The sequence below is a fragment of the Scyliorhinus torazame genome, chromosome 3 (genome assembly GCF_047496885.1).
Source record: "Scyliorhinus torazame isolate Kashiwa2021f chromosome 3, sScyTor2.1, whole genome shotgun sequence".
In the NCBI taxonomy this organism is placed as follows: Eukaryota; Metazoa; Chordata; class Chondrichthyes; order Carcharhiniformes; family Scyliorhinidae; genus Scyliorhinus; species Scyliorhinus torazame.
The window spans coordinates 109,521,103-110,008,689 of record NC_092709.1 but is presented as its reverse complement, the minus strand read 5'-3'; the positions used below and the strand labels follow the sequence as shown (position 1 = coordinate 110,008,689).

At 46.1% G+C, this 487,587-nt stretch overlaps 1 protein-coding gene across 6 annotated transcripts; it reads right to left on the bottom strand.

Annotated features, from left to right (window-relative positions):
* Positions 1-11,778: 11,778 nt before the first annotated feature.
* Positions 11,779-461,353, bottom strand: slc10a7 (solute carrier family 10 member 7). 6 transcript variants are annotated; one of them, XM_072496105.1, is made up of 13 exons: positions 460,921-461,038; positions 445,171-445,215; positions 444,707-444,789; positions 435,808-435,944; positions 432,639-432,714; positions 320,841-320,879; positions 179,938-179,973; positions 142,277-142,360; positions 106,117-106,282; positions 103,828-103,879; positions 101,981-102,054; positions 27,571-27,716; positions 11,779-13,891 (listed from the first exon to the last, which is right to left on the bottom strand). In XM_072496105.1, exons 4-13 carry the CDS (start codon positions 435,924-435,926, stop codon positions 13,853-13,855), a joined length of 831 nt encoding a protein of 276 aa, XP_072352206.1. In that variant the 5' UTR covers positions 435,927-435,944; positions 444,707-444,789; positions 445,171-445,215; positions 460,921-461,038; the 3' UTR covers positions 11,779-13,852. The 6 variants fall into 6 exon arrangements, with proteins under 6 accessions (XP_072352206.1, XP_072352204.1, XP_072352205.1 ...); XM_072496103.1 differs by lacking the exon at positions 445,171-445,215 and having other exon boundaries at positions 460,921-461,342; XM_072496104.1 differs by lacking the exons at positions 444,707-444,789; positions 445,171-445,215 and having other exon boundaries at positions 460,921-461,345.
* Positions 461,354-487,587: the final 26,234 nt, after the last annotated feature.

The following is a 487,587-nucleotide window of genomic DNA, read 5'->3' as shown; positions in this document are numbered from 1 at the left end:
AGGTGGGACAGGGAGGATGTGAGTGACTATGGGGCTGTCTGGGGAGGTGGGACAAGGAGGATGTGAGTGGTTATGGGGCTGTATGGGGAGGTGGGACAGGGAGGATGTGAGTGGCTATGGGGCTGTATGGGGAGGTGGGACAGGGAGGATGTGAGTGACTATGGGGCTGTCTGGGGAGGTGGGACAAGGAGGATGTGAGTGGCTATGGGGCTGTATGGGGTGGTGGGACAGGGAGGATGTGAGTGGCTATGGGGCTGTATGGAGAGGTGGGAGAGGGAGGATGTGAGTGACTGTGGGGCTGTATGGGGAGGTGGGACAGGGAGGATGTGAGTGGCTATGGGGCTGTATGGGGAGGTGGGACAGGGAGGATGTGAGTGACTATGGGGCTGTCTGGGGAGGTGGGACAGCGAGGATGTGAGTGACTATGGGGCTGTATGGGGAGGTGGGACAGGGAGGATGCGAGTGGCTATGGGGCTGTATGGGGAGGTGGGACAGGGAGGATGTGAGTGGCGATGGGGCTGTATGGGGAGGTGGGACAGGGAGGATGTGAGTGGCTATGGGGCTGTCTGGGGAGGTGGGACAGGGAGGATGTGAGTGGCTATGGGGCTGTCTGGGGAGGAGGGACAGGGAGGATGTGAGTGGCTATGGTGTTGTATGGGGAGGTGGGACAGGGAGGATGTGAGTGGCTATGGGGCTGTCTGGGGAGGTGGGACAGGGAGGATGAGAGTGGCTATGGTGTTGTATGGGGAGGTGGGACAGGGAGGATGTGAGTGGCTATGGGGCTGTCTGGGGAGGTGGGACAGGGAGGATGTGAGTGGCTATGGGGCTGTCTGGGGAGGTGGGACAGGGAGGATGTGAGTGGCTATGGGGCTGTATGGGGAGGTGGGACAGGGAGGATGTGAGTGACTATGGGGCTGTCTGGGGAGATGGACCAGGGAGGATGTGAGTGGCTATGGGGCTGTATGGGGTGGTGGGACAGGGAGGATGTGAGTGGCTATGGGGCGGCATGGAGAGGTGGGACAGGGAGGATGTGAGTGGCTATGGGGCTGTATGTGGTGGTGGGACAGGGAGGATGTGAGTGGCTATGGGGCTGTATGGGGAGGTGGGACAGGGAGGATGCGAGTGGCTATGGGGCTGTATGGGGAGGTGGGACAGGGAGGATGTGAGTGGCTATGGGGCTGTATGGGGAGGTGGGACAGGGAGGATGTGAGTGGCTATGGGGCTGTCTGGGGAGGTGGGACAGGGAGGATGAGAGTGGCTATGGTGTTGTATGGGGAGGTGGGACAGGGAAGATGTGAGTGGCTATGGGGTGGCATGGGGAGGTGGGATAGGGAGGATGTGAGTGGCTATGGGGCTGTATGGAGAGGTGGGACAGGGAGGATGTGAGTGGCTCTGGGGCTGTATGGGGTGGTGGGACAGGGAGGATGTGAGTGGCTATGGGGCTGTATGGGGAGGTGGGACAGGGAGGATGTGAGTGGCTATGGGGCTGTCTGGGGAGGTGGGACAGGGAGGATGTGAGTGTCTATGGGGCGGTATGGGGAGGTGGGACAGGGAGGATGTGAGTGGCTATGGGGTGGTGGGACAGGGAGGCTGTGAGTGGCTATGGGGCTGTATGGGGAGGTGGGACAGGGAGGATGTGAGTGACTATGGGGCTGTATGGGGAGGTGCGACAGGGAGGATGTGAATGGCTATGGGGCTGTATGGGGAGGTGGGACAGGGAGGATGTGAGTGACTATGGGGCTGTCTGGGGAGGTGGGACAGGGAGGATGTGAGTGGCTATGGGGCTGTATGGGGTGGTGGGACAGGGAGGATGTGAGTGGCTATGGGGCTGTATGGGGAGTTGGGACAGGGAGGATGTGAGTGGCTATGGGGCGGCATGGAGAGGTGGGACAGGGAGGATGTGAGTGGCTATGGGGCTGTATGGGGAGGTGGGACAGGGAGGATGTGAGTGGCTATGGGGCTGTCTGGGAGTTGGGACAGGGAGGATGTGAGTGGCTATGGGGCTGTATAGGGAGGTGGGATACGGAAGATGTGAGTGGCTATGGGGCTGTATGGGGAGTTGGGACAGGGAGGATGTGAGTGGCTATGGGGCTGTATGGGGAGGTGGGACAGGGAGGATGTGAGTGGCTATGGGATGTATGGGGTGGTGGGACAGGGAGGATGTGAGTGGCTATGGGGCTGTATGGGGAGGTGGGACAGGGAGGATGTGAGTGGCTATGGGGCGGCATGGAGAGGTGGGACAGGGAGGATGTGAGTGGCTGTCGGGCTGTATGGGGAGGTGGGACAGGGAGGATGTGAGTGGCTATCGGGCGACATGGAGAGGTGGGACAGGGAGGATGTGAGTGGCTATGGGGCTGTATGGAGAGGTGGTACAGGGAGGATGTGAGTGGCGATGGGGCTGTATGGGGAGGTGGGACAGGGAGAATGTGAGTGACTATGGGGCTGTCTGGGGAGGTGTGACAAGGAGGATGTGAGTGGCTATGGGGCTGTATGGGGAGGTGGGACAGGGAGGATGTGAGTGGCTATGGGGCGGAATGGGGAGGTGGGACAGCGAGGATGTGAGTGGCTATGGGGCTGTATGGGGAGGTGGGACAGGGAGGATGCGAGTGGCTATGGGGCTGTATGGGGAGGTGGGACAGGGAGGATGTGAGTGGCTATGGGGCTGTATGGGGAGGTGGGACAGGGAGGATGTGAGTGGCTATGGGCTGTATGGGGAGTTGGGACAGGGAGGATGTGAGTGGCTATGGGACTGTATGGGGTGGTGGGACAGGGAGGATGTGAGTGACTGTGGAGCTGTATGGAGAGGTGGGACAGGGAGGATGTGAGTGTCTATGGGGTGGTGGGACAGGGAGGATGTGAGTGGCTATGGGGCTGTATGGGGAGGTGGGACAGGGCGGATGTGAGTGACTATGTCGCTGTATGGGGTGGTGGGATAGGGAGGACGTGAGTGGCTATGGGGCTGTATGGGGTGGTGGGACAGGGAGGATGTGAGTGGCTATGGGGCTGTATGGGGAGGTGGGACAGGGAGGATGTGAGTGGCTATGGGGCTGTATGGGGAGGTGGGATAGGGAGGACGTGAGTGGCTATGGGGCTGTATGGGGAGGTGGGACAGGGAGGATGTGAGTGGCTATGGGGCTGTATGGGGAGGTGGGACAGGGAGGATGTGAGTGACTATGGGGCTGTCTGGGGAGGTGGGACAGGGAGGATGTGAGTGGCTATGGGGCTGTATGGAGAGGTGGGACAGGGAGGATGTGAGTGGCTATGGGGCAGCATGGAGAGGTGGGACAGGGAGGATGTGAGTGGCTATGGGCTGTATGGGGTGGTGGGACAGGGAGGATGTGAGTGACTGTGGGGCTGTATGGGGAGGTGGGACAGGGAGGATGTGAGTGGCTATGGGGCTCTATGGGGAGGTGGGACAGGGAGGATGTGAGCAGCTATGGGGGCTGTATGGGGTGGTGGGACAGGGAGGATGTGACTGGCTATGGGCCTGTATGGGGAGGTGGGACAGGGAGGATGTGAGTGGCCATGGGGTGGTGGGACAGGGAGGATGTGAGTGGCTATGGGGCTCTATGGGGAGGTGGGACAGGGAGGATGTGAGTGGCTATGTGGCTCTATGGGGAGGTGGGACAGGGAGGATGTGAGTGGCTATGGGGCTGTATGGGGAGGTGGGACAGGGAGGATGTGAGTGGCTATGGGGCTGTATGGGGAGGTGGGGCAGGGAGGATGTGAGTGGCTATGGGGCTCTATGGGGAGGTGGGACAGGGAGGATGTGAGTGGCTATGGGGCTGTATGGGGAGGTGGGGCAGGGAGGATGTGAGTGACTATGGGGCTGTCTGGGGAGGTGGGACAGGGAGGATGCGAGTGTCTATGGGGCTGTATGGGGAGGTGGGACAGGGAGGTTGTGAGTGACTATGGGGCTGTCTGGGGAGGTGGGACAGGGAGGATGTGAATGGCTATGGGGCTGTATGGGGAGGTGGGACAGGGAGGATGCGAGTGTCTATGGGGCTGTATGGGGAGGTGGGACAGGGAGGTTGTGAGTGACTATGGGGCTGTCTGCGGAGGTGGGACAGGGAGGATGTGAATGACTATGGGGCTGAATGGGGTGGTGTGACAGAGAGGATGTGAGTGACTGTGGGGCTGTATGGGGAGGTGGGACAGGGAGGATGTGAGTGGCTATGGGGCTGTATGGGGAGTTGGGACAGGGAGGATGCGAGTGGCTATGGGGCTGTATGGGGAGTTGGGACAGGGAGGATGTGAGTGGCTATGGGACTGTATGGGGAGTTGGGACAGGGAGGATGTGAGTGGCTATGGGGCTGTCTGGGAGTTGGGACAGGGAGGATGTGAGTGACTGTGGGGCTGTATGGAGAGGTGGGAGAGGGAGGATGTGAGTGGCTATGGGGCTGTATGGGGAGGTGGGACAGGGAGGATGTGAGTGACTATGGGGCTGTCTGGGGAGGTGGGACAGGGAGGATGTGAGTGGCTATGGGGCTGTATGGGGAGGAGGGACAGGGAGGATGTGAGTGGCTATGGGGCTGTCTGGGGAGGTGGGACAGGGAGGATGTGAGTGGCTATGGGGCTGTATGGGGAGGTGGGACAGGGAGGATGCGAGTGGCTATGGGGCTGTATGGGGAGGTGGGACAGGGAGGATGTGAGTGACTATGGGGCTGTCTGGGGAGGTGGGACAGGGAGGATGTGAGTGACTATGGGGCTGTGTGGGGTGGTGGGACAGGGAGGATGTGAGTGACTGTGGGGCTGTATGGGGAGTTGGGACAGGGAGGATGTGAGTGACTGTGGGGCTGTATGGGGAGGTGGGCAGGGAGGATGTGAGTGGCTATGGGGCGGTATGGAGAGGTGGGACAGGGAGGATGTGAGTGGCTATGGGGCTGTATGGGGTGGTGGGACAGGAAGGATGTGACTATGGGGCTGTATTGGGATGTGGGACAGGGAGGATGTGAGCAGCAAGGGGGGGACGTGCAGACTCCACACACACAGTGACCCAAGCCGGGAATCGAACCTGGGACCCTGGAGCTGTGAAGCAACTGTGCTAACCACTATGCTACCATGCTGCCCTTTGACGGCAGAAGATCTCTCGCCGCTGCTGGACCCCACCAAGAAGCTTGCTGAGGGCTCCGTCGGTGAAGAGTGGTGCAGTCATTGTGCTAAGAATCAAACAAACAACCAATTCAAGATTATAAGTCGTGTTCAGTGTTAGAAGTTACATACATTCACACATTGCAAACAGAAAGAGCATGTGCATGATTTGAGTCTTGTTAAACTAAACAAAATATTGGAGGAGAGCCATTTCCTGGTCATTCTCCATGGCAACCTCTCTACCAACCAGAGTCCACGTTACCAAGGGATCAGTACACTCTTCTTGTGCAGTATAAAGTATTGTTCCCTTTGAGATTTTGTATTCTTGCAATTCTGTCCTGATGAGTGTAAGATAAAAAGCTTCAATGGCATGTCTCTTTTTTCAGCAACACTCATGTTCTGCCCGACAAAGTGACTATTACAAGTTTACACTGTGAAGATGTCATATGGACTCAAAATGTTAACTCTGTTTCCCTCACTCCACAATTGCTGTCAGACCTGCTGAGTTTTGCAGCAAGTTTACTGTTTGTTCAAAAACCTTTGAGCTTCACGAGGGCACTAAAATGTTTGTATCAATCTGAAGTCAGGGTCTGTAAAAGTCCCTGAAAGAATAATCTCCCATAACTTCTGATTTAGGCTGTCTGCACTATAAATCAAGTGTACTCTATACAGTGTCAAAACAGTAGATGTGTGACTTTATGCAGTAGATGTATAATTTCTTTATTGTGTCAAACCTGACATGCAAAATGCTCAGAATTCATTGGATTCTTTAGAGACATCATAAATCTACCTGACCTTAACTTAAAATGTCGGACAGACTTTCAACATTTACATTTTGAACTTTTTGTAGACATAATTGCCCAAGTAATTCATTTAGGCACGTGTAATGTTCCATTCAGGCAGAAGCCAGCAATGTAAATAGGTGGCTGTGAGGTTTGGATCCTGAATTGCAGCTTCTGTCAGTATAGAATGGTGTCAGAGCTGACATAAAAAAACCAAATTCTTAACCATGCTTCTCTAACATAGCATTTTGTTTATAAATTTATCTGACAAATAACACACTATTCCTATTTATTCCTCTCAAGCTCCTGACTCTAGTGCATTGGTGAGATTTCATTGTATTCTGATTTCAGTCCATTATATTGTAAGAGTCCTTCTTGTTTATTTCCTTTGTTCCTATTTCTTTTATGTTATTTTATTATTTTGGTCCGTAGACCGATAATCGGGATATGCGGTTAAACAGATGACTCAAAGTTAAACAGCCTGCTTGTCAGGACACTGTGTTCCCAGGTTTTGTGTTTGCAAAGGAGGAGCCAGTTTCTTGGGCCCTGAGTGGACGTTAGGAACCAGATTTGGAGGGAGTTGGATCGATTAGTTAACTGCAACTGGTGGGTTGGCCAAGGACAGTATTCTTCCTGACAACGGTAAGTGATTGGTTCTTGTGCGATGCTTTCTGAAAGAACTGGGCAGAGGTGCTTAGATCTTGGAAGTGAAAGGGACGCTCTCTCTCCAGCTTACTGAAGTGAAAAAACTCTTGTATTGTTCTGAAAGAAGTGGTGCACGCACATCCTTTGCTTTGAACCTGGAATGATGTGGAGTCTGCAGAGCAGGTAGACAACCTTGCCAGAGAAACCCATCTCAAGCCTAGAAGGAAGACGAATCAAACAAAAAGCTGAACTTCAGAAAGACATTAACTAGAAATCATCCCAGTTCATCAAAGATCTTTATCCTTGTATTTTTGGGGGCGATTTAGCATGGCCAGTCCACCTAACCTGCTCATCTTTGGACTGTGGGAGGAAACACTTTTTCTTAATGTTTTCTTTCCCTTTCCACCATCCTTTCCCCTCTGTTGTCTGTGTAGAGAGTGGGGGTAATTAGGAAAGGGGGGATTGGGAAAGGGGTCTTGGGTAACTACATTTTCTTGCCACTTTAATTATAATACTGTACATAATAAAAAAAATATTTGTGTTTAAGTTACAAACCTGATGACTGCACTTTATTGGGTTCAACAAAGAACCTCGGGTATTTTATATAAAATTTAATTTCAGCTGCGTTGCGACTCTGGGTCAAGTGAGGCTGGAATTGACCACACACTAGCTCAGGGTGTCATGACAATATTCTCAGACCAATTTAATCTGTGCAATAATAATTTAGAAAACAAATAAATGAAAATTATGGACCCTGGTAATTTTCCTGCTCAAGGTAGCGCTGGGAATTTAATGAAAAACTCATTCTCGGATGCCAAGTAGCTGCCATAAAGATTTGTGATCCATTTGCAATGTTATTTTGTGAACTAAATGCTTTTTGACTTGTGTTTCACATTATTTGTTCTTGTATCACAAGTGACTTTGGATGCCAAGTCAATGAAGAATAAACATCGAGATAAAATACGTAACCTGTGTGCAAGAGCAAAACAGAAATAAATGAAAATCCCATAAAAACAACCTTGCAGCTTATCAAATATAATGACCCAGATTTTACGGTTAGCAATGAAGCTGTTTATTCCAATTACTCACAAACATTGTAGATTTTTGCACTATTAGAGTGCCAAAATAAACAGGATTTTGGCCATGTCTGAACAGGGCAAGTGATAAGATTGAGAATTCTTACTGAGACACCCAGGGTACAATTCTCTGGCCTCGTTACACTCTCGCTCGAGCTAAACGAGGCCGGTGAATAGCGGGAGAGGCCGAAAAAGAAAACCGCACCAGTCGCCAAACAGTTTGCGATGCAACCGGCTCGCTCCTGTAGGTGAAATTGGGATCTTGCCCTATTGCTTTTCACAGTAACTTCATTGAAACCTACTTGTGACAAGAAGCGATTATTATTATTATTGTGGCGAGAAATCAATTATCACCACTTATTCCATATTTCCATACAATTAACTAGAGCCACCCATAATCTAACGGCCTCCCGTCATTCAGCAGCCTCCGCAGCAAGTGGTTACGCGTGCACTGATTAGTACTCCTTTTGAAAAACATGACCTGGCGGAAGGGCCTCTGTGGGGAGCCAAGGAGGTGAGTGGCCATCTTTGCTCATGGGGGGGGGGGGCTGGGGCAGAGGGGGCAACTGGGGGGGGCAACAGTGCATGGCACCACCATGCCAACATCTGAATCGTCTGTATCCATTCTGGGGGCAACCCTTGTCACTGCCCGTCTGCCCCACCGACCACCCATAAACCCCACTGACTAACAAAGCCTCTGGCCGTGCAGCTGAAGTCTATTGGTAATAGGGAATTGGCAATCATGCTTATGTGAGCACTCCACACAACCCACATGGATCTCCATGGGTGGGCGGGCCATGTAGCATGTGGGAGTCATTGCCCAGCATCCCAATCATACCTTAATGCCTGGACACTGTGCCTGAACACTGCCAACATCCGAACACCCAGGGGATGGGACACCGCTCCGGGGACAAGTCCACGGTTGGTAGGTGGGTGAGTGCTATAGGAAGGGGACCAGAGCCCGGTCCAGGTGACGTTATTAGCGGGTGTCCGGGGTATAGGGTGTGGGGTCTGGTGAGGGGGACCCGCTGCGGCTGGGAGTGAAGAGGGAAGGGTATTACGTGTGGTGGGGAAGGGGGGAATCAATGGGGGATTGGAGGGTCCTGGGGTGGGAGCCACCGCTGTTTGTCAGTCTAACACCCTCTCCCGATGCCTTACAGATATTGAACGCTATGGCAGGGATATTAGATGCAGAACTTGCCCTAGTGGTGCTGCTGCTAGGCCGGGTGGCCAGAGGCCGGAGACGGCAGCAGCAGCAGCGTCTGCAAATGCTCAAGGCGACGGCCCATGTGCCAGATCCTGCCCCACACCCTGGGGACCTGGCCGTCCAACAAGCCAGGAAGGGAGCCAAAGGGGGAGGCCTGCGACAGCTCAAGATTTACAGGCGTCGCTGGTCATTTTGAACAAATGACAGACAGCGTGTGCCGCAGGAGGCTTCGCCTCAACAGGGAGATGGTGTGTCACCGGTGCCACGTCTTCGCGGGCTTGGCATCATAGGGCTGAGGAGGACTCTCCCGCTCTCTGTGCCCATTCAGTTGATTGCAGCCTGAACTTTTATGCCATGGGTCACAAAAGCCCTGCATCTCGTGGCGGAGACTACATCATCTTTGACATGAACCAAGCCAGGGCAGTAGGTTTCCCCACCATCGCCTGGATACCCCAGGCCCAGGGTGTAGTGGATGCCACACATATTGCCCTGCGCTCACCGGGCCATCTGGGAGTGCCCTACTTTAACAGAAAGGGGTTCCACTCCCTGAGCATACAGCTTGTGTGTGACCACCACATGAAGATCATGCATGTGTGTGCACGATTCTTGGGGAGTGACAACTACAGTTACATCCTGGGGCAGTCGGTCATCCCCGGCCTCTTCAAGGGCGACCCCAGGGTGGCCGGTACCTCTTGGGGGATAAGTTTTATCCGCTGAGGGCCTGGCTAATGACGCCGGTTCGGAGATCGGAGACCAAAGCGGAAACCTGGTACAACGAGGCCTATGTGGCCACCCTGACTGTCATTGAGTGGTCCATCGGACTCAAGATGCAGTTCTGATGCCTCGACCACTCCAGTGCACTGCCTGGAGGGTCGCCCACTTTGTTGTGGTCTGCTGTGCCCTCTACAACCTCGCACAGAAGCGGGGTGACGAGCTGGAGGTTGGTTCCCTCCCCTGCCTCCCAAGAGACCCCTCGAAGTGAGCTTGGAGGATGCCATGATCAATGCGTCACAGCTGTCATCCCACCCTCCACTAGCGCAGAGACACGCACCTCGGTGGGAAACGTTAGTGGACAGGCTTCTGGGGGGTAGATGGGGTTGAGGGGGGTGGGGGGTGAGTGGGTGGTGGGGAGACTGGGACAGTACCATCGGGAGAACGGGGAACTGTATTACACATTAAATAGTCTTGAGCACAATCAGTATGTCACTTTCTTCCGCAATGCGGACAGACCTCCGAACCCGTGGCTCATCTGTCCAGGCATCTCTCCGTCCCCGGGTACACCACGTGCAAGTTAGCGAGCACTCAGCAGACAAGCAGGGGTCAGACTATGGCTAAGATTGAGGGGCACTGGCGCTCAGCTCTCTGTGGGGTATCACCCTGCCCTCGACACTGACCTGCTGATGGTGCCGAAACAGTCCCAGCACCCTGGAGTGATGTGACACATACCATGGGAGGGTGGGAAATGGGAGTGCGGGGAGACAGACCAGGCCACGTCCTGTGTGAATCGGGCGAGTATGAGGGCCTCCCTGGCCCAATGGGCTTGCCGGTCCCTTGCCGCTGCTGCCTGTCCTGCAGCCTCCACTAGTCTTCCGGTTTTTCTGTGGGATTGTCCTCCAGTCCCCGCTGGTCCAGCGCTGCCTCATCATCCTAGTCCCTTGTCCTCCTCCTCCTCAGAGGTGGCCACACTGTTGGAGCCTGGTCTGGGATCATAATAGTGTGTCAACATGTAAATCCTTCCAAACAGGCCAATGGCTGGCAGTAAGAGTAGGCGAGACTCCTGGTTAGCGACACTTGATGTGGCGTGTCACCTCTCAAGCTAGTAGCCCCTAGCAAGAGACAAGTGACCTGTTCCGGGAATTACTAGCTATAGAAACAGATAAAAGTCTGCCTTAGTGCATCACCAGGTGCAGGAAGAGAATTGAAATGGAAGAGATGAATGTTACATATATTACCAAACTAAAACAGAATAAAGTTTTGTAGGTTTTGGACAGCCAATGCCATTTCTATTAATTAGCCATGTTATACGTGCAACCATGAAGATACCTGTTGCATATTTCCAGCATTAGTTGTTTTTATTTCAGATTTCAGTATTTTGCTTTTATATTCAATCAACTATACTTCTTGTGATAAATACTTTTAAGCAATTCATAATGAAAGCTTTGTAAAACATTTCAATATGGTATGATGTTTTAGTAGGTGAGAGGCCTGACCTGAGATGGAAATTAGAGGTTAATTCATTCACCATAAACTTGAAATTACTTAACAGTAAATGCAAAAATGCATAAATTTTACTGAAAACATTAAATTATGGTTAAATATTCTCAGCCCTGTGTTGGCAGGAGTGGAAGTGGGGTGCCCCAGGAAAATAGGGGGCTGGGGGAGGGGAAGCAGTGTCAGGATGGTTCTCTGATGTATATCTGCTGCTGGGGAAGTTCCCAAGGGAAGATGCCTTGGAAGTGGATCACCTGCCTGTTTTATGGGGGCGGGCAGTCATTTAAAATTAAGAGGCGATTTTGCACCTGCACTGCCATGTGAGAAGGCCACGAGTTCTACTGAGGTGGCTTCTTTGCAACAGTTTGGTGGCCCATCAGGGCTGGAGGCTCCACACTGCAAAGAGGGAGCCATGAGGAAAGACAGCCCCAACAATCCAATTGGAAGAGCTCCCCCATTAATCCAAAGGGCCTTCTGCTTCTTAAATGTTCATCCCTTCAAGGCACCTCCATCATACCGGATTGGTCAATTAGCTGCCTCGGCAGCTGGTGAGGCTTTCAAAACTGCTGGCTCTGTGACTGCACCGACGGTGTTATGAACCCGTCTGCCAAGCTTAATAGTCTGGGAAAATAACTCACTGGTTTGGCTCTCGGCAACGGCAGGCTTGGGAACCCACATTCGGTTCATTTTTTGGGGTTCCGAAGCATGCTGAAAAATTCAATAAATGCAACAGTTAATCTCATCAAAAAGAAAAACAAAGTAGGAATATGTACACCATTAATGTTTATTGATGAATCTTGCAAAAATAAATACTGCAACTGTACATCAATACACTTGCAAAATGAACACAATATAAATTGGTCCCAGCAAAAATGTAATGTACTAGACATTTGTTCAGGTTAAAATACATTAATGATGGCCCACAACCAATAACGTTCAAAATCTTGCATAACCCTGAAAAGACTCAGATACTATTAACTAGGTTCTATCTTGTTCAGAAGCAATGGAAAAGCAAAATGTTAGAGATATGAAAGCAGCTCAGTAAAGAACAATGAATATCAACTGACAACCAGTGACTTAAACATGAGCAAATTTGGTTTACACGACTGTAATACTACATAGTATGTTACTAATGGTCCCCTTATTTAAAGGATTATACTCCAAAATTTACAGTGAAATTGTAAAAAGAAATGTATACTGAATTTAATAAATGAACACAATACTGTCCAAACAAATTACGACTGAATCAATTATGGGTACAATGTAGTTATCTAACTGAAGGGTCTATTTTAATCACACATTGTGACTTTGGAGTCAAATGGGTTTAGATATAGAGTTCTGAGACTGAAGTGCTCTATTTCTGCATGTGTATACATACATGCACCAATATATACATATATATATATATTAAAATATAAAAATAAATTTTATTAGCCTTTACCAGTTCCGCAGATGACACACTATGTCAAAATAAATGCTTGTAATATAAAATTATTCAGGTCCTCATAGGATACTAGCTGGGTAACATAAAACGGAATAGAATTTTGGGTGCTTCCCAACAGTTGATAACAAAGGAATTGATATTCAGCAGTCTGCAGCTACGAATTACTGTAACTCATCCATACACAATTTTGATTCATTGAATTTGTGACTCATATATGTCATTATTGAATATAGAATTACAGTAATACATTCAAAGAACAGCTTCCAGCAATAGTTTGCAGTAGGTTACATCATTGAATGAAATATTTAATGTTTCCCACATTCAATAACTGTTCAACAATTATGTGTATTCGGAATTTAAACCTGCCTGATCTGAATAAGACAGTTTGACTGACTAAAAAGTACTGATGCAATCTGATCGGAGGCATTCTATCAGTTGTCTTGCCTATCCTCAATATGGCAAGAAACTATTTAAAAATAGCCACTATTCCTCAATTCGATTAATGTCATGCATTATGGTTTTAATGGGAGCAGACACTAACGGAGTTAATTTCTGCCCTTTACCCACCACAACAGCACTTAGACATACTATGGGAAATCCTCATGGGACAAAAGGCAAAAGCTTTGTGAATTTAACACAAAATGAGGGCAGCTAATGTTATAACATTATATGTAAAGCCTGGCCCCGGGGGGGGGGGGGGGGGGGGGGGGGGGGGGGAGAGAGAGAGAGAGAGAGAGAGAGAGAGAGAGAGAGAGAGAGAGAGAGAGTGGCATTTGTTCCTCTTTTAAAAAAAACAATAGATCAAGGGCAACACGGTGGCGCAGTGGGTTAGCCCTGTTGCCTCACGGCGCCGAGGTCCCAGGTTCGATCCCGGCTCTGGGTCACTGTCCGTGTGGAGTTTGCACATTCTCCCCGTGACTGCGTGTGTTTCACCCCCACAACCCAAAAAGATGTGCAGGGTAGGTGGATTGGCCACGCTAAATTGCCCCTTAATTGGAAAAAAAGAATTGGGTACTCTAAATTTATTTAAAAAAAACAATAGATCAGAAATGTGAAAGAAATCCCTTTCATATAGCTGAATTGTATTTGGATGGACTATCTGTTAGTTTAATAAGTATTTTTTGGTGCTAAAAGAAAAACCATTCATACACCTTGACTAATTTGCTGCAGTCTTCTACTCTTATTCAACTAATAGTTCTTATTCGAGGAGAAAAAACAAACTAAAAATGTCAGTTGTACTCTTAAGGCACTTAATCATGAACATCCTAAAATAAAGCAGATACATCTGCACAATCTTAAACATAAATCAGTACTCGAACAGTTTGTTGAGGTTCTACAATTACTTTTCATTGTATGGCATACATACATTCATACAAAATAAAAGATTCCATTGATGTTATACAGGTATCTTTGTCTGTTTTGTGAGCTTCAGAGCCTGTGAAAGAAAAACATACTATTTTTTAAATTTTGAACTGAAGAGCATATCAGCATTGTTTCTATTTTCTAAACCGACAGTCAGCCACAGTGGTAATTTTTTCTTTTAAAAACTCTTCTTGGAAATACCAGAAATTGCTTTCATCATACAGTTAACAACTTGCCTTGAACTTATCATTCCAAGTTGCTTTACAACAAGGCTATGGAACATAGACATAGAACATACAGTGCAGAAGGCGACCATTCGGCCCATCGAGTCTGCACCAACCCACTTAATCCCTCACTGCTACCCTATCCCCGTAACCCAGTAACCCCTCCTAACGTTTTTGGTCACTAAGGGCAATTTACCATGGCCAATCCACCTAATCTGCATGTCTGGACTGTGGGAGGAAACCGGAGCATCCTGAGGAAACCCACGCAGACACGGGGAGAACGTGCAGACAGTGAACCTGGGACCCTGGTGCTGTGAAGCCACAGTGCTATCCACTTGTGCTACCGTGCTGCCCGAATAAGATGGTGAGCAATTAGGTGGTGAGCAAACATAATTAGATGGTGAGCAATTTAAGGAGTTATTCGATCAGTTTAGCTCAGTTGGCTGGACAGCTGGTTTGTGATGCAGAACAAGGCCAACAGCGCAGGTTCCATTCCCGTACTGGCTGAGGTTATTCATGAAGGCTCAGCCTTCTCAACCTTGCCCCAGATGTGGTGATCTTCAGGTTAAATGCCCACCAGTCTGCTCTCCCCCTCAAAAGGGGAAAGCAGCCTATGATCATCTGGGACTATGGCCCCTTTACTTTACTTACTTTATTAGACTAGTTGACCAAAGGTTTGGTCAGCGAAGTGAGTTTCATGGAGGGAAGAGAGAGAGAGAGGCAGAGATATTTGGGTTAAGGAATATCAGAGATTAGGCTCTAGGGAGCTGAAGGCATGGCTTCCAATGGTAGCGAGATGACATTTTGGAATGTTCAAGAAGCTAGAATTTGGTGACATGTAAAGATCTAGGTTGTCGGCCTGGATGCTATTGGAGGATAGGGATGGGGTGAGGCAATGGAGAGATTTGAAAACATGGATGAGAATTTTAAAATCAATGTCTTCCTTGAGTAGGAGTCAGTGCAGACCAGTGAGCACAGGGGAGATAAGAGAATGGGACTTAGTTTGAGTTAGGACACTGGCAGCAGAGCTTTGAATGCCCTCCAAGTTTATAGAAGGTAAACATGTGATACTGACCAGAACTGCATTGGAATAATCAAATCTAGACGCGACAAAGGTATGGGTGAGGGTTTCAGCAACAGATTAGCTGAGGCAAAGATGGAGTCAGGTGATGTTACAGACGTGGTAATTAGTGGTCTTGGTGATAGTACAGATATGCTGTCGGAAGCTCATTTCAGGCTCAAACGTAACACAAAATTGTAGAACAGCTAAGTTTAGCCTCAGACAGTTGTCAGGGAGAGGATTGAACCACACAAGGAAATGAAATTTGGGATGAGGACCAAAGGCAATGATTTTTCACTTCCTTATATGCAACAAAAGTAACAATACGAAAGTCATAGGTTTTTTAACTTGTTACCTTACTTTGTTTTATCTTCTAAAAATGTTTGGGGATGTGGTTCACTGGTGAGATGAAAGTTTAAGACAGCTATAAGGGTCTCAGTTGAAATTATTTTAAATGATGTCAACCTGGTTCCAACTGAGCAAAAACTGCCTAAACTTCAGGACATGCTGATAGTAAATTGATTCTGCTGCAGAAGATGACATCAAGGTGGCTAATTTGGAAAATAGAACATCTTTCATCAGTGTGACATGAAGTGCCCTTTGGCGTTTGAGGACTGTCATGTTGATTGCATTCTGGTCTCCCTGTATGAAGGTTGTTAGTTCTTCACCCCACTCCAGAACTTGATTTCGTAATCTAGGTTGATACTTCAGTGATGTACTGAGGGGGAGTTCTGTTGTTGGAAATACTATCAATCAGATATCACTGAGAGGTCTTACCTGCCTGCTGAGGCATGTAAAATATTCCAATCACTTAAAGAAGAATAGGGAGGTCTGCTGGTGCCTTGGCCCATGTTTTTCTGAACTGGGTATTTACCAAATTTGCAGTGTTAAAAATAGCCACTGAAGCACTACAGGGTTTTCAGATGAGATAGCGAGGTGAATTAAAGGAAGTCTCAATATTGGTTGAAGGAACAATCACAGTTTTAAGAAGAGAAAATATGCTTAGAAGGATTGTTAAATGAGGCCAAATGGATTGAAGTGAAGAACAAAAATAGGGCAATTAAATGGCTGGGAGCGTACTATAGATCCCCAAACAGTCAAAAGTAAATAGAAGATCAAATGTTTCCGAGAAGTGCTGAAACAATAGGCAATGATAGTGAGGGATTTCAACTACCATAATATTACCCAGGACGAAATCAGTATGTAAGGTGAAGGGGGTGCAAGGTTCTTAAAATGCATTCCACAAAATATTTCAGGACAAACTCCCAAATTTAGAGCCCCAGATGTCAAGAAGCATACAGGGTAGGATGTGGCAGAAGAGATGCAAGGTTCTTAATGAATACTCTCTGTCTTCACAAAAGAGGGCGACAGTGCAGTCATTGTAAAGAAAGAGCATTATATATTGGATGGATTAAAGATTGGGGGCGGGATTCTACGACCCTGCGCCGGGTCAGAGAATCCCCGGGGAGAGGCGCGAATCCCACCCCGCCGGCTGCCCTATTCTCCGGCGCGTTTTTCGGGGGCCGCCGGGATTCCCGCCACGCCGGTCGGGGGCCGTTGACAACGCATCCGGCGATTCTCCGGGTCCCGGTGGGTCAGGTGGCCGTCAAGTTTTGCCCAGTCTCGCCGGTGTGAATTACTCACCTCACACATGGCGGGACCTGGCAGGTAAGTGTGCGGGGGCGGTCCTGGGGGGGGATCCGACCCCACGGTGGCCTGACCTGCGATCGGGGCCTACCGATTTTGCGAGCGGGCTAGTTGTGGGGGTCTTCTTTCCTCCGCGCTGGGCCCCTGTAAGGCACTGCCATATTGCCCGGGGGCCGGCGCGGAGAAGGGAAAATCTTGCACATGCGCAGAAATACGCTGGCCGTTCTGCGCATGCGCGGAAATACACCGGCCGGTCCGCGCAGGCGCAAGATCACACCGGCCGTTCTGCGCATGCTCGAACTCGGGCCGGCCCTTTGGCGGCAGCTGGAGCTGTGGGAACCACTCCTAACCCCCGAGAAAGGTGAGAATTCCTCACCTTCGGAGGCTGTTGACAACGGGGTGTTGGCGCCGGTCTTCCCGCCGGCATGGGGACATAGCCCCATTATTGCAGAATCCCGCCCAGTGAGAGAGGAACTGTTAAGGAGTTTACCATCTTTGAAAGTAGATAAATCATTAGGCCCGGATGAAATGCATCCCAGGTATTAAGAGAAGCAAGGGAGAAAATAGTGGAAGCTCTGAGCATCACTTTCCAATGCTTTCTGATTAAAGCCATGGTGCCAAAGGATTGGATGATTGCCAATGTCTATCATTGTTTGAAAAGAAAGGGATAAACCATAATTAAAGGCTAGGCAGCTTAAACCCTGAAGTGGATGAATAATTGAAATAAATTCTGAGGTACAGTACTGAATGGCATTTAGAAATGCATGAATTAATCAAGGACAGTCAACACGGATCTGTTAAGGAAGGGTCATGTCTGACTAACTTGATTGAACTTTCTGAGGAAGTAACAAGTAGGATGGATGTTGGTTTGTTGTTTGATGTATACATGGATTCTAACCGCAAGCGGAGTGGGACACAGCCGGTAGATGCCAGGAAAGGCCTCTCCAAGCTTTCAGACAGCTGTTACGCCTCACGAGATCTAACCAGATCTAGCGAGTTATCGCAACTGTCGGCAGGACCCAGTCTCGCTCGGCTAATTGGGTTTAAGAACCCACTTAACTGGGCCGATGCTGGATCTAACTGGCTCCCGGAATCTATCAGCCTCTCCAGCGAGACCCCAGCCGGGCGCTGTTAGTACTGGTCCACACAAACGTTTCAGGCGGAATGGGACTCGAGGGCTCTCCCAGGCCATCGGAGGTCCCTAGGTGGTCAGGGAAGGGCAAGGTGGCACCCCGGTTCTCCCCTAGAACCTGGGTACCGCTAGGCTGACACCTAGGCACTACCACCCTGGAACTGCCAAGAGGCCCGGGTGACACTGCCAAGATGACAGGAGCACTGCCAAGATGCAAGGGCCCAGGATGGCATTGACATGGATCAAGGCCTGAGGGGAGCCATGCCCATGAAAGACGGAGCCTCGGGTGGTGAAGGGTGTGGGTCCTGGAAGGGGGGTGCCCGAAAGGGGGCTGGGAAGGAATGGAAAAGGGGACGCTCAGCCACCCCATTAGCAGGGTGTAGCCACTTTAAGGGGGGGGTGTAATGCCCACATGTGTGGGGAGTGACATTGTCCATGGGTGGTGGGTGTGGACGATCCTCAAGCTCACTTAGAAATCTGGACACTGTTTCAAATGGTGGCCTGATCTCAGAGGAGCTGGTCTGGCCAGCAAGGTCAGCTCCCCAGTGATGAAAAAAATTTGAAGTGTGGGCTAGCCCGGAGAGAAACTCCCCAGGGTCCGAAAAAGTGACTAAGTGTGGTTAGATAGAGGTGGGGAACCCGCCAACAGAGCCAGGAGAAACTCCCAGCCAAACCCACCAGAAATGACACTTAGAAATCTTTCCATTAGATCGTGCCCGTTGTTTCTAGTGGGGATCCGGATGGTTCAGCACTAGTTCTTTTGCTTTTCATACTATGTTTCTCTAATTTAGACATAAATGTTATAAGCATGACTAAGAAGCTTGCAGATGGTACAAAAATTGACCATTTAGTTGAGGATGAGGCAGAAAGCTGTGGATGGCAGGAACAAATCAATGGACTGGTCAGATGGTCAGAAAAGTGGCAAATGGAATTCAATCCCGCGATGACTGAAGTATTGATTTTGGGAGGTCAAAAAAGGCAAGGGAGTACACAACAAATGTCAGGCTAGTGAGAAGTGTAGAGGAACAGAGACCATGGAGTGCATGCCTGCAGATCCCTGAAAGAGGGCAGGGAGATAAGGTGGCTTGGAGGGTATGTGAGATATGTCCCTAAATTCTCTATCTCCATCATTGCACGCCAATCATGAAGTGTGATAATTTATATAGATCTTTGACTCAGCTAGTCCCAAGAAATGACGATGATGCACACATGATTACAGTGAAACCAATATAAGGTGCAATATTCACATGTGTCAAACTGAACCATATCATCTTTGTGCTCTCAAAGTCTAAAGCTTTCTCTTAAGGCCACTAAACCTTGGTGCAGCCTGACATCAGCAGTTGAAGTGGAGACAGTCTGTTCAGTACGCTGCCCTGTTGCTTTTGATGATTGTGATGATGACAACATCTCTGGAGGTCCAAGGCCTTGGAGCTATATATAGAAGATAGGAGCAGGAGGAGGCCTTTTGAGCCTGCTCTGCCATTTATCACGATCGTGGCTGATAAGCCCATAAGACACAGGAGCAGAATTAGGCCACTCAGCCAATCGAGTCTGCTCCGCCATTCAATCATGGTTGATATTTTTCTCATCCCAATTCTCCTGTCTTCTCCCATAACCCCTGATCCCCTTATTAATCAAGAATCTATCTATCTCTGTCTTAAAGACACTCAGTGATTTGGCCTCCACAGCCTTCTGCGTCAGAGTTCCACAGATTCACCACCCTCTGGCTGAAGAAATTCCTCCTTATCTCTGTTTTAAAGGATCATCCCTTTAGTCTGAGATGGTGTCCTCTGGAAACATCCTCTCCACGTCTACTCTATCCAGGCCTCGCAGTATCCTGTAAGTTTCAATAAGATCCCCCCTCATCCTTCTAAACTCCAACGAGTACATACCCAGAGTCCTCAACCGTTCCTTATACGACATGCTGATCATCCAACTCAATGGCCTAATCCTGCTTTCTCCTCATAACCTTTGAACCCATTTGCCCCAAGTGCTATATCTAGCCGCCTCTTGAATATATTCAATGTTTTACACCAACAACTTCCTGTGTTAATGAATTCCATAGGCTCACCACTCTTTGGTGAAGAAATGTCTCCTCATTTCTGTCCGAAATGGTTTACCCTGAATCCTCAGAATGTGGCTCCTAGTTCTGGACTCACCCACCATCAGGAACATCTTCCCTGCAGCCCCCCCCCCCCCCCCCCCAAATCCTTTCATGTGCCTCCATCATTCTGCCTCCAAGTGGACACCCCCGCTGGGACAATTACCTGCCCCCAAACTTTTCATTGAGAACTGTCGACGGGACATTGGCTGTCTTAATTTTTCTGCCCCCCCTCACCCATTCCAACCTCTCTCCTTCCGAACTTTCTGCTCTGCACTCCGTCAGGTCTAACCCCGACATTGTCATCAAACCTGCCGACAAAGGGGACGCTGTTGTTGTCTGGCGTACTGACCTTTACCTCACAGAGGCTGGGCGCCAACTCTCAGATACTTCCTCTTACCTCCCCCTGGACCATGACCAGACCACTGGACATCAAGCCATTATCTCCAACACCATTAGCAACATCATTTCCTCTGGATGCCTTCCCCCTACGGCTTCCAACCTCATAGTCTCGCAACCCCGGACAGCCCGCTTTTACCTACTTCCCAAAATCCACAAAAAGGACTGTCCCGGCAGGACTATTATGTCAGCATGCTCCTGTCCCACCAAACATATTTCCTCTCCTCTTGACTCCATTCTCACTCCTCTGGTCCATTCCCTCCCCACCTACATCCGGGATTCCTCTGATGCCCTGCGTCATATTGACAGCTTCCAGTTCACGGGCACTAACCACCTCCTATTCACCATGGATGTGCAATCCCTCTACACCTCCATCCCACACCAGGATGGCCTGAGAGCTCTTTGCATCTTTCTCGAAAAGAGGCCCGGATAATTCCCATCCACCACCACTCTGCTCCGCCTGGCTGAACTCGTTTTATCTCTCAACAACTTCTCCTTTAACTCATCTCACTTTCTCTAAATCAAAGGTGTAGCAATGGGTACCCGCATGGGTCCTAGCTACGCTTGTCTTTTTATGCGGTTTGTGGAACATTCCTTGTTCCAGGCTTACCAGTGTCCCCTCCCACAACTCCTTTACCGATACATTGATGACTATTTTGGTGCCGCTTCATGCTCCTGTCCGGACCTGGAAAAATTCATCAACTTCGCTTTCAGTTTCCACCCCTTCATCTCACCTGGTCCATCTCAGACACTTCCCTTCCCTTCCTTGATCTTTCTGTCTCCATTTCCGGCAATAGACTATCTACTAATATCCACTACAAGCCCACTGAATCCCACAGCTATCTGGATTACAGCTCTTCGCCCCCCACACCCTGTAAGGACTCCATCCCTTTCTCTCAGCTCCTTCGCCTCCGTCGCCTTTGTTCCGATGATGCCACTTTCCAAAATGGTGCTTTGAAAATGTGTTCCTTCTTCCTCAACCATGATTTCCCACCTACAGTTGTTGACAGGGCCCTCAACAGTGTGCGGTCCATCTCCCGCGCCACGTCCCCTCCCTCCCAGAACATGGATAGAGTCCCCCTCATTCTCACATTTCACCCCACCAGCCTCCATATGCAATGCATAATCCTCCGCCATTTTCGCCAACTCCAACGTGATGCCACCACCAAACACATCGTCCCTTCACTCCCTCTGTCAGCATTCCGCAGAGACCGTTCCCTCAGAGATAATCTAGGCCACTCCTCCACCATATCCAACACCTCTCCCATCACCCATGGGATCTTCTCATGCAATCGCAGAAGATGTAACACCTGCCTCTTTACCTCTTCCATGCTTAACATCCCAGGCCCAAAACACACATTCCAGGTTAAGCAGCGTTTCACTTCCAATTTGGTCTATTGCATTCGCTGCTCCAAATGTGGCCTCCTCTTTATCGGAGAGACCAAACACAGATTGGGTGATCGTTTTGCTCAGCATCTTCGGTCTGTGCGCATTCAGGACCTTGACCTTCCCATTGCTTGCCATTTTAACACAAGACCCTGCTCCCATGCCCACATGTCTGTCCTTGGCCTGCTGCAATGTTCCAGTGAAGCTCAACACAAACTGGAGGAACAACATCTCATCTTCCGGTTAGGCACGACACAGTCTTCCGATCTCAACATCGAATTCAACAATTTCAGCTGATTAGCTCTACCCCACCTCGACCCATTTGTTTTCATCCCATTTCATTTTACTGTTTTTTACCACTTCTTTCTCTCTTGTCTTTCGTTATATATATTCAACACCCCCCATCTTATCCACCTTTCGTTACCCTTTCTCCCCTTTGCTTCCCCCTTCCCCTCCCCCCACATCTACATCTGTTACAGTTTACCCTCTGATGTTAGTTTCTCTGCAGTTTGGCCTTTCACACCTTTTGTTCTCTCTGGGGCTGCCATTAGCACTCTTTTCCCTTGCTCTCTGTGGCTATTAGTACCCGGTTTCCCTGGGTTTCTGTGGCTATGACTCATCTTTCATTCTCACGCCACAGTATAAATATTTCCCACTTTCTCTGTCTTTAGCTTTGACAAAGGGTCATCTGGACTCAAAATGTTAGCTCTTTTCTCTCCCTTCAGATGCTGCCGGGCCTGCTGCGATTTTCCAGCATTTTCTTTTTGGTTTCCCTGCAACTACCCTGTCTAGTCCTGTTAGAATTTTATAAGTCTCTTATGATATCACCCCTCATTCTTCTGAACTCAAGCGAGACCGATCCAAATCTTGTCAATCTCTCCTCAAATGACAGTCCCACCAGCCCTGGAATCAGTCTGGTAAGCCTTCGCTGCACTTCCTCAAGAGCAAAAACATTCTTCCTCAGAAAAGGAGACCAAAACTGCACACAATATTCTAGGTGTGGCCTCACCAAGGCCCTGTATAATGCAACAACACATCCCTGCTCCTGTACTCGAAACCTCTCGCAATGAAAGCCAACAGATCATTAGCCTTCTTTACTGCCTGCTGCACCTGCAAGCTTACCTTCAGCGACTGGTGCACAAGGACACCTAGGTCCCGTTGCACACTCCTCTCTCCCAATTTACAACTATTCAGGTTTCCTGTTTTTGCTTCCAAAGTGAATAACCTCACACTTATCCAAATTATACTGCATCTGCCATTATTTGCCCACTCGCCCAACCTATTCAGATCATGCTGCAGGATCTCTGCATCCTCGTCACAGTTCACCCTCCCACCCAACTTGGTATCATATCACAGTTCACCCTCCCACCCAACTTGATATCATCTGCAAACATTTGAGATGTTACATTTTGTTCCCTCATCCAAATCATTAATATATATTGTGATCCCTGTGGCACCCCACTAGTTACTGCCTGCCAATTTGAAAAGGACCCATTAATTCCTACTCTGTTTCTTCTCTGCCAACCAGTTTTCCATCCACCTCAATACACTTCCCCCAATCTCATGCACTTTAATCTTGCACAATAATCTCTTATGCGGGACTTTGTCAAAAGCCATCTGAAAGTCCAAATACACCACATCGACTGGCTCCCCCTTGTCAACTGTACTAGTTACATTTTCAAAGAATTACAACAGATTTGCCAAGTATGATTTCCCCTTCATAAATCCATGCTGACTCTGACTGATCCTGCCACTGCTTTCTAAATATTCTGCTCTTCAGTCCTTTATAATGTATTCAAAATTTTCCCCACTACCGATATTAGGCTTACTAGTCTATAATTGCCTGTTTTCGCTCTATCTCCCTTTTTGAATATTGGAGTGACATTAGCTACCTCCAATCTGCAGGGACTGTTCCAGAGTCTACGACTACCAATGTCAAAGAGATCTAGGTGTACAGGTCCACAGGTCAACTGAAAGGGGCAACACAGGTGAGAAGGTAGTCAAGAAGGTATACTGCATGCTTGCCTTCATTGGCCGGGGCATTGAGTATAAATTTGGCAAGTCATGTTGCAGCTGTATAGAACCTTAGTTAGGCCACACTTGGAATATAGTGTTCAATTCTGGTTGCCACACTACCAGAAGGATGTGGAGGCTTTAGAGAGGGTGCAGAAGAGATTTACCAGGATGTTGCCTGGTATGGAGGGCATTAGCTATGAGGAGAGGTTGAATAAACTCAGTTTGTTCTCACTGGAACAATGGAGGTTGAGGGGCGACCTGATAGAGTTTTACAAAATTATGATGGGCATAGACAGAGTGGACAGTCAGAGGCTTTTCCCCAGGATAGAGGGGTCAATTACTAGGGGGCATAGACTTAAGGTGCAAGGGGCAAGGTTTAGAGGAGGTGTACGAGGCAAGTTTTTTTACACAGAGAGTAGTGGGTGCCTGGAACTCGCTGCCGGAGGAGGTGGTGGAAGCCGGGACAATAGTGACGTTTAAGGGGCATCTTGACAAAAACATGAATAGGATGGGAATAGAGGGATCCGGATCCCGGAAGTGCAGAAGATTTTAGTTTAGACGGGCAGCATGGTCGGCACAGGCATCCACTATTTCCAGAGCCACCTCCTTCAGCACTCTGGGATGCAGATTATCAGGCCCTGGGGATTTATCTGCCTTCAATCCCATCAATTTTCCCAGCACCATTTCTCCACTAATATTGATCTCCCTCAGTCCTTTCTTCTCACTAAACCTTTCATTCACCAACATTTCTGGTATCTGATTTGTGTCCTCTTTTGTGAAGACAGAACCAAAGTATGTATTGAATTGCTCAGCCATTTCTTTGTCCCTTATTATACATTCCCCTGTTTCTGTCTGTAGGGGCCTACATTTGTCTTTACCAATCTCTTTCTCTTCACATATCTATAGAAACTCTTAGTGTCAGTCTTTATGTTCCCTGCAAGCTTACTTTCGTACTGTACTTTGCCCTTCTTAATCAATTCCTTCGTCCTTCTTTGCTGAATTCTAAACTGCCTCCAATCCTCAGACCTATTATTTTTCTTGCCCAATCTGTATGCTTCTTTCCTGGATTGGATACTATTTCTAATTTCCTTTGTAAGCCATGGATTGGCCCTCTTACCCATTTTGCTTCTGTGCCAGACAGGACTGAACAGTTGTTGCAGTTCGCCATACGTTCTTTGAATGTTTGCCATTGTCTGTCCACTGTCATCCCTTTAAGTAACTCTCCTCAATCTATCAAGGCCAACTCGCACCTCATATCTTCATAGTTTCCTTTATTAAGATTCAGCAACCTAGTCTCCGAATCAACTACTTCATTTACCATCATGTTATGAGGGCTCATCCCCAAGGTGTCTCGCACAGCCAGATTGGCAACGATTCCCTTCTCATTACACAGTACCCAGTCTTAGATGGCCTGTTCTCTGGTTGGTTCCTCCATATATTGGTCAAGAAAACCATCCCATATGCACTCCAGAAATTCCTCCTCTACGGCAGTGTCGCTAATTTGATTTGCCCAATCTACGTGCAGATTCAAATCACCCATGATCCCCGATATTCCCTTATTATATGCATCTCTAATTTTGTGTTTAGTGCCATTCCCAACATCACCACTACAGTTTGAGGGTCTATATATGACACCCACTAATGTTTTTTGTCCCTTGGTATTTCTCAACTTTACCCATACAGATTCCACATTGTCAGAGCTAATATTCTTTCTCACTGTTGTGTTAATTTCCTCTTTAACCAGCAGTGCCACGCCACCACCTTTTCATTTATGCCTGTCCTTCCTAAATACTGAATATCCTGGGACATTCAGTTCCCATCACTGGTCACCCTGCAGCCATATCTCCGTAATCCTAATTATATTGTACCCATTTACATCTATCTGTGCGATTAGTTAATCCACTTCATTGCAAATTCTCCGTGCATTAAGGCACAGAGCCTTTAAGTTTGTCTTTTTCACATTGTTTGACTTGCTCCCAATAATTTTCTCTTCTGCCCTGTCTGAATTTTGCCTCCGCCCATCACTTTTCTTATCCCCTTTTCTACCTTTTGTTTTTGTCCTTGCTCCCTCTTTCTCTGACTCCTTACCTAGGTTTCCCTCCCCATGGCATATTAGTTTAAACCCTCCCTAACAGCGCTAGCAAACAACCCTCTGGGGCATTGGTTCCAGTCCTGTCCTGTCCAGTCTGCTAGCAGTTTCTTGCACTGGTTCAGGGGCATTCTCCTGGGCCTTGCCTACTGGAGGCAATGGGGCCAATGGCAGAGGAGAGGCCACTCACCCATGTCGCGTTCTGGGAGGAATTTCCTGGGGTGCCAGGCACATACTCCTGTTCACTTTCTGTGGGTGATAGCACCTCACTGAGAAGGGGCACCTGGAAAGAGGTCCAGGTGTCTCGTCCCACTCTCGCCTCGGCATTACTGGATGGGGCCCATGCTAGAATGATGGCAGACAGGTCAGAGCACATATGGGTCTTTTGTTGGATTTAGTTTTCCACAGCGGTCACCAACCATAAAGGAAGCCACGAATTTACATGCCCGAGACATGGCAGAACTCATGGCTTGCAATGTACTTTTTCTCACAGGGGAAGCTGTGTATGACTAATAGTATCTCCACTACACATTGCCGTAAATTTTGCTGCATGCCAAGCAGGCTTATTGTGGCCACATCTAGAGGCTTATCATCAGCGTGGGGCTCTGCAGGGACCTGGTCCTCAGCAGTCCACTGAATGTCAGGGGGTCCGGCTGTCACATCCTCAATCAGCTGCTGGGACGTGTGTGCCATGTGCTCACCAGGTTGTGCTCCCGATTCTAAACATGACCCCTCCATGAACAGAGACAATGGATTGCAGCAAGATATGGGACAAAGTTTTGAGAGTGGGTAGGAGTGTTGTGGTCACTATGTTCAGCCTCCCTGATTGTCCAGAAGGCTCTTTTAACTGCTGTACTGGTAGCTGATGGCAGGATCCGACAATCAATAGCCCTGTCATACAATGGTATGAATCTCTCATGCACGCTTTTGGCATTTAACTTTTAATTTGAATCGCATGGGAGCTAGCTCCTGGCATGAAAGTAGAAGTGGCATCCACTTCTGTTTCCACTGTTAGAAATGGTACGTCACCGATTAAATACCCCTGCAGTCTCCAATATTGCAATCTTTTTGGGCTTTTGCTATTTTGTTGGCTATGGTCAATGTGCCTCTGAATCTTTCATGCTTGTTGCTTCTTACTCTAAATACATCAGGTTCCAGGCTGTTGTGCTAAATTTTTTTATTTAAAAAAAAATTTAGAGTACCCAATTCATTTTTTCCAATTAAGGGGCAATTTAGTGTCGCCAATTCACGTAGCTTGCACATCTTTGGGTTGTGGGGGCGAATCCCACGCAAACACGGGGAGAATGTACAAACTCCACACAGACAGTGACCCAGAGCCGGGATCGAACCTGGGACCTCGGCGCTGTGAAGCCGCGGTGCTAACCCACTGCGCCACCGTGCTGCCCTCTGTTGTGCTAAAATTAAGAAACATCTCATCATTCTCCAATCAGAACATGAAATCTGTGAAACTTTGAAGGAAACAGAAAGATTTCAAAAATTAACTAAAACTGTAATCAGAGTTGGGGTATGTTACACAAATTAAAATAGAAAGGCATTCAAGCCATCTAAAGTGCAATAAAGTAAAGCAAATCAAAAGGTAAATGTTTACAGTAGTTTTCCTCAAAAACTAATTTCTGACAATTTTGCCATAATGGTTCTAATTGTTCCAGACTACTAAATTGGCTTGACAGGCCTTACCTTTTGACGAGTGATCATCCAGTTTTTCACTGTTCCAACCAATAGGCCACCTAGCAGAATCTGGGTGGGATGGTAGATGAGCAATGGAACAGAGATGAGGGATAAATGTTCATACCCTGAAAACACTATCTTCAACAATGGGATTCCTGTTAATAGGAAATAAACACAAAGAAAGTTAGCTAACAAATGTAACTTTTTTGAAATACTTTGAGAATTTTGGGTTCTTCATCCAAGTGATCCAGTTTAATATTGACTACATGAATATGTGGGGGGGGGGGGGGGGGGGGGAAGAGGAGGCAATTTTCATTCTCCTACTTGAGAGAAAAACAATGGCAATGCAAACAAAACAGCAGCACAATGCCGACCATGCTTTTCCACTGATGTCCATCTGTGTCCACCTAAGTGCAGCCTTGAAGTTGGTGGCCCTGGTGCTGGCCGGAAAGAGGCAGCAGCCTCACTAGTCCGTGCAAAATGAGGCTGTATGATGACAAGAAGATTTTGATGTAACATTAAAGTACCAGTCGGTCAGGGTGTGTTGCACAAGCTCTAACAATTGGTACTTGGCCTTGAGCAGTGTACATAATGGTCCCCAACCCGTGGCCCAACTCACCCCTCCCACTCACTTCGGAATCCCAGCGAAGGTAAGTCTGTCGAGAGTAGCAATCCGACGGAGTTTGCCACTGAGGAAGTTATGGACCAACGTGATAATCACAAAACCATGCAAGTGCCATGTTTCAATCAGTCAGTGAAAATTGCAGAGTTTTGGAAGACTATGGTGATCAGATTTCAACAGTAATGAATACATTTTAACATGCTAGAACTCTGATACTGTGACACTTCTTTTGACAGAGCCTGAATGAGCTTTCATGATGACATATGGCCAAGTAAGATAGTGCACTATCTGTGCATTTATAAGGCCACTGAGCTGCCACTCAGCAAATATTTATAAAAGATTAATCAAATGTTTCAGAACTACAATACACTGTCTGTAAACCAGGTGGAAGGTATGTACTTTAAATGGATTTTTCATTGCTTAATGTAATTTCTAGCAAGAACACTTTTACCATCAGACAAGTACGGAGTGTGGACTGATATAGAGCACTTTCTCAGCACATTACTATCCAATGCAAGCACTTGGGAAATCACTAATGCACAACATGTAATATTTCTATGTCATGCATGGTTCACTCGTCTTAAAGTCACTGAACAATGCAGGATATTCCATAAGGAACACTTCCAAAGGACATCCGCTGGCAATTTTCTGCCTGAAAGTAATATTCTGTGGAAAGACAAAGTAAACACACAGTGGTAGTTTATTTTTCCATTCATCTCTGTTAAAATTTTATCTCCATTACTATACAACTGAAAACCTGCCAAATTATACTATCCCTTTTTACTGTAAATGATGCAGCAATAATTACTATAATCTTACTTTGGCGTAAAACATCTCAAATGTGGAAAAGTGATTTTAAAATGACTATTGCACTGCAGAGTCTACTGAAAATAGACCATAGAACTAGGAAGGTCATTTTAAATAACTTACTGTACCCAGCACACAAACTAATAATTTAACTCCGTTCAAAGTATGAATACAAAACTGGATTTTTAAAAAATGGCCTGAATTTTGTGAATGTTATGATGGTGAACCTGTCAACGTCTGACTTCAATACTCTGTTAAATCGACAGAATCTTCTGCACATATGCGCAGAACACCAGAAGTCGCTGTCAGTGGTTCACTGCCCTCCGCAGAGAGCGCTGCTATTACACATTGTTGAATAAGATGTGACTGTTGTTTTAACAGCATATTAAGTCAGAATGACGTTTGAATCGCCTCTCTAGCCCTGAAAACCTAATGTCATATTTATGGAATGTTAAATTCCTTCATTATGATAGAAAAAATTCCATAGATTGTTACGATGGAGCCTTTTTTAAATTTGTGATATTTCAGCTTCAACCTTACTCACACGTGCAAGTCCCAAGCCTTATTTCATTCTCTGTAAAATGATTAAAAAGTGAAGGATAGTTAGTGCTTTTTACTTCCTAGCTTGCTGTCTGACAAATTATTTGATGTGATTTGCTGCTTTTCCTGCTGGATAACGTTACTCATGCTAGATGCTAAATTACACTATGGTATGGAGCCAGATTGAAATTACCACCAGGAAAGGTGAAATCCAGATCACAGTAATCACCAGATTTATGTGGGCAGCATTCTTTCAGGTCAGCAGTGAGTGTATCTACTTTTTCTGCTGGGTGCAAAAATGTAACTGTTGTAAGAAAAGCACAGCTTTGGAATTCTTTTAATTCCCATGGAATGCAAAATTGTAATGTAAACAGAGGTTCTGATAAATTGCTAATGGAGTACAACTTGTTGACAAACAATAACCACATAATTAGTCCATGAGTCATATGATCTAATCAAAAATTAACTAGTGAAAGATGGGATAAGATGGAAATAATAGGAATTAAAAAATGCTTTATCAAATAAGGCGAAGAAACATGTAATTTATGCCGTTTGGAAAGGTGTAGCGTATGTTCATCCCCAAGATAGAGATGGATTAAAAAAAAAAATATATATATTTTATTAAAGTTTTTCGATCAAAAAGAATTTTCCATTTTTACAACTTTGTAACAAAATGTACATTGACCGTTATTTAAATAATATATTAACTAACAGCAAGTGCCGAAAACAAAGAAACAAGAAAAAAAAAGAAATAGCAACACTGAAAAAATAAATATAACCAACTAGCATGTAACAAAACAAAAATCCCCCAAAACCCGAATGCACCCCCCCCCCCGCCCCCCTGGGTTGCTGCTGCTGTCTTTCCTGTTTTCCCTTATCGCTCTGCGAGATAGTTGAGGAACGGTTGCCACCGCCTGGTGAACCCCTGAGCCGAACCTCTTAGTGCATACTTTATTCGCTCCAATTTTATAAACCCTGCCATGTCGTTTATCCAGGCCTCCACGCCCGGGGGTTTAGCTTCTTTCCACACAAGTAGAATCCTTCGCCGGGCTACTAGGGACGCAAAGGCCAAAACATCGGCCTCTCTCGCCTCCTGCACTCCCGGCTCTTCTGCAACCCCAAATATAGCCAACCCCCAGCTTGGTTCGACCCGGACCCCCGCCACCTTTGAAATCACTCTTGCCACACCCACCCAGAACCCATGCAATACCGGACATGGCCAAAACATGTGGGTGTGGTTCGCCGGGCTTCCCGCGCACCTCCCGCACCTATCCTCCACTCCAAAAAATGTACTCAGCCGTGCTCCCATCATATGCGCCCTGTGTTGAACCTTGAATTGGATCAGGCTGAGCCTGGCACACGAGGACGAGGAATTTACCCTACTTAGGGCATCTGCCCACAGCCCCTCCTCAATCTCTTCCCCCAGCTCCTCCTCCCATTTACCCTTCAGCTCCTCTACCATCGTCTCCCCCTCGTCTCTCATTTCCCTGTATATATCGGACACTTTACCAACACCAACCCATGGCCCCGAAATCACTCTGTCCTGGATCCCTTGCGCCGGGAGCTGCAGAAATTCCCTCACCTGTTGCCTCGCAAATGCCCTCACTTGTATATATCGGAATGCATTCCCAGGTGGCAACTCGTATTTTCCTACCAGTGTTCCCAGACTCGCGAACGTCCCGTCCAAGAACAAGTCCTTCAGCTTCACAATTCCTGCTCGCTGCCAAGATTGAAACACCCCATCTATCCTTCCCGGGACGAATCTGTGATTGTTCCTTATCGGGGACCACACCGAGGCACCCGTCACTCCCCTATGTCGTCTCCACTGCCCCCAAATCTTCAAAGTCGCCACCACCACTGGGTTTGTGATGTATTTTTTCGGGGGAGAACGGTAACGGCGCCGTCGCCAGTGCTTTTAAACTAGTTCCCCTACAGGACGCCATCTCTAGCCTTTTCCACGCCGCTCCTTCTTCTTCCCTCATCCACTTACACATCATAGACACGTTGGCGGCCCAATAATAATCACTCAGACTCGGCAGTGCCAGTCTCCCTCTATCCCTACTGCGCTGCAGGAACCCCCTCTTTACCCTTGGGGTCTTTCCAGCCCACACAAAGCTGATAATACTCCTATCCACCTTCTTGAAAAAGGCCTTTGTAATCAGTATGGGGAGGCACTGAAACACGAAAAGAAACCTCGGGAGGACCACCATTTTAACCGCCTGCACCCTACCTGTCAATGACAGGGGCACCATGTCCCACCTCTTAAAGTCCTCCTCCATCTGCTCTACCAGTCGTGTCAAGTTAAGTTTATGCAAGGTTCCCCAGTTCCTGGCCACCTGGATCCCTAGGTATCGGACGTCCCTTGCTACTCTCCTCAGCGGCAGATCGTCTATTCCCCTGCCCTGTTCTCCGGGGTGCATCACAAATAGTTCACTCTTTCCCATATTCAATTTGTATCCCGAGAACTCTCCAAACTCCCTGAGTGTCTGCATTATCTCGGGCATCCCCTCCACTGGGTCCGCCACATATAGCAGCAAATCATCCGCATATAATGACACCCGATGTTCCTCGCCTCCTCTAAGCACCCCTCTCCACTTCTTAGAGCCCCTCAGCGCTATGGCCAATGGCTCAATTGCCAACGCGAACAGTAACGGGGACAGGGGGCACCCCTGTCTTGTGCCCCTATGTAATCGGAAATAGTCGGATCGTTGCCTGTTTGTAACCACGCTTGCCACCGGGGCCCCGTACAGGAGCTGAACCCATCTGATGAACCCCTCTCCAAATCCAAATCTCTTCAGTACCTCCCACAGGTGATCCCACTCCACTCTATCGAATGCCTTCTCTGCATCCATCGCCACCACTATCTCCGCCTCCCCCTCCGGTGAGGGCATCATCATCACCCCCAGCAACCTTCGTATATTGGCATTCAATTGCCTCCCTTTAACAAACCCTGTCTGGTCGCCATGTACCACCCCAGGGACACAGTCCTCTATCCTTGTCGCCATCACTTAGGCCAGTAACTTGGCATTTACATTTAGGAGGGAGATGGGCCTGTATGACCCGCACTGCAGCGGGTCTTTGTCTCGTTTCAGGATCAACGATATCGTCGCCTCCGACATCGTCGGGGGTAGTGTCCCCCTTTCCTTAGCTTCATTGAAGGTTCTCATCAGAAGTGGGGCCAGTAGGTCCACATATTTCCTGTAAAATTCCACCGGGAACCCATCTGGTCCCGGGGCCTTTCCTGCCTGCATGTTCCTGATTCCTTTTACCACCTCCTCCACCTCAATCTGCGCTCCCAGTCCTGTCACCTCCTGCTCCTCAACCCTCGGGAACTCCAACAGGTCCAGGAAATGTATCATTCCCTCTTTCCCCTCCGGGGGTTGGGACTTATACAGCCTCTCATAAAATGACTAAAACACCCCGTTCACCCTCTCCGCCCTCTGTTCCATCCTTCCCTCCCCGTCCCTGACTCCTCCGATCTCTCTCGCCGCCGCCCCCCTCTTCCTAAGTTGTTGGGCCAGCAGTCGGCTCGTCTTTTCCCCATATTTGTATTGTATTCCCTGTGCCTTCCTCCACTGCGTCTCCGCCTTACCCGTGGTCAGCAGGTCAAAGTCCGTGTGTAGTCTCCGTCTTTCCCTGTATAGCCCTTCATCCGGGGCCCCCGCATATTGCCTATCCACCCTCAGAATCGCCCCAATCAGTCTCTCCCTTTCTTTACCGTCTTGTTTCCCCTTGTGGGCCCTATGGAAATCAGCTCCCCCCTAACCACCGCCTCCCATACTACTCCCACCTGGACCTCTCCATCATCATTGACCTCTAGGTATCTTTCAATACATCCCCTCACCCTTCCACATACCCCCTCAATCGCCAACAGTCCCATGTCTAATCTCCAAAGTGGGCGCTGCTCCTTCTCCTCTCCTAGATCTAGATCTACCCAATGTGGGGCGTGATCTGAAACGGCTATAGCCGAATATTCCGTTCCTGCCACTTTCGGGATCAGCGCCCTTCCCAGGACAAAAAAGACTATCCGGGAGTACACTTTATGGACGTGGGAGAAGAAGGAAAACTCTTTACTCCTCGGTCTAGCAAATCTCCAGGGATCTACTCCTCCCATCTGCTCCATAAACCCCTTAAGCATCTTGGCCGCTGCCGGCCTCCTCCCGGTCCTAGATCTGGACCGGTCCAGCCCTGGGTCCAGCACCGTGTTGAAGTCCCCCCCATTACCAAATTTCCCATCTCTAGGTCCGGGATGCGCCCCAACATACGCTTCATAAAACCCGCGTCATCCCAGTTCGGGGCATATACGTTCACCAGCACCACCGCTTCACCTTGCAATCTGCCACTCACCATCATGTACCTGCCCCCACTGTCCACCACTATGGTCTTAGCCTCAAACGATACCCGTTTCCCCACCAGTATTGCCACCCCTCTATTTTTCGCATCTAAGCCTGAGTGGAATACCTGTCCCACCCATCCTTTCCTTAATCTGACCTGATCAGCCAATTTCAGGTGCGTCTCCTGAAGCATAACCACATCCGCCTTCAGTCTCATACCCTTGATGCGCAAATACCCTTGCCCTCTTAATCGGCCCATTCAACCCTCTCACGTTCCACGTGATCAACCGGGTTGGGGGGCTCTTTACCCCCCCCCATCGTCGACTAGCCATCCCCTTTTTTAAACCAACTCCTCACCCGGGTCCCACGCTCCCGTTTGTCTCCCAGACGGCGCCCTCCCGTCCCGACCATCCCATCCCGTATCAGCTCCCCCTTCCCCTCAGCAGCTAGGGGAATTAACCCAGTTAATATGGCACCCCCCCCCCCCCCCCCCCCGGCTAGATTCCCTTCTAGCTTGATTGCTCCCCCATATTGCTCCCGGGAGTCAGCAAACTCTGGCTGACCTCGGCTTCCCCCGTTTACCCTTGGCCTCCCTGCGTGTGAGGTCCCCTTCCTTCCTGCGCCCACTTTTCCCACCACAGTTTCCATAGCGCGGGAACAAAGCCCGCGCTTCCCTCTTGGCCCCGCCCCTAATGGCGCAGCTCCCTCTCCCCTTCCCCACTGGCGCCCACATTTCTTCGTATCCCCCCCCTTTGGGGGGGGGGGAAATTCTCCCGTCTAACATTTTTACAGACAAGCCCTCCCCCTCTCCCCCCTTTACAATTCCTTCCCACCACCTCGCTACTTCTTTCCAAACATCCATTCCTCAAATCTAGTCTAACTTCTCTTCTTGAATAAATGTCCACGCCTCCTCTGCAGTCTCGAAGTAGTGGTGTTTGCCCTGGTGTGTAACCCATAGTCTCGCCGGCTGCAGCATTCCAAATTTCACTTTCTTCCTGTGGAGCACCGCCTTGGCCCGATTGAAACTCGCCCTCCGCACTCCAATCTTGGTACACGCGGATCACCGCGTTCTCCCATCTGCTACTCCGTGTCTTCTTAGCCCATCTCAGGACCATCTCCCTGTCCTTGTAGCGGTGGAATCTCACCACTATTGATCACGGTATTTCCCCTGCCTTTGGTCTTCTCACGAGGACCCGGTATGCTCCCTCCACTTCCAGGGGGCCCATCGGGGCCTCAGCTCCGATTAAAGTATGGAGCATCGTACTCACATACGCCCCAACATCCGCTCCCTCTGTCCCTTCGGGAAGACCCAAAATCCTTAAATTCTTCCTCCTCGAGCTATTTTCCAGGGCTTCCAGCCTTTCTGTGCACCTCTTATGTAGTGCCTCGTGCGTCTCCGTCTTCACCACCAAGCCCTGTATCTCGTCTTCATTCTCGGCAGCCTTTGCCTTCACTCCATCGCCTGAGTCTTTTGCGTCTCCTTCAATCCCTCAATCGTCAGCAACATCGGCGCCAGCACCTCCTTCTTGAGCTCCTCCACACATCGCCGGAGGAACTCCTGCTGTTCCGGGCCCCATATCATCTGGGCTCCCTCAGACGCCATCTTGCTTCTCCCTTCTCTGCCGCTGCTCCAGAGGATCCTCCGCAATCTGGCCACTACTATCGCTTCTTTCCATCCACACCCAGGGGGACTCCTTCCTTTGTCGCCTCACACTGGGTTTAGCAGTGAAAAATTTCCGTTGGGGCTCCCGATAAGAGCCAAAAGTCTGTTAAAACGGGAGGAGCCGAAACGTGCGACTTAGCTGGTCATCACCGCAACCGGAAGTCATGGATTTTTATTTACTGCTCCACTCGTGCATGTTACTATAGCATAAAAGGTTAATAGTCTGTTCTCAATGAGTGGCATAGAGGGAGGTGGCTTGTCTTATCTTTGCAGAATCAGTCCTCTGCAGATTCAGTTCCTGGGACTGCAGGTAATCAATGCATTAGCTTTTATAATGTATTTTTAAAGACGTTAGGGGTGGTCCTAATTCTTCTGGTCAAATAATATGCAATGTTAGCATTACTTTTGGGTTACAATACAATTCTTCTCCATGAATCACCACCTTGACATGGTGGATACCCCTGTGCATCTCTTGATTGGATAATCTTAAAAGCAATGCCATTGGGAGGTACTTGCTCCTGGTTGAGCTGCTTCTGGTGGCAAGGTTGGGGGCAGATGCCAGATAAAGTGCAGTCCAAAGAGTCTTCAATGGGAGAACAGGCAAAGGAATAGTTCATAGCTCACGAGCTGCAAAGTGGCTATAATGGCAAGGTGGATAAGGTCAGCGTGGTTTGACATGTCATCAAAATCTGACCAACAACCCATCAATATCGGGCAATAATGCCACCCCAAGGCTCCCACATTAAATTAAGTCAGGTGCAGGCTTCTACCACAGTGCAATGCCAAGTCATGTGGTGTTGGAGGATTGGTGATGTGGACACAGCTATAAATCTGGGTGTTCTTAGCCAAGAATCTGTGAGACAGATGCATGAAGGTTGCTGGATGGCTGAGTTAGGATGGAGGTGTTATTGATCAGTAGTACCTGTGACTGAGCAGTCCTCTTCAAGATACCTCCTGCTCACCTCAAATGGGGACTGGTCTGGAAAAGGTGACCTAAAAATATGCTGTCCACCTTCTCCTGGCTGGGGAATTGCGCCCAGCAGGATCACCAACTTTGTAACCAAAGAAAGAGAACTCTAAATTTTGCAACTTGGATGTTAAAACACATGGATAATTTCAAAAGTGATTTTCCGTAAAGAAGAACTGCAATCATATCGCCGTTAGCTAAATTGACATTGCCCCCTTCAGCGAGCCCTGCTTCCTGGGGAGAGGCATTTGAAGGCACAAACATGTGGATACATCTTTTACTGGAAAAGAAAGGCTGACAGTGATCTTCATGTCCTCGGTGTTGCTTTTGCCAGCTGGAATGGATCTTGGATACACTCCTCATATGAATAAGTGAAAGACTCATGGTGCTGCACCTACAGCTTAGCCATAACCAATATGCCACTATCACCAGCACATGACCCAAATCTACATTTTGATGCAGATGTTAAGGAAAAGTTCTATTCTCAACTTCCACTCCCAACCCGAAAGAAGAAAAAAGTTATCCTTCCTAGGGGCTTTAATGGCAGGATTGGCTGTGACTCTGAAGTCTCCACTCATTGGGAGTGGGGCCATTTGAATAAATGAGGTGGGAAAAGCCAATACAAATGGTGTTTTCCATATATTGTAAAATACTTCTCTCAGATGTTGTTCATCTTTGGCATTCTCGTCCATTCTCTTAGTATTTGGGGCGGCATGGTGGTACAGTGGTTAGCACTGCTGCCTTACAGCACCAGGGACCGGAATTCAATTCCAACCTTGGGTGACTGTGTGGAGTTCGCACATTCTCCCTGTGTCTGTGGGGGTTTCTTCCAGGTGCTCTGATTTCTTCCCACAGTCCAAAGGTGTGCTCTTTCAGAGGGTTGGTGGGGTCTTGATGGGCTGAATGGCCTCCATCTGCACTGTAAGGATCCTATGATTCTATATACCCAAACAGCAGTTGAGGCTCAGCTACTGATGATATTCAAGGTTGAGTTAGACAGATTCATCACCAATCTAGAAAGTCTCCAAATATGCAGTTCCCTGAAAGCCTCAGCCTCCCCACAATAAACCTCAGCCTCTTCACTTTCTGGCTCCTTTAGCTCATTCAGCCACCAGGCTGAAGTCCTGATGCCAATGGTAAAAAACATGATAGATTAGTCAACCTGTTGGGGCTGAGAGACTGTTAGTAGTTTCGGTAGGTGCATCCCATTCCCAGTAAAACAGGGAAGACATCAGCCCAATGTTTTCTTTTAAATTTTAGAGTACCAAATTAATTTCTGTCCAATTAAGGGATAATTCAGCGTGGCCAATCCTGCACATCTTTGGATTGTGGGGGCAAAACCCATGCAAACACGGGGAGAATGTGAAAACTCCACGCGGACAGTGACCCAGAGCCGGGATCAAACCTGGTACCTTGGCGCCATGAGACAACAGTGCTAACCACTGTGCCACCGTGCTGCCCTACATCAGCCCAATGTTGATAATGAGTCAGAAGTAGTCATGGAGACTGAAGCTCACACACATGGATCAGCATGGCGCCACGAGACTGAAGACAAAGGATTTGGCATTCATCTTTGTAATCGGTAGGCACCCATAACATTAATGATCAATTGATCTGAATTAATCAGACTATTTTAAATTAATTTGCCCTTAATATGGACAATTTAAGTAGTCTTAACTAGGTACTTATACAAGCATTAAAGGTCCACACATCACGTACAACTGTAACACAGGTAATGTCCATAATTCCTCCACAGCCAGGTCAAACATGGGCAAAGAAAACCTCTTACTGATTACTTTGATGCAGATGTTAAGGAAAAGTTCTATTCTCAACTTCCACTCCCATCCCGAAAGAAGAAAAAGTTATCCTTCCTCGGGACTTTAATGGCAGGATTGGCTGTGACTCTGAACAAAGATTGGGAGGTTCTGAAATATAAACAGGAACCTTGGCAGCACCGTCATCTTCACTGGCTATTTTTCCAACAATAGGCTAAGGTATTTTAATATTTTAAGGTATAAAAAAGGGTCCTGAGAAGCCATTCTGAGAGGCAGAGAAGAGGAGAGATGGGAGAGAGTGATGTTTATGGAGAGGCTCTGAGAGCTGATTTTGATGTTGTCACTTCACGACTTGATCTGAGAAGGGTAATGAGAGGTTTGTTCCATATAAATACTGTGGCTACAAGAACAGGTCAGAGGCTGCAGAGGATTCTGCAGAGAGTAACTCACCTCCTGACTTGCCAAGACCGGTCCACCATGTACAAGGCACAAGTCAGGAGTGTGATGGAATACTCTCCACTTGCCTGGATGTGTGCAGCTCCAACAATGCAGAAAAGGTTCAACACCATCCAGGACAAAGCAGCCCACCTGATTGGCACTCCATGCACCACCGATGAACTGGCAGAAGCGTGTACTGTCATAATATACACCAGTATATCATGGTGCAGATACACACACACTGATGGACACACAGCAAGACCAATCAACACACACAACACCGCAGCCAATCACCAGTTAGAGCACACTCACTATAAAGACAGGGGGCATCAGAGTTCCCGCTCATTTGGGATGCAGCCTCCTACAAGAACAGAGCTTACAGCACAGATCCTCATCATGTGCTGAGTGCATAGACTGGTTCGGACAGGCATAGGTCTTTACTTTAATCTAACATCGTGTTAACCCACAGTGAAAGTGTGTTCAACAGTTTCTAACTTAATAAAATAGTGTTGCACTATTTTAAGTGTTGGTGACCTGTATGTGTTCCACGGATCCAGAGCACCCAACACATCATGATAACAGGAGTTGAGGGATATTAGAACTTCTTAGACCTACCTGCAAATGATCTGCCTTCCATCAGCATACAGTCATCCTGCAAAATGGACAGCGTCCGCCCGCTTCCGCGGCTCTGCATCACCAGTAACCTGGGGGCCAACTGGAAGATATTCAAACAACGCTTCCAGCTCTACCTGGAAGCCAGAGACCGGGAAGATGCCTCGGACACCAAGAAGATTGGTCTCTTCCTATCCACGGCCGGGGAACATGCCATCCACATTTTCAATTCTCTCACCTTTGCTGATGATGAAGATAAATCAAAATTCAAGACGGTCCTCCTCAGGTTTGACACTCACTGCAACATAGAGGTGAATGAAAGTTTTGAGCGCTATGTATTCCAAATGCGTTTGCAGGGTAAGGATGAACCTTTCCAGTACTTTCTCACCCACCTCCGCATCCTTGCGCAGTCCTGTAATTACGGGCCCACCTCCGACTCCATGATACGCGACCAGATCGTTTTCGGTGTTCAGTCGGATCCCCTACGCTAGCAGCTCCTCAAGGTAAAGCAGCTCACCCTAGCGACCGCCATCGAACATGCCACGGTATTCCCTCATCCAAGCGGCTGAAACGGCGCGGCATGGTCCCCAAGAGGCAGAACTGGTCCAAGCAATCGAGTAACTCCAGGGCCTCAGCCTGGATGAGGGCGGCCATTTCACGCGCTTTTCGCGGACTCCCAGCGCTTGTGCGCACCGAACGAGGGGACAGCGACGTCGACGAACGTACTGACGCTACAACGTGCGGCAACTGTGGCTCCGCCCACTGAAAGCAGCAATGCCCTGCCAAATCCTGACAATGCCTGAGATGTGGCAAACTTGGCCACTATGCTGCTTGTGCAGATCAGCTCGGCCTGCCAATTCGTATTGCTCTGGCCAGCCTCACAGGAATGGCCGGGCCATTCAACCCACGGTCACTGAGTCCGATGCGGACCGAGTCCGATGCGGACCTACTACCCGATATTGACACCGAGGACTTGAGGGCACCTTTTCGAATCGGTATCGATACAAAACACAGGGTATCCCCGGAGCAAAGAATCCAGTCTCTATCGGTATACAGCATCGATCCAGACGGGTGGTGTGCCACCCTTACGGTCAACCGGTCCCATAATACGATTCCGCCTGGACACTGATGCCTCCGCCAATCTCATTGCGCGGTCTGACCTCCAAAGCCTTCGTGTCAAACCAGCCATCCTCCCATCAGCCTCCCATCGTGTCAGCTCGAAGTGATGCACAAGTCACGCAAAGCCATCTTTCCCTTTGAAATCGTGGGCTCCTCGAAAGCCTCCCTGCTTGGCGCGCAGGCATGCAAGCTGTTGAACCTAGTTCAGAGAGTTCACTCTCTCTCTCCTGCTGACGCTTCTGCCTTTCAGGACACCGACTTCAGGGCGCAGATCGATCCCATTATCAACCAGTACCACAAAGTCTTTGAGGGCATGAGCACGCTCCCGTACATCTAAAGATTTTATTAAAACCGAATGCCACGCCTGTGGTGCACACACCTCGCAGGGTCCCAGCACCCCTTAAGGACCGCCTCAAGCAGAAGCTGCAGGACCTCCAGAACCAAGGAGTGATTTCCAAAGTCACGGAACCGACTGACTGGGTCAGTTCCATGGTATGTGTAAAAAAGCCTTCCGGCGAATTGAGAATTTGCATTGATCCCAAGGATCTAAATCGCAATATCATGAGGGAGCATTATCCAATTCCCAAGCGCGAAGAGCGCACATGTGAGATGGCTCGCGCCAAGCTCTTCACCAAACTCGACGCCTCAAAAGGATTCTGGCAAATCCAGCTCGATAAATCCAGCAGGAAACTTTGCACATTTAACACCCCCTTTGGCAGATATTGTTACAACAGGATGCCGTTCGGGATCATATCTGCATCAGAAGTGTTCCATAGGATTATGGAACAAATGATGGAAAGCATTGAAGGAGTTCGCGTCTATGTCGATGACATAATCATTTGGTCCCTCACCTCACAGGAGCATGTTAGTTGCCTCCAGCGCGTATTCAGACGTATACATGAGCATGGCCTCCGCCTCAACAGGTCCAAATGCTCTTTTGGTCAGACGGAACTCAAGTTCCTCGGGGACCACATCTCCCAATTGGGTGTGCAGCCGGATGCGGACAAGGTAGCTGCCATCACAGCGATGAAAACACCAGAGGACAAGAAGGCGGTCCTCCGATTTCTGGGCATGGTCAAATTTTTAGGGAAATCTATCCCTAACCTCGCCTCTCATACCACAGCTCTCAGGAACCTGGTCAGGAAGACGATAGACTTCCAATGGCTCCCTGGCCACGAGCACGAATGGATAGAATTCAAAGCAAAACTGACCACGGCCCCGGTCTTAGCTTTCTTTGATCCAGCAAAGGAGACCAAAATTTCGACCGATGCCAGTCAATCCGGCATTGGGGCAGTGCTCCTTCAACGTGATGAGGCCTCATTATGGGCCCCTGTTGCATATGCGATGACCCCCACGGAGCAGTGCTACGTGCAGATAGAAAAGGAGTGAGTGGGCTTCTGACCGGTGTGGTCAAGTTTCACGATTATGTCTACGGACTTCCTCAATTCACTGTCGAGACTGACCATCGCCCACTGGTCAATATAATACATAAAGACTTGAACGATATGACGCCTCGCCTCCAGCGTATTCTTCTCAAGCTCCAGCGATACGACTTCCAGTTGGTATACACCCCAGGCAAAGACCTCATCATTGCTGACGCTCTTTCCAGGGCAGTCAACACTCCATGTGACCCAGCGGGATTTGTCTGCCAGGTTGACGCCCATGTGGCATTCGCGGCCCCCAATCTACCTGCCACGGATGAACGCCTCGTCCAAATTCGCCGCGAGACGGCGGCTGACCCCTTGCTACAGCATGTCATGCGCCACCTAACGGACGGGTGGCTCAAGGGCCAATGCCCTCAGTTCTATAATATCAGAGATGATCTGCCGGTAGTAGACGGGGTTCTTCTAAAACTGGACCTCATTGTCATCCCGCATAGCATGCGCCAACTTGTCCCGGAACAACTACACGAGGGCCACCTTGGCGTGGAAAAGTGCCGCCGACGGGCCCGAGAGGCAGTGTACTGGCCCGGCATTAATGAGGACATAGCCAACACAGTCCTCAACTGCCCCACTTGTCAGCGCTTCCACCCAGCCCAACCACGTGAGATCCTGCAGCCCCATGAGTTGGTCACGTCACCATGGACCAAGGTGGGCATCGACCTGTTCCACGTGCTGGGTAGAGACTATGTCCTGATCGTGGACTACTTTTCGAATTACCCGGTGATACGGTTGCCCGACATCACCCCGTCTGCCGTCATTCGTGCATGTAAAGAAACATTTGTTCGACACGGCATCCCGCTCACGGTTATGTCGGACAATGGCCCCTGCTTTGCCAGCCAGGAATCCAACTTTGCCAGGCAGTACAATTTTGCCCATGTGACATCCAGTCCCCTGTACCCCCAATTCAACGGCAAAGCGGAGAAGGTATGAGAGGCAAAGTACATATAGTCAAACGGTTCCTATACAAGGCTGCCGATGCTGGGTCCGATTTCCACCTTGCCTTGCTGGCCTATCGCTCTGCCCCGCTGTCCACTGGCCTGTCGCCACCCCAGTTACTCATAGGTCGTACCCTGAGGACGACGGTGCCGTCCATTCATGTTCCAGACCTCGACCACGTTCCGGTCCTTCGCCGGATGCAGCTGTCTCGTGCACAGCACAAGGCAGCTCATGACTCCCGTGCAGCTGATCTCCCTGTTGTGGCTCCAGATGACAATGTCCACGTCCATCTTCTGGATGGGGGCTGGTCTGCAACCGCTGTTGTCCTTCGGCAGGTGGCCCCCCGCTCGTTCCTGTTTTGTCTACCGGATGGCTCTATTCTGCGCAGCAATCGACGCGCCCTTCGTCTTGTTCCACGCTCACCACGTGATCCTCCACTGTCGCCTCGCCCTCCTGCTGACCCTGCCACGGACTATGCAGAGCTCTCTGTTACTCTGCCTCCCCCCGACTCTGACGCAGTCCAGCTCGCTCCTGAACCGGTGGCTCTCAACCCACCCTTGAGGCGGTCGACCAGAATTCGTCGCCCACATCAGAGACTTAATTTATGAACTTTGCGGACTTACAGGCTCTCTGAATTGTTTTGTTGCTTTGTTTGATCGTTTCCCTGGTTTGTATATAGTGTTGACCTCGTTATTCTTGTTGCACACTGCTTCTCTGCACCAGGCACCTTCCCATGTAAACAGCTTTGGTCTCATGTACGTATTCCTGTAAATATGCCTTTGCACCCCACACGTAGTTAGGAACATTCTCACCATACATTATTTATTGCCACACACATACATTCTTTTATAAAAGGGGGATGTCATAATATACACCAGTATATCATGGTGCAGATACACACACACTGATGGACACACAGCAAGACCAATCAACACACACACCATAACCAATCACCAGTTACAGCACACTCACTATAAAAACGGGCATTCAGAGCTCCCGCTCATTCGGGATGCAGCCTCCTACAAGGACAGAGCTGACAGCACATATCCTCACCATGTGCTGAGTGCATAGACTTGTTCGGACAGGCATAGATCTTTACTTTAATCTCCTTTGACAGCACCATCCAAACCCATGACTTCTACCACAACAAAGGCAGAAGATGCATGGGAACACCACCAGCATGTTCCACTGTAAGTTAATCAGCAGCCTGACTTGGAACTATATCGCCATTCCTTTATTGTCGCCAAGTGAAAATCCTGGAACTCCTTCCCTAACAGCACCATGTGTATACATACACCACATGGATTGCAGCGGTTCAAGAAGGCAGCTCGCCACTAACTTCTCAAGGGCAATTAGTGATGGGAAATAAAATGATGGCCGAATCAGTGACGCCCACATCCCGTGAAAAGATAAATCACTAAAAGATAGTGGACAGATACTAAAAGTAATGGAAAAGATTAACGGATTTAAGTCTTTATCTCAAGGAGACTAGATAACAATGGGGTCAAAGTTACACTACAGTTAAATAAGCTTCTGGTTAGATTGCATCTGGAGTACTGCAATCAGTCCTAGGTACTACACCACAGGAAGGATATGCTGGTCTTGGAGTGGGTAGAGTACAGATTCACCAAATTTCTGCTGAGGCTAGAACTGTGAATTGGAAGCACAGGTTGCACTGGCTGAACTTATATTATCTTTTAATAATAATCTTTATTGTCCCAAGTAGGCTTACATTAACAATGCAATGAAGTTACCGTGAGTATAAAAAGATAAGTGGTGACTTAATTGACATGCTTAAGATGATTAAAGGACTTGATAGGGTAGATGGAGTGAAACTCCCTTGATGGGGAAGTCCAGAACAAGGGACACAATCATAAAAGGAAGGATCTGAGCTGTGGCATAGTGAACGTTCTGAATCCAATTCCCAGTGCTATTGAATGTCAGGAGAAATCATGCAGAATATACCCTCACAAAATTAAATAAGCCAGGTGGATAGGAATTTGTGGAAGGACTAGATTTGATGGGTCAAATGACTCCTTATTGCATCATGCTTTGTTATGTTCTGGCAACTTAATTTTGTACAAAAAACATAGCCATTTAGAACATAGAACAGTACATCACAGTACAGGCCCTTCAGTCCACGATGTTGTGCCGACCATTTATCCTAATCTAAGATCAACCTAACCTATAACTCTTCAATTTACTGCTGTCCATGTGCCTGTCTAAGAGTCGCTTAAATGTCCCTAATGACTCTAACTCCACCACCTCTGCTGGCAGTGCATTCCACACACCCATCACTCTCTGTGTAAAGAACCTACCTCTGATATCTTCCCTATACCTTCCTCCAGTCACCTTAAAATTATGTTCCCCGTGACAGCCATTTCCACCCTGGGGAAAATTCTCTGGCTATCCACTCTATCCATGCCTCTCATCACCTTGTACACCTCTATCAAGTCACCTCTCCGCCCTCTTCGCTCCAATGAGAAAAGCCCTTGCTCCCTCAACCTTTCTTCATAAGACATACCCTCCAGTCCAGGCAGCATCCTGGTAAATCTCCTCTGAACCCTCTCCAAAACATCCACATCCTTCCTATAATGAGGAATGTATAATTTACATGAATTAACTGACTTCAAGTTTACATTGTAAATATTACGCTCAGAATACTGGTTAAATATGGGATGTCAGTATTGGGCAGGGAGGGGGGGGCTCCCTAGGTACAACATTTCTAGTTTGGTGGGGAGAGTGAAAGCTGATCTGGCAAGGTGGGATGGTCTCCCTCTGTCACTGGTGGGTCAGGTACAGGCGGTTAAAGTGAATGTACTGCCGCGATTCCTGTTTATTTTTCAATGCCTGCCGATTTTCCCGCCAAAGACATTTTTTAAAGAGATTGAAGGGGTGATTACCTCGTTCATATGGGGAGGGAAGGCGGCTAGAATGAAAAGGGTGCTACTACAGAGAGGAAGGCAGGCAGGGGGTTTGGGTCTTCCGAACCTGATGTATTATTACTGGGCGGCGAATGTGGAGAAGGTACTTAGCTGGGTCAGAGGGGTTGACTCCCAATGGGTCAGAATAGAGGATAGTTTTGGTAGGGGGTCGGGATTGAAGGCGCTAGCGACAGCGCCGCTCCCGATGGCCCCGGGGAGATACTCAGAGAGTCCGGTAGTAATAGCTTTGTTGAGAATTTGGAGGCAGTTTCGACAGCACTTCAGGTTGGGGGCAGGGTCAAGGGAAATGCCAATTCGGGGGAACCATAGAATTGAGCCAGGGAAGTGGGATGGAAGTTTTCGGAGATGGGAGGAGAAAGGAATTAGGACATTAAAAGATTTGTTTCTTGGGGGTCATTTTGCGGGATTGAAGGAGCTGGAAGCTAAGTGTCGGCTTCCACATTGCTGGAGGAGGTGCTGACGACAGGGGGACTGGAGAAGGGGGTAGTATCGGCGATTTATGGGGCTATTTTGGAGGAGGAGAATGCGCCGCTAGAAGGGATTAGGCAAAGTGGGAGGAAGAGTTGGGAGAGGGTATGGAGAAGGGGTTCTGGTGTGAGGTGCTCCGGACGGTGAACGCCTCCACCACATGTGCGAGGTTGAGGCTGATAAAGCTGAAGGTGGTGTATAAAGCACACCTTACAATGGCGAGGATGAGCCGGCTCTTTGAGGGGGTAGAAGATGTATGTGAACGTTGCGGGGGGAGCGCAAACCACGTTCATATGTTTTGGTCCTGTCCAGAGCTGGAGGATTACTGGAAGGAGGTGTTTAGGGTAACTTCTAAAGTGGTGCACGTGAAACTGGACCCGGGCCCTCGGGAGACCATATTCGGGGTGTCGGACCAGCCGGGGTTGGAAACGGGCGCGGAGGCAGATGTTGTAGCCTTCGCCTCGCTGATCGCCCGAAGGTGGATCGTGTTAGGGTGGAGATCAACCTCTCCACCCTGTGCCCTGGCGTGGCGGGGGGACCTGTTCGAATTCTTGACACTTGAAAAGGTCAAATTTGAACTGAGGGGAAGGATGGAGGGGTTCTACAATTCATGGGCGTTAGTCATTATGCACTTTCGAGAATTGGATCACATCGAAACTGAAGTTCTAAATTGTCCCCACATGTTGGTGGCTGGGAGGGTTGGGGGGGGAGGGGGACTGTACGTGTTAATGGTGACTATGGGTGATTCCTCTTTGTCATTTGTTTATGTTAACATGCGGGCTAATGCTTGGGGGTTTGGTGGGAGAATGGGATCGGTGTTATTGATATGGGGATTGACATTACCTTCGGGACTGATTATTGTTGGGTGTAAATTTGGGAGAAAATGTGAAAAAGGAGAATAAAAAAATATTTTAAATAAATATGGGATGTCAGTTACAAGGTCTTCCTCCCTTAGAAAATAAATGATTGTTTTCCATTGCATGTTACCTATTGACCTGATCAATGAGCAAGGTCACAAATAATTCAAAGGTATGAGAATATAAGTGAAATTCTGTAACTTACAATTTATCATACTGCTTCAGTAAAACGTTGATTTTACTTCAAAATTACATTTTAATAAGACTTCGACAATGATGTTACATTTTTCTCAAACTGTAGCAGCAATCTATTAATATCAATTTTTAAAATTCTAATGGACCAGTCAATGGTCACATCGCAAACCACAATGTATAATGAACTCTATGGTCCATTGATGTACTAATCCATAACTGGTAAGAAATGACTACTATTACCTATCCATAAATATCTCTTAATATACCAATAACTGCATCGAGATCTGTAATTTATTTTGGTCGGCTTTATTGCATTTTCTAAAGGAACGTCCATCCTTTTAAATGGTTTGATGCGAAGACAGATCGGATATTGCAAAATCAATCCCATATTAAGAAATGATTGTGATGTGATTGAAGAAGTGACAGTGAGATATCATTAACCCCACGAGAGCCTGTCTGTGTCTAATCTAATTTTTTTCATAATAATTGTTCTAATAATTTTGAGATAATTTAATAAAAATGACATTTTCATTCTTCCATGTCTGTTGCAGGTTGTGTATGCAATATGCAAATCTGATCATCAACTTTCTCTCTGGGGACCAATTCTGTAACAGCAACAGTGTAATGGTGTAAACCACTCGTCTTTTTTTTTTGGGGGGGGTGGTTAATAGGGGAGAGTATGGATTTGAAGATGCAATTTGAATTGATTTGAAACCCCGCACTGACAAGCAGGGCATCTTATAACCCCCCCCCCCCCAAACGGGAATTACGTGTACCTCCCTCCCCCCCACACCACGGTGGATTGACACCCTCCTCTTCCGCCCCCCCACAAGATCTCACCCCCCCCCCTCCCCCGTGCAGTGGACACTGTGGTGGGTCAAGGGGGTAAGTGCGTAACAGGTCTTCACCACATCAAAAGCTGCTAAGGGCTTTGATTTCCTCTTTTTCACAGCGGGAAACACTTAGCTCCCTTTGATGTGGCGAGGGTTTGCCAATCATAGCAAGAGTGTTTATAAACACTGTGGTTAGCATCAATGCAAAGTAATGGAGATGCATTCAAGTATGAAGGGAAAGATCAATAAACAATCCACCAAGCGACTGTCTCTGGAGTAACAAAACTGTCAATCACTGGCTAATGCAATGTTTTGCTGTGTGAAATTGAATGGAAGATCTACATTTCAAAGGTTGTCAAGGTATTTCAAGCCCTTGGAAGTGTTTTTGGTTTTCGAGGAAGCTTCTGACACTTGTGACAGCTGCTGCTTTGAACACTTCTGTCTGCAGCAGCAGATGTTAGGAAAGGGTAAGTGAAAATGCAGTGATTTTTCAACCTATTGCTTCTCAGCTTTCAAGGAGAGGTCTCTGATGGGGGGGCAGGGGGGTCTTTGAGGGGGTGCTGTGGAGTTCTAGTGGGGTATTCTGATGGGGGTGTCTCTGTGGGGGGAGCGGAACCCTCCGACGGACTTGGGGGGGTCCTACATTACACACTTATCCCCTTAACCCACCGCGGGGTCCACTGTGTCAGGGGCACATTTGAAAATACTGCACGAGTCCACACCCACATGAATCCTGGTGAGAGGCCTGGTGATCACGGAGCCCTGGAGAATCGAGTGGAAATGGCCCATTTGCATCCTCCCGCTGGCATAGGCGTGTAGCTTGCTGCCGCCATTGGTGGGAGATGGAACATCAGAACGGGATCAGCACCCGATTCTACTCCGATGCTGGATTCTCTGCCTGATCAGGAACCCTGCTCTGGCGGCGGAGAATCCATACCCATGTCTCCAGTGATTCAAACTTTGGGAAGCATTGCTCCAAAATCATATATTTAAAATTTTTTTTTAAGAGTACCCAATTCATTTTTACAATTAAGGGGCAATTTAACGTGGCCAATCCACCTACCCTGCACATCTTTGGGCTGTGGGGGCGAAACCCACGCAAACACGGGGAGAATGTGAAAACTCCACACGGACAGTGACCCAGAGCCGTGATCGAACTGGGATCTCGGCGACGTGAGGCAGCAATGCTAACCACTGCGCCACCGTGCTGCCCCAACAAAATCGCATATTACTCCCAAGCCATGTATCAAATCGCATCACATTTACTTATACCGAATGTCATCTGCCACAGCGCCACCTTATCCTTAGCCCTTTGAAGTTTCAATTTCCCTTCTAAAGAATGCACTACCTAATTTAGTATCACTTGCTCATGCTAAATCACTGGTTTTGCATAGTGAATGTAAGTGGCTCGAACTGAATCACATGGAACACACACTACCACTTCCCTGAACGTCTACTCCTTTCCTCTTTCAAAACAACTTTTAACCAATTTTCTATCCTTCTGATAACATCCTCCTTCACCTTTGTTGTCTCCTTTTAAAAACAAAATACTAGATTGTCGACATTCTAGTCTTGCAGCTTCATTCACACTCAAAACAGCATTAAAATTTATATTCCAGGATTTTATCAATTTCTTCTCTCATCTGTCCCAAAACCATTGGATGTATCATCTTGGATACTGGGGTACTCTGTCTTCTTTTAGCCTAACTAGGGGCTTTTCACAGTAACTTCATACTTGTGAAAATAAAAGATTATTATTAATGAATTTGTCTAGAATTTTCCTTTTAACATTCATATCACTTGGCTCACTCTTGAAACTTTACCAGTTATCACCTTTCATTTCTGTAGGGCCGAATGAAAATACTTACTCAATGCTTTGTCATATTTTGATTATCATCTACACATTGACAATTCACTTATTGAACAAAGGAAAATGATGGCCAAAATCGTTGAACAAATTTCAGTGATTTGCTTGATCAATTTTGTGGTAGAGCATCTTCATAATTAGTTCTGATTAAATCTTGGAAGTAATAAATTGAAAGGTGTTCAGCAAAAAAATGATTAAAAGTACAAAAGGCAGCCAGATTTAGAACTTGGCACAAACAATAGACAATGATTCAGGCTCTGAAAACATGAATGGAGGTAAACGAAGTTAAGCAAGAAGGTTAGAAAGTAAATTGAATCAACTATTTTTCAGGTTAAATATTTTAGGATCAACATCAGGGGCAAAATGTAACATTTCCCTGCTGCTGGGTTTACATGTGAGAGGGGGCTTAAAATTCCTCGGATGGCCTTAATTTCAGGCCGTGGGGTTCATGGGCAGAAGGAAGCTTGGAAAGTGCCTCGGGTGACAAGGTGTTGGTATGGGTCTCCATCAAGTTTCCTTTCAACATCGGATGTCCCCCCCCCCCCCCCAAAGGCATGGCTCCCGCAGGTGCCCCCATCCCCCTGGCTCCTCCACCAACATTCCCATGAGCCCTCTGCTCATTCCCCTGGCCTCACCTTGCCTCACTCCCTGCCCTGAAACCCACACTTACTGGTGCTGGATTCATGGGACTTTGACTTTTGGGGACTGCTTGTAGTCCCAATCCTGTGCACTGCGGCTTCTGACACAGCTGGCATAGAGAGCTGGCAGCCAATCAGATTAGCCTGCAGCTTTCTGAGGCAGGATTTCCTCCCGACTGATGGGCGGAAATCTCATCTTCAGCTAATTAACCTCCTTAAATAGTTGTGGGGTCAGAAGCTCCACCATCCTAAAAATAGCGGCCTCGGAAACAACATTTTACTCTGTCGTGCGGAATGCAAATGAGGAAATATTGAAGCTAAGTGATATCAACCTTTTCTACTACTAGATGTCTATTATGCTGTGCAAATAAACGCAGTAACAAAAGGTATTAACATATCAGCACTGGATCAATGTTTTGTTGATTTTTTAAAAACTTATTCAAATTTATATTCTTTGCTTCTTGAACATGCATGAATGTGAATAATAAAGATTTAAGCACAGCAGGAAGCCAGTCTATGCCATTGCTAGCTGGACACTAAAGTTACTTAATGTATTTCAATTTCTCCAGTCTTTTCTTACACCTTTTTTTCTTATTTTCCAGTGGTTTATCTAACTATGACAATCGCAATTTTTCTGAGGTAATATATTCCATACGCAATTCACTTCTTTTCACCACTTTTCTAATTCATTTTATCCTTCCAATACAATACCCTAAGTTTATATCCTGTTATTATAATAATCTTTATTAGTGTCACAAGTAGGCTTTAACACTGCAATGAAGTTACTGTGAAAATCTCCTAGTCGCCACACTCCGGCGCCTGTTTGGGTACACTGCGAGAGAATTGAGAATGTCCAATTCACCTAACAAGCCCGTCTTTCAGAGCCTGTGGGAGGAAACCGGAGCGCCCGGAGGAAACTCACGCAGACACAGGGAGAACATGCAGACTCCAGACAGACAGTGCCCCAAGCCGGAAATCGAACCTGGGACCCTGGCGCTGTGAAGCAACAGTGTTAGCCACTGTGCTACCCTTAACCAATTCAATAAGCAGTTTATGTAATTTTTTCACTATTTACCCTTTCAGACTTCATAATTTTGACTATTTCTGTTGGTCTGTTTTATAATTTTATTTACCTCTGTAAAGACAGCATTTACTTGTCCCCTTAAAACTTACCATTCAATTATTTCCATCTTCCAGCTATCACAGTCCTTCACCTTTATTCTTTCTTTCCCTTCCTCTCCACTTTTACTTCCTTTGTTCTTGCTTAAAATCTGTTACATCTCTAACTTTGCCAGTTCATTAAAAAAAAAATCTTTCACAGAATGTGGTACTGTTGTTTATTGCCCATCTCTAACTGCCCTCGAGATTGTGGTAGTGAGCTGCCTTCTTGAACGCTGCAGACCACGTGATGTACGTAGGGGCGCAGTACTGTTAGGGAGAGAGTTCCAGGATTTTGATCCAGCAATAATGAAGAAACAATGATATAGTTCCAAGTTAAAATGGTGTGTGACCTGGAGAGGAAAAAGCAGGTGGCTGTGTTTCCATGCATCTGCTGCTCTTGTCCTTCTAGGTGTACAAAACTGTGAGGGCCCTCAATAGAGTGGATGGGGAGGGCCTATTTATTTTAGCACAGAGCTCAGTAACTAGGCAGCATAGATTGAAATTTATGGTATAAAGAATAGAAGGTAGATGAGGAAACATTTTTCAGCCAGTGGGTTGTGAAGGCCTGGAACTCAATGCGTGGAAAGATAGTAGAGGCAGAAATCTTCAACTCATTTAAAAGGTGTCTGGATACGCGCCTCTAGCGCTGTAATCTTTAGGGCTACGGACCAAGTTCTGGAAAGGGGCATTAAACCGAGTGGCTTGTTTATCATCTGGTGCAGATATGATGGGCCAAGTAGCATTTTTCTGTGCTGTAACCTTCTATCATTCTAACGCTAGAAATGCATGAGGAACGATTAACAAGGGTTATCATTATACAATGAATTGTATCCAAGCCACCCACATCCAACTCTGATAATACTTCTAATTTTACTGTTTCATGGTAGTGACTGTTATGTGTCCAGACCAGAACCTCAATTTTGGTTAAGATCCCGGATTAGAACCTATTTGCATTTGGTAAAATTGTGAGGAAATGTGACTGTACCAAAGGAGTGATAACACTGACCTGTAGACCGCTTTTATATTAAAACAAACTTTAATTTGAACACAGAATTAAACACATTAGCAACAAAGAAATAGCTTTACACTTATCAGTTACAACATCTTGGGCGAGATTCCCCGACCCCCCGCCGAGTCGGAGAATCGCCGGGGGCTGGCATGAATCCCACCCCCGCCGTTTGCCGAATTCTCCGGCACCGGATATTCGGCGGGGGCGGGAATCGCGCCGCGCCGGTTGCCGCCCCCCCCCCCCGCGATTCTCCGGCCTGGATGGGCCGAGGTCCCGCTGCTAGGATGCTTGTCCTGCCGGCGTGGATTAAACCACCTCTCTTATCGACGGGACAAGGCGGCGCGGGCGGGCTCCGGGGTCCTGGGGGGAGGGGGGGGGGGGGCGCGGGGCGATCTGGCCCCGGGGGGTGCCCCCACGGTGGCCTGGCCCGCGATCGGGGCCCACCGATCCGTGGGCGGGCCTGTGCCATGGGGGCACTCGTTTCCTTCCGCCTTCGCCACGGTCTCCACCATGGCGGAGGCGGAAGAGACTCTCTCCACTGCGCATGCGCGGGGTGCCGTGAGCGGCTGCTAACGCTCCCGCGCATGCGCCGCCCGGCAATGTCATTTCCACGCCAGCTGGCGGGGCACTTCCGCCAGCTGGCGGGGCCGAAATCAGTCCGGCGTGGGCCTAGCCCCTCAACGTTAGGGCTTGGCCCCCCAAGATGCGAAGGATTCCGCACCTTTGGGGCGGCGTGATGCCCGACTGATTTGCGCCGATTTTGGCGCCGGTCGGCGGACATCACGCCGATACCGGAGAATTTCGCCCTTTATCTTGTTTCCTGAAACTTTGCTTCTATATTTCAACTAAGCAACCCATATATTTCAAAAAATACTTATGTATAAAGTTGGCAACCAGGTTTTACTTGCTTATCTTGGTGCAGAGTCCTTGGAGAGAGAAGTTTATTTTTGGGACCAAGCTGAAAACCTGTTCTGCTTAGAACCCTGGAAGCAACTCCTTTGTCCAGACAGACCTGGCCTCTACCATTAGGCAGATCACCTACACTCAAAGAACACAGCATTCCTTTGTCTCTTATTAGAAGATGTGCCTTAATTTGTTTAGCTGGGCTCAAACTGTTACAACATTACATTACCTGTCTGCAAACAGGTAAAATGGCTTTTAATATCTATTAGCAAAACACTTCCCCTGCAAAAATCACTGATTATTTCACTTTTAATCACAGCTCTAGCAGATATACTGTGTGCAAGCATTTCTCATCCGATATTTTTAAAAAACATTGCTCCAAAAATACAAACTATAAAATATGACAATTCTCTTATATTTATCAGAGCCAAAGCGGTGTCTTACTTCCTTTTGGATGATGAGATAACCCGAGTCCTCATTTCCACCTCATTTTTCCACTGCTCAGATGGTGCAGATTCAAAAAAAAAAACAAAAAAAACTGGTGGATAATCAAAGCTTGAGAATTTGCATTGGGCCTCAGCTATTTTGTACTAGAGGCTGCCAGGAGCAGTACCTTTGTCAGAAGAGAAAGTCAAAGATCCCTTATTTAAACTTCCACAGCTCAATGTTAATCCTCTACTGTCATTTTAACTTAGTGTTCATCCCCCCTGGCAAGAAGCTGGAGCCAGTTTATCATTAACATAGTATATTCACAAAACACAGTCAAAAATAACTGCAGATTACTTTCCCCTCCCAGACAGCTTCCCCCACAGGTGAAAACTGGTTCTTATATATGTGCTCTAACCTTACTCCAATTAGAATCAGTTGCTCTTAATCACAAATGGATCATGCAATTGATATACCATCAATCAAGACGGAGAACGCAGAGTGAATTAACTATGGCTTTATTTGACTTACAACAGAACTGGCAGTGTGCCCCAGAATGAGGCAGTGTGAAAGGTCCGCAGCCTATGTATCCAGGCCCTAGGGGGAGGAGCCATGGGCAGAGCCAAAACCGTACAACATGTAATATAGTGGCAATACTGTACAACACGTAATACTGTGGCAGCACAATACAACACAGTGGCTTCACCACATTCACCCCCTGTTTAAAAAAAAAAGAAGTCCGGCGAAGGGTGAAGTGAACAAGTTGCGTCTGAGATTGAGCCTGACGGGGGCTTTGATTGTCCGCCGTGACTGCCTCAGTTCCGGCAGTCGTGTGGGCATCGTAGTCGGCGGAAGCGTTGAAGCCGGCGTGTCCGGGAGCAAGACAGCTTCTGTGTTCCCAGACGGGGGAAGGGGGTATAGGGTCGGGTCGAGTAGTAGTAGAGAGGGGAGGAATAGGGTCGGGAGCGCCGGTGACAGTCGCTGGGGAACCTGTGGGTGCCAAATCTCAAAGGGAGACTGTGTCCTCCCGCCCGTCATGGTGAGCCACGTAGGCGTACTGGGGATTTGCATGGAGAAGAAGAACCCCCTCGACCAGAGGATCCAACTTATGAGTCCTCACATGCCGTCGGAGGAGGACGGGCCCCGGAAGCGTCAGCCAGGTCGGGAGCGAGACCCCCGAGGTGGACCTTCTGGGGAAGGCAAACATCCTCTCGTGGGGGGTCACATTAGTAGTGGTGCAGAGAAGCGACTGGATGGATTGGAGCGCCTCGGGAAGGACCGCCTGCCAGCGGGAGACTGGGAGGCCTCTGACTGTAGGGCAAGAAGGACGGCCTTCCAGGCCGTAGCGTTCTCCCTCTCCACCTGTCCGTTCCCCCGGGGATTGTAGCTGGTAGTCCTGCTTGAGGCGATGCCCTTGCTAAGCAGGAACTGACGCAGCTCATCACTCATGAAGGAGGAACCCCGATCGCTATGGATGTAAGTGGGGAAACCGAACAAGGTGAAGACACTGCTCAGGGCCTTGATGACTGTGGCAGAGGTCATGTCAGGGCATGGGATGGCGAAAGGGAAGCGTGAGTACTCGTCAAGGATGTTGAGGAAGTACACGTTACGGTTAGTGGAGGGGAGGGGCCCTTTGAAATCCATGCTGAGGTGTTCAAAGGGGCATGAGGCCCTTACCAGGCGTGCTCTGTCTGGCCGATAGAAGTGCGGTTTGCACTCTGCACAGACCTGGCAGTCCCTGGTCATGTTTTTGACCTCCTCGATGGAGCAAGGCAGGTTGCGGGCCTTGATATAATGGAAAAGCCGGGTGACCCCCGGGTGACAGAGGCCATTGTGGAGGGCCCGCAGTCGGTCTACTTGTGCGCTGGCACAAGTACCGCGGGAAAGGGCATCTGGGGGTTCATTAAGCTTCCCAGGACGATACTGGATATCATAGCTGATGTGGAGAGTTCGATCCTCCACCTCAGTATCTTATCGTTTTTGATTTTTCCCCATTGTTCGTTGTCAAACATAAAGGCTACCGACCGTTGGTCGGTGATGAGGGTGAACCTCCTACCAGCTAGGTAGTGCCTCCAATGCCGCACAGCTTCCACGATGGCTTGTGCTTCCTTCTCGACAGAGGAGTGTTGAATCTCGGAAGCATTGAGGGTTGTAGAGAAGAAGGTTACTGGCCTGCCTGCCTGGTTGAGGGTAGCAGCCAGGACGACGTCTGACGCATCGCTCTCGACCTGGAAGGGGATGGACTCATCCACCGCGTGCATGGCGGCCTTAGTGATATCGGCCTTGATGCGGCCGAAGGCCGAGCAGGCCTCAGCCGTCAGGGGAAATATAGTGGTTTTAATAAGTGGGCGGGCTTTGTCTGCATAGCTGGGGACCCACTGGGCATAGTAGGAGAAAAGCCCTAGGCATCGTTTGAGGATCTTGAGGCTGTGGGGCAGGGGAAGTTCTGTGAGGGGGCGCATGTGGTCGGGGTCGGGCCTTAGGACTCAGTTTTCCACGACATAGCCGAGGATGGCTAGCGGAAAACGCACTTCTCCTTGTTGTAGATCAGGTTAAGGAGCTGGGCAGTGTGGGGGAATTTCTTGAGGTTAGCGTCGTGGTCCTGCTGATTATGGCTGCAGATGGTGACATTATCTAAGTACGGGTATGTAGCCCTCAGCCCGTACTGGTCCACCATTCGGTCCATCATTCGCTGGAAGACCGAGACTCCATTGGTGACGCTGAAGGGAACCTGGAGAAAGTGGTAGAGGCGGCCAGCTGCCTCAAAGGCAGTGTACTGGCGGTCCTCCGGGCGAAGAGCGAGGGAGGGGTGACCCTAAGGGTCGAGAGGCTACAGACGGTGAGAGGGGGCAGGTCTCATCGAACTTCAGGGTGATACTCTGGAGGTTGCACTGGAAGTCGAGGCCCAGAAGAATTGCCGCGCAGAGGTGTGGGAGGACAAAGAGCTTAAAATTTTTGAAAGATACGTCCTGAACCGTGAGGGTCATGGCACAGTACCCACGGATTTGCACGGTATGCAACCCAGAGGCCAGGCAGATTTTCTGGGCTGCGGGTAAAACGGGAAGGCAGTAACAACGTACCGTGTCCGGGTGTATGAAGCTGTCTGTGCTCCCGGAGTCAAAAAGGCAGGCCGTCTTGTGGCTGTTGACCCGGACCACCATCGTAGATTTAGCGAGGCTGCGAGTGGTCTAGGGTGATGGAGGAGGCCACCAGACAGCGGGCTGGCTTCGGACGGGGCGGTGGGCTTCGAACAGCAGGCGGGCCGGTCAAGAGTAGCGCAGGCCATCTGACGGGCGGGCAAGCCGGAGTTCCGGGAGGGGGCGGTGGACTTCAAAAATGGCGTCGTAGTTGCAGCGGTGGACTTAAAAAATGGCGAAGATGTGGCGGTGGACTTCAAAAATGGCGTCAGAGATGGCGGCCCCCGCGGGTCGCATGTGGAAGTTTGCGTCAAAGATGGCGGTGCCCGCGGGTTGCACGTGGCGGGTGGCGTCGAAGATGGCGGCCCCCGCGTCCCCAAGAGTGCCGCGTGGTCGGAGGCATAGGCACCCATGTCGCGGAAGGCCACCTCCAGCAATTCAGCAAGCTGCACCGCTTCCCGGAGGTCGAGTGTCTCCCTCCCTAGCACGTGCTGGCGAACGCAATGAGAGTCAATGCCGGCAACATAAGCGTCCCGGGTCAGGAGTTCGGTGTGCTTAGCAGCCGACACCGCCTCGCAGTTGCAGGCCCCGCCGATCACACTCAAAATGCGCAAAATTCTGCTAGCGACCTCCAGGGCGCTGACGCCGTGGGGCAAGGAGGTACCTGGCGAACAGTCCGTTAACCCGCCTCACATACCGTCCTTTCAAGAGAGTAATGGCTTCATCAAACGAGGTCACGTCCCGGAAGATGAGAAAAATTTGCGGGCTCACCCGGGAGATGAGGACTCGCAGCTTGTGTTCCTCGGAGATGGCGATGGTGGCAGAATTGAAGAAGGATTCTAGACAGCGAAGCCAGTGTGCGAAGAATGTATCGGCGTTGGCTGATTGGGGGCTGATTGGGCGGTTTGAGACCCGGATCCATGTTAAACAGCTCTTTGATTTAATGTAAGTCAATTAAATTGATATGCCATCAATCAAGACAGAGAACGCAGAGTGAATTAACTATGGCTTTAATTGACTTACAACAGAACTCGCAGTGTGCCCCAGAATGAGGCAGTGTGGAAGGTCAGCAGTGTATATACCCAGCTGTGTATATACCCAGGCCCTAGGAGGAGGAGCCACGGGCAGAGCCAAAACCGTACATTAATATAGTGGCAATACTGTACAACACGTAATACTGTGGCAGCACAAAACAACACAGTGGTTTCACCACAGCAATCAATTGTCACTGGGCACAATTCTCAGGCCTCATTGCACTCTCACTCGAGTGAAACAAGGCCGGTGAATAGCGGGAGAGGCCAAAAACAAGAACCGGCTAGCACCCGGAGACGAAATCGGGATCTTGCCATAGTGTGGCTAGAAACCAATTATCACCACTTAAGTGCTATTTCCACCCAATTAACGGCACTGATTAATACTCCTTTTGAAAAACGTGAACCTGGCGGAAGGGCTTCTGCGGGGAGCCGAGGAGGTGAGCAGCCATCTTTGCTCACATGCAAAGAGCCCGGGACCCCATGAATTTTCACAGGCAAGAAAACCTACTGTTGATTATCACCTCCCTTCCCCAATGTAGATTTTGTCCTCAAACCCTGGAGTGGGATTTGAACCCGGAACCTTGTGATTCAGAGATACATGTATTATCAACTAATAATAATAATTGCTTATTGTCACAAGTGGGCTTCAATTAAGTTACTGTGAAAAGCCCCTAGTCGCCACATACCGGCGCCTGTTCGGGGAGACCGTTACGGGAATTGAAGCTGCGCTGCTGGCCTTGTTCTGCATTACAAGCCAGCTGTTTAGCTCACTGTGCTAAATCAGCCCTTACCTGAGCCACAACATATGCTTTCCCCAAATGTATATGTGCGAACACAGTGGGTGCGATTAACTAGTATGGCAGGGGGGTACTAGACCTGGTATTGGGGAATGAGCCCGGCCAGGTGGTAGAAGTTTCAGTAGGGGAGCATTTCGGGAACAGTGACCACAATTCAGTAAGTTTTAAAGTGCTGGTGGACAAGGATAAGAGTGGTCCTAGGGTGAATGTGCTAAATTGGGGGAAGGTTAATTATAACAATATTAGGCGGGAACTGAAGAACCTAGATTGGGGGCGGATGTTTGAGGGCAAATCAACATCTGACATGTGGGAGGCTTTTAAGTGTCAGTTGAAAGGAAGTCAGGACCGGCATGTTCCTGCGAGGAAGAAGGATAAATACGGCAATTTTCGGGAACCTTGGATAACGAGAGATATTGTAGGCCTCGTCAAAAAGAAAAAGGAGGCATTTGTCAGGGCTAAAAGGCTGGGAACTAATGAAGCCTGTGTGGAATATAAGGAAAGTAGGAAGGAACTTAAGCAAGGAGTCAGGAGGGCTAGAAGGGGTCACGAAAAGTCATTGGCAAATAGGGTTAAGGAAAATCCCAAGGCTTTTTACACGTACATAAAAAGCAAGAGGGTAGCCAGGGAAAGGGTTGGCCCACTGAAGGCTAGGCAAGGGAATCTATGTGTGGAGCCAGAGAAAATGGGTGAGGTACTAAATGAATACTTTGCATCAGTATTCACCAAAGAGAAGGAATTGGTAGATGTTGAGTCTGGAGAAGGGTGTGTAGATAGCCTGGGTCACATTGAGATCCAAAAAGACGAGGTGTTGGGCGTCTTAAAAAATATTAAGGTAGATAAGTCCCCAGGGCCTGATGGGATCTACCCCAAAATACTGAAGGAGGCAGGAGAGAAAATTGCTGAGGCCTTGACAGAAATCTTTGGATCCTCACTGTCTTCAGGGGATGTCCCGGAGGACTGGAGAATAGCTAATGTTGTTCCTCGGTTTAAGAAGGGTAGCAAGGATAATCCAGGGAACTACAGGCCGGTGAGCCTTACTTCAGTGGTAGGGAAATTACTGGAGAGAATTCTTCGAGACAGGATCTACTCCCATTTGGAAGCAAATGGATGTATTAGTGAGAGGCAGCATAGTTTTGTGAAGGGGAGGTCGTGTCTCACTAACTTGATAGAGTTTTTCGAGGAGGTCACAAAGATGATTGATGCAGGTAGGGCAGTGGATGTTGTCTATATGGACTTCAGTAAGGCCTTTGACAAGGTCCCTCATGGTAGACTAGTACAAAAGGTGAAGTTACACGGGATCAGGGGTGAGCTGGCAAGGTGGATACAGAACTGGCTAGGTCATAGAAGGCAAAGAGTAGCAATGGAAGGATGCTTTTCTAATTGGAGGGCTGTGACCAGTGGTGTTCCGCAGGGATCAGTGCTGGGACTTTTGCTTTTTGTAGTATATATAAATGATTTGGAGGAAAATGTAACTGGTCTGATTAGTAAGTTTGCAGACGACACAAAGATTAGTGGAATTGCGGATAGCGATGAGGACTGTCAGAGGATACAGCAGGATTTAGATTGTTTGGAGACTTGGGCGGAGAGATGGCAGATGGAGTTTAATCCGGACAAATGTGAGGTAATGCATTTTGGAAGGTCTAATGCAGGCAGGGAATATACAGTGAATGGTAGAACCCTCAAGAGTATTGAAAGTCAGAGATATCTAGGAGTACAGGTCCACAGGCCACTGAAAGGGGCAACACAGGCGGAGAAGGTAGTCAAGAAGGCATACGGCATGCTTGCCTTCATTGGCCGGGGCATTGAGTATAAGAATTGGCAAGTCATGTTGCAGCTGTATAGAACCTTAGTTAGGCCACACTTGGAGTATAGTGTTCAATTCTGGTCGCCACACTACCAGAAGGATGTGGAGGCTTTAGAGAGGGTGCAGAAGAGATTTACCAGAATGTTGCCTGGTATGGAGGGCATTAGCTATGAGGTGCCGTTGAATAAACTCGGTTTGTTCTCACTGGAACGACGGAGATTGAGGGGCGACTTGATAGAGGTCTACAAAATTATGAGGGGCCTAGACAGAGTGGCTAGTCAGAGGCTTTTCCCCAGGGTAGAGGGGTCAATTACTAGGGGGCATAGATTTAAGGTGAGAGGGGCAAGGTTTAGAGTAGATGTTCGAGGCAAGTTTTTTTACACAGAGGGTAGTGGGTGCCTGGAACTCGCTACCGGAGGAGGTGGTGGAAGCAGGGACGATAGTGACATTTAAGGGGCATCTTGACAAATACAGGAATATGATGGGAATAGAGGGATACGGACCCAGGAAGTGTAGAAGATTGTAGTTTAGTCGGGCAGCATGGTCGGCACGGGCTTGGAGGGCCAAAGGGCCTGTTCCTGTGCTGTACATTTCTTTGTTCTTTGATTCTACGGAAAGATTTGTGTTGGGCAATCACTAGTAAGCTATAAAAATTGATAATAATGATAATCTTTATTAGTGTCCCAAGTAGGCTCACTGCAATTAAATTACTGTGAAAATTCCCCAGACACCACACTACTGTTCTGGTACACTGAGGGAGAATTCAGAATGTCCAATTCACCTAACAAGCACGTCATTTGTAACTTGAGGGAGGAAACCGGAGCACCCGGAGGAAACCCACACAGACACGGGAGAACGTGCAGACTCCACACAGACAGTGACCCAAGCCGGGAATCGAAACAGGGTCCCTGCCGTTGTGAAGCAACAGTGCTAACCACTGTGCTATCCACTGAATTGGTTTTAATATATTTATTTGAAGAAACACAGCAAGAGACTAGTCTAAAACTGGCCCTTATTCAATACTTGGTACATGTTGAGTCACTGGCACTCTCCCTCATTTCTTCTTTCTGATCTGAATTTGGTGGCTTGTGTTGTTGACAATTCCACAATTAGACAGACCTCCAGTTGGTATCTTGTTCAAGTGGTTCGAGTGCACCTCAACAGTACATGTTGAATGTTGGAGCAATGAAGTCACATTTTAAGTGTAGGGTGAGGAAATTAAGTTTCAAATGAGTAAATGGCAAATTTTGGACTGGAACCAAAATTCTTCTAAGTACTTCAGAAATGTTTATTTGCTGTAACTGGAAGATTGGGTAGAACTTTTGGATGAATGAATTAAGATGGGATTGAATAGTCCACTGCATCTGTATTTACCATGTGATCTTGTTAAGACTATTTTAAGTAGCACCACAGCAGAATCCACTTGACATCTATGTTCTTAATCTAGGCACCCTGCTACAAAACATTCACTGCATTTATCTACTGTTCCACTGGTGTCCAACTACATACATTTTCAAATTAAATGGGAGCAGATGTAAAATTTGGTGAAAGTCTGCTAACAAACTTAAACTAATGGAGGAACAAGTTGGTGTTTGTGGAAAGATCTAGACTTCCAATACAGCTGTTGTTACATCCATTTTTAAATGGAACCAGCACTGGTTAGGGGCTGGTTTAGCACAGTGGGCTGAACAACTGGCTTGTAATGCAGAACAAGACCAGCAGCGCAGGTTCAATTCCTGTACCGGCCTCCCCGAACAGGCACCGGAATGTGGTGTATTCGTAACTTCATTGAAGCCTACTTGTGACAATAAGTGATTATTATTATTATTACATGAGTTACCTTCTTAAGTTTGGTTAAATTGCCACTACAGATTTCTGACACAAAAATGCAAAAACTGATGCCGAACACAGCCATTTCTAAGAGGTGTCCAATGTCCTCTAAAACTAAATTGTAAAATAATATGAACTTAAATAATTTGTAAACTACTGAACTAATAAACAGGACGATTTGATGCATCTATTTTAAAAAACAGCAGGTGCCTGACAAGACAAAGTTCTTTATGAAGAACAGTCTTTCTGGTGGTGAAGAAGATAGTCAATATAAACATAAAACATGCTGGCTTAATATATTAATATACAAGGTGCAATGAAGGGAATTTATTCTCTCATCTTCACAAGAATTGGCAAGAGAAGACAACATTTTTGCCAAAATTATATTGGTAGTTAAATAAGACTGATTGTGCCTGCCAAATGCTTTTCTCTTCAAAAGGACGAGCCTTGCTATGTAAAATAGGCTTTTTTGTTGCATGGAATAGTAACAGGATTCCAAATCTTTTATTTTGTGGCAGTTTAATTTTGTTTATTTCCCCACCACTGTATTTTAATCCTAAAGCAAATCAGTTACCTTTGAAATATACTCAATGCAATAATGGTATTGGTATTAGTGTTGTTTGGGACCAGATAGTTATTTGTAATGCTATTTAGTAAACCAGAACCAGTAACTTCTAATACTGTCGATCACTAAATCTTATTGCCACCCAAAAGATAATTATTACACAGAAATATTCATGAATTAAACAAAAGTAACAGACAAAATAATCATCCAATCAAACCATATAACCTGAAATGAACTGTAAAATGGTTGATTATCACTAAGGCATAAAATGGGAGGTAACGGTGCTCGTTTGTTCAGATAGTTTTAGTAGTCAGTCCTTTTTCTTCAGATATTAACATCTAACATTTATAATAAAACATGGCATTTTCTGACAATTTTTTTTATTGTACATTAAATCTTTTTAAAGTAATTCAAGTTAATGTTTCTATTTCATTGAAGACCGAACTAAATGGGAACTCAATCATTGGCAAAACACAACTATTTTTAAACACAGCAGAATCTTTATTTGATTTTAGCAGAATTCAAGTGCTTGGGACATTTAATGTCCCCAGAAACATCACTGACCTCTATCTACACAACTGCCCTCTACAAAGTAATTTCATATTGTGAATGGATATTTATGAGGTTGGAGCTGAAAAACCCAGCACTACTATATTAACTGAGCTACAATGAACACTCCATATTCCCATTAGGACACCCTCCTGTTGTTTAACAAACTCTTGGGAGCTTAAACATGTAGGATTTCCAACTGAACAATGTCAAGCCATAGCTCAACGTCAGGTTCAATGCGACACTCCATGATTAAGGGTCAAATTGTCACCTCATCCGCAATCAATCAGTGAAAATGCAATCTGGCAAATAATCTAATGAAAGCAATGAATCAAACTGAGTTTCACTAAAAAAATTATCATTAAGTGATTTTATGCTTTATACAGTTGTTATTGACTTTAACTTGCATAGGAACTACATAGAGCATATTTTGGAAGAATATTTTACATTTAAACTGAACTTTATTGCTTACTCTGTTAAATGTTTTGTGTTAAAAATACATTCTGTACACTTTTCTAAAAAGAAAAACATTTGGATACTTTCAATGGTCAAATGAATACTGAGAAATATAAACTATCCTTCATGTTTATCAGTAATGAATTATAAATTACTTTTGCATACACTTGCAGTGATTACATCACAATCATTTCTCTCCCAATTATTTCATCAATAATAAATGTGGAATTTAAAAATAAAAGTTCTCAGAATATCCTTACAACAGATTTTGCTTGAATTTTCTTCTCCTCAATTTCTTGCCTAAGGCAGTGTTCTTCAAACTTTTTTTCCGGGGACCCATTTTTACCAACCGGCCGACCTTCGGAACCCACACCGGCCGACCTTCGCGACCCACCATTTTCTCTTACCTGGTTTGCTGCTGACAAAAATGGAGGAAATGGTTTTGGGTCCCTTTGGCCCTCGTACACGCTCCTCCAATGGAACCTGTTGGATGAAGGTGAAGCCTTCCGGTGTCGGAAAGTATGGAGTCTCCATCTGTCCAAAGTTCTGCATTTATGTCCGGTAAAATTTTAGCAAATAAACCCCCCCCCCGAACTTGTAAAAAACTAATAAAAAAAAAATGAATGAAAAAAAATTAAATGAACAAAATGAATAAAAACCTCCCAAACTTTTAAAATAAAAAGCTGCGACCGTTAAAAAAAAAGCGGTCGCACTGCGCATGGGCGCCCAATCATCGGCGCACAATCGCATAGTTTGGCGCCGATGATCTGGCACGCATACGCAGTGTGGCCGCGTTTTCTTTTACATGTTCGCGGCCATTTTGAAGGCCGCTTGCAGCCGCCGTTTTTAACAGCCGGCTGCTGCGGCTGTTGCGCGCAGATTTGCGCAATCGGGAGTGCCGCAACGGACGGCTTCACGACCCTCCCGACACCCGCCCGCAACCCACCCGCGGGTCGCGCCCCCGAGTTTGACAATGACTGGTCAAAAGGATCGATCTTTCCCTCTCTTAATTGGTTATTCCACTAATCACATTTCAAAAACTGTTGCTTCCTGAGGCACAGGGGCCGTAGAACCATAGAACTCCTACAGCGCAGAATTGGGCCATTCGGCTCATCGAGTTTGCACCAGCTCTCTGAAAGAGCACTCTACTTATGTCCACTCCCCCACCCTACCTCCGTAACTTCATTACTGCAGCTAACCTGCACATCTCTGGACACTAAGGGGCCATTTATCATGGACAATCCACCTAACTTGCACATCTTTGGACTGTGGGAGGAAACTGGAGCACCTGGAGGAAACCCACGCAGACACGGGGAAAATGTGTAAACTCCACAGAGACAGTCACCCAAGGCTGGAATTGAACCCGGGATCCCTGTGCTGTGAGGCAGCAGTGCTAACCACTGTGCCACCATGCTGCCCCATATCGTGTCATCTAAACCCCTTTTTACTTGAAAAACAGAAGTCCCAGGAAAAGTCACGAAAAATAATTATTTTGCTCGTTTTGAATTTGAAACCTTGAATGATGCACAGTAAATTGAATCATGGCAATGACAGTGATTTCTGGGACAGCAACTCCTTGCCCTATAACTATTCCAGGGCAGCTGTAGAATTGACATCTCTAAACAAGGTGACATATTATCTACCTATGCTTGAGCCATAAGAAGCAGGCATAGCTAATCTGGCCAGTTACCGTCTTACTGGCCTCCTCGCACAAAATCAAAAAAGTGATGGAACAAGTGTCAACAATGCTAATAAATGACACCTACTCACCAATTACTGATCCGTTCAGTTTCCACCAGAACCACTCAGTTCCACTTATTACAGCCAGATATGGACAGAAAGATGCGAAGCAAAGGAAAATGGCTGCCATCACCATCAAGGCGGCATTTGGTCAAGTACTGTTTGGCACCAAAATTGGCAGTCGAAGGAAAGCTTTCCAGCAGCTGGAGTCAATCGGACACACAAAAGAATGGCTGTAGTTGTCAGACTCTAATCATCACACTTTGGGACATAGTTGCTGAAATTCCTAAGAGCAATATTCCTGGCCCACTTATCTCCACCAGTTTCATCAATGTCCATCATCTTGCAATAATGCCAGGAATGAGGCTGTTTATTGATGGTTCCAGTGTTAAGTTTACTGTATCTACTATCTGGAGATGCACTGTACCAATTCAGCAAGGAACATTAATACAAAAGCAAAATATTACAAAGTCAACATGAAAGTAATGATGTCCAAATTACTTGTGTTTTTCTTTCAATATAAACAATGTGATAACTTCTGCACTTGGGCAAGTCCACAACTCAGCTCTTCTCTCTCAAATTTCGAGTCCTCCTCACTTTTTCTCCCTTCATCTCCTTTCCTATCTTTTTCCATCCCTTCTTTCCTTGTCTCAGTCACACAGTCAAGCCTTTTTCAAGTTACACAAGCATCAACGTTGGGGAAATGTTAGGCAGGCATCCTATGGTCAAAAAGATTGGATAAAAAATCTTGTCTGACACAGTCAAGCTAAATCAAAATGTGCTCCATTTCCAAATCAAAATGAGGTAGCTTCACTTTGGTTTCTTTTAAAAGCACATAAGGAAACTTTAGGGGCGAGAAAATAAGTTTTGGCTTCTTGTGTTCAAACTTGTCCAGTCGGTCAAATCAATTTTCCCATGCTTTGATACACTTGACTCCATTACCATACCTGACAAATTTTCTGAACCATTATCAGGTTTGGCACTGGGATCTGTTTTCAATTTACTTTGATAGGGTTTTAATGCATAGGGTACAAAATTGGGATTAGTAGCACCCATTGTTTGGGCAATTTGGGTGCTGGTTTGAGGACCAAAATTACATTCAATGCCCATGGGCACAATTCAGCTTGAATTGTGTCAGACACTACCTTGGTAAAGGAGCTCTTTACCAACATCTGAAGTAGCCCTCGTTTATTTGCACCTTCTTCTTTTTCCCGTTGCAATTTTGGTTTATCTTGAGGTAGTCAGTGCCAGTGCTGAATTATAGAATCCCTCTAGAAAAAAAAACACGAAGCACAATGGGCTGGGTTTCCCAGACACTATTTAGGACCACATGGAGTTGTCTGGGAGAAAAAATTGAAGACCTGGAACTTCTGCCCCCATTTCCATCTATAGTATTTTCAATTGTGCATGAAAATAGGGAATGTGGGACGCGGGGGTGGTGGGGTCATGAACCCTACACGCTTGCTACTTAGAAGTTGTTGGGACCATTCTGGAAGCAGGCATTTCAGAACTTCTTCAATTTCCATGGAGATGGCTGTGTTTTGGAAGCCTTTCTAAATCATACCTGCAGAGTGGAGGTGTGAACCATAGATTGGAGACAGGAAGAGTATATTACACTTCATTATAAAATGCTGTAACTTGAGTTATATTTATGTGTATTATAGTGAGTGATGATAGTGATATGATTGGAAAATAAGTGACCATTAAATAACATGGTTGTCAGGTTGTTATTTTTTACAACTGGCAAGCAGTCAAATGAAAGGACAGGATTGCAAAAGTGGAAACGTTTACAGATGCAAACAAACAGATCATCCACTGGATAAAGTGCTATTCTGCAGTGCACAATATAGAAAGTGCAGCCTTGAGTAAGGTAAATAGCTAATTGTTTAAATTTTTACTATGGTTTTTAATCAATTCTTTACAGAACATCTCAGTCATCTTTTGGCTGTTTGAAAGCTTAGACAGATGTCTGAGTTTTTTGCTGTCTTAAAAGGCACTAATGGATTCTGTATTGTAGAGTTTGTTTATTCAGCTGTCCTGGGGTTATGAGTTTGTTTACTTTGACAGATTTATGAGCTTTTCACAGACTTCCAAATGTTAATATAGTTAAGAGTTCTGCTTATAAAGTGAATAATGAAATTGTAGTTTGGATGATGTGAGGGGGCGAAAGGAGTATGACGAGGGTTGAGGGATGAAAGGATAAAGCAAAGTGTAGAAGTGAGGGAGCTGAAAGTGGGGTCTGCACAACTGGAACGAGGTTTCTGTGAATGAAGGTGGACCTTTTAACCTGGCTGTTTTGATATCTGGCCCGCGATACAGAGTCTTTGTCTCGGTAGGCCTTATTCCAGATCCGGATAGAGTGGATGTGAAGAGGATGTTTCCACTTGTAGGAAAAACTAGAACCAGAGGACACAATCTCAGACTAAAGGGACGATCTTTTAAAACAGAGATGAGGAGGAATTTCTTCAGCCAGACGGTGGTGAATCTGTGGAACTCTTTGCCGCAGAAGGCTGTGGCGATCAAATCACTGAGTGTCTTTAAGACAGAGATAGATAGTTTCTTGATTAATAAAGGGGATCAGGGGTTATGGGGAGAAGGCAGGAGAATGGGGATGAGAAAAATATCAGCCATGATTGAATGGCGGAGCAGACTCGATGGCCCGAGTGGCCTAATTCTGCTCCTATGTCTTATGGTTTTATATCCCTGCGTCCCCGAATGAAAATCCCACCGCTGTCATTGACTAGATGGAGGTAGGATCGTGACATCGGGAAAATTCCCAACTCCTGCCTCCATGATGCAAATCCAGTCCTATAGAAATTAAAGATAGTTACTTACTTTAATCACCATTACTGCCAGTCCTGAGGTCTCCAACCTCATTTGTTACTCTAACTTCCAGGCCCCAACCCTCTCTCTCCACAAAGATCCCCCAAATAGCCCTTATTTCTGAGTATCAATCACCTTTTCCACCCAGCAACACCCAGACAGCATAGGAAAAACACAGTGTCAGGTCCCGCAAGTACACTGATGAACCCAGCTACATCTCATTGCCACCACTTTCGATCCAACTGCAGTCTCTATGTTGTCAGACTGGCTTCCAGTATTGGATGAGCAGAAATTTCCCCCAATTAAAAATAGGAGTAAGGAAACCAATCTCTTCAGAACTTGGTTCTCTAGTCGCTAACTTCAGCTTTCTACTTGGTAAATGTCTCAGGCTGAGCCAGACATCCTGCAACCTTGGTTTCAAATCTCAATCCAAGGTGAACCTCCAACCGCATATTCATGCCATCATCAAGACCGTCCATTCTCACTTCTGAAGCTCACCTGGCTACAGCCATGCTTTAGCTCACCTGATGCTGGAACCATCATCCATGCCAAAATCACAGAATGGTTAGAGCACAGAAGGAGCGCATTCAGCCTGTTGTGTTGTGCCAGCTCTTTGTAACAGCAACTCAGCTATTCCCATTCCCTGCCTTTTCCCCTGCAATTTTCTGCCTTGAGACTTGACTATTCCAATGCTTTGCTGGCCAGCCTCCTACATCCCATCCTCATAATCTTGAGGTCATTCAAAACTCTGTTGTCCGTTTCCTAACTCACACCAATTCCAAGTTCGATACCCTCTGTGCTCGCTAACATTGGCTCCTGGTTAAACAGTATCTTGAATTTAAATTTTCAACCTTGTTTTCAAATCATTTCATAGCCTTGCCACTCCCTAGCTCTGTAATCTGTTGCAACCCTACAAGCTTCCAATATGACTGATTCTCAACTCCACTCTGAATTGACCAGCAAGTCAGTCAGTTATATCGACCTGCTACGAATGAGCCCAAAAAGAACAAAACTATCGTGCATTGACCTGGTATTGAACAGAACAAACACACACCCAGCCCAGTTAACCCTCCAAAGACCTCCTAACATCTGGCAACTTGTGCCAGAATTAGGAGAGCATTCCCTCAATCAAGCAACAGCCTAACATTATCAAACTCACAGAATTTTATCTTTCATCCAACATCCTGGACTCCTCCATCACCATAGATATATCGGTCTCACTGGCAGGACAGACCCATCAGAGGTGGCAGCACAGTTGGGATTGAATGGCCCTGGGAGTCCTGAACATTCTGGACTCAAGGCATCAGGTCAAACAAGGAAAAGAAACCTCCTTCTGGTTACCACCAACCACTCCGCACAACCCATTCAGCTGATGAATCAGACCTCCTCCACGTTGAATACCATTTGGAATAACCACTGAGCTCATCAAAGGCACAGACTGTACTATAGATGGGGAACATCAATCTATTACCAAGAATGGCTTGATAGCACAACTACTGACGAGCTGGAAGTATCCTGACCGTTAGAGCTGAAATCCTGGCCTCCACCAAGTGACAGGAAACCAACATGAGGGAAAAACCTACTAATCCTGTCCTCACTAACCTACCTGTCAAAGATGCCTCAGTTCATAACAGTATTGGTAAGAGTACTTATCATACAATTCTTGTGAAGAAAAAATCCTGTCTTCACACCGAGAACACATGCCACCTGTACTACATTAAATAGAATCGGGTCAGAACAGATCAAGCAGCTGAAAGCTGGTTATCCAGGCGGTGATGTGGCCACCAGCAGCAAACTTATAGTCTACCACAACCTCATGGCCTGACATATTGATGCTCTACCTTTACCATCAAGTCAGGGGACCAACACTGACACAATAAGGAGCTTTGAGAAGCAAAGCTCTATAATCCGGCTATATACACTTGTGAATGGTGAACACTATCTAATGGAAGGAGCAGGACTCATGAACATCCCAACCCTCGAGTATGACGGGGTCCAGCACATGAATGCAAGATTAAAGATGGAAATGTTTACATTCTTCTTTAGCCAGAGGTGCCGATTGGATGATCCATCTCGGCCTCCTCCCGAGGTCCCCACACTGGTACCCTCTAAGCTGCATGGGCCTGAAAGTTCCCATGCAGGCCACACATTAAAATAAATCAACCGTGTAGTCAAAAAAAAATACCAGAAACGTTTCTCCCCACAATCACAGACACCAGTCTTCAGCCAATTAATGATCAATTAGATGATAGAGAATTTCAGTAAATATCTAGATACAGCAAAAGTTATGAACCCTGACAATATTCCGGCTATAGCATGCTGAAAATCTGTGATGTTCTGAAGACCTGTGCTCTAAATCTAGCCATGCCTCTGGTCAAGCTGTTCCAGTGCAGATACAATGCTGGCATATAGCGAACAGAGAGAGTGGAAAATTTTCCTGGTATATCCTGCACATGTAATTCAGGACACATCCAATTTGATCAATTATCACCCATCAGATTGCTTTCAATCATCAGGAAAGCAATGGAAGGTGCAGTCGACAGTTCTATCAAGCACCACGCCCTCAGAAACAATCTGTTTTCTGTTACTCAGTGTGGTTCTTCCAGGGCCATTTGGTTCTGGACAGGCTTGGTCCAAGCGTGGATAAATTAGCTGAATTTCAACAGCAAGGTGAGGGTGACTGCCCTTGACATCAAGGCAGCATTTGACCGCATGTGGCATCAAGCAGCCTTAGTAAAATTGGAGTCAATGTGAATCAGGGCTCAACTCTCCACTGGCTAGTCACGCTTAGCACAAAGGAAAATAAAGATGTGGATAACTGGATGCTCAGTTCCTGGATATCGTTGCAGGAGTTCTTCAGGGTAGAGTCCTAGGCCCAACCATCCTCAACTGCTTCATTAATGACCTCTCCATTATAAGGTCAGAAGTGGAGATGTTTGCTGATGATAATTCACAATTCCTCAGATAATGAGGCACTCTGTATCTGCATATAGCAAGACCCGAACAACATTCAAGCTTGGTATATGATCCCCTAATTCTTCAGGACTTCCATCTCACTACCCAGTTTTCCCCCAGCAGTGTTCCTGAAGACTGCAATCTTCCCCCCAATCCCTCCCCAAAGTATTTCCATGGTCTGATATCTTTTTACCGGACACTCAAAAGTACTCCTGAGATCCACAATCTTTTTACCCATGCTCCCACTAGTATTCCAGAAGACTGCAATCATTCTTTTTTAAATTTTTTAAATTTTTAATCAGGTTTTTATCGAAACAAAATTTTTACATAACGATTAACAACATTTAACAAAACAAGGTGAACATTAACATGATAAAAAAAGGAAAAGTAAATGCAGTAAGTAAACATTCTCCCCCCCCCCCCCCGCCGGATTGCTGCTGCTGACATTTTAATGCTCTCCTAGAAAGTCGAGGAATGGCTGCCACCTCAGAGAGAACCCCATCATGGACCCTCTCAAGGCAAACTTTATTTTCTCAAGACTGAGAAACCCAGCCATGTCACCAACCCAGGTCTCCACACTCGGGGGTTTCGAGTCGCTCCACATTAAAAGGATCCATCTCCGGGCTACCAGGGAGGCAAAGGTCAAAACCTCGGCCTCTTTCGCTTCCTGAACTCCCGGATCGTCTGACACACCAAAGATCGCTATCTCTGGACTCTGCACCACCTGCGTTTTAGGATCTGGACATTGCCTTAGTGAATCCCTGCCAGAATCCTTTGAGAGCTGGACATGCCCAGAACATATGGACATGGTTCGCTGGGCTTCCCGCACATCTATCCTCAACCCCAAAGAACTTGCTCATTCTCGCTGCCGTCATGTGTGCCCGATGGACCACCTTAAACTGAATTAAGCTAAGCCTGGCACATGATGAGGAGGAATTAATCCTGCTTAGGGCATCAGCCCACAGGCCCACATCCAACTCCCCGCCTAGCTCCTCCCCCCACTTGCCCTTAAGTTCCACCACTGGGGCTTCCTCCACCTCCTGTAGTTCTTGGTAGATGTCCGACACCTTCCCCTCCCCTACCCGGGTGCCAGAGACCACCCTATCCTGTATCCTACGTGGGGGTAGCAACGGAAATGCCACCACCTGTTTTTTTTAGAAAGGCGCGTACCTGAAGGCATTTCCAGGGGGCAGGTTAAATTTCTCCTCCAGCGCCTTCAAGCTGGGAAAAGTCCCGTCTATGAACAGGTCCCCCATCCTTTTAATACCTGCCCTATGCCAGCTTTGAAACTCTCCGTCTATCTTGCCTGGAACAAATCTGTGATTGTTGCGTATCGGGATCCACACTGAGGCTCCTTCCACCTTCCTGTGCCTTCTCCACTGACCCCAGATCCTTAGTGCCGCCACCACCACCGGACTTGAGGAGCAGCGCGCCGGCGAGAATGGCAGAGGTGCCGTTATGAGTGCCCCTAAGCTGGTGCCTTTGCATGACGCAGCCTCTAACCACTCCCACATCGACCCCGCCCCCAATACCCATTTCCTAATCATGGCTATATTAGCCGCCCAGTAGTAGCTGCAAATATTCGCAGCGCCCCCCCCCCCCCCCCCCCCCCCGACTGCGCTCCAGAAACAGTCTCTTTACTCACAGGGTCTTATTTGCCCATACAAATCCCGAAATGATCTTGTTCATCCTCTTAAAAAAGGTCTTAGGGATGAAGATGGGAAGGCACTGGAAGACGAACAGAAATCTGGGAAGGGCCGTCATCTTAACGGTCTGCGCCCTCCCCGCTAGAGAAAGCGGGAGCATGTCCCACCTTTTAAAGTCCCCCTCCATCTGCTCTACCAGCCGGGATAAGTTAAGCTTATGCAGGGCATCCCAGTTTCGAGCCACCTGTATGCCTAGGTACCGAAAGCTCTTCTCTACCATCTTAAGCGAAAGCTCTCCCCGTCTCTTCTCCTGCCCTTTAGCTTGGATCACGAACATCTCGCTTTTCCCATTGTTTAATTTGTACCCAGAAAAGTTACCGGAGTCCCTCAGAATCTGCATGACCTTCCCCATCCCCTCTAGTGGGTCCGAAATATACAAGAGCAGATCATCCGCGTAGAACAAGACCCGATGCTCCTCCCGTCCCCCAACCAACCCCTGCCAGTTCTTTGAGGCCCTTAGCGCTATGGCCAACAGCTCTATTGCAAGGGCAAATAGTAACGGGGAGAGGGGGCACCTCTGCCTCGTCCCTCGTTGAAGCCAAAAATACTCCGACCTCACCCGGTTCGTGTATACACTTGTTACGGGGGCCTGATAAAGTAGTTTGACCCACCCTATGAATCCCTCACCGAATCCAAACCTTCTTAGTGTTTCCCACAGGTACTCCCATTCCACCCGGTCAAAGGCTTTCTCTGCATCCATCGCAGCCACTACTTCTGCCTCCCCTCCTTCTGAGGGCATCATAATAATGTTTAGGAGCCTCCGTACATTGGTGTTCAGTTGCCTGCTCTTAACGAAGCGTGTCTGATCCTCCCCTATCGCCCCTGGGACACAGTCCTCTATTCTAGTGGCCAAAATCTTGGCCAGCAATTTGGCATCTACGTACAAAAGCGATATCGGCCTGTAGGACCCACATTGTAGCGGCTCTTTCTCCCGTTTGAGAATGAGTGAGATCGAGGCCTGTTACATTGTTGGGGGGAGGGTTCCTCTCTCTTTAGCCTCATTAAACGTCCTTAGCAGGAGTGGACTCAACAGTTCCGAAGATTTCTTGTAGAATTCTACAGGATAGCCAACCGGCCCCGGGGCCTTGCTCGACTGCATGCTCTCTAGGCCCTTAACAATCTCCTCCAATTCAATCGGGGCCCCCAGTCCCTCCACCAGATCCTCTTCCACCTTTGGAAACCTCAATTGGTCCATGAATTGCTTCACCCTTCCCCTCCCGCCGGGGGTTCTGACTCGTACAGTTTACAATAAAACTCCCTCAAGACTTTGTTCACCCCCTCTGGGTCCAAGACCGTGTTACCTTCCTTATCCCTAACTCCCCAAATTTCCCTGGTCGCCTCTCTCCTACGAAGTTGGTGCGCCAGCATTCTACTCGCTCTCTCTCCATATTCATAGACTGCCCCTTTTACCTTCCTCAGCTGTGCGACCGCTTTCCCTGTGGCCAGCAGATCAAACTCCGCCTGCAGTCTCCGGCGCTCTTTCAGTTGCCCCGTCTCGGGGGTCTCCGTGTAACTCCTGTCTACTCTGAGTATCTCCTCTACTAGCCTCTCTCTCTCCGCTCTTTCTTTCTTCTCCCTATGGGATCTGATAGAAATTAACCCCCCTCTGATAACTGCCTTCAGAGCCTCCCAAACCGTAGTCGCTGTTACCTCTCCCGTATGGTTTGTTTCCAAGTAGTTTTGATGTTCCTATTTATCCGCCTGCAAACCTCGTCATCCGCTAGCAGTCCCACACCTAGCCTCCAGAGTGGGCGCTGCCCTCTCTCTTCCCCGAGTTGCAAGTCCACCCAGTGCGGAGCATGGTCAGAGACTGCAATGGCCGAGTACTCCGTCCCCTCCGCCCTTGGGATTAATGCTCACAACAAAAAAATCTATACGAAAATAAACTTGGGAGAAAAAAGAGAACTCCTTCGCCCTCGGCCGAGAGAATCTCCATGGGTCTACGGCCCCCACCTGTTCCATGAAACCCCTCAGTTCCTTAGCCGCTGCCGGTCGCTTTCCTGACCTGGACTTTGACCGGTCCAATACAGGGTCAATGACTGTGTTAAAGTCACCCCCCATGATAAAATTATGTGACTCTAAGTCCGGGACTTTACCCAACATGTGTCTCATGAATTCCACATCATCTCACTAACGTTAGTGAGCGTTAGTAGATGTTCACTAACACCACCCGGGTCCCCTGCAGCTTCCCATTCACCATTATGTACCTGCCCCCTTTATCAGCCACAATACTCCCTGCCTCGAATGCCACCCATTTACTGACCAGAATTGCTACCCCTCTGGTCTTTGAATCCAGCCCCGAATGGAACACCTGGCCCACCCACCCCTTTCTCAATCTTGTTTGATCTGCGAGTTTTAAATGAGTCTCCTGTAGCATGGCTACGTCTGCCTTTAACCCCTTTAGGTGCAAGAACACGCGAGCCCTCTTGACCGGCCCATTCAGACCCCTTACTTCCACGTGATCAGCCTGGACGGGGGGGATTAACCCCCCCCCCCCCGGCCGACTAGCCATCCCCCTTTTCGGCCAGCACACGAGTCCGCCCCCCCCGCTTACTCGAGCCCTCCCACTGGAGACCCCCCCCCCCAACTCTCCATCTGTTCCCCAAAGTTGGTTCCTCTTCTGTCAGCAAAGCAGCATCCCCCCCCTCCCCCCACCATCCCAATCTCCCAATTTTGTGGGAGCGTGAGAGACTCACGTTTGGTATGTTGCCTCCCAGGTGCAAGGGTACGTGATGTCTCGGATCGTGTTTTCCGGGTCCTTAAGGGGGAGGGGGAGCAGCCCCAAGTCGTGATCCACATTGGCACTAACGACATAGGTAGGAAAGGGGACAAGGATGTCAGGCAGGCTTTCAGGGGGCTATGATGGAAGCTCAGAACTAGAACAAACAGAGTTGTTATCTCTGGGTTGTTGCCCGTGCCACGTGATAGTGAGATGAGGAATAGGGAGAGCAATTAAACACGTGGCTACAGGGATGGTGCAGGCGGGAGGGATTCAGATTTCTGGATAACTGGGGCTCTTTCTGGGGAAGGTGGGACCTCTACAGACAGGATGGTCTACATCTGAACCTGAGGGGCACAAATATCCTGGGGGGGAGATTTGTTAGTGCTCTTTGGGGGGGTTTAAACTAATGCAGCAGGGGTATGGGAACCTGGATTGTAGTTTTAGGGTACGGGAGAATGAGAGTATAGAGGTCAGGAGCACAGATTTGACGTCGCAGGAGGGGGCCAGTGTTCAGGTGGGTGGTTTGAAGTGTGTCTACTTCAATGCCAGGAGTATACGAAATAAGGTTGGGGAACTGGCAGCATGGGTTGGTACCTAGGACTTTGATATTGTGGCCATTTCGGAGACATGGATAGAGCAGGGACAGGAATGGATGTTGCAGGTTCCGGGGTTTAGGTGTTTTAGTAAGCTCAGAGAAGGAGGCAAAAGAGGGGGAGGTGTGGCGCTGCTAGTCAAGAGCAGTATTACGGTGGCGGAGCGGATGCTGGATGGGGACTCATCTTCCGAGGTAGTATGGGCTGAGGTTAGAAACAGGAAAGGAGAGGTCACCCTATTGGGAGTTTTCTATAGGCCTCCAAATAGTTCTAGGGATGTAGAGGAAAGGATGGCGAGGATGATCCTGGATAAGAGCGAAAGTAACAGGGTAGTTATTATGGGAGACTTTAACTTTTCAAATATTGACTGGAAAAGATATAGTTCGAGTACAATAGATGGGTCGTTTTTTGTACAGTGTGTGCAGGAGGGTTTCCTGATACAATATGTTGGCAGGCCAACAAGAGGCGAGGCCATTTTGGATTTGGTTTTGGGTAATGAACCAGGCCAGGTGTTGGATTTGGAGGTAGGAGAGCACTTTGGGGACAGTGACCACAATTCGGTGACGTTTACGTTAATGATGGAAAGGGATAAGTATACACCGCAGGGCAAGAGTTATAGCTGGGGGAAGGGCAATTATGATGCCATTCGACGTGACTTGGGGGGGATAGGTTGGAGAAGTAGGCTGCAAGTGTTGGGCACACTGGATAAGTGGAGCTTGTTCAAGGATCAGCTACTGCGTGTTCTTGATAAGTATGTACTGGTCAGGCAGGGAGGAAGGCATAGAGCGAGGGAACCGTGGTTTACCAAAGAAGTGGAATATTTTGTTAAGAGGAAGAAGGAGGCCTATGTGAAGATGAGGTGTGAAGTTTCAGTTGGGGCGATGGATAGTTACAAGGTAGCGAGGAAGGATCTAAAGAGAGAGCTAAGACAAACAAGGAGGGGACATGAGAAGTATTTGGCAGGTAGGATCAAGGAAAACCCAAAAGCTTTCTATAGGTATGTCAGGAATAAGCGAATGACTAGGGTAAGAGTAGGACCAGTCAAGGACAGGGATGGGAAGTTGTGTGTGGAGTCTGAAGAGATAGGCGAGATACTAAATGAATATTTTTCGTCAGTATTCACTCAGGAAAAAGATAATGTTGTGGAGGAGAATGCTGAGACCCAGGCTATTAGAATAGATGGCATTGAGGTACGTAGGGAAGAGGTGTTGGCAATTCTGGACAGGCTGAAAATAGATAAGTCCCCGGGGCCTGATGGGATTTATCCTAAGATTCTCTGGGAGGCCAGGGAAGAGATTGCTGGACCTTTGGCTTTGATTTTTATGTCATCATTGGCTACAGGAATAGTGCCAGAGGACTGGAGGATAGCAAATGTGGTCCCTTTGTTCAAAAAGGGGAGCAGAGACAACCCCGGCAACTATAGACCGGTAAGCCTCACGTCTGTAGTGGGTAAAGTCTTGGAGGGGATTATAAGAGACAAGATTTATAATCATCTAGATAGGAATAATATGATCAGGGATAGTCAGCATGGCTTTGTGAAGGGTAGGTCATGCCTCACAAACCTTATTGAGTTCTTTGAGAAGGTGACTGAACAGGTAGACGAGGGTAGAGCAGTTGATGTGGTGTATATGGATTTCAGTAAAGCGTTTGATAAGGTTCCCCACAGTAGGCTATTGCAGAAAATACGGAGGCTGGGGATTGAGGGTGATTTAGAGATGTGGATCAGAAATTGGCTAGCTGAAAGAAGACAGAGGGTGGTGGTTGATGGGAAATGTTCAGAATGGAGTTCAGTTACAAGTGGCGTACCACAAGGATCTGTTCTGGGGCCGTTGCTGTTTGTCATTTATATCAATGATCTAGAGGAAGGCGCAGAAGGGTGGGTGAGTAAATTTGCAGACGACACTAAAGTCGGTGGTGTTGTCGACAGTGTGGAAGGATGTAGCAGGTTACAGAGGGACATAGATAAGCTGCAGAGCTGGGCTGAGAGGTGGCAAATGGAGTTTAATGTAGAGAAGTGTGAGGTGATTCACTTTGGAAGGAATAACAGGAATGCGGAATATTTGGCTAATGGTAAAGTTCTTGGAAGTGTGGATGAGCAGAGGGATCTAGGTGTCCATGTACATAGATCCCTGAAAGTTGCCACCCAGGTTGATAGGGTTGTGAAGAAGGCCTATGGAGTGTTGGCCTTTATTGGTAGAGGGATTGAGTTCCGGAGTCAGGAGGTCATGTTGCAGCTGTACAAAACTCTGGTACGGCCGCATTTGGAGTATTGCGTACAGTTCTGGTCACCGCATTATAGGAAGGACGTGGAGGCTTTGGAGTGGGTGCAGAGGAGATTTACCAGGATGTTGCCTGGTATGGAGGGAAAATCTTATGAGGAAAGGCTGATGGACTTGAGGTTGTTTTCGTTGGAGAGAAGAAGGTTAAGAGGAGACTTAATAGAGGCATACAAAATGATCAGGGGGTTAGATAGGGTGGACAGTGAGAGCCTTCTCCCGCGGATGGAAATGGCTGGCACGAGGGGACATAGCTTTAAACTGAGGGGTAATAGATATAGGACAGAGGTCAGAGGTAGGTTCTTTACGCAAAGAGTGGTGAGGCCGTGGAATGCCCTACCTGCAACAGTAGTGAACTCGCCAACATTGAGGGCATTTAAAAGTTTATTGGATAAGCATATGGATGATAATGGCATTGTGTAGGTTAGATGACTTTTGTTTCGGTGCAACATCGTGGGCCGAAGGGCCTGTACTGCGCTGTATCGTTCTATGTTCTATGTTCAAGTACCAGCTTAACACTAATTCTCTCCCATTACGCTTCCGTAAGTCAGCTGACCCATGCTGACCTCGGACGCTCCCGCTTCTGAATCTGATCATCCTGTTGTCTCGTTATTCGGGCCCCTCTTTTCCCATGGAAAGCCGAATTTAACTGCCTTCACAGCCCCCAAAGAATCCCCCCCGCCCCCCCCCTCCAGTGAAACAAGAAACAAATCCCGGGCGTTAACCCGGCCCCATAAAAGAAACGGCTCCAGATGCCTGAAGAGCAGCCCTAAAGTATAGGGCCCCTCTTCCCCCTCTGTGGCTGAGCTCCGCAAAAGCAGAGAGCATGGCCAGAGAAACAGGGAACAAAAAGGGAAACAACATAACATAGCTCCCTCCAGCCACCTCCCCAGCCCCCTCAAGCATTTAACATTACTCCCAATCTTATGTTAGGACAACATCATGTTACACATCCCCACCAGAGCGTTTCATCAAAGTGTAGCTGTCCTTTAGCTCGAGTCCAGCTTTTTCTGTTTAATAAATGTCCACGCCTCGTCCGGTGTATTGAAGTAGTAATGCCGGTCTTGATACGTGACCCAAAGCCTCGCCGGATGCAGCAGCCTGAACTTCACCCCTTTGTTGTGGAGGGCCGTCTTAGCACGGTTGAATCCAGCGCGCCTCTTGGCCAGTTCTGCTCCCAGGTCCTGGTCTATGCGAATTACACTGTTCTCCCATTTGCTGCTCTGCTCCTTTTTGGCCCACCGCTAGACACGTTCCTTGTCTGAGAAGCAGTGAAATCATACCACCATAGCCCTCGGCGGTTCGTTAGTCTTGGGCTTCCTTGCAAGGACTCTGTGCGCCCCGTCCAGTTCCAGAGGCCGAGGGAATGCCCCCGTCCCCATCAGAGTCCCCAGCATCGTGGTCACAAATGCACTTGCGTCCGACCCTCAGGGAGGCCCAAAATTCGCAGGTTTTGTCTCCTGGACCTGTTTTCAAGGTCTTCCAATCTCTCCTGCCATCTCTTATGCAAGGCATCATGCGCCTCCACCCTGATGACCAGACCAATTATCTCATCCTCGTTATCAGAGACCTTTTTCTCGATCTCCTTAATCGGCTTTTCCTGCATCTTCTGGGTCTCAACCATCTTCTCCATTGAGGCCTTTATCGGGGCCAGCATCTCCGTTTTTAACTCTGCATAGCAGCTTCTGAGGAAGTCCTGCTGTTCTTGCGACCACTGGGCCCATGCTGCCTGATCCAAGCCGGCCGCCATTTTGTGCTCCCGCACCCGTTCCACCCGCTTCTCCACAATCTCTCGCTTCGCAGCCCTACCTCTGGTCCCCGCCATACACCGATGCGGGGAACTTTTCCAGCGTTGCTTGCCCTGTCAAGTTTCACCGAGAGAGAGACGCTAAAGCTCCTAAAAAGGATCCGTAAGTCCGTTCGCGGCGGGAGCTGCCGTATTCATGACCTACTCTCACATGGCCGCCACCGGAAGTCCACTGCAATCATTCTACCCAACACCCAATAGTATTTCCGAGGACTGCAATCATTCTACCCAATTCCCCAACAGTATTCCCGTGAACTGCAATCATTCTACCCAATCCCCCAACAGAACCCTGCAATTCACCACAAATACTTAACTGCAAATTGGAGCACTATGTGTGGGCTTCTACTGCAGTGCAATACGATGAGGCTTCAGGTCCAAAATCCAGGACTACTCCGACCTCCACACAAGAGATAGGCTTTTACCATTATGCAGGAAAGGCAACCAAACGTTGGTGGAAATGGATTTCTAGGCCATTGACTCTCTGATTGACCAATATTCTGCATTCAGCTTATCTAGGACATGTAATATTATTTGTTTCTCAATGGAATCACACCCTATAAACTTTATATTCTGAAGAAAAGATCAAGCTTTCCTCATTCTTCAATCATTTGGCATTATTCTTGCTGCTCTTTACAGAAACTCCATTGCATGAAACTATAAAGGTTTACAGCACAGAAGAATGCTATTCAACCCATCTTGTCAGTGCTGACTCTTTACTAGAGCAAGTCAAAACTAATCCCGCTGTTGTGCTTTCTTCTCATATCCTCCCTCGTTTCAACTATTTATTCAATATTCTCCGAACAGATACAATAGCCTGTTTTAACTGCATCCTGTCGCACAGGATTCATTCCGCAACATCTTCCAGCATGAAGAAATGTCTCCTAGCATCTCTCCTCATAGAATCCCTACAGTGCAGAAGGAGGTCATTCAGCCCATCGAGTCTGCACCGACTCTCCGAAAGATAACCATACCTAGGCCCAGTCCCTGCCCAATCCCCATAACCCTGTAACCCCTGTTATGACACCCTGGGCGAGTGCACGGTCAATTCCAGCCCCACAGGCCCTGGAGTCCCAATACAAGTGAATTAATCAATCATTTGTATACAGTTTCTGAGATCTTTGGCCCTTGACTGCCCCAATGAAATACAGGCACCAGATTTGTAAGCGAAACACAACAACTGTTTATAACAAAAATAGAGATGAGACATGCAATTCCTATAATAGAATAATGGCCAGCTAATCTAACACTGCACCTTTTACCGTCCCATCCTCTACTCAAACACACACAAAGGGGGGGGTACAAACACTAGGAATTAAAATATGAAATGGAACATGAGTGTCCTTGCTTCGGATGTTGAAGTCGTTGCAGCAGTAGGCTGTCCTTCCAGCACGCGGAATGATTGAAACCAGCGGTTGGATTGCTAATGAGGATCTTCTGACAGTAACATTCAGTCAGAACTCCCAGGCTGTAGGATTCCCTCTGGGGAGTCACTTTAACATTTATTAACCTGGGGCTTCACTCAAAAGAACAACCTCAGGCCTGTGCAATTCTTATTTGTGTTCAACTCCGCCAGAATGTCTAACAGCCTTTCTGACATAATAGCAGAATTCCCCACACGAGATTTCAAAAAGGGCTTTTGAACAACTGACCCTGACTGCAGCTGGTGCTGGACTGGATTTTCTTTGCAGCTCTAACTGGCTTTACAGCAAAAAAGGTATTTTCTCTGGATCTTCAGAAAGAATCCATTAAGTGAGAGAGAAATCAGAACTGTAACCCTCCGACTTCTGTGCAAAACAAAACTAAAAGCTAAAATACAATCCCACAGAGGAAGGAGCATTCTAGAACAGTCAGCGCCAATCAGCATAGAATATCAGCTAAGACCCACAAATTGTAAAACAGCTCATTGGCTGCCAGCCAAGTCCATCAAGATGTGTCATCACTGATGTCAGGCCAAAAAGCACATCCTGCTGGAGTGCCCTGATTTTTTAAATTAAAGGTGAAGTCCATCTTAAAGGCATAGGCAAATTTTTGGCCATGTACAAAAATGGAAATAGCAGGTTAACAGAAATTAAAAGGATAAAACAAGGGACAGACAGGGATTAACTGGCGGATCTGTACACCCCAAGGCCAATTTACCTACCTTGCACATCTTTGCATTGTGGGAGGAAACCAAAGCAAACCCATGCATAAAGGGGGAGAATGTGCAAACTCCACACAGACAATCACCCGGGGTCAGAGTGAAACCCAGCTCCCTGGCGCTGTGAGATAGCAGTGCTGCACTGTGACAATTTCATATCAGTAAACCTGCATCATTGATTCTTCAACTGAGGAAATATTTTTGCTCGCTACACAATTTTAAAATTCTCCACTAAATGTCTTCTTAGTCTACTTTGCTCCAGTGGATATAGTCACATTATCTGAAGCACCTTGTCATAACAATAGTTCCTAAAGTAGGACAGCATTCTAATAAGAATAATAATCGCTTATTGTCGCAAGTAGGCTTCAATGAAGTTACTGTGAAAAGCCCCTATTTGCCACATTCCAGCACCTGTTGGGGAAGCCGGTACGGGAATTGAACCCGCGCTGCTGGCATTGTTCTACATTGCAAGCCAGCTATATAGCCCACTGTGCTAAACCAGCCATTCTCCTGAAACATTGCTGTGCACTCTCTCAAGTTGTTCTGTTATTTTTATAATGGGGGACCCAAAGAAGAACTGCTGTCCTTCTCAAACATTTTGGTTCTTCTCTCTGTTGATACCTTAAGTGGTATGTTACTGCTATTTCTTCAGGTAGCAAGATGCATGCTGAGAAAGAGGCATGTGATATTTGTACCAAACTGTCTTTAACCAATATGTGGACCCTAGTGGACTCCTGGATGCAAAGTAACTTATTGTATTCCACCTAGGACAAGGGTAGCAGATGCATGGGAACCACCTCATGCTGGTTCCCCTCCAAGCTACATACCTTGGAACTATATCACCCTTCTTTCACTGGCGCTGGGCACAAATCCTGGAACTCCCTTCCTAACAGCACTGTGAGTGTACCTACACCTCATGTACTGCAGCGGTTCAGCAAGGTGATTCACCACCACCTTCTCAAGAGTAACTAGGCGTGAGCAATAAATGGTGGCCTTGTGAGTGATGCTCATATCCCATTAAATTATTTTTAAAAGTGCAAGCTGCTTCTTTATCAAACAGTGTATTGGATCAGTTTTTTATTCATCTTGCATGGCTGTCAGGCAACCTTCTTTGCAAACACAACAGTGAATCAGAGACGCATGCCACAAAAATATGTTTTTCAACTGCATATTCTTAATTTCTACCTGGTCACTGCCATCCCATTAAACAATATCATCCATTCCAAAGCAATATTTGTTGGCAGATGAATGTCAATTATTCATATTGAAATCAAGCAATAAAGCCCAAAGATGTACAATAAATACTACAAATATTGAGTAAAGGCTGAATGAGCAGGCTGCCTCTCGGTTTGCTTCCTGGCAGATTGAGGTGGGCAGTGGACCAAAACAGCAGCTGGATGTCAGCGTGCTGCTGAACCAAAAGCCTCAAAAGAGGGCAGAGTGAACTGGCTGCAAGAAAAGGCTGAGGGAACTGGTAGCCCCATTGTACCTCAAGCAAGTGGTCGCCAGGAGCTGCTCTTGCAATGGCAAGCCTCTGCTCGCAAATGTGCTCTGCTTACACCATTAAATGGTCAGATTGCATCTTATTTTCATGCTGCAGCAACCTCCCACTATGCAGTCGCCTCCTCTGAGAAGGTTAGGACACAGCATGATGCTCAGGCGGTGCTATCAATAATTGCACTGTTTTTGGAAACTTTCTACTAACTTCCATTAACAAGTTTATTTGGCTTCCTACCGCTGCTGGTTGTGTTGGCATCACCTAACAGAAGCCCCTTCCGGGAAAACCAAGAGGAGGCACGAACACCTTGGGGAACTTGCAAAATGCATTTTTCTCTGGCTTTGCTGGCTCCCCTGCCTCCAAGGGCCTGGTATAATTATCTGCTGAATGTCTGAAAGATGTGACAATCAATGTTCAATCTGTTGTTAGGATTATATGTTGCAGATCCAGCAAGACAGAGATCAAGTTATTAGCATATAAAGTTACATACAATTATAATGGTGAACTGGATTATACCATTGCAATACCCCCATGAGACCCACGGGGACGCCCCGATTGATCGTCCCATGGGGCTCGTGGAATATGACCTCACCTGTTGAGGGGCAGAGGTCTAACAGCGGGGCTCGTTAAAACCCACTGATGAAAGCCGGCCAGGAAGGAAACCGGCATCTTCAGATGGTCTCAGCTTTGATTGGATGTACTCCCCGCCACTTTGCAGGTATGCTTTGGCTTTATTGAATCCGCGGTAAGCAGAACGCATAGACGATAGTAGAAATTAACGAACAAGGTTTATTACAATAAAATTCCAACCTCCTCCCTTCCCCTAAGGGTATCCTTCCCCGACCTGCCCACAGGCCGGGGATTTTATACAAGCTAGGGCATTCCCCAGGAAGTCTCGCTCCCTTAAAAGGAAGTTGATATTCCGGGGAGGTCATGGGAAACCGTATCGTCCTGATTCTCCATGCCCGAAGTCTGAACCAAAAGCCTCAAAAGAGGGCAGAGTGAATTGGCTGCAAGAAAAGGTCCACGTTCATTGGTAAGTGCACCAGGCCGGTGGACGGCGTTCAGGCACAGACCCTGTGGCATCAGGAGGTGTATATTGGACTGGGGAATGGAGTTTGCCTGATGAGCACCTGGGCGGCGGCGGCATTGCTGGTGCGGCCATGAGAACCGGCACGGGTGTCTCCGGCGGTGGCAGAAAGCCCATCTCGGTTTCCGAGTTGGAGTTAGGCGGTTCTTCGTCCGGCATCTCGCGTCCTCAAAAATGACCTCTGGATCCTCGACAACTGCCAGGGGCAGCTGCGGCAACAGGGGCAACGGTGAAGACAGCAGAGCTGGGACATCCAAATCAATGGCCTATACAGTTGGAGTATGCGGCACGCGGCTTCAGAAGTGGTCCACATGGCAATTAGACTCGCAGCCCTGCGTCCATATTTGGTAGGAAACCGGACCCATTCTCGCCAACTTGACAGCTGGGATCCAAGTGACCTGTCACCGAACTTCTGGATGCTTACCGCTTCACCCGGGGTGAACACGCACTGTGGCCTTTGGCGACCTGCGTCTGCCTCGTTTCAGTCCTGAGCGTGGTGGAGTTTCCTGCCAATATCTGGAAAGACAAGACACAAGGGGTGCGGAGACGGCGACCCATCATCATCTCAGCTGTCGCGTTACCTGTCGTAGCAGAATAATAACCTGGCTAAGTGGGTCTCCGAGGAACCCGATGTCTGCTTTTTCATTCCAAGTTTAAAAGTTTGCACGTCCACTTGGCCAACCCATTCAAAGCCGGGTGGTATCAGGTGGTCCTCACGTGATGGATCATGTTGGCAGGCACAAATGCTGCAAATTCCGAGCTCATAAATGCCGCATCATTGTCTGATGCTAGCACCTCGGGTATGCCGTGCGTGCTGAAAATGTGCCGGAGTTTCTCTATGGCGGCCGGGCCGTTGTCGCCTGTACCTTGAGGACTTCCATCCACCTGGAGTGGGCGTCGAAGAGGACAAGGAACATTGCGCCCTGAAAGTGGTTCGCAAAGTATATATGGAGGCTAGACCACGGACGACCTGGCCATGCCCACAGATGGAGCAGGGCTGTAAGAGGCAACGTCTGGTGTGCCAGACACTGGACGCAGCGCTGGGCCACCCGCTCGATGCCTGCGTTGATGGCAGACCAAAAAACGTAGCTGCGAGCTAACATTTTCATCTTGGCGACACCAAGGTGTCCATTGTGGAGGTCCATCAGGAGCAGGCCATGTCCACGTTCGGAGACTACCACGCGGGTCCCCTAAAGGAGCGCGTCGTCTTCTATGCAAAGCTTCTGCATCTTTGTGGTCTAGGCCTTCAGGGCCTGCGGTATAGCTGAGCCTCATACTGCACCATGTGACGAACGCGGGACAGTTGAGGGTCAGTCTGGGTCCACCTGCGGATGTAGGACATTGTGTCCGATAACGAGTCCATAACATGGAGGGCGGCAATAATCTCTTTGGCTGCCACTGGTGTAGGTGGCCTAGTTTGCGGCAGCAGACGGCTTAACGCATCGGAGTGGGGAAATGCCGTTGGGCCACCTGGTACAGGATTGCCTGTACCTTTTCTTCCATCGGGTAAAAGCCATGGTGGTCTATGTAGTGGCTGAGGTGCGTTACTTTGGCGGCGTTGAAAACACATTTCTCCTGCCAGAGGTGGACGTCGACTTCCTCAAAATGCCTCAGAATCTTGGCCAGGTTTTGTAGATGCTCCTGGTTGGACGAGCAGGACGTCGTCTAGGTAGACCGCCAATGTGAGATGGGCATCACAGGATGTTCTCCATTACGTGTTGGAATAATGCGCACATGGAGGAAACCCCATGGTGTTCAATAGGGTGTGCTTTAAGGCCAGACTGAATGCGGTCGAACGAACGGTGATAGACTACTGACACTGCCGTCCCAGTGTCGGGTTCCATGCAGATTGGGTGTCCATTAATTTGCAGGGAGATCAAATGGGCGCAATTCTTGTTAGTGCTGTTGACGTCTTCCACATAGTAAGCCTTGTCACGTGGGGGTGATCGCGCCTAGCGGGTCGACGGGCAGGTAGATCCTCGCGGGCCTCCAGTTCCCCTGGTCTCTTTGGCCTATTGCAGCCCCTGCTGGCTGGTTGCCGTATTTCTGTTCCTCATGGGGGAGTACAACCGGTGGCATTTCCAGCCGTCATTATGGCGGCCCGTGTTTCTCCGGTTGGTGTCATACTGTTGGGGGATGGCTTCCTCAGTTCTAGCCGAGTGTGACTGGCGATTGGCACTTGCTTTGTTGTCACAGATTGAGCACCGCCAGTCCCTGGAATTGCTGGACCTCTTGTTTGGCGCTTTCCCTGGAGATGGCTATCTCCACCGCGCATTGCAGGTCAAGCTAGGAGTTTTCTGTTGCGTGGCCGCATCGTGGAGTCCACATAGCCAGAGTGTTTCATTCAATGTCGCTTTGCATTCGCAAGTCACAGACAGTTTTTGGAGGCGGGCCAGGAAGTCACTCACCGACTTGGCCTGGGCCTGAGCAGCCATGTGGAACCGGAAACGGCGCACGATGAGCGGTGGTTTTGGGTCGAAATGATGGGACCCGGTATCTGGGAGGTCCAAGTGAGTTAGGCTCTTTATCTCACTGTAGTTGGGCCCTCCGCAAGCCATTAGCAATACCACAGTTTGTCTCTCATCGCTGGTAATCGCACTCGTTCGAAGAAAATATTTCATGCGTTCCATGTATTGCCCCAATTGTCTGTACCTGCATTAAAAGGTTCCAGCTTTCCTACATGCGGAATTTCGGCAATTAGTAGTGGGGCCTCCAGAAGCCTAGATGAGGTGGACTGGGCACGCAGAAACCAGTGTCGATGGCAGTTCCATTAAATCCTCGTCACCAGCGTTGAATCCGCGGTAAGCAGAACGCACAGATGATAGGAGAAATAAACAAACAAGGTTTATTACAATACAATTCCTAAACTCCTCCACTCCCCTAAGGGTCTCCTTCCCCAACCTGCACCCAAGCTGGGGTTTTTATATAAGCTGGGGCAATACTTGTTAAGGGGAAGCCTCACGTCCTTAAAGGGGAAGTTCATATTCTGGAGAGGTCATGGGAAACTGTATAGTCCTGATCCCGAGATCTCCATTGGGGTTATAACAGGCTTGTTGAATAAATCTTTCTGTTTGAATATTTCTCGGGACTCCTGCGATTGTAATACTGGTGATGAGTAAAAACGGAACTACAGGCGGTGATTCTGGACATCCAGACCCATGACCGAATCTTGCTACAGAGGGGCAAGGTCAGAACAGATTTGGAAATGCTGCTTTTTGGGGGGCTTGATGCTTTTGACGTAAGCGTAGAAGACTGGGCCCAGTATGCTGAGCGAATACGTAACTTTTTTCGGACGAGCACCGTTATAGGGGAGGACCGCCAGAAGGTGATACTCCTGACCTCCTGTGGAGCCCCTTTAGTGTCATCAAACACCTGACCTACCCTGCAGTAAAGGATTCCAAAACATTTGACGAACTAGTGGCACACGCGGCGGATCATTATGACCGCAAACCATCAATCATTGTCCAAGTGTAAGGATCCTCCTGTTAAACCTGGTCTGCCCCTTGTTTTTTCCTTTTAATTTCTATTATTCTGCTACTTCAATTTTTGTACCTAAACAGTTAATAGACCTATGCCTTTAAGATGAACTTCACCTTTAATTTAAAACCAAACCTCCAGCAGGATGCTCTTTTGGTCTGCCATCAACAATGACACATCTTGGACTTGGCTGTCGGCCAATGGACTGTTTCCGATTGCCGGGCCTTTTCAATGGATCGTATTGATTGGTCAGGTTTTTCTCTGGAATATTCCTTCCTCTGTGAAGCTGTGTTTCCAGTTTTATTTTTGCTTTGAATTCAGAGCTGAAGGAGGTGCTTTGAGTTTCTCTCTCCCAGAAAGAGTAAAACTCTCTCAAACACCTCGGCTGGAGCTCTCTCCAGGTAAACGATCCAGCCAGCTTTTCCTCGATCCGGTCTGCAAGTGTTTAATTTCCGAATGCAGAGCTGGAAGGAACTCTTTGGGTTTCTCTCCCTGAAATACTAACAGACCTCTCGAAAATCGTGTGGAAGCTCCTTCTCTGATACTCTGTTCTCCTCAGTAAAGCTAGGGGACATCCTGGTGAGTCTGGAAACCAGTTAAGTTTGAACCACAGGAGGAAAGCTGGGGAGAAAGTGAGACCGAGAGTTTTAAGAATCAAACTGGCCTGAGGCTGTTCTTTTGAGTGAAGGCCCAGGCTAGTAAAAGTTAAAGTGACTCCCCCAGAAGAAACCCTACAGCCTGGAGGGTTCTGACTGAATGCCTCTGCCAGAAGATTCTTGTTAGCAATCCAACCGGAGGTTTAAATCCCACCGCATCCTGGGTGGACAGTCTATTGCTACAACGGCTTCAACATCGTTCAACATATTAATCGTCTTCTTAATTTTACCCCTCCCCCTACCTCTGTGTGCATCTGTCTTGTGTGTGTTTGGGTAGAGGGTGGGATGGTAAAAGTTGGTGAGTAGTTGATTAGCTGGCTGTTATTGTATTATAATTATTGCACGTCTTATCTCTATTTTTGTTATAAATAAACATTCATGTTTCATGTACAAATCTGGTGTCTGCAGATCTTTGGAGCAGTCAAGGGCCAAAGATCTCAGAAACTGTACACAAATTATTGGTTAATTCAGTTGCGTTGGGACTCCAGGGCCTGTGAGGATGGAACTGACGGTGCACTCGCCCAGGAGGTCATAGCAGGGGTTACAGGGATCTTTCGGAGGGTCAGTGCAGACTCGATTGGCTGAATGGCCTCCTTCTACACTGTAGGGATTCTATGAGGACAGATGCTGGGAGACATATCCTCATGCTGGAAGAAGTTGGGGAATGAATCCTTGCTGGAAAATGTTGGGGAATGAATCCTTTGCAACCGGGTGTAGTTAAGACAAGCTATTTTTCAGAGAATATTCAATAAATAGTTAAAACGAGAAAGGATATGAGAACAGCTTGATAAGTATTGGCTTGCTCTAGTAAAGAGCCAGCACAGACAAGATGAGTTGAATACCTTCTTCCTGTGCTGTTAATTCACTTGTGTTGGGACTCCGGGGCTGGATTCAACTGCGCACTAGCCCAGGGTGTTATAACAAAGGTACAGGTTCACAATTACTGGCATGCCTATGCAAGCTGGCTGAGCACTGTGATTATGGGGCATCCCTTCTGGAAATGCTGAGGAACCACCTTGTGTGCGGAATCAAGAACATGGTGACCCATAAGTTGCTGTCGGAACCATCTTTGGACATGAAAAGGGCCATAGAGGTATTTCTCTTGTGTGAAAATGCGGAGACGGAAGTCCAGGAGCTCCAGAGTTCGCTAGTGATGGGAGGTGAATAGCGTTGGACGCACCCCCATTCAGATGAACAATGCTGCCTAAGATTAGAGCCTCTTGGACCCAGCCACCGCCCGAGCAATGTCGGGGCCAAACCCGTTGGACGTCGGCCTCTACAGCCCGGTGGGATGTCTCCCCTGAACCACAGGAGGACTCACAACGGGGCTGCAGCGGTTGTCAGAGGAACCGTGGGGGCCAGGAACGCCACATTTGCCAACAAGCGTGCTGCCTTGGTCGGGGGATATGCCCACTAGAGACAGGGATTTACACCTGGCGCAGCCCGATAAGGAGCGCATCACTAAACTGCATCACCGCACCAAGAATAGCCCCCATCAAAGTCACCGTCCAGGTTAATGGCCACCCGCTTGAAATGGAAATTGACACTGGGGCTGCTGTCTTGGTCACAGGATGGCAGACGTACCAGGAAGTCTAGACAGGAATCCAATGCCTGGACCTGAGGGACACTGAGGAGCATTCGGCAGTGTACATGGGAGAATCGTTGGCGATCATGGGTACGACGATGACTCCAATGGCCTGTGGGCAGCAGTCTGTCCCTTTGCCACTGATAATGGTACGAGGGCCCGGACCCAGTCTGTTGGTCCGCGAATTGCTGAAGCGGCTCCATCTGGACTGGCAGCAGATTTTTACGATGGACTGTACTAAGTCCTAGGGAAATACCAGGAGGTTTTCCAGGATGGCCTGGGAAAAATAAAGGGTACTGTGGCCAAAGTCCATGTAGACCCAGATAACCAACCTAGGGATTTTAGGGCTCGCCCAGTACCCAATGCCTTGTTGACAATGAGCTTAACTGGCTGGAAAGCCTGGGAATCATTTGTCCCGTACAGTTCGCGGAGTGGGCCGTAGTCCTGGTGCTGAAGACAGATAAAACCGTCCGCCTGTGTGGCGATTTCAGGTTAGTGGTGAACAAGGCCTCTCGGTTGGACGGTACCCGATGCCATTCATGGAGGATCTCTATGTGAAATAGGCTGGAGGGCACTCCTTCTCAAAACTAGACATGAGTCACGCATATCTCCAGTTGGAGCCAGACACGGCATCCAGAAGGTTTGGAGCCTTTACGAATATATCAGACTTTCATTTGATCTGTCCGATTTTTCAGAGGGGTTCCAAGGGTGGCAGTTTACTTGGATGATGTCCTGATCACTGGAGCCATCAAAAAGGAGCTCCTGAACATCATAGAGGAATTCTTCCTCTGGTTCCCCAAGGAAGGTGTATGCCTAAAAAGGGGCAAGTGTGTTTTTCACACAAAAAGAGGTCACATACCTAGGGAACCTGGTCGAAAAGGATGGCTTGCACGCGATGGAGGAGAAGGTATGGGCCATCAAACAGGCCCCCAGGCCTGAGAATGCAACCGAACTATGGTCGTTCCTCTGACTCGTAAATTATTACGGCAAATTCTTCCTGAACTTGGCAACCATCCTAGCACCGCTCCATGCACTCCTTAAAAAACACAGAACTGGGCATGTAGGGCACCGCAAGAAGAGTCTTTTGCCAAGGTGAAACAAAAACTGTCAATCTGAAGGCTGCTGATGCACTACGAGCCTTCCAGGCCACATGTGATGCCTCTCCAGGTGGTATTGGGTTGATGTTGTCCCACCAGATGGATGAATGGACAGAGAGACCAACAGCCTATACATCAAGGACTTTGGTCGAATAGGGCATAGATACACTCAGATCAAGGAGGAAGGGCTGGCTGTCATCTTCCCGGTCAAGAAGTTCCACCAATATGAAATTCCGCCGACAGAGTTGGTTCAGATACAGCATTGGACGCTACTATTGGCAGCGTATGAGTATGTGAATGAGTATCGCCCGAGCGCCTAAATTGCACAAGCGGATGCTTTGAGCCGACTGCCACTTCACATCATGGACGAGATTCTCTGACCCTCCGCCGGGTCGCAGAATCGCCAGGGGCTGTCGTGAATCCCGCCCCCGCCGGTTGCTGAATTCTCCACCACCGTAGATTTGGCGGGGGCGGGAATCGCACCGCGCTGGTTGGCGGCCCCCCCCCCCCGCGATTCTTCGGCCTGGATGGGCCGAAGTCCCGCCGCTAAAATGCCTGTCCCGCCGGCGTAGATTAAACCACCTACCTTACCGGCGGGACAAGGCGGCGCGGGCGGGCTCCGGGGTCCTGGGGGGGGGGGGGGGGGGCGCGGCGCGATCTGGCCCCGGGGAGTGCCCCCACGGTGGCCTGGCCCGCGATGGGGGCCCACCGATCCACGGGCGGGCCTGTGCCGTGGGGGCACTCTTTCCCTTCCGCCTTCGCCACGGTCTCCACCATGGCGGAGGCGAAAGAGACTCCCTCCACTGCGCATGCGCGGGAATGCCGTCAGCGGCCACTGACGCTCCCGCGCATGCGCCGCCCGGAGATGTCATTTCCGCGCCAGCTGGCAGGGCACCAAAGGCCTTTCCCGCCAGCTGGCGGGGCGGAAATTCATCCGGCGCGTGCCTAGCCCCTTAAGGTTGGGGCTCGGCCCCCAAAGATGCGGAGCATTCCGCACCTTTGGGGCGGCGCGATGCCCGACTGATTTGTGCAGTTTTGGGCGCCAGTCGGTGGACATTGCGCCGTTTCCGGAGAATTTCGCCCCATATGTTGAACGGGATAAAACATATTCGGACCACCCCACACTAACCCTCTTCAAATGGCTTGGCAGGGCGGGCAGTACAGAGGTTTAAGAAGGGCATGAAGAAGCAGACCATGGTATCCATGGAGACAAAGTTGGCACGGTTCCTATTCAGCTATTGTACCACGCCACACATAACGACTGGCGTGGTGCTGGCAGAACTACTGATGGGTCGAAGGCCGAGGGCCAGGTTTACCCTGATATTCCCTGTTATTGGGCAGAAAATGGAGATGAGACAAATCTCCAGAAACAATACCATAGCAGGACAGAGACATTCGACCAGGGGACACAGTATTTGTCCGGAACTTCAGAGATAGTCCTTGGTGGATACTAGGGACCATAGTGGAAAGGACTGGATCGGTGAAAACCAAGGAACGATGGACCAGCTTAAATGCAGGGAGCCCATACGAGGACCGGCCCCTCTGGATGAGTCAGCCCTCCATCCCTCCTGCCCATCCCCCAAGAGTCAAGGGGGGAAAACCCCCCTAAGGCCAGGGTACAGATGTGCAAGGTGGAAGACTCAGGGTTAGACATGGAGATACAAGCATCCATAGTCTCGGGCGACAGTTTGACCAGAGAATGATCGCCGACGGCAGCCCCAGATGATCAGCGCGGAAGTGACGCTCCCAACGCGTTACATGTTATGCATTACAATGCATCCAAAGATGTGCAGGTGAGGTGGATTGGCCATGGTCAATTGCCCTTTAGTGTCCAAAAGGTTAGGTGGGGTTACAGGGGGCATGACCCTAGGTGGAGTGGCCTTTCAGAGGGCCTGTGCAGACTTGATGGGCCAATTGGCCTCCTTCTACACTGTAGGGATTCTATTCTATATGCCCCCGACCCAGCCCCGCAACCGCTTGAAGCACAACGGCGGGCGAAGCGAAGGAGGCCTCTTCCACCCTCTACGACAGAGGGGCTTCCTGACTTCAGAGGGATGGATGTAATAACTCCCATGAGATCCACGGGGACAACCCGATTGATCTCCCCCGGGGTCCATGGAATACGAACTCCCCCGCTGAGGGGCGGAGGTGGGGCTCGTTAAAATCCACTGATAAAAGCCGGCCAGGAAGGGAACCGGCATCTTCGAATGGTCCTGGTTGGGACTATATGTATTTTCCGCTGTTTTGCTTTAGATGGTTGAATCAACCTTTCTGTTTGAAACCTTTCAGGGCTCCTGTGACTGTAATAACCAGTTAATTTTTTCTATTTATAAAACTTGCACTTCATGTTTTCCTCTTTAAATCATTACACAGAATCATAGAAAACTTAACACAGGTGGCCATTTAGCCTGTGCCCAACTTCAACTCTGGTGGCATTTACTCTAGTGCAATTACTCTGTCGTTTTCTCATACTCTGTAAAATGAAAGTTTTCTTCTTAATTTAAACATTGATCATTTTGTATCACTGCTAAATTGATGCTCTTTTTAACCTTTCACAACTTTAATCATTATGGAATAGATTTTGTTAGAGCGAGGCACCTCACATGGTGGTTCATTAGATTAGACTTAGAACTGCATACTTAAGTGTTAAAATGGTTTTTCCACAAGGTGATTGGAAGCACAATCTGATAATGACTCAGTTGGAGCAAGAGTGAAGCTCCTTGATCCATGAGATTAAAGGACTGAAAAATAAAAGGATGGACTGAGAAAGAGGATGAATTGCCTCAGACACACAGAAGTGATGGCCCTTTACACCCGATCATATCTATGACTGGTTCTGCAAAACAATAATTGGCCAAATGATTGAGTAAATTGCTACAACCAATTCCGAGCGAGTTCTCCACATATATAGTGAAGGATTCCTTCAGCTTTGTGAGGACTATACTGTCATGATATTTAGATCAGCATATCATGGTGCAATCACACACACACTGATGTACATGCAGTAGGACCAACCAACACACACACATCGCAGCCAATCACCAGTGAGAGCACACGCACTATAAAAACAGGGGACACTACAGTTCCCGCTCATTCCAGCAGCAGCCAGCTCACAGCACCGAGCTCAGAGCCTGCCACTCAGACATTCACCATGTGCTGAGTGCCTCACCCAGATAGTGATAGGACTGGGTCCACAGATTAGCTGGTAGCATTGTGGATAGCACAATTGCTTCACAGCTCCAGGGTCCCAGGTTCGATTCCGGCTTGGGTCACTGTCTGTGCGGAGTCTGCACATCCTCCCCGTGTGTGCGTGGGTTTCCTCCGGGTGCTCCGGTTTCCTCCCACAGTCCAAAGATGTGCAGGTTAGGTGGATTGGCCATGATAAATTGCCCTTAGTGTCCAAAATTGCCCTTATTGTTGGGTGGGGTTACTGGGTTATGGGGATAGGGTGGAGGTGTTGACCTTGGGTAGGGTGCTCTTTCCAAGAGCTGGTGCAGACTCGATGGGCTGAATGGCCTCCTTCTGCACTGTAAATTCTATGATAATCTATGATACCCAAGATAGCAGTGTGCTGTTACAGTTCAGTAGTTAATAAAATTGAGTTACACCATCTCCAGCCGTGTTGGATCGTTTGTACATCAGAACACCCAACACGACATATACCAAACCTACGTATCGATAGCAAAGCCATTCCTTGTGCTCATTTGACATTGTGAACCTATTTACTAATATGCCACTTAAGGAAGCCGTAGAAATTTGCACCATGGCACTATATCATGGCACCATAGGTGCCCTAATACTGTCTGAATCTGTATTCATTAATCGTATGAACTTAGCAACTTGTTCAGGTGAGTTCAGCTTTAACAACACCATTTGTGGCTAATAGATGCCATGGGATCCCCATAGCACAGCTCCCACTAACGTGTTTATCGTTTTCCATGAGAAACATGTCTTCGATGGAATGACCCCAACTTCCTACCCCTTGTATGTTTCTGATATGGAGAGGATACTTTTGCTATATTTGAATCTGCAGCTCCATGTAAGAATTTCCTGACGCACCTTAATGGGCTCCATCTGTGCTTAAATTCACCTTTGAAAAGGAGCAGTCCAAGAGCTCCCTTCATTGATATACAAGTTTTTAAAAAAAAATGTTTTATTCTCCTTTTTCACATTTTCTCCCAAATTTACACCCACCAACAACAAACAATAATCAGCAACAAATATGTCTATCCCCATATCAATAACAACGATCCCATCCTCCCACCAAACCCCAAACATTAGCCCGCATGTTCACATAAACAAATGACAAAAAGGAATCAGGAATCACCCATAGTCACCATCAACACACACTGCCTCTTCCCCCCAACTCTCCCTCCCCCCCCCCCCAACTAATGTTCGATGTTATTCAGTTCTTGAAAATGCATGATGAATAATGCCCATGAATTGTAGGACCCCTCCACCCTTCCCCTCGGTTCAAACTTAACCTTCTCGAGAGTCAAGAATTCCAACAAGTTCCCCTGCCAGAGGCTGCCCTCCATCCCATCAGGATCCGCCTTCGGGCGATCAACGAGGCGAAGGCTACAACATCTGCCTCCACACCCGTTTCCAACCCTGGCTGGTCAGACACCCCAAATATGGCCACCCGGGGGCCCGGGTCCAGTTTCACATGCACCACTTTAGAAATTACCCTAAAAACCTCCTTCCAGTAATCCTCTAGCTTTGGACGGGACCAAAACATATGAACGTGATTAGCGCCCCCCCCCCCCCCCCCCCCCCCCCCCCCCCCGCAACGTTCACACACATCTTCTACTCCTTCAAAGAATCGGCTCATCCTTGCCCTCATGAGGTGTGCTCTGTATACCACCTTCAGCTTTCATCAGCCCCAACCTCGCACACGAGGTGGAGGCATTCACTCTCCGGAGAACCTCACACCAGAAACCCATCTCCATATCCTCTCCCAACTCTTCCTCACACTTTGCTTTGATCCCTTCCCGTGGTGCCTTCTCCTCTTCCAAAATATCTCGGTAAACCGCTGACACTACCCCCTTCTCCAGTCCCCCTGTCGTCAGTACGTCCTCCAGCAATGTGGAGGCCGACTCCACCGGGAAGCTCTGTATCTCCTTTCTGGCAAAATCTCAAACCTGCATGTATCTAAACATTTCCCCCTGCTCCAGCCCATACTTCGCTTCTAGCTCCTTCAGCCCTGCAAACTGATCCCCAAGAAACAAATGTGGCTGACTCTTAACTGTGCCCTAAAATGGCCTAGGAAGCCAGTCAGTTCAAGGACAATTAGGGATGGGCAAAAATGCTGGCCTTATCAGTGACATACACACATATACCATGAAAGAATTGTTGGGTTATTCACCCTGGGGTAACATGGACTGCAACAAGATGCAGATGAACGGTAAAGCATACACCAAACGCAGGCGTTGGTTCAATGAGATATATTGAACTTCTGTAACAATGCACACAGCTGGCTGTGGGTTGACACTCTACTATTCTAAGTGTACTAACTCTAACTTACAAGACCAGGCTAGCTCTGATCCACGTGTAGATGGTGCTGACTGATATATACACCCTGACTGTCACTACAGTTGTCACCAGTGAAAAGAGACGGAGTGCTGATGCCTCATGTGTTTTATAGTTGGAAGCCCCCCTCTGGTGTTTTGTCTGGTGATTGGTTGTGTTCTTTCCTGTATGTTGATTGGCTAACCTGGGTGTCTGTCACTGCCGGTTTTTACCTCATGATGTGCATGGGTGCATATTATGCCATCCCCCCTTTTTAATAAAAACATTTTTGTGTGCTTAGAGCATATACGACATATTTACAGATATAACTATTTACAGCAAATGGCGAGTGAAGGCATATGTACATGTAAGGTGTCTAGCGTGCAGATACAGAACAATATGTACAAAGGAAATATTTAGAAGTCCAATCTCTGGGGCTGGCGTCGGATCCTTGTCGACCGCCTGAGAGGTGGCAGTGGGGATGACAGCGCCTTGACAGGCGGGATTGCAGCCAGATTGGTGGCCTCGTGGAGCGAGGTGTCCGGAAAAGGCATAACGGCAGCTGGGAACGTGAGATCCAGTGGTGGGCAGGCAAGTTTGAATGGTGCCCTTCTGTTGTGCCTGACAATGGATCCATCAGCCATGCGAACCACAAACTACCTGGGAGCAGCCTGTCGAACAACAACAGCTGGAGCTGACCAGCCTCCACCAGGCAACTTGATGCGAACAGCATCTTCCAGAGAGAGCACAGGCAAATCAGTAGCATGAGCATCGTATGTCAGCTTTTGCCGGTTTCGGAGTTGCTGCACCTTTTGCAGCATTGGGAGGTGATCCAGGTCAGGTAAATGAATGGCCGGAACAGTCGTCCTCTGGATCCATGGTGTTACCAGGTTCCGAATCCAGCAGCTCTTGCTGCACACTTCGAACTCGTTGGCCTTGGAACTGGGATCGCTGGCCCACGATCAGAGGTGCAGACCTGCACAAGGCTGCATAATGGCCAGGCTTCCCACAATTTAAACATCGCCTGCCTCTTGCAGGGCATTGCCACTTTAAGTGGGTGGTGCCGTAGTTCGGGCGCATCATGACGTTGACGTCATAACGCTCCGTGCGTCGTCGCACAGGCAGTCAGCCGCCGCTCGCACCTGCGCAGTGTGGTCTTCGGCTGCTTCGTTCTCCCGTCCGTGGTGCCCATGCGTGGGACCCTGGGAAAAGCGTGAGAAATGGCCGCCTTCATCGACGCTAAGGCGCCGCATTCGTGCGATGGCCTCGTGGGAGGCAGTTGGTCCTGTTCTGCCGATTTAAGGCGGGAGTAGCGACTTTTCGCCTGTTCATGCACTTCACAAGTCTCGATGGCTATTGGCAAGGTCATGTTTTTTATTTTTAGGAGCTGCTCCCACAGGGCATCGGAGTGGACCTCAAACACGATCTGATCCCAGATTAGGGAATCAGCAGTGTCACCGTAGTTGCAGGATTGCGCTAATATGCGGAGATGGGTTAGAAAGGATTGGAAAGGCTCATCCTTACCCTGAAGGCATTGCTGGAAGACATAGCGCTCAAAGCTCTTGTTCGTTTCGACTTCACAGTGACTGTCGAATTTGGCTAACATGGTCTGGAACTTGTTCTTGTCCTCGCCGTCGGCAAAAGTGAGTGAATTGAAGATTTGTATGGCCTGCTCCCCCACAGTCGATAGCAGCAGCGCGATTTTTCTGGCATCGGACGCATCCTCGTGGCCTGAGGCCTCAATGTATAGACTGAATTTCTGCTTGAAGACCCGCCAGTTGGCGCCGGGATTTCCGGAGATCCAGAGCTGTAAAGGGGCCTGGATCTTCTCCATGCTGCTGGAAGGCACTTTTTGGTCGTCACGGAATTATTCAAGGTAAATTACTTAGATGTCACCCTGGGGTAACACGGACTGCAACAGGATGCAGATGAACGGTAAAGCATACACCAAACGTAGGCGTTAGTTCAATAAGATTTATTGAACTTCTGTAACAATGCACACAGCTGGCTGTGGGTTGACACTCTACTATTCTAAGTGTACTAACTCTAACTTACTAGACCTGGCTAGCTCTGATCCACGTGTAGATGGTGCTGACTGATATATACACCCTGACTGTCACTACAGTTGTCACCAGTGGGAAGTTGGAAGCCCCCCCTCTGGTGTTCTGTCTTATGATTGGTTGTGTTCTTTCCTGTATGTTGACTGGCTAACCTGGGTGTCTGTCACTGCCTGTTTTTACCTCATGATGTGCATGGGTGCTTATTATGACAAGAATAAAGGGAGAAAATAAAATCTACAATTGGACAGCACTTACTGAGCAATCCCAGTGCGCTAAAATTGCACTAACACTAATTTAGGATTATCAGTTTTCCTCACAATGTGGCTCATTAATGCATTCTAGAAACTACATGTATTCATACACAGGGCCTTGTTCTCTGCAAACAAAAGAAGCATGACCTGACATTGCCCCTTTATCAATCAAACAAAAGCTTCGGAGACAATTGTTCCCTGGTGCATTCTGCATGGCAACACGTCGACTAGAGTCGACTTGCCTTTTTGAATTGAAACTAAAGTTTGGAGAATAACTGTTCTCTGTATATTCTCCGTGGCAACACTAACCAGACACATGCCAACCAATCAGCACTCTTTTACTCAAGCAGTATAAATAGTTGTTCCCTTTTAAATTTAATATTCTTATCTGTCCTGATAGCTTCGATGGCATGTCTCTTTTTTCAACAATATTCATAACTATTTACTTTTGGATAACAAACTTTGATTTACTGTCAATAATAATTATCACATTAGTAAAAAAGTACGTACACTTAATAATTAGACTTAATTTTCTGTGTTGTGCAAATATACAATTAATGCTCCAATGCAGTAACTTCACGAAAAACACTAGTTTAAGCACCCCATGCTATTCTAACAGCGCAAATGGTTGAGTGGCACAAATATGCCAGCAGCCAGTGGCAATTTGCAATTCACAACTATATATCGCTGGCCAATTTGCACATTAATAATGGTGTGCATCATTCAGATGCCGTCATTGTTTGCAGTGAATTCTGGCCCTATACATGAAAAATAAAATGTATAATTAAGCGAAGCAGTGCAAAATAAAAAATATCCTTGCTTGTTGACATTCTACTGATTTTGTAATGACTTGATAAGTTATATCCCAAATGACTCATTCAAAATATTTGTAGTATTTTCACAAGAGGAAAAAGTAAAGTATTTAGTACACTGGGTGTTAAACTTAAGAAATTAACTTTTATTGTCATCTACAACAGTCGCTAGCCATTGTTTCCCCTTCCTGTCAAGGACAAGAGAAAAGCATAATCTGAGCAGGCAAGGGAGGACCGGAGGAAAGACCTAGTATGTCAGGTCTCCACGCCTTGTTATGGCTATCTAAAATTCTGCCAGAAATGCAGGCATCATTGAAAGACATTGACTTAGTGGTATTATGCTGTCTAAATTGTACTGCTGCCGCTGCAATTGCCCCAATGCAATGCATACCTTTATAAAGTTGATGTACACCAGAACCCCATCCTTGGTGGATATTAAAGCCTTGGAATTAAAAAGGCTGATTTTGCAATGGTCAAGTACTTTTCTTTTTCACATTATCAGTCTATATAGATATACCAAAAATGGTGCGGTTGTCTATTGGCATTGTGCAACACCTGTGACTCTGGGGTTAGACAGGAGTCAAGCATACATTTTCATGGAGATGATTTTCCAGGTCCAAAAGGCCTCCATAGAATTACCTCAGCTATCGTTTTTGGCAGACCAGTTTTAGGAACTGAAATATTCAGTGTGAAACATTAGTCCTTGATATCATCCCACCAATATCAATCAATAATTATGTTGATATTGAAAATGTTAACAAATTTTAAAGTCACCACTTTATTTGCGCTATTCTAGCAGGTTTAACAATAATCGCGTTGTCTGATCTGGTCATTATAAACAAATTGTTGAAATTCTGAAACTGAAAACATCATTTAACAATAGATTATATTACTTACCAAGAGTCAGTGATTTATGTGTTGAACAGAACATAATGGCAACTGTGTCTGCGGCTGTGAAACCTGATTTTTTTCTGAAAGAAAAAGAGCAGTTGAATATACGTTCATTTCTTTGTCACTGGCGGGTCGGATACAGGCGGTTAAAGTGAACGTGTTGCCGCGATTTCTGTTTATTTTTCAATGCCTGCCGATTTTCCTGCCAAAGGCTTTTTTTTTGTTCATATGGGGAGGGAAGGTGGCCAGAGTTAGAAAGGTGCTGCTACAAAGGGGAAGGCAGGCAGGGGGTTTGGGTCTTCCGAACCTGCTTTATTACTACTGGGTGGCAAATGTGGAGAAGGTGCGGAGCTGGGTCAGAGGGGTTGATTCCAGTGAGTCAGAATAGAGGAGAGTTTGTGCAGGGGGTCGGGATTGAAAGCACTAGCAACAGCGCCGCTCCCGATGGCCCCGGGGAAATACTCAGGGAGTCCGGTAATAATAGCTTCATTGAGAATAGTGAGGCAGTTTCGCCAACACTTCGGGTTGGGGCAGGGTCAAGAAAAATGCCGATTTGGGGCAACCACAGATTTGAGCCAGGGAAGTGGGATGGAAATTTTCGGAAATGGGAGAAGGGGATTAAGACACTAAAAGATTTGTTTCTTAGGGATCGGTTTGCAGGGCTGAAGGAGCTGGAAGCGAAGTATGGGCTGGAGAAGGGGGAAATGTTTAGATACATGCAGGTTTGAAATTTTGCCAGAAAGGAGATACAGAGCTTCCCGGTGGAGCCAGCCTCCACATTGCTGGAGGAGGTGCTGACGACAAGGGGACTGGAGAAGAGGGTAGTGTAAGCGGTTTATGGAGCTAATTTGGAAGAGGAGAAGGCACCACGGGAAGGGATCAAAACAAAGTGGGAGGAAGAGTTGGGAGAGGATTTGGAGGAGGACTTCTGGTGTGAGGTGCTCCGAAGAGTGAATGCCTCCACCTCGTGCGCGAGGTTGGGGCTGATACAGCTGAAGGGGTATACAGAGCACACCTCATGAGGGCGAGGATGAGCCGATTCTTTGAAGGAGTAGAAGATGTGTGTGAACGTTGCGGGGGGGGGGGGGGGGGGGGGGGGGGGCGCTAATCACGTACATTGTTTTGGTCCTGTCCAAAGCTAGAGGATTACCGGAAGGAGGTTTTTAGGGTAATTTCTAAAGTGGTGCACGTGAAACTGGACCCGGACCCCCGGGAGGCCATATTCGGGGTGTCGGACCAGCCAGGGTTGGAAACGGGTGCAGAGGCAGATGTTGTAGCCTTCGCCTCGTTGATCGTCCGAAGGCGGATCCTGATAGGTTGGAGAGCAACCTCTCCACCCTGTGCCCTGGCGTGGCGGGGGGACCTGTTGGAATTCTTGACTCTTGAGAAGGTTAAGTTTGAACTGAGGGGAAGGATGGAGGGGTTTTACAATTCATGGGCATTATTCATTATGCACTTTCAAGAACTGGATAACATTGAACATTAGTTGGGCGGGTGGTTGGGGGCTGTGTGTGTTAATGGCGACTATGGGTGATCCCTAATTCCTTTTTGTCATTTGTTTGCGTGAACATGCAGGCTAATGTTTGGGGTTTGGTGGGAGGATGGGATCGTTGTTATTGATATGGGGATAGACATATTTGTTACTGATTATTGTTTATTGTTGGTGGGTGTAAATTTGGGAGAAAATGTGAAAAAGGAGAATAAAAAATATTTTTTTAAAAAGAACATACATTTATTTAAACAAATTCTTTTTGGTTATTTTTTAATGTAAATATTGTAATACCCGTATTATATTTTAGAATGCCGATACAGTAAAATATATAAGACTATTCATACAAAATGTAATTACCTACCTTGTAGAAATGATAAAAGTTAAAAACATGAAACTCAGCTGAAGGAAAAGTACTAAAAGAAAAAGAAAAATAATATTTAGCAAGCAACAATAATAAACATATTTTTAAAGTGCATGCAGTTTGCAATGCATTTGGGACAGACCCTGAATAACTATGAAGATACATTTATCTTATATGATGTTTAAATATAATATTTCCTGCATCGTAAGTTAATTGTCAAATTTTTCAAACGTCAAATATAAAGTTTGAAGAAGCACAATGACATTAAAATTTAAAGTTATCCATTGCTACTTGCAATTTTATTACTGCAATTGTGAGTACTATGTCTGAATATTGAACAGCAATATAATATTCTACTCTATATTTTTTCAATGTCTAGAATATTCAAATGTGACTTAGCAAAATACAATGTTGAGTGGATATTTAACCAGTCACATGAAGTAGTTCAAACAAAAAAAACATATTTGGCAATCAACAGGACCCCAGCTACTTGGACCCTCAGTTATTCTTCTTAAACTGCAATTTGAGTTATAGTTATAGTTAGATAAACACATAAAATTATTAACCCTGTATGATATTATATGCATGAAATAATGTGCATGAAAAATTGGATTTGTAATAGTGGAATTAATTTTTAGACTGGAAGCAACGTGGCTTCTGTCACTGTAGTTCACAATTTAAATTGATTTAATAAGAAACATAAATCCTGTGTTAAAAAACAAAATTTTAAATGACAATCATTGGAAAAGAAAGGAACTATTTGAAAAAGAGAGAAGAAACATTTCCTGTTAAATAAAGCTGACTGTTTTCAGGTTGAATCCTCTGACTGTTAGCCGATATCAAAAGGGAGCGTTACAAATGGCCTCAGTGTATCTGGACTGGGGCAGGGAAAACGATCAGCCACTTGCTCCTGACTATCCAGTAACTCGAGCTGGTAACTGCAGATTATATAGAGAGCATCAGCCTCGATTATTGGTGTCCTGTATCCCAATGGCTGGAATACTTTGATGTTTTATTGTAAACTTGAACACAAAGAACGTGGACAACACTTTGGGTCACCAGTATGAGTTAATATAAATAATATGAAGTAATGTCAATCCGTCAACTAGGTTAGCATGAACATATGCCACTTAGTGAGGGAGGGAAGGGTTGTTGACATCCAAGAAACTATCTCAACATGAATGACCGCTGTCCTAGGAGAGGGAAGAACTTAAAAATCTATCAAAACAAAATAAATCATGCAAAAAAGTGTATTTTCTCTTCCGCTGTTAAAGATTGTTCTAGTTTACTTGTTTCCGGTGAGCCCATCTGTTAAGGCTTTCTGAACATTCGAAAGAAACTTATAATTCATGATTCGTAACTTAGGACATAGAACTGTACAGTATAGTACAGGCCCTTTAGCCAGCGATGTTGTGCCGACCACTTATCCTAATCTAAGATCAACCTAACCTACACCCCCTCAATTTACTGCTGTCCATGTGCCTGTCCAAGAGTCGCTTAAATGTCCCTAATGACTCTGACTCCACCACCTCTGCCGGCAGTGCATTCCACACACCCACCATTCTCTGTGTAAAGAACCTACCTCTGACATCTCCCCATACCTTCCTCTAATCACCTTAAAATTATGTTCCCCGTGACAGCCATTTCTGCCCTGGGGAAAAGTCTCTGGCTATCGACCCTACCCATGCCTCTCATCATCTTGTACACCTCTATCAAGTCACCTCTCTGCCTTCTTCTCTCCAGTGAGAAAAGTCCTAGCTCCCTCAACCTTTCTTCATAAGACATGCCCTCCAGTCCAGGCAGCATCCTGGTAAATCTCCTCTGCACCCGCTCCAAAGCATCCACATCCTTCCTATGATGAGGCAATCAGAACTGGACACAATATTCCAAGTGTGGTCTAACTAGGGTTTTATAAATCTGCAGCAAAACCTTGCGGCTCTTAAATTCAATCCCCGTTAATAGTAGTAGCCTTCTTAACAACCCTATCAACCTGGGTGGCAACTTTGAGTGATCTATGTATGTGGACTCCACGATCCCGCTAAGGAAAATAAAGTTAATTCCTTTCACATTTCATCTGCAGTTTTCAGAGGCATGGCTCGCAGTTTTGCTGTAAGAAAGTAATAAAAGAAAAAGAGTATTGAAGATTTTGCACTGATTAACCACTAGAAAAGTCACAGATTTCATATAACCTACTACGGGATCTAATCCTGGAATAGCTGTCAGTGATGTGCTTGACAGTAACAAAGATACCTTATCATAAAGTGTGAGTAAATCTTATTCATTACTTACTTATAAGAACAATTATTATCAGACTAAAGGTATCTAGGTCAATCTTCGGATTGGAGAAAGTATCACAAAATGTTGAATATATGATCATAAGAAGCACACAACTGCTGATAACTCCAAATGGGGGCTTCTTCCTTTCAAGCCAATCCTTGATGTATCTTCGTAAAATCTGTAGGGAAAAAGAAAATCATCAGTTTATCTTGTGGAAGGTTATGCAAGTCAAGTTGGGCATCACAAAATAAATATGACAGCACAGTGGCATTTTATGGGAATGGAATAATTCAGTTGGTGTCCCCAGTGGATTTCAAAGCTTTCCAGCTGCATAGCTATTCTTCTGGGGAATTTAACATTTTTAGTGGAACTTCCGTTGGGGAGCTCAAATGAGAGCACATTTTCAACTAGATTCAAATTTATCCTTAATCATGGCAAATGCTCTTTGCTAGCTGTCACTGAGATATGTCCATTAAGCTTCCCTCAAATTTGCATTCTCTATTAACATAAATGAATACATGCGATTACTGAGTATTCTTCTCAATCAACAAACAATTTTAAGCTTATCTTGGGAACTTGAAATATCTGACATCTTATGGAATTTCATAAATGTGGATAATAGAAAGTGATCCTTAGAACATTTTAATATTTAAATAACTAGCATTGTACCACAAGTTTCTAATTAAATTATAACTCATGCTTCAAAATCTAAAGTACATGTGTTGTGGGAGTTTAAATAATTTAATCTCTGAATATCCAATCGAACTATAAATGTAAACATAAATGGCACTCAAAACTTTTTAGAATATCAGCATGATCACTGATAAGCTAACCAAAATGAAGTAATACAGATTATCAACACAGTCAAAAATGTTGATAAACATTATTCCCTAAATGTTTGAACTAATAAGGGTTTTAGGTATCTTTTGGACTTTAACAAATGCTAACAATTTACCAAGATACAGTATGCAAAATTGGCTCCAAAGTAATATTACTATGTGGCATTGAAACTGAGATCAAAGTCATTTATTCTGGGAATAAATGTCATTCATGTCAGAAACATTCAAGGTTTGTGATGAAAATCTTTCAACAATTAAACAAGAATTCTTTTGTGGTGAGTACAAATATTGTTTCAGATTGCATGCAGATTTTATGCAACTGCATTACAGTGTACATAGATTTAAGGTCAATACACAGTACGAAGAATACAAAAATAACATCAACAATATTGGTCCAAAACTTCCAGTTGGATTTGGAGTCCCTGATTCCAACTCTGATCAGGTTGAAACCTGCATAGGCTGAAAAGGCTTTGACTTCCGATGGAGGAATCTGAAGAACTCTGTCAGCGCCAGAATCCCCACAAGAAATGAAGCAAATAAGCGCAGAAACCGTGTTCCCTTTATATGGCACTAACTACTGTATTGTGGTACATTTTTATGGCTACAGGTTTCTCAGTGTGTTAGTGAATGAGTGTGTGAGTGAACTGAGTGGACGGCATGGTGACACAGTGGTTAGCACTGCTACCTCATAGTGCCAGGGACTTGGGTTCCATTTTGGCCTTGGGTGACTGTGTGGAGTTTGCACCTTCTCCTAAAGTCTGCATGGGTTTCCTCCCACGTCCAAAGGTGTGCAGGATAGGTGGATTGACCATGATCAATGCATGGGGTAAGGGGGATAGGGCAGAGGAGTGGGACTAGTTAGAGCGCTCTTTTGGAGAGTCAGTGCAGACTCGATGGACTGACTGACCTCCTTCTGCACTGTAGGGATTCTCTGGATGAAGGAATGATTGAGTGAATGGGTAGGATGCAGCATTTTAGACTGGTAGGTAGGTAGCTGGGAAAGGTGGTAGCTCGGTGGCTGGTAGCTGGGTAGAGGGGGTATGTGCGGTACTCAGGCCAGGTCGGGAGGGACTGTCAGGTCGAGTGTCGTCAGGTCGGATCAGGTGGTGGGGGCCAGAAGGGTCGGGTGATCAGGGTTGGTCAGATGGGGATGTGGACCTCGCTGGCTACATCAACATTTATTGTCCATCCCTAGTTGTCCTTGAGAAGGTGGTGGTGAGATGACTTCTTAAACCGCTGCAGTCACTGAAGTGTAGGTACACCCATAATGCTGTTCGGGAAGTAGTTCCAGGATTTTGACCCAGTGACAGTGAAGGTGATATATTTCCAAGTCAGGATGGTGAGTGACTTGGAGGGGTGCGTATGGTGGCGGTGTTCCCTTGCATCTGCTGCCCTTGTCCTACCAGACGGTACTGTCGTGGGATTGGAAGGTGCTGCCTAAGGACTCTTGGTGAATTCCTGTAGTGCATCTTGTAGATGGTACACACTGCTGCTAATGTGAATTGGTGTTGGAGGGAGTGAATGCTTGTGGCAGGGGTACCAATCAAGCAGGCTGGTTTGTCCTGGATGGTATTGAATTTCTTGAGTGTTGTTGGAGCAGCACTCATCCAGGCAAGTGGAGAATATTCCAACAGAATCCTGACTTGTGCCTTGTAGATGTGGACAGGCGTTGGGGAGTCAGATGAGTTACTCGCTGCAGGATTCCTAGCCTCTAACCGTTTCTGGTCATTGGCCACCCCAGGATGCTGATAATAATAATAATCTTTATTATGATAGTGGGGGATTCAGCGATGGTAATGCCACTAAGTGTCAAGGGGCGATGGTTTGGCTCTGTCTCGTTGAAGATAGTCATTGCCCGGCACTTGTGTGGCTTGAATGTTACTTGCACTTGTCAGCCCAAGCCTGGATCTTGTCCAGATCTTGTTGCATTTGGTCATGAACTGCTTCAGTATCTGAGTCATCGAGCAGTCATCAGCAAAAACATCCCCATCTCTGATCATGTGATGGAAGGAAAGTAATTAATGAAGCAGCTGAAGATGGTTGGATCTCATATACTATCCTGAGGAACTCCTGCAATGATGTCCTGGAACTGAGATGATTAACCTGCATCTTCTTTGTGGCAGATAGGACTCCAACCAGCAGTGGACTTTCCCCGATTGTCAATGACCCCAGTTTTGCGAGGACTTCTTAATACTATACTTGGTCAAATGCTGCCATGGGGTCAAGGGCAGTCATTCTCACCTCACCTCTGGAATTCAGCTCTTTTTTTCCATGTTTGAACCAAGACTGTAATGAGGTCAGGAGCTGAGGGACCCAGGCAGAATCCAAACTGAGCGTCAGTGAGTAGGCTGTTGCGAAGCAATTTCGGCTTGATAGTATTGTTGATGACCCGTTTCATCACTTTACTGATGATCGAGAGTAGACTGATGGGGAAGTTATTGGCTGGGTTGAATTTGTCCTGTTTCTTGTGTACAGGACACACCTAGGCAACTTTCACATTGCCGGGTGGATGCCAGTGTTGTAGCTGCACTGGAACAGCTCGGCTAGTGGCGCGGCAAGTTCTGGAGTACAAGTCTTGTACTATTACCAGAATATTATCCAGCTCCATAGCCTCCGCAGTATCCAGTGCCTTCAGCCATTTCCTGATATCATGTGGAGTGAATCGAGTTGATTGATGACTAACATCTGTGATGCTGAGGACCTCTGGAGGAGGCCAAGGTGGATCATCCACTTGGCACTTCTGGCTTCAGATTGTTGCGAGTGCTTCAGCCTGATCTTTTGCCCTGATGTTCTGGGCTCCTCCATCGATGAGGATGGGAATATTTGTGTAGCCTCCTCCTGCAGTGACTTGTTTAACTGTCCACCACCATTCACGACTGGATATGGCAGGACTGCAGAGGTTAGACCTGATCTGTTGGTTGTGAAATTATTTGGCTCTGCACTTTCCCACTGAGACAGAAAGCACACATCCAGAGTGAGACACATTGAAGATTACAAGGTGTGAATCCCAGCCAATTCAGCCTATTTAACAAGGGGATTTGAAGCTCACTCCCAGTGAGACAGAGAGGACACCAGAGTGAGACACATCAAAGAGTGAGTTTGGGAGCCGGGAATTTGAAGCTAGGTGGAAATTCGAGACTGGGTGGGAAGAGGTGCTTTTTATCCCTTGATTTGTAACACTCAAATTTCCCGAGTGGCCTTGCCCTGTTGCAAGTGACTACAAGAGAGAGATGATTGGTGAGTAGCAGGTAAGGTTTGAAAGTCCATCAGATTGGGAGTGGAGCTGAGCAGGAGAAATCCGGAGTGCAGACTGGGAAGGTAAGTGGTATTTGCGTCTGTATTTGTGTGTGTGTGTGTGGGGGGGGGGGGGGGGGGGGGGAGGGGGGGGGGGGCGCTGAGAACTGATGTCAGTAAAATTGTGACCTGATTGGCTGATAGGGGAATCTGTGTTGAAAAAAATTTTTTAATTTAAAAAACAAATTAATTAACTCGGTAGAGGAGTAACTAAACCCGAGGGCGGGGATTAGTATTTAATTTAACAATAGACATTTAACGCCAAGGACCATATAACTAATTGTAACTTAATCTAATAACAATTTAATAAGTATTTCTAATAAGTATTTCTTTCAAATTAATTAACTAGTGCTTAAATGTCACTCACTGTGAGATGTGGGAGATTTGTGACACTTCCAGCATTGCAGTCGACTACATCTGCAGGAAGTGTAACCAATGGCAGCTCCTCACAGACTGTGTGGTTTGGTTGGAACAGCAGTTAGAAGCACTTAGGAGCAGGCAGGTGGCAGAAAGTGTCATAGATAGCAGTGATAGAGACCTAGTCACATCCAAGATGCAGGCAGACAGATGGGTTACCGCTACAAAGGACTGATAGTCAGTGCAGGATTCCCCTGTGGTTGTCCCGCTCGCTAACAAGTATACCGCTTCAGATACTGTTTTTTGGGGGGGGGATGACAGCCTATCAGGGGAAAACAACAGCAGCCAGAACAGAGGCACCACAACTGTCTCTGTTGCTCAGCAGGGCAGTTATAATTAAACGGGGACTCTATAGTAAGGGGCACAGATAGGCACTTCTGTGGATGTGAAAGAGACTCCAGGATTCCATGTTGCCTCCCTGGTGCCAGGGTCAAGGATGCCTCAGAATGGAAACAGGACATCTTGAAGGAGGAACAGCCAGAGGCCATCGTGCACATAGGTACTAATTACATAGGCAGGAAGAGCGATGAGGTCCTTTGGGAGGAGTTCAGCGAGTTAGGAAGTAAGCTAAAAAGCAGGACCTCCAAGGTTATAATCTCAGGATTAACATAAGAACTAGGAGCAGGAGTAGGCCATCTGGCCCCTCGAGCCTGCTCCACCATTCAATGAAATCATGGCTGCTCTTTTGTGGACTCAGCTCCACTTTCTGGCCCGAACACCATAACCCTTAATCCCTTTATTCTTCAAAAAACTATCTATCGTTATCTTAAAAACATTTAATGAAGGAGCCTCGACTGCTTCACTGGGCAAGGAATTCCATAGATTCACAACCCTTTGGGTGAAGAAGTTCCTCCTAAACTCAGTCCTAAATCTACTTCCCCTTATTTTGAGGCTATGCTCCCTAGTTCTGCTTTCACCCGCCAGTGGAAACAACCTGTCCGCATCTATCCTATCTATTCCCTTCATAATTTTATATGTTTCTATAAGATCCCCCCTCATCCTTCTAAATTCCAACGAGTACAGTCCCAGTCTACTCAACCTCTCCTCGTAATCCAACCTCTTCAGTTCTGGGATTAACCTAGTGAATCTCCTCTGCACACCCTCCAGTGCCAGTACGTCCTTTCTCAAGTAAGGGGAACAGAACTGAACACAATACTCCAGGTGTGGCCTCACTAACACCTTATGCAATTGCAGCATAACCTCCCTACTCTTAAACTCCATCCCTCTAGCAATGAAGGACAACATTCCATTTGCCTTCTTAATCACCTGTTGTACCTGCAAACCAACTTTTTGCGACTCATGCACTTGCACACCCAAGTCTCTCTGCACAGCAGCATGTTTTAATATTTTATCATTTAAATAATAATCCCTTTTGCTGTTATTCCTACCAAAATGGATAACCTCACATTTGTCAACATTGTATTCCATCTGTCAGACCCTAGCCCATTCACTTAGCCTATCCAAATCCCTCTGCAGACATCCAGTATCCTCTGCACTTTTTGCTTTACCACTCATCTTAGTGTTGTCTGCAGACTTGGACACATTGCCCTTGGTCCCCAACTCCAAATCATCGATGTAAATTGTGAACAATTGTGGGCCCAACACTGATCCCTGAGGGACACCACTAGCTACTGATTGCCAACCAGAGAAACACCCATTAATCCCCACTCTTTGCTTTCTATTAATTAACCAATCCTCTATCCATGCTACTACTTTACCCTCAATGCCATGCATCTTTATCTTATGCAGCAACCTTTTGTGTGGCACCTTGTCAAAGGCTTTCTGGAAATCCAGATATACCACATCCATTGGCTCCCCGTTATCTACCGCACTAGTAATGTCCTCAAAAAATTCCACTAAATTAGTTAAGCACGACCTGCCCTTTATGAACCCATGCTGCGTCTGCCCAATGGGACAATTTCCATCCAGATGCCTCGCTATTTCTTCCTTGATGATAGATTCCAGCATGTTCCCTACTACCGAAGTTAAGCTCACTGGCCTATAATTACCCGCTTTCTGCCTACCTCCTTTTTTCAACAGCGGTGTCACGTTTGCTAATTTCCAATCCGCCGGGACCACCCCAGAGTCTAGTGAATTTTGGTAAATTATCAATAGTGCATTTGCAATTTCCCTCGCCATCTCTTTTAGCACTCTGGGATGCATTCCATCAGGTCCAGGAGACTTGTCTACCTTTAGCCCCATTAGCTTGCCCATCACTACCTCCTTAGTGATAACAATCCTCTCAAGGTCCTCACCTGTCAAAGCCTCATTTCCATCAGTCACTGGCATGTTATTTGAGTCTTCCACTGTGAAGACCGACCCAAAAAACCTGTTCAGTTCCTCAGCCATTTCCTCATCCCCCATTATTAAATCTCCCTTCTCATCCTCTAAAGGACCAATATTTACCTTAGCCACTCTTTTTTGTTTAATATATTTGTAGAAACTTTTACTATCTGTTTTTATATTCTGAGCAAGTTTACTCTCATAATCTAGCTTACTCTTCTTCATAGCTTTTTTAGTAGCTTTCTGTTGCCCCCTAAAGATTTCCCAGTCCTCTAGTCTCCCACTAATCTTTGCTATTTTGTATGCTTTTTCCTTCAATTTGATACTCTCCCTTATTTCCTTAGATATCCACGGTCGATTTTCCCTCCTTCTACCATCCTTCCTTTTAGTTGGTATAAACCTTTGCTGAGCACTGTGAAAAATCACTTGGAAGGTTCTCCACTGTTCCTCAACTGTTTCACTATAAAGTCTTTGCTCCCAGTCTACCTTAGCTAGTTCTTCTCTCATCCCATTGTAATCTCCTTTGTTGCTCCCAGTCTACCTTAGCTAGTTCTTCTCTCATCCCATTGTAATCTCCTTTATTTAAGCACAAAACACTTGTGTTTGATTTTACCTTCTCACCCTCCATCTGTGTTTTAAATTCCACCATATTGTGATCGCTCCTTCCGAGAGGATCCCTAACTATGAGATCCTGAATCAATCCTGTCTCATTACACAGGACCAGATCTAGGACCGCTTGTTCCCTCATAGGTTCTATTACATACTGTTCTAAGAAACTATCGCGGATACATTCTATAAACTCCCCCTCAAGGCTGCCTTGATCGACCTGGTTAAACCAATCGACATGTAGATTAAAATCCCCCATGATAACTTCTGTACCATTTCTACATGCATCAGTTATTTCATAGAATTTACAGTGCAGAAGGAGTTTTTTGCCGTGTTTATTGCCTGCCCCACCATAATGTTACTATTTGGTGGCCTATAGATTACTCCTATCAGTGACTTTTTCGCCTTACTATTCCTGATTTCCACTCAAATGGATTCAACCTTATCCTCCATAGCACCGATGTCATCCCTTAGTATTGCCCGGATGTCATCCTTAATTAACAGAGCTACACCACCTCCCTTACCATCCACTCTGTCCTTCTGAATAGTTTTGATCATAGAATTTATAGTGCAGAAGGAGGCCATGCGGCCCATCGAGTCTGCACTGGCCCTTGGAAAGAGCACCCTACCCAAGGTCCACACCTCTACCCTATCCCCATAACCCAGTAACCCCACCCAACACTAAGGGCAATTTTGGACACTAAGGGCAATTTATCATGGCCAATCCGCCTAACCCGCACATCTTTGGACTGTGGGAGGAAACCGGAGCACCCGGAGGAAACCCACGCACACACGGGGAGGATATGCAGACTCCGCACAGACAGTGACCCAAGTCAGGAATCGAACCTGGGACCCTGGAGCAGTGAAGCAATTGTGCTATCCACAATGCTACCGTGCTACCCAGTTTGATACCCTTGGATATTTAACTCCCATTCGTGACCATCCTTTAACCTTCTTTCAGTAATGGCCACTAAATCATAGTCATTCACGATGATTTGCGCCATCAACTCATTTACCTTATACCGAATACTACAGGCATTCAGGTAAAGTACACTTATGTTGTTTTTTTTACCTCTGTTCTGAATCTTAACACCTCGATCAGTAACCTCTCCTAAATTATATTTCCTCTTAACTTTTCTCCTAATTTTCCTTGTCGTTGTCCCCATACCTTCATGAAACAACCTGCCGCGTCGCTTATATTAACGTTTTTACTTCCAGTTTTATTCCTTTTAGTATTCCTGGTCCTATTCACTGAGCTCCCCTCAGTCACTGTACCTTGTACTGTTGCCCTTTTTGATTTTTGACTATGGCTTCTCTGCCTTACACTTTCCCCCTTACTGCCTTTTGTTTCTGCCCTTGTTTTACTACCTTCCAACTTCCTGCATCGGTTCCCATCCCCCTGCCACATTAGTTTAAACTCTCCCCAACAGCTCGAGCAAACACCCCCCCTCAGACATCGGTTCCAGTCCTGCCCAGGTGCAGACCGTCCGGAATTTGAATCCCTCCCTCTTGCACCATCTCTCGAGCCACGCATTCATCCTATCTATCCTGACATTCCTACTCTGACTAGCTCGTGGCACTGGTAGCAATCCTGAGATAACAACCTTTGAGGTCCTACTTTTAAGTTTAACTCCTAACTCCCTGAATTCAGCTTGTAGAACCTCGTCCTGTTTTTTTTACCTATATCGTTGGTGCCAATGTGCACCCCCGACAGCTGGCTGTTCACCCTCCCCCCCAGAATGTACTGCAGCCGCTCAGAGACATCCTTGACCCATGCACCATGGAGGCAACATACCATCCGGGAGTCTCGATTGCGTCCGCAGAACCACCTGTCTATTCCCCTCACGATGGGAGTCCCCTATCACTATAGCCCTGCCATTCTTCTTCCTGCCCAGCTGCGCAGCAGAGCCAGCCACGGTGCCATGAACCTGGCTGCTGCTGCCTTCCCCTGGTGAGCCATCTCACTCAACAGTATCCAAAGTGGTATAGCTGTTTTGCAGGGAGATGACCGCAGGGGACACCTGCACGGCCTTCCTACACTTGCTCTGTCTTTTGGTCACCCATTTTCTATCTCCCTCAGTACCTTTCACCTGCGGTGTGACCAACTCGCTAAACGTGCTATCCACAACGTCCTCAGCATCGCGGACGCTCCAAAGTGAGTCCATTCGCAGCTCCAGAGCCGTCAAGCGGTCTAACAGGAGCTGCAACTGGACACACTTCTGGCATGTGAAGGAGCCAGGGACAGTGAATGTGTCCCTGAGCTCCCACATCGCACACGAGGAGCATGACACGGGTCTGAGATCTCCTGCCGTGTCTTAAACCTTTGGTTAACTTCAACAACTACAATTCCCCCCCCCCAAAAAAAAACAACGAAGAAAAAATAAATAAATATACCAATGAAAAGAAAAGAAGACAGAAACACTACTTACCAGTCACTTACCAGGGAGAAAAAGCACTTCCTCCCCACCCAGCTTCGAATTCCCACCTCGATTCAAATTCCCAAACTCACTCTTTGCTGTCTCACTCTGGCTGTGTCGTCTCTGGCTCACTGGGAGTGAGTTTACAAGTTGCTCTTTTTAAATTGGCCTGAGTTGATTCCCCTCCCCCACCTGCTTTTAAATCAAGGTAGTTTTAAAGTGACTGACACTTAACTGCCAACCAGTTATGTGAGTGGGTGGGGCAGCCCTTGTTAACCTATACTGCACAACTCTAGATTAATTTAAATTAATTTAAACTCCTGAAATTTTAAAGGAGCTGACTTACTTATTTGATTTGATTCAATTCCCACCTAGATTCAAATTCCCAAACTCACTCTTTGCTGTCTCACTCTGGCTGTGTCTTTCCTGGCTCACTGGGAGAACTCACTGGGAGTGAGTTTACAAGTTGCTCTTTTTAAATTGGCCTGAGTTGACTCCCCTCCCCCACCTGCTTTTAGATCAAGGTAGATTTAAAGTGACTGACACTTAACTGCCAACCAGTTGTGAGTGGGTGGGGCAGCCCTTGTTAATCTACACTGCACAATACTAGATTAATTTAAATTAATTTAAACTCCTGAAATTTAAAAGGAGCTGACTGACTGATTTGATTCAATTCCCACCTAGATTCAAATTCCCAAACTCACTCTTTGCTGTCTCACTCTGGCTGTGTCTTCTCTGGCTCACTGGGAGTGAGTTTACAAGTTGCTCTTTTTAAATTGGCCGGAGTTGACTCCCCTCCCCCACCTGCTTTTAGATCAAGGTAGATTGAAAGTGACTGACAGCCAGTTATGTGAGTGGGTGGGGCAGCCCTTGTTAACCTACACTGCACAATTCTAGATTAATTTAAATTACACCCTGTGCCATGTGCCAGTGAGACTAGAAATAGGCGGATAGAGCAGCTAAATATGTGGCTGAACTGGTGGTGTGGGAGGGAGGATTTCAGATTTCTGGACCATTGGGATCTCTTCCTCGGCAGGCAGGACTTTTACAAGAAGGACATGTTGCATCTAAACTGGAGGGGCCCCAATATCCTGGCTGAGAGGTTTGCTGGAGTCACTCGGGAGGATTTAAACGAGCATGGCAAGGGAGTGGGAACCAGAGTGCTAGCTTAGAAGGTGGAATAACTGAAGGATAAATAGAGAACAGAAGTAAGAGAACAACATCACCATGTCTGCTCAAAGAGTGGTCTGAAGTGTATTTGTTTCAACGTCTGAAGTATAGCAGGTAAGGCAGATGAACCTAGAGCATTGATTAGCACTTGGAACTATGATGAAATGAAAAATGAAATGAAAATCGCTTGTCACAAGTAGGCTTCAAATGAAGTTACTGTGAAAAGCCCCTAGTCGCCACATTCTGGCGCTTGTTCGGGGAGGCTGGTACGGGAATTGAACCATGCTGCTGGCCTGCCTTGGTCTGCTTTACAAGCCAGCTATCTAGCCCTGCGCTAAACCAGTCCCTTGTGGCTATCACAGAAACGTGGTTAAAGGAAGGGCAGGATTGGCAGCTGAACTTTGGAGGATATAGATGCTCCAGGAGAGATAGAAGGGGATGTAAAAAAAGGGCGGGGTTGCATTACTGGTTAAGGAGAATATTATAGCCGTACTGTGGGAGGATTCCTCGGAGGGCTCACACAATGAGGCAATCTGGGTAGAGGTCAGGCCAGGAAGGGGACAATAACAATGTTGGGGATTTATTTCCAGACATCCAACCGCTAGCAAGAGATAGAGGAGCAGATAGGTAGAGGGATTTTGGATAGGTGCAAGAGTAAAAGAGTTGTTGTTAGGGGATTTTATGACATCTCATTTTTTGGTAAGCCTGGTGTTGAACCAGGGTTGATTCCCCTGGTTCAGTGGAAATGGTAGAGTGGGGGATATTGAGGTTACAGATTGTTCTTGAGTACAATTCTATCACTTCTGATGGCCCACAGCACCTCATGGATGCTCAATCTTGAATTGCCAGATCTGTATGCAGTCTATCCCATTTAGCATGGTGATAGTGTCACATAACACGATGGAGGGTATCCTCAATACAAAGATGGGACTTTGTATCCACAAGGACTGTGTAGCGATCACTCCTACCGAGGCTATCATGGACAGATGCATCGGCGGTAGGCAGGTTGGTGAGGATGAGGTTTATGGTGGTTTGAGACATATATTAGAGCTTCCAGCAGTGAATAAAGGTATATATTGATAAAAGACAAAGGCACTTAAGTAACAGGCACAGAACACAATAAAACAGGTCTTAACAATTTGACTCTCTAGTCCACAATGCCTGGGTTCCTGCACTCAGGGCCCTGTGCAAACTCATGTTTGGCCAGAGTTTACACGTTCCCGTACAATTGACCCTGAGCTGGTCACGTGGTCTGTGGTGCCTGTCCCTTTAAAGGGGCTGTATTATCACATCTCACCCCTTAATCCCTTACTACAACTACCTTACAAACTACATACAGATGTTACAAATGTTAACAGAGACACCAGGGGAAAGAGAGTCCATCAAAAAGTCAATCGGTTAGGAGACCTCCGGGTCCTTTAGGACCTCCGTAGCCCTGCCAGAGGATCGCACATGATCGCGTGGTCAACAGTTGGTGCCGCCTCAGGAGGTACCACTTAAACAACAGGTGAGCTGGCCTCACCGGCCTCGACAGGTGCAGCTGGTTGAACGGAAACGCGAGTCCCTGGTTCCCCATGGTGTAGCCATCTCAGATGGCTACCTGCAAAGGACCATGGGAATTATGGCCAACCCAGGGCTCAGGCGCACTCAGAGCCTGTGTGTGCCTACGCCTAAAACCAAGTATAGCATTATGATCAGAAGATAAGTTCAAGACCAACGACTGCTACCAGACGAATGAGTACAGCAGAAACAAAGCCACTTCTTCTACCCAGCCATGCAAGATCCGAACAAAGGCCTTGTTCATTTGCAAAGAGCCGGATGCCCTGAAGTTAAGTATAGGCTATTGTAGTTGTTAGGTGTATTTTAACTTATTGTGCTTTATGCTGCATGTCGAAGTAATCCTTGTGTATAAATAAACTATCTTTGAACTTGAACTGACTAACTGGTTGTTTGGTCTTTGATCGATATCCGGTAAAGCCTTGTGGTGGTATCATTTGATACCTGGCGACTCTGAAAAGCAATATCATTAATAACTGCCATATCTAGTTAATTTGGCAACATTATTGGCGACTCCGGTGCCGATTGGCAACATTATTGGGGACGCTGGTGGGATAGTATTCCACTCATTAAAAAGAGCAACACTATTGGCGACTCCACCAGGACTCGACCTAGAAGTGATTTTGCCACTCCGAGAGAACCCACAAAACTTTGCATTAGAAATCCAATTGAGGAAAAGTGAAAGAAACCACAAGTGTAAGGCCCGTAATGATCAAATCACCAAGATTCGGAAGTGTGTATTAACCTGCATGCGTACTAACAGGGATATAAGGTAAACTTGTTAGATTTTGTGTAAAACTATCGGGAGTATTGTGAACCGGAAAATAGCCCAGGCCATACCCGCTGTTTGAATCACTGCCTTATTCCCCCTGTCCCAAACTGACGGTAGGAAAAGAGAAGTTAAAAGCAGAGCGAAAGAGAACTTAGAGGTAGGAAAACAGAGAACTTAATGGTAGGAAAACAGAGATAATAGTAGCAATGGCCACAAAAGTGATGGAACGGCTAATGAACCCGCAGGAACCCGAGGTCGCAGCGACCAACAGAGCAGAGCAGTGCCCATATGGGAAGAGGAATTGAGGAAGTATTTGAAGGGGAAAGGTCCGAGTTTTATTCAAATGATGAGTCCGGTCCAGGAAGCATAGGACAAACCTGGTGGGACAACCTAACCGAGGTACATAAGAAGAATGCAGCGAAAGTTCGTTAGCCAATGGCAATCGTGTCCTGTTTGGCACAGTTGCGAGGCACAGAGGAGGTCGTGAGGACGCTCCGCAGACAGCTAGCTGAGAAAGAGGAGAAGAATGAGAGAAACTATAGTGAATGTGAAAAGATTAATGAGCAACTCCGGGAACAGTTGGCAGCTAAAGATAAAGAGATGTCTGATGTCAAACGGGCATGTCAATCTTGTTTAGTTCACCTTAGCAGCTTTCAGACCCAGTACGATAAAGCCTACCAAGATCCACAGCACGCAATTTTGGTACGAGAAGAGACAGAACAGGAGGTAGCACAGTTAACAAGACAATACGCAGATTTAAAAGCAGCTTTACGAGCGCTCCATAGCTCCACTACAGAACAAAGACAGAGCACAGTAGATCACACGAAATGTAGACGACAAATAGGGAAGTTGCAGTCACTGCTGACAGTGCAAAACGGATTCAGAGGTATGTTTGGACAAGATTTAGATGAGGAGAATGGCCCCAATTGGCAAGCACTAAATGAAACCGCCCAACGGTATGTGGAGAATACCGAAAATCATAATAGAGCCCCCTCAGATCCTGAAAAGGAAAGCACCCGCACCACCGACTGCACAGGCAGCACACACCCCCATGAATCCAGTCACCACACAGCTCAAGTCATTGGATCGGGATGAGCCTGATTTTGTTTACACCACCCCACTAACCATCACCCAATTGAGAGATGCCTGCGTCAAAATTGAACCATTCAAACCCACCGCAGACCCACATAATTTCTTTGAGAGTACGACAGCAAACGGTTATGTACGGTCTAGACGAAAGGGAGGAAGTTAAGCTTATAGTCATGAGCCTTGACCCGTCCGTTAGCTCAGCTTTACCAGAACCCCAGAATGTAGGAGGAGGAAGCCTACAAGAAATGAAAATGGCCATTTTAGATGTGATTGGGTACACCCAGAAGGTTTGAACTGTTGTAGGCAAAAGAAGGGAGAGCATCCGACTGCATTTGCAGGTCGTCTTTCGATCCATTTTAAGGCAGTATTTGGGAATTTGAACCGCGCACACTTAGATAACGACGACACAACTAAATGGGCCCGCACTTTAGTCTGCCACGCCACAGAAGGTCAAAAAGCCGGTGTAAATTACGACCCCGCAGACGCCACACATAATGAAGTTTGGGTTTTAAAGCGACTCTCCAGAGCTTGGGAACAATCCCTACATAGGAAGGCAGATCAGGAAAAGACAGAGGTGAATATGCACACAGTCGGGACTAATCAGGACCCAGCATGGGTAAATGAGGGCAGACATGAAGGACAGCACCCAGAGCACAGGCGCCACGAGGTTGCTATAATTGTGGACACATGGGACAGTATGCCCGCGAATGCAGACAAAACCCCCCGAACAAACAACGGCACCAGCAATCGAACGCCCCACCTAGGAACAATGTTAGGCCCATACATAGCATTAGCACCCGAACAGATAATGCAGTAATCACCACCACAGACTGACGGTATTCGGACTCCCCAACTTGGGTCTGCGACACACTCTGGGACAAATCAGGCAGACCAGTTGTCACAGGCACAGTCCGGGGACATCCAGTAGAGTTCCTTTGGGACACAGGAGAGTCCCGCACCACTTTAAACTCCTCCCCAATGTTTCAGCGCGACAAATGGCCCACCACAGACACCATCACCCTTATTGGATTTACAGGACATGTACAGCAGGGATACAGTACAGCCCCCGTAGATATTCAGATAGGAACCATAAACACCAGGCAGCCGTTGTTTTAGTCAACTTGCCCCAAACAGCCGAGCACATTCTAGGAATCGACTTTATGAGCTCCCATAACCGTTCCTTTGACCCCGTGAATAGGTGTGTATGGAAAATGGCCAAAACAGCAAGAGCCCCCGCCAAGAGCTCACAGTAGGGGACTACAAACATAGGATTTGCTCAGTAGGAGACTATTGGTTTGATCCGCAAACAATTAGTACAGACCAGACAATTAGAGAGGTCCTCAGAAAACATAAAGCAGCCTCCGCCCAACACAAACAACGCTTTAAAAATTTATGTAGACAATTCCTCCACCATAGAAAATGGAAAGAGAATAACTGGTTGTGGAATTTATGTGGAAGACGCACAGGGGCGCGCATTAGCGGAAATATCTTTAAAATTGCCCAGCCACCTAGGATCACAAGCAGCCAAATTAGCAGCTATAGCATATGTAGTGCAGCACCCAGATTCCTTTCCGACCCCAGTGGACATACATTCAGACAGTTTATATGTCTGCAATAGTTTGACAGAATTCCTGCCCCTGTGGGAATCTCGAGGATTCGTATCCGCTGATGGTAAACCCCTACCCTCGGCCCCATTGTTGAAGCATATCCTTAAGACAGCAAAAGACCGCACATATGGCATAATCAAAGTGAGAAGCCAGCATCGTTCCTCCCCACCCTGTAACGTAAAGGCAGACGCCTTAGCCAAGTCAGGGTCTCGCCACGGACACGTTTGGCAACCCCCCGAAAGTGAACCGATACACGCAGTCCAGGTTTCACAGACCAATATCGAAGATTTAGCCCAGGCCCAAAAGGCAGACGACACTCTTAAGCAAGTTTTAGACGGTAACATCCCAGCCCCCTACGACAAATTCAAGGACTCACTGACGGTACAGGGCGGTATAGTTTTGAAAAATGGAATTTATGTGGTCCCCACCCAGGACAGAAACCAGATAATTTACCAGTTTCATGACGGACACTGACATCACTGAAAGGTACTCCAAGAAAGGACAATTGAGACACACCCGACCTGTTAATGGCCCATGGACAAATTTACAGCTCGACTACATTGGTCCCCTCCCCCCCTGCAGAAATGGTTTTAAATATGTATTAGTAGTAATCAACACCTTTACAAAATGGGTAGAGGCATTTCCCTCCCGGACAAACACAGCGAAAGCCACAGCTAAAATTTTGACCCAACAGATATTTACACGCTGGGATCTTCCCCGAGGCATTGAGTCAGACAAAGATTCCCATTTTACTGGCAGAGTCATGCAAAATGTCCTAACGATTTTTGGAATCAGGCAAAAATTTCACATGGCATATCACCCCCAATCCAGCGGCATTGTTGAATGAATGAATCACACCTTGAAAGCGACCATTAGAAAAATGGTGCAATAGCATAATACCACATGGGACACAGTCCTCCGATTCACCGTTATGTTTATTAGGGACACAGTATCCAGTTCCACAGGTTTCACCCCCAACACTCTCATGACCGGACGACCCATGAAAGGAACTGAATATTTATTAGGTCTCGATTTGGCAAGCCCCACAGTCACCGCCCTCACCCATGAAAAAGCAGTCCAACAAGTCACGGAAAATATTAAAGCAACACAGCTCGCTGCAGCTGTCCGACTAGGAGCTAGGAAAAAGCAGAGAAAGGCCTGCTTTGATAAAACATTCCACCTCGTAGAGTATACAGTCGGTCAGCAAGTGATGGTTTCCCTGTACAATCCCAGTTTGTTCCTCTCCCCTAAATTGGCAGAACCCTACTCTATTTCGGACAAACTCTCCCCCAGCCATGACAGCACGTCCACAGACCCGACCTTGTCTCCGCCCACAAGTACAACTTTCCACCTTGAGCTTGATTCAGGCGATAGTGCCAGCCTTCCCGAATTGACCACGATCATTGACCGCTGGTACAACCTCCCCGGCCCCAGTCACTCCAGCTCTTGGAACTACGACCAGGACATGTTTGGCCCCCAATATCCCCTTCCACAGCCAGAGCCAGAGCCACCGCCACCGCCAGACAACAGTAATTTGCCCTTTTCTGCCACCGCCCCTCACGCCAAGCGAACCCCTCTTTGGCACCACAACAACTTTTGTAGCCTGGTAAGACATGATTCGGATCCCACGACGGCCCACGCGGCCACGGCACAAAAACGGCAGACACAAGTCTGGCAACCAGGAGATGGTGACGATTCAGAGTCTGACTCCCATTACAGTAACCCTTTTACAACGCTTTTCGATACAGAACCCTGAGGTGGCCGCGTAAGAATTACGGTGTCCTATTTACTGATGAAGACTGCCCGCCTTTTCTTTCCTCCTTTCTTTCTTATTGCTACATGGTTTGAATTAATGTCGGCCTGACACCCAATTTCTTGATAGTCATAGCTACTCTTCCGATGCCATTTACTGACCAATGGCCGTTAAAGGAACAATTGTTGGATCTCACATGTGTTACAAATTCTTTCTGCTCGTTTCGGTCACCCAGGTCGTGGAGTAACGGCAATGATCCCCGCCCTGCCTGAGGACCCCAATGCATCAGGTCAGCTAAGCTCGGGTAGTGGAGCAACGGCACTGATCGCCGCCCTACCCGGGAATCCCACCCATTCTTGCTCTGCCGCGGCCCACACGCACCTCACGTTCCCGACACTTTGGGTACTCTGGAATGATTCTTTACACTTTTCACTGTCTTTGGCAGGTCTTAGCTTTCCCTTCTCTGCTCTTATTGTTTAAAGAATGCCCTTTGCCACAGTCTGTACACTTATCCCTTTACCTTCCGCGACCCTCTGGTCGTTCCCCACCTGCTATTTACATGTTTGACACGCTTGGTTGCCACATATATGCTGCTATACGCGAATTACCTCTGGAACAAAGAAACTTTATAAAACCGGCCGCCCTAAAATTCGGCTGGTTAAGATAAGCCTCAACCTCCGATGGTTGTGATTTAAGAAAGACTGGGTGAAGAAATTGTCTGCCCACTCCAAGCATCGACCACAAGCTGCGAGATTCTCTGCACTTAAAAATAATTTTTTTTTCCCGGTTGCCTTGTCTCTAAAAAAGGTTATTCAAAAAAAAAAATGAGGGAGTCACACATGGTGACGATTCTAATGGGTAATTGAAGTTAAGGAGAGAAAGACAAACAAAACGAGATGTTAACCAATGATAATAACAGATATTATGCTTGCACCCCCAGGAATATACAAAGAACGAAGAATAGAAGACAAGATGAAGAGAGGACTGATGACCTACATTGTGATCATCGCTGGACTCCTATAACTGCGCGTGTTACAAGCCTCTGTACCCCACACCACACCCGCCCCAAACATGACCACACAACATGATACCCCTAGCCCGCACACCACATGGAGATAAACACTGATACCCCCACTTGGTGCGAAAACATTGTTAAATGGCATTCCCTTTCATATACAGTAAAGGACCTTCTGGTGATAGCAATAATCTGCAGTGTCATCCAGACAGTTAGACTCCGCAAATGGTGAAAAAGAGCCTCCCGCTCCCCGAAAAAATACAATCCCAGCCCCCTTCTTCGGAATTCACCCAACCCAACTAACAATGTAACCACCGATAAAAATAAAGATTGTACACGTCTGTAACGTTGATTAGTTAAGTAGAAATGTGATGCTGCCGTTGGTTTAAAAATTTTGTATTGTGCATAAGTTCTTTTTTATATTTGCCAGCAGCATGAGCGTAGCTTAAATAGTGATAGTTAGATATTCCGTTGTGCGAATAAGATAAATGTGTAATAGTTGAATATTTTACAGTGACCCCTGAGAGATTATGAATGTATGATGTGTTAATAAAACTTAGGTAAATGCTCCAAAACATAGGACAGAGTAGTGTAGAACCTGTCCTTGACCAAGGGTAACCGGCACACCAAGGACGGATGAGGGATCAACAGTGTGATCCACCACGTTTCACGTTCAGGATCAAGAGGATGGGATGTAGCCATCTCAGATGGCCACCTGCAAAGGACCATGGGAATTATGGCCAACCCAGGACTCAGACACACTCAGAGCTTGTGTGCGTATTTGCAACCCAGATAGCTAGGCGCGATCAAATCTCCCGCTTGTTTGCATTCAAATGGCCCATTTCCCCAGAACAAAAGGACTGTACTCAGGTAAACGATACAGATGCAGACTAATTGATGCCACTCCCTTTGCTAAGAAAGCCCAAACAGCCAAAGTCAATGACCGCTCAGGACACGCCCAGCCATCAAGGCACTCGCCCCTTTATTGGCCAAAATCGAAGGCAGTGATCGAAGCCTGTCGAATTATTGGGTCCAAAGCTAAGGACCGCCCCAAAGAGCGTGAAATCCCAGAGGGATAAAAAGAGACACAGCCATGTGTTCGGTCTCTCTTGGCTCCGGCCTACGCCTAAAACCAAGTGTAGCATTACGACCAGAAGACAAGTTCAAGATCAACGATCGCTACCAGACTAATGAGTACAGCAGAAACAAAGCCACTTCTTCTACCCAGCCACACAAGATCCGAATAAAGGCCTTGTTCATCTGCAAAGAGCCGGTTGCCCCGAAGTTAAGTATAGGTTATTGTAGTTGTTAGGTGTAGTTTAACTTGTAGTGTTTTATGTTGCATGTCGAAGTAATCCTTGTGTATAAATAAACTATCTTTGAACTTGGAACTGACTAACTGGGGGTTTGGTCTTTGATCGATATCCGGTAAAGCCTTGTGGTGGTATCATTTGATACCTGGTGACTCTGAAAAGCAATATTATCATTAATAACTGCCATATCTAGTTAATTTGGCAACATTATTGGCGACTCCGGTGCCAATTGGCAACATTATTGGTGACGCTGGTGGATAGTATTCCACTCATTAAAAAGAGCAACAATGGCTGGACAGAGTTACAGGAATATTCACGATGCATGATGGACTTGTCGACTCCAAGTCGAACGTCACCAACCCTCATCTCCTCAAGTTGTCAATGTGCTTCCTAATGGTTTTCCCATTCACATTGACCACATAAGACATCAACCCTGACTGGGCCACAAGCCGTCCTTCTAACCAAGGAGAACTTGAGGCAAAATTATGGACCGAAACAAGGTCTTGCACTCGGAACAATCTGTCATCTCCTGCTCTGACCATTGACTATTCTGGGAGGCCTGATGTGCCTCCATCCTCCCCGCCAAATTTGGAAACACAAGATCCAATCAAGTTCTCAACCGACGGCTAATGAGTGGCTCAGCTGGTATCGCCCCCCCCGTGGTTGAATGAGCAGTTCAGTCGTACAACAGAAAATGAACCAAGCTCTGACAAAGTTGTTTATCAGTTTGCTTTTTCATGGCATTCTTGAACGTTTGGACAGCCCTCTCAACGGGACCATCCGACGCTAGGTGGTAGAAGGCTGTCCTCATGGGTCAAATGCCACTGCCTCGCACAAAAACCTGGAAATCATCGCCGCTGAAGGAGATGCCGTTGTCTGAAAAAATTAACTTGGAAGACCGATGAAAGGCAAATTCTTTGCGCAAGGCATCTACTTTGGCCTTCGACGTAGTGATCTCCATCATTTGAATTGATAACAACTTAAGAGTGGGCATCCACCAGCCCCAAGAACATTTTACACATGAACATGGACACTGGTTCACTGGCGACCAGGCTATTCCAAAGAGTGAAGGGTGGAAGAATATGGCAAAGATTGCTGTATTTGGCAAGAGTGGCACTGTTGTACTAGTTCTTCAATAGCTTTTTCTATGCCTGACCACCGGACGTAACTCCGCGCCAACATCTTCACCTTTGTCTGCCCTGGTGGACGTTATGTCGCTCTGGAAGAAGGGACCCCCTGACCTGAGACGGGACGACCACCCATGATCCCCACAGAATCACACCACCTTCACATGTCAACTCGTCCTGACGGCTGAGGTAGTGCCTCGGCTGTTCAGATTTCTCATAATGCCAACTAAACTGTATAATTCGTTTAACCTTTGAAAGAATAAGATCACTTTGGGTCTAGTTGTGGACCTGCCCCGCAGACACTGGCAGAGTGTCTAAGAAGTTTAAAGCTAGAATGATCTACTCGGGTACAGGTTGCGTCGGAATGCTCTTAGGTAGGGGCAGGCGACTTAATGCATAAGCATTAGCAATTGGCATCCCAGGCCGGTACTGAAAAGCATTGTTTTAGGTCACCAACAACAAGGCCCAATGCTGCACTCTCATTTAGGTACTGCAGAGTTCTGTAATTTCTCTCCAATTAAATATCATACTGCTTTTCTATTCTTCCTAGCTAAGTGGACAATTTCATATTGTCCCATATTCTACTCCATCTGTCAAATTCTTGCCCACTCACTTTACTGATCGATATTTTTTCGCAGATTCCTTAATTCCTCTTCACAATTTACTTTCCTACATATCTGAGTATCATCAGTATATTTAGCAACCATACATTCATTCCCTTCATCCAAGTCATTGATATATATTGTAAATAGCTGATTCCTGTGCCACTCCACTGGTCACATCTTGTCAACTGGTAAATTACCCATTTATGTATACTCCCAGTTTCCTACAAGCTAACTAATCCTTTATCCATGCTAATATGTTACCCCCACACCATGAGCTCTTATTTTGCGTAGCATCCTTTGATATGGCACCATGCTGAATGCCTGCTGGAAATCTAAGGACATCACATCCACAGGTTCCCTGTATCCATGTTGCTTGTTACTTTCTCAAAGAACTCCAATAAATTAGTCAAACATAAGTTCACAAATTCATGCTGACTTGGCCGGATTGCATTGATATTTTCTAAGTGCCCTTCCATATTCTCCATAATGTACTTAATGATCTGTTGAGCTGCTCGCAGAAAAATACTTTTCACTGTACCTCGGTACACGTGACAATAAACCAATCCAATTCAATCCAATAATAGATTCCAAAGTTAAAGGTAAAGAACAAAGAAGTACAGCACAGGATTAGGCCCTTCGGCCCTCCAAGCCTGCGCCGACCATGCTGCCGGTCTAACCTAAATCTTTCTACACTTCTGGGGTCAGTATCCATCTACTCCCATCCTATTCGTGTATTTGGCAAGACGTCCCTTGCCACCTCCTCCAGAAGCGTGTACCAGGCACCCACTACCCTCTCTGTAAAAAAACTTCCCATAAAGTCGCCATAGTCCCAGATGACCATAGGCTGCTTTCACCTTGAGGGGGAGAGCTGACTGGGGGTGATTTAACTTGAGGATCACCACACCTCAGGCGAGGGGCAAGGTTGAGAAGGCTTCATGAATAACCTCAGCCGGTACAGGAATTGAACCCGTACTGCTGGCCTTGCTCTGCATCACGAACCAGCTGTCCAGCAAGTGAGCTAAACTGGCCCACATGATAGATTCTAGCATTTTCCCAATGACAGATGTTGAATTAACTGGCTTGAGCCTTTCTGCTTTCTTGTAGGGAATTTTGGATCTACTATTTCAGCAGCCACTTCTTTTAAGTCCCTATGATGAAGTCCATCAGGACTTGGGGATTTTCTGCCTACAGTTCTAATAATCTTTTCAGTATCCGTTCCCTGGTAATTGCAATTGTCTTTAGTTTCTTCCTCCTTTTCACCTCCTGATTCACAATTATTGCTGGGTTGTTACTTCTATCCAATACAATGAAGACAGACACAAAATATGTTCAATTCATCCGCCATATCCCTCTTTTCCATTATTAATTGCCTCTAGAGGAACAATACTTGCTTCACTTACTCTTTTCCTTATAAAATACCTGTGGAAACTCTTACTATTGTAAGAATCCTTCTTGTTTATTTCCTTTGTCCTCACTTCTTTTATGTTATTTTATTATTTTGATCCATGGACCCATAATCGGAATGTACCTTTAAGCAGAAGATTCAAGGTTGAAGCAGCCTGCTTGTCAGGGCACTGTACTCCCAGGGTTTATTTTTGCAGAGGAGAAGCCAGATCCCTCGGCACCGAGTAAATCTTGCAAACCAGGTTTGGAGGAAGTTGGATCAATTGATTGGCTGGCAACCAGTGGGTTGGCAAGGGACAGTGTTCTGCCTGGCAACGGTCAGTGATTGATTCCTGCGTGATGCAGAAGTGTTTAGATCTTGGAAATGAAAGGAACACACTCTGTCTCTCCTGCTTACAGAAGTGAAAAAACTGCTTTATTGTTCTGAAAGCAGTGAGTGCCTGGCGCATCCTTTGCTGTAAACTTGGAATGATGCGAAGTCTGCAGAGAAGATAGACAACCTTGCCAGAGAACACCATCTCAAGCCTAGAAGGAAGAAACATCAAAACCAAAGCTGAACTTTGGAGAGACACTAACTGGAAATTGTCCCAGTGCATTGTTGCTGATTTTCTCCTTGGTTCAATTGCTCTGTTTTATTACCTTTGCTCTCGAGTCGCCAGGTATCTTTATGATACCGCCACGAGGTTCAAGTACGAGTAATGATCAATAACCCAATACACCGATTAGTAAGATTTAAATCAAAGCACATTTATTATACACAGTAATCGCTACTCATGCACAAATTCTACGTCTAAGCTACTTCTACAACTAACAGGCCTACACTTGACTTCGGACTTGCCCACCAGGTCAGGGGAACAAATGGCCTTTCGTTCGGGTTCGGAGTCTGCGGGATTCGAAGTTGGTACGGATTGGTAGCTAGGAGCGTCTATCTCGTAGCGAGTGTTGAATTAAGACTTACATCAGTCGACGATCACTGTACCGGTCACGGTCAATGTTGGTTCGTGTTGCTGGGTGACCCGGGCAGGAAGAAGAGAGCGATCTGAACTTGGGGCTCAACTCTTATAGTCCCCAGTGGCTTCCCGCCTTTCGGGGCGGACCCTGTACCTGGTCCCAAGTGATTGGACTTTGTTCCAATCGCTTGGTTCGATTTTCTCCAATACTGGAGCGGTTCCCTGATTGATGGGCGGTCTTGAGGTGCCCGTTCACCTCCTTTGTGTTGGCTCCTACTGGCGCCGCGGAGTCTGGCTTTGCTTTGTGTGTCCAAAATGTTACTTATTGTTCCCGGGGATTTCTCATCAGTATGCAGATGGCTGTTACTTTGTTATGCTGATGGTCACTGGTATCGATGTTGTCTGGCCTTTGCTGAGGTAAATACACAGCAAACCTGCAGCTGCTGGTTTCTGTCTTGTTGGCTGACTTTCCCATCAGCCTTTGCCGTTCGCCATTTTAAATCGGGAGTTGGCCAATTTAGGTGGCTACAGCATCAAAGATCTTTATCTTTTTATTTTATTCATATTTTCTTTACCTTTCTACTACCCATTCCCCTCTGTGTTGTTTGTCTGTGTGTATGTATATAGAGAACTGGGGTAGTTAGTAAGTGTGGGGTTGTGAAAGGGATAGTCAGTTAAAAATGTTCTGTTTGTTTGATTATAATACTGTATATAATAAAAGGTTACTTGTGTTAAAGTTACAAACCTGGTGACTGCAGTTTATTGGGCTCAGCCGAGGCCCTCGGGTATTTAAGATAAAATCTAATTTTACCTATGGTGCAACTTTGGGTCAAGTGGGGCTGGAATTGACCGTGCACTAGCCCAAGGTGTTGCAACATTATCTGTTTTTACATTTCTAGCTAGCTTTCATTGTACTCTAATTTCTCATCATTATTGATATTTTAGTCATTCTTTGCTTTTCTTTATTGTCTGTCCAACCTTCTGATCTTCCGCTCAGCTTTGCGGAATTATATGTTTCTTCTTTGTTACCATAATTTCACTTCCTTTGTCAGCCACCGATGGTGTGTTCTTCCCTTGGAGTCTTTCTTTCTCACTGGAATGTATTTAATCTGAATATTCTGAATATCCCTTCAATGTCTGCCACTGTATCTCTACTGACCTATCACTTAATCAAATTTCTGAGTTCACTTTAGCCAGCTCTCTTTTCACGCCCTCATTGTTGTCCTTACTTAAATTTTAAAAACTAAACGTAGCTCCACTCTCCCTCAAACTGAATGTGAAATCCAATCATATTATGATCAATGCTACCTAGAGGTGCCTTCACTATGAGGTCATTTAATCCTGTCTCATTGCACATCTAGTATACAAATAATCTTTATTGTCACAAGTAGGGACTGCAATGAAGTTACTGTGAAAAGCCCCTAGTCGCCACATTCCGGCACCTGCTCGGGTACACAAAAGGAGAATTCAGAATGTCCAAATTACCTAATAGCACGTCTTTCGGGACTTGTGGGAGGAAACTGGAGCACCCGGAGGAAACCCACGCAGACACGGGGAGAACGTGCAGACTCCGCACAGGCAGTGACCCAAGCTGGGAATCGAACCTGGGACCCTGGCGCTGTGAAGCCATAGTGCTAACCACTATGCTACCATGCTGCCCCTGGTAAAGTCTGCTCTCTGGTTGGCCATAGACCATGCTGCTCGAAATAACTGTCCCTAAAATACACCATGAACTCATAATACAGCCTACCTTTGCCAATATGATACGTCCACTTGCACCATTTTCTCAAGTCTCATTATTTCTTCCTGTATACCCCATCCTACGTTTGATTACTGTTAGGGGGCTTATAAACCATCCCCACAAGTAACTGCTTAGCTATACTATTTCTCATCTCTGCCCTAACTGGTTTTCCATCTGTATCTTCAGAACTAAGTTCATCTCTCTCTATTGTACCAATGTCATCCTTAATTAACAGAGCTACCCCTTCACCTATTCCTAGTTTCCTCCCCTTTCTAAATGTCATATACTGTTGAATATTTATGTCTTTGTCATGTCTCTGTAATTGCTGTCATATCATACATACTTATTTTATTTTTATTTTAAAAGCTCTTTTTTTTTAAAGTTACCAACCCTTAAACTGGCAAATAACAGGAAGTGACTAATTAGATTCCTCAAGAAAGTTTGCTTTTCTTTACTCCATCTTCTCAACTAAAAATATACTGATAAAAGTAACAATTATATACAGAAGGAACAGATACAATAATAAAATTCCAAATTAAATTTGCAGCGTTTGTTTAGAAGCAGTTGTAAATTCTTAGAGTGCGTTTTCTCAGAAACTTACTCTTTTGTCAGAACCTGAAGCTCAAATATGTGGCTGGAGTTTGTTTTTTGTCATTTCACCCTGCAAATGTTTTTGGCCTATCAATTTTTGGTCTTCATAAGGGCCATGTTCTAAAAACAGGTATTTTGACTTCCAGTACCTGGACTGTTTCTGATATTATTGTTAGCCTGTCAGACTATTAGTTACAATGTTCAATAATTCCATTCCCAAGTCTCTCCATCTTTTTGAATACATTCTTAAAACACTTCTACTTCTACCATCACAGATGGGATGTTGCCATCTCCCCTTATTTTTCTTCACTCTCATAATGTATGCTAGGACATTTTCTAGAGCTGTGTTATTCCAGGTGATTTATCAAAGAAAGAAATAGATAAATAAATGAGTATTAATGAGTCATTGGAAAAGAGCATAAGTTCAGATTTTGCCGTAGTGAAGAATCTAATGAAATCAGTTAGACTTGCCCTTGTATCTCTTTAGGTTTACAATTTTTTGCATAGCAGCTTGCTGAATGTCCAAGCTGATAATATTGCAGCAAGTGAAACAAAGCTTCAGGGACTTGAGTGAACAGGACTTGCAATGAGACTGAAGGATTGAAAAATAAACAGTACAGGGACTGAGAGGAGAATTAGAATAAGAGAATTTAATTAGGCAGACAAGATAAATAAAGCAGGGAAAGAAAGTTTGGATTAAGAGATAAAAAAATTAAAAAGACAAAAATAAAGTTACATTTCTTTAAATGATATATTTTTAAAGTACGGAACAATTAAAACAAGGAGGAATGAGACCTCACACTTGTAACAGTAAATTTCCAATGCTGGAGAGGTTGGTTGGTAGTAAATATCTCTTATCACATCATTAAAATGGCACTTCTGGACCTTTTGTGGTGAGTTTGGTTTGAAACTACCATGCAAATGCAGAGACTTCATGCCAATCGCTGCATATTTTTCAACTTTTCACAATATACATTAATGATCTGGAAGAAGGAACTGAAGGCACTGTTGCTAAGTTTGCAGATGATACAAAGATCTGCAGAGGGACAGGTAGTATATATATTTTTAAAAAAATATTTTTTATTAAGGTTTTTTAACAACACAATTGTTTCCCCTTACAAACAGTAACCCCCCCCCCCCCCCCCCGTAACAAAATAACGCAAAATCTCCCTGAGCAAGATATATACATGGCAAGATGGTATATTTACATAGCTTTATACACTGGCTCTTGGCCGCACGTACCGTCTCTCCCCACCCTCCATGCCATCTCCCGCTCGTCCATCCCCTCAAACAATCTCTCATTCCTTCCCCCCCCCCCCAGGGTTGCTGCTGCTGCTGACCGACCTTCTTCTAACGCTCCGCGAGATATTCTAGGAACGGTTGCCACCGCCTGCAAAACCCCTGTGCAGACCCTCTCAAAGCAAACTTAATTCTCTCCAATTTTATGAACCCCGCCATGTCGTTAATCCAGGCCTCCAGGCTAGGGGGCTTCGCCTCCTTCCACAATAGCAAGACCCTTCGCCGGGCTACTAGGGACGCAGAGGCCAGAGTTCCGGCCTCTTTCGCCTCCTGCACTCCCGGCTCATCCACTACTCCAAATATTGCTAGTCCCCAGCTTGGCTTGACCCAGGCTTTCACCACCTGGGATATTACTCCCGCCACACATCTCCAGAACCCCTCCAGTGCCGGGCATGACCAAAACATATGGACATGGTTCGCCGGGCTCCTAAAACATCCTCTACCCCAAAGAACCGACTCAGCCTCGCCCTCGTCAAATGCGCTCTGTGAACCACCTTAAATTGTATCAGACTGAGCCTAGCACACGAGGAGGAGGTATTAACCCTACCCAGGGCATCAGCCCATTGCCCTTCCTCAATCTCCTCCCCCAGCTCCTCCTTTCAATTCTTCTACTAGTGCTTCCCCCTCTTCTTTCATCTCTTGGTATATTTCCGACACCTTGCCCTCCCCAACCCATACCCCCGAGATCACCCTATCTTGAACTTCTTGTGCCGGGAGCAATGGAACTTCCCTCACCTGTCGCCTCACAAAAGCCCTGACCTGCAATTATCTAAATGCATTTCCCGGGGGTAGCTCAAATTTCTCCTCCAGTGCCCCTAGGCTCGCAAATGTCCTGTCAATGAACAGGTCCCCCATTCTTCTTATCCCCGCCCGATGCCAGCCTTGGAACCCCTGATCGGGGACCACACCGATGCTCCCATTGCACCCCTGTGCCTTCTCCACTGGCCCCAGATCCTTAGTGTTGCCACCACCACTGGGCTTGTGGTGTATTTTGTCGGCGGGAGCGGCAGCGGTGCCGTTACCAACGCCCCCAGGCTCGTTCCTTTACAGGACGCCATCTCCATCCTCTTCCATGCCGCCCCCTCTCCCTCCATGACCCACTTGCGGATCATCGCCACGTTTGCTGCCCAGTAGTAACTCCCTAGGTTTGGCAAAGCCAACCCTCCTCGGTCCCTGTTGCGTTCCAAGAACCCTCTCCTAACCCTCGGGGTCTTATTTGCCCACACATACCCCATAATACTCCTAGCTACTCTCTTGAAAAAACCCTTGGTGATCACGATGGGGAGGCACTGAAAACACGAACAAAAACCTCGGAAGGACCACCATTTTGACCGACTGCACCCTACCCGCCAACAAGAGCGGGAGCATGTCCCATCTTTTAAAATACTCCTCCATTTGCTCCACCACCCTCGTCAAATTCAGTTTATGTAGGGCCCCCCAACTTCCGGCTATCTGGATCCCCAGATACCGAAAACTCCTCTCCGCCCTCCTCAGCGGTAGGTCCCCTATCCCTCTTTCTTGGCCTCCTGCCTGTAATACAAAAAGCTCATTCTTTTCTACATTAAGCTTGTAGCCCGAGAACTCTCCAAACTCCTTCAGAGTCTGCATGACTTCCACCATCCCCTCCATTGGGTCCGCCACGTATAGCAGCAGGTCATCCGCATATAGCGATACCCGATGCTCCTCTCCTCCGCGGACTATCCCCCTCCTTTTCTTAGACACCCTAAGTGATATGGCCAAGGGTTTGATCGCCAATCCAAACAACAGGGGGGACAGGGGGCACCCCTGCCTCATCCCTCGGTACAACCGAAAGTACTCTGACCTCCGCCGGTTCGTCACTACACTCGCCACCGGGGCGCTGTAAAGGAGCTTAACCCATCTAATAAACCCTCCCCCGAACCCAAACCTGCGCAATACCTCCCAGAGGTACTCCCACTCTACTCGGTCAAAGACTTTTTCTGCGTCCATAGCTGCCACTATCTCCGCCACTCACTCCTCCGATGTCATCATTATCACGTTTAAGAGCCACCGCACATTGGTATTTAACTGCCTGCCTTTTACGAATCCCGTTTGGTCCTCGTGAATCACCCCCGGGACACAGTCCTCAATCCTAGTGGCCAGTCCCTTCGCCAATAGCTTAGCATCCACATTGAGGAGCGAAATCGGCCTGTATGATCCACATTGCAGTGGATCCTTGTCTCGCTTTAGAATCAAGGAGATTGTCGCCTCCGACATTGTCTGGGGCAGGGTTCCCTCCGCTCTTGCCTCGTTGAAGGTCCTCACTAGTAGCGGGGCCAGCAGGTCCACATATTTTCTATAGAACTCCACCGGGAACCCGTCTGGCCCCGGGGCCTTCCCCGCCTGCATGCTCCCCAAACTCTTACTCAACTCCTCCAACCCAATTGGTGCCCCCAAACCAACCGCCTCCTGCTCCTCCACCCTCGGGAACCCCAGCTGGTCCAGGAATCGCCTCATCCCCCCTTGCCCCCCTGGGGGCTGGGATCTGTACAGCTCTTCATAGAAGGCCTTGAATACCTTGTTTATTTTCGTTGCACTTCGAACCGTGGCTCCCCTTCCATCTTTGATTCCCCCTATTTCCCTCGCTGCCGCCCTCTTATGGAGCTGGTGCGCCAGCATCTGACTAGCCTTTTCCCCGTACTCGTAGGTCGCCCCTTGTGCCTTCCTCCATTGTGCCTCCGCCTTGCCAGTGGTCAGCAGGTCAAACTCCGTCTGGAGCCGTTGCCTTTCCCCAAGTAATCTTTCCTCCGGGGCCTCTGCGTATCTCCTGTCCACTCGCAAGATCTCCCCCACTAACCTCTCCCTTTCCATTCCCTCTGTCTTCTCCCTATGAGCCCTGATGGAGATCAGCTCTTCTCTGATCACCGCCTTCAACGCCTCCCATACCACCCCCACTCGCACCTCCCCGTTGTCGTTGGCCTCCAAGTACCTTTCAATACACATCCTCACCTTCCCACACACCAACTCATCAGCCAGCAGTCCCACATCCAGCCGCCACAGCGGGCGTTGGTCCCTCTCCTCTCCCAGCTCCAGTTCCACCCAGTGGGGGGCATGGTCCGAAATGGCTATGGCCGAATACTCCGTCCCCTCCACTCTCAGGATGAACGCCCTGCCCAGAACAAAGAAATCTATCCGGGAGTAAGCCTTATGCACGTGGGAGAAAAAAGAAAATTCCCTGGCCTGCGGTCTTGCAAACCTCCATGGGTCCACTCCCCCATCTGATCCATAAAACCCCTGAGCACCTTGGCCGCCGCCGGCCTCCTTCCCGTCCTTGATCTGGAGCGGTCCAGTGCTGGGTCCAGCACCGTATTGAAGTCCCCTCCCATTATCAGTCCTCTTACCTCCAGGTCCGGAATGCGCCCCAACATGCGCTTCATAAATCCAGCATCATCCCAGTTCGGGGCATATACATTTACCAATACCACCCACGTCCCTTGAAACCTACCACTCACCATCACATATCTCCCTCCATTATCCACTACGATAGTCTTGGCCTCAAATGACACATGCTTTCCCACCAGAATTGCCACCCCTCTATTTTTCGCATCCAATCCCGAGTGAAATACCTGTCCTACCCATCCCTTTCTTAACCTGACCTGGTCCGCCACCTTCAGGTGTGTCTCTTGGAGCATTGCCACGCCTGCCTTCAGTCCCTTCAAGTGCGCGAACACTCGAGCCCGCTTCACCGGCCCATTCAGGCCCCTCACGTTCCACGTTATCAGCCGAATTGGAGGGACACTCCCCCCCCCCCCCCCCCTTTCTGGGCCAGTCCCTTGTCCGTGTCTCCCTCACTCTCCAATTCCCCAGCCGGGGGACCCCCGTCCCAGCCACCTCTTCTGTGTTCCGTTCTCTTTCGGCCAGTGCAGCAGCAACCCTCCCCGCCCCCCTCCCCCTCCTCTCTCCCCCCCCCCCCGCCAGATCCCCATCTAGCTTTTTTGCTCCCCCCATATCCCTCCCGTAAGTCAGCTGACACCTGCTGACCCCGGCTTCCCCCGCCATCCCTTTGACCCCCCCCATGTGGGAATCTCCCAATCAATGTACATTCCTTTGTTCCCCTTCCCGCCTTTCTTGCCGTGGTTGACCCCCTATGTACAATAACCATCATACTTCAACCCTCAAACACCCCCCTCCCACACAAACCCTCAATTAGAGTCCAATTTTTCAGCTAGTATAAAGGTCCACGCCTCTTCGGGTGTTTCGAAGTAGTGGTGTTGGCCATTATGTGTTACCCACAGTCGCGCTGGCTGCAACATTCCAAATTTCACTTCTTTCCGATGCAGCACCGCTTTGGCCCGGTTGAAACCCGCTCTCCGCTTAGCGACCTCCGCGCTCCAGTCCGGTATATTCTGATCTCCGCATTGTCCCACTTGCTGCTCCGTTCCTTCTTGGCCCATTTCAGGACCCTCTCTCTGTCCGTAAACTGGTGAAATCTCACCACCATCGCCCTTGGTGGCTCTTTTGCCTTGGGCTTCCTCGCTAGCACTCGGTGTGCCTCATCCAGCTCCAGCAATCCCGGGGGTGCCTCCACACCCATCAGCGTCCCGATCATTGTGCCCGCATATGCCGCGGCATCGGCCCCCTCCACTCCTTCTGGGAGACCCAGGATCCTCAAGTTGTTTCTCCTTGATCTGTTCTCCAGGTCTTCGAGTCTTCCTGCCCACGTCTTGTGCAGCGCCTCGTGCCGCTCCACTCTCTCCGCCAGGCCCACGAGCTCGTCGTCGTTCTCACTCACTTTTTCCTGGATCTTCACCCCTTGGGCTTTCTGGGTTGCTCCAAGTCTTTCAATCATTGCCAGCATAGGCGCCACTATCTCCTTACGCAGCTCCTCGAAGCAGCACTTGATGAACTCTTTCATCTCCTCTTTGTCCGTGGGCGCCGCCATTTTGCTTTTTTCTTCTTCCTTCTCCCGCTGCTCCAGGGCCGCTTTTTTCGTCGTTTCGCTGCGGGTCCGATCCATGCAGGTTAGTAGGGGACCTTTCTCCTTCCTTCCCCACGGGTTGGTTTTTAAAAAAGTGCCGTTGGGGCTCCGTTAGCGGGCCCAAAAGTCCGTCTTCGCGGGAGCTTCCGCATCGCCGCAACCCGGAAGTCCCTGGGACAGGTAATATTGAGGGAGCAAGGGGGTTGCAGAAGGATTTGGACAAGCTAGGAGAGTGGGCAGTGAAATACAATGTGGAAAAGTGTGAGGTTATGCACTTTGGAAGGAGGAATTTAGGCATAGACTGTTTTCTAAATGGGGAAATGCTCAGGAATCAGAAGCACAAAGGGACTTGGGAGTCCTTGTTCATGATTCTCGTAAGGTTAACGTGTAGGTTCAGTCGGCAGTTAAGAAGGAAAATGCAACGTTAGCGTTCATCATCATCATTCATGTCAAGAGAACTAGAATACAAGGGCAGGGATGTACTTCTGAGGCTGTATAAGACTATGGTCAGACCCTATTTGGAGTATGGTGAGCAGTTTTGGGCTGCGTATCTAAAGAAGGATGTGCTGGCCTTGGAAAGGGTAGAGGAGGTTCACAAGAATGATCCCTGGAATGAAGAGCTTTTCGTATGAGGAACGGTTGAGGACTCTGGGTCTGTACTCGATGGAGTTTAGAAGGATGAGGGGGGATCTTATTGAAACTTACAGGATACTGCGAGGCATGGGTAGAGTGGATGTGGAGAGACTGTTTCCACTTGTAGGAAAAACTAGAACCAGAGGACATCATCTCAGGCTAAAGGGTCAATCCTTTAAAACAGAGATGAGGAGGAATTTCTTCACCCAGAGGGTGGTGAATCTGTGGAATTCTTTGTCGCAGAAGGCTGTGGAGGCCAAATCACTGAGTGTCTTTAAGACAGAGTTAGATAGGTTCTTGATTAATAAGGGGATCAGGGGTTATGGGGAGAAGGCAGGAGAATGAGGATGAGAAAATATCAGCCATGATTGAATGGCGGAGCAGACTCGATGGGCCGAGTGGCCTAATTCTGCTCTTATGTCTTATATTGGTGTTGAGTCAGAGTGCCAGGTACGGCTTTTGCAACTCAGACAGCAACTTTTGTGTATTTGCTTTTAACCTTTGCCTGAAGTTGCAATTATGTATATTGAGCAGTTGAACATATACAATTATGTCGCAGGTCAGGCAACACCTGTGGAGAAAGTTGCACTACTATTTGTGCTTCATCAATGTCCTTCCTTCCAACATAAGGTCAGAAGTAGGGATGTTCACTGTTGATTGCGCAATGTTCAGCACCATTCACAACTCCTCAGATACTGAAGCAGTCTGTGCCAAAATGCAAAAAGACCTAGACAATATTCAGGCTTGGGCTGATAAGGGGAAGTAACATTGGCACCACACAAGTGTGAAGCATTTCTCCTTGACATTCAATGGCACTACCATCGCTGAATTCTCCGTTCTCAGCATTCTGAGGGCTAACATTAACTAGGAACTGAATTGGAGCAGCAATATAAATACTGTGGTTACAAGAACAGGTCAGAGGCTGGGAATTCTGCAGAAAGTAACCCTCTTGACTTCCCAAAAGCGTGTTCACCATCTACAAGGCTGAATTCAGGAGGATAATGGAATACTCTTCACTTGTCTTGGAGAGACTGCGCCAACAACACTCAAGAAGCTGGACAAAGTAGCTGCATGATTATAACCACCGATCACCTTCACGGCATGGTGGCACAGTGGTTAGCACTGCTGCCTCACAGCCCCAGTGACCCGGGTTCAATTCCGACCTTCGGTGACTGTGTGGAGTTTTCAAGTTTTCTTCACGTCTGCGTTGGTTTCCTTTGACAGTCCAAAGATGTGCAGGTTAGATATGTTGGAAAATGCTAAATTGCCCGTTAGTGTCCAAAGGTGTGTAGGTTACAGGTTAGCAAGAATGGGCTTAGATAGAGTGCTCCTTCAGAGGGTTAGTGGAGAATTGATGGGCCAAAAGGTATCCTTCTGCACTGTAGGGATTCTATGATTCAACATCCACTCCTTTCACCATCGATGCCGAGAAGCAGCAGTGTGCACCATCTACAAGATGTACTATAGAAACTTACCAAGGCTCCTTCCACAGAACCTCCAAACCAACGATCTCTACCATCTAGAAGGACAAGGGCAGCAGACACATGGGAACACCACCATCTGCAAGATCCCTGCCAAACCACACACCATCCTGACTTGGAACCATATCACCATTCCCTCACTGTTGCTGGGTTAAAATCCTGGAACTTCTTCCCTAACAGTACTCCGGATATAGCTGTACCACATGGACTTCAGCAATTCAAGAAGGCAGCTCACCATCATCTTCTAATGGGCAATTAGAAATGGGCAATAAAAACGCTGGCTTAGCCAGCAATGCCCACATTCCGCAAAAGAACACATCCACCATTAATCTCAACAATAATTTGAGTGCAAAATCTAGCCCAAAATTGCTTTGTCAGTGTTAAATGCTTTGGGACATTAGCAGTATAATGCATAGAATGTTACATGGTATAAAACTTTTATTATGAAACATTCTCTAAAGGATTGAAGATAGGAAATTCGCTGATTTTCAATTAATAAAATAAGTGATTTAGGTGGTAAAATATCACTTCAGTAGAACAGGAGAATATTTTCTATTTTTAATCTTTAGTTTACAGTCTCTGAATTACATTTTGAGTGGCATACCTTACGATAAGAATTGACAGTAAGGCAAATTGTATATCCGAGAACTTGTCCTTCTCGAGGACAATTAGCAATGAGTAATAAATGCTGGCCTTGCTAGCACCACTCACATCCCATGAAAGAATAAAAAAACACATTGACTCATAGAAGTGTTTTTCATAAGCAAATAAGCCACCATAATGACATTTTAAACTGCCAGTGTAGCAATATTTTCTTATTTAAATCACAACCAAAACAACCAAAGTGAAACCAACACCAAGTTATGACGTTATGTTAACAACATATTAAATATATTTTGTGATGTTGCATCATGTTTCAGCTGTTATACTTTAAACTACATTTATTAAAATAGTTGCCTTAATATTTAAAATTATATACTTTGTCAATTCAAAATGTAACCATGTATATAAAAAAGGTTACCATGACTTAAAGCTCAACTTTCTGCTGTTACATCGTGTGCTGGATTTCCTTGTGCTGAAATTGGTTTACACTATGACTTATTGATGCTCTCTGAACAACGTTTATGCAAAAATGAAGTTTCTTCTCTAATCTGGGGTTTGATTTTTGCTTGATCTGCTTACACGTCATATCAGATTCAGAAAAACTACTGCTATCACTATCAGAGAAACTGTCACACAATGAAACTGATTAAAAAAAAGTAATTTTGCTTACCTGTCCTACAATGAGTGGAACTACTACAGTCATGAACAGCTGAGAGAAAATTGAAGTAAATGGCACTGAAGAGGAAGACCCGAGCTGCAAAAACCCAAATCAGAAAAAGTGAAAAAACTACGACACTAATAACTAATTAAAACATTTTCTACCTTCAATATTCATATCTACACATACCATGTTCAACAAAAAAGCAAAATGATTTCACAACCACTAATTTTTTGATAGAAATTATTTGATAGTCATCATGCAATAAGAATTAAATTTACACGCTTATAGAATAGATTCACTTAAAAGTTATGCAATAAACAGGAGCATTAATAAAAACAACCTGACAGTGTTTATAAGATTGCAGCAATCATTCCAGCATCACAATTAAGTACATCATCCAAATAGCAATTTTCTGATTACTGCCAGACTCCGCCAATTAACATTAAATTGATTATACACTTTGGTTATTTTTCAGAATAAGACATTTTATATAGGCTGTAAACTATATCCTGCAAAGTCTGCAGGTAATAAGTTCCATTGTGTTATCACTCATTTATCACTCAGTACATTGACAGTTACGGTGATTTTTTCTTTAAAACAGTCCTCTGATTTTTTGATTTTCTCCTTTATATAGAATGGAGTTTTAATCAATTATAGTACAAGACTGCACACATTTCGGTTAGATGAAAAAAGTAGATCATCATCAGGTATCCTCTAAAGTCCTTAGTGAAAAATATAACAGATGTATACTTGATGAATTTTTAACTATTATTATTTTTAACAAGGACCTTACTCTAATTTCAGTTCAGGAACATTGTAACTTCATAGTTACATTTAGAGTTGCATTTCTGATGCGGCTCATTTAATTTGCAACTAACAGACAATTATATAGTTACTATTTTTTTTAATGCCTAGAGTTTACTTCCAAACTTGAATTAATTCTCACCAGAAAAATTGGTGACAATCTGAACTTTAAGAAAATGAATGTATAAATTACGATTAGAGTTTTTAAATACCATTGAATCCACAAATTTACAAAACTGAAATGAGCAAGAGAAACCAAACAAGATGAGACCAGCTGACATTTACCATTGCACAGTAACTACTGATTCCTTTAATCAGCCTAAAGATTTGGAGCATTTAACAATAGTGGGATTCTCTTGAAGAAAATCTGTTCTAAACATCATTACGATCTATTGTTTTTTAGGTTTCACTCATCGTAAATTGTTTTTCTAACGACAGGATGGGTAGGGTGTTGTTTTTTCGGGTGAATGCCCCTCTGTAATTGGCCTGAAGTGTGAATTGCCATTCAGAAAGACTGACAGACATACCAACCTGTTGATTCAAATTAAAACATGCAAACATTTTTAAGCATGCCACACGTAAAATTATATAATAATATTGTGCAGATTGAAATAGTTTCACAGATTTAAAACAAATGACCAAACCTATGTTCACTTTACCTTTAATCATAAAAAAAGTAAAATTACTTTAAAAAGAATAAACAATAATAATGCGCCTGTCAAAAGAAAGAGAGAAAAAAACCCTGTTAAAAGCAAGTCTACATCCCTTTAATACACTTGTTAAAATAGTTGCTATGTTGTTTTCTATCTAAATCTATTGTTTAATTGCCTGCTCTCAACGGGCTTCCCACGCTGCCTGAGTCATAAGGGGATGGGGCTGCACTCTTTCTGTACCATGCTGGAGCCTGCCGAAGGGAAAGGAAGGTTCCTCGTAACGCTCCGGAGCGCAGGTAAGTGCACACATTTCTATTTCTAAATCAGCAGCCCGTGGTTTCCCGCCGCAAATAGGAAGGTGCGGTCCATTGTGTTCCAAAACAGAACTTCCTGGCATTGATTGCCACATTTTATTGAATCTGGCATTTGATATATTATTGTTAAATTCACAAAAAATATCATACACAATTATGTAGCATCTATAGAGATAGAACCAATTAACACTTCAAGGGTGCTGCCTGAACTACTGAGGATTTCAAGCATTTTCTGTTTCTTTTTCATACTTCCAGAATCTGCAGTGGTTTGCCTTAGAAAACAACTACATATACGGTTTTTCCATTAAATGGGACTGTAAACTAACAAACTGGCAGCCCATCCATAGATTGCAAATCCATTGTTAAATACGCAACATTTTTGAGGAACTCGCAGGATTCATGTACAAATGAATTTAAGATCATGATAATTTTTGATTCACTATACTGGCTGTTGTGATATGCTTTTTTGTGTAGCATAAGCTGCTTCCTTGATGTATGCTTTGACAAAGGAAGGTCCAGAATTTGTAATGAGTTCAATATGTTTATTGAACTATTAACAGTTCTTAAATGAGTTTGACTCTCCTGCTAATCTAACTGTAGTAACTCAATCTAACTAAACCAGTCTACTCTAAGCCACGTGCTGGGTGTGATGCTTCTGATCAACCCTGATGTACTCTCTAGTTGTGGGTCTGTGGAAAGAGATAGAGCATGTGTGCCCTGTCCTTTTATATGGGTTGTGTAATGCCCCCTTGTGGTAATGCCACCTCTGGGTGTCCTGATTACCCATTGGTTGTGACCTGTTGTAATGACCCATTGGCTGTATGTCTGTGTGTCATGACATATCTGGTGCTCCCTCTAGTGTTTACTTAGTCGTAGTGTATTTACATTAACCCCATGCGTATATACAGTGATGCATATCACCACATCCCCCTTTTTGCGTGTTACAGATTTTCTGTACTTGATTAAAGAGAATTGAACAAAATAGGTAGATAAGTGATGACATGTACAAGTTATGATGACAGTGATGATTATACAATACCAAATAATATTTATGAGTCCAAAGTTCATGAATTTATACGGTCGAGTGGCTTTCTTGTTTTGTTATTGAAGTGTCGATGTTGATGTTGTCATTTCCTTGTGAGCGCCGTCAGTGTCCCTGTTCTTAAGGAACCAAGAAGTCATCAGGAGGTGTTCAAGTGGTCAAATCACTTTGTTGTCTGATTTGGACTTTTTTTTTAATGCTTGTGGTTGCGATGCAGTATGTCATCTGTGTTGTCTGACCTGGGCTGTTTCTTGTGTTTGCGATATTGATGCAGTATGTCATCTGCCTTGAAAGCTGGTTTGCTTGTTCGTACTGGAGCAAACTCATCTGCCTTGAAAGCTGGTTTGCTTGTTTGTAGTGGAGCAAACTTGAATTGGTGTGATTCGTTGTCATGCCATGGTATGTCTGTACTCTTGCCAGTGTTAGGAGCTGTGCTGTCACAGTGTCCTGCATTTGCAGAGTTGTACCATGTCGTACCAGTCGTTTTTCCATTGTCGTTATTATTGTTGTTATTGACGTGCTTGTTGTTGATGTTGTTGCCTCTGGTACGCTTCTTGTTGTTGTCTTTGTTGGTTTTGTTGTTGTGTTTGTTGCGCTCAATGACCATCCCGAATGGAGAATTTGAGTCCTTCACAAAGTTACTTGTGTCAGTGTCCTTTGTGGCATCTGCTGTTTCATTGAGCATTTTGTCTTTGATTCCTCAGTGCTCCCCGTCTGGAGTCATGTCCAGTTCACTTGAATCATCTTTGGCTTGTTGATGCGCCCCGTCTGGAGTCCATTCTGGTTCACCTGAATCATCTTTGGTTTCTTGATGGTCCTCTGTTGGAGTCATTTCAGGTTCACTTGAATCATCTTTGGTTTCTTGATGCTCCTCGTCTGGAGTCAAAATGTTCAAGATTTAATTGTCTTGTGAAGAGGCTCGAGTGGATGAGGTTTCAATTGACATGGTCGCACTAGTAGTCTCACTTTGATTGTCGAGTGCCTCTGTACATACGAGCTGAGATCGGTCAGTCTTGCTGTGATGTTGCACATCTTGTATGGGAATTGTGATGCCTTTGTTACTTGTCTCACATACAGTGGGTAGACCTTCAGTGTCTTCTTGTTGGTTAGATGAGCTGGGTAGACTGTCAGAGTCTTCTGGTAGCTCAAGTAATCTGGGTAGACTGTCCTAGTCTTTCACGTGAGTATGGCAGACCTGCATCAGCTGCTGCTGGTTGCTCAGATAAGGTGGATAGACCTTCATGGTCTTGTTCATGCATGGACTGCGCTTTGGAGTCTTGAGTTGCTCCCATTGTGGAGTCTGTCAACGAGCTCGCTGTGGAGGCTTGTATCGCTCTCTCTGTGGAGTCTGGATTGTTCCCTGTGTGGAGTCGTGCAGTGGTCTCGCTATGGAGTCGATCTGTGCGCTCTCAACGGAGTTGTGTAGTGGTCTCGCTGTGGAGTCTTTCATTGCTTTGTGTGTGGAGTCGGGGACTCTTCGTGGTGCGTGGACCACTTTTCGTTTGGAGTCGGGGACTCTTCGTAGTGCGTGGACCACTCTTCGTGGTGTGTGGACCACTGGTGTGGCGTCAGGCCGCTCTCTGTCTCTTGGCATCAGGCCGCAGCAGAATCCTGTACTCATGGGTCGGGATGTCGTCTATGCTGGGCTGAGGATCCTCAAATCTGAAGAACTCATCCATGATTGAGTAGGATGCTTCAACGTACAAATCATCTCGTTGCGGTTCGGATTTGTTACAGTGCTCGCTACGTCCAATGATGAAATCATCTTCTGAGTCGTAGTCTTCAAGGACCAAATCATCTCTTTGGGCGGTGCTAACTGCTTGTTGCAGGGTTCTGCCGAGGCTATTTTCATCTACTGGTCGAAGTTCAGGCATTGTGCTGTCTTTCGTGGCAAAAGAATTGTGTTTTCTGGCTTTAAAACTCTTCTTCACAATTGTCAGACATTTCCCCTTTAAGTGGGCGTGGTCCGGGGCCTCTGACATCATGACGTCCGTGACATCATGCGTAGGACTCAATTGCGCATGCGCACGCCGATTTTCCTTTACTGTCTTCGGAAATGCATATGCGGGCTTCTCGCACATGCGCAAACGGACTTTCCTTTACTGTGCGTTCTTTTCGCAACTGCGCATGCGCGGCTTCTCACGCATGCGCAAAACACTGTTTTGCTGGTTCGCGTCTTCTGGGGAACTGCGCAAGTGCGGACTGGGCCGGCTGGATTCGCACAAGATGGCTGCCAATCAAAAATGCCGTTTGCTTCTGTTGCATCCCTACCTCTGCCTTGTGGGGAATATAGGCGCCAGTTTTACCGATTTCTGTTGTGTTTACCTCGAAGTAGCTTTCAAACCTGTCCAGGTCTGTCTGGAAGTCTTTTTTGTGCTGCCCTTTGGAGTATTTGAAGGAGTTGCAGATCTCTGTTGCATGCTCACCCGCAGTGGTGAGTAGAAGAGTTATCTTTTTAGCATCGGCCACGCCATTTAGGCCGGCTGCTTCCAGGTAAAGCTGAAATCTCTGCTTGAATGCACGGCAGTTGGCATGATCATCTTGCCTGGGTGCTGTTGCTGGTTGTCACGGATCTTGCTGAGCTAAATAGATTGAACAGGCACTACTGGTACCATGTTGTGTTATGCTTCTTCGTGTAGCATAAGCTGCTTCTTTGATGTATGCTTTGACAAAGGAAGGTCCAGACTTTGTAATGAGTTCAATATGATTATTGAACTATAAACACAGTTCTTAAATGAGTTCCACTCTCCTGCTAATCTAACTGTAGTAACTCAGTCTAACTAAACCAGTCTGCTCTAAGCCACGTGCTGGGTGTGATGCTTCTGATCAACCCTGATGTACTCTCTAGTTGTGGGTCTGTGGAAAGAGATAGAGCATGTGTGCCCTGTCCTTTTATATGGGTTGTGTAATGCCCCCTTGTGGTAATGCCACCTCTGGGTGTCCTGATTACCCATTGGTTGTGTCCTGTTGTAATGACCCATTGGCTGTATGTCTGTGTGGCATGACATCTCTGGTGCTCCCTCTAGTGTTTACTTAGTCGTAATGTATTTACATTAACCCCTTGCGTATATATGGTGATGCATATAACCACACTGGCATGTTGTGATCTTTGGCTTAAGTTTGTACTTCCTAAAATTGACAATATAAATGAAATCTGTTCTCTAGCATTTTATCGATAATTATATACAATGGAAGTTAGAGACATATTAGTGCATAATGTATAATTTTTGTGCATTTGTTTTCTCAGCATCAGTATTTTAAAAGTAATTTAGCAATATTTTTATCATTCGAAATAGAATTTTAACAGCATTCACCTATCAGGAGAGACAGGTCAGAGTCTAAAATTGCTACGATTTAATTTCATTAATTTATGAAAACGTTGCTATTTTACATTATTCCATGACCAGTATTGGTGCAGAGGCAAAGCTCTGAATACAGAAAGAAAGTGCATTGCTTAAATTTGATAGAAATATAGGGGGTGATTTAATTACTTTTTTAAAAACAGAATCATTGCTGTTGTGTCAAGAGAAGCAGCAGCGCTTCCTCGACTTCAGTGTCACGATCACAAACAAATTCACACCAGCCCAATAGTGTTATTTCAGGACTCGCCTTTGGGCCATTCCTAGCAAGGCAAGCAGTCCAATATTTATTTTATTATCATGGGTGCGCTGCCTGTGCACATGCAACAGGTTCTGGCAGAAAGCTGATGTAGAATGAGACAGGAGGTCCAATTTCAGGGAAGCCTGAGTTTCAAACCTCATCTATTGAGTGAATCAACCTTTCAAGGTATAATGGTAAACCTCATGGGCGTGATCTAATGCAAGAAGCACGAGGTGCGGTAGCAAGCGAGAATTTCATAATAATATAATAATAATCTTTATTGTCACAAGTAGGCTTACAACGCAATTAAGTTAATTTGAAAAGCCCCTAGTCGCCACACTCTGGCGCCTGTTCGAGTACACAGAGGGAGAATTTAGAATGCTCAAATTACCTAACAGCATGTCTTTCGGGACTAGTGGGAGGAAACCGGAGCACCTGGAGGAAACACACGCAGTCACAGAACGTGCAGATTCCGCACAGACAGTGACCCAGCCGGGAATCGAACCTGGGACACTGGGGCACCTGCTAACCACTGTGCTACCGTGCAGGGTGCTTCCTGACGGCCGTCCCGACGACACAGCGACCGGTATCTAATGTCAATTAGGGCTGATTACGATACCACATGGGCTTCACGTCAGAAATGTCTGCCCCCCCCAGCTGATTGGCCTGGACCCCCAGGCAGCTTCCCGCTAATGAGGAGGAGCAGCTCTTAAACCGCTCACTATCAGCAAACGCCAGGCAGCACGCAGCCATGCCACAGCGCTGACCAGCCTCATGATTCGGAGATGTGGACCAGGCCCGAGTGTTGGATGCAGTGGAATAGAGACGGGGCACCCTGTTTTCCCCAGAGGGTCAGCCAATGCCACCTGTGAGGAAGTGGCAGTCAGCGTGAGGAGTGTTACAAGGAGGACCGCCACCCAGTGCTGTTAAAAAGCTCAATTTCCCCCACCGGGCTGGACATGCGAGTTGGCACCGCTCCCCACCTCCCCCAACTAACCTACAGGGAGACAACGGCAATCAACCGCTCTTCTGAGACCTCCCCTCCTAACAATGGTGGGTCTCAGGGTAAGAAGGCAGAACAGGGAGGCGAAGCATGTGCCACCGGCAAGGGCCCCAGAGGACGCCCACGAGTGGCATTGAAGGCCTCACGCAGGTTGCCCCCACCTCTAATGTGCATCATGGTGACATACCTAAGTGTAGCGGCAGAACGTGGAGGATTAAGCAGTTTGAGGATCACTGAGAGGGCACGGGGGGGCGCCATCATAGGTAGTTAGGGACAGTTAAGGTCACGATTGTTCACCAATAAAACATATTACACCAGAGTATGTGAAGGTTCTTCCATGTTATTCCACACTGCTGGCTAGCCTGCATTCTTCCCCCCCCCCCCCCCGCCCCCCTGTTGCCCTCCGCCCTCTCCATGGCCCCAGCCCCTAGGGCATGGTGGTCCTAGATCTGAGGTCTCCCCTCTGGAGCAGGTGATGGATGTGAGCGCCCTGACAGCAGTCAGACAGGAGTCAGACTAAGGCATAGATTGAGGAGCACCAGAGCTCATCACACCGGGTTATCATCACACTCCGACGTTGTATATTGACCCGCTGACACAGTCCCATCATGCTGGAGTGATGTTACACACACCCTTGGAGGGTGAGAATGGTTGGGGGGTGGGGAGGGAGTGAGATGACGGATGAAGCCATGTCCTATGAGAAACAGGCGAGGATGAAGGCCTCCCTGGTCCTCCATGCCGGATCCCCGCCACCACCGCTGGTATTCCCCAGCTTGTCCGCCATCCCCACCTGGTCCGAGAGCTCCTCCCTGTCTTCCTCCACAGATGAGGCTGCATGTTCCTCCTATTCCACCTCCAGCACGTCAGGGTGTAGCAGATCACCACAAAGCGGACGACCCCCTGGGAGGTGTACTGCAGAGCACCACCAGTGGTTGAGGCGTCAGAACTGCATTTTCAGCAGTCCGATGCACTGCTCAGTGACATTCCGGGTGGCCAAATGGGACTCGCTATATCGGGTCTCAGCAAAGGTCTCCGGCATCTGTACTGAAGTCATTAGCCAGGACCTCAGCAGGTACTCTTTATCCCCAAGAACCAACCTTCATCCTGGGGTGTCCCTCGAAGACACTGGGGATTTCCGACTTCCTCAGGATGTAGTCGTCGTGCACACATGTGCATGATCTTGAGTAGGTGGTCAATCAGAAGTTCAGGAAGTAGAACCCCTTCCTGTTAATGAAGGGAGTACCCGAACTGCCGAGTGCACGCAAGGCGACATGTGTGCTATATATTACCGCCTGGACATGGGGCATCCTGACGATGGTGGAGAATCCTGCTGCTCGGGCATCTTCCTGGCTTGGTCCAGGTCAAAGTTTATTTTGTCGATTGCCCGGGCAAACAGGGCACCTGTCACTTGATGGCCACCAGGAGTGGGTATCCTCCTCCTCCACGTGGCGCCAAGTCCACGAGGACATGGTCTAGGTGCCACACCGTCTCCTTGTTGAGACGGCACTTCCTGCCCAACATTTCCTCAAAGGACCAGAGACGCCTGTACACCTTGGACCGTCGTTGGCTCCCCCTCTGGGTCCCTCCCTGGCCTGATGAGCGGCTGGGTCTTCAGGGTGTGTGGCGGGCTCTTGTTAATGAGCTGCTACCTGGAGCCTCCGTCAACGCTGTTGCTGAAACTGCCTTCTCCGGTGTCTGGCCCCCCCGGCCTGCCACCAGCACCACAAGGGCAGATGCTGCAGAGTCCACAATCTCATCCATGTGATATCCATAAGGAATCAGAGAGGGTGAGACACCGATAATCTGTTAGGGCTTCCACCACGGGACCCTTGTCCCCCAACTCTCCCCACCCCTTCATTCCCTGCCATCTCTAAGGGTGCCATTCAACGAGCCGGTTGTGCTGGGGGGACCTGACCTGCACATGCATCCCCAGCCACAGCAGGGGCCCCCAGGCACCGTACCCCAGACTCCAGACACTCGTCAGGAACATTACTGCAACCCCGCTCAGGTTCCCTTCCCGATCCACACACCCACCCTCTGGTCACAGGGATATCCCCAGTGCTGTAGCGCAGCTCTTGGGTATTTGATTGTTGGCTGCTGCCTCTGTGATGTTGATGCCTCCAGTGTTCAGACAATGTGTCCAGGCCTCACAGTCTGACTGAGGTGCTAGGCAGTAGCACTCGCCTGCGATATGGCACATCTATCCGCGGGCGCTGTGAAGTGCTCATGTAACTAACATTGCCAATTCGCTATTATCAATATCCTTCAGCTGTGCAGCCGGAGGCCGCCACGGTCAGTGGGAGTTAAAGTGCCCTGCACCATATTAACATGGACAGGGCTCTGTCCTGGGGGTGTTCGATGGAATGTTGCCCCTGTTATGGGTGAACACAATCCAGGGGGGGGGTGATATGTTGGACCTGTGGGTGCTGAGCCCCTCACCCCCCCCCCCCCCCCCAGCCCAGGGGCGACCCCCACCAATGGCAGCCAACCCCTCCCTTGACCAGGCCCATACCCCACTGGGAGCTCCTCTCACCTCGAGCACGGAGGCAGCAGCCCCGGAGTTGATTCCCTGGTTTCGAAGATGGCTACTCACCTCCTCCGATCCCAACAGCAGCCGTTGCGCTAGCTTTTAAGTACGTGTGCTAGGGCACCCCCGTGACTGCCGCGGGGAGCCAGTTAGGTCACGGGAGGCCGTTCGATAGGGATTTGGCTTTGTTAATGATATGGAGATTGGCCTTAATTGGTGATTATTGGTTTCTCGCTACACCATGGAGAGTGGGCAAGTTAGATCGGAAACCAATCGGCCCCTGGCACGGATCCCGATTTTGGCGTCTCCCGTGATCTAACCAGCTCGCAAGGATCCTCACTGGGCGCAATGCGGCCGTTAGATCACGCCCCATGTGTTTTCTGTGCATGCAACAGCATAAATATAGTAGAAGCAAATTAGATCTATAACTTTGATTATTTTCCCCCAATGTTAAATGTTATTAAAAGATCCTATATTACAAGTCATAAACATATCAACAATGTACCCACCCAGAATACTTTCTATGGCTTCCCATGCAACTATATTCCGATTTCGTTTCAATTTAAAATGAATTGTAAAAAATATTAAGAAATCTAAAATTCTTAACAAGGATTGACAAGTATTACGTTTTTTTTATTTTACATGTACGGACTAAGCTTTGAAGAGTATTTGCTACTCTATTCCTGTTGCTGCTATTTTGATTTTTAACTTTTGGAAAAATCCTTGAAATGATTATGATGTTCTGTACCAACTTTATGTACATTTCCGAGAAAGATAAATTTCCATGTTCACCATTCTGTCATGTTTTCAGGTTTCTATCTTTTTAAGCACATAGAGCTCCTATGAGTGAAAACATGGGACCAGATTCTGTGGAGGAGGTCGAAAGGTCGAGTCAGGAAACCTCCCAACCCAGTAGGCTCATTTCATTTAAGAGGGTATCATCTTTTAGTTCTGGGAAAACGGGAGAAAATTGAGGCCATTACCTCTGAAGGCGGCCTGTGATGGCAATGGAGAGGGGCAGATGGATAGACCAGGGAGATAGAATGTCCATCTTTGATTACTGGGATGTCAGCTCAGCTTCAAATGATGAATGCTAGGCCACAAAACCCTCAATCCCCCACCTACTTCCTTCACATCCCCCATGTCCCTTCATATCCCTCAAGCACCCTCATAGCCCATGGCCCTTTTATCCCCCGTGCCACTTCTCTGCATGTATCCTTCATCGCCACCCTCCTAGTGTCCACTGGAGGCAAACCTCAGGATTTCTTTGAAATTGACAAAAAAACTCCTCACAATTTAATCTCATTCAAATATACTATACTGAAAAAACTCTCCTTCAAAAAAAGAACATTCCAAAAAAATTGAATCCCCTCAAGTGGTTAATCTGTTATAAAAACAAACATCTATTTCATTAACCACCTCAAAGACAGCTCATGTTTTAATAACTTCTTAAAATGTCAATCAAAATATCTATATGACTCCCTTCAGAGTGGTTCTGGGCCTTTTGAATCATAGCCAAGCATTCATAAGGTCTCAGCAGTGACAACAAATCATTACAGCTCATAGAAAATGCAGCCCATTGAAATTGCAAAAGTAGATGGTTAAGATTTTAGGCTACACCAGATGGCCGGTCAATCGAAACAGTTCTGGAACTGGTATTTTTTTTCTGACAGCTGATTTTTTTTTATTTTAAAAAGACTCTGGGCATTTAAATCACTTCAGAATATTATACTTGAGGTCTGAATCACTGCAGTAAAACACATCTCACTTGAAACTAAAATAATTTAAAAAAAATATTTCAAGGCTTGTCAATGGAAGAACTTCAGGAAGAGGTGACTGAGTTTATTTAGTTCTCTACTTGGGGCTGGAATTACTGTTGGTTCATGTCTCCTCTGAGAAACCGTGAACCACATATCCTTACTGAAGGAGCCCAATTCCATTAAAATTGATGGGGGGTTTAAACTACTCATCCAGGCAATGGAGTCAGCAAGGATGGGAGTGCTGTGTTCAGGTGGACTACTCCCACCCTTATCCTGTGCCGATGAAAATGACCAGAAATAGGATGGAGATAAGGACGTGGAATTGGCTCCTGTCGGCCATTTTATAAAGGGGTTCGGTGTCACCTCAGCTTGGTGCAAATCTGGGCCGATGAGAGTGTCCACATGTGACTAGAGGGATAGAATACCAAAGGATGAACAATTTCAGGTGACTATGCAAAATTTATGCCATATTTTCCTGTCCACTTCAACAGATATGAACTGCCAGTCATCTATCTTTGGGCTAAAACCTGTAATCACATTTATTCAAATGTATTTTGACAAAGAAGAAGGTACAAAAAGATACAGATACAATGAATATTTAGGAAGGAAGAAAAATACAATCAGTCCACATGAATGTATCCTTTTCACTGGTGGAAACAATTTCTCCCTATCTGCTATATTAAATAATACATGATTTTGGACATCTCAATTCCAACACCCCTTAACTTTCTTTGCTCTAAGGAAAACAATGCACTTTTCTTCTACACTTTAAATGGCTTATAAAAGATATTTTCAAATGTGTCCTGAATTATGGTTAATTAACGCTATAGACATATACCCACTCGTAACTTGATTGAGACTGGCCAATCTTATTTCAAGTGTGAGCCTTAGAATCCAAAACCCTCTAGAAGTTTGTATGTTATTGAATATATTTTTCTTCTTTTTAAAGCATGGTTACAGCACGGAAGGGGAGGCATACAAATTACATGATTAGGAATTTAACACTCACTATTTCTGTACTTTAGATCAGAGGAGAGCAATGGCAATTTCTTGCATTAACATTGTTAAAACTGAGTCACTTATTCTGATAATAGAGGCCAATTGCAGGCTGCTGATTTTTCAGAAGGCTGCACAAATTTCTTCAGAACTACTTAAGTGTGAGAGATTTCCTATGAATTAATAATTACATGACATTGCAAACAAATATTATAATTTTTTAAGGACTCATGCACTCGTCTGCAGAGAATAGTATGATCCCCCTAGCTATCCGTCCCCTACTGCTACCTTCGTTTTTATTGTCCCAACTTGAAGGTCCCCTGCATTATGGGTCTGTAATCAGTTTGCTTTCTGCAGACTTTGCTCTTGCCCACACAGGTGCAAGAATCTTGAATCTGTTGAACAATTCCTCCGTGCTACCTTCTGGATATCCATATCTGCCTCACACGTAGTCACAGCCTCCTATCCCTGACAACTGATCGAATCTGAAGTACTTAACCTAAGAGGTATGACTGCCTCCTGAAACAAAGAATCCAGGTAACTTGTTCTTCCCTGATGCATTGCAACATCTAAAGCTCGGATGCCAGCTTATCAACTGTGAGCTGAAGTTCTTGAACTACAGACACTTAATGCAGATGTGGTTGCTGTGGGTCTCACGGGTATGCAACAGCACCCACATGAGACAGTGCAACAAATTACCTGCCCTGCCATTTCTATTATATTTTGATTAACTAGTTAGGGCTATATAGCAATGCCTTACATGACTGATGAGGAACCAGATAAATAAACACCAATGTTACCAGCAGGACAACCTGCCTTCTCCTTAGCCAAGTGCCATTCCTTAGGACAGATGGGGCAGACACAGATCTAACCTGAAGATGATGAGGCCCCCAATAAGGGTCGACAGGATCAGCTCTCTTCACATGCTGGGACTAGTGCTTCAGGAGGTTCAGGCTCTCACGACAATCTGATATCTGTAGCCTCCTGAAACAAATCCTCCTTTCCAGTGGAGCAAGTTGGCAGACATTGCCAGTGACTGTTAATGTGCCTGTCACTGTAGGTTCACAAACCCCAACCACACCACCACTCCTACCACCACACTATCCGCTCTCTACCACCCCCCCCCCCCCCCCCCGCCCCACCCACCCCCACCCCATCACGGTTTCTGCTTCTCCCTGAATGTGTGCTCTCTTCCTCTTCCTCTGCATGAAGAGAAAGGAAAGTGTTAGACAAAGGACTGGATATTCCACTCCTAGATGCTTCAGGTGGGATAGAGGGGGATGTAAAAGGGGTGGAGGAGTTGCGCGACTGGTTAGGGAGAATATCACAGCTGTACTGCGGGAGGACACCTCAGAGGGCAGCGAAGCTATATGGACAGAGATCAGGAATAAGAAGGGTGCAGTCACAATGTTGGGGGTTTACTACAGGCCTCCAAACAGTCAGGGGAAGATAGAGGAACAGATACATAGACAGATTTTGGAAAGGAGTAAAAGCAACAGGTTTGTTGTGATGGGAGACTTTAACTTCCCCAATATTGACTGGGACTCACTTAGTGCTAGGAGCGTGGACAGGGCAGAACTTGTAAGGAGCACCCAGGCGGGCTTCTTAAAACAATATGTAGATAGTCCAACTAGGGAAGAGGCTGTACTGGACCTGGTATTGGGGAATGAGCCCGGCCAAGTGGTAGAAGATTCAGTAGGGGAGCATTTCGGGAACAGTGACCACAATTCATTGATTTGATTTATTATTGTCACATGTACTAGTATACAGTGAAAAGTGTTGTGGCTTGCATGCTATACAGACAACGCATACCGTACATGGGGAAGGAAGGAGAGACTACAGAATGTAATGTTACAGTCATAACTGGGATGTAGAGAAAAGATCAACTTAATACGAGGTAGGTCCATTTAAAAGTCTGATGGCAGCAGGAAAGAAGCTCATCCTGAGTCGTTTGGTACGTAACCTCAAACTTTTGAATCTTTTTCCTGACGAAAGAAGGTGGAAGAGAGTATGTCCGAGGTGTGTGGGGGTCCTTAATTATGCTGGTTGCCTTTCCGAGGCAGCAGAAATTATAGATAGAGTCAATGGATGGGAGGCTGGTTTGCATGATGGACATGGCTACATTCACGACCTTTTGGAGTTTCCTGCAGTCTTGGGCGGAGCAGGAACCATACCAAGCTGTGGTACAACCAGAAAGAATGCTTTCAATGGTGCATCTGAAAAAGTTGGAGAGTCGTAGCTGACATGCCAAATTTCCTTAGTCTTCTGAGAAAGTAGAGTCGTTGGTGGGCTTTCTTAACTATAGTGTCAGCATGGGGGGACCAGGACAGGTTGTTGGTAATCTGGACACCTAAAAACTTGAAACTCTCGACCCTTTCTACTTCATTCACATTGATGTAGACAGGAGCGTTCTCCTCTACGCTTCCTGAAGTCAATGACAATCTCCTTTGTTTTGCTGATATTGAGGGAGAAATTATTGTCGTCGCACCAGTTCACCAGATTCTCTATCTCATTCCTGTACTCTGTCTCGTCATTGTTTGAAATCCGACCCACTATGGTGGTGTCATCAGCAAATTTGAGAATCGAGTTGGAGGGGAATTAGCCACACAGTCATAGGTGTATAAGGAGTATAGTAGGGGGCTGAGGACACAGCCTTGTGGGCACCGGTGTTGAGGATGATTGTGGAGGAAGTGTTGTTGCCTATCCTTACTGATTGTGGTCTGTGGGTGAGGAAGTTCAGGATCCAGTCACAGAGGGAGAAGCCGAGGCCCAGGCCACGGAGTTTGGAGATGAGTTTCGTCGGAATAATAGTGTTGAAGGTTGAGCTGTAGTCAATAAATAGGAGTCTGACAAAGGTGTCTTTGTTATCTAGGTCTTCCAGTGTTGAGTGCAGGGTCAGGGAGATGGCGTCTGCTGTGGATCTGTTGCAGCGGTACGCGAACTGTAGTGGATCAAGGCAATCCGGGAGGCTGGAGTTGATTCGTGCCATGACTAACCTTTCGAAGCACTTCATAATGATGGATGTCAGAGCCACTGGACGATAGTCATTAAGGCACGCTGCTTAGCTTTTCTCTGGTATTGGGATGGTGGTTGTCTTCTTGAAGCAGATAGGGACCTCAGATTGTTGTAAAGAGAGGTTGAAGATGTCTGCGAATACCCCTGCCAGCTGATCTGCGCAAGACCCGAGTGCTCGTCCGGGTAGGTACCTCATCCGGGCCAGTGGCTTTCCATGGGTTGACCTCTGAGAAGGCTGCTCTGACATCTGCAATGGTGACCTTGGATACAAGTTCATCCAAGGCTTCCAGGGTCGAGGGCGCGCTCTCGCTGACCTCTTGCTCAAAGCGGACAGAGAATGCGTTGAGCTCATCAGGGAGGAGGCAATTTTACATGCCTTCATCTTGTAGCCCGTTATGTCTTGCAGACCTTGCCATAGTCGGCGGGGGTCCGTGTGGCTAGCCTGGGACTTGAGCTTGGTCCGGTTTGGTCTTTTGGCATCTTTGATGGATTTCCTTAGATCATATTTGGCTTTCTTGTATAGGTCAGGGTCGTCTGACTTAAACGCCTCAGACCTAGACTTCAGCACGCAGTGGATATCCCTGTTCATCCAGGGTTTCCGTTTGGGGAACACACGGATTTGCTTCTTTGGTACACGGTCTTCTACACACTGACTAATGAAGTCAGTTACTGTAGTGGTGTACTCGTTCAGGCTGGTTGCAGAGTTTTTAAACACTGACCAGTCCACTGAATCTAAGCAGTCCCATAGGAGATCATCCGATTCAGACCAACATTGCACGACTTTCTTTGACGGATTCTCCCGCTTCAGTTTTTGCTTATAAGCCGGGAGCACAGTCTTGTGGTCAGATTTGCCAAAGTGTGGGCGGGCGATAGAGTGGTAGGCATGTTTGATATTTGTGTAGCAGTGGTCCAGGATGTTTGGGCCTCTGGTGGAACAGGTGACGTGTTGGTGGTAACTTGGTAGTACGCTCTTGAGCTTGGCCTGATTGAAGTCCCCGGCCACGATGAACAAGGCCTCAGGATGTTTCATTTCAAGGCTATTTGTGGTGGTGCATATTTCGTCCAGCATGATTTTCACGTCCGCATGGGGTGGGATGTAAACTGCCGTCAGGATAACGGAGCTGAACTCCCGTGGAAGGTAGTAGGCGTCATTTTAGCGTCAGATATTCTAGGTCTGGGGAACAGAAACTCGCCAGTGTTGCGACCTCTAGGCACCAGGAGGTGTTGATTAGGAGGCAGACCCCACCTCCCCTAGCCTTACCTGAGACCGCTGTATGGTCCATTCGGTGGATTGAGAACCCCTCTGGTTGAAGGGCAGAGTCCGGTGAAGCAGGAGTGAGCCATGTCTCCGTGAAACAGAGCACACAGCAGTCCCTTAGTTCTCTTTGAAAAGTGAGTCTGGCTTTAAGTTCGTCTAGGTTGTTTTCTAGAGATTGGACATTAGCTAGAAGCAAGCGAGGCAGAGGGGCTTTGGGGCCAAGTTGTTTCACTCTCACCTGCAGGCCTGCACGGTTTCCACGCTTCCTGGAGTGACTGCTTCTTTTCAAGCCTGGGAGACGGTGAGAGTATGCGGGGTTAAGGGTACAGTTGTGTCCAATGAGGTTATTCACTCTGGTCGGTGTGTGGATGGAGGATTTGTTGCCTTGCTTGCAATTCAGTAAGTTTTAAAGTGCTGGTGGACAAGGATAAGAGTGGTCCTAGGGTGAATGTGCTAAATTGAGGGAAGGCTAATTATAACAATATTAGGCGGGAACTGAAGAACCTAGATTGGGGGCGGATGATTGAGGGTAAATCAACATCCGACATGTGGGAGGCTTTCAAATGTCAGTTGAAAGGAATTCAGGACCGGCATGTTCCTGTGAGGAAGAAAGATAAATATGGCAAATTTCAGGAACCTTGGATAACGAGAGATATTGTAGGCATCGTCAAAAGAAAAAGGAGGTATTTGTCAGGGCTAGAAGGCTGGGAACAGACGAAGCCTGTGTGGAATATAAGGAAAGTAGGAAGGAACTTAATCAAGGAGTCAGGAGCACGAAACGTCATTGGCAAATAGGGTTAAGGAAAATCCCAAGGCTTTTTACACGTACATAAAAAGCAAGAGGGTAGCCAGGGAAAGGTTTGGCCCACTGTAGGACAGGGGAGGGAATCTATGTGTGGAGCCAGAGGAAATGGGCGAGGTACTAAATGAATACTTTGCATCAGTATTCACCAAAGAGAAGGAATTGGTGGATGTTGAGTCTGGAGAAGGGTGTGTAGATAGCCTGGGTGACATTGAGATCCAAAAAGACGAGGTGTTGGGTGTCTTGAAAAATATTAAGGTAGATAAGTCCCCAGGGCCTGATGGGATCTACCCCAGAATACTGAAGGAGGCAAGAGAGGAAATTGCTGAGGCAATGACAGAAATCTTTGGATCCTCACTGTCTTCAGGTGATGTCCTGGAGGACTGGAGAAGAGCCAATGTTGTTCCTTTGTTTAAGAAGGGTAGCATGGATAACCCAGGGAACTACAGGCCGGTGAGCTTTACGTCAGTGGTTGGGAAATTACTGGAGAGAATTCTTCGAGACAGGATCTACTCCCATTTGGAAGCAAGTGGACCTATTAGCGAGAGGCAGCACAGTTTTGTGAAGGGGAGGTCGTGTCTCACTAACTTGATGGGAGTTTTTCGAGGAGGCCACAAAGATAATTGATGCAGGTAGGGCAGTGGATGTTGTCTATATGGACTTCAGTAAGGCCATTTACAAGGTCCCTCCTGGCAGACTGGACCAAAAGGTGAAGTCACGCGGGGTCAGAGGTGAGCTGGCAAGATGGATACAGAACTGGCTAGGTCATAGAAGGCAGAGAGTAGCAATGGAAGGGTGCTTTTCTGATTGGAAGGCTGTTACTAGTGGTGTTCTGCAGGGTTCAGTGCTGCGACCTTTGCTGTTCATAGTATATATAAATGATTTGGAGGAAAATGTAACTGGTCTGATTAGTAAGTTTGCAGATGACACAAAGGTTGGTGGAATTGCAGATAGCGATGAGGACTGTCAGACGATACAGCAGGATTTCGATCGTTTGGAGACTTGGGCGGAGAGATGGCAGATGGAGTTTAATCCGGACAAATGTGAGGTAATGCATTTTGGAAGGTCTAATGCAGGTAGGGAATATACAGTGAATGGTAGAACCCTCAAGAGTATTGAAAGTCTAAGAGATCTAGGTGTATAGGTCCACAAGTCACCGAAAGGGGCAACACAGGTGGAGAAGTAGTCAAGAAGGCATACGGCATGCTTGCCTTCATTGGCCGAGGCACTGGGTATAAAAATTGGCAAGTCATTTTGCAGCTGTATAGAACCTTAGTTAGGCCACACTTGGAGTAGTGTGTTCAATTCTGGTCACCGTGCTACCAGAAAAATGTGGAGGCTTTAGAGAGGATGCAGAAGAGATTTACCAGGATGTTGCCTGGTATGGAGGGCATTAGCTATGAGGAGCGGTTGAATAAACGTGGTTTGTTCTCACTGGAACAAAGGAGTTTGAGGGGCGACCTGATAGAGGTCTACAAAATTATGAGGGGCATAGACAGGATGGATAGTCAAGACTTTTTCCCAGAGTGAAGGGGTCAATTATTAGGGGGCATGGGTTTACAGGAGATGTATGAGGCACGTTTTTTTACACAGAGGGTAGTGAGTGCCTGGAACTCGCTGCCGGAGGAGGTGGTGGAAACAGGGGCGATAGTGACGTTTAAGGGGCATGTTGACAAATACACAAATAGGATGGGAATAGAGGGATACGGACTCCGGAAGTGTAGAACATTTAAGTTTAGACGGGCAGCATGGTCGGCGCAGGCTTGGAGGGCTGAAGGGCCTGTTCCTGTGCTGTACTTTTCTTTGTTCTTTGTTCACATCGGGTGAGTTCGGCAGAAAATAGCGTGAGAACTGCGAAATCTCGTTTTACCTCGGCATAAACGTGTGATGTGATTGTCCCCTTCCCCATCGGTGATGGGGTGCATTTTCTGACATTCAATGTCAGGAACACTATTGTAATAAAGTAACGTATGCTTATCAGGCCCTTACACCAGAATCATTCCATCAGAAAATCCATCCACGGCTGTGTTGTGGTAAAACAGTGTGGGCAGCATTATCGAAGACCCCTCCCACCTGGGCTATTCACTCTTCCAACTTCTTCCATCGGGCAGGATACAAAAGTCTGAGAACACGCACTAACAGGTTCAAAAATAGCTTCTTCCCCACTGTTACCAGGCTCCTGAATCAGTCCCTTACTGACTGATCTGATCTCTCCATGCATCTTCTCTACTGAGTAGTACTGCACTCCATCTGCTCACCCGTTGCCTGTGCCGATGTATTTACATTGTGTATTTATGTATGTCCTGCGTTTTCTTTTTTGCATGTATGGAATCATCTGGCTGGACTGGGGGAGGGGGTCATGTCTCCAATGTCCTACACAGTTATAGCAAGACGTCCCTATTTTTATACTCCAACCCCCTTGCAATAAAGCCCAACATTCCAATCGCTTTCCTAATTACCTGCTGTACCTGCATGCTACTTTTTGTGAATCATATACATGGATATTCAGATCCCTCTGTGTCATGATATTTAGATCAGCATATCATGGTGCAATCACACACACACTGATGGACATGCAGTAGGACCAACCAACACACACACATCGCAGCCAATCACCAGTGAGAGCACACGCACTATAAAAACAGGGGACACTACAGTTCCCGCTCATTCCAGCAGCAGCCAGTTCAGAGCACCGAGCTCAGAGCCTGCCACTCAGACATTCACCATGTGCTGAGTGCCTCACCCAGATAGTGATAGGACAGGGTCCACAGATTAGCTGGTAATGCACGTACCCAAGTTAGCAGTGTGCTGTTACAGTTGAGTAGTTAATAAAATTGAGTTACACTATCTCCAGCCGTGTTGGATCGTTTGTACATCAGAACACCCAAAACGACATGATACCAGAAGTGGATGCAAACCAGCGCCTGAGAGACCTACCTGCAACGTATCAGCAATCCGCCGTCCTGCACCATGGAGAACATCAACCCGCCGCCGCCGCTCCGAATCGCTGGCAATCTCGGGGTCAATTGGAAACTGTTCAAGCAGCGCTTCCAGCTCTTCCTCGAGGCCAGACAGGGTGAATGCATCGGACACCAGGAAGATTGCCCTTCTTCTCTCCACGGCGGGGCAACATGCCATCCACATCTTTAACTCCCTTACATTTGCGGACGGCGAGGACAAAACCAAGTACAAGATGGTGCTCCTGAGGTTCAACGAACACTTCAGCGTTGAAGTAAACAAAAGCTTCGAAAGGTACCTGTTCCAGCAGCGCCTGCAGGGTAAGGACAAACTTTTCCAGTCTTATTTAACACACCTCCGCATCCTCGCGTAGTCCTGCAGCTATGGGACCACCTCTGACTCCATGATACGCGACCAGATAGTTTTCGGAGTCATGTCGGACACCCTGCACCAGCAGCTCCTTCGGGTCAAGCAACTCACCCTGGCGACTGCTGTCGAGACCTGCGTCCTGCATGAGAATGCCACCAGCTGGTACTCACACATTCAGGCGGCCGAAACGGCGCATCTCGGGCCCCACGAGGCGGAGCGGGTCCAGACGATTGAGTACCTCCCGGGCCGCGGCCTGGAGGAGGCCGGCCATTTTGCGCGCTTTCCGAGGCCTCCCACGCTTGTACGCGCCAAAAGAGGGGACGCTGACGCAGAGGAACGCGATGCGCAGGCACGCACGACGCAAGACCGCACCGTGCATGCGCGGTGGTGCAACAAACGCATTGACGTCACGATGTGCGGCAACTGTGGCTCCGCCCATTTAAAGCGGCAATGTCCTGCCAAAGCACGACAATGCCTACGCTGTGGCAGGTTGGGCCACTATGCTGCCTGCTGTCGAGCAGCTCAGCCCGCCAACTCGTACCCGTTTAACCAGCCTCGCAGAAACGTTCGGGCAATTCAACCCACGTTCACCGAGTCCGATCCCAACATCACACAGACCATTGACACTTAGGACAGGGAGCCCTTCCGCGTTGCTGTCATCAACAAGAACAAGCTGTCCCCGAGTCGAAAGCACCAGCCGCTGTCAGTGCACAGCATTGATCCGGACGACGAGTGGAGTGCCACCCTGACGGTCAACCGATCCCTGATCAGATTCCGCCTGGACACTGGTGTCTCCGCCAATCTCCTCGCATGGTCAGCATTCCAGACCCTGAAGGTTAAACCACCTATTCTGCCATCCAACTGTCAACTCGTTGACTATAATGGTAACGTCATCCCCGCCACCGGGTCGTGCCAGCTCGAAGTGACACACAACTCGCGTAAAGCCATACTACCATTCGAAATCGTGGGCTCCTCAAAGGACTCTGCTAGGCGCACAGACGGCAAAATCCTCCACCTCGTTCGACGTGTACACTCTCTCTCTCTCCAGAAGGCACGTCCGATTTCCCAGATGCAGACTTTAGGGCGCAGCTCAACTCAATCCTCACGCACAACCAGGATGTCTGAGGGCATGGGCACACTGCCCTACACGTACAAAATCCGGCTGAAACAGGATGCCACCCCGGTAGTTTACGCACCTCGCAGGGTCCCAGCACCCCTCAAGGACCGCCTCAAGCAGCAGCTGCAGGACCTTCAGGACCAAGGAGTGCTTTCCCGGGTAACAGAGCCGACTGCATGGGTCAGCTCCATGGTGTGCGTCAAGAAGCCTTCTGGCGAGCTCCGGATCTCTATAGACCCGAAAGACTTAAATCGCAACATAATGAGGGAACACTACCCCATACCCAAACGTGAGGAGATCACGTGCGAGATGGCTCGGGCAAAAATATTCACCAAGCTTGATGCCTCAAAGGGCTTCTGGCAGATTCAATTGGATCAGTCCAGCAGGAAGCTGTGCACTTTCAACACTCCATTTGGCAGATACTGCTACAATAGGATGCCATTTGGCATCATATCGGCCTCTCAAGTGTTCCATCGCATCATGGAACAGATGATGGAGCGCATCGAAGGGGTGCGCGTCTATGTAGACGATATCATTATTTGGTCCACCACACCGCAGGAGCACATCAGTCGCCTCCAGCGCATCTTTAAACGGATATGGGACCAGGGCCTGCATCTTAACCGAGCCAAATGCTCTTCTGGACAAACCAAGCTGAAGTTCCTGGGGACCACATCTCCCGGTTGGGGGTGCGGCCGGAGGCTGACAAGGTGGCAGCCATCACGGCCATGCAGACGCCCACAGACAAGAAGGCGGTGCTACGCTTTCTCGGAATGGTCAACTTCCTGGGGAAGTTCATCCCTAACCTTGCTTCCCACACTACAGCTCTCCGGCACCTTGTCAGGAAGACAACTGAATTCCAGTGGCTTCCCACCCACCAGCGTGAATGGGAGGAGCTCATGGTCAAGCTCACCACCGCCCCAGTACTGGCGTTTTTCGATCCTGCAAGGGAGACAAAAGTCTCGACTGACGCCAGCCAGTCTGGCATTGGGGCAGTCCTCCTGCAACGGGATGACGCCTCATCATGGGCCCCAGTCGCCTATGCGTCACGGGCCATGACCCCCACAGAGCAGCGCTATGCCCAGATTGAAAAGGAGTGCCTAGGCCTGTTGACTGGCGTTGACAAGTTCCACGTCTATGTGTATGGCCTGCCCCAGTTCACTGTGCAGACTGACCATTGCCCGCTGTTTGGCATCATTCAAAAGGACCTCAATGATATGACCCCTCGCCTCCAGCGCATTCTGCTCAAACTCCGGAGGTACAACTTTCAACTTGTCTACACCCCGGGTAAGGACCTCATCATAGCAGACGCTCTGTCCAGGGCAGTCAACACGCCGTCCGACCCTGAGGGGTTCGTTTACCGAGTCGACGCACATGTAGCCTTCACTTCTGCCAATCTGCCGGCCACTGATGCACGTCTGGCCCACATTCGACGTGAGTCTGCGGCCGACCCCCTTCTGCAATGTGTGATGCGCCACATGACGGACATGGCTCAAGGGACAATGCCCACAGTTTTACAACGTTCGGGACGACTTGGCAGTCGTTGATGGTGTCCTCCTGAAGCTGGACCGCATCGTGATCCCACACAGCATGCACCGGCTTGTCTTAGAACAACTGCACGAAGGCCATCTCGGCGTTGAGAAGTGTCGGGGGACGGCCCGAGAGGCTGTGTATAAGTGAGGACATTGCTAACACTGTGCTCAATTGCCCCACCTGTCAGCGGTTTCAGCCGGCACAACCCCGTAAGACCCTTCAGCCCCATGAGTTGGTCACATCCCCCTGGTCGAAGGTGGGCGTGGACCTGTTCCATGCGCTCGGCAGGGACTACATCATCATCATTGACTACTTTTCCAGCTATCCAGAGGTCAGACGCCTGCACGACACCACGTCATCGGCTGTCATCCGGGCCTGCAAAAGAGACCTTTGATCGCCACGGCATTCCGCTCACCGTGATGTCAGGCAATGGTCTTCCTTCGCCAGCTCATACAACGTCACACACGTGACGTCCAGTCCTCTGCATCCTCAGTCGAATGGCAAAACAGAAAAGGGCGTCCACATCGTTTAAAGGCTCCTCTGCAAGGATGCTGATGCAGGATCTGACTTCTGCCTCGCCTTGCTGGCCTATCGCTCGGCCCCATTGTCCACGGGCCTATCGCCGGCCCGGCTGCTTATGGGTCGCACCCTCAGGACCACTGTGCCATCCATTTACGTCCCAGACCTCGACCATGCTCCGGTACTTTGGCGGATGCAGCAACAGCGTGAGCAACAAAAGGCGACACATGATGCTCGGGCGACTGATCTTCCTGCCCTGGCGCCTGGAGATAATGACTGCATACACCTTCCGGAGGGCGGCTGGTCGTCAACCGCTGAGGTTCTCCGACAGATAGCTCCCCCCTCGTTCCTGGTTTGTCTGCCTGATGGCTCTATTCGCCGCCGCAATCGGCGTGCCCTTCGTCTGCTTCCGCGCTCGCTACGTGATCCTGCACCGGTGCCACGCCCTCCTGTTGTCCCTGCAATGGACTTTAGTGACCTTCCGGTCACCCTGCATCCTCCTCACTCGACCGTGGCCTGGCCCGTTCCTCAGCCGGTGGATCCTGACCCACCCTTGAGGCGGTCAACCCAAATTCGTCACCCACCTGAGAGACTTAATTTATGAACCTTTTCATATTGGACTCACTGACTTGTTCTGACATATTGTTTCAGACTTTTTGCCATACTGTTTAAGATTTTGTTATTGTTTGTTAATAACATTGATTTCGTTCTTGGTGTAACATAGTTAGTTTCTGCACCTGGCACCTTCCTGTGTATATAGTACAGCCACATGAACATATTGTTGTAAATAGTGCACACACATGATTAGATGCACTCACTACACTTCTTTATTTATTATCATGAAGGCACATATTCTTTGCGAAAAGGGGGGATGTCATGATATTTAGATCAGCATATCATGGTGCAATCACACACACACTGATGGACATGCAGTAGGACCAACCAACAAACACACATCGCAGCCAATCACCAGTGAGAGCACACGCACTATAAAAACAGGGGACACTACAGTTCCCGCTCATTCCAGCAGCAGCCAGCTCAGAGCACCGAGCTCAGACCCTGCCACTCAGACATTCACCATGTGCTGAGTGCCTCACCCAGATAGTGATAGGACAGGGTCCACAGATTTGCTGGTAATGCACGTACCCAAGTTAACAGTGTACTGTTACAGTTGAGTAGTTAATAAAATTGAGTTACACCATCTCCAGCCGTGTTGGATTGTTTGTACATCAGAACACCGAACACGACACTCTGTACTGCAGCAATCTAGTCTCTTTTCATTTACATAGTATTCGGCTTTCAATTCTTCCTGCCAAAGAGGACAACCTCGCATTTATCCCACATTTATCCCATCTGCCAATTGCTTTCCTATTCATTTAACCTATCTACATCGTTTTACAGGCTAAGATAAAAGCAAAATTGTTCAAAAGTAGTCGATTGGACTCGAAACATTAGCTCTTTTCTCTCCCTACAGATGCTGCCAGACCTGCTGAGATTTTCCAGCATTTCCTCTTTTGAAATCACCCCTGGGGCGGGGGTGCGCTGCCAGCGGGAAAAGAGAATCCCAATAGCCAGAGAATTCCGGCCATAGTCTCCCTGCTAACTCCCACGACATTATCACTACATCACTAACTAACTTGTACAAGAGACTTGCACCCTTTGTTGTTCATTAATTCTGCCATACTACTTCCATTGCCAGGTCTACTATGGTATTTGTGTCTTTTATTAATATTGCAATTCTGGTTTATTTGCAATTTTCTTGTCTTTCCTAAACATCCCATAGCCAGGATTATTTTTCTCCAAATTATGCTCAGGTCATGCCATGTGCATTCGAGGAGAGAACTCTTATCTGGGTCAGTGTCCCTTCATGCCCCCAACCGATGGGCGGTGGGGTAGCATAGTGATTAGCACTGTTGCTTCACAGCACCAGGGTCCCAGGTTCAATTCCTGGCTTGGGTCACTGTCTGTGCGTAGTCTGCACATTTTCCCTGTGACTGCGCGGGTTTCCTCCGGGTGCTCCGGATTCCTCCCACAAGTCCCGAAAGATGTGCTTGTTAGTTGAATTGGACATTCTGAATTCTCTATCAGTGTACCTGAACAGGGACTGGAGTACGGTGGCTAGGGGATTTTCACAGTAACTGCATTGCAGTGTTAATGTAAGCCGACTTGTGACAATAAAGGTTATTATTATATGGCTGGTCATTATCTCACAATTTTTTATTATTCTCTTCCAGCCCCTACCCAGTAAGAAGTCTTACAACACCAGGTTAAAGTCCAACAGGTTTATTTGGAATCACTAGCTTTCGGAGCGTAGCTCCTTCATCAGGACCTGGTGTGATTTGGACTTTAACCTGGTGTGAAAGACTTCTTACTGTGTCAACCCCAGTCCAACGCCGGCATCTCCACATCATAGACCCTGCCCAGTTTAAATCTTTCCATAGAATCTTTAAAAAACTGGTGCCATACAACCTCTCCTTCCGGAGATTTGTGAGGATTGAAGTTAAGTCACTCCAATGGCATGTAAGAACAGGCTTCAGAAGAGCAAGACACAAATAAGGAAGCTAGCAGCAGCAGAGGAGAATATTATAAATGAATGTATTAAAATAAAAGCAGTCAATACACAAAACTAAATTATGAAGCATAAAATAAACTTAATTGAGGAGATAATTGGTGGCCAAGGTGACACAAACAAATCAGCTCGACAGCTGCATGCAATTGCACAATTAGCATTATGATTTTACAAAGTTACAGCAAGTTATGTTATGATGATGGTGGATAAGAAGGGGGGGGGGTGAGAGTCCCCAGTTAGGATAGTCACCTGGAACGTGAGGGGGTTGGGAGGTCCAGTCAAGAGGTCAAGGGTGTGTGCACATCTTAAAAGCTTGAAGGCCAATGTAGGGGAAGGCTCTGCTGGTTGAGGTTAAGGGGTTGGAGTACTCGGCAATTGCAATATCAGATCATGCTCCGCATTGGGTGGAAATGGTACTGGAGAAGAGAGTAATACAGATGGCGGGGTGCAAATTAGATGTGGGACTGTTGGGGGACCGAGGGTTTTCTGACAAAATTGAAAAAGTAATCGAGGAATATGTAGGTTTTAACTGCACGGGGGGGGGGTGCGGGGGGAGGGAAAGGAAACAGAGATGGTTGTGGCAATGGACGCGGAGAAAGCGTTTGACCGGTTAGAATGGGGTTATTTGATTGCAGTTCTGGAGCGGTTTGGAATTGGACCACAGTTTGTGGACTGGGTAAAGCTATTGTATAAGGAGCCGAGGGCGAGTGTCCGCACAAATAACGTCAGCTCGGGATATTTTTCTCTCCACCATGAGACTAGGTAGGGATGTCCTATGTCCCCCCTGCTGTTTGCACTTGCGATTGAGCCGTTGGCCATCGCGTTAAGATGTTCAGGAGTATGGAAAGGGATAGTGTGGGAGCCGGCCTCCACATTGCTGGTGGAGGTGTTGACGACAGGGGGAATGGAGAAGGGGGTAGTGTCAGCAGTTTACGGGACTATTTTGGAAGAGGAAAAGGCACCGCTGGAATGGATCAAAGCAAAGTGGGAGGAAGAGTTGGGAGAGGGTGTGGAGGAGGGGTTCTGGTGTGAGGTGCTCCGGAAAGTGAACGCCTCCGCCCCATGCGTGAGGTTGGAGCTGATACAGCTGAAGGTGGTACATAGAACACACCTCTCAAGGGCGACGATGAGTCGGCTCTTTGAGGGGGTAGAAGATGTGTGTGAACATTGCCGGGGGGGCAGACCGCATTCCTATGTTTTGGTCCTGTCCAAAGCTGGAGGATTACTGGAGGGTGGGTTTTAGGGTAATCTCCAAGGTGGTGCACATGAAACGTGACCCGGACCCTCAGGAGGCTATATGGCTATATTCGGGGTACCGGATCAGCCGGGGTTGGGAGCGGGTGCGGGGGCAGAGGTTGATCGTCTGAAGGCAGATCCTGTTGGGGTGGAGATCAACCTCTCCATTATGTACCCTGGCACGGAGGGGGGACCTGCTGGAATTCTTAATTCTTGAGAAGGTTAAGTTTGAACTGATGGGAACGATGGAGGGGTTCTATAATTCATGAGCGTTATTCATTATGCACTTTCAAGAATTAGATTACATCGAACATTAGGAGGGAGGGGTTGGGAGGGGGACTGTATATGTTAATGGTGACTATGGGCGATTCTGGATTCCTTTTTGTTTTTTGTTTATGTTAACATGTGGGCTGTTGGTGGGAGGATGGGATCGTTGTTGTTTATAAGGGGATTGACATTGTATTCGTTACTGCATATTGTTTGTTGCTGGGTGTGAATTTGGAAGAAAATGTGAAAAAGGAGAATAAATATATTTATAATATATATAAATATAAGTTATATGTGGATACTGGGATTTACAGTGGAAAAGAGTCAAGATAATGGCAAGAATTTTATGGTGCCCTTGGGACCGGTGAACTGCCTGTCCTCTGACTGATGGGCCATGAACCCAGGTAATTAAATGCTTGATGACCACAAAATCCTGGCATCTTGGCCCGGCAGTGGCAGACTCCCCTTGACTTTTCAGCCAGTAGTGCCACCACCTCCACGTGAAGTCCCAGTAAGTGTGACAAGATTGTAACAAGAACTATAGCACAGACAGGTCACTCCAGGTAGACATTATTTTAAAAAATACCTATGGATATGCATTTAAGGTTTAAAAAAAAAACCTGCTTGCTCCCAAACCTTTCATTATGCGGTCAATATAGAATATAGAACCTTGATGAATATAGCCAATAAATCATAGAATGTACAGTGCAGAAATGACACTACTGTGGTGACAAATTGAAAATCTTAAGTTCACCATTGCCAGTTTTGACCTGGAGTAATTAATTTTCAAATTGACGCTACAGCTGATGACAGTTACACAAATTTCTGAGTAACTTTGAAAAACAAAATAAATGTTCATGTTCATTAATCCATTTTTGGAAGAGTAAAAATTCTCAGATCAGCAGTAAACATTTGCAAATAATTCACGAGCACTTTTTCCAAACTTTATGTCACTTGTAATTTTATTGGTAGTTTTAAGAGAAGAGAGAATATAGCTCCACATGGCATTATTTCTACATATTGTTTCCACTATGAATGATGTTACGATCCCAGCTGATGTTATTACTGGACAATTCAGATCCCAGGATGGAACTTGGCTTGATAGATTCTAACTTTTACTTTTTGTTTAGATATGTGATGAACAGTCACAGGACTGCCGATTAACTTTTAACAAAATAATAAAACATTTATTAAACCAGATTAACTATAATTTGCTACCTCTTCACTCCAACTATACCTTTACAGACACAGATTTGTAAGGATAACAAAATTTAAAAATCTATCTTGTACTATAATGATCACAATAAGTACACGATCCATGCAAAATGCAGCCAGACACCCCACACTCTGAAACCAAGTGACCAATGCCATTCAGCACACCTTCTGCAGATTTCTCATCAATTTTCCCAAGATGCTTATCACAATGAGTCAACTAGACTCTCTAGAACTTGGACTTTCACACAAGATTTTCAAACTCCGTTATCGAAGAACACACCTTGGAAACCTCCTCCACACAATGCTTTCTCTTAAATCCATTCTCCATGGATCCACCTCCAGAGTTTTCAACCTCTCCGTTCGGTATTCCTGTCCTGGATCGTCACGTGCATTCAAGCTTTGCCTTTCACAGGTACCCAGCCATGTCAACAGAACACCACTGCTTCACAGGCCTGCAATATGCAGTCACCAACATTCTGATTACATTGGATGTCTGGCTTCTCGCAAGCTGACTTTAGATCTGGTCCCTGCAGCTGCCTCTTTAATTTGGAGCTCTTCCTCTGCTCTTTACTTTAATTTTCCTGAACAGGACCTTGTTCAGATTCCTGTTCTTCGTTTGTTTAACTTAACTTTCTTCCTGGGACATTCTTCTGTCCCTACTCTTGGATTCTGGCATTTTCTTTTGGGAAATCTGCTCTCTGTAGTTCCGTGTCCTATGTCCAGCTCCTCTTGGCACTAGCTTACAAGTAAATCAAAAGCTTCCTGCTGTCTCAGTGTGTCCTCTGGTTGCTAAGCAAGTCTAGATTTTCTTTAAATCCTGGGCTGGATTCTCCATTCCGTTGGCCACATTTCTCGGCAGCACGCTGTTCGCTGGCGGTGGGATTCTGCACTCCTGCCGCTTGTCAATAGGATTTCCCATTGAAGTCACCCCATGCCATCGGGAAACCTGTGGGAACAGAGAATCCCAACGGCTGAAGAATTCAGACCCCTATTAGCTTTAACGTTATAAAACTCTCATTAAAATGCAGGTAACTGAACCAACCTGAAGTTATTAACCCTTTCTTAACATAAAAACACACAATACAAAATTAAGCTTATTTAAAGCTATACCTTATTTCTAATACCCACAAAAATAAATATAAATTATTTAATAATAATAATATAATAATAATCACTTATTGTCACAAGTAGGCTTCAATGACGTTACTGTGAAAAGCCCACAATGACGTTACTGTGAAAAGCCTAGTCGCCACATTCCGGCGCCTGTTCGGGGAGGCCGGTACGGGAATTGAACCCGCGCTGCTGGCAGTGTTCTACATTACAAGCCAGTTGTGTAGCCCACTGTGCTAAACCAGCCCCTAGACTACCTTTGTTTCCTGACAAGAGATGCCACAAGCAATTGTCCTGCATTAATCATTGAAAATTTGAATATTAGATCCATAAATCCCACAAAGAAAAGAAAGAGTTGAAACATAACAATTTTAGTCGCATTTGGTCATTCTTGATTGTGCTGGATTTAGGCTCCTTTCAGGATCTGATTCTGCACAGCTCTATTTTCCTGCTTTTTTCTTTATCTAAATTCATTTTCCTGCTAAACAATTTTCCTGTTGGGAGCAAAGGAACGGGAGTAGGATATTTAGCCCTCTCAAGCTTCTTCCAGTATTAAATGAGATGATGTCTGTTCTGCACCTAACTCGATATTCAGGCCTTTTCCCCAAATCCCTTCATTCATTTCGATAACAAAAGTCAGATCTAAAATTTACAATTGCCATCTGCAGGAGAGGATTCCAAATTTCTACCACCCTTTATGTGTATAAGTGTTTCCTAATTTCACCCCTGTAAAGTATGCTTCTATTTCTAGACTATGCTCCCTTGTGCAGTTTTGGTCTCCTTTTCTGAGGAAGGATGTTCTTGTTCTCGAGGAAGTGCAGCAAAGGTTTACCAGACTGATTCCAGGGATGGCGGGACTGTCATATGAGGAGAGATTGACTAGGTTGGGATTGTTCGCGCTGGAGTTCAGAAGAATGAGGGGGGAATCTCATAGAAACGTATAAAATTGTAACAGGACTAGACAGGGTAGATGCAGGGAAGATGTTTCCAATGATGGGTGTGTCCAGAACCAGGGGTCACAGTCTGAGGATTCAGGGTAAACCATTTCGGACAGAGATGAGGAGACATTTCTTCACCCAACGAGTGGTGAGCCTGCGGAATTCAGTACCACAGGAAGTAGTTGATGCTAAAACATTGAATATATTCAAGAGGCGGCTAGATATAGCACTTGAGGAGAATGGGATAAAAGGCAATGGGGAGAAAGCAGGATTAAGCTATTGAGTTGGATGATCAGCCATGATCGTGATGAATGGCGGAGCAGGCTCGAAGGGCCAAAAGACCTCCTCCTGAAATAGTTTCACCCGATCTACAACAAACATATATATAATGTAGCAACTTTAATGTAATAAAATACCTCAAGATGCCTCATAGAAGCGTTATAAAGCAAAATTAGAAACTGAGCCTCATAAGGCAATACTAGAGCTGTGGGTCAAAAAGTATGGTCAAATGTGGCGCAGTGGTTAGCACTGGGACTGCGGCGCTGAGCACCCAGGTTCGAATCCCGGCCGTGGGTCACTGTCCATATGAAGTTTGCACATTCTCCCCATGTCTGCATGGATTTCACCCCCGCAACCCAAAGATGTGCAGGTTAGGTGGATTGGTCACGCTACATTGCCCCTTAATTGGAGAAAAAATAATTGTGTATTCTAAATTTATAAAAAAGGAAAGTATGGTTAAAGAGGCAGGTTTAAGCAGCATCTTAAAGGAAGAAAGGGAGATAGAATCAGAGAGATTTGGAGAGGGAATTCCAGAGATTAAGGACTAGGCAACTGAAGGCATGGCTACCAATAGTGGAATAATTTAAAATTGGGGATGCTCAAAAGTTCAGAATTAAATGAGTGAAAACTTGTCTGAGGGTTTTGGGGCTGAAAGAGAAGACAGAGATTGGAAGGAACGAGGCCACTGAAGGATTAGAAAATAAGGATGTAATTTTTTTTAAATCGAGGCATTGCTTGATTGGGAGCCAATATCGGTCAGTGAGCACAGGGTTGATGGATGAACAGGACTTAGTATGAATATGTTGCTAAATTATCAGACTGCTTATTAGATATCTAGTAAGGATGGCACGGTGGCACAGTGATTATCACTGCTCACTGCGCCAGGGAGCCGGGTTCAAGTCCGGTCTTGGATGACTTGGATAAACTTGAGGCCATCCAAAACTCTTGCCCATTTCTTAATTCATAGCAAGTCTGATTGCCCTATCTCTTCTGTGCTCGCAATTAAGTGGGCCTGGATATCATGCCTCCCACCATGATGGGCTGTGTAAAATCTAGCCCCCTATCTCTGTATTTTCCTGTAGCCTCACAACCCTCGGAGATTCTGTGCTCATCTAACCTAGAGTACTCCTATTTTTAATTGCTTCAACATTGGTAGCCATGCCCTCAGTTACCTAGGCCTCAAGCTTTGGGTTAACAGCCCTGTACCTCTCTGCCTCTCTAGCTCCATTTCCCCCTTTTGAAACCGTTCTTAAAACTTACCTATTTGACCAAGAAAATAGGAGCAGGAGGAGGCCATTCACGCCTTCAAGCCTGCTCTACCATTCAAACGATCATCTACATCTATGCCTTTTCCCCCACTATCCCCATATCTTTTGAGGTCAAAAGTATCCAAAAATCCATTAATTTCTGTCTTGAACATGCTCAGTGACTAAGTTTCCACAGCCCTCTGGGGTAGAGAATTCCAAAGATTCACCACCTTCTGAGTGAAGAAATTCCTCCTCAGCTCAGTCTTAAATGGCCTGCCCATTATTCTGAGACTTAACCCGGTTCTAGACTCACCAGTCAGGGAAAACATCCTATCATTCGTCAAAACTCTGAAGAATATAGGTCTGTTTTCCCTCAATCTCCCATCTTCAGAGAATCCTGCCATTCCAGGGGTTAGACTGGTGAACCTTCATTGCACTCCCTCTATGCATGTACATCCTTCCTTAGATAAGGAGACTAAAACCGTACACAATACTCCAGGTGCAGTCTCGCGAAGGCACTAGAAAAGTGTTTCTCAAACTTTTTTCCTTTTGCTTTTAGCAACCGGCCGACCTTTGGGACCCACGGCAGCCGACCTTCAGGACTCACGCTGGCCGAACATCGCAACCCATGCCGGCTGACCTTCGCGATCCCAGCCGACCTTCACGGTCCACCACTTTCACTTACCTTTAATGTGACAGGAGAGCCTTCTTGTTTCTCACAATCTCACTGCAATCTGGTTCACAGGACGAGAGGGCAATGCGCATATCAGGTGCAGAGTTCAACCGGTTCCTTTGTGCCGTCTTCATCTTTGTGAGGCGGAAATTCCAACCTTGCACACGTAGGTCATTTCGAAGGGCAATTGCAACAAAATGCTAGTTTTACTCAGCACTTACCAGCACTCAGGGGGCTGGTTTAGCACAGTGGGCGAAATAGCTGGCTTGTAATGCAGAACAAGGCAGCAGCGCGGGTTCAATTCCCGTACCGGCCCTCTGAACAGGCGCTGGAATATGGCGACTAGGGGCTTTTCATAGTAACTTCATTGAAGCCTACTTGTGACAATAAGCAATTATTATTATTATTACTGGATACTCCTCCGAGATGCTACTCCGGAATGTAACAAAGTAACTGTTTTGTTTCTCCATCATTTCCCAATTCTCCATTAGAAATTCTCCTATGTTTGTAATGGACCCACGTTTGTCCTGGCTAATCTTTATAAGGTTATTGGTCATCCTTTATTGGATTACAACTTGCTCCCAATCCTTGGGCTTACCACTTTTGTCGCAGTCAGTTCCCTTGACCTAATGAAATCTTATTTTGTTAGCCACTGCTGATTCACCTTTTCTGTTTGGTTTCTGTGTCTCAGTGGAATGTATATCTGTTGTCAACTGACCTAATATCTGCTTATGTGGCTTTATGTCATCATTTGTTTTATAATGCTCCAATTAAGTACTTTGGGACATTTTATTAGGTTAAAGATGTTGAATATAAGTTCATAGAATCATAGAATTTACAGTGCAGAAGGAGGCCATTTGGCCCATCGAGTCTGCACTGGCCCTTGGTAAGAGCACCCTACTTAATCCCACGCCTCCACCCTATTCCCGTAACCTAGTAACCTTTTGGACACTAAGGGGCAATTTAGCATGGCCAATCCACCTAACCTGCACATCTTTGGAATGTGGGAGGCAACCGGAGCACCTGGAGGAAATCCACACAGACAAGGGGAGAACATGCAAACTCGAGAGTCACACGAGGCCGGAATTGAACCCGGGTACCTGGAGCTGTGAGGCGGCAGTGCTCACCACTGTGCCACCCATTGCCATTGTGCACAAGTTGTTGTTTTTATGGACATGAGAGATTTGGATGGCCTCTAGTTTATGGAGGGTAGAATGTGGGAGGCCAGCCAGGAGTACACTGGAATAGTCAAGCATAGAGATAACAAAGGCAAGAATGAGGGTTTCAACAATAGATCACTTGACGCAGGTTGCAAATTTGGAAGATGTTACGAAAGTGGAAATAGCCCATCTTAGTGATCATGCGAATTTGTGGTCAGAAGCTCATCTCAGGGTCAAATATGATTTGCAGGTAATGAACAGAATGGTTATGGTCAGAGCTTAGGTAATGTGCTCACCTATTTCCTAAGATGAAAACATCTGTTCCTGGGAATTTATCCTTCCTTAGTGCCATTATTTTCTTTATTACAGTGCCTTTGGATACATGAATTTGGGTGAACATCTAATCCTGATTCAATATTAGTTTCTTTAGGGTGTCTGGCATGGCATCTCTTCCTCTACTGTAAAAACTGAAGCAAATAATTTTTCAGCATTTCCGCCAATTCCTTATTTTTATTGATCATATTACTGTTATCAATTGTCACAGTATTTCTCACCACCTTTGTTTTCCTAATGCAATTGTATAATTGTTGCAAATTTGATGTCTCTTGCAATTTCTTGCTCCCTTTATTGATCATATTACTGTTATCAATTGTCTAGGTGCCCACAGTATTTCTCACCACCTTTGTTTTCCTAATGCAATTGTGTAATTGTTGCAAATTTGATGTCTCTTGCAATTTCTTGCTCCCTTTATGAGCTCTTACTATCTTTTTTCACTTTGTTTTTACACTATTTTATATTATTCAATTAATTATTAGATACCGACTGTAATTGATTTGGTATTCACCACTTGTGGTCACATGTCAATTACACTTTACATTCACCATATTTTGTCATAATCGCCCTCATCATGTAACGTGTCTTTGATATATCGGCTAATGGAAATCCTTCTTCATGGGCAGTCTCTTGGATGTCCAGTTCAATGGGTTCTGAGATAGCTGATAAGTCCTATGTGTGATCAGCACACTTGCAGGCAGGGGGTGCTTTGAAGGATTGGGTAGATGGATTGCTTGGAGGTTTGTGCATTCCCTCTTATGCCTTGACTTCACCTCTGCACCTTCCTAACTAAGTTTCTCAGCATGTTTGGTACCTTGCCAAATGAGCCTTCTCTGCTTTGGCAGATCAAAGCTAGGGTCTCCCATGAGTATGTCTGACCTCTTCAGGGATGCTTTGAGGAACATCCCCAAAGCGCGCTCGCTGTCCTCCTGGGAGTCTCCTGCCATGACCGGGTTCCAAGTAGAGCAATTGCTTAGGGAGTCTGATATTTGGCACATTAATGGAAATATTAATCTGGTGTCAGGCATGTGAATGAAAATAACCTAACATTTATCATTTCAATTATTTTTTATTAATTCCAAAAACGTCACTGAATTCTTCCTCATTTGTCTTGGTTTGAGAGATTACAAATCTAGTAGCTCTCAACTATTCCTCAGAATTTACAGCCCTCAAATCCTGTTAAATCTGCATTACATTTTCTCCAGTGGTATTATATTAAATTAAAGTCGCCATAGTCCCAGAATGTCATAAGCTGCTTTCCCCTTTGAGGGGAAGAGCTGACATGTAGTGATGTAACCTCAGGCGAGAGGCAAGCTAGAGAAGGTGGGGCCTTCATGAATAACCTCAGCCAATACAGGAACTGAACCTGTGCAGTTGGTCTTGGTCTGCATCACAAACCAGCTGTCCAGCCAACTAGTTAAACTGGCCCCCGGAGTTATTTTAGTCCCACAGCGAGTGGTCCAAAATTTCATACAGTAGGGCAGCACGGTGGCGCAGTGGTTAGCACTGGGACTATGGCGTTGAGAGGAACTTGGAGCAGGAGGGAGAAGATCCAGTTGTTGTGGTTCACATGGGAACCAATGACAGACAGAATCAGGAATGATGTTCCACTAGGAAAATTGAAAGAATGGGGTCCAAGTTAAAACAGAAAGCATCAAAGATAATAATCCCTGGATTGTTACCGCTGGCAAGGGCATCTAAAATGTGGGGGCACAGCCTCATCATAAGAGGCCTATCATTTAGGACTGAGATGAGGAGAAATGACTTCACTCAAAGGATTGTGAATCTTTGGAATTTTCTACTTCAGAGGGTCATGCATGTTCCATCATTGAATACATTCAAGGTCCAGATAGACAAAGTTTCGTTCTCATAGGGAGTCAAGGGATATGGAAGATGGGCAGCAAAGTGGAGTTGAAACCCAGGAAGTTACATAAGTCAAGGACTGTTAAGTAACATCTAGTGTGTGCAGAAATCAGATCGTATTATATAACCAGCATAGTGTACTGTTTAACATTTTGCAGTTTAGAAATGGTGTTTACCATAAATTTAACTAAAGGCATGTTATACATTTTATGACGACATTTTCAATTACTTTTGTTCAAAATGTCATGAATTGAATGACATATAAACCATGGGTTTTAAGGACACTGAAATATAATAACAGCAAGAACAATGAACAAGTTTCGTTCAAGGTTAAACACTTTCATGAACTGATAGTATTTTGTACTTAAATTCAAGGAAACATTAATTTAAAATTAGCTTGTACTTAAATACAAGGAAACATTAATTTAAAATTAGCTTGTAGAGTTTTATAATTAAGCATACAGTTCAGAATCACATATCTATATATATATATAGAAAATAGTATGTACTCACAAACAGCAGAAGTAATAGCGGTGTGATAACAATTCCCTGAAAGAAAAAGTGTATTGATAATTGCTCTTCAAGGGAAACCAATTAATATAAAACAAAAATAAATGAAAAAAATTAGTAATATTCCCTCTGAAATAAACATTTCTGCAACTCTCAAACCAGCAGATAATTATCAAGTTCCCTTTTATAGGTTCCAATTGCCACCAAATCATTTGCAAATCCAAAAGTGTGTTTTGCTAGTACCAGTGTGTCCATAGCTTGCTGTACCAGTGACAACAAGAAACATTTTGTGGAGCACAGGCCAAAGAAAGCTGAAATGGTAGGTTCCGAAGCGAGCCTGACAACTATCAATATGGCAATGAAGGCCCCAATATAAACATAAGCATCTTGAATGAACAAACTCTCTGCTTTAACAATGTTGTGGGCCAGGAAACAGAGAAAAGCAAGAATAGGAAATACAGATGCTGTGAGAGGTTAGTAGTGGCAAGAGAACCAATTAAGGGTGACTGGAAAGGGAAAGAGATAATCTGGTGGGGTGGGGTAGGATGGGAAGTGGCTGGTGGTCGGTAGAGCTGAGGAGACATGGAAACAGCTGGGCTTGAGATGGGGGATGCAACAGGCAAGGTTAAAGTGAATGGGTATTGCAGATCAGGGCTGGAGAAAACGGCTGGGCCTTGGGAAAATACTCCTGCATCTCCTGGCCCACCTGGAGTGCTGGAACAGCTGCTTTTATGTGGTAATAGAATGATTTGAGGCTGGCAGTAGTTTATTCATCCCACCTCTATTTCAATCATAGATAGAATTTATAGTGCAGAAGGAGGCCATTCAGCCCATCGAGTCTACCAGCTCTTGGAAAGAGCACCGTACTTAAGCTCACACCTCCACTCTTTCCCTGTAACCCCACCTAACCTAAGGGCAATTTAGCATGGCCAATCCACCTAACCTGAACATCTTTGGACTATGGGAGGAAACCCATGTAGACACGGGGAGAGTGTGCAGACTCCACACAGACTGTGATCCAAGCCGGGAATTGACCATGGAGCTGTGATGCAACTGTGCTAACCACTGGGCTACTGTGTCGCCCACAATTAATGACAAATATTAAGGTTTTTTTCAGTCAAACGGCACCTTGTTCACCCCACTGTCCCCCAATCCCTGGAAAACCCAATCATTGCCAGTTAATTTAAAATCATTCTGCTAATTGCACTGTTAGTCTACTAATGCATGTGAGTTGGATTCAGAAGGCCCAAATTTCACATTTCCCTCACACATCACCACCCCTCCTGTACTCTCTCATGCTCATCGGATGCAGTTCACATCAAGGCCATAGTTGTTATCAGGGCTCATTGGGCCAATGTTACAAAATCGTGTACGGGTCGAATTCACAGTGGGCAATTATTACACAAAAAAACTATAAAGAGAACAATTTCACTGTCAAAGTTGCAGTCACACCATTTGACTTCCTTTGTTATTCATAATTTTGCATAACAGAGCAATTGGATTTCACAGTGATATTTTCATACAAAATGACAAAGTAGACTCCGTAAAGATGTCAAATGTTCGGTGTTGTCAGACGTACGTCATACTGCCAAACAGTAAATTCCCTTTCCAGTGAACCAAAAGCATTATTTTACTGAGAAGAATAACATCAAAAAAGATAATATGCTTGCAAATTCAGCTTTTTAGATTAACCTAACAATTTGCAACTTTAAAACCGAGTACAGAACAGAATACTTTTAAGAAATGGGATTGTTCAGAATTTGCTGAAATAACAACAGCATGAAAATGAGCTAGAAAGTTACGCAGACTCAAAATGTTAACTCTGTTTGTCTCTCCATAGATGCAGCCAGATCTGCTGGGATTTTTCAGCATTTTCTGCTTTTTCCTCTGACTTGAATATTGGGACTCCTTCCTATATCTTTTATCTTTTTCTTATTTACACCCAGATTTTTAAGTACCCTATGTTTTATGTAACCAGGCATGTAACTTGAACTTTATCTGAGTCCATTCATGTGCACATTTCGAGTGCTGCTCCAGACCTAAGCCCGTTACTTTATTTCCATTTTTGCTCTTTTTAGCTTCTTTTCTCTTTATTTATGCTAAAACTCTCTCTTTTGTTGTCATGCCTCATTTCACTTCTTCTTTCTCTGCCCTTCGCTACACTAACCCTTCAGTATTCCTCTACTTCCCTACATTGCTGCTGCTGTCCTTGGCTTGATTCAAATAAGCGTTACATGTTCCGCTTAGTTTCCTCTACAGTACCTCATTCTTCTGATGGGCTCATTGAGTACTCTGTGCTGGCTCATTTTGAGCATCAACTCCAACTGCCCCATCACACGCTCTCATTGTCCTTTCAACCCACGCTTTATGCATCTCCCTCTAGAATATCCATTCACTTGTGAACAAAGTCCTTACCATCCATGAAGTTGCTGTGGCTGTTGGCATCGACATCATGGAGTTAACAGAAACCTGGCTGAAGGGTGATAACACCTTGTTCCTTAATGAAATCTCCCAACCTAGCTACACCTTTCAATAAATGTGCCCCAAAGACTGTTGGGGGTGACGGTGTGTGGCCAGATCACACATGCATTACGATCCCAGACCAGACCCCAACAGATACTGGATAGAAACCCCAATATTATATTTGAATTTTGTAAGACTGTGAGGAAAGGATACCTCACTCAAGTGCGATTTCATGAAAAAATATGGACCTCGTATATTAAAACAAACTTTATTTCTAACAGTATTAAAATATCTTTAACATCACACCAGAAAATAGCTCACAATTACCATTTAAATAATGTTAATCAATACAGTGAATACAGTAATCCGTAACTGCTATCTTTATTCCCACTTAAACAACAAGAGACCATCTCAGCTTTCAATTCCCTGTTAAATAGTTAGCCCTCAGGGCACACGGCGGCAACGTGGTTAGCACTGTTGCCTCACAGCTCCAGGGTCCCAGGTTCAATTCCGGCCTCGGGTAACCGTCTGCGTGGAGTTTACACTTTCTCCCCATGTCTGAGTGGGCTTCCTCCAGGTGCGGTTTCCTCCCACAATCCAGAGATGTGCGGGTTAGGTGGATTGGCCATGCTAAATTGCCCCTTAGTGTCCATAAAGTTGGGTCGGGTTACTGAGTTACGATGATAGGGTGGAAGCCTGGGATAAGTGGGGCGCTCTTTCCAAGGGCTGGTGCATGCTCGATGGACCGAATGGCATCCTTCTGCACTGTAAATTCTATGATCAAATTGCCCATTAGTATCCAGGAATGACTAGATTAGATAGGGTTATGAGGAAAGCGTGGGGGAGTGAACTTATGGGGATGGGGCGGTCTTTCAGAGGGTTGGTACAGACTCCAAGGGCTGAATGGCCTCCTTCTGCACTGTAGAGATTCTATGAATACCTGCTTTACAGAAAAGCAAATTACTGTGCATGCTGGAATCTGAAACAAAAACAGAAAATACTGGACAATCTCAGCAGGTCTGACAACATCTCTGGAGAGAGAAGGGAACTAACGTTTCGAGCCTGCGTGGCTCTTTGATGTTCTTAAAGAAAAGCCGTGAATCCTGTCAGAACCATGCAGAAACTTTGGCTGTATTTCTTCAGAAGCTGCTCCAGCTTCTTTCCGCTCACCTTCTAAACACACTCTTCTGAACTGCTTGGAAAAAAACCTGCTAATTTAGCTACAGACATTTCTTTTAACTGAACTGAGATGTTCGACTTCTGCTCACATCTCCAACTAACTCAACTATCACAGCTTTTGTGCTTTGGCTCCTCCCAATAATTACATCATCTTACCAAACTGAAATCCAATGAACTCCACAAGGACTCCCCTTAATCCAAACATCATTCAATTAGCCCAAGCCTTTTACAATGTTTTAATTTCACCACCAGCTCCAAATGTTAGTTACCTTTCAAACTAGGATTTATTTTAAAAACATGACTGCAGCAGTCATGTACTAACTCAGGCTTTTAACCCTTACTGCACCAAATACATACAATACAATATATCTGAAATTCCTACATTCATCAGACTTGGCCTGGCCCCATACTCCTCTAGAACTTTCTTCTTTCAGCATCTCGTCTTGTTCCATCCCTCTCATCGCTATTTCAAAATTGTTCTCCACCATCCTACCAAGTACAGTAAGAATTTTCTCACTGAGCTATCTTCACTGCTTTCCTCCCTCAAAGGACTCCAATGATTTATATCCTCACTGATTTCAACATAATCTGAACACATAAATGCTCCCTTTCCTCTGAGTTCACTGCTCTTTCATCCTCCCTAAATACCTTCCCAACCCATATTCACGGCCGCCTCCTTGGACTTGCAATTTCACTTGGCTAATCACATCATATTAATTAACATATCTGATCAGTTTCATGTTATCACTCACCGTCCAATCCTCCTTACTTAACCACACTCTCAAATCAGCCTTTGATGCTCTAGTTCCCAGTAAAACCATTACTTGCTCGCTCAGGAAGTAAATCGGCTCAATTAAGTCTCAGGGACAAAGGTTTAAAAGGATACAGTGGACAGCTAGTTTAGCCATCCATTGTCAGATCAGGTTGGACCATATAAAACACTATTGGATACTTCTCTTGTCTGCTGAAACTGTTTACCATCCCAGGATCATTGTAGAATGCAAAGGTAACCCCAGCTTCATTTCTTTACTGCAATTATCTTCTTAACTTCCTCCATCCGTCTCCTCTACCCTCACTTCCAACAGTAAGTGTGAAGAGCTCATGGACTTTTTTGTTAATAAAATTGTGACTATCTGACCAGCTGCTTCTGTCACCGTACTCCATTCCGTTAGCCCACTCAATCAAACTTCCTGGCTCCTTACTCCCTTCCATTGTCCACTCGACCAAACTTCCTGTAACGTTCCCCTTGCCTTAGCTTGAACTTGCCATCTTTCTCCCGTATCTATCCTATCCTCCCTCATGCTCTCTCCATGACAGCCACCTCCTGCTCCATTGGCCTTTTTTCCATTAAACTAATGACCACCCAACCTCTCCTCCTGGCCCCCATGTTAGCTGATATTGTCAATGGTTCTCTCTCTTCAGGTGTTGTCTCTCTCTCCTTTAGATTCGCCTACATTACCTCTCACCTAAAAAGGATTCCTTGACCCTATCAACCTTGCAAACTATCATCCCACCTCCAAACTCTCTTTTCTCTCCTAATTCTTTGAATGTCTTGTTTATTCCCAAATCCATTCCCATCTTTCCTGGAACTCCATGTTTGAATCCCTCCAAACAGTTTTCCTCCTGCATCACAATACCAAAACAGCATTTATCAAAATCACAAATGACATCCTACGTGACTCTGACAAAGGTTAACTTTCCCTCCTAGTCCATCTTGACCTGTTGACATAGTTGACCACGCCATCCTGCTCTCACACTTTTTCACCATCACACAGCTGGGGGTGGACAACTCTCACCTAGTTCCATTCTAATCAGAGCCACAGTACCACTAACAATTACTTCTCTTCTTGCTCCTGCACCATTTCCTTTGGCATCCCCCAGGGATCTAACCCTGGCCCATCTTATTTTTCATCTTCATGCTGTCCCTCATCGCGCTATCCAAAAGTACAATGTTAACTTTCATATATGTTGATGACACCCAGCTCTAGCACATGACCTTGCTAAATTATTGCATTGCTAATTCGACATGCAGTACTAAATGTTCAGAAATGTCCTTCAATCAAAATTGACTGAAGTCATTGTTTATGGTCCCTGTTCCAAAATCCTTACCCTTGTTCCTGATTCCATCCTTCACCTTGGCAACAGTCCGAGATTAACCAGTCTGTTCACAACTTTGGAGCCACATTTGACATCAGGTTAAGCTTCCAATCTCATACTCGTGCCATCACTAACACTGTAACTTCACCCGACTTTGGTTTGGTCTTAGTTAATATGCTGCTGAAAACCTCATTTATGCCTTTGTTACCTTTAGTCTTGACTATTCCAATGCATTCTTAGCTGGTCTCACACGTTCTACTCTCTGTGAACTTGAGGCCTTCCAAAACTCTGTTGCTCGAGTCTTAACTTGCACGGTCCTATTCCACTATCCCCTATGTGTTCGCTGACCTACATTGGCTACTGTAAAGCAGTGTTTCGATTTTTTAAATGTCCTCCTTGTTTTCAAATCTCACCATGGCCTTGACCCTCCTATCTCTATAGTCTCCTCCAGCCCCACAATCCTCCAAGATATCCGTGCTCCTCTAATTCTGGTCCTTTGAGCATCTCTAATTTTAATTGCTGGCTAGTGGCCTAATCCCTAAACTCTGGAATATCTTCCCTACTCTCCATCTTGCTTTCTTCCTTTAAGACAATCCTTTGACTGAGCTTTTGGTCATCTGACCTAATATTTCTTTCTGTGGCAGGTATCATATTTTGTTTTAATATGCTCATGTGAAATGTTTTCAGAAATGTTATGTTCAAGACACTATATAAATTGTTAACACAGAGATGACCATCGTCTCACGAGACAGAAGGCTGTCAAGATTATTTAATTGCATATTATTGCTTAATCGCTAATAATTAATCAAAGCAGGCATGATTACTGATTACCTCAAGATTTAATTTTAATTAACTGATTAAAACACTGAGATAGGCTTTAAATTCTATTGGCACAAATATATACCCAACTGAAAGGACAAACTGCACATGCATGGCAATTATCCACATGCACAAAATGTCCAAGACACCTTCAAGTCAGCGTGCGGAGATAGGATTTTACAAATGCCAAATTTTCTTACTTCCTTGGAAGGGAATGCCATCCATGAGAGCTGTTGGACAATCTGGTTGGCAGACAGTTCTTCACCCCGGCCAGGCACAGTACTGCTGTGGCCAGAAGCAGTACTGCAGTACTCCGTCTGGGACTAAGTTCCGAGGTCTTTAAAAAGGTGGGTCCCGGGGGCGGGAAGGGGGTGATCATGGCATCAAGGGCATCCCAGAGCTAATATTTGGGGGAAGGGGGCACACACCCCTTCCTGTCTGCGATGGGGAAAAGTTTAAATGTCACATTCCAATCCTACCCGCACCCGCCAGCCTAAATATTAAGACTGGGGGGGGGGATGTGGGATAATAATACTAACTTTTTATTGTCACAAGTATGAAGTTACTGTGAAAATCCCCTAGTCGCCACATTCTGGCGCTTGTTCGGGTAAGCTGGTACAGGAATTGAACCAGCGCTGCTGACATTATTCTGCATCACAAACAAGCTGTCTAGCCCACTGAGCTAAACCAGCCCTCAAGATACTTCACTAGGCATTAAGGGCCTTAATAGATGAATGGGCGGGTTTCCTGCCCAGGACCCTGCCCACCCAGGCGTGAAATTTCATCTGGGCTTGGGTAAAGAGGTTCAACGGGTGGGAGGTCCCGTCCATTCAATTTTATCCTCCCCCCACCCCGCCCCTCAACTAAGAACCTGTATGGGAGCGTAAAATTCTCCCATGCAGTGCTCAATCTATTACCATAATTATGTAGCTTCCATGAAAACCAATGGCAATCATTATTTTCTTGTAGTTAAGTCTGTCTCCACCAGTTGGGGCAGAGTTAAAATTGGTCCTTCATTGTTCAGCAAATTGTGGGTTTAAACCTGCATCTATGCTCTTGGAATAGGGAACACATAGCTTAAACAGCTGTGAATATTGTGGTGATATGCCTGTAAGCAATATTCTAGATGGCTGGTGGCGTGACCCCCAACTAGCAAGTGGTGGAACAGACCCACCATGCGGTCATGTGACAAGGCTCAGATATAAGTGCGGGCACATCCGGTGATCAAGAGATGGTTATAAGACATACAAGAGGACAGTCGTGCCTAGCGGTAGTTCCAGATGAGTACAAATAAACTCCATGATAACTTGCTCTGGAACAGATCCTGGTTTGGACGAGTCACAAGTCGTTTGGTAGATTCCTTGCCAGACATTGAAGACCAAACACAACAAATATGAATTTACTATCTTTGGGATGGTGAAAAATAAAAATGTAGGACACAAAGAATTTAGAAGGTTTCATATTTTAAAAAAGTTGGCTTCTCAATGAACAGTATAATTGACTGGTGGTTCAGAAAAATGAACATTCATGTGTAATACATAGAACATAGAAAATACAGCACAGAACAGGCCCTTCGGCCCACGATGTTGTGCCGAACCTTTGTCCTAGATTAATCATAGATTATCATTGAATTTACAGTGCAGAAGGAGGCCATTCGGCCCTTTGAGTCTGCACCGGCTCTTGGAAAGAGCACCCTACCCAAACTCAACACCTCCACCCAACACCAAGGGCAATTTGGACATTAAGGGCAATTTATCATTGGCCAATTCACCTAACCCGCACATCTTTGGACTGTGGGAGGAAACCGGAGCACCCGGAGGAAACCCACGCAGACACGGGGAGGACGTGCAGACTCCGCACAGAGAGTGACCCAAGCCGGAATCGAACCTGGGACCCTGGAGCTGTGAAGCAATTGTGCTATCCACAATGCTACCGTGCTGCCCTTGAGAACAAATAAATCTACACTATATCATTTTACCGTAATCCATGTACCTATCCAATAGCTGCTTGAAGGTCCCTAATGTTTCTGACTCAACTACTTCCACAGGCAGTGCATTCCATGCCCCCACTACTCTCTGGGTAAAGAACCTACCTCTGATATCCCTCCTATATCTTCCACCTTTCACCTTAAATTTATGTCCCCATGTAATGGTTTGTTCCACCCGGGGAAAAAGTCTCTGACTGTCTACTCTATCTATTCCCCTGATCATCTTATAAACCTCTATCAAGTCGCCCCTCATCCTTCTCCGTTCTAATGAGAAAAGGCCGAGCACCCTCAACCTTTCCTCGTAAGACCTACTCTCCATTCCAGGCAATATCCTGGTAAATCTTCTTTGCACCTTTTCCAAAGCTTCCACATCCTTCCTAAAATGAGGCGACCAGAACTGTACACAGTACTCCAAATGTGGCCTTACCAAAGTTTTGGACAGCTGCATCATCACCTCACCGCTCTTAAATTCAATCCCTCTGTTAATGAACGCGAGCACACCATAGGCCTTCTTCACAGCTCTATCCACTTGAGTGGCAACTTTCAAAGATGTATGAACATAGACCCCAAGATCTCTCTGCTCCTCCACATTGCCAAGAACTCTACCGTTAACCCTGTATTCCGCATTCATATTTGTCCTTCCAAAATGGACAACCTCACACTTTTCAGGGTTAAACTCCATCTGCCACTTCTCAGCCCAGCTCTGCATCCTATCTATGTCTCTTTGCAGCCGACAACAGCCCTCCGTACTATCCACAACTCCACCAATCTTCGTATCGTCTGCAAATTTACTGACCCACCCTTCAACTCCCTCATCCAAGTCATTAATGAAAATCACAAACAGCAGAGGACCCAGAACTGATCCCTGCGGTACGCCACTGGTAACTGGGATCCAGGCTGAATATTTGCCATCCACCACCACTCTCTGACTTCTATCGGTTAGCCAGTTCGTTATCCAACTGGCCAAATTTCCCACTATCCCATGCCTCCTTACTTTCTGCAGAAGCCTACCATGGGGAACCTTATCAAATGCCCTACTAAAATCCATGTACACTACATCCACTGCTTTACCTTCATCCACATGCTTGGTCACCTCCTCAAAGAATTCAATAAGATTTGTAAGGCAGGACCTACCCCTCACAAATCCGTGCTGACTATCCCTAATCAAGCAGTGTCTTTCCAGATGCTCAGAAATCCTATCCTTCAGTACCCTTTCCATTACTTTGCCTACCACCGAAGTAAGACTAACTGGCCTGTAATTCCCAGGGTTATCCCATGTCCCTTTTTTGAACAGGGGCACGACATTCGCCACTCTCCAATCCCCTGGTACCACCCCTGTTGACAGTGAGGACGAAAAGATCATTGCCAACGGCTCTGCAATTTCATCTCTTGCTTCCCATAGAATCCTTGGATATATCCCGTCAGGCCCGGGGGACTTGTCTATCCTCAAGTTTTTCAAAATGCCCAACACATCTTCCTTCCTAACAAGTATTTCCTCGAGCTTACCAGTCTGTTTCACACTGTCCTCTCCAACAATATCGCCCCTCTCATTTGTAAATACAGAAGAAAAGTACTCGTTCAAGACTTCTCCTATCTCTTCAGACTCAATACACAATCTCCCGCTACTGTCCTTGATCGGACCTACCCTCGCTCTAGTCATTCTCATATTTCTCACATATGTGTAAAAGGCCTTGGGGTTTTCCTTGATCCTACCCGCCAAAGATTGTTCATGCCCTCTCTTAGCTCTCCTAATCCCTTTCTTCAGTTCCCTCCTGGCTATCTTGTATCCCTCCGATGCCCTGTCTGAACCTTGTTTCCTCAGCCTTACAGAAGTCACCTTTTTCCTCTTAACAAGACATTCAACCTCTCTTGTCAACCATGGTTCCCTCACTCAACCATCTCTTCCCTGCCTGACAGGGACATACATATCAAGGACACGTAGCACCTGTTCCTTGAATAAGTTCCACATTTCACTTGTGTCCTTCCCTGCCAGCCTATGTTCCCAACTTATGCACTTCAATTCTTGTCTGACAACATCGTATTTACCCTTCCCCCAATTGTAAACCTTGCCCTGTTGCACGTACCTATCCCTCTCCTTTACTAAAGTGAAAGTCACAGAATTGTGGTCACTATCTCCAAAATGCTCCCCCACTAACAAATCTATCACTTGCCCTGGCTCATTACCCAGTACTAAATCCAATATTGCCCCTCCTCTGGTCGGACAATCTACATAGTGTGTTAGAAAAGCTTCCTGGACACACTGCACAAACACCACCCCATCCAAACTATTTGATCTAAAGAGTTTCCACTCAATATTTGGGAAGTTAAAGTCGCCCATGACTACTACCCTATGACTTCTGCACCTTTCCAAAATCTGTTTCCCAATCTGTTCCTCCACATCTCTGCTACTATTGGGGGGGCCTATAGAAAACTCCTAACAAGGTGACTGCTCCTTTCCTATTTCTGACTTCAACCCATACTACCTCAGTAGGCTGATACGCCTCGAACTGCCTTTCTGCAGCTGCTATACTATTTCTAATTAATAATGCCACCCCCCCCCCCACCTCTTTTACCACCCTCCCTCATCTTATTGAAACATCTATAACCAGGGACCTCCAACAACCATTTCTGCCCCTCTTCTATCCAAGTTTCCGTGATGGCCACCACATCGTAGTCCCAAGTACCGATCCATGCCTTAAGTTCACCCACCTTATTCCTGATGCTTCTTGCGTTGAAGTATACACACTTCAACCCATCTCCGTGCCTGCAAGTACTCTCCTTTGTCAGTGTTCCCTTCCCCACTGCTTCATTACACGCTTTGGCATCCTGAATATCGGCTACCTTAGTTGCTGGACTACAAATCCGGTTCCCATTCCCCTGCCAAATTAGTTTAAACCCTCCCGAAGAGTACTAGAAAACCTCCCTCCCAGGATATTGGTGCCCCTCTGGTTCAGATGCAACCCGTCCTGCTTGTACAGGTCCCACCTTCCCCAGAATGCGCTCCAATTATCCAAATACCTGAAGCCCTCCCTCCTACACCATTCCTGCAGCCACGTGTTCAACTGCACTCTCTCCCTATTCCTAGCCTCGCTATCACGTGGCACCGGCAACAAACCAGAGATGACAACTCTGTCTGTCCTGGCTTTTAACTTCCAGCCTAACTCCCTAAACTTGTTTATTACCTCCACACCCCTTTTCCTACCTATGTCGTTGGTACCAATGTGCACCACGACTTCTGGCTGCTCCCCCTCCCCCTTAAGGATCCTGAAGACGCGATCCGAGACATCCCTGGCCCTGGCACCCGGGAGGCAACATACCTTCCAGGAGTCTCGCTCGCGACCACAGAATCTCCTATCTATTCCCCTAACCATTGAATCTCCTACAACTATTGCTTTTCTATTCTCCCCCCTTCCCTTCTGAGCCCCAGAGCCAGACTCAGTGCCAGAGACCTGGCCGCGAGGGCCTTCCCCCGGTAGGTCATCCCCCCCAACAGCATCCAAAACGGTATACTTGTTTTGAAGGGGAACGGCCACGAGGGATCCCTGCACTTTCTGCCTGTTTGTTTTTTTCCCCCTGACTGTAACCCAGCTATTCTTGTCCTGTACCTTGGGTGTGGTTACCTCCTTGTAACTCTTCTCAATCACCCCCTCTGCCTCCCGGATGATCCGAAGTTCATCCAGCTTCAGCTCCAGTTCCCTAACACGGTCTTTGAGGAGCTGAAGTTGGGTGCACTTCCCGCAGGTATAGTCAGTGGGGACACCGGTGGTATCCCTCACCACCCACATCCTACAGGAGGAGCATGTAACTGGCCTAGCCTCCATCCCCTCTTACCTGACAGAATAGAGCTGCCCTGTGGACTAACTAGATCTCCGCCCTCCGATCCTGCTCCCAGTCAGCTACACTTTCTGTAAACTCCTGGCTCTCTTCGCACTCTTTGCGGAAATGTCGGAAACAAAATGAAAGGAGCACCTTACTCCCTCCTCACCTAACTCCCTCGGTCACCAAACTCTCACTATCGCACTCAAATGCACCAAATTCAGCACTCCCTCGGTCACCAAACTCTCACTATCGCACTCAAATGCACCAAATTCAGCACTCCCTCGGTCACCAAACTCTCACTATCGCACTCAAATGCACCAAATTCAGCACTCCCTCGGTCACCAAACTCTCACTATCGCACTCAAATGCACCAAATTCAGCACCCCCTCGGTCACCAAACTCTCACTATCGCACTCAAATGCACCAAATTCAGCACTCCCTCGGTCACCAAACTCTCACTATCGCACTCAAATGCACCAAATTCAGCACTCCCTCGGTCACCAAACTCTCACTATCGCACTCAAATGCACCAAATTCAGCACTCCCTCGGTCACCAAACTCTCACTATCGCACTCAAATGCACCAAATTCAGCACTCAGTGCAAACAAAGTCTGCACTGTAGGGGATCACTTTTATACTGTGAATCTAGCCTCTGAAAACTGGCCTAATCCAATTAACTAATTAACAAGCTCCAGCTGCAAGTGCCTACAAGTAGAAGCCTGTTTAAAGCTTATTGAAAATTCACCTTCTTCTAAACCAAACAGCAACTTTTAAGTTAATTAACTAAATAAAAGAAAGACTAAACTTTAGATAAAAATGAAGCCTTATACTCCCTCGGTCACCAAACTCTCACTATCGCACTCAAATGCACCAAATTCAGCACTCAGTGCAAACAAATATGTCAGAGCCAGGAATTTTCAGTCATTGGAAAAGGAGGTACTTGCTATTGACTGCATGAAGTGGTACGACCTTACTTTGGTGGTAGATTCAGGAGGATCTTGTTCTCCAGGCTGCAGCAGGAGTTCAGTCGATGCAGAGGCATACTGGCAAGGTGTATTGCCGGTGGAGTTACACCCCCTTTGACATCATGAACTGAAAACATGCCTCTTGTGCTCAGCTTAATGACGGGTCATGCTTCTCGACTCTTTGGAATTTCTTATTTGATGGCGGCAATAATAGCGGTGTATAAATTTTAATTCAAGGTTGCCTCTGACTTTCCCTGTTTCCCCTCCACCCTGACTCTTCTGTCCCACTGATGTCAGAAACAGCATTTGATGGGGGTGGGGAGGGAAGGACGAGCAGGGGTAGCATGCACAGCAACAGCTTCCCTGTCACTGCGTCTCAAACAGCAGCTTTCTTTTTTCTATGAGATAGTGTGAGAAGAAGTGTTAAAACTGGCACTCGACATTTTAATGTGCTCTGTTTGCCTGTTGCTCCCCATGGTAACCAGATCACTGAGTGAAGGTGTCTATCTGGAATCCTCGGTTTACTGCGACATAAATGTACATTTGAAAACCTAGCTGATGTGTAAAGGTTTAAAAACATATTTTATTCAATATTTTATAATTAAAAAGCACAATCTAAACTACAAACACAGCTCTGAAAATTGTTTAAACATGGTACAATTGTTGTGCTAACAACAAGGACTCAGAGATACAGTAATATAGGAAAATAGAAAAACACACAACAAAGGCTGCATCCAACACCCCCCCCCCCTGTATTTCTCCCTTTACCACAAATAAACCCTACCTTCCTCCCAACAGCTGATGGTAATTAACTCTTTGAAGTATGAGACAACTGGCTGCCGCCACGAGGTCGAATTTACCCTATTGAGACCCTCATTTCACACCCCCTCATCTAGAAATGGTCCAAACACCTCCTTCCATTTCACCCTCACCCGATCAAGTGAGGTCATAGATTTTTGAGATCTCACCGCCCTCCCCCCACCCCAAATCTCACCAATCATACAATTTCCTCAAACAGGGAAGGCTGCGGCGCCATAGGGAATGTAGGACAAGTCTTGTGAACTAAGTTGTGTAATTGAAAATATCAGAATAGTTATGTCCCTGATAGTTGGAATATCGGCAGGAACCCCCCCCCACCTCAACTGGCAAACTGTCCCTCTATAAACAGGTCTCTAAAGCATTCTACCCCCTTCCCTTCCCATGCCTTAAAAGTCGAATCCAAACCCAATGGCGCAAACAAATGGTTACCACTTATTAAGTCAAGAATGACTTGGCACTCAGCTTGTAATGTTGGCTGAGCAGCCTCCACATCTTCAAAGTGGAGTTCACCACTAGGTTTGAGGTATATAGGGTGGCATGGAGGCGCAATGGTTAGGACTGCTGCCTCACGGCGCCGAGGTCCCAGGTTCGATGCCAGCCCTGGGTCACTGTCCGAGTGGAGTTTGCACATTCTCCTCGTGTACCCCCATAACCCAAAAGATGTGTTGGGTCGGTGAATTGGCCCTCAATTGGAAAAGAAAATTTGTTACTCTAACTTTTTTTGAAAAAGAATAAAAGGGTTTGAAGTATATTTCGCTGTAGAGAATGGGAGTGGTGCCATTACCAGAGCCCAGAGGCTCGACACTTTCCATGAAACTTCCCCCATATGGTGGGAACCACCCCAGCACCTTCTCCACATTGGCCAAATACATGAGGAAATTGGGTAGTGCTTGAACCCCCAACTGTCGACCCCTCTGGAGGTACACCCTGTGTATTCTTGGCACCCGCCCCGCCCATATGAAGGAATTCACTAACTTGTTCACCCTAACAAAGAACGATTTAGCAAGAAAATTGGACGGTATTGAAACAAAAATGGTAACTCGGCAGAATATTAATCTTGATTGTTTGAACTCTGCCTGCCAGGGATAATGGGAGGCTACCCCATCTCATCAAATTAAGTCTCGCCCGATCCAACAAACTTATAAAGTTTCACTTATGAAGCCTATGCCACTTGGATAACCAGATACTGGAAGATACCACTGGCTCGGCGGTAGGGTAATACACCCAGATTGACTCCCCTCCCTGGGGGATTAACCCAGGTTTAACTTATAGCCCAAAGAAGGAGCCAGAGCTCCTCAGCAATTTCATTATCTCGTCTATAGAGGAAACCAGATCTGTGACTAGGAGCAGATCATCAGCATAAAGCCACACTCAACGTTCCCATCCCCCCCCAACCCCCCCCAGTTAAACCCCCACCATCCCCCAGAAGCCCTTGGTACTATCGCCAGAGGCTCTATCACCAGACTGAAAAGGAGCGGTGACAATGGGCGGCACGGTAGCATAGTGGTTAGCACTGTTGCTTCACAGCACCAGGGTCCCAGGTTCAATTCCCAGTTTGGGTCACTGTCTATGCGGAGTCTGCGCGTTCTCTCCATGTTTACGTGAGTTTCCTCCAGGTGCTCCAGTTTCCTCCCGCAAGTCCCTTGTTAGGTGAACTGGATATTCTGAATTCTCCCTCAGTGCACCCGAACAGGCGCCTGAGTGTGGTAACTAGAGGATTTTCACAGTAACTTCATTGCAGTGTTAATGTAAGCCTACTTGTGACAATAATAAAGATTATTATTACTCCTGCTCAGAGAGAAGTATCCCGAGCTTGTCACATTAGTGCGAATACTAACCATGGGGTTCTTGTACAGCAGCCGCATCCATGAAATAAATTTCTGCCTGAACCCAAACCTCCCAAGTACCACTTCCAATCCGTTGCATGCTTTCTCTGCATCCATAGATATAATCACCTCCGGCTCCAGGGCCGAAGAAGGCGAGAGGACAAAGGTCAGAACCCGACGTATTTTAGATGACTGCTGCCTTCCCTTCATAAATCCTGTCTCATCTTCTGCCACTATATCCGTGCCACATGGGCCTAACAGCAAAGCCAGCACCTTGGCATCCATATTTAGCAGCAAAATGGTCCTATAAGTACCACACTCCGTGGGGTCCTTATCTTTCTTTAAAATATGGGAGATGAAGACCTGTGAAAGCCTATCTGGCAAGGAACCTCGGCTGAAGTGTCATTGAACATAACTACCATTAATAGCCCTAACTGGTCTGAAGAGATTTTGTAAAACTCAACAGGATACCCATTGGGGCCTGGAGCCTTGTTCGTCCTCATCAACAAAATCGCCCTCAGCACCTCATCCGAGCCTAGGGAGCCTTGAGCTCCATCCTGCTCTCCCCCTCTACATTCAGGAAGGACAACCTGTCTAGAAATTCTGCCATATCTGACACCCCCTCCGGTGGCTCTGATCTACACAGATCCCTTTAGAAAGACTCAAATTCCACATTGGCTTCCCTCGGTGCTGTCACTAAGTTATCCCTCGAGTTCCTGATCTGCATAATCTCCTGAACGGCCACTTGCCGCCTCAGGTGGTGCCCCAACAGACAACCTGTCTTCTCCCAGTGTTCATATACTATGTCCCTCGCACGTCGCAGTTGTTTCACCACCTTTCCAGTGGATACAGAGTCAAATTGCACCTGGAGCCGCTTCCGGGATAGGAGCCACGGTCTGTTTCCAGGATCTCTGTTACCAAATGTTGCCGTTCTTCCCTTACTGAATCAAAGAATAATACAGTGCAGAAGTGTCCGTTCGGCTCATCGAGTCAGCACCGATTCATGAAAAACACCTGACCTGCTTACCTAATCCTATTTGCCAGCGCTTGGCCCATAATCATGAATGTTCTGACATCCCGTACCAGCCTCCCCGAACAGGCGGTGGAATGTGGCGACTAGGCGCTTTTCACAGGAACTTCATTTGAAGCCTACTTGTGACAATAAGCGATTTTCATTTCATTTCTCATCTAGGTACTTTTTCGAGAATGTGAGGCAACCCGCCGTCTACTACCCTCCCAGGCTGTGCATTCCAGACCATCATCACCCTCTGGGTAAAAATATTTTTTCTCAAATCGCCCCTAAACCTCCTGTCTCTCGCCTTAAAGTTGTGTCCCCTCGTAATAAGCCTTCAATTTATTTATCTAAAGGGGAACAGCTTATCCCTATCCACACCCCTCATAATCTTGTACACCTCAATCAGATCTCCCCTCAGTCTTCTCTGCTCCAGCGAAAACTACCCAAGCCTATCTAACCTCTCTTCATAACTTAAATGTTCCATTTCAGGGAACATCCTGGTGAATCGCCTCTGCACCCCCTCCAGCGTAATCACATCCTTCTCTAATGTGGCGACCAGAATTGCACCCAGTGCTCCAGCTGTTGCCTCACCAAAGGTCTATACAACTCCGACGTGACTTCCTTGCTTTTATAATCTATGCCTCAATTGATAAAAGCAAGTGTCCCATATGCCTTTTTCACCACCCTATTAACCTGTCCATCTGGCTTTAGAGATCTATGGACAAATACACCAAGGTCCCTTTGCTCCTCGGAACCTCCCAGTATCAGGCCATTCATTCCAAACTTCCTGATCACATTACTCCTTCCAAAGTGTATCACCTCACACTTTACAGGGTTAAATTCCATCTGCCACTTTTCTGCCAATTTGATCATCCATTTTAATATATGCTTAAGTTTCAATTTAGTTTTAAAATCTCTTTATCCATGACTAAACTTTGATGCAATTTGTTTTTGCTACATAGAGAGGAATATTGTTTACTCCATTCATATCACATTTCAAAATCTATTGTCCTGTTTGCTAGCTCCTCTACATGGTTGATTTGGGTGTGATTTTGTTTTATCTCATTGAGGTCTTCTGCAATCCAACTTTGCATTATTTTATTCTATTTTCACATTGAACTTAAATTGTGGTCATTATTTTCCAATTGTTCTCCATCCTCACATCATATTTATCCTACTTTATTTCCCCAAATTAAATCCTTCATTGTCAGGATTAGATTTAGGAAACATTCTTGAATACATTCAAAAAACCTTGCCTCACTACCTTCCACCCCATTCTCCATCAAGCTGAATCAGACCATATGAAGTCTTGATGTCGGATCAACTCAAAGAGTTTAAATTTCAAACCCACATCCAATCCATCATCTCCACGTTTACAAAATTGATGATTTCCACGTCTTGCTGAAACTTTTATTGATGTATTTGTTACCTCTGAATTTGTTTCATTCAACATTCTCCATGCCAGTGTCCCATCCTTTTCCTTTCATAAACTCCAACCTGTTCAAAACTTGGATGTCTGCATTCTGCCTGCACATTTATCACTGCCACAATCGCTGGTGTATAATGACTGCATTGTAATGCGTTGAACTTGAAATCCTCATCTTCAAATGTGCAGTCATGTTTACGAACTCAACCACCATGACTCAACATTAGTTTCTCTTTATTTTTCCTTTTACTTTGGAAGTATTCTTCATTGACAAGGTTCAAACGGCTGTTGTTAAATCTTTGCTCAACATCTCTTCCTACTGGTACATGCATATCTTACTAATATTATCTTTTATGTTGCTCATAATGACAAAAGAACATCTACCTTAATCGCCCATGACTTAAGAGTGACAATGTTAGATTGGAAAAAGGGATACTAGAGATACAAAAGAAAAGTGCAATAGAAGCAGTAAGACTTTGAAGTAGTTTTATAACTTTTCCTTTATCAAACCAAAATCAACATAAATTAAATATGAATTAACAGCCAAATTGTGGTCAATATAAACTATATATTACACTTTCTGTAGCAGCATATGCAACAAAGATAGGTCTCATGGATTTATTAGGCAGTTCACTTAGCATACTATCATCAATTCCAGCCACAAAGTGCTTCAAAGATCTGAATTTTCTCTAGTAAAATTGCGGCTCCTTTTCTTCGAGGACTTTGGCTCAGCAGTCAGCAGCAATCAACCAACGGAAATTCCAGGGACAGCGCCTTCACTAACAGACACTCATTTGCAAAACTTCCTCAGCTCTACTCATGAAATAACTAAAGCAGCAGCAGTGATTTTATTCTTCATCTCCACTCTGAAATCTAGCCTCCTTCTTCATCTTTTCGAACTGTGCTACAATGCTTTCTCCAGCCCTAAAGTTGGCCATACTAGCCTTGCTTCATACCACCTAGTGTCACATGGGCCTGTTAGTTTTTCTTATTCGCAGCATCTAATGTCATCACACTAACACTTGACGGTGTAACCAGCTCATGATTCTGAGGGAAGGGAGGGCTCCACTGAAGGATTCTAGAAATTCTACATATGGACGGCTGTGGGGGAGGGGCGGGGAGAATCTCTCAAATAACTTGAGAATCAGTGGGTGGAAATTCCTTTCAATTGTGGTTCCTGCTGCATCTGTTTTATGGTTCTGTTCCCATACAAGTTTATAGCACAGAATGACAAACACTGGCTGGGATTCTCTGAAATCGCGGCTAAGTGTTGATGCCGGCGTAAATACTGGAGTGTTTAACGCTGGCGTCAACGGGCCTCCTGGCCCAGCAATTCTGGGCCACAGGGGGCCGGCACGGCGCCAGAGTGCTGCATGCAGCACTGGCGTCGATACGCGGCCCTGCACTGCCAGCCGCGGGTCTGCACGTGCGCATGGCGGCCGCTTCCGCATCGGGCCCACGCAACATGGCGGAGCCACAGAGCCGGCCGGCGAGAAATAAGGTAGGCCCCCCCCCACCGATCGGTGGCCCCCCATCGCGGGCCTGGCCGTCGTGGAGGCGCTCCCTCGGAGTCTGATCCCCCCGCCCCCCCACTAGGACAGCCACTGCGGCTGCGGGTCCGAGCTCCCGCTGGGTGAACCCATGTTAGAACCACGCCGGCTGCAACTCGGCCGGTCGACCGCGGAGAATCGGCGCAGGGCCTCTTTCAACAGCCCCTGACCGGCGCTGTGCCGATCGCGTGCAAGCGACAGGCAACGATTCGCCGGTCGCTGGCCGTCGGACCGGCATCGCGGGCTATCCCGGCGTGAACTCCGATTCTCCGAGCCACTGAGAATCCCGGCCACTGTGTCTGTGTTAGATCTTTGCTACAGCAATCCAAAACTAAAATCACCTTCCCTGCTCTCCCCCTCCCCCCCACATAGAATCCTGTATCTTTCACTGCTTCAAATTTTTATCTACTTTTCTCTTAAAGGTTACAGCAATTTCAGCCTCAACTACTCACAGTGACAAGGCATTCCATGCTGCAATATTAGTATAAGCACATTTACCCAAACATCTCTCTTCACCCATCAATTATATACTGCAAGAAGTCTTAAACACCAGGTTAAAGTCCAACAGGTTTGTTTCAAATCACTAGCTTTCGGAGCACAGCTCCTTCATCAGATGAATGAAAAGGTGGATTCCAGAAACATATATATATATAGACAAAGTCAAAGATGCAAGGCGATACTTTGAATCTGAGTCTTTGGAGATATATAAGTCTTTACAGGTCCAGACTCAGCAACTGGAGAGAGGGATAATCACAGTTTAAAGAAGTGTGAATTGTCTCAAGCCAGGACAGTTGATAGGATTTTGCAAGCCCAGGCCAGATGGTGGGGGATGAATGTAATGCGACATGATTCCAAGGTCCCGGTTGAGGCCGTACTCATGTGTGCGGAACTTGGCTACAAGTTTCTGCTCAGCGATTCTGCATTGTTACGCATCCTGAAGGCCGCCTTGGAGAACGCTTACCTGGAGATCAGAGGCTGAATGCCCTTGACTGCTGAAGTGTTCCCCGACTGGAAGGGAACCTTCCTGCCTGGTGATTGTTGCGTGATGTCTGTTCATCCGTTGTCGCAGTGTCTGCTTAGTCTCCCCAATGTACCACGCTTCGGGACATCCTTTCCTGTAGCGTATGAGGTAGACAACATTGGCCGAGTCGCACGAGTATGTACCACGTACCTGGTGGGTGGTGTTCTCTCGTGTAATGGTGGTACCCATGTCGATGTTCTGAAGGCAGGGTAGTTTGCTGCAAACAATGGTCTGTTTGAGGTTGCGCATTTGTTTGAAGGCAAGTAGTGGGGGTGTGGGGATGACCTTGGCAAGATTTTAGTCTTCATCAATGACATGTTGAAGGCTGCGAAGAAGATGTTGTAGTTTCTCCGCTCTGGGAAAGTACTGGACAACGAAGGGTACTCTGTCGGTTGTGTCCCGTGTTTGTCTTCTGAGAAGGTCGGTGCAGTTTATTGCTGCGGTGCGTTGGAATTGTTGATCAATGAGTCGAGCGCCATATCCCGTTCATACGAGGGCATCTTTCAGTGTCTGTTATGCTCCTTCTCATCTGAGCAGATCCTGAGTATACGGAGGGCTTGTCCATAAGGCATGGCTTCTAATGTGTTTAGGGTGGAAGCTGGAGAAGTGGAGCATCATGAGGTTATCCGTGGGCTTGCAATAAAGTGAAGTGCTGAGGTGACCGTACTTGATGGAAATGAGTGTGTCCAAGAATGCAACCGATTCTGGAGAGTAGTCCATGGTGAGTCTGATGGTGGGATAGAACTTATTGATTTCATCGTGTAGTCATTTCAGGTTAAATCACCACCAGTCAGCTTATGGTCATCTGGGACTATGGCGATTTTACTTACTTTACTGTCCATATACAAATTTTGAATTTAGCAGCACTGTGTAGGCAAATAATAAAGAGAATAAGACTCAAAAAATTCTTGCAGTTTGATAATAATGTTAGATGCTCAGGAACAGCCATAGTTGTATTGTACAAAACTAATATCACTCTACACTTAATTCACAAATATGTAAGTAATTATTGTATTCACACTGTACATCAGTTCAGCATCATTTTAAACTAGTTACAATTAGAAACTTATGAAAATATATTTGGCTATTCTCAGTATAATGACCCAAACAGCAGACTGTGTCCCAAAATTCAGATCCTACTGATAAAACGGAAACCTTCTCGAATGTTGCACAATCAGTGGTCACTTTCTGCCACAAATGTTAACATTTGTAACATACTCACTCTAGTGGCAAAAACTTGGTACTTCAACAACAAAATAAACTGGTGCAGTATGCCTACACATTTGGTAAGCACTTAATTTGAATGTTCAAACATAACAATGGAGTAAGAACTGTGATGGGGATGGTAGCTGAAGGATGCAGAGTTATGCCACAGGATAGGGATGTATTGGTAATTTGGGGACAGAAATGTCCTTTTTGATAGGGACTCCAATGTCGGAATCAAATGCGGGACCCAATGTCGCACTGTGGGATGGTGGGAAGGCTTGTAAAGCTGGAAGCTCAATAGGAGGTGCTCCAGTACTGAGGAGCTATAGTCTGCTGCTGCAGGCAAGGGGGAGCGAGAGGGCCCCTCCTGGAGGTGTCCCCTCAGCATTTTTAACACATTTGAAATTTAAAAAGGCCACCGCTGCCACCCCTTCATTGTGGAGAGGAATCCTCTCCACAGCTGGGATCAGGTAGGTATAACAGATGTGGGAAGCTCTCAAGGTGATCATTGAGCACTGGTTCCCCCGGTCTGAATGATAAATTCCAACTGGTGTCTTATCAATGGCTTTAATTGGTCTTTTGAGTGACTTAACAAGCTACCTGCCATTTCCTGTGAGTAGCCATTCCTCATCCTGTCTCCAGGAAAATGGCTGGGAGTTGGAAGGTTGGCTGGGATCAGCATGCTGGCCAACGCTGGGAAATGTCACATCCGCCTACCTCCTGGTCTGAGTTTCGACAACCCATCCTTCACCCCATTGCTAATTGGAGATCATATACAAAGACCCCGGGGGTCGATGACAGCTCTGTCTGGGTCAGGGACTGAACTCCTTCCAGTAGCATTTGAAGGATCTCTGCCTGGGACTGAACCTGTTCTGGAATGTTTTGTGCTCAACTGGAAGACAAGCCCGTAAAGAAGGCTGGTTTCGTAACAGATATCATGGGAAAGAGAAATGACGTACTCTGTGGAGATAAAGCTCCACAGCATGTGTGGAAATCTGGACCACTAGTTTTCCATGTGAAACTGTTCCCTTCCTTGCCATCCACACAACCCACCCTTTTCAAGAATGGGGCTTAAGTTTCCACTGCAATATTGACTTACTTCATACACCATGGGTGTGATTTAACCACTGTGGTGCACCCAGCGTTAATCTGTGTGCGCCGATTAAATAGCAGGAAAGGCCAAAATCGAGATCCGCACTGGACACAAATCAGTTTGCTATCTAACTGGCCCACTCCTGATGGTGAGTTCCAGATCACGCCGAAATATAGCAAGCATATCATTGACCCCAATTTGCATCAATTTCTGTTTCATTAGCAAGACTGAAGTTGAATGTAACGGCCTCCCAGGTATTAACGGGCTCCCCAGCAAGAAATCACACGAGCGTCATTTAGTACACCCTTTTCAAAAACGTGAAACTGGCGCAATGGCTGCTGAAGGGAACTGAGGAGGTGAGTAGCCATTTTCCGGCATGCAGCTCAAGGGCACGGGGGGGGGACAACTTGAAGCATCTTGGGTCGGGGGTGCATTTGAGGGATGTTTCGTCCTTAGTCCGTCATGCCACCTTTAAATATTGTGGATATCCATATCAGGGGCAAATACAGCTGCTGCCTGTCTGTCCTACCAAACACTTCCTGGACAGAGCCCTATTCTTGGATATATGCTGATGGTCACTTTAACTCCCTTAGATTATGAGCAGCCTCTAGCTTCACAAGTGAAGGCTGGTGCAAATAGGAATTGGCCCTGTTAGTTGTGAGAGCACTTCAAAGGATGAATGTGTAGATCAGGGGGAGGGCACCTGAGCATGGTCTCACTATTGTTCCCAGTAGAGGTCTGGTGTCTGGGGCTAGGGGTCTCTGCTGTGGCCACGGGTGAGTGTGCAGAGAGAGGTTTTCCAGCACAATCGGCTGGATGGATAGCAGTCAGAGAAGGCAGGACACGCAAGGGTGAGAAGGCTTGGAGGATTAGGGAGTCCCGGGGTGGAAGCCCCAACTGATTGTCAGTCTCTCTCCTTTCCCATTTCCTTACAGATACCAAAATGGATGGTGATATTGATCCCACAGAGGAAGCCCTTATGGTGCTCGTGGCAGCCCAGGCGTCGGAGAAGGCATTAGCATTGACACAAGCTGGAGGTGGCACCCCATGTGCAGGGGGCCGTCGCACACCCTGAAGACCCAGCCATTCATCAGACGAAGAGGAAACCCAGAGGGGAAGCCAGCAATGGCCCAAGATGTACAGGTGTCAATGGTCGTTCGAGGAGATGACGGCCATTACGTACCACAGGAGACTCCGACTCAACAAAGAGACAGTATAGCACAGTGCCATATCCTTGCGGACTTGGCACTTCGTGGAGGAGGACGCGCTCCCAGTGGCCATGAAGGTCACCGCAACCTTGAGTTTTTATGCAACCGGTTCATTCCAGGGCTTAAGTGGGGACTTGTAAGACATATCACAACCTACAACCCACAAGTGCATTTGTGAGGTCACAGATACCAGGTATGCCCAGGCAGCTGACTATATCAACTTTGAACTGAACCATGTCCACCAAGATGCCCAAGCTGCGTCAGGATGCCCCAAGTCCAGAGGGTAATTGATGGTACGCATTCCACCTTGCACACAGTGGGGCATCAGGAAGTGCCGGAGGGGTTCCACTTCCTGAATGTTCAACTCGTGTGCGACCAATGCCTCCAGATCATGCACTTGCATGCACGACAGCTACATAATGGGACACTCCAAGATCCCCGGAGTCTTCGAGGACGATTCCAAGATGACGGGTTGGCTTTTGGGAGCTAAGTGGTATCCGCTGAGGTCCTTGCTGATGACGCCAGCACAGAGACCGAGATGGAGACCTGATATAATGAGGCTCATGTTGCCACTTGTGCTGTCACTGAGTGGTGCAGCGGACAGCTCAAAATGTGGTTCCGATGCCTGGGTTGCTCTGGTGATTGTTATGGGCGAGGCGTTTTCAGAACCCCAAAATATATCATGGAGTTCAACCAACCTCTCCCTTTAATGGATTTGTTGCTTTACCTAGGTGTGGTATTTCAATTATGGACACGTGGGTTTTTAAACACAAAACTCTGTTTATTCCATTAACTCAACTTAATATTTTAAATAAACATTGGATCTCTTAACACCCCTTACTTCAAAGCTAACTCAGAAAATATTGCAACAGTAAATAATTCCTTAAAATGTTCCTTCAAATTTCCAAGAGACTTAACACCTTTAAACAAAATCACATCAGGTTAAAGGCTTCACTATTATAAGTTTAAATCACCCAAATGATCCAGAGATAGTCTTTCATGGGAGAGATCCAGCTCACTGCAAAACAGTCACACACACAGCTCTTTTCAAAACTTGCAGCTCTCTGGAAACACACAGAGACACCCAAACTGCTTTTTAAACTGAAACTAAAAACCTGCAAAAGTAAACTGCAAAATGGCTGACCTGACCTCAGTCCCACCCACTCTCTGACATCACATTTTTCTTAAAGATACATTGCTTAAATATCCATGTCTTAAAAGTACTCTCACATGACACCTCCCCCGAGGAAAAAAAAATAAACCATCAACTTCAAGATGGTTTTATTTTTCACTTTTGCACCATCCACTAAGAATGTACACAGTAAATATACCTTTTCGTTTTTAAAAAAAACAACACATGCAAACAGGTATAATAATATAGTCCATTTTTCTTTGTTCTTCTTCCTCCAAGCGAAATCCTTCTCGATTGACAGTCTCTTTGAACAAAGTCTCTGCATGATCCATCCATTCCTCTACTCCTCGACATTTCTCTTTAGAATCAGATACTTTAGTTCAATCTGACCACAGAGCCCCTTGCAATTCTCCAATACAGGAACATTGGTTACCACAGCTTTTAGGCAGTCAAATGTCTGTTGAAAGTCCGCTGTCCATTGAAATTTTTTACGTTTCTTCAGCAATTCCATCAGTGGAGTAATCATGCCACAAAACCTTTGCACAGTTCGATCAAATCCATTCATGCTAAGAAATCGCATTATTTCCCTTCGTTTTGAGGGTATCGGAAACTCCGTGTTAGGGAACTGGAGCTGAAGCTGGATGAACTTCGGATCATCCGGGAGGCAGAGGGGGTGATAGAGAAGAGTTACAGGGAGGTAAACACACCAAGGTACAGGACAAGAATAGCTGGGTTACAGTCAGGGGGAGAAAAAAAACAGGCAGACAGTGCAGGGATCCCTCGTGGCCGTTCCCCTTCAAAACAAGTATACCATTTTGGATGCTGTTGGGGGGGATGACCTACCGGGGGAAGGCCTTAGCGGCCAGGTCTCTGGCACGGAGTCTGGCTCTGGGGCTCAGAAGGGAAGGGGGGAGAATAGAAAAGCAATAGTTGGAGGAGATTCAATGGTTAGGGGAATAGATAGGAGATTCTGTGGTCGCGAGCGAGACTCCCGGAAGATATGTTGCCTCCCGGGTGCCAGGGATGTCTCGGATCGTGTCTTCAGGATCCTTAAGGGGGAGGGGGAGCAGCCAGAAATCGTGGTGCACATTGGTACCAACGACGTAGGTAGGAAAAGGGGTGTGGAGGTAATAAATGAGTTTTGGGGAGTTAGGCTGGAAGTTAAAAGCCAGGACAGACAGAGTTGTCATCTCTGGTTTGTTGCCGGTGCCACGTGATAGCGAGGCTAGGAATAGGGAGAGAGTGCAGCTGAGCACGTGGCTGCAGGAATGGTGTAGGAGGGAGGGCTTCAGGTATTTGGATAATTGGAGCGCATTCTGGGGAAGGTGGGACCTGTACAAGCAGGACGGGTTGCATCTGAACCAGAGGGGCACCAATATCCTGGGAGGGAGGTTTTCTAGTACTCTTCGGGAGGGTTTAAACTAATTTGGCAGGGGAATGGGAACCGGATTTGTAGTCCAGCAACTAAGGTAGCCGATATTCAGGACGCCAAAGCGTGTAATGAGGCAGTGGGGAAGGGAACACTGACAAAGGAGAGTACTTGCAGGCACGGAGATGGGTTGAAGTGTGTATACTTCAATGCAAGAAGCATCAGGAATAAGGTGGGTGAACTTAAGGCATGGATCGGTATTGGGGACTACAATGTGGTGGCCATCACGGAAACTTGGATAGAAGAGGGGCAGAAATGGTTGTTGGAGGTCCCTGGTTATAGATGTTTCAATAAGATTAGGGAGGGTGGTAAAAGAGGTGGGGGGGTGGCATTGTTAATTAGAGATAGTATAACAGCTGCAGAAAGGCAGTTTGAGGGGTATCAGCCTACTGAGGTAGTATGGGTTGAAGTCAGAAATAGGAAAGGAGCAGTCACCTTGTTCGGAGTTTTCTATAGGCCCCCCAATAGTAGCAGAGATGTGGAGGAACAGATTGGGAAACAGATCTTGGAAAGGTGCAGAAGTCACAGGGTAGTAGTCATGGGTGACTTTAACTTCCCAAACATTTGAGTGGAAACTCTTTAGATCAGATAGTTTGGATGGGGTGGTGTTTGTCTAACACAGCTTTTCTAACACAGTATGTAGATTGTCCGACCAGAGGAGGGACAATATTGGATTTAGTATTTGGTAATGAACCACGGCAAGTGATAGATTTGTTAGTAGGGGAGCATTTTGGAGATAGTGGCCACAATTCTGTGACTTTCACTTTAGTAATGGAGAGGGATAGGTGCGTGCAACAGGGCAAAGTTTACAATTGGGGGAAGGGTAAATACGATGTTGTCAGACAAGAATTGACGTGCATAGGTTGGGAACATAGGCTGTCAGGGAAGGACACAAGTGAAATGTGGAACTTGTTCAAGGAACAGGTACTACGTGTCCTTGATATGTATGTCCCTGTCAGGCAGGGAAGAGATGGTCAAGTGAGGGAACCATGGTTGACAAGAGAGGTTGAATGTCTTGTTAAGAGGAAAAAGGAGACTTATGTAAGGCTGAGGAAACAAGGTTCAGACAGGGCGTTGGAGGGATACAAGATAGCCAGGAGGGAACTGAAGAAAGGGATTAGGAGAGCTAAGAGAGGGCATGAATAATCTTTGGCGGGTAGGATCAAGGAAAACTCCAAGGCCTTTTCCACATATGTGAGAAATATGAGAATGACTAGAGCGAGGGTAGGTCCGATCAAGGACAGTAGCGGGAGATTGTGTATGGAGTCTGAAGAGATAGGAGAGGTCTTGAACGAGAACTTTTCTTCTGTATTTACAAATGAGAGGGGCCATATTGTTGGAGAGGACAGTGTGAAACAGACTGGTAAGCTCGAGGAAATACCTGTTAGGAAGGAAGATGTGTTGGGCATTTTGAAAAACTTGAGGTTCGAGAAGTCCCCCGGGCCTGACGGGATATATCCAAGGATTCTATGGGAAGCAAGAGATGAAATTGCAGAGCCGTTGGCAATGGTCTTTTCGTCCTCACTGTCAACAGGGGTGGTACAAGGGGATTGGAGAGTGGCGAATGTCGTGCCCCTGTTCAAAAAAGGGAATAGGGATAACCATGGGAATTACAGGCCAGTTAGTCTTACTTCGGTGGTAGGCAAAGTAATGGAAAGGGTACTGAAGGATAGGATTTCTGAGCATCTGGAAAGACACTGCTTGATTAGGGATAGTCAGCACGGATTTGTGAGGGGTAGGTCTGCCTTACAAATCTTTTTGAATTCTTTGAGGAGGTGACCAAGCATGTGGATGAAGGTAAAGCAGTGGATGTAGTGTACATGGATTTTAGTAAGACATTTGATAAGGTTGATATCATAAGATACGAAGATTGGTGGAGTTGTGGATAGTGAGGAGGGCTGTTGTCGGCTGCAAAGAGACATAGATAGAATGCAGAGCTGGGCTGAGAAGTGGCAGATGGAGTTTAACCCTGAAAAGTGTGAGGTTGTCCATTTTGGAAGGACAAATATGAATGCGGAATACAGGGTTAACGGTAGAGTTCTTGGCAATGTGGAGGAGCAGAGAGATCTTGGGGTCTATGTTCATACATCTTTGAAAGTTGCAACTCAAGTGGATGGAGCTGTGAAGAAGGCCTATGGTGTGCTAGCGTTCATTAATAGAGGGATTGAATTTAAGAGCCGTGAGGTGATGATGCAGCTGTACAAAACTTTGGTAAGGCCACATTTGGAGTACTGTGTACAGTTCTGGTCGCCTCATTTTAGGAAGCTTTGGAAAAGGTGCAAAGAAGATTTACCAGGATGTTGCCTGGAATGGAGAGTAGGTCTTAGGAGGAAAGGGTGCGGGTGCTAGGCCTTTTCTCATTAGAACGGAGAAGGATGAGGGGCGACTTGATAGAGGTTTATAAGATGATCAGGGGAATAGATAGAGTAGACAGTCAGAGACTTTTTCCCCGGGTGGAACAAGCCATTACAAGGGGACATAAATTTAAGGTGAATGGTGGAAGATATAGGGGGGATGTCAGAGGTAGGTTCTTTACCCAGAGAGTAGTGGGGGCATGGAATGCACTGCCTGTGGAAGTAGTTGAGTCGGAAACATTAGGGACCTTCAAGCAGCTATTGGATAGGTACATGGATTACGCTAAAATGATATAGTGTAGATTTATTTGTTCTTAAGGGCAGCACGGTAGCATTGTGGATAGCACAATTGCTTCACAGCTCCAGGGTCCCAGGTTCGATTCCGGCTTGGGTCACTGTCTGTGCGGAGTCTGCACATCCTCCCCGGGTCTGCGTGGGTTTCCTCCGGGTGCTCCGGTTTCCTCCCACAGTCCAAAAATGTGCAGGATAGGTGGATTGGCCATGATAAATTGCCCTTAATGTCCAAAATTGCCCTTAGTGTTGGGTGGAAGTGTTGACTTTGGGTAGGGTGCTCTTTCCAAGAGCCGGTGCAGACTCAATGGGCCGAATGGCCTTCTTCTGCACTGTAAATTCAATGATAATCTATGATTAATCTAGGACAAAGGTTCGGCACAACATCGTGGGCCGAAGGGCCTGTTCTGTGCTGTATTTTTCTATGTTGTTCCATAAAAGTGATTCGGGCTTCTCCAAATTCACTTTCGGCTAGGTTCATCACCAAACCCGCCACCTGAAGTCGATCGAAGAACTCCATACGATGTTTTAAATGTTTTTTCCATGTCTGAAAGTTGGAAATGAAAGCAGATTGTCCCACTTTCTCCATGCAATCCTTCAATGGTGGGACAGATAAGAGTTTGTTCTTGTAACTGCATTCGCCTGCAACGACTGCATTAGTTAACCATTGAAATGTGGCTGGGGCGTTTTTCATGCCAAATGACAAAACTTTGAATTGGTATGTACCATCTGGAGTCACAGAAGCTGAAATCGCCTTCGCCCTTTCGGATAAAGGTACCTGCCAGTAACCTTTAATAAATCCAATTTGGAAATAAAAGCGGATTGTCACACTTTCTCAATGCAATCCTCCAAACGTGGGATAGGATAAGAGTCCGTTCTTGTAACTGCATTCAACTTTCTATAGTCCACACACAACCATTGGGTAGCGTCTGGTTTAGGTACCATCACTATGGGTGAGCTCCATTGGCTGCAACCCACTTCAATTATGCCATTTTTAAGCATGCACTCAATCTCTTTGTTAACCTGTGCCAATTTTAAAGGACTAAGTCGATATGGATGTTGTTTGATAGGAACAGCATTTCCCACATCTATATCATGTATAACCATTTTAGTACTTCCCAATTTATCTCTACAAACTTGCTCATGTTATATCAGTAACTCTTTCAGGTCAGTTTGTTTTTCCTCTGGAAGATAACTCAACAATTTATCTCAATTTTTAAGAACATCCTCATTTTCCAATTTAATTTGAGGTATGTCAAATTCACAGTCATCTGGATTTGGTTCGTCACTTTGAGTTAGAATCATTAAAACCTCCTTTTTCTTTCCTTCCCTTTCAAAGTACCTTTTAAGCATATTCACATGACACACTCGGTGAGTCTTCCTTCTATCTCGTGTTTTAACCACATAATTCACCTCACTTAATTTCCTTTCAATCTGACACGGTCCACAAAACCTAGATTTTAAAGGCTCCCCTACCACTGGTAACAACACTAAAACTTTATCTCCACTGGCAAAACTACGAACTTTGGATTTCTAGTCCGCTACCCGTTTCATCACATTTTGTGCAACTTTCAAATGTTGTCTAGCCAATTCACCTGCTCGATTTAATCGTTCCCTAAAATTTGACACTTAATCCAATAGTGTAATTTCCGATTTCTCACCCACCAATTTTTCCTTAATCAATTTAAGTGGTCCTCTAACGCTCCCTGTGATTCTGGATGGTACGCAGTTGATTTAAATTGTTTTATTCCTAAGCTATCCATAACTTCTTTGAATAACTTTGAAATAATATTTGTTCCTTGATCCGATTGAATTTCTGTGGGTAGTGCATATCTAGTAAAAAATTTAAGTAACTCCTCCACAATCCTTTTAGCTGTAATATTACGTACTGGAATGGCCTCTGGAAACCTAGTAGACACATCCATTACAGTCAAAAGTTATTGATTCCCACTTTTTGTTTTAGGAAGCGGTCCTACACAATCGATTAGGACCCTTGTAAAAGGTTCCTCAAATGCTGGAATGGGTATTAAGGGCGCTGGTTTTATCACTGCTTGAGGTTTCCCTATCACTTGACATGTGTGACATGATTGACAAAATTTAACTACATCTTTATGTAGTCCAGGCCAATAAAAATGTTTCTGGATTTTAGCTTGAGTTTTCCTTATTCCCAAATGACCTCCCACTGGTACCTCATGTGCAACTCGCAACACCTCCTTTCTATACCCTACCGGCAATACTACTTGATGAACTTCTGCCCACTTTTCATCCGCCTGCATATGTACAGGTCGCCATTTTCTCATCAAGACATCATTTTTACGGTAATAACACTCTGGTATACTCTCAGATTCCTCTTCCATATATGCTTTCTGATATATCCGTTTTATTTCTACATCTTTCTGTTATAACTCCGCCAATTTTCCTGAACCACAAATATCCGCCTCATCCTCCACCTGTTCTTGTTCTTTTTCAACCATCTGATCAAAAATTGTTTCCGATAATTGCACTTCAACTTCATCTTCACTCTTTGATTTCTCCTCATCCTAACCTGTGACTTTGCGACCTTGTTACTGCACAATCCGGAAAAATCCCAGGATATTCGTCCTTCAACACTTCAGTTATCTGATTTTCCACTGGCTTATCAACCACAGTAGGCATCACTCCCACCTGCGATCCAGCTATATCATTCCCCAAGATAAATTGTATTCCTGGACAAGATAGTTTATCTATTACTCCTACTACCACTTCACCACTCTTCACTGGAGTTTCCAACCTTACCTTATATAATGTAACGCTACTCCTCCCTCCTTGAATTCCACATATCACCACCTTTTCTGGCAACATTCTTCCCAAACTGCATAATTCCTCATCTCTTACCATTAAAGATTGACTAGCGCCTGTATCTCTTAAAATTGTGACTTCTTTACCTGCTCCTCCTGATACACATGAGTAAACTTTACCCACACAAGTAAATTCTTTAAACCTTCTTAACAATTACTTCTTGAACAGGCTGTACAATCGTTTGCACCTCCTTCGCTTCCCTTGGGCTTTCCTTTACCACTCTAACAAACCCCACTATCTTATCCTGTTTTACCACATGAGCCTTCCCAGTGCTTTTCTTCAACCACCAACACTGTGACTTTACATGGCCTAGTTTATTACAGTGAAAACATCTGAAACTTTTCATTTTTTTCCCACCCTCCTGGATTTCTTTTTTAATCTGAGGTACACTCTCTTTATTGTCTCCCATCAGATCACCTTTACCTTTACCACGAGTATGTCTCATGTCCCCAGTGTCTATCCCTCACTGGCTGAAACTGATATCGGAAACCAATCTTTGATTTATGAACTAATTCATAATCATCTGCCATTTCCGCTGCTAATCTCGCAGTTTTAACCCTCTGCTCTTCCACATGAGTTCTCACTACATCAGGAATTGAATTTTTAAACTCCTCCAAAAGTATAGTTTCTTGGAGAGCTTCGTACGTTTGGTCTATTTTCAAAGCCCTTATCCACCTATCAAAATTACTCGGTTTGAGCCTTTCAAACTCCATGTATGTTTGACCAAATTCTTTCCTTAAATTTCTAAACCTAGTCTGTAAGCTTCAGGCACTAGCTCATATGCACTTAAGATGGATTTCTTCATCTCCTCATACTTTCCAGATACCTCCTCCGGTAGTGATGCAAACACTTCACTAGCTCTACCTATCAGCTTTGTTTGAATCAGTAACACCCACATGTCCTGTGGCCATTTCATTTGTTTAGCTACCTTCTCAAATGAAATGAAAAAGGCTTCCACTTCCTTCTCGTGAAACCTTGGCAATGCTTGGACATATTTAAATAGATCTTCACCACGTCTTCGACTATGACGCTCTGTCTCATTATCCTCATCCAGTTGTACGTTTCCCTTTACGTTTGCCAATTTTAACTGATTGTCATGTTTCATGGCCATTTTCTGAAGTTCAAACTCCCTCTCTATCTTTTTCCCTGATCTGTATCTCCCTTTCTTTTTCTTTTTGTTCTGCTAGGGCTATTCTTTCTTTTCTCCTTTCTTCTCTCTCCTTTTCTTTTTCCTCTCTCTCTCTCTTTCTCTTTTTTCCCTCTCTCTCCCTCTCTCGTATGCCAGCCATTTTAATTCTTTCTCATGTTCCATTTGTTTAATTTGCAACTGAATTTTTGCCATTTCCAATGAGTCAAACTCTATCTCAGGCAATTTTAAATGCTTAACCACCGCCATAATTACCTCACCTTTTCGCATTTTGTCAGGTAATGTTAACTGCAATGTTTTTGCCAAATCTAATAGTCTGCTTTTCGTTTCTGTCCATAAGGTACTACGTGCAACATTCTCCACCCCCAAAAAGTTCTGAGCCTCTGAAAGAGCCATTGTTCACAACACTCTCCCCACTTAAACTAAAATACCACACCGGAAAAGCAACAATCCTTCACTGTCTTTAAGTTCACAAAAGCCAATCCAATAGATGAACTTTTATCCCCCTCGAGCCCCCAATTGTTATGGGCGAGGCGTTTTCAGAACCCCAAAATGTATCATGGAATTCAACCAACCTCTCCCTTTCATGGATTTATTGCTTTTCCGAACACGCGGATTTTTCCCTAGGTGTGGTATTTCAATTATGGACACGTGGGTTTTTAAACACAAAACTCTGTTTATTCCATGAACTCAACTTAATATCTTAAATAAACATTGGATCTCTTAACACCCCTTACTTCAAAGCTAACTCAGAAAATATTGCAACAGTAAATAATTCCTTAAAATGTTCCTTCAAACTTCCAAGAGACTTAACACCTTTAAACAAAATCACATCAGGTTAAAGGCTTCACTATTATAAGTTTAAATCACCCAAATGATCCAGAGATAGTCTTTCATGGGAGAGATCCAGCTCACTGCAAAACAGTCACACACACAGCTCTTTTCAAAACTTGCAGCTCTCTGGAAACACACAGAGACACCCAAACTGCTTTTTAAACTGAAACTAAAAACCTGCAAAAGTAAACTGCAAAATGGCTGACCTGACCTCAGTCCCACCCACTCTCTGACATCACATTTTTCTTAAAGATACATTGCTTAAATATCCATGTCTTAAAAGTACTCTCACATGACACCTCCCCCGAGGAAAAAAAAATAAACCATCAACTTCAAGATGGTTTTATTTTTCACTTTTGCACCATCCACTAAGAATGTACACAGTAAATATACCTTTTCGTTTTTAAAAAAAACAACACATGCAAACAGGTATAATAATATAGTCCATTTTTCTTTGTTCTTCTTCCTCCAAGCGAAATCCTTCTCGATTGACAGTCTCTTTGAACAAAGTCTCTGCATGATCCATCCATTCCTCTACTCCTCGACATTTCTCTTTAGAATCAGATACTTTAGTTCAATCTGACCACAGAGCCCCTTGCAATTCTCCAATACAGGAACATTGGTTACCACAGCTTTTAGGCAGTCAAATGTCTGTTGAAAGTCCGCTGTCCATTGAAATTTTTTACGTTTCTTCAGCAATTCCATCAGTGGAGTAATCATGCCACAAAACCTTTGCACAGTTCGATCAAATCCATTCATGCTAAGAAATCGCATTATTTCCCTTCGTTTTGAGGGTATCGGAAACTCCGTGTTAGGGAACTGGAGCTGAAGCTGGATGAACTTCGGATCATCCGGGAGGCAGAGGGGGTGATAGAGAAGAGTTACAGGGAGGTAAACACACCAAGGTACAGGACAAGAATAGCTGGGTTACAGTCAGGGGGAGAAAAAAAACAGGCAGACAGTGCAGGGATCCCTCGTGGCCGTTCCCCTTCAAAACAAGTATACCATTTTGGATGCTGTTGGGGGGGATGACCTACCGGGGGAAGGCCTTAGCGGCCAGGTCTCTGGCACGGAGTCTGGCTCTGGGGCTCAGAAGGGAAGGGGGGAGAATAGAAAAGCAATAGTTGGAGGAGATTCAATGGTTAGGGGAATAGATAGGAGATTCTGTGGTCGCGAGCGAGACTCCCGGAAGATATGTTGCCTCCCGGGTGCCAGGGATGTCTCGGATCGTGTCTTCAGGATCCTTAAGGGGGAGGGGGAGCAGCCAGAAATCGTGGTGCACATTGGTACCAACGACGTAGGTAGGAAAAGGGGTGTGGAGGTAATAAATGAGTTTTGGGGAGTTAGGCTGGAAGTTAAAAGCCAGGACAGACAGAGTTGTCATCTCTGGTTTGTTGCCGGTGCCACGTGATAGCGAGGCTAGGAATAGGGAGAGAGTGCAGCTGAGCACGTGGCTGCAGGAATGGTGTAGGAGGGAGGGCTTCAGGTATTTGGATAATTGGAGCGCATTCTGGGGAAGGTGGGACCTGTACAAGCAGGACGGGTTGCATCTGAACCAGAGGGGCACCAATATCCTGGGAGGGAGGTTTTCTAGTACTCTTCGGGAGGGTTTAAACTAATTTGGCAGGGGAATGGGAACCGGATTTGTAGTCCAGCAACTAAGGTAGCCGATATTCAGGACGCCAAAGCGTGTAATGAGGCAGTGGGGAAGGGAACACTGACAAAGGAGAGTACTTGCAGGCACGGAGATGGGTTGAAGTGTGTATACTTCAATGCAAGAAGCATCAGGAATAAGGTGGGTGAACTTAAGGCATGGATCGGTATTGGGGACTACAATGTGGTGGCCATCACGGAAACTTGGATAGAAGAGGGGCAGAAATGGTTGTTGGAGGTCCCTGGTTATAGATGTTTCAATAAGATTAGGGAGGGTGGTAAAAGAGGTGGGGGGGTGGCATTGTTAATTAGAGATAGTATAACAGCTGCAGAAAGGCAGTTTGAGGGGTATCAGCCTACTGAGGTAGTATGGGTTGAAGTCAGAAATAGGAAAGGAGCAGTCACCTTGTTCGGAGTTTTCTATAGGCCCCCCAATAGTAGCAGAGATGTGGAGGAACAGATTGGGAAACAGATCTTGGAAAGGTGCAGAAGTCACAGGGTAGTAGTCATGGGTGACTTTAACTTCCCAAACATTTGAGTGGAAACTCTTTAGATCAGATAGTTTGGATGGGGTGGTGTTTGTCTAACACAGCTTTTCTAACACAGTATGTAGATTGTCCGACCAGAGGAGGGACAATATTGGATTTAGTATTTGGTAATGAACCACGGCAAGTGATAGATTTGTTAGTAGGGGAGCATTTTGGAGATAGTGGCCACAATTCTGTGACTTTCACTTTAGTAATGGAGAGGGATAGGTGCGTGCAACAGGGCAAAGTTTACAATTGGGGGAAGGGTAAATACGATGTTGTCAGACAAGAATTGACGTGCATAGGTTGGGAACATAGGCTGTCAGGGAAGGACACAAGTGAAATGTGGAACTTGTTCAAGGAACAGGTACTACGTGTCCTTGATATGTATGTCCCTGTCAGGCAGGGAAGAGATGGTCAAGTGAGGGAACCATGGTTGACAAGAGAGGTTGAATGTCTTGTTAAGAGGAAAAAGGAGACTTATGTAAGGCTGAGGAAACAAGGTTCAGACAGGGCGTTGGAGGGATACAAGATAGCCAGGAGGGAACTGAAGAAAGGGATTAGGAGAGCTAAGAGAGGGCATGAATAATCTTTGGCGGGTAGGATCAAGGAAAACTCCAAGGCCTTTTCCACATATGTGAGAAATATGAGAATGACTAGAGCGAGGGTAGGTCCGATCAAGGACAGTAGCGGGAGATTGTGTATGGAGTCTGAAGAGATAGGAGAGGTCTTGAACGAGAACTTTTCTTCTGTATTTACAAATGAGAGGGGCCATATTGTTGGAGAGGACAGTGTGAAACAGACTGGTAAGCTCGAGGAAATACCTGTTAGGAAGGAAGATGTGTTGGGCATTTTGAAAAACTTGAGGTTCGAGAAGTCCCCCGGGCCTGACGGGATATATCCAAGGATTCTATGGGAAGCAAGAGATGAAATTGCAGAGCCGTTGGCAATGGTCTTTTCGTCCTCACTGTCAACAGGGGTGGTACAAGGGGATTGGAGAGTGGCGAATGTCGTGCCCCTGTTCAAAAAAGGGAATAGGGATAACCATGGGAATTACAGGCCAGTTAGTCTTACTTCGGTGGTAGGCAAAGTAATGGAAAGGGTACTGAAGGATAGGATTTCTGAGCATCTGGAAAGACACTGCTTGATTAGGGATAGTCAGCACGGATTTGTGAGGGGTAGGTCTGCCTTACAAATCTTTTTGAATTCTTTGAGGAGGTGACCAAGCATGTGGATGAAGGTAAAGCAGTGGATGTAGTGTACATGGATTTTAGTAAGACATTTGATAAGGTTGATATCATAAGATACGAAGATTGGTGGAGTTGTGGATAGTGAGGAGGGCTGTTGTCGGCTGCAAAGAGACATAGATAGAATGCAGAGCTGGGCTGAGAAGTGGCAGATGGAGTTTAACCCTGAAAAGTGTGAGGTTGTCCATTTTGGAAGGACAAATATGAATGCGGAATACAGGGTTAACGGTAGAGTTCTTGGCAATGTGGAGGAGCAGAGAGATCTTGGGGTCTATGTTCATACATCTTTGAAAGTTGCAACTCAAGTGGATGGAGCTGTGAAGAAGGCCTATGGTGTGCTAGCGTTCATTAATAGAGGGATTGAATTTAAGAGCCGTGAGGTGATGATGCAGCTGTACAAAACTTTGGTAAGGCCACATTTGGAGTACTGTGTACAGTTCTGGTCGCCTCATTTTAGGAAGCTTTGGAAAAGGTGCAAAGAAGATTTACCAGGATGTTGCCTGGAATGGAGAGTAGGTCTTAGGAGGAAAGGGTGCGGGTGCTAGGCCTTTTCTCATTAGAACGGAGAAGGATGAGGGGCGACTTGATAGAGGTTTATAAGATGATCAGGGGAATAGATAGAGTAGACAGTCAGAGACTTTTTCCCCGGGTGGAACAAGCCATTACAAGGGGACATAAATTTAAGGTGAATGGTGGAAGATATAGGGGGGATGTCAGAGGTAGGTTCTTTACCCAGAGAGTAGTGGGGGCATGGAATGCACTGCCTGTGGAAGTAGTTGAGTCGGAAACATTAGGGACCTTCAAGCAGCTATTGGATAGGTACATGGATTACGCTAAAATGATATAGTGTAGATTTATTTGTTCTTAAGGGCAGCACGGTAGCATTGTGGATAGCACAATTGCTTCACAGCTCCAGGGTCCCAGGTTCGATTCCGGCTTGGGTCACTGTCTGTGCGGAGTCTGCACATCCTCCCCGGGTCTGCGTGGGTTTCCTCCGGGTGCTCCGGTTTCCTCCCACAGTCCAAAAATGTGCAGGATAGGTGGATTGGCCATGATAAATTGCCCTTAATGTCCAAAATTGCCCTTAGTGTTGGGTGGAAGTGTTGACTTTGGGTAGGGTGCTCTTTCCAAGAGCCGGTGCAGACTCAATGGGCCGAATGGCCTTCTTCTGCACTGTAAATTCAATGATAATCTATGATTAATCTAGGACAAAGGTTCGGCACAACATCGTGGGCCGAAGGGCCTGTTCTGTGCTGTATTTTTCTATGTTGTTCCATAAAAGTGATTCGGGCTTCTCCAAATTCACTTTCGGCTAGGTTCATCACCAAACCCGCCACCTGAAGTCGATCGAAGAACTCCATACGATGTTTTAAATGTTTTTTCCATGTCTGAAAGTTGGAAATGAAAGCAGATTGTCCCACTTTCTCCATGCAATCCTTCAATGGTGGGACAGATAAGAGTTTGTTCTTGTAACTGCATTCGCCTGCAACGACTGCATTAGTTAACCATTGAAATGTGGCTGGGGCGTTTTTCATGCCAAATGACAAAACTTTGAATTGGTATGTACCATCTGGAGTCACAGAAGCTGAAATCGCCTTCGCCCTTTCGGATAAAGGTACCTGCCAGTAACCTTTAATAAATCCAATTTGGAAATAAAAGCGGATTGTCACACTTTCTCAATGCAATCCTCCAAACGTGGGATAGGATAAGAGTCCGTTCTTGTAACTGCATTCAACTTTCTATAGTCCACACACAACCATTGGGTAGCGTCTGGTTTAGGTACCATCACTATGGGTGAGCTCCATTGGCTGCAACCCACTTCAATTATGCCATTTTTAAGCATGCACTCAATCTCTTTGTTAACCTGTGCCAATTTTAAAGGACTAAGTCGATATGGATGTTGTTTGATAGGAACAGCATTTCCCACATCTATATCATGTATAACCATTTTAGTACTTCCCAATTTATCTCTACAAACTTGCTCATGTTATATCAGTAACTCTTTCAGGTCAGTTTGTTTTTCCTCTGGAAGATAACTCAACAATTTATCTCAATTTTTAAGAACATCCTCATTTTCCAATTTAATTTGAGGTATGTCAAATTCACAGTCATCTGGATTTGGTTCGTCACTTTGAGTTAGAATCATTAAAACCTCCTTTTTCTTTCCTTCCCTTTCAAAGTACCTTTTAAGCATATTCACATGACACACTCGGTGAGTCTTCCTTCTATCTCGTGTTTTAACCACATAATTCACCTCACTTAATTTCCTTTCAATCTGACACGGTCCACAAAACCTAGATTTTAAAGGCTCCCCTACCACTGGTAACAACACTAAAACTTTATCTCCACTGGCAAAACTACGAACTTTGGATTTCTAGTCCGCTACCCGTTTCATCACATTTTGTGCAACTTTCAAATGTTGTCTAGCCAATTCACCTGCTCGATTTAATCGTTCCCTAAAATTTGACACTTAATCCAATAGTGTAATTTCCGATTTCTCACCCACCAATTTTTCCTTAATCAATTTAAGTGGTCCTCTAACGCTCCCTGTGATTCTGGATGGTACGCAGTTGATTTAAATTGTTTTATTCCTAAGCTATCCATAACTTCTTTGAATAACTTTGAAATAATATTTGTTCCTTGATCCGATTGAATTTCTGTGGGTAGTGCATATCTAGTAAAAAATTTAAGTAACTCCTCCACAATCCTTTTAGCTGTAATATTACGTACTGGAATGGCCTCTGGAAACCTAGTAGACACATCCATTACAGTCAAAAGTTATTGATTCCCACTTTTTGTTTTAGGAAGCGGTCCTACACAATCGATTAGGACCCTTGTAAAAGGTTCCTCAAATGCTGGAATGGGTATTAAGGGCGCTGGTTTTATCACTGCTTGAGGTTTCCCTATCACTTGACATGTGTGACATGATTGACAAAATTTAACTACATCTTTATGTAGTCCAGGCCAATAAAAATGTTTCTGGATTTTAGCTTGAGTTTTCCTTATTCCCAAATGACCTCCCACTGGTACCTCATGTGCAACTCGCAACACCTCCTTTCTATACCCTACCGGCAATACTACTTGATGAACTTCTGCCCACTTTTCATCCGCCTGCATATGTACAGGTCGCCATTTTCTCATCAAGACATCATTTTTACGGTAATAACACTCTGGTATACTCTCAGATTCCTCTTCCATATATGCTTTCTGATATATCCGTTTTATTTCTACATCTTTCTGTTATAACTCCGCCAATTTTCCTGAACCACAAATATCCGCCTCATCCTCCACCTGTTCTTGTTCTTTTTCAACCATCTGATCAAAAATTGTTTCCGATAATTGCACTTCAACTTCATCTTCACTCTTTGATTTCTCCTCATCCTAACCTGTGACTTTGCGACCTTGTTACTGCACAATCCGGAAAAATCCCAGGATATTCGTCCTTCAACACTTCAGTTATCTGATTTTCCACTGGCTTATCAACCACAGTAGGCATCACTCCCACCTGCGATCCAGCTATATCATTCCCCAAGATAAATTGTATTCCTGGACAAGATAGTTTATCTATTACTCCTACTACCACTTCACCACTCTTCACTGGAGTTTCCAACCTTACCTTATATAATGTAACGCTACTCCTCCCTCCTTGAATTCCACATATCACCACCTTTTCTGGCAACATTCTTCCCAAACTGCATAATTCCTCATCTCTTACCATTAAAGATTGACTAGCGCCTGTATCTCTTAAAATTGTGACTTCTTTACCTGCTCCTCCTGATACACATGAGTAAACTTTACCCACACAAGTAAATTCTTTAAACCTTCTTAACAATTACTTCTTGAACAGGCTGTACAATCGTTTGCACCTCCTTCGCTTCCCTTGGGCTTTCCTTTACCACTCTAACAAACCCCACTATCTTATCCTGTTTTACCACATGAGCCTTCCCAGTGCTTTTCTTCAACCACCAACACTGTGACTTTACATGGCCTAGTTTATTACAGTGAAAACATCTGAAACTTTTCATTTTTTTCCCACCCTCCTGGATTTCTTTTTTAATCTGAGGTACACTCTCTTTATTGTCTCCCATCAGATCACCTTTACCTTTACCACGAGTATGTCTCATGTCCCCAGTGTCTATCCCTCACTGGCTGAAACTGATATCGGAAACCAATCTTTGATTTATGAACTAATTCATAATCATCTGCCATTTCCGCTGCTAATCTCGCAGTTTTAACCCTCTGCTCTTCCACATGAGTTCTCACTACATCAGGAATTGAATTTTTAAACTCCTCCAAAAGTATAGTTTCTTGGAGAGCTTCGTACGTTTGGTCTATTTTCAAAGCCCTTATCCACCTATCAAAATTACTCGGTTTGAGCCTTTCAAACTCCATGTATGTTTGACCAAATTCTTTCCTTAAATTTCTAAACCTAGTCTGTAAGCTTCAGGCACTAGCTCATATGCACTTAAGATGGATTTCTTCATCTCCTCATACTTTCCAGATACCTCCTCCGGTAGTGATGCAAACACTTCACTAGCTCTACCTATCAGCTTTGTTTGAATCAGTAACACCCACATGTCCTGTGGCCATTTCATTTGTTTAGCTACCTTCTCAAATGAAATGAAAAAGGCTTCCACTTCCTTCTCGTGAAACCTTGGCAATGCTTGGACATATTTAAATAGATCTTCACCACGTCTTCGACTATGACGCTCTGTCTCATTATCCTCATCCAGTTGTACGTTTCCCTTTACGTTTGCCAATTTTAACTGATTGTCATGTTTCATGGCCATTTTCTGAAGTTCAAACTCCCTCTCTATCTTTTTCCCTGATCTGTATCTCCCTTTCTTTTTCTTTTTGTTCTGCTAGGGCTATTCTTTCTTTTCTCCTTTCTTCTCTCTCCTTTTCTTTTTCCTCTCTCTCTCTCTTTCTCTTTTTTCCCTCTCTCTCCCTCTCTCGTATGCCAGCCATTTTAATTCTTTCTCATGTTCCATTTGTTTAATTTGCAACTGAATTTTTGCCATTTCCAATGAGTCAAACTCTATCTCAGGCAATTTTAAATGCTTAACCACCGCCATAATTACCTCACCTTTTCGCATTTTGTCAGGTAATGTTAACTGCAATGTTTTTGCCAAATCTAATAGTCTGCTTTTCGTTTCTGTCCATAAGGTACTACGTGCAACATTCTCCACCCCCAAAAAGTTCTGAGCCTCTGAAAGAGCCATTGTTCACAACACTCTCCCCACTTAAACTAAAATACCACACCGGAAAAGCAACAATCCTTCACTGTCTTTAAGTTCACAAAAGCCAATCCAATAGATGAACTTTTATCCCCCTCGAGCCCCCAATTGTTATGGGCGAGGCGTTTTCAGAACCCCAAAATGTATCATGGAATTCAACCAACCTCTCCCTTTCATGGATTTATTGCTTTTCCGAACACGCGGATTTTTCCCTAGGTGTGGTATTTCAATTATGGACACGTGGGTTTTTAAACACAAAACTCTGTTTATTCCATGAACTCAACTTAATATCTTAAATAAACATTGGATCTCTTAACACCCCTTACTTCAAAGCTAACTCAGAAAATATTGCAACAGTAAATAATTCCTTAAAATGTTCCTTCAAACTTCCAAGAGACTTAACACCTTTAAACAAAATCACATCAGGTTAAAGGCTTCACTATTATAAGTTTAAATCACCCAAATGATCCAGAGATAGTCTTTCATGGGAGAGATCCAGCTCACTGCAAAACAGTCACACACACAGCTCTTTTCAAAACTTGCAGCTCTCTGGAAACACAGAGACACCCAAACTGCTTTTTAAACTGAAACTAAAAACCTGCAAAATTAAACTGCAAAATGGCTGACCTGACCTCAGCCCCACCCACTCTCTGACATCACTGTTTTCTTAAAGGTACATTGCTTAAACATCCAAGTCTTAAAAGTACTCTCACATGACATGGTGCACTGCAGAAAAACCTCCCGGAGGGTGTCCCGCTTTGTGGTGGTGTGCTGTGCGCTCCACAACCTCGCACAGCAGCGGCCGTGCTGGAGAAGGGGGGAGTCGTACCAGGAAGGGCGAGGCCGGGGAGGAGCCAGAGGATGGAGGACAGACAGCAGCAAGGGTCCGGCATATCCGGAGGACCAAGGAGGCCCTCATTCTCATCGGACGAGGCTTTTATAGAATCTACAGTACAGGAGGCCATTCGGCCCATCGAGTCTGCACCAGCCCTTGGAAAGAGCACCCTACTTAATCCCAAGTCTCCACCCTGTCCCCATAACCCCACCTAACCTAATGGACACTAAGGGGCAATTTAGCATGGCCAATCCACCTAACTTGCACATCTTTGGATTGTGGAGGGGAAACCGGAGCACCCGGAGGAAACCCATTCAGATTCCATAATTTGCCGTAATTTGCTTTTTATCTGATCATGGTTTCTGACAACTGAACCTCAGCCTTCCTATTGGTACTCCTCAAGTTCTCTTCCTCCTGTCTCAACCTGTGGCATTGTATTCTCGTCACCAAACACTCCAGGATATACTTCTTGCATCATCTCAGTTGTTTGACATTCCACTGGCTTTTTAACCACAGTAGGCTGCACTCCTGCCTGTGATTCATCTATATCGTTACCTAGGATAAATTGTGCCCCTAAAAAAAGTAATTTTTCTATTACTCCTTCCACCACTTCACTACTTTTCACCAGACTTTCAAATCTTACACTACTCCTCTCACCACTAATTCCACATATCACCACCTTGTCCATTAGCTCACCCTCTCCCCATCCCAATCCATTCGCCCCCAATTCCTCTAGCCCCTCTAATCCCTAGAAACCCTCCAGTTTCCCCCAATCCCCCCTTCTCCCAAATCACACCCACAACCCAATCCCTCCTTCCCCTCAATCCCCCTCCCTCCTCCCCACCCATTTCCTTCCTTCCTCCTCCCCAATCCCCGACTCTCCCACACCACTCCCCCCCCCCCCACCCGACTACCCTGTTCCACCCTCTGGGGATCAAGGATCTGTGTAACATCACCGCAGGGAGATGGGCCTGTGTTGGTCCTGACAGGGAGTCAATATACAAGGCAGGAGAGTGACGATAACTCGCTGTGAGATTAGCTCTGGTGCTCCTCAGTTTATGCCAAAGTCTAACTCCGGTCTTTCTGCTGACAGCGCACTCACACCCATCTCACTGCATCGGGGGTGTTTGATTTTGGACCACTGTGCCTGGGAGCACGGGTGGGGAAGCAGAGGGCAACAGAGAGTGGGGTATCCCAGGTCCCTGGTGCCCTGCCTTGGCCCTTTCCCGCCTATTATGGGCTATCTTCTCCTGTGGGACAAACACAGGGTATTGTGAGCCATATGCTCACAATGATGGATCAGAGGTGTCTATGGCAGGTGATGTGTGGGCACCGCAACTGGACATGAAAGGATTGTACTTGTAGATGCTGGGGTGCTGAGGAACAAGCATGAAAATTGGATATAGGGGGAGTGCGAGGTATCAACCAGTGATTTGTGGGGATAGGGTTATGTAGCAGGCAGAACTGATGCCAGGAGAGAGGTGGTAACTTACCCTTGCAGCTCGGTGAAGGTCGTTGGTTTTCTTCCTACATTGTACGGCGGACCTCCTGGTCATGCTGCCTAAACGGACAGCTGCTGCCACTGCCTCCCGGCAGTATTGGTGGCCCTGCTGTTGGCCCTCCGCCCCCGTCTCACCTCCACTGCGTCCAGGTTGGCATTGTGAAAGGAAGTGAAGGTCTGCACAGTGCCATGGTTATGCGTTGACTGGCAGTGTTTAAAAGCAGCTCCCCTTGTTAAAAGCGAGCAACTGAGGTGCGAGTCTGGTGAATCAGACAGTGAGACAGCCAATAATGGTGAGAAGCTCGTGGGGGCTCTTTCTCGGCACTAAGTGCTGTTAAATACGGGTTGAGGTCTCACCAACCTGCCAATCATGCCCAAAATGATACTTCTAAACCTGGGGAGTTCCATGATGAGTTCCCAATACCAAATATATCATACTCACAGCAAAGAAAAACATAATAATGCCACTAGATGGCAAAATAGATCCATTTGCAAGTCAAAGCATTTCTATCTTACCTCTTTAGGCCTTATTTTACATAATAATTAGAGATACAATGATGAGGAAAGAAAGACTGAGGGAGGAGCGCCTCTGTTCAAAGTTCTCCCCCTCCATCACCTGACACTAAATTTTGGACCTGGTAGAAATTTCTTGATTTTATTTTATTTTTGTAACATTTTCTGTCAAAATGTATTGCAGAAATACTTATTAAAAATAAATGCTATTGAAGTATATCCTGTTAAATAAAGCTACCCAATAGAGATTGTCAAATATATCCTCTATTCCAAGTGACATCAACTATGGCTAGCATCCCAGCATCAGCCCATAAATAATGGATGATAATATTCAAATCAGCCTAAATGTTGCCTAGAATTGCTCGATTGCAGGAATGTAGTTTGCCAGATTTTGTGGCATATTGTTGTGCAGCATTCCTGTAACATTTCCACCCCAGCCTAAATATTTCAATTTATATTTTGTGTTGAAATATGCTGGGTAATACAAGATACCCTTCTACATCTAAATTATAAATAATAATTTAGGCACAGTCAGCCTTAATTGAATGATTAGCCTTTCTGTCAGGATCTTTGACTGTAATTGTAATGTCTGCCTTGTTGCCAAAGCAGTCCTCTGTATGAAAAACACAAGCTTCCGAACAAGAGTCTAAATGGTCACCATGGATGGTGGTCATTTGATTCCTGCCACCCAGCAGAAAAAAACAATACTTTTATAGAACTAGGGACAGATACTTCCCTTGGGATGCACTGAAATGTAGGAATATGTGATATAATAAATAAGCAATGCTTTGTAACTGAAAACTTTGATTTCATACAGTGTTAACAAAACGATTTGTCACAATATGACATGGAACAAAAGCATTGCTTCTGTGATTAACAAATCGAGAACATTTCTCTACTTTGGTATTTTTTAATTTTCCGATGGCACAATGATTAGCACTCTTGCTTCATAGCACCAGGGACCCGGGTTCGATTCCGACATTGTGTGGAATTTATAATGTCTGCGTGGGTTTCCCCCGGATGCTCCGGTTTCCGCCCACAATCCAAAGATGTCCAGGTTATGTGGATTAGCCGTGCTAAATTGACCCTGTGTCCAAAGATTGGCTGGGGTTATGAGATATGGCAAGAGAGTGGGCCGAGGTAGGATGTCCTTTCAGGGGGTAGGTGCAGACTCAATGGGCCGAATGAACTCCTTCTGCACTGTAGGGATTCTATGGGAAGATAGAAGCTGGTTCTCCTTGTCCAGTGTACCACGCAGGCTTGGAAACAAACTCACCATATACTCTGATTAAAAGACAAGAGATTTTGATATAGGTGCTAATAAAATGATGCATAATCCGTAGATGTAATGTGCTATGTTTCTGGATGTTTAATGATTTGACCTGGAAGGAACTCCAGGTTATTTACATTAAGATGCCGCTCTCAGGTTAAAATTTCCTTATACAGGATAAAGTCCACAACATACACCTTGCAGAAATAATTGAGATGAATTCTCTGCCCCGAATGGTGCTTTCTGCATACCATATCAGCTTGGGCCAATGGAGGGTACATTAGGGGCAGTATGGTGGCACAGTGGATTAGCACTGCTGCCTCACAGCACCAGAGACCAGGGTTCAATTCCGACCTCAGGTGACTGTCTGTGGAGTTTGCACTTTCTCCCCGTGTCTGCGTGGGTTTCCTGTGGGTGCACAGGTTTCCTCCCACAGTCTATAGAAGTGCAGGTTAGGTGGATTGGCCATTCTAAATTGACTTGTAAGTGTCCAAAGATGTGTTGGTTAGGTGGGCTTATGACATTTTGGGGTAGGGCGGGGGAGCGGGCCTAGTTAGAGCGCTCTTTCAGAGGGTCGATGCAGATTTGATGGGCCAAATGGCCTCCTTCTGCATTGTTTTGGGAGAAATGTGAATCCATTTAATTTTACACTAAAATACCTGAACAACAGCATACGATACTGAAGTTATAAATCATATTAGGCATTAATCTTATCCAACAGAACACTGGGGGGGGGGGGTTGCCTTTATGATTCGAAACAGGCTGCATTCAAAAAGGGCAACAAATTGGACAAAGATAACCACAGACTCATTAGTCCTACTTTAGTCATGCATAAAGTAATGGAATCTATTATCAAATGTGAACTTGAAGATTATTTGTACAGCAATAACTTAGTTAGCATAAGTCAGTATAACGCACAAACGATCACTACTGATTGCCATCACATTCATTATCCAAGCCTCCTAAAGTACATTGTCCCGTTCTTGGCTCTTCCTTCAAACTTCACCGTCTTGTGGCATATTTCCCACTCATAAGGTATAAAGACAAAGGTTTCAGTAACAGCACAACCAATCTGCTTATAGGAGCAGCCTTTATAGTAAATACAAAAGAGCTTCTCTACATAATATAAAATGTCTGTTCCTGGTTCAATGGAATGTTACTACACCCGGTAATGTCACTCACTCTTTTCAGGTGTGCATTATTTCTACTATCCCATATGTATAGCCTTTAGACAATAAAGCATTAATTTGCCACAGTTCCCGCTGTTGCATTTTTTCCACTGCCCATGATTTTTGCAACTTTTGCCATAAATTATTTCCCTATATTATTTTTTCATGATGTATGCAAACCGCACAAAGAGCAAATGTGCACATTTTGATTTTTCTTAAAATAAAACAATGTTGATAAACCAATATTATTGCCCATTTCATTCTCCCAAATTCTATTTCCAGCCCTCAAAATCAGCTTTTCGCCAATCTATTAACCTGGGTTTTGACCATACTTAGCTCCTTCTCAATTATCATATCAATGCATATTGTATTATGGTCGCTATTACCAAGATGTTCACCTCCTCTTACTTCTTTTACCTGCTCTGGTTCATTCCCCATTAGTAGATTCAATACTGAATCACTTGTTGGGCTTTATAGCTACTGAGTTAGAAAGGAGTCCAGTACACCTTTCTCTTAGCCCCTTTATCGACTTCTTCTGACCACTTAATAACAGAGTAGTTGAAATTCCCATGATTATTCTGTGTGATTTACTCATTTCCCCAATTGACAGCAAATGTCTTCCTCTGTCTCCTTCCACTATTCGGTGGTCTGTAGATGGATTTTTTAAATCTTTCATTTCTACCCATATGGATTGCAAGTATTTTCATCATGTGAATAGCTGCGGCCCATTTTACATTGCCAATGGTATCCCCAACAAGTACATCTACTCCAACTTCCCTTGTGATAAATGTCCTCTCCTACTTTATTCTTTCATAAGCTCCCTGCCTTGTTTTATTTTCATTGAGGCTGCTGATATTTCTCATGATGTGGAGATGCCGGCGTTGAACTGAGGTGAGCACAGTAAGAAGTCTTACAACACCAGGTTAAAGTCCAACAGATTTGTTTCGAATCACTAGCTTTCAGAACACTGCTCCTTCCTCAGGTGAATGAAGAGGTAGATTCCAGAAACATATATATAGACAAAGTAAAAAATGCAAGACGATACTTTGAATGCGAGTCTTTGCAGATAATTAAGTCTTTACAGGTCCAGATAGAGCAGGTTAAAGAGGTGTGAATTGACTGAAGCCAGGGCAGTTGGTAGGATTTCGCAAGCCCAGGCCAGATGGTGGGGGGTGAATGTAATGTGACATGAATCCAAGGTCCCGGTTGAGGCCACACTCATGTGTGCGGAACTTGGCTATAAGTTTCGGCTTGGCGATTCTGCGTTGTCCATAGTTTCTCATAGTTCCTTCCCCACCTTACTAGTTAAAGATTTTGTGACCTCCTTATTTTTTCTTTACGTTAAGACATGGGTCCCATGCCAATTCAGGTGGAGCCCATCCATGAAGTGCGGACTGACCCCACCACTAGTAGAATTTCAACGACAGCGAGAGGAGGCCTTTATGTCCATTAATTTGCTTCTTCAGGTCCTCAATTGGCCCGAGGGTGGAGTGGTCAGCGTAACACCTACCCTGACACAAGATAAATTCCAGCGGTGGGGGGTTGGGGGGGGAGGTGGTCAGGCACATCATCACTATGCCACCCAATTCTACACCATCCACAGCCTGTCATCCCACTTCAGAGGAGTCCATAAAAATTCAGCTTCATCCCAGAGCGGTTATATGTCCAAACCCCAATTCAGGAATGGAACATACAGAGGAGGATCTTCCTCTGAATTAATTATCACTGAAAAATAGCTGATCTTGGGGTGGAAATTCCATTAGCAATAGTAGGGAGTCTCCCTGCAAATTCTCACCCACTACAATCACTCGCTAAGATCTTCCTTTGCCTTCGATGCTAGAAATGTCAGCCATCTGTCATATTGTATTATTTTCATCATGTGAATACACCAGAAATGTCAGCCACTGTTCACCCTACAACATATAAATGATTCAAGAGTTGGGGGGAGGGGGGTGAAGTGGTGGGAACTGGATATTAACAGGAGGCTATTCACCATGTAGGGCCTGTTTTGTTTATCAGTTTCTGAACTCATTTTTTCTTCACATCAGTTGATATCCTACCGATAAAAATCCATTAATATCAATCTCGAAAATTTCACTGGCCCAGCATACAGCCTTTTGACGGAAGAGAGTTACAGATTTCCACTAGTTTTTGTGTTGGGAATAAATGTTTGTCAATTACAAGCTGGTAGTTGAGAGACATAGGGCTGGATTCTCCGACTCTGAGGCTGTGTCCTCATGCCAGTGTGGGACCAGTAGTGTTTTCCGCCCAAAATTTTGGCCATTGATCTTCCGTCTGGCTGGGGGCTAACATGCACCAGGCTCTAGCTGCCGATATGGCCTGGAGAATTGCCGGGTCCGTGGCTGCATATGCGCACGGCGGCGGCCTGCAGCGGCCGCGCTGTGCAACATGCGCCTGCTGCATGTGGACCTGGCCTGCAGAATAGTGCCCTCCCTTTGGCAGGCCCGCGAGCCCCGGAACCCCCCCCCCAACAGCGCCCCCAGCCCCTGGCAAAGTCCCCCCCTGCCCACGGATCAGCCCTTCCCCGACTGTGACGGTGCTGGACTGAGTCTGCAGCCGCCACGCCGAGTTCCCGACGGATGATAGCACACACGACCGACGCCATCGGGAACTCGGCCAGTCGGGGGTGGAGCATCGGTGGGTAGGCTTCAGACAACGTCCTGAGGCCGTCGATATGGTGTAAGAGTACGCTGCTTTGGAGGGGGTGGAGCAGCACAAAAGCGGCACCACCCACGATTTGGTCGGAAAGGGGTATTCTCCGACCGATCGCCGAACGGAGAATCTCGCCCATGGAATACGAATATGGATTCAAATTCAGAATCTGAAAATAACGATGATCAACAACCATGATCATGAAACTGCTGGATTTTCTGACACCTACTCAACTGGTTCACTAATGTCCTGTAGGAAACGAATCCTGCTGAAGTCACACGTCTTGGTCTATATAGGACTCCATACCTTAGCTACTATTCTGCCTGCCATCGGGGCTCCCAAGACAAGGATCCTGCCTCCAAGGGCTGCCAGTTTATCAGAAGATCGGCATTCTTCAGAACCAGCAGTGCTTCAATGGTTTGTTTGGTGTTTCAGGTCAGTGACCTTTCATCAGAACTGGAAAAGTTCTAAATATAATAGGTTTTGAGCTACTGAAAGCGGTTGGGTGGAAAAATAACAAAAGGGTAAGTCTATGATAGAGTAAATGGCCAGAGAAATTAAATACGAAAAGGTTTCATGTTGCAAGGCTAAAAAGAATGGTAAGGGTACAGAAATAAAATTTGTTTCTAGAGGAGGTATAAATAGCAAGATCCTGAAAACTGCCATTTGAAAACAAAGGAAAGCAAATGAGAGAGAAATGAGAGGAACATTAGATCAGCAAAGAAAAATGAAACAAAATGTCTGCAGTGGTTACAATGTCAAATAGTTGAACACAATGTTGGGTCCAGAAAGCTGCAAAGATGAAATGCTGTTCCTCGAGCTTGCATTGAGCTTCACTGCAACAATGGAGGTCAAGGTTAGCAAGGTCAATGTGGGACACGATGGAGAATTAAAGTACCAAGGGACAAGAAAAACACATTTGCGGACTGAATGGAGACATTTCGCAAAGCAGTCTCCTCAATGCAGAGGGGACCACGTTATAGGTATTTCTTATTTACAATTTAATTTTAAGTTTCCAGCACCTGCAGTATTTTACCTACCTCTGAAATGGCCCAACAAGCCACCAAGACAACTAGGGATGGACAATAATGTTAGATTTGCTAACATTAACCACACCCATAATTCCTTTTCTCTTAATCCAAATGTTTCAGATCAGATCTTTGCACTGCTTCAAATGATTACATAATAGGGTAGCATGGTAGCATAGCGGTTAGCACTGTAGCTTCACAGCGCCATGGTCCCAGGTTCGATTCCCGGCTGGATCACTGTCTGTGCGGAGTCTACACGTTCTCCCCGTGTCTGCGTGGGTTTTCTCCGGCTGCTCCGGTTTCCTCCCACAGTCCAAAGACGTGCAGGTTAGGTGGATTGACCATGCTAAATTGTCCTTAGTGTCCAAAAAGGTTAGATGGGGTTATTGGGTTACGGGGATAGGGTGGAAGTTAGGGCTTAAGTGGGTCTGTGCAGACTCGATGGCCCGAATGGCCTGTTCTATGTTCTGTGTCCTCTTTGTCCCTTAGCACAGTATTCAATGTGTGGCTTTGTTGGTTGCTGTTCTGCACTGGCTAAACATATTGAGTTGACTAAGGCTTCAAGTTATTTTCAGATTCATCTTTAGCTATTTCCAAACTATTCAATAAGTATGTACATTATTAATTTTTCCTTCCTATTTGTAGTACATCACATTTGCTTGTATTAGCTAACATTGTCTTACTAATAAATATTTTATTCAACTAATTCTGTAATTTTTGAAGTATGTCTTCAAATCCAGCACCACAACACTCTACTTTGATGTCAACTGCAAATTTCGAAAAGTTACACTGAGTTCAACTCATTGGAGTAACTTATAAACAGCATCGGCCCCTGGCAGCTGACAGAATTAAATTTTAATTAATAAAATCTGGAATTGAAAGCTAGTCTCTGCAAATGGTGATCAAGAAATAGTTGTCGATTGTTGTAAAAACCTATCTGGTTCACTAATATCCTCTAGCGAAGGAAATCTACCGATCTTACCTGGTCTGGCCTACAAGTGACTCCAAACCCACAGCATGTGGTTGACTCTTAACTGCCCTCTTAAATGCTCCAGCAAACCACTCAAATCAAGGGCAGTTGGGGATAGGTAACAAATTCTGGCCTTGCCGGCAACACCCATATTCCATGGAAGAATACATTGAAAAAAGTTGGAGACCTGGGTTCCCCACACAACCTGAAATAACTGATCTTGCTTTTCATTCTTCAACTTTTTTAAAATCCATATCCAAGATCTATCCTGGATCCTCAGCCCTTAGCTAATAGGCACTCTCTTGTGAAATTCTGTCAAAGGTATTTTGGAAATCTAGTTGCAACATATTCTTGGGCTCACCAGAATCTATCTGTGATGTTGTTTCTTCAATAGAAGTCAAAGAGTTGATCAAACAGGATTGTACACTTCTGATTCCATGCTGACTTATGCTAACTAAGTTATTACTCTACAAATAATCTTCAAGTTCACATTTGATAATAGATTTCATTACTTTATGCATGACTAAAGTAGGACTAATGAGTCTGTGGTTGTCTTTGTCCAATTTGTTGCCCTTTTTGAATGCAGTACCATGTTGGCCCCAGTTTTCTGTTGGATAAGATTAATGCCTAATATGATTTAGAACTTCAGTATCGTATGCTGTTGTTCAGGTATTTTAGTGTAAAATTAAATGGATTCACATTTCTCCCAAAACAATGACTAAACTGATGATTTTACTCCCCAAATACATCAATGTTAGGATTTTCAGGCCTAATTCACACATTTGCATTTTCTATGTCATAATAAATCTGCATCAAAATTACTGGCAGACTGGGAATCACCCACATGCCCTTTCTCTTCTATAAGGATTATACTTTACATTATTGAGGCAGTGCATAGAAGTAGGTACACTTCGGCATGTGCTTTTTGCTTACACAGGGTGCCCAAAGCAGAAAGTGCTCCATTCTCCAGCAGTAACATTCCTCATATTGAGCACAAAGTAACAAGCTTTTTCTTAAAGGAGGACTTTGTTACTTTAAAAGGTAAAATTTATCAGTCAGCACTTTCTTCCTTTTACCTATTCCACAGGCATTGACATAAGAAAGGAAATTCTAAACACATTAACATACATTACAAATATACCAATGCCATGGTAATTTTGATTTATAGGAGAGAACCTATTTTGCAGTCACCCTAATTTACACATGTAAATTATGCCTAATTAGCATAATCATTCCTAACACAACGATGATGCCTTCTAATTTTGATAATGAAAGGTTTTTCTAATTAAGTGTACACATGTAAATTAGGTGTAATTTGCATACTTAACATTAGCATGACTTCTACCCTCCAAGTTTCATAAAGACAGGCTTTACACTTTTAAGATACTAATTAGCGCATTAAAAGGTCCATACCACATCCACATTTTTTCACCTCTCACATCAATATTTGCATGTTCACTGTTGGGTGGGGGGAATAATAAACAATTTAACATTCTGCATGTATATGTAAAAATATTGATATTATTTCTGCCGGGATAGATTTTTTAAAAAGCACAATTCGTATTCATTATTTTGGTGAGCTACGATGGCCTTCATCACAGTTAGTCTAATTTTTTGTGAGGTATATAGTAGAGAGGAAACAAATTTAAATGATTCATTGTGACATATGATCTAACATAAACGCACACATACTGCCTTAATTCAGTGAAAAAGTTAGCCAAAGAAATGAATGGCATGCAGGAGATTAGCTTCACGAGGGAAAGTCTGGAGTCTGACAGGACTCACATGGAAGCAATACCAGGCAGATACAAGTGTGGTATGACTAAGAGAGCTCTGGAAATTGGAATGATCCAGGTCTGGAAGCACTCAGATGTCTGGGAAAACTGAAAGAAAAGGTTCTGGTGCCCCTTGATGGGGGATCGCTGGGTCCGAATAGCAAACTGTGCTTGGGCAATGAGAGAATCAGGAACAAAAGGGGCCTATGAATGAATTGCAGAGCCTAAACATTTCAGAAACAATGCAATGGAAGGGTGAAATATATGTGGCCTTAGCTTTGCATCCTTGACTATAAAGGAATCAGAATGCTGGGGCCTGCAATCATGAAGCAGCATTGGCAAGCCCAGAAGAGGCATTCAGGCACAAACCTTGGACTTCAAGGAAATGTTGAGATGGAAGGCCCAAAAGCTGGAAGGAAGCACAACTAAAATTCCAGCTCCTTCGCAAAATGTACGCCACAGGGGCTTAAACTTATTGAATGAATTTTCAACAGGAGACAATGATCATCATGATGTGTACTTGTAAAGTAGATTTTATTTTTCATGTCTATTTAGTTGGCCGAGTTAAATAAACATGGCTACCCAAAGAAATCATACATTTTGTCACACAGTTTGATCAGCTAAGAGTGAATCATAATAAAAATAATTTAAAAATTAAACCAACTATGTTTGAGAAATGCCTTTGCTTTTTGTGCACTTTGGCTTGCCATACCCATCATAGAATCCCTACAGTGCAGAAGAGGCCATTCGGCCCATCAAGTTTGCACCGAACCTCCGAATAAGCGCCCCAACCAGGCCCTCAGCGTATCCTTGCAACCCTTTAAACCCACCTAACCTCCACATCACTGGACACTGAGGGACAATTTAGCATGGCCAATTCACCCAACCTGTATATCTTTGGACGGTGGGAAGAAACCAGAGTACCCGGAGAAAACCCACGCAGACACGGGAGAACATGCAAACTCCACAGTCACCCAAGGCCGGAATTAAACCCGGGTCCCTGGCGCTGTGAGGCAGCAGAGCTAACCACTGTGACACCGTGCTACCCTCTGTCCTCAGAGACATATTATCTCTGATGTCATTGCTTTGTGAATAAAGGATTCAGGCAAAACCCATTTTACCCACCGCATGAAACATAGTGTTCCGAATGTGAAACATAGTGTTAGTTCTACTAACTAGATTGGTCACATCTGCGGACTTATAGCTCAGCTGGAATTATACAAGAACCATGAACATTGGATTAATTTTTTGCTCAGGTGTATTTAGGGCTTGGAAATGAGATGGCTGTTAACATACCTACACTAAGATTTTGATCCAGACTGCCCTTTGTTGCAGAGGAAGAATCCAGCATCATGTTTAAACGAGAATGATAGTGAAAAAACTGAGCTGTAGGGAACCTCACTGGACATCTGAAATACTAGTGCTATCAGTTTCAGTACTGCGATGTAGTTCAGCTATTATTTTGTCAAATCACCCATTGTTTGATTTCAGAGAAACACCTTCTCCAATAAGAGGGTCTAACAATGAGATTATTTGTTTTATTTAGACTCTGATTCATGCGACTGCAATACTCTGGAAGGAATCCAATTGGATTAACCATGGGTGTTGACTGCCAAAATACAAAGGCTCTGGGCCTCAGATGTAATAAGATGTCAGAAAATAAAAGATAAATATTTGGAAGGAGAACACCTTTTCTTTTGGCCTGAAGGCATAATAATTGTTTAACATAGAAAATAGAAGCAGGAGGCCATTCGGCCCTTCATGCCTGCTTGGCCAATCATTATGATCATTGCTGATCATCACGATCAATACCCTGATCCCACTTTCCCCCATATCCCTTGATCCCTTTAACCCCAAGAACTAAATCTAATTCCTTCTTGAAATTAGCAGCAGAATAATAGAACAACGCAAATGCTCTTAACAGTAAAAGTTTCAGGGCGGCACGGTGGCGCAGCACTGTTGCCTCACAGCGCCGAGGATCCAGGTTCCATCCTGGCCCTGGGTCACTGTCTGTGAAGCGGTTGCACATTCTCCCCGTGTCTGCGTGGGTCTCACCCCCACAACCCAAAGATATGCAGGGCAGGTGGATTGGCCACACTAAATTGCCCCTTAATTGGAAAAGAAAACAGTACAAGTTTCACAACACAACTAATTGTGCTTGAATTTTGGGAAGAGCCATTTAACAAAAGCCTAATCTTTTTTTAATTTAAAAAAAAAAAAATTTTGTGTGGTTTTTTTTTGGCTTTTCTTTTTTTTAAAATATATTTTATTCAAGATTTATGGCCAAACATAACAGTACATAGTGTTTCTTTTACACAACAATAAAGCAATATAAATAACAGTGGCCAGTTTTAAACAAATAAATAAATAATATATAAACAAAAACAAGAACAAAACTGAATGGCAACTGCCTTGTCCAAAATAAATACTCTCCAAAAATACAATCCAACAATCCAATATAGAATTACCTATAACAAATACCTATACATATTATACATATACAATAACATCTCTGAGAGTCCGTCCGATTCCTCCCCCCCCCTCCCCCTTCCCCCTGGGTTGCTGCTGTTGTCTACTTCTTTTCCATTCCCTCTATCTTTCTGTGAGGTAATCGACGAACGGTTGCCACCGCCTGGTGAACCCCTGAACACGAACTTAATCCGTTCTAACTTTATAAACCCTGCCATGTCGTTTATCCAGGTCTCCACACCCGGGGGTTTGGCTTCCTTCCACATTAACAATATCCTGCGCCGGGCTACTAGGGACGCAAAGGCCAACACGTCAGCCTCTCTCGCCTCCTGCACTCCCGGCTCTTTTGCAACCCCAAATATAGCCAACCCCCAGCTTGGTTTGATCCGGACCCCCACCACCTTCAAAAGCACCTTTGCCACCCCCACCCAGAACCCCTGTAGTGCCGGGCATGACCAGAACATGTGGGTGTGATTCGCTGGGCCTCTCGAGCGTCTCGCACACCTATCCTCTACCCCCAAAAATTTAATAAGCCGTGCTCCAGTCATATGCGCCCTGTGTAACACCTTAAATTGTATCAGGCTTAGCCTGGCACACGAGGACGATGAGTTAACCATACGTAGGGCATCAGTCCACAGCCCCTCCTCAATCTCCTCCCCCAGTTCTTCTTCCCATTTCCCTTTCAGCTCATCTACCATGATCTCCCCCTCGTCCCTCATTTCCTTGTATATGTCCGACACCTTACCTTCCCCCACCCATGTCTCTGAGATCACTCCGTCCTGCACCTCCTGCGTCGGGAGCTGCGGGAATTCCCTCACCTGTTGCCTCGCAAAAGCCCTCAATTGCATGTACCGAAATGCATTCCCTTGGGGCAACCCATATTTTTCCGTCAGCGCTCCCAGACTCGCAAACATCCCATCTACAAACAGATCTCTCAGTTGTACTACCCCAGCTCTTTGCCATGCTCCAAATCCCCCATCCATTCTCCACGGAACAAACCTATGATTGTTTCTTATCGGGGACCGCACCGAAGCTCCCGCCCTTCCCCTATGCCGACTCCACTGCCCCCAAATTTTCAATGTAGCCACCACCACCGGGCTTGTGGTGTATTTCTTTGGTGAAAACGGCAACGGCGCCGTCACCATTGCTTGTAGGCTAGTCCCCCTGCAGGACGCCCTCTCCAATCTCTTCCACGCCGCTCCCTCCCCTTCGCCCATCCACTTATACACCATTGAAACATTGGCGGCCCAGTAGTACTCACTTAGGCTCGGTAGTGCCAGCCCCCCCCTGTCCCTACTACGCTGCAAGAATCCCCTCCTCACTCTCGGGGTCTTCCCAGCCCGCCAAAACTCATAATACTCTTCTCGATTCTTTTGAAAAAAGCCTTCGTGATCACCACCGGGAGGCACTGAAACACAAAAAGGAATCTCGGGAGGACCACCATTTTAACCGCCTGCACCCTACCTGCCAATGACAGGGACACCATGTCCCATCTCTTAAAGTCCTCCTCCATCTGTTCCACCAACCGCATTAAATTAAGCCTGTCTAATGTACCCCAATTCTTGGCTATCTGGATCCCCAAGTACCGGAAGTCCCTTGTTACCTTCCTCAACGGTAAATCCTCTATCTCTCTGCTCTGCTCCCCTGGATGCACCACAAACAACTCACTTTTCCCCATGTTCAGTTTATACCCTGAAAAATCCCCAAACTCCCCAAGTATCCGCATTATCTCTGGCATCCCCTCCGCCGGGTCCGCCACATATAGCAACAAATCATCCGCATACAGAGATACCCGGTGTTCTTCTCCCCCCCTGAGTACTCCCCTCCACTTCCTAGAACCCCTCAGTGCTATGGCCAGGTGTTCAATTGCCAGTGCAAACAATAACGGGGACAGAGGACATCCCTGCCTCGTCCCTCTATGGAGCCGAAAATAGTCAGACCCCCGTCCATTTGTGACCACGCTCGCCATCGGGGCCCTATACAGCAACTGTACCCACCTGATATACCCATCCCCAAAACCAAATCTTCTCAGCACCTCCCACAAATAATCCCACTCCACTCTATCAAATGCTTTCTCGGCATCCATCGCCACCACTATCTCCGCTTCCCCCTCTGGTGGGGGCATCATCATTACCCCTAGCAGCCTCCGTATATTTGTATTCAGCTGTCTCCCCTTCACAAACCCAGTTTGGTCCTCATGAACCACCCCCGGGACACAATCCTCTATCCTCATTGCCATTACCTTGGCCAGAATCTTAGCGTCCACATTCAGGAGGGAAATGGGCCTGTAGGACCCGCATTGCAGCGGGTCTTTTTCCTTCTTTAGGAGGAGCGATATCATTGCCTCTGACATAGTCGGGGGCAGCTGCCCCCTTTCCCTCGCCTCATTAAAGGTTCTCATCAGTAGCGGGGCCAGCAAGTCCATATATTTCCTATAGAATTCAACTGGGAATCCGTCTGGTCACGGGGCCTTCCCCGCCTGCATGCTCCCAATCCCTTTCACCACTTCCTCCGTCTCAATCTGTGCTCCCAGTCCCACCCTCTCCTGCTCCTCCACCTTAGGAAATTCCAGCTGATCCAGAAAGCACATCATTCTCTCCTTCCCATCCGGGGGCTGAGCTTCATATAATCTTTCGTAAAATGCCTTGAACACTCCATTCACTCTCTCCGCTCCATCTCTCCCTCCTCATCTCTCACCCCCCCTATCTCCCTCGCTGCTCCCCTTTTCCTCAGTTGGTGGGCCAGCAACCTGCTCGCCTTCTCCCCGTATTCGTACTGTACACCCTGTGCCTTCCTCCATTGTGCCTCTGCATTACCCGTAGTCAACAAGTCAAATTCTACATGTAGCCTTTGCCTTTCCCTGTACAGTCCCTCCTCCGGTGCCTCCGCATATTGTCTGTCCACCCTCAGAAGTTCTTTCAACAACCACTCCCTTTCCCTACCCTCCTGCTTTCCTTTATGTGCCCTAATAGATATCAGCTCCCCTCTAACCACTGCCTTCAGCGCCTCCCAGACCACTCCCACCTGTACCTCCCCATTATCATTGAGTTCCAAGTACCTTTCAATACACCCCCTCACCCTTAAACACACCCCCTCATCTGCCAATAATCCCATGTCCATTCCCCAGGGTGGACGCTGTTGTTTTTCTTCCCCTATCTCCAGATCCACCCAATGTGGAGCATGATCCGAAATGGCTATAGCTGTGTACTCCGTCCCCGTCACCTTTGGGATCAGTGCCCTTCCCAAAACAAAAAAATCTATTCATGAATAAACTTTGTGGACATAGGAGAAAAACGAAAACTCCTTACTCCTAGGTCTACTAAATCTCCAGGGGTCTACTCCTCCCATCTGCTCCATAAAGTCCTTAAGCACCCTAGCTGCAGCCGGCCTCCTTCCGGTCCTGAACCTCGATCTGTCCAGCCCTGGGTCCAGCACCGTATTAAAATCTCCACCCATTACCAACTTCCCCACTTCTAGGTCCGGGATTCGTCCTAACATACGCCTCATAAAGTTGGCATCATCCCAGTTCGGGGCATACACGTTCACTAATACCACCGCCTCCCCTTGCAATTTGCCACTCACCATCACGTATCTGCCCCCACTATCCGCCACTATAGTCTTTGCCTCAAACATTACCTGCTTCCCCACTAGTATGGCCACCCCCGTGTTTTTTGCGTCTAGCCCCAAATGAAACACCTGCCCCACCCATCCTTTGCGTAGTCTGACCTGGTCTATCAGCTTCAGATGCGTCTCCTGAAGCATAACCACATCTGCCTTAAGTTTCTTTAGGTGTGCGAGTACCCGTGCCCTCTTGATCGGCCCGTTCAGCCCTCTCACATTCCACGTGATCAACCGGGTTGGGGGGCTCTTTACCCCCCCCCCCTTGACGACTAGCCATCTCCTTTTTCAATCCAGCTCCTCACCCGGTTCCCACGTAGCCATGTCTCCCCCCAGCGGTGCCCCCCCCGCCCCGACCACCCCTCCCCATACCAGCTCCCCCTTCTCCCCAGCAGCAGCAACCCAGTTAACCCCCCCCCCCCCGCTAGATCCCAAACTAGCGTAATTGCACCCCCCATGTTGCTCCCAGAAGTCAGCAAACTCTGGCCGACCTCGGCTTCCCCCCGTGACCTCGGCTCACACCGTGCGAGGCCCCCTCCTTCCCGCTTCCCTGTTCCCGCCGTGATTACCATAGCGCGGGAACAAAGCCCGTGCTTCCCTTTTGGCCCCGCCCCCAATGGCCGGCACCCTCAGCTCCTCATCCTCCCTCCCCCCCCTCCCCCACGACATGGGGAAGAGAGAAAAATTACAGGGTCGCAGGATTAACAACTTGGGAAGTCATCTCTTCCCTCTTTCCCCCCCCTTCATCCCACATATTCACCCCCCCCCCCCCACTTTGTCCCAAATGTTCTTTTTATGGCCCGCTCACTCCAGTTTCTCATCGACAATAAATGTCCACGCCTCATCTGCCGTTTCGAAGTAGTGGTGTTTCCCTTGATGTGTGACCCACAGTCTTGCCGGTTGCAGCATTCCAAATTTAATCTTCCGTTTGTGCAGCACCGCCTTGGCCCGATTAAAGCTTGCCCTCCTTCTCGCCACCTCCGCACTCCAATTTTGATATACGCGGATCACCGCGTTCTCCCACCTACTGCTCCGAGTTTTCTTTGCCCATCTGAGGACCATCTCTCTGTCCTTATATCTGAGAAATCTCACCACTATGGCTCGAGGAATTTCTCCAGCCCTCGGTCTTCGCGCCATAACTCGATAGGCTCCCTCCACCTCCAGCGGACCCGGCAGGGCCTCCGATCCCATTAACGAGTGCAGCATCGTGCTCACATATGCCCCGACGTCCGCCCCTTCTGCACCTTCGGGAAGACCAAGAATCCTTAAATTCTTCCTCCTCGCATTATTCTCCAGCACCTCCAGCCTTTCCACACACCTTTTGTGTTGTGCCTCGTGCATCTCCGTTTTCACCACCAGGCCCTGTATGTCGTCCTCATTCTCAGCAGCCTTTGCCTTCACGACCCGAAGCTCCTGTTCCTGGGTCTTTTGCTCCTCCTTTAGCCCCTCAATCGCTTGTAATATCGGGGCCAACAGCTCCTTCTTCATCTCCTTTTTGAGTTCTTCCACGCAACGGCGCAGGAACTCTTGTTGGTCAGGGCCCCATATTAAACTGCCTCCTTCCGACGCCATCTTGCTTTGTGCCTGCCTTCCTGGCCGCTGCTCTAGAGGATCCACCACAATCCGGCCACTTTCCTCTCTTTTTTCCATCCATGTCCAGGGGGGATTCCCTTCTGGATTACCGCACAGTGTTTTTTGCCGTTAAAATTGCCGTTGGGGCTCCTATCAAGAGCCCAAAAGTCCGTTCCACCGGGAGCTGCCGAAACGTGCGACCTAGCTGGTCATCGCCGCACCCGGAAGTCACAAAAGCCTAATTAACTTTCTCTCAATCAATGTACATATGGCAAAATAACTTTGGTTAACTATTCTACTTGAAATTGTTACCAGACTCATAAAGGATCGTTTTCATTCATCAAGTTTTGTAAAGCACTCCTTATTATAGATAATAGAATCATAGGAATGTACTATAGGAGGAGACCATTCTGCCTGTAGTGTCTGCGGCAGCTGAAAAAGAGCTATCTGGTCTATTCCCACTTTCCCCCTCTTTGTTCATAGTCTTATAGATTACAGCACTTCAAACGCATATCCAAATACAATTAAATATGATTTCAGTCTCTACCAATCCTTTCGGGCTGAGAGTTCCAGACCCCTGCCATCCTCTGGATGAAAAATATTCTCACCGCCCCTCTAACCTCTGTCAATTGCATTAAACTATGCCCCCGAGTTATTGATTTCTCTCTAAGGGAAATACATACCTCCTATCCACTTTATCAATACTCATTCAAAGTTTATACAGCTCAATTTAATATGCCTTTAGCCCTCTCTGTTCCAAAGAATAAAACTCAAGCACATCCAATTTTTCCACAAGTTTAATAATGGGATTCACCAGCATAATAAAGAGATAAAAATATTAGGATTACATGGACTAAATTAAAGAATATGGATTCTCCTCTGTGCTCTGCCGTTTTGAACCACAGCTAGAGGTTAAATATTTTAGCCACATATTTGATATAAACACTGTTTAGGACTAAGTTAATAGGTTCCACTCAGCATTTGGAGAATCCTGGAGAAGAACCTGATTTGGCATTTGTACTGGAGTCCAAATTTACTTGAACTTATGTATCAGGACAGTTATTTGGTCCTTACAACACAAGCTCAATCTTGAATCAGTGGTTAACAATACATTTCTCAACTTACTTACAGGAGAGGGTTTTGCATAGTGGACTCTTATTGAGCAAGCCTTACATTAATTCTTTATCACTGTGATAAAGATTCAAGAGAATTGTGTTAGCAAATCAAACAGGTTCCTTTACACATGAATGTCCGGACTAATGTCCACTGATTCATTAAAATGGTTGTTGGAGACTTCAGCAATTTATTCATAATTGCTGTATGCTATAAAAAGCAAATGAAAATGCAATATAAGGATGCTGCAAACTACACTTAAAATCCTGGTCAAATGAAAAAAGGAATCATCACAATTCACCAACTATTCGACTCATATGTGATACGATTAGCTCTCCCACAGCTGGGATTGGGGGCAAATCCCTAGACACAGCTATGCATTTCATATATTCTCTAGTCGTGTAAGGCACATATTATGGTGTTTGCGAATAGAACTGAACTGGATTGGTGTCACACAAGGCATGTTAAGCAAAGCATAATAAATGGATAACAAAAAAGTTGCAAATAATTTGAAAATATTTTCAGAAGTGAATTCTAATGCTATTAAAATATCCATCTATTCGCAAGAATTCTTTCTTGTATTAGTTCATCAATAAAAAACAGAAACAAAGACAATTTACTTAAGATTTCTCTATTGGCTCTACCAATTTTATACTTCCCTCCCTCCAATCCAGGAAGTTTTAGAAAAATAAATCAATAATTTCCACAGTGCAGCTGACTCTGTAGCAACTCCACTTTTATTTAAGAAAGTATGAATTTGGGTTATTTTCCTTGAAACTGATTGATACTTAGGACCACCGCAAAATAATGGAAATAGGAAATAAAGAGCATGCCAGTCAATCCCTGATAACCAGCACAAGTGAACATTAATCATGCACAAACCTCGACAGTGAGCCTCAGCTGCCCATTTTGTGTTTGGGACTTTGTTGAGCCATGGGGGAGCATGTAATGATGTAAATGAGTTTCTACTGAAATATTTAATGCTCAGAAATCCTGTATCAACCTATAAAGAATTACCAAGGTCTCACAGATTTAATAAATCAACTACCCTCCAACTGAATTCGTCAACACAAAAGAAAATGACTTTTGGGTTATTACTGTGTTATCTCTTGTTGTGTATGATGCTAGTCCACTGTCTTATAACCATTCCCTTGCTGCAATACAAATAGCTGACATCTCATCTCAAAATGTGCACCCTTACAGAGCACCTCATTAACTTAGCAGGTTGCTTTTCTGCATTTAGAAATATGGCTTTGGGTTGTCTCCCTGATGTTTTTAACCATCACAGTAATCTTCATCAGCCCTACAACCTTACAAGATATCTGCACTCATCTAATTCTGACATCTGAGCATGCCTGATTCTAATTGCTCCACCACTGGTTGTAATCCCTTCAATTGGCTCGGCTCAAAACCCTGGAATGTCCTCCCTAAACCTAGATGGAGCGAAGATGTTTGCAAACACGACCAAAACTAAAAGATAAATAAATCTAACCGGTCTGCTCTGAGTGGTTAGAATCTGAAATCTTCCACCACAGGGAGTATTGTGTGAACAGCTTAGACACACTGAAGGAAAGGTAGGCAAGCATATGAGGGAGAAAAGAAGGATATGTTGTTGGGGTTAGATAAAGGGTGGGAGGAATCTCATATGAAATCTTAGCACCAGCATGGATCTATTGGGTCTGCTTCTGTGCTGTAAATAGTTTGTATCCCATATGCTTTCTTAATCATCTCTTCAATTTCCCCTTGGCCTGTTCAAAGATGTACCAATATGCACCCCAAAACCTTCAAATAACAACAATATTGCTCTTTATGTTGTTTCTCCCAAAGTGCATCACCTCACACTTATCCACATTAAACTGCATTATTTCATGGGCTGGATTCTCCGTCGGCTGAATCGGGAAATGCGAATGGGTGGAGAATAGGTTCCGACATCGAAATGGCGGCGGGCACCGATTTGACGGCAAATCGCAATTCGCCGGCACCTCGACAATGCGGTCCAGAATGCACGTATAGTAATCACCGTTTGCATATTAGTGGGCCATGTCGTGTTATGTTCTCTGGGATAACAAAGGCTGCAACTGGATGCAGCTTTAACCAAAAGATATTCCAGACCTTGAAGTTAGTTCAATCTGATTTATTGAACCAGTAGCACAGTTAGCACAGTTCTCTATGAGTTCGACTCTCTGCTAACCTAAGTGTGGTTACCCTGACTGACTGAACCAGACTAGCTCTTAGCCACGTTCTGGAGGTGTGAAACTATAAATACACCCTGACTCACTCTGTAGATGTTCATCAGTGGAAAGAGGCGGAGTGTGAGTGCCTCGTGCCTTTTATAGTGAGATATCACCCGAGTGTCCTGCCTGCTCATTGGTCATGTCCTGTTCTCTGTGTTCATTAGCTGCCTGTCTGTATATCATTATTTGCATGTCTGCATATCATGACATCTCCCCTTTTAAAAAATATTTTGTTGGCATATGGGAACGTACTTACATGTGGTGGCATATATTAACATATTTACAAGCGGTGGCATATGTGAATCTGTTTACATGTGAAGACAGCTGTCTAATGTGAGAAAACAAAACATAGCAAACAAAACAAATGTTCATAACTCCAGTCTCTGGGGCTTGCGTCTGATCCTTGTCGACTGCCAGAGAGGTGGCGGTTGGGACGACGGCGCCTTGACAGGCGGGATGGAAGCCTGACTGGTGGTGCAGATCTGCACAAGGCTGCATAGTGTCCAGGCTTCCCGCAGTTTAAACATCGCCTGCTTCTTGCAGGGCAGTGTTTCTTTAAGTGGGCGTTGCCGCAGTTCGGGCATGTCATGACGTCGGTGTCCTGATGCTCTGCGCATCATCACACATGCGCAGTGTGGGTGTCGGCCGCTTCGTTATCCCGTTCGCATCACGCATGCGTGGGGCCCTGGTAAAAGTGCACAAAATGGCCACTTTCATCAATGCTGAGGCTCTGCATCTGGGAGATGGCCTGCACACTCTCTGCCTCGTGGGAGGCAAGTTTCTCCTTTTCAGCCGATTTGTATTGGGCATAGCGATTTTTGGCATGCTCATGCACTGTGCATGTTTCAATCGCGACTGGCTTGATTTTCAATAGCTGCTCTCTGAGGATCAGAGCAAACTCCAAAAACGATTTGGTCTCTGATCATGGAGTCAGCAATATCACCAAAGTTGCAGGACAGCGCTAGCAGGCGGAGGTTAGTTAAGAAGGAGTTGAGATTCATCTTTACCTTGTAGGCGCTGTTTGAATATATAGCGCTCGAAGATTTCATTGGTGTCCATTTCACAGTGACTGTCAAACTTGTCCAGGATGGTCTGAAATTTGTCTTGTCCTGGCCTTTGGTGAAGTGAAAAGAGTTGAAGAGTTTGATTGTTTGATCACCCGCTGTTGAGAGGAGAAGCGCGATCTTCCTTGCATCAGATGCACCCACAAGGTCAGAAGCTTCGACGTACAGTGGAAACCTTCGCTTGAATGTCCGCCAGTTGGCACTGAGATTGCCGGAAGTCCTGAGCTGGTGAGGAGCCTGAATCTTCTCCATGGTGCCGGGATACATTCGGTGGTCGTCACAGAACGGACTGAGGTAAACCACCGAGATTAAGCAGTCTCCTGGTAGCATGATGTGTTATGTACTCTGTGATAACACAGGCTTCAACTGGATGCAGCTTTAACCAAAAGATACTCCAGACCTTGAAGTTAGTTCAATCTTATTTGTTAAACCAGTAGCACAGTTAGCACAGTTCTCTATGAGTTCGAACCAGTAGCACAGTTAGCACAATTCTCTATGAGTTCGACTCTCTGCTAACCAAGTGTGGTTACTCTGTCTGATGTCTGCATATCCTGACCGGCCTGACCCGTTATTGTCTGGGGCCTCTGCGATTCTCTGCCTCCGATGGACTGAGTTCCTGATGGCGCAGGTTAATTGTGCTTTGAAAGATCGTGAAACCGGCGTCATGGCTAATGAGGGAGAGAGAGGAGGTAGGATACAGGGAGGCATGACCGTTGGCTGCTGAGCCGGACACTGGAAGGGATTGGGGGGTAGGGGGGGGGGGGGGGGGGGGGGAGTCCTGCCAGGACCGATGGGGGTGGGGGGAGGAGTGTGACCCATCCTGCTGCGCACCCCACTGACCGCACACCCCACTGACCACCCACCTTGGCCATTGGTTCTGAAGAGTGACGCCGGCCATATGGGTGCTCCCAACCCTGCATCCCGCCCTCTGCCATTCCACCCCCACCGCCACCTGCTGGCAGGGCATCAGATGGCCCACTCAAGGGCCACGCCCGCTGTAGCACCTACGGGGGTTCCGGGCAGAGCCGCGGAGCGTACCGCTGGTAAGGCCAGTGCCAGATACGGTACCCGGCAGGGATGGGCGCCAGGGCTAGAGAGCCCACAGTGCCAGGCAACGATGGGGCCAGGGGTGCGGAGTTAGGGGTGGGATACATGCAGCACAGCCAGCAGTGCCAACTGGGGCCACCATATAGCCCAGTGGATCTGGTTGGGCATGGGGATACATTCCAGGCTAACATGTCGGCCTTTCACCGCCTGCTGACAATGGATATTTGAATTCCAGCTGCAATGGTGGCCTTCCTGCTGGTTGCCGTAGCCCTGGGGGATGCCCTGCGGCTGTACCAGCTGGAGCTGCTCGAGGAGGAGGAGGAAGCTGCAGAGCGTGCAGTAGCACAATGTGCAGCAGCAGAGCGTGCATCTACAGTGTGCAGCAGCAGAGCCTGCCCCAGAGGAATAAGAGGCAGCCACCTAGGATGGAGAACCAGCTGCTCAACAGGCCAATGAGGAGGAGATGGCAAGGAGGTGCCGCATGAGGCCTCGTGTGTACAGGCAGCGCCTGTCATTCGACATCTGCCGGACCGGGCATGCTGAAGACTCCGCCGGAGCAGGGTGACAGTGTGACAAATCTGCCAGATCATGGCGCACCTGGCACTGCAGTTAAGGGACTGGTTTAGCTATAAGGGGCTGGTTTAGCTCAGTGGGCTATACAGCTGGTTTGTGATGCAGAACAAGGCCAGCAGCGCGGGTTCAATTCCCGTACCAGCTTACCCGAATAGGTGCCGCAATGTGGTGACTAGAGGCTTTTCACTGTAACTTCATACTTGTGACAATAAAAGGTTATTATTATGGTGGGACACCCGTGCCCGGTGGCCGTGAAGGCAACACTTGCCCAAACATTTACACGACGGGGTCCTTCCAGTCGATGAGTGGGGGCCTGTCCGGGATCTCACGGACCTCGGTGCAAAGGTGCAGCCGCGCTGCCACGGAGGCTCTATATGCTCAGTTGGCTCAATACATCCATTTCAATGTGGACCAAGTCCATCAGAATGCCCGAGCAGTGGAGTTCGCTGCCATTGCCGAGATGCTTTGAGTCCAGGGGGTGTTCAAAGGGATGCATGTCCCCTACGAGCATCCCCCCCCCCCCCCCCCCCCCCCCCCCCCCCAGCGGGGGGCTGGGGGGTTGGTTCCTGGTCGTAGCTGATGACACCTATCCGGAGGCTACAAACTGATGCAGAGACCAACTACAACGACGCCCATGTAGAAAACAGGAGCGTGATCGAGCGGTGCTTTGGGATCCTGGAGATGCGGTTCAGGTGCCTGGAGGGCCCTCCAATGTGATGCTGAGAGGGTCGCCGCATTGTGGCGGCGTGCTACATCCTCCACATCGCGCAGCAGAGGGGTGACATGCTGTAGGATGCGAGGACTGGGCACAGGCCCTAATGCTATGTCTTAGTGGATCCCTATATGATACATCAGGAGGTGGCCTGCTCGGATTCCTGCCCTGCGACCTGGATCCCCGTTGACGATTGTCTTCTGGGCGAACCAGCCTGAATGGGCCCGGCTGCTGCTCGGTTGCTCCAGATGGCGTGGTGCCGCCCTCTTCTGTGTGCTGCCCACCAGATGCGCCAGTGACAAGGGAGCGGAGGATCCAAAGTGAATCTTGGCACCCCTCTCCTTGCTGCCATCTTGTTAGCTGGGATAGTGTGTGGGGAGTGCCGTGTGTATATGTGGCTGCAGCTCATCAGCCTCCTGAGTGTCAATCTCGGATGTCAAAAATCCGGCACTGTTTCTCATTGGAATTGATTGTGTTCCACGTGTCACCGGTGCTAGCCCCTTAACAGTAGCTAAATCGGTCTAGGTGCGGCACCAGCTTTGTTGTCGTGGAACTCCACGAATCCTGCGCCAGCAACAACACTTAGTCTCAGGAACGGAGAATCCTGCCGCATATGTCTGCTCATTGCCCCAGTCTGTCTATCTCCTCCTGCAGTCTTATTCCTAGTTATAATATACCATTGCCAAGTTATGTATCATCTGGAAACTTAGAAATTGCACTCCTAAAAACCAGGTCCAAGTCTTTTAGATATAACAAGATAAGCAATGGCCCAAATACCAAACTTCTGGGAAACCTCCATTGCATATTTTTCAGTCAGAAAAAAAATGATTACCACTACTTCCTGTTCCTTTAGTACCATGTGCTTCTTTTTCCTGAGTAAGTATGAGGTACTTCATCAAATGTCCTTTGAACGTTTATGGGCCGGGATTCTCCGGCCCTCCGCAGCGATATCCCGCCCGGCGCGGAAGCAGAGAATAACCGTTCACGCCGGAAATCCGGCGCTCCGACCCGCCAGTCCGGCGCGCGCACAGTCGATGCGGTGCCAGTCGGCCGTTGGAACAGGCCCCCACGGCGATTCTCCGCGGTCAACCGGCCGAACCCCCGCCGGCGTGGTTTGCATGTGGTACCTCGCGGCGGGAGCTGGGACCCGCGGCCACAGTGGCAGTCCTGGTGGGGATTGGGGGTTATCTGACTCCGGGGGAGGGGGCCTCAGCGGTGGCCAGGCCCGCGACTGGGGGCCACCGATCGGCCGGCCATCGCGATCTGGGAGGGACCTACCTTCCTCCGCGCGGGCCCGCTGTGTGGCTCCGCCATGTCAGCGGCGCCCGCGCCGAGATGGGTCGTCACACGCATGCGCGGACCCGCTTACGGCCGCCGTGCGCATGCGCGGCCACGCGGTCTGACCAGCCGGGCCCAGCCGGCAGCCAGAGCTGCAGGACCCTGGAAAACAGAGAATCACCCCGGACCTTCGGGGAGGAGTGTTTCTCGCCCATTTTCCGGCGGGCATGGGGGCTTAGTCCCCAGAAGGGAGATTCCCGCCCATGATGTCCAAGATCTACTGTGCTACCGTCAACAACCTTATCTGCAATTTCATCAAAAATCTCAATCAGGTTAGTGAGAAATGATTTTCCTTTAAAAACGTACTGGCTATCTCATAAACAAACCCTTGTTTCTCCAAGTGAAAATTAACTTTGCCTTTGTCCAAGGCCTCGCTGAGTTTTCCCACCACTGACAGATTGCTTGGCCAGTAATTACTTGGTTTATTCCTTCTCTTTTTAAATAAAAATGTAACATTTGAAATCCTCCAATCCTTTGGCACCATTCCCATATCCAAGGAGAACTAAAAGACGGTGATGCTCTGTCCACCTCTGCTATGTTCACCCCAGCTTCAGAAACCTAGAATATATCCCAACTGGACCAGAGACCTATTTAGCAGCTCCTTTCTAACTACTCTTATCCCATCCAATACTTCTAATCTCAAGATATTAACCTCATCCTCTTTTATGGAGATAGATGCAAAATACTCGTTCAGTATCTTGGTCATGAATCCATCACATTTCCCCCTTTTGTCCCTAGCTTCGCCATTAGTTCTTCACATAAAAACATACATAGAAAATAGAAGCAGGAGGAGGCCATTCAGCCCTTCGAGCCTGAGCCTACTCTGCCATTCATTACGGTCATGGTTGATCATCAAGTTCATAGCCTGATCCCGCCTTCCCCCCATATCCCTTGATTCTTTTAGCCCCAAGAGCTATATCCAATTCCTTCTTGAAATTTGGGCAGAACGGTAGCATTGTGGTTAGCACAATTGCTTCACAGCTCCAGGCTCCCAGGTTCGATTCCCGGCTTGGGTCACTGTCTGTGCGGAGTCTGCACGTTCTCCCCATGTGCGCGTGGGTTTCCTCCGGTTTCCTCCTACAGTCCAAAGATGTGCAGGTTAGGCGGATTGGCCATGCTAAATTGCCCTTAGTGTCCAAAATTGCCCTTAGTTTTGGGTGGGATTACTGGGTTATGGGGATGGGGTGGAGGTATGGGGATGGGGTGGAGGTGTGGGCTTGGGTAGGGTGCTCTTTCCAAAAGCAGGTGCAGGCTCGATGGGCCGAATGGCCTCCTTCTGCTCTGTAAATTCTATGATTACACAACGTTTTGGCTTCAACTACTTTCTGTGGTAGTGAATTCCAGATTCACCATTCTCTGGATAAAGAAATTTCTCCTCACCTCAGTCGTAAAAGGTTTACCCCTTATCCTCAAACTATGACCCCTAGTTCTGAATTTTATCAGTTTTTATTAGATTCCCTCACTCTTCTAAACTCCAATGAATGTAGTCCTAACCAACTTAGTCTCTCTTCATATGACAGTGATGCCACCTCAGACTTCCGGTCGCATATTCGGCAGCTCCTGCTTGGAACGGACTTTTGGGCTCTTTTACAGGGCCCCCACGGCATTTGTTTGACAATTCCCGGTGTGGGAAGAAGGCTGCAGCATTCCCCTGACAGTGTCCCCCAGGAGTGTTGTGTCTTTTGGCTACCAGCCCCGGCAGAAACAGTGAAAGATTTGGCTTGAGCTGCAGCAGTAGACGAGGGCCTCTTCCAGCATGCAGGCGGGGGAAGGACAAGCTTAAAGCTGCAATCTGGCTTGACTCTATCAAAGGTGAATTCTAGCAGCAGAGGGAACAACTGTGAAAAGATCTACCAGGGCCATTGAAGAAGCAGGGACGAGGCTTCTGGTGGCGGCCATGGAGGAGTAGGTCGCGCATTCGGCAGCTCCCATCTGGAGCCGACTCTCCGACCTTTTTCAGGAGTTTCCATACACTTTTTGGGGCAGACTGGTGAAGCAAACACTGCCAACTTCTGTGAAACGGACCAGAGGTGTAACGGCCAAAGGAGCGGCACTGGAGCAACGGGAGAAGCGAGGGAAAGAAAACAAAATGGCGGCGGCCAGGGACAAAGGGGAGCTGCAGGAGTTCATCAAGCGCTGCTTCGAGGAGCAGCGTGAGGAAATGCGCAAAGAGATGTTGGCGCCTATGCTTTCGGCAATTGAAGGACTCGGGATCACGCAGAAGGCCCACGAAGCTAAGATCCAGGAGGTACAGAAAAGAGTCAGTCAGAACGAGGACGAGCTCGTGGGCCTGGCGGTGAGAGTGGAGCAGAACGAGGCGCTATACAAGAGGTGGGCGGGAAGACTCGAAGACCTGGAGAACAGGTCGAGGAGAAAGAATCTGCGAATCCTGGGTCTCCCTGAGGGAGTGGAGGGGGCTGATGCCGGGGCATACGCAAGCACGATGCTCAAGGCGATGACGGGCACGAAGGCCCCTTCGAGGCCGCTGGAGTTGGACGGGGCACATCGGGTGCTGGCGAAGAAGCCCCAGGCAAATGAGCCGCCAAGGGCGATGGTGGTGAGATTCCACCGGTTCACGGACAGCGAGTGGGTCCTGAGATGGGCCAAGAAGGAGCGGAGCAGTAAGTGGGACAATGCAGAGATCCGAATATACCCGGACTGGAGCACGGAGGTTGCAAAGCGGAGAGCGGGTTTCAACCGGGCCAAAGCAGCGTTGTACCGGAAAGAAGTGAAATTCGGAATGCTGCAGCCAGCGCGACTGTGGGTCACATACAAGGGCCAACACTATTACTTCGAAACGCCTGAAGAGGTGTGGACCTTTGTACAAGCCGAAAAGTTGGACTCTAACTGAGGGTTTGTGAGGGTTGGGGGGATGTTTTGGGGTTTGATGTGTGATGGTTGTTGTATATAGGGGGTCAATCACGTGCAGGAAATGTTACATGGGCTGGGGGAGAGAGACAAGGCCGCGACAGGAGCTGCGCCAGAGGGGGCGGAGCGGGCTTTGGAAAGTGCGGGGTTTTTTCCCGTGCGCGGGAAGAAAGGAGGGAAGGGGAACGAAGGAATGCATATGGATTGGGAGACTCCCACGCGGGGAGGTCAATGGGATGGCGGGGGAAGCCAGGGTCAGCAGGCGTCAGCTGACCTACGGGAGTGACATGGGGGGGGGGGGCAAAAAAGTTAGACAGGGGTCTAGCGGGGGGGAAGGGGGGGGGAAAAGGGTTGCTGCTGCACTGGCCGAAAGGGAATGGGACACAGAACATGTGGTCGGGACGGGGTTCCCCCCTCTGGGGGACGGGAGGGTGAGGGAGGCGTGGACACGGGACTGGCCCAGAAAAGGAGATGGCTAGTCGGCGGGGCGTGGAGGGGGGGGGGGGGGTGAGAGCCCCTCCAATCCGGCTGATAACGTGGAATGTGAGGGGCCTGAATGGGCCGGTGAAGAGGGCTCGAGTGTTCGTGCAATTAAAGGGACTGAAGGCGGACGTGGCCATGCTCCAAGAGACACATCTGAAGGTGGCGGACCAGGTCAGGTTAAGAATGGGATCGGTAGGACAGGTATTCCACTCGGGACTGGACGCGAAGAATAGAGGGGTGGCAATATTGGTGGGAAAGCGGGTGTCATTTGAGGCCAAGACTATTGTAGCGGACAATGGAGGGCGATATGTAATAGCGAGCGGTAGGCTGCAAGGGACGTGGGTGGTGTTGGTAAACGTATACCCCCCGAACTGGGATGATGCAGGATTCATGAAGCGCATGTTGGGGCGCATTCCGGACCTGGAGATAGGAGGCCTGATAATGGGAGGGGACTTCAATGCAGTGTTGGATCCAGCACTGGACCGCTCCAAATCAAGGTCTGGAAAGAGGCCGGCGGCGGCCAAGGTGCTTAGGGGGTTTATGGATCAGATGGGGGCAGTGGACCCATGGCGGTTTGCAAGGCCGCAGGCCAGGGAATTTTCTTTCTTCTCCCATGTACACAAAGCCTACTCCCGGATAGATTTCTTTGTTCTGGGTAGGACGCTCACCCCGAGGGTGGAGGAGACGGAGTATTCGGCTATAGCCGTTTCGGACCATGCCCCGCACTGGGTGGAACTGGAGCTGGGAGAGGAGAGGGACCAACGCCCGTTGTGGCGGCTGGATGTGGGACGGCTGGCTGATGAGTTGGTGTGTGGGAAGGTGAGGGGGTGTATCGAAAGGTACTTGGAGGCCAACGACAACGGGGAGGTGCGGGTGGGGGTTGGATGGGAGGCGGTGATCAGGGGAGAGCTAATTTCCATTAGGGCTCATAGGGAGAAGACAGAGGGTATGGAAAGGGAGAGGTTAGTGGGGGAGATTTTGAGAGTGGACAGGAGATACGCAGAGGCCCCGGAGGAAAGATTACTTGGGGAAAGACGACGGCTCCAGACGGAGTTTGACCTGTTGACCACAGGGAAGGCGGAGGCACAGTGGAGGAAAGCGCAGTATGGGGAAAAGGCTAGTTGGATGCTGGCACACCAGCTCCATAAGAGGATGGCAGCGAGGGAAATAGGGGGAGTCAAAGATGGAAGGGGAGCCACGGTTCGGAGTGCAACAAAAATAAACGAGGTATTCAAGGCCTTTTATAAAGAGCTGTACAGATCCCAGCCCCCAGCGGGGGAAGAGGGGATGAGACAATTCCTAGATCAGCTGAGATTCCAGAGGGTGGAGGAGCAAGAGGTGGCTGGTTTGGGGGCACCAATTGGGTTGGAGGAGCTGAGCAAGGGTTTGGGGAGCATGCAGGCGGGGAAGGCCCCGGGACCGGACGGATTCCCGGTGGAGTTCTACAGGAAGTACGCAGACCTGTTGGCCCCGCTACTGGTGAGGACCTTTAATGAGGCAAGAGAGGAGGGGACCCTGCCCCCGACAATGTCGGTAGCGACAATTTCTTTGATCCTAAAGCGTACAAGGACCCACTGCAATGTGGATCGTACAGGCCGATCTCGCTCCTCAATGTGGATGCAAAGTTGCTGGCAAAAGTGCTGGCCACGAGGATCGAGGACTGTGTCCCGGGGGTAATCCACGAGGACCAGATGGGATTTGTAAAGGGCAGGCAACTAAACACCAATGTGCGGCGGCTCTTAACGTGATAATGATGCCATCGGAGGAGGGAGAGGCGGAGATAGTGGCAGCTATGGACGCGGAGAAGGCCTTTGACCGAGTAGAGTGGGAGTACTTCTGGGAGGTGCTGCGTAGGTTTGGGTTCGGGGTAGGGTTTATCAATTGGGTTAAGCTCCTTTACAGAGCCCCGATGGCGAGTGTAGTGACGAACTGGCGGAGGTTGGAGTACTTTCGACTGTACCGAGGGACGAGGCAGGGGTGCCCCCTGTCCCCCCTGTTGTTCGCATTGGCGATCGAACCATTGGCCATGTCATTGAGGGAGTCTAATAAATGGAGGGGGGTGGTCCGAGGGGGAGAAGAGCATCGGGTGTTGCTATATGCGGATGATCTGTTGCTGTACGTGGCGGATCCAATGGAGGGGATGGTGGAGGTCATGCAGACTCTAAGGGAGTTTGGGGAGTTTTCGGGCTATAAGCTCAATGTAGGGAAGAGTGAGCTCTTTGTATTACAGGCAGGGGACCAGAAAGAGGTATAGGGGACCTACCGCTGAGGAGGGCGGAGGGGAGCTTTCGGTATCTGGGGATCCAGATAGCCAGGAGTTGGGGGACCCTACATAAACTGAATCTGACGAGGTTGGTGGAGCAAATGGAGGAGGATTTCAAAAGATGGGACATGTTACCGCTCTCGCAGGCGGGTAGAGTGCAGTCGGTCAAAATGGTGGTCCTTCCGAGGTTTCTGTTTGTGTTTCAGTGCCTTTCCATCGTGATCACTAAGGCCTTTTTTAAGAGAGTAGGCAGGAGTATTATGGGGTTTGTGTGGGCGAATAAGACCCCGAGAGTAAGGAGAGGGTTCCTGGAACACAGTAGGGACCAAGGAGGGTTGGCGCTGCCAAACCTGGGGAGCTACTACTGGGCAGCAAATATGGCGATGATCCGCAAGTGGGTTATGGAGGGAGAGGGGGCGGCATGGAAGAGGATGGAGATGGCGTCCTGTAAAGGAACGAGCCTGGGGGCGTTGATGACGGCACCGCTGCCGCTCTCGCCGACAAAGTATACCACGAGCCCGGTGGTGGCGGCAACGCTAAGGATCTGGGGCCAGTGGAGACGGCACCGGGGTGCAATGGGAGCATCGGTGTGGTCCCCGATCAGGGGTAACCACCAGTTTGTCCCGGGGAAGATGGACGGGGGGTTCCAGAGCTGGCATCGGGAGGGGATTGGAAGAATGGGGGACCTGTTCATCGACGGGACGTTTGCGAGCCTCGGGGCACAAACGTCCCGTCGATGAACAGGTCCCCCATTCTTCCAATCCCCTCCCGATGCCAGCTCTGGAACCCCCCGGGAAATGCCTTTAGTTATATGCAGGTGAGGACTTTTATGAGGCGACAGGTGAGGGAATTCCCGTTGCTCCCGGCACAAGAAGTTCAAGATAGGGTGATCTCGGGTGTATGGGTCGGGGAGGGCAAGGTGTCGGAAATACACCAGGAGTTGAAAGAAGAGGGGGAAGCGCTGGTAGAAAAGTCGAAGGGTAAATGGGAGGAGGAGCTGGGGGAGGAGATCGAGGAAGGTCTGTGGGCTGATGCCCTAGGTAGGGTTAATTCCTCCTCCTCGTGTGCCACGCTCAGCCAGATACAATTTAAGGTGGTCCACAGAGCGCACTTGACGGGGGCGAGGTTGAGTAGGTTCTTTGGGGTAGAGGACAGATGTGGAAGGTGCTCAGGGAGCCCGGCGAACCATGTCCATATGTTTTGGTCATGCCCGGCACTGGTGGGGTTCTGGAGAGGAGTGGCGGGAGCAATATCTCAGGTGGTGAAAGTCCGGGTCAAGCCAAGCTGGGGGCTAGCAATATTTGGAGTAGTGGACGAACCGGGAGTGCAGGAGGCGAAAGAGGCCGGCATTCTGGCCTTTGCGTCCCTAGTAGCCCGGCGAAGGATCTTGCTAATGTGGAAGGAGGTGAAGCCCCCCAGCCTGGAGGCCTGGATAAATGATATGACTGGGTTCATAAAGTTGGAGAGGATTAAGTTCGCCTTGAAAGGGTCTGCGCAGGGGATCTACAGGCGGTGGCAACCGTTCCTAGACTATCTCTTGGAGCGTTAGAGGAAGGTCGGTCAGAAGCAGCAGCAACCTTTTGGGGGGGGGGGGGGGGGGGGGTGGAGGGGACGTCCTGAGGGGGGGCGAGGGGGGGGGGGAAAGGGGGGACTGCCTGGGAGGGTGAATGAGCAAGAGATAACATGAAGGGTTGGGAAAACTGGCACGTACGGGTGAGGGCCAGTGTACAAAGCTGTGTAAATATATCATTTTGCCATGTATATATCTTGCTCTGCGCGATTTCTCGTTTTTGTTTTTGTTACGGGGGGGCGGTTAATTGTTTGTAAGGGAGAAAAATTGTGTTAAAAAACTTTAATAAATATATATTTTTTTTAAAAGTGATGCCACCTCAGAATCAGCCTGCTAAACCTTCGCTGCACTCCCTCCACTGCAAGAACATCCTTCCTCAAGTAAAGACATCAAAACTGCACACAATACTATAATACTACTGATTAATACTACACTCCTGTATGCTTCACCCGATGTCGGTGTCTATGTATTTACATTGTGTACCTTGTGTTGCCCTATTATGCATTTTCTTTTCATGTATTAAATTATCTGTTTGAGCTACTCGCAGAAAAATACTTTTCATTGTACCTCGGTACACGTGACAAAAAACAAATCCAATCCAATCCAATCCTCCAGGTATGGCCTCAACAATGCCCTGTACAATTGCAGTAAAACATCCCTATTCTTATACTCAAACCCTCTCGCAATGAAGGCCATTAATTATCATGTACTGTTTCAAATGTTTCGAGAAGAATTTTAGGTCTAATTTCTGTTACCTAAGCTTTTCTCATGTTCTCTTATTGCCCTTCTGATAGCCTTTTTCAATTTAACCAATGATCTCTGTATTTTCTGCCTGGTAATTCTGTCATATTCCTCCTTTTTCTATTTTGCTTGTCTATAACATTTGTCATCCAGGGAGATCTACTTTTAAATGCCTCATCTTTCATGATTAATGCAAAATGCCTCGTCTGCACCAGAGGTATCACTAGCTCTTGAAGGCCTGCAGTTGCACATTTACTGCTTTCCTGCAGTGCCATCTCAAATCACTGAAATTGACTCAATGGGCGTGATTCTCCCCAAAAATGACAGGTGTAATTTTGGCCAGGTTTTGTGGGGTGATTCTCACCGGGTGTTTGGACACAGTCCAGATCCCTATTCACCCACACTTGACTCATTTTTTTGGAGCTTGGGGAGATTCTGACTGAACCATCCCACACTAAGAATTTTGTCTGCAGTGCAGAACTAAAGACACCAGCAAGACTGGCTCCCCAGAGATCAGGGCACCCCTTTTAAAGGCTGCCCAGATTTCAAAGTTAAGTTGAGGGTCCCCCACACCACCCCCACCCACAGATATTGCAACCCTCCGCAAACATGGGCAACACCGCCAACCCTTGACTCCAGTGGGGCAACCTCTCCCTCCCCATCACTAATTGTCTGGGTAATACACCCCCTCCCCCCCTGCCAACACCTCCCACACCAGCCAGGCAAGAGGGTGAGCCGGCCCCACACCCATCCATCCTCATTGGCATCGGGGCATTGCCCCCACTCAACCCAAGTGAGCGTATTCCCCTATGTGATTGTTAAGGATCCCCCAACCTTTAAAGCCATCCTCTCCCCTATGAGTCCCCCCATACACCCACTTCAGGCCCCCACCCTTCATGCACATATCCTTCATACTTCCCTTCAGACCTCCCCTTTATGCACCCCCTTGGCACTACAGGGGGGCCAGATTAACACTGCCTGGGTGCCATGCCCTGTCCCAAACAATGCTGGGGAGCCAATGGCCACCAAGCTCCCCGGCGTGCCCATCACATCTGGTTTCCATTATGGGAGACCGTTACTGATTTGCGCCAGCGGGACCAGTGAATCCCGGCACCCAGGAGCATCTCAATCAGCTCAGCGCCCGGCGCAAAACCAGTTTTTGTCCTCTCCCGCTTTACACCGGGAATAGCGGGAATGGTGCCAGGCGCAACACAGTCAGAAAATCACACCCAGTATGGTATTTTCAACATTAATTTTTCTTTATTCCTTTTCATAACCATTTTAAACTGATGTTCTCTCAATGAAACACACTACTTTCCTAACCCAGACCTGGGTTGGCTCAGTTGGCTGGATGACTGGTACGAGATACAGAATGAGGCCAACAGCGCGGTTTCAATTCTTGTACCACCTGAGGTAATTCATGAAGGCCCCACCTTCTCAACCTTTCCCCTTGCCTGAGGTGTGGTGATCCTCAGGTTAAATCACCACCAGTCAGCTCTCCCCCTCAAACGGGGAAAACAGCCTATGGTCATCTGGAACTATGGTTACTTTACTTAAGCCAGACCTAGAGCGAAGACTGCTTCCTTCCATAATTAAAAACAAAGTTTGTTTATACACATTTTAGAAATTCTCCCCCCTTCTCACGCAGTCCCACAACGACCCAGTCTACATTGTTTAATAAGAACATTAGAAATAGGCCCTTTGACTGAGTGTTTCTGTTATTAGATAAACTCATGGTTGATCATCTATCTTAAAGCCATCTTCCCACACAATCGCCTCATCCATTGATTCCATTAGTATCCAAAAATCTATTGATTGCTGTCTTGAAAATACTAAATGACTGAACAGCTCCTAAAGTATTCCAAAGATTCACTATCTTTTGGGTGAACAAAACAATTCTCATTTCAGTCCAAAATGGTTGACCCAATATTCTGCAACTGTGATCCTTAGGTCTAGACTTGGAATGGATTTGGCAAATGCAACATATTCAAGCACTTTGCAGAGGAAAGGGAGGTTGAAGATTGGATAGTAGTTTGCAAGGTTAGTTGACCACCCCTGGTCAAGGATGGGCTTTTTTGAAGAGGTGGCTGATGACACCAGATTTGAAGGAGAGCGGTGCAAACATCTGAAAAGAGAGAACCATTAACAATATCACTAACAGGAGACCAGCAAGGTAAGTTTGAGTGGTCAGCTGTTTAGTGGGAATAGTCAGCTTTTCCATTTTTCCTATGAAAGTAGATAATTCCTCAATTCTCCATAATATTTTTGCCCACTCAGTCAACCTGTCCGTATCTCTTTTGCAGCTTCTTTCCACCCTCCTCACTGCATACTTTCCAACTAACTTTGTATCATCATTAGCCTTGGATACTGTTACAACCCGCACGGGTCTTACAGGGTAAGGATGATCCACTATCCAGTGCAGCTTGCAGAATATGACATCCCCCGATAAGGGGGCGGGGGACCCTTAACTAAGTCCAGGTGCCTTTGTACAAATAAAGTCGGCCAGTCAAGCACCGTCGAGAGAAGACCCAGTAGAGAACAACTGGAGCTTTGACAAAGGGTCATCTGGACTCGAAAGGTTAGCTCTTTTCTTTCCCTACAGATGCTGCCAGACCTGCTGAGATTTTCCAGCATTTTCTCTTTGGTTTCAGATTCCAGCATCCGCAGTAATTTGCTTTTATACTGGAGCTGTGTATATAGTTACCATGTTCAATAAAAGTAAGTTTTTTTTTTTCTCTACAACTCAATGTCCTTTTGTTGCCCCTTACAAAACTGCCGATGAGGATAAAGACTGGTTTGGTATCGGCGCTGCTGAGCCATCTCCCCATATCTCTTGGTTACAGGTTGGAGGTTTGCTAGATTCACTCAGCAGGATTTAAACTAGTATGGCAGGGGGTGGGAGCTCAGAAGGTGTAATAACTGAAGGGGAAATAGAGAACCAAAATAAAAGATCATCATCCTCAGGCAGAGCAAAAAAGGTGACAAGTGGGAAAAGGGAGGTGCAGGATTGAGGGTGTTGTACCTAAATGCGCGCAGTATATGGAACAAGGTAAATTAGTTTGTAACGCACATTGAAATTGGCAGGTACGATGTTGTGGGCATTACAGAGAAGTGGCTGCAAAGGGATCAGGGCTGGGATCTAAATATTCAAGGATATGTGTCCTTTGAAAGGACAGACAGATGGGCAAAGGGGGCGGGGTTGCATTGTTAATAAGGAATGAAGTTAAATCGATAGCAAGGAGGGATATAGGATCAGAAGGCATAGAATCTCTGGGTAGAGTCGAGGTAAAAAGACCCTGATGGGAGTTATGTACAGACCCCCTAGCAGTAATCAGGATGTGGGGCAGAAAATAAATCAGGAGAAAGGAAAGGCATGAAAAAAAGGCAATATTACAATAATCATGGGGGACTTCAATATGCAGGTGCACTGGGAAAATCAGGTTGGTAGTGGATCCCAAGAAAAGTAATTTGTGGAATGTCTAAAAGATGGTTTTTTTGAAGCAGCTTGTAACAGAGCCTTTGGTGATGTGTAATGAGGCAGACTTGATTAGGGAACTGAAGGTGAAGGAACCCTTAGGGAGCAGTGACCACAAAATGATAGAATTTACCCTGCAGTTTGAGAGGGAGAAGCTGCAATCAGATGTAACGGTATTACAATTAAATAAGGGTAACTACACAGACATGAGAGAGGAGCTGGCCAGAGTTGATTGGAAAAGGAGCCTAGCAGGGAAGACAGTGGAACAGCAATGGCAAGTGTTTTTGGGGGTTATTCGGGAGGCACAACAGAAATTTATCCCAAGGAGGAGGAAACATGCTAAGGGGAGGACAAGGCATTCATGGCTGACGAGGGAAATCAAGGACAGCATAAAAGCTGAAGAAAAAGCATACAAAGTGCCAAGGATTAGTGGGAAGCCAGAGGATTGGGAAGCCTTTAAAAGTGAGCAGAGGACAATTAAAAAAGCAATAAGGGGGGGAGAAGATGAAGTATGAGTGCAAGCTAGCTAATAATATAAAGGAAGATAGGAAGAGTTTTTTTCAATATATAAAAGGTAAGAGAGAGGCAAAAATAGACATTGGACCACTGGAAAATGTGTCTGGAGAAGTAATAATAGGAAACAAAGAAGTGGCAGATGAACTGAATAGTTACTGTGCATCAGCCTTCACGTTGGAAGACACCAATGGGGTGCCAGAGCTCCAGGAGAACCAGGGGGCAGTGGTGAGTGCAGTGACCATTACTAAGGAGAAGGTTCTGGGGAAACTGAAAGGTCTGAAGGTGGATAGATCACCTGGACTGGATGGACTACACCCCAGGGTTCTAAAAGAGATAGCTGAGGAGATTGTGGAGGCATTGGTGGTGATCTTTCAGGAATCACCGGAGGCAGGAAGGGTCCCAGAGGACTCCCAGAGGCTAATGTAACATCCCTGTTTAAGAAGGGAGGGAGGCAGATGATGGGAAAGTATAGGCCGGTTAGCCTGACTTCAGTTGGTAAGATTTTAGAGTCCATTATTAAAGATGAGTACTTGGAAGTGCATGATAAAATAGGACTGAGTCAGCACGGCTTCGTCAAGGGGAGGTCATGTCTGACAAATCTGTTAGAGTTCTTTGAGGAAGTAACAAGGAAGTTCGACAAAGGAGAACCAGTGGACGTGATTTATTTAGATTTCCAGAAGGCCTTTGACAAAGTGCCGCATAGGAGACTGTTAAATAAGTTGAGAGCCCATGGTGTTAAGGGCAAGATCCAGGCATGGATAGAGGATTGGCTGACTGGCAGAAGGCAGAGAGTGGGGATAAAGGAATCTCTTTCAGGATGGCAGCCGGTGATTAGTGGTGTGCCTCAGGGATCGGTGCTGGGACCACAACTTTTCACAATATACATTAATTATCTGGAATAAGGAACTGAAGGCACTGTTGCTAAGTTTGCAGATGATACAAAGATCTGTGGAGGGACAGGTAGTATTGAGGAAGCAAGGGGGCTGCAGAAGGATTTGGGCAAGCTAGGAGAGTGGGCAATGAAGTGGCAGATGGAATAGATTGTGGAAAAGTGTGAGGTTATACACTTTGGAAGGAGAAATGAAGGCATAGATTATTTTCTAAACGGGAAGATGCTTAGGAAATCAGAAGCACATAGGGACTTGGGAGTCCTTGTCCACGATTCTCTTAAGGTTAATGTTCAGATTCAGTCGGCAGTTCGGAAGGCAAATGCAATGTTAGCATTCATGTCAAGTGGGCTAGAATGCAAGACTGGGGATGTACTTCTGTGGTTATATAAGGCTCTGGTCAGACCCCATTTGGGGTATTGTGAGCAGTTTTGGGCCCCGCATCTAAGGAAGGATGTGCTGGCCTTGGAAAGTGTCCAGAGGAGGTTCACAAGAATGATCCCTGGAATGAAGAGCTTTTCGTATGAGGAACGGTTGAGGACTCTGGGTCTGTACTCAATGGAGTTTAGAAGGATGAGGGGGGATCTTATTGAAACTTATAGGATACTGCGTGGCCTGGATAGAGTGGACGTGGAGAGGATGTTTCCACTTGTAGGAAAAACTAGAAGCAGAGGGTTATGGGGAAAAGGCAGGAGAATGGGATGTGAAAAATATCAGCCAAGATTGAATGGCAGAGCAGACTCGATGGGCCGAGTGGCCTAATTCTGCTCCTATGTCTTGTAATCTTATGGACATTTATTATTCTTCATCATGTCTCTTTTCGGAAGTTTGGGCGTGTTTGATCTGGACTTGAACAAAGAACAAAAAGAACAAAGAAATGTACAGCACAGGAACAGGCCCTTCGGCCCTCCAAGCCCGTGCCGACCATGCTGCCCGACTAAACGACAATCTTCTACACTTCCTGGGTCCGTATCGTTCTATTCCCATCCTATTCATATATTTGTCAAGATGCCCCTTAAATGTCCCTATCGTCCCTGCTTCCACTACCTCCTCCGGTAGCGAGTTCCAGGCACCCACTACCCTCTGCGTAAAAAACTTGCCTCGTACATCTACTCTAAACCTTGCCCCTCTCACCTTAAACCAATGCCCCCTAGTAATTGACCCCTCTACCCTGGGGAAAAGCCTCTGACTATCCACTCTGTCTATGCCCCTCATAATTGGAAGATTGGAATCAGTATGCACAGAGAATGCAGTACTTTTTCAGGGCCAATAATATCACGGAGAGCATCCACCAGGCAGTCCTATTGCTAACTGCCTATGACACTCATACGTTCGGAGTGATAGAGCCTGCCCAGTGGCCCTGGACACTAACATTTTGATGAGCTTGTGGAGTTAGTGGGGCAACATTTTAATCTGACCCCATCGGTAATAGTGCAGCGGCACCGATTTAATACCACTGAAAGAACCCCGGGTGAGTCCATCACCGAGTTTTGACCCAGACTGCGAAAAATTACTCAGTTCTGTGCATATAGCGTCTCCTTATCTGAAACGCCACGTGACCGCTTAGTTTGCAACATAAACAATGCGACCTCGCAGAAGAAGCTGCGGAGCGAACAAACCCGAACTTTGCAATAGGCCATCCAGATTGCGCTCTCCCACGCAAGCGTGGAAAGAAGAGTGAGGAAATGCAAGGAATGGAGGTGAATGCCTTAGGGCGCACCCCTTCCCATCCTGGGGTCCCTCTTCTTCCCACCGCTTTACCCTGGACCGAACATCATGAAGGCTCAACCCAGTGGCCGAAGAAAGAGCCTTCAAGGAGGAGTGCTCCCCGGAGACCTTGGAGGAGGAACAAGGTCATTGTGGGGCTTGTGGTCAGTCGGTCCTGGCGTGAGCGCAGGTCACAAGTGAACCAGAGGCCGCTGCCAGTCCAGGGCCCGTACTTTCCACTTGGCTGAGCCAGAGGAGGACAACTGCATGCAGTTTCATTCTGCAGCAGCACCCCACCCCCCTAACCGAGTAGCCCCATTAGGATAGTGGCACATGTGAATGGATACCCCGCTCGACATGTAGTTGGTCACTGGCACAACGGTCTCCGTGATCGGTCACCTACAGCTGCGGTGGCAGCACATTATTCCAACAAATTCTGGTGGTTTGGCCAAGTGTTGGGGGAAGTACTCCGAGGCAATTTCCTCTAAGATGTCTGAATTTAGTGGTATCCTGCTGTGGGGTACGCGTGTAGTCGTCCCGGACAAGGGGCAGGAGTTAATTCTCAGACCTCCACAGTGGCCATCCAGGTGTGTCCAAGATGAAAATGCTGGCACGAAGTAACGTACGGTGACTGGGCCTCGTGATGTACATCGAGACGATGGCCCAGCAATGCTGTTTTCCAAGAACATCAGAAGCTCCCTTGCATCATTGGCAAGTGTTGGCCATGGGCGCAACTACATGCCAACTTTGCCAATCCTTTTCAGATGTCCATGTTCCTATTAGTAATCGACAGACGTTTGAAGTGGTTTGGGGTACATAAGACGGCGAGAATCACATCCCGGGAGACCATCGAGAAGTTGCGTTTATCATTTTGCACGCACGGCATCCCTGAAGTGCTTGTCACTGATAATGGCACTCCTTTCATGAGTGAGGAGTTCTCTGGGTTTCTAAAGGCAAATGGGGTGCGGCATATCACTACCGCCCCATAGCACCCGGCTTTGAGTGTTTTAGTGGAGCGAGCAGTGCAAACTTTTAAACGCAGCCTTAAAAACAATCTTGGGGGTCGATGGACACCAGGCTGGCTCGTTTCTTGTTTAGCTACAGGACCACTCAGCACGCAATGACTTGGGTAGCCCCAGCAGAATTATTGATGGGCCAGAGACTTCGTACTCGCCTCAGCATGATTTTTCCAGACATAGGTACGAAAGTACAACACTACCAGCAACTGCAAGGGCGTTGCCCCTCTCGACACGATCTTCCAGGCATTTTTGAAACAGGTGACTCAGTGTTGGTTTGAAACTTCTGGCGTTATCCTCTGCCAAACAGGGCCTGTGTCCTACCAGGTTCAAATCAACGGTTATACTATGAAAAAGCACCCCGACCATCTTCGGTCCAGGAGACCGCTTCTTCGGAAAGTTCCTCGTCTTCGGAAACTTCTTCCAAAATTGCATCTGCTGCCTGATCAAGTACAGCAGTGTCTCACCTTCAAAGACCTCTTCCAGAACTGTATCTGCGGGCCTTCACGGAACCCCAAGGGAGTCAGGATGCCTAGATGACTCAGGTAGTCGACTCGGACTCGGAAATGGAAACACAGGCGACCTCCGATGGGAAACCTTTGAATCAACAAGCTCTGAAACTGCAGCCACCATAACATTCGTGCCAGAGGCACCGTTCGCTTTTGAGATATATGCCACACGCCGCCCAGCCAAATGTCCAGAGGGTCTGGCGCTCTCCCTCATCAAGGCCTTTGGAGGACTCTTCGGACTTGGGGGTGGATATGAGGAGAGATTGTCATATGAGGAGAGATTGACTAGGTTAGGATTGTTCTCGCTGGAGTTCCGAAGAATGAGGTAGGATCTCATAGAGACTTATAAAATTCTAACAGGACGAGACAAGGTAGATACAGGGAAGGTGTTCCCAATGGTGGGTTTGTCCAGAACTAGGGAGCACATTCTGAGGATTCAGGGTAAACCATTTCAGACAAAGATGTGGAGACATTTCTTCACCCAAAGAGTGGCGAGCCTGTGGAATTCATTACCACAGGAAGTAGTTGATGCAAAAACATTGAATATATTCAAGAGGCGGATAGATGTAGCACTTGGGGCGAATGGGATCAAAAGTTATGGGGAGAAAGCAGGATTAAGCTAATGAGTTGGATGATCAGCCATGATCGTGATAAATGGTGGAGCAGGCTTCAAGGGCCAAATGGACTCCTCCTACTCCTATCTTCTATGTATCTATGTACAGGGTAGGGATAAACCACTACCCATGGAGCTTACAGAATATGAGCTCCCATGATAAAGGGGCTGGGGACTCTTAACTAAATCCAGGTGCTTTTGTAGAGTCGGCCATTCAGGGAGACCCAGTAGGGAACTATTGGAGCTGTGTACATAGTTAACATGTTAAATAAAAGCAAGTTTTGTTTTTCTCTACAACTCGGTGTGGACTCCTTTCGTTGCCCCTTACAAAAGATAAATTAGAAGTCCCTATTATTACTGCCCTATCGTTCTTAAATTTCACTGAAATCTGCCCACAGATTTTTATTATTTAGCGAGGTGGGGCATCTATACTAAGGACCCAGTAACATAACAACCTTTTTGGTTTCTTAACTTGAACCAAATAGATGATTTGAACTGTCAAGTATATTGTCTCACTGTAGAAGTATATTCACCTTGACTAATATTGCCACCTGCTTCCCCCGCCCTGTCTTTTTTCCTACTCCACCCTTCCTGAATATATTGTGCTCAGAAATGTTGAGCTCAAATTCCTCCCCATGCTTAGGTAAGGTCTTTATTATGGACATTATATCATAATTCAACATGGCCTGCAGCTTATTAACATTATTTGCTTCACTCCTCACTATAACACACGTACATTCCAATATTATGCTAATCAGCTTTGCTTCTTTACTTCATCATAGAATCATAGTACCCTACAGTGCAGGAGACCATTCGGCCCATTGAGTCTGCACTGACCCTCCGAAGGATCACCCTGCCCAGACTCATGCCCCACTCCATCTCCGCAACCCCACCTAAACTTTTGGACACGAAGGGGCAATTTAGCATGGCCAATCCATCCAACCTGCACATCTTTAGACTGTGGAAGGAAACAGGAGCACCACACAGACACGGGGAGAATGTGCAAACTCCACACAGTCACCCAAGGTCGGAATTGAACCCAGGTTCCTGGTGCTGTGATGCAGTAGTGCTAACCACTGTGACACCATGCTGTCCTTCATCTAACTCTTTCCTGATATCCTTTGCTTTGTTGCTGTTTTTCTCTTCTAGTTTACGGTGTCTCCTCTCTGCTGCTGTGCCAACCACTGCCAAATTAGATTAAACCCTCCCTCTCATATCGTCAGTTAACTTTTCCCTCTAGGGCATTGGTCTCAGTCCTGTTCAGGTACAATACATGTAGCTTGTATAGGTCATGACTTCTAAAGAACTGGTCCCAATGCCCCAGAAATCTGTAGCTCTTCCTCCTGCACCACTGTTCTGGCCACATGTTCACCTGTAGCACCTTCCTGTTTCTGTACTCACTAGCAACTGGAACTGGAAGACATCCAGAGATTACTATATTTGAGGTCTTGTTCCGTAACCTCTTTCCAGGCTCCCAAAACTCTGCCTACAGACTTGTGCCATTGATTCCAACATGGATCATTCTCCTCGCAGAATGGCATGCACCAGATTAGTGACATCCCATACCCTGGCATCAGAAGGGCAGTGCACCTTTTGGGACTCATGGTTGCAGAAATGACTGTCATCTCCTGTCAAATCCTCTATAACAAATGTATTTCTACACTCTGATGTATTTTCCCTTGTGCAGTTAGCCTTCCAAAGGTGCTGTGGATTTGCTTATGTATGCGTTCCTCCTCACTGATATTTAACACTGAATATGGTTTCACAGGTCGGTGCAACATCGAGGGCCGAAGGGCCTGTACTGTGCTGTAATGTTCTATGCAACTAATGGCTAATTTAACAAAAAAAACAGAGGGTTGGTACCAAGACATGGGGTATCCAACAAAAATGTTCTTGTATTTTACAATCTTATACAAATAGTTGTGAAATTTCTTTTAGAATTAAAAATTCTGTATGCCTATTGGGGTTGAACAATTTCTGACATTTGTAGGGCTAACACTTTTCAGCCACACATTCACATTGTGTGCATTTCACACTTGTAAAAAATCCACAAACCCAGCAATAAACCTCCTGAAATCAATCCTCCTCGCATCACCTCTGACCCACTCCCCATATTCTGCCTGTGTTACACGAGCTGTTGGATACTCTTTTCTATCATCTTATTTATCTTTTTAAAAACTGGCTGAAATTTTAAAACTAATTTCTAATTACACCATGATTTGATTCTTCAGCTATTCACCTCCCCACCTAGTTTATTTGGACTACAATCTCAGTATGTATCCTACATGTAACAAAAGAGAAACAAAAGGTAAGTATGTTATGTTTGAATAAACACTTAAATTATTGTGGTAACAACTAGCTGTTTTTACTATTTAAAGCACTAAAATATTCTGTCAAGGAATAAGAATACAGGAAAAGACATTGGAATGTAATTGCTACAGTGTGCTTACTCCATTCAGAGCTATATCATGTTCGGTTAACAATATGCAATTATACATGCCAAAGTACACTGGCAAAAGAACATGTGTGAGAGATATATAGTCAGAAAAAAAGAAGGTAGGGAATGCAAAACAAAACAGACAGGTGCAAGCAACACTGTGTACAAGGTGTGAGAGTCATGCAAAGAGAAAGGGAATGGAATCTAATTATAAAGACTACAGCATGGGAACCTTTTATAAAGCAATGCAAAAAACACAAATCAGATAAGTTCAAGAAGCTTAAAGATGTTAGCAATAAACTCTGTAAAACTTATACTAGAATATTATTCATCTTAAAGGCTTTCTATTTAAATAGAAACTTACTTTGTGAACCTAAAAATTCTAATCTTACTGCCTTTCTAAAAAAAAATCAATTATTAATAGCTGATGATTTTTCCTTTAGCAGAGCATGAAACTGTAAACTTTTTAAACTAAATATTCATGCGCTGTCTATTGAACATTGCAAAATGTAATCGATTTAACAATCAATGGTGCACTGAGACGCGGCAAAAAACAGTCAAAACCCATTAAATTCAAGGGTCCTCTTCAGGTTCCACTTCGTTGCTCTGACCCTGCTAGTCAAAGCTGAAGACAGCAGGTTTGTCGGGCAAATATCTGCGAAACTACTTTGTAGTACACCCAAACCAAATGCCGCACATACATCTAACTTTATTTCAATTAACAATCATGGAATGCAACCAATTATTTACTATTCAAGGTTATTATCGCCATAACCTTGAACTAATTACCAGATGCTGGAATAGGCACTCAAAAGAGCATGCTTCATCAGTATGTCACCTAATAATCAAGTTGACCCACAGAGCAAGTTTTAATTTTTTTAAATGTGTAAATTGGAACACAAGTGAAATGAATTTAACATAAAGTTCTGCTTCAGGCATGCTGGAGGCAATACTAGTAGAACATATTTGCAACTACAACATGTACGTTTCTGATAGCAGGATTATAATTTAAAGATTTAACGCTTATTAGCATGCACAGCAAAATATTAGGATCACATACCCTTTCCGGCACTCCCCTTCCCAAACTCAGAAAAAGGATTTGTTTTCAATGGGTTGACTGGTAAAGCACATGTTTAGTTTGGGAGGCAGCTACAGTTAGATCTTCTACTGCCTTTTTACATCACAATTACTGCAACTATGGGGTGTATTTATTGAGATGTTAATGATTTTTTGTCACATATATCATATACAATACGTGCACTTTATTCAGGGTTTTATGAATAATGTGGGCATTTATCAAGAATGCGATCAAAATCTGATGGGGTAAAGAAGTGTAAAGATACCAGAGGTTTTCAATGCTATAAATAAGCTCAGCATAGACCAATGTGACCAGTGCAAGACATGATCCCGCTAAATATTTTTTGTTACATATGGACTGTTTAGTTCAAGGCATAGTACCTTTAAATTTTGTGTGTGCATGGAATCATAAAGGGATAGCGTGTCAGCAGCCTGTACAATACCTTCAAGAAAGCTGCATGGTCACACACACATGCAGCTTAGAGGAAAGAGAGTGCAAGTACTCAATGATCATCAAGGTTACGAAATTTAAATTTGAGAAAATGGACCGTTGCCAAGCCAAAGTGGAAGAATTAACAAGCTCACCTAAATCTTAGAGAACGCATGAAGTTCAGAATCTGTAGAGGGAAGCAGAGTTAACGTTTCGAGTCCGTATGACTGAAGAACAGAAAAGTGAACTGGACGAGTGAATTATTCATTGAAGTGGGGTAATTGAAATAATCTGATATTTAGATTGATAGCTTTGAAGTTGGCAAAATATAGTTATGGGCATTAACAGCTTTAAAAGTTATCAGAGCCCTTTCTTAGCATGATGGTGTGGGAAAGTAAGTCACAAATGTTGCACGAGTCGCAAAAAGTTGGTGTGCAGGTGCAGCAGGTGATTAAGAAGGCTAATCGAGTTTTGTCTTTCATTGCTAGAGGGATGGAGTTCAAGACTAGTGAGGTTATGCTGCAATTGTATAGGGTATTGGTGAGGCCGCATCTGGAGTATTGTGTTCAGTTTTGGTCTCCTTACCTGAGAAAGGACATATTGGCACTGGAGGGAGTGCAGAGGAGATTCACTAGGTTGATCCCAGAGTTGAGGGGATTAGATTATGACGAGAGGTTGAGTAGACTGGGACTGTACTTATTGGAGTTTAGAAGGATGCGGGGGGGATCTTATTGAGACATATAAAATTATGAAGGGAATAGATAGGATAGATGCGGGCAGGTTGTTTCTACTGGTCGGGGAAAGCAGAACTAGGGGGCATAGCCTCAAAATAAGGGGAGGTAGATTTAGGACGGAGTGTAGGGGGAACTTCTTCACCCAAAGGGTTGTGAATCTCTGGAATTCCTTGCCCAGTGAAGCAGTTGAGGCTCCTTCTTTAAACGTTTTTAAGAAAAAGATAGATGCCTTTCTAAAGAATAAAGGGATTCGGGGATATTGTGTATGGGCCGGAGAGTGGAGCTGAGTCCACAAAGATCAGCCATGATCTCATTAAATGGCGGAGCAGGCTCGAGGGGCCAGATGGCCTACTCCTGTTCCTAGTTCTTATGTTCTTATGTAATGACCTTCACAGGATGGGTAAGCAAAAGTGTAATAAGAAGCACAGACTTGAGTCATCAGTGAGATAAAAGGAACAGCCGCAGCCTGTATAATTCTGCTTATTTGGACTTTATAGTATAAGTATGATAACCAAAAGATATAAATATGTTATGCAATCTTTGTATCAGAGAGTGACACCTTGTAGAGACAAACCTGCTGTCTTCAGCTTTGACTAGCAGGTTGCGTCTCCCAAGAATGCTTGTAAATAAAAGTCTCTGTTACAAAAATTTACAGACTAGAGTGATTTCAATCTTTTACCACAATATCCAGCTTTGGTTTTCAACCCACCGACCTCTGTGAAATAATACCTCATTGGACTTTGATTCTAGACTCTGGACCCCTCATGGACCAATATTTAATTTCTCTGTGGTCTCTGTAAAACCGTCTTTTCTCTATCCCTCTCTTTATTGTCTTCAGTGTGAAGGCAGCATTGTGACCCTCCTTTCACAGTTTGAATGTGTGCAGCAAACTACCCCTTTGAGTTCATCCTATCTCACATTTGCTGTGGGGTTATTAAAAGAAAATTGGATCGGACCAAAACAGAAGGCTAGGGAACTATGCTACCGCTTATAAAGAGGGCAACAAATCAAAACAACTTAGTTTAGACAGGTGGTGAGAAGAGAAATTAGTGCTATTTAAATTAACACTCCTTCTGTCTGTAATACAGTGGAGAGTTTTCTTCCTGATTCCCATTGACTTTTTTGCTAGGATCCTTGATATCAAAATTGGGCGAATGCCACCTTGATGTTAAGGGCAGGCACTCTCATTTCACCTCTGGAATTCAGATCTTTTGTCCAAGTTTGGACCAAGGCTGTAATGAGATCTGGACCTGGCTTACCCTGGCAGCACCCAAATTGAGCAGGTTATGATGAGTAAGTGCCACTTGATAGCCTGTCAATTACACTTTCAATCACTTTACTGATGATTGAGAGTAGAGTGGTGGGGTGGTAATTGGCAGAACTAGATCTGCTTCTGGGCAATTTTCCTACTATCAGGTAGATACCAGTGTTGTAGTTGGACTGAAACAGCTTGGCCAGTGGCACAGTTGGCTCTGGACAACAAGTCTGCAGTACTACAGCCAGGATATTGGGGGGGGGGGGGGGGGGGGGTAGCCTTTCTTGATATCCCCTTAGGAAATTAAATAAACTGAATATTGGCATTTCTAAAGGTGGGGACCTCGGGAGGGGTTGAAATTGATCTTCTGGCTGAACATAGTTACAAATTCCTTTACATTGTCTTTTGCACTGACCCATTGGCTGCCCTTCATTTATGATGGGGAGTTTTGTGCAGCCACTCCTCCCGATTAATTGTTTAATAGTCCACCATTCGCACTAGATGTGACAGGACTGCAGAGCTTTGATTTGATCCATTGGTTGTGAGATCACAATTAGCTCTGTCTATCCTTATCTCAGTTCTTCTTTCCTACAAGTCAAGAATGCACATTTCTGTACTCAACTGAACTCAATTATCTATTTTTGGGTTATATGTGGACCCCTTTGAAATTCAAATAGGAAGAAAAGAAATCCAAATAGTGCTTCAATATGTCAATGATGCATTTATAATGCTTATACAGAAAGCAAAATGACTGTTGTACCATATTTGGTTTTAGCCCATGATTGGCATAAAAATGTCAGGCACGATCAACCGGCCACTTTGCACCCGAACAGGATTGCGACGCAGTCGGTAGATGCCTCCCCAGGCTTCCCGACAGCCAGTAGTCTCGCAAGATCTACCCAGGTCTCGCAAACCACACGATCAGAATCCCGGCCACAATGGGCGGGACCAAGCTACACAAGTCTAATAGGTTTAAAACCCACTTAAGCATGCTGACTCAGGATCTATTGGGCTTCCGGCATCTACCCGCCCAGGGAGACCTCAGTTGGGTACCTGAGGCTGTTTAGCACAGGGCTAAATTGCTGGCTTTGAAAGCAGACTAAGGCAGGCCAGCAGCACGGTTCAATTCCCGTAACAGCCTCCCCGAGCAGGTGCCGGAATGTGGCGACTAGGGGCTTTTCACAGTAACTTCATTTGAAGCCTACTTGTGACAATAAGCAATTTTCATTTTCATTTCATTTCAAGCATGGCGAGATAGCGGTGGAGAACTCAGTGACAGAGCCGGGGAGAACTCCCAATAAATCCTGTCACAAATTACACTGAAACCTTTCCATTTAGATTGCGCCCATCATTAATCATGGCTGAAGAGAGTGGTCATGATCCTTGTGATGAAACTAAAAATTTGCCTAGTTATTCTAGTAGCTTTCATTTTAAAGCTCAAATGTTGTAGATAAAATTCTAAACCAAAAAACCTTTATCCTTTAATACTATCTCACAAAGATATGTTGCATATAGCAACAAGTTTCAGAGGGAGCATATAAACAAAGTTTTCACTTATGCTATGCAACAAGGGTTTGGAAGGACAAAACTTATAGTCTTCAAGGGTCTACTTTTGTCAGCTCCCTTCAGCATCAAATAAGAGTGACCATCATTAAATACAAATAACACAAATGACTGATTATTTTGCAAATTCTGTGACTGCTACCAGAGAAGAGAGTCATCCCAACATTTAGGGTTCCAGATGGTCACTGCCATCTCCTGGGTTTTGGCAAATTTGGCAAAATTTCTGTCCACAGAAGTTTACACAAAGTCTTTAAAATGAATGACTTGGTCATGACCATGACTAAAGGGGTTTCTGGCAGCTATTTCTATAGTTTTGGCAGATGATACATCTGTGAACCATTGATTCTAGATCATTGTCTAAACTAGGCCAATAATACTCTTGCTATGATTTTTATGTTCACTATCCTGTGCGTTCAGTATAGAGTTCTGTCAAAATTCTCCATCTCAAAGAATGAGGTCCCACCACTCTGAGACCCCACTGGATGCAGTCATGTTCCAAAGACAACTCACTATGACAATTATGGGATTGTTTCAGTTCCCTTTCTGTATGCTGGTCAAACATTGTCTAAACATTTGATGTCTGTTTGTAGACATTTCAACAGAGAATCTTTCGGATTTCTCACGTAATCATTGTTGGCTGACCCTCAATTCGCGGATGAAGTTTACTCTGGGTCATGAGTTTCAAACATGGGTTTTCTTGTGACTGAAGGGGAGGCAGTGACATAGTGGTATTGTGACTGAACTGGTAATGCAGAGACCCAGGATAGTGCACTGGTGACCCAGGTTCAATAAAAAAAACTGGAATTAAAAGTCTAATAATGACCATGAAACCATGTCTATTGTCATAAATACTCATCTGGTTCACCAATGTCCTCTAGGGAAGGAAATCTGCAGTGCTTACCTGGTCTGGTCTACATGTGACTCCAGACCCATAGCAATGTAGTTGACTCTTAAATGCCCTCTGAAATGGTCTAGCAAGCCACGCAGATCGCTGCAAAGTCAATACAAAGCAATTAAACTGGATGGACCACCCGACATTGACATAGGCAGCACGGTAGCACAGTGGTTAGCGCTGTGGCTTCACAGCGCCAGGAATGCAGGTTCGATTCCCAACTGGGTCACTGTCTGTGCAGAGTCTGCACGTTCTCCCTGTGTCTGCATGCGTTTCCTCCGTTTCCTCCCACAAATCCCGAAAGACATGCTGTTAGATAATTTGGACATTCTGAATTCTCCCTCTGTATAATCAAACAGATGCCATAGTGTGGCGACTAGGGGCTTTTCACAGTAACTTCATTGCAACGTAAGCCTACTTGTGACAATAAAAGATTATATAAGGTGCTGGACATAACAATAGAAATTCCGGCCCAACCGTCCCTGTAGCATCCTCCTTACTAACATCTGGGGGCTTGTGCCAAAATTGGGAGAGCTATCCCACAGTTTAGTCAAGCAACAGCCTGACATAATCATACTCACTGACCATACCTTACAGGCAATATCCCAGGCACCACCATCACGGAGTATGTCCTGCCCCACCAGCAGGACAGTCTCAGCAGAAGTGGCGGCACAGTGGTATACAGTCGGGACGGAGTTCCCCTGGGGGTCTTCAACATTGACTCTGGATCCAAGTTTGTAGGCAAGGACACTTCCTGCTGATTGCCACATCCTGTCCCCCTCTCAGCTGATGATTCAGTACTCCTCCACGTTGAACACCACTGTGGCAAGGGTGCAAAATGTACTCTGGTGGGAGACTTCAATGTCCATCATCAAGGATGGCTCTGTAGCACCACCAGAGAGAGAGCTGCCGAGTCCTAAAGGACATAGCAGCTAGATTGGGTCTGTGGCAGGTTGTGAAGGAACCAACAAGAGGGAAAACATACTTGACCTCATCCTCACCAACCTTCCTGCCTCAAATACATCTGTCCATGACAGTATCGGTAGAGTGACCACTGCACAGTTCTCGTGGAGAAAAAGTCTTTACAATGAGGAAACCTTCCATCATATTGTGTGGCACTACCACTGTGCTAAATGGGATAGACTTTGAACAGACTGGGCATCCGTGAGGCACTGTGGGCCATCAGCAGCAGAATTGCACTCAACCACAATCTGTATCCTCATGCCCCAACATAACTATATGAGATGTTAGGTTGATCAGGTGTGGGTTGGTACAGGAGTTTTGGTTTGGCAACATTCAAGGACAGGTTGATTTTCGCATGTTAAGATCTGAAGAGATAGATAGGGGCTTGCAATTCTGATGCCGAAGGGTCCACGGCACTGCATATATGTGCAAACTGTAGCTTACGTATGCCTGTGGTAGTCAGTTTAGTTTTCACATGGGGGTGACTGAGATTAAAGAGTTTCTCATCCAAGCAGCATTTAATACTGCTGAAGATAGATTTCCTTTGATGAGGTGAATATGAAGTGAATAGCCATTGTCAGGTAGATTGTAAATGGTATGGAGGTCATCATACAGTCTTGCTGGACCCTATTCTAGATTTCACTTCAGATCTTCGACTCAAGACAGTTGCAGTCATATCATAATGAGGCAATTGCAAGATTATGATGACATTTCTTGGGCATTAAAATCTTTGAATAAATTGTGAGGTTCTGTGGATTATGCTGCATGTTAAATGAGTTTCAGCTGTAATTTCAATAACAGTGATTGGAAAGTAGTCATCTACAACCCCTATTGTGAAGACTGCATCTTCACAACCCACAAGTTCTCAAGTGGCAAATGCGACACTGTTGGTGATAGCATTCTCTTTCAAACTACAATGTTCAATCTTGTATCCATACTTTGGAGAAACACAGTCCACCGTTGAATCCTAGACATGGCCAACATCAGTATTGCAGATGTTGGTCTCAGAATAACTGCTAAAGTTATGTCGTATTTTAAAAAAGAGTCCACTAGTTCTAGTCTCCCCCATGAGGGAAACATCCTTTCAGCATCCACTCTATCAAGTCCCCTCAGAACTCTTATGTTTCAATCAGATCACCCCTCGATCTTCTGAACTCCAATGCCCAGCCTGTCCAATCTTTCCTCTAAGATAATCCACCCAATGCCACCCCCACACTGCCCAATTCCCTCCACTGCCATTGCAGGTAGCAGTCTAGTGAACCCTCCCTGAACTACTTCTTATGCATTTATATTCTTTCTTAAATAAGGAGACCAAAACTGGACACAGTACTCAAGATAAAAGCAAATGACTGTGGATGCTGGAATCTGATATCAAAGAGAAAATGCTTGAAAATCTCAGCAGGTCTGGCAGCAGTTGTAAGGAGAGGAAAGAGCTAACGTTTTGAGTCCAGATGACCCTTTGTCACCTGGACAAAGATTCATCTGGACAAAGGGCTTTGACAAAGGATCATCTGGACTCGAAATGTTAGCTCTTTTCTCTCTACAGATGCTGCCAGACCTGCTGAGATTTTCCAGCATTTTCTCTTTGGTCACAGTACTCAAGATGCGGTCTCATCAACATCCTTTTGCAACTGTTGCAAAACATCTTTTATATTCCATTCCCCTTGCAATAAATGATAACAGTCCACTTGCCTTCCTAATCACTTTCTGTTCCTGCATACTAATGTTTTGGGGATTCATGTACCGGAACATCCAGATCCCTCTGTTCCTCAAGCTCTGCAATCTCTCTCCATTTAAATTATTTGCTACTTTTCTACTCTTCCTGCTATATGCACAATCTCACATTTTCCCACATTATACTCCCACTACCAAATTTGTACCCACTCACTTAACCTATCGATGTCCCAGACTACTGGGGCGTCATTCTCCGACCCCCCGCCGGGTCGGAGAATGGCCGTTGGCCGCCGTGAATCCCGCCCCTGCCCCCGCCGAAGTCTCCGGTACCGGAGATTGGGCGGAGGCGGGAATCGGGCCGCGCCAGTTGGCGGGACCCCCCGTTCAATCGTTCAATTCTCCGGCCCGGTTGGGCCGAAGTCCCGCCCAGAAATTGCCTGTTCCGCCGGCGTAAATCAAACCTGGTATTTACCGGCAGGACCAGGCGGCGTGGGCGGGCTATGGGATCCTGGGGGGGGGGGCGCGGGGCGATCTGACCCCGGGGGGTGCCCCCACGGTGGCCTGGCCCGCGATCGGGGCCCACCGATCCACGGACGGGCCTGTGCCGTGGGGGCACTCTTTCCCTTCTGTCTCTGCTACGGCCTCCACCATGGCGGAGGCGGAAGAGACTCTCCCCCACTGCGCATGCGCGGGAAACTTTCAGCGGCCGCTGGCGCTCCCGCGCATGCGCCGGGAAACTGTCAGCGGCCGCTGACGCTCCCGCGCATGCGCCGCATTTCCGTGCCAGCTGGTGGGGAAACAAATGCCATTTCCGCCAGCTGGCGGGTGGAAATCCCTCCGGCGTCGGCCTAGCCCCTCAATGTTGGGGCTCGGCCGCCAAAGATGCGGAGCATTCCGCACCTTTGGGTCGGCGCGATTCCCGTCTGATTGGCGCCGTCTTTGGCGCCAGTCGGCGGACATCGCGCCGTTGGGGGAGAATTTTGCCCCTGATTTCCCCATCTCAACTTACCCATCTTTGTGTCATCAGCAAATTTAGCACCATACGTTCATCTCCTTCATCCATGTCATGATATAAATTGTAAATAGTTGAAACCTCAGCATTGTGGGAATCCACTCGACACACCTTCCCAACCTGAAAAAAAAACTATTTATCCCTACCCACTACTTTCTATTGCTTATTACTTCCTCAAAGAACTCCAATAAATTAGTCAAACAAGATTTCCCTTTCACAAAACCATGTTGACTCTGATTGCATTAAGATTTTCTAAGTGCCCTACTATAACTTCCTTAATAATAGTTTCCAACAATTTCCCCACAACAGATGTTAAGCTAACTGGCCTGTAGCTTCCTGCTTTCTATCTCCCTCCTTCCTTGAATAAAGGAATCACATTCGCTGTTTTTGAATCAGATCGGACCTTTCCAGAATCTAGGGAGTTTTGGAAAATTAAAACCAATGCATCTATATCTCTGCAGCCACTTCTTTTAAGATCCTAGGTTGAAGTCCATCAGGACCTGAAAACGTGTGAGCTTTTAGTTCTAATCATTTTCTCAGTACCCCTTCTGTGGTGATTGTAATAGTTTTAAATTCCTTCTTCCCTTTCACCTTCTGATTCACAATTATTTCTGAATGTTATTTGTATTCCTCACAGTGAACACAGATGCAAAATATCCGTTTAATTCATTCACCATTTCCTTATTTTTCATTATTAATTCTCCAGACTCTCACTTGAAAGGAACGATGCTCACTTTACTTTTATTCATTTTAAATACTAGTAGAAACATATCCCATCTGTTCTCATATTTCTCGCTAACTTTCTCTGGTATTCTAATTTCTCCCTCCTTATTAATCTTTCAGTCATTCTATGCTGTTCTTTATTATCTGTCCACTCATTATATGCTTTTTTTCTTAAAATGTGATACTATCTTTAACCTCTTTAGTTAGCCACAGATGGTGTCCATAAGACATAGGAGTGGAAGTAAGGCCATTTGGCCCATCGAGTCCACTCCACCATTCAATCATGGCTGATTTCGACTCCATTTACCTGCGCTCTCTCCATAGCCCTTAATTCCTTGAGAAATCAAGAATTTATCAACTTCTGTCTTAAAGACAGTCAATGTCCCAGCCTCCACCGCCCTCTGTGGCAATTAATTCCACAGACCCACCACTCTCTGGCTGAAGAAATTTCTCCTCATCTCTGTTCTAAAGTGACTCCCTTTTATTCTAAGGCTGTCTAGTCCTAGTCTCCCCTGCTAATGGAAACAACTTCCCTACGTCCACCCCATCTAAGCCATTCATTATCTTGTAAGTTTCCATTAGATCTCCCCTCAACCTCCTAAACTCCAATGAATATCATCCCAGGATCCTCAGACGTTCATCAGGCCTACCATTCCTGGGATCATCCATGTGAATCTCCGCTGGACCCACTCCAGTGCCAGTATGTCCTTCCTGAGGTGTGGGGCCCAAAATTGCTCACAGTATTCTAAATGGGGCCTAACTAGTGCTTTATAAAGCTTCAGAAGTACATCCCTGCTTTTATATTGCAAGCCTCTTGAGATAAATGACAACATTGCATTTGCTTTCTTAATTACGGACTCAACCTGCAAGTTTACCTTTAGAGAATCCTGGACTAGGACTCCGTCCCTTTGCACTTCAGCATTATGAATTTTGTCACCGTTTAGAAAATAGTCCATGCCTCTATTCTTTTTTCCAAAGTGCAAGACCTCGCACTTGCCCACGTTGAATTTCATCAGCCATTTCTTGGACCACTCTCCTAAACTGTCTAAATCTTTCTGCAGCCTCCCCACCTCCTCAATACTACCTGCCCCTCCACCTATCTTTGTATCATCGGCAAACTTAGCCAGAATGCCCCCAGTCCCGTCATCTAGATCGTTAATATATAAAGAGAACAGCTGTGGCCCCAACACTGAACCCTGCGGGACACCACTCGTCACCGGTTGCCATTCCGAAAAATAACCTTTTATCCCAACTCTCTGCCTTCTGCCTGACAGCCAATCGTCAATCCATGTTAGTACCTTGCCTCGAATACCATGGGCCCTTATTTTACTCAGCAGTCTCCCGTGAGGCACCTTATCAAAGGCCTTTTGGAAGTCAAGATAGATAACATCCATTGGCTCTCCTTGGTCTAACCTATTTGTTATCTCTTCAAAGAACTCTAACAGGTTTGTCAGACACGACCTCCGCTTACTAAATCCATGCTGACTTGTCCTAATCCGACTCTGCACTTCCAAGAATTTAGAAATCTCATCCTTAATGATGGATTCTAGAATCTTGCCAACAACCGAGGTTCGGCTAATTGGCCTATAATTTTCCATTTTTTTCCTTGTTCCCTTCTTGAACAGGGGGGTTACAACAGCGATTTTCCAATCCTCTGGGACTTTCCCTGACTCCGGTGACTTTTGAAAGATCATAACTAACGCCTCCACTATTTCTTCAGCTATCTCCTTTAGAATTCTAGGATGTAGCCCATCTGTACTATCCCCCCTCTGATAACCTTTCTTTTCTTTGGGATGAACCTCTGTACTATGTCCTCAATTACTCCCAGAAACACCTGCCATTGCTGTTCTACTGTCTTTCCCACTAGGCTCTGCTCCCAGTCGATTTTCGGCAGTTCCTCTCTCATGCCCCTGTAGTTACCTTTATTTAACTGTAACACCTTTACATCTGATTCTACCTTCTTTCTTTCAAATTGCAGACTGAATTCTACCATATTATGATCACTGCCTCCTAAGTGTTCCCTTACTTTAAGATCTTTTATCAAGTCTGGCTCATTACATAACACTAAGTCCAGAATGGCCTGTTCCCTTGTGGGCTCCATCACAAGTGTCCTTCCCTTGTTCTTTATTTCTCAGTCAATTGTATCTTTTCTGAGTATTCTGAAATATCGCCTTAAATGTCTCCCACTGCATCTCTACTTGCCTATCCCATAACCTAATTTCCCAGTTCACTTTAGCTAGCTTTGCCTTCATTCCCTCATAATTGCCCTTACTTAAAATTAAAACACTGGTTTTCGATCCACTCCTTTCTCCCTCAAACAAAAAGTGAAATTCAATCATATTATGATCACTGCTACCTTGGGGTGACTTCACTATGTGGTTATTAATTAATCCTCTCTTATTGCACATTAACAGATCTATTATAGCCAGGAGAAATGCTGAAAGGAAAGGTGTTGCTCACAAGAGGTCTGATTGCTTTTTGGAGGGCTGGCAAAAGGGATTATTTTTGCTCCAACAGAAACAGGAAATGCTGGAAATGCTCAGCACGTCTGGCGGTTCCTGTGCTGAGAGAAGTCAGTGACCTTTAGTCAGAACTAAAGCCGAACATGGACCTGAAGTATTAACTCTGTTTACTTCACCACAGTTGTTGCCTGGCCTGAGTACTTCCAGATTTTCTATTTATATTTCAGATTTCCAGCATCTGCAATACTTTGCTCTCCTACTGTATGCTGGGCATTTGTATGTGTGGATAGTTTCAATTTAAAATGAGAAAATATTCATCACTCAACAAAAAGTATCTTTTTTTCTGTTAACAAAGCCCACTTGTGTGGACAGAAACACCACATTATTGTAGATGTTAATTTACTGGATGATTTCGCCATTTTTTAAATTTAAAAGTGAAGCCAGGAATCAGGCACCAATAGAATATGTCACTGTTAGTTCAATATATTCTCATTTGTATATGGGTTCGTTGTTTGTAGTGCTCGTAAGGTTCAGGTCTTTTGGACGTTCCGTCCAGATATTGTATAGGTCAGGCTCAAAGAATAATAATATAATAATCGCTTACAAGTAGGCTTCAATTAAGTTACTGTGTAAAACTCCTCGTCGCCACATTCCGGCGCCTGTTCGGGGAGGCCGGTACGGGAATTGAACCCGTGCTGCTGGTCTTGTTCAAGTCAGCTGTTTAGCCCACTGTGCTAAACCAGCCCCTCAGGCAGAACTGGTTGCAGAACATCAAAGACTAAGCTCAGTGTAATTATCTGATAAAGCTGTAGTTGGAAAGTGTATCATACTGAAACCTAATTTGTGATCGGCTTTATAAATAGAGGCACAGAGTAGAAAAACCAAGATGTTTTGCTAAAAGTATATAAAACAGTAGGGCTCCGCTGTGACTATGGCTCCCAATTCTAGGTACTGAAAGCATGTGAGCGGGAGGGTTAAGGTGGTCAGAAAAGAAGCAACAAAGCCCATGATTTATTTTCCTCACTTTGGTGCTGCCTCCAGGAGCGGGCTGGGAAATGGATGATCGGATGGGCAGGCATGGGGTATGGAGTGGATTAGTCAAGGATGACCTCCCTGCCCCCAGGTTAATTGAGGGCCTGAGACCCGGGTGGGTTGGGGCTGGGGTGGGTGCAACACTCCTGATCGGGCACCGTGTCTACTATAAAGGACCAGTAGCAAGGACCGATCCTGTTGAAAGAGGCCCTCTGCCCTCCACACTGACACCCCCTACCCTTCTCGCTGGGACCTGCCTGACTAGTCCCAATAAGTCAATCACCCATGCATCTCTGCTTCAATGCTTGTGACGTGGGATCTGCTGCAGCACAAGCAGTAGCCATCTCTCTGGCTTTCTGATTAGCTGGAAGTTCTCGCAGGCAGCATCTTCATCTTCAAAAGCCAGGGATCCCTGACAGTTGGCAGTTAACTGCCTGATTGCCATTTAATTTTGTCAGGGCTCCCAGAAATGGCCAGAATGGCAGAGCTGCCGCCACTGGCTTTCCAGCTGGAGCCTAAACGGCAGCCATTATACCCAGCCGCAGTTGCCTACACATTTCTATCAACTCATCAAAGTAGGATTACAATTGAACTATGCTCTGGGAGGTGCATCATTGAATTAGCATTGAGTATAAAAATTGGCAAGTCATGCTGCAGCTGTATAGAAATTTAGTTAGGCCACATCTGGAATATAATGTTCAATTCTAGTCGCCACAGTACCAGAAGGATGTGGAGGCTTTGGAGAGGGTACAGGATGTTGCCTGGTATGGAAGGCATTAGCTATTACGACAGATTGGATGAACTTGGTTTGTTCTCACTGGAACAACGGCAGTTGAGGGGCGACCTGATAGAAGACTACAAAATTATGAGTTGCATGAACAGAATGGATAGTCAGAAGCTTTTCCCCCAGAGTGGATGAATCAATTACTAGGGGACATAAGTTTAAGGTGCGAGGGACAAGGTTTAGATGAGATGTGTGAGTGAAGATTTTTTTAAAACTGCGGGCGTGCCTGCAACCTGCTGCCGGCGGAAGTGGCGGTAGCAGGTACGATAGTGACGTTTAAGGGGCATCTTGACAAATACATGAATAGGATGGGAATAGAAGGATATGGACCCTGGAAGTGTAGGTTTTAGGTTAGACAGACAGCATGGTGGGCGCAGGTTTGGAGGACTGAAGAGCCTGTTCCTATGTTGTACGTTTCTTTGTTCGATGTGCATCTCTACTCAGAATGGAATAATCTGCACATGTTGATATAATGTTGATTTACCAATACCTTTTTACAAAAGTTGTCGATTGAGCAACTGTTTACATAAATGTTAGACAGACTAGCTCCTCTTTCCTTAGGCATGCTGGATTCGCTTCTAAATGGTGAACTCCGCCCTTGTGGCATCGCTGTTTTCCATTATTACTGTAGTGAGTTCTTGTACTTACTTTGGCCTTTGCTCAGTAGACAGTTGCAATATGGAGCATCTCTTGGCAATTAAAACAGTTTGTATGCCATATAGACATGCCTGGCTCGTGTGGTCACCATCACAGCGATAATATGTCACTAAAATCACGACGAGCAGCACTCTTTTCATTAAGACCCCCACTTTAATTTTAGCTGACTGTGGACAGAATCACACTCGTCACTTGCATAAGACAAAATTATCGAGCATTCTTTGATGCCATTTCGATGGTAAAAGCAATTTTACATGCTTGCTCAAATGCAAGATTTTGGGAGTTTAGTAACTTCGACTAGACTTTTTTGTCCATCAATTCACACACAGATCTGACTTATAATGCATGGCCAAAGATGTAAAGGAATGATAAATTCTTCAGTACCACAATGTTTTCACTAACTATTCTGCTACATTTCTGGTTTCTGTTTCCAAATATGCAGCTTTCTGGTATCTTAAGAACATAAGAACTAGGAGCAGGAGTAGGCAATTCAGCCTCTCGAACCCACTCTGCCATTCGGTACGATCATGGCTGATCTCATCTCGGCCTCAACTCCACTTTCCTGCCCATTCGCCACAACCTTTCAACACATTACTAACTAAAAATCTGTCTCTCTCCTCCTTAAATTTACTCAATGGCCCTGCATCCACCGCACTTTGGGTAGCGAATTCCACAGATTTACAAACCTTTAAGAGAAGTAAATTGGTTTTCCCCTCTATTTTAAATCTGTACCCCTTATCCTAAAACTATAACCTCTCGTTCTAGATTGCCCCACAAGAGGAAGCATCTACTCTATGTCTACTTTGTCAATTCCTTCTATCATCTTATATACTCAATTAGATCTCTTCTCATTCTTCTAAATGAGAGTGTATTGGCCTAAATTTCTCTAACTCTTCATTTTTAAAATGAATTTAGAGTACCCAATTCTTTTCTTTCCAATTCAGTGGCAGTCAATTTAACATGGCCAATTCACCTACCCGGCACATCTTTTTGGATTGTGGGGGTAAGACCCACGCAGACGCGGAGAGAATGTGCAAACTTCACACGGACAGTGACCTGGGACAGGGATAGAGCCCAGGTCCGTGGCGCCGTGATGCAGTAATGCTAACCACCTCGCCACCATGCTGCCCCTCAAGCTGTCTTCATGAGTCAAACCCCTCATTTCGGGAATCAATCTAGTGAACCTCCACTGAACTGCCTCTAATGCAACTACATCCCTCCTCAAATAAAGGGACTAAAACTGTACACATTACTCCAGGTGCGGTCTCCCCAATGTCTTTTACAGATGCAGCAACACTTCCCGACTTTTGTACTCTATTCCTTTAGCTACAAAGGCCACAATTCCATTTGCCTTCCTTATTAGCTGCTGTTCCTGCATGCCAGTTTTCTGGAGTTCATGCATGAGGACACCCAGATCCCTCTGCACCGAAGTACTGTGAAGTTTCTCTCCATTCAGATAATGAATTGGCTTTCCATTTTTCCAACAAAAATGGATAACCGCACACTTATCCACGTTAAACTCCATCTGCCAAATGTTGGCCCCTCACCTAACCTATCTATATCCATTTGTAAATGTCTTATTTCCTCATTGCAGATTAATATCCCACCTATTTTAGTGTCAACTGAAAGTTTGGCTATTGTACCGTCTATCCCTACATCCAAATCATTGATATTTTTGTAAATAGTTGGGGCCTGATGACCGTACTTTGTGTAATCCCACTAGTTACATCTTGCCAACCTGAAAAAGATCCATTTAGCCTGACTCTCTGCCTTCTGCCAGTTGGCCAGTCTGCTATCCAAGGTAATAAATTATTCCTAATCCCATGTGACCTAACATTGTGTATTAACCTTTTGTGCGGCATCTTTTCAAATGCCTTCTGGAAGCCCAGATATACTACATCTGGATGTCCTCATGCCAATGTAATTATCTTTGTTTAACTCCAGAACACTAGTGTTTGACTCCAGTTTCTCGCCTTCAAATGGAATTTGAAATTCTAGCATGCTATGATCACTCTTCCCTAGAGGATCCTCAACTATGAAGTCATTAATTAATCCCTCCTTCTTGCACAATACCAAATACAGGTTAACTTGATCCCTGGTTGTGTGGGACCAATGTCTTAATACATTCAATAAACTCTCCCTCAAGGCTACCCTTGTCAATTTGATGAATCCAGTCTATATGCATATTAAAAATCATGATATTGCTCACTTGGCTTGTTACATCTTTGAAGAACTCTAGCAAACTAGTCAACCACAATTTATCCTTGAAAAACTATGCTGACTCTGACAGATTGCGTTTTGACTTTCTAAATGTCCTGTTATTACTTCCTTAATAACGGATTCTAACGATTTCCAATGACAGATGCTAAACTAACTGGTCTATCATTTTCTACTTTCTGCCTCCCTCCCTTTTTGAATAGCATATTACATAAGCATTTTTCCAATCCACTGGAACCTGTCTCGCATCCAGGGAAGTTTGCAATATTATAACCAGTGGATCCACTATCTCTGTTGTCACTTCCTTAAGTCCCTAAGACGTATGCCATCAGGCCCTGGGGACTTGCCTGTTTTCAATCCCAGTAGTTTGTTTAGTATTTTCTACCTATTGATGATGATTGTTCTAAGTTCATTCCTTTCTATTACCTCATTACCTGTTACTACTGGGATGATACTAGTGCCTTCCACTGTGAAACCAGAGGCAAAATATTGATTTAGCACCTCTGCCATTTCTGTGTTCCCCAGTATTAACTCCCCGGTCTCTCCCGTCAAGGGCCCCAACATTCATTTTAGCTACTCTCAGCCCTTTTATATACTTATAGAAGCTTTTGCTACCCTTTCTTATATTTTGCTCTAGTTTGCTTTCATAATTTACCTTTGCTCTTTTTATTGATTTTTTAGTAACCCTTTTTTGACCTTTAAAAGTTTTGCAATAGAGACTTCCAGTGATGGCGGGCGGGAGGCAGCCGCGCGTTGGAGGGCTCCCGTTCGGGAACGGCATTGTCGGGGAGTAGCACCCGGTCCTAGGGCCAGCGACGGCAGTAAAAGTCGGGAGACAGCGCACAGAGAAGAAGGATGTCAAAAAACAGCAAAAGAACGGCCGTGTAAAAAGTGGCTGAAAGTCCGTTGGGGGGGGTTGGAAAGGTCACCGCGGGGTCAGCAAAGAAAATGGAGGCTGGAGCACCAGGGGAGGCCGCAGTGCTTACGGCAGAAGAAATAACTAAGGTGGTGGCTGCGGAATTCGAAAAGCAGTTGACGCAGATTGCGAAATGCATGGAGACGGTGAGGAAGGAGATGAGGGAGGTTTTGAGTGCGCTGGTGGAGGAGGCAGTTTCCCCGGTGATGACGGAGGTGGCGAGCTCAGTGGCAGAGGTGCGAGAGGAAGGGGAGGCGCTGAAGGAAGTGGAGGAGACGTTATTGCAGCACGGTGATCAACTTGCCTCGATGGGGAAAGAGATGCGGAAGGTGATGGACACTAACAAGGATCTGCGAGGAAAAATGGAAGACCTGGAAAACAGATCCAGGCGACAGAATTTGAGGATTGTGGGGCTGCCCGAAGGAGTTGAAGGACCAAAGCTGACTGAGTATTTTGCCGCGATGCTGGCAAAACTATTGGGGGAGGGGAAGGATCCCTCCCGATATGAACTGGATCGGGCTCATCGGTCGTGGAGGCCTGTACCAAAGGCGAGTGAGCCGCCAAGGGCAGTGACTCTGTGCTTCCGCAGGTACAGTGTGAAGGAGAAGGTCCTGAGCTGGGCCAAGCAGAAGCGGGTGGTGCAGTGGGCTGGAGCTGGTATACGTGTATACCAGGACTTTACGGTGGAGCTGGCGAGGAGGCGGGCTGCCTTCAACCGGGTGAAGAGGGCACTGTACATTAGCAAGGTGCAGTGTGGCATTGTATATCCAGCGAAGCTGAGGGTGACTTATAAGCTCAGGGACTTTTATTTTGGAACGGCGGAAGCAGCGGAGGAGTTTGCGAAGGCAGAAGGACTGTGGCAGAACTGACAAATTGAGGAATGGCCATGTGCCGATGTAACCTCATGATTATTTTCTTCTTTTTTGTATCACTGTGCGCGGGTGTAGAGGCTAAAGGAGCCAATGTTGTATATATTTGGACAAGGGAAGGGATGGGACTTTCACTCGAAATGAGGGCTCTTTGGGGTGTAGGTGGATATGCGGGGTTTGTGTGCTAAAAGGGGATCTTTGGGCTTTCCGAGTGCCGGGCAAGGGGGAAAGGGACCCGGTCGGGGGCCTCCACGCTGGCCGGTTTAAGCCGGCCAGTGAACGGGAGTGAGGTGGGGGGAGGGGCTGCAGCCATCGGAGCCTGGCAGAACAGGGTCCGAGTGGTCTAGTCGGGGTGGAAAGTTGGGGGGAAGGAACTGAGGTTGAGAGGAGGAGTTTTACAAGAGGCAGTGGACGGGAGGAGCTAGAGACTTGGGGGGCAGGGGGGGGCTGCGGTACAACTCTGGGGTATCATGTACGGTACTCTCTCAGAGGCTGGACGGCGTTGGTTGGGGGGGTGGGTGGGTGGTGGGGAGCTGTGTAGATTAAGGGTGACTACGGGTAATCCCCGATTCCTTTTTGTAATTTGTTTATGTAAACATGCGGGTTGAGGTTTGGGGGTTGGTGGGCGGATGGGATCGTTGATATTATGGGGATTGACATATCTTGCTGATTATTGTTTATTGTTGATGGGTGTAAATGTGGGAGAAAATGTGAAAAAGGTGAATTAAAAAAATTATTTTTTAAAAAACGTTTCGCAATCTTCCACCCTGCCACTAGCCTTTGCAATATGGATGCCTCAGCTTTTGTCTTTAAGCTATCATTAACTTTGCTTAGCCATGGATGTTCCCCCTCACCCCCCACCCTTACAATCTTTCTTCCTCTCTGGGATATATTTTAGTTGGGAGGAATTGAATATCTCCTTAAACAACTGTCACTGCTCATCAATTATCCTACCTTTTAGTCTGCCTGCCCAGTTCACTAAGGCCAGATTTGTCCTCATGCCGATGCAATTATCTTTGTTTAACTCTAGAACACTAGTGTTGGACTCCAGTTTCTCGCCTTCAAATGGAATTTGAAATTCTAGCATGCTATGATCACTCTTCCCTAGAGGATCCTTAACTATGAAGTCATTCATTAATCCCTCTTCATTGCACAATATCAACTTCAGGATAGCCTGATCCCTGGTTGGTTCCACAACATATTGCTCCAACAAACAATCTAATGCATTCAATAAACTCTCCCTCAAAGTTTACTCTTGCCAATTTGATTAATCCAGTCTATATGCATGTTAAAAATCATGATTATTGTCGTACCTTTCTTACAAGCCTTCAATGTTTCCTGGTTTATACTGTGCCCCAATGCGGAACTACTGTTTGGAAACCTACTGTCCCACTGGTGACTTCCTTCCTTTGCTATTTCTTATTTCTACCCAGACTGATTCCGCATCTTGATCCCCAGTGCATGTATCATTTCTCGCTACAGCACTGATCTCTTATTTCACCTGCAAAGCTACACCACCTCCTTTACCTTTCTGTCTATCCTTCCGAAATACTGAGTACCCTTGAATATTCAACTCCCAGACATGGGGCGTGATTCTCCGAGCCCCGCGCCGGTCCGGAGTATCGCCACGACGCCAGTGCGCGATTCTCCGAGGTGCGGAGAATCGGTGCCATTTGCGCCGGCGCGTTTGACGCGGCGCGGGCCGCTGTAATCGGCGGGGCCGCCGATTCTCCAGCCCAGATGGGCCGAGCGACCGCACGGAAGCGGCAGAGTCCCGCCAGCGCCATTCATCCCTGGTTGCTGCCGGCGGGAACTCTGTGCGAAGGGTCGGGGGGGCGGCCTGTGGGGTGGGGAAAGGCGCTCCTGCACCGGGGGGGGAGCCTCCGATGGGGTCTGGCCCGCGATCGGGGCTCGCCAATCGGCGGGCTGGCCTCTCCCCCCTCGGGCCTACTTTGTTGCGCGGCCGGCTCCTGAACCCCCACGCCATGTTGCGTAGGGTCCAGCGCGCTGATGAAGTCCCCCGTGCATGCGCGGGTTGGCGTGGCCCAACTGCGCATGCGCGGATTGGCGCAGCGCCCATTTGGCACCGGGAAGGGAGGCTGAAGCGGCGTGAACCGCTCCAGCGCCGTGCTGGCCCCCTGTGGGGGACAGAATTGGTTGTCCCCGCACCCATTTCACGCCGTCGTGAAATGCCATGGCGTGAACACTTAGTCTCCATTTTGGAGAATCGCCCCCATGGTCTCCTTGTAACCATGTCTCGCCACCAAATGCTACCCCTTTGCCTCCATTTGCGCTGTTTACTCATTAATTTTATTCCAAATGCTTCATACATTCAGACACAAAATCTTCAAGTTTCTTCTATTATCAAATTTCCCTGCTGCAATATTACTTTCACACACTCTGTCCCTTCCTTTTATTTTCTGGTAACAATCCACACCTCATCATTAACCTGCATTTCTACCTTCTCCTTTTGATTTTCTAATTTTCTATGCAACTGAACCCCCCCACCCCCTGTCGAACCTGTTGGACAATGACAAGGGCTGAGGCTCCTGGAACCCTACCTCTTGGATCCCAGTACCTGCCTCACACAGTCACACCTCCTGTCCCTGATCACTGGCTGAATTCAAGGCAATTATGCTAAGGTGTGACGGCCTCCTGAAATACAGCATCCAGGTAACTCCCCCTCCCTGATGTGTCGTAGTGTCCAAAGCTCAGACTTCAGCTCATCAACTCTAAGCTGAAGTTCCTCGAGCAACTGACTCTTGCTACAAATGTGCTCACTAGGAACCACAATAGGATCCACCAGCTTCCATATCATGCAGATACAACGCATTGCCTAGCCCTGCATCCCTATTTTATTTAATTACTTTAAAAAAAATTTTTTTTCCATTTTTTAGCTTTCGTGATCTGTAAAATATTTCTTCTTTTTACCTTTAGTCTGAAAGCAACTTAGAACAGGTAATGCAAAAGAGCAGTTACTTACCAGCCAATGAACTTGCCATTTTCCTACAACATCTTTCCTGGATTGTTTTTGAAACTCAGCCCTCTGCCCAAGCAGAGGTGTCCCTCACAAATATGGCTGTCTCTGCCCCAAGCCTCGCGCTGCATTTATCCTCTGCCCAAGTAAAAGTGTCCCTCGCAGGTCTGGCTGTCTGTGCTGCCGGAAGGCAAGTATCGCTAGTGGCTTCGGGTTCAAATGTTTCGCCAATTTGGTGATGATTGTTTTAAATGGCATATATTTTCCTTCTTGGGGGCAAGAAAGTTTGTCAGCATGTCACATGCCTCTGGACCAATCTCTGTTCGCAAATTGCTTTTTTGCACTCAAGAATGACCTGATTGTGAGTTTGGACCACTTCATTTCACCGTCATCTTCTAGAATATTATCATAGAATTTACAGTGCAGAAAGAGGCCATTCGGCCCATCGAGTCTTCACCGGCCCTTGGAAAGAGCACCCTATCCACGTAACCCCACCTAAGCTTTTTGGACACGAAGGGCAATTTATCGTGGCCAATCCACCTAACCTGCACATCTTTGGATTGTGGGAGGAAACCGGAGCACCCGGAGGAAACCCACGCAGACACGGGAGAACCTGAAAAATATGTCCATTCTTTCTACATACACGCTTTATCCTGTGGGTGCAGTTATAGTTAAATTGTAAGTGGCAAAGTACCCTCATTGTGGCTGTCCATAATAGTGGCAGGGATAAATCAATCTATGTAAAACAAACTCCAAAGCCAGTCAAGTCAATTGTTGGATTGGATGGACTCTTGGACCCTACAGCAACTCATTCAACTCCATATGGCCATGTGATCTCCGAACAGCAAGGATCAGCACAATCCAAGCAAAATCTCCGCCATGCGCGAAGGTACATCAATGGGAACCAGCTGATTTTGTTCATCACAGTCCCTACTGCCATTTACAGCCAATATTTTTCGCACTTTGATTCCATCCCATTTTCAAAAATCTGTTACATATTGAGAGGCACTTACAAAGAAAGACAGGCACCAAGACAGCAAATTCACATTTTAATTGGGGCAGCACGGTAGCACAAGTGGATAGCACTGTGGCTTCACAGCGCCAGGGTCCCAGGTTCGATTCCCCGCTGGGTCACTGTCTGTGCGGAGTCTGCACGTTCTCCCCGTGTCTGCGTGGGTTTCCTCCGGGTGCTCCGGTTTCCTCCCACAGTCCAAAGACGTGCAGGTTAGGTGGATTGGCCATGCTAAAAATTGCCCGTCGTGTCCATAAGGGTTGGGAGGGGTTATTGGGTTGCGGGGATAGGGTGGAAGTGAGGGATTAATGTGGGTCGGTGCAGACTCGATGGGCCGAATGGCCTCCTTCTGCACTGTATGTTCTATGTAATCTATGTAATTATGCCACTGTGTATGCTGATAACATACCAGTAGATTGCACTCTGCATGAATCAGAAATAACATGTCAAAATTCTGATGGTTAAGACTGGCTACACAAATAGTGTTAAAAAGAACAACAAAAATCCTGGATAGGTCTTTAAGTACTTTGCATAGAATTATGTAGAATTAATACTGAATAAACAGTTTTCTTGGAAAGGAAAGACAGATTACCCCAAAGCGTGTTGGAAATGCAAATATCCATTAATTATGAACATATTTGAAAGCCCCAAGGTGCCTTCACTTATTAGCCTGAAGAGATGCGCAGCACACAACATTGTGAAGCCAGCCTAAACTTTGTAAGCAGCAACCCAATCCAGAACTGGTTGTACTGGTGCCAAAAACAATGGAGTAAAATGTTATATTTTAAATCATTTTTTAACAATTAACTTCTAATGCATTTAACAAATATCTCATCACAGTAAACAAAGTTACATGGGCTGAGAGTACATAGAAAAAAATCAATTAAAATAAAGTCACAGCACTAGAGAGCGGATTGTTTCTGGCAGCTATTTGATATATTGCGCTTAATATTTCAAGTAGGTCAAATTAACAGAATTTCACCATTCCAATTATACAGAAACAAGACACAAAATCCCGAAGGACTTGTTCCAAACATCAATATAATAAGTGAGTTACAAACACAATGGTTTAACTACATGGCATTGACCCTTCAGTGTAGTTTGTGTTATAAATTACAATTAATGTAGTGTGTTATAAAGTACAATAACATTTCCCAAAATGTATTTTTTGTTTGACATCTAGCTTTCAATAAAGAGCAAATTAAAAATTTAAAACAATTATTTTAAACTCCAATTTGTACCAAAAAGAAATTTAAGTGAATCCCATACTTTGTCACTGGGTGGACGTTCTGGAGTAGTTTGTGGTTTTCTGACCTATCTTTGTAACACAATTCTTTTACACTAAAGATTAACCTCCAGACATTCCCAGCACCTCCTCCAGGAGTTGAATGTTACCATTCTTTTCCTTCATCGATCGATTTTTCACATATGTCCTGTTTTTTCTTTATGCTGCCTTTCCTCTTTTGCTTTACACCAGTAGTACATATGGAGTTGTCTGGTCTTCTACCAACTCTGCTTATATCCTTCCAGTCTTTCAGGCCTAATTCATTGGATTCTGGAATGTCTTCTGTTGGTGCTACCTCCATTTCCCATCTCTTCACTGGAAAGTGGGTCCATCACCTATCTAATGCAGGCATGTGTATTGAAGGATATGAACCACTCAAAGGAGCCCAAATAATAAAAGTTGAGAACAACAGTTACCTTTATTACCACAGACAAAGAATGGGCATCTGATGGACTTTCCTGCAAATCCTCCTCCAAGAGGTCAAACAGATCCGTAACTGTTTGAAATGAACACCACGATCTGTCTTGTCATCAAGACACTCAATGACTGAGCATTCACAGCTCTTTGTGGCAAATAATTCTAACAATGCTCCACTCTTTGAGTGAAGAATTCTTTTCATTCAGGCACAGGGTGCGGGTATCGCTGGCTAAGCCAATATTTGTTGCCCATCTGTAACTGCTGTCCAGAAGGTGGTTATGTGGTGTAGTCATAGTGCTGTAGTCATAGTGCTGTTAGGGAGGGAGTTCCAGGATTTTAACCGGACACCGGTGAAGGAACATCCTAGTTAGGATAAAAGCAAATTACTGCGGCTGTTGGGATATGAAACAAAAACAGAAAATACTGGACAATCCCAGCAGATGTGTCAGTATCTGTGGAGAGAACAGAGCCAACCTTTCAAGTCTGGATGACCTTGTTCGGATGATGTGTGGCTTGGAGGGGAACTTGCAGGTGGTGATGTTCCCATGCATCTGCTGTCCTTCCTTGTCCTAGGTGATAGTGGTCAGAGGTTTGGAAGGTGCTGTCGAAGAAGCCTTGATAAGTTGCTGCAGTGTATCTTGTAGGTGGTAGACACTGTTGCCACTGTGCATTGGTGGTGGAGGGAATGAATGATTAAGGTGGTGGATGGGGTGCCGATCAAGTGGGCTGCTTTGTCCTGGATGATGTTGAGCGAGCTGCACTCATCCAGGCAAGTGTAGGGTATTCCATCGCATTGATGACTTATGCCTTCAAGATGGTGGACAGGCTTTGGCAACTGAGGAGATGGGTTACCTGCCATAGAATTCCCAGCCTCTGCTCCCTCTTGTTTGCTCTTGTTCATAGGGGGTAGGCGGGAAAGTGGAGTTGAGGCTGCAATCAGATCAGCTATGATACTATCAAGGCGAAGCAAGCTCAAGAGGCAGAATTGCCAACTCATGCTCCTATTTCATATGATTATAGTCACAATATTTATATGGCTAGTCTAGTTCAGTTTCTGGTCAGTGGTAACCCCCAGGATGTTGATAGTGGGCGACTCGGCGATGGTAATGCCATTGAATGTCAAGGAGACATGATTGGATTCTCTCTTGTTAGAGATGGCCATTGCCTGCCATTTGTGTGGCGTGAATGTTACTCGCTGCTCGTCAGCCCAAGCCTGAATGTTGTCCAGGTCTTGCTCCATATGGGTACAGATTGCTTCAATATCTGAGGAGTTGCAAATGGTACAGAAGTTGTGAAATCATCAGCGAACATCCCCACTCTGACCTCATTGTGACCTCTCCTCTCTTCCCGTGATGTTCAAAATGAACTCTCTCCCCGCACTATTCAAAATTAACTCTCTCCTCGCACTATTCGAAATGAACTCTCTCCTCTCGCTATTCAAAACGAATTCTCTCCTCTCTTCACGCGCTATTCAAAGTGAACTCTCTCCCCACGCTATTTGAAATGATTTCTTCCCGCGCTATTCGAAATGAACTCTCTCCCCGCGCTATTCGAAATGAACTCTCTCCCCGCGCTATTCGAAATGAACTCTCTCCCCGCGCTATTCAAAATGAACTCTTTCCTCTCACCCTGTGCTATTCGAAATGAGCTCTCTCCTCTCTCCCCGCGCTATTCAGTCAGAGAGTTAAATATTCAGGGTATCAGACTATTCGGAAGAACAGAATGGAAGGTAAGGGAGATGGTGTAGCTCTGATATGGAAGGATGACATTAGAACAGTAGTGTGATAATATAGGTCCTATGGAGAAAAAGGATGAATCCATTTGGGTGGAAATTAGAAATAGTCAGGAGGAAAGGTCGCTGATAGGCGTAGTCTATAGGCCACCAAATAATAACATTACAGTTGGGCGAGCAATAAACAAAGAAATCACTGATGCATGTAAAAAGGTATGGCACTTGTCATGGGGAATTTTAATCCACATATCGATTGGTCAAACCAGGTCAGTCAAGGCAGCCTTGAGGTGGAGTTCATAGAACATATCCACGTCAGTTTCCTCAAACAGTATGTAATGGAACCTACAAGGGAGCCAGCTATCCTAGATCTGATCCTGTGGAATGAGACAGGAATAATTAATTATCTCGTAGACAGGGATCCTCTCGGAAGGAGCGACCACAGAATCTAAAATACAGATGGAGGGGGAGACGGTAAAATCTAATACTACTGTCTTGTGCTTAAACAAAGGAGACTACATGGGATGAGGGAAGAGTTGGCGAAGGTAGACTGGGAGCAAAGACCTTATGGTGGGACAATTGAAGAACAATGGAGGACTTCTAAAGCGATTTTTCACAGTACTCAGCAAAAGTATATACCAGTGAAGAAGAACGACTGCAGGAAAAGGGCTAATCAACCATGGATATCTAAGGAAATAAAGGAGGGTATCAAATTGAAAGAAAATGTATATAAAGTGGCAAAGATTATTGGGAAACTAGAGGATTGGGAAATCTTTAAATGTCAACAGAAAGCCACGAAAAAAGTTATAAAGAAAAGTAAGATAGATAAAGAGAATAAACTAGCTCAATATAAAAACAGATAGCAAAACTAAAAACAGAGGCCAAGGTAACCATTGGACCTTTAGAGGATCAGAAGGGGGATTTAATAATGGGAAATGAGGAAATGGCCGAGACATTGAACAGTTATTTTGTGTCGGTCTTCACGGTGGAAGACACAAATAACATGCCAATAATTGATGGCAAGGAGGGTATGATAGGTGAGGATCTAAAAACGATCATTATCACTAAGGTGGTAGTATTGGGCAATCTGATGGGGCTAAAGATAGACAAGTCTCTTGGTGCTGCTGGAATGCATCTCAGGGTACTAAAAGAGATGGGGTGGGAGGGGGGGGGGGAAAATAGAAACTGCGCTCGTGGTAATTTACCAAAATTCGCTGGACTCTGGGGCGGTCCCGGCAGATTGGAAAACAGCAAATGAGACTCTACTGTTTAAAAGAGGTAGACAAATGGCAGGTAACTATAGGCCGGTTAGCTTAACTTCTGTAGTGGAGGAAATGCTTGAATCTATCATCAAGGAAGAAATAACAAAACATCTGGATAGAAATTGTCCCATTGGGCAGATGCAGCATGGGTTCATGAAAGACAGGTCATGTTAAATTAATTTACTGGAATTCTTTGAGGACATTATGAGTATGGTGGACAACGGGGAACCATTGGTTGTGGTGTATCTGGATTTCTAGAAGGTATTCTACAAGGTGCTGCATTAAAGGCTGCTGCATAAGATAAGGGTGCATGGCACTACAGGTAATGTATTAGCATGGATAGAGGATTGGTTAACTAACAGAAAGCAAAGAGTGGGGATAAATGGGTGTTTTTCTGGTTGGCGATCGTGGCTAGTGGTGGGCCTCAGGGATCAGTTTTGGAACCGTCATTGTTTACAATTTACATAAATGATTTGGAGTTGGGGACCAAGTGTAATGAGTCAAAGTTCACAGATGACACTAAGATAAGTGGTAGAGTAAATGTGCGGAGGGCACAAAGTCTATAGAGGGATATAGATAGTTTAAGTTAAGTGGGCAAGTGTATGGCAGATGGAGTACAATGTTGGTAAATGTGAGATTATTCATTTTGGTAGGAATAACAGCAAAATGGACTATTATTTAAATGATATAAAATTACAGCATGCTGTCCTTGTGCATGAATCGCAAAGGTTTGCAGGTGCAGCAGGTAATTAAGAGGGCAAATGGAATTTTGTCCTTCATTGCTAGAGGGATGGAGTTTAAAACAGGGATGTTATGTATAGGGTGCTGGTGAGGCGTAGTTTTGGTCTCCTTATTTGAGAAAGGATGTCCTGGCACTTGAGGGGGTGCAGAGGAGATTTACAAGGGTTGATTGCAGAGTTAAGAGAATTGGCTTATGAGAAGAGACGGAGTAGACTGGAACTATACTCATTGGAGTTTAGAAGAACAAGGGGGGATCTGATAGAAACATATAAATCTATCCTTACAGTACAGTCCCAGGAGTCAGTTGAGTGAATGTTCAAAGCATCTTTCCTCAGGTAAGGAGACCAAGACAGAAATCCAGATGGGCTCACCAAAGCCTACACAATTGCAGTAAGCCCTTTTATACTCCAATCTCTTTGTAAAAAAGATTAACATGGTATTTTTTTACTGAACTGTTGCTGTATCTGCATAGTCGTCAATAAATTCAATAGGAAATTCAGGAGGAACTTCTTTCGTCAATTTGGTAAGACTATGGAGAATGGAGCATTTCAGGCTAGTGGTATAGATGTATTTGATGGAAAACTAGACAAGTACATGAGGAAAAAAAAATCAACGGTTGCAATATAGGGTGAGATGGAGTAAGGTGGGTGGCGGGCTCAGGTAGAGCACCAGTATAGATCTGTTGGGTTAAACGGTGCGTTCCAGTGGCGTAAAACTGACAAATTGGACCTTAAGCTTTTTGTGGCAAATATTTTTAAAATAAAAGTAAGAGTCATGTCAGAATCAAAAATATAGGTTGAATAATTTGGAATTAGCCCTCATTTGTAATCAATTCATGTTAATGAACAGTTACCCTCGGCTAGCAGCACTTGCCATTCTGGACAAACATGACAGAAAATAAAACAATTCTCTGAAAGTTATAACTATTTACCTAGAACGCATTCCTATGGTCAATACAGATATCAAAGGCAGAGCATACATAAGCTAGGTATACTCAACAACTTTTGGTAAAATGCCACAATCTCAGCAAAGACTGCTCAAAGGTTGCTCTTACAAACCCATTATAGCCGACTCCCATGTTTTATTTTTCACAACATGATGATGTATCTATGCAACAAAACACTATGTTGCATTACATGGAATTGGATAGAACATACTTGTTAGAAATGGGCCCTTTGGTTCAACTGGTTTGCGCTGGATTTCCAATGATAGTAAATTCCAATTTCTAATCAATCTCAGGGTAAAGAAACTTTCCTTTATGTCCATTGTGCAAAATACTCAAACCTGCTGTGAGTGACTACCAAGCTCCACACCTTTAGTAGAAGTGGGCGGATGCAGCTCACATGGGTTGCTTCATGAAAATTGTGTATAATCAGCACTTGTGCTGAACCCAGATGTGTCTGAATTAGCACCTCCAGGCATGTTCAAATTATGGTGGTTGCCAATTATTGAATTTACTACATTGGCGATGAGGAAAAACAATAGTGACTCAGATTGCACCAAGGAAAGAATTTTGGAAGCAAGTTCGGTTGCAAGAGTTAGAGAACAAGTCCAATTGAGTCCAGCGTGCAAAACAATGAAAAGTGGTTATGTTTCTCTTTTCGGAAAATTAGAAGCTATTGACGCTGCTGCAGTACAGTTTGCGGAGTATTCAAAATATTTTTTCCGGGCTAATGAATCAGAGAGGGAGAATAGGAAGTTATCTTGCTGACTTCATGTGGGGCCCAGGCATATAACTTGATCCGATGTTCAACATCGCCAGATGCTCCTGACACAATGGCATGTGCAGAGATCATTGAGTTAGCGAAGGGGCATTACCACCCTAAGCCCACAGCAATATTACAAAGGTCATGCTGTTAGATAATTTGGACATTCTGAATTCTCCCTCAGTGTACCTGAACAGGTGCCGGGATTTTCACAGTAACTTCATTGCAGTGTTACTTGTAACAATAATAAAGATTATTATTACAAATTTAACTCCACAGAGTGAAGCCCAGGGAGATCATTGCGGCCTTTGTAGCAAGGCGAAGACAAATTGCAGAGCTTTGCAATTTTGGGTCAGCGTTGAAGGACATGTTAGGAGACCAATTGGTGCGTGGTGTAAACAATGCAGCTATACAGATAAAATTATTAGCTGAATCGATGTTAACTTTTAAAAAGGTGCTGGAAATAGCATCAGCGATAGAGAGCGCCAAGTAGGGCACCAAGGAGCTACAAAGTGCACAGGGATGAGGTCCGCCAGTTAGCTAACTAACAACAATGAGTTTATTAAGAATTCCAAGCTGTATACAAAGTGCTAAAAACGTCTTCATTCTCAGCACTAAGATCACAACTGGCTACAAAGCCCACGTCCCCAAGCTCATTCCCCATTGGTTAAACGGGTCACATCATGCTTCTGCTGCATTTCCCCTTAAAAGTGGCTAGCTACTATAGGTTGACTTTTACACAAGTAATGTTTGAGGGGTTTACATGTGCGCAATACTTGGGCCCATAGGGTATCCTGTACAGGGATTGGTTATCTAATTGAGTCCACTGATGGGCCCCCTGCCCCTACCTGTTGCTATGACATGGATGGGTGCACTCCAGTGAGATCTGATCTGCCGCAGTTGGACAAGTTGCACTGTTCAGTTCCGAGCCCCGGTGGGGCAAGACGAGACCAGCATGTTGTATAGTGGCGGTTCTGACTCCTCAGGAGGGGCTGTGATTTGGATCGTCCATAATGGCTATGTTAGCAAAGTGTAAGTTTAAGATGCTCCTGGCAGACAAGTAGATCGACATGAAAGCTTTCCTGGACAGCGATTCCAACCTGCCATCTTTCTTCAGTGAGTATGTGAAGAAGTCCGGGGGGAAAGAGAGGGGATATGTGAAGAAGTCCGGGGGGAAAGAGAGGGGAGCAAGGCAGTCAATGGGTTTTGATCCCTGAAAAACCAAGGTCAATCTTTACATGATGTGGAGATGCCAGCGTTGAACTGGGGTGAGCATAGTAAGAAGCCTTACAGCACCAGGTTAAAGTCCAACTGGTTTGTTTTGAATCACTAGCTTTCGGAGCTGAGGAAGGAGCTGTGCTCCGAAAGCTAGTGATTTGAAACAAACCTGTTGGACTTTAACCTGGTGTTGTAAGACTTCTTACAATCTTTACATGGGTTGACTTTTACAAGATATCAATGTTTGCTTGAGTATGAAGAGTAAATATGCTGAAGTTCATCCACCATTTAACTGGTCAGTCTACAAGTTTTCTAAGGTCTTCTTCAGTGTTAACTATATCCCCTGTGAAGAATGTAGAAATTTCGGGTACATAATGTATTATATGTAGCTGGTGTAGTAATGGTTAAAAGCCTGGGTTAAAAGACTGCTACAGTAATGTTTTTAACAAATCCTGGTTCGAAAGGCAGCTAGACTTTGGGGCTACAGATGTGCAATTAAAATACCATAAAAGATCATAATTCATTCCAGCCATGGATATCGTTTGCTGATGTAGGGCTAATGAAATATTGTTTATAGAAAGAAGGTTCCCTAGGGAGTAGATAATTAGAGACATTGGGCGGGTTCTCCATCCCCTGGATGCCCAGAATGTGTTCCCTGATGGAACGCAGAATAGGGCGTCGGGGGAAAAATTGGGATCGAAGAGATGAACGTACACTAAGTGCATTCCAATCACTCAGGCATGTGAATTCATTGCATTTACCTCTATCTGATGTGGGCAATGTTTACAAACATTGGGGTTTCACCACTTAGGCCACTGAAGCGTGAAGGGATATGAATGGATCAAAGCTGCTGATGGTTTTTATGAGCTGTCAATCACAAACCACTACTCATAAGCCATGAGTGGATCTGTGGGAACCAGATATGGGCACAGCTATTCTTTTTCGGGGAATGGACACACGTGGAGCTTCAAGGTAAGTATTATAGCGTTAACGCTTCCCACAGCCCCTGTCTGGACTGCTCTCTATCTTCCAGACAGGAGTCCCTGAGTGGTCCCCCTATTACAGGGATCCCGGGGGAGGGTGTGCTGTACTACAAGGGACTCTGGGGGGTGGGGGTGGGTCACCCTATTTCAGAGGTATCTGGGGGGCACTCAGGCAATCTGGGGGTGGGGGGTGCTGCCATGCAGTTGGGGGGGGGATGCCGGTCACGGCAGATTTGTGGTGTGGGGGATCAAGGCCCACTTGTGATGTGGGGGTGGGGGGGTGCAGCCTCGGTATTCCATTATCTAGCTCCCCCAGGGATTCCTTGCATTCCATGCCATGCATAAATTTGCATGGTGTGGAACACAGAATTGCATCCCGCTTTACGACTGCAAGGGGATCGTAAAACTAGTGCAATTCAGCTCTGGCGAGAGAACATAGTCTCCCAAATAGAGAATACAGCCCATTGTGTTTAGCCTTGGTCAAATGACCATAACTCAGTTAATTGGATAGAGATGATGTAGTTAATGGGAGGAGCCAGGAACTGAAGCAGTCAGGTGCTGAATTTAGTTTACATCTGTCTGTGAACAGACTTGCAGCTTCTCAAAACAGTGACTGTGAACCGAACAGGGGCAGGACCTTTTTTGCCAAATGCTGGGAAGTTAAACAGTAGTTTGACACAGGCATGGATATGCAAGCTTCTCCCTGAAGGATCTCTCTCTCTCAAAGCAGTTTATCCAAGTCATCTCTATCCAGCAAGTATTCCTGGGTTTGTTTTGTGAGGGCCATGAAGAATCCAGCACGAGTTATAGAATAGAAAGAAATAACATTTATTTACAATAACATATATAGATACAATAGCAGCAGTAACTCCCTTGCTGCTCACTCTCTAGCTGGTTCCATACTGGCCAGCTCTATCTATGCAGGGAATCTGCTAATGATTTCTCCGCCCCTCTCATTGGGGAAGTTCATACTCTCTAAGGAATGTGGGATTGCCATTAGTCCCCAGCCAGTGGTAAGCAGGCAGGTTATAACAGTTTGCTAACTGCATTTAAAAGTGGGTTTTGACCTGTAATGGGTTTTGCTTGTTTGGAGATAAAAAGATAGCAGGTAGGTGCTTTAAGTGTTTCATTTTAATATTAAGCATAGCTTAACTGGTAATTATAAGCTATATTACCTTGAATTATGTTAATGTGAGTAATACTGTGTTAGTAATAAAGTTTGTTTTCAAATATCATATCCCTATTTGCACATGAAATAGCTCCTGGAGCAAAGTGTCCTTTCCACACAGTCTTGCAAATTAAATAAAATATTGGGGTTTCTGTCCGGTATCCTAGCAACTGTTGGGGTCTGATCTGGGATCGTAATATCCCAGTTGGGTATTATCGGCAAATGTTGATATTAAATTAAATGTTCCCAAGTCCAAATCATTATGTAAATGAAAAGTAACAGTCGTATCAGTGCTGTTCCTTGCAAAAGCTGTTTTCTACCTTACTCCAACCTGACTAACTATCCCTTACTCTCGGCTTTCTAGTTTTTAAGTCAATTTGTTATCTATTCATTTACTTGTCCTGATTCCACATACCCTACGTAACCTTTGTCATGAGCCTACCCTTTTAAAATCCAAATATATATCTTCTAGATTACCCTTGTCTATTCTTTCCATTACTTCTTCAAAGAATTCTATCAGGTTAGTTAAGCATTACGTATTCTTCGAGAATTCATGTTAGCTACCTTTTGTTATATTCAAATGTTCTTTATCACTTCTTTTAGTATGGATTCTAGTATCATCCCTATCACTAGTTCCCAGATTTGTTCTAACTCCCTTTTTTAAAATAGAGATCTGCCAGCCCTCTGGCACTCTTCCCTCTTCTACGGAGCCTTTCATATATATATATATATATATATATCTATATATATATATATATATATATATACATACATTATTGTTTCTGCTAGCTTCTCCCTAGTTTCCTTTAGATGCATGGGTACATATCACCAGACCTGGCTGCTATTCTCTTCCAGTTTTGCTCATATGTCACTTATGTTCTCCCTTTTCTATCTCAACTATATTATATTGTTTTTAAGCTCATCCTGAAATGTCTATTTTGTTATCTCCTTAAAAATGGAATTGCTTATTCAATATCTCCACCATAGATCATAATAAATTTTATCAGTGTCACAAGTTGGCTTACATTATTAACAGGGGACCCTCCCATGTTGCGTTTGGGCTGGGAGGGAGGTTGGTGATTTTTTTGGGTGGCCTCGGAAATCGGGACGCCGGTTCCGGTGAGCAGAGCTCCCCGTTGTAAAAAACGGGGCTATGTGAGGCCTCGGCCACACGTTCCTCGTTTAGGCCCCTTATTCAAAGTGAGTCGCGTTGAATAGCCACGTGTTTCTCATCACTACAAGTGCCAGGAAAGATGTGGCTTAGCGCGCTTGCTCGAGGATCTTTTAGGAAGATCGCGCCCATTGTTTAGTTCCTTTTACAGACTACAGTACATCATGATTGTACTAAATGTCTTAACTGTCATTAACACTAAAGCCCACCATTATTGTGAACATTTCATCAGACATTCTGAATATAGTCACATGAAGAACTCCCTATTTCATTGTTTAAAAAAAATAAAAGTAGGAAGTTTCCTGTCAATAAGTGAATAGATTTGGTGAACCTCACTGATTCAAATACATTAATAATACAAATCATGAGGGGCTTTGTCTTTGCTCCGTTTTCCTCCCACAGCCCAAAGATGTGCTGGTTAGGAGGATTGGCCATGCTAAATTGCCCTTAGTGTCCCCAAAAAAAGGTTAGTGGGTTACTGGGTTACGGGGATAGGGTGGAGATGTGAGCTTAAGTAAGGTGCTCTTTCCGAGGGCCGTTGCAGACTCGATGGGCCGAATGGCCTCCTTCTGCACTGTAAATTCTATGATTCTATCAGATTATCTTTAATATTAAGGGGTTTTAAACCTGAATTTCTGCAGTCTTTCCTCTGTGTTAATTGTGGCTCAGTGGGTAACACTCTTGTCTCTACATCAGATGGGTGTGGGTTACATGGAGGCTCTGCCTCTCATGTGGATGTAGAGGATTTGGTGGGACTACATTGAATAAGAGTGGGGAATTATCCCTGATGTCCTAACTAACATTTATCCCTCAATCAACATCACAAAAACAGATTATCTAGTCTTTTTCACATTGCTGTTTGTGGGATCTTGCAGTGCATAAATTGGCATTATTGCAGTGTCTGTATTTCATTGGTTGCAAACTGCTTTATACTCATGTAGTTGTGAAGGTGCTAGAAAAATGTAAATCTTGTTTTTTTTATCATAATTCAAACACTGACATCAACCTCGTGGCTCGCCTCTGCACTTTGAATATATCTCGACTTCAGAGTAATATAGTTTTACAACACTGAACACAGAAAGAGGCCCTTCGGCCCTTCAGGTCTGTGCCAGCCATCAAGTGGGTCCTGAAGATCAACCAGTTGGTGAAAGTGGATCACGGGAAAAAAGATTTGAAAAACACTGCTGTACATTATACCATGGACAAGCACTTTCACACATATCAAAGAACATCCCTCTTTCGTTTCTAAAGCAAACTTTCCTTTTCAACATTGTATAGCTATTTGTAATACAATCTTTACTTACTATCCCTTCTCCCACATCTCAAACCTCTGACTTCATAAACTTAACACGGTCTTGAGGGTTGACAGTTCTTCCACATCACGGTCTGTCACTCTCTGCTACTTGGCTATCTCCATTTGATTTGCTTTCTGTGCTCTGCTGAGAGTTGTGTTTCTCTTCAATAATAACTCAATTGCTTTTTTCAGACATTGTGGGTTTGTCCCATTCCTTCCAAAAGGAATGTGTGCTCTGCTTGTTCCTAAAGTGGACTCGTATTTTATTTTTCCGTGGTGACTTTCCTACTCATCGGTACCTTCTCCTGAAATCTTGCTGTGAGCAAGGCCTCTGGAGGTGAGCAACGAGAATGGAAACTACTCCTCTTGCTTCTCACAATAAGGGTGCATGAGAGAAAAATGGTAAACTGGAGCATTTAAAAAAAGGACATGAATTATTACAGTCCCAGCTCAGCATTTCTGCACTGTCAGCACCTGCATTTTCACAACCCGGAGCTCCAGTCTCAGATTCATGAGAGGTTCATGAGAGGTAATGGTAAGCAGGGGAAGGCTTCTATGCCAGTCTGTATGAAATGCCAGTTTATGGCTTTGTGCTCCTTTCTAGTCCTAATCTCACTTGCTTGTCCTGCCAGTTGTAACCTCAGTGCATTACCTATTTCTCCTATGTATATCATCTTACATATTTTGGCTTGAATGGCACATACTATGTTGTGTTATTCACAATTGATTCTTATGTTTAGTGCAATGCTTGTATTAGTACAAGCTGTGATTTGTAATCTCATCAGGTGCCAACAGGTATTTACAGGTCATGCGATTGTTACTATTGCATTTCAACAAAGAACAAAGAAAGGTACAGCATAGGAACAGGCCTTTCGGCCCTCCAAGCCTGTGCCAACCATACTGCCCATCTAAACTAAAATCTTCTACATTTCCGGGGTCCATATCCCTCTATTTCCAGCCTATTCATGTATTTGTCAAGGTGCCCCTTAAACATCACTATTGTCCCTGCTTCCACCACCTCCTCCGGCAGCGAGTTCCAGGCACCCACTACCCTCTGTGTAAAAAAACTTGCCTCGTACATCTCCTCTAAACCTTGCCCCTCGCACCTTAAACCTATGCCCCCTAGTAATTGACCCCTCTACCCTGGGAAAAATTATCTGACTATCCACCCTGTCTATGCCCCTCATAATTTTGTAGACCTCTATCAGGTCGCCCCTCAACCTCCGTCGTTACAGTGACAACAAACCAAGTTTATTCAACCTCTCCTCATAGCTAATGCCCTCCATACCAGGCAACATCCTGGTAAATCTCTTCTGCACCCTCTCATCCTTCTGGTAGAGTGGCGACCAGAATGGAATACTATACTCCAAGTGTGGCCTAACTAAGGTTCTATACAGTTGCAACATGACTTGCCAATTTTTATACTCAATGCCCCGGCCACTGAAGGCAAGCATGCCGTATGCCTTCTTGACTATCTTCTCCACCTGTCTTGCCCCTTTCAGTGACCTGTGTACCTGTACACCTAGATCTCTCTGACTGTCAATACTCTTGACGGTTCTACCATTCACTGTATATTCCCTACCTGCATTAGACCTTCCAAAATGCAGGAAGGTCTCAATTACCTGATAGACGTCAAAGCAAAATAACATTAAATGGGGCAACATTAAACAGCCTCACTCTGTTATATAATAAATGTATCATATGATATGTAAATATAACAATGGATAATCAAAAGTTTGAAAAGGGAGCTAGGAGACACCAGGAAACGAAAGTGCCCAAAGCATCTATATACTTTGTTATGTCTTTTTGTTTGGTTGGAGGATGGGGAATGGTGGGAGAAAAGTGCAGTTACATGTGTGTTATGATCTGTACTGTCAGGATTCTACGATGTCACAATTAATCATTTGCTCATCACAAAAAATGTTACAGGATCTTGTTTTATCAATTGTGGCCCTAGTATTGACATCTTGGCCGGGATTCTCCGGTATCCGGCGGGCGGGCTGTACCGGCGCAAAAGAGTGGCGTGAACCACTCTGGTGTCGGGCCGCCCGGAAAGTGCGGAATCCTGCGCACCTTCGGGGGCTAGGCCGGCGCTGGAGTGGTTGGCGCCGCGCCAACCGGCGACGGAGAACCTCCGCCAGCCGGCACGAGTTGGCGCATGAGCGCCAGCATGTTCCCAGAACCGCTGCCGTGATTCCTGCGCATGCACAGGGGGTTTCTTCTCCATGCCAGCCATGGCGGAGCTTTACAGCGGCCGGCACAGAGGGAATGAGTGCCCCCACGGCACAGGCCCGCCCGTAGATTGGTGGGCCCCGATCGCGGGCCAGGCCACCGTGGGGCCCCCCCAGACCCAGATCTCCTACCGCCCCACCCGCCCCCAGGACTCCACAGGCCGCCCGCAGAGCCAGGTCCCACAGCTAAGAACCTTGTGTAATTTACGCCGGCAGGACTGGCCGAAAATGGGCGGCCGCTCGACACATCGCGGAGCGGGGAATCGCGGGGGGGGGGGCTGCCAACAGCCACCGGCCGGCACGGCGCGATTCCCGCCCGCGCGAAAAAAGCGGCACCGGAGAATTCAGCAGCCGGCATCAGGGCGGGATTCACACCGCCCCCCCGGCGATTCTCCGGCCCAGCCGGGGGTTGGAAAATCCCGCCCCTTATTTCCAAAAGGAGGTAAAAAAATGAAACAGAAAAAAATTGATGAGCAAAAAATGCTTATATTTAAAAAAGTCTGGTATTTGACTTGTACAGTTGTTACTTTTGGTGCCTTTTCAGTTAACCTTTTTTTATTATAGGTTAGTAAAACTAGTTTATAATCTATGTACCTCCTCCTGAGGTCCCTACATCATAGATGCCTGTCTTCTGCCAACTTGCTTCACTCCACATGATATCAAGCATTATTAATGTGAAGCTTTATAAAATGGCTATGTTTTAAATTTTACGTAAGATGGAATGCCCTGGAACGAAGTACAACTTCATGGTGTGAAGTTGTGCTGCAGCCTGCCTGATGATAATCCCAGTGACTTGGTTGCAATGGGGACGGGCCCATGTCAAAATATATTTAAAGTCCGGTATGAGGACCAACACCAAGATAGAAAGGAAGAAGCAGCTGCATTTACTATGTGCAGACATACAGTCCAGACTAACAATTTGGGGAAAGCAGATCACCAAAATTGCTGCTTTGTTAAGCAGAAGAAAATGACACCTGGGCTAATCACCAAGCAGGCTGTGGGAACCCATGTTCCAGAAAACAAGGACTGTGAAAAGTTACACAAGAGGGAATCTTACAAGGGGGATCTTGTTTTGCGATGCTTGGTCATTGGGATATTAAAATATATTGGTCTCTACAGGGATCGTAACACAAGAAACAGTTGAAGGCAATGCATAGAACAAAGGCTATATGGGTCCTGACAACATTCGAGCATCAGTCCTGAAAACTTATGCTCCAGAACTAGCCACACCACTAATCAAGCTATTCCAGTACAGCTACAACACCAGCCTCTATCTGACAATGTAGAAAATTACCTACGCATCTCCTGTTCACAAAAAGGACAAATCAAGTCTGGCCATTACTGCTCCATCAGCCTACTCTCAATCGTCAGCAAAGGGATGGGAAATGCCTTTGACAGTGCACTTACATGGCCAGAAGCTGCTTAATATCCAATTTGGGTTCCATCAGGGCCACATGGCTCCTGACCACATTACAACCTTGGTCCAAAGAGCTGAATTCAGGAGGTGAGGTAGGAATAAGTGCCTGTGACATAAAGGCAACATTTGACCGTGTGTGGCATCAAGGAGGCATAGCAAAACTAAGTAATTGGGACTTGGGCGGAGAACTCTCCACTGATTGGAGTCATACCCAGCACTAAGGAAGATGGCTGTCCTTGTTGGAGGGTAATCACCTCAACGCCAAGACATTGTAGCTGGAGCTCCACAGGATAGTGTCCTCGGCCCAAACACCTTCAGCTGCTTCATCAATGACTTTCTCATCATAACAAGTCAGAAGAAGGTATGCTTGCTGATGATTACACCATGCACGACTCTTCAGATACTGAAGCAGTCCATGCCCAATATGCAATAAGACCTGGACAACATTCAGGTTTTTGCTGTTAAACAGCAAAGTAACTTGCGCACGACTTAGGTGCCTGGCAATGACAATATCCAACAAGACAGAAGCCAACCATTTTCCTTAAAATTCAATGGTGTTATCATTGCTGATTCTGTCCCCATCAACATGTTAGAGAGGTTACCACGTACCAGAAATGCAACTGGATCAACCGTCTAGGTACTTTGGCTACAAGAGAAAATCAAATGCTGGGAATTTACAAGGCATAAATCAGAGGTTTGATCAAATACTCTCACTTGTTGGATGTGTGCAGCTCCAACAACATTCAGGAAGCTCAACACCATTCAGGAAAAAGCAATCTGCTTCATTGACGCTCGATCCACAACCTTAAACATTGACTCCCTCCACCACTGGTGCAGAGTGGCATGCATCATATAAAAAAAGATGCACTGCAGCAGCTCGGCAAGTTTCTTGGGGCAGTATCTGCCAAGCCCAGGACCTCCATCACCTAGAAGGGCAAGGACAGCAGACTCATGGGAACAACCCCACCTGCAAGTTCCCCTCCAAACCACACACCATCTGTACTTGGAAATGTATCACTATTCCTTACTATCACTGGATGAGAAATCTGTCACTCCCTTTCTGACAGCACTATTGGTGTACCTACACCTGAGAGGCTTCAGTGGTTTACGGTGACTCACCACCATTTTCTTAAGGGCAATTAGGGATGGATAATAAAAGCTAGCCTTGTCGGCACCGCTCTCATCGCATGAAAATATTTTTAATTTTTTTTAAAATTCTGGCTTTATATTAGTGTTTTATTACTTTTAAAATTCTTCAGCTAGTACAGTATTCAACAAATTACTATTTAGTTTACAGAATTATGACACTAACATATTTTTTCAACCTCACTGAATAAATCATTATAAATACTGCTTCTACAAATAAAATTGCATTGACTGAGCATCCTAACCTGTTGTCTTCCAATTTAATTTCCATTGCTGAGTCAGAAGACCATGTGATTCAACCCACTCCAGGGTTTGACCATATAATCTCAGGTTACAATGCATTGCAGTACCGAGGAAGCCCGTTCCTTCAGAAAAGACGTTTGTGTGAACACAAATTCCCATGGCATTATTCAAAGATGAGCAGTGAACTCTCCTGGTGCCCAAGTCGATGTCCCTCCCTCAACCAATACCACCAAACAAAAAAAAGAATTAACGGGGGTTGAATCCTATATTTGGAGCATTGCAATGTATTTCCAACAGCGCCTTCCTTCAGTGCATTACAAAGAAACGTGCTGAATTTTAGATGCCTCATAGAGACATTACAAGGCACTAAGTAATTCTAAGTGCTTTTCTTTAAAAAAATACATTTCAGTTACTATGAAAATAACCAAATGTTTCAAAATTGATCATCATCTTCTGGTTGATGAAACATATGTGCTCAATCAGATCCATTTGTAGACACTACTTAACACAAACATACCAGTTGACAAATGGAAATGGGGATTATTTTGAACTCGCCTCAATCAGTGTAAAAAAGTGACTTTTCTAAAAGCATTGTTGCACCTGAAACAACAAGAATGAATAATTTAAATCCCTGAAACTTTACACATAAGAGTAGATCAAGCATGCTACTGGCATTTTCACTTCAAATTTGTTTCGTCTTTAGTCAGTTTGCTTCATCTACATTTCTAACACCTGTTTCAGACAGTTTTCAACCGCATAGCCAAGTACAGTGCATTTCTTTTACCTTAATCTATCAATATCTTTCTACAAGAAATGTATGACTCATGGGAGAATTATCTACCAAGTAAAAATGATTACGTATTCAAAACTGTCAGCATCTGAAAGTAAAGTCACTTGATGGGAGGCCCCTTTTTAAAATAAAGGTAAAAGTATTTGAATTGAGTAGAAATAAAAATATTTTTGATCTTACTTATTCTGATGGTATATATTGTAATTGGGAAGCTTTACCAATATTTTTCAATCAGCAAAATAATAGATTAAATGGTAAAATAGATGTTACATTGTTTCATTTCACACAAGTATAAAAATCAGTGAATATCTGTGGAGAGAACAGCGAAGCGTTTTTTAAAATAAATTTAGAGTATCCAATTATATCTTTTCCAATTAAGGGGCAATTTAGCATGGCCAATCCACCTAGCCTGCACATCTTTGAGTTGTGGAGGTGAAACCCACGCAGACACCGGGAGAATGTGCAAACTCCAGACAAACAGTGACCCAGGGCCGGGATCGAGCCTGGGTCCTCAGCACCGTAGGCAGCAGTGCTAACCTCTGTGCACCGTGCCGCCTTTGAGAACAACTAAGTTAACGTTTCATGGTTGAACACCTGATCAGAACTTAAACATTTTCTCCAAAGGGAGTGACCGGCCTGCTGTTTTCAGCATATGTTTGGTTTTGCTCAAGATATCTATTGCCTGCAGTTTCATTTAACTTTTACAAATAGGACTCAGGAGATCATGTCTTACAGATTGAATTTTTCAGGGCGGTGACTAGGTGTGTATGTGAGTGTAGTGCAGATGATGTAGTCCATATGGACTTCAGTAAAGCTTTTGACAAGGTCTCACATGGGAGACTTGTCAAGAAGGTAAGAGCCCTTCATGGATCCAGGACAATTTGGCAAATTGGATCCGAAATTGGCTTAGTGGCAGGAGGGTCATGGTCAAAGGTTGTTTATCTTACTGGAAGCCTGTGCCCAGTGGTGCTCCACAGGGATCGGTCCCGAGTCCCTTGCTGCTTGTAGTGTACATTAATGATCTGGATGTGAATGAGGGAGGTATGATAAATAAGTTTGCAGATGACGCAAAAATAGTGGGGAGGAAATCCTTAGATTACAGGACAATATAGATGGGCAGCACAGTGACAAATGGAATTTAACCCCAAAAAGCAGTGCAAGGTAGCACAGTGGTTAGCACTGCTGTTTCACAGTGCCGGGGCCTGGGTTTAATTCCTGGCTTTGGTCACTGTCTGCGCATTCTCCCCATGTCTGCGTGGGTTTCCTCCGGGTGCTCCAGTTTCCTCCCACAAGTCCCAAAAAGACATGCTGTTAGGTGAATTGGACATTCTCAGAAAGGCAGACAGCATTTTCAGAGACCTTCACACCCAGGCTTTGCCCTCTTCCAGACCCTTCCATCAGGCAGAAGTCTGAAGAACCCCACATCCAGACAGCTTCTTCCCCACAGCTACTAGACTCCTCAAAGACTCTCCCTTGGACTGATCTGTTCCCTGTAAGAACACTATTCACGACGCCCTATGCTGCTCTTGTTTGGCCTTGTTCTGCACTGTAACCGATCACTATTTGTTGATGCACCACTGTCAATGTACTCTGTTGATTATTCTTTTGTCTACTATGTACGTACCCTTGGCCGCAGAAAAATACTTTTCACTGTACTTAGGTACACATGACAATAAATATCAATCAATCATTTAAGAAATATTTAGATGAGCACTTGAAATGCCATAGCATACAAGACTAAGTGCTGGAAAATGGGATTAGAGTAGATAGGTGATTGATCGCCAGCGCAGACATAATGGGCCTCGGGGCCTCTTTCCATGCTGTAAAAACTTCAGTGACTCTACGAGCAGGAGTACGACATTCAGATAGATGCTAAGATACTGTTTACAGAAGCTGCTTTTACCAATTCGCTCCAGCCATTCATTTTAATTACCTCCATCTACTTTAGCTGAACTTGTGTCCAGTACTAAGCTTTTCTGTTGTCAGGTTTCTTATATTTCCATTGCATTTGCTCAGTAATAGCATGCTCCACAAAAGGATTTATGGAATATTTATTCATTTATAGTAATCATCAGAGCCAAGAATTCAACCGTGTTCAAACCAGGGATAATCAGGAACTGGTGTGGGACAAGTAGGCGGCATATAAATTACTTAGAATATACAACACAAAACCAAGTCAACCTGATCCAAGTGGATATTTAAGCTCAACAGAAGATTCCTGCCATTCCATTTCATCTAACCCCATCAGCATAACCTTCCATTCCTTTCTCCTTTGTGTTAATCTAGCTTCCCCTTAAATGCAATTACCTTAACTATTCCTTGTGACCATGATTACCAGATTCTAACTACTCTCTGAATAAACAGGTTTCCCCGTGTTAGATATACACAGAGCGACCACAAGGAAGTGATGATGAAAGCAACAAAAGTTTTAATCACATGGTAAACTACAATATACAACTCCACTCCCCGTAGGGTCTCCCACCTCAACTCACATCAACGTTGGAGTTTTTATGTCTGGTTGGTTTCCCTTGTTAAGGGAAAGCCCCGCCCCCTTAACGGGAAAACACAATTTCATCGGAGGTCACGGGGAACCTGACAGTTCACACCCCATGACTCTTGCGAGGATTACAACACCCTGAATCTTAAATACCTCCATTAGGTCACCCTGAGCCTTCTCTGTTCTATAGATTACACTGCGCTAGATTAGGGAATGAGTTTCAGATCCAATATATATGCTGCAAAAATGTTTAATACATACATTATAGATAGGAATCAGTGGAGGGAGGGGTAAAAGCAACCATGAGTGAGCTGTGGCAGTTTGAGTTCTGCTATGGTTCTTCCTTTGACCTGCTGAACATATTCTTGGAATGTAGGTAGTCATACCTGTTCGAGCCTCTTGTCTGGTTCTGTACCCTGATCACCTGACCCCCTCCTCCAGCCTACTTGGTCTTCCCTGGTTCCGAGTTTCCTTACCCTTCCTCCTTACCCTGATCAACCCTGGTTCTGGATTCCAATCTCCCAGCGAAACCTGCTCTGCCATCTTCCTCGAACTTCCTTGATTCCAGACTCTGATCTACCCTGCTCCCTGCTGTAGTCTGGTGCTTAAGATATTCCTGCCCAATAGCCTGCCAATGCTCAGAAAAATGGTACTCAGGACCTATGTTTTTCGTTGTTTTGGGTTACCAAACTCAAACCATCCGTCCCGCTCTCTCCCCAGCCTCCAAGTTAATATTCAGCGACATTACCAAATAATACATAACTTACACAAACAAAAATCCGAACTGGCATATTTCTGATTTGATCTGACAAACACATTCTTGGAATGTAGGCACTGATATCTGCTCTTGACCAGTTAGATCAATTAACTATAATCTAATTACCTTTGCTGATAAATGTTGTTCAACAGTTTCTAGTCCCACATAACATTTAAAAATTTCCTAGGAAGAGATATTTTCATGTCTGTTCATCTTCTAAAATTTTCACTTTAGATTTGTACATAGCAATTTTGCACTCTTGCATTGCAGAAACCATCAAATGTGAAGAGGCTTTCTGCATTCTGCTAAAATAGGTCACAAAAGAATTATCAGAACTGCCTACCCAGACAAATCAGTTCCACAGTGACAATGTCCCTAATGATTTGAATTATTAATAAGGAATGTGTCCCCAACATGCCATGCTGCTTTTCTTTTTTCTTTTCAGCATATAAAATATCAGTCTGATGACATCATCAAGCCCAGAATGAGGTTTTAATTGACAACCTTAGTGAGGAAGCTGTTGTGGATTTTTTGCAGATGAAGCTAGTAGGAAGAAACAACAGGACCAGAGCTAGCCTCAATAGGTACATTTAAAAAAAAAACTATTTTTATTTATGGGATGTGGGCATCTTATACAGTATCAAATCCATTACAATTCTCCCTCTCATACGGTGTCATACGGACTCGAAACATTAACTTTGTTTCCCTCTCCACAGATGCTGCCAGGCCTGCTGATTTTATCCAGCATTTTCTGTGTCTATTACACTCACATATTTGGTCATCACACGTGATTAGATAGGCTGGCACTGGGTGAAGAGCAAATAACTAGTGGGCAGGTGGAGATAAGACAGGCAAAGACACCTGTGGGCTGTTTGTTTTGGTCTCCACATTTAAGAAAGAATGTACTTGCATTGGTTGCAGAACAGCAAACTGTCATGATATTCAGGTAAACATCATAGCACATACATACTGATGGACAGACCAATCAACACAAACACAACACCACAGCCAATCACAGGCAAGAGCATACACAGTACAAAACAGGGAACACAACACTTCCTGAGCATTCCAGCAGGAGACAGGTCAGGGCACAGAGCTCATAGCAAGCCACTCAGGCATCCACCATGTGCTCAGTGCCACTACAAGATAGTATTAGGAAAAGGTCCACAGATTCTAGGGTTATGATCAAACCTCAGTAACCAGTTTACCACTGGAAATAAATGTTAGCAATAAAACTGAGTTGTACCAGTCGCAACCGTGTTGGTTCGTCTGTGTAGCAGAGTACCCAACACATCACAAACATTCATTAAATTGGTCCCTGGAATGAGGTGGAAATGTCACAAAATGTGAGGAAGAGTAAATTGGGCTTATAGTCTCTGCAGTTTGGATGAATGAGAGGTGATCTCTTTGCAACTACAAAATTCTGAAAGGGCTTGATAGGGTGAAGGCTGAGAGATTGGTTCCGTTGGTCAGGGCATCTAAAACACAAGGGGCACCGTCTCAGGATAAGAGGCCAATCATTTTGGACTGAGATGAAAGTTGAGAATCTTTGGAATTCTCTATCCCAAAGGGTAGAGACTTTCTGCAGGAAAAATCAGAATTAATATTTTGCTAAAGATGTTTCCAAAGAGTCATGTTAAAAGGACAATGGAGCACTGGACTGAACAGGAAATGTTAATGGTAGTTAAAGATAAAATAAAGCCACCTGACTAAAAAAATGCATCAAAAGTATGAGCTAAATGCTGCAAAACAGTTAGCAACAATACTCAAAATTAATGATGAAAATGAGGGAAAACATGCTTTGAAAGAGAGTGGAAAAGCGGAGTCCAGTGCAGACACTATAGAGCTGCAAGGAAGGATGTATTAACAGGAAAAGATAGAGTAGATAAAGATAAACTTATTTCCAATGGTTGGAGATTCTAAAACTAGGGGGCATATATTTTAAAAATTAAGTCCAAACCGTTCAGGAGAGATTTAGGAAGTACTTCTTCACGCAAAGGGTGATTGAGCTTTGGAACACTCTCCCACAAACAGCAGTTGAAGCTAGAACAATTGTTAATTTTAAATCTGAAATAGAGAGATTTTTGTTAAGTAAAGGCATTAAGGGGATATGGGCCAAAGGCAGGATTATGGAATGAGGCCACAGATCAGCCATGACTTCATTGAATGGTGGGACAGGCTCGAGGGGCTGAATGGCCTATTCCTGTTTTTATGTTCCTGTGTAAAACGAAAAGCTAATCAATCATTCTTGTCACAACAAAATTAAACAAAATTTGAACATAGCGCGACGAAGAAAAGCAAAAAGAAATCTAGAAAATTTATGAACTGAATAAAAAGGAATAATAATAATCTTTTATTGTCACAAGTATGAAGTTACTGTGAAAAGCCACTATTAAGTTTTCTTAGCTGCACATCAACTTAACCTTAATGAAGTTCTTTAAGCTAAAGAAGATTTTACACGACAGAAAAATGAACAGCTGCACAAAAGAAGGCAGTGTTAAACTTGCATCTTCTGGATAAGAAAATCAAAGGGTTAAATCAGGGTCAAAGCTATGAATGATTCTAAAGTTAAACAGGATGAGAGGAGATCAATAGTTATGAAGGACAACTCAGATGTTTGGTTGAAAGTCACCACCGCCCTCAACATTTTGCTTCTGGATCCTTCCAGGGCTGTTCCAGACATATCTAGGATCTCAGTCAGCCACCAACAAATACACAAGACAAGTGATTGATAACATGTTTGCCATGGCTGGTAATTGTGTGAACAAAAGAAGTGTGTGCTCAGCTCTGGTTGGCTTCCCACAAGTGCAAGTTGCGACTGACCACATGGCAATCCGGGCATCCCCAAAACAAACAGGGGTTCTTGTCAGCGCCAAAGGTTTCTACTCCATAATTTGCAGTTGGCGTGTAACCTCTAGAAGATCTTTATGCAGGTGTCTGCAAGGTTCACAAGCAGCTGCCGTGGCACTTTCATCCTGTGATAATCTAATCTCCTTGGACCTGGATGCAGACTTAAGAGGTGGCTCCCAGGGGAAGGAATCCTCACTGCAAATTTCACTCATGTCATCCGTCAGAAACCTGACCAAAGAAGCGTAAACAGTGCTACAACGAATGCCATATTACCACCAGTTGTGTAATTGAACAGGCCATCAGCATACTGAAGATGCTTTTTAGGAGCCTAGACAGATCAAGAGGCGCCCTTCTGTGAACTGAACGAAAATTAATATTAAGCTTCCTTCGCTGAATATTCACATAACCTTATCCATCCGCCATGCAGGGGAACAACTGGGTAACAGTGAGCTCAATATTATTAAAATCAACAAGCTCAGCCTGTAAAATGGGCATAGCATCAAATTTCTTGGCCAATACTTCCAGGCTTTTCTCTTTGAAACGTTTCCATCCTCACAGCAAGGAAGGTATTAATACTGATGATGCTCACTATCACCATCTCAAGGGCAATTAAGGATGTACAATAAATGCTGGCTTCGCCAGCGACATCCACATCACTTGAACAAAAAAAAAAGGTTTTGTCTATTATAATGGAATAAACATCCACAAATATTCCAAATGTATTATAATTTTAAAAATTTGTTGGCGTAACAATTACTTTAAAACTAGTTTCATCATTACATAGTAATTCATTTCATTCTAATTTTTTTTAGAAACATATCTTAAGAATAAACCAAATGAAGTAACTATAGAAAAACTTGAAACACCATCTATTAAAAAAGAGCTGATGATAAAACACCTTCTTCCTCCCTGATCTTTGCTCAGAGTCCGCAGAGTAGCACAGGAGTTTAGTCTGTGGAATAATCAGGCTCCTCAAGCAAAACGCCTCATTTATTTGTTCCAGATTTAAACATCTCTCCTAAGTCCTAATATAGAGAAAGATGAAATTCTGAGACACTTGATGCATACTTTTTTCTCTCTTTTTTCAAATCTTGCAAAATTGAATGTAATGGCACCATACAAATGAGTCTCTCATAATAGTCTCTACAATATTTTAATGTAACAAATGGGAGTGGTACAAAGTTGCTACACCTTCTACGGTACGATCCCAATCTAAAGTTATCTCACACAATTTAAGAAATAAAATCTGTTATCTTGTTATTATTTGGATCAGGTGTTTTTTTCAACTAGAATAAAGAAAACCATTACCCTAAAAATCAACCCGATTCTGCCCAACAAAATAAATTTGAGTTACTGGCTATCACGGTAATTAAATTCATGTCACAAATTTGCAAGAAAAATGGACTAGTATGTTTCACATCTACACAATTCAATAGACAAACAGTGCAAACACGGCCTATTTGAAGCTGACATTCATTGGAACAAATTTTGGGAGGAAACATCAGTTTAATCACTACCAATTAAACCGATAATTTTAAACCATAGTTTGCTCAGGACTCACCTTTACAGCTAATGTACTAGCTATTAAAATACTTTGTTCTAGTTACTGGTCAAAAACATTTGGCAAACATTCTTATACTGTCACAGTTGCATCTGAGAGTATCAGTGATTAAGCCTGAGTTTCTTGTTTATATATTTAGTGATCTCCATCTAAAATAATCAGTGATTATGAAAACATTCACAACAGAAACAAAATTTCCATTAATGCAACAGTTAGAAAAATATTACACACCATGCGTGAAGGTTCTACCTTCCATAACTTGGAAGTATAAGGATACAAGCAGATTTGATTAGGTAACCATTCAGTAGACTATAATTGATCTGCCATCAAATATTATTAAGGCACATCAAAGAGAGAAATCAAATCATTTATTCTAATCTACTTTATTGTAAAACAGCATGTGTAAAATGAAGGGGAGGGGATAATGAAATTATGTTTCAGCAATTCTCTGTGGCACAATGCAAAGAAACCAGAGTCTGAAATTTATGCAAATTGTATTCATCTATCAAATATAACTAGGGCATTTACATTAAAAATGTTCTGTTTTACAGCAATGAAACATCAGTACGCATAAAGGTTTGTATGATATTTGTCTCGACTTTTTCTTAAGCAAAGAACTTCTAATCCTAGTTGATAAGTGGAAAGTAAAAACAACACATACGAACACACACACAAGCAATAGATTGAGCTATCATTTCCTGTTGTATCTGTGGGTCATGATTTATCTTCCAAATATCAATCCCTCAATGTTCAGTAACGAACATTTGATGAACCTCATAAAAATAATCTATATGTTGACACATGCTTCTATTCAATTTCACCTATAATGAATTGCCATTCCATCTAAAAAGCAATTTCTAAAGACTTTGAAATTTAGTTAAAAGGTTCAATATAACAAGATTATGGAAAGGTACCCTTTACATTATAAAGGGTAACCTGTGAGATATTTCAGAATTGCATTCCAGTAAACATTAATAGCCAGAAGAAAGCTATGCCTTATTATGCTGTTAGAATAGTTTCAACACCTGTAATACAGTAATCTAAATTTTGCCACTGCAGCATTCATTTAAAGTGACATAATTAGGAGGGGCAGGCAAACGATTAAAGTTTGAAGATTACCATGAAGAATACTAATAAAATGTTTGCAGAAAGGGTCTTGAATTATTTTAATCTGATTATAATTTAAAGAATGCCCATATGCAATTTTGAAAATCTTCCCCTATTCATTAATGCAATTAGTACAAAATGCAAAGAAAAATGAACCAAAATTTAAAACAGAATATATCTTGTGAAATATACCTTTAATAATATGGAAACCAGTCAATAAAATCCATTGCTGTGCGTTTGTTCGTTTTAGAAATAACTCAGTAATAAATAATAAAACATTAAAATTTAACCAAGCTTATAAGTTAAATATTTTAATGTTGTCATTTAATACTTCCACTCTTACCAGAAAACTTCCAAAAGCAGAATTGAAGATAGCAGCTGCCTGTAAAACAAGATTGGATTTTGTGATTATTGCTTTTATCATTTGATACTGCTAAATGACATTTGTAGTATTTTAACTTGTCAAATAGAGCAAATGCTTATATCATACTAAAATTAACCCAGTAAACACAGATACAATACTGTAATCATATTATTTTTGACACTGACAATCAGACAGAAAGAACCATAGGACAGGACAGTACTACGACATGAGCAATTACTGTACCCAAAAAATTTCAAATCCTTCCAATGAAACCATTGCAACAAAATAACAACTAATATTGAACATATGCCGCAAGTCTTAAAAAAGATGCAGAGACTAAACAAACCAAGTATGTGAACCTCACAGTCAAGGAATACACAGTACCACTGTAATGACGACAACATGCCCTGCAGATCCATTGTGGTCCCTCGAATCCAGAGAGGTGAAAGCTATGCCAGCTCCACCGAGAAATTAAATAAAATACAGCCAACATTCGCATTATTTAAATGCAAAACATTATAAACAATAAAAGATGCCAAACGGTACAAGAAAGTTTAAATCCGAACAAATTCTAAGCTATATTTAAAAGACAAAGCCAAAGCTACACACTGCTTCAATAGAGGAAATGATAAGACTGAATAGATAATACGATCTCTAGCTCTAGAGTATTAGCTTTCTTATTCATAATTAATTCAAGAACATTGATAATTTCATTAGACTTTTCCAGACTTATCAATAAATGATTGCAATAGACCACAGCTCCACTGTGCCTTAAATATCACAGTAACCACAGACACATAACCTCTGCTCACTGTCAAGGATGTGACATATGGCAATTCCTACCACATAGGGACAATCTCAATATCTTGATAAAGATGTAGTGAATTGAAAAATATTGCAGTTTCATTTGTTATTCACTGTCCCAGATAAATGTGTCATCAAAAGCATATTTTCTTAATTTCTACAAAGAGATCACATGGATAAGAGACAACTGTGCATTTCACACTAGCACCACAAAGCAGGAAACTACTATATACATGAAAGATCCAACTTTTAACAAGGTGATGTATAAAATCTCAATGAATATCAAGGAACTCTGGCACTTAATTTGTTTTTTAATAACATTTTTTGCAGAATTAAATATCTCATAGTAAAGGATCTTTTAGGAAAGAGTGGTCATAACAATGGAATTTCACATTTAGCTTGACAGTGAGAAAAGTGAAATAAAGGCAAAAAGATATAAAGGCAGAGTTGGCTCAGTGGAATGAGTAAATTGATTAAAAGAGAAGATAACAGAGAAGTGGTACAGATATTTGAGGCATTTCATAACTCCCAACATACATATTCATAGAATTTACAGAATCATAGAATTTAGAGTGCAGAAGGAGGCCATTCAGCCCATCGAGTCCGCACTGGCCCTTGGAAAGAGCACCCCACCTAAGCCCATACCTCCACCCCATCCCCATAACCCAGCAACCCCACCCAACCTTTTTGGACACTAAGGGCAATTTAGCATGGCCAATCCACCTAACCTGCACATCTTTGGACAGGGGGAAGAAACCCGTGCACCCGGAGGAAACCCACGCAGATACAGGGAGAAAGTTCAAACTCCGCACAGACAGTGACCCAAGCCGGGAATCAAACCTGGGATCCTGGAGCTGTGAAGCAACTGTGCTGCCGTTCCCCCCCCCCCCCCCCATTCCTTTGATGAAGAAAGACGCTTTCAGAAGTATGCGCCATCTGTGGCTATCAAATTAAGTTAAGGAGGCATCACTTGAAAGAAATGACGTACAAATGCGGAGATTAGTGGTCGGCCAGAAGATTGGAATGTTTTAGAAACCTGCAAAATATGTCCAAAATAATAGAGAGAAATTGGACTATTAGAGAAAACTAGCAATAAATATAAAAGCAGCAAGTAAAAGCTTGTACAAGTATATAATGTCATGACGCATGCTGGTGTTATCTGCAAGCATATCCCAACTTGGAACACCGATTCATGGGGGTGTATAGTTTTGTTCTGTTTCGGTGTGAGGAGATAAGTGAAACCCCAGTGAGAATAAATAGCCCAGTTGGCATGTAACAATTATTAAAGATTATTTATTGAAGACAAATACACGCAAACAGGTCTTTTCTACTCTCACATAATTAAGATATATGAGCTACGAAACACACAGTTTACATGGAACGTACCCTTTGTTACAAAATATATCTATGATACCGGAACACTCTAAGACTTCCCCTATTCCCCAAACAACATCCAGATTGAATAACCAGCTATAGTTACTACATAGTACAGGGCTGATACTTAAATCTGGGACTGGCTTTTTTTCTTGTCCAGTGAAGGTTTTCTGCACTGCCTTGGCTCGAAATCTTAGAAGCTTGTTTATTGTAAACTTGGCTTTCAGACTTGGTGGCTGAAAATTGGTCTGTTCGCTTTTGGAGACTGCTAGATGGTGACTGCCTCTCCTGGCTTCTCAGAGTCTGGGCAATTATATATTTGTTGTTCTTTGATTATGCCTTCTGTGTATGCAGCTATCCGCCCCTATCAACTTCCTTGACTATACATTAACATACGTATATCTCATGGACCTTCCCATTCATCCATGATTTGTTTCTCTTTCATAAGCTAGTCAAGCTTGATTATTATCTAAACTGCCATTCTAAACCCATTCCCGGGGGAGACACATACCAATCAAGGATGTTTGAATACTGTCTACTGCTGTCTCCAGACAGGCTCATGACAATAAGAAGGAACAAGAGTAGCTGAAGTGAACATTTGTCCCTCAAGAGGGTGAGACTGGGGAATTAATAATGGGAAATGAATAAATGGTGGAGGCTTTGAACAAGTATCTTGCATCTGTCCTCACAGTAGAAGACACAGAAAGTATCCCAAGAACAGCAGAAAATTTGGAGTCAAAAAGGAAGGGAGGACTTAAAACAATTACTATCACTAGAAGAAAAATAATGGGAAAACTAATGGAACTTAAGGCTGACAAGTCCCCTCGACCTGACATCTTAAAAGAAATGGCTGCAGAGACAGTGGATGGAATTTTTCCAAAAAATGCAGTGTCAATCTTGGTGCAAAAAACTGGTGCGATTCCTGCTAGCCCCGACAGCACGATTCGGATCACACTTTTGAGGCACTTTGAGAAAAATTATTTTCCCCATGTGAAAAACACCATGCCTGAGGTGTGAAGCATCTGATTTGCCCACCCCAGGGCTCATCTGACAACTTTAATCAAGGGGGCTCTGCATTTAAATGGCTCCACAGCACTTTTTCTCATCCAAGCCAAGAGCTTGGTGACGAGGAAGCCTGCGCCATGATTCACGGAGGGGCCCTCACCTGTATGCTGGATGCTATGGAAGAGATGTAGGCAACAATATAGTCTCGGGCTGGTAAGAGACCCTCCAGCAACACAATGTACCCCACCTGGGAGATGGTCTCAGCAGTGGGCAATGCCAGCAGCCTTCACAAGAGGACAGAGGTGTAATGTTGCAAGGAGATGAACGACCTACTCCGTTCTGTAAGGGTAAGTGCTCCCTATATTCTCCCTGCACTCAATCTTGCCGTCAACCTTCGGAATGTCATCTGAACCCCACATGCTGTCACATAGCAGGGACCAGCACCTGACCTCCCGCAAGCACGCTCACACCCCAGCACTCTTCCTCAGAACCCCTCCCTGCTTATGTGCAGTGCCACATATGTCATGTATCATCAACATCTGACCCCCCCCCCCCCCACAGGCAGCCAGCTCACATCATCCCCATTTGTGTTCCTGCAGGAACAGCTTGCCCACAACCGCTGCCCCGACTTGTTTTGAGGAGAAAGCCCAGCAGCACGCAGGGAAGGAGCTGGTGCTGCCCAGTGCTGAGCGCGAGTGAGCCTGCGTGAGGAGCCACCCCACACGTTCATCCAGATGACCAATATCAAGTGAGTTGTGTGTGTCCCAGACCACTGACCCAGCCATGTACTAATCCATGTTCCTTTCCTTGCAGGAAGATCGCCCGATCAGCCAGACCCGTCCACCAGCAGTGTCCACCGCCCACCCTCGTCATGAGCCTAGACGAGATGTCGAAGGACAACAAAAAAGCATTACGGCTATCTGGTGAGTACCACATTGGTTCTGATGCACATCAAGTGGAGGCAGGGATCGAACAGTCAGAGGTCTGCTGGATACCAGGACTCACATGTGTCCCAGCCAGGTGCCGTGCATCTGGACACATTCATCCCTCAGCTTGAGATGCAAAGGCAGAGCTGGGAATCGAGAAAGGGATATCTGCACCACACTGCAGCTAAAGGCTGAATGGAGGAGTCCCAAAGCCTTCTGTCACAGCAGATGGTGCTGGCAATATGCGGAACCCAGGCCAACACTGCAAAGGTGGTGTCTGCCGTGGAAAGCCTGGGCTCAAGGTCAGATCCATGGTGGTGGAACTTCAAAGCATGGCTCAATCCCTGAGGACTTCAACTGGATGGTTCAGACAATGGTAGGTCTCCAGGACTGGCAGTGCCAGATGAAGTTAAGGCATCGGGAGCTCACTGGAGCTGCCCGTCCATCCCATGGAGAAACCCAGGAGCCCACAAGCACCAGGAGGGATGGGATCTACTAGGGGAGATCTGGTAAGTGCCCAGCCAATTTGAATCCCCCTCCCCCTGTTTTCTGAGACAGGCGCAAGCAGATAGAACTGGGTGAGGCTACAACACCAGCACCACTCCAAAGCAGGCCGGGCTCTCCAATGCTCGGCACTCCAGATGACGTCCACCAAGGGCGCAGAAGGCAGCCCAGGGCGTCGGAGGCAGCCCAGGGCATGGAAGGCAGCAGGGCATGGAAGGCAGCAGGGCATGGAAGGCAGCAGGGCATGGAAGGCAGCAGGGCGCCTCCACCTCTGATGTTCATCCTGGGAACATACCTAGACATAATGGGAGGGTTCGCAAGTCGAAGGAAATGGAGGAGCACAGTGTGGGCATGGGTGAAAGTAGGCATTGGGGCATTGTCATTTGTCACATTAAATATTATTGTTGCTTACCATAACACCTCAAAACCTTTAACCTATATCCGAAGGCCTGGCGCTTCCCCCCCCCCCCCCATCGGGACGCAGGTGTTCTTAATGGGCCTCCATGCCCACCAGACGGTTAGGCCCTCTCAGAACGGATGTTTCAATCGCAGTGCTAGGGCTCAGGCATGATTCCTAGTGAACCCTAGACCCATGCCCCTAATCCCCCTCTAGGGCAAAGGAATGTAGGGCAGAACCTCACTCAGACATGAGCCAGGGAGTCAGGATGCTGGCAGCAGACAGATAGGAGGCAGACATAAGCAGTAGCTGAGGAGCATCACAGACCATTCCTCACTGCGAATCGTCAATACCCTCCTCCTGTATCGAATGGGCAGCAGGCACTCAAGGATTCCCCAGACCCAGCAGCCTGATCATTAATATCTTGGGTGCCTTCATCCCATGGGGGCAGAGGTTTCACTCTGTTGGATAGCCACAGGGAAGTGATGAGGGCAGCTTTAGCCTTCCTGCCCATGCGCACCCTTGCCCCGCCTGGTCTACAGCCTCAGGCTTCTCAGCGGGCTCATCCTTCATCTCCTCTGGCACACCCTCCTCATCCGAGCAAACATGCCACTCCTTGAGATTTTCCTCAGGAAGCTCCTCAACCTGCTGCAGAGTCAGGTGTTGGGGTCACAGCAGACCACGAGAATGTGAGCGAACGTCTGGGACTGTATTGTCGGGCCCCATCCGACCTGTCAAGGCAGCGGAACCGCATCTTCCAACAGGCCGATGCACCATGCGATGACAGCTTGAATCGCACTGAGCACCTCATTGTACCTGATCGCCGCAGCGGTCTGTGGTCTCTGCACTGGCTTCATCAGCCACGACCTGAGGGGATATCCGTTGTTCCCAAGGAGCCATTCCTGTGCCTGGGGTATCCATCGAAGATTACAGGGATCTGCGACTGGCCGAGGATGTAGCTGTCATGCATGCTCCCTGGAAAACGGGCACACACGTGCATGAAATGCATTTGGTGGTCACAAACCAATTGTAAATTGAGACAATGGAACCGCTTCCGGTTGATGAAGGGAACTCCCTGGTGCCAAGGAGTGCGACATGGGTGCTGTCTATCACCCCTGCACTTGTGGCAGACCAGCTATGTGCCCAAACCCTGTAGCCCTCTCATCCTGCCAAGCCTGTTCAGGTCAAAGTGGATGTAGTCCAGAGCCCATGCATGCAGTGCAGCCGTCACCTCATGGATGCAGTAATGGGGCTGCATGGTGGCATAATGGTTAGCACTGCTGCCTCACAGCACCAGGGACCCAGGTTCTATTTTGACCTTGGAAGACCGTGTGGAGTTTGCACATTCTCCCCATGTCCGCGTAGGTTTCTTCCGGGTGCTCCAGTTTCCTCCTACAGTTCAAAGATGTGCAGGTTAGCTGGATTGGCAATGCTAAATTACCCCGCACTTTAGGTATGAAATATCACAGAAATCCTCCGAGGAGCCTTGGTGCAGAAGCTGAGGGCTGCCATGACATTGACAGCCACAGGGAGTGAGTGTCCTCCACCGCACGTGGCGTCAAGTCCACACATTCTTAAGATGGAGTCTTCAACCGCAGATGGTGTCAGACAGCTCCATGAAGGACATACAAGTCCGATAGACCCTTGGTCTTCTTCGGCTCCTTCGTACTCCCTGCACGGCAGGTGCAGCTTCCAGCCCCTGATCCTACTCTGCAACCCTCTGGCCTTATTCTGTATGGTCTTCCCTCGGAGCCGCTGAACGCTGCTGCTGGAGTATGTGCACAGAGTGAGAGAATCTTAGAGAGCGAGAGAGAGACAGGTTGGTGTCACAGCTTCTAACCATCATTATCGCCACTGACCCATTGACATTTCTGATCTGGAAGCAGCCAATCCCAGAGCTTCGCCGGCAGCTAGTACACACTTACAGCTCAAGTGCACTCCCCTCTTGAGAATATGATTGTCCCCGGCCTATGACCTCACCCACTTATCTTTCCGCCTGAGTTTCCCCTCCTTAATCACCTACCACTGAGTGTTCTTACAGGAGGGTCCTGTGCTCCCTCACCCTGACTGGCCAAGGTCAAGTGCATGATTATGTCTGCTGGATCCTTACTGGCAAGTGTTGGGGTCCTGGCAGAGAGGCGGCCCCATTGCCTCTTGGTCGTGTGCCACCAAGCTTTGAGCCCTGAACCCTTGGGATTCATCCCATTCTTTGACTTTGATCATTTCTCAAGTCAGTAGCTTTCCTGGGGAGCCAATTAAACATCTTGAATCACAGATGCTGAGACTGTGGGGAGCTGACATTGCTAAGGGTTAACTCTTGATGGCTAATTAGTGTCATGAGCACAAGTATCCAGAATGTTAGTGGGCATAATTGCTTTCTGCTTCAGGGAGAGCCAGCGATAATAGACACCCTTCTTTGTCAGGTTGCATAATTCAGAGATCTCATTGTCTTGCCTCAACACAAGCCTCCTGGACAGCTACTCCACAGGTTGAGCCCCACCCCGCCCCCAGAAACCCAGTTGGGCACCATGCTGCTTTCTCTTTTGGGGTCTCATCTACCCAGCCCATTGGCCTGGCTCCATGACTTTCATTAAACTCCACCCCCCACCCCACAGTCACATGTGTCCCAGACTCCCATGCCATTGACGGCATATTCACACAACACTGGAAGCATACCCACACAGCATTGAACGCAGACTCCAGGACTACCAACACCATATGCGAACCCAATGCTCCCCACGGGTACAGTTTTATGCCCCAACAGCTGTCCTCTTCTTCATCTCACACCCCTCGACCCCCCCCCAGACATACCTGACCCCTCCCTCCCCCCAATGACTCACCCGCCCACCCCCGATGCCCCCCCTCCCCCCAAACACTCCCATCCCTCGAAATCCCCCTGACACCCAACCCCAGAGCTGCCCAGCAGTTTCTGTCTGCTTGGAGTTCCTGGTGCTCAGTGGAGATTCAAGTTCAAGCTGATCAGGTTAATGCACTTCCTGGGCGTAAACCTGATCGCGTCATTGGAGAGCCTGGACAAATCGCATTCCAAAATCCTATTTTTGGTCTCTCACAATATTTAGCACCCATGACGGGCTCTGTGCCCTCAGCTAACGGTCCATTAAATCGTGCCCAGTGAATGAATTGGTTGTAATCTTCCAAAATTCCCCAGTTTCTGTAAAGGTCCCTGCGGATTGGAAAATCACAAATTCAAGGAAGGAGAGGGGGAAAAGCAGAAATCTATAGACCAGTTTAGCCTGTCTGTCGTTGGGAAAATGCTAAAATCCATCACTGAACAGGTAAATAGCAGGACATATAGAAAATCATAATACTGTTGGTCACTGTGGTTTTGCAAAAGGGAAATCATGTTTGACTAATCTGTTAAGAGTTCTTTGATTCCACAACAAACAAGGTGGATAAGTGGCACCAGTATTTGTATTTCCAAGAGGCAGTGAATAAGGAGTCAGGTAACTTATGGTGCTGGGGTTAAATGGATAGAGGACTGGCCAACTAAAAGGCAACTGAGAATTGGGGTAAATGAGTCATTTTTAGGATGGCGAACTGTAAATAGTGGAGAGTCACAGGATCAGTTCTGGGACCTCAACTATGATCTCTAGGATTATATTACTGACAGCTGCGAGGCCCTTTTAAATTTTAATTTTTTGGTCGGTGTGGCCGAATAGACTGCTCCCCGAGGATTGACTACTGCTACAAAGAAAAAGCCTGTGAAAAAGGCGTTTGGGTTTTTCTACAGAAACCCTGCCTTTTCATCAACTCCCATGATCAACCCAACTCCTGTTCCCCCACTAACCCCCACCCAACAACTGAACCCTTCTGCACACCCAACTCCACCTTGCAACTCAACAACTCTCTAACCCCAGATTTTCATTCGGGGGGGGGGGGGGGGGTTAAAAAGTATGAGGCATTAAAGTGGGGTCAAACCAGGAAAAGGTTTGGGAAGCACTGGAGTATTACACGGAAGAATGTGAGTTTGTTCACTTTGGCAAAGAATTTAAAAATCAGAATATTATTGTAAATAGAGAGACTACAGAATGCTGCAGGACAGGGGGGTGGGGGGAAGCAACATGCATGCCCACATAGGAGAAACTGTGTCAATTATATTGTACTGCCTTTTAGTATGGTATGATGACTTATTAAAAAATATAGAAAATCAACTGGCACAGTTGATCGGCAGGCCATACCTACAGCCGGAGGCGATCCCGTGGAAAGGTTTCCCCTGTACAAAGTGATGTGGAGATGCCAGCGTTGGACTGGAGCAGGCACAGTAAGAAGTCCTACAACACCAGATTAAAGTCCAACAGGTTTATTTGGAATCACTAGCTTTTGGAGCGTAGCTCCTTCATTAGGTGAGTGAACAGGTAGGTTACACAAACACAGCTTATAAAGACAAAGCCAACGATGCAAAATTATACTTTGAATGCGAGTCTTTGCATTTAATTAAATCTTAAACTCCAGACGGTGTGACTGGAGAGAGGTGTGAATTGTCACAAGCCAGGACAGTTGGTAGGATTTTGTTACCTCAGGCCAGATGGTGAGGGGTTAAATGTAGTGTGACATGAATCCAAGGTCCTGGTTGAGGCCATTGTAGCCATCTGGGATGGCCACTTCCAACTAGGTGCAGAGGAACTCTCAAAGACAGGCGGGTAAAATGGACAATCCAAGAATCAGGCAGGCTCAGAGCCTGAAATGCATATTTGTCAGCGAAAGTTCAGATGGTATCGAAGCTCCGTCCCATTAGCATGTTAATCAGGCAGATTACCATCTTCCCCAAAACAAAGGACGGGTACTCAAGCAACCAGGACAGTCCCAGACATTTCGGCGTCACTCCCTGTTCAAGGGAAACGCAAACAACGAGGTCAGTGACCGCTTGGGACACGCCCAACCATCCAGATCCCCGCCCACTTATTGGTTAAGGAATCGAACGGAGTGATCAGGGACCACCCAATTAGTAAGGCCCAAATCGCAGGACTGCCAAAAAGAGCACGAAACCCCCCCTGAGTATAAGAAGAAGAGTTTGCCATATGTTCGCTCTCTTTTGGCCTTGGTACCCCAGTCACGGTCATCGCCAATCGTAGCAACACCAGAAGCGAGTCCAGGCTCAACGCCCGCTACCAGAAGAATGAGCCCAGCTGAGCAGCAGTTACTCCTTCGAACCCGAGAGATCCAGAATTGAACAGCGGCCACTGTTTTCTGACCTAAGCTGGGTGCCCGAAGTTAAGTACAGATTGTCTTAGCTGATAAGTGTAGTTGACTAGTAGTGTTTATGTTGCATGAATAATTGTGTGTAAATAAAGTACCCTTGACCTTGAACTAACTAACTGGAGTTTGGCTCTTTGATTGATAGCCGGTTGAAACTTGTGGTGGTGTCATTCGATACCTGGCGACTCTAAGCATTCAGACATAGATAGCATAGAAAGAAAGGGAAATTCACGGATTGCCCTAATTGGAACAGAGCCACAGAAAAGATCAAGTAGAAAAAGAAACCAGCAACAGTTATTGGTGACATCTGACGGGACTCGACCCAGAAGTGACCCTGTCACTCCGAGAGAACCCACAAAGCATTTGAATTAGAATCCAGATTGGCAAAGTAAAAGAAACCACAAGCGAAACCAATGTCGATCAAACCTCCGGAATTCAGAAGTGTATAATTTGCATGCGTACTAACAGATATAAGGTAAACTCGATAGATTTTGTTGCGTGAAACTTTCGGGAGTTGCGTAAACCGGAAAATAGTGTAAGCCGTACCCGTGTTTGCACCACCGCTTTATTCCCCCTTGTTCCTAATTTCCGGTAAGAGTCAGAAGTATTTGTAGGGATGGCCATGAAGGCAATGGAACGCCTTACGCATCCACAAGAGCTCGGGGTCGAGCTCGGGGTTTGCACTGAGTGCTGAATTTGGTGCATTTGAGTGCTATACTGAGAGTTTGGTGACTGAGGGAGGATAAGGCTTCATAGAACATAGAAAATACAGCACAGAACAGGCCCTTCGGCCCACGATGTTGTGCCGAACCTTTGTCCTAGATTCATTTTTATCTAAAGTCTAGTTTTTCTTTTATTTAGTTAATTAACTTAAAAGTTGCTGTTTGGTTCAGAAGAAGGTGCATTTTCAATCAGCTTTAAACAAAGCTTCTACTTGTAGGCACTTGCTGCTGGAGCTTGTTAATTAGTTAATTGGATTAGGCCAGTTTTCAGAGGCTAGATTCACAGTATAAAAGTGATCCCCTACAGTGCTGACCTTGTTTGCACTGAGTGCTGAATTTGGTGCATTTGAGTGTTATAGTGAGAGTTTGGTGACTGAGGGAGTGCTGAATTTGGTGCATTTGAGTGCTATAGTGAGAGTTTGGTGACTGAGGGAGTGCTGAATTTGGTGCATTTGAGTGCTATAGTGAGAGTTTGGTGACTGAGGGAGTTAGGTGAGGAGGGAGTAAGGTGCTCCTTTCATTTTGTTTCCTACGTTTCCGCAAAGAGCAAGAAGGGAGCCAGGAGTTTACAGAGAGTGCAGCTGACTGGGAGCAGAGTCGGAGGGCGGAGATCCAGTTGGTCCACTGGGCAGCTATATTCTGTAAGGTAAGAGGGGATGGAGGCTAGGCCAGTTGCATGCTCCTCCTGTGGGTGGTGAGGGATACCACCGGTGTCCCCGCTGACTATACCTGCGGGAAGTGCACCCAACTCCAACTCCTCAAAGACTGTGTTAGGGAACTGGAGCTGAAGCTGGATGAACTTCGGATCATCCGGGAGGCAGAGTGGGTAATAGACAAGAATTACAGGGAGGTAACCACACCCAAGGTACAGGACAAGAATAACTGGGTTACAGTCAGGGGAAAAAAACAAACAGGAAGACAGTGCAGGGATCCCTCGTGGCCGTTCCCCTTCAAAACAAGTATACCGTTTTGGATGCTGTTGGGGGGGGGATGACCTACCGGGGAAGGCCCTCGCGGCCAGGTCTCTGGCACTGAGTCTGGCTCTGGGGCTCAGAAGGGAAGGGGAGAATAGTAAAGCAATAGTTGTAGGAGATTCAATGGTTAGGGGAATAGATAGGAGATTCTGTGGTCACGAGCGAGACTCCCGGAAGGTATGTTGCCTCCCGGGTGCCAGGGCCAGGGATGTCTCGGATCGTGTCTTCAGGATCCTTAAGTGGGAGGGGTGAGTAGCCAGAAGTCGTGGTGCACATTGGTACCAACGACGTAGGTAGGAAAAGGGGTGTGGAGGTAATAAACAAGTTCAGGGAGTTAGGCTGGAAGTTAAAAGCCAGGACAGACAGAGTTGTCATCTCTGGTTTGTTGCCGGTGCCACGTGATAGCGAGGCTAGGAATAGGGAGAGAGTGCAGCTGAACACGTGGCTGCAGGAATGGTGTAGGAGGGAGGGCTTCAGGTATTTGGATAATTGGAGCGCATTCTGGGGAAGGTGGGACCTGTACAAGCAGGACGGGTTGCATCTGAACCAGAGGGGCACCAATATCCTGGGAGGGAGGTCTTCTAGTACTCTTCGGGAGGGTTTAAACTAATTTGGCAGGGGAATGGGAACCGGATTTGTAGTCCAGCAACTAAGGTAGCCGATATTCAGGACGCTAAAGCGTGTAATGAGGCAGTGGGGAAGGGAACACTGACAAAGGAGAGTACTTGCAGGCAAGGAGATGGGTTGAAGTGTGTATACTTCAATGCAAGAAGCATCAGGAATAAGGTGGGTGAACTTAAGGCATGGATCGGTACTTGGGACTACGATGTGGTGGCCATCACGGAAACTTGGATAGAAGAGGGGCAGAAATGGTTGTTGGAGGTCCCTGGTTATAGATGTTTAAATAAGATTAGGGAGGGTGGTAAAAGAGGTGGGGGGGTGGCATTGTGAATTAGAGATAGTATAACAGCTGCAGAAAGGCAGTTCGAGGAGTATCAGCCTACTGAGGTAGTATGGGTTGAAGTCAGAAATAGGAAAGGAGCAGTCACCTTGTTCGGAGTTTTCTATAGGCCCCCCAATAGTAGCAGAGATGTGGAGAAACAGATTGGGAAACAGATCTTGGAAAGGTGCAGAAGTCACAGGGTAGTAGTCATGGGTGACTTTAACTTCCCAAACATTGAGTGGAAACTCTTTAGATCAAATAGTTTGGATGGGGTGGTGTTTGTGCAGTGTGTCCAGGAAGCTTTTCTAACACAGTATGTAGATTGTCCGACCAGAGGAGGGGCAATATTGGATTTCGTACTTGGTAATGAACCACGGCAAGTGATAGATTTGTTAGTGGGGGAGCATTTTGGAGATAGTGACCACAATTCTGTGACTTTCACTTTAGTAATGGAGAGGGATAGGTGCGTGAAACAGGGCAAGGTTTACAATTGGGGGAAGGGTAAATACGATGTTGTCAGACAAGAATTGAAGTGCATAAGTTGAGAATATAGGCTGTCAGGGAAGGACACAAGTGAAATGTGGAACTTGTTCAAGGAACAGGTACTACGTGTCTTTGATATGTATGTCCCTGTCAGGCAGGGAAGAGATGGTCGAGTGAGTGAACCATGGTTGACAAGAGAGGTTGAATGTCTTGTTAAGAGGAAAAAGGAGACTTATGTAAAGCTGAGGAAACAAGGTTCAGACAGGGCGTTGGAAGGATACAAGATAGCCAGGAGGGAACTGAAGAAAGGGATTAGGAGAGCTAAGAGAGGGCATGAACAATCTTTGGCGGGTAGGATCAAGGAAAACCCCAAGGCCTTTTACACATATGTGAGAAATATGAGAATGACTAGAGCGAGGGTAGGTCCGATCAAGGACAGTAGCGGGAGATTGTGTATTGAGTCTGAAGAGATAGGAGAGGCCTTGAACGAGTACTTTTCTTCTGTATTTACAAATGAGAGGGGCCATTTTGTTGGAGAGGACAGTGTGAAACAGACTGGTAAGCTCGAGGAAATACTTGTTAGGAAGGAAGATGTGTTGGGCATTTTGAAAAACTTGAGGATAGACAAGTCCCCCGGGCCTGACGGGATATATCCAAGGATTCTATGGGAAGCAAGAGATGAAATTGCAGAGCCGTTGGCAATGATCTTTTCGTCCTCACTGTCAACAGGGGTGGTACCAGGGGATTGGAGAGTGGCGAATGTCGTGCCCCTGTTCAAAAAAGGGAATAGGGATAACCCTGGGAATTACAGGCCAGTTAAGTCTTACTTCGGTGGTAGGCAAAGTCATGGAAAGGGTACTGAAGGATAGGATTTCTGAGCATCTGGAAAGACACTGCTTGATTAGGGATAGTCAGCATGGATTTGTGAGGGGTAGGTCTTGCCTTACAAGTCTTATTGAATTCTTTGAGGAGGTGACCAAGCATGTGGATGAAGGTAAAGCAGTGGATGTAGTGTACATGGATTTTAGTAAGGCATTTGATAAGGTTCCCCATGGTAGGCTTCTGCAGAAAGTAAGGAGGCATGGGATAGTGGGAAATTTGGCCAGTTGGATAACGAACTGGCTAACCGATAGAAGTCAGAGAGTGGTGGTGGATGGCAAATATTCAGCCTGGATCCCAGTTACCAGTGGCGTACCGCAGGGATCAGTTCTGGGTCCTCTGCTGTTTGTGATTTTCATTAATGACTTGGATGAGGGAGTTGAAGGGTGGGTCAGTAAATTTGCAGACGGTACGAAGATTGGTGGAGTTGTGGATAGTACGGAGGGCTGTTGTCGGCTGCAAAGAGACATAGATAGGATGCAGAGCTGGGCTGAGAAGTGGCAGATGGAGTTTAACCCTGAAAAGTGAGGTTGTCCATTCTGGAAGAACAAATATGAATGCGGAATACAGGATTAATGGTAGAGTTCTTGGCAATGTGGAGGAGCAGAGAGATCTTGGGGTCTATGTTCATACATCTTTGAAAGTTGCCACTCAAGTGGATAGAGCTAGGAAGAAGGCCTATGGTGTGCTAGCCTTCATTAACAGAGGGATTGAATTTAAGAGCCGTGAGGTGATGATGCAGCTGTACAAAACTTTGGTAAGGCCACATTTGGAGTACTGTGTGCAGTTCTGGTCGCCTCATTTTAGGAAGGATGTGGAAGCTTTGGAAAAGGTGCAAAGGAGATTTACCAGAATGTTGCCTGGAATGGAGAGTAGGTCTTACGAGGAAAGGTTGAGGGTGCGAGGCCTTTTCTCATTAGAACGGAGAAGGATGAGGGGCAACTTGATAGAGGTTTATAAGATGATCAGGGGAATAGATAGAGTAGACAGTCAGAGACTTTTTTCCCCGGGTGGAACAAACCATTACAAGGGGACATAAATTTAAGGTGAATGGTGGAAGATATAGGGGGGATGTCAGAGGTAGGTTCTTTACCCAGAGACTAGTGGGGGCATGGAATGCACTGCCTGTAGAAGTAGTTGAGTCGGAAACATTAGGGACCTTCAAGCAGCTATTGGATAGGTACATGAATTATGGTAAAATGATCTTGTGTAGATTTATTTGTTCTTAAGGGCAGCATGGTAGCATTGTGGATAGCACAATTGCTTCACAGCTCCAGGGTCCCAGGTTCGATTCCCGGCTTGGGTCACTGTCTGTGCGGAGTCTGCACATCCTCCCTGTGTCTGTGTGGGTTTCCTCCCACAGTCCAAAGATGTGCAGGTTAGGTGGATTGGCCATGATAAATTGCCCTTAGTGTCCAAAATTGCCCTTAGTGTTGGGTGGAGGTGTTGACTTTGGGTAGGGTGCTGTTTCCAAGAGCCGGTACCGACTGAATGGGCCGAATGGCCTCCTTCTGCACTGTAAATTCAATGATAATCTTTGATTAATCTAGGACAAAGGTTCGGCACAACATGGTGGGCCGAAGGGCCTGTTCTGTGCTGTATTTTTCTATGTTCTATCAGAACAGTGTCCCGTACGGGAAGAAGAGATCAGGAAGTACCTAAAGGGGAAAGGATGGCCCCTATGGTCTGAGTTTTGCGCGAATGAAGAGACAGGTCCTGGCAGCATAGGACAGACTTAGTGGGACAGCCTGACCGAGATCTATAAGAAGAGTGTGACTAAGGTTCGTAAGCCGATGGCAATCATGCCCTGTCTGGCACAATTGCGAGGCACAGAGGAGACTCCGCAAGCAGCTAGAGGAGAAGGAGAAAAGTAGAGAGGGAGATTTAAGTCAATGCGAGAAATTAAATGTACAGCTCCGGGAGCAGTTAGCAGCAAAGGACAAGGAAATGGATGATATCAAGAAGGCACATCAATCCTGTCTCGCCCACATTAGCAGCTTCCAAATCCAATATGATAAGGCCTACCAGGACACACAGCGTGCTGTACTGATAAGAGAAGAGACAGAGAATCAGGTACAGCAACTAAAGAAACAGTGCGAGGACCTAAAGGCAGTCCTCCGAGCACTCCACAGTTCCACCATGGAACAGAGACAGAGTTCGCTGGACCATGCCAAATGCAGGCAGCAAATTGCAAGGTTGCAATCCCTGCTCTCAGTTCAAAATGGGTTTAGAGACACCTTTGGCCCACAACTAGACCAGGAAGATGGCCCCGATTGGCAGGAACTCAGTGAAATTGCCCAACGGTACGTAAGCGAGACCGAGAATCAAAATCAAGCCCCCAGGCCCTGAAATAGAAAGCACCCGCACCACCGACTGCACAGGCAGCACCCAACCCAATGAACCCCATTACCACGCAGCGTAGGGTTACCACGGAAGGCCAACCCGATTTTGTGTACACCACCCCATTATCGATCACCCAATTACGAGATGCCTGCAAAAAGATAGATACTTTCCACCCCACATCGGACCCACATCACTTTTTCGAGTTAGTGAAACAACAAACCCTTATGTATGGTTCAGATGAGCCTGAGCAAGTCAAGCTCATAGTTGTGCGCTTGGACCCCCTCAGTTAGTTCAGCTCTTCCCGACCCACAAAATGTTGGAGGAGGTAGCCTCTACGAAATGAAAACGGCCATTTTAGACGCCATAAGATATAACAGAGGAGACCTGGTAGACGGACTCAACCGGTGCAGGCAGAAAAAGGGAGAGCATCCAACAGCGTTTGCTGGACGTCTTTGGATCCATTTCACTGCGATATTCGGTGAGTTAGCCCGCACCCATTTATCAGCAGACAATACGGCCAAATGGACCCGTACGTTAGTATCCCATGCCACAGAGGCAGGACAGAAGGCATGCGGCAGTTCTGACCCCTCAGACCCAGCACACAATGAAGTGTGGGTTCTGAAACGATTGTCCAGAGCTTGGGAACAGTCCGTTCAGAAAAAGACAGCATGAGAGAGTAGATGCCACAATGAATCCAGTAAGGGCACACCAAGACCCCACATGGGTAAATACAGGCAGAGGTACAGCGCAACACCCCAAGACACATGAATGCTATAATTGCGGACACGAAGGCCATAACGCCTGAAAATGCAATGACCCCCCGAAGCAGCAAAGGAATCAGCACCCAAACGCCCCACCCCAGAAACAATACCAAGAACAACAAAGAACAAAGAAATGTACAGCACAGGAACAGGCCCTTCGGCCCTCCAAGCCTGCGCCTCCACCTGACCCATTCACAGTGTGAGCGCCCAACCAGATAATTCAGCCATGAGTGGCACCGATTAATGGTGTTCGGGCTCCCCAACTTGGGTCTGCAATACCCTTTGGGATAAGTCCGGAAGACCGGTAGTTGCAGGCACAGTCCGGGGACACCCCGAAGAGTTCCTTTGGGACACATGAGGGTCCCGAACGACGTTAAACTCCTCCATCACGGTTCCAGAAAGAACAAAGAAAAGTTCAGCACAGGAACAGGCCCTTCAGCCCTCCAAGCCTGCGCCGACCATGCTGCCCATCTGAACTAAAATCTTCTACACTTCCCGGGTCCGTATCCCTCTATTCCCGTCCTATTCATGTATTTGCTAAATGCCCCTTAAATGTCACTATCATCCCTGCTTCCACCACCTCCTCCGGCAGGGAGTTCCAGGCACCCACTACCCTTTGTGTAAAAAACTTGCCTCGTACATCTACTCTAAACCTTGCCCCTCGCACCTTAAACCTATGCCCCCTAGTAATTGGCCCCCCTACCCTGGGAAGAAGCCTCTGACTATCCCCCTCAATTTTGTAGACCTCTATCAGGTCACCCCTCAACCTCCGTCGTTCCAGTGAGAACAAACCAAGTTTATTCAACCGCTCCTTATAGCTAATGCCTTCCATACCAGGCAACATCCTGGTAACTCTCTTCTGCACCCTCTCTAAAGCCTTCTAGTAGTTTGGCGACCAGAATTGAACACTATACTCCCAAGTGTGGCCAAACTAAGCTCCTATACAGCTGCAACATGACTTGCCAATTCTTAGACTCAATGCCCCGGTGAAGGCAAACATGCCGTATGCCTTCTTGACTACCTTCTCCACCTGTGTTGCCCCTTTCAGTGACCTGTGGACCTGTACACCTAGATCTCTCTGACTTTCAATACTCTTGAGGGTTCTACCATTCACTGTCTATTCCCTACCTGCATTAGACCTTCCAAAATGCATTACCTCACATTTGTCCGGATTAAACTCCATCTGCCATCTCCCCGCCCAAGTCTCCAAACGATCTAAATCCTGCTGTATCCTCCGACAGTCCTCATCGCTATCTGCAATTCCACCAACCTTTGTGTCGTCTGCAAACTTACTAATCAGACCAGTTAGATTTTCCTCCAAATCATTTATATATACTACAAACAGCAAAGGTCCTAGCACTGATCCCTGTGGAACACCACTAATCACAGCCCTCCAATTAGAAAAGCACCGTTCCATTGCTACTCTCTGCCTTCTATGACCTAGCCAGTTCTGTATCCATCTTGCCAGCTCACCTCTGATCTCGTGACTCCATGAGGGACCTTGTCAAAGGCCTTACTGAAGTCCATATAGACAACATCCACTGCCCTACCTGCATCAATCATCTTTGTGACCTCTTCAAAAAACTCTATCAAGTTAGTGAGACACGACCTCCCCTTCACAAAACCATGCTGCCTCTTGCTAATACGTCCATTTGCTTCCAAATGGGAGTAGACCCTGTCTCGAAGAATTCTCTCCAGTAATTTCCCTACCACTGACGTAAGGCTCACCGGCCTGTAGTTCCCTGGATTATCCTTGCTACCCTTCTTAAACAAAGGAACAACATTGGCTATTCTCCAGTCCTCCGGGACATCACCTGAAGACTGTGAGGATCCAAAGATTTCTGTCAAGGCCTCAGCAATTTCCTCTCTAGCCTCCTTCAGTATTCTGGGGTAGATCCCATCAGGTCCTGGGGACTTATCTACCTTAATATTTTTCAAGACGCCCAACACCTCGTCTTTTTGGATCTCAATGTGACCCAGGCTATCTATACACCCTTCTCCAGACTCAACATCCACCAATTCCTTCTCTTTGGTGAATACTGATGCAAAGTATTCATTTTTACCTCACCCATTTCCTCTGGCTCCACACATAAATTCCCTTGCCTATCCTTCAGTGGGCCAACCCTTTCCCTAGCTACCCTCTTGCTTTTTATGTACGTGTAAAAAGCCTTGGGATTTTCCTTAACCCTATTTGCCAATGACTTTTCGTGACCCCTTCTAGCTCTCCTGACTCCTTGCTTAAGTTCCTTCCTACTTTCCTTATATTCCACACAGGCTTTGTCTGTTCCCAGCCTTCTAGCCCTGACAAATGCCTTCTTTTTCTTTTTGACAAGGCCTACAATATCTCTCGTTATCCAAGGTTCCCGAAATTTGCCGTATTTATCCTTCTTCCGCACAGGAACATGCCGGTCCTGAATTCCTTTCAACTCACATTTGAAAGCCTCCCACATGTCAGATGTTGATTTACCCTCAAACATCCGCCCCCAATCTAGGTTCTTCAGTTCCCACCTAATATTGTTATAATTAGCCTTCGCCCAATTTAGCACATTCATCCGAGGATCACTCTTATCCTTGTCCACCAGCACTTTAAAACTTACTGAGTTGTGGTCACTGTTCCCGAAATGCTCCCCTACTGAAACTTCTGCCACCTGGCTGGGCTCATTCCCCAATACCAGGTCCAGGACAGACCCTTCCCTAGTTGGAATGTCTACATATTGTTTTAAGAACCCTCCTGGATACTCCTTACAAACTCTGCCCCGTCTAAGCCCCTAGCACTAAGTGAGTCCCAGTCAATATTGGGGAAGTTAAAGTCTCCCCATCACAACAACCCTGTTGTTTTTACTCCTTTCCAAAATCTGTCTACCTATCTGCTCCTCTATCTCCCGCTGGCTGTTGGGACGCCTGCAGTCAACCCCCAACATTGTGACTGCACCCTTCTTATTCCTGATCTCTACCCATACAGCCTCACCGCCCTCTGAGGTATCCTCCCGTAGTACAGCTGTGATATTCTCCCTAACCAGTAGCCCAACTCCGCCCCCCCCCCCCCCCCGTTTACATCCCCCTCTAACCCGCCTGAAACATCTAAATCCTGGAATGTTTAGCTGCCAATCCTGTCCTTCCCTCAACCAGGTCTCTGTAATGGCAACAATATCATAGTTCCAAGTACTAATCCAAGCTCTAAGTTCATCTGCCTTACCCGTTATACTTCTTGCATTAAAACATATGCACTTCAGGCCACCAGACCCGCTGTTTTCAGCAACATCTCCGTCTGCTCTTCCTCAGAGCCATACTGGCCCTATTCCCTAGGTCTCCCTCAATGCTTTCACCTTCTGACCTATTGCTCCCGTGCCCACCCCCCTGCCATACTAGTTTAAACCCTCCCGTGTGAAACTAGCAAACCTCACGGCCAGGATATTTCTGCCTCTCCAGTTTAGATGCAACCCGTCCTTATATAGGTCACACCTGCCCCGGAAGAGCTCCCAGTGGTCCAGATAACGGAAACCCTCCCTCCTACACCAGCTGTTTAGCCACGTGTTTAGCTCTTTATCTTCCTATTTCTCGCCTCACTGGCACGTGGCACAGGGAATAATCCCGAGATTACAACCGTAGAGGTCCTGTCTTTTAACTTTCTGCCTAGCTACCTGAACTCCTGCTGCAGGATCTCATGCCCCTTCCTGCCTATGTTGTTAGTATCAATATGTACAACGACCTCTGCCTGTTTGCCCTCCCCCTTCAGGATGCCCGCTACCGATTCTAAGACATCCTGGACCCTGACACCAGGGAGGCAACATACCATCCTGGAGTCTCTTTCACGTCCACAGAAGCGCCTATCTGTGCCCCTGGCTATAGAGTCCCCTATGACTATTGCTCTTCTGCACTTTGACCCTCCCTGCTGAACATCAGAGCCAGCCGTGGTGCCACTGCTCTGGCAGCTGCTGCTTTCCCCCGATAGGCTATCCCCCCGACAGTATCCAAAGGGGTATACCTGTTCAAGAGGGGAACAACCACAGGGGATTCCTGCACTGACTGCCTGCCCCTTCTGGTGGTCATTTCTCTGCCTGCACCTTGGGTTTGATCACATTGATATAACTGCTATCTATGACGCTTTCCGCCACCTATATGCTCCTAAGTGCATCCAACTGCTGCTCCAACCTAACCATGCGGTCTGTGAGGAGCTCTAGTTGGGTGCAATTTCTGCAGATGAAACCATCCGGGACGATGGAGGCTTCCTGGATCTGCCACATCTCACGGTCAGAGCACTGCACCCCTCTAATTGACATTGCGTTAATTAATTAGTAAATTATTTTTTTTTTTTAAGTTATTGTTAACTATATGTTTCCTAGCACTAGATTTATACTATAAATGTGAAAGCTAAATACAGTACTCTCCGGTCCCTGGCTTAGATACCCCTCTAAATTATAATTAAGTAATTTTGTTTAATCAGTTTAACAATGTTTAATTTTTAAATTTAATGTAGATTCCCAACCAGCCAATCAGCTCACAGCTTTACTGTGATGTCACTTCAGTTTTTTCCCCCACACAATTTGAAAAGGTAATAAAAATTAAAAATAAAAATCACTTACCTTCCCAGGATACTCTTTGGTTCTCTCCCTGCAGATTAAATGTTACAGGCCAGAAGAAAGAGAACAAAACGGTAGGGAAAAAACACCTTCTCCCACTCTGCACCGAATTACCTCTCTGCACCAAATTACCAAGTTCCAATTCCTACTCTGGATGTGTCTCACTCCGGCTGTGTCTCCTTGACATGCGCAAAGAGATATGGCCCACTACGGATACCATTACCATTAGTGGCTTTACAGGTCACCTCCAGCGGGGACACATCACAGCCCCAGTGAACGTACAGCTCGGTAATATTAGGACAAAACATTCAGTTGTTTTAGTAGACTTGCCCCAAGCAGCAGAACACATCCTAGGCATCGATTTCATGAGCGCACACAACCTTTCATTCGACCCAGTCAACCGATGCATATGGAAAATGGCTAGAGCAGCGCGAGCCCCCGCTATGCTCACAGTAGGAGATTATGCCCATGGAATCAGCTCAGTAGGAGAGTACTGGTTTGATCCACAAACCATTACCACAGACAAAGCAGTTAGAGACGTCTTGAAAAGGCATAAGACAGCATTTGCCCAGCACAAGCACGACTGCGGCAAAATCCCAGGTGTAGTAAACATTACAGGTCCCGATCCCAAGCCCCAGAAACAGTATGGCTTCCCCCAGCAAGCCGAGGGAGAGATAGCCAAGGTAATTCAAAGTTTATTGAATCAAGGCGTGATTCGACCCGTTGCATCGACAAATAATACCCCGATTTGGCCAGTAAGAAAACCCATTGGATCATGGCGACTGACCATCGACTATAGAGAATTGAACAAAGTAACTCCCCTAGCAGCCCTCACCATTGCCACAAGTCCCGAGACCATGTTGAGACAGGGACTCCAGTCAAATTTTTTTTCAGTATTAGACATCCATAATGGCTTTTGGTCCATACCACTGGACAAAGCATGCCAGTATAAATTTGCGTTTACCTTCCAGGGACAGCAGTCCACGTGGATGTGCCTTCCACAAGGCTTCCACAACTCCCCCTCCATTTTTCACAGACAATTGGCAAACGGATTATCTAAATTTTCCAGTCCGGAATGCCTTGTTCAGTATGTGGACGACTTGCTCCTACAGGCTGACACCAAGGAAGAGAACATCTCGCTTCTTTCTGAATTATTAGAACTCCTTACAACGATTGGATGCAAAATTAACCCCAAGAAAGCCCAAATCCTTCAGGAAAAGGTCACATATTTAGGTACAGTCATCACGCATGGGAAGCATGAAATAGAACTCAAACGCATTGATTCCATTGTAAATTTGCCCTTGCCCCAAAAAGTTACAGCACTCCAGTCATTTTTAGGACTGGTTGGATATTGTCGGAACCATACAGAGGGATTCGCCACAAAAGTAGTTCCGAGCTACTATAGAATCAGGCCCCATGGAAATGGCTTCCACCGCACACAGATGCCGTGGATGCATTGAAACGCGCCCTGAGCACAGCCCCCGCTTTGCAAGCTCCAGATCCCCACTCCCCATACGCGATAAAGGTGGCGACCACAGATCGCACCCTTTCGGCCGTTTCATAGACATAGAACATACAGTGCAGGAGGCCATTCAGCCCATCGAGTCTGCACCGACCCACTTAAGCCCTCACTTCCACCCAATCCCCGTAACCCAATAACCCCTCCTGCAGGAAAGGCACGATCGTCTAGGACCCGTAGCCTATGCCTCACGAATCTTAGATCTGGTCGAACAAGGATTTTGAGCCTGCGAGAGGCACCTGTAAGCAGTTTTCTGGGCGGTACAGTACTTCTCGTACATAACCGGACAATAACCATTTTGGCACAGTAAGCCAAATTCGAGCAGCACGATGGACCCTACTCCTACAGGGACACGACATTACTGTAAAACGGACAAAAACACTCACGTTTCCGGCCGATAATTTGCATTATTCAGGGACCCACATGAGTGCGAGATCATAGCCCCAAAGCACACACAGGTGTTCCCAAGTCGGTACCAAGAAAGACGTACATCTGCAACAACCTAACGGAATTCCTACCCCTGTGGGAATCGAGAGGATTTATATCCGTGGGCGGAAAACCTCTACCCTCAGCCCCACTGTTCAAACATATCCTTCAGACAGCTAAAGGCAGAAAATACGGCATCGTCAAAGTAAGAAGCCACCATCGTTCCTTCCCACCCGGTAATGTGAAAGCTGACGCCCTAGCGAAGGCAGGCTCACGACATAGGCCACTTTTGGCAACCCCCCCGAGAGTGCCCCAGTACACGCAGTTCAGGTCTCACAGACCAACATTCAAGACCTAGCCCAGACACACAAAGAAGACGAAGCGTTAAGAAACATTTTAAAAGGAAACTTCCCAGCTCCCTATGAAAAATTTAGAAATTCTTTGACGATCCATGAGGAAATCGTTTTAAAGGATGGAATTTATGTAGTCCCCACCCAGGACCGGAATGAGATAATCTTTAAGTTCCATGACAGACATGGACACCAAGGGATTGAATTCACCCTTGCCCACCTCAGCCCGATTTGAAAACCGACGTGTCCCATTACGTCGAAAACGGTTTAATTTGCACTCAAAACAACCCCGATAGATATGCGAGAAAAGCCCAGCTACGACACACCTGTCCTGTAAATGGCCCGTGGAAAAACCTCCAATTGGATTATATTAGTCCCCCCCCCCCTGCAGAAATGGATACAAGTATGTGTTAATGGTGGTAGACACATTTAGGAAATGGGTCAAAGCTTTCCCACTGAGAACAAACACAGCCAAGACCACCGCAAAGATCTTAACAGAACAGATTTTTACAAGTTGGGGACGCCCCTGTAGTATTGAGTCGGAGCAAGGTACCCACTTTACGGGAAGGGTCTTGAAAAATATCATGACGATATTTGGAATGAAACAAAAGTTCCACATTGCCTACCACCCCGCAGTCCAGCGGCATTGTGGAGCGCATGAATCGGACGCTAAAGGCCACCCTTAGGAAAATGGTGCAGCAGTACAATACAACATGGGACACAGTGCTCCCTTTCGCACTGATGTTTATTAGGAACACAGTATCAAGTTCAACAGGGTATATTCCCCATACCCTCATGACCAGACGATCCATGAAGGGTACCGAATACTTATTCGGACTTGTTTTGGCCAACCCTGCAGTCACCGCCCTGACCCATGAGAAAGCAGTCCAGTACATGGTAGAGAATATTAAAGCAGCACAGCTCGCTGCAGCTGTTCGACTAGGTGCTAAACGAAAGCAGAGTAAGGCCTGCTTTGACAAAACAGTACACCTGACAGAGTATACAGTCGGACAGCAAGTAATAATCACCTTATACAACCCCAGCTCATTCCTCTCCCCTAAATTTGCAGGACCCTATTCAATTTCAGACAAAGTTATAAAATCACATTTCCAAACGGAAAATCAGGATGGTTCCATGTAAATCAGCTTAAGGTTTATGGAACGCAGTGCAGCCACTCGCACCACCTCTCATTGGCGATGGCAGACAATGAGGACCCGCCCACTGACAACCCGAGTTCCCCCTCCCCCAGTAATAGCAGCACGTCCACGGACACGACCTTGACCACGGCCCCAGAATCAAATTTCACCCTGACGCCTGATTCGGCTGCTAGCGACATTGACAGCACAACTTAAGCCCCTGAGAGACCCGAACAGAGATCCCACGAAACAAGCCCCAGTCATTACAGGCCCAGAGACCCTGACCACGATACGCTCAGCCTCTTTGAAACGATTTATTTGCCCACACCGGAACCTGACCCGCCACCCGATGATAGCGACACCCCCCTTGCAACCTCCCTACGGACCATGAAACACTGGCAGCGCGACAATTCCTGTTGCTTGACGAGAAATGACGAAATGACCCCACATCGGCACACGCCGCATTAGCACGCAAACTCCAGGAAAGAGCTTGGCACCCCGGAGATGGTGACAACTCCGAGTCTGACTCCCACCATGGTAACCCCTTTGAAAATCTTTTTGAAATGGAATCTTGAGGTGTCCAGATGATGAGAGTCAGGAACCGATGGAGATTTACGGTGTCCTGTACCCTGATGGACCCTGCACATGTTTCTTTCTTTAATTTGTTATTTGTAAATGTTGAATGTTTGTTCTTCGTGCCACTATTTGTGTCGATCTCACTGAATTTCTTGATACAGTTTATTCTTTTGGCCTCACACCAAAGTTCTTGATGCAGCCATGATTACTCGTCTGACGCCACATGGCAGTTAGTGAAACAAGTTTGTCTGGAGCCCATATAGTTACAAATTCTAACCGCTCTTGGAAGGTCACTTAGGCAGTGGAGTAACGGCACTCATCCCGGCCCTGCCTGGGGACCCCCTATACATTTGGTCAGCCAAGCTCGGGTAGTGGAGCAACGGCACTGATCACCGCCCTACCCGGGGATCTCACCCATTCTTGCCCGACCGTGGCTCAGACGCACCACCCCATTCGGATGCTTGTCTTCAAAACTCTTTCTTTGTTCTTTTCTTGTCCTGTGGTTTAAACAATGCTCTTTGCCACTACTTTTGCCCTTCCCGGCAACCCTTCGGTTGCTATTCCCCCACATACCATTTACATGTAAGAAACACTTGGTTGGAAAAACAAGTTTGCAGAGGACGGAGAAATTGTCCGCCCACTCAGCTCATCGCCCACAGGCTGCGAGAGTGCTCGCGCTGTGACACAGAATTTTTTGAGATGTCTTGTCTCCGCGAATGGTTGTTTTAAAAAAATGAGGGAGTCACATATGGTGACGATTATAATGGGAAAATTGACGTTAAGGAGACACAGACGGACATACGAGATGTTAAACAACACGATTATAACAGATACTATGCTTGTTCCCCCAGGAAGATACGAAGACACTCGATGGCGAAGGGAAACCCGAATAAGATGAAGACGACCCTGATGATTGGCATCATGATCGTCGCTGAAACAGCCCAGCTGCGCGCGTTACCAACCTCTACCCCCTCACCACACAGGCCCCGAACACGACCACCCAACACAACACCCCCAGCCCGGACACTGCACCGCACACATACCCAGCCACCGATACCCCCACATGGTGTGAGAACCTCGTCAAGTGGTATACACTGTCCTACACAGTGGAAGCCTTACTAATAATAACCATATTGTACAGTGTCACTCAGACCATCAGATTGCGGAAATGGAGAAGGAGAGCCTCCCGCCCTCCAGTATACACATTTAGAGCCCCCTTCCTCGGACCCCAGCAAACCCCACACTCTTTCTGAACCTCTCTCTTTAATAAATTCCGCGGTTGTTGTTTTGTTAATAAAGTTTACTTTCCTATGTTTGTGAATGTTAGTGATAGGAAGAAATGTGATGCTGCTATCGGATATTTTTTGTATTGTAAGATAAGTTTGTTGATTGTAAATAGCAGCATGAGTGCAGTCTCGTTACAGACAGTTAGAGATTCCCCTTTTTCGGAATGTTAAATGGCCCCCGAGACATTTTTAGACATGTATTGTTTAGGGAAATTAGGTAAATGTTTTTGGACCCATAGGACAGAATAGAGTAGAACCTGTCCTTGGTTAAGGGTACCCGGCATTTCAGAGAACAAAGACGACCCAGTATTGTGATTCTTCACGCTTCGCGTTGAGGATCAAGAGGACGCCGTGTAGCCATCTGGGATGGCCACTTCCAACTAGGTACAGAGAAACACGCAAAGCCTGGCGGATAAAATGGACAAGCCAAGAATCAGGCAGGCTCAGAGCCTGAAATGCATATTCGTAAGCAAGAAATCCAGACGGTATCGAAATTCCGTCCAATTAGCATTTTAATGGGGCCGATTACCATTTGATGGCCCACCTTCCCCAAAACAAAGGACTGGTACTCAAGCAACCGGGACAGTCCCAGACATTTCGGCACCACTCCCTGTTCAAGGGAAACACAAACAACGGGGTCAGTGACCGCTTGGGACACACCCAGCCATCCAGATCCCCGCCCACTTATTGGCTAAGGAATCGAACGGAGTGATCAGGGATCACCCAATTAGTAAGACCCAAATCGAAGGACCGCCCAAAAGAGCGCAAAAATTCCCTGAGTATAAGAAGAGTTCGCCATATGTTCGCTCTCTTTTGGCCTTGGTACCCCGGTCACGGCCATCGCCAATCATAGCAACACCAGAAGTGAGTCCAAGTTCAACGCCCGCTACCAGACGAATGAGCCCAGCTGAGCTGCAGTTACTCCTTCGAACCCGAGAGATCCAGAATTGAACAGCGGCCACTGATTTCTGACCTAAGCCGGGTGCCCGAAGTTAAGTACAGATTGTCTTAGCGGATAGGTGTAGTTAACTAGTAGTGTTTATGTTGCATGACTAATTGTGTGTAAATAAAGTACCCTTGACCTTGAACTAACTAATTGGTGTTTGGCTCTTTGATCGATAGCCGGTTGAAACTTGTGGTGGTCTCATTCGATACCTGGCGACTCTAAGCATTTGGACATAGATAGCATAGAAAGAAGGCAAATTCACTGATTGCCCTAATTGGAACAGAGCCACAGAAAAGACCAAGTAGGAAAAGGAACTAGCAACACCGTACTCATGCGTGCGGAACTTGGCTATAAGTTTCTGCTTGGCGATTCTGCATTGTCGTGCGCCCTGACACAATTGACACCTCTTTAACCTGTGATTATCCCTCTCTCCAGTCGCACTGTCTGTACCTGTAAAGACTTAATTACCTGCAAAGACTCGCATTCAGAAATCATGGAGAGCATCAGCTCCATGCAGGCGGGGAAGGCACCGGGACCCGAAGGGTTCCCGGCGGACTTCTACAAAAAATTCGCACCAGTCCTGGGCCCACACCTAAAGGACATGTTCACGGACTCACTGGCAGGGGGCACTCTGCCCCCAATGCTAGCGCAGGCCACAATCTCACAAATACCCAAAAAAGATAAAGACCTGATGGAATGTGGATCATACAGACCCATTTCACTGCTGAACGTGGATGCGAAAATACTCGCAAAGGTCCTGGCCAAAAGGCTGGAGGGCTGTGTACCAGAGGTGGTCGCAGAGGACCAAACGGGCTTTGTCAAGGGTAGGCAGCTCACAGCGAACATCAGGAGGCTGCTGAATGTGATAATTACCCCCCCTAGGGGGGAGAACACCAGAGGGTCAGAGAAGGCTTCCTGGATACTTGGGGCCAGTTCGTTTTGTTTTTGTTTTTAAAAGGACAAGATTCTACCCTGTGAAGGCTTACAACCCATTGAGAATTCATGTTTAAAGATATCCTTTTAAATATCCCCAAGATGGACTTCCAAAATTAAGAGTTAAACTTGATAAAATCTTGTCAAAGATGGCAATCCTTGGCTCTGGAATAACATGGATACAGCTCCTTACCCTGGAAGGTGTAGCAAGTATTTAATTTGCTCTAAATCCGTGCTCCTGTGATATATGAAAAACATTGAGGTAGCCTACATCATACAAAGATAACTCAATGAAGTTCAATGTGTAAAAGAGACACAGAGGACAGAAATTATTAATGTGCATCAACTTCTGGCACTATACTTTGGCATAATATATTTGTACATTATATTGTAATTATTAGAAGTATTTTATATCATTCCAAAATTATTTTTCTGATGAAACTCAGTCCTGGGATAATAAATTTTCCACTTTTGAACCTAGAAAGCACGTAATTTCTTGCAGCTTATTTACTTGATTATTTTATAACTGAATTAAGGGAAATTAAGAAACCTCAAAATCAGAAGCTTTTGTTATTCCTTGTAGGGTCTGAATGGCCTACTCCTGCTCCTATTTTGTCCTTCAAGCTAGATAAATAAGTTATTTTAAAGAACAGTCAGAATGAGGTACAAGTAGCTGATAAAAATTATGCTCAAGATTGTTCGACATAATATTCAGCATGCAACTTACTTTCACAAAAGACAAGGAAAAAAATCAATGGTCAAGGAATGTCTTATGCCTCAGTTGATAATCTGCATTTTAATAACAAAGATGTACTTGCATGCTTTAAATTTCAAAGGACATTTTTCAAAGCTTTGCAATCAAGAACAAAAATATATTAGGGAGTATTAAAATTTAGAATTAGTAATAGTACTGGGTAGTATCCTCAAAAAGCATCAAGTAAGTAAAAGTGAAACGAAGCAATATTCAATATCCCACAATGTTGTTTTTTTAAAGCATAATAGGTCTCAATCCAGGCAAGGCCCTTCACAGAAAAGGCAATAGATTAAACTTCTTGCTAATGTGTACTAAATTGAATAAGGTGTCCTGAACTCTTGAGGAAATTAAGTCCTTTTTGTGGAAGTGGCTTTAATGAGAACCGAGTCTGCCGACATTGATGAATGGGATTGACACCAGAGAGAGCATGTAAGCAGGACAATATCTGCATGTTACACTACTGCTGACTATTTTTCACTTACAATCTGAAATTACCCCATCATCTCATATGGGACATAGTAATCACAAATTTTAAAACTGCACTTGATTTATTTGTATTTTATTCTGCAGATGGTGAGTCAATAACAAAAATATTGAAAAGCTAGATTTGTAGTTTGTTTTAGCTTTGTCCGCCCCTATTATTTACCATATTTAAATATTAAACAATGTGTATTTTTCCAGATAATAATCCTAAACGTACTTTGTACTTATTGTGATTTTGACATTGCTCTGCTAACCGAGTATACATGAGTTAGAACAAATCATGCACATGCTAATCAGGAATGTAATCTAAAAGCACAACTAAAGTCTGTTTAATAACTTGCACATATCTAATCAGCAAAGTGGTCACACAGGATTAAGAGCTACAAAGTCAATTTATGAGCAAAAAAGGCTAATTTTAAAAAAAAGTGAAAGTGCAAACACAAACCACAAATAGATTAAATCAACATGGAGGCTTTAGACCCAAGTAATGAGCATTGCCTACAGGCTAATGACAGCCTGTTCTCATTATTTTACTGAGCTCCCAAAAGCATAAAATAAACATAAATAAAAGGAAGACTGAACTGGAGTTATTTTGTAACCATTTACAACATTCTCTCTTCCCACAAGGGATATTTTGCAACTGTTACTTAAAAATAATTGTTCACTTTTGAAACCAATTCTATTCTGAAAGAAATTAGTTGGTTTCTTCCCACCGTGTTGTAAGCCATTGTACAGTTGGCATGTGATTTATACCACTCCACTCCCTATCTGAAAAACGTTTCACTTGAGAACATGAATGAGCATCTAAAACAAAAGTCCTTTCATCCCATTTGTTACTCAATATTAAAGGAGGTACCATTTGAGAAAGGTGCTTTTTTGGCAAGATTTTGTTCTTGCTAATGACAGACATCAAGGTACAAAGTGATTGATGATAGGCATCTGTAGTTAAATCACACAGCAGGAACTGTGCTATATTTCACATTTTTGACTGTGTGTTCTATGGAAATAGCACAGCCTACAAATATTTTTAGGGCACCAAAAGAATTGAAGTGAGTTATAAATGAACAATCCATCTGAATTATTCCAGCAAAACAAAACAAAACTTCACCAGGCTATGTTTGGCAGCATAACCCAGGCCAGAATTTTACGCTTCCACCCCTGGCGGGTTCTAAGGTCTTGGGGTTCCTGCAGTGATTTTTAAGCTGGGGCAGGCAGGGCCTTGGTTGGGAAGTCCACCACTGCCCCGGTTAAGGTCCATAATTGGCTAATTAATATCCACAAAAGACAGTTTCCCGCCCCGAAAAACTTATAGGCAGGCGGATTACACCTCGGTGGGTGGGAGAGAAATGAAAATAGCTGGATCCTGGATGGAAAGGGGCATAGGGTGCCTCCATTAGAAGCTCCCTTTACTGTTGACCTCCAAATCACTCTCCCCACTCAGCCTACACCCCAAGACCCTGATTATACCACTCATGACCTACAATGCATTTCCTACCCTCCCCGCCATGGGACTCCTGCCACCTAACATGTCCTCCAGTTCCCTGAACGTTTGCGTCCAGCAGCACTGAACAGTGGCTCTTCCGGCCACTGCAGTGCAGTTGCTGGAGGGCTGCTGGCCAACCTGATTAGGCGGCAGCACTCCAAGGCGAGACTTCCTCCCGAATGAGGGCGCAAGTCCCGCTTTATGCCAATCAACCCTCGTTCGAGCGTAATATGGCATTGAGGCTGTTGGAGCCGACTGGAGCACCGCCATCGTAAAAGTTCATGCCCTAGAGTTTTAGGATAGGAACATAAAAAGTAAATTCTTTTGTACAACTGCTTCAGTTGCTTCCGCTATTTGCGGGCCAGTCTGAAGATGGTAGATCGGGTAAGGCAGTGATCGGCTCAGCGGCCATCAGTACCTGTCATGGTACTAGATGGGGGCATCTCTGTAATCTTTTACTCGAGCGATGATGTGGTCCAGCAAATTTGTGTTTAGACCTTGGGTGTTGCCATGAAGTCTTGTGCTCGTCTTGCTGGTGGGTACAGTGTGTTGGTTATGACAAGGTCAGATTCTCGATATTTCATCATGAAGAGGACTCCACTGAAGCTTTCATTCCCAACTCCTTTCTTGTCCATCACACCCTTCCAGAGATTTGCAACCTACCGACTCTGACATTGACATTTCCAAAGCGTATCAGTTTGTCACATGTTGGGACTCAGGTTAGGGATTGCTGAAGATGGTATGGAATCCCTCCTTGGTCTTGACAGTTGCGTCAAGTGTAGGAGTTTATACACTGATGGCAGTGGCATTCTGATTCTTCATTTGGGTCAGCCGGGCAGTCATTAGGCCCTTGCTTATCCCACAGGTGGAGTCGCTGAGGTGCCAGACAAGCTCATTTCTGTTGTCAAAGCACACCCCATGGCCTATGAGAAAATGGGCCATTCACTCTATACCTGGAAAACTAAGTTCTCTTTCCAAACACCATCCACAGCAAAATGCCTTCCCAACCTCGGTTAACATCAGCAAAGCGAACCTTGAAATGTCGACATTTCCCATACCTTGAGAGCCTCCTCTCAACAAAGGAAGACATAGACAATAACATTTATCATAATGTTCAATGTGCCGGCTCAACCTTCGGCTGACTAAGAAAAGTAGTATTTGAGGATCAGCATCTCAAACTTGAGACTAAGGTCATGGTTTATCAGGCAGCAGTGATTCCTGCGCTCCTCTATGCTTTGGAGACTTGGAAACCTACAGCAGGCACCTCAAAGTATAAAAAACCCACCAACGGTGCCTTCTCAAAATCTTAAAATCCTGTGAAAGAAAGGGAGTCCAACAGAAATGCCCCTCCCAAGTCACATTGCCCAGCACTGAAGAGTTCATGACTCAAAACCAGCTCTCCAGTGCGGGATATGTAATTTGTATGCCTAACACCAGACTCCTGAAGTATCTGCTTTACACGGAACTCAGTCATGACAGGAGACTCCCAGGAGAACAGTGGAAACACTTTAGGGGTGTCACCAAAGTATTCCTTAATAGGTCAAACATACTCGCTGATTCATGACAGACCATGGATTGGGACTGACCAAAATGGAGAAGGCTTTTTTGGGAAGGCACTAAACACAAAGAGAGACTTTGTCAGGAATGTGCAGAGGTGAAGTCACACAGCTACTCAGCCCATTAAGCACTACCTGCCCCACCATGTGGCAGATTCTGCAGATCGTGTGTTTGAATCATCCGTCATCTTGGAACCCATCAAACTGGATTGGAAACAAGTCATCCTCAATCCAGAGGGACTGCCTAAGAAGAATAAGAGTTGTGATTGCTGGTGCCAGACACACAATCACAATTTGTGCATGAGACACCGAGGCTAAACTGTTTGTTAAAATAGATTATGGGGGATTTGGGATAAGGTTCAGAGAAATATATAATTTCCAACGGTTGAGGGATCTACAACAAGAGGACATAAATATAACAGACTGTAGAAGAAACTTAATGTTAAAAAAAGGTTGCAAGACTGTGCATTCCATTCCTGAAGTTGGTCATTGAAGCAGAGACCATGTGAACATTTAAGACTAGGTTAGTTGGTTGTTCAAGGAAATTGAGTAAAGGGATATGGTAAGAAGGCAGGCACATGGGATTGAGACTATAAATAGTGTGGAGGATAAACAGCAATAACAGACTAATTAGGTAAAAATGTCCATAAGACCAGAAGACATAGGAGCGGAAGTAAGGCCATTCAGCCCATCGAGTCCACTCCACCATTCAATCATGGCTGATTTCAACTCCATTTACCCGCTCTCTCTCCATAGCCCTTAATTCCTCGAGAAATCAAGAATTTATCAACTTCTGTCTTAAAGACACTCAACGTCCCGGCCTCCACTGCCCTCTGTGGCAATGAATTCCACAGACCCACCACTCTCTGGCTGAAGAAATTTCTCATCTCTGTTCTAAAGTGACTCCCTTTTATTCTAAGGCTGTACCCACGGGTCCCAGTCTCCCCTGACTAATGGAAACAACTTCCCTACGTCCACCCTATCTAAGCCATTCATTATCTTGTAAGTTTCTATTAGATCTCCCCTCAGCCTCCTAAACTCCAATGAATATAATCCCAGGATCCTCAGACGTTCATCGTATGTTAGGCCTACCATTCCTGGGATCATACGTGTGAATCTCCGCTGGACCCGCTCCAGTGCCAGTATGTCCTTCCTGAGGTGTGGGGCCCAAAATTGCTCACAGTATTCTAAATGGGGCCTAACTAATGCTTTATAAAGCTTCAGAAGTACATCCCTGCTTTTATATTCCAAGCCTCTTGAGATAAATGACAACATTGCATTTGCTTTCTTAATTACGGACTCAACCTGCAAGTTTACCTTTAGAGAATCCTGGACTAGGACTCCCAAGTCCCTTTGCACTTCAGCATTATGAATTTTGTCACCGTTTAGAAAATAGTCCATGCCTCTATTCTTTTTTCCAAAGTGCAAGACCTCGCACTTGCCCACGTTGAATTTCATCAGCCATTTCTTGGACCACTCTCCTAAACTGTCTAAATCTTTCTGCAGCCTCCCCACCTCCTCCATACTACCTGCCCCTGTCTGTTTCAATATTGCAATTTCTGAGCAATTCCATGCAAGAGGCTGTCTCACAGGATGCCAGAGTGGGTCGGAAGGCACTGTGATTAATTCATTATTACAGGAGCACAGTTACCTGCTGACAAAAGACAGGATGTCTAAAAGCATACCCTTGCGCAAGGATTCCAAATGTCTGTGTTGCGATCCGTCACTGTCTAAATCGTGGATCTAGGAAAATAGCAATGGGCTGTGTCTCCATCCTAAAACAGATCCATCAGAACTATCCATTATACAAGTTCCCCATCACCAACAGGTTGGAGATCTCAGGGATAGGTGACAGTATGACTGATTTAGACAGTGTGACTAGATATTTTGTTGAAAGAAAGGCAGTAAAGGCACATGGGAGATTCACAAGAGAGTTGAGAGAAAAGATAATGAACCTTTTAAGTTTTAAAACAACACACAATGTTTTAAGGATCAATACACCAAAAAAAAGCATCTTTGATGGAAGATAAGTTCTGACAAGTGTGTTAGTCACAGCTGACTTACAAATAGATTACAAGCAATATGCCAATGAGGAGGTAGGAAGGGGGGATGGGGTAATGGTTAGGGGGTGGGGGGTGAGAAGAGGATCAGGAGAGGATGAGGGAGCTGGGGCCAGGGGAGGAAGAGGGACTGGTGGAGGAGGGAAAAGAGGCTGGGGAGGGCTGGGCTGTGTGACCTGCAGGAGAAGAGTCCAGAGGAGGAAGAGTGGGGGAGTGAAGGGTAGAGGGGAAGGGCCGTGGGAGGAGGGAATGAGGGAAGGCAGGGAGAGAGACTACCATTCAATGTAGTACAGCAGGTGGCCAAAGGATGATATCAAAGCAGTCACAAATTTTAAGGCAGTTTCATAGCACTATATTCACATTCAGAATCACAAAATAATACAGCAAAGAGGATCCTCGGCCTATCGAGTCTGCATCAACACATGAAAAAACACCTGACTTGCCTACCTAATCCCATTTGCCAGCATTTGGCCCTTAGCCTTGAAAGTTATGACCTGCCAAGAGCTCATCCAAGTACTTTTGAAAGGATGTGAGGCAACCCCTCTCTACCACCTTCCCAGGCAGTGCATTCCAGACCGTCACTACCCTCTGGGTAAAATGTTTTTCCTCAAATCCCCCCTAAACCTCCTCTCCCTGACCTTGAACTAGTGGCCCCTTGTAACTGACCCTTCAATTAAGGGGAACAACTGCTCCCTATCCACCCTGTCTATGTCCCTCTTAATCTTGTACACCTCGATCAGGTTGCCCCCCAAATCTTCTCTGCTCCAGCGAAAACAACTAAAGCCTATCCAACCTCTCTTCATAACGTAAACATTCCATCCCAGGCAGAATCGTGGTGAATTGCCTCTGCACCCCCTCCAGTGCAATCACATCCTTCCCATAATGTGGCAACTAAAATTGCACACAGTAATCCAGCTGTGTCCTCACTAAAGTTCTATACAACTCCAACATGACCTCCCTGCTTTTGTAATCTATGCCTCGATTGATAAAGGCAAGTGTCCCAAATGCCTTTTTCACCACCCTATAAACCTGCCCTTCTGCCTTTAGAGATCTATGGACAAACACGCCAAGGTTCCTTTGTTCCTCAGAACTTCCCAGTGTCATGTCATTCATTGAATACTTCCTGATTACATTACTCCTTCCAAAGTGTATCACCTCGCACTTTTCAGGGATAAATTCTATCAGCCAATTTTCTGCACATTTGACTATCCCATCTATATCTTCCTGTAATCCAAGACACTCAACCTCACTGTTAACCACCCAATCTTTGTGTCATCAGCAAACTCACTGATACTACTCCCCACATAGTCATCTATGTCATTTATGTAAATGACAAACAATAGGGGACCCAGCACAGATCCCTGTGGCACGCCACCGGACACTGGCCTCCAGTCACTAAAGCAGCCGTCTGTATTCACCCTCTGTCTCCGACAGCTAAGCCAATTTTAAATAATGAAAGAAAGAACAGTTAAGATGTAAAAATGGTAGACAGGGCAAACGCAAATCGGCCCACAGTACAAAAAAAAGGAGAAATAAAAATGGCAAAAACGCAAGCTTCTAAATGTTTTGTATCTTTTTTTAAAGATGTTTTAGTGGGGTTTCTCATTTATTACGGATGAGTCTTTGCTTCATGTTTTCACTGATAGGAAAAACAGATAACTAGATCAAAAGCAGTACAAACATCAGAGTTATTGTAATCTTCCTTTAACCTATATATTAAGCTACTACCATATTTTTAAAATTAGCAATTATAAAATCCAGATTATAAGAAGCAGAAATTTGTGGGTCCATGGCCAAATCTTGGATATTGTGCAATAATTACACTCTAATTTTGATGTTTATGTCAGAGTAGATGAAAGATTAACTAAATCTCTCCCTCAAAGGGGGAATGAGACACAGTTGTCCTGGTCTCCCATCTTACTTGATCTTTCATTCACAGTGTGTTGCATGCATCTCAAGCATTTGGCAGCACAGTGGCACTGCTGCCTCACAGCGCTGAGGGCCCAGGTTCGATCCCAGCCCCGGGTTACTGTCTGTGCGGAGTTTGCACATTCTCCCCATGTTTGCGTGGGTCTCACCCCCACAACCCAAAAGGTGTGCAGGGTAAGTGGATTGGCCACGCTAAATTGCCCCTTAGTTGGAAAAATAAATTGGGTACTTGAATTTTTTTTTAAAAAATGCATCTTAAGGATTTGCCTCAGACTTTCTGCTCCAAGCATTCCAAGTGGGATATGAGATCTCCAAAAACAGTACAATGGCTGGATAAGCTTTAAAAAAGGGTTTCTTTACGTGATTGGTTAGAAGTTAAAGTTATGGCAAGAATGTTTCTCCTGTGAATCATAATTCAAAACTGTGCTGAATAAGGTTAAAGAGCATTTTGGTCTTTGGATTTCTTCAGTAACAAACTAATTCAGACTAAGGATGTGGCATTTTTATCCAGTAATCCAACACACAAAAGGTAGTTTAATGCTTCTTACACAAACACAGAATACTTCATGTTATTCTATCCTGGGGCAGCGGCTTGAGAGAGGGGGGGGGAGAAATCGCCGGCCTTTGGTGCTGCAAGTTTGTACATAAACAGCCGGAGTATGTTCCTTTGGTGGGAGGATAGAGAGTCTACACTTCACATCAGACAAATAGAAATTGAATCTGGATGGATTTGTTAGTACCTTGATTTAAATACTTTAAAATGCTGATTTAGGTTCAGTGCACATTAAATTGATATCTTGCCCCGGCTCAAAAAGAAAATGAATTGCCTTATTAAATATGGTGGTGCAGTTGGACAATTTAAACAAAGCTCAACTCTTGTTCGTCCTTTGGGGTGGCACGTTGGCACAGTGGTTAGCACTGCTGCCTCACGGCGCCGAGGTCCCAGGTTCAATCCTGGCCCCAGGTCACTGTCCATGTGGAGTTTGCACATTCTGTCCATGTGTGTGTGGGTTTCACCATCACAACTCAAAGTTGTACAGAGTAGGTATGCTAAATTGCCCCTTAATTGGAAAGAAATAATCGGGTACTCTAAATTTATTTTTAAAAACTCTTGTTTGTCCTTTGACCTTCATCAATGTGTCTCGTTACATCCTCAAAGAATTCAATGAGGCTTGTGAGGCATGACCTGCCCCTCACAAAGCCATGCTGACTATCTTTAATCAAACTATGTTTTTCTAAATAATCATAAATCCCATCTCTCAGAATCCTTTCCAATATTTTGCTCACCACAGACGTAAGACTGATGGGTCTGTAATTCCCAGGGATTTCCCTATTCCCTTCATTGAATAGGGGAACAACATTCGCCTCCCTTCAATCATCCGGTACTACTCCAGTGGAGAGTGAGGACGCAAAGATCATCGCCAACGGCGCAGCAATCTCCTCCATCGCTTCCCGAAATGACCTTGGGTAAATCCCGTCAGGCCTATCCTGATGCTTTTCAAAATTTCCAGCACATCCTCCTTAATATCAAACTGTTCGAGTCTATTAACCTGGTTCACACTGTTCTCATGAGCAACAAGGTCCCTCTCTCTAGTGAATACAGAAGCAAAGTATTCATTTAGGGCCTCCCCCATCTCTTCAGGCTCTAGGCACAAGTTCACTCCACTTTCCCTGATCGGCCCTACTCTCACTCTGATCATCCTCTTATTTCTTACATAAGTGTAGAACGCCTTGGGGTTTTCCCTCATCCTTCCCGCCAGGGCTTTTTCATGCCCCCTTCTAGCTCTCCTCAGTCCATTTTTGAGTTCCTTCCTGGTTACCTTGTAACCCTCTAGAGCCGAGTCAGATGCTTGCTTCCTCAACCTTACGTAAGCTTCCTTCTTCCTCTTGACTAGAAGCTCCACTTCTCTTGTCATCCAAGGCTCCTTCACCTTACCATTCCTTCCTCGTCTCAGTGGGACAAAACCATTCAGCACTCGCAGCAAATGCTCCTTAAACAATCCCCACATTACTGTTGTGCATTTCCCCAAGAACAATTGTTCCCACTTTATGCGCCTCAGCTCCTGTCTAATAGCAGTATAATTTCCCCTCCCCCAATTAAATACCTTCCCATGCCATGTGCCCCTATCCCTCTCCATGACTCTGGTAAAGGTCAAGGAGTTGTGGTCACTGTCACCAAAATGCTCTCCCACCGAGACATCTGACACCTGACCTGGTTCGTTGCCAAGCACCAAGTCCAATATGGTCCCCCCCCCCCCAGTCGGCCTATCTACATATTGAGTCAGAAATCCTTCCTGCACACACCTGACAAAATATGCTCCATCCAAACCATTTGCACTAAGGAGGTTCCAGTCAATATTAGGGAAGTTGAAGTCACCCATGACAACAACTCTGTTACTTCTGCACTTTTCCAAGATCTGCCGCCCAATCTGTTCCTCTATCTCTCTGCTGCTATTGGAGGGCCTATAGAAAACTCCCAATAAAGTGCCTGCTCCTTTCTTGTTTCTGACTTCCACCCATACTGACTCAGTAGACAAACCCACCTCAACTACCTCCTTCTCTGCAGCTGTGGTGCACTCCCTAATTAACAATGCTACTCCCCCTCCTTGTTTACCTCCCTCCCGATTCTTCTGAAAACATCTAAATCCGGAACATCTAACAACCATTCCTGCCCCTGTGAAATCCATGTCTCCGTAATGGTCACAACATCATAGTTCCAAGTACTGATCCATGCTCGAAGTTCATCTCCCTTATTCCTGACACTCCTTGCAATGAAACAGACACACTTTAACCCATTCCACTGAGTGCAACTTTGCCCTATCAACTGTCTATCCTTCCTCACAGACTTGCTGCATACTATGTCTGCCAGTTCAACAACTATCCTATCCTCTGATCCATAGCTCTGGTTCCCACCCCCCTGTCAAACTAATTAAAACCCTCCCAAAGAGCTCTAGCAAACCTCCCACCCAGGATATTGGTGCCCCTCCTGTTTAGGTGCAATCCGTTCTTCATGTACAGGTCCCACCTTCCCCAGAAGATATCCCAATGATCCACATATCTGAAGCCTTCCCTCCTGCACCAGCCCTGTAGCCACGTGTTCAGCTGCACCCGCTCTCTGTTCCTTGCCTCACTTGCACGTGGCTACCGGTAGCAATCCTGAGATCACTACTCTGCTTGTCCTGGTCTTTAGCTTCCAACCTAACTCCCTAAAATCACTTTTAGATCCTCATCCCTTTTCTTAGCTATGTCGTTGGTGCCTATGGCACCACGACTTCTGGTTGCTCCCCCCCCTCCCCCCCTTAAGAATCCTGTAGACTCGATCTGAGACATCCCTGGCCTGGCACCCGGGAGGCAACATACCTTCATGAAGATGATAGCTATTGTAAGTGTCTTTCCTGTTTTTTCCTTGGTTCCAATTTATTTTATTATTTTTTGGGGCCCATGGACCCATAATCGTAATGTGCCTTTAAGCAGACGAGTGCTTGCCAGGACATTGTGTTCCGAGATTTTGTATTTTAGAGAGGAGAAACCAGGCTCGACAGCACCAAGTGAATCTTAAGAACCGGTTTTGGGGGAAGGAACCGGTTTTAAGAGAAGGCAGTTCAATTGGCCAACTGACAACCAATGGGTTGGCCAGGAACAGTATTCTGCCTGACAACAGTCAGCGATCAACTCCTGCCTGGTGGGTTTTTTCCAGAGAGAACCTGACAGAAGCCTCCAGATGCTCAAAGGAAGAGGAGCTATGTTTTCTCCCTTTCTCTGCTGCTGGTTGCCTGCTGTTTCTGTGAGTCAGCATTGAAGATCATTACAAGCTGAAGGAACAAGAAGTACCCAACTGAAGGCAAGAAAGAAACTAGCTGGAAGACATCCATCTGAATCAAAGATCCTTATCCTTTTATGTTATTACTTTCTTTATCACTCAACCACCCTTTCCCCTCTGTTTGTTTGACTGTGTGTCTGTGTATATATAGAGAGTGAGTTATTAGAAAGAAGAGGGGCGTTTCGGAATCTAGTTAATTATAATTAGTGTTAATAATAAAACGTTATTTGTGTTTAAATTTTACAAACCGTGGTGACTGTCATCAATTTAATATAAAATCTCATTTCACCCATGTTGCGACTCCGGGTCAAACGGGGTTGGAATTGATCGCGCACTAGCCCAGGGTGTCGTAACACTGTCAACTCCAGAATTATACCAATGGTTAAGTTGAGTGGGCGAAGTGACAAATGGAATTCATTCTGGAAAACTGTGAGGTAATGCATTTGTGTACAGCATATATTTTCTTAAACAGTTCTAACAATAAGGTTTTTTGTAACCAAAATTATGCTATTCAATGAACAAGCTGCTAAATTGTTTACTACTGAATTTACGATTTTTCATACAAACCATCTAAAGATAAAAATTAATGATAAATATCTGTGGACATCCAGGAACTACTTAAGCTTTCCTCTTACTGACCATGTGGTTAAAAATACCACCTGATTGATTTAACGTTCTGCAACTTATTTTCAGTTACCTACTATTCTATGTGGTTAGAGATTATTTTAAACCTAGAGAAAATAGGGATTATTAATCCCAAATCGATTATTCACTTTCTGATTCCTAGAAATTTTTTAGATAAAGACAACCCTTCAGCGCACTTGATCTCATCCTTCCAGAATACCAACATTTTCATTACATCACGCAGCTATTCCTTAAATGAGTCTAGTGCTTTGCTCTTAACCCATCACATCCATTTATCATCCTCTGTGTAAATAAGAAACTTCCTGTTATCAGTGCTATATTTACCCTTTACAATTCTGAACTTTTACCTTTTTGTTATACAGCCTCTGGATATACTTCCTCATTCTGAGTATCTTGTATACATCGACCAGTTTCCCTCAGGCATTTTTTATGAGGCGAAAACCCCCCAATAAATCCTCATTGCTCTGACACCATGGATCAGACACATTGTCCTCAACATAGGGCCTGGTTGGCTAATTTACATCTTTGCAATCATAAATAAATTGAACTATAGGTAGTCTTGTTCTTTTTAAATCATTTTACAAATTATTGTCAATTTATGTACAGCTGCGCTTTAAGACTTTGACAAGTACAGCATCACACAAATCCTGTGCCTAATAGCCTGGACAACTGGTTTAGGCATATACACCAAGTGCAAAAACATTGGTTGTCATGCGCAGGTCAGCTATCAGTGGGATGTCTTAAACTCTCATGCATCTTCAGGCATTACAGTCTATATTGTCTGCTTGATCCCGTGCACCAACCTATGAGGAGAGTCTAGCCCTAAACATGTATCTCGAAGCTAGACCCAATAGTGTTTTAAGTGACCTGAGCTAAATTGAAACTAGCCTCAAATGAGAGCATAACCCTAAAAATGTATTCATTGCTGAAAAATGGAGTGGTCAATTTAGAAGCCAAATATAATCCTAAACATTTTGGCACCAAATAGTTAGCATTACCAACCTATGGTATCTTTTTAGTCTGAAGCTTATGCCCCAGTGATCTTCATTAGCATTTTGAGGTGTTCTTCAAATAGCTCTTCAGATGTAGGGTTATGCTTATATATATATATATATATGCTATATACCAGATTACCTGATTTCTAACTTTTCTTACTTAAATACCCTTTACTTCAGGAAGGATGAGGGGACGAAGAATGGTCTGAATAAAAAATACCAAAATTTGGATAACGTCGTTCTTTGCAACTGGACCTCTCATTGTGAAAGGCAGCTATGTTTTAATAAATGCTGTTGTTGATCGCCAATGTGCCTTTGTTTCAGAGACATAGACATAGAACATACAGAGCAGGAGGAGGCAATTCATGCCCATCGAGTCTGCACCGACCCACTTAAGCCCTCACTTCCACCCTATCCCCGTAACCCAATAACCCCTCCTAACCTTTTTGGATACTAAGGGCAATTTAGCATGGCCAACCCACCTAACCTGCACGTCTTTAGTCTGTGGGAGGAAACTGGAGCACCCGGAGGAAACCCACGCAGACAGGGGGAGAACGTGCAAACTCCGCACAGACAGTGACCCAAGCCGGGAATCGAACCTGGGACCTTGGCGCTGTGAAGCCACAATGCTAACCACTATGCTAATGGGTTTCATTATACTTTCCTATCGCCTTCATAGATGCAATAAAATGATTTTTCCTTCAAAAAGATCAATTTGATACTACAGGTTAAAAATCCCTTATCCAAAATGCTTGGGGCCAAGCGTGTATCGGATTTTGGGATGCACTGCACATGTATGGGGCACATTGGGGACTGCGCATGTGCGGTGTGCATTGGAAACTGCGCGTGCACGGAACGGTGGGAACTGCGCACGTGCAGCACACTTTGGGAACTGCGTATGTTCAGAATGTTGGGAACTGCGCGTGTGCAGCACGTTGGGAACTGCGCATGTGCAGAATGTTGGGAATTGTGCATGTGCAGTGCACATTGGAACACACATTGCCTGGGAGTATTGAGGGATTTCCCACTTGTGATATGTCGGCACTCAAAACAAAATTGGATTTCGGAATTTTTCAGTTTTCGGAATTTCGAATAAGGGATGCTCAACCTGTAATTTATTTTTTGCTTCAATATAGAAATGCTGTCCTTTATTTCAGCATCCAGTTAGATTTGTGGGTTGTGTACAAACAGATCTAGAAGAGTATTTTTCTCGGGTGTTCATTTTGTGATGGCCTGCCCACACAATCTGGCGCAGTGGTTAGCACTGCTATCTCAAGGCGCCGCGGACCCAGGATCGATTCCGGCCTCGGGTCACTGCCCGTGTGGAGTTTACACATTCTCCCTGTGTCTGCGTGGGTCTCATCCCCACAACCCAAAAAGATGTGCAGGGTAGGTCAATTGGCCATGCTAAATTGCCCCTTATATGGAAAAAAAATGGGTACTCTAAACTTATGTATTTTTTATTTTAAAATAAATTTTCAAATATGTTTTGGTGTCCAAATAACTGTGGACATACAAATCAAAAGTTTTACATCAAAAACTGCTGTTATGGAAATGTTACTTACTATACAACTTGTGAGTAAAGTTATTAGATCTCATTTGATTTATACTTCCAAACAATATCCGTTTCACCATTGCCCTTGCAAGGCAGTCCACCATGTTTTAATAGCTCCATGTTGAACATTTTACAATATGTGATCACTCCACCTTTCACACTGAGGCCCAAATGCACCAATTCAGGATGTTGATTTGCTAGTTAAACAGTGTGAATAAAAATGTAGAGGACAACAGAAATTAACACAGGAACCACCAAACCTCAATCCTAGTCAATAACTATGGTTACAATCACAAAAATGGGAATTATGATTCAGCCAACATATGCCTTTTGTAGGCTCTTTCTCCTACATCATCGCTTTTCAAAATCAAGAATCCTTGCACAGTCTCCTATTCCAACTGGTTCCTTCCCAGGGCTTCAAAATTGTGGGATACCTTACTTCCCACAATCTATTCAAAATTTGGGCTTTGAAAACTCAATAATTTGGTATATTACTTTGCCCACTTCATTCTTCAAACTTGCAGTGTTGTCCTGCACTATGGGTTTTCTCTTTCTTTTAAAGTTGGGCAGTAAAACCTTTTGTAGATCGATTGCTGTTCAGGACCAATAATGCAATTGACGTAATTGGAAATAAAATCAAAAGTGATCCTAGATCTTGAAGATCTAAATCATAACGAAGCAAAGTGAAAGTGTTCCAAGCACAATAAGACAGAAAAACAGAAAAGTCTATAATATTGTGACAAGTAAATCAGTTGGACATTTCATTCCTGACATCAAGTACTACATTTCCTTAATAATGCTTAACACAAATAGGTTGAAAAATGACTACAAGTAACAAAACAAGGAAAAATTAAGAATGTTTTTTTTTTATCCCTCGATCTGCCAGACAAATGCATTTCCAAAAACTGAGAATGCATACACCATCAAATGCTAATCTAACCCTTTATTAGTTTCTGTGCAATGATTCCTAGGACATCGACAGAAGACCAAATGGATACAAAAGTACTGCACTGCAAGTAAAGGTCCTGGTACAATAACTGATTTGGGTAATTGATCCATAAATTAGTGAAGCTAGCAAAGGGATTTTTGTTTTTAACTTAAACAGCCGTTATGCTCCTGCCTGGTTGCCTCCCACCATTTAAAAAAAGAATCTCAAAAATGCTTGTCTTAGAATCATAGAATCCCTACAGTGCAGAAGGAGGCCATTCGATCCATCGGGTTTGCGCCGACCCTTTGAAAAGAGCACCCTAACCTCGGCCCACTCCCCTACCCTATTCCCGTAACCCGCAATATAACCATTGGACACTAAGGGACAATTTAGCATGGCCAATCCACCTAACATGCACATCTTTGGACTGTAGGAGGAATGCATTTGATCCCCCTCTCCATTTTTCCTATCCTTTCCCACTTTGCATCTACAATTTTTCTTACAGTATTAAACACTTTTAGCCAAGAGGAGGTCAGTTGTGTTGTTATCTGATGAACTCATGAGTGATAGAGAAAATCTGTCAGATTGTGACGATCTTTGACCTGGAAGCAGTACAGCAAGGAAAATTTGAAATTTCTTCAAAATGTCTGGGGAATCTGTAATTGTTTTTACAAATATTTGAAAGGGGATAAATTGTAACTTTCTGAGAAATAATGTTCTATGTGGTCTGGTGACCCTTGACCAAGCAGTAGGACCAACAACAAGGAGGTTAACACATAAGCTGGCAGGCACAGAGAAGACAGACAAAGAAGGTGCTGATAGGAGGGCTGGAGGGAGAACAGGATAAACAAACAGGTGTAGAAATAAAGTGAAAACAGACTTCCGGTGGCGGCCATGGAGTGAGTGGTCGCACATTTGGTAGCTTTCGCTCGTGGCGGTTTTTTTGGGCTTTTATCCCGGTTTTCAAGAGGAAATTTGACAGAAGAAGGTGTAGGAGTGTGAGTAGAGGAGTCTGACCCTCTAGTTTATGGAGCTGAGGAGCAGAAGTGCCCGAAAAAGGAATAAATCGGTCAAAGCGCGTGTAGAGCTGGCAATGCATGTGGAAATGGTAGAGGGGCAGGAAACGGCCCTGTCGGCTCAATGGTCGACGGAGCAGCTGGTGAGCTTCCTGAATGAGAAGTTCACCCAGCAACGAAAGGAGAGTCTGGATGGCCTGGCCAAGACGGTGGACTCGATCAAGGCAGTGGTTGACTGCGTGGAGACGAGACTGGCAGCCCAGAGTTAGTCAATCCAGAAGTTGGATGAGCTGACGGGTGGGCACGACGAGCAGTTCGCCTCGATGGCAGCGGAGATGGGGTTAATGCGGGACCACCAGAAGCGGTTGGAGAAGAAGGTGGAGGACTTGGAGAACCGGTCATGCAGGTAGAATATTTGGATCGTGGATCTGCTGGAGGGATGCGAAGGAGCCGATGCTGGCGCATATGTGGGGAAGATGCTCGAGAAGCTGTTTGGTGAAGGTGCGTTTGAACGGCCGTTGGAGGTGGACAGAGCACACAGGGCGTTGATGAGGAGGCCCCAGGGGAACCCGCCGCTGAGGCCGATGGTGGAGCGGCAGCATCGGTTCTTTGATAAGGAGCGAATCCTGAGGTGGGCCAGGCAGACGAGGCGCTGAGCCTTGGAGGGCAGTGAGATTCACTTGTAAGACCATAAGATACAGGAGCAGAATTAGGCCACTGGCCCATCGAGTCTGCTTCGCCATTAAATCATGGCTTATATTTTTCTCATCCCCATTCTCCTGCCTTCTCCCCATAACCCCTGATCCCCTTTATTGATCAAAAACCTATCTATCTCTGTTTTAAAGAGGCTCAGTGATTTGGCCTCCACAACCTTCTGCGGCAAAGAGTTCCACAGATTCACCACCTCTGGCTGAAGAAATTCCTCCTCATCTCTGTTTTAAAGGATCATCCCTTTAGTCTGAGATTGTGTCCTCTGCTTCTAGTTTTTCCTACAACTGGAAACATTTTCTCTACGTCCACTCTATCCAGGCCACGCAGTATCCTGTAAGTTTCAATAAGACCCCCCCCCCCCCCATCCTTCTAAACTCCAACGAGTACAGACCCAGAGTCCTCAACAGTTCCTCATACGACAAGCTCTTCATTCCAGGGATCATTCTTGTGAACCTCCTCTGGACCCTTTCCAAGGCCAGAAGATCCTTCTTTTTTAAAAAAAATATGTTTATTAAGAAATTTTAACAAAATTTTCAACCATATAAAACAAACCCCCCCCCCCCCGTAACACGAAAGAAAGAAAGCTTGCATAGCAAGACATGAACATGGCAAGTCAACATGATACAGAGCTTTGTACATTGGATTCCTCCCGTACATATCAGTTTACCGGATCATTCATGTATTTTCTTGCTCAAATGCCTCCCAGAAAGGCCCCCCTTCCCATACCTCCTCCCCCCCCCCGCCCACCCCCAAGAAACATGTCCCCCCCTCCCCCTCTGGGTTGCTGCTGCTGCTGTCCGAACTTCCTCTAACACTCCGCGAGATAGTCTAGGAACGGTTGCCACCGTCTGTAGAACCCCTGCGCAGACACCCTCAAGGCAAACTTTATCCTCTCCAACTTGATAAACCCTGCCATATCATTTATCCAGGCCTCCACGCTGGGGGGCTTAGTCTCTTTCCACATTAACAAGATCCTTAGCCGGGCTACTAGGGACGCAAAGGCCAGAATGCCGGCCTCTTTCACCTCCTGCACTCCCGGCTCGTCCACTACTCCAAATAGTGCTAGCCCCCAGCTTGGCTTGACACGGACTTTCACCACCTTAGATACTGTTCCCGCAACTCCCCTCCAGTGCCAGGCATGACCAAAACATATGGACATGGTTTGCCGGACTTCCTGAGCACCTCCCACATCTGTCCTCCACCCCAAAGAACCTACTCAGCCTCGCCCCCGTCATATGCGCTCTGTGAACTACCTTAAACTGTATCAGGCTAAGCCTGGCACACGAGGAAGAGGAATTAATCTGTAGCCACCTAAAATGGCTGATTCCCGATTAATTTGGCCAAACCCCGATGTAAAATGGCGAACTGAAAAGGCTGATGGGAAAATCAGCCAACAGGGCACAAACGGACAGCTGCAGACAGAACAGTGTATTCGGCTCTGGGGAAGTCGGCCCAGACCGATACCTGCAACCATTAGCAGCACATCAACCCAGCCATCTGCAGTTTAATCGGCTATCCCCGGGAACAATTGCAACAAATTAGCAATTGAAAGCCGATCCAGACCTCTCGGCGCCAGCAGTGGCCGAGACAAAGAAAGGTGAACGACCACCTCGAACGATCAAGGAATCGCCCCATTATTGGAGCATATCGAACCCAGTGATTGGGACCAAGTCCAATCACTTGGGACCAGGGTCACGGTCCGCCCCGAGAGGCGGGAAGCCCCTAGGAACTATAAAGATAGGGGCCAAGTTCAGATCGACCCTTCTTCTCCTACTCGCAATCTTCGAGACCCTTCGACGAAAGAACAAGTAAGTGTTACTCCAGCGATTGCTCCCAGAGAGGTGTTCCAGACTATCGACCCGTACCAGCCTTTTTGCATCCCGCAGGCTGGACCCAATTCGATAAGCCATTCGTTTCCCTGACCTGGTGGGCCATTACCAAAGTTAAGTATTGGCCTTTAGTGGTAGGTAATAGTCTAGAAATAGGATTATTGTATAAGTATTTATTGCTGTATATAATAAATGATCGTTGATTTAACATTTACTAAGCGGTGTGCTGCATTATTAATCATTACTGGAGCTTGAACCACGTGGCGGTATCAGAAAGATACCTGGCGACTCGTGAGCAAAGGTGACAGAATTAGAGCTCATTGACATTGTCGGGCGCAGAGTCCCCCCTCCCTTGCGTCATTGAAGGTCCTTACCAGCAACGGGGCTAACAGGTCTACTTCCACCGGGAACCCATCCGGCCCCGGGGCCTTCCCTGCCTGCATGCTCCCCAGTCCTTTAACCAGCTCCTCCACCCCAATGGGCGCCCCCAAACCAGCCACCTCCTGCTCCTCCACCCTCGGGAACCCCAGTTGATCCAAGAATCGCCACTTCCCCTCTTTTCCCCCTGGGGGCTGGGACCTATACAGCTCCTTGTAAAAGGCCTTAAATGCCTCATTCACTTTCACCGCACTCCGCACCGTAGTTCCCCTGCCATCCTGGACTCCACCTATTTCCCTCGCTGCCATCCTCTTACAGAGCTGATGTGCCAGCATCCGACTCGCCTTCTCCCCATATTCATATATCGCCCCCTGTGCCTTCCTCCACTGTGCCGCTGCCTTCCCCGTGGTCAACAGGTCGAGCTCCGTCTGGAGACTTCGTCTCTCCCCGAGTAGTCCCTCATCGGGAGCCTCTGCATATCTCCTGTCCACCCTTAAGATCTCCCCCACTAACCTCTCCCTTTCCTCTCTCTTCATCCTATGAGCCTTGATGGAGATTAACTCTCCCCTGACCACCGCCTTAAGCGCCTCCCATACTACTCCCACCTGCACCTCCCCATTGTCGTTGGCCTCCAGATATCTTTCAATGCACCCCTGCACCCTCCCACACACTTCCTCGTCTGCCAGCAGTCCCACGTCCAACCGCCACAACGGGCGTTGGTCCCTCTCCTCCCCCAGCTCTAGCTCCACCCAATGCGGGGCGTGGTCTGAAATGGCTATGGCCGAATACTCCGTTCCCTCCACTTTCGGGATCAATGCCCTGCCCAAAACAAAAAAATCTATCCGGGAGTAGGCCTTAAGTACTTGGGAGAAAAAAGAAAATTCTCTGGCCAAAGGCCTGGCAAATCTCCACGGATCTACTCCCCCCATCTGATCCATAAACTCCCTGAGCACCTTGGCCGCCGCCGGCCTCTTCCCCGTCCTAGATCTGGAACGATCTAATGCTGGGTCCAACACCGTGTTGAAATCCCCACCCATTATCAAGCTCCCTACCTCCAAGTCTGGAATACGCCCCAACATCCGTTTCATGAATCCAGCATCGTCCCAGTTCGGGGCGTATACATTTACCAATACCACCTCCGTCCCCTGCAACCTACTGCTCACCATCACGTATCGGCCTCCATTGTCCGCTACTATGTTCTTGGCCTCAAACGACACCCGCTTCCCCACCAGTACTGCCACCCCTCTATTCTTCACATCCAGCCCCGAATGGAACACCTGTCCTACCCATCCCTTCCTTATCCTGACCTGATCTGCCACCTTCAGATGCGTCTCCTGAAGCATGACCACGTCTGCCTTCAGTCCCTTTAGGTGCGCGAACACTCGGGCCCTCTTAACCGGCCCGTTTAGGCCTCTCACATTCCACGTGATCAGCCGGATTGGGGGGTTACCCCCCCCCCGCCGACTAGCCATCTCCTATCTTAGGCCAGTCCCGTGCCCTCCGCCTCCCGCACCCTCCAGTCCCCCCGACGGGGAACCCCCGCCCCAACCACCTCTTCCATTTTCAGTTCCCCCTCGGCCAGTGCATCAGCAACCCTATTGTACCCCCCTCTCCGCTAGATCCGCATCTAGCTCTTTTGCTCCCCCCATACTACTTCCGTGAGTCAGCTGACTTCTGCTGACCCCGGCTTCCCCTGCCTTCCCGTTGATCTCCCCCGTGTGGAAGTCTCTCCTCCTCCTTACCTTCCTCCATCCACCTCCCCCCCTCCCTAACAGAATATCCTTCCTTAGATGCGGGGCCCAAAACTGCTCACAATACTCCAAATGGGGTCTGACCAGAGTCTTATATAGCCTCAGAAGTACATCCCTGGTCTTGTATTCCAGCCCTCTTGACATGAATGCTAACATTGCATTTACCTTCCTAACTGCCGACTGAACCTGCACGTTAACTTAAGAGAATTGTGAACAAGGACTCCAAGTTAAATAAGTTAAGAGTCCATGGTGTTCAGGGTAAGATCCTGGCATGGATAGAGGATTGGCTGACTGACAGAAGGAAGAGAGTGGGGATAAAGGGGTCTTTTTCAGGATGGCAGCCAGTGACTAGTGGTGTACCTCAGGGGTCGGTGCTGGGACCACAACTTTTCACAATATACATTAATTATCTGGAGGAAGGAACTGAAGGCACGGTTTCTAAGTTTGCAGATGATACAAAGATCTGTAGAGGGGCAGGTAGTATTGAGGAAGCAGGCGGGCTACAGAAAGACTTGGACTGGTTAGGAGAATGGACAAAGAAGTGGCAGATGGAATACAATGTGGAAAAGTGTGAGGTTATGCACTTTGGAAGGAGAAATGGAGGCATAGACTATTTTCTAAATGGGAAGATGCTTAGGAAATCAGGCGGGGTTTGTTAAGGGGCGGCACCTGGCGACCAATATTAGGAGGCTCTTGAATGTTATCATGATGCCTACAGAGGGGCGCGAGGTTGAGGTGGTGGTGGCTATGGACGCAGAGAAAACCTTTGATCGGGTGGAGTGGGGGAGATCCTGGGAGAGTTCGGGTTTGGGCAGAGATTTGTGGACTGGATCCAGTTGCTTCATCAGGCCGGTACCGGTGGCACACGTGCGCACAAATCGGGTGAGGTTGGAATATTCGAGGCTGTACCGGGAGATGAGGCAGGGATGTCCACTCTCCCCACTGCTGTTTGCCCTGGCCATAGAGCCTTTGGCAATGACGCTGTGAGCTTCGAAGGTCTGGCAGGGGATAATGCGAGGGGGGGGGGGGGGGCGGTGGAGCATAGGGTCTTGCTCTATGTGAACGATTTGCTCTTATATGTATCAGACCAGTTGGGGAGGATTGGAGGGATTATGGGGGTACTAGAGGAATTCGGCTGGTTCTCCGGGTATAAATTGAATATGGGCAAAAGTGAGGTTTTTGCGATCCAGGCAAGGGGGCAGGAGAGGAGATTGGGGAAGATGCCATTCAACGTAATAGGAGGGGGTTTTAGGTACTTGGGTATCCAGGTGGCATGGAAATGGGGTCAGCTCCACAAAATAGTAAAGCAGATGAAGGGGGACATCCGGAGGTGGGATGCGCTCCCATTATCTCTTGCAGGGAGGATACAGACTGTTAAGTAATGGGTTAAGAGAAAGTATAAACATTGGTTGAATGTACAGCATTCATGAAGGAAAGGAGTCAAGACAATGGATTGGGAAAACAAAGTTCAAAAATGGAGGGCACAGAAACGCAGTGCCAGTTCAGATAGTACATCGGATAGTGAACAGGTCCACAGGAAAAGGTCGAGAACTATTGAAAGGACATTCCACAGCAGAAGGGAAAGATCAAGCAGTAGCAGTACAGAACGAGATACCAGGTGGGAGAGGGGACGTAGTTTATCAAGATCTCGGAACATGAGTAAGACTACGAATACTAATAAGAGTAGAAGCCCACATGCACGTGAGATTTTGGTGGCTTCAAATAAATTAGATGAAAAAAATTATCAAAGAAACTAAACAGCAAGAATTGCATAGTTGGAGTGAATTTGGGGTATACACGGAAGTACCGGATAGGGGACAAAGAGGCTCTATCCCACAGATGGATTTGCACAGAAAAGGTTCTTCCGGATGGAACTAATAAGGCAAAGGCCAGGCTTGTGGCAAGGGGATTTGAAGAAAACTTAGAAGATCAGGATTTAAGGGTAGATTCACCTACAGCAGGAAAGGTTATTTTAAAGATCTTCTTGACTCTATTAGCCACAAAGGCATGGGAATGCAAATCTATAGATATAAAAGCTGCCTTTTTGCAGGGGCATCAGCTCCAGAGAGACATTTTTCTCCGTCCTCCTAAAGAAGCAGCTAACACAGAAGGGGTACTCTGGAAGTTGAACAAATGTGTATATGAATTAAATGATGTATCTAGAGTCTGGTATTTTTCGGTACGGTCAGTTTTGTTAAAGTTAGGCTGTTGCCAGTTGAAAGCAGATCCTGCAGTGTTTTACTGGCACTATAAAGGAAATCTTTCTGGCATTTTTATGATGCATGTCGATGATTTTTTTGTGGGGTGGGACTAGTGATTTTGAAGCTATTGTAATCTCTGGTTTGAGGAAAGAATTCAGGGTTGGAAGTCAGACTTCCGGTGCATTTAAATATATTGGACTGGAAATTGGACAGACTAAGTTAGGGGCAACTTTATGTCAGTAATCTTATTTGGAAAGCATCAGCCCAATAGCAATGGGCAGCACGGTAGCATTGTGGATAGCACAATTGCTTCACAGCTCCAGGGTCCCAGGTTAGATTCTGGCTTGGGTCACTGTCTGTGCGGAGTCTGCACATCCCCGTGTGTGCATGGGTTTCCTCCGGGTGCTCCGGTTTCCTCCCTCAGTCCAAAGATGTGCAGGTCAGGTGGATTGGCCATGATAAATTGCCCATAGTGTCCAAAATTGCCCTTAGTGTTGGGTGGGGTTACTGGGTCATGGGGCTAGGGTGGAAGTGTGGACCTTGGGTAGGGTGCTCTTTCCAAGAGCCGGTGCAGACTCGATGGGCCGAATGGCCTCCTTCTGCACCGTAAATTCTATGATACCTATGATAGTCGTGGCCGAGTTTCACAAAAAGATGCAATGGTTTCAAAGATAGAAAAAGAGCAACTGCGAAGTTTAATTGGACAACTGAACTGGTTAGGTAGACAGACTAGGCCGGACGTGAGTTTTGATGTCTTAGAGTTGAGTACAAAAATGAATGATCCCAAAGTGGAAGACATAAGAGCAAATAAAGCGTTGGCCAAACTAAAAATGCAGGAGTGTGTTTTGAAGTTCCCGGTTTTAGGTGACCTTAGGCACTTGAAACTCATAGTTTATAGTGATGCGTCCTACGCAAATTTATGTGATAGGGTTTCAAGCGCAGGAGGTTTTATAATTTTCCTTTTGGGGAACAATGGTAAATGTTGCCCGCTTGTGTGGGAAACAAAGAAAATAAAGAGAGTGGTAAAAAGCACTTTGGCTGCTGAGACGTTAAGCTTTGTAGAGGCGGTGGATATGGCCTTTTATATAAGTAAGATATTGACAGAAATTTTGGGATTAGGGGATTTGGGTAATATACCTATTGACTGTCACATTGATAATAAATCCCTGTGGGAAAATGTGCACTCTACTAAAAGTGTCAATGAAAAGAGGTTACGGATAGACATCGCAAGTTTGAAGTAGATGTTGGACAGAGGAGAAATAACAAAAATTAAATGGGTCGACAGGAGCTGTCAACTGTCAGACTGTTTTACGAAAAGAGGGGCGAGTTCACAGAAACTTTTGGAAATTGCTAATGAAGGGCGCTTGTTTCTGTGACTGTTTTTTTTTCTCTTTCTCGTCCAATCAAAAAAAAAGGGGGCAAATCATATGTGTGTTTTTGAGTTTCTTGAAATTTTGTTTTCACCTAATTATTTTTTTTTTCTCCAAAGGGGAGACTGTTAAGTAATGGGTTAAGAGACATTGCAATTAGTTGTCTCATTTATGTTAAGTATCCATTAATTGACACTGATCTGTAATGGGGCTTCAGGTGGCCTCTGTCAGGTGATGTATAGTTAGAGTTTTGTGCAAAGGCTGTTGGAATGTAATAAATGTGTGTTTGTGAAGAAGGAACAGAACTTTAGACTCTTCATATCACAGCAACTAAAACGTCTAACACAGACTGTGAAAATGACAGTCCTCCCGAGGTTGCTGTTTGTTTTTCAGTGTCTCCCAATTCTTAGCCCCTCCCGAGGTTGCTGTTTGTTTTTCAGTGTCTCCCAATTTTTATCCCCAAGGCGTTTTTAGGAAGATGAATGCGGTAATTTCGGGATATATTTGGGCCAGTAAAACCCCGGGAGGTGAGGAAGGTTCTGCTGGAGCGGGGGCTGGCTCTTCCGAATTCATTAACTATCACAGGGTGCCGAATATATCGGTGGTCAGGAAGTGGGTAGTGGGGGGGTGGTCGGTGTGGGAGCAGATGGAGGCGGCATCCTCCAAGGGCACGAGTTTGAGGGCATTGTTAACAGCAGCTCTGCCATTCTCACCGGCTCGGTACTCCACAAGCCCGGTAGTAGTGGCAGCCCTGAGGGTGTGGGGACAGTGGTGGCAGCACAGGGGTTTGGAGGGGGCGTCGGTGTGGGCACCGATATGCGATAACCGTTGGTTCGCTCCAGGGTGGCTGGACGGGTGGCATCGGAGATGGCAGCGGGCAGGGATCGAGAGATTTGAGGGTCTCTTTCTTGATGAGGGTTTTCCGAGTTTGGAGGAGGAGTTTGAGCTGCTAGGTGGGAACGGGTTCCGGTACCTGCAAGTGAGGCATTTTGTACAGAGGCAGGTCTCGAGCTTCCCACGCCTCCCGCAAACGGGATAAGGTGATGTTGAGAACAGAGGTTGGGGAGGGGAAGGTCTTGGAGAGCTATAAGGAGCTGATGGAGTGGGAGAGAGCCACAATAGGGGAGGTGAAGAGAAAGTGGGAAGAGGAGTTGGAGGCCCTGCGGGAAGTTAACACTTCCTTGTCGTGTGCCAGGCTCAGCCTGATCCAATTCAAGCTGGTCCACAGGGCTCATATGACTGTGGCCCGGATGAGCAGGTTCTTCGAGGAGGTGGAGGACAGGTGTGGGCAATGTGGGGGAAGTCCTGCGAATCATGTACACATGGTCTGGGTGTGTCCGAGGCTGAGGGGCTTTTGGCAAGGATTCGTGGAATTCATGTCAGAGGTCCTGCAAGGGAGGGTGGTGCCGAGTCCAGATGTGGCAATCTTTGGAGTGTCGGAAGACCCGGGAGCCCAGGTGGTGAGAAAGGCCAACGTTTTCGTCTTTGCTTCCCTGGTGGCCCGGAGGTGGATTTTACTACGATGGAGGGTCTCGGAGCCCCCGAAGTCGGGGGTTTGGGTGAGCAACACGGTGTGGTTTCTCAGGCTTGAGAAAATTAAATTCGCCTTGAGGGGTTCGTTACAGGGGTTCGCCCGGAAGTGGCAGCTGTTCATCGACTTCTTCGAGAAAAATTAAGCTGTCAGCAGGTGGGGTGGGGGAGGGGGGCCAGAAAAGGGGAGGCATGGAAGTGACGAATGAAATAAATTCAATAAATTCATGTCAAAATAAAAGTTACAAAATGTGAAATCTTGTTAATTTCTTCATTTGGGGGTCAGTTAGTAAATTTGGTCATTTTGGTTTATGGCTCTCCCATGGGCATCATAACAAGATGAAGAATGTTTCTGGAGTACTGAAAAGAATTACATTGAGAAACTGAAATCTAACTAAATGAGCAAAGCTGAAGAGTAAATTAAGATTTATTTTAGAAAGATCACATGAAACAGCTTATCTAAAATAAATATTTACATATACAGGGCAAATACTTATTATTCGTTTAGATGAAATAAGGGACAGAAGAACAAGGGGGAAAATATAGTTTTCATTCTGAGGATAGTTTACTTCTGCATCTCCAATATCACTGCCATAATAACAGAAAACACTGGAAATACTCAGCAGGTCTGGCAGCATCTGTGGAGAGATAAATAGAGTTAACGTTTTGAGTCCAGTTGACTCTTCTACAGAGTAATCATAGGGACTTGAAGCATTCTCTCTCCACAGGTGCGTCCAGACCTGCTGAGTTTTTCCAGTATTTTGTTTTTATTTCAGATTTCCAGCACCCACAGTATTTTGCATTGATCATAGCTCTATTGTAATTCTCAATCCCTAAAAATCACACATCTGCCAAAAGCCACTTGTTGACTTGTTATATCAACACTATTAATAACTAATTTCTTAAACGTGCTGAAAATATAATGTTTAGTATTTTCAACTGGATGTACTATTTTGGATCCCGCCAAAGGGTTGCTTAAAGGTTAACAGAGACAATGGTGAATAACTGCAAAACTAAACTGCAAATAGCATAAACCATGTATATGACTAAATATTTACTACTCTGTTGGTTAAAATTGGGGAGGGGCATCGGTGACAGGTGATATTTTATACACTGGTATATTTTGCTTTATCATTTCCCTCTACCAGGATAATTTCTTGGAAGAATGACTTATCTTAGCATCATGCTATTCCATTCATACAAACCACTGCTGTGCTCCATTCCCCCCACGTTGTGATGTTTAAATGGAACCTTTCCTCCTCAAACCCAACTTCAGTCCATGTTCCTGTTGCTGATTTACAACTAAAATGATGCAGCAATATATCAGCAAATATCAACAGCAGGAGTCAGGAGAAACCTGAAGTTGTTACTTAAATAGCACAATGCTGACAGAGCAGAACAGCAGCTAACAGAAATGTGCTGGTTGAAATCAGAAAGAACAAAGGAAATACATTGCAGGTACTAGCTGAAGTGTGGATGTTTTGGTGGATAGAAGCTACGCAATGTTAACCTTCATCTTATACAAGAGTTGTAGCTTTGTGAGTCCACAGGGCTCATATGACTGTGGCCTGGATGAGCAGGTTCTTCGAGGAGGTGGAGGACAGGTGTGGGCAATGTGGGGGAAGTCAAAGTGAAATTCTGGGTGTGTTGACTTAAACCTGGGTTATGCTTTACATGAGTCAAAGCATTTCAAAATACTGTGATCCAGCCAAACCCATTGGCAAAGCTTTTAAAAAAGGTAATCAAGACTAGTGTTCATACTGCCTTATTTTATTTTGGCCAGTTATCTGCATTCATATAAACCCTGATTTCATAGCTTCTTCAAATCGATTTGCGATATTAAAGGACTGCCCAGGTATATCAGTGAACTTCGCCTGTGAGAAGCTATGCCAAAGGGTTTTCATTAATCAGTTGATCTTAGTTAGCACAGTAGCAGAGTTGCTACAACTGGTCTCAGAAATACTGGACAATGCAGAAGACTGGCAATCATCTATGGCTTTGGATTCTGCTCACCATTTTGATGGTGGGGGAGCAGATGGAGGGGGTGGGGGAGGAGAAGAAAGAAAGAATAGGGAAAAAAGTACAAAGCCATGATAGTATCGGGTTGAACCTCAACATCCCCAGTCACTTAGTGTGACAATAATTGTTGTCAAGGTTCATGTAAAAATAATAGACACCTGGGCAAGGCATTGAAGGTTACTTGGCAACTGTAGAATCAGATCACAATAAGAAGTCAATATCCTTCAGAGTAGGGGAAGAATGGTGAAAACAAACCACAAAGGTTTAAAATGCTTTGTTTACTCATTTCTAACTGGTATGGAATTTTGAATGATCATTCAAATTCATGATACTGTAAAGATGTTGAGCAAAAACATTTTTAATAACTAATAACAACTACCAAACAAGCCATTGTCCAAAAATCAGTCAAGCAAATAATCTTATCAAAAATATCAAGTCATCTTCCAGCATAGTATAGGTTTATATTTATTCATTCAGTCGTTTTGCAGGTTTCCACAGGTAAACAAAAATGTCAGTCAGTGCAAGATCCTAAGCTATAGTTTGCAACATTTACAGTCGACCTGTTTAGAATTCAATTTACCTCTTAAAATTTGATCCTGTGAACAAGACTGACAGCAATGCAACAAGATGATTTTGTTGCACTTATGTCCCCAGTTGCCAACAAACGAGTCTATAAAATACATTCATATAGGTACATATAATTGCCAGCTAGAATATATGACCCTCAAGCTGGCAAAAGCAATCTTTTGTTATTTTGTCACCAAGCATAAAAGTAACTGTTTCAATAACTTATATGTATTCTTTAAACAATGAATCAGAGCAGGGACTCAACTGTCACTGCAAGCTGCCATTTGTGCTGACTTGCTGCTGGAATTCTGAAGTTGTACTGGTGTGAAATTCAAACTAAAGTAAACTTCTTTATTGATGTAAGCATGTAGCGATTTCATTTACAATAGAGGCATCATAGATTCATTGTCATTTATTCCCATCAGGTGTTAGAATCATTAATCCCACTACTGCTATTGCAAATACATGATAACTACAAACATCAATTTAACTTCTCCAGTTGACTTCCGAATCACTATTATTCATTAATTCCCATCCAGATTTAGCAAAAGTATATATACATCACAGATAAACAATCAGCTGGTTTGCAATAAAATGGTATTCACAAATCTATTGCCCAACACAATAATGGCAATGGTGATGCTGTTGAAACAAGATTTTGTGTTCAGTGTCATGAAACATTTACAATGCAGAACATCTAAATGCCATAACGTACTAAAGACATCAACTGAATATAAATTATTGTCATTCAGAAATCTGGGACAAAAATTAATTTCATTCAGTAAATTGACTAATAGGATCCAGTTCCTGTTGAACTTTGTAGAAAATCATCTATTAGAACCCTCCTATAGTCTTGCTATTAAATTTACATATCTGTACATATCTGTTCCTTTTTTCAAGCTCTCTTGCCCTTTCAATCATGAAGCATATTACTCCTTTGTCACCACAAAGCAGTTCCTAACAACAGGAAACCCAGCTGGGAAAGGAAGAGGGCAGCAGGCTCATGCATTAACATAATAATCCAACTGTGCTCCCATAGGCCCTCAGGGCAGACAGCATATTAGCTAGCCCTCCTGTGCTGGCCCTGGCTGGAGCTGCCTCATCACCTGCCTGTCAACCTGTAGCATTCACAGCCTACCCAAAGGCAACAGACTATGCAATATCATGATGTCCAATCAGTCTGCTATTAATACCAATACATCCTCCTGTCTATCCATTAACATCAGCAGAAAATGCTTGCAGGCTACCAGCAGTAATAAACAGAAATTGTCAGGTAATTAAGCAAGCCAATATTTAGAGCTTACCCATTTCTGGCTTACACGTTTGTACTAATACTCGGAATGCTCAGTGCTTTGTCCAATTTTTTAAAAATAGACTTCCTATTACAGAACCTGTGTAAAAAGTAATTGTGGAGTGTTCCGATGCTCATTTTTAAAATCTTATTTAAACTAATCTATGGTTAAAAAGATTTGAACAATACACTTAAATGTCATATTTGGATAGAGAAATATTGCTTGAAGACGTCAATAATTCTTGTTTCACCTCTTCCAATCTTGTCATTTCCTCCGGCCTTCCAAGAACTCTGTTCTTCCGATTCTGGCCTCTTGCTTAGTTCCTACTCTCTCACCCCACCACTGGCGGCTTTAGCTTCAGTCACTCAAGGCCCATACTCTCTACGTCCCTCTCCTCCTTCACAATGCGTCTTACAGCCTACCTCTTTGATCAAGAAATATATCCTTCCATAGCTCAACAGCCATAATGTCTGATCAAATTTCTGTCAAGTGCTGAGGGATGTTTTTCAGTTAAACAAAGAACAAAGAAAATTACAGCACAGGAACAGGCCCTTCGGCCCTCCCAGCCTGCGCCGATCCAGATCCTTTCTCTAAACCTGTTACCTATTTTCCAAGGATCTACTTCCCTCTGTTCCCCGCCCGTTCATATATCTGTCCAGATGCATCTTAAATTACGCTATTGTGCCCGCCTCTACCACCTCCGCTGGCAAAGCGTTCCAGGCACCCACCACCCTCTGCGTAAAAAACCTTCCACGCACATCTCCCTTAAACTTTCCCCCTCTCACCTTGAAATCGTGACCCCCTTGTAATTGACACCCCCACTCTTGGAAAAAGCATGTTGCTATCCACCCTGTCCATAACTGTCATAATTTTGTAGACCTCAATCAGGCCCCCCCTCAACCTCCGTCTTTCCAACAAAAACAATCCGAATATACTCAACCTTTCTTCATAGCTAGCACCCTCCATACCAGGCAACATCCTGGTGAACCTCCTCTGCACCCTCTCTAAAGCATCCACATCCTTCTGGTAATGTGGTGACCAGAACTGCACGCAGTATTCCAAATGTGGGCAAACCAAAGTCCTATACATCTGTAACATGACCTGCCGACTCTTGTACTCAATACCCCGTCCGATGAAGGCAAGCATGCTGTATGCCTTCTTGACCACTCGATCAGGACTCTTCCATTGACCGTATAGTCCGCTCTTGAATTAGATCTTCCAAAATGCATCACCTCGCATTTGCCTGGATTGAATTCCATCTGCCATTTCTCTGCTCAACTCTCCAATCTATTTATATTTTGCTGTATTCTCTGACAGTCCTCCTCGCTATCTGCAACTCCACCAATCTTAGTATCATCTGCAAACTTGCTAATCAGGCCACCTATACCTTCGTCCAGATCATTTATGTATATCACAAACAACAGTGGTCCGAGCACGGATCCCTGTGGAACACCACTAGTCACCTTTCTCCATTTTGAGACACTCCCTTCCACCACTACTCTCTGTCTCCTGTTGCCCAGCCAGTTCTTTATCCATCTAGCTAGTACACCCTGAACCCCATACATCTTCACTTTTTCCATCAACCTTCCATGGGAAACTTTATCAAACGCCTTACTGAAGTCCATGTATATGACATCTACAGCCCTTCCCTCATCAATTAACGTTGCCACTTCCTCAAAGAATTCTATTAGGTTTGTAAGACATGACCTTCCCTGCACAAAACCATGCTGCCTATCACTGATAAGTCTATTTTCTTCCAAATGTGAATAGATCCTATCCCTCAGTATCTTCTCCAACAGTTTGCCTACCACTGACGTCAATTCCCTGGATTATCCCCGTTACCCTTCTTAAACAAAGGGACAACATTAGCAATTCTCCAGTCCTCCGGGACCTCACCCGGATGCTGCAAAGATATCTGTTAAGGCCCCAGCTATTTCTTCCCTCGCTTCCCTCTAACCTGGGATAGATCCCATCCGGACCTGGGGACTTGTCCACCTTAATGCCTTTTAGGATACCCAAAACTTCCCCCTTCCTTATGCCGACTTGACCTAGAGTATTTAAACATCTATCCTTAGCCTCAACATCCATCATGTTCCTCTCCTTGGTGAATACCGATGCAAAGTACTCATTAAGAATCTCACCCATTTCCTCTGATTCCACGCATAAATTCCCTCTTTTGTCTTTGAGTGGGCCAATCCTTTCTCTAGTTACCCTCTTGCTCTTTATATACGAATAAAAGGCTTTGGGATTTTCCTTAACCCTGTTAGCCAAAGATATTTCATGACCCCTTTTAGCCCTCTTTATTGCACGTTTGAGATTTGTCCTACTTTCCCGATATTCCTCCAAAGCTTCATCAGATTTAAGTCGCCTAGATCTTATGTATGCTTCCTTTTTCATCTTATCTAGTCTCACAATTCCACCCGTCATCCATGGTTCCCTAATCTTGCCATTTCTATCCCTCATTTTCACAGGGACATGTCTGTCCTGCACTCTAATCAATCTTTCCTTAAAAGAGTCCCACATTTCAAATGTGGATTCACCCTTAAAGAGCTGCTCCCAATCCACGTTACCTAGCTACTGCCGAATTTTGTTATGCTTGGTCTTTCCCCAATTTAGCGCTCTTTCTTTAGGACCACTCTTTTCTTTGTCCAAGAGTATTCTAAAACTTACGGAATTGTGATCGCTATTCCCAAAGTAATCACCAACTGAAACTTCAACCACCTGGCCGCGATCATTCCAGGTCCAGTATGGCCACTTCCCGAGTTGGACTATTTACATACTGCTCTAAAAAATTCTCCTGGATGCTCCTTACAAATTCTGCTCCATCTACGCCTCCAACACTACATGAGTCCCATTCAATGCTGGGGAAGTGAAAATCTCCCATCACGACCACCCTATTGCTCCTACATTTTTCTATAATCTGTCTACATATTTGTACCTCTACTTCACGCTCGCTTTTGGGAGGCCTGTAGTAAAGTCCCAACAATGTTACTGCACCCTTCCTATTTCTTAGCTCTACCCATATTGCCTCAGTGCTCGAATCCTCCATCATGCCCTCCTTAATCACAGCTGTGATATCATCTCTGACCAGTAATGCAACTCCTCCACCCCTTTTACCTCCCTCCCTATCCCTCCTGAAGCATCTATACCCTGGGATATTTAGTTGCCAGTCTTGCCCTTCCCTCAACCAAGTCTCCGTAATACCAATAGCATCATATTCCCAGGTACTAATCCAAGCCCTAAGTTCATCTGCCTTACCTGCTACACTTCTCGCATTGAAACAAATGCACCTCAGACCATCTGTTCCTTTGCATTCATCATCTCTTCCTTGTCTACTCTTCCCCTTAGTCACATTGAGTTTATTATCTAGTACCTTACTGGCTTTAGTTGCTGCCTCTTTACTGACCTCTAACTTCCTAATCTGGTTCCCATCCCCCTGCCACATTAGTTTAAAACCTCCCCAACATTGTTAGCAAAAGCACCCCCTAGGACATTAGTAAAGATGCTATAGTTTTGTTTTCATGGCTTTCAACTTAAATCCAATCATAGCACATAAAAGGATACAAATTGATCCTCACTGTACTAAAACTGCACTTGCTTTAAGGATGCTGCCATGTTGGTAAAGACAACTTTGCAGATATCCCTAGAGACCACCTAAAACATGCATTAGTCCCCCTGCATGTGTAAAGAGGCTCATCATCTGCCTAGGCCGCTATGACATCGGCTTTGATTGAACAAAATGAAGCTGTTTGGTGTTCCTAAGTGGCTGCTGTGGTCCAAGCAACAACAACCAACCAAAATGGTTTTTTTTTAATGTTTCTCTGGAACCAGGAGGAGCAGGAGCACCCCTCTGACTACATAACCCATGCAATTGGCACCTCACTCAAAACATATTAATGTGATTGAAGGTCAGGCCAGCCCCAGAACTCTTGGTTAGTGTGCATGTCATTAGCATGTTCCTGATTATGAACCTGGAAACAGGTTTCAAACCACAAGGCTAATGTCACCAGATACATTTTCCTTCCTTCAAGAATAGATAAATATCATAGAATTTACAAGATCTGTCTTAATTAATAAATGCAATTTGTTTCAATGCACTATTATCAGGAGGAACAATAATACATTCAATTTAACCATTCAGTTCATAAAAAAGGCCAGACTTTGCTGGAGCACGAGCCAGATAAGCTTACAATTGTACATTGAAGTTTTAACATTCTTTGCCCACAAAGTGGTTGGATGAATTTTTTAATTTGGTGTTCAGACTAACGTATCACTGGCAAGGCCAGCATTTCTTGCTCATCGCTAACTGTGCCCGAGAAAAAGGTGGAGATGGGTAGATTCTCGGTTGTTGGAAATGATCATTGTCTGGGCACTTGTGTGGCACTAATGATAATTGCTTGCTGCTTATCAGCTTAAACCTGAATGTTGTCCTTGACTTGCTTCATGAGGGTATGTACTGTTTCATTATCGGTGGAATCTGAACACTCTGTAGTATGAACTGATAATGGCGAAGCAAGGGTAACAGGGAATCTTGAACCTTGGTGAGCGAAAGGACAAACCTCCTTAATGGGGCGGCACGGTAGCACAGTGGTTAGCACAGTTGCTTCACAGCTCCAAGGTCCCAGGTTCAATTCCCGGCTTGGGTCACTGTCTGTGTGGAGTCTGCACTTTCTCCCCGTGTCTGCGTGGGTTTCCTCTGGGTACTCCGTTTTCCCCCCACAGTCCAAAGATGCGCAGGTTAGGTGGATTGGCTATGCTAAATTGTCCTTAATGTCCAAAAAAGGTTGGGTGGGGTTACAGCTTACGGGGATAGGGTGGAAAGTTTGGCCTAGGTAGAGTGCTCTTTCCAAGGGCCGGTGCGGACTCGATGGGCTGACTGGCCTCCTTCTGCACTATAAATTCCATGATTCTATGAATGACATTGAAGGGTTCAGAAACAAACAGGAATAACTGAGAAGAAGGGTCAAATAGAGTGGGTGAATTCAATGTAAAACCCGGAAGAGGGAAAGAAAGCTATGATTGACAGTGGGGGAAAAAAGAAAAATTGTCAATTTAAAATTTACCATTTTTAAAATCTCCCAAAACAATTGAACAATAAGAATTGAGATTCCATATTTACAGTTGTTAACTTTGAGGCAAGATAGAGCGATTGACAATTAACAATCAATGAAGTGATAATGATTATTTAACTTTTTGTGGAGAGTTTAAGGGCAAATGCAACAACGATGTAAATCACAGCGTGAGATTCCATCTCGAAAAAGTTAATGGTCCAAATTGGCCAGCAACTGGAAACAATCCACAATTCATAAGGTATCTCTTCCTTGTTACAAGTTTCTGGCTGATTTACCCATTACTAATAGCATGCATCATTTAAAAGCTATCTAGTTTTTAACTACAGCAAAATCCTGTCCAATATTTTCATGGCAAGGCACTGGGTAGGGGGGTGCTGGCACATGCAGAGTGGGGAAAATGTGGAATATGCGGCTTCAGGTCTTTAGCCATCATCCAAAATGGAAGGCCTAGTAAAGATTCAAGAGCAACCTAGTTACTCTTCAGTTAAAACAAAGTTGACATAGCTTTTTGGGGAGGTTTGCCTACATATTAAACCATATACATTTAAAAGTTCACAACAGAAATTTCTATTTTGCTAACTGTACCATGAAGAACACTTCCCATCGGAATTAAAAAACACACATCTTCAAAAGTATAGGCCCATTGCTACAATGCATCTGTCTAATTCAGTAGGACAAGATTTCATGCAATTCATCACATGATAAGTTCTCAATCACAGCTAAGCCATTAAGGAAAACTACGGCACTATGCTGTAAATATAGAAAGATGGAATAAATTTTAAAAGGGAAGTAAGTCAACATGAAGCACATTTGGTGGGAAAGGAATAGGTCTATCGTTTCCATGATTCCTGGTAATTAACTGCCTATATTCATATGGATGACTTTTTTTCAAATTAGTGCTGTGATTGTTCTGTGAAAACAGCATAAGTGAAAGTTTCAATTAGCCCGATAGACAGCGCGCACTTCTCTCTGGCAGGTATGTAACTGTAACAAAAAATAGAATTACAGTGAGGAAGTGACATCGTTCAACAATTCCCTTTGATTTTTGTTGGGATATGAAAAAAATTCCCTTCAAAGATGTTGCTAAGATTATTAATAGAAAATAAATTAGGTGGAAATTATTAATACGTTTTCCCATTTAGTATAAAAACATAATAGATGGGGACTTCCGGTGGCGGCCATAGAACATAACAGCGCAGTACAGGCCCTTCGGCCCTCGATGTTGCGCCGACCTGTAAAACCACTCTAAAGCCCATCTACACTATTCCCTTATTGTCCATATGTCTATCCAATGGCCATTTGAATGTCCTTAGTGTTGGCGAGTTCACTACTGTTGCAGGCAGGGCATTCCATGCCCTTACTACTCTGAGTAAAGAACCTACCTCTGACATCTGTCCTTTATCTATCTCCCCTCAATTTAAAGGTATGTCCCCTCGTGCTAGACATCATCATCCGAGGAAAAAGGCTCTCACTGTCCACCCTATCCAATCCTCTGATCATCTTGTATGCCTCAATTAAGTCACCTCGTAACCTTCTTCTCTCTAACGAAAACAGCCTCAAGTTCCTCAGCCTTCCCTCATAAGATCTTCCCTCCATACCAGGCAACATTCTGGTAAATCTCCTCTGCACCCTTTCCAATGCTTCCACATCCTTCCTATAATGCGGCGACCAGAATTGCACGCAATACTCCAAATGCGGCCGCACCAGAGTGTTGTATAGCTGCAATATGACCTCATGGCTCCTAAACTCAATCCCTCTACCAATAAAAGGTAACACACCGTACGCCTTCTTAACAACTATGGAGTGAGTGGTCGCATATTTGGCAGCTTCTGCTCATGGTGGTCTTTTTGTGGCCTTTACCCTGGTTTGTAGCAGGAATTTGGGAGGAAAAAGGTGTAGAAATGAGAAAGAGAGTGACCCTTAGATTATGGAGCGGCGGACCAGGAGTGCCTGGAAAAAAACAAACCGGTTGGCTGAGTCATGTGAGGTGCTGGCAACGCACGCGGAGATGGCAGATGGTCAGGGGTAGGGTCCGGCCCTGTGGTCGATGGAGCAGTTGGTGAGCTTCTTGAACAAGAAGTTCACCCAGCAGCGGAAGGAAAGTTTGGACGACCTGGCCCGGGCGGTGGACTCGATCAAGGCGGTGGTTGGCAGCGAGGAGACGAGACTGGCACCCAGGGACAGGCGATCCTGAGGTTGGAGGAGCTGGCGGGGGAGCATGAGGAACAGTCCACCTCGATGGCAGCGGAGATGGGACTGATGCGAGACCAGCAGAAGAGACTGCTGGAGAAAGTAGAAGACTTGGAAAACGTTCTCGTAGGCAGAACATCCGGATCGCGGGCCTGCCGGAGGGTAGCTAAGGAACGGATGTGGGTGTGTATGTTGGGAAGATACTGGAGAAGCTGCTTGGGGAAGATTCATTTGACCAGCCGTTGGAGGTGGATCGAGTCCACAGGGCGCTGATGCGTAAGCCCCAGGGGGGGCGAGCTGCTGAGAGCGATGGTGGTACGGTTGCATCGGTTCCTGGATAAGGAACCTATCATGAGGTGGGCCAGGCAGACGAGTCGATGCACCTGGAAAGGTGTCGAGATTCGGGTGTATCAAGACCTGGGGGCAGAGCTGGCGAAGAGGGGGGTGAGCTTTAATAAGGTCAAGTCGGCCCTGTACAAGAAGGGCGTTAAGTTTGGTCTACAGTACCCGGCTCGTCTATGGGTGACCTATGGGGGCCAGGAGTTGTACTTTGGCTTGGCGGAGGAGGCAATGGACTTCATGAAAGAGAATGGACTGACAGGAGAAGGAGGACCTTGAACTTTGATGGAAGAAAAGTGGAGTGCATGTACTGTACTGTGAAAAACTTTGGGTCTTTGGAGTTCGGGTTTCGTTCGTTTTTCTGTTTCTTTTGGGGTGAGGTTGGTTTACAGTTCTGTGTTAAGGGAGGAGGGGTGAGTCTCGGTTTTCGGACCTCAGGAGGGATTGTTTGTTTGTTTTTACTTCTTGCCGTTGTTTTGACTGTTTGCACTGTGAGCGGGGGGGGGGAATCAGTCGGGGGTAGGATGCTAAGCACCATGGGCAGGGGCCGCCAGGCTAGCTGGGCGGGCTAGTTCACGGAAGCAAAATGGGGGGGGGGGGGGGGGGGGGGGTGAGCTGAAGATCGATGTGAGAGGGTTGGAGGGGGAGTTGGGGGGGGATTATACTGCTGACGGGGAGGAGACTTTCAAAGTGGAGGAGGAGGAGGTTTGATGACGGTGGTTGCCCGAGGGTGGCCCAGGGGTTGGGTGGGACATGGGCCGGAGACTGGCCTAGGAGAGGGTATTGTTGATCGGCAGGGCAGGGAAGCGGGGTGCCGCCCGACCAGGCTGGTCATGTGGACCGCTCAGGGACTGAATGGGCCAGTCAAAAGGGCCCATGTGTTTGCGCACTTGAGGCAACTGAAGACGGACGTGGCCATGTTGCAGGAGACACATCTGAAGGCGGGGGATCAGATTAGGTTAAAGAAGGGGTGGGTGGACAGGTGTTCCATTCGGGGTTAGACTTTAAAACGAGGGAGTTGCCGATCTTGGTTAATAAGCGGGTGGCATTCGAGGTGGGGAACATAGAAGCTGACCCGGGGGTTTTGGGTGTGGGGGGGGGGGGGGGGGGGGGGGGGTAGATATGTTATTGTTAGTGGGAAGCTGGAAGGAATGGTCGTGGTGTTGGTAAATATATATATATATATGCCCCGAACTGGGATGACGCTGAGTTTATGAGACTGGGGAAGATCCCGGTCTTAGATTCACATCGACTGATTATGGGGGGAGATTTTAATACGGTCCTGAATCCAAGGTTGGACCGGTCGAGTTCTAGATCTGGGAAGGTATCAGCTATGGCGTAAGGATCTCCTGGGTTTCATGGAGCACATGGGGGGGGTCAATCCGTGGAGATTTGGGAGGCCGAGGAATAAGGAGTATTCGTTCTACCCCCATGAGCATAAGGTGTATTCCCGGCTAGACTTTTTTGTTATGGACAAGACGTGCAGGCTGAGATGGTAGATGCTGACTATTCAGCAATAATGGTGACAGACCACGGCCCGCACTGGGTTAGCAAAGGAAAGGCCCAGCGCCCGCAATGGAGGTTGGCAAAGGAAAGGCCCAGAGCCCACAATGGGGGTCGCAAGTTAGCAACGGAAAGGCCCAGCGCCCGCAATGGTGGTTGGATGTGGGGCTGCTAGCAGAGGAGGAGGTGTGTGAGTGGGTGAGGGAGGCCATTTGGAGATATATAAGGATCAATGATAGGGGTGAGGTTTCGGCGGGGATGGTTTGGGAGGCACTGAAGGCGGTTATCACGGGGCAATTCATCTCAATTCGGGCCCATAAGGAAAAGGCTGAGCGGGCAGAGTTGGACAGACTGGTAGGCTAAAATTTACAGGTGAACAGGAGGAATGCGGAGTCTCCGGATGACGGGCTTTTGAAAGAACGTCAGAGACTGCAGCTAGAATTTGGGCTCCTGTCCACAGGTAAGGCGATGGGATAACTGAGGAGGGTAAAGGGGGCAGTTTATGAATATGGGGGAAAAGCTAGCAGGAGCAAAGGAAACAGGAGGCGGCGAGAGAGATTGGGAAAGTGAGGGATACAGGGGGGAAGATGGTTCTGGATCCGGCGGGGGTGAATGATGTGTTTCGGGAGTTCTCCAGTAAATTGTATAAATCGGAACCCTCAGCCGGGGAGGAGGGGATGAAGCGATTTCTGGGGGGACTGGAGTTCCCAAGGATAGATGAGGAGTTGGTGGAGGATTTGTGAGCCCCAATCGGGCTTGGGGAAGTTATAGAAAGGTTGGGGACGATGCAAACGGGCAAAGCCCCGGACTAGATGGATACCCAGTTGAGTTCTATACAAAGTTTTCAGGGTTGTTGGGGTCGCTTCTGGTAAAGGCTTTCAATGAGTCAAAGGGGTTGGGAGTTCTCCTGCCAACGTTGTCCCAGGCATCGATTTCCTTTATTTTGAAACACAGTGGGTCGTATAGGCCAATGTCTCTGCTAAACGTGGATGCGAAATTGCTGGCAAAGATCTTGGCCACACGGATAGAGGACTGTGTTCCGGGGGTAATACGGGAGGGCCAGATGGGATTTATTAAGGAATGACACCTGACGTCCAACATTAGGCGGCTCCTAAAATGTAATAATGATGTCTGCGGAAGGGCATGAGGTCGAGGTGGTGGTGGCCATGGGTGCAGAAAAGGCCTTTGATCGAGTGGAGTGGAAATATTTGTGGGAGGTCTTGGGAAGGTTTGGGTTAGGCAGGGGTTTGTGGATTGGGTCCAGTTGCTATATCAGGAACCGGTGGCAAATGTAAGGACAAACCGGGTGCGATCGGAATATTTTAGCCTGTGTCGGGGGACAAGGCAGGGGTGTCCATTTTCCCCACTACTGTTTGCCCTGGCCATAGAGCCTTTGGCAATGGTGCTGCGATCATCGAACATTTGGCGGGGGATATTGGCGGGGGATAGTGAGAGTGGGGGTGGAACACAGGGTGTCGCTCTAGGCGGACGATCTGCTCCTTTACATAATGGACCCATTGAGGGGAATTTCAAGAATTATGGGGATATTGGAGGAATTTGGCCGGTTCTTAGGTTACAAACTGAATATGGGCAAGAGTGAGTTTTTTGCGATCCAGGCAAGGGGGCAGGAGAGGAGACTGAGGGAGATGCCGTTCAAGGTGGTGGGATTCTGTTGGGATGGAGGGACTCGGAGCCTCAAAAGTCGGGTGTTTGGGTCAGTGACATGGCAGGATTTCTTAGGTTAGAGAAAATTAAGTTCACTTTATGGGGTTCACTACAGGGGCTCGCTCGGAGGTGGCAGTCGTTCATCGACTTCAAGAAGGAAAATTGACAGTCAGCATGGAAGTGACGATTAAGGGTAGGAAATCTAATGTGTGGGTAGTTAGGTTTTATGCTGGGGGGGCGTTGAGTATGTTATTGTGGGTTTTTTGTGTGTGTTGGATCTCTTTGTTTAAAATGTTAAAATTATAAATGCTTCAATGAAACATTTTCATGAATAAAACATGATATTCAGCATGTTATGTGAGCAAATAAATGGAAGGAACATGTGAACATATTAGCTCGAATTTTACGGCCCCGACAGGACGTGTCTTCCCCCTGGTGGATCCAATATGCCATTTAGAATAAAGAACAATACAGCATAGGAACAGGCCCTTCATCCCTTCAATCCTGTACCGGTCATGATACCAACCTTTGCCAAAAGCCCGCAGCACTTCCTTATGCCATATCCCTCTATGCCCATCCTATCCATGTGTTTGTCATGCCTTTTGAACGCTGTTAATGTATCTGCTTCCACAACCTCCCCTGGCAACACGATCCGGGCACTCACACCCTCTGCATAAAAAACCTGCCTCGCACATCTCCTCTAAACTTTGCCCCAAGGAACCTTAAACCTATGCCCCCTGGTGACTGACCCCTCCAACCCTGGGAAAGTGTGTCTGCCCATCCACTCTATCCATGCCCCTCATAATCTTGTAGACCTTTGTCGGTTCGCCCCTCAACATCCGTCTTCCTAATGAAAAAGTCCGAGTCTAGTCAGCCTTTCCACATAGCTAATACCCTCCAGACCAGGCAACATTCTGGTAAACCTCCTCTGCACCCTCTCCAAAGCCTCCACATCCTTCTGGTAGTGTGGCGGCCAGAATTGTGCACAATATTCCAAGTGCGGCCTTACCAAGGTTTGACAAAGGGTCATCTGGATTCGAAACATTAGCTCTTTTCTCTCCTTACAGATGCTGCTAGATCTACTGAGATTTTCCAACAATTTCTCTTTTGGTTTCAGATTCCAGCATCCACAGTAATTTGCTTTTATTTGGATAATTATATGTCAGTCGCTAGTGGAGACACTTACACTTGTGCAGAGGCTACTTTTCTCTAGTTGAGGTTAAAGCACAGCAAGGAGGTTTTGTTTCTGCAAGGGTTTTCTTTTCCCTCTGGGGATGTGGTGGCAATAACAAGGTCATATTTATTGCACATCTCTAGTTGCCTTGATAAGATGTTGGACTTTTTCCTTGAACCACTGCAGTTCTTCTGTCAATGCAGTTGGGCATGCTATTGATCCAGTGGCAATGATGCATACTGAAGTCAGGATGTCAGGAGTCAGATACCATGCCTGAGTCAGTGCCAATAAGTCTGTTTTTTTTAAACTTGGAAGCAATTGTTTGCTTCAAAGGGCATCAAGGGAAAATCACTTTGTATGTTATAGTCATGTAGAGTAGCATGTTCGCGTTCCAGAAGAATGACAGTGAACCTGTTGGGCTTTGCTGTCTCTCTAAAAGCTTTCATGGATATCCTTCTGGTCTGGGATTCAATTTCACAACTTGCAATTGAGAAATTTGAATTAATGACATCTAGGTTGCTGTTGTAGTATCATAAACACTACTTAATATTATTTTAGAATTCAAAATGTTAGGGGTAAGTGCTCTGAATCTAGTAAAGTGGAATTAAAAGCAGTAAACTGTAGCAGTTCAATTAGAGATCCAGAAATAAAGATTTTGTTCCTCTAATGTTGGAAATTGATACCATGCAGCAAAATGGTCAATACCAAAAAGGGACAAAAATTGAGTAATTCAAAAACATAACTTACGGGAATTAAATACAAGAGGATAGAATCATAGAATCTCTACAGTGCAGGCCATTTGGCCCATCGAGCCTGCACTGACTCTTCGAATGAGCACTTCACCCTCTCCCCGTAACCCCATAACCTAACCTACACATCCCTGGACAATAAGGGGCAATTTATCATGGCCATTCTACCAATCCCGTTGTTATAGCACTCACAAAACATATGGGGAGGGACCGTTTAGCCTCCCGTAAGCCTCATGGAATACAAGCTCCCCTGCTGAGGGGCAAGGGCCCATCAGCGGGGCAATTGACTACAGACATAAAAGCCAGCCCAGAAAGAAGCCTGGGAGAGAAGTTCCAGCTGGGACCAGGATGGTGACCTGTAAATAGTTTGCTTTTAACAATAAATCGTTTTCGTTATACTCTCTTGCCCGAGTCCTGTGTGACCGCAAAATAAGCGACGAAGGTAAAGTGGAGCTACAGTTGGTGCTGCTACCTTTTGGAGCATGGCCACCTCCTCTCTTCATTCCGGAATAAGGTTTGCAACATTTTGAATATGCCACTCTTTGGATGACTTGATAGTTTGACACTAGCGTGGAGGACTGGTCGCAATACGCAGAGCGCGGAGGACTGGTCGCAATAACGCTACAGTCAGAGATGAACGACAGAAGGTGATCCTTCTTTTTTGAGTTATAAGAAGCGTGACGTACATCGCAGCCCCGGACTCCAAAACATTTGAAGAGTTGGTGACGTTGGTGAAAACACTATATAGTACACTTTGTATTGTTTATAAGGCAAAAAGTTTTAGAGGGGTTTTTCTTCAGTTTAATTCGGCTATGTTTCAACTGGAAATCCACATAATATTTAAATGCACAACAAAAATTTTAGTAATTAATATCGTTATTGTAGAACACATGGATCATAATTTACTTTTAATTAACAGCTGTGCTTTCCATTTTTGCTGATCCTGGAGTTATTGTTTTTAATTCTCTATGAATGGGAACTGAAAGATGAGCAACTCACAATGTGCCCCAAAGAAATGCTAAAAAAATCTTTGATCTTCAGCCCACAGCAAATGCTGCTGTGTTCCACAGGTTGGCCTTTGGGATTTCTGAAGAACCAGACATCTGGCTACATGGTTGTTATTGGTTAACTTGTTCCCATGAGAACATAAGTAGTGACACCAGGCAGGGAGTGTCCTGGCAGGAAAAAAATTACTGGTGCATTTCAATGGATTATAGTTTGAAAATAGTCTTCATATGTCTATAGGGGGCCTTAGAGCTCTTCTCCTCTGGGGCTGCAGATTTCACTATAGCATCATGGTGCACTTCTGAGGCTGTAATCAGACCTTTGCTCAATGAGGTTTTCAATTTTCTATTTCTGTGCATTTTATAATTAATACATTTTTACTTCCCGGACTTCAAATGAACGTTAAAATAACAGCACAAGTAAACATTTCCATCCTCTTTTTCAAAATACTGGATATTAAATTATTTAAAATATATGAACAATATCGTGAACAGTTCTGTTGCATTTTAGTTCAGAACTTCCAATTTACAACCAATTTTTTCTTCAAAATAAAAATAACCTTTAAAATACAGACACAAATTTATTAAGTGAAGGCAATTATGCTATAATGCTTCATGGCTTGAAAAAGCAAAACTGGCTGTTACAAAATAAGACAAACCATATCATCTTAATGCAACAGTTTAAAGATTAATAGGCAATCATTTTTCCCCAATTTGAAAACCAAAAAGCTATAGTAAAAATATTTGCATATTTTGCTCATAAAATCTGAAAAATACCATAGAAAATCCTTCAGGAGTCATAAATACAAGAAGCCACTAATTTTGACTGAAAGCAACTATTATAAATACCCAAGTCTTACTGGAATGTTAATATTTAATAAGACAAATGTTTTACATATATAGTACTTCAATAAATATTAAGAACGAGAACTGCGTTTTATTAAGTACACAGGAATTATTGCAAATCTGAGTATTTGACGATACCTAAAATTTCACTAACATCAGTATGTCTTGAAATACTTCCAAGTTAATATCCCAAGTATAGTCTTGCTGCCTGTGTGGCTGAGAGCACAGTCTGTAGGGTGGATGAGAAAAATAACACAGCACCAAGGTCCAGGAGGCCATTCAAGTGGGAGGAATGCAAAGAAAAGTTGTGGTAGGGCACAGCAGAACCAGCGGAATCACTTCTCCATGGGCCAACCGGGAATTCTGAAGGTCCATTGTCTGCCTGGTGCCAGGGTTGAGGACATGTCACACCTGCAGAATAACCTGGAGAGGGAGGGAGAGGATCCAGTTGTCATGATCCACATTGGAACCAACAAGACTGAGGAAGTCTATGCAAGAGATACATTTTTTTGAGAGGACAAGGAAATGGGGAGAAATATTAAAGGACGTGTCACTCAATTGTTATAATCTCAAGATTGTGTCACTCAATTGTTATAATCTCAAGATTAATGCCTGAGCCATGTGAACATTGGTGAAGTGATAAGATGATTAAGGAAGTGAACAAATAGCTAAAGGGGTGGTGTAGGAAAGAGGGGTTTCATAGCACTAGTATTGGGACAGGACAGAACTGTGCCAGAGTCCAAACTCCACCTAAATCTGGAACAAGGATCCAAGCAGAAAGAATAAATAGGACTTTAATTACAAGGGTTTTAAACAAGTAAGGGAGGGAGGGCTCAGATGAAATGGGTGGTATAGAAAATGGACATGATCTACCGGCCATGCTGCACCCTAAAAGCAGCGCGTCGTGGCACAACATGGCTGGTAACTGCCGGGAGATCCTTCTTTTTGATGTCTTGCTGCACTGAGGAGCTCCGGCGAGCGGAGCTTCACAGTGCTGAAAACGGGGCTGAGTGCGGCCTTGGGCGCACATTCCTCGCTGAGGCCCCGTATCTAACCAGATGGGCATTAGAAAGCGGGGTGTTTCTCGGCACTGCGGGCACGGGAAACACATGGTTAAACGCACTCACTATGGGACTCTGTTCCCATTTAGTTAGATCGGACCCAATAGTTTGAATACAAACAAATGGGAAGAAGGTAACAATCAGGAATTGTACTTTCGACACAACAGGGAAACTAAAAGGTGTGAAGAAATTAAACAAGGAGAGATGAATGAGAAATGTGACAGCAAAACAGCAGAGCAGAAAGACTGGCTAGAAATATGGCCCAAATAAACATTCATTATACCAACACATTTGAGTATAGATTTACACAGGATATACGGGACAGAAACAGACAATTCAGCCCAACCTGTCCACACTGGAGTTTATTCTTCTTTCAAACTCCTCCCATCTTTCCACATCTAAATCCATCATATCCCTCTATTCCCCTTTTCCCTGATACACTGGTCTAGCATCACATTAAATGCATCTATACTATTCGCTTCAACCATTTTCTGTGGTCGTAAGTTCTATATTCTCATCAGAGCAGAGCTGCTGATTGGCTGTTGTGGGGGAAAGTTGCATACGTCCATTGTGGTCACCCGAACTTGAAGGTGTACCTGTGCAAGAGACCCTATCTGTTCAAGTGAAGACAAGCATCTAGCAGAGGGCAGTAGAGCAGAGCTGCTGATTGGCTGTTGCGGGGGACATTTGCATACATCCGTTGTGCTCACCATAACTTGAAGGTGTTTTGTGGAGGAGCAGTTGTCAAGTGACACATAAACCCGAAACACTTCTTCAGTGTTTCCCTCCCTACCCCCTCCTCTAACCAAAAAAACCCCAACCGCTGTAAAGATCAAGAGGAAGGCTCGAGGGCAGGTAGAAGTAGAAAGAAGTTGAACCGTGACGTCACAGCCTGCAGGTAAGGGATTGGCTGGTGTCTGGTAAGTAGTTTTTCTTTTATTTTACCTCAGGTGTTATCGTGCGGGACGCAGAGGTTGCTGAGTGAGTGCTTGCTGAGAAGGGGAGTGAATAACAGGTAAGCTCTTTCTTTCTTTTTCTTTTTTTATCTAGAGGGTATGGCAGGGAAGGTAGTGCAATGTTCCTCCTGCAGAATGTTTGAGGTGAGGGACACCGTCAGTGTCCCTGCTGATTTCATCTGTGGGAAGTGTACCCATCTCCAGCTTCTCAGAAACCGCATTAGGGAACTGGAGCTGGATGAACTTCGGATCATTCGGGAGGCAGAGGTGGTCATAAATAGAAGCTTCAGGGATGTAGTTACTCCGAAGAATAAAGATAGATGGGTGACGGTGACAGGGGCTGGGAGGAAGCAGTCAGTGCAGGGATCCCCTGTGGTCGTTCCCCTTAGTAACAAGTATACCGCTTTGGACACTGTTGGGGGGGGGGGGGGGGGGGGGGAGACTTACCAGGAGTAAGCCATGGGGTACAGGTCTCTGGCACAGAGTCTGTCCCTGTTGCTCAGAAGGGAAGGGGGAGAGGAGTAGAGCATTAGTCATTGGAGACTCCATAGTTAGGGGGATAGATAGGAGATTCTGTGGGAACGAGAGAGACTCGTGGTTGGTGTGTTGCCGCCCAGGTGCCGGGTGCGTGATGTCTCAGATCGTGTTTTCGGGATCCTTAAGCAGGAGGGGGAGCAGCAGATCGTGTTTTCGGGATCCTTAAGCAGGAGGGGGAGCAGCCCCAAGTCGTGGTCCACATAGGTACCAACGACATAGGTATGAAAAGGGATAGGGATGTAAGGCAGGAATTCAAGGAGCTAGGGTGGAAACTTAGATCTAGGGCAAACAGAGTTATTATCTCTGGGTTGTTACCCGTGCCACGTGATAGCGAGACGAGGAATAGGGAGAGAGAGGAGTTGAACACGTGGCTACAGGGATGGTGCAGGAGGGAGTGTTTCAGATTTCTGGATAATCGGGGCTCATTCTGGGGTCAGTGGGACCTCTGCAAACGGGATGGTCTACACCTGGACCAGAGGGGTACCAATATCCTGGGGGGGGGAAATTTGCTAATGCTCTTCGGGAGGGTTTAAACTAGTTCAGCAGGGGCTTGGGAACGTGAATTGTAGCTCCAGTATACAGGAGGTTGAGAGTAGTGAGGTCATGAGTAAGGTTTCAAAGTTGCAGGAGTGTACCGGCAGGCAGGAAGGTGGTTTAAAGTGTCTCTTCTTCAATGCCAGGAGCATCCGGAATGAGGTGTGTGAACTTGCGGCATGGGTTGGTACCTGGGACTTCGATGTTGTGGCCATTTCGGAGACATGGATAGAGCAGGGACAGGAATGGTTGTTGCAGGTGCTGGGGTTTAGATATTTCAGTAAGCTCAGGGAAGGTGGTAAAAGAGGGGGAGGGGTGGCATTGTTAGTCAAGGACAGTATTACGGTGGCAGAAAGGACGTTTGATGAGGACTCATCTACTGAGGTAGTATGGGCTGAGGTTAGAAACAGGAAAGGAGAGGTCACCCTGTTAGGGGTTTTCTTATGGCCTGCGAAAAGTTCCAGAGATGTAGAGGAAAGGATTGCAAAGATGATTCTGGATAGGAGCGAAAGCAACAGGGTAGTGCTTATGGGGGACTTTAACTTTCCAAATATTGACTGGAAACGCTATAGTTCGAGTACTTTACATGGGTCCGTATTTGTCCAATGTTTGCAGGAGGGTTTCCTGACAGTATGTAGATAGGCCAACGAGAGGCGAGGCCATATTGGATTTGGTACTGGGTAATGAACCAAGACAGGTGTTAGATTTGGAGGTAGGTGAGCACTTTGGTGATAGTGACCACAATTCGATTATGTTTACTTTAGTGATGGAAAGGGATAGGTATATACCGCAGAGCAAGAGTTATATCTGGGGGAAAAGCAATTATGATGCGATGAGGCAAGACTTAGGATGCATCGGATGGAGAGGAAAACTGCAGGGGTTGGGCACAATGGAAATGTGAGGCTTGTTCAAGGAACAGCTACTGCGTGTCCTTGATAAGTATGTACCTGTCAGGCAGGGAGGAAGTGGTCGAATCGAGCAAGGGAACCGTGGTTTACTAAAGCAGTCGAAACACTTGTCAAGAGGAAGAAGGAGGCTTATGTAAAGATGAGACATGAAGGTTCAGTTAGGGCGCTCGAGAGTTACAAGTTAGCTAGGAAGGACCTAAAGAGAGAGCTAAGAAGAGCCAGGAGGGGACATGAGAAGTCTTTGGCAGGTAGGATCAAGGATAACCCTAAAGCTTTCTATAGATATGTCAGGAATAAACGAATGACAAGGATAAGAGTAGGGCCAGTCAAGGACAGTTGTGCTTGGAGTCCGAGGAGATAGGAGAGGTGCTAAATGAATATTTTTCGTCAGTATTCACACAGGAAAAAGACAATGTTGTCGAGGAGAATACTGAGATTCAGGCTACTAGACTAGAAGGGCTTGAGGTTCATAAGGAGGAGGTGTTAGCAATTCTGGAAAGTGTGAAAATAGATAAGTCCCCTGGGCCGGATGGGATTTATCCTAGGATTCTCTGGGAAGCTAGGGAGGAGATTGCTGAGCCTTTGGCTTTGATCTTTAAGTCATCTTTGTCTACAGGAATAGTGCCAGAAGACGAGGATAGCAAATGTTGTCCCCTTGTTCAAGAAGGGGAGTAGAGACAACCCCGGTAACTATAGACCAGTGAGCCTTACTTCTGTTGTGGACAAAATCTTGGAAAGGTTTATAAGAGATAGGATGTATAATCATCTGGAAACGAATAATTTGATTAGAGATAGTCAACACGGTTTTGTGAAGGGCAGGTCGTGCCTCACAAACCTTATTGAGTTCTTTGAGAAGGTGACCAAACAGGTGGATGAGGGTAATGCAGTTGATGTGGGGTATATGGATTTCAGTAAAGCGTTTGATAAGGTTCCCCACGGTAGGCTACTGCAGAAAATACGGAGGCATGGGATTCAGGGTGATTTAGTAGTTTGGATCAGAAATTGGCTAGCTGGAAGAAGACAAAGGGTGGTGTTGATGGGAAATGTTCAGACTGGAGTCCAGTTACTAGTGGTGTACCACAAGGATCTGTTTTGGGGCCACTGCTGTTTGTCATTTTTATAAATGACCTGGAGGAGGGCGTAGAAGGATGGGTGAGTAAATTTGCAGATGACACTAAAGTCGGTGGAGTTGTGGACAGTGCGGAAGGATGTTACAAGTTACAGAGGGACATAGATAAGCTGCAGCGTTGGGCTGAGAGGTGGCAAATGGAGTTTAATGCAGAAAAGTGTGAGGTGATTCATTTTGGAAGGAATAACAGGAAGACAGAGTACTGGGCTAATGGTAGGATTCTTGGCAGTGTGGATGAGCAGAGATCTCGGTGTCCACGTACATAGATCCCTGAAAGTTGCCACCCAGGTTTGAGAGGGTTGTTAAGAAGGCGTATGGTGTGTTAGCTTTTATTGGTAGAGGGATTGAGTTTCAGAGCCACGAGGTCATGATGCAGCTGTACAAAACTCTGGTGCGGCCACATTTGGAGTATGGCGTGCAATTCTGGTCGCCGCATTATAGGAAGGATATGGAAGCATTGGAAAGGGTGCAGAGGAGATTTACCAGGATGTTTCCTGGTATGGAGGGAAGATCTTATGAGGAAAGGCTGTGGGACTTGAGGCTGTTTTCGTTAGAGAGAAGAAGGTTAAGAGGTGACTTAATTGAGGCATACAAGATGATCAGAGGATTGGATAGGGTGCACAGTGAGAGCCTTTTTCCTCGGATGGTGATTTCTAGCACGAGGGGACATAGCTTTAAATTGAGGGGAGAGAGATACAAGACAGATGTCAGAGGTAGGTTCTTTACTCAGAGAGTAGTAAGGGCGTGGAATGCCCTGCCTGCAACAGTAGTGGACTCGCCAACACTAAGGGCATTCAAATGGTCATTGGATACACATATTGACGATAAGGGAATAGTGTAGATGGGCATTAGAGTGGTTTCACAGGTCGGCGCAACATCGAGGGCCGAAGGGCCTGTAATGCGCTGTAATGTTCTATGTTCTATCAGGCTTTGGGCAAAGAAGAATCTTCTCAATTCCCTATTGGATTTCCTGGTGACTACTTTATATCAATGCCATCTAGTTGTGCTCTTCCCCACAAGAGGGAATCTTCTCCTGTCTCCTCAAAAGATCTTTACTGGTTAGACCTTAGCCTTCCTTTTTCAAGATGTGGAGATGCCGGAGTTGGACAGGGGTGAGCACAGTAAGAAGTCTTACAACACCAGGTTAAAGTCCAACAGGTTTGTTTCGATATTACTAGCTTTCGGAGCACTGCTTCTTCCTCAGGTGAATGAAGAGGTCTGTTCCAGGAACATATATATTGACAGATTCAAAGATGCCAGACAATGCTTGGAATGCGAGCATTCGCAGGTGATTAAATCTTTACAGATCCAGAGATGGGGTAACCCCAGGTTAAAGAGGTGTGAATTGTGTCAAGCCAGGATAGTTGGTAGGATTTCGCAGGCCAGATGGTGGGGGATGAATGTAATGCGACATGAATCCCAGGTACCGGTTCAAGAGTTTGGTTCCTTTTTCAAGAGTAGAGATCCAGACTGCCAATCCTTTCCTGACATGTACATCCACACATTTCTTTGCACCCTATCCAGTACCTCTTTGTCCCTTTTATAAAGGGTTCCAGAACCACATTTGTATGTTCTACGCCAAGTCTAAGCAAGATAGAGGTTTAGCATTATTTTCCTCCTTTTCAATTATAGATCTCTAAAGATAAAAAAAGAAGCATTGTTTCGAAAATAAATAAATGTGATACGCAATTAGTTTATACCCCGAAGAACTCTACTTGTCAATAAAGCCATGTAGAGGTGGGTATAGGACTAAAAGTACACAAAAATGAAAAAGCTCAGATCCTGGTGATTGGGAAAGATGCAAAGAATTGCAAAGGGTGACGAAAGATAGTAAGAACTACAAAAAGGTTGTATGAAAGGAAACTTGCAAGGGATATGGTATTTTTTTAAATTATAGTTTTATTAGGAAAAGAGGGTGTTCAGGAAAAAGTGGAAAAGTTGATGAATTACTTTGCAACAGTATTTACATTGAAAGAGGTCAGTATGCCAGAAATCACAAGGAAACTAATTCTGGATCAAGGACAGGGACTCATCAAAATTAACACCAGTAATGAAGAAAATAATTACATTTAATAATGACAAATCCCCAGGACCAGATGTTTTCCATTCTAGTGTTTTAAAGTCTTCCAAAGTACATTTGACTCAGGAATCATTCCTTTTAGGTTATGAAATTGTTCGAGTCAACTATTATTTAACCGAGGGTGACAAAAAGAAAGATTTTCAGCCTGCATTTACCATCAGAAAGAAAGGTGGCATGGTGAAACAGTCTGAAAGAATCAGGAAACGCAGTTCTCTCTGGAGAGATCGTATTTCCCACTTTAACTTGCCCTTCATTGGTGTCATCACAAGGTTCATACCCACAAGGGGCAAGAACCTCATTTTAATCCCATAACCGAGCCCCCCTTGCCACATGATCCTGCTCACTGAATATTCATACCTTGTCAGCGCAATGTCACGTTGGCGAGGTTTACAACAGCTTTTTTAAAAACGGATTCAGTCGAGCAGATCCCTCTGGGATGCAGAGGTAAGTATAACACCACCATCCCACCCGATGTCGGGCAGTACCCTAGCACAGGTTGGCACAGTTTCAACCTGGCCCTGCCAAACTGGCAGCACCAACCTGTGCGGGGGCAGTGCTAGTGTCGGGCCCTCGTGGGAGACCCATAGGAGAGTATTTACATTTATGCGCGGTGAAGGGGGCGGGGGAGGGGAAAGAAGGGTTAATGAGGGAGGAACACAGGCTTGGGGGGGTAAACCTGGCGAAACCTACGCAGTGGTGGTGCGGTGGATGAGCCCCCAATGATTGTCCGTAAAGTGGTTTTGGGGGGGGGAAACGGCCCTGATGATTGTGCTAGGGTGGGGATGAAGAGTCCCCAGTACCTCTGTGGTGAAGGAGGAGGGAGGGGGTGAGAAGAGAGAGAGAACAAAAATGTTCAACTTCATTGCTGATCGGGGCGGCCTTTAAAGTTGGTGCTCCTATCTCTGTTGGCTCTATCAGGTCCCATCCCTCTGGTGACACTGTACACCAGGCCCACTCTTTTTTCCCCCCACAGTGGCTCACGATCTTGAGATAAAACTGGTCTGTGCAACTGGAGAGCTTCACGCCGGTTTTCTGTCTCAGCCTGACACTTCGAAAATATATGGTACATTTCCTCCCAGTGTGACTAAACGCCATGAAAATTCTAAGCTGATCAGGAGGGTCAACTTTAAAGGCTAGGTCATGCCTGATGTACGCGATTAAATTTTTCTGAAGGTGACTAAAGAAGTGTTCAGGGCAATGTCTATGGATGTTACATATATGGACCTCTAGAAAGCATTCAATATAGTCTTGCAGAAGAGACTGTTAATGTAGAAGTGCTGGGTTTCAATGACTGGTAATCAAGGGCTTGTAAAAACAATAGTTTACTCAGTATTAGGAGCAGCTCTCACATTCTTCTATTCTGTCTGCGCTCTGGGGAGAACTACTGCGCTTCCATCATGTGACCCTTAAGCAGCCGCATCATCCCGTCAACACGTGACCCCCTCGTTCTACATCTTCTCCGTTTAAGTTGAGACAACCGATGGTACCGAGATGCAACAGTGTGCGCAAACAAACATACAGATTGAACAGGCTAACGTTACATAACGATTTAAATAAGGTGAAATACGGACTAAGCTGTTGCAGGTGGTGCACAGTCCATCACGTCTCCATCACCCTCCCACCCCCACATTTTGTCATTTAACGAAGAAGGACAAAGGCCAGTTGTAGACTAGATAGTTATGGAGTCCAGTTTGGGTTTAGTTTGGTCATCTAACCTGAGCGTATGATTGTACTAGTTGGCTGTTCTGTAGATGTTCTCAGGTCAGTGTCCTTAGTGTAGACGACTTGGGGCATTCCTTCAGTGTACCCAGTGGGTGCAGGCTTGCCATGAAGGCCTCTGGAGGAGCTTCTATTTCCACGAGGGTCAAGGGCCTGTTTTGTAGGCTGGTGGCTGGGGTACTGTGGTATCTGCTGGTGCTGGTTGTGATACCTTTAGCAGTTGACGCAGATTTTGCACACAGTGGGCACTGTCCAAAGCTACCACATAACTGTTCAACTGCCGAGCATCGATGTGTACCATTGCGTTTGTTGTTACTGCATGTGAATGAATACTGGCACTTTGACCAGGTGTTCTCACTCCCCCCGTCAGCATTCCGCAGGGACTGTTCCCTCCAGGATACCCTGGTTCATTCCTCCTTCACGCCCAACACCTCACTTTCTTCTCACGGCACCTTCCCATCCAAAAGGGCAACACCTGCCCTTTACCTCCTCCCTGCTTACCACCCAAGGGCCTAACCACTCTTTTCAAATGAGGCAATGCTTCACATGCACCTCCTTCAATCTGGTCTATTGCATTCGCTACTCCAAATGTGGTCTACTTTATGTTGGCGAGAATAAGGCAGATTAGGTGATTGCTTTGCAAAGCATCCTCAGTCCCTCCACAAGCAGGACCCAGACCTTCCTGTTGCTTTCCATTTCAACTCACCGACCTGCTCTCATGTCCACATGTCCATCCTTGGCTTGCTACAATGTTCCAGTGAACTCAGGGGCAAGCTGGAGGAACGGCACCTCATCAAGGACTTGGACAGGCTAGGAGAGTGGGCAAAGAAGTGACAGATGGAATACAATGAGGAAAAGTGTGAGGTTATGCACTTTGGAAGGAGAAATGGAGGCATAGACTATTTTCTAAATGGGGAGATGCTTAGGAAATCAGAAGCACAAAGGGTCTTGGGAGTCCTTGTTCACGATTCTCTTAAGGTTAAGGTGCAGGTTCAGTCGACAGTTAGGAAGGCAAATGCAATGCTACCATTCATGTCGAGAGGGCTAGAATACAAGACCAGGGATGTACTTCTGAGGCTACATAAGGCTCTGGTCAGACCCCATTTGGAGTATTGTGAGCAGTTTTGGGCCCCGCATCTAAGGGAGGATATTCTGGCCTTGGAAAGAGCCCAGAGGAGGTTCACAAGAATGATCCCTGGAATGAAGAGCTTGTCGTATGAGGAACGGTTGAGGACTCTGGGTCTGTACTCGTTGGGAGTTTAGAAAGGTGAGGGGGGATCTTATTGAAACTTACAGGATACTGCGAGGCCTGGATAGAGTGGACGTGGAGAGGATGTTTCCACTTGTAGGAAAAACTAGAAGTAGATGTCACAATCTGAGACTAAAGGGGCGATTCTTTAAAACAGAGATGAGGAGGAATTTCTTCAGCCAGAGGGTGGTGAATCTGTGGAATTATTTGCCGCAGAAGGCTGTGGAGGCTAAATCAGTGTCTTTAAGACAAAGATAGATAGGTTCTTGATTAATAAGGGGATCAGGGGTTATGGGCAGAAGGCAGGAGAATGAGGATGAGAAAAATAACAGCCATGATTGAATGGCAGAGCAGACTCGATGGGCCGAGTGGCCTAATTCTTCCCCTCTGTCTTATGGTCTTATGATCCATTTTTCTCTCATCATGGTCTCCCCACCCCATCTGTTCCCTGTTCCAAGTTGTCCTTTGATACACTGCTTACACATTCTGGTCTCTTAATGTGCCACTATCAGCACTCTTCTTAGTCATTCACACTAACAGTTAATTCCCTTTGTCCACAACATCTGTGTCAATTGCCACCCATCATTGGCCCTCTATTCAGCCTCAGTGCTCCATGCTCCCCCCTCCGGCCACCCCCCAGTACGACAGTATAAAATCTCATCCTATTTCCAGTTCACTTTAGCTTTGACAAAGAGTCATCCAGACTGGAGACATTAGCTCCGTTCTCTCTCCACAAATGCTGTCAGAGCTGCTGAGATTGTTCAGCATTTTCGTTTTTTGATTCAAACTTTGCGACGGCCTCACCTTTTTTGATTTGCCTGATAATCCAGGAGCGCAATAGATGCGCCACTCCTTTTAAAACGTTGCCCAGTTGTCCACAAAGATTTTGTCGAACATGATGAAACAAAGTCCTTGAGCTGCACTGCCATCTCCTGACACCATGTAGAAGTGTTGGGTTCCAAGTGTTGGAACAACAATACTTTGTTCAGTACTATGAGCAGCTGTTGCATGCTTCTGTTCTACCCTCGCTCTGGGGAGAACTCCTGCGCTTCCGTCACTTGGTCCTTTAAGTACCCGTGTCCTCACATCATCACATGACCACTCAGTGTACAGTTAACTAAAGTTGAAGCCTAAGGAATCAAAGCCTAGTTATTGACCTGCTTAGAAAATTGGCTGAGCAACTGGAAAAAGAAGGAAGCAATAATAGACATATATTGACCTTAAAGAGGCTGCAGCCAAGGTTTACCAGAATGAAACTTGGATTCCAAGGGTTAAAACGTGAGGAGAGATTACCCAAATGAGGATTATAGTCCCTTCGGACAGCTATAACCCTGCTGAAATCAAGTCTATTGGGGGCATGGACTAGCACATGGGAAACTCAGAAAACTATGATGTGCCCATCAGTGGCTTTTTAACACAACTACTGCATTATCATACCATTTCAGGTTTTTCTGACAAAATTGGCATCAGCAGGGGTGAGTGATGCCAATATCCATGATAAGATTTAAATTCCATATTTAAAAGAAAATTCTAAACATGGAAGTTAAAGCATTGGAGATGGGAATGAGACCAAAAATAATTGCTGGCATAGAAGGTAGAATGTCAAAGGCTGCTTCAGAATTGTCTCCTTCATGCTTTTGAGGGCTCCAAGGACATGATGTTTGATATGACCCGCCAATGGTTGGGACGTATGTCCTACATACCTGTCATCGCACTGAAATTAAAATGCCACAATACGCATTTCTTTCTTCTTTTAGTCTAATATTATCCTTAACATTCCTATTAATCAAAAAATGGATCTTATTTGTTGGGTTTTTGTTTTTCCAATGGGATGTTGTTGAACATTTTGAATTGTTTCTTTTTATATTTCCCACCGTTTATTTATCCAGATGCGCTTTAGTCTATTTGCCCAATCAACCTTAGCCAGCTCTTCCATCATGCCTACATAATTGGCTTTGTTTAAGTTTAAGATTCTTACTTGGGACTGCAGTATGTCACTTTCAAAATTAGTATGGAATTTTTTATTACGAACACTTTTTCCCAGCGAATGGGATTCATTAATGTAAATTAGTATAAACCCTGACTCATTCCAGTGCTCGATCTAAAATACATTTATCTCTATTTAGTTCCACAATTGTTCCAGGAAACTGTCATGAAAGCATTCTATACACTCATTTCCCAGACCACCCTTGCCAATTTGATTTGTCTAATCTACATGAAGATGACAGTCCCCCACAATTATTACAGGGCCTTTGTTACAAGCTCCTATTATTTCTTGTTTAATGCTCTTGTCCAACAGTATAACAACTGTTAAGGGGCCTATAAACTACTCCCATCAGTGTTTACTGACCCTTGTTAATCCTGATCTCCAGCATACTGATTATACTTTCTGGTCTTCTGAGCAAAGATTTTTTTCTCACTGTCATCCTTTACTGTCGGGCTACTCTTCTTATTTTTCCACTCTGTCGGTCTTTTCAAAATGTTGTGTATTATCGAAAATTTATTTCCCAACCTTGGTCACCTTTTTTAATATTCATCCACGGGATGTGGGTGCCACTGGCTAGGCCAATGGTGGTGAGCTGCCTCCTTGAACCACTGCAGTCCATTTGGTATAGGTACACCCACAGTGCTGTTAGGAAGGGGGTTCCAGGATTTTACAGCAACAGTGAAGGAACACGTTATAGTTTTACGCCAGGATGGTATGTGACTTGGAGAGACATTTGCAGGTGGTGGTATTTCCATGCATCTGCTGCTCTTGTCCTTGTAGAGGTCATGTGTTTAGAAGTTGCTGACAAAGAAGGCTTGGTAAGTTGCTGCACTGCAACTTGTAGATGATGGCCCTGGTGGAACCCAAACTGAGCATCAGTGAGAAGTTTATTTATAGAACACAGGGAGAATGGTGCAAACTCCACATGGACAGTGACCCAGGGCCAGGTCCTCAGCGTTGTGAGGCAGTAGTGCTAACCACTGTGCCACCGTGCCGCTCCAGGTTATTGCTGAGTAAGTGCATCTTGAGAGCATTGTCGACGACACTTTCCATCACTTTTCTGATGATCGAGAGTAGGCCAATGATGGGGTAAATGGTCAGGTTGGATTTGTCCTGCTTTTTGTGGACAGGACATACCTGGGCAATTTTCCATATCGTCAGGTAGATGCCAGTGTTTTAGCTATACTGGAACAGCTTAACTAGGGGTGCAGCTAGTTCTGAAGCACAAGTCATTTGTGGAATGTTTTTAGGGACAATAGACAGTATCCAGTGTCTTCAGCCATTTCTTGATATCACATGAGGTGACCCAAATAGGTTGAAAATTGATGCCTATGATGCTGGGGACCTCCAGAGGAGGCTGAGATGGATCATCCACTTGGTACATCTGGCTGAAGATTGCTCCAAATGCTTCAGCTTTGTCTTTCGCACTGATATCTTGGGTTCCCCGCCATCAAGAATGGGGATATTTGTGGAACCTCCTCCTCAAGTTAGGTTGTTTAATTGCCTTGCACCATTGATGACTGGATGTGGTAGCACTGCAGAATTTAGATTTGATCCGTTGGTTGTGGAATCGCTAAGCTCTGTCTATCATATGCTGTTTCCCCTGTTTGGCATGCAAGTAGTTATCTGATGTAGCTTCACCAGGTTGAGACTTGTATGCCTGGTGCTGCTGCTCCTGGCATGCCCTCCTACATTCTTCATTGAACCAGGGTTGATACCCAGCTTGATGGTAATGGTAGAATGGGAGATATGTCAGGCCATGAGGTTACATATTGTGGCTGTACACAGTTCTGCTGCTGCTGATGGCCCATACAATCTCAAGGATGCCTAGTTTTGAATTGTTACCGAGCGGCACGGTGGCGCAGTGGTTAGCACTGCTGCTTCAGAGTGCTGAGGACCCAGGTTTGATCCCGGCCCCGGGTCACTGTGGAGTTTGCATATTCTCCCTGTGCCTGTGTGAGTCTCATCCCCAGAACCCAAAAGATGTGCAGGGGAGGTGGATTGGTCATGCTAAATTGTCCTTTAATTGGGAAAAATAATTAGGTACTCTAAATTTATTTTTTTAAACTTTTGAATAGTTAGATCGATTTGAAATCTATCCCATTTAGCATGTTGGTAAGTGCCATACAACACACTGGAGCGTATCCTTAATGTGAAAGTATGACTTTGTCTCCACAAGGACAGAGTGATGGTCACTCCTACCAATACTGCCCACGCCTCTGCAATGGCAATTAAAACTAAACCAGTTATGTCAATTTATGCCACTGGCTCATCTATCTTGTTGCGAACGTTTAATGCATTCAGATAAAAAAGCTTTAATTTTTTTTACAACTAATATTTACATGGGCCTTAATCACTGATGCACTATTATCGTTAAATTCTGTCCCTTCCTGACCTACTCCGCTGGTCTTTTCCTAAATTACTACACTGTTCTGTTGCCTTGAATTTTCCCTGTAGATTTCTAAATTAACCTTCAACTGAACCCTGTCCTCATTTAGTTTGAAGCCCCATCCACTGCCCTAATTATACTATTTTCCAGGGCACTGATCCAAGCCCGATTTAAGTGGAGTGTATCACAAAGGAACAACTCTTTCATTCCCAAGTGCTGGTACCAGTGCTCCATGAATCTTCTTCTCACATACCCTCTTTGAACCCATCCTCAAATCTGCTTGGTGTCAATCCATTTATTCTTTCATGAATTGTGGGCTTCGCTGGTAAGGCCAGCAATTGTTATCCATCCCTTATTGCCGTTGTACTGAGTGGCTTGCCATGCCATTTGAGGGGGCAGTTAGGAGTCAACCACATTATTGTGGATCTCGAGCTACATGTAGGCCAGACCAGAAAAGGATGCATATTTCAGTGAACCAGATGGTTTTTTAAGACAATAATAGTTTCATCGTCACCTTTATTAAGACTAGCTCTGAATTCCGGATTTTGTGAATTGAATTTTAATTCCACCAGCTGCCGTGTGAGATCCAAACCCATGTCCCCAAAGCATTAGCTTGAGCCTCTAGTAGATTTCTAGATTCCTGAGACATTAGCACTATGCCACCATTTGCTCCACGTGATATGGTCACAATTCAGAGATTATGACTCCTCATCAAACTCATCATTCCTATTTCCACCTATGTCATTGATTCCTACATGGATTATAACAACTGGATTGTCCCCTTCCCACTCCAAATTTGTCTTCAGCCACAAGGAAATGCCTTACCCTGACACTGGGCAGGCAACACAATTTCACGAGCGCAGAACTCCTGGTCGCAGTTGCAGATAACAGTACCTATCCCTATTCTTGACCACACTGCCCTTATCACTAACATATTCTTTTTTACTTAAATGACTTCATGCACCAAGGTGCTATGGGCAATTGACCCATCCACTCTGCAGTCTGTGCTCTCAGACACACATGAAGCAAGTACGTTTTACCTGTTAGTCAAAAGTCAAGGGCTGAAGTTCCATCACTACATACTGGCTGCCCATACCTGCCTGACTTGCAGTCAAAACCTCTTGTCCCTGTCATTGATCATGTCTAGAGTTCTACTTGGGTTAACCAGTGTGATATCTCCTAGAACAAGTGTCCATGTAACTCTCCTCCTCCCTGGTGCCCCACGATGCCTGTGGCCAGATTCCAGCTTAGCAACTCTGGGCATAAGTTGCTCAAGCTGCAGATATTTAGTGCAGATGTGGTTGTCTGGGACTACAATGCACTCTACAAACTCCAACGTGTTACACTCACAGCACACCACCTTTGCTGCCATGTGTGACTACGCTTATTTAGTTATTTCATTACTTAACTAAGTTAGTAACTAACAAGCTAGGGGGAACAGAAAGTTAAAGTCTCTTAGCTTGGAGTCAGAAGATAACATTCACCAGCTACTAAAGGTAAACCAAAGGAATAAAAAGCAGCATCTTCTTGTCCCTCTGCGCAGAATTCCCATTTGTAACAAATTCCCGCCTTGGCATTTAGTTCATAAAACACTCTGTGCTTCCCCACTCAACAAGTGCAAGGAGCTCCTGGATTTTCGGTCATAAAGACTGAGGCCAACCATTCAGCAGGCGCAGGTCCCCTCACTTTCCCTAGCTGATTGGCCAAACCTCCCCGAATACACACTCTTGCAATGAACGATCTGGAAGAAGGAGCGGTGGGCATTGTTGCTAAGTTTGCAGATGATAAAAAAGATATGTAGAGGGACGGGTCGTATTGAGGAAGCACTTGGACAGGCTAGGAGAGTGGGCAAAGAAGTGGCAGATGGAATATAATGTGGAAAAGTGTACGGTTATGTAACTTTAGAGGCATAGACTATTTTCTAAATGGCGAAAGGCTTCAGAAATCTGAAGCACAAAGGGACTAGTTCAGGATTCTTTAAGGTTAACATGCAGGTTCATTTGGCAGTTAGGAAGGCAAATGCAATGTTAGCATTCATTTCAAGAGGGCTAGAATACAAGAACAGGGATGTACTGCTGAGGCTGTATAAGCTCTGGTCAGAACCCATTTGGAATATTGTGAGCAGTTTTGGGTCCTGTACCTAAGGAACGATGTGCTGGCCTGAGAGGGGATCCTGAGGAGGTTCACAAAAATGGTCCCAGGAGTGAAAGACTTATCATATGAGGAGCGGCTGAGGACTCTGGGCCTGTACTCGATGGAGTTTAGAAGGATATGAGGGGATCTCATTAAAACTTACAGAATACTTGACGCCTAGATAGAGTGAACGTGGAGAGGATGTTTCCACAAGTAGGAGAGACTAGAACCCGAGGGCACAGCCACAGACTAAGGGGATGATCCTTTAAAACTGAGGTGAGGAGGAATTTCTTCAGCCAGGGGATGGTGAATCTGTGGAACATATTGCCTCAGAAGGCTGTAGAGGCCAAGTTACTGAATACCTTTAAGACAGAGATAGATAGGTTCTTGATTAATGAGCGGATCAGGAGCGAGAACAGGAGAAAGGAGATGAGAAACATATCAGCCATGATCGATGGGCCGAATGGCCTAAATCTGCTCCTAAATCTTACGGTCTTATGGTCTGTACCCTAGACCTCAGCTCACACATTTCTCTAATTTCTCTCTCATCTCCCCTCTCTGAGTTAATCTTGTCTGAGACCCACCTTCTGTTTCTTCAACCCTATTCCCATCATACTGCTGACCACCCGATTTCTCTTCCAAGTCCCCATGTTAATGGACATTCATGACGAAGGATCCAACCTTGGCCCCTTCCTATTTCTGAGCTTCATGCTGCCCTGCAGTGATATTAACTAAATATTAGTAAGGCTAAAACCATTATCTTTAGTCCCTGCCATAAACTCTGTTCCAGAGCCACCAAATCCATTCCTCTCCCTCATTCGATCTGACCCAAGCTGAACTTCCAACTACACATCTGCTCCAGCATCAAGAACACCTACTTCCACCTCCATACCATCACCTATCTCCGACCCTACCTCAGCCCTTCTACTGCCCCCATCCATGCCTTTATTACCTTGAGACTTGGCTATTCCAATGTTCTCCTCGTCAGCCTCCAAAATTCCAACTGGTATAAACTTGAGCTCATCCAAAACGCTGTTGCTTGGAACCTAACTTGTACCAAGTCCAATTCACTCATCCCCTCTGTTCTCATTGGCCTACATTAGCACCCAGCCTCAATTTAAAGTAACTGTCAATGTTTTCAAATTTCTCCATAGCTTCGCTCTTCCCTATTTCAGTAACCTCCCACAACCCTACGAGATCTCTGGGTACTTCCAATTCTGACCTCTTGCGCATCCCCAATTTTCATCGTTCCACCACTGACAGCCATGCCTTCAGCTGTTTAGATCTTAATCTGCAGAATTCCCAATCTAAACCTCACTGCCTTTCCACTTCAGTCTCTTTCTATAAAACACTCCTTAAAATCTAACTTTCTGACCAAGCTTTTGGTCATCTGTCCTACCTTCTCAAGTTGCTCGGTGTCAAATTTTGTTTGATAACGTTCCTGTGACATACCTTGGGATATTCTATTACATTGAAGACATTGTAAAAATGCAAGTTGTTGTTGTACATGTAGCATATTGATTAAAAAAGCCTTCTCTAATTCCCTCTTTCCTATTTTTATCCACGTTTACACTTGAACAGACTCAGCCAATAGGCTGACGAATAAATAATTGAACCAATTACCAGAGATGTTTGTTTATCCATAAAGATATTCTGGTCTCAATCACCAAAAGGCCATTTCTTAATACTTCCTCATCTCCTTTTCCATCATGTCCACTACCCTCTCCAACCACCTTTAAAATAAAATTCTATCCAACTCCCTCCCAAACTTATTCTCAAACTTCTCTCTTCTCCAGGCCTCCATCTGCTGTGGTATCTTTGCTGCTACTCAATCTCTCCCTTGCCACTGCCTTGATGCCACAAAATCACAGTTTCATATCCCTACTATTTCCTCAACCTTTCCTCCCTTATCTTGAATACACAACTTAATTGGCATAACCAGTCACATCACCGAATTTGACTTGACCAACTCAGCCATTGTACTGCTTCAGCAATATTATCCTGCTAGTCTAGATCATCCTTGAATTTAAGGGACCCCACGCTCACTTTTCTCCTCTACAAGCTGCATCCTCAAATAGCATTCCCCAAACCACTCCATCATTATCTCTAATGCCAATCACAAAGAGCTTGTGAAGTTTTGTCTTTACTGTTATATCCATTAATCTTTTATGGAGCTCCTTTGTCCACTCCCTATACTTTGCATTCCCAGCATGCTGCAGTTTTGTTCCCATCATCCTTTCCAAGCACAATTAAAACTCAGTTCCAAATCACTTAACTCCATCTTCTGGCTTCATGCTTACAGACATTGTTATTGGCTCGCTTTACTGAGGTGTCTCAGCACTTCCTTTCAATGTCCTTATCATCACTCCCTTTCGTCAAAAGGCCTGCCGTTGACTCATTCCCTAAAATTACATCCTTTACCTCCCTCCAAGACCACTGGATGAATCATTGTCTTCAGCCTTTTTCTCACAAAACATGCTATTTGAATTTCTTCACTCTAGCCTCTGCCCTGCACCCATCAGAGCCAAATTAGTAAACGAAATAGGTAAAATGGATAAAGAAAAAATGCTCAGACATTGGGGGAGAGTTACAAGAGGTTAATAAAAACATTCTTGAAAAGATGAGTTTCAAGAAAGCTTTTAAAAGCAGAGGCATGTGATAAAGCATTTAGGAAAGATGTTTAAGTGTAACTGAAGGCTGTGCAGTCAGGGAAAGGTTGAGAAAGAGAAATGCACAAAAGGCCAGAGTTAGAGATTAAGGGTGTGGGGAGAGGATAGCCGGAAGACGTTTCTGAGACACACTGGGAGAAGCTGTGAAGCAATTTGAAGATGACAGCATGACTTTTAAGTTTAATGCAAGGGGCAGGGTTCCAAAGTAGGTTCATGAAAATATCCTCTATGACTGACTACAGTTCATCTCTCCTTTTCATCTCCGCAGTATTTGATATAGTCAATCACACCATCCTCTCTATTCACCTCTCTCCTGCTTCCATTCCTAATGGTCTGAAAGCGCCAAGCTCATCTTCAGTGCATTCAGCTCTGTAGTTCTTCAAGTATTAATTCTGCACTCTCTATTTCTCTCCACATGGTCCCAAGCAGCATCAAGATCAGGAGGAGCAGCAGCAGCAAGGAGTAGAGGCAAGGCACAGATAAAAAAGGGCAGCACGGTAGTGCAGTGGATAGCACTGCTGCCTCACGGCGTCGAGGTCCCAGGTTCGATCCTGGCTCTGGGTCACTGTCCGTGTGGAGTTTTCACATTCTGCCCGTGTTTGCGTGGGTTTCGCCACCACAACCCAAAGATGTGCAGGTTAGGTGGACTGGCCACACTAAATTGTCCCTTAATTGGAAAAAATGAATTGGGTACTCTGAATTTAGTTTTAAAAAAGACACAGATATAAAGAAGAACAAACTGAGCCCCGAGAGCCGGTTCGGGAGCAGGACCACAGCCGGGGCATGGGGATAAAAGGAATAATGACCTGAGACTTGAGAGCTGTGTCGGGAGTGGGACCAGAGGTAGGACATGGGGATAAAAAGAGCAGCAGAGGGAAAACTGAAGAAAATCAAGAAGCAATGTCACATGGCAGCAGGTCAGTGATTAGTTGGTGAGTAATGCAGCAATTTCTTCCTCGCGAAGAAAGAGCTGTTGTTTAAATAAAGTGCTGGGAAATATATCTGTATCTTCTCTTAATCAATATCTACAAATATTTGTTTCTGAAAATGAATTGAATTTATTCAGGTGTACCATCAAACAAATAAATAAGACAACAAGAGGTGACAGGACAGACTACTTGACAGGACCGGAGTATTTAAGAGTTTGTGAACGGTGAGGCAGTCACTCAAGCTCAAGAGTCATACTTATAACTGGAGCACAGTCACATCTCAGGGAAAGTGCAGGTTCAAGCAAAGTGGGTGTGACTATTAGGAAGCAGAGATTTATGAGTGAGATAGAGCAATAATGGTCTGATCCAACAAGCATGATGTGCAAGTTACCTGCAAGAACAAGGCAAAAGATTGCAGGGAGGACAACCACAATGCAAGCCAAAGCTGTGTGGCTCAGAAGGCAGTGCAAGAGGGGGCAAGAGCATATTAGAAATCTGGTAGTGATGGGGGATTTCATAATTAGGGAAAAGATAGCATCCTCTGTAACCAGGAGCAAGAATCCAAATGCCTACCAGGTGCCAGGATAAGAGTTCTCTCATGATGACTGCGGACAAATTTAAAACAGGGGAATAAACAAGTTGTTGTGGCCCATGTTAGAACAAGCAACCTAAGAAAGGTCAGGGGAGGTGGCCCTACTGAGGCAATAATCATGAGTTAGGCACTAAATTAGAAAGCAGGACCTCACGCATGATTATCTCTGGATTATTGCCCAAACCATGTGCAAATTCTCATTGAATAAACAGTCAAATCAGGAGAATTGACATATGACTAAACAACTGGTGTAAGGAGTTCCTTCTCATGGGACAATGGCACTATTATTGAAACAGGACGGAAACTAAATTATAAAGGAGCATAAAACAAAATAGAAAAATATTTCTACCCTCCTTATTATAATCTAAACTAGAGGAAGTAAAAGTAAAGGGAGTAATTTAAGCGTAAGCAAAATATATAATTAAATAAAATGATTAATTATAACGCATTATGGATGGCAAAACAGGTGATGGGTCACAGCTGCAGTGTTGCCTGCCTGATGCCAGGGTTCGGGGCATCTGCTTGGGTTGGAGAGGAACTTGCAGTGGGAGGGGGACCCAGCTGCCATGGTCTATGTAGGTACCAACATAGGCAGGATGAGGAAGGAGGTTCTGTATAGTCAATATGAGCACCTAATTAAGAAGCAGAACCTTAAAGGTCTGGATTACTACCCGAGCCACGTAAAGATTTGCATAAAACAAGTCAGATTAGAGAGATGAACACATGGCTCAAAGACTGGTGTGGGAGAAGTGGGTTCCGGTTCGTGGGGTCACTGGGGGGAAAGTGGGATCAGTATCGTTGGGACGGTCTACACCCGAACCATGCTGGGACTGATGTCTTTGCGAGTCACATAACTAGGGAAGTAGAGAGGGTTTTAAACTAAATAGTGCGGGCATGGGATCAAATGTGGGAAGATGTGGTAAATCAAAGAGCAGAGACAAGGCAAAAGAGAAAGATATTATTACAGGAAATAAAAAACAGACACATGACAGGAAGGGATAGAAAGTACAAATCAAAGAGTAAATCAACAGATGAAACTAGAGGTTTGAAAAAGAACAAAAGGATAAAACAAAAAGCTCTGCATCTGAATGCACATAGCATTTGCAACAAAACAGATGAACTAAGAGCGCACAAAGAAATAAATAAGTACGATTTGAGAGCCATTACGGAGAAATAGCTGCAGGATTGGCAAATTAGATGAAAAGATAGGTCGAAGGAGAGGCATGGCAAATATTTAAAGGAGCATTCCAGAATGCACTGAATAGATACATTTCAACGAGTAAGAAAAAGTCCAAGGGACGAACCACCAACCATGATTAACTAGAAAGGTTAAAGACAGTATCAAACTGAAAGAAAAAGCATATAATGGTGCAAAGACAGGAGGCAAGTCAGAAGATTGGACGGAATATAAGTGACTAAAAGATTAATAAGGATGGAAAAATTAGGCTCCGAGAGAAAGCTAGCCAGAAATCTAAAAACAGACTAAGTATTTTTATAAATATTTTTAAAATTTAAATATTTAAATTTAATTAGCAGAAGGCCAATCGGCTTTTCGGGTCTGCACTGGCCCTCTGAAAGAGCACACTAGCTAGGCCCAATCCCCCACCCTATCCCCATAACCCCACCTAGGGGCAATTTTGCATGGCCAATCCACCTAACGAGCATGGGCATGATTCTCCCATGCCGTTCGCGCCATTTTTTCCCGCAGCGTCGGTCCAACGCTGGCAGGCGATTCTCCGCCATATGCACTGGCGCGTTTGGCAGGACGCAGGTCGCTGTCCGGGGCGCCGATTCTCCGGCCTTGATGGGCCGAGCGGCCACGCGGAAACGGTAGAGTCCCGCCGGCGTCGTTCACCCCTGCTCGCAGCCGGCGAGAACTCTGCACGTAGGGTCGGGGGGGCGGCCTGTGGGCGGGGAAAAGCACTCCTTCACCGGGGGGGGGGGGGGGCCTCCAATGGTGTCTGGCCCACGATCGGCAGGCCGGCCTCTTCCCCCCCCCCCGGGCCTACTTTGTTGTGCTTCCGGCCCCAGAACCCCCGCGCCATGTTGCGTGAGTCAACCGTGCATGCGTCGGTTGGCACTTCACCACTGCGCATGCGCGGGTTGGCGCCGCCATCAGTCCGCGCCAGGATGTAAGACTGGAGCGGCATGAACCGCTCCAGCGCTGTGCTGGCCCCGTGGGGGCCAGAATCGCTATTGCCCGCGCCCGTTTCGCGCCATCGTGAAATGCGATGGCGTTCACAACGGCGCAGACACTTAGTCCCACGATCAGTGAATCGCGCCCCATATCTTTGGACTTCAGTATAGAGGACACAAGTAACGTCCCATTAATAGCTGTATATCGGGAAATAGAAAAGAGGGAGGAACTCAGGAAAATTACAATCACCAGGGAAGTGGTACTGAGAAAAGTGTTGGATCTGTGGGCTGACAAGAGCCCTGTCTTGAGGGACTTCATCCTAGGGTCTTAATAGAAGTGAGATAGTTGATACATTGGTTTTAATTTTCAAAAACATCCTATATTCGGGGAAGGTCCCATTAGATTGGAAGATAGCAAATGTAACTCCATTATTCAAAAAAGGAGGGAGACAGAAAGCAGGAAACTACAGGTCAGTTAGCTTGACATCTTTCGTAGGGAAAATATTAGAAGCTATTCTTGAAGAAGTTATAGCAGGGCATTTGGTTATGCCCAAGGTAATCAGGCAGAGTCAACATGGTTTTGTGGAAGGGAAATCATGTTTAACCAACCTTTTGGACTTCTTAAAGGAAGTAACCTGTGCTGTAGGTAAAGGGAAACTGGTAGATATACTGTACTTAGATTGCCAAAAGGCATTTGGTAAGATGCCACATCAAAGGCTATTTGTGGAAAATAAAAATCCATTTATAGGAAGTGTAACATATTTGCATGGTAAGATAATTGGCTGGCTAATAGGAAGCAGAGAGTAGGGGTCATTTTCAGGTTGGCAAGATAAAACGAGTCCCTCAGGGATCAGTGCTGCGACCTCAACTATTTTCAATTTATATAAATTATTTGGATGCAAGGATTGAAGGGATAGTTGCCAAATTTGCTGATGATACAAATATAGGAGGAAAGTAAGTTGTGAAGAGGATGGAAGGAGGCTACAAAAATATATAGATAGGTTAACTGGGTGGGCAAAGGTCTGGAATATAATGTGGGAAAATATGAAATTGTCTATTTTGGCAGGAAGAATAGAAAAGCAGCAAATAATTTATTTCAGCTAAACACTTGAAAGATTGTAACCATCATTTTAGCCCCAATAATACATTCCTCATCTCTTCCACCGAATTGATCTTCCTCTCTGACCACATGCTCAGTCTGAACCATATCTTGCAAAGCCTTGAGCACTTGCTTATCCAGGAATTCTCACATTTGATTCGTCATCTAGGCTGCCTCCACCCCACTGCTGAATTCCTTATACAAATTTTTGTCACCGTGGTCTTGATTTTGCCAATATCCTCTTTTTTAACCTCCCACTGTCTCCAAATATAAACTATTCCAGAAAACTTGTATCCAATACTTTCTAAAATCCTACCATCCATTCCCCCACATCTTCAGTAACCTAAATCACCTTGTTGTAATTTAGTGGGCTGAATTTAAAACCTTTCCCTTGTATTCAAATCCATCCATGGTTGCTCCCTGTCTCAAAGACATTATCTAGCCTATGTCTTCTCCTGCATCCAGATCACTAATTTTTGGGCTTTGGGCATCCTCCCATCATCGTACCATTAATTACAAGACTTTCAGCCACGTCAACCTCACATTCTAGTGCTCTTTCGTAAATGCTTCACTTAGCTTCTCTGCCAGTCAATATTCACAAGGGTCCCACACACAAAATATGTTTGAAAGCAACTGTCAAACTTAGCATTGAATGTACAATTAAGACACCAAAAAAGGGTTTAAGTGATATTACAGAAGTACATTTTCTAAGTACCAGACATTAGGGAAGTGCACTTTGTATTGTAAGTAGAGGGCAATAAGCACGACGTTCGGCAATAAACACAACATAGCTACAGTGATTTTACTGTCCCACCATATTCTCTTTAAAAACACACACATATTTCATTTGATCTATTTAGTGCTTTTTTTTGGATTGAAGAATAGTGTCTAAATTTCTATAATGTATTAGAAATTTACAGTAAAAGATATATTATGAGGCCATGTGGAAAAGCTGCAGAAGGTCTTTCAATCCCCAAAAGTGCTATTAAACGACACTAATGAATATAAATGTCCTATACGAAACGGGTTTGCATATTTGGAATCCAATCTCTCGTTGGTATGGGACCCTAATGAAGTACTAATCGGCAATCTCATTCAGAGGTCATAGAATTGCTATTGTAGGAAACAGTAAAAGTTGAACTGCTATAGAATTGAATTATTTTATGAGGTTGCAATTCAGGGACGCTGTGGGGTGCAGAAGTTCAAACCTTAAGCTGCGGTTGCCCTGGAAATGCATGGGTGACCAACCCTGCATTTATTATAACGGTGTCCTTGGTCTTCTGGCTGTAAAGTCAAACCAAATTTTGCGCATTTTTGTTTTTATCCAGATATTATTGAAATGTTAATTTGGGCATTGTTGACAAACAGCATGCACAGGATTGGTTGCTGGCACAAACGTGAATTGAGCACGATTGAATGGAGGTATTGCATTCTATTCCCCAGAATTATTGCCCATCAAACTAATGGGTCAATTGATTTTTTCTCTCTAATATAATTAAGTTTGCATAATATCAAATTCTTAAGCTTTAGCTATCATTATTTTCTTTACAACAGATACCTCTGAACATCTATTTAGAACAAAACATAAGGGGCTGGCAGATTGAAGCAAAATTGGGCATGGGATTCCCCTTAACACACTGCAGAAAATTCCAGCTGGGGAATCGGTTTGGTTAATGTCCCTGAACTATGGCCATATCTAAGCATTGTCTACTGGATTTAAAAAAAACTCTTTTAACTGAATATCGTACTTTGCTATGTAGGGAAATTGTTCCTTAATAATTCATGCTAATTCAAATTATCAAAGTCACATCTATAACACCAGAAACAAGTAGTTATCACTGATATCATAAACACATTATATTGTCTACTTAAAACGAACAAAAATGTATTCCTCAAAGTAATTTGAATGTAATGCATTGACTCAATACAATAAATGCAACACTTTTCTGAGGTAAGGAGACAGAGTTTTGATTATCAAAGTAGTTGCTCACGTAAACCGTCATTAAAATATTTCTCTGGGATATTTGATGGCAACATCAGCTGCACGAGGAAGTATTCCCATTTTCTTAACAAGAAAGTCAATCAAATCACTGGCAGAGCAGATATTTTGTATTAATTCATGGGTGTGTGTGTAGCTGGCAAGGTCTGCATTTATTGCCCAACCCTAATTGGTCCTGAGAAAGTAATGGTAAGCTGCCTTCTTGAACTGCTATAGTCTCATGTGGTATAAGTACACCTCAGCACTGTGAAGAAGCAAGTTCAAGGTTTTGCACCCATAAATAGTGAAGGAATAGTGTTTTAGCTTCAGATCAAGATGGTGTGTGACTTGAAAAGAGAACTTGCAGGTGATGGGTGTTCCCATTCATCTGCTGCCCTTGTTCTCCTAGGTGATACAGGTCACAGGTTTGGAAGTTGCTGTAGCGCATCTTGTGGATGGTGTACATGCTTCCATTGTGTGCCAATGGTGGAGAGAGTAAATGGTTAGGATGATGAATGAAGTGTATTGAAGCAAACTGTTTTGTCCAGGATGGTGTCTTCTTGAATGCTGTTGGAGCGGACTTTTGCAGAAAAGTGGGAAGCATTCTGTCACACTCCTGGACATGTGCCTTGTATAATGGACAGGCTTTGCTGGCGAGTCAGGAGGTGAGTTACCTGCTGCAGAATTCCCATCCCCTGCCCTGTAGCCACACGATATGACTGGTCCAATTATATTTCTAGTCAATTGTCACCCCCAGGATATTGATGATGAGGGTTTCAGCAATGGTAATGCTGTTGAAAGTTATGGGGAAATGGCTAAATGCTCTGTTGTTGAAGATGGTCATTACCTGGTGCTTGTGTGGCTCGTGTGTTTTGTCAATAGTAATTTTGACGTGCAATCTGTTTGCTTTGTGGTCTCTGGATATTGAGCATAATGTTCAAGATAAGGGGGGTGTTTTGCACAGTGGTTAGCACAGTTGCTTCACAGCTCCAGGGTTCCAGGTTCAATTCCCGGCTTGGGTCACTGTCTGTGCGGGTCTGCACGTTCTCCCTGTGTCTGCGTGGGTTTCCTCTGGGTGCTCCAGTTTCCTCCCATAGTCCAAAGATGTGCAGGTTAGGTGGATTGGCCATGATAAATTGCCCTTAGTGTCCAAAAAGGTTAGGTGGTGTTACTGGGTTACCGGGGTAGGGTGGAGGCGTGGGCTTGAGTAGGGTACTCTTTCCAAGAGCCGGTGCAAACTCAATGGGCCGAATGGCCACCTTCTGCTCTGTAAATTCTATGAAATTTATACAGTGCATTTCACAAGAACGTTATCAAACTAAATTTGAGAGTCATATAAGATGTTAGGGCAGATGACTAAAAGCTTGGTTAAACAGTTATGCTTGAAGAATGAAAGCAAAAGAGGCAAATGGATTTAGGGAAAGATTTGCAAAGTTGAGGGCCTCGGCACCTACTGAAGACATGTCCAACAATGTTGGAGCAATTAAAACAGGAGATGCACAGAGGTTAGAACTGGAAAAACGCTGATATTCTGTGGGATGGGGGGGGGTGGGGGGGCAGGTTATAGATCTACGGTGAGGTTACACTGGCAGGAATTGGTGAGGTCACAAGGGATTCATAACAGGATAAAAATTCTAAAATTGAGGTAAGTCTTGACCAGAAGCCAGTGAGCAGAGGAGTGATTAATGTAAAGGGCTTGCTTCGATTTAAGGTACAAGAGGTCTTCTGGAGGACCACAAGTTTATGGAAAGTTAAACATGCAAAGCCAGCCAGCAGTGGGTTGGAATGGTAAATTCTGGAGGTAAAGAAAATATGGAAAAAGATTTCAACAACAAATGAGCTTGTGCAGGTGTGGCGTAAAGTAATATTACGGAGGCAGAAATAGGCACTCTGCGTGATGGCACAGATACGTAGTCAGAAGCTCATCTAATTATCAAATTCAGCAAAAGTTTACAAGAAGTCTGGTTCAGCTATCAGGAGAAGGGCAGGAATTGGGGTGGAAAGCAAATCGATCATTGGGGGACACCAGACACCCGAGATAATACTGCAGGAACGAGAAGAGAAGCCATCACCAGTGATTCATTGAGTACAACTGGAGAGATAAACATGGAAATAAAGCAGTGCAAAGCTATTCATCTGGATGATACCACGTTAAAGGCATTAAAGGCTGCAGACAAGTCAAAAGGTAACAAAAGCAGATTTTAATGGGAGAGCCTGAGCAAGAGAGAACTGTTAACAATATGGGATCAGGAAAGAGAAGTTAAATGATCAGAACTCTAGTGAGAATAGACACGAGAGAGCAAGGTCCCTTGGGTAGGGAATTCAGGGCCAGGGCAAAGGCAGTAGAGGCTGGGGGTTAGAGGTGGTGAGAAAAGCAGCAGAAGCAGCTAAATACATGGGGCCAGATTTTCATCTCCCAAAAGAGGTGAAAATCAGATTGCAAAACATTGAACTTTTTTTGCTGGAAAAGTAATTTTCCTCTACCTTCCCAACCTCACGTCATTTTCATGTGGTCTTTGCATGGGTCGGGGAGGCCTTTGGCGCAAATGCACATTTTCTGATGTCGGGTTGCCATGGTGAGGACCATAGGAAATTTAAATTTTAAGCTATTTTCATTGCTGGTGTGAATTTTGGAAGCCCGGTGAACACACATCCCATTGGAGAGTTTGTGACCACTGGGAAAATCCTGCTGAGGATTCAGCAACATTCTAAATGGCAAGTGTAAAATGTTTTCACACTTCTAATGTCATTGTCAAATACTGTATTGTGACAAAGATCTGTTTTTAAAGCAGTGATTCATCTTAGGGGTTGGTCCTGCAAAGATAAGTTGACCACAATTTTACAAGCGTTGGCATGCATCACAGTACTTTTTCCATTGAAGGAAGTTCCACAATGTATTCAAAAATGTCAAACATTCCTTGGCATGTTTGACATTGTAATTTAAATGCACAGATAGCTCTAACTGAAAGATCACCCCCTGACCTTGAAAGATATAAAATATCCAAGCACCTGCTCCCCCTCCCCCCCCCCCCCGACAGACAATGGACTTTGAAAGCAGAATGCCCCATCTGTTTTTCAATTTCAGTCTTTGGAGTTCCAAAAGCTAATGTTTTGATAGCTGTGGCAATGATGAACACTTGGCTGAGTTCCAAAAGCTGTTGCGGGCTGCTCTAAAAGTTTGTATTAAAATTCTCTGTCTTTGATATGGTTTCAGAGTATATGGCTATTTGTTTACATAACGTAATAGCTACTTAAAGGATTAACATTTTTTCCCAATGGAGAAAGGGATTTTGTAGTATCATTGGCAGGGTGTTTGAATGAGATTTATTTGATGTCACAGAATCTTTCTCGTTCTTCAACGGCAAAAATATTTGCATTGCTTTGCACATTTCCCGAGGTTCTACATAGTGGATACCGGGTGAGTAGCTATGCAGGATACATGGTGGCATGGGGCATCTAATGGGATATGGAGGGGATATGGAGTGGCATAGTTTTTTTTTTTTTTTAATTATTTGTGGGAAATAAGCATCACTGGCTATGCCAGAATTTATAGCCCACCCCTAATTCCTTTCGAGAAGGTGGTGGTAATCTGCAGTCCGTGCGGTGTAACTACATCCACAATGCTGTTGGGGCAGGATTTTGACCCACCGACAGTGAAGGAACGGCAATACAGTTCCGAGTCAGGATGGTGAGGGACTTGGCAGGGAAACTTCCTGATGGTAGTATTCCCATGTGTCTGCTACCTTTGTCCTTCTAGATGGTAGTGGTCATTCATTTGGAAGGTGCTACCTAAGGAGCACCTCTCAAGTTCAGCCCTTTTGTCCCTCTTTGAATTACGGCTGACATGAGGTCAGGAAACAAGTGGAACCCAAACCGAGCGTCAGTGAGCAGATTATTGCTAAGCAAGTGCTGCTTCATAGCACTGTTGATGACCCCTTCCATCACTTTACTGATGACCAAGAGTAGACTGATTTGGCTGTAATTGGCCAGATTTGATTTGTCCTTCTTTTTGTGTACAGGGCATAGCTGGGCAAAATTCCACACTGCTGGGTGGGTACCAGTGTTATAGCTGTGCTGCAACAGCTTGGGCAAGGGGTCCAGTAAGTTCTGGAGAACAAGTCTTCAGTATTATTGCCAAAATATTGTCCTGGTAACTTCCGTTGACGGCCACGATTGATCGGTCGCACACAAGGTGGCTACTGCCTTTTGATTTTGGCACATTCTACCCGGTTAATGGGCGCTTTGTTTGTAAAAAGTGAAAAAGAATTGGAGGGAATCGGTTTCTCCTCCAAAGTAGAATGTCAGCGTGTTACAAAACCCAGCAAAATTTGAATAAAGCCTTGGTTCAAGAGGTGGAGGATGCGCATGGCGCAGCAACTGAGAGCATGGCAAGAGAGAAGCGTCATTAATGCTTATCCCACTGCTGTGTGGGGTAGTTGATGGAATTTATCAAGGGAGAGTTCAGGCATCATAAGCAAGAGAGGAAAGAGGACTGGTCCAAGGCAATTGAAGGAGCAGTTGCCCCTTTCGTGGGACTTGGAAACGGGTGGAGAAGCATTTGGAGTTGCAAGGTGCGAAGATCAGAGAGATGGAAAAGGTGCTATCTGACCGTGTCATTGGAAGCAGAGGTGGCGATGTTGGGAGAGGCCTGCAAGATGTTGAAGACAAAAGTGGACGATCAGGAGAATCAGGCTAGGCAGCAAAACTTAAGGAAGTGGTGGAGGGAACAAGTGCTACAGACTACGTGTCGAGAATGTTTGTGAAGCTGGTCAAGGAGGGGGTCTTCAACAAGGCCACGGAGGTGGATCGGGCCCACCGGTCGCCGCAACAGAGCCCAAGAGCTGGGATGCTGCCGTGGGCGGTGATCATCCGGATGCACAGATTTCAGGAAAAGGACAGGATTCGGAGGTGGGTGAAGTCAATGCGAGACTGTGGCTGTCAGGGTGAGGACTTTGGGGTCAATCTGGCCAAACAGCAGGTGGATTTTAACAGGACCACGGTGGCGCTCTTTCGGAGCAAGATCCGGTTTGGGGTGTTGTATCCAGCCAAACTCTGGGTGACTTTCAAGAGCAAAGAATGTTAGTTTACGACGCCGGAGAAGGCGAGTGACTTTATCAAGGAGCATGAGTTGGGAGAGGCCGAATGGTGGAAACTTTTTTGGTTTTGGTATGTATATACAAGTTTTGTAAATGTTGTTTTGCTTTTGCCCAAGTTGGTCTTCCTTTCATTTGGGTTGATGGGGGGGGATGCTTCCAAATCCTGTTATTTTTTTTGTCTCCTCCCTCCCATTCTCCCCGGGTAGGTATACCAATACCCGGTCGGGGTGTCGTCCCTCAAGGTATGGATCCATTTGAGGCGGCACTTTGGAGTGGGAGGTATGTCGGTACTGGCCCCAATTGGCGGGAATCAGTGGTTCATACCAGGAGGGATAGACACAATGTATAGGAGTTGGAATAGGAAAGGGGTAGAGCGGGTAAGGGATCTGTTCGTAGAAGGGAGGTTCGCATGGCTGAAAAAGTTGCAGAAGGAGTTTCACTGTTGAGGGGGGAGTGAATTTAGGTACATACAGGTGTGGAATTTTGTACGCAAGGAGCTCCCCTCTTTCCCTCAGCTGTCAAAGAATACTCCATTGGATAAACTGTTGACTCAGGATAAGCTGGGGAAGGGAAGCTGCGGATAATTATGGGTAGTTGTTGGAAACAGAGAAAGCACCCGTGGAGGAGAAAGACGGAGATGGGAGGAGAGGAGGGGGGGGGGGGGGGGGGGGGGAGGGGTGCTGGAGTGAAATTATGCACTGGGTGAATTTGACATCATCCTGTGGCAGGATGAGCCTGATACAGTTCAAAGTGGTGCACAGGGCCATATGATTCAGGCTCGCATGAGTGGGTTCTTCCGCAAGGTGGAGGACAAATATGAGAGTTGCGCAAGGGGGCCTGCGAATCATGTTCATATGGTCTGGTCTTGCCCGAAATTAGGGGGATTCTGGACATCGACTTTCCAGACACTGTCTTGATGATGGGGGTGGGGATGGCGCCGTGTCCATTGGATGATGGGGGTGGGGATGGCGCCGTGTCCATTGGTGACGATTTTCGATGTTTCAGAGCTGCCAGGGTTACTGGAGAGGAGGGGGGCCGACGTTGTGGTCTACGCCACACTGATTGCCTGACAGCGAATCCTACTGGGATGGAGGTCAGGGGCACCGAGGGTGTCGGCGTAGTTGGGGGATGTGGCGAAGTTCTAAACATTAAGTTCATTCCCAGAGGGTCAGAGGAAGGACTTTATGTCAGATGGAAGTGGTTTCTGTCTTTATTCAAGGATCACTTTGTCACCAGCGGGTTGGGGGAGGGGAGAAAAAGGGGAAAATGACAAACTGTTTGTAATTTGGCTGTATCTTTTGTTGGCAGATTTGATTTGGAATAAAATATGTTTTTTAAAAAATATTGTCCAGGCCCATATTTTGCAATACCTAGTGCCTTGATATCCGTGGAGTAATTGAATTGGCTGAAGATTGGCATCTGTGAAGCTGAGGACCTCCAGAGACAGAGACCATTTCCTCATGAATTCAAAACTATCAACCACTGACTGCCTCCCTTTACCTTTTGAGAGCAGCATAATGTATTCATTTTCACCTAGAAATGTTCTTGGTATCATCTCCTCAAATAGAATAGACTCTGCTAAAGATGCCTTCAAGAAACTTGGTTTCTGTTTCTGTGACAAATATCATTTTCCACCCAACCCCCACCCCAAGAGCTTAGAACTCTCAATAAAGACGTAGTCCACTGAAGACTTGGTTCCACGTCTGAAAAAGTGCTTCTGATTATATCCTCACATGCTGATTCCTAGACAGGATACATGTAAAAGCTTTTGCAACAAGAACTTGTCTTTATATAGCATCTGAAACAACAAAAAAAGCCTAAGTGCTTCACAGGAGTGTTGTTTTTTTTTTGTTTTAGAAAACATTTTATTGAGACATTTATAATTTTAACATATTAACATTATAAATAACAGAACGGTCCAACACACGCAAAAACCCCACAGCAACACACCCAACTCCCCCCCCCCCCCACCCCCCCCCCCCGCCCTAACTCCTAGCTACCCAAATATTAGATTCCCTGCCCTTATTCTCCACTTCCATGCCTCCTCCCCCCCCCTTTTGCTGACGGTCAGTTTCCCTTAAAGAAGTCGATGAACGGCTGCCACCTCTGAGCGAACCCCTGTATTCAACCCCTTAAGGCAAACTTGATCGTCTCTAGCCTGAGAAACCCTGCCAAGTCACTGACCCACACCCCCGACTTTGGAGGCTCCGAGTCCCTCCACCCCAGCAAACTCCGTCTCCGGGCCACCAGGGAGGCAAAGGCCAGAACATCGTCCTTTCTCCCCGCTGGGCTCCCAGATCTTCCGACACTCCAAATATTGCCATCTCTGGGCCCGGAGTCACCCTCCCTCCCAGAACCTCTGACATGACATCGGAGAATCCCTGCCACAATTCCGTCAGCTTCGGACATGCCCAAAACATATGTACATGATTCGCCAGACTTCCCCCGCACCTCCCACACCTGTCCTCCACCTCCTCAAAAAACCTACTCATCCGGGCCACAGTCATATGAGCCCTGTGGACCACCTTGAACAGGATCAGGTTAAGCCTGGCACACGACAAGGATGCATTGACTGTTTTTAGGGGCTTCTCCCATAGCCCGACTGCCAACTACCCCCCCAACTCGGCTTCCCATTTCCTCTTCCCCATCCCGATTGGGATCCCTTCCCACTCCATCAATTCCTTATATATTTCCGAGACCCTCCCCTCCCAACCCCTGTTTTTGACATCACCTTATTCTGTAGAGAGAAGAGAGGGAAGCTTGGAACCTGCCTCCGGACAAAGTTCCGTACCTGCAGGTACCGAAAACCGTTCCCACCCGGAAACTCAAACTACTCCTCAAGCTCCTCCAGGCCTAGGAAACCCTCCTCAATGAGATCCCCAAATCTCTCAATCCCTGCCCGCTGCCACCTCCTGAAGCCCCCATCCAGCCCCCTGGAGCGAACTGGTGACTGTCACAGATCAGTGCCCACACCGACGCCCCCTCCAGTCTCATATGTTGCATCCATTGCCCCCGCACTCTCAGGAGTGCCACTTCCACTGGGCTTGTGGAGTACCGACTGGCGAGAACGGCAGAGATGCTGTTAACAGAGCTTCCAGACTCGTGCCCTTACAAGATGTCCCCTCTACCCACTCCCACACCGACCCCTCCCCCACTACCCATTTCCTAACTATCGAAATATTAGCCACCCACTAGTAATTAATAAAGTTCGGAAGGGCCAAGCCTCCCTCCCCACGTCCCCGCTCAAGAAAGACATTCTTCACCCTCGGGGCTTTCCCAGCCCACATAAAACCCGAGATCGCCGCATTCATTTTCCTAAAAAATGCCTTGGGGATAAAGATTGGGAGACACGGAAACACAAACAGCAATCTCACAGTCTATACCCTCCCCGCCAATGGCAGCGAGAGCACATCCCACCTGCGGAAGTCCCCTTTCATTTGCTCAATTACCCTGCCCAAATGTAGTTTATGAAGCTGACCCCAGTCTCTTGCCACCTGAATCCCCAGATACCTATAACTTTTCCCACCACATTGAATGGTATCTCCCACAATCTCCTCTCCAGCCCCCTTACCTGGATCGCGAAGACCTCGCTCTTGCTCAAGTTTAGTTTGTAGCCTGAGAACCAGCCAAATTCCTCCAGTATTCCCATAATTCCTGCAAACCCCCTGCCAACGGGTCTGTTATATACAGGAGCAAATTGTCCGCATAGAGCGAGACCCTATGCTCCACCCCCCTCTCACTATCTCCCGCCAAATGTTCAATGTCCTCAGCGCCATTGCCAAAGGCTCAATGGCCAGGGCAAACAGTAGTGGGAGAGTGGGCATCCCTGCCTTGTCCCCCTGCACAGATTAAAATACTCTGACTGGGCCCGGTTGGTCCTTACATTCGCCACCGGTGCCTGATATAGCAACCGGACCCAATCCACAAATCCCTGCCCGAACCTTCCCAGGACATCCCACAGGTACCTCCACTCCACCCGATCAAAGGCCTTCTCTGTTTCCATGACCACCACCACCTCGACCTTGCGCCCCTCCGCAGGCATCATTATCACATTTAGGAGCCGTCTAATATTGGACGCCAGGTGTCATCCCTTCACAAATCCCATCTGGTCCTCCCCTATTACCTCCGGGACACAATCCTCTATGCGTGTGGCCAAGATCTTTGCCAGCAATTTAGCATCCACAGTCAACAGGGAGATCGGTCTATATGACCCACAACTCTCCGGATCCTTATCCCGCTTCAAAATAAGGGAGATCGATGCCTGCAATAACGTTGGGGGGAGCATTCCCAGCTCCTTGGACTCATTAAAAGCCTTTAACAGGAGCGGCCCTCGCAACCCGGAAAACTTTTTAGAGAACTCAACCGGGTATCCGTCAGGTCCTGGGACCTTACCCGATTGCATCGCCCCAACCCGTCTATAACCTCCCCAAGCACTGTAAAACTTCCGAAACACATCGTTCACCCCTGCCGGATCCAAAACCAACTTCCCCCTTGTATCATTTACTTTCGCCGTCTCCTGTTTCCTCAGCTGGTGTGCCAACATCCTACTGGCTTTTTCCCCATATTCATACACCGCCCCCTTCACCCTCCTCAGCTGTTCGCCTTACCTGTGGACAGGAGCCCAAATCCAGCTGCAGTCTCTGGTGCTCCTTCAGAAGTCCGTCATCTGGAGACTCCGCATACCTCCTGTCCACCTGTAAAGTTTCGCCTACCAGCCTGTCCAACTCCGCCTGCTCAGTCTTCTCATGTGCCCAAATTGAGATGTGTTCCCCCCTGATAACCGCCTTCAGTGCCTCCCACACCACCCCCGCCGAAACCTCACCTGTGTCATTGATCTTTATATAGCTTCGCATGGCCTTCCTCACCCGCTCGCACACCTCCTCCTCCGCTAACAGCCCCACATCTAACCTCCACTGCGGCCGCTGGGCCTTTCCTTTGTTGACTTGCAAGTCTACCCAGTATGGGGCGTGGTCCGACACCACAATTGCTGGGGCTTGCACAACAGTGCCCTTTGGGCCCTATCCACCTCCAGCGGTCGATCAAACACACCTTCCCCAAGCAGCTTCTCCAGCATTTTCCCCACATACGCACTCGCGTCCGATCCTTCGATCCCCTCCAGCAGACCCACGACCTGAATGTTCTGCCTCTGAGAACGATTTTCCAGGTCCTCCACTTTCTCCAGCAGCATCTGCTGGTCACTCAGCATCCCAATCTCTGCTGCCATCGAGGTGGACTGGTCCTCATGCTCCCTTGCCACCTCCTCCAACCTCTGGATCGCCTGACCCTGGGCCGCCAGTCTCATCTCCACACGGTCAACCACCGCCTTGATCAAGTCCACTGCCCAAGCCAGGTCCTCCGCACTCTCCTTCCATCGTTCTCATTTAAAAATCTCACCAACTGGTCCATCAACCACTCAGCTGACGGGGTCCGACCCTGTTCGGCCGCCATCTCCACGCACGTTGTCCGCTCCTCACTCGCCACCACCGCCTGGTTCATTCTTTTCCGATGACTTTTGGGCCGCAGCTCCATAAACTGGGGGTACCTTTCTTCTGTTCTTGCTTCTACACCCTTTCTCTACAAATTTCCTGCATCAATCCCGCTTAAAGGCCACACAAAGACCACCATGAGCGGGAGCTGCCAAATGTGCAACCGCTCACTCCATGGTCGCCACCGGAAGTCTTTCACAGGAGTGTTATAAAGCAAAATTTGACAACATGCCACAAAAGAAAATATTTGATCAATGACCAAAGCTTTGTCAAAGAGGTAGGGTTAAAGGAATGGCTTAAGGGGAGAAAAAGAGGTAGAGAAGCAACAATTTGAGGGAAGGAATTCCAGTGGCGACTAGGGGCTTTTCACAGTAACTTTATTGCAGTGTTAATGTAAGCCTACTTGTGACAATAAAGATTATTATAGATCTTATGGCTTTGGCAGCTGACGGCACAGCCATCAATGATGGAGACAAGAGCAAATTTCAAAATTAACCCCTGTATTATAAATTTACTCTTGGATAATAGATTTGCTGTTAGTTTATTTATTAATGCACTTACCTTTAATAATCTGGTCTCATATATAATAATCAAAATATAAATCACACTCACCTCATTTCCACCAACTGCTTTGGTCAAGATTACAGCAGATGACACAGGAGGAGGCATGCAACCAACAGTCTGCAAACTAAAAATAAACCCAAAACAACCTTAGAACAGTTGCATTTTCCAAATCATGTTCAACAACAAACATTTACCCATTTCTTATTGTTCATGTCAGTAAATTAGCTGTGCTGCATAAACGTTACTCCTTAAAACTCTCGCAGCATTTCATACTCATTCTGCAAATATTTGACTACAATGTTCTTCAGTAACTTTAAGCATATTTTAGATACCAAATAGCTTTTGGGTCTCAGAAAAGCTCAATATTTTAAATTTATAGGAAATAGAACACATTGCAATATTTACTGAACATCCCATGCTGAAAACTTGGGCAGGAATTTTATGTTCAAAACTTGTGGCCAGGGTTTAGAACAATTAGCATAAGAAAAGGGTTGTCAGGCAAGTTCTAAAAATACCAAAAACTTTAATTGGCCAATGGAATATGGTCACACGTGTCCCTGTTATGCTTAGCTTGGCTCAAGACTTTCATTCATAAACAGTTTGAAGCAGGGTGAAATATTTATTTCTTATATCTATACCAACAGCAGATCTCAAAGGTATTAATTTAAAAGCATACAAAAGCCCTCAGTCATTCATACAAATTCATATTGCCGTCTGAGGCTTCTAGTGGAACATTAGATTGGACACAGTCCTCTGAATAGGCAAGTGGCATTTTGGTCTTTCTTCAATATGGAATATGTAATACAATTCTTCAATATGTAACTACTAAGGGACAAATTAAGAAATAAATACAGATATGCTAGAAACAATCAGCAGGCTGGGCAGCATCTGTGGAGAGAGAAAGAGAATTAACATTTCAGGTAAATGACCTTTCATCATCACCTTCTGTCAGCTTCTCCCATATTACTTGGGGTCACCAACTGCTGATTGATTACCCTTTCTCCACCTCCTGTTAGTCACCCATTCTTCTTCCAATATCACGGTGTAAGAGTGCTTCCTGTTTCTTCCCTTATTTCCCCTTTATTTTATTTCTGCTGTTGCATTTTTGACCATTGATCTTTAATGGGCCTTTGCCTTTAAAAGACAAAGCAGCCTTTAATTCAAACAGGACGATCCAGAAGGCTGTGCTGTTTTAGACTGACCATCAGTGATTATCGGGATTACTTGATCTGACAGGTGGCCAATGAATTGATCCAAAATGGAGGTGCTCTGAGCAGTAACAGGTGGTGATTGATTCTGTTCCCAATGAAATAGTTCAGAGATCTAAAGAAGTTTCTGTTTCGCTTTTGGCGGCTAAGGGAGAAAACTTATTTTTCTCAATCTGTTTTCTCCAGAAATAACCAGCAAATTCGCCACAAAAGGTCACTGCGGAAACCAGCTCTCTCTGTGCAGAAAGCACTGATGCAAGTAGAGACCAGAATCTGATAACACTCTCTGCAGAACAGGCTGGTCTGAAGCTCTCCTGGAAAAGCAGAGTAAAATATTGCCAGCGGCAAGGAAGATTATGAGCTGTAAGCCAGAGACTTTAAACCATGCTCATACTGTGAAGAAAGTGCACCAAAGAACTCATTACCTGAAGCAAATACTCTTATTTTTTTACCTTAATCCTTATTATTTTTATCCCTTTCTGCCCCTCTGTTTTTGTCTGTCTTGTGTATAGATAGAGGTCGGAGCAGTTGACGGTAGGGGGGTGGGGGGGAGATCAGGTATTAGCTTGACATTAAGCAGCTGCATTCTCAGCATATTTCATATTTGTTCTAGTTATAAATAAACAGTAATTGTGTTTAAACGTACAAACCTGGTGACTGTAATTAGTGGGGCAGCCAAGGGCCAAAGATTTGAGAGAGCAAAAAGAAAAAGAGAGAAACTTCCAGCTATGGCACTACAAATGAGCGAGTAGCTGCCAGAAAGTAGACGGGAAATTAATCCTAGAATGGAACCCATTGGCGATTTGTTTAAATTTATACAGGCCTTCCCAAAATGCAATGAGAAGGGGGTAGAAACCCTTTTTAGGGCTTTTGAGAAAATAGCAAACCAAAAGAAAAGTAGACATTACCCATGCAGAATAAACTGACTGGGGGGTAGGGGGGCACAATAAGTTTATGCTTTTCTGTCAGAGCAGAAGTCTAAGAATTGTGTCATGTAAGAAGGGCTAGTCTGGATGCATAGGAATTGGTTCTCGAAGCATATACGCAAAAGTTCCTTAATTTAAGGAGACAGTCAGGACATACTTATGCAGAATTTGAAAGGGCTAAGCAGAACAATTTTGTTAGGTGGGTGCAAACATTGGGAGTTGAAACTACCCATGAGGCTCCAAGCGAGGTCTATCTTCTATAGTAAGAACCTATGTTGAAGACCAGAAGACTGCTAGGCAGGCAGCAATTATGGCTAACGAGCTAATCCATAAATTTAAACCTTTGTTCGATTAGCCCCGTAATTTTGAAAAGGATAGGAAGTGGGAGAGTGAAAGGAAGACGGGTAGCCAAGGTAAAGAATGGATAGCTGGGAATGCCATGAGATCTCTTCCCCAGACCTGGCAGGAAGGTACTAAGGGTATAGGTGAGACTTGGAAGCCGAGGTGTTACCATTGTAACAAGATGGGACAGTTCATTTAGCATGTTGGAATTTGCAAGGAAAGCCCATGGGACTTGTAGGAGTTTAGGAGGATTCTAAAAAGGGAACAAAAGAAGAGACTACTACAGGGCAGACTGAAGCTTGAACTGGATTTAGGAGACCCGAGGTAAACAGTTGGCTGGACAACTGGTTCGTGATCAGAGCAATGTTAATAGCGTTGGTTATATTTCCATACCGGTTGAGGGTATTCACCACCAGTCAGCTCGCCTCCTCAAAGGAGAGAGCAGCCTATGGTCATCTGGGACGATGGCGACTTTACATACTTCCTTCTTCACTCCCATTTCTCATGTTTTACCAAATTAACTGTGTGCTTTTTTGAGGATAGAGTCATGAAGGAAATATTGAATGACCCTTCACTGCAGACTATCAATCACATACATAAAAACTTTTAAAACCAGCAATTACTGGATTAAGTTTTTGGGTTACAAAATCCTACATCACCAATAAAACAAATATTGCCAACATATCAAGCAATTTAGACACTAAAATGCATTAAACAGAGAGTTGAGGGGAAAAATCTTACCCTTTTAAAAGCCATGGGTTTATAGATGTCAGCGCTAATAATTTAAGAAAAAACCAAATAGCAGTCGGAAAAAATCCAAGGGTAAAGATCTGTACAAACATGTGAAGTTTTACATGCATCAAAGCACTAGTCAGTTCCTGAAATACAAGGAGAAAAAAGTGGATTCAATTTTAAAATAACAAATTTACACAAGGGCAGGAATAAAACTAAAATCAAACATTTTAATGTTTTTTCAAACCTATAACTCAAACTAAATATGAAAGAAACCGTTCTAATGACCTTCTAGATCTGCTCTACCTAGAATGTCCATCTTCTCAAATCTACGTTGTCTTTCAAATGTGTTTATATTTGGTTTCTACCAAATATAAAACAACAGAATAAAAGCAAAATTGTGCAAATGGTGGAATCTGAAGCAAAAATAAATGCTGGAAAAACTCTGCAGGTCTAGCAGCATCTGGAAAGTAGAGATAATGGGAGGGGTTCTCTGTAGCCCGACGGCGAAATAGTGATCGGCGATTGGGCGGGGAATGGATTCCGACGCCGAAATCGAGGCCGGCGCCAGTTTGACGCCGATCCGCCATGTTCTGCCCCTTCAAAATGCCAACATTGTGACGTGCGCTGCTTCAGCGCCATTGGCGCCTCACTGACCGGCCCACCCTTGATACTCCGACCCCAATGGGCCGAGTTCCCGACGGCACGGGACATGTGTGGTCTCAACCGGCGTGCCAGCGGCGGATTGTGTCCAATGCCATCCACACTCGGCCGGGATCCGTGCTGCTGGCCGAGGGGGGGCTTTTGCTAGGGCTGGGGGGAATGCTGGGGGTTGGCCGGAGGTGGGCTGTGAGAACGCAGTTGGCGGGTTAGGTTTCGCGCATGACCGGCGCCATGTTGTACGACGCGGCCGGTGCAGGTCGCCAGCCGTGCGCATGCGCAGTCTGAGACCCGGCCATTCTCTAGCCATTTTCAGCACGATCCGCGGGACTTTCACTCGGTGCCGTGCTAGCCTGTCACCGGGTGTACCAGAATCGGTGAGGGGTCGGTGCAGAATATCCTGTCGTGAAAGTCGACACATACTACGCTGGTGTCAGCACTTCCAGAACAGAGAATCCAGTCAAATGTCCCTCCTCAGATGCTGACAGACGTGCGAGTCTTTCCAGCACTTTCTGTTTTTGCACAAAGCAACAAACTAACCAATATCATTTTGTAAATAATTTAACAGTGTGATGATGATTTCTAATCACTTCTATCCAGAAAAATGTAATAGCACAAACAATAAATCAACCTGGGCTTAGTGGTAGCACTCTCCTCTCACCTCTCCCATAAACCGGCATTAGGTTTAAGGCACATGCCAGAAAATTAAGCACAATTTTTTTTTTTTATTCGTTCAAGCGCTATGTGCATCGCTGGCAAAGCTAACATTGATTGCAAATCCCTAATTGCACTTGAGAAGGCAGTAGTCAGCTGCTTTATTGAATCATTGCAGTCCTTGAGCTGCAAGTAGCCCCACATAGGATGAAGTTCTAAGGCTTTGACTTAGTGAAGGTCAAGCAGTGTATCTGCAACACAGAATGGGGGGAAACTTGCAGGTTGTGGAGTTCCACTGTACCTCCTGCCCTTGTTCTTCTAGGTGGCAATAAGGTCACAGGTTTGGAAGGTGCTGTTGAAGGAGTCTTGGCGAGTTGCTGCTGTTTATCTTTGCAATGGTACATTGCTGCCACTGTGAGCTGGTGGTAGCAGGAGTGAATGTTTAAGGTGGTGATTTGGGTGCGATCAAGCAAACTCCTTTGCCCTTGATGTAATTCAGTTTTCTGAGTATTGCTACACAAAGCCACGAAAGTGGTGAGTATTCACACTCTGTCTTGTGCCTTGTAGATGGTGGATGAGTCAGGAGATGAGTTACTCTCCACAGAATTCCCAGGCTCTGGCTTGCTCTTGCTGGTCCCGTTAAGATTCCGGTTAATGGTAACCTCCAGGGTAATAACAGTTGGGGATTTAACAATGACAATGCCTTTTGAATCTCATGGGGAGATGGCTAGGTACTCTCTTGTTGGAGATGGTCATCGCTTTGCACCAATGTAGCATCTATGTTACTTGCAACTTATCAACTCAAGCCTGAAAGATGTCCAGGTTTTGCTGCATATGGAAACAGCTAGATTCATTATCAAACGAGTGATACTGAGCATAGTGCAATCATCAACACACATTCCTACATCTGACCTTCTGATCGGGGGGGGGGGGGGGGTCACTGCTGAAGCAGTTTACGATGGGTTAGCCCAGTTATAAGCTAGCCAAAATGCTGACTTCCAAATGAGATGTTAAAAGGAGGCCCCCAGGGCAGCACGGTGGCGCAGTGAGTTAGCCCTGCAGCCTCACGGCGCCGAGGTCCCAGGTTCGATCCCGGCTCTGGGTCACTGTCTGTGTGGAGTTTGCACATTCTCCCCGTGTTTGCGTGGGTTTTGCCCCCACAACCCAAAAATGTGCAGGCTAGGTGGATTTGCTACGCTAAATTGCCGCTTAATTGGAAAAAAATGAATTGGGTACTCTAATTATTTTTTAAAAGGAGGCCCCCATTTCCCTTTCAGATGAACATAAACGGTCCCAGGGCAGTTAAGGAGGAAAAGAGGAATTTGTTTTAGTATCTTGGCTAATATTTATCATCAACCAAAATTATTAAAATAGTTTCTGATCTCAATACATTTTGTAGTCCCTTGCTGTGTACAGCTTGTTGCTGAACGTCCCTACATTAAAACAGTAACTACGGGGCAGCACGGTGGTGCTGTGGTTAGCACTGCTGTCTCAGGCGGCCAAGGACCCAGGTCACTGTCTGTGTGGAGTATGCACATTCTCCCCGTGTCTGCGTGGTTCTCACCCCCACAATCCAAAGATGTGCAGGGTAGGTGGATTGGCTATGCTAAATTACCCCTTAATTTAAAAAAAAATTGGGTACTCTAAAAAGGAAAATAACGACACTTCAAAAGTACTTAATTGTTTTGAGGACTTTGGCTATCCTCAGGATGTTACAGACATTATATAAGACAAATTCTTTCTTTCATGATACTTAAAGAGGAAGCAAAGTAATGGCCTATATCACTATGGAAATATGAATAAGAGTGGTGTGATGGCTATTGATCTGTTTAAAATCAGTATCAGCATTTGTTAATTTTTAATTTTAGACCGAATAGTAAATACAGTACTTTATTACTAAAACAATTAAAAAAACAACTATCATTTTCATAGCACCTTACCACAATGTGAAAACATTGCCAAGTGCTAAACATAGTGTGTGTTCCACTGACTGAAGTCACTATTGTTAAGTGGATAAACATGAATGCCGTAACGCACACAGCAAGCTACCATCAGTAATGAAATGTGAAGGGGTTCTAGCAGTATCTTGCAGAGGGATGCTAGGCCGCAGCACTTATTATGGGGCCGGGTTTACTGGTCATCCTTTCCAACAAATGCCAACCTGCTTTCAGCTGCTGGGAAAGCCATGGGAATCTAAAGCAGTAGCTACGGGGTGGCATGGTAGCACAGTTGCTTCACAGCGCCAGGGATCCGGGTTCGATTCCCAGCTTGAGACACTGTCTGTGTGAAATCTGCACATTCTCCCCGTGTCTGCGTGAGTTTCCTCCGGGTGTTCCGGTTTCCTCCCACAAGTCCCAAAGACGAGCTTGTTTGGTGAATTGGACATTCTGAATTCTCCCTCAGTGTACCCGAACAAGTGCCGTAGTGTGATGACTAGGGGATCTTCACAGTAACTTCATTGCAGTGTTAATGTAAGCCTATTTGTGATACGAACAAAGATTACTTTTTCCCATTCAGCCCCAGATTAAAATACAATCAGCGAAACATATGTAACTATGTTATGATTACTTATGCATCTCGGTAAAATAAATTGATTCAGTGTTAAAAACTCCATCTCGTGTTACAATCCATTGTTTTTGAAAGCCAGAGTGAGAGCTAATGGAAATCCAACGCAGGTCTAATAGCTGGATATAATTATCAGGCACATTGATTTTCCCAGGCAAATTACCAAACGCTTACCCAAGCATTGCGGCAATGATAGATACTCTCAAAATATATGAGATTAGGGATTCGTCCATGAAAGAGATTTAAGATATGAGAATCAAATTAATCTAGGATAGGAGGTTCTCAACTACTTAAAATGTAACCATTTGTTCATTCCAATTCTTGGTTACTGATGTTGTCAGTTCCATAATACATTATATCATCTAAAAATGTACAGTTATAAAAATAATCAAATTGAGTTAGGCAGTAAGCCTTTCAGCAAACTATTTTTTCCATTCCAGCATTTTCCTACAAATCCATAATCACATTTCAAAGTAAACTGCTGGTTGTGAGTGTTTGGGAGGTTTTGAGGGCATGAAAGGCACGATATAGAATCACAGAATCCCGACAATGCAGAAGGAGCCCATTCAGCCCATTGAGGCTGCACCAACCCTCTGAAAGCACACCCTACCTAGGACCACTACCCGCCCTATCCCCGTAACCCTATCTAACCTGCACATCTTTGGACTATGGGAGAAAACCGGAGCACCCAGAGGAAGCCGACGTAGACACAGGGAGAACGTACAAACTCCACACAGACAGTCACCCAAGGCCAGAATTGAACCCGGGTCCCTGGTACTGCGAGGCCACCGTGCCACCCTAAATAAATCGAAGTTCTTCATTTTGATTAATTCCCTGGTCCAGCTGAATAATCAAAGTTCTGAAAACGGAGTACAATTCAATATTCTGAGGAGACTATGCTCTGTGGAAGCAATTTATTTGAAGTATATCTTACAACAATGAACTGCAAGTTTAACGTTTTATGATTCCAGAATTACACTATGACTTTCATGATCGCAAATTTGTATCCAGTCATGTGAGGGAACCTCTCAACTGTTCCAAGGACTTGAAAAAAAATTGTCAGAATCATCTGGTTGGTCCGTTTTGTGGTGTTTGGTTCAATTCACTTTTTTGGGTTCTTGATTCATTATGTTTCCTGCAGCATCTGCTGACTGATTTTTGATCGACTCAAATGTCCTATTTATGAAATGCAAATCAACAAACCTCTAATTTAAAGATCGGGGTTAGTGAGTTGATCATGGATTTTTGCCCTAGGAAGATGCAACAAATTTTTATTACATAGAGGTATACATGGAGTCTTTTAAAGCAGATATCAGAATTTCACTAGAATGCAAAGATAATCTCAAATGAGGAATTTGTCTTGGAAGTGCCTACAGTTCAATTGTTGGTTATAAAGAGTTAAAAAATAAAGTGCTAGCTACATCAGATATTATTCCAAGCTTAACTCAATACCAAAGTTGCAAATTTCACTGATACCCCATATAATAGAATCTATAGAATCAAATAGAATCTATTATTAAGGAGGCTATAGCAGGAATTTTAGAAAATCTTAATGCAATCAGGCAATGTCAACATGATTTTCTGAAAGGGAAATAGTGTTTGAGTAATTGATTAGAGTTCATTGAGAAGTAATAAGCAACTTGGATACGGTGGAACCTGTAGATGTTCCCAAAAGGCATTTGGGAAGGTGCCAACTCAAAGTTTCCGACACAAAGTAAGCACACGGTGGAGGGGGTAACATATTAGCATGGATAAAGGATTGATTACTTAACAGGAAGCAGAGACTAGGGATAGTTTGAGAGTTGGCAAGATGTAACTAGTGGAATGCCACAGGGATCAGTAGCCTCAAATGTTTATGATCTAGATCAATGATTTGGGATGATGGGACCATGTGTACAGTTGCTAAATTTGCTGATGACACAAAGATAGGTAGGAGAGAAAGTTGTAAAGAAGACATAAGAGTTTGCAAAAGTATATAGACAGGTTAAGTGAGTGGGCAAAAACTTGGCAGATGGGAGTATTATATGGGAAAATGTGAACTTTCCCACTTTGGTATCAAGAATAGAAAAGCAGCATATTATTTAAAAGGAGAAAGATTGCAGATCTCAGTTGTAGCCATTGACCAGAAACTGAACTGGACTAGCCATATAAACACTGTGCCTAATGAGGAAGTCAGAGTCTAGGAATTCTATGATGAATAACTCACCTCCTGATTCCCCAAAGCTTGTCCACAATCTATAAGCCACAAGTCAGGAGTGTGATGGAATACTCTCCCCTTACCTAGAATCATAGAATCCCAACAGTGCAGAAAGAGGCCATTTGGCCCATCGAGTCTGCATCATCCCTCTGATAGAGGACCCTACCTAGGCCCAATTCCCCACCCTATTCCCTAACCCCACCTAAGGGCATTTTTGAATAGCCAAACCACCTAACCTGCACATCTTTGGACTGTGGGAGGAAATTGGAGCACCCGGAGAAAACCCACGCACACACGGGAAGAAAGTGCAAACTTTTTTGATGAGAGGTCACTCACGTGAAACATTAACTCTGTTTCTCTCTCCTCAGATACTTCCTGGCCTTCTAACTATTTCCATCATTTTCTGTTTTTATTTCCAATTTCCAGCATCTTGTTGCTTTTATATGGAAAATGGATATTCATGGATATTTAAAGAAGAGTAACTGATCAAATCTAAGTTGGCTTTACATTTCTAAAATCTCAAAGTGCCAATTAAGGGCAGCGCAGTGGTTAGCACTGCTGCCTCACAGCACTGAGGTCCCAGGTTCGATCCCGGTCCCGGGTCACTGTCCATGTGGAGTTTGCACATTCTCCCCATGTCTGCATGGGTCTCACCCCCACAAATCAAAATGATGTGCAGGGTAGGTGGACTGGCCACGCTACATTGCCCCTTAATTTAGCACAGGGCTAAATCGCTGGCTTTGAAAGCAGACCAAGGCAGGCCAGCAGCACGGTTCGATTCCCGTAACAGCCTCCCCGAACAGGCGCCGGAATGTGGCGACTAGGGGCTTTTCACAGTAACTTCATTTGAAGCCTACTTGTGCCAATAAGCGATTTTCATTTCATTTCATTTTCAATTGAAAAATAAATAATTGGGCACTCTAAATTTAAAAAGAAAATGCCAAGTAAAATAAGAAATGAACAACGCAAGTATAAAAGCTATCCACAAAGAATTGGAGTCTGCAAGGGCTAAATAAATAGCCCTCCCAAAAAACAGGTGCAGGAACTCACTCCCTAAGAGCACTGTGGGTGTACCTGCAGCACATGGACTGCAGCGGTTCAAGAAGGCAGCTCACCACCAAAGAGACCCTCCAGACACACAGACAAAAAAGCAGTGGGAACATACAGGTTAATGTCAGCAGTTGAGCCCTAAGGATGCACATATACTGCTGCAACAAGTTTAATTACCTCATAGGAGTGGCCACGGTAGGTAAATGCATCTTTAAATACCATATCTTAACTGCAACAGTAGCCTCAGTAACGATGCAAATCACCACAATCTCATCATTTACCCATCTACAATATTAATCAAGATCTGTACTTAACATTCCTATGCTTCACCCCACCTGCAAATACTTAGCATTGCTGCAAGCCTCACACCCACAGACTTGCACACATTGCCAAATATTCAAACACAAGTCACATCAGCAAATATAATTACAGGACACTTGCTGATAGTCGTGCCACTCTTGCAGGACAAGGTGGTGCACAACCAGTGGCAGTATGAGACAACTGAGGGTGAACTGGCATGCCCACGTGCCTTAACCCCCATGGAGACATCAATTCTGGCCTTTATTGGGACAGCCAGTGTTGTTGCTCTGGTCAGAATTGGTGTTGAAACCAAAGATAAAGATATTATCATACTTAATCCCAGGCCTGAACTTCCATGAAATGGCAATCAGAGTCGGACTACCACTCTGCTCCTACTTTTTTAACTTTGCAATCTTTTTGACCCTGTCTCACCCACTCTTCTCACTCAGACCTGGCAAGAACGGTCAGGGCAGCATGCTCCTGAGGCTTTCAGTTGAACGCTATTGAATTGGAGGCAAGGAGGCCAAGCCACCTTTTATAAGACACTAGGGGGAATGAAACCTGTTGGGTGGGTGGGTTGGGGAGTATAGGTGAGGGGAATTAGTCAGGGGTGGCAGGGCCCCGTTTGAGAGGGTATTGAGAATGGGGCTGGAGGACACCCATGGGAGAGGGCTAGTCAGGGGAGTGGTGGTGGTATGGGTCTGTACAGAACCCATCCAGAAGCGAGAAGTGGTTTTAATTCTTCTCAACTTTTTCTGGGTAATTATTGGTACAAGACAGTCTGAACCATCCACAGAAGATCCCTAATTTTTAATCTGTGTCTCCTAGTTCTAGACTCTCCCACAAGGAAAACATCAACCCTGTCACGTCCCCTCAGCATCTTATATGTTTCAATAAGATTAACTCTCAGGCCCAATCTGCTCAACCTTTCCTCTTAAGATAAGCACTTCATCACAGGAATCAGTGAAGTGAATTTCCCTTCTTAAGTAAGGAGAACAAAAATGTATACAGTACCCCCAGAATGTAGTATAATTAAGGCTCCGTAAAGCTGTACTTTTATACACAATTCCCTGCGATAAAAGCCAATATTCCATTCAAATACTATGTTGTTCTTCTATCTGCCTGCCAAAGTAGACAAGTTCACATGTACTACAATAGATCTTTAAAAATATGCTGCATCCAAAAAAATAATTTTGTATCTATTAATGTCGGCTTACTACTTTGAAAAAGACAAAACCATTTTCAAAATTATGTTAAAAGACCAAAACGTACACTGGATAGAATACAGGCACCAACTCCACATACTAATTACTGGATGCAACTAACTGCAGCATAGAATAGCTAAAATATAATTTCGTCATGGTTTATACAAGATACAAATCATTGAAAATTAAATACAAATTAAATACTAAATAGCCAATGCTCTACAAGCCCATGGTTTGATGCGATAGTTATGATAGTTGTGAATCATAAAAAGCCTACCTCAGTCTTTAATGAGAGTCCACTATTTAAAAATATAGTTGAAACAGCAACATACGTTATCGTAATCTCTGGCCTCAATGGTCCTATATATTAAAAAAAAAAATTGTAATTATAGAATCTCTCATCCTCAATCCTCCCTAAAATAGATATTGCACAGATTTTATTTTGTATTAGTCAGTGGTAATTAGTAAGTAATAATCTAAAAAAAAATCTGTTAAAATAAATGATTATTTTCTAAATGGTAAGTGATTCCACTGGCTTTTTATTTTGATTGATTGATTTAATAACTTATTGTCACGTGTACCGAAATATAGTAAAAAGCATTTTTCTGCAGCCAAGGGAACGTGCACAGTGGACAAAAAGAATAATCGACAAAGTACATTGACAAAGTGATTGGTTACAGTGCGGAACAAAGCAAATACATGAGCAAGAGCAGCATAGGGCGTCGTGAATAGTGTTCTTACAGGGAACAGATCAGTCCGAGGGAGAGTCGTTGAGGAGTCTAGTAGCTGTGGGGGAAAGCCGTAGAATATTAAATTATGAATAAAAATAACATTGTAATTGTAAATGTACCCAAATTTGAAGTGTTAAAGTTTTCATGCAAAAACAATGGGCAAGTTTACGGATTTGAAATCGAAACATTTCACAGCCTCTTTTATGAAAGAAAAAAAATCGGATACACTATTTTCATATAATGCTGCAGTGGATGTCTGCATTTATGGTACGCAAGAATATCTGGCCTCGTGTTTCTCGGGATTTTCAGGTCCCACCACTGTCAATGGGCTTTCCCATTAAATCCACCCCCCCCATGTCAACGAGAAACCCGTGGCAGGAGATTGCCATCTGCAGGATCCTGCCAGCGTGAACCGACGCAAGATCTCAAAGAACAAAGAAAAGTACAGCACAGGAACAGGCTCTTCGGCCCTCCAAGCCTGTGCCGACCATGCTGCCCATCTAAACTAAAATCTTCTCCACTTCCTGGGTCAGTATCCCTCTATTCCCATCCTATTCATGTATTTGTCAAGATGCCCCTTAAATGTTCCAGGCACCCACTCCCTGTATAAAAATAATTGTCTCGTACATCTCCTCTAAACCTTGCCCCTCGCACCTTAAACCTATGCCCCCTAGTAATTGACCCCTCTAGCCTGGGAAAAAGCCTCTGACTATCCACTCTGTCTATGCCCCTCATAATTTTGTAGACCTCTATCAGGTCGCCCTTCAACCTCCGTCGTTCCAGTGAGAACAAACCGAGTTTATTCATCCACTCCTCATAGCTAATGCCCTCCATACCAGGCAACATCCTGGTAAAGTCTCTCCTGCACCCTCTCTAAAGCCTCCACATCCTTCTGGTAGTGTGGTGACCAGAACTGAACACTATACTCCAAGTGTGGCCTAACTAAGGTTCTATACAGCTGCAACATGACTTGCCAATTCTCCACCTGTGTTGCCCCTTTCAGTGACCTGTGGACCTGTACACCTAGATCGCTCTGACCTTCAATACTCTTGAGGGTTATACCATTCACTGTATATTCCCTACCTGCATTAGACCTTCCAAAATGCATTACCTCACATTTGTCCGGATTAAACTCCATCTGCCATCTCTCCACCCAAGTCTCCAAACGATCTAAATCCTGCTGTATCCTCTGACAATCCTCATCGCTATCCGCAATTCCACCAACCTTTGTGTCGTCTGCAAACTTACTAATCAGACCAGTTACATTTTCCTCCAAATCATTTATATATACTACGAACAGCAAAGGTCCCAGCACTGATCCCTGTGGAACACCACTGGTCACAGCCTTCCAATTAGAAAAGCACCCTTCCATTGCTACCCTCTGCCTTCTATGACCTAGCCAGTTCTGTATCCATCTTGCCAGCTCACCCCTGATCTCGTGTGACTTCACCTTTTGTACTAGTCTACCATGAGGTACCTTGTCAGAGGTCTTACTGAAGTCCATATAGACAACATCCACTGCCCTACCTGCATCAATCATCTTTGTGACCTCTTCGAAAAACTCTATCAAGTTAGTGAGACACGGCCTCCCCTTCACAAAACCATGCTGCCTCTCGCTAATACGTCCATTTGCTTCCAAATGGGAGTAGCTCCTGTCTCGAAGAATTCTCTCCAGTAATTTCCCTACCACTGACGTAAGGCTCACCGGTCTGTAGTTCCCTGGATTATCCTTGCTACCCTTCTTAAACAGAGGAATAACATTGGCTATTCTCCAGTCCTCCGGGACATCACCTGAAGACAGTGAGGATCCAAAGATTTCTGTCAATGCCTCAGTAATTTCCTCTCTAGCCTCCTTCAGTATTCTGGGGTAGATCCCATCAGGCCCTGTGGACTTATCTACCTTAATATTTTGTAAGACGCCCAACATCTCGTCTTTTTGGACCTCAATGTGACCCAGGCTATCTACACACCCTTCTCCAGACCCAAGATCCACCAATTCCTTCTCTTTGGTGAATACTGATGCAAAGTATTCATTTAGTACCTCGCCCATTTCCTCTGGCTCCACACATAGATTCCCTTGCCTATCCTTCAGTGGGCCAACCCTTTCCCTGGCTACCCTCTTGCTTTTTATGTATTTGTAGAAAGCCTTGGGATTTTCCTTAACCCTATTTTCCAATGACTTTTCGTGGCCCCTTCTAGCCCTCCTGACTCCTGGCTTAAGTTCTTTCCTACTTTCCTTGTATTCCACACAGGCTTCGTCTGTTCCCAGCCTTCTAGCCCTGACAAATGCCTCCTTTTTCTTTTTGACGAGGCCTACAATAGCTCTCGTCATCCAAGGTTCCCGAAATTTGCCGTATTTATCCTTCTTCCGCACAGGAACATGCCGGTCATCTCCCACGTCAGATGTTGATTTACCCTCAAACATCTGCCCCCAATATAGGTTCTTCAGTTCCCGCCTAATATTGTTAAAATTAGCCTTCCCCCAATTTAGCACATTCACCCTAGGACCACTCTTATCCTTGTCCACCAGCACTTTAAAACTTACTGAATTGTGGTCACTATTCCTGAAATGCTCCCCTCCTGAAACTTCTACCACCTGGCCGGGCTCATTCCCCAATACCAGGTCCAGTACAGCCCCTTCCCTAGTTGGACTATCTACATATAGTTTTAAGAAGCCCTCCTGGATGCTCCTTACAAACTCTGCCCCATCTAAGCCCGTAGCACTAAGCGAGTCCCAGTCAATATTGGGGAAGTTAAAGTCTCCCCATCACAACAACCCTGTTGTTTTTACTCCTTTCCAAAATCTGTCTACCTATCTGCTCCTCTATCTCCCGCTGGCTGTTGGGAGGCCTGTAGTAAACCCCAACATTGTGACTGCGCCCTTCTTATTCCTGATCTCTACCCATATAGCCTCGCTGCCCTCTGTGGTGTCCTCCCGGAGTACAGCTGTGATATTCTCCCTAACCAGTAGCGCAACTCCGCCACCCCTTTTACATCCCCCTCTATCCCACCTGAAACATCTAAATCCTGGAACGTTTAGTTGCCAATCCTGTCCTTCCCTCAACCAGGTCTCTGTAATGGCAACAACATCATAGTTCCAAGTACTAATCCAAGCTCTAAATTCATCTGCCTTACGCGTAATACTTCTTGCATTAAAACATATGCACGTCAGGCCACCAGACCCGCTGTTTTCGGCAACATCTCCCTGTCTGCTCTTCCTCAGAGCCATACTGGCCCTATTCCCTAGTTCTCCCTCAATGCTTTCACCTTCTAATCTATTGCTCTGGTACCCACCTCCCGATGGGGGTGATCTCATCCCGTATCTTTTCTCTGTCTAAACTGTTAAATAAAATAAACATTGAAATGATTCTCAGAAAAATGTTCATTTCTCTCCCAAAACATAAAAAATCTTTTTGAATTATGCAGAAGCATACTTATTTCAATTAGATTCATTTATTGGGTTTAGCAATGCTATCTGTTCTCCCGTTTGTCTCATATTCTTTTTTTAATATACATTTAGAGTACCCAATTATTTTTTCCAATTAAGGGGCAATTTAGCGTAGCCAATCCGCCTATCTATGAGTTGTGGGAGTGAAACCCACGCAGACACGGGGAGAACGTGCAAACTCCACACGGACAGTGACCCAGGGCCGGGATTCGAATCCAGGTCCTCCGCGCCGTAGGCATCAATGCTAACCACTATTCCACCGTGCTGCCCTGTTTGTCTCACATTCAACCAAAGTTGAATACTAATTTTCTCAAACTTTTAAGCATAAATTAAAATGTGTAATAAAATAGAAGTGCATTAATTCATCTGAATTGCTGGAAACGTTTCATCACATTCTCTAGGAATAATGTACTAGTCTTATCAACTAATATGATTGCATTTTCCTCAGGCCTGTTACTTTTGCGAAAAAAACTAAACAAAGCTTATACAACCACATTTTCAAGAGTGAACAAATAAGCTTGCTTATAGGATTTGTTAAAATTGTTAAGAACACCATCATTTTTTGAAATTCAGTCCCTGTTACAGAGATAAAAGCAGCAGCCTATTTGGGCATTAGTTTACAGAAGCAGCAAACGAACGAGTGACCCGATAATCTGTTCTTGAAAAAGATAAAAGACCCCCCACAGGTCGGAGAAGAATTTGGAGTGACAGGAGTGTCGCCAATTCTCATGGACCATGTAGGAATCAACGATGTCGGCAGAAATAGGAATGTGGTTCTGCTGAGGCAGGTTCAGGACGTAGGATACAAATCAATTTATAGAACCCCAAAGACTATAATCCCTCGGTTAATTGTTGAGGCACATATAAATTGGCCTAGGATTAATCAAGAGTCTTGAATGCATGGAAGAGAGAGATGTCTATTCATGGGGCATGACACCAGAAATGGAGAAAGAGGAAACTGTTCTGTTGGGCTTTACACAAACGTGGTTGGGACCTGTGCCAAATAACTTGGGTTAGAGGCAGGGTTTTCAACTAAATTTGGATTGGGTGGGGAAGGGTTCAGGTGAGTGAAAATTTATAAATCTAAAGAGAAAAGTCAAGGCCATAGAGCAATGTCACGATTTGGGTCAAGATAAACAGAATGCGACAGGAGGGGACAGAGCTTAACAGTAATAATGCATGAATGAATAAAATCAAAATCAGGAAAGAAACAAAAGTTCAAATTAAAGGCACTGTATTTGAATGCATGAAGCGTTCTTATAAAATAGACAAATTAATGGCACAAAAAAAAGATAAATGGGTTTGTTTCAACAGCTATTAGAGACATGGTTGCATAGTGACCAAGGCAAGATAGAACGGAATATTCCAGCGTAGTTCACAGAAACAAAAGGATAGGATCGGGATGGGAGTGTTAGCCCTGATAATAAAGGATGGCATAAGGACAGTAGTTGTCATAACTTGTATTCTCATTGTACTTATGGCATTGGGGATCTCGTATTCCCAGAATTCTTGGGGGAACGTGCGTACTTCCAGTGTAAAGCCGGTCGTTTCACTCAACTCGGTGTGAACTCCCCCTTCTTGAAGGCACAAAACTGGCGACAAGGAGTAAACTCAGTCCACTTTTGACGCAGGGGCCTTGCAGCTCCACCACCTCCTGACACTTGGGTTGTGAGTAGGGGACCGCATGTCTTCGCTATGCAGCGGTACGGATGCGGAGGTCGAGGATTGGACCGAGTATGCAATGTGCATGCACTATTATTTTCACGAAAGATCAGCGCAGGAACTCCAGGGCATGGAAGTAAATGCCCTGCGTTGAGGTCCCTCCCGTGGTACCCCCCCTCAGCCGGCCTGACAAACAACGAGACCATGGTCCGTGGGCACAGGCCCCTCCGCCACGACGTAACCACTCATCAGAGTCTGCCGAGAACAATTTACCTCAGTGTATGACATGCGGCCACCGGCCACGGCACAGCCGCAGGGAATGAGGATTCCAGTGGTCTCGGTGCCCCGGCCAGGGTAGGCGTCCATCTAGAAATAATTGCTTCCATTTGGACGATTCGGACAGGGTCTTTCCCTTGGATCACCTTGACGAAGAGTCTGCTACGTAATTGCAGTGCCTTGCAGCATCCAACGTAGCCCACATTCGTGTCCCCGTTCAGGTGAATGGACACATGCCACAATCGAGTTGGTCACTGGGGCGGTGGTGGCTTTCAATCGCATCGGACGGAGAGGCCACACTTTGGCTTCGGCAGACACGACGGCTCGTTTAGCTACGTATCCGGAGAGCAACTGCAGATCATGGGGGCAGTGTTGGCACCCATTGTTTGTGCCCATCAGTCGGCCCAACTAACCCTTATTGGGGTTCGCAGGGGTGGCCCCAGCTTACTGGTTTCGCCACTTACGACTAGACTGGCAACGCATTCTGCAGGTCGGGTCCAGTGACTTGTGCGAAGTGCTCAGCAAGTTTCCAGGGGTTTCCAGCCCCGGCGGGCCATGACTAAAATCCATGTAGATCCGTCGACTCAGCCATGCTATTTCCGGTCGTGTCCCATTCCCTATGCCTTGACAAACAAGGACTGGGGCTGTTTAGCACAGGGCTAAATCGCTGGCTTTGAAAGCAGACCAAGGCAGGCCAGCAGCACGGTTCAATTCCCGTAACAGCCTCCCCGAACAGGCGCCGGAATGTGGCGACTAGGGGCGTTTCACAGTAACTTCATTTGAAGCCTACTTGTGACAATAAGCGATTTTCATTCATTCATTCAGGAGCAGATAGGTACACAGATTTTGGAAAAGAGTAAAAACAACAGGGTTGTGGTGATGGGAGACTTCAACTTCCCCAATATTGACTGGGACTCACTTAGTGCCAAGGCCTTAGACGGGGCAGAGTTTGTAAGGAGCATCCAGGAGGGCTTCTGAAAACAATATGTAGACAGTCCAACTAGGGAAGGGGCGGTACTGGACCTGGTATTGGGAAATGAGCCCGGCCAGGTGGTAGAAGTTTCAGTAGGGGACCATTTCGGGAACAGTGACCACAATTCAGTAAGTTTTAAAGTGCTGGAGGACAAGGATAAGAGTGGTCCTGGGGTGAATGTGCTAAATTGGGGGAAGGCTAATTTTAACAATATTAGGCGGGAACTGAAGAACCTAGATTGGGGGCGGATGTTTGAGGGCAAATCAACATCTGACATGTGGGAGGCTTTCAAGTGTCAGTTGAAAGGAATTCAGGACCGGCATGTTCCTGTGAGGAAGAAGGGTAAATACGGCAATTTTCGGGAACCTTGGAGAACGAGAGATATTGTAGGCCTCGTCAAAAAGAAAAAGGAGGCATTTGTCAGGGCTAAAAGGCTGGGAACAGACGAAGCCTCTGTGGAATATAAGGAAAGTAGGAAGGAACTTAAGCAAGGAGTCAGGAGGGCTAGAAGTGGGTCACGAAAAGTCATTGGCACATAGGGTTAAGGAAAATCCCAACGCTTTTTACACGTACATAAAAAGCAAGAGGGTAGCCACCAAAGAGAAGGAATTGGTAGATGTTGAGTCTGGAAAAGGGTGTGTAGATAGCCTGGGTCCCATTGAGATCTAAAAAGACGAGTGTTGGGAGTCTTAAAAACTATTAAGGTAGATAGGTCCCCAGGGCCTGATGGGATCTACCCCAGAATACTGAAGGAGGCTGGAGAGGAAATTGCTGAGGCCTTGACAGAAATCTTTGGATCCTCACTGTCTTCAGGTGATGTCCTGGAGGACTGGAGAATAGCCAATGTTATTCCTCTGTTTAAGAAGAGTAGCAAGGATAATCCAGGGGACTACAGGCTGGTGAGCCTTACTTCAGTGGTAGGGAAATTACTGGAGAGAATTCTTCGAGACAGGATCTACTCCCATTTGGAAGCAAATGGACGTATTAGTGAGAGGCAGCATGATTTTGTGAAGGGAAGGTCGTGCCTCACTAACTTGATAGAGTTTTTTGAGGAGGTCACAAAGATGATTGATGCAGGTAGGGCAGTGGATGTTGTCTATATAGACTTCAGCAAGGCCTCTGACAAGGTACCTCATGGTAGACTAGTACAAAAGGTGAAGTCACACGGGATCAGGGGTGAGCTGGCAAGGTGGATACAGAACTGGCAAGGTCATAGCAGGCAGAGAGTAGCAATGGAAGGATGCTTTTCTAATTGGAAGGCTGTGACCAGTGGTGGGACCTTTGCTGTTTGTAGTATAGAAAATGATTTGGAGGAAAATGTAACTGGTCTGATTAGTAAGTTTGCAGACGACACAAAGGTTAGTGGAATTACGGATAGCGATGAGGACTGTCAGAGGATACAGCAGGATTTAGATTGTTTGGAGACTTGGGCGGAGAGATGGCAGATGGAGTTTAATCCGGACAAATGTGAGGTAATGCATTTTGGAAGGTCTAATGCAGGTAGGGAATATACAGTGAATGGTAGAACCCTCAAGAGTATTGAAAGGCAGAGAGATCTAGGTTTACAGGTCCACAGGTCACTGAAAGGGGCAACACAGGTGGAGAAGGTAGTCAAGAAGGCATACGGCATGCTTGCCATCATTGGCCTGGGCATTGAGTATAAGAATTGGCAAGTCATGTTGCAGCTGTATAGAACCTTAGTTAGGCCACACTTGGAGTATAGTGTTCAATTCTGGTCGCCACACTACCAGAAGGATGTGGAGGCTTTAGAGAGGGTGCAGAAGAGATTTACCAGAATGTTGCCTGGTATGGAGGGCATTAGCTATGAGGAGCGGTTGAATAAACTCGGTTTGTTCTCACTGGAACGACGGATGTTGAGGGGCGACCTGATAGAGGTCTACAAAAGTATGAAGGGCATAGACAGAGTGGATAGTCAGAGGCTTTTCCCCAAGAAAATAAGATGATTGATGCAGGTAGGTCAGTGGATGTTGTCTATATGGACTTCAGTAAGGCCTTTGACAAGGTCCCTCATGGTAGACTAGTACAAAAGGTGAAGTCACACGGGATCAGGGGTGAGCTGGCAAGGTGGATACAGAACTGGCTAGGCCATAGAAGGCAGAGAGTGGCAATGGAAGGATGCTTTTCTAATTGGAGGGCTGTGACCAGTGGTGTTCCACAGGAATCAGTGCTGGGACCTTTGCTCTTTGAAGTATATATAAATGATTTGGAGGAAAATGTAACTGGTCTGATTAGTAAGTTTGCAGACGACACAAAGGTTGGTGGAATTGCGGATAGCGATGAGGACTGTCGGAGGATACAGCAGGATTTAGATTGTTTGGAGACTTGGGCGGAGAGATGGCAGATGGAGTTTAATCCGGACAAATGTGAGGTAATGCATTTTGGAAGGTCTCATGCAGGTAGGGAATATACAGTGAATGGTAGAACGCTCAAGAGTATTGAAAGTCAAAGAGATCTAGGAGTACAGGTCCACAGGTCATTGAAAGGGGCAACACAGGTGGAGACGGTAGTCAAGAAGGCATACGGCATGCTTGCCTTCATTGGCCGGGGCATTGAGTATAAGAATTGGCAAGTCATGTTGCAGCTGTATAGAACCTTAGTTAGGCCACACTTGGAGTATAGTGTTCAATTCTGGTCGCCACACTACCAGAAGGATGTGGAGGCTTTAGAGAGGGTGCAGAAGAGATTTACCAGAATGTTGCCTGGTATGGAGGGCATTAGCTATGAGGAGCGGTTGAATAAACTCGGTTTGTTCTCACTGGAACGACGGATGTTGAGGGGCGACCTGATAGAGGTCTACAAAAGTATGAAGGGCATAGACAGAGTGGATAGTCAGAGGCTTTTCCCCAAGAAAATAAGATGATTGATGCAGGTAGGTCAGTGGATGTTGTCTATATGGACTTCAGTAAGGCCTTTGACAAGGTCCCTCATGGTAGACTAGTACAAAAGGTGAAGTCACACGGGATCAGGGGTGAGCTGGCAAGGTGGATACAGAACTGGCTAGGCCATAGAAGGCAGAGAGTGGCAATGGAAGGATGCTTTTCTAATTGGAGGGCTGTGACCAGTGGTGTTCCACAGGAATCAGTGCTGGGACCTTTGCTCTTTGAAGTATATATAAATGATTTGGAGGAAAATGTAACTGGTCTGATTAGTAAGTTTGCAGACGACACAAAGGTTGGTGGAATTGCGGATAGCGATGAGGACTGTCGGAGGATACAGCAGGATTTAGATTGTTTGGAGACTTGGGCGGAGAGATGGCAGATGGAGTTTAATCCGGACAAATGTGAGGTAATGCATTTTGGAAGGTCTCATGCAGGTAGGGAATATACAGTGAATGGTAGAACGCTCAAGAGTATTGAAAGTCAAAGAGATCTAGGAGTACAGGTCCACAGGTCATTGAAAGGGGCAACACAGGTGGAGACGGTAGTCAAGAAGGCATACGGCATGCTTGCCTTCATTGGCCGGGGCATTGAGTATAAGAATTGGCAAGTCATGTTGCAGCTGTATAGAACCTTAGTTAGGCCACACTTGGAGTATAGTGTTCAATTCTGGTCGCCACACTACCAGAAGGATGTGGAGGCTTTAGAGAGGGTGCAGAAGAGATTTACCAGAATGTTGCCTGGTATGGAGGGCATTAGTTATGAGGAGCGGTTGAATAAACTCGGTTTGTTCTCACTGGAACGAAGGAGGTTGAGGGGAGACCTGATAGAAGTATACAAAATTATGAGGGGCATAGACAGAGTGGATAGTCAGAGGCTTTTCCCCAGGGTAGAGGGGTCAATTACTAGGGGGCATAGGTTTATGGTGAGAAGGACAAGGTTTAGAGTAGATGTACGAGGCAAGTCTTTTTACGCAGAGGGTAGTGGGTGCCTGGAACTCGCTACCGGAGGTGGTGGTGGAAGCAGGGACGATAGTGACATTTAAGGGGCATCTTGACAAATACATGAATAGGATGGGAATAGAGGGATACGGCCCAGGAAGTGTAGAAGATTGTAGTTTAGTCGGGCAGCATGGTCGGCACGGGCTTGGAGGGCCGAAGGGCCTGTTCCTGTGCTGTACATTTCTTTATTCTTTGTTATCATTTCACTCAACTCGGTGTGGACTCCCTCTTCGTGAAGGCACTAAAATATTGAGAAAGGAACTTGGCTCAGAAGAGCAGGAAGTAGAATAAGTATGGGTGGGGATTAGAGGTATTCAACAGTAGGCATAATATTGGACAGAGTATTTATCAAATCCACCATCTACAGGACACAAGTCAAGAGTGTGATGTAATATTCTCCATTTACTTTGATTGGTGCTGCTACAACATTCAAGAAGCTCAATACCATTCAAGAAAAAGGAGATTGGCATCCCATCCAAAATCTTAAATATTCTCTCCCTCTACCTCCAGCACACAGTGGCAACAGTGTACAGCATTTACAAGATGCACTGCAGCAACTCGCCAAGGCTCCTTTGACAGCACCTTTCAAACTTGACAACTTTTATCAACAAAAAGAATAATGCAGCAGATATGTGGAACACCACCGCCTGCAAGTTCCTTTAAAAGTTGCACACCAGCTGACTTGGAAATATATGTGTTCCTTCACAGTTGCTGGGTCAAAATCCTGGAACTCCGTCCCTAACAACAGTGGCTCACCTCACCGCTACCTTCTCAAGGGCAATAAATGCTGGACTTGATAGTGATGACCAGGAATGAATGAAAAAAACTAGAGAGCTTGTAATGAAGGCAATACAATAATGATGGACGACTTCAATTTTTATATGGATTGAACAAATCAAATTGGAAAAAGTCGTTAAGAGGACAAATTCTTGGAACGCATTGAAACACCTTCCAAGAACAACATGGAACCAACTACGGAAAAGGCCATTTTAGATCTTCTCTTCTGTAACAAGACAGGATTAATAGCAATTTCACATGAAGAGATCCTCTGGGAAAAATCATAAAAATAAATGTAAACAGAATTGCTCGTTGAGCCAAGCGTAAAGTCTAAAACAAGAGCATAAGATTTAAAGAGTCAATTACGTAGGTATGAGAGACAAGTTGGCTAAGGTAAATGGGAAATTAAATCAATAGGTATCACGGTCGATAAGCAATGGCGAACATTTAAAGAAATATTTCATAATTCTCATTAAATATGCATTCTATTGAGAAATAAAAACTCCAGGTGAAAAGTGATCAATTGGCAGATAGATAATGGATTTATTGAAAATGCATCATAGAGGCAAATTGTGATAACGATACAAATAAAAGTGACAATTGTAAATATTGATTCATACATAGTTATGGACAATGAAAATAAAAATTAAGTATAAAATAATAAAAGGATTGCACAATTATCAACATTTTAGCATACGTATAATTGCAATATGTTGCAATCTGTGGCTAATGATGAGGCCACATCTGGAGTATTGTGTTCAGTTTTGGTCTCCTTACCTGAGAAAGGACATATTGGCACTGGAGGGAGTGCAGAGGAGATTCACTAGGTTGATCCCAGAGTTGAGGGGATTAGATTATGACGAGAGGTTGAGTAGACTGGGACTGTACTCATTGGAGTTTAGAAGGATGCGGGGGGGGGGGGGATCTTATTGAAACATATAAAATTATCAAGGGAATAGATAGGATAGATACGGGCAGGTTGTTTCCACTGGTCGGGGAAAGCAGAACTAGGGGGCATAGCCTCAAAATAAGGGGAAGTAGATTTAGGACCGAGTTTAGGAGGAACTTCTTCACCCAAAGGGTTGTGAATCTCTGGAGTTCCTTGCCCAGTGAAGCAGTTGAGGCTCCTTCTTTCAACGTTTTTAAGAAAAAGATAGATACCTTTCTAAAGAATAAAGGGATTCGGGGATATGGTGTACAGGCCGGAGAGTGGAGCTGAGTCCACAAAGATCAGCCATGATCTCATTAAATGGCGGAGCAGGCTCGAGGGGCCAGATGGCCTACTCCTGTTCCTAGTTCTTATGTTCTTATTATGTTCTTATGTTAAGGATGGTAGATAGATTAAATGAAGAGGTTTATAATATTGCCAAGAGTAGCAAGCTTGAGGAATTTTAGAAGTTAAAGGATGGCCATAGAAGATTAAAGGCCAGAACAGTCAGAATAAACAGATTATAAGGTTGGCAAGCTGGTACTAGTGGAGTAACACAAGGACTGATGATGGGGCCTCAGCTTCTTACAATATTTAAATGAAGGGACTGAAAATAATAATCTTTATTATTGTCACAAGTAGGCTTACATTAACATTGCAATGAAGTTACTGTAAAAATCCCGTAGTGGCCACATTCTGGTGCCTGTTCGGATACACCAAGGGACAATTCAGAATGTCCTATTCACCTAACAGCACGTCTTGTTGTGGGAGGAAAACAGAGCACAGTGACCCAAGCCTGGAAACGAACTGTGAAGCAACAGTGCTAATGTGCTACCATGCCCATGATATGCATATATATATATACACATGATATGCATGAAGTGTACTGTATCCAACATTGATGCAAAGCGAGGTGGCAAAATAGGTTGTGAGGGGGACACAAAGAGTCTGAAAAAGGGGCATGTTAAGTGAATGGGCAATAAAGTGGCAGATGGAATATAGTACAGAACTGAAAGTTATTCACTTTGGTAGGGAGGGAGAATATTGTCAAATGATGAGAAACTACTAACTATTGGTGTTTAAAGGTGCCCTTATGTACAAAACACAGAAAAGTAACATGCAGAAAGCATTTTATTTGTTCAAGGGATGTGGGCATCGCAGGTTGTGCCTGCATTTATTGCCCTTGAACTGGATTGCTTGCTGGGCCATTTTAAAGGGTATTACATTGCTATGGATCCAGAATCACATTTGTCAGACCAGAGAAGGATGATGGATTTCCTTCCCTAAAGAACATTAGTGAAGCAAATGTTTTTCTTTTACGACAATGGTTTCATGGTCATCTGCACTTCCAGGTTTTTACGGAATTCAATTCAAATTTCACCATCAGCCATGGTGGAATTCAAACATGGGTCCCCAGAAGATTATCCTGGGTCTCTGGATTACTAGCCCAGTGACAATACATAATAATAATCTTTATTGTCACAAGTAGGCATACATTAACACTACAATGAAGTTACTGTGAAAAGCCCCTAGTCGCCACATTCCAGCGCCTGTTCGAATACACTGAGGGAGAATCCAGAATGCCCAATTCACCTAACAGGTGAATTCACTCTTTCGGGACTGGTGGGAGGAAACCGGAGCACCCAAAGGAAACCCACGCAGACACAGGGAGAATGTGCAGACTCCGCACAGACAGTGACCCTAGCGGGAATCGAACCTGGGACCCTGGAGCTGTGAAGCAACAGTGCTAACCACTGTGCTACCATGCCGCCCGCTACTATACCACAATCTCTCCGTAGTAAATGGTGTGTTGGCCTTTATTGCAAGGGGTCTGGAATACAAGGGTTATGAGGCCTTGCTGCAATTGGACAGAATTGTGGTGAGAATATACCTGAAATAATGTATACAGTTTAGATCTCCATATCTATGAAACCTGAGTGAGATTGCATCGGAGATTCACTAAATTGGTTCCTGGGATAAGGTTTTCTTCTGAGGAGAGATTAGGTAAAGTGGAACTTATACTCATTGGAGTTTAGAAGAGAGGTAATCCCATTGAAACCAAAGAAAAAATGCTGGAAAATCTCAGCAGGTCTGTGTGGGCAGAACGGTAGCACAGTAGCTCGCACTGTGGCTTCACAGGTTCAATTTCCCGCTGGGTCACTGTCTGTGCGGAGTCTGCACGTTCTCCCCGTGTCTGTGTGGGTTTCCTCCGGGTGCTCCGGTTTCCTCCCACAGTCCAAAGACGTGCAGGTTAGGTGGACTGGCCATGCTCAATTGCCCTTCGTGTCCAAAAAGGTTAGGAGCATTATGGGGATGGGGGGGGGGGGGGGGGGGGGGGGGGGGGGAAGAGAGAGAGTGAGGGCTTAAGTGGATCAGTGCAGATTTGATGGGGCGAATGGCCTCCTTCCGCACTGTATGTTCTATGTCTGGCAGCATCTGTAGGGAGAGAAAAGAGCTAACGTTTCGAGTCCAGATGACCCTTTGTCAAATGGTAATCCCATTGACACATACAAGATTCCGAGGGAATGTGATAGGGTAGAGGCTCCTCTTGGATACTCTTTCACCTGGCTGGAGAGCCTACAACCAGTTTCAGAATAAAGGGTCAGTCACTCGGACTGTGATGAGGAAATTTCTTCGCTCAGTGATTGTGATTCTTTGGAATTCTTTATTATAGAGAATTGTCGATGCTTATACATCTATAGATATATGGACTCAAGGAATCAAGAGATATGAGGATCAGGTGAGAAAGTGGAGTTGACGTTCAAGATCAATCAGCTAGCCATGATCTTATGAAATACAACAGGTCTTGAGGAACTGCATGATCTACTCTTGCCTTATTCCTGATATTCTTAAAAGCTTATAAATTTAATTTTTATTTTAATGTATTAAAATCAGATTACTATACACTAAAATAACTAGAGAATTGTTTTAATACTTTTCAGTAATTCAAAATCATATTATTCAGATGGTGGACAGATGCAGATCAAATTGCTAATTTTTTGTGATAAACCCATTTTCAGGTGTTTAAATCAAATTTTACCAAGTTAGCATTCTTAAATATGGAAAGGAAACTATTGTAAGAGTTTTTTTTAAATTACGTCCAACTCTTGAGAAGACCACCTCTATATTCCCTTCTAGTCCTAATTTTACTCCAAAAGTATGCAAGGTAAAGTTATATCCTTCACATGTATCAGATGGATACAATGATTTCTCGATTAGACGGATACTGCACACAGTTTAGATCTTTAGTAGGTTAATAAATATCAGATTCTGGCACTGCATTCGCATTAGAAAATCAATACAATAACTATTTTTAGTACGGGCTACTGTGCAGAATTGCGAGGGCGTTTAATATTTACAAAAAGTTAATATACAGTACCTCAAAAGCACAAAGAGCGGGTTTAAACATTTATCTCACAACACTGCAAGTTAGTAATGCCAACCCTTGTAACACAATTAAAAATATAAACGCCGCCATGTTGGCGGAACATACAATAATGTAGGTGGATGCATTATTTTCTCAGATGCATGTTTTAATTCATGAACATAATACCGCAGTAAGCAAAACACGGAAGTGAGTTAGCAACGTGTCATGTGCAAGGTTTGTGTCTTGTGCAACAGAATGCACAAGGAAGCAAATCAAAAGCAATGGTTCTTCAACCAGATATCGGAAGAGCTCCGGGCGTACACACGAGGGTAAATCACTCTCTCGCTCGGGTTTAATCCATGCCATCCTGTGCCGGTTATGTTCTGCTGACACGGCCAGGGGTTTCCTTCTGACTGGGCGTTAAAACTCACCTCCATGCATTCCCACAGAAGGCTGTAGTTTAGCGGAGGTGATCGCCAGCACGATGGCCACCAGGAACCACTGCTTCCGGACGCGCTCGAGCAGCCCCATGGCCTCTCCGGCGGCACGCGGGCCGCGGCGTCCACAAAAACCGAGCGGCCTCCCAACTGCCACTCGCTCGCGCCTTGTCCCGACTCCCGGACTCTCTCCGCTCTGCCTCCACGTCAATCCTATTCCGGTTTCACTGTGGCAGCAGCGTCAGTCAGCGAGGGAGCCGGGGCCGCACAGAGGAGGAGCTAGAGGAAGGGAAGGCAGGTCGACATTTTTTTTTTTAAAGAGAGAGGTTTTGTTTGACCGCAAACCCACACTGGGTAATAAAGAAAGCAAAATAATGCGGGTGCTGGAAATCTGAAACAAAAACAGAAAATGCTCAGCAAGTCTGGCAGCATCTGTGGAGAGAGAACCAATTCAGTTTTCGAGTCTGCATGACTTCTTCAGGGGAGGTGTTTCTGATGGATTATATCGTTGGAGAGGGAGGTGGAGCAAAATTGGTGTAAACATAAAGCGCCTTCTTCACGTTTTAATGTTACCAATAACACTCCCTTTGTCATGTGTCCATGACATCTCTGTCAATCTCACCTTAGCGCCCACTTGATGTGGAGATGCCAGCTTGGACTGGGGTGGGCACAGTAAGAAGTATTAGAATACCAGGTTAAGGTCCAACAGGTTTATTTTGAATCACTAGCTTTCAGAGCTGATGCGACCATCAATTCACTGGAGACAGAGAATAGAAGTGAACACAGGCTTTAATCAACTAGACCAGTGCCTGCCTGCAACTACTCTGCAAGTGAAAGCCGCCTACAGGGCAGCTGCTCTTATACCTCCCCTCAATGGGGCAGAACCCACAAGGGCACCAACATGATACAATTAGTGTAGTACAGTACAATGATTCATAGGTGGAGCCCACATGGGCAACAGCGTGGTACGATGTAATACAGTGGTGAATGATTACCATAATACGTTCACCACATTCACCCCCTGTTGAAAAAATTGAAATCTGGCGGGGGTGAAGGGCTCACAGGTTCAGTCTTTCCGGCGCCCTGACCATGCGCTGCGATTGCCAGAGCTCTGGTGTTGCACCAGGCACGGGTGTTGAACTTGTCGTCGCGGGCATGGGTGGTGAACTCTGATATGCCATCAATTAAGACGGAAAACGCAAAGTGAATTAACTATGGCTTTTATTGACTTACAACAGAACAGGCAGCGTGCCCCAAAATGAGGCAGTGTGAGAGGTCAGCAGCTTATATACCCAGGCCCTAGGGGGAGGAGCCACGGGCAGAGCCAAAACCTTACAACATGTAATATAGTGGCAAGACTGTACAACACATAATACTGTGGCAGCACAATACAACACAGTGGTTTCACCACAAACTCGTTGATGTGGGCACAGGTATGGACTCCGGGAGCGTGTCAAAGAACAAAGAAAATTACAGCACAGGAACAGGCCCTTCGATCCTCCCAGCCTGCACCGATCCAGATCCTTTCTCTAAGCCTGTCACCTATTTTCCAAGGATCTACTTCCCTCTGTTCCCCGCCCATTCATATATCTATCTTAAATGATGCTATTGTGCCCACCTCTACCACCTCCGCTGGCAAAGAGTTCCAGGCACCCACCACCCTCTGCGTAAAAAGCTTTCCACGCACATCTCCCTTAAACTGTCCCCCTCTCACCTTGAAATCGTGACCCCTTGTAATTGACTCTTGGAAAAAGCTTGTTGCTATCCACCCTGTCCATACCTCTCATAATTTTGTAGACCTCAATAAGTTCCCCCCTCAACCTCCATCTTTCCAACGAAAACAATCCTAATTTACTCAACCTTTCTTCATAGCTAGCACCCTCCATACCAGGCAACATCCTGGTGAGCCTCCTCTGCACCCTCTCCAAAGCATCCACATCCTTCTGGTAATGTGGCGACCAGAACTGCACGCAGTATTCCAAATGTGGCTTGAACCAAAGTCCTATAGAACTGTAACATGACCTGCCGACTCTTGTACTCAGTACCCCGTCCGATGAAGGCAAGCATGCTGTATGCCTTCTTGACCATTCTATCGACCTGCATTGCCACCTTCAGGGTACAATGGACCTGAACTCCCAGATCTCTCTGTACATCAATTTTCCCCAGGACTCTTCCATTGACCGTATAGTCCGCTCTTGAATTAGATCTTCCAAAATGCATCACCTCGCATTTGCCTGGATTGACCTCCATCTGCCATTTCTTTGCCCAACTCTCCAATCTATCTATATTTTGCTGGATTCTCTGACAGTCCTCCTCGCTATCTGCAACTCCACCAATCTTAGTATCATCTGCAAACCTGCTAATCAGACCACCTATACCTTCGTCCAGATCATTTATGTATATTACAAACAACAGTGATCCGAGCACGGATCCCTGTGGAACACCACTAGTCACCTTTCTCCATTTTGAGACACTCCCTTCCACCACTACTCTCTGTCTCCTATTGCCCAGCCAGTTCTTTATCCATCTAGCTAGTACACCCTGACCCCCATGCAACTTCACTTTTTCCATCAACCTTCCATGGGAAACTTTATCAAACGCCTTACTGAAGTCCATGTATATGAAATCTACAGCCCTTCCCTCATCAATTAACTTTGTCACTTCCTCAAAGAATTCTATTAGGTTTGTAAGACATGACCTTTCCTGCACAAAACCATGCTGCCTATCACTGATAAGTCTATTTTCTTCCAAATGTGAATAGATCCTATCCCTCAGTATCTTCTCCAACAGTTTGACTACCACTGACGTTAAGCTCACAGGTCTATAATTCCCTGGATTATCCCTGCTACCCTTCTTAAACAAAGGGACAACATTAGCAATTCTCCAGTCCTCCGGGACCTCACTGCGCTCAAGGATGCTGCAAAGATATCTGTTAAGGCCCCAGCTATTTCTTCCCTCGCTTCCCTCAGTAACCTGGGATAGATCCCATCCGGACCTGGGGACTTCTCCACCTTAATGCCTTTTAGAATACCCAAAACGTCCCCCTTCCATATGCCGACTTGACCTAGAGTATTTAAACATCCATCCTTAGCCTCAACATCCGTCATGTCCCTCTCCTTGGTGAATACCGATGCAAAGTACTCATTAAGAATCTCACCCATTTCCTCAGACTCCACGCATAAATTCCCTCTTTTGTCTTTGAGTGGGCCAATCCTTTCTCTAGTTACCGTCTTGCCCCTTATATACGAATAAAAGGCTTTGGGATTTTCCTTCACCCTGTGAGCCAAAGATATTTCATGACCCCTTTTAGCCCTCTTTATTGCGCGTTTGAGATTTGTCCTACTTTCCCGATATTCCTCCAAAGCTTCATCAGATTTAAGTCGCCTAGATCTTATGTATGCTTCCTTTTTCATCTTAGCTAGTCTCACAATTCCACCCATCATCCATGGTTCCCTAATCTTGCCATTTCGATCCCTCATTTTCACAGGGACATGTCTGTCCTGCACTCTAATCAACCTTTCCTTAAAAGACTCCCACATTTCAAATGTGGATTTACCCTTAAAGAGCTGCTCCCAATCCACATTCCCTAGCTCCTGCCGAATTTAGTTATACTTGGCCTTTCCCCAATTTAGCACTCTTTCTTTAGGACCACTCTCATCTTTGTCCATGAGTATTCTAAAACTTACGGAATTGTGATCGCTACTCCCAAAGTAATCACCGACTGAAACTTCAACCACCTGGCTGAGATCATTCTCCAATACCAGGTCCAGTATGGCCCCTTCCCGAGTTGGACTATTTACATACTGCTCTAAAAAAACTCTCCTGGATGCTCCTTACAGATTCTGCCCCATCTATGCCTCCAACACTACATGAGTCCCACTCAATGCTTGGGAAGTTAAAATCTCCCATCACGACCACCCTATTGCTCCTACATTTTTCTATAATCTGTCTAGATATTTGTACCTCTACTTCACGCTCGCTTTTGGGAGGCCTGTAGTAAAGTCCCAACAATGTTACTGCACCCTTCCTATTTCTTAGCTCTACCCATATTGCCTCAGTGCTCGAATCCTCCATCATGCCCTCCTTAATCATAGCCGTGATATCATCTCTGTCCAGTAATGCAACTCCTCCACCCCTTTTATCCCTCCTGAAGCATCTATACACTGGGATATTTAGTTGCCAGTGTTGCCCTTCCCTCAACCAAGTCTCCGTAATACCAATAACATCATATTCCCAGGTACTAATCCAAGCCCTAAGTTCATCTGCCTTACCTGCTACACTTCTCACATTGAAACAGATGCACCTCAGACCACCTGTCCCTTTGTGTTCATCATCTCTTCCCTGTCTACTCTTCCCCTTAGTCACATTGAGTTTATTATCTAGTACCTTACTGGCTTTAGTTGCTGCCTCTTTACTGACCTCTAACTTCCTAATCTGGTTCTCTTCCCCCTGCCATATTAGTTTAAAACCTCCCCAACAGTGTTACCAAAAGCACCCCCTAAGACATTGGTTCCAGTCCTGCCCAGGTGTAGACCATCCGATTTGTAATGGTCCCACTGCCCCCAGAACCGGTTCCAATGTCCCAGAAATCTAAATCCCTCCTTCCTGCACCATCTCTCAAGCCACGTATTCATTCTGACTATTCTTGAATTTCTACCCTGACTGTCTCGTGGCACTGGTAGCAACCCTGAGATTACTACCTTTGAGGTCCTACTTTTTAACTTATCTCCTAACTACCTAAATTCTGATTGTAGGACCTCATCCCGTTTTGTACCTATATAGTTGGTGCCTATATGCACCAAGACAACTGGCTGTTCACCCTCCCCCTTCAGTATGTCCTGCAGCCGATCTGAGACATCCCTGACCCGTGCATCCGGGAGGCAACATACCATTCGGGAGTCTTGTTTTCGACTACAGAATCACCTGTCTACTCCCCTTACGATCGAATCCCCTATGACTATAGCCCTGCCAGTCTTTTTCCCGCCCTTCTGTGCAGCAGAGCCAGCTACGGTGCCATGAGCCTGGCTACTACTGCCTTCCCCTGGTGAGTCATCTCCCCCAACAGTATCCAAAACGGTATACCTGCTTTGGAGGGAGATGACCGCAGGGGACACCTGCACTGCCTTCCTGCTCTTTCTCTGCCTTTTGGTCACCCATTCCCTGTCTCCCTCACCAACCCTAATCTGTGGTGTGACCAACTCACTGAATGTGCCATCCACGACCTCCTTAGCATCGTGGATGCTCCAAAGTGAGTCCATCCGCAGCTCCAGAGCCGTCATGTGGTCTAACAGGAGCTGCAGCTGGACACACTTCCCGCACATAAAGGAGTCAGGGGCATCGGCCACGTCCCTGAACTCCCACATTGAGCACGAGGAGCAATACACGGGTCTGGGATCTCCTGCCATTTTTACACTTTACCTTAACTGATTACAAATATAATATCAAATAATGAATCAGTGAAAGGAATAAGGATTTTACTTACCAATCACAATACTTACCAACCCAGGAAGAGTTAAATTTCTCCCAGCTACTTACCTTCCCGACAGACCCCTGGCCACTGCTCCCGCCGAAAATCTGAAGGCCGCTTCTCCTGCAAGGTAAATTTTTAAAGGGTAAACTTACCTTCCCGACAGACCCCTGGCCACTGCTCCCACCGAAAATCTGAAGCTATAATTTGCGGATAAAAGAAAAAGAAAAGAGAGAGCTTACCTGATATTCACTCACCCCCTTAGGTTAGAGGAGGTGGAAGGGTGGGAGACACTACAAGTGTAGTGTCTCGGGTTTAGCAAGCGCCCAACTTAAATAGAGGTAAAAATCAAACACTTAAGCACCTACCTGATTCCCAAGCTGCGCTCCAGCTCCCTCTCTCCCGCTCCCGGAAATGAAGGCCCTGGAACCTGGAGGCAAGTTTAAACACGTACCTGAATCCCTAGCTGCACTCGCTGCGCTCCGGCTTCCTCTCTCGATCCCGCTCTGAAAAATGAAGGCCGCTGGAACCTGGGGGCAACTTTAAACACCTACCTGAATCCCAAGCTGCACTTGCTGCGCTCCGGCTTCATTCCTGTCGGTCGGCGAAGGGGGGAGGGGGTATAGGAGGGGGTGTGGGGGCCATGTAGGGGCGGGGGCACTGTTCGGTGTAGGTGGTGTAGGTTGGGGTGATGGCAGGGGATCCTGCGGGTGCCAGGTCCCGGAGGGAGACCGTATCCTGTCGGCCGTCGGGGTGCTCTATGTATGCGTACTGGGGGTTGGTGTGAAAATAAACAGGCGGTCATGAGGGGTCTCGTTCGTGGCTGTGCAAAGGATTGACCTAATGGAGTGGAGCGTGTCGGGAAACCTCCTGCAAGTGGGAAACTGGGAGATTCCTAGACCGTAGGGCCAGGAGGACGGTCTTCCATACCGTCGCGTTCTCCCTCTCCACCTGTCCGTTTCCCCGGGGGTTGTAACTGGTAGTCCTGCTCGAGGCGATGCCCTTACCGAGCAGGTACTGACGCAGTTTGTCGCTCATAAACGAGGAGCCCCGGTGGACATAAGTGGGGAAACCGAACAAGGTGAAGATACTATGTAGGGCCTTAATGACGGTGGCTGCGGTCATTGTCGGGGCAAGGGTTTGCAAAGGGGAAGCGGGAGAACTCGTCAACGACGTTGAGGAAATACGGTTTGCGGTTGGTAGAGGGGTGGAGCCCTTTGAAGTCGATACTGAGGCGCTCAAAGGGCCGGGATGCTTTCACCAGGTGGGCCTTATCCGGTCGATAGAAGTGCAGCTTACACTCTGCGCAGATTTGGAAGTCCCTGGTCATGGCCCTGACCTCCTCGGTGGAGTAGGGCAGGTTGCGGGCCTTGATGTAGTGGAGAAGCCGGGTGACCCCAGTGGCAGAGGTCATCGTGGATGGCCCGGAGTCGGTCACCTTGTGCGCTGGCGCATGTGCCACAGGACAGGGCATCTGTGGGGCTAGTTGAAATGAAATGAAAATCGCTTATTGTCACAAGTAGGCTTCAGATGAAGTTACTGTGAAAAGCCCCCAGTCGCCACATTCCGGTGCCTGTTCGGGGAGGCTGGTATGGGAATTGAACCGTGCTGCTGGCCTGCCTTGGTCTGCTTTCAAAGCCAGCGATTTAGCCCTGTGCTAAACAGCCCCAGTAAGCTTCCCAGGACGATACACTATATCGTAATTGTAGGTGGAGAGTTCGATCCTCCACCTCAAGATCTTATCGTTCTTGATCTTGCCCCGCTGTGTATTGTCGAACATGAAAGCTACCGAGCGTTCGTCGGTGATGAGGGTAAACCTACCAGCGAGGTAGTGCCTCCAGTGCTGTACAGCTTGCACGATGGCTTGAGCTTTTTTGAATGAGGAGTGTCGAATTTCGGAGGCGGTGAGGGTACGGGAGAAAAATGCTACTGGCCGCCTGGTTGTGGGTGGCGGCGAGAGCGACCTCTGACACGTCGCTCTCCACCTGGAAGGGGACGGACTCGTCCACCACGCGCATCGCGGCCTTGGCAATATCTGCCTTGATGCGGCTGAAGGCCTGGCGGGTCTCAGTCGCCAGTGGGAAGATGGTAGCTTTGAACAGTGGCCGGGCTTTGTCCGCATAGTTGGGGACCCACTGTGCGTAATAGGAAAAGAACCCGAGGCACTTTCTCAGGGCCTTGGGGTAGTGGGGAAGGGAGAGTTGCAGGAGGGGGCGCATACGGTCGGGGTCGGGGCGTAGAATGCCGTTTTCCCCGACATAGCCAAGGATGTCTAGTCTGGTGTGCGGAAAACGCATTTCTCTTTGTTATAAGTGAGGTTGAGGGCTTGGGCGGTTTGGAGAAACTACTGGAGGTTGGCGTTGTGGTCCTGCTGGTCATGGTCGCAGATGGTGACGTTGTCCAGGTACGGAAATGTGGCCCGCAGCCTGTACTGGTCCACCATTCGGTACATCGTTCTTTGGAAGACGGAGACCCCGTTGGTGCTGCCGAAGGGGACCCGGAGGAAATGGAAGAGGCGGCCGCCTGCCTCAAAGGCCGTGTAGTGGCGGTCCTCCAGGCGGATTGGGAGCTGGTGGTTTGCGGACTTCAGATCCACCAAGGAGAACACTCGGTAGTGTGCGATCTGATTAACCATGTCCGCTATCCGGGGCAGGGGGTACGCATCGAGATGCGGTGTTTATTGTTTGGCTGTAGTCTACAACCATCCAGTTCTTTTCCCCGGTCCTGACGACCACCACCTGAGCTCTCCAGGGGCTATTACTAGCCTCGATGATCCCTTCCCGCAAGAGTCGCTGGACCTCGGACCTGATAAAAGTCCTGTCCTGGATGCTGTACCGCCTGCTTCTGGTGGCGACTGGTTTACAGTCGGCGGTGAGGTTTGCGAAGAGCGGGGGAGGGCCGACCTTCAGGGTCGCGAGGCTACATACTGTGAGAGGGGGTAGGAGCCCGCCGAACTTCAGAGTCAGGCTCCTGAGGTTGCACTGGAAGTCCAGTCCCAACTAAAGAGGAGCGCAGAGATCGGGGAGTATGTATAGCTTAAAGTTTGCGTATTCGATGCCCTGTATCGCGATGTTCGCGACAGTGTACTGCCGGATCTGCACTGAATGCGGTCCAGAAGCGAGGGATCTGCTTTGAGATGGGGGGAAATTGGGAGAGAACAGCGCCTTACCGTGTCTGGGTGAATGAAGCTCTCCGTGCTCCCGGAGTCAAACAGGCAAGGCGTTTCGTGTCCATTGATCTGAACGCTCATCATGGAGTTCCGGAGGTGCTTTGGGCGTGACTGGTCGAGGGTGACCGCACCGAGTTGCGGGTAGCCGGTGTGGTCAAGGGTAGTGGGGTGGTCCCAAGATGGCTGCCCCTGTCGGTTGCACATGTCGGCCGGCGTTGCATATGGCGGCCCTCGACGGTTGCACGTGTCGGGTGGAGAGGAAGATGGCGTGGGAGACGGTGGCCAGGATGGCGGCCCCCGTGAGTCGCACGTGTTGTGCGGAGTTGAAGATGGCTGCCCCCATGAACAACACGAGGCAGATGACGCGTCCGGAGGGGGCGGAGCCGGCAGGCACGCAGCCACACTGCCGGGGTCTGCGGGCCTGTGAGTATGAGAGTTAGGCCTGCGATTTGGAGGACTTGGTTCTGGCCAGGCAAACTTTGGCAAAGTGTCCTTTCTTGCCACAGTCGCTGCAGTTCACTTTCCGAGCCGGGCAGCGTTGCCTGGGGGCCGGTGCTGGCCACAGAAATAGCAGGGTAGCCCGCCGGGTTGGGCTGGCAGCCGCGTGGCACAGGCCTGGGGTACTCTCTGGTCAGGAGTCCACGAGGGGGTTGTGTGATTGAACGGGAAAGCATTGAGGCTTTGAAACGCTACTTCTAGGGAGGTGGCGAGTTCTGCCGTCTCCTAGGTCAAGGGCGCCCTTCTCGAGCAGGCGCTGTCTGCGTAGTTGGACCGGACTCCAGCCACGTAGGTGTCCCGGACAGCGAGTTCCATGTGTTGGGAGGCCGTAATGGCCTGGTAGTTGCAGCTTCACGTGAGGACGTGTAGGTACTCCTCCAGCGAGTCCCTAGGGCGTTGGCGGCTAGTGGTGTGGAGATGCCGCACGTACACTTCGTTCACCAGCCTCACGTATAGGCGCTTCAGCGTCGCGAGGGCGTCTGCGTATGGGGTCGCTCCCTCGAGTTGTACGGAGATTCGATGGCTCACCCGGGCGTGGAGGAGGCTCAGCTTCTGAGCGTCGGTGATGGATGGCGAGGAGGAGGCGGCGAGGTAGGCCTCGAAACATCGGAGCCAGTGTGAAAAAATCCCTTTGGCTTCCGCGGCCTGTGGGTCGAGTTCCAGTCGGTCAGGTTTGAGGGCTGATTCCATTGCGGTGTTGTAGTTGATTAAATTGATGCGACCATCAATTCACTCAAGACAGAGAATAGAAGTGAACAGAGGTTTTAATCAACTAGAACAGTGCCTGCCTGCGACTGCTCTGCAAGTGAGAGCCGCCTTCAGGGCAGCTGCTCTTATACCTCCCTTCAAGGGGTCGGAGCCAGGGGCAGAGCCCACAAGGGCACCAACATGATACAATTAGTGTAGTACAGTACAATGGTCCATAGGTGGAGCCCACATGGGCAACAGCGTGGTACGATGTAATACAGTGGTGAATGATTACCATAATACGTTCACCACAGGAGCACAGCTCCTTCATCAGGTGAGTGCTCCCACTTATTCTTGACCTTATGTTCTAAGCATATGTGCAAGCTTCTTTTGTCTTGTTCGCAAAAGTTCAAAATAATCACATTTCTTACACTCAAAAAATGCTGGAACTTTCATCAAGTGTATTTCTGTGCATCCTTCCATGTGGCTAATGAGACATTATTACTGCACACACCAACAGTGGGTGCAACTGAGAGGTGCATTCTCACAACAAGTAGTCCCTAATTATTTAAAAATAATATAACAGCCCTCTTTATTTAAAAATATACAATGCCTCTATGTAAATATTACTGTTACAATTATTAACTTTTTTCTAAAGTAAAGATTAACAATCAACTTCTGAACACCTTAAAGAGTCTTTTATAGCATGTTTTCTTTTTTTATAAATATTATTCACTGTATCGCTGCAGTGGTAGGATGTTCTCAGGGATGACTGACAGTCACAGAAGGGATTGTCCCAGAATTTGGTTTGATGTCCCACCGCCCAGGCGTGGGTATCCCTGGATGCCATTTGGCCCAGATTCCTCCATTGAGATCATTTCAGGATTCTGTGCGCACACACTGATGCTGCACCTGAGCAGTCCAGAGCCCGTGCCAAAGCTCCACCAAGCAATGAGATCAAATGAATTAACTCCCCAGGGAATCAATTCCCCCTTAATCAGAACAAAATTGCATTAGTCCAAGCTTTTACGATTGTTAATTGCACCTCAGGCTCCTAAAAGCTTTGCTGGCTTTCATACCAAGATTCTCTTAAAAACATGATTGCAGCAGTCAAACACACTTGGACCATGGCTTTTAACGCTTACTTCACCAAATGCTTATACAATATATCTGAAATTTTTACATTCATCACATTGCATTCTTGTCCAGCTTTGGCAGGCGGAGACAAGTTGGGGTGGGGGGGTGGGGGAGAAACCAGCTAGGGGTTCAGCAAGGGTAGCACTCAGACCGCATTCAGGGTGTCTGAACATTGGAGGCCAAAGTCTGGGTCCAGCATAGACCCAGGCAGATATGCGGCATGTGGGAGGTAGAGAGGTTGTGATATGGGTACGCCCAAGTTGGAAGATTCTCCAGGATGGTCTTTCCAGCCATCTCATAGAATCCCCGACCATGAAGCAGGAGGCCGTTCGGCCCATCGAGCCTGCACCGAACCTCCAAAGAATCCATGATTCTCAATTGGGCCTAGGTAGGGGGTCTACCTAGGCCCAATTGAGAATCATAGATTCATATCATAGAATTTACAAAGCAGAAGGAGGCCATTCGGCCCATCAAGTCTGCATTGGCTCTTGGAAAGAGCACCCAAGCTCATGTCTCCACCCTATCCCGTAACCTCATCCAACCTTTTTGGACACTGAGGGCAATTTATCATGGCCAATCCCCCAACCTGCACATCTTTGTACTGTGGGAGGAAACCCACGCAGACACAGGGAGAACGTGCAGACTCCGCACAGACAATGACCCAAGGGAATCGAACCTGAAATCCTGGAGCTGTGAAGCAACTGTGCTAACCACTGTGCTACCGTGCTCCCCATCCCATCCCCATAACCCCACCTAGGAACAATTTAGAATCGCCAATCCACCTAAACTGCACATCATTGGACTGTGGGAGGAAACCGGACAACCCGGAGGAAACCCATGCGGACACAGGAAGAATGTGCAAACTCCACACAGTCACCTGAGGTCGAATTGAACCCATGTCAAAGAACATAGAACATGGAAAAATACAGCACAGAACAGGCCCTTCGGCCCACTATGTTGTGCCAAACCTTTGTCCTAGATTAATCATAGATTATCATTGAATTTACAGTGCAGAAGGAGGCCATTTGGCCCATTGAGTCTGCACCGGCTCTTGGAAAGTGCACCCTATCCATAGTCAACACCTCCACCCAACACTAAGGGCAATTTTAGACACTAAGGGCAATTTATCATGGCCAATCCACCTAACCTGCACATCTTTGGACTGTGGGAGGAAACCGGAGCACCTGGAGGAAACCCACGCAGACACGGGGAGGATGTGCAGACTCCACACAGACAGTGACCCAAGCCGGAATCGAACTTGGGACCCTGGAGCTGTGAAGCAATTGTGCTATCCACAAGGCTGCCATGCTGCCCTTAAGAACAAATAAATCTACACTATATCATTTTACCGTATTCCATGTACCTATCCAATAGCTGCTTGAAGGTCACTAATGTTTCCGACTCAACTACTTCCACAGGCAGTGCATTCCATGCCCCCACTACTCTCTGGGTAAAGAACCTACCTCTGACATCCCCCCTATATCTTCCACCATTCACCTTAAATTTATGTCCCCTTGTAATGGTTTGTTCCACCCGGGGAAAAAGTCTCTGACTGTCTACTCTATCTATTCCCCTGATCATCTTATAAACCTCTTTCAAGTCGCCCCTCATCCTTCTCCGTTCTAATGAGAAAAGGCCTAGCACCCTCAACCTTTCCTTGTAAGACCTAATCTCCATTGCAGGCAACATCCTGGCAAATCTCCTTTGCACCTTTTCCAAAGCTTCCACATCCTTCCTAAAATGAGGCGACCAGAACTGTACACAGTACTCCAAATGTGGTCTTACCAAAGTTTTGTACAGCTGCATCACCACCTCACGGCTCTTAAACTCAATCCCTCTGTTAATGAACGCTAGCACACCATAGGCCTTCTTTACAGCTCTATCCACTTGAGTGGCAACTTTCAAAGATGTATGAACATAGATCCCAAGATCTCTCTGTTCCTCCACATTGCCAAGAAATCTACCGTTAACCCTGTATTTCGCATTCATATTTGTCCTTCCAAAATGGACAACCTCACACTTTTCAGGGTTAAACTCCATCTGCCAGTTCTCAGCCCAGCTCTGCATCCTATCTATGTCTCTTTGCAGCTGACAACAGCCCTCCTCACTATCCACAACTCCACCAATCTTCGTATCATCTGCAAATTTACTGACCCACCCTTCAACTCCCTCATCCAAGTCATTAATGAAAATCACAAACAGCAGAGGACCCAGAACTGATCCCTGCGGTACGCCACTGGTAACTGGGATCCAGACTGAATATTTGCCATCTACCACCACTCTCTGACTTCTATCGGTTAGCCAGTTCGTTATCCAACTGGCCAAATTTCCCACTATGCCATGCCTCCTTACTTTCTGCAGAAGTCTACCATGGGGAAACTTATCAAATGCCTTACTAAAATCCATGCACACTACATCCACTGCTTTACCTTCATCCACATGCTTGGTCACCTCCTCAAAGAATTCAATAAGACTTGTAAGGCAAGACCTACCCCTCGCAAATCCGTGCTGACTATCCCTAATCAAGCAGTGTCTTTCCAGATGCTCAGAAATCCTATCCTTCAGTACCCTTTCCATGACTTTGCCTACCACCGAAGTAAGACTAACTGGCCTGTAATTCCCAGGATTATCCCTATTCCCTTTTTTGAACAGGGGCACGACATTCGCCAATCTCCAATACCCTGGTACCACCCCTGTTGACAGTGAGGACGAAAAGATCATTGCCAACGGCTCTGCAATTTCATCTCTTGCTTCCCATAGAATCCTTGGATATATCCCATCAGGCCCGGGGGATTTGTCTATCCTCAAGTTTTTCAAAATGCCCAACACATCTTCTTTCCTAACAAGTATTTCCTCGAGCTTACCAGTCTGTTTCACACTGTCCTCTCCAACAATATGGCCCCTCTCATTTGTAAATACAGAAGAAAAGTACTCGTTCAAGACCTCCCCTATCTCTTCAGACTCAATACACAATCTCCCGCTACTGTCCTTGATCGGACCTACCCTCGCTCTAGTCATTCTCATATTTCTCACATATTTGTAAAAGGCCTTGGGGTTTTCCTTGATCCTACCCGCCAAAGATTGTTCATGCCCTCTCTTAGCTCTCCTAATCCCTTTCTTCAGTTCCCTCCTGGCTATCTTGTATCCCTCCAACGCCCTGTCTGAACCAAATTTCCTCAGCCTTACAAAAGTCTCCTTTTTCCTCTTAACAAGACATTCAACCTCTCTTGTCAACCATGGTTCCCTCACTCGACCATCTCTTCCCTGCCTGACAGGGACATGCATATAAAGGACACTAGCGTTGTGAGGCAGCAGTGCTAGTTATCGTGCTGCCGTCTCACCAGAACCTCTCCCCCACCCGCTGGCTTTTTTCATAACACCGCCACCTCATGCTCCTCCAGTTTTATCAACATCCCCACCCCCTATTCCTCCACGTTTGCTTGCACCGCAACCCTTCACGGAGCGGACATTGATCGGGGAAGTGGGCCTCGGAGTGGGAGTGAGAACATGGCAAAGCGTAAAATGGGGTTAGGGTGCAGGGCAAATGGGGATCACCAGCATGTGAGAGAAGGTTGCAGGTTTGTGTGTGTGCAAAAGAGAGAAAAGTGAGTGTGTCTGTGTAGTGAGTGTGTCAGTGTATGGGTGAGAGAGAATTAGAACTGAAGAAATTGGAAAAGAAAGGAAAGCAGAGAATGGCCATGGCAGAAGAAAATAACAGAGCGAGGGCTTTTTAGCAGGAAATGGAAAGGAGGAAGATTGAGATATAAATGGAAAGATTGGCAAAAGAAGAAAGATATTAGAAAAAAGAGAGATTAGCAATGGCAGATGGAAAGGAAAAGGAGAGAGAATTTGAACTTCAGAAACTGGAACTGCAAAGAGAACCTCAACAGAAATTGTTGATAATTGAGTTAAAGGCAGAAGCTGAGGAAAGTCTAGAGGAAGGCGAAACACTACCTAGTCAAAAGCTTAATAGGGCTACAATGGGTTTGGTCTTGGATCATAATAGTGTATTGAGGGGGGTAAGTGTGCCGGGAGATATGGGTGTGTGTGTGGAGGGGGGTGAGTGCGTGTGTGTGGAGGGGGATGAGTGCGTGTGTGTAGAGGGGGGTGAGTGCATGCATATGCAGAAGGGGGCGAGTGCGTGCATATGCGGAGGGGGGTGAGTGCATGCATATGCAGAAGGGGGCGAGTGCGTGCATATGCGGAGGGGGGTGAGTGCGTGCGTATGCGGAGGGGGATGGTTGCGTGCGTATGCAGAGGGGGGTGAGTGCATGCGTATGCGGAGGGGGGTGAGTGCATGCGTATGCGGAGGGGGGTGAGTGCGTGCGTATGCGGAGGAGGGTGAGTGCATGCGTATGCGGAGGGGGGTTGAGTGCGTGCGTATGCGGAGGGGGTGAGTGCATGCGTATGCAGAGGGGGGTGAGTGCGTGCGTATGCGGAGGGGGATGGTTGCGTGCGTATGCAGAGGGGGGTGAGTGCATGCGTATGTGGAGGGGGGAAAGTGCGTGCGTATGCGGAGGGGGGTTGAGTGCGTGCATAAGCAGAGGGGGGGTGAGTGCATGCGTATGCGGAGTGGGGTGAGCGTGTGTATGCGGAGGGAGGTGAGTGCGTGCGTTTGCGGATGGGGCGAGTGCGTGCGTTTGTGGAGGGGGTGAGTGCGTACGTATGCAAAGGGGGGAGTGCGTGCATGCGGGGGGAGTGCGTGCGTGCAGGGGGGAGAGTGCGTGCGTGCGAGAGGGGGTACATGCGTGCGGGGGGGAGAGCATGCGTGCGGGTGGGAGAGTGCGTGCGTGCGGGGGGGGGAGAGTGCGTGTGGGGGGGATACTGCGCGCGTGCGGGGGGGGGTAGAGTGCGTGCGTTTGGGGGGGGAGAGTGCGTCATTGGGGGGAGAATGTGTGCGTTTGGGGGGAGAGTGCGTGCGTTTGTGGGGGAGAGTGCGTGCGGGGGGAGAGTGCGTGTGTTTGGGGGGGAGAATGCGTGCATTGGGGGGGAGAATGCATGTGTTGGGGGGAGAGTGCGTGCGTTTGGGGGGGGGGAAGTGTGTGTGCGTTTGGGCGGAGTGTGTGTGCATTTGGGGGCGAGCGTGTGCGTTTGGGGGGTAGAGCGCGTGCGTTTGGGGAGGAGAGGGCGTGAGTTTGGGGGGGAGAGCGCGTGCATTTAGGGGGAGAGCGCGTGCGTTTAGTGGGGAGAGTGCGTGCCTGGGAGGGTGAGTGCGTGCGTATGCGGAGGGGGGTGAGTGCGTGCGTATGCGGAGGGGGGTGAGTGCGTGCGTATGCGGAGGGGGGTGAGTGCGTGCGTATTCGGAGGGGGGTGAGTGCGTGCGTATGCGGAGGGGGGTGAGTGCGTGCGTATGCGGAGGGGGGTGAGTGCGTGCGTATGCGGAGGGGGGTGAGTGCGTGCGTATTCGGAGGGGGGTGAGTGCGTGCGTATGCGGAGGGGGGTGAGTGCCTGCGTATGCAAAGGGGGGAGAGTGCGTGCGTGCGGCGGGGAGAGCGCGTGCGGGGGGAGAGTGCATGCGTGCGGGGGAGGAGAGTGCGTGCGTTCGGGGGGAAGTGTGCGTGCGTTCAGAGCGGGAGAGAACATGCGTGTGGGGGGGGGGGGAGAGTGCGTGCGTGCGGGGAGGGAGAGTGCGTGCTGTCATGATATCCAGATCAGCATATCATGGTGCAATTACACACACTGATGGACAGGCATTTGGACCAACCAGCACACACACAACATCGCAGCCAATCACTAGTAAGAGCACACGCACTATTAAAGGGGGAACACAAGAGTTCCCACTCATTTTGGTAGGAGACAGCTCGGGACACAGAGCTTGCAGCGTGACACTCAGACATAGACCATGTGCTGAGTGCCTCACCAACATTAGTGATAGGGCTAGGTCCATAGGTTAGCTGGTAGCGAACGTACCCAAGTCTATAGTTAGTTGCATCTGGTAGTTAACATAATAAAATCAAGTTGTACCATCTACAGCCGTGTTGGCTCATTTGTGTATCAGGACACCCAACACGACACGTGCGTGCGGGGGAGGGAAGAGTGCGTGTGTTCAGGGGGAGTGTGCGTGCATTCGGGGGGGGGGGGGGGAGTGCGTGTGTGCGGGGGGGGGGGGAGAGTGCGGCGGGGGGGAGAGTGCATGCGTTTGGGGGGTAGAATGCATGCGTTTGGGATGGAGAGTGCTTGTGTTTGGGGGGGAGAGTGCATGCGTTTGGGGGGAGAGCGTGAGTTTGGGGGGAGAGTGCGTGCGTTTGGGGAGAGAGTGCGTGCGTTTGGGGGGGAGAGTGCGTGCGTTTGGGGGAGAGTGCGTGCGTTTGGGGAGAGTGCGTGCGTTTGGGGGGGAGAGTGCGTGCGTTTGGGGGGGAGAGTGCGTGCGTTTGGGGGGAGAATGCATGCGTTTGGGGAGGAGAGTGCTTGCGTTTGGGGGGGAGAGTGCGTGCGTTTGGGGGGAGAGTGCGTGTGTTTGGGGGAGAGCGCGTGTGTTTGGGGGGAGAGTGTGCGTTTGGGGGGGAGTGTGTGCGTTTGGGGGTGAGAGCACGTGCGTTTGGGGGGGAGAGCGCGTGCGTTTGGGGAGGTAAAGTGCGTACGTTTGGGGGGGAAGAGTGCGTGCGTTGGGGGAGAGTGCGTGCGTTTGGAGGTGGGAAGAGTACGTGCGTGTGGGGGGGAGTGCGTGTGTGTGCAGGGGGAGAGTGCGTTTGGGGGGAGAGTGCGTGTGGGGGGATAGGGGGTGAGTGTGTCTGTGTGGGGGGCTGCTGTGAGTGTGTATGGGGGGGTGAGTGTGTATGTTTTGCATATGTTTGTGTGAGGGCTGAGTGTGCACGCGTGTGTCGGATTCAATGTGTGTGTTTCATGGAGATGTACGACACCGAAAAGGCCCTTCGGTCCATTACGTTTGCGCTGGTCAAAAACTGGGCGGAAGTGTTTAGTCTGCTGCCCACAGCGCCATGACCCGGCTTCAATTCCGGCCTCGAGTTACTGTCTGTGTGGAGTTTGCACTTCCTCCCGTGTCTACGTGGGTTTCCTCCGGTTGCTCTTGGTTTCCTCCCACAGTTTAAAGATGTGCCGGTTAGGTCGATTGGCTATGCTAAATTACCCCTTGGTTAAGGGGATAAGGCATTGTTATGGGGATAGGGTGGGGGGGAATGGGCCTCGGTAGGGTATTCATTTGGCAGGTCGATGGGCCGAATGGCCTCTTTCTGAACTGTCAGGATTCTTTGAAAAGCAACCATCTAACTATTCTGATCCCATTTTCCAGCACTTGACCCATAACCTTAAATGCCTTGGCATTGTAAATGCATACCGAAATACTTAGTAAATGTTATGAGGGTTTCTGCCTTCACCACCCTCTTTAGACAGTGGGTGCCAGACGCCCCCCACCCTCTGGGCGAAAATGTTTTTCGTCACATCCTCACTAAACCTTCTCCCCTTACCTTAAATCTAGGCCCCCTGGTAATTGATCCCTCCACCAAGGGGAAATGTTTCTTCCTGTCTACTCTATCTATGGCCCTCATAATTTTATGCATCTCAATCATGTCCCACCTCAGTCTCCTCTGCTCCAAGGAAAACAACCCCAATCTATCCAATATCCTTTCACAACTCAAACTCTCCAACCCAGGCAAATCTCCTTTGCACCCTTTACAATGCTATCAGATCCCTCCTATAATGTGGATTCCAGAACTGCACACAGTACTCTAGCTGTGGCCAACTAACATTTTATACAATTCCAGCACAGCCTCCCTGCTCTTAAACTCTATGCCTCGGCTAATAAAGGCAAGTATACCATATGCTTTCTTTACCACTGTATCTACCTGCCCTGCTACCATAAGGGATCGATGTACATACACACCAAGGTCCCTCTGATCCTCGGTGCTTCCCAGGATCTTGCTGTTCATCATGTGTTCCCTTGCCTTGTTTGTCCTGCCCAAGTGCAGCACCTTACACTTATCCGGATTGAATTCCATTTGTCACTGATCAGCCCGTCTTTATCCTCCTATAATCGAAGGCTATCCTTCCCACTGTTTATCACCCCACCAATTTTCATATCATCCATGAACTTGCAGATCTACCCTCCTACATTCTTGTCTAAATCATTTATATAAACCACAAACAGCAAGAGCCCCAACACTGATCCCTGCGTGACCCCACTGGACACAGGCTTGCAGTCAGACAAACTCCCCTCAACCATCACCCTATGCTTACTGCCACTCAGCCAATTATGGATCCAATTTGCCAAATTTCCTTGGATCCCATGGGCTTTTACCTTCACTATCCATCTCCCATGTGGGACCTTATCAGAAGCCTTGCTGAAGTCCAAATAGACTACATCAAATGCATTGCGCTCATCTTCACACCTAGTTACCTCTTCGAAAAATTCAAACAGGTTATCCAGACATGACCTCCCCTTAACAAAACCATGCTTACTTACCTGTCCTTCTACATACCTTTGTATCATCTGCAAACTCAGCAACAATGCATGGCAGAAGATTGGCAAAAGGCAGAGAGTGAGGATAAAGGGGTCCTTTTCAGGATGACAGCCAGTGACTAGTGGTGTTTCACAGAGGTCAGTTGGGACCACAGCTATTCACGATATACCTTAATGACTTGGAAGAAGGAACTATCTCCTGATTTATTTTCTGCCCCACATCCAGACTACTGCTAGGGGCATGTACATAATACACATCTTTTGTGATCCCTCAACTCTACCCACACAGAGTCTATGTCTTCCGACCCTTTATTGTTTCTTGCTATCGATTTAAGTTAATTTCTTACGAACAATGGAACTCTACCCCCTCTGCCCATCTGCCTTTCGATAGGACACATATCCTTGGATATTTAGATCCCAGCCTTGATCCCCTTGCAGCCACATCTCTGTGATGCCCACAAAATCATACCCGCCAATTTCAATGTGCGCAACAAGCTCATTTACCTTGTTTCGTAGACTGCGCTCATTTAGCCACAACACCCTCAGCCCTGTGCTGACACCCCCCCCAACCCCAATTTCATAGATGTCTCCTTTTTTGCTATGTCTGAAGTTAGATTCCTGCTGCTTTCTATACTCTGTTCTATTACATGTTTTGGAAACTTTACTAAACTCTCCTGAGCCCTCGGCCCCTTTAACTTGTCCTCATCATTAACCTGCACTCTCACCTCCTTTAACTTTGATTTTCTAAATAACTGAACCCTTCCCCCCACTATTTAATTTAAAGCCCTATCTATAACCCTAGTTATGCGATTTGCCAGACTCTGGTCCCAACTTGATTCAGGTGAATACCGTCCCAACGGAACAGCTCCCTCCTTTCCCATTACTGGTGCCAATGCCCCATGAATTCAAACCCATTTCTCCCACACCAACCTTTGAGTCACACATTTACCTCTTGAAATGAAATGAAATGAAAATCGCTTATTGTCACAAGTAGGCTTCAAATGAAGTTACTGTGAAACGCCCCTAGTCGCCACATTCCGGCGCCTGTTCGGGGAGGCTGTTACGGGAATTGAACCGTGCTGCTGGCCTGCCTTGGTCTGCTTTCAAAGCCAGCGATTTAGCCCTGTGCTAAACTTTAATCTTATTGACCCCGTGCCAATTAGTTTGTGGCTCAAGTAGTAATCCAGAGATTATTAGCTTCTTGGTTCTGCTTTTTAATTTAGCCCCTAGCTGCTCATATTCCTTCAGCAGATTCTTGTTCTACCTGTGTCAATGGTACCTACATGGACCATGACAACTGTTACTTTACCCTCCCACTCCAGGTTCCTCGACAGCCCAGATGAGATATTCCGAACCCGAGCACCAGGCAGGCAACACAACCTTCGGGACTCTCGATGCTGGTCACAGAGAACAGTGTCTATGCCCCTAACTATACTCGCCCCAATTACGACTACATTTCCCTCCCCCCACTTGAATGGCTCCCTGTTCACAATGCTGTGGTCAGTTTGCTCATCCTCCCACAGCCCCCGCTGCCATCTGGACAGGGCGCACAAATCTCAAACATGTTGGACAAGGTCAGAGGCTCTTGCAATCCTACCTCCTTGATGTACCATCAATGACTCCGAGACGAATGGTGAACAATTGAGGCTTTATTGTGCTAGATGTTAAGCCTCCTGCAGCTGGAATCAGAATGGGGGCAGCGCAGGTGAGCGTACACTTTTATACAGAGCCTGTGGGTGGAGCCAGCAGGCCGGGATTTACTGTAATGACTGGAGTACAATGGCAGTTCCGTAATATACACAGTGTATGATCAGTGGTGTTTACCACATTCACCCCCTGTTTAAAAAAGAGTCCAGCGGGGGTGAAGCGAAGTTACAGGCCGAGTCTGTAGGGGGCTTTAACCCTCCGCCGCGATTGCCTCAGTCCCAGTTGTGGTGTGGGCACCGATGTGGGTACCTGGAACTCCGGGAGCGTGTTGTCCTCTCCTTCTTCACCCAGTAGTGGATCCGGTGGGGGGACGGGCGCTGCCGGGGTGGGGGTTGCGGTGATAGTCGCTGGTGGGGGGGTGATAACCAGAGGGGGAGGGGACGGTACCAGGTCAGGGGTGATGGTGATGGTGGATGGGGAACCAGCATGTGCCAGGTCCCGGAGGGAGACTGTGTCCTGTCGTCCGTCATGATGTGCCACGTAGGAGTACTGTGGGTTTGCATGGAGGAGGAGGACTTTTTCGACGAGAGGGTCTGAATTATGGCTCCTCGCCTGCTTCCGGAGGAGAACGGGCCCAGGAACTGTCAGCCAGGTTGGGAGCGAGACCCCGGAGGTGGACTCCCTAGGGAAGGCAAACACGCGTTCATGAGGGGTCTCATTAGTAGCAGTGCACAGGAGCGACCGGATGGAGTGGAGCGCATCGGGGAGGACCTCCTGCCAGCGGGACACCGGGAGACTCTTAGACCGAAGGGCCAGCAGGCCGGCCTTACAGACCATCCCATTCTCCCTTTCCACCTGCCCATTTCCCCGGGGGTTGTAGCTGGTCGTCCTGCTCGAGGCGATGCCTTTGCTGAGCAGGAACTGACGCAGCTCATCGCTCATGAAGGAGGATCCCCGATCACTATGGATGTAGGTTGGGAAACCGAACAAGGTGAAGTTACTGTGTAGGGCCTTGATGACAGTGGCAGAAGTCATCAAGCGAAAGGGAAACGGGAGTACTCATCAATGATATTGAGAAAGTACACGTTCTGGTCAGTGGAGGGGAGGGGCCCTTTTAAGTCCATGCTGAGGCGCTCAAAGGGGTGGGAGGCCTTTACCAGGTGTGCTCTGTCTGGCTGGTAGAAGTGCGGTTTGCACTCTGCGCAGACCTGGCAGTCCCTGGTCACAGTCCTGACCTCCTTGATGGAGTAGGGCAGGTTGCGGGCCTTGATAAAGTGGAAGAACCAGGCGACCCCCAGGTGACAGAGGTCACTGTGGAGAGCCCGAAGCCGGTCTACTTGTGTGCTGGCACATGTACCACGGGATAGGGCAGCTGGGGGCTCACTGAGCTTCCCATGGCAATACAAGATCTCGTAGCTATAGTTGGAGAGTTCGATCCTCCACCTCAAGATCTTGTCATTCTTAATCTTGCCCCGCTGTGTGTTACTAAACATGAAGGCAACCGACCATTGGTCAGTGAGGAGAGTGAATCTCCTGCCGGCCAGGTAATGCCTCCAATGTCGCACAGCTTCCACAATGGCTTGGGTCTCCTTTTCGACAGAGGAGTGCCGAATTTCAGAGGCATGGAGGGTGCGGGAGAAGAAAGCCACGGGTCTGTCCGCCTGGTTGGAGGGTGGAGGCAAGAGCCACGTCCGATGCGTCGCTCTCCACCTGAAAGGGGAGGGACTCGTCGACTGCGTGCATCGTGGCTTTGGCGATGTCCACCTTGATGTGGTTGAAGGCCTGGCAGGCTTCAGCCATCAGGGGGAAAATGGTGGACTCGATGAGTGGGCGGGCCTTCTCTCCATAATGAGGGACCCACTGGGCATAATATGAGAAGAATCCCAGGCATCGTTTCAGAGCCTTGGGACAGTGAGGGAAGGGGAGTTTCAGGAGGGGGCGCATGTGGTCGGGGTCGGGCCCTAGGACTCCATTTTCCACAATTTAGCCAAGAATGGCTAAGCGGGCTGTGCGGAAAATGCATTTCTCCTTATTATAGGTAAGGTTAAGGAGTTTAACGGTGTGGAGGAATTTCTGGAGATTCGCGTCATGGTCCTGCTGGTCGTGGCCGCAGATGGTGACGTTATCCAGGTACGGGAACGTGGCCCGCAATCCGTACTGCTCAACCATTTGGTCCAGCTCTCGCTGGAAGACCGAGACCCCATTGGTGACGCTGAAGAGGATCCTAAGGAAGTGGTAGAGGCGGCCATCTGCTTCGAATGCAGTGTATTGGCGGTCCTCCGGGCGGATGGGGAGCTGGTGGTATGCGGATTTCAAGTCAACTGTGGAGAAGACTCGATACTGTGCAATCTGGTTGACCATGTCAGATATGCGTGGAAGGGGGTACGTGTCGAGCTGCGTGTACCGGTTGATTGTCTGACTGTAGTCGATGACCATCCGGTGTTTCTCCGCAGTCTTAACTACCACCACTTGAGCTCTCCAGGGGCTGTTATTGGACTCAATGACCCCCTCCTGCAGAAGCCATTGGACTTCCGGCCTGATAAAGGTCCTGTCCTGTGCACTGTTCCTCGTGGCAACGGGCTTACAGTCTGGGGTGAGGTTCGCGAAGAGTGAGGGTGGATCGACCTTAAGGGCCATGAGGCCACAGAAGGTGAGGGGGTGCAGGAGTCCGCCGAACTTCAGAGTAAGGCTCTGGAGGTGGCACTGAAAATCGAGACCCAGTAACAGGGCAGCGCAGAGGTGGGGGAGGACGTAGAGTCTGAAGTTGTTGTACTCTACGCCCTGTACCGAGAGGTCGCGATGCAGTACCCCCGGATCTGTACGGAATGGGATCCGGAGGCCAAGGAGATTTTCTGGGTGACGGGGAGAACTGGGAGGGAACAGCGCCTTACCGTGGCTGGGTGGATGAAACTCTCCGTGCTCCCGGAGTCGAAGAGGCAAGTCGTCTCGTGCCCGTTGATCCGTACGGTTGTTGTAGTGGTCGTGAGGTTGTGAGGCCGAGACTGATCGAGGGTGATGGAGGCGAGCTGCGGAAGTTGGTGGGAGGGCCAATCGGCGGTGGTGGAGGTATCAACGGCCAGTGGATGGCCAGGGGGGCAGGGGTCCTGGGGTGCGTTCCAAGATGGATCCGAAGATGGCGGCGCCCACGGGGCGCACATGGCGGACGACATCCAAGATGGCGGTGCCCATGGGCCACACGTGGCGGGCAGCGGCGAAGATGGCGGCACCCCTGGACCGCACGTGGGGGGTGTAGCGATGCTGGGCCTGGAAACGGCAGCGACCGATCGGGCCTGACAAACAGAGACGAAGAAGCCCTTCTTGCCACACCGGTGCAGGTCGCGCTCCGTGCTGGGCAGGGTTGCCTCGTGTGTTTGTTCTGGCCACAAAAGTAGCATTTGGGGCCTCCGGCGTTAGCTGGCTGCTGCGCGGCGCAGGCCTGCGGTGCACCCGGGTCGGATGATGGTGGGGCCCATGACGCCCACGAGGGTGCGGCGCGGTCGAAGATGTAGGACTCCAGATTGCGGGAGGCCACTTCTAAGGAGTTCGCAAGCTCTACAGTCTCTGTAAGGCCGAGTGTACCCCCCCGTCTAATAATCGCTGGCGGACGTAATTGGACTTAATGCCCGTGACATAGGCGTCTCTGATCAGCAGTTCCGTGTGTTGGACTGCCGACACCGCCTGGCAATTACAGTTTCTGCCAAGTATCTGTAAAGCACGCAGGAAATCGTCCTGGGACTCCCCCGGGAGTTGCCGTCTCGTGGCCAGGAGGTGCCTGGCGAACACCTGATTAACAGTCTGGATGTACTGCCCTTTCAGCAGTTCCATCGCTTCCGTGTAAGTGGGAGCATCCCGAATGAGGAGGAAAACCTGTGGGCTCACCTATGCATACAGTGTATGGTGCTTCTGTGGGTCTCAGATGACTTCTGTGGATGCTCCGAGATATCCTTCAAAGCAGGCTAGCCAGTGCTCGAAAGTGGCTGTGGCATCGGCTGCGTGAGGGTTCAGCTCCAGGCGATCCGGCGTGAGTAAGACGTTCATCTTCAAATTCTAGCACAATAAATTGATGTACCATCAATGACTACGAGACGAATGGTGAACAATTGAGGCTTTCTTGTGCTAGATGTTAAGCCTGCAGCTGGAACCAGAATGGGGGCAGCGCAGGAGAACGTACACTTTTATACAGAACCTGCTGTGTAGAGCCAGCAGGCCGGGATTTACTGTAATGACTGGAATACAATGGCAGTACCGTAATACACGCAGTGTATGATCAGTGGTGTTTACCACACTCCTGGATCCCTGTACCTACCTCACTCGCAGCCACACTCTCCTGTCCCTGACCACTGGCCACGTTATCCTAAGGGGCATGACTGCCTCCTGAAACACAGCATCCACGTAACTCTCTCCCTCCCTGATGTGTCGCAGCGTCCGAAGCTCAGACTCCAGCTCATCAACTCTGAGCTGAGGCTCCTCAAGCAATCTACACTTGCTACATCTGTGTTCACTAGGAACCACAATGGGGTCCACCAGCTCCCACATTACGCAGGAACAACACATCGCCCAGCGCTGATTCTCTATTTTGTTTAATTTGGTTCTTTAATTTAAATTTCCAGCTGTTCTTTAGTCTTTCTAACCTGTAAAATATTTCTCCTTTTTTTTTTACCTCTAACTGAAAGTAAATTAGAATAGGTAATGCAAATCAGCAGTTACTTACCAGCAATGAACTTACCCATTTTCCTACGATGACACTTTTTGTTTTTCCCACTCTGTATGGTGAGCTCCTTCCCTTTTTCCGCTCTTTTAACTGGCCGGGTCCACCTCTCTCTGCACTGTTTCTCGCACTGAAGTGAATTAACCTTCCATTTGTGTATTTTCCTGAGATCTTTAACCCTTGACTGTTCCAATGAATTAGAGGCACCAGATTTAAAGTAAAACATTACCAAACTGTTTATTTATAACAAGAGTAAAAGATGGACATATAATGGACCAATGGTCTGAGTCTAGCAATTCCCAAAACCCCATCCTACTCTCCACCCAGATACACACAAGACAGACACACTATGAAGGGGGTAGGAAAGGTTAAAAAAATAACAGGGATTGAGAGGTATGAGAAATTTGAGGATTTCCACTGTTGAGGTTATGGTTTTTTGTGGTCCACGATCTTCCAAGGAAGCGAAGGGCTGAACTCTTCAGGTTGATTTGCTTTTCCTAATGGTTGACTTTGATTAGAACATGGAGGCAGTAGGACCTCTGCCAGTCTAATCCTCACTGAGGTCATTTAGAATTCTTCACCTGAGGATTTCACCAGATTTCTAAACAACCCTGTCTTTCTGCAGGTGGCGCTGGACTAGGTCCTTCCGAGGTTGACCTGACTACAGAGAAAAAGGTCTTTAACCACCTGCCATCAGTTGGGAAAAGTCAGTTTTAGTTCCCCGCGCTTTTACTCAGAAGTGGAACATTCATAGACCAGCTGGAAGGTACCTTAGTTGCCAACCTTAGCTGATAGAAAGAGATCGCCAGCCTCCCAAACAGAGATTTAAAATTGCCACAGACCTGACAACTGCCTGCAAGCTTTTAAACAGGAGGGTCTTCCCAGGCTTGGCTAGAACCAGTTTAAATCGACGAACTGAGAGAGAGATTTGC

Bases quoted from the DNA above. Each gene is read 5' to 3' on its own strand.
- slc10a7 (XM_072496103.1), bottom strand. From the start codon at position 461,020: ATGGGGCTGCTCGAGCGCGTCCGGAAGCAGTGGTTCCTGGTGGCCATC. The intron at 179,974-320,840 runs GTAAGAGTGGAA...TTTTTCTTTCAG, and splicing joins CTGCTTTTGGAAGTTTTCTG to GGAATTGTTATCACACCGCT. The intron at 106,283-142,276 runs GTAAGCAAAATT...TTTTCCCTACAG, and splicing joins TTCCACTCATTGTAGGACAG to ATTTTACGAAGATACATCAA.